Below are 556,293 nucleotides of genomic sequence, written 5' to 3' on the forward strand. Positions count from 1 at the left end.
ACCGAATTTGGCGAAGTTTGTTGCATTTAAAAGAAGAACTGAACATCCAGTGACTGTTGGTTTCTAATTTTTGAGTTAGGTCGTCAATTCTTTATTAAAAATTGGCAAAATCGAAAATTTTCAAGAGAACGAAACTATCAAGTTTAGAACTCTGTAAGTCAACAACGAAAAATGATAATACAGTTCTATAAAATGCATCTAATAGTACATTTAAAGCGGACAAAATTGATATGTTACGCATGAATATCAAAAAAGTTAGTAATATGGAAATACAGGTTGTGCAGAACCCTTGTAACCAACGTAACAAATTCACGTAATATGTAAAATGATATATCTAATTTGTCCACCTTGAATGATCTAATCGATGCCGTTTACAGAACTGCGATATCTGTTCTTAATGTAAAGCTATGAATTTGTAAACTTCGTGCTTTTTTTTCAACCTGTCGAATATTTGAAAATCTTTTTAACAAAATTCAAGCCATAAATCGCAATTCCGCTTCCAACAGTCACTAAAATTTAGCTTTCTCTCTAAAATGCAACAAATTTCATTGAAATCGGCCCAGGGGTTATCTCAGAAAAGCGTTTTTGCGTTTTACATGTATTTGAATAGGCCGCGTCGGAGTTAAGCCCCAGCTAAAGCTTCCTCTTAAGAGGAAGCTTTAGCTCGGTTGCCCTATCTAAATACGTGCTAAAGGAGAAGTAGTTTTTCTCGGCAACCACTGTACCAAATTTGACGAGGTTTGTTGCATTTAAACGAAAAACTTACAATCAAGTACTGTTGGTTATGAATTTTCGATTTAGGGCGTCAATTTTTTATTACAAATTGGCGAAAATCGAAAATTTTAAGAAAACGAAACTATCAAGTTTACAACTCTATATCTTAGCAATGAAAAATTATATCACAATTCTGTTAATTGCATCTGATAGTGCATTTATAGCGGACAAAATCGATCTTACACAAGAATCTAAAAGAAATTCCGTAATATGGAAGTACAGCCTTTGCAGAACCCCTGTACACAACGTAACAAATTCACGTAAGATATAAATTCACATATGATTTGTCCGCTTTGAATGATCTAACGGATGCTATTTACAGAACCGCGATATCTGCTCTTGAAGCAGAGCTATTAATTTTTAAACTTCGTGCTTCTATTTTTTTCCAACTTCCGAATTTTTGAAAATTCTTTTCACAATATTCAGACCGTAAATCGAAATCCCGCTTCCAACTGCACGGGGTCATCGGGTATGTGCAACTAGGGTCACTGTTTATATTATGCCACTTTTCAATGAACCTCTTTGACACCAACTTGGGTGTGTGCCACTTGGTGTGTGCTACTGGGTAAGTGCCACCGGGTATGTGCAGTACCTCCTAAAAGCTTCAGGCCTGCGCGCTATGCGAGTGACGTCACATCCGGTAGGAGTGTGGCCGCGTCACTCGCTTTTACCGCCGCGCTTGGTGTCGCTTCTTTAGGATGGTTTAGTCCCTCTCTATCGACCGCTGTATTCAGCGCGAGTGTCACCGCTACACAAGCGTGAAAAAAGATATGCATGCGCTCATTTATAAAGAAAGGCAGAACCTGCTATGAAAGAGCTAGGGGCCTGGTCAGCTGCAGTGCACTTTTTAAAGAAGTAAGGTCGACGAAGTACTCTGCGTGAGTGAATAACTACGATACAAAACGCGGGGCGACTTCTGCAGTGCAGTTGTTTGGCCGGCTTCTGCTCCATTGGCGCGCGTCACGTGAATTCGCTATGATGGAGGCAACACCCGCAGCTCATCACCTTCATGCAAAATGTGTAATAGTACCCACTGCAGCTTTCTAAGAGTGTTGCTCCCACGAGGCTGTTTATTATGAGCTAAAAATTCCAGAATGAAGCAAAATTTAAAGTCGTCAACCAAAATACAAATTTCGGTTTATTGGTCAAGGGCATTCAAAGGCACCATAAATAAATAAAAACGCAATATTAAAATAGAGACTGAAACAAACTAATAAATCAGCAAGGTAACAAAATTGAACTGCCAGATAGCAACCACAGACTTGTAGAACAAACATACCCTTTAAATATCAAGGCATAAAGAAACTCTGCTCATGAACACACTTAAGATTTGGAACATATCACACATAGGGGAAGAACAGGTCACCGCAACAAACATCTTAAAGGTAATGAAGCAACGCATAGCTGTCGGCAATGCAAGCCATCCTCTGTGTGTACATGATTCGTGAAGCAGCAAAGCAATCGTGGTTCGCAGTAAAACAATACACAAAACTTCGAGCAATATACAGATTAAGCACAAAACATATTTGTTGAAAATAATTGCAAGTGACTAGAATTAGGAACTTGGTTCCTTTCGAAAATACGGCAAGGCGAAAGCAAATCAAAGCAATAAACACTCCACATACAAACGTGTACATGCCCAGTGATATACAAACAACACACTGACTGGCGATGTAGTAAACTACAATTACAAAACTATCCAAAAAATACAAGAACCACTGCAAATTACCCGGGCAAAAGTGCAGAAAAGAGCAGAAAGCCATGAAACTAACGTAACTTTTGCACAGGACAGTTAGCTTCCTTTTTTAAAAATTCCGCATGAGATGACGCGGACAGAAGGTCGTCTTTCCTCTTGCACATGTTATTTAGAAAGAATGTTTGCTGCTGAATGCAGCAATAGGTCCATGACTTGCTGAAGTCTATGGCCATTCAGGCATGTGCCAAAGTCTTCAAATTCTGGTAAGACCTCTGTTGTTAAAGGAGCACTGACACAAACATATCGATCTTGGTTTTTCCGCTGCAATAAGTAGCTAATGACCCAGTAATCATGGCACGAAACATCATTTGCTTCACAGCATGACAGATAATTATTTGGAGTCTTGTTTGTAGCGATCAGTCCAAGTTTCGGTTTCAGAGGGCAATAAGATGGCCAAAGAAGGAATGTAAACATAGATGGGCACGTGATCGCACAAAACTGTGACGTACGCACGCCAGCGCGCACGCCGGCGCGTGAGCTTCACGTTGCTAGTTCGTCTGCTACGCCTGCACCTGCTTTGCGATGTCCTCGCCATCATCATCGCGCTCGTTTTCGTCCTCCAGCGGCGACTATTTCCTGCAGGCGGGAGTTGCCGCCGTATCAGACGTGGCCAACCACTTTTGATTGGATTCACTATAAAGCAACGACTCGGAAAGTGCGGCTAACGACAGCTATCAATATGCGTACGCACTGCTACAAGTAGTACGAACCATTCATCGAGGGCGCTTTGGGAATGAAGCATATTCCGGAGCAGGACACAAGGCGGGGTAAAAGTAGGCACAGCATCAGGCTTGGGTGTACGTATAGTCTTGGTGGAAGATCATAGAACTGCTCTAAGCTCGGCGAGCTTTGTTTATACCAGGCACGCCCGAAATGGCAAATCTGGCTGCTCTTCAACGGGGTCCATTCTAGGCGTCCAGCGGCGCGTACGAACTCGGACCACTTCTGCCGCTCATCGACGCAACGAGCAAGCAGGCGAGCTGGCGATCGCTAGGAAACGGCATATATGCCTAGCTCGTTGGCCGTCGGATCCGAGGCCGACGGCACATATGCGATCAACACTATCAACGTCTGCACATTTATGTCGCTTATAAATGACAATACAATTAGTTTTCCCGACGCCGTTGGTAGCGATGAGAAAACACGCCAGGCGATCCCCTTGGCGTAGACGATCGCTGCAGCGGCTGCGCTGAACGCTTGCGGGTCAAAATCGCGCCAACAATTTACTATATCGCGCAACGTTTTGTAACATGCACGTTTTCGAGGTCACTTTGCTCTGAGTTATTTCGTGTCGGAAACAAATGTTTTCTGATTATCTACGCTGCCGTCAGCGGCGAAACAAAGAACATCGGGGCTTTCGGAGCGGCGAGAAACTTGCTCGCAGGGCCTGTCCCGGTGGCAGCTGTTTACATTCCTTGTTTGCATTCCTGCCTTAATGTCGCTGTCGCGAGGTACTACGTTTTGCGGTTGGCTGCGCGCACTTTAAGATTGATTGTAAACATGTTCTAAGCTATATTCGCCGTTTATATTTTGGAGACGATGAGTCTGTGCCCACATAAATCGATCTCGCACGTCAACTAGACTTCGAATTTTTGTGTTAGTACTCATTTAAGCATATCAGAGCAGTTCGCTGGTCTTCTAACTTCAAGAACCTAAGAGAGAGAGAGAAACTTTATTGCTAGACCAGGCTTCTTGAGCCCAAAGGTGGGTGGCCTCCTCAGTCCAGGTAGCCATGGCTCGCTGCCGCCGCCCGAGCCCTGTGCACCAACCGTAGCTGGTTGTCAGGGTCTTACGTCACCAGCAGAGGGCTCCTTCGATTTTCCACTTCTGGCTACCCGCGGGCTGCCAGAGCCAGCCAGAGCGTCTTCGTTTTTCTCGGGTTGCTCCGTCCACCGCGCTACGCACTTCCGCCGGGCGTTCGTTTTGCTCGCGCTGGACGGTTCTGGCTACCCGTGGGCTGCCAGAACCTGCCAGGACGATTTTGGTCTGGCTGCTCTCTGGAAGTTTCCTGGCTAGCAGACGACTAAAAGAGGCGATGGGCGCTCGCCGCCATCTTTACGGGTACTTCACGGATTGCAACGCGGGCGCTTGAGGACTTAAATTTACCTCGCTCAGCCAACTGTCTACGGTCATCTTCGGATTTCCTTACTTCTAGCGTTATCTTTTTAGGTGCTAACGCTCCGTTCCGCATCGCGAAGCGGTGTGATACGAGCTGTGGTGAACCATTTGAAGCTTTTGTGTGTGTGTGTGTGTCCCCTGATTGCTTCTTCGCGGCGGTGAACAGCGCGCCGCGCTCTCATGCGTGCATGTTATCTGCATCGTGTTCCACGCAAGCTGTAGACGCTCATTCACACATTGCGGTACATTTTGGTTCGTCTTTCTCTGGTGGCGTTCCTTTTCACATGTTTCGCGTATGTATATCTCTCCTTTCTCTGCAGTTAGCGAATGCTTTGCAGTTAGCCCGTGTTCGCTCCGTCTCTCCGTCGCATGCTTAGGTGGCAGCTCGAAACCGATATGTGTTCGAACTGCAGGCCGTTGATCTAAGAATACACTGATTGCACTCGGTACATTTAGACACACGTACATTGGCTTATTGCTCTTATGATTGCGACCAATGTTGTTTTTCGTGTGAAACGTTTCGCTGGTCACAGGCGACGTGTATTTTCACGCGCCAGCCGCGTCCCCAGCTCCTTAAATGAGAAGCACCATCAGCCACAACAAACTTTCTGAAATCGAAGCCCAAGCAGGTCGGCGCGAAATTTTATGCGTATGAGACGTACCCGATAACCTGCTTTTTCATGTCTTGTGATGACACAACGCCAACTCATCAATGTCGCCGGTTGGCGACGTGATCGCTGCGAGCAGGGATCCTCCAGCTATCGCTTTCGAGTATGCAATCACGATTTCGCGTCTTGTCATCCGCCTCGTCGGAGGCCATCTGTTGCGCTGCGCAAGGCGAGGTTGGCCGAGTACGCGTCCTGCGCCGAGTGGCGCGAAATCGCGCGAAAGTGATCGTATTCCTGAATGCAACTATATATTTTCAAGCTGGCAACGCATAAATGGGCCTACTACGCCGAGCGCGCGTCGGCCTCGACGGACGCTGCCATGCTGGTAGCATGTTTACATTTGGCCAGCTGTACCGGCGTTCGATTTTGCAAACTTCGGGCAGGTTCGGGATGTCTTGGGATCCCAGCCCTCGTGACTTCCTGTCAGAACCGGAACTAGCTGGCTGCCGTCTGGCTCCCAGCGGGCTGCCAGAACTCCGAAAATCGAAGAGGCCCAGAGCCTCCCACTGGTTTTCCGGTTCTTCCTCTGAATCCGTTTCTTCCTGCATGTTATCTGGTGGTGATGATGACGATGGTGCTTCTCGGTTATTCCCGCACTCCAGCACCATATGGCGCAAGGTGTTGGGCGTGTCCGGCGGGCAGAACTTGGTCTCGCCCGTAGGTGCCCGGATACATGGCGTGCAGCAGTGTTCCATTCGGGTAGGTTCTAACCTGGAGTCTTTTCCAGATTGCCGCTTGTTCCCTACTCATCGTCTTATGCGCGGGCGGGTAGCGAGGCCTCTGCTTCCTGTAGTGCACCAAGATATCCGATTACTTCTTGGATATCCGTTCATCATCCTCGTCACAGTCGTTGGTCCGTCTTCTCTGCGTGTCGGAGATTGCTCGGCGTGCATGATCTTGAGCCGCGGTGTGCGCCGCCTGGTTCTCCGCGGGAGACTCGTGTCCCGGCGTCCAGAGAATTTGTGCTGCTTCTATCTCGGTGTTGTTCAAGACCTGAAGTGCTGCCTTTCCGATCCTTCCGTTCACATACCTTCTGCATGCTCCTTGCGAGTCAGTCACCACGGTAACCAGCGTGTTCTTGCACGTTGCAATGGCCAAGGCTATGCCCAGCTCTTTCGCTGTGCTCGCGTCCTTGACACGTATCGATGCGGCTGTAAGTGGTTCGCACTTCTCGTCGACGACACTCATTACAAATCGGTCGCTTGTTCTGTACGCAGCTGGGTCCTTGTATCTCACATTTTCTTCTTTGATATTGGTGCATTCGAGTATGTGCTTGAGCGCTTGTATTCTCGCCTATCTCCTTCCCTCGTCGTACCCGGGATGCATGTTTCTGGGAATGGTACTTATGTGTAGCTTTTCTCTGCCCTCGTGTGGGAAACGCTGAGGTAGGTGCCTCTCATCCTCGACTTGGTAGCCCAGATCTTGGAGCAGGGCTCTTTCCGTCTTTGTCAGCTTTAGTCTCTCCATTTGGTTGACGTTGTGCGCTTCCGCGAGCTCTTCCCACGTGTTGTGGACTCCCATTTTGAGTAGTTTCGCTGTGGACGTGGAGGGGGAAAGCCCTAACGCATTTCTGTAGGATTTTCTGATGAGCTAAGGCGTTTACTTTGTCTCGTTGACTGTTCTTCATGTCAACGTATGGGGTACCGTACGTGACGATGCTCGTGAGCAGCGCTTTTATCATTCTCCTGCAGTATTCTCCCTTGGGTCCGTTACTTTTGCTCGTCACTCTTTTGATAAGGTGGGTTATTTGTTGCACTGTTCTCTGAATTTTTTCCAACTCAGCTCCCCCGGTCCCATCCTTTTGAATCAGGAGTCCGAGGATGCGGAGCGTCGTAACCTGTGGAATCATGATGCCTCCCACCTTTACTTCGGGGTCTGGTATTTGCTGCGGTTGTCGGCCTCTTGTGCGCTTTCTTAGCACCAAGAGCTCCGACTTTTCTGGTGCGCACGTCAGTCCACATGCTTCCAGGTACTTTTCCGTTGTGTCCACCGCTTCTTGCAGAACGTCTTGCTGTTTAGCTGTCGACCCTCCCGTAGTCCAGATGCTGTGGCCGTCAGTATATATTGCGTGACCAATCCCTTCTATTTGCTTCAGTTGTTTGGGTAGCGAGCTCATCGCCAGATTGAATAGCATCGGCGAAATGACGGAGCCTTTCGCGCTATGTCAAATTTCTCAGAGCGTAAGTTGCCTATCCCCACTGTGGCTGTCCGTTCTTTCAGAAAAGCTTTGATGTAATTATATATATTTTCCCCGCAGTTATATACGTTGAGGTGTTGCAGTATGGCTTCATGTGACATGTTCTCGAAAGCCCCTTTCAGGTCAAGTGCGAGGATGGCTCTTTTGCTGTGCGTGTCCAGTTTGTCGATGACTTTTTCCTTGATCTGCAGTAACACGTCTCGCGTGGACAGGTGAGCTCTAAATCAGAACATGTTGCTTGGGACGTGTCCCTTGTCTTCGAGATGTTCGATCATGCGGTTGTGCACCATGTGCTCGTAGAGTTTTCCAGCACACGAGGTGAGGGATATAGGTCGAAGGTTCTGCACGCTGATGGGCTTGTTGGGTTTAGGTATCATGGTTACCTCGGCATGTTACCATTCCGGTGGTACTTTACCGTGTTCCCAGCACTCGTTGATGTATTTTAAGAGTAGGTCTACAGAGGCTCCGTCAAGGTTCCGGAGTATCTTGTTGTTTATTCTGTCGTACCCCGGCGCCGTGTTGTGCGCGAGCTTGCTCAAGGCCCTCTCGATTTCTTCTTCTGTGAATGGGCCGATCCAGTTCTATATTTGGGTTGCTTTGATACTCGTCAAAGTGCGAATTTACAGTTATGTTCTACGCCATACCGATGAGTACGGGATGCGCAATCGACACCGCCTGCGCTCGACGCAGGATCGTCTGTTGTTGCTTGGTGAGTGAATGGAGAACCAGATTCAGGCACTAAATTTGACCAAAATGACACAATCGGTAGGAAGTTTCAGTCAACGCATCCACATGCTAGAAGAAAGAGATAATACTGGCAAGAAGCCTAAGTACCCTGCGAGAGAAGTCAAGATCATGTAGACTCTAATGGTACGTTCACACTGAGGAATCCGGCGTCTACAGCGAATGGAATTCTCCTGCCGCCGAAAATCGCGTAGTTCACACTGCTTGCGGACCGCGCCGCCGGAATAGGGTGCCTCGATGCCTGCCCGCCGCGCCGCCGTTCCAGGGTGGTGACAGCCTTTGTACCGCTCCGCGCCGCCGTTCGGCAGACGCGCCGCCATATTGGTTCGACGTTGCTGCCCGCTGCTCGTGTCTCCCATGCGGTCGACGAGTTGGTGAGGCGGCATTTTCGTGCTCTCGTGAGCAACCGACATTGAAAACATTTTCGCACACGCTCTTGCAGTGTAACAGTATTCTTATCGTTCACCCGTGGGTGGGTGAACAAGATAAGATGACGGGTTGCTGCGTTCCGCTGTGCACCGGCTCATGGAAAAAAGGACTGCGGACTTTTCGGTTTCCCCGAGACCCTGAGAGAAGAAAGAAGTGGGAGGCTCAAGTGAAGCGGGAGAAGTGGAAAGCGAGTGACACATCTAAGATATGCGAGGTATGTGATCGAAGCTTGCTTGTGCCTCGGAGTTTGATAGGGAAGTTGTCTAAGTTGGTCGGCCGTCGTTTAACGCGTAGCATTTCCTCTTCATACGTGACGTGTACAGAAGGTGTCCGCGGTGGCTGTGCAGCCTATGTTTAGTATACAGCCGCAAGTGTTATATCGTTGGATAGCTTATGTCCAGTATAACTACGCTGCGATCATTAGAGGTTTCAATTAATTACTGTTAGTTAATTGTAATTAAATTGCTGATTACGCTGCATTATTTAGTCATATATTTTTGGAAAGCCTATGTAGGGAGACTTAGGTGCCTTCGGTAGTTTTCCCTCTACTGTTCTGTCTTGTTTGTTTGCAGCTGCAGGTGCGCATGCTTATGTCGCTCTACTTTGTGCGCGCAACGTGTCGCGACTCAGTGCACCTTCACTGCTATCCTGATAGCGGTACGTGAATAAGCCGAAAGTTCGATGATGCGAATTTGTTTCAGCATCCCAGTAAATAACCAAAATGTTAGCAGTGATCAGCTCGGTGGTGTCAATATGACACTTTCGTGAATATAAGTGCCTCTGCATGAAGAGCCTGTCCCGCTTACTCTGTGTGCTTGCATGTGTGGTCTGCTTGTCTCTAAGATTGCTTCCGTGTTAACATTTTCTAGCGTCACTTTGAGCCTGACCAGTACGAAAATGCCAGACAAGACGGGCGGCGGCTGCTGAAGTCTACTGCAGTTCCGACTCTCTTTGATTTTAGACGTAAGTAATGATTTCTTGTGAGTCACTGTGTTACTTCCAATTACAAGCGTTATGCGTATTGTATATGAATGCCTTTATTTCTCCATGCAGCGCAACCGAAATGCAGGAAACCTCCTGTGAGGCGACGAAGTTTAGCTGATTCTGCAACTTCAGCTACCGAATCATTTCAGTCGACAGATATTGCCTCACCCGGACCTTCATCTCCCAACGATCAGGAGCTAGACACAGGTAAACTCTGCATCAGTGATAGCACAGAAGAAGAGGAACAGGAGGAGCACTGTGACATCCTGGACGTTGACTCACTGTCAACAAGCGAAATGCGGAAAGCTCTCCGGGACATGCAGAAGAAAAACTCTCAGCTTAAGGAAAGTCTGTCTGTCGCTAAAAAGAAGATGAGGACTGCTACGAGGCAAGCAGCCAAGCTGGAAACAAAGGTCACAATGTTGACTGCCAACTTGAACTATCTGAACGAAGACCAGAAGACAGCTCTAGAAAGGCAGGATAGAACATGTCGCACGTGGAGTGCCGACACAGTAAAAAAGGCACTGCAACTCAAGTTCGCCTGTGGAAGTACAGGTTATGACCTCCTCATAGAGCAAGGCTACCCCCTGCCATCACGGCGCACACTATGTAGAAGATTGCAGCATCTGTCTTTCAAGCCTGGCGTGCTGCATGAAATATTGTCTGCAATGCAAACAAAAATATCTTCAATGAAAGATATTGAAAAAGATTGCATACTATTTCTTGATGAGATGGAAATCCGGAGTGGGATAGAACTTGACCGTGGCAACGATACTCTGCTTGGAATGATAACATTGCCTTCATCTGACCAGCCAGCAAAGCATGCGCTTGTCTTTATGGTGGGTGGCACAAATACCCGTTGGAAACAAGTAATTGCTTTTCATTACACAGGTGCTTACGTCAGTGGAGATGTGCTCAAGGACTTCGTATTCCACCTTATCAAGCTCTGCACAGACATTGGCCTTCGTGTGCGGTGTGTCACTTCTGACATGGGAAGCTCCAACCGCGCGATGTGGAGGTCACTGAACTTAAGCAGCTCTCGCAACGGTGTTACAGTGTCCAGTGTGCCGCATCCCTTCATAAGCAACGAGACACTACATTTTATGCCAGACCCTGCCCATGTGCTGAAGAACGTGAGGGGACATTTTGTTCGGAAAGATCCGATGCACCTGAGTAGCGAGATAGTTTCACGGTTCAACTTACCGACAACTGAAATAACAGTCGAACACGTTGAGGCTCTTTTGAACTTAGATAGCGATCAGCTACAAGTTGCACCTAATTTAACCCATGTGCATGTGTCCACTGGGCACTTTACAAAAATGAAAGTAGGAATAGCTGTACAATTATTTAGAGAATCGCCTGCAGCTATTCGGTATTATATCGAGCAGCGGCTACTACCACCTGAAGCTGAGACAACTGCGTGGTTCCTTGAACTGATCTCAAAGTGGTACTCCCTGATGACAGCTCGCCACCCAGTTGTGGCTCTTAGCTTCATGAATGAAGAGAAATACAGGGAAGCAATTTCAGTGCTAAACCTCACTGTTGAGGTCATTAATAGCCTAAGCATTGGTGTGAAGAAGGTATGGAAGCCATGCCAGGCAGGTGTTGTTATGTCGACGAATGTTATTTTGCAGCTGCACATTTTTCTCCTGAAGGAATGTGGATACAAGTTTGTATTAGCAGGACGGTTTGCACAGGACTGCCTGGAGAACTTATTCTCTGTTATAAGAATGCTGAAACCAGTCCCGAGTCCATATGACGTGAAAAATGCCATAAAGATTCTTTCCGTGAGCCAGTTCTTGAAAGTGCCAAAATCCACCAGTTATGACATTGATGACAGTGAGTACCTCGTAGACATTTTTTCTGCGGAAATTAGGCACGTACAGCAAGAAGTCCCAGTTGACGTAAATGATTTTGATTTTGAAGATCTTGAGCCTCTTTCTCATATTGAAAGCAACATTGTGGCCCATCTAGCAGGGTTTCTGGTGAGGCCACTGCTGTCATCTGTAACTTCTTGTGCTGTGTGCACAAATGCGCTTACTGCAGAAGAAGTAGGAGAGGACCATGCTCTTGTACAAATGAAGGAATATGTGAGTGGTGGAAGGAACCTTACGTTAGTCGAGGAGTACTGAGCCTCGTTGAAAGCTGGGAGAGTGCCTTCAAAAAGTTTTCTGAGGAAAGTGACATATGCCGATTGAAAAGCCCCATGAAAACTTTGAGGCGCATCCTGGAAGAATGTGTACCTCCTTTTTCGGTGCACTGCAGTGACCGCCCCACTCTGAACAAAAGACTACTTGAGCGCTTTGTAACGCTGAGGCTACGCATCTATTTGCGTTGGCTGATGCAGCCTGATGATTCATGTGACGGATATGGCAGCAAGACAGTCGCTGGTGCTAACCTTGAATAAAATTTATGTTGCAAAGTCTATATACATTTTCGCAAGCTACCTGTTTTCTGTAAACCTCACTGAGTGCATGAAACGACCGCTGTCATTAAAAACACATTTAAACCTCCGCATTTGCTTTAGAGATATGCTTATGCAGAGTGCTATTATGCCACCAATACCCTAATTGGAAGCTCAAAATTGTAGCTCATGTGTAATCTAGACTCATCGTGTACAGGATCACTGTGAAATAAAAATACGGCTGGAACTCTGTGATATAAGGCCGTGAACTGCTGTTAAACGCAGCAAACGAAACATGTGCTTCAAAGTTTCGAGGGAGCCTACCAACACGTGAACAGATAAGCGTTGTGTAATTTCTCAAACGGTTTTGTCAAAAAATTTTCCACCGTCCAAACGAAATAATATTGCGACAGTGAAAACTCAATTAACATTCCGACTCGCCAATCGCCTCTCCTTGTAACACCGCAGCGCTCTGCCAACATGACTACTGTGCTTTTTTACAACAGAATATGAGCTCTGTATTTCAGCACGAAAGCATAATTCCACACATGCCAGAAATTTTCAGCTTCCGATGCGATTGGTGAGAATCCTGCCCTCTGCAACGATAGCTCGGCGGGCGCGCGAGGCGCTTCTTCAAACCAATATGGCGGCGCCGCGGGGCTGTCACCACCCTGAACGGCGGCGCGGCGGGCAGGCATCGAGGCACCCTACGCCGGAAAGACATACAGCGCCATCTGCCCCATAAAATGCTAACCTCCAATCAAGCGCGGGATGTCCCGGATGTTCGCGCGGCTCGAAATTGCGCAGCAGTTGTCTCCGCTCGCGTCCAGTTCGTGTGTTTATGTTGCGCGTCTCCACCATTGCTTGGAAAGACAACGATGAACCCCGAGCAAGAAGAGGGAGTACTGCTCGGCCTGTTGGCAAGCACCTTTCTGGCGATGCATGACGCGCGAAGCATTCGCCGATGAGACGGCGGCAGCGGCGTTGGTGGGTTCGCCCACCAATCTCGCGACCGATGTTGTGCCACAAGTCGTCCTTCTGCACGTTGTCTTTGTGCTGCAAGTGGCGCTTATCGTAGAGGACTGGGTGGTTGCGCACCAGTTCGATCAGCATTTCGGATGTGGATGTCGCGGCGGACTTTGATGACTGCGACGACTGCGACATGACGTGAGACTCGGCCGCCATCTTTGGAAGTTCTGTTTCGCGCTCCCCGATTGGTCAGCGCCGCGCGGCGGCGAGGCAATCCGGCGGCAGCTGCCGCAAAAATCGGTACGGGAGCGATCGGCGCGGAAGGGGCTTTTCCGGCGGATCTCGCCGCCGCCGAACTGGGTTCCGCCGAACTGGGCGCCGCTCCAGACGCCGAATGTCTCAGTGTGAACGGGGCATAAGCGAACAAGATGGCGAGGCTAACTAAAGAGAAAGATGACTACAAGCAACACCCACGTCTCAAAATTTGCAATGGAACTGTCATTCTATCCGAAGTAAGAGAAGCAACCTTGTACGATTCTGAACGCAGTTTGACCCAGATATTATAGCCTTTCAAGAAACCGAAGCTGAAGACTTCAAGGTCACTGGTTACCTCACTCAGGTCACCGACGGTAAGACGAGGACACCAATCCTGACCAAGAAGGCCATCAGCGCTCAACGACACGACATCCAACACCGCATAGAACGCACCCTCGTTGAAATCGTACCCGAGAAAAAACAGCAGCAAAGCCTGTTTGTATTGAACGTGTACAGCCCGCCAAAGGACCACCTAAAGGATCTAGACAAGTTAATGCGAGAAGTGAAGAAGCTGAGCAAGGGTAACGGGCTGATAGTTGCAGGTGATTTTAATGCTCCTCATGTGGCCTGGAGATATGCGGCTTCAAAGAAAAAAGAAGCATATGTGCACAACGTAGCCCAACAACACCTCCTCACGCTAATCAACGACCCGCAGACACCCACGCGCATCGGCAACAGTGTATCTAGAAACACCAGCTCCGACCTCACATTCGTACACGGACTCAAACAGTAAGAGTGGAGCTGCATGGACGAGAATGTTGGTAGCGACCATTATTTATTTATTTATTTATTTATTTATTTATTTATTTATATAGTGCAAACGATCACCCCGCACCACAAAGTGACGATGAAGGTCGGAAAAGCCAAGATCAGGGACTGGCAGGCCTTTCGCAAATACGAGAGCGCCATTAATGCGACGATAGACGACATAGAAATATGGATCAGAGGAGTCGTGGAAAGAGCCGAGAGGCATACGAGGATAATCCAACTGTCGCAAGACATCCCCGTGGTCGACCCCCACTTACTCCACCTGTGGGAGGCGGGGAGGGGACTCGCGAAACGCTGGCAGCGTAACAAGTTCAACCGGAAACTGAAAATTCGTATCTCCAAGCTGATCAAGGAAACGCAAGAGTACGCTGAACAACTTGAAAGATAGAACAGGCGCGAAACATGTAACAAGCTTCAAGGGACCTTAAGCACCAAGCGCACTTGAGCGATACTCAAGTCTCTCCTATCAAAGAAGGAGAACAAGAACGCCGCGAAACAAAGTGCAGGAACTTATAAACAACCACCCGGGGAAAAAGGAAGACATTATCAAAGAAGTGAAGGAGAAGTTCATGATGAACCGCGTGTACCCTGCGGAACACGATATGCTCTGTCCTTTTTGCAAAAGAGAAAAGGGCATCCTGCCGCATATCTTGGCAGAGTGCATAGAACTCAAGACCCCTCCTCCCCTTTCCACCAACACCCCCAATCCCCTTGAGCGATGGGAGACCTTGTTATCCAGCCCCACCCTACCGATTCAGCTCGCATTGACGGACAGGGGCCAGGAGCTGCTGGGAACATATGGGTCCTGTAACTAGGGAACCACCCCGTCTGGTGCCTGCGTGCACCACCGATTTATTTCGGGCCCAATAAATGTTGATTCATCATCACCATCGCTCTTGAGAGATTGGAACCCAGTCTGTATCATGTTTTATCGTGGTTTGCACAACCTGCGTTACCGTGGACATTGTGGTTTCCATCATGATGGTCACGTTGGCGTTGATGTGGTCTTCAAGTGTCTTGAGGTCGTTCTGGGTTATCACCGCTTGGTTCGACAGTGTTGCTGGCTCTGGTCGTATTGGGGATGATGATGGTGGTGGGGATGAAGGCCGCGGTAGTGGTGTTTGCGATTGCTGGGTCTGTTCTCTCCGTAGTTGTTCTAGTTCTCGCATGAGGTATTCGAGCTGTTTTTCTGTGCTAGCTTCCTTCTCCTTCTCGTTTCAATTCATCGTTCTGTCTTCGGAGAATCATTATCCTGTCTTCGTACCTCGAGTGCCTTGTGTTTTGCACGCCATTATGTTCCCTCAACGTATGATTGTACCCTGTGATGACGTTGGCCCAGCTTACCTTGCGCTGGGTGTTGTCGTGTTCCACGCCCGTTGCCGTTATCCGGGGGACGCTCTGTTCTCTTTCCCTCGATCTCGATCCCGACTTGGATCTGGATCTTTTTGTCAGTTCGGTCTCATTCGGTGACTGTGGCGTTGGTGACATGGTCATCATGTGCTCGTTGTCGTTGGTAGTTACTACGCTGGCCTGGTACCAGAAGCTTCTCTGTCTCGATCTTGACCACTCCCTGACTCTTAACGATGGCGGGGTCGGTTTCAGCTTCCTTCGATGGGATCTACTCACCGTTTCATGGGGCATTCCGCAGAGCTTACATTTCGGCTCGCATTGGTGGTTGTTTTGATCAGCGTTGTGTTCTCCGCAGTTGTCACATAGTTCATCGTTTGGATTAGGGCATACGTCTTGTCTGTGTCATATCTCCCCGCAAGATCTGCAGTACTGGACTGACTTTCTGTAGGATATGCAGCGGGTGAGCACACATCCAACTTTAACGTAGAACGGCACGTGCGGGCACTCGAACGTGATCACTGCCGACGTCGATCTTCCCAGAATTTTAGCGTACAGGATTTTGCACTTGGTTGTTGCTAGTAGATCTACTAACTGCTCGTAGGTGGTGGTTTCGTCTATTCTGTGAACAACGCCACGTAGAGTGCCCGGAATCGGCTTGAGGTACGGTCTGATTTCGTATGTTGCGTGTCCTATTTCGATGCTTGTTATTTCCGCTAGTTTAAGTGCACAGTCCTCTTATTCGGTGCTTGCCAGAATTAAGTTTTTTTTGCCACTGTGTCTGTATGATCACTTTGCCGTAGAGCTCCTGGGGTGTGACTCCGATGCTTAGGCTAATCCTCTTGCTATCACTCCGTCTTTCCAGTTTGATACTTTCACACCGGCTTGAGGTCTGTAAACAATCTTGTAATGGTTTTCTGGTAGCGGTGGAGTCGTTGGCCAGCGAGGACGTGGCTTGCTTGCGTCGTTGTGGTCCCACGGCTTTTGAGGAGCTTGTTGCCGTTTTCCATCATTCGTGTTCTGCCCCTTGTTCGTATGAGAACTCCTTCTGCGTCTTCGACGTCGCGATGGATTCTTTCTTCTGATGTCGCGCTAGTAGCATCGCCTAAGGCAGTGTTCCTTAGATAGAAGTTGTTCTATTACTGCATGCGCATACATCACAGCATTTACAACAACTGGTGCTGGAAAACAAAGACCACTCCTATTAAGAGCGTCGATGAGGCTATTTTCTTCACGGGATTCCTGCACTTTGCTAGCCACTACAACGTTTCTTTTACATTCTTCACAATTCAGTGCCTTAGAAGCAGCATGAGCACAATAACCAGCTACATATGGGATCACTGGTATTTTTGAATACAAAGCATCCATGTCAGTATCTGTGGCTTCAATGCTGAAGGCTTTATCAAAGTTCTGCTTTTGTCGCGTGCTCGGTTGAGGAAGCCTGAGTTGTTCAGTTGGTAGAACTGGCAGCGAATTTTGCAAACGAACTTTTCCCTCACACTCGTACACTTGCCGAATAGAAACATGGTACTGGCCGCCCGTAAGTTGTCTGTATTTACCGAACTTCGCCTCGAGTGGATCGGTCTGAACTTTTCCCAGACGCACGTAGCGCATCTTAAGGTCCTGAAGGCAGTAGCGAGGGAACTCCATAAGCCCACAGGACGTAAGACGCAAGGCACTAGCCGTTTCACGAGTGAAGACGCCATTGTCAAAACGTAGTGCAATCCATATGTCTAGCCAGTCGGCAAACTTCTCAAGAAATTAGATTCTGTCGTCATTTTCCATTGCTTTCACTGGCTCTTGAAAAGGGTCACATTTTTGGAAGCCCTTCGAAAGTGTTTTCACATTTACCCCTGACCACCAGCGAACGATAATGTTGATAAAGTTCGCAGTTTCTGCTGCTCTGTCAATGACATTGGCATGCGCCAGAAGCCCTTCTGTAGTAACTTGATTGAATACTTGTAGTGCAATCTTCACATTTTGCCGCTCTAACTTTGACGGATTCAAAGCGTTTGAGTTTAACTGGTGGCCATACTTTGTGGGGATGCGCGACTCTCGCGCGTCCTGTGATATGTTGTTTTTACCGCATAGCGCCCGTCTCCTGCAATGCGGCTTCGCCGCGTGGCCTGGGGCCCGCGGCGGTCGGTGTGGTTGAAGAGCAGTACGAGATGGCGCAAGTGTTACGCTGCTAACGCCGCCTACCGGCGGGGTTACTTGGGCGCGAATATGAGAAGGCTCTTCCTCTTGGGTTGCGCGTCGGCGAGCGCCGAGGACATGCCGCGCGTGCGCCGATACATGCTTCTGCGAGACCGTCTCACGTGGCCTCCTTCGAACGCGCCACCGTTCGCGTGACAGTACGCGCGAACGACGAGGCGTTGGGATCCAGCATAGGGCGAACATATTCGGTCGCTATCCGGTCGTGGTGAGTCGGACTTCCTAGATTTGTCGCGCGCCCATCGGCATGTTTTGGGTATAGCAACTCGGCTAGCAGGCATTGATCTATGAAAGGTGCAATAAATGCCCTTGTGATTGCACTACTGTGTTGTCATTCTTTTGTCCCAAGAGCACGGATGAGAATCTCGCATCTGGCGCCCAACGTGGGGCCTCGTGGGGCATCGGACGATAGCTTTAGCAATTTTGCTTCGTTCGAGACGTTTGAACCGAAGCGTAGGGCTTGCGTGGATTTTGATCGCTAGCGTTGGCGGCGCGCTTTCTTGAGCGAGGCGACGGTGGCTGTAGTGATTGAACTTGTCAACATGCGAAGTCTTTTCGTAAATGATTTTTTTTTTACATTCGTCGGTACGACAGCCACGTGGTCTGCATCCTGGGTGAGCGAGGCTTAGCGCCCGCGGAGCATTGGCAAGCCTGAAGCGAGTGAGCATGGAAGCCTCGTGGGTGGTCCGAATTTCTTATGTAAATAATTTCTTCTATCTCTTTGACTATGACGAAGTCGCGGCTCTGGGAGCCGGGTGGCCGCGACAGGCTGACTGATATTGCGGCCTAGCACCGCGCGCTCCGACGCCGTGTGGGACGGTAGGCGCCGTCAACTCGAATGCTATGTGCACCGACCGGGGTAGGACCACCTAACAGAGTTGACGTCTCCTCGCGGCTGCCTGTTTTGCGCCCATTTTTGGGTGTTTTCTTTTTGGATGTCGGTTGTTATCAGGCTAGCGACGCTTAAGGCCTAAGGCTTTACGAAGCTGCCTGTGTCGCACGTGGAGGGACACAACCTGGTGGACCGTGGCGTTGAGGTGTTGCAATTTGCTTCCCTCATTGTAGTTAGCCTCGCACGAATTGAAATTACTCGTTCGACTCAAGGAAGCGAGCTTCGTTCACGTGAACTTAGCATCTGAGTAGCTACCCGATCTTTTGCTAGCCGAGTTTAACATCGTACAACGTGGGCGATGCGCATGCAGAATTCCTCTCCCTTGCACTACTTTAGTGTTTTTCGAATGTGTTGAGTGTACGCAGCGAGAGCGGAGTCAGCCCTGGTTTGCCGTCACCTGCACATCGTCTGCGCTGCTGCCCCAGACTACGATCGAGCCACCCCGGGCAATGGTGATGCTGTGGCCGGTTCGGCGCAGAGACTTCGGCGGCCGCCTGTATCCAGCTCGCAACCCTCGGCGGCGGAGAAAAGAGCCGGTGGTCACCGACAGCTACTGCGGGTCTCGCCAGCAGGGCGCGTCGGTGTGAGCGACGCTTGCTCGTGCCCACTACTGCGTCGCCGTTTCCGGAGTCCTGGGCTGGAATCGTGCCGTCGAGTCTGCAAGCTGCTGCTGTGACCAGTGGACGCCAGCGGTGTACCCCAAGGACAATGTTGGCTCGCATGTTATGGACAGCATGGGGGACATTCCCTCGGCGCGGCCACTGTTGCATGTACTACCTTGTTCGCTAAGCACGCGTTGATGCTAGACCTTGTGACATGTTTCGCCGGAATATGTAGTGATTTAAGGTTGGGGGGATGTGGGGATGCGCGACTCTCACGCGTCCCCTGATATGTTGTTTTTCCCGCATAGCTACCGACTCCTGCAATGCGGTTTCGCCGCGTGGCCTGGGGCCCGTGGCGGTCGGTGTGGTTGAAGCGCGGTACGAGAGATGGCGCGAGTGTTGCGCTGCTAACGCCGCCTACCGACGGGGTTACTTGGGCGCGAATAGGAGAAGGCGCTTCCTCTTGGGTTGCGGTTTGGCGAGCGCCACGAACGTCCTGCGCGTGCACCGATACATGCTTCTGCGAGACCGTCTTGCGTGGCCTCCTTCGAACGCGCCACCGTTCGCGTGACAGTACGCGCGAACGACAAGGCGTTGGGATCCAGCATAGAGCGAACATATTCGGTCGCTATCCGGTCGCGGTGAGTCGGACTTCCTAGATTTGTCGCGCGCCCATGGGCATGTTTTGGGGATAGCAACTCGGCTAGCAGACATTGATTTATGAAAGGTGCAATAAATGCCCTTATGATGATTTGCACTACTGTGTTGTCGTTCCTTTGTCCCAAGAGCACGGATGAGAATCCCACAACTTTAGCAAACACCCTTCTTCCAGTTTGTGTAGACTGCGCAGTGCTTCAAACGAAGCTCACATGATATGATCACTGTCACTTGTATAACTAGTGATCTCAAACTTCCGGTAATAGAAATTGGTGCCATGATTTTTTAGTTTATCCAATTATTCCGCACATTTCAAGAGGTGGACTGTGTCAACAATGTAAAACAGGGGTCTCGTCGGGTCACTGGGATGGGGATACACAAACTGCAGGTTTGGAGGACTGCAAGAACTTGACATTGTCTTTCGTTTAATAGCATTGTTGTCAGTAACAATACACACTACTTTGTACCCATGCAACTCCAAACCAGTCACGACTTTTAGGTAGACGTTATGCAACATAGCAGCGTCAGTGGTTTTAACAGGAAGAATGGGAGCGACCTCCTCGAAAGATGAAACCAAACTTTGTACCATAAAAACATGGGCCGTCGTGGCATCGTCAGACGAGTTAAAGGCAGCTCCACAAGTATGCCACCCTTATAATCGAAGAATGGTTTCAAGTGAATTTCATCAAGCATCAAAGCCAGTATGCGCTCGTAAGGCTGGGGACACTTCACACGCTTCTTCATGTAAGACAAAAAATTTTCAGCCGTCTCTTCTTGCGGTGACAGCTCACGTGATCAAAAAGCTTTCTGATGGTTGCAGGGTGAGGAAGTGTAATAACACCGGCGTGTCGCAGGAATTTGTAAGCGTGGAGCGATATTGTAAAGAGAAAACTAGCGATAACCATCAAATGTGGTGAATATCTGGGCATTTTCATTGTGACTATTTCCAGCTCTTCTTTCAGCGCTTTAAGGACACTTCGAGTTTCCACTGGTAGCTGCTGTTTCAAAACATGGAGCAGGGTGTCGACAGCTTTTACTACATCCTCAGGAATAATAGATTGTGTTTCAAAATTAGACAAATTCTCTAGAGCTTCTAGAATGCATCTGATATTCTGAACTTTGCTGGGGAAAGGATAGTAATTTACTTTGGTAAATTTGACCTTTTGATGGCATACAGTTGTCCATACTGTCACTGATCACAACAGAAGCTTCAATGCTTGGCAGGCATAGAATGCGCAAATCCTACTACTGGCCGAGACTTGCCGAGTGTGTTAAGCGGTACGTCCAAGCCTGCCGTGAATGCCAGCGCCGAAAGTCGCCAGCTGTGAAGCCTGCGGGATTGCTGAATCCGATTGACCCACCTGGCAAACCTTTCGACCAGGTCGGCATGGATTTTCTGGGCCCGTTTCCATTGTCATCTTCTGGCAACAGGTGGATAATCGTCGCCACGGACTATTTAACGCGATATGCTGAGACAAAGGCGCTGCCTCGAGGCACAGCTTCCGAGGTTGCCCAGTTTTTCATACAGAGCATCGTCCTACGGCATGGCGCCCCATCGCACGTCATCACAGACCGAGGCAAAGCCTTTACAGCACAGCTCATTGAAGACGTTTTTAAACTCAGCTGCACGACCCATCGAAGGACAACTGCCTATCATCCACAGACAAACGGCTTGACCGAACAACTGAACAAAACGATGACTGACGTGCTGTCTATGTACGTAGACGTACAGCACAAGACGTGGGACGAGATACTCCCTTACGTAACATTTGCCTATAATACTGCTACGCAATAAACAACACGCTTCACGCCGTTTTACCTCGTTTACGGCCGTGAAATGCAGGCTATGTTAGAAGCAATGCTGCCGTGCGACAACATCGATCATCTCGACCTCGCCCAAGATGCCGAACTTTTCGTACAACGAGGGGAAGAAGCCCGTCAGCTTGCCCGAGTACACATAAAGCAACAACAGAGCATCGATGCGCACCGTTACAATCTCCGCCATCGACATGTCGAGTTCCAACCTGGTGATCAAGTTTGGGTCTGGACTCCCGTGCGCCGAAAATGACTATCTGAGAAGCTTTTCAGTCGTTACTTCGGACCTTACAGAGTGTTGCAGCGAATTAGTGACGCGAACTACGAAGTCCTTCCTGACGGAAGTCAGCCTCCCCGACATCGACAACCGCAATCTGAGATTGTGCACGTTGTGCGGTTGAAACTGTACTATAGCCCCTAATATTCGACGTTTTCAGCTGCTTCGATTAGTTTTGTGGTTGCTCGTCCATCAGTGCCTTGTGACTATATCGCACAATATGCCATTCTTCAGTGAACTTCTTTGACACCAACTTGGGTATGTGCCACTTGGTGTGTGCCACAGGGGCCACTGGTTATGTGCCACTGGCCATGTGCCACTCTTCAACAACCCTCTGACGCCAACTGTATGTGTGCCAAGGGGTATGTGCCAGTGGGTATTTGCCGCTCTTCAATAAACCTCTTTGACGCTAACTTGGGTATGTCCCACTGGGTATATACCATTCTTCAATGAACTTCTTTGACACCAACTTGGGTATGTGCCACTTGGTGTGTGTCACTGGGGCCACTGGTTATGTGCTACCGGTGAGGTGCCACTCTTCATCGAGCCTCTGACGCCAACTGTATATGTGCCACGGGGTATGTGCCAGTGGGTATTTGCCGCTCTTCAATAAACCTCTTTGACGCCAACTTGGGTATGTCCCACTGGGTATATACCATTCTTCAATGAACTTCTTTGACACCAACTTGGGTATGTGCCACTTGGTGTGTGCCACAGGGGCCACTGGTTATGTGCCACCGGTGAGGTGCCACTCTTCATCGAGCCTCTGACGCCAACTGTATATGTGCCACGGGGTATGTGCCAGTGGGTATTTGCCGCTCTTCAATAAACCTCTTTGACGCCAACTTGGGTATGTCCCACTGGGTATATACCATTCTTCAATGAACTTCTTTGACACCAACTTGGGTATGTGCCACTTGGTGTGTGTCACTGGGGCCACTGGTTATGTGCCACCGGTGAGGTGCCACTCTTCATCGAGCCTCTGACGCCAACTGTATATGTGCCACGGGGTATGTGCCAGTGGGTATTTGCCGCTCTTCAATAAACCTCTTTGACGCCAACTTGGGTATGTCCCGCTGGGTATATACCATTCTTCAATGAACTTCTTTGACACCAACTTGGGTATGTGCCACTTGGTGTGTGCCACAGGGGCCACTGGTTATGTGCCACTGGCCATGTGCCACTCTTCATCGAGCCTCTGACGCCAACTGTATATGTGCCACGGGGTATGTGCCAGTGGGTATTTGCCGCTCTTCAATAAACCTCTTTGACGCCAACTTGGGTATGTCCCACTGGGTATATACCATTCTTCAATGAACTTCTTTGACACCAACTTGGGTATGTGCCACTTGGTGTGTGTCACTGGGGCCACTGGTTATGTGCCACCGGTGAGGTGCCACTCTTCATCGAGCCTCTGACGCCAACTGTATATGTGCCACGGGGTATGTGCCAGTGGGTATTTGCCGCTCTTCAATAAACCTCTTTGACGCCAACTTGGGTATGTCCCACTGGGTATATACCATTCTTCAATGAACTTCTTTGACACCAACTTGGGTATGTGCCACTTGGTGTGTGCCACAGGGGCCACTGGTTATGTGCCACTGGCCATGTGCCACTCTTCATCGAGCCTCTGACGCCAACTGTATATGTGCCACGGGGTATGTGCCAGTGGGTATTTGCCGCTCTTCAATAAACCTCTTTGACGGCAACTTGGGTATGTCCCACTGGGTATATACCATTCTTCAATGAACTTCTTTGACACCAACTTGGGTATGTGCCACTTGGTGTGTGTCACTGGGGCCACTGGTTATGTGCCACCGGTGAGGTGCCACTCTTCATCGAGCCTCTGACGCCAACTGTATATGTGCCACGGGGTATGTGCCAGTGGGTATTTGGCGCTCTTCAATAAACCTCTTTGACGCCAACTTGGGTATGTCCCACTGGGTATATACCATTCTTCAATGAACTTCTTTGACACCAACTTGGGTATGTGCCACTTGGTGTGTGTCACTGGGGCCACTGGTTATGTGCCACCGGTGAGGTGCCACTCTTCATCGAGCCTCTGACGCCAACTGTATATGTGCCACGGGGTATGTGCCAGTGGGTATTTGCTGCTCTTCAATAAACCTCTTTGACGCCAACTTGGGCACGCGCCACTGGGCCCGCTGCCTGGGTATGTGCCACCGGTGAGGTGCCGCTCTTCAACGAGCCTCTAACGCCAACTGTATATGTGCCATGGGGTATGTGCCAGTGGGTATGTGCCACTCTTCAATAAACCTCCTTGATGCCAAGTTGGGCCTTTGGATATGCTCCACCTTTCATAATAATCATTATATAAAACATATCAACAAATATGCACTAACCATCAGATCGATTGCTAATAGCATTAAAGTCACCAGTCATGTTAAATCGTCTTTTTGTAATGTGAAGTATTACGTAAGTGTCAAGTAGAGTTGAGTCTGCGCTTGGTTTGATTGCGATTAACATTCCTAGGGCACTTCACGCACTTTCCGGTGGCTAGCTGTGTATCTATATCTCTAGCCCTTTTTCTGCAAACCTAGGTCTCTGAGTAGTCCATGGTCGAATGGGTACTGCGTCGGGCTGCTGTTCTGATGCTGCAGGGTTCGCTGCGGGGTTCGAAACCCACCGTCGGACCAACTTAGATCAATGGGTATGTGGCCATGCGTACCTATGTGCCGCTCTTCAGCGAACCTCTCTGACGACGACATGGGTCACTGGACCAGCCAAGGTGGCTTAGCGGCCACACAGGACGCCACACAGGACGCTTTACCTGCCCTAACGTTCCGTTTTATTTTGTCTTGTGACTGGCGCAGCATGGCCTTAGTTGCCTTTGTGCCACTAAACCCAAACTAACTAACAGGTCGCCGTACTTCAACTATAAGTCAACATAACCAAGAACCCTAGTACAGAGGAGCGTTCGGTGAGTTGGTACTGATTCATTTTCTTGAAGAATTCAGCGCGCACAATCGTATATAGCACAAAAGGAAGGAACACGCGCTGATCTCGATGGTGATTCATATTCAGTTATTCTAAGGTGGCCATTCAAAGGCTTCAGGTCCAAGCAAAAGGTTTTGTTATATATCTTGCTTACCAACACCTTGAAATGATACCCACGAAGCGTATTATCACCACAGAACCCATCACCGCAAAATTGCAAGTTATTGCGCGAGCGCACGTACACGCACCCCACCAGACAAACCTGTTATTTTCACTGACTCAATGGTAACCTTCCATAAACTCCTGCGTGACTGTGTCTGCACACACTTAGCAATACACTTGCATGATTACTTACACAATACAGTGGGAATTATCTGAGTTCGTGGTCACTAGCGAACATGAAATAAAAGGGCCAAACATCTCGCTTTCGAAACTCCATTGAAGGCTGCTCGTTTTCCCCGAGCGTACCCGAACGATTCCCCGACAAGCCTTACCACAATTTAACACCTACCGGTATTCATAAAAGTTGTATCCCAACCTGCGCCATGAGCTCACAAGAACACAAGAAGTTCTCATTAGGCGAGCCCAACCCAACGTACTCGTCAAACCTGCCCGTATTAACATCTTGACTAGCTTCTGCACAGACTCCCTCCCTGCATTCACAGTGACGGATATACCAACACTTCCCACGTCCTGTGGCAACGCCACCGACTCCTTTCCCACGCCTCCACTGCTTCCACTAACCCCCCACACCCTCTCCCAAGCTACTACTGAAGCCACAACCTATTTCGATCAATTATACTAGGCAGAAATAATTTAACGCCTATCAAGCATACTGCCAGCGAAGCCTTGGACTTAGGATCCCCAACATGCACTACGCCCAGCCTTTGCAACAATAAAGTGTTTTCTTTTTAATCAAGCGTGCCGGTTTCTTCGCAATGTGCTATCTCGCAAACCCATGAGAAGAGCGCGCAACACCTGGTGGCCGACTGGGGCAGTTTTCCTGCACTGTTTGAATATGGCGCGCACGAGGTCGCTTCAATGCAAATACACAAGGTCGTTGTTCTGGTACTTCAAAAACTTATCGTCCGCCGGGTCGCTGTTTCGGGATGTAGCTGCTTTCGAGAGGTCGCTGATGCCACGGTCTGGACTATTAGATCTGGCCGTCGAGTGCGGGAGTTGGCCGACGTTGAGGAGGATTTTGAGAACTGAAGGTTTATTTACATTATTTACGATAATAACAAAATGTAATGAACAGTCATAAAGTCATCGACGGCCGGCAGCAAATCGGACGCAGCGGCCCGTGGCAAGAAGAATGAAAAAAACTCTTCTCCCTGTCTCTCGCTTTTGACCCCTTCGGTCTCTCGGGGTCATGTCATTATCGGCCAATCGTCGATCCAGCTGAGGTGTCGTCATTTTCCTCCAATGGTATGCGCCCGTGAAAGTGCCGTCACATTCGGCCAATGGGGACGCTCCTACCATTGTCCGAGGGTTGACTTGCCTCCGGCGTCGCCTCCTCGCCTGGAAGCGCTGAGCTGGAGGACACGGGTTGTCCTCAAACGACCTTCCAGAGCCGCAAAACAGCTTTGCTCGGGACGAAGATCAACTACCTGGAACCGTGCCAGCCTCCCGTTGCCCTTTCGGGAAGAGTCAAGCAGGGGGGAGACAATAGCTGGACGTGCGGCGCATGAGGTGGGGGTCGCCAACCTGTATGACGGGCTCGGTAACGTGGTAGACGCGCCCCGGCGCACCACAATTGGAATGCGATGGTGATTGGATGTTGTCGGGGAACTTGAATGATGCCAGGAAATGGGTCCGTATCCAACAGCTTCTCCTCGCCCCGGAAGTTCGGAACGGCCAGTGAACTCAATTCGCTGACCAGGACGGACGCTGTTAGAACATGTGGTGTACTGGTGACGAGCTTCGTGTGACGAATTGCTGGATCCCGGGCCCTAGAGAACGTACGCAAAACAAACAAAACAACATAGCGCTGCACCGCGTGCAAGCGCAGACTCTTCACCTTTGACTCGCCAGGCTATTACTATGTCAAAATAAATCCTGTTTTTCTTTTATTTTTCCCAGTTTTGATAAAGCAGTTCCAACCACCTTTCTAAACAGCTTTCCATATCTGCCCGAATGCCGACAAGGCGAGAGTGATATTGTCGTTGCAAAATAAACAGGAGAAAGTTAAACAATTAATGAAAACAACTTTTATAATTATACACAAGCAAAGTTTTGAAACTTCAAGTATGACTTCCAGCGCATAATAACACTTCCTACCTCGTTAGTCAAAGGAAGGAAGGTAATACTTCGGTTTACCGAAACAACCGGCTCAAACCATGCGCGTTCCCATTTAACTTGCCCCTTTTGTAACGGATGGTGAAATTTTATATTACTGGAGAATTAGACTCCATCTGAGCAAGCGTCCGTTCTTAGGGGACATGTGTCTGAGCCAGGTCAGAGGACAGTGGTCGGTCTCGAAAGTGAATTTCGCTCCGTACAGATAACAATATAATTTCTGGTGCGCCCAAACTAAGCAGGCGCATATTTTTTTCGGAAGCGCTGTACGCCTTCTCTCTGCACGTTAGTTGTCGGCTAGCATACCGTACCGGATGCTCTTCCGCGTCTTCGCCCACCTAGCTGAGGACGACTCCCAACCCTCTGTCACTAGCGTCGCACTGCACGATAAATTCCTTAGAATAATCGCGGGTCCGTAGCACTGGTCCTGAGCTCAGAACCTCTTTCAAGTGCTGAAATGCGCTTATTTAGCCTCATTCCATCGAACTTTTTCGGGCTCTCCCTTTCGGAGGGTGTCTGTCAGGCGGCTTGCTACCTGTGGGAAATTTGGAATGTACTGCTGGTAATATCCCACGAGCTCCAGAAAGGCTCTGACATCTGTCTTAGTTCGCGGTTCAGGAAAGTTATTGATATGCCCTATATTTAGTTAGGAGGGCCGCCGCGTTCCTTGTCCTACGACATGCCCTATAGGTAGGTAACTTGCGAACACCCGAAGCTGCACTTTTCGGCCTTTGCCGCGATACCCGCGTCTCGTAGACGTGCCAGCACCCTCCTCAAGTGCTCCATGTGATCGTTCCAGCTGTTAGAAAAGATGGCCGTATCATCTAAGTAAGGGGTCACGTAATCTTGTAGGCCTTTCAAACAATATCCATCAGCTTGGAAAAGCTAGACGGTGCGTTCTTAAGCCCGAAACTTAACATTAGTGGTCGAAGTGTGCCAAGCGGGGAAGTGAATGCTGCGTAGCGACTTGAGCTTTCTGACATGGGCACCTGCCAGTACCCCCTAAGTCGATTGTTGAAATGTACTGGGCTCCGCCCACCCGTTCAACCCGTTCTTCTATGTTAGGTATAGGGTAAAGTTGGTCCCTTGTAATCGCATTCAATTTCCTATAGTCCACACATGGACGCGGCTCTTTCCAGCTCGCCTCTACGAGAATCATCGGGGAAGTGTAATCACTGTCTGCTGGCTCAATGATCCCCAACTCAAGCATTTGTTTGATCTCTACTTCCATTACTTCTCGCTGACGAGGTGAGACCCGGTACGGTTTGGATTGTAAATTATGGGGCTTTACGTGCCAAAACCACTTTCTGATTATGAGGCACGCCGTAGTGGAGGACTCCGGAGATTTCGACCACCTGGGGTTCTTTAACGTGCACCTAAATCTAAGCACACGGGTGTTTTCGCATTTCGCCCCATCGAAATGCGGCCGCAGTCCCCGGGATTTGATCCCGCGACTTCGTGCTTCGCAGCCCAGCACCATAGCCACAAAGCAAACGCGGCGGGTGCAAGATCATCTTGTCCCAAGGTTAGCAACTTCTTTCGATTTAGGCCGCTGACCACATAGTGCACTTGCTATATAGTTGGCGATGATCGCCACCGTATTTTGCACACTGGTTTTCGTTTGTGCACGTTTTGAAGTCATGTGGTACCCCTTATCGATTTACACCGCTGCTCCTAACTGCAGTATATGACCAAGTGCTATAGCGGTGACATTTAAAAAACCGAGGAAAGTCTTACGTAGTCGACGATTTCTTGCCTTGTGAAGCCCAAGTTCACCTTTCAAGGTGATCAGTGTTTGGAGAAAAAGTCCTTGCGCCGGGACTTCCACTCGGAAGTTTCGACGCGGCGAGTGACTCTCGTTACGTGATACACGCCTTCCGGTGTGAGATACCTGACAGTTCCTTGCCTGAGCACCACTTCGGCACCCCTCCACCAATGCAAGTGTTCTGCAGTTGTGGATTGGGCGCTCTTGCATAGACGGCGATCCCTGAGACCGACCTAAACTGAAGAAAGTTGTCACTTGACCTTTTGTATAGACATTTAATGGAAGCATAGCAAAGTGCTTCCTGAGCCATAAACGGGCTCCCAATTGGCGACGCGCTAAGGGTTTTTTTTTTTTTTGGTCTACGCGCGGACAACAGCTCAGATACCGGTTTAATGATGCCGACAGTTCTCTCTTTTCGACTGCGCTCGAGTTAGAAGACCTCATCATCCACATCTGCCATGTCAGCTACATCGTCATCATCGATGAGCATAGACTCGCCTGTTTCTGCAGCAGCAGAATGAGACAGGGTTGTTTCCAGCCTCATCCAGTTACCGCTGGCTCGGTGTCAAGTCTGGGGAAGGCACGACGGTGCCCTATAGCTACTGCCATCTCTGGATCTCCTGGTTCCTTTCGAATCGGCGAATGACGAAGACGCCATCGGCCGCCGATTGAAAAGGTATCTTCGCGAGTTGTCAGACGTCAAGCTTCGACAATTACGGCTATCAAAGCGTTGAAAAGATGCAAAAGTGCCGGAAGAGAGAGCAGCGGGTATCTATCGTGCATGTATATTTTTGTGTGTGCGTGAAGGAGGACCAACTTCCTCTTTCTGTGCCGAAATCTTGTGGTAGTGTTTAAGCGCTACTGCATCCGCTTGTGTCCAAGCTTCACCAATTGCGGCCTGTCACCACGAGTTGTGCTAAAAGAGCATAAAGTTGCGTTCACATGCCGTCATTTATATGAAGTCTTCTTGTGCCTTGTATTTTGAGCAGTTTGGGTGGAAGATTTGTTTCAAAAATACAAGCTTGGTTTTTACATTTCGGATTTTTTTTTTTTCGGTTTCATGATCATATATTTTTAGAACTTAAGTCACTGCTTCTGTTCACAAGTGCGCACATGACACATAAATGCGCAGGTGGCGTACAAATTTACGTGTCATGCTTGCGTGTCCGCTAGGGCACTAGAAGGACGAAAATATCGTGCAGAAGAACGTACAGTCGCGGACAGAATATTATGGACCATGAAATCTAAGAAAAACCTGAATATCTCCGCGACATCACAACGCAATCTGGTTTTTGCATTTTGGACCTCGACTAGAATATGCTAACAACGTTGTCGTGGGCAGTTTTACTGGTTACTGCTACAGGCTGCTCGGAAATTGAACGTTTTCGGAGATCCCGTGGTCCATTTTATTCTGTCCGCGACTGTACATAACAAAGAGATATGTAGCACTGATCTGTGTATTTTATTCCTTGTGTTCCTCACTTTGCCTGGTGTTTTTCACCATCGAGACCCCACCAAGCAGCCCAAATTTCCGTTTTAGTTTACACTATCTATGACATCTAGTGTGAGCAGTTTCAAGCATTCGTTTGAATTGTGCGATGTTACAGAAGCACAGCAAGTTGGGATAGCTGAATTCTTGCAATGCTCATGGATCTTGCTACCGATGGTCCCACTGGAAGTCCTTTGATATACCACGTAGGTAAACGGAAGTCGGTGGGACATCCTAATGTCAGAAGGAAAATGTTCTTTGGGCGTCCGATGGACTAAAATGCCTCCTGTGGCGTAGAGAGCAATTTTCATTGACATGTGTAAGAGGAACTTATAAGCTTGATAATGGTGCCGGTTACTCTTTTTCCTATACATAAAAACAGAGCAGCGCTGCTGCACTGAGTAAACAGACCTCACAACACCGAACAGCGCTTGTGTTTGCAACACTTCTTTCAGTTAAGGCACTACACATCGCCTATCGTTCTTTCATTTCTTGCCTACGGCGTTCCCGGGATGGCGCTGCCTCCCCGCGGCCCTTGTACTCCACGCGGCTACTCCCCTCTTCGACTTCTTCCTTTTCCCCTTTCTCTCAGTCCCTCTCCAAATCAACCCGACAACGACCGAGTACACTCTGCCCTCGCAGCGCGCGTAACTTCTCTCCGATGCCTCTTTCTCTCGACGAGCAGATGTTCCCTCGCTGCCTCCTCCCCGACGGCTGCACCACCTTTCCCACCAGGTGAGTTCACGGCGGGGGGAACGGCGTTCGGCTGCTGCCGTCCCGGACCCACACACGCGCAAAAGCTACGCAAAGTAGCAGCGGCGCCCAAGTAATAAAAGCACAAAGTTCCTCGCAAATGAAAGACGGACAGGCTCTTCCTCTCGCAGTCCTCTCCCGGTTCTCCTCTCCGCAGAGAGCCGCCCTCGTAGATAGCAGCCGCACTGGTGGACCGGCCTGGCATTGTCAGTGGCAGCGCTGCAGCGGGTCGGTCTGAGCTCCTCTTTTTCGGCGTGGCATCGTCGCCCTCCTCCGTCTCGTCGCCGTCGTCTGCTCTTTCCTCCGGTTGTTCGCCGCCCCGTGTGATGCGTGCCCGTGGATAGCGCGTCGCCCCTTCTGGATGCCCCAACAGGGGCCAACTCGTCTTGTGATGTCGGCCACGCCGGCTTGGCCCATGCGGCACTTCACATTCTCGGTGAGTTCGTTGTGTTTTGGGTCGGTCGGCTTGTGGCACCAGGCAGTGTGTGCGCGTGCGCGTCCTGCGCGGTGGAAAAAGAAAGAGTCAACGTCCCGTGACATCACCCGGGGGTCCGCGCCGGATATGCGCTCCGGGGCGCTTTCCCTCTCCCACACCGGACGACGTTCACTCGTTCACAAACTCGGGGTTTACTTTTGTTCTCCCTGGCGAGTTGGACAACTCGAGATACCGGGAATGAGGATCGACCCGTCAGCAGCAGGCAGGAGGCTTTTGAGCGAGGGGGTAGCATACGCAGGATATGCAGGAGGTTCTGTGTTCGAGGAGTGAAGCGCTGCTAAACGACGCCGAACACTGCAAAAACTGTCTAATCTCAACAAAGACGAGTTTTGTTTTTAAGTGAGGTCGTTGCTTAGTGCCGCAATGAGTTTATCTGACCCTTTGAAATAGGCGATTTCATCGCGTTGGTTTGCGTAAGCACATGGCACGTATTTCCCCCCTTCAAATTGAAGGCGCAAAAGGGATGAAGCTACTTAAGCCCATAAGTCTATGATGGCAAGCATTAAGACATGGTAACAATTAACAGCGAATGTAAAAAAGGTTTCGTGTTTCGATTAAGGTATCCGGCACTGCCTCTGCAGGTTGCAAACCGCTAGATTGCCCCGAACGCGCACATTTTCTGACAAGTAACTGAGGTAATTTCATGCAAGTTCCGCATCGGCTTATCGGTCTATTTCAGTGAAGCATAAGTTTACCAATGCACACACTATATGGGATTACAAAATACTTGAAAACCCCTAACGAACGCCATTTAATTTATTGCATAATATATGCCACAAGGGGTTATTCTGAACACTTTCCGTCATAACCTAAGTTGTCCTTATTTATCGCGAGGTAGCATATGCAGATGTTGCCTTTTAATACGGAACCCTTAGCAGCTTCTTGTGGTTCCTTACTGCTCAAGTGTTATCAAAGCTTGAGGGAGCAGGCACCTGTCTGGCATATCGCCTGGCACGTTAACAGGCGAGAATGCATACCCTCTGCGCTGAGAAACCTGTCATCAGTGTATGGGCGAATAAGCCGTGACGGACGAAAGCCCGGATGTGTTGTAAAGCTTCCAGGCTGGGAGCTTACATGTAAGCTATACACCGATAGAAGGACAATGTTTCTAGTGTCAAAGTACACAGTAATGCTTCAGTGTGACATCAGTCTAGACCAAGGCTTTTGCGGGCACACGCAGAAGCCTCGGTTTAGATTGGGCGGAAAGGGGGGGGGGGGGTGATAAGGGCAGGTGCAGGGAGCCACACGAAGGTATTTAATAGCTTCGCGAAGTTCCAACAAACCGTCCATTAGGCCAGTACATCTTTCAAAACACACTGTGCTCGACGTCCTTTGTTGAATCAGTATGGCATAAAACAAAGCAAAATAAAACGAACTGCAAATTTAATCACAACACATGCCTCGAGCAGTAATGAAGTGCAGCCGATGGATGCCCTAGGATTGCAGGTTCATAATCTGTCATCGATAATGTTTGTCTTTCACCTGCCGCCGCAGAGTCACCGCCATACGTAATCCGAAAAAAACACACCTGGAATGTTTCCTTTGTGTCCCCTATGGACAGAGCTAGATCATTACAGTGATGGTGTCTTGCAGATTCTACAGATTAGGTCATCTTTGCAAAGCCAGCAATGTTTTACTTTTTGCTGCCACGTACCATTGAGTAAGGGTGCTCAAATCGCGCTGTGTGTATTTGCATGAAGCCGGACGGCTGCTGTGCTTTCTCTCAGTCGTTTCTGCATGCAGACAAAGCTGGTTTTCCTGTGTTTGCTATAATTCATGTTCTTAGTTGCGAGAAAATCAAAAGGGAGGTTACGAGAAATCGGAACGACACTTGATGATTCGAGCAAAGCAGACGGAAATGGGCGCGGAAGACCACCGTCTCTTCACACGCGGATTCCCGCATAAGTAGCATGAGTGCGCGTAATGATTTGTTTATAGTTTGAGTAGTCTCCGTGGCTTACGGGCTAGATAATTTATCTCTCAAAGTCGGCAAGAGTAATGTGGCACTGTAGTGTTCGGCATTCACAGCAGCAACGTCATGCACTCATTCTTGGTGATTGAAAGTTTTCTCATTTTTAAGCACTGGTCGATGCACTTCGTGCTGTTTGCCTGTTATTCTGTTTTTTTTTCTACTGTTGATAACGTAGCATGTCTATTCTGGAGGCAGTACGTGAGTATGCAAATTCATAAAGTAGGCTTATAATTTCATCATTGGAAAGGATCCATCGGAATAAGTGATTTAAGGCGACGAACCACAACGCTTGGGAAGCCTGTGAAATACCTAAAATTAAGGGCATTGAGAAATCCTTGAAGAAACGTCCAGGAGCTGTAATGACATTTTTCCGTCCTTGATGCCGGCATGATATTTATCATTAACGCGACAGATGATTAGCGTTTCAATGTCTGTTCATTATTACGCAGTGGCAACTCCTCCTGAAGAAAAGTTGGTATGCACTCTGAAGACTAGCTCACTCTTGTTCTTTTCACATTCTCAATGGGGAAACATATCGCACAATTTTTTTTATTCGCTGTCGTTCATGCATGTTTTCAAATATACATCTGGCGATGCTGGTAGCTCCTGATTACGCTTCAGTTTCGTTTTTGAAAAATTACAACCTTGAGGAAACAGTGCACAAATGCACCCGTTTCTGCACTCGCCGATGCCATGCTGCAAATACGGATCAGTTTGATTAAATGTATGAGGCTCTGACAACGTTCATTCATTAATTTGCGCATCACGCGCCGAGTGCAAGCACTGCGAACCAAAAGAGCATCCTACTGAAGAACTGTATGCATAGCACACGATCGAGACGCGTTATTATTCGAGTGTCTGGAACCATTCGACGCGTACCACAATGCCACGATAACATCGATTTCTTCTTTTATTTTGCTCAATGATCTTATTAATACACGTAGATAGAGCCTCCGCGGTAAGCACTGAACTTAATTACTCTAATTGATTGGCTAAATGCATCAACGACATGACCGTATGCGTGATGCACAGCCTGTATCATGCTCGACGCGAGCCCCTTCCAGAGCATTCTTGTTTCTCCGGCAGATTAGAGCTCGACTCCTCTTGAATCTTTTAGGGGACACAGCCCGCGAATGTGGGAGCAACCTGTAGTTGGCTTCCAGCTATCGGCACTACTGTCTTTGCTGGATTCTTGGAGTGTGCACCCGTGATCTAGTCTTAATGACTGTAACAAGAAAAGTGCTGCTGCGCCATCGGTTAGAGGAGCGGCCAATAAGTAACGCTGTGTCGACAGCGTGAAGAGAAAGATTCCTTGCGACAGCTTCATTGAAAAGTAACCTTACCTTTGGCCTCAAAGCAGCGGACGAAGCAAATTTCATGCACTAACGCGGTCATCTTGTGTTAAAAAGAAAAGCTCACAACATTGTCTTTCACACGTGAGCGCCCATCGCTTTGTCTATCTTGTCTCCGTGCCTCTTCTTTACTTCTTCTTCCCTTCGATATTCGGCGCCTCAGTTCGCCAGTGACGTAATCGAAGCGCAAATCTCGCGCGTTCCTCGGTGGCGCGAGCCTACAGGCCCGAACGGGCATGCGCGCACAAATGTTCTCGCGGTTCGGCACCCGCGCACCGCTGATGGAGAGGCGCGCGCACCGCGTGCGCGTTGGTGCACGAGGGGTGTTGGCCGCCACCGAAGGGGGATTTGCTTAAGATCAGATTACCGCAATATATTTTCGATGAGACGCCACCCGGAGCGGAGGACGTTTCTTTTTCCAGGGAGGAGCGTGGGAATAATGAGCGAGCAGAGACGATGCGGAGCTAAAAAGAAAGAGGCGTCACATACTGGCGCGAGCGAGAAACCAGTCCGCGCGAGATGTGTTTTGTTGGCGCACCCGCGTCGACCGAGTGCTCGAGGTTGGTAGGGGGAGGGTGATTTATCGGCCCCTTCGCGGCACGCTGTCCAGACGGGACGCGACCAATTATGCGCGACCAGTGAGCGTGGGCCGCGCAGGGGTGCGCGCCGGATTGCATCGGGCGCCTTCTTCTTCGAGCTGGGCGGCCTTGCTCGCGGCCTGACCATCCGCGTGTGAAATTCCCAGCTCGCTGTGGTGCTCAGCCGCGCTCTCACGTGCAGTGCGCAGCTCTGCAATCAACAGGGTGAAGACGTGTCCTAATACTTCTCCGAATCAGCCTATCCCGCATTTCTCCGTGTCGTCGATACATCGGCTTCTCGTCAAACAAGGAGCCCGCCCCGAAGCGAGGTCCGAAAGAAGGCGAAATAGGGGCTGTTGGACCACTTAGCCGCGGCAGGGGCTGCAAAAGGCTCCCCGGAGAGTATTAGCGACCGGGAAAATATATAACAATTCTATCCTAATCCAGACCTATTTTTCTCGCCTTTCAGCTTTGCTCGTTTTGGAGCAAGTGCCAATGCGCAAAACAGATAAAAAGAGGTAACCTTGCAGCAATGGCAGTGTCATTAGCACACTCAAAGCAGCAATCCTGATTCAAGCTATCATTCCTTTATTTACATACATACTGAAAAAAAAAAGAGTTATAGAAAAAGAGCCATCTATGGATGATAAGGACTAATCGTCCCTCAAAAAATGGCACGCGCGACACGGGACAGATTTAGTTTATGGCCACGCCACATGCAGTTTTGGCCGCCTAAAACTCACATTCGACATTCGACATTCTACATAATTGCGCAACCTCAGATGAGTTCGCTCTATACAAAACCATTTGATGAGTACCTTTTTTTAATCCGCCGCCTGCTTAAAGCGAAACAGACGCCGAACGGCCGTTCGCAGCTTCTTTGGATTCGTGCAGTTTGCGCTACAAGAAAGAGTTACGCTCGATCAGCTGAGAAAGCTCCGGTACGTGGCGTTGCACGAACTCTGTCACGCATGCACCGCGACATTGATCGACGTTATGGGAAAGCGCCGCACAACGGCGTGGGCCAGCCGCGCCAGCGTGGCAGCAGCTGCCGCCGTTCAAGCGGCACGCGCGTGCGACCGCTCCCCACCACAGCAGACTGCGCACGTATACGAGGCATACACGCACCCGACGCGTCCTCATGTCACTGCAGCACACGCTCGTATAGGTTACTGTCCATCGCTGAAGTCGACCTGACAGTTCTAGGTCTCGCGCGGGCCTTCCCGCTGTATGTCTAGTATATGAACGCTGTTTGAGCACGTGAGAAAATTTCGGAACTTCGTTTCGTATGAGCGACAACACCGTGCAAGGAACTAATGATCTGCGGGGAACCCTCGCGAGTTCATGCAGCTTTCAGCCGTTTTAGGAACTAGCAGTAAGATATTCTGCGCCAGTTCTACGTGTCGATATCAATGATCAATGTAGAACTGGAATAAACTGCGAAAGGCCAGCCTGTCCATCTGTCTTTTCATCGAGATGGAAATAAACAGACAAGTATTTGTCGCAGCATGCTGGCGTCAGTTACTTCTTTTCACTTAGTTATTAAAAAATACGCAGGTAACTATTGCTTCTCTCGGCATGCGTTCAGTGAGATTTATACCGTATACGATATCCTTGCTGGTTACCACGCATGAAATTTAGGAACCACAGAAAGAAAAATACACGGTGCGAGCAGAGTCGAGTGGGCGGATACATTACACAGTGCGAAAGCTTCTTGCTGCCCGTTGTGGCAGACAAGTTATCATCATGTCTTCGTAAAGTGTGTTGTTGGGTAAGTTGGTAAATATTGGGCGTTACAAGTGATTGAGCACAAACATAACTGGAATATGGAAGGACACAGGACAGGTGCTTTGTCTTCTCCTTTGTCACCTCCTGACATTCAACGTCTCTGTTATTTTGAGCCCGCTGGTAAGGTCCAATATAGTGGTTACCAGTGTTTGGCAAGTCACATGAAAGGCAATCGAATAGAGACTTGTTTAGTACCGTCACCACGGAATGAAGCTATCGGACCATATATGGAGGCATGGGTTTCGGGGCAGGAAGTAAATGAGTGGCCTCTGACCCCATTCATTCTTCCACCCCAATGGCTTCCACCTTGTCGCTGACGAAAAGCGCTACGACCCTTTCTTCACCTAACGCCGTATTTTTAAATGTTCAACTTGACGCTGCCCGCTGATTCATGAGTTTTAACTTCGAATTCGCTATCAGTACCTTCGTTCGAAGTATACGAATATACAAGTGGAGGCATTACCAGAGCCACTACACATCGCTGAAATTGCCGAGAAGGGTGGCTGAAACGCAGTGGCTATTACATGCATGTGCTGAGGAGTGACATAACAGCACTCCAGTTTCTGTTAGGGTAATTCTAAGATTACTGCATATGCTACCTTTGGTAGCATATACTGTCACACTAAGGGCAATTTCATATTCAAGCCCCTTATATTTTCTACGGGCAAATTTGGCTGTAGAGTAGAGGAACGTTTAATGATAGCGATGTCACATTGAAAACGCCGAGTGACGCCCGGTATCGTTCAAGAAAGGGCACTGCGAGACCTACGCAATCGGAGCACTTGCTAGAACTGTGCTTATGGTAACGGTTGCTGAATGTGAACGCAGCGCATTGCAGTTACTGTCCCGTGCTGCAGACTACACGAGACAGACCGCCATTTGTACAATTTTCCCGAATGACAGAGCGCCTTAGCCAGGACAAAGCTTAGAGGTGAAGAGTGCGCGGTGTGTGCTACTACTGGCTGGCCGACTGAAGGCCGGAGAGTGATCGCATTGCATGTGGACGGGCGCGCCGCGCGTATACTGGTGGGACGACCCGGAAGAGAGGCAAGGAGATCCAGCCGCGCGGCGGCCAAATCAAGTCAGGCAGCCCCAAACCTGGCCTGCCGGTCGGCCGCCCGGCGTGGACAACCCGCCCCGAGACCATTTCGTTCCACCGGGCGTCAAGTTCTGGAGCACGCGAACTCCTGCCGGCATATGCCTTCCCTCGTTCAGGCTGCCCTCGCCCGCACGAGTGCAGTGGGTAGCGCATTGTGGAGGCCTCCGCGAAGTATACATGGGCCGGACACCGACGCTGAGCCACGCAGATGAGCTCTTGCAAACTCTGTGCGCGTCAAGTCAGAGCTGTCTATAGTCTTTCTCTCCGTCGGCGTACAAAGGAATTCACTTAGCACTGCGCATAAAAAAACGGGGTCTGTGCCTCAGGCACAAGTGTTATTGCTCTTGTGCTCTAGTGTGTTCGAGTAAGACATCCCAGGGTCCCACTTGCGCGCCACCTTTTGTAGTTATTCAAGGGTTCGTGGTGGGCGCACGTTACAGGCTACAGTACAGTGTTCTAGAAGGCCACAGCCTGTTGCGGGGACCCACTGTGGTTGCTTAGTGGCTATGATGTTGGGCTTCTAAGCAAGAGGTCACGGAGTCGAATACCGGGCATAGCGGCCGCATTTCGATGGAGGCGAAATGCGAAAACACCCGTGTACTTAGATATAGGTGCACGTTAAAGAACTACAGATGGTCCAAATATCCGGAGTCCCCACCCCTACGGCGTGCCTCATAATCAGATCGTGGTTTTGGTACGTGAAAAGCCCATATCTTTTTTTAAGCCTGTTGCGGAGAAACTCGTCGACTTGAAGTGTTAAGATGCATGATCACATAACTCACATGGCGGCACCCTCCGCGGCTCAGCTCATGGCGCTTTTCTCCGGTATGCGTCTTTTTTTTTTTTCGGCGAAGTACGTTAAGCGAGAGCCCGCGCAAGCATTTACATGAAAATGTTGCAATCACAACTCTCCAATAACTGTAATGTGGTGCGTGGCGATGCAATATGACGCAAATATTGTTGGGCAAACGAACGGGTATTCATCATCACATTGTAGCGGGTGCGTAAGTACGCTTTGGCTAGTCATGTAAGCGTACCTGCGAAATCCTAAAGCTTTGGCTTTTTCGCATAGCGTCCGGTGAACATAACCATGTACCTGGTGGCCTACAATACATCCGCTCGCCATGCGCATGGCCGTATTCTGTTTCCTGAATTGCAGGCATGGCTCCCCCTCTGTCTCTCTCGTGACATCATGCACAGTACAGCGTGCGCAGTACAAACCGCCATAATTTCTGCCTCCCCCCCCCCCCCTTTTTTTTTTCTGTGACAGAAGAGCTCGAAACTAGGTTTGCTCTGTCCGTCCTTTCGTTTCATTACGCCGTCGTCGTGACAGCGTTATCGTGCCGTCGTATATTTATGGCACATGACCACCATAACCACGTGTCCATCTCTCACTATATGGCGAAGAACAAAACTTACCGTGGATCGAGCTCGAGACCTTTGGGAATTGTGCAACCTAACCGTTGAGCTATCGCTCAACTTCCGCACTTTGGAGGGGATTGTGGCATGCATGCGCGACGTGGACTCGGAGAAGGGTCGCGTCCACTATATGGTGACGCGTGTGCCTTTGTGATGAGCAAAGTGCCAGTGTGATGAGCACCTTTGCACGCCGAGCTATGAAACGAAAGAGGCGCAACGTTAAGAGATAGAAGTGCGGTCATGCAGCATGAATTACAGAGCAAAAACGTGTGGATCATATCGCAGCGGTAATTACGAATTAGAGGTGGAGATGGATGCGTCACGTAACGCGTAGCACAGGTAACCGGTGGTCTATTACACTAACCGAGCGGGGGTGTCAAGGGGAAGAAAACACCGTAGAGGGTGGAAGGGTCAGAGGTACGTATATAGTGATAATATTGAATTTGCGGGCGTACAATTTGTTCTGCTGACGCAGAGGATAACTAGTTGGATATCGCTGGGAGGGGATGGGACGACGACGACGATTATGGTGTGCAACACGCATTCTTTTGCTGTTATTGTCAAGAATGCTGTCATCGTAATATTTCAACGTTTCCTGTGTCAACAATGCCTGTGGACTCTGTGAGGTTAGGATCACGAGACGGGATCTTGTATTCGGCCCTTCACACATGAGAAATTACGGCGTTTTTTGTTCGCTGAGCCAAAACGACCTCGGCGCCACTCGCAGTCAAAGGGGGAACAAAATGGGCAAAAAGTGTGGGAAACTGCAGGCAATGGCATTATGCTTCGCTACCTAAGGTACAGCCACTTGCAGTAATATCTTGCATGGTATGCCTGAGGAACGGGGAAAGAAAGAAAGAAAACGCAGATGCCTGCGATGCCTTTCAGCGACAGGGCTCGTTCCTCCAGTTTTATCCAGCTTTGCAAAGAGTAAGGCACCTAAGCGAATATCGGGATACCTCTCGACGTTTGAAGGCCGTATACACACAGCCCGATTGTAATGGTAAAAAAAAGGCAAAAAAGGGCGGAATGATACGACCTCCGCTGCTCTCTTCGTGCCGGGTCAAATGAAACTTCGGTCCTCTCTGCGCTTGGACCCAGCAGTCGGGGGCTGGGAGAAAGCACCGTCGTCGTGAGGACGCCGCCGCCGATGCTGCGGAGCGCACGGCGGAATAATTACCGTGCTTTGGCGTGGCCTCTCCTCGGAGCGCGCATGCACGCACGGGCGGGGAGGGCGATGCTTCGTTCAGCTGCTGCTGCGCTCCCCCCCCCCCCCCCCCCTCGAGGCAGTGGGCAGCTGCCGTCGGCCGCACTGCAGGGACCCTTCAGATGGAAGGGCGCGCACCTTCGGTCAGGTGCTGCTGCCCCTCCCACCAGTGGGCGCCGCGCCTTCAAGGAGGCATGGGGCGCACCGCGGCTTTCCCCGAGGGACCCATTTCATTGCGAGCTCATGTTACCTTTTTTTTTTTTCCTCCCTCTGTTTCTCTTCTTATTGCATGAGTTTCTGGGCTCAGCGGTTACCTCCCCGATGCATGGGGTTTGTGAGAAATTCGCCTGCTGCTTAGCTCTACCCTTACTGCTGGGCGGCAAGCAACAAAAAGACGAACGCTCATGCTCGCAAACACACAGAGAGAATTAAAGAAAAAAATTATCGTGATGGATTTTTGTTCCTTCTTTTTTTTCTTTTGTCGGCTGTGCCGCCAGTTTTGTTCCAGTCTGCGGGTCGTGAGGTAACAAAGCTTAGGTTCGTGACCCTAGGTGCCTGTGGGAGTTTTCAAGAAAAGGGAAGGTTGGGGGCACACGGAGAACAGCAAGAAAGAATACGAGAAAGGCGCCTCCTGAACCGGCAGAGTCTCGGCGCTCTCAGCGCAGCTACCGGTGCAGTTTGACGAAGCCAGCCTCCCTCGCGAGGCACCGGCCACATTTGCAGGAACAACGCGACGGGCGAGCGCACGCATTGCGCAAGTCGCTGTGCGGAATAACCCAGTCTGCATAAAGTACGCTTTTAAATGAGATGCACGCACCTCCTGTACGTTAAAGCAGTAAGCACTAACGGCGCCGAGCATGTGTGTTCGCAAACAGAGGGCACCGAGAAAGAATTGAGTGAGTATATTTCATATGCAACACTAAGCAGTCGCTTTCCAAACTGAGCGCGCGTTGGTTGCTAGCACGCATACGAATTGATTTCTCATTCAGAATAATCCATAACTTGTGATTATGAACGCACATCGTAGCGGCAAGAAACGGAATCATCGAGCGTTTTACGGATGTGGGCACGCACATCCTGAAGCCTCCCATGGTCCTCCCGGCTCCGAGAATTCAGCAAAAGGATACGGCGCAAAGAGTAATGAATATCGGACTCTCTTGTATGGTTCAGCGGCCACGTGATGCTGAACGAAGACCGTCTCCCAAACAGGGTTACACTCTGGAAATCAACATTGACGCCTTTGTTCTCATTGTTCCTTGACGATACAAAACTGTACGACTAGTGGTAATCCGCTGAGATTAAGCGGCGGATCATATCTGAAGGGACCATTTTCTGGCTCGCGTATACCGCTGGGCCACGCGTTCATGCAACTCGCGCGTCTCGCATGCACACCCGCCGCACAGTGTGTCATGACAGCTCGCTCAATGGGACCCTAATCATTTCCAGTAATGGAGCCGACAGTCGAGCTCGCAACGAACAAGATAGCGTGACCTCGAGAAGTGGGAAGAGAACGGCTTCAGTGTATGCCGCTCGAGGCCTTCCATGCAGAAGACGGAAAACGGTGGTCGATAAGCGAGGGACCGAATCCCAAACTGAGAGGCACATGCACGCCAAAATGACAGCTGACCGGCGCGCCGCTCGGTCGGCACCGCGCGCTGATCGCGTTGCTTCGGTTGTATACGCTGCGCTCCTCGGAGGCTGAAATTGCGAAATGGCGACAACAGTGGCTTGTCAAACGATCTCCTTCGGCGGCTCTCGCGGCCGCTGCCTCCTAATGTTTTTTCTCGCGGTGCGCTACATACGTGGTTGGAGCCTGTGTCGGCGCGAACCGTCGTTGCGTCAGGGAGCAAGCTCGGCGTGTACGCTTCGAAGACGCACACAGGCGCGCTGGATGCACTGGCCTTGACCACGAGCCGACGCGACGAACGCGCGGTTACTTGCAGCGCCGCTTGGCTTTTCAACGCGGCGGCATGCAGTGGCAGCGGGCAACCACTGCTTTGCAATGCACGTCGCTCTCACAAGGCGTTTCGGCGCACAGCGGCGTACAAACAACTAGTTCGGGTATGTGGTAATTGTAACAGAGCCGTCTGGCAAGCAGCGAGCGCGCAACAACGCGCCGTATGCCGCGGCCAGATTGACGCAGCGCTGGAAGCCCCACGGAGTCGCGAGACACAAAAGAAAGAGAGAAAGAAAGAAAGAAAGCGTTAGAAACAAGTCTGTGAAACAGACTTAAAACGTTAGAAACAAACCTGTGAATCGGCAGCTATTACAGTGGTGTCAACAGGAGGTGCCACGGTTTTGTGCAAAGACCTGTCTTCGTCGTATAGGCACATTGCCCGTTGCGACAGACCATACTGCCTTCCAATGAAAAAAAATAAGGAAAACGTTCGTAGCCGTTTGCACCTTGCAGGTCGCTTGCGCAGCAACTACGAAAGATGCGTGCACGCGTATACCACAGTGCATAGCTGGACCTTTTCTGTCATTTCCAGCCGCGTTAGCACTTTCGCTTCCGACAATATTACTGTTCGTTTCTTTCCCGCAGTTTAAGGGCGCTAATTACAAACGGAATCGGAACCAGAACGAGGAAGAAACAACGGCGCCTTTACGTAACACACCACGGCAGTTCGAAACGCTATACTCTCGTGGTTGCGAAGTGGCGTACAGGGAAAGAGCATTATGTCGTATACTTTTGCGCACATGCGCATCTCTGAGCGCACAAGTGGTTAGAAATGTCTGGGGCCATGGACGAGAACTTGAACGAAAATAAATGTAGCAACATAAACAACGTCTACTGACCGCTACTCGATAGTTAGTGAGACAAAATGACCAATAATGCAAATGGTAGATACTAATTATTCATCTCTGTTTTTCACTTCGACTTGCATCCCTGTGACTTGCATGGGGGCTCCTTAGGGCAACCGCAACGTCATCGTCTTCTTTCAGGACTATAGCGTCTCTGTGCGTATATGGAGCGCGCAGCCTTAACTGCCACCTTGCTGCGCGGTTTTCCTATAGGCGTGTTTGAAGCAGTTAGCGTCGCTCTCCGGTGACGGGCTAGTTTCGCACGTATGCAGCGGACCCGAGGTATTATCCCGACGTTGGTTGGGATATTTCTCTTTTCAGCTTGCGACTGATATCGGTTACCGTTCACAACGCCACATATCAATATGAGCCAGAGGCGTAACCGCTGTCGCAGCTAATGAACATTAGTTGGCCATTAAAGAGGCGTGACGTATATATTCTACTTCGCGTTCTTGCTTATTAGTCATTCTGGCTTAATATTATATACGTTGCTTTACCCGTAATGCGAGGTACACACGCTATATGAGCTGAGCTCAACCCTAAACGCGCACACGTTCTAACCAACACCCAAACTCGCTCGCTCACTCAGAAACAAGGTCGACAGATATATGCAAACCGCGCACACCCCAGATGTCCCGCGACGCTGTTGGCGGAAACCTGCGCGCAGCAGGAGGGAGAAAACGAAGCATGCAAGAACAAAATGAAAGGAAGAAAAAATACACACGCACTATCCCGATCAGGCCGCGAGCAAGACGAAGCGCGGCGTCGGCGAAGCGAAGAAGAGTGCTCGGCCGCCGAGGACGCCGTTTCACGCTTGCAAACGCGGAAACAAAGCAGCGTGACCACATTTGGCTCGGCGCGCGCAGCGGTCTGCCCGCGCAACTTGGCGCGGTGGGTCCACGCGCGCGGTGGTTGGGTTCGCGTATACATACTCACGCACAGCGGTCTCCCGCCGCATGTCGGGTTCCGCGAAATCCGCATTCTACGCTACTACATAGCCTCCACGGACACCTCCCCCCAGCACTTCTGCCCTGGAGCCCATCGAGCGTTCTTCGCTGCATTTGACACGACGCCGCTGTGAAACGTGCGCGTATATTAGTGCGCGTCCGTATTACGCCGCTGCGCCTCTCGCGCCGGCAACCGCTCGTCATTGCGCGAGTTTGCGACCGACAAAACTCGCGCGGAGGCAAATAAGACGAGGAAAAGAAGCAAAGGCGAGGGAATGGCTCCATTTAATCGGTTCCCCCAGTTCCCACGATGCCGCGCCGTGGCATCTGTTGTGGCGCGTCCTGTTTGTATAGGAACGACCGCCAGCTCGCGCGCCTCGGAGGCATTTTGTTCTTCCCCGAGGTGGCGTCTTTTTCTCGCGCTGTGACGGCGGCCGGCTTTGATACGAGGCGAACACGATGAAAGAGAAAATCTGCCGGCCCTCGTCGATCTTCGCGTTATTGAGGATGTGATGCGCGTGAGCCGTTTCGCAAACTCGGCCAACGCCGCGCGTCTGCCTCACGTCAAGTCGGGGGACTCGCTGTCCATTAGTTCGGCACGCGGGCTTCTGTATACCTCGAAATGCGAGTGACGACAAGCGATTGAGAATAAACCTGCGCTTCCCGATTCTAGCGTGTGACCGACCACGGGAAAGATAGAGGTGAACGACTTTAACAATTCTCAAAACGCGGTCATCACTGCGCTGATAAGTCACCCGGAAGCGAAATGCACTCTCCTCTTCTTTGTGGCTCGAGAACGCCATTCTCTGGAAAGTCTAGCCACTGTTTTACCGAGCCCTTCGGACGGGGCTTCCTTGACGTTTCTCGCTTTCCAATTTAGCGAGCATAATTGAATGACTGCTCGTTTATATATATATATATATATATATATATATATATATATATATATATATATATATATATATATATATATATATATATATATATATATATATATATGGTCTTGGTGGGCGGCGCGCGGCCAGCGAGCACCACGAAAGAACTCATTGGTACGGAAAGACTTGCCTGCGCAGCCAAGCTGAATTGGCCACCCCTCGAGCCAGGGTTGGGTGGATGGGCGGTGAATGCGTTCGCCAGGCGGGTGGTGCTGTTCCGGGCCCGTATATCAAGAAGGAAAAAAAATGTTCATGTGCTAGAACTGTTCGCAAGTGCAGATGCCGGTCTATCGTGATGTCGGACAGGCTATACTATAGCGAAGCCGGCAGGCCATTGGAAAACAGCTAGCACATGCGGACAAAAAGTTTTGTGCATACGGCCCCTGGCGCATCGCCGTCTCTTAATTCTGGCGTCATGAGTTTCTGTGTTGCTACACATGCCGATGCGAGTTAGCGCCATACTTCCGGTGGCGAGCTTGTCTTCGCTCTCCAAATGCGGCAACATTTTCGTATCCTGTGGCCTTACCGCAGAGCCTGTTTGTCGTGACCCGCGCCAAGGAGGCATTGATCGAGGCATTCTTCCCATCTATACACATTAATCAAAACGTTTTCCAAGTACACTTTGCTCATTTTTACGAATGCAGACGACCGGGTTGCCGAATGACGCCTCCTGGCGCAAAACTTGTCAGTGTAATTGAGAGAGGCTGAATTCACAAGGATTATTGTTCGTGAGTGCGGTATCCGATTGCCCATGGCCACCTTCTCCAACAAAATGTACAAATGCACAGTTGACCGTCATCTCCTTTTACGAACAGTTCTAGCGCAATAACGCTTTTAGCGCGCGCGCGCGCGCGTGTGTGTGTGTGTGTGTGTGTGTGTGTGTGTGTGTGTGTGTGTGTGTGTGTGTGTGTGTGTGTGTGTGTGTGTGTGTGTGTGTGTGTGTGTGTGTGTGTGTTACAAGTTTGTAGAGGAGCGTCTCGAAACTGTCGGTAAGATAAAAGACCATCTCTTTGAAAGGATGTGCGGCTGTGTGCACGGCTTTTTGCACACCGTACCTTCGAAGCCAAGGACCGCAGATTAAGATCGTCGTGCGTGCGATGGCGCTCCGGAGTGAACCACTTAAAAGAGCGCATGCTGCCGCAGTTGTCGCCCCTGTTAGGAGACAGTCGGAGCAAATGGAGTCGTGTGTATAGTGTCGTGCGCGCCACTTTTTCGCGCTTTCGAAGGAGCGGGTGGGGGGGGGGGGGGCGAAGAAAAAGCGTGACAGCGATGTGCTCTGGAATGGGGTCTTGTGAACCTTCTTCCACCCCCCCACCCCCCGTTTTAGCACTCACTCAAGACACTGCTGCTCAGTGCGGGCTTTACTCACGCTAAATACTTTGCACTGATGCCCCCAGTACCCGATTTCCACACACACACACATAATATATATTCTTTGTTGTTGAGAGCTCGTAGACGAAAAAAGCCGGCACAGCTGGTGGCAGCAGTTGCATGCGGTTACAGAAGTTATCCGGCAAGCAAGCGTAGTGTTTGCAATTGATGTATTTATAGTACTTCAGTTTGTTCGTTTTATTTTTTATTCGGAAGCACGATTTTTTCTTACGCTTCGTACACCGTGACGTTGGAATGATGCACAGAAACAACAAGATGACCCCTGTTATGTATAATGTTGACCGATGTTACCCAATGGCTTGAAACTCTTGCGTGAAACTTTTGCGGACATTCAAGGTGCCCGTCGTGCTCCTGGTACCGTAGAGAACGACGCTGCGACACTGTCCTTGTTACACACTTTAGTCTACAAAGTCGCGCAAACAAACAAACAAACAAACGGCTATACATCCTTCAAGCAGAAGCGCGCTCTACGAAAGAATAATGTCCAATTCACAAATAAGATTGTTCACAAGATTGTTCATGATCACAGGCTTGCATGAAAGCCCTCCGGCGCGCGACTTTCTTTCACTCAAATCACAAGCTGACCATGTATACCACTGGCTGCCCCAACTCCAATTTTGTCGAGGTTCTCTCCCCTACAACGCTTTGAATCGCGTGGGGGGATTTCTTTTGCTCTTCATGGCCAATATAATCGTGCCCACATTGCGAGCGCGCGTTAGATTCCGCCTTCTCAATCTGCGCACAATTCCCGACATATAGATAGAACATGAGACGCGTGATCATGCTGCGTGCTTACCACCGCCGCACGTAGGGGCCAATGCATATCAAGTCCGCGGCGAACATGGCTGAAGAGCAGCTCGCTTGCCTGCCCAGGACGCACTTCTTCTTTTCGTTTATTACGATTGTTATCATTTTTTTGTTCACGATTCTCTGTTCCCGTTTGGCGAGAACTTAGGCGAGACGTCCTCTCGCGCCACGTATATATATCAGGGGAGTGTACCATTCGGGGCCCAGCGTGTACATGCAGCCGCAGGCGCCACCCTGTATTAGGCCGGCATGCTGTCAGCGTCCGTGCATATATTTTCCCTTGACACAGTTCACGATGCCTCGCCGCTTCGTTTCTTCTTTTTTTTCTTTCTTCCCGCTTCGCTCACGGCACGCAGCAGCAGCGCTTCGTGTATGTACTACGCACGCGCAGCGGCGTATACGATGGGCGGCGGCCTGAAGCACGTCAGATCGCAATTTCGAGGCTGAGTCCCGCGGTCGACTCCGCGCGCAACAGAAGTTGGAGGAGGCTTGGGCGGGGTGGAAGAAGGACGGAAGGAAGGAAGGAAGGAAGGAATAGTAGAAGAACGACAACAACGAAAGAGCGGGAACCAAGGGGGGTGCCGCGCAGCAGCAGTGCGCGCACTCCGCTAACGCTGCTTCCTCGTGTAATTCCGATCGGTCACCGTTCCAATCCAGTCACGCGGCGGTCGGCAGATGCGAGCCCGGTCGCCAGCGGTGCGACGATAACTAGCGCGCGCGCGTGATCGCCGATCTGTTCCCGAACAAAGGCGGAAGTGCGTTCATTCATCCGGAGCCACAATCGACTCCCCCCCCCACCACCCCTCACCCGTCCATCCTCCTCCGCACCGCGTGCATCTATGGCACAGGTCGCACCACGTATCATCAGAAGCGCGCACTCTCTCGACTTGTATTGGCCTCGTGAGGGCGTCCGCATCGGCGCATTGTGTGCTCGGCTCTCACTCGCTGCTTCGCTTTTGCTTCTCGTTGCTTGGCTTTTTATGCTGACGTTGTTCTTCACCCACATTCCATTTCCCCCTCCCTTTGCTTCAGCGAGCAATCCCGAGCTTTCCAGATGCTCTAAGGAGAGAGGGAGAGAGAGAGGATAAACTGCGCGCAGAATTATCACTGTGCTTCCGATGAACAGACTTCATCCGTTCCTTTTTTGTTTTGCTTTCCGGTGCTCATCAGGTTACGCGTTGTAGCGCGGATGGGTGAGCAGAATCGCTCGGGCTCCCACTTCATGAGTCCGTACGAACGTGCATCCATGAGGCGGATGTGCTTATGAGTCACTTAGTGAAACTTTTTACTACCTCCTGTTCGGCCTTTAGTGCTCTGTAAAGAAATGTTTCACTTTAAGGAGCTACCATCCACCATAAGCGGATCCAGAGCAGAATCAAATGTGGGAGGGGAAGGCGTCCTCATCATCAAAAGAAGTAGGCAAGGGGGGCGTGGAGAGACAGGCCCGACCCCTCTGGATCAGATAGTACCTACGCCTTGCAAGTAAACCTTCCCCAAGGTTTCCTAGATTTTCTTTTCGTTCGTTGCAAAAAAAAAAAAAAAAATTCTAAAGGGTTCCTAAAACGCACTCAGTGCTTGGTCGGCACTGTCTCGAACGAAAAAGAGTAGGTGCAGAAAAAAAAAAAAAATGCTGGCGCTAGAGGATGCAGGCGCAAGTGCGCCGTCGATTGTCCAATGTGCACAAGATCTTAACTTTCCTGAAGATTGCGTGTGGAAAGGCAGACGTTCCGAGTTTTTGGCAATGAATCATCTGAGTACCTAGCTTGATTAGATTGGCTCCTTCCTTGAGATTCATTTCTGTTGCAACTTATTGTCGCTACGGGCATGCAGGAATAGTTGCAGCACTTGCTACTAATTAAGGTTGTAATTATTGGTTAGGCAGAAAAGCAAATATGACCAAGATAAAACTACGAGAACCATATAAAGAGCGAAGAAAAAGGGAGAATACTATCAAAATTTAAAAGGTATATATATTAGTAATTTATATATTATATATATTTATATTATCTTTATATATGATATAATAGAAATTAGTAATGTGTTATCTGAGTCTCGAAGCAACCGTGAAAAATAAGATTACCAAACTCCCGCTGTATATATATATATATATATATATATATATATATATATATATATATATATATATATATATATATATATATATATATATATATATACACGAATCCGGACGGCCACAAGTGAAACAGCGGGAGTTTGGTAATCTTATTTTTCACGGTTGCTTCGAGACTCAGATAACAAATTACTAATTTCACGAAAGTAGTTCTCTCAAACCATATAACATGTTTGCAAAGTAGGCAGAACGAGCAAAGCTAGCACAACAAGTCTGGAATCTTATCCAATATTCATGCGAAAAAAATTATAAACGAATCGATAAAAAAAGGAGGGGGGTGAGGATAAGTAACCAATGAAATAAAGAAGGGCTCGCTCTTCAGGTGCTAGACTCAAGTCATTTTCCGTGATTCATAATGCCCCCGAACGTTATATGTGGCGCTAAACAGGGCTGAGCACGTCTCGAACACAAGTCCGATGCACACTATAATTGGCGCAAATGGGCTCAAGTGCTTATACGGCATGCGTCTTCGCTCTTGTGTTGCCGCCTTGATTAACGCTGTTCGGTTCAATACGCGGAATACCAACGAAGCGTGTTCCCACACTTTGCATAAATGCATTTTTGAAATGCACGGTAGAACGTCGTGTAAAAACAGTTTCATACCCTTAATATGCGCCACGTGCCATAATGGAGAACGCTTGCCACGCATCGTCGACCCATGGGTCGACGATGCACGTTGCTGTTGCTGCCTCGATCGGCGTGAACAACTGCAGTCGAAGAGAACGGCGATATATTTTACGGTGGACCCTGAAACGAGCGGGCGTTGAAGCCGCAACACGTGGCTTTCGGTTTCCGCGAGACGCGTCCGCTTTCAAGCTCGCGACGTGCGCCCCTCCCCCGCGATATCCCTGTCTCTCGCTGTAGCGTGCAGAAGCTGTATTCATATGCTTGCTGTTGTCTCGTCGACAATCCCGATCTGTCAGGAAGGTTGTAATCCACGACAACGGGGGGCTTCAAGCCGCACTTTTCCTTGCACCCTCCTTACCCGGCGTCTCTCCCGGTATACCGCTATTTTCTCTTTTTTTTTTCTTTGTCTTTTTCGTTCGACGATCGGAGGGGCTTATGAAGTCGCGCTATGACAGGACTGGGACACGGCGGCGGCGTTGATCAGCGATCGCGGACAATGGGGTTCTCGGCTACACAGCTCCGTCTCGGCGGCGGTCGCCAGTCCTGCCGCCTTGAATTGTGCTTGTCGCTATATAGGAGACGCAGGAGAAGGGAGGAAAGAGGGGGCGATCGAGTGCTGCTGCAGCTCTAGCGTGCATACTAGGCGAGGGGAGCGAACCAGTCGGTCCGCGGGCCGGTCGATTGGTGTTGTTTGCTCAGGCATTGTTCCCATGACGATTGGAGCGGCGGCGACGGCAATAATTGCACAGGCCGCGGACCTGCGCGCGCCGTTTGTTCAGCCTGCGCCAGCGAATCGCGTACAGGGCGTGCGCCGGCTCTGAAAGTACGCTCTGGAAGCACGCAGGCGGGCAGTCGTGTTCGTGGAAACGTGTTCTCCGCTCTAGAGACAAGATGCTTGGCGTTAAGAAAGAGTGAAAAATGCCCTGCTCACTCAATAAGATATCATCGCACCGGTTGGAGTTCAGCCCTTGCAGGTTCTGAAGCCCGCATTCACTGTTCAACGTTCACTCTTTGAAAGCATCGCACAGACACAATATCAGCGCCTATTTGCATATTGTAAACAGGTGTTAAGTGGCACTCATTCTTTGAGAGCCTTTGGCGACAAAAAGAGTCTGAGGATCACCGGTCAAAACGAAAGAAAAACAAGCATTTGCATACGCCTTTGAATGCATAGGTATGGTGACCACACGTTCACGCAATAGGCTATGAAACGCACTTCGAAGAAGGACGTCGTCAGTGGGGTGAAATATTTCCGGTGACAATAATAGGGAGGGGAAAGTAACCCAGATTGTCGGAACACACTGTAAAATAATTTACAACCTAAAACGTGAAAAAGGGTGTAAAAGTGTCTATAACTCACACCCTTAGGGTGTCCGTTATATAGATAACGCCCTAAGGGGGCGAGCTGTACACACATTTACGCCCTTTTTCACTTTTAAGGGTGTAAATTATTTTACAGTGCAGTCGGTCTGAATGTTTTTGCTTATTAGCTCTCACGCGACTTGCAGGTTTTGCAACGTCCTTTTCTGACAGGAAAGCGCGAAATACGGACATTAATGAAGCGATCGACTTCCTTTGACAAAATTTTTATAACTGCCGTTTTATTTTTTATGAAAAAATCAGCCCTGTTATAGCAAGGTATGCGCACGCTATGCGTGTCTATACCGTATATACAACGCTTCAGTCGTTGATGTCTCTCTGGCTCGCGTTCTGTGAAAGTCGCATTGATTTGCTCGTACAGACATTTGTCGGCGGGTGGCGGATTTTGTCTCGATGCTCCAAAGATACCGAGACTGCATGAAAAGGCCTACACCGGTGCATGCTTGTGCGTAACGAATGCGCGACGAGAAGCACAAGCGTAAGTTATAATTGCGAGTCTATTAAAAGGCGTGATGTCCGCGCTCTCGAGATCTTCATCACGTCTCATGTGGTTCACCTTGGTAAAACCTTGAAAGGTTAACAGTGGGAAGCAATCTTCCAAGGAAACAGGGAGAAAGGAAGAGGGGGGGGGGGCATTGAAAGGCTTAGTCATTATGTTCGAGCTCACAAACTGGCCGAGCTGTATTTTTCACGCTCCCGCGAGCGAGGCACGCGGGAGGGGCGCTGGTGGGGTCAAGATCTTCGAGCCGCGTCTTGTTTTATGCAACAGCCGCGCAACAAGGGCGCACCGGCGGCGCGCGCTCTCACAGCTCGGCTCCTCGTGTCTTTCCGCGCGCCGATACGCGGACGCGATAACAATCCCGGCTGCTCCGTCGCCGAGTTTGAAGCCTTTTGTCGTGCGGCGTGTAGATCATTCTGTTCGCGGCGGCACATCGGTTCTCGAGCAGGGCGCCATTGTGTTGCAATTTGGCCGCATACGCGCTGGTGGCAGCCGGACCGGAAATGATCGGCGCTGGCTCCAAGGCCGTCTTCCTCTCGCGGACCCGACGACCAGTCGAGCCCGACGCACGAGTCCGGCCCGCTGCTTGCCAGGTGCGCGCAGCGCGCTTCCGGTGCGAACGAAACATTGCGTGTCTCCCACCATGGGATCCTCTTTTTTCCATGCTTCAGGCTCCGTGACGGCAACCGGCGATGGCAGCCGGTGGATACTACCTGATATATATATATATATATATATATATATATATATATATATATATATATATATATATATATATATATATATATATATCATATTGGCGGGAGCGGTAACAGAGGAGGCATGCTTCTTAGGACTCATTTGGAGGTCTTGCGTGTTAGCGAGACCGTTAGGAATAGAATGAAATCCCATCGCACTTCGGCACCGTATAAGAGCCCTGGAACCGATTCTAAAAACGTGCACCAATAGACTGAAGAGACATAAACCAGCGCTTTTGTCCGTCTCTTTTGTTCGTTCTTTGTACACTAGTGGCAGCGCTGTTCTTACGACAGAACTATAGCCCGGTCACACACCTTGCCTGCAGAATCGAGTCTGGGACTCCGCGCATGACTGGCGGCTTGCTGCGCGCATACGCGTGGTTCGGCCAGTGAGCGACTGCGGTCACGTCGTATCGCGCCTCCTCTGCGCGGGAGGGAGGCTGAGATGTTGCTCTGAATTCGGTTCCCCGCTTGATTAAACGAAGCTCATTAGACACGTTGTAAAACATGACCATCGGAAGCTCGGCAGCAGTATCACGGCCTCTGCTGCTGCGTGATGCAGTATGGACGCGCCGATGCCACGCGGAAATCAAGTCGGAAAGCCACGGTTGCCGCATAAAAGTTCGTACATCGTGACATCCTCCAACGTACGCGCTAACTCCGTTCCCGGAGGATGTCACGACGCACTCATTCGAGGGTAGCGGATGCGCACCGCCAGGCGCCTACTGGCTCCGGCGTGCGCACCCCCGAATAAGTGCAGGGTGGGGACGGAAGCAACGGGTGCGCGCACGCTCATGACGGCAGCTGCTGGGCGCACGCGCGCGCCTTCTCGCCTGAGCGTGCAGCTGCATGCGGCCACCCGGATGTCGGACAGTTCGTATCCCCGATAGCCACTCGGTGAGCCGCCGTGGGCTATACGTCAGTCTAAACTGAAACGTAAGCAAGCAAGGGAGAAAAAAAAGGAACTGTTAAAAATGCCCGTTCAGAACGACTGCGAAGCGCATTCAATCCGCAGCAGACTTCAAAGCATGGTTTTGACTTTCGTAGTATGTTTTATAGTCTAAATTAAGTCATGGTTACAAACGCAGGTAAACCTATAGAAACGCAACAATACACTCTACTCGTAATCGACTTGTTCGCGTTTGAATTTATGCTGATAGTACGCTGCGTTTTAAAGAAAGAAGACACTGAAACGGTACAGCGCTGCGCGAGAGGGGAACGGGGTCACCCATTGATTGCCTCGTTCCGTTTATGATCCTACTCGTACAACCAAGCATTCTAGAAAAGCAAAAGTTACATGAGTGGATAGCTGAATCCTCATTTCTGGAGGGATCAGCTTGATGAGAAAAAAACAAAACAATGATGATGGACAACCGGACAAGGAAAGGACGGCAGGGCAGTGCGCTCGTGCTGTTGCTTCCTGTCTTTATCCTTTGTTTAATGGTGTCATGCCGACTACTTCAAAACTGACCGCCGGTACGAGAGCACGTTCATCAGCGTGCGCTTCGCCAGTTTGTCCCAGGGAGGCGCTGCGCACTTTATCACCTGGATCGACCAGCTGTGAATGGTGAACGATAAGAAAGAAATAGAATTGAGGGAAAGGAATCCTGACATTATACCGACCGTGGTTATGGTCAGTAACGTCCAGCAGGGATCCATCGTGAGCACCATAAATAAATTGATGGTAGTCTAGTGGATGGCTAGGATGTATGGCCCCGCTACTGTTGTGCCCTGTGCACATTCCGGAAGCCATATACAGGATGTTTCAGCGAACACTCAAAATTTTTGTAGTTTTCCTGTGGCAGATAGCTCAATTCCAGGTTATGAGCCGCTCTACTCGAATCGGCGGACACTACTTGCACAAAAAATTGAAATGCGAAGTCGACTAATTAACAAGAATTCACTAGTTAACTTGTTAGCTGATTATTTTATGACCCATGTTGCGATTTGCAAATTCTAGCAGTGGACTTTGCAAGGCGGATCCACTTGGAGTGAATTCTCAGGATGACACCAGTTTCGAGATTTAAATTCCCAAACTTTGCGGAGAAATGCATAGGCGTTCCAGTTACTTGTGTGCTTCAGTGCATGAAACTGCGTTTTGTTAACAAATTAACTGGAACGCCAATGCATTTCTCCGCAAAGTTCGGGAATTTATATCTCGAAACTGGTGTCATCCTGAAAATTTGTTCCAAGCTAGAATTTGTAAATTGCAATATGGGACATAATGTAATTAGTTGAAAACTGAATTAGTGGTTTTTTATTAATTAATCGATTATGGATCTCTATTTTTTGTGCAAGTATTGTCCGCCGCTTCGAGTATACCAGCTCAAGAACTGGAATTTTGCCATCTCCCACAGGTAACTTTTAAAGATTTTCGAAAGTGTTCGCTGAAACACCCTGTATAGTCTATGCGTACGTCTTGCAGTATGGTGTCAACGCAGTCCGCGGATCTTTGTTAGCACGCGAACTTTGCATGTCTCGTTTTCGTGGGCGGCACGTTGGAAATGTCATAGTGATCCTCAGTTCCTTAGAATTAATAGGTATACGCATGAATTCACTCCCGTGCCATATAATGTATACACATGTGCGCCCCTTGGTCCAGGGAGGCGGAAGCGTCGAATATATTGCTACGTGTTACTCGAAGACGATGATGTCGACCCTTGGATTTAGTGAGACGTATACCCACAAGCGGCCACTGCCGATCTGATGACGACAACGTTCCTTGCTTGATATGATGGCTGGCTTCCATGTTGGCCAGTGCTTGCTACCCTTGTAAATACGCTCTGTAACTAGCTTCCCTACTGTGCTTTCACGTGACAATATTCTGCGTAACTCGTGATGCAAGGTCCATGCGCTCGGTTATACCTCTCACCGCATCGCCGCATCTCCGAAATGCACGGGCAAAGGTTTGTTTGCGGAACGTGTTCAGCGCAGAGAAAAGCGCCGTGCCGTTTTGTCGCGAACTGCGTTCAAGAGCATCGTCCAATGTGCGTGCTTACGCACATGTGTACGCTCGCAGAAAAGTCTGCTGTCCTTTCGAAACGCAACGCCCGAGGAAGCTGTCATAGTTTATGCGTCGCTCTCTAACACATATGCTTATAAGGGGATATCCTTGCCATCTGTCTATCCGTCCCTTTCCTTCAGCTAAACTGTTGTAACTTTGCCAGCTGAGTTCTGAAAAGAAAGAAAGAAAGAAAGAAAGAAAGAAAGAGACAAAGAAAAGAAAACGTACAGAGCTGGAACAGGACACAGCGATAGCGTAAGCACGCTTTATTGAGCAGAATAAAACGACACAAAAAATGCACACGGCCATTTGATTTCGTAATCAGAGTAGGCGTAAGCCACGCGAATATTTTTACGTCTCGTGATAGAGTGCGCCAAGTCAGAGAAGCGATATATGATTCAATATTTTTTTTTTTGCACAATGGCTCAGTTCTGACAAATTTTGGCAAGAGCTTTCGGGGACTTGGAAGAAAAAAGAAAGAAAAACAGAATACTGTTTTTGCGCTAAGTGTATATGACGATGGCGCGCGCCTCGTCTTCCTACAATAAGCTGCGCACCTGTCAGCACAGAACGTGGAAGCTTGCAAAAGTCGTCTGTATATTAGAGCACCGTGTTCAGTGCGCGAAGAAGTGCACGCTATATACGGGAAGGTGACGTGATATTGCGGGGACGTGCATATTGACCTCCCACCTCCCCCGTCTTCCCCAGCGGGTGGCGCAAATAAACACGCACACCACACAAGGACAAAATTAAGTGCCGAGTGCACTAGATTATGTATTCTGTCGCGAAGCGCAGTATAGGTATAGTTTGTGGTCAGCCTGTTCACGTCGTCCTGTGTATGTCGATTGTGTGACTCCTTGTGCAGTCAATCATGTCAACGTAACGTGGTAAGTCACTTGTAATTCTCATTGGTTATGAGCTACGTACTGATGCAGCCATTTCGTAAGTTGCACTCACTCAAGCCTCTCGCTCTATCAGGAACAAAGTCATCGAAAGGCAGAAGACAATTGCTTTCTCTGAATTTAAGTGCGCCTCTCCGCACTGAGGAGCTTATCACTTCGGGATGGGTATCGATTAAGGCGGAATTTCCTACAGGTGTACAAATAAAAAAGCGAAAGCATGTGCGTTTCACTTCGTCGTAGCATGCATCAACGGTCGCGCGCTAAATTTATCGTGTTTCGCTCGCTGTAGACTGCATGCATGCGCTTCTCGAGAAAGGACCGAACAAAGAAAAGAACGCAGAGCGAAAGAGAGCAAACACGGACAAAGAGGTCGCCTCTTCAGCACACTCTACGGAAACCCCCTTCGTTTCCATCAGGCGTTGCTCCGTTTGCCGCCCACGATAGCACCGATTTTTCAGCGGGTCTCTCGCGTGCGCGGTCTTGACGTTTTCGGCACTCTTGCTGTGGGCTCGCGATGGCGGTGTATATTTAAATGTGACACACGCGCGCTGCGCATCGTGCGGTTGTGCGTGCGCGTGTGCGTATACATGAGCGACCTAACGCTGCGCAAAGGGCGGTGGGGCGGCGGCCACATGGCAAGGAGCCGACAGGTCGCGCTGACGCAACGCCTATTCGGCCGCAGTATTTCGTTGTTCTCTCGCGACCGTATTACCTGCGCACCTCTCTTCGCGTACAGCATCTGCCGAGCGGCAACTGTCTCACTGCGTGTGCTGGGCGCTTGAGGCGCCGGCCTGCAGCTCCGCGGGACGCCCCGCAAATTTACGGGGTGGCGTGGCGAGACACTGTGACGCGAATAAGCCTCTCTCCCTCCTCTTGGTCTGTCCTCTCGCTCTTTGCCCGCAGTCCGCCGCACATCGCGCGGGAATCCCTTCACGACGAAGCGCGGTGCGCCTCGCGGCGCATCAATATTCATGCCGACCTGGATTCTCACGCGGACCGAGGCAGCCTTCTCAGCGGCGACTCTGTGGCCGCCGATGGGCTCGATGCTCTCCAGCCGCCGCTTGGCGAGCGTTTATACGCTCGCGCGTCAGGGGCTGCGCGCGTGCACACGCTCTTATTAGGCTGCAGCAGCTGTATACACGCGCGAGTTAGGTGCAGCTAGATGGCCTGCCTGCACGCTGCGCGACTCTTCGCCGTACACGAACGATGAGCTAAGCCGCCTAAACTCCTCATCGACTTCACCTCAGCCTTGAGTCGCGTCCGCTAATGCGCGGCACGACTTACGGGAGTTCGCGAGACCTATATCTATGCGCGGGTCGTGCGAGCTTCAAGTTCTCGCCCTTCTTGAAACATCCCCAGCGCGTGGTCCAAGGCTCCGCATTCAAGGAGACGCGCTGGCCGCGCTGGTTTTGGCCGTGCACGCAATTTTCGGGTGCGTGCACGCAGCGAAAACTGGCGCCCTCACCTCGCTGGTCTGTGGCGCCGGGGCGGTGTCCGCGGCGTGCGCTATCCTTTTATTGCTGGCCGCCTGCCCACGTCGGCGAGAGAATGCACGAACGCGCACGATTGACCGCAGCAACGGGAGCAACCTGTCGATGCCGAAACTGGGCCCGTCGCGTATCCACAAGCATTTATCGCGCCGGCACCCGCTTCCTTGTACGCTTGTTTTTTGTTTTGTTTTTCCGAGTCGTACATCAGCTTTAGAAATTGGCTAAGTTGTGATGGAAGGCCCGGTGACAGTGGCAAAATAAAGAACGAGGATGAGGGCATAGCGAGGTGCAGCTGGCACGCACGCAATCTACCCAGGTTTGTCCATGTGCATGCGCACGACTTCGCGGTGTATATGCGGCACCGATGGTTATGCGAGTTATCGTACGTAAGCAGTTGTGTACTGCGTTTTCCGACTGTTCGGAGATTACTTTGTGATGTACAGTGGTGGTCCATCTATGCATCCTGTTTGCCTCCTGGGACGTCGAATTCGGTTCGGAGTTTTATCTGCGTTACTCAAGTAAGGCAACCTGTCCAATGACAGAAGAGGCGGAGCCCGCGCACTTCAACTCGGCAGTGCGTTTTTCAGAGTGCGTGTGTGTTTAGGTCAACAGCACGCGCCTGTTTTGTTAAGTCGGTCGCTGGGCGTATGGCTCGAGTCTGCGTCTACAAGAGTATCGTGCGACACGAGAGCCTGTGGTACCCGTGCATGGTGTTGTGCATGGTGGTCAATATAGAGCTATGGTTGCTGCTTGAATTATTTCCTGAACGCTCACAATTGAGTCTGTTCTCTCGAATTTTAAATGTGGTCGATGTGACGCCTTAGGCTTGCGAGGGGACGCCCAAGTTCATGAGGACAGGACACTGAATTCAACTCGCCCCAGTTGCATTCTATAAAATCCTTTGTGGGCAATCCGCCTGAACACGGTAGTATACGATGACATCTGTGAGCCTGGTCACATGCTGCACACGCGCACTGAACGCTGCGATTTAATGATTGACATATATACACGTTGTCATTCGAAGATGCCTTTTGCGTGAGAACTGCCTGAATCATGCTGTTTTGAGCGATAATTGCAGCGTCGATTCGATCTGTCCGAAGCTGTCGGTTGCGGGTGCCTGCAGAGAACGCTTTCCTGCTGAGTTGCTTACTGGCGTTGTCTATTTCAATTGAGCCTCTGGCGATTTGTGTCGTGTTGTTTCTAACTTCGACCGACATCATTTGTTCAAAAAACCTTTCGGGACCTAAGACTTTGTCAGGCCAATAATTTGATAAATTCTGGTAATTACTGTTTAAGTACGAGGGTATTTTCTGACGTGTAATAGAGAGGCGGGGAACTGTGGTTTAATTTATATACTACATGCACTGCTCTCTTGTCATTCCTATATATATATATATATATATAGGTTGCGAGTTGTAGTAAACGTATAGTTAATTAAATTGTAGAATTGCGGAGGGATCCGTATTAATTTCGCCCAGCTGAGGTTTTTATAACGTGCACCCAAAGCATGGTACACGAGTTTCTCTTTTTTTTTTCGTGCTGCCCCCATCGAAACGCGGCTACCGCGGCCGGGAATCGAACGCGCGACCACGTGCTCTTTAGCGCAGCGCCCTATATAGCCACTGATACCGCGGCGTGTAAGAAGGCAAGTTGAAAAAATGGTGCAACAACCAGTTACGTTGTCTCCTTACCGTTCTCGCCTGAGATATGACAATTTTGCACTTCACATTGCTTGTCGGTTGCAACAGATGTCTCTTGGCCATCACGCAACCTCTCTGTGTACGTCGCTGAAGGAAACGCTGAGTGATTTCGTATTTACTCCAATTTCATGGAGCCGCTCGCAGCCAGATTACAGAGCGCCGTTTCTCGTTTAGCGCACCACCCTGTTTCTATAACCACGTTCGGTGGTGACGCGCGTAACTGCATCCGCGCTTTCCACCACTGACGGCAGCCTGCATGGCGAGCCAAACACTGGACACAGAACTGCCCGCTTGGCGCGAAGGAAAGATCTGCGCAGCAATCTTTCCGCGGGATCTTCTCACCGGGTGCATAAATACCGAGTGCAGTTCATCGGCGCCAGATCAGGACGATTGAGACACGATAGCCATGCTGCTCATGCGCCCAACAGGTTCTGCGACCAGGGCGCCCATACGCGCACCCATCGCGAGCACCTCAAAAGCAAGCAGTTAAAGGCGCTTATGCATGTGCGCGTGTTTGTTGTATACGAGGCACCGCATGCGAGTCACGGGCGTGTATTACCTGCAGGCCTAGGCTAGTATCTCACTTACGAGGCGCCGCTGGGAAACACCTCTGTAAAAGTGTGCGCGTTCAGTGGATGCCGCTCTTATGATGGCCCGCTACTGAGGGGATTATCTCAAGGACCGCCGGCGTTACGAGTCCTCGGCAGCTACGCCAAGGATGCCTACACGTAACGGGCGTCTGTGAGGGGCACTTCCACGCGCGCCGGGGTAGGAAGGCCGTGCGTGGAAGTGCCTCCTGTAAAGACCACCGGCGCATGCTGCAGCCTCCCGGTGCGCAGCCTGTACGATATGTTAGACGGAGCAGTGTGACGGCCTAAAGGGCTTTAGGTCTAACAGCGCTTACACGCGCGACCATGATGGAAGCTTGCAGGGTGAGGCGCTGCATCCAGCCATGGGCTCACGCGCGTATACATACACCTGTCCTCGGGGCGCGTATCCCGATTCCGACCATCTTCCGACCACAGTGTTGCGCTCCGTTTACTTCGTATAGTATATTGATGTCCTTGCCACGTCTCTTTGAAGTGATATAAATAGGCCATACGGGGCTTATATATATATATATATATATATATATATATATATATATATATATATATATATATATATATATATATATATATATATATATATATATATATATATATATATATATATATATATACGCCACTTGCGCCACTTGCGCCACTACGCCACTACGCCACTTGCGGAGAAGTCAAGCAGTAATTTAGCAGGAATCGTGTGCTTAACGGCATTCTCGAGAAATTTGTCTGCAATATCTGTGGAGAAATGCATCAATGTTCCAGCTGAGAACTTTCAGCCCTGTAGAGCGCTGATATCAGCAATGGATGGCTGATAAATGTCGACTGGAAAACGAACAAGAAGAGCATGGACGTGGGGGTATAGTGCAGACATAATTTCACGCATTGCGTCATAAACTGTCACTGAGATAAAATTTGTTCCCGGCTCAACATGCAACCCTGCCCCCTGCCCACCCCCACCTTTCCCTTCTTCTTCAAGTGTCCCGTAACACGAGCATAGGTAAATCTCTTGACTCGCGAGCGTTTTGGCATTTTGACCCTATGGACATGCAGCCATTGTGACCACGGTCAGAATCGGATTTCTGACCTCCCGCTTGTGGAGAGGTGGACGGGGGCGCAAATCAGGCAACCTTTCAGTCGCGCGCTTACTTAAATGTGCACGTGTAGTGCGTGGCTCTCGGGTCACGCACTGCCGTGTCGCATCCAACCTCTCGCGGTCGCGCCCTCGCAGGGCCTCAGGAAAAAAAAAAAAAAGGACAATGCCGTCTTGTGCGCGCCGCGAAAGGGAGTGCGTACACGCGTACGAGCGATGCGGCCGTGTACACGCGCGTGGCGCGCGGTCACCGAGTTGGCGCTGGCCCCCGGGTCGTACAAAATTGGTCGGCGCCTTTTTGCGAGCCGACTGGCGCTGCGCGTCGCCTGAACGCCGGCTGCTTTTGTGCGCAGCGTTTTTCGCGACGAGCTCTTTGCGGCGCGTGAAGTGATTTGTATTCCGAGGAGCGCGCCGCACGTGCGGGCACTAATTGTTTTCGCGGCCGAAAATTTGTGTCGCTGTATACGCCGAGGCGCTAACGCGATTCACTCGGCGCCGTCGTTTCACCGCTTGAGCGGCGGGCGGATTTGCAACGACTGACGATAGGAGGAGTTACAGAACGAGGATGTGCTGAACTAACGAGAACGTCAGCTATCAGCGCACGCAACTCAAACTTTGACCTTCGGAGAAGCTCAGCGACTTAATGACAAGAAAGCAAAGGAATAAATGACCGGTGCACGTTCGTGATGCCGCCTCGAATCGTACAAAAATCATGGTAAAGTGTTCTATAGATCGTCTCCCGCTTGCAGCAGTAATCGAGAGCTGCAGGGCATTACACGTAGGAGAGCAAGTTAGCTATCGAAACTGTTGTTTTGAGGCCGTCGAAAGAAACAGTCGTCTCTCTGCTATTGTGCAAAATATTTAAAAAATAACGTTTGCTTCTTTCCTAGTATCGGAGCCTGTGTACTGCTAGAAATTAAAAAAAAAATGTGCCTTAAAGTAGGAAACAGTGTGATGTTTTAGCTCTGGCGACAACCCTAAATATCTTAGCGCATAATACAAAATTAAGAAACAAAAAAAACCTTTGTCTTTAGGCTCTCTAAGAACTCGATATAGCGAATTTATCTTGTCGGTAACAAAGCGAACTAATTTAAACAAACAAAGAATACAAAAGACAACGCCGATGTAGGCAGCACGATGCAGTACTCGTACGACGAATTTCAATATACGCGCATCTCGGTGTATACGCACGTAAACAGCTGAGAGAGAGAAATAAAATTCACAGCGTGCCACCATTTAATCTCGTCCTTTATTTATTTAAATCGTAAACCATGCCATGATTTACTCGCTTCCAGCCCCGTGTATATTTATCCGAGACAGACAACTCGGGGTCCTGATCCCGCGCGCACTGCAACTTCGCGGCTATTAACGCGAGGTGGCCGCATTGCGTATACGCGCCGCCGGTTCACACGGGTTCAAGAACGCTGCCGCGCCCCTCCTCCCCACTTCTTCTTTTTTCCGTGAGCGTGTGTTTATGTTAGTACACGCCTCGCCCCGCGCGTAAATACACTGCATCGACTGCGAGATGCACGGCTCTCTCTCTCACTCTCGAAGGAGGAGGTGCGAGGATGCGATCAAGCCGGGCGCCTCCAGCCGGAGTCCTCCTCCTGTGGGAATGTCCAAGCCCCACTTTCGAGTCTGCGCGCGCGCTTGTTTTTCCTGCCGCGGACAGCTACGTAAGCATACACACGAATATACACGCTCTTCCTCGATCTGAAAGGCTGTTGCCGTTCGGCGGCAGCGTCGACCGGCAAGCAAGGTCTGCACCAAGCAATGCAAGCAATGCACTGCACCACGCAGAACGGCCGCACGCGAGAACGCACCTTGGGCAGCAGCGGGCGCGTATTCGCGCTGGTGTGAACGAAACTCGACCCCTGACTCTCCTTGGCACGAGCGCGAAGCAATTTCGCCAGGGAAAGCGCCGCACGTGGGCGCGCGACAAGAAAAACGCACTGCGCGGCGCGTGATGGATGACTTAATCCGCGCCACGGCCCGGCGTGTCATCGTGCGCAGAATTGACCGCTATACGCGCTGTTCTTTTTCTTCGCCTTTCTCGCTCTTCTTGATGAGCATTCAAGATGTCTGCCGTGCCCGCTCACCATGGGAAAAGTGCCAGATTTATGAACGAAAAAAAATATTGTAGTAATCGGCTTATGGCAAGTAAAGTGGGAATCGGTATGTAAACAAAGCTTTTTTTTTTTACGTTTGCTGAAATTTCTTCCCGTCACTTCTATGTAGCTCAATGCTCCTCGCTCCATGCACGTTCCGGTGTTGCCTCTTGTTCTGCTTGTCTATCCGGACCCAGTGGCACGCGCCCATTCTGCGGGATTCGCCAAGAATGTTCGCATACCCCAGTGCCACACGCCCAGTTGTGCATATACCCAGTGGCTCCAGTGATTTAATTGGCAAGACAGCAGCACGCGCAAAGTGAAAGGTCCAAAGAAATTTAGCGTCGCTTTAAGTAGAGAGGTTAAACGTGTTTGTCTGTGTGCCGCGTGACAAAACAATGTGCATAACAAGAACATACATCCTATGACTGGATGGAGAACCGTCTTACGTCCAACTGGTCCGGCGCATGCCGTGGAAGTATGGAGAGAAAACGAAGTATGAGCAAGGTCGAGGCCAATATAGCATCAAGTTTGGGTGTGTATGGTGTCTATACTATATGTATATAAGGTGAGAGAGCGATGCGCGTCCGTGACAAGGGGCGGGGATCGATCGATCCTTCGAAAGAGCCTATATTTGCACCGTTTGTTTTGTAAAGAAGAACAAAGGCAATGCTAAACGCATACGCGGCATACTAATGAAGTATCTCGAGAACTTTTGCTCTGAACATTCCGTCTCTCGTTGCGCGCTTTACATAAAACGATTAGCTCGCGAAAACTAAAAATACCAGAACCTCACAAGGACCTTGTTAATCACCCGCTGATACGAAAATTTATTGTGTTGTTTTCTTTTACTATTATCGTTCAGAAAAAGCAATAACGATAAAAAATAAATGAGTCAAATTGACGGGTACCTGGCACGCACTGTTGGAAGATGTGGAGACGATCGTGATTCCGAGAGTCTGTCGTGATCCAGTGCAATAGTGGCATTTCACGGCTCTATACCTCTTTGATTTTTCTCCTGAACCTTAGCTATAGCACTGGCGATTTCAGCAACAAAACAGTGCACGCATTTCACTTCTCTCATTGTGACGAAGAGACGTGCTGCAACACGGCGGAGATCACGCCTTCTTCGCTTCCAGGGAACGATTGCCACGGACGATCTAGTATATACGCTAGCATCCCGCCAGCTTTCGCGGATGCATTCGGGCGCATTCCTCGTGTTCTTTTTTTTTTTTTTTGCCCCGCTAGAAGAAAACGTGACGCTAGGAATGCACGGCGATTTTTCCGAGGCATATAGTTTAGTTACTTGTTTCGCTGATGCGGATGCCTGGGAACTCCTTCTGGCCGCTGGTCTCATCGTTCTGAACGGTTACGCTCTAGATAGAGGCCTGCAATTCTTCGACTTTAATGCCATGAAATACATACGATACACAGTACGCGCTCTTGCAATCCTTCTTTTTTATTGTTTTCTTTCGTGTCAGCATGCTATGCCAATTAATCGCAGTTCTTGCTGATGCGCGCAAACTTGTGCGAGATCGGATTCCCCGCCACTGCGGCCGCATTCCGTCGGTAGAACACTGAAATACCAATGTTCGTTAATGAACCGCACGGTGCTCTAAATTATGCAGTCTTCCACTAGGACGTCTGCCAACTTTGGAAAGGTTAGTTAGTTAGCTAGTTAGTTAGTTAGTTAGTTAGTTAGTTAGTTAGTTAGATAGATAGATAGATAGATAGATAGATAGATAGATAGATAGATAGATAGATAGATAGATAGATAGATAGATAGATAGATAGATAGATAGATAGATAGATAGATAGATAGATAGATAGATAGATAGATAGATAGATAGATAGATAGATAGATAGATAGATATTAGTTACGGCATACGTGTCAGCAGAAGCTTTCAAGATACTTATCAGCAGTGACGAGATGTTGTGTCTGGCGTTAGGTTATTGAAAGGAAACCCTCTGAACACAGTGGGGCACGATACAGTTTGGCAGCTGCTTATTGGTAAACGTTGAGACCAGGTAGCAGGAAGCGTGCTGCGGAAGTGTGCCCCAAGCAACCGCTCCCAAAGTCGGATTTGAGGCCTTCTGATCGCACAACAGTTAGGCCGGTCCTGCACGGACGGACCTCGCTTCCGGAAAACAATGCGCGCATGGCCGCGGCAATCGCCATACGCCGTCCGTCTTTGACGCAACGGCGAGCGCGCTGCGATTATTTGTTACGCAAGGGCTGGCGACCGGGGCGGAGGTCAGCGATCAGCGAGCAGCAGCACGATCCGGGAGAGGGCAAGTGTGCGGGATAGACGCGACTCGAAGGACGCAGCTGCTGGCGGCGCACAGTGTTTTCTTCTTTTTGTTGTAGAGCACCTGCTCGCTCTCCAGCACTGGTCCGCAAGAGGCTGCCGCCGTCCATCACCTAACTTGCCCCGCCACGCGTGTCTGCACCAAGCAGTCGTCCAGATCGCGAACGCAGGGTCTAAGTAGTTCCGTGCATATATCAAAGCCGCAACAAAGGCATACCTACTCATTCGGGACCGACTGCAGTTCTCCTTCGAGGAGTAAATAGCTACATTAAGAAACTTTTTTTCCCGAGATGAACCTGCAGTGGTACGCCTGCCGGCGAGTCACCACGCAGTGAGGGATACGCGCGAGTGAAGTGCCGTCATGCTCGGTGTACGTGCTTCTATAGCATACTGACCGTGCCTTCTTTGCTGCTGCTACGCTTTCATTCAACGCCATCAAGTGCACGCTACTATATGCCACGATGGGCTGTGTGGCGGCAGCGCGTTCACGAAACGTCCCGTTGCGCTGTGTTCGGGTTTCTCGTTGTTTGTCGCGGCGTGCGTTTTGTGCGCGCGTTAACCCTTAAATGCGCGTGGATGGAAGATCCCTCGGCGTGCGGCTTTGGGATGTGCGCGCGCCTCGTTTATTTGGGCCAGGCCAATTAAAACGGGCGAATTCTCCACCTCTCCTCCCTTCTCTCCGAGAGAGAGGGCGGAGAGGAGTTGCGGAGGCCGCGGATCCAGGTCAGGCGCACCGATGACCAGGCCCTCGCTCGTCCAACCCTCGCGGCAGCCGGATGAGACGTCACGACGGGATGCGGAGCCCGATTATACATGCACGCCTGCGCGCCCGCCTCGTGCACCACGCCGCCCGCACCGCCCGGGCTTCGCGCGTGCGTCTTGCTCACTGCAGTAAAAGTGACGGGCCCGCGGCAGCGTTCACGAGACGCGGTATACAGCGAGGCCCACTTCTCCGAGTGAAGACGCTCTTCACGCTAACCACGGCCGCTCGCGGTTGACGTCTCGCTTGAGGACTACATGCGCTTGTTTTCTGCGTCCCTTGACTGTGTGCGGCGCGTGTAAAAGCCAAGTGGCCCAGAATGATCGCATTTCTGTGATAGTAACCTGTATTTTGAATTTTCTTGAACCTGGTGGACAGAAATTATGTATGCGATATTGTGCAATCTCCCAATTCCTGCCGCAGCCTATATAAAGGCTAGCGAAGAATGTTTAAATAAATAAAATTTCACCTTCGAGCGCGCGCATTATAGAACGGAGTCCAGGTTTCGCTCTTTCGTTGCCCAATGAGCACCACCAAAATGATAATGTAGCTCAGTGGCAACGCATGTACTATAAGCAACATGACACTGTGACACGAGGGAAGGAGCGGTTCCGCGCCTTGGCTTTCGGCGCGGCACACAAGCCACGTTTACATGAATGCGACAGTGTCGCATCGCATCGCATTTCTAGCGCATCACATTCATGTAAACAGCAGTAATGCGCTAGAAAGGCGCATCGCATTAATGCGCCAGGTGAGGGTAGATTTACGGGCGCGAGTCGACACTCGCGGAGCATGTAAACGCAGGATCGTCGCATTAGGAACGATGGGAAGGAATTGCCAAACAACATGGCGGCGGTCCCGGCTGCCCGCTTCGAATTGAATTTGGCGTTGCTTTTGTAAAATGCACTTCGTTCGCAGCAAATGAATGTGTAAACGGCTTTCGCTTAGTCTCAGGCCGCTTCGACGACAGGGTATTATGGATAACCTTGTGGTGTTTTCGAGATCGCTTCTCGTTTCGAACGAGACGAAGCCTAATGAAAGAAACATTCAAGATGTCAGCGCTACCTATCGCTATAGTCGGAAAGTAGCCGCAACGACGACTAATGGCCTCCGAGATCCGAAGATCTCGCTGGCCAGCTAAAGCTGCAAAAAACATGCGCTGCTTCGCGTCCGCTACACTATAGCGTATAGCGTACGCTATAAGTTGCGTACGCTAAACTAAAACTGTCTATTTCTCGGCACTCAACCACCAACGTGCACTCGGCCCACAACCGGAAACCAGTTGCACCGGAATTCGGTTGCACTTCACTTATACGACACCATGTGGCGCTACGTTTTTGCGAGAGTTAAGGCGCTACATGTAAACGGCGTCGCATCACCTTACCCAAATGCGCTTGGAAATGCGATGCGCCACTGTCGCATTCATGTAAACGGGGCTACAGATGCTGCCGAGGCGAAAAACGATTAGACAAAACGGAACAGTGAACGGGCCGAGTTCCCCAACGACTTCCGCCACGCGGTGTCAGCGCCGTCTTCCCTGTCGCGCGAATGGCGAGCAGCCGCGCTGGACGGGCATTGTCTCGCCGCCGACAGAGCCTGCGCATGCTCTGCGCTTGCGCGCGCACAAGGGGAACGAATCGGCCCGTGACGGACGGGGGGGTCCGCAAGCCCAGCCTCGTCGCATCGGTGACTCCCTTGACGATTGTTTTGTCCGAGCAGCCGAAGAAGAGCCTAACCAGCAGAGCCAAGGCCGCGTGGCTGCAACAGCCGCGCGCCCCATTATTGAGCTCTCTGCCGGCCTACATGCTCGGTTAAGTGCCGGGCGGCTTCAGCAGTAGCGGGTCCCCGCTATACTTGTTGCGGATGCGCCGCTCTAAATATACAGAGTGCGGTGGCGGCAAGATCATGTTTCCTGTGTCCTGCACGGTCGCCGGTGCACTGATGGCCATTCGCCATTGCTTGGGGGGCATCTGTGCGCGTCTGTTCCACTTCTTATCTTTTAATTATGATAGGCATCTACGCGATCGCAAACGCAGTTGTCGCTGAGGATGCCTGGTATTCCCCACATATGCCACTGAGCTTGAAAAGAAGAAAGGATTGTCTTTGAACGGTATTTGAAAGATTTCGGCTTGCGCGATCCAGGTGTTCTGACAACTGCACCACGGCGGATTGCAGCCTGCGTGGTGCATTGCATATTGTATGAAAAAGTATTGTGAACCGCTTGTGTAAGCACATTTTTCAGCATTAACATATGGCTGTCTCAATGGCTATTGTCATTGCATCTCGTTTGCTTTCAATAGCGGAGGGTCTCGCAAAAGTAATTTTTTTTTTACATTCCTTCTCTCGTCATTCGAAAGTGACTCTATTACCTTTCATTTATTTATTTATTTATTTATTACAAATACCTACAGCGCCCGAGTTGGGCATTATTGTAGGTGGGTTAATTACAAACATAAAGGTCAAAGATTAAACTTCGCGAATGACGACATCATATCAGCTATGGTATTAAAAATACAATCATCGTAATTAGTAGAGAAAGACAACACATCCAATACTAACAACATCGGATTATAAAATGTGTTACACATTGCATAAAACGGCGCACTGGAAATATTGTCTAAAACAGATTTATGTAAAGTTCTCTATTATACACGTATTCATCTGTCGAAGTCTCCTTACATTGGAGGAATCGTCACAGCTGAAGAGTTGCGGCGCGAGCGGTTTATTCCGTTCACAAAATGACGTATGCGCGCCCAAAAACTGGATCCCTTTCTCGCATAATTGTGACATGCTCCAGCGGATTAGTCTTTTGTCTGCTTATTTCTGCGTGTAGGTATTAGCGAGCGATAGGGAGGGGAGGAGGAGGAGAAGGGTGTGGAGTTACGGAATACTGGAGGACCCTTCTCCACGCAGACTACATGCTGCCGTAAATCCAAACAATGTGTTTACAAAATATTGTCAGGTATTTTTTTTTGTTGTTTCCCAGTGTCTGTTTCCCATCAGTTTTAGGCAGAAGACTTTGTTAACAGTCATATAATAATAATAATAATAATAATAATAATAATAATAATAATAATAATAATAATAATAATAATAATAATAATAATAAAGCTCATGATCAGACTGTTTTGCAGTGACCGGGTGACATGTGCCAGTGGAATCGGTGATCGTTTTTTCTTTTTAATCTAAAGAGAAAGAAACGGAGAACTAAGGAAAAGAAGTAGACGAAGAAGAGAGAGAGAGGAAGAAGGGAAAGGATAATAAACGTGGGATGCAACAATGCGAGAGAAACGAAAGGGAACGGCGCGTCTCTAAGTCGCCAGCGTGGGAAGAGCGTTCACCCACATATCGGAACGCCAGGCGCCGCAACCGACAGCGCGTATACATACCGGGCGCTTTCTACGTTTTATAAACACGCTACACGACACACGCAGCGAGTGCCAACGAGGTTGTCGCCTTCCTCTAATTCTTCGGGAGTGTTTGTTTCCTTTGTTTGTTTTCTCTCTCATTCGTCGTTCCCCCGTGTGTGTACACCACTTTCGGCTCGGCGTCGCGCTAGCCGCAGCGCGACGCCGGCGCGTCCACTCTCACCGCGTCGCGGGGGGGTCACGGCTGATCGCCAAGCGGGGTTGTGGGAATCTGTCGCCGCGGCCGCCACGTCGAATAACGAGGGCGGCAATAAACAGAAACAGGGACGGCGACCATCGAACGGAGCGAGCGGCCCTTCGCTCGCATCGCCCCTTCGAGCGGTCCCGGCGAAGCTCGGCAATTAGCCCCGCCGGAGTCGCGGCATCCATTGATCGGCGGCGCGGCTTTCTCGGTCAGCGCTTGTTTTTCTCGATCTGTCCGCGCGCGGGGCGCACCTCGGCGCGGGCTGCTCCTGCAATGCCAGCGTGAATCATTGCGTTTGCACGGCATACGTCGAGCCCGTTCTCGCGTGCGTGCACCGTACAGGCGGTCGGTGTACGGACTGGAGAGTCGTCCGCCGTGTATAGCAAACGCCACCCTTTTCACTGTTCTTGTTTTGTGATGCCGAACGATCTGTAATGTATGTGTAAAGAAAGGGGGAAGAAACAAAGATCACCAGTGGTATATGGCGCAATGCTGCCTCTATAAGTGGATTACTTGAAGAAGGTGCGATCGACTTTTCCCGCTAAATAAAGAAAGCGGGCCAAAACAATAGCGCAATTCTTTAATGCGAACTTGTGCACACATATACGTCGGAGCGAGAGATCGAGTTATGTTGTTCAGTGCACTGAAGGCACAGTGTACGGGAAACAGGCAGCAGTATGGTGCAGACGGCGTCAAAAAGTTTACGCGGACCGCGGGATCTGATGAAAATGCTGAATTTCCGAGGAGCTTGTGACCACAGCGCATAAAAACGCACGTCACTTTGTGGCTCTATAATATGCAGTAGTATACGGGCTGGTAATTCGAATACCGGGCTACGTGCCCAGTCTACGGACATATTCAGTTCATGTTTTTTCTCAGATTCCGTGGAGCCTAAATTTTCTACGCGGTCTGTATGTTGGACAGACTGGGAAAAGTGTCTGAATGGTCGTCTTTGAGGGCACGATTGTATAATGCGCGCAGAGGGCTCGCATGGCATTTGGCTGCGCATTTACGGGGCTGCAGGCTACTTCAGGTCACGAGTTTGAAATATGCGCTGTCGTATAGAAACGGACGATGAGTGATGACAGTCGAGGCAGCACAGATGGCACAAGACTGTGACAACTGGATTAATGCACCATGCGTATCGCTATCGAGTAAAGAGATTAACTATCTTGGCATCGTGCGCATGTGGCGACCGTTGAACAGAAATTTGCCCGACACGGGCTCTCGTTTCTTCCTCCCCTTTTCTTTATTTCCCTTGCTCCAATGTATAAGTATAGTATATGCGCAAGTTCGTATGCATAAACTTGTGTCGACGTTCGTTCTGCGCAAATCGTAATCGCGGGTCTCTGTACCAACCAGTCCGAACCAGCACGCTGTTAAAGACGTTACTCGCGCGATAAATCGCAATTTACGATGCGACAATTTACAAAGTTCCAATAATTATATTTTTAACCATTCGCATCAGGGGCGCATGTTGCGACTGCGGAATTCAGGCTGCGCACTGCTGAAGTCACACTTATTTAATTAACAGAGATTAATAGAGCTGTCAAGCTCCCAAATATGCTACAAAATGCAGCTTACATTCCTTATAGTTTTTGTTCCCTTGAGCGCGAAGTGTGCCTTTTGGGAAATATTAAACGGAACGCTAATGTATCTCGCAGCAATTTATTTATTTATTTATTTATTTATTTATTTATTTATTTATTTATTTATTTATTTACTTTATTGCTCGGATATCCATTAACTGCTTTTTGGCGAGCCGTACTTGCGGAATAATTACACGGTGGCTATGGCTGAGGTGGGATTCACGGCGCTTTTTGTTCGTAAGAAAGGTTAATTCGCTACTGGCTGGCGCCCCATTTTTATAAACCTTTGTTGCAAATGCGAACGGCGTTCTGGAATTGGAACCCAGTCCCCTCGTTTGCGTTCGCTAAGCTTGAGCTGCCTGACACGTGATGCGTTGGAACTTTGATCGTTCCAGCGAAATTTCTCGTTATCTATGCACGCTGACTTTTGAGCTCGGAGCAGAATGAAATCAAAAATAAAGGCGGAAAAGCTGAAAGAGATTTTTCTCCTTTAAAAAAAAAAAAGAATCTCGGTTACCAAGTGTTTTACTGCACAAGATGGTGCAATACGTTCATACTGCAGCTGCAGTCTGTATAGGTACTATGTACAGTTTGTACGAATTGAACGTCCGCGCCACCGCGTGGCTTGTTTTGTGAAGACTCAGAAGCGATAACAAAATAGAAGCGAAAAGAAGGCAAGCGTCGATCAGTCTTGAGCTGGTCAGCACCGGTGTAACCATACACTTCCGGGCCAAAGAAAACGGCTCTATCTCCAACTCGTCCATGATCACGTACAAGCCGCGCCTTTCGGTTCACGGCTCCGCATCTCAGGATAGAGTGGAAGATGTAAACAGGGCTGCCGTGTAGGGACAAATGAGAAGGAGTATTATCCAAGTGTTTCCCCGAAGGCGGTCCGAGAAGCCGTTTAACGGGCCTCGGAAAGGGATCTGGAAGCGTCAAACCTGGAACCGGTCGATCACTTTCACAAACTTCCAGGACGACAGGCATCGTGCGAGCGCACTCGAGAGCTACAGATGCGATGTGAACGTATCGCTCATCAGAACTCCCCTCTTTTGTTACTATTATTTTTTTCCCATACCATAGGCTTACCCAATTATATAACATGCACTGAAACCAATATCTTTCAAAGTGATCGGCCGAAAGTGCGGGTACTGCGAGGTTACGTGCGATACCCGGATGAGTCGCTCTTATATTTCGTCCTCCGCTTTGCGACTTCAGTGCATTATACGCTGTATTGTAAAAGAGAGAAGAAGTAGTGTTTTTTTCGCACGTGAGCTTAAACAATTGACACGATTCTATTATTTGAGCAAGTTGGAGGGGCTAGACAAATTGCGAGCGGCATGATTGCGTCTCCTAATACCTTCGGTGCCGGCTCGAGAATACAAGTGTCCCGCACGCCTCGCTCGCCTTGAGAAAGAACGCCGCGGTTTGGCTTCGCGAACAGCGGAGAACAGCAAAGCCGTCGCGTTTTCGCCGTGGAAATTGTCGAGGCGAAGGCAAGTGGAGCAAAAGGAGGCTCCTCGAGGCCTCTTTCCTCGAGGCTTTTGTTTGGCGCTGTCCGCACTCTCTCGCGCGGTTGCCGTTTTCAGCGTTGCGGGTGCTTCTCCCCATCGCTGCACGCAGACTCGAGGTGGGCGGGGAGCCGTCTGCGATGGACGAGGAAGTGTGCTCGCCGCGTCGAATAAGGAGCTCGCGCGCGCACATTCGCACCCACATCCCACGCCGGAAGGGAGCCGAGGAGAGCGTTATTCACGCGGAATATTTCAGATTTCTAGGGCAGCGCGTCCTCCCGTTTCCTTTCTTCTCCATTCCTTGGCCGCCGTCGTGCTGATAACGTTGCAGTTTCTTGCATCCTTTCTCGTCATATGCCATTCCCAGGTTGCGTTGAAACGAGAACCCTTCTCACAACTGTGAGAGGAAAGAGAGAGAGAGAAAATGAATAAATAAAGAAAGAAAGTGAGATATACGACTTTATTATTCTTTTCCACGCTTGGGTAAAGTGCGAAATATGTTTATATATATACACCTTAAGCATTCGCCGAGAAAGTCCGAGCGACGTCGACAGCGCCATCTTACGCGCTAATCTTTACCTTGCCCCGATGCGACACAAAAGAAGAGGCGGCGTTGGTTCTCCCGCCCCTTCGGACGAAAAGAAAAAAAAGAAAGTCTCTATTTTCTTTCGAGGCAATGCTTTCACACCTCGCTCGTCTTCGTCGCGCGCCGTCACGTTTTCTCCATTGAGTCGCAGCACGACAAAATAAATAGGGCCTGCCCGCCTCGCGCATACGCCCACCCACACTCGCCAAAACTTTCTCTTCCGCACGCGCCATCTTTCCCTGTATATTTTTCTATCTCTCTTTTTTGTTCCCCGCCATTATTCACAGCGGCTATTCAGCGACACTCCTCCTCCCCTCCGAGAGCAAAGCCCAGCAGAGCCTGTGCAGCGCGCTCCGAGCAACCCTCGCTACAATGCGGCGACGTCGTGCCATTCCTCGCCAAAGCGTTCGCGCGCGCACGAGAACCCCTCGGGTTTCGGATTAATCGCGCCCCTAAAAAGACCGGCGTCGGTCGTTACCGCAAGCACGCGGCGCATCCTGCGACGCCGTTGTCCATCCGCTTCAACTCGGGACGCAAAGACTGCAGGCATGGCGGCCCCTGCTCGGCGACGTCGCTCCGTTTAATATACGCCCGAGGTTCATTTTCTTTTTTTGTACGTTATATTATTCTCCGGCGTCCTCTCTTTTGTTCGAATCACGACGGAGATGACGCCTCGGATCCCGAGAATGACTTTAGTTTTCGATGTTGTTTTGCTGACGAAAATACGGAAAGAGAGACAAGGGGTTCACTTTCTGTTATGATCTCTCTCTCTCTGTCTCTTAATTTTTTTCTTTCGTTCTTTTTCCCACTTCCTGTATACCTTTAGCATTGCACACACACACACACACACACACACACACACACACACACACACACACACACACACACACACACACACACACACACACACACACACACACACACACACATATATATATATATATATATATATATATATATATATATACGCAGCGAGGTGCGAGCTGGAGAGTTGCCTCATGCGCGTGTTCTAAATTTAAGTCATCGTTGCCGAGATGCGCGGCTGGTGAAAAAAAAAAGAAAAGGAAACAACGTGGCGATCTGGAGAGGAGGGGAGGTGAAGGGAGGAAAGTGAGAGTGAACACAAACGGGCCAGCATTTCGGAAATAGTGAAACGCCGGTCGGTAACACTTCGGGGAAAGGAAGCGGAGAGGGTGTGCGCTGTGGGAGATGAAAGCTTCGCATAAAATAATAAAGCGAGAACCAAAGCAGGAACGAGAGTGAACCGACGCGACCAAAACTGAGCGCTCTGTGTGCGACGAGGATGGAAAGAGCCACGCATGGTCAGGTGCATTGACCTAATTGCCTTTATGACATTTTCATCGTGATCTCCTTTTTTATCATTTACTTTTTTTCCCCCTTTCACGTCGCGCCGTTTGTTCGGGAGTGCAGGTATCGGGCAGCCTTTCCCTCTCTTCTTTTTCTCTCTCTATCTTGATTGGATGCAGCTGTGGCGGGTACCTAGGCGCGCATGCAGTGTACACCACCGTCGCCGCCATGCAATTTTGTAGTCCATCTTTTATACTTTACACAGCTCCGGTGCTTTCTGGTGTTTTCAAGGGTCTGGCCGTGCACAGGACGACGCTTGTCATCTGGCGTCTCTAGCGCGCTTGCTCTTCTCGCCATTACATCTCGTCCGCGCATTCTGCGGCACCCTCATTCTGCGCCAAATGAACGGCTGCAGGCGACGATAGGTTGGGTCCAGGAGCATCGCGAACGTGTGATTTGACAGCGAGCCGCGATCGAGGCGAGCGGTCTAGAGACGCCGAATTAGGATCAGTCTTTCTTTCCTTCTTTCTTTCTTTCCTTCTTTCTTTCTTTCTTTCTTTCTTTATTGTTTCTTTGTCATCTATTCTCCAGTACCCTTGCAAGGGAGATACCCCGGCTCTCGGAGACTGGAGACGAATGGTGCCGGCAGAGAATAACGTAGTAGCCACTCTAGTTACGCGCAGGAGGTCTAAGGAAAGGAAAAACAGACAGCGAGAGAGGCTCGCGCCTTTGTTGAAAGAAAGGGCTTTATTCCTTCTCTGTCTGCTCGCAGCCAGCTCCCTCAGCCCCGTAATCATTGCGATCGCGCGCCGTTGGTCGGCGAACTGAAGCGGCGGCTCTTTATGTATGTTTGAGTGCGCGCGCGTTCTGCTGCAGCCCGATGTGTGAAGGGTCCTCGCTTTCAAGAGTGTCGTTCAAGGCCCGGCTACCGGAGGCAGCATATAAAAGAGGGAGCATGGCGTAAGAGGTGTGGGTGACACTAATCGAGCTCAGCGCCGGCGATCGTCAACTCTGGCCCAGTGTGTTTATATCACACAGTCACCTATGACAAAGCGGTCGCGATAACGGACCGCTGCTACACCATTTAGTGGGTCAAGGAAATAACAGAAGCTCTCAAGTGCATCGAGGGTATATGCAAACGCGAAATGGCAAAGAGCTAGCGCTATATGCGTTGTCACTGTTGATCGATTTTTGTACAAAATGGTACTTTCCGGAAATGCAGTACACGTGTCTCGCATCGTGTGCACGACTTTTTTGCAGAGATAACGCACCTCCAGATTAGTGAAGGAAATTGCGCAGCAAATTCACGAAGGAATGTCACACCAGTTAAGGCGTTCTTCCCAGTTGTATAGCCACAATCTTTTAAAACCATTTCTGGGCATGCGGCACAACCACATGATGACCGCCAGTGACCTGTAGAGTTACAAAGAGCGCACCCAAACGCCTTATAGAGCACCCAAAATCCCAAATTTTAGCTTGGGTTCTTTTGTATGTACGGCCCGGTATAGCGTGCCTAAACCTTGTGCATCCCATTTCGAAAGCTCACTAATGTGCGTGCTACCCGCGAACCGATCGCGGCCAGCTGCCATACGACAGCAAAGGTTAAGGTAGCTGACCGAAGCTGTCCGGTGGTTCGATGTAGAACTCTCGCGACGGCGCACAGCGTTTAGCGTTCGCAACGCCGCAGGCACGCGCGCGTTCAGCAGCGAGCCTGCCACTTCTCGGTGACGTGCACGCCGACAGTCCCGGTCGTGCGCTTGGCCTACACCTCGTGCCATAGCGCTCGCTCGGTAGGGTCCGTTCGCTTCGCTATGCCAATAGCTTCATTGTTGCTCCGATCATTCCCACGCGAGCTTCTCCGCCCGCAGAACAAGGGCAGCGAGGAACAAGGGCACACGGCCTGCCGTCTCGAAGCGGAGTGCTGGTGCACGAGGGCGAACGAGCGATTGTGAAGTCACTTTGTACGCGCGGCTAGCTGCCCAGGGGAGAGGCGCCGCGGCCGCTGTGAATCCCCTCCACGACGGCGGGATGAGCAGCGACGGCGAGCGCGTCGCACCGCTCCGTTTCCAGTGGGCGACGCGCGAGACAAAGCCCTCTCTGTCCCTGACTGTAGCGCGAGTCTGTAGCCTTCGAAGCAGAACCCTGGTACGCTCGAGGATGGGAAGGACCTACGTATAGCAAGGCGTTGGCATCTCTGGATGCGCGATGCGTGCTTTCTTTTCTCTTTTTTTCTTCTTCATTTGCGGAGGCGGCGCAGCACTGTCCGGAGTGAGCGGAGTGAGAAGGAATTCAATTTGTCTCCGCCGCGCACGCTCCAGATAGAGCGTGTGAGCAACTTCGCGCATGCAACGTGCTGTCGTGCCGCAGAAGTGACGGTAAAAATGGCCTTCCACAACGCTCGCTCCCCAAATGACTGCCCTGGCGCGACGCCGATGCCGTGGTTATGTTTCGGGCCTGCGATGGGGCGCATAACTCAGGCAAGGAAGCTCTTGCTTAAAGCAGGAGACACACGGTACGATTCGGCGTCTGATCCGACGTGCGGCGTCGCATGCTTCGGCATGCGGCATACGACGATTCGGAGCACACGGTGCGTGCATCCGAAAGATCGAGCGATGCGTAAGCTCCGCCCAGATACAGCCACCCAGCTTGACTTCATATCCACGTCGAGAAACGCAATGTAAACAACTCTGCACAACACTGTTTCGCTTTACGCGAACACTGTCAATAAAATTATGCCCCTGCGAGTGACACAACACTTCACGACGGCGCATTGTCCACTGACGGCTCCGCCAACAACCAGTGATAGGGCCGGTAGGCCTAGCTAGGCGGACGCTGCGGCCGACGGTGCTGGCGATTCAACGCGAGCTCGTCAAAGAGCGCTTACGTTTGCCAAAACAATTAACGCTGTACACTTAGGTCGCCCGTAATTAAATACAATTTGTTCACTCGACGCAGTCGTTGCGATAGGCAAACGTGCAAGCGAAGCGAGCAGCCTCGCTCACACGGTCGGTGTGGGCTGTCTGCCCGCGAAATGCACTCGCGTCGCGGCTCCCGATCTCGCCAGTAGCTTGGTGCTAGTGTACTTGGCACTGCTTTGCATAACAGGCACACGTTCGAGATAATTTTACTGAACTGGTAACTATTTCGTGTCGGAAACAAACTGCAGCAGGCAAGGAAGAAAAAAAAAAAAAGACTGCAAGAAACCGGCCAGCCAGCGCCGCCTCCGTGGAGGGAACGTCAGAGAACGTCACATGCCAGCCACGCTGCCATTGGCTGCGGCCAAACGACGGTACGGTTGTCGGACGCGTCGGACGATAAAAATCTGCCCGGTTTGTCGCACGCCGGACGTCCGATCCGGCGCTTCGGCACGGCAAAACACCTCGATTCCGGCTGCCGTTCGGGCGCGTCGCACGCCGGATCGGACACCGAATCGGACCGTGTAGTGGCATACACGGAGACCCGGACAGCATGCAACGGCGTAGGCCCCCCAGCTCCTGCGTGTGCCATTCATTTGAAAGCCGCAGAAAACTGCCTGTCAGTTCAGGCAGAATAAGGAGTGTAATACAGTGCGTACGTTCACATACGCGAACGCTGACAGAATGAAGGTGAAGAACATTGTATAGCGCGAGAAAGCGTGTACGATCGATATCCGTGCTGGTGAAGTGGGAGGCGCCGCACCGAACTAGGAAAATAGCGTACGCCCAAGCGGGTTCGTGTCCCCAGAAATAGCGTCCGCAGCACTGCGCATGAGTGAAACCCAGTCTCCGCCTGGTTTCTTTTGCTCTCTATGTTATTTTGTCTCCATTCGCTGTCTCCTCTTTCTAAATCTCCTAATTCTCTTATTGCGCTCAGTGATGAAACTAGCTCTTGCGACGCCAAACGCGTCTGTGCCATGTGCTCGCTGTTCATATACGTTGGCTTTGTAAATGCAGATCTGGCCCACGCCGTTGTCCGAACGTTGAAGTGAGGAGTAGAGGTCTGAAGGGAAACGAAGGGAAACGGATTTGTTTTACGTATTGCTGTGGGTTGAGCAGGACCCTGAAGATTGTCAAGATTTTTTAAAAAATTGATGCACTGACTTTCCCCAGGTCCTTGGGCTAGAAAGCCACGATACGTTACATAAGGACGCTCAACAGACCCGTAATTGTCGTAGAACCCTCTGAAATATATACGGGGTGTCCCAACTATCATGCACCAAGATTTAAAGAAATGCAAATGCCACGCATGCTAGATAGAAGCAAGGTAATGTTGTTTACCGTCGCTTCGAGATACTCAGATTATATTTTGCTGTCCGCCTAATTGCATGATTAGTCTTTACTAATTGATCAACTCCTGAAATTATCTAATTAGAGGAAATGCGTCAATGAGAGAATTGTAGAGCAACATGAATAACTCCTGATACAGGTTTCTGGTGCTCAATACGTGCTGCATAAAAGTGTTTTTCGGAGTGTGAAAGAAGCCTGCGAATTGTCTCGAGTGACCAGTTGCGCGGCAATTTTGCGTGTATTCGCGGCCGTCTTTCATGCTCGGAGAAACTCTCTTACGGAGCACGTGTTGAGCAACGAAAAGCTGTATCGGGAGTTCTGCGTGTTGCTCTACAATTTTCTCATTGACACGTTTCCTCTAATTATAATAATATTTGAGGATTTCATTAATTAATAAAGACTAATTATGAAATTAAGTGCAATGCAAAGGATAATCTGAGTATCTCCAAGCGACGGTAAACAACATGACCTTGCTGCTATCTAGCTGCGCGGCATCACATATCTTTAAATCTTTGTGCATGGTACTTGTGACCCCCTGGTTATATATATATATATATATATATATATATATATATATATATATATATATATATATATATATATATATATATATATATATATATATATATATATATATATATATATATATGTACGGACGCTTCGCAAACCGCTCTGCAACTTTCTAATTGGAATTATTTTCCTAGCTTTGTTGCTTCAGAAGTTGGTTAACTATTCTTGACTAATGATCTAATTGAGCGAAATACAAAAAAAAAATATAGCGTGACACCCTAGATACAAAAGTAACCAACATGCATTTGGTCGCGTCGTCTTAGAGTGCATCGGCACATTTTAAACTCTGGCTAAAGTTAGCTGAAACACCCTGTATATATGTCGTATAGTGGGACTAAGAAGTGCCTTTTTTTTTTTCGCGGACTTTAGTTCTACAGTGTTCCTCAATCCAGCCACATCTGTAGTCACTTCGTCAGACCTCTAGCGCCCAGAGAACGAATAGTGCGCCCGGCCGCTGTCTGCAGTTTTCGTTGGTGACTGTTGCTTCTGTCTAAATCTGCCTACTCGCCTGTTGTTACGAAACATTTAGGTTCGGAGCCACAGGTTCGTTGCTGCGCACGAACATTTTGTAATAACGGGGACAAGTTGATTGGGGATCTCGAGCTGCACCGAGCTACGTGGTTGCAAAGGCGCCGACATATGACTAGCAGTTGTCGGTAACAGAACATATTTGTGAATCAGAACTCTCGCTTCTGTATTGTAGATATAGAACATATCAAAATAAGCTGGCTGTGTGATATAGTGCCCAATGTCTCCGCACATATGGACACTGAGTGTGCCTCTATAGGTATAACTTGCGCCTTGAAAATAAATGTCACTTGGGTGCAGAAAGAAACACTCCGCACTTGAGAATAACGAATATATGGATGAACTGCTAAAAAAAAAAATCCAATTACCGCAAACGAGGGATAAACGCGAGAAGGAAGAGGTGGCCCGTCGATGTGTTATTATACATCGCGTGTGTTATATACGCGCGTGTCCACGTTCCATGGAAAACCACTGACAGCGAGCAGGACTCACCAGGCCGTATAGTTCATAGCACAAAGCCGCATACAGCGGTTTTGTCCGAACGGCGACAAAACAATGGGTGCTTTCCCGGGCCATCTGTTTGTCCTGGCAGTGAAAACAAAGAGAGGCCGCGCAAATAATTCGACCCCCACAGGAAGTTTGATCCACGTCACTGTGAGCGCGTAAGCCACCACGGAGACCTCCATGGTACGCGCTTCTAGGCACACACAAACGGGCGAGCGATCTGGTCTCTTATTGTGAACCGCGGCACGCGCCGTTGACAACAGTACGGACCGGTATTTTCTCGATTCCGCCGAGCTTGCCGAGGTCGACAAACAGAATTCGAGTTCACGCGTGTAGCGTCAGGCCTGAGGGTGTCTACTGTTCTTCAAGACACAGACGGGCTTTCATCTGGCGCATTACTGACGACGAAATTAACGGATAAAGAACACGCGAGTAGCTTAGCGACAGATTGGTATACGGAAAAAAAACTTATGTGTACGAAATTATACTAGATCGTGTATCTGCAGTCAGATTCGGTGATTTCTGTTTCGTTTTTGTCATTTAAGTGCATATCGATGCGTTTTAGTTTACTCGTTTCTTAACGCGGCAGCAGCACAGATAATAAAATAAGCCACTGTTTGCACGTTGACCCATACAGTACAATGCGTAATTTATCAACAGTGGCCACTTGAGACGACGACATGAGGCACCCAAGTCCCCTTGTTCCCATTTTACCCCTTTGTATTGTTTAAATTGCAAGTTGCGAGTAATATACGTAACGAGAGCGGTGAAATGAAGCTACACGCTACCTACGATTATGCGCACTGTGCACAATTGGTAAATATCGGATAGGTAGGTGTGCGCATGCACAAAAGCTGTCAGATCAAGCTTCAGGCCCGGTCATATAGAGAGAGAGAATACAGAGAAAGGCAGGGAGGTTAACCAGAGGTAGTTCCGATTGGCCACCCTGCACGGGGGGAAGGGTTAAGGGGATAAAAAGAGAAAGAGAGGGGAAGGGGGAGATGCGTTTTCTTGTTCCTTTGGGGAACAATTGCGTCACAATTACGGAATCTGCGCTTATGTCCAGAGATGGCAAATTCCGCCGCATTCCTCAGGGATCGAAGGGCTAACGTCCTTTATTAGAGAGCTTTATTATGGCCTCAACCTTAGGACAGCGAGTACTTTGTGGCGGCCAGGTTATCTGTCGACATGGCCTGAGTCGTTCGCATGCGATGTCTGCAGTGGGGGCTGGTTTTCGGAGGAGGGGAGTTGCCCTCGAAGTTCCTGTAAGCGGAGCACGCCCACAGCGCGCGCCGGAGCGAGGCCGACAGACAGCAGCAGACTTGCTCCGCGCACGGCCGCTAGCGGAAAGTGCATGCACGCATCCACCGGAACAGCGCACGGAGGAAAGGCCACTTCCGGCCGGCGGGAGCGGCGTCGCCCGGTTGCCCCCCACCCAGCAGCGGGCGACACGGCGCGTTTATTAGCCCGCTTTGTCTCCGCGATGCGGCCCGCGGCGCAGCGCCGCCGCCGCCGCCCAGCTGAGCGCACGGAGCGGCATGTGACGGCCGCCGCTGCCCCCACGGGCGCTGCCGAGCCAGACTGGTTAGGGTGCCTCGATGCACGCCCGCGCTCCCTACGCCTCTTCCCTTCACCGCCCCCTCTCCGAAAAACACACACACACGCACGTGCAAGCACACACACATACACACATTCATATCTTTGGCAGGGTTACTCGCACAGAATATGCAATGTGCCCCCCCATAACTTGTGCCAAAATTTAAAGATACAGAACCGAGCTACACTCTAAAAACAATTGCACCCTTTGGGGTCCATATTTGCCACACAACGATATCTGTCTTGCCCACATTTCCTTTCTTTAATGCTGCGAGCCCCCGCTACTTCCAAGTCACGAACTGCATGCGCGTTATCAGCATGTCAGATCATTCTCCCCAGGAAAGTACACTCTTAAGCAAAGTACCGGCGAGCCCGGTACTTTCCAGTAACGAACGGCATAGCATTCCCGACAGGAAAGTAGCGGGTGTGGCGTTTTCAAGAAAGCAAACGCGAGTAAAGCAGATGGCGATTATCGTTGTGTGGCAGAGATATACCCCAAAGGGTGTAATTTTGCCTAAGAGTGTATCGGGCGCAGCGTTTTCAAGAAAGAAAATGCGGGCAAGACAGATGACGATTATCGTTGTGTGGCAAATATACACTCCAAAGGGTGTAAGCTTTTCTTAGAGTGTAATGAATGTTGTTTACTGTTGCTTATATCAAGTCATTTCGCTTAAATACATAATTAGTTATTATTAATTAAGCAGCTGCTCCAATATTAAATTCAGAGCAAAAGTGTCAATGAGAAAATTGTAGACTATCCTGGAAAATTCCAGATCCAGTTTTTTGTTGCTCAATACGTGTTTCATAAAAGTTTTTTTCCAAGCGTGAAAGAAAGCCCGCGAAACACAAAAAAGTGCCGCACGACTACTCGCGTGGCACTTTTTTTTTAGGGTGGTCTACAAGTTTCTCGTTAACAATTTTGCTCTGAATATAATATGTGGTCAGTTGATTAATTAATGATTAATTATGTTTGCAGGTGAAACAGACAGATAGGCAGTAGACATGACCTGGCATCTCAAGGAGGCCAACGCGACACACCAGTCTTAATTGGCGACGTACTTATAGTTGTGGAGTGTCAGATATTGGTTGCTTTGTGAGTTCCAAGAATGAAAACGCGCCCAAGACGTTAAGCATACTCCCCACAAATGCGCGCTTGCTGTGCTTTTGAAGTGAGCGCTCGCGTGTTTACGCCCACTCGAGGTTCTCATCGCTGACATGCTTTGGTTGATCATATGCCGAACGTTACGTCGTTACGGCTGGTCTGGCCTTGCAGTTCACCGAACGTTTGTTTGAAGAAGGGACCGCGTGCGCGAGCGAACATAAGGCACACCCTTGAAAAGGAGCGCGACGCGTGCTCTAGCAGCAGGAGCAGTCGCTCGTTTGAGCCAGCCCGAATCCGCAGTGTCGACGCAGTGAAGCAATGAGAGGCGGGTGAAAAGACAAGCAGTCGCGCATGAGGTCTGGCAAGCAGGCGCCGAGTCAACCCGAGCGCAGTTTGCTTGGGGCACACACCTACGTACGCCAGCCAGAGAGTGGAGAGGGTGCTTTCACTGCGGCACTCCAGAGCACTGCAGCGCATCTTCAGTCAGACATACGTTCAGCCAGGCTGCCCGGCAGATGGAGGACCGCCGGCACGCTCACAATGGCGGGCCGTTGGGCATCTGCCGCCGCACGGCTCCAGACAGGGAGTACGCGTTGAACAAACGGAAGACGCTGCGAAGAAGAAAGCGAGGGGCGGGGTCGCAGGGCCGTTCAGCGAGAATGACAGCAATGTGATGACCAGCTTCGAAAGCGAGAGTGCGCGTCCGGCCGATGAGAGGATGCAAGCGGGAAGGAGGAATAGCGAATCTGGCGAGTCATGACCGCGTATTAGGAAGGAGGGGGCGACTCGATAACAGACTTGGACGAGCAGCGAGGGGACCGACGGATAGCAGTGTTCGCGCGTCTGCCTCCGGTGCCTGGCGGGAAGGGCGAGCGAGACGGCGACGCTGCTGCCTGCTCGATTGCCGCTGCGATTTCGCCCCAGCTAGCTGCAGGGCGGCGTCGTCGCTCTCTTCTGTCTGTGCCGTCGTTGTCGGTGTAATCCGCCGCACGCTGCATAATAGGGGCACGATCAGCCGTTAGACTGGCCATGCCACCCCAACCTGGGTCAAAGATGCAGCGGTGCTCTCCCTCCTCGTGCCAGCTCCCCCCCTCTCGACCAGCACCTCACCCGAGCTGGGCCGCCCCTTGCTGAGGAATAAAAACTGGTTTTTTTCAGCGCGGCCCTCATAGCATTCCCCGCGACTGGCAGGGTAGCGGCGGGTGGCGAGACACTCGGCCGATCAAGCGGAGAAGGATGGCGAGGAGGCGGCGGAAGAAGCTGGTGAGACAAAATAATAATACGAGGGTGAGCGTGAAGAGGTCCTCAGCTCGCCGCGCACCCATGCCTTGCTGCCTGCGCGCCACGGCCCGCCAGGCCTTTCGTGGAAGCGCGCGTTTCGGTGCAGACCCCTTCTTGATAGCCGCCCCACCAACCTCCACCGGCTTGCCGGGGGGGTAGGTGCTCACTCGCCACCTCTGAAGAGCCTAGGGTGCTTCGGAGGCACAGGGCGAATCCGTTTAACGGCCTGCCTCCCAAGACTTTCTTGGAAGATGGGCTGTGTGTTGCAAGCACGAGTGCCCTGGAAGCGTGGCAGCAGGACAACGTTAGGGCAGAAAGAAAACAGCAGGCATAGGAGACTCTTACGAATAGTGGAATGTATATCGCTACTTCCGCTGGTCAGGATTGTCTCCAGAATTGCCGCAGCTTTGCGTCGAAACTTTGTCGCACCCACACACGCCTTTAAGGAACGAAAAGAAGACGAAAAAAGAAAATGAAAGAGAAAGAATCCTAGCCATTCGTTTTCGGAGGGTCGGGATTTCTCTCCACTTTGAGAAACGAAGAATAAAGGGGTGACCATCAAGCGGCAAGCCACTCATTAGTTTCTTACCGTAGAGACGCCATACGGCGCGTTTACGAAAGTTTATGGCCCAGGACAAAAGATAGACTCGAGGTATATCCGACCATAGCAATAACTGACACACGCATGGTAGCAGCCGCGTTCGGATTGTCTGGCAACGCAGGTGAAATGAAGACTTGAGGGCTTAGCGGAAAAACATACACTCCAGTGCGATTGCACAGGGGTACGCACTGTAGCTTGTCGCACTATGTATTTATTATGACCTGCTGACAGACTCGACCTCAACACAAAAACCACCTATCTCTGCTCCCGGTGTAAGAAAATAAAGAAGTATTAAAGTTCGTTGTACTAGAGCAGAGAATACCGTTTCTAAACGAGATATGTATTAGCCCCCAGTATCAATTCAATCCACAGCACTAACAACGACAAAAAAATACTTAAACAACCGAAAATGCCTCGGCAAAGCGCGCATATACGTGTCTTTACACAGGCAGCTGGTATTGAATTACTTTATACCAGAAACGGTTTCCCTTTAACAACTTGTCAAACCAATAGCCATATCCGGACAAATCAATTGATCGAGCACACAACTTTGGCTCACGCGATATCAGGCACGCGCAATAGCGGCCAGTAGTACTTCAGGGTAAACATCCAGCGTTCGTGTTTGATGGAAAGAAAATGATGGCAGGTAGGCAGGCTAGGCTAGCGTTCGGTTTGCTTCCCTACATGGGGATGAGGGAACAAGGTAGAAATTAGAGATTGAGAGGGAAGGGCCGATAGGAGACGCACGCGCAAGGAACCACACGGATAAGCCAAGATCGGTCCTCAAGGAGCGTCACCTCGCGCATTAGTTGGTTATCTAATTGCCTTTGTCCACCCAACTCTGTGGGTCTGTGTATTAACGCTGGGAGCATCGGCGCACCAAATGCTCAATGCTTTCCTCTGGACCGCAGACATCGCATGTAGCACTGGCAGACATGCCAGTGAGCAAGAAATACAAAACGTTTGATACGTGCTATGCAAAACAAGAACACCGCAATCCGCTTATCTTTTAAGGCTGATGAAACTGTCGCTGCCACGAGCACATCCTGAAAGACATTCAATTACACTTTCTTGCACTAAGAGGGGCCGAGTAGCACTGTACTTTGTGGAGGAAGTTGCGGTACTGGAGCCGAATTAACAAATATCTTGTTCGTAAGTGTTGTTTCCCGTTGGCCGGCCAGCTCGCTAATAGCGTGTGCAGCGTGAGGGTTAGCTGCAATTTTCTCTAACGAAAAATTCTAGCTTGAGAGTTCTGTGGTGAATACGAGTCCTGAGTTCACCCACCAATTTTTGTTCAAGATTACAAAGGCCTTCATACACTCTCTCCAACTCTCTAATGAACGCACATTAGCATGCCTTGTTGCATCGTTCTTGGGCATGTGTACTACTACAGAAAAAAGGTGCCTATATATATATATATATATATATATATATATATATATATATATATATATATATATATATATATATATATATATATATATATATATATAGACGAGAAGAAAGGGGGTTAACCGAGGGAACCGATATTTATTAGTCATATAATGAGAAGCCAACAAACACTGACACCAAGTACAACATAGGGGAAATTGCATGTGCTTAATAAATGAAATAAAGTAATGATTAATTAATGGAAATTAAACTGGATGAAAAAACAACTTGCCGCAGGTGGGAACCGAACCCACAACCTTCGCATGTCGCGTGCGATGCTCTACCAATTGAGCTACCGCGGCGGCGTTTCCCCATCCACTTTCTTGGGTATTTATGTGTACTAGTAGAACCCTGGGAGTGTTAGCCAGCGCCCCACTCACAGACCTTGGCGGCGGACGTGGAACGTCTTTTTTGCCGCGGGCGTCACGAGAACGTGATCTTTTCGGGTGAAGGCAACTGGTCAATAAACCCACATATGCTACCTGAAGGCATCAATGTTGCCGGATTCGAGACCCTCGTTATGTAATAGACGAGAAGAAAGGGGGTTAACCGAGGGACCCGATATTTATTAGTCATATAATGAGAAGCCAACAAACACTGACACCAAGTACAACTACTTTATTTCATTTATTAAGCACATGCAATTTCCCCTATGTTGTACTTGGTGTCAGTGTTTGTTGACTTCTCATTATATGACTAATAAATATCGGGTCCCTCGGTTAACCCCCTTTCTTCTCGTCTATTACATAACGAGGGTCTCGAATCCGGCAACATTGATGCCTTCAGGTAGCATATGTGGGTTTATTGACCAGTTGCCTTCACCCGAAAAGATCACGTTCTCGTGACGCCTGCGGCAAAAAAGACGTTCCACGTCCGCCGCCAAGGTCTGTGAGTGGGGCGCTGGCTAACACTCCCAGGGTTCTACTAGTACACATAAATACCCAAGAAAGTGGATGGGGAAACGCCGCCGCGGTAGCTCAATTGGTAGAGCATCGCACGCGACATGCGAAGGTTGTGGGTTCGGTTCCCACCTGCGGCAAGTTGTTTTTTCATCCAGTTTAATTTCCATTAATTAATCATTACTTTATTTCATTTATTAAGCACATGCAATTTCCCCTATGTTGTACTTGGTCTCAGTGTTTGTTGGCTTCTCATTATATATATATATATATGAAGCAAGGGTGAGGTCGAAGAAAAAAAAGGCTGCTATTCTCGGCTTACTCTCTCACAGAAGCAGCGCGAAAACGAACCATTCGAAAGCGAGATTTTCCCGTTCGTTGCGGAAAAACAAAACGAACAGAAACAAAAGAAATGCAGTATGCGTAAGAAAGCGAGAGTCGAATCCCTGCGACGGCGACTAGTCATTTCACCCCCGCCGACAGAAGGAAATAGGAACGAGCGCCGCCGGTGCGTGACGCGATCGGCGGATAAAAGAGAACCCCCCTCCCCCCTTCCTTTAAGAGAGCGAGAGGAGGGGTTGAAGCGGGGGGGTCCCTGGAAACGTTTTCGGCAGTCGTGTGCTCGTTCCTTTGGGGATGCAGTCGTTATTTCGTCTTGAAATCCGTTTGCGCAATGCATTGCGCATCGCTGGCTCTCGAGAAGAGAATGCGCACCCACTCTTTTTTTTTTTTTTTTAGCAGCACCTCGAGCGTCCGCCTCGTAAAGTCTTTATCCCGGACGAATCACCGGTGCTGACCTGAACGCCGTGCTATAGCGCTGGCGCGATGCACTTGTGCGCCCGCTCATTCAGCTATAGTTATACGCAGTCACCCGCCCACCTGCACGCAATTCATGATCGATTCTCGTTCCTTGCGACAGTGCACAATAGCACGCACTCCAAGCAAAGCTTCTTGCACGCTGTGAACAAGAAATAAAAAGGTCTGATACATTGCCAGTCTTTCACTATGCTTTTGAAGCACTAAGAAGGATTACAAGTTGTCCAACGACGCGGGATATAGAACGTGCGGAAGCGTGCAAGTCGAGATGATGACGCCAATTCGGGCCATTGAAAATAAAGAAGAAAGACTAAACAAATATTCCCGCCTTTCGTAAGGTCGCAGAGATGCGTACTTTCGGTGGGTACATAGGCTGCAGTTAAAGCACGCAGTGAGCTTCTGTGCTACATCAGCGGGATCGCGGCAATGACGTATACGGTATGAGCGAACAGCGGATAAAGTTAAACGTTTATTCTAAACGGGAGAATCGCCATTTGCTCTGCGTGGATTCAGTTACTCCAAATCTTTTAACCCTACTGGAGGGCGGAGATAGGCAGCAAGAAAGCACGAATTGCATTCTGTGAACACTACTGTACACTTTTTGTATTCTACGTACATTACAAACACTACGCACGTTATGGGTGTATACTTCCTATCACTTAGCCCAAGGCCATTTGCCTATTGGTGGAAACGACCGATAGTGCCTTACTTTTTTTTTTAACTTAACCGGTAGTCTGTATCTTCAGTATACGTTCAGTGCATGCTCTGTGCGATCATGCTGCAGAAATTAAGTCTGTCGAATATTCAGTAGCGATGGAAAACAATTTCTTTGTAGAGATATATTGAATAGTAGCGAGCAGTATACTAACACCGTTTAGCAAGTTTTTCAGAACGAGCTAGCCTTCTTTGGTTGCGCCTATCACTCCAAGGTCCAAGTTGCAGGGGAGCGAGAGAGAGGAAAAGAGGCGCTCGCGTAAGTGTGAGTAGGCGGTTACACATATGGTTGCACGCTTCTTGGAACTGCACTGATGGGAGTCGGAATTCGAACAAAAGTTTACCAGATTTTAACGGCGCCAATAGGAAGGAGAACGAAAAAAAAAAGTCACGTTTACGTTGAGTACATCTTCTGCTTTTCTTCCCCATTCCAAATGGCGTAGTTCAAGGCCAGTGCCGATGCTAACCCGGCTGACCCGTGGGCCTTGGAAGGCTCTGGCTTATATATATATATATTCACCCACAGGTTAGGTTGTTACTCTGTACTGGGGAAGGGGAAAATGGGGTATGAAAGAGTGAAAGCAAGGAGAAAAGAAAACAGATCAAAGAAAGAACATTGTAGAACTGTATGTGCGGGCGCTGTCACATAGTGTGTGTGCCAATGCCATGGAGCAAGTGATTAAAACAAAGAAAATTCCGTTTGGATGGCCTGAAAGCAGGATGAACCTTACGTATACGGGTAAATGTGATAAGCACACGATAAGCTCGTGCAGGCCAGTTCCACTAACGTCGGGAGGAGCAGGAGGAAATAAATAGAGAAGGCAGGGATATTGATCGGAAATGAGTTTGGTTGGCTACCTACCCTACTCTGGGGGGCGGGAAGGATAGATAGATATAGATATATAATGACAATGCAAGTCCACAAAATTAGAGCTGCCGAAGGAAGTGGGTGAATGGAGGAAAACGATATACTGGGGAAACTACAGGATGGGTTCAGACCAGGCAGACATTTAGGGGATAATATTTTTGTACTAATGCAGTGCATAGAGATTTCAATAGCTCAGAATAGACTTTTGTGGATAGCATTTCTAGATATTAAAGTAGCTTACGACAACGTAGACAGGGAATTGCTATCGGATACTCTCACCTTGTAGATGTTGAGGGATACACGTAGAGACAACCAAGTACGAATTGTATGGGAAGGCCGAAAATGTAACGAAGTGGTGCACATTCGCCAAGTACTGAAGTAAGAGTGTCGTATGTCTCCATTGTTGTTCGCGCTTTATGTAAAGGGCATAGAAAGACGGCCGGAACGCAGTGAATTACCTCTTGATCTATATTACATCTGGACTGGGCAAAAGTAACAGAAAGTGCCTGGGATGATGTATGCGAACGATATAGTTCTATACTAGCAGGCAAGGCAAGGGATTTACATAGACTTGCAAATATAGGCGTTGATGCAACGACGAATCTACACCTTAAATTTAGCACAACAAAATCGGGAATTATGATCTTTAATGAATAGACGAGTAATGACGTGGTATCAATTCAACAGGAAGTCATACCCATCGTCAAGCAATATAAATACCTGGGTCCATACATAAACGAAGGAAAGACCTACCCAAGAATCCACCAAGATAGTCTAAAAATGAAAAGGAAGTGGAATGCAGCAATAATCAAATATACAAGAAATAAACGCTTCAATAAATACGAGGTGGTGTGAGGAATTTGGAAAAGTGCAATGGTGACAGCGCTAGCGTACATCGTCCGCCTTGGTTATTCAAGACTGGACGATGCGCTTCCCCGCTGTGTGCCTTCTGTGGTGATACCAGCGACATCGAACATTTCATTTGGCTATGCCCGCAGTTCAACACAGAATGAAAAGCGATGGTCGACAGCCTGCAAGAGAACGGCTTTCGCACAGGACCTTTGAAGACGTCGTTTTCCCCGGAGGGCTCGCGGCAATCAGGAAGAGGGCGCAAGGACTGCTGATTGCCTTCCTGCGAGACCCGGGGCTCTTCAACACCTGGTGACACACCCTTGATCTCAACTCATAGGAGGCTCAGGCGAAACAATTGCCGGCTATATATGCCAGGCTAACCCCGCCTGCTGCAACATCGCCGCCACCACCACCACCACCACGACCGCCACCACCAACGTTCGCATATGCGATTCTTTGCTATAAGATCAGTCTTGTCGGGGTTGGAGATTAACCAGAGTGAAGGTGGACCGACTGGCTTTGGGACACCGCGATAAAAACGCAAATGAGGCAGTGCAATATGACATGGGTTGGTATTCTCTTGAAGTAAGAGAAGATCAGAAAAATATGAGGTTTGAAGAAAGACTAAGGAACATGGATGAGAAGAAATGGCCGGCTATGGTGCACAAATATCTGTACCTCAGAAGTGTGGACGCAGAATCGAAAACCAGGTCAAGAATGTTGGCATCCAAGTACAAGATAATTTAAAGTGTGAATAGACAACCAGGAGTTATAAACAAAAATAAGAAGTGAGAGAAACAGAGATGGCAAATTGGATGCAAAGGATGGAAGCAAAAAAAAAAAAAAGACCATGGAGATTTACAAAAACGACCAGAATTAAATCGAGAGGAACAGTCTGTGTGATAACGCGAAAGGCAGTGCCTCGCTATTTCAGGCCCGAGCTGGCTGCTTGAGATTCCACCTTCCACAAGCGTTGGAATTCAAAGATGCTGGAAGGATTAACTGGTGAGCATTTGAGAAAAGTAAGAACGATATCAGAGTACTGGTGGAACAAAAACATCGAAGAGAATGATGGGATCGAAGTCAATCCATGTGTAGGTAGTGGTAGAGTATAATGATAGAGGTTTTAAATACGAAAGTTAAGATCGATACCAGACAGGCAAAAGGCCATGCAGATATCAATAAATGTAGTAAAACCTGATTAAATCGAGCAGGCTATGTGACTGCTTGTCCCCGCCCCGTTTCATAAGGGATGCCAATAAACATCAGCATCATCATGAAGGCGTCACAAAGTAACAAACAATCTCAATGTCACACTCAGAGGTAAAACCCCACACAGTGCACAGTCACAGTTTGTCGCACTATCTGGTGTCTCTTAAGAAACGCAGCAGCGCCTTTATAGCGGCTCGCGCTGACGTTCGTGTAGGCCAGTGTGCACTAATTTTGTCTTGCGGCCGCAGTACTCACAATTACTCGTGCGGCTCCAGCTAAGTAAGCTAGCCCCTCTTCCGCAGCCGCATATGCAGTTCAATTACGGCAACTGCTGCATCGTTGTCGTAATCGACAAGCTGGTACTTTCCAGCTTCTGTCGCTTTTGCACGATTGCGAGAACATGCTTACTTAACTCGCAAAGAAAGTCAAGTACAGCACGATGAGCACGTACACAGTTGCGACAAGTGCGTCGCAACTAGCGCCGTCGCCACCTTCGAGGGAGGGCGTCAGCCGCCGCTGCGTAACCACAAACCCGCCGTTGCAGATCGAGCGCCCACCCACTACTCATTCGTTAAGGCGATAGAACTGCCCGTAGCATACACAACGCTCTGCCCATCTCTCGCGTTCGGGCCACCCCCGTGCGTGGCTTCAGCAGTCACGCCGGGGCATGCTGCAATCGAGAAGACAACGGGGCCTTTCTCCCGTGGCGCATTGGATGCTGCCGGACGGACGGCCCGTAAAACAAGGGAGGCGCGCACAGATCAATTACAGAGACAACCGTTAGCGAAAAAACCCTGACGCCGCAGCCCGGCACGGGCGTCGTCGCTGGCTCAATCGAAGCGTACACGCGCTCGCTCTTCGGCGCAAGAACAAGGGAAGAGAGAGCGCGCGGACAAAGGGTTGATTGCCGCGGAGCAACGGAAAGGATACCTCTCCCACGGTGTCTTCACGCGGGGGAGTCCGAAACTGCGGCTCGCTCAGGGACTCACTCTCGCCGCGGCGCGAGGACCTTCGTGCGGGCCGCATAACGCGCACGCCGTGTGGCCGGTCTCGTCGGCGGCGAGAAGACGCCCTCGTTTCGCGGCGATGGCAATGGGACGAGGCGGAAAATATATAGAAAACGAACGGCGGCGCGCTGCAGCTTCGAACTTATTGTTTCCAGAGCTGACCCCGTTCGGCCCTGGCGGCGGCGCTCGTTCGACGTGAGCAGCGGCGGGCCGGGCTGCTTTTAAATTAATGGCTGGCCGGCCGAAGGACCTCGGCGCGGGGACGCATTGTGCATCCTGGCGGCGTCCGCTCGCGCTCCGTGCGAGAGATGCTACAGCTCCACTGGCGCTACGCGCGCGATGCTACAGCGGTGGCGCAGGCGCCACCTTAGAGCGAGAAGCGTCGGCCGCGCAACGCTGGGGCCTCCAAGGGGGTCGTATCGCATGTGTTGTGCACTACGCAAGAACATCGGCTCGGCCACTGCAAAATCTGGCGCGTAATGACGACTTGTCTTTTCGGCGCCGCCGCCAGAACCCAGGCACACATATGTTCGGGGACAGCCTCCTGCGCCCTTTAAACGTTCGATACGGGGTGGGACTTTAGGCGCCGTTCTTTGAAGGTGAATGGTGCGAGGAAGGGCCGACGCCGTGACCCTTGCGGCATGCCCTTCCTATATGAGAGGGCCGAGCCGGGCGCATCCGTGGACCTTAGCCTCGATGATGGCTGCCGGTGTACAACAGGAGCGAGGTCCTGTAGCCCTTGGGACCTATCGTACAACGCCCCGCTGACAGGCCAGCATCGCTTATTCCATGCACCGCCACTTGTCGCTTTCTTTTTTTCCTGCCGTTCAAGACACATCGAAGACAGCGAGCCGAATATGGAGCTTCCTTATACACCACTTTCCGAAATCACTTCTGTCAGATCGGTACACACGAAGCGGTTGTTTCGAGGAGTTTCAGGAAGCAACTGCACACCTCGAGGCACTCGAGGTTGTATTTCGGGTCATGCGGTTAATGGCGGTTTGAGAACGAGTTTAGTTGCAACATGATGGCTACATATAGGCTCGTCGAAACACGAGTGGAGCAGCGTGAAGGATCGTTGTCGGACGCTATTTGGGACGCGTTCGCGTACAGCCATTCTTTGAAACGAGTGTTTCCGAGACCTCGCTTAGGCCGAGGTGTACCATTTCGTGCCTTAACAGCTGCGTTTGATTAAAGCTTAACCATCACAGTTTAAGGGTGATGCGACAGATGGAAGAATATATGAAAGAAGGTATAGACTGGTTGACGAAGTGTAGTGCACTTTGCAATGGTTCCTTCCCTGTTCCATTATTCTTGTCTTTCGTAACTGGCTCGCACGTTGCCACAGCCGCAACTTCGCTATCTCCGGTATCGGAGATTCGGCGAGACGGACGATAAGAAATTAATAGAAACGGCCGGAAAAGTAGGAGCGTTACAATATACGCCTCCAGCGTAGCATCAGGTCTGCTACCCGAGATGAAGAAAGCGCTAGATGGACACGGACGGACAGACGGACGGACGGACGGACGGACAGACAGACAGACAGACAGACAGACAGACAGACAGACAGACAGACAGACAGACAGACAGACAGACAGACAGACATTGACTGAATTAAAAAAATATGTATCACTGTCATAGCTAACCATTATCTCTGGCGTCTGTTCTTCACCCTAGCGTATAAATGACTTTGGGAATATGGGTCCGGGGTGCGTATTCACAAAATGTCTGCTACAAATACCTTTTTCTTAGTGGCTGCCGCTCGGCTGCCGACCGCTCATGATGACGATAAGCGTGATAAGGAAACAATCGCCGCGCCGAAGCCCACACGCGAGCTGCACTTGCGTATATAAGCAACATTTTGTGAATACAGGCCCAGATGAAATCATTTACTTGCGCAGTTTTATAGCTCACTTCAAGCTAATATCATTTGTGTTTAAACTCGCATTTGTGTTCTTTCGTATCGCGAAAGCCTGCAGCCCAGTGTGATCTGCCAGAAAAGATTGCTGTCATGTTACCTGCCAGAAAACACGTTCTGCCAGATCATGTTTTCATCGCGACATACCTGCAAAACTCTTACTTGAGGTGCTCGATCCTCAGGGAATACAGGGCCCCTATGCGCAAAACTCATTGGCCGGCTACTCATGATAACAATCAGCATGATAACGAGACATTGGCTGAGGCGATGGGGAATCGCTTAGGACGCTAACGGAAGAGAAGTTCTGTGAATAAGGACCCTGATGGCCGGCAACACAGGCATCCTCTATGGCCTTTGCACTACACAAAACATATTCGGTCATATTTCTTACAAAAACTTTCCACTCGCTGACTTCAAGGGCCTTTGTCTTATTTCGCTAAGGGGCAGAACTATAGATATCCGTACGTCACTGCCACAAGCATCTATGTCACAAAATGGAAATGGTGGTAATGATGATGATGATGATGATGATGATGATGTTTATTGGCATCCCCTTTGAAAGGGGGCGGAGACAGTCACCTAGCCTGCTTGATTTATTCAGGCTTTACTACATCACCTGGTTAACTTCCTTGTCTTTCCTTTGCATTTCTATATCTCTCTACTACACCTATCGCTATCTAACCTTTTGCCTATCTAAGCGGGATCTTGACTTTCGTATTTAAAACCTACATTACTATACTGTTTCATTGTCTACACTTGCAATATGACTCCGGTTCTAACCATCTCTTCCCTGCTCATCCACCAATACTGCAGCCTCAATGAGGCTATTGCAGGAGTGGGATGAACAATAAACATACAAACATTTATAAAAAAGCTTGCGTGAATTGTTTCAGTGGTAGTGAACGGTTGTTACCCGGTAATGAATTCTATACTTCAATTGTTGATGGAAAAAAACTGTGTTGAAAGGAATCAGTGCGGGCAAAAAAGGTTGAGATATTTAGAGCATGGTGACTTCTCGTACACGAGGGTTTGGAAAAAGTCAAATAGCTATCTAGAGAGGAGAGGCGAGGATAATTGATTAACATGTGTAGGACTTTTAGGCATTCAAGTTTGCGATGCTCTGCAAGAAGAGTGAGACCAAGTAGGGGAAGAGAGTTAGACGGTGAAAATTCCTTCTCATATCTTCTACAAACAAAACGCACTGCCTTTTTTGCACTGATTCTAGTTTTTTGACGTCACAGTGTTTGTATGGATTCCATACAACGCAGCCATACTCGAGGATGGGGCGTATGAGGGTGTTATATGTAAGAAGTTCAGTTTCTTGAGGAGCAAGGCGCAGCGTACGATTTAAGTAACCTAGTCTTTTAAGGGCCTTGTTACAGATGACTTCATTGTGTTTCCACCATGACAAATCGTGTGTTAGTAGGATTCCTAAGTATTTGAATTCTAAGACCCTATTTAAAGTAATATTGTTAAAGGCATAGGCAAAGAAGGAAGGGGATGAGCGTCGTGTAAAGGACATGGAAACAGTTTTGCAAAATTGATATTCATTTGGCATGCTCTGGACCAGTTAAAGAAGTAGCAAAATAATTCTTAAGGACAACATGATCAGTAGGAGATTTAATGGTATGATATAAAACGCAATCATCTGCAAAAAAGGCGTATTTTAACTGAGGTGTGTACCGGGAGATTATTAATATCAAGCAGTAATAAAAGAGGACCCAGTATACTGAGCCTTGGGGAACCCCTGATGAAACAGGCATCAAGGGTGAGTTAGCAGAGTTGAAACATACGTATTGAGAACGCTGGGAAAGAAAGTCCGATATCCAGCCAACAAAAGATGCATTTTTTAGGATAGCGAACAGCTTTTGCATAAGTTTAGGGTTGTGAGATAGTGTCGAAGGCCTTTGCAAAGTCTTTAAAAATAGCATCAATCTGGTCACCTATGTCTAAAGAGCTGCTGATGTCATGAATGAATTCTGTCAGTTGAGTTATAGTGCTAAGGCCAGTTCTAAAACCATGCTGGAAAGGGCATAAAATTTTGTTGGCTTCAAGAAATTCCATAATATGTTTAAAGATAATGTGTTCGAGTAATTTACATGAGTGTGCTGTTAAGGACATTAGCCTATAGTTAGATGACAATTGAACGTTACCCGACTTAAATAATGGCAGAATTGAAGCAAGTTTCCATGATTAAGGTAGGGTGGCGGTTGAGAGAGATTTCCTAAAGATAATTGTTAGATATCTGCTGCACCAAAGCTAATATCGAACGAGAAAACAGTCGGGATACTGTCAGGACCACTAAATTTCTTGGTGTCTAAGTTTAGGATTAAGTTAAGTGCACCCTCAGGAGACAGTGATGTATCGTCGACGGTTCGGAATCAAAAACAGGGGTTACAGAGTTACCAGTCGTAAAGACAGAGTGGAAATAGGTGTTAAAAGGAGAAACTAATATCTGCGAATCAGAAACTGCAACATTGTTTATTATTAACTTGTCCTATGATGACCCAGATGGTAGGATAGCTTTCCAATCTCGATTATCTCCAATCTCAATAATCTGGAGCACTAACCAGTTAATCCTTCCATCTTCTTTGAATCGCAACGCTTCTGCTATGTAAAATGTCATTGAAGTAGAGCGCCACACGCGGTCACGGTTAGAAGTGCACTGCCAAAAACTGCATTGGTCCAAATTCAGGGAAAGCATGTGAACTCACAGCAACTTCCGCAACAACAGTGGTTCTTACGCTGCAGGTCGTTTATGCTCTATACGCGTATTCTGTGTACGACTAATCGACTTGCATGATGGTTATCAATATACAGGGTGTTTCAGCGAACATTTCAAATTTTTTAAAAGGTTGCCTACGTGGCAGACAGCACAATTCTAGTCCATGAGCTGGTCTACTCGAAGAGGCCGACATTACTTGCACAAAAACTTGAAATGCATAATCAACTAATCAACAATAATTCACTAATTAACTTTTAACTAATTACCTTAGGACCCATATTGTAACTTACATGTTCTAGCCATGGAGTTCGCAAGGCGTTCCAGTTACTTGTGTGCTTCAACGCATAAAACGACTTTTTGTTAACAAAGTAACTGGAACGCCAATGCATTTCCTGGCAAAGTTCCGGAATTAAAATCTCAAAACTGGTGTCATCCTGAGGATTCGTTCCAAGTGGATTCGCCTTGTGAACTCCACGGCTAGAATGTGTAAATTGCGATATTGGCCATAATGTAATTAGTTAAAATCATAATTAATAATTTCTTAATTAGCCGATTATGCATGTCAAACTTTTGTGCAAGTAATGTCCGCCTCTTCGAGTAGACCAGCTCGTGGACTGGAATTGTGACATCTGCCATAGGCAACGTTTAAAATCTTTTGAAAGTGTTCACTGAAACAGCCTGTATTTAACCGCTATATAGCTGCCATCGTGCGTTTTTTTACATACAGCGCGAAGTACTTTATTTTTTCCGTGTCTCTGTCATTTCTTTTCATATTCGTCTTTCATATTTTGTCTTATATTTTCTTTCCTATTTCTTTGATTCCTCTCTTCTCCTCTTTTCATTCAACAACAACAACAACAACAACAACAACAATAATAATTGGAGCACAGCTCTTTTCAACGTGTTGACGCATATAAGCAAAATTGTGAAGTTAAAGTAGGAAACGGCGTGCGACGCCGAGTTCTCACGTCGAGTTTTGTGTTCGGCACACGCGCGACGGCGCTTCACGAGAGCGGTTTCTCTTTCTGCTTTCACCTCGGTTCTCTCCCGTCATGGCCAAAGAGGTGCCTCGCTGACACAAAGCTCGACGTGTTTCCCTACTTTCTAGGACAGATAGAGAACGTGTGTGCACTTTTCCTGCCTTGCATGGGAGACAGATCTACAACAAACACGACGCCCTCCTATTCCTCTCTGTTCCTGTTCCTTTTTTGCTGCCCGACTTGCTCGGCCCAACGTGCAAAGTCTCTGCCTGCCCGGCATGTGCTCGCGCGCGTTCTGCTGTTCACGCACAAGGACGACCGTGGCGGGGCCGCGAATTCGAGCAGCGGTCGCACAAAAGGAGCGAAAGTCGTGAGTCGAGAGAGCGAGAGACAGAGAGCGAGAGAGAGAGAGAGAGAAGCGATCGCTGTTTGCGTATAATGCGCGCCGCCGGCTATTCTTGGTGTCGCCTTGGGGAAACGTGCCCATCGGCGGCGCCATTGGCCCCGTGGGCGCAGGCACCGCGCTCAGAGACGCCGAGCTTATGCGGTGATCAGTGTTCGTGCGGTGGTTCGAGGTGGGAACCGCGTGACACGAACTGGCACCAGGTGATGATGACGGCTCTGCTCGGCAGCGCACCAGCGCACTGCGGCACCGCGTTGCAGCTGTCTGCCTACTCCTCTGCCTTCGCGCCCTTCGGACGACCCACGAAAGTTCGAACGCGCCCTATCGCGACTGCCGCGCAACCGCGTGGCTCCTAAGCGAAAGTGCGTTCCCCATTTCCTGCAGCCTGCGTACGAACACGCCCGGCACAGCGCGCCGCTCCGCGTAGCGATGTCGCTCTCGTTCGGTTATCCCGGGCCCGCCCTCTATTCCGGAAGTTCTGCCATCTCCAGACGAAACGCTGCGCGCACATTTGTCATTCAACCAGTGGAGCGAGAAGCAGAACGCCTATCGTTCGTATAAGAACCGTTTCTCGCTGGTCGCGCGCTTTCAGTTCGTCATCGCGGCTGTACCGTGTCCATCCTTACGAATTGTTTTTCTCGCGTGCGAGCGACTCGGTGAATGTGGGCCGGCATCCACTGAGCGATTCGCACGCTGGAGCCCTTCGTACGTGAACAGGTGGTGCTAGAAGTTGTCAATTAGCCCGTTTCTTTTTCTTTCATACATTATTAAATGCTGTTAAAGTTCTCCGTAACGATTCGAACAGAGGGACAAAGGAACTTCATAAGCTGTATTTCGATATAACCAGAAGTGACTGTAAAGTGACTGACACAATGCGTGTGGTAGCACTGTGTTAAACCTTCTGGTAGCGCAGTATTAAAACGGTAAACAGATATTGCCGATGAACAACAACATAGGCGCATTTTGTCTGGACGCAAGAAAATGATGTGATTTGGACAATACTTGTAAGCGAATTCGAGTGGTGACCCTTTAGTTGGGCATCTGTCATAAACATGCATACGCGGCTTTAGTTTTTATTGCCCTTTGTCAAAACGAAAGGACGCTTGCAAAAGCGGCGGCTTGCAGCACGTGTTAGATAGCCTAATATAAATTTTCTCCATTTGTGTTTTATTGTATCCACTGCCGTTGTCATTGACGGGAAAGAAAGAAAGAAAGAGCGACAAAAGAATGACGCGGCGTACACTGATCGCCGATCCATTAGCGTCGGCGAGCAAATGACGGCGCTGTGTCGTCGTCACTTTGTGCGGAATGCGACAGGTCAACGACGGCATTGGATGCGTGCCCAGTAGGCCAGCCCCACTGGCGAACAATGCGTGGTCTCGGTCGTGAAGGGACAAAGAGAGGCTGTCTGCATGCGCTGGGCCGCTCATCGATCACTCTCAATCTACTGCCGTCTCTCTCCAAGGAAGAATGGTTGCGCTCTCGCCTGCAGTCTTCATTCGGTTAAGGAAAGCTTATTTTGGTTCAGATGAGCGACGCGTCGTTCGAGTGAACTTGTATACTATAGATGCCGATTCATTAGCGGCTGGTACTTTAAACGTGGTCGCTTGACGTTGTAAAAAGCGTTCCGCGTTGCTGCGGGGCTGTTACGTCGTCTTACTTCCACCACACTTTCACTCCCCCTGTGGCTTCTTGAATGCATTATTATTATTATTATTATTATTATTATTATTATTATTATTATTATTATTATTATTATTATTATTATTATTATTATTTACACCAGGTGAACTTGTTGAACGGGCACAGTGGAGGCGTCGCGGTGATATTGGGTTCGATTCAAATGTCCGATCGAAAACAGGTATGAATGCATCGAATGCAGAGAAGAACCACATGTATTACTACCATGTGAAAAAATAAGTGTCGATGACATTTAACCCTGACCGACAAAAGTCCTTACGCTCGCACGTGATGCTTCTTTTTTATGTTTTAATGTACTTCCGGGAAGAATCGATGGCGAGCTCTCCAATCCGATAACTCGGGAAGCCCCGAGCTCTGTCGTGTACTGACGAGGAGTCGGATGCATTCACTGCGCACGCACAGAGACTGCGAGAGTGCGCGTGCCTCGTGCTTCTTTCTTGAACCTGATCGAAGAGTGACACGTTTCGATGCGGCGTGCGGGCTGATTTGGCGGGCCCGCATCGCGACTTCCTCTGCTGCATTCTTCCCTGTTGTTGCCGTTAGAGAAAGGGAGGATGGAGGGGAGGAGGCGCAATGATGGTGGCCGAACGAGACGCTGCCGCTGCAGTTGTTCGTTGTTCATTTCTTACCGACTTCGCATATGGAGACTGCGTATAGCGCGTAAAAGCGGAACACCATCATCAGGTCGCACGATGCTCGGCCGCGGAAGCGCGCCGCGATAACACTTCCGTCTTGGCCTGGCTGGCGCGCGCACGGGGCAAGGTAGGCGCACGCAGCAATCAGTGTTATAGGTCTCCCCCCCCCCCCCCCCCCTCCCCCCGTTGGCGCCGCCGCGGTCGACCGCGAGCGACCTGGGATAGCGCGGCAGGAGCATGGCCGCGGGTGCACGCACGGCTGCCACAAGGAGAAGCAGAAAGAGAAACAGAAGAGCCGCTTGTTTTGCGTGCCGGGAAGCGCGCGCGAGCCCCGTTCTCCGCACGACTTCGCCAGCGCGCGCGTCCTTTCGCCGTTGGCGCATTGGAGACGCTCACTGGAACTGCGCCGTATGCACCGTGTCCGCGCGCCGGAACTGCTCGCTGCGCTCCAACTCGATTCCCCCCGCGCTGTCGCTAATTCGATTCCGACTCGCGCATTCGCATGCACGGCTTACGCGAAAGAGCGCGATGTGCGGTTCGACTCTGTGAGACAGGCGGATGAAGGGATGGCTGTTTTCCGAAGGGATGTGGGCAGATCTCGGCTTTGTTGGTCATTCAGCACGTGATAACGTTATTGTCGACACTTGTGAGATGTGGACGCTGCTTTGGGATGGCTGGTGAGTTGCTCCTTTGACGGGCCAGCGGCTCGGTATACACAAACTTCATGTTTGTGAACAAGAAATGTGTGATATCGCTCGTGCGCAGACGCATGGGTAGAGTAAAAATAAACATTTTTTTTTCGATTTCACGTCGAGCCACTTAATTCGTAGCCGCAATAATTTGCGGCTTAGCTTGTTTTCGTGTACGACGGTAAAAGGTACTCACGACCAAAAGAACCACGCGCGCCTGGCAGAGCCAGCAGGTTCGCGGTAGCCAGCGCTACCCAGATGTCTGCACGATGTCATGGCCTGGAATAGGTCTATATAGAAGAATTCAGTATTCGAAGTTCACAACGCACGGTTCTATTGTTATTAAAAGCAACGACGCCTGTAAAGGTCGAAATGCTAACAGAATGCGCACAAATTGAAAGGAAATCAAGCAAGAAGGGGTTGCTTTAGCATAGCACCGTTCCTCTATGTACATCATTCTATATAGATACAGCCCTACCAACCTCCATGGGCTGCCCTGAATCTCCATACATTTTAGTTTTAAAGTATACCACGCGATATGTCGCGATAACGTATTCCCGCCGATCTAGAGTTGCTTGGAAGCATACGGCAGACCTAGCATAAGTTGCAACATTCGCGTTACGTTATCTAACAAATCGGAAATATAAAAAAATAAATAAAAAGAAAACTTACATGCCATACAGAGAATGTAGATGAATTGCCTTTTACGGAGTACTGTTCACAAAAGCGCAGTCATTTTCTATGCCTAAGTGGACGTAAATAAATATATCGTAATACACAGTGGTAACACTGTTCCCTCTTAATTCGGGTATGTTGCGCGAAAAATTTGTACGTGGAATCAGGTGAAACTTGCGAAAATCTGCGAAGGCTGAGCTTTTTGAGCGACTGAGTTTAGTTGCTATTGCGAAGTCACCCAGCTATTCTGGTCTTGGAGGCCAGGCCAGCAACATTATAGGCATATTCTCTGTCCAGTCAACTGGCGGGAATCAAGTCTGCAATAAGGAGGTTTAAAATGAAATCTCCGTGGTCTGCGTACGCTTCAAAAGTTTCACCTTGAATTGCCGAGCCCGATCTACTGGTCTACTGACAGGGGATGTGACTCAAGGGAAGCCAGGTCAGCGACCTCGCTCAAAGTATCCCCGGAGCACGCGGAGGATCCAGGTGACGTTCGGCACGAAACGATAGCAGCCGCCGTATAGCAGTGGCGGGACAAACAGCCCGACGCGAGCACGTCGACCTCCTCAAGCTGCGCCGTCGCGCGGGTTCGTCAGCTCCCGAACCGCATATGGAGGTCTCGCATTCCAGAGCGCACGGACGTGGTTGAAGACGTCGCTCTGGATGGGAGTCACCGCAGGACACGCATATGCGCCCCGTCCTTCCACCTGCTCGTGCCACGGCAACTCCACGCTCTCTCTCCCCCTCTTCCTTTCCCGTCAACCCTGACATTGCGCAGCGACGACAACGAAGACAACGGCGGCGCTGTTTCGAGAACCGCGGCCTCCGCCTGTCCACGCGCTGTCAAGCGGCGCGTGACCGCGCGGTGACTTGAGCCGTGAACGCGACGGGCGCAGCCGGAGCGCGCCGCCAGCCGCAGCGGTCGGCCGCGTCGTGTGTCCCTCGGCCGTCGTCTTCACCCGGAAGCCTGGCCGCACGCGCGTAAGCGATGCGGCGCTCCCAGATCGCGGCCACTCTGCACGCGCGCGAGGGATGAGTCGCGTTTACACGCTCCACGTTGCACGGCGGCGACTGCGCGGTCAGCCTTCGTATTTAGTACGTACGTACTGTACCGGGCGATGTTGCCTCGGCACGGCGTCGGCGGCACGGGGCCAGCAAAGTGTCGCGACGTCTACTGGACCAGATTGTCCGCACGCGTTAACACCGATGACAAAAAAAAAAAGAAAAAAAATGCGGCCTCAGAGCGACTTCGAATGTAATGTGACCATCCTATTAGGCACGGAGCTGGCCGCTCTTGTCCTGAATCGCTTTACACGCAATACGGAACAGGGTAAGAACTTAACGACGGCATCAACCGCTTTCTGAATCGTGTTTTCCTTTGTTTGATTTCTACGTTCTGTGAGTGTGCACAGAATAAATCATTACTGCGCTGCTTTCAAATGTGAAACAAAAGGAAAATAAAAGAAAAGGGGGGGGGGGCAGGGCACTTTACGACTTCATGTACTTCCTCCCGATGTCCTCCTGTCGCTCAAGACTTTAGGGAACAGAATCGCGAAGGAGACGTATATTTCTATTATCTGACAAAAAATTTGAGACCTGTATGCGGATAAAAACAAGTAAGGCAATGTATATAGTACTTGACACCGGAAAGAGAGCGGCCGTCGGATGAGGTAGCACCAGCATTAAAATCCTGCATCAAAGCGCCTTTCTTTTATTTTCAATGTTTCTTCCTTACTGCTTGACTCCAGCATAACACATACATTAGTCACATCATTCTGCACTCATATGATATGCGTTATTGTATGAAATTTGAACTTTATCGTTTCCCATGGCATATGCTGGCATATGCCATGACAATGGCATATGGTATCGACGAGGCGGCTTCTACGTGTACCGTGTACCATGTGCATATAATAAACCGTCTCTCTGAAGACCGCAGAATTCTCACTAACGGGCTCAAAAAGCAACTTGTTTAATCTGTTCCAATCACAGAAGTGCGATACGGAAATAAATGAATGAATGAATGAATGAATGAATGAATGAATGAATGAATGAATGAATGAATGAATGAATGAATGAATGAATAAATAAATAAGCAAGCTAACACACCGTAATAGGGTGTCCCAATATTCACGCGGGAAGTAATTTTGATAGAAAGCACAGGGTGAAAACAAAAAAATTGTACATTATCTATTGATTAATAAAGTATACATTATAGGGCTATTATAGGGCTTATAGAATATCGGGTAAATGGCCTCCACGGCTTTACTGGCACATACGCACGCTTTTGTTGAAATTTTCCATGACCGTCTTGCACAAATATGGCTGAATCTCTTTGATACAGTGCTCGATTTCCTCCTTTAAGGCGTGGTGGGAAGGGGGGTCGTGGGCTTGTTGGCATAAACTTTAGACTGAAGAAAAAAAAAGAAACCAAAGAAAAAGTGCAACGGCGTTAAATCGCATGATCTGGGCGGCCAATGGTGATCACCAAAACGGAGAATCTGCCAAACCTTCATTATTTTATAAATATTGCTCAACGATAAACACGCGTTGTTCTTTCGTGTAGCGCTCCATTTTTAATAACCCTGAACTGTCAGCTGCCACGCTGTCTTTTTTTTTTCGTTCGCAACACTTTAACACACATTTTGCGCAAAATTCAAATCATGCGTGAATATGAGGACACTATAGAAGCGTGCCGCCGCCTCTCTTCATTGAAAGGTCAGCTGCCACACGTATAAAGGTGCTGCTTCATAATGTATGAACTCTTGGCCTCAATGGGCTGTCTTTCCGTACTGCTCACGCGTGTACTGTATCGCGTACGTGCTCTGGCCACGATTAGCCTCATGTGGAGTAACGCTGTAATAGCAAACGCATACAATGTGGTGTAGGAAACGTTGCTGAGAGCAGCGTCAAGTCGATTCCGCCGGATCACTCGCGAGATTTTTTGGCTTCCGGGTACGTGTGTGTGTGTGTGTGTGTGTGTGTGTGTGTGTGTGTGTGGGTGAGAGAGAGAGAGAGAGAGAGAGGGTGAACCGCTTGAGTAGCGTTCGCAGTTAGTGCACGTGACAGCGTGGGCTTACAGCGCACTTGAAACACGCACCAGGGCACACGTGCGCATTGTCAAGTTGTCAACAGTACAGAGAGAGGGGCGTTTGTGTACGAGGGTCCGGAGGAGGGGCGCATCCCAACGGTCAGGGCTACGGGACGACGATGGGGACACGGGTGGTCGAGCCGCTGGCGACGCGCTTGAGCAGGCTCCAAGAGGCGCGGACCCCGGTAGCTGACGTCGCTGCCCTGATCGGCGCTGGCGCTAACGAGCCGCGTCACTCCGACGCAGATCAGCGGCGACGAGGCGGAAGTGCTCCGCATCCGTCGGGAGCCTTCGCGCTTCGCCTGCCACTTCGGGGCGGCGCCGTGATCCGCTCAGCTATGCGAGGAAATCAGTGCGCTGCTGTACGACCCCGGCATAGGCGCCGTCAAGCAGGGTATACCACGCACCTTTTGCCGCGCACGCCTAGCGCGCCAGAGGTGGTTGCCACGGGGATGCATGGAACGAAACCAAGTTATGGCTATCTTGGTGACTTATTATTTGTTTGCTTGTTTTACTAGCAGGGCGCGCGTAGACGGCGCTAGTGGGAATCTTTTGCGCAGAAAGTGTTCGGAGGGCGCCTGTTGCATAGAGCTAAACAAAAAGGGAGGGGACGTATCCTAACAAAGACTGTACGGATCTCGTTCCATCAGGGCTTCGAAAGGCGTAAAACACCGTTTGCGACAAAATATGGCTTCTTGAGAGCGAGCTGCATTCTTAACGAGCGGGTTTAATAGTATTGGACGAACGGAGAAGGCTTTATGCAGCAGAAGCCTTATGTAGAGGTTTCGTACGAGATAACTATTCATCGGCCTCGATGAAGCCTTGAAACGTACGCTGCGTTTATTAAGTATACCCTTAAAAGATTAGGAGAGAACGAAGGCTCTTACCAGGCTCGCTGCACGCGGCCTTGTGAATAAATGCCGTGGCGTTCGGCGATGTGCACCACTAACGGCGCACGTTGTAGTGTGGCGGAACTCGCGATGCTGACCTGGGCTGTAGTTTAGATGTGACCCGTGGCTTTCACTGTGACGTGGTTGACGCCACCCTGACTCGCGGTTGACAGAGCTGAATCGCGCCGGCTAACAGGAACGAATAGATGCACAAAGGCAGCCTCATTTTTCACACCGCTGACGTCGCATTCATGCCCACTTGAGCACGGGCTGAGCGATTCAGTTCCTGCTTCGAGAGCGGAGGCGAAACATGGGTTGCTTAAGAACGAAAAAGAAAGCGAGTGCCGACGATAGCAAGCAAGCTACGGCAAACGATTGTAGCTTCTTTTGTGTGTGCATGCTCGTTTCTCTTGTGAAACATGCACCCGCGAGCGCGAACATCACGCTTTGCCGTACCGCTGGGTAAGAAGCGAGCGTCTACACGTCGAACTCTGAACTCTGTGCATGTCGGAAAACGAGAGCACCTGCGTTCTTAGCCCGCAGCGTGACTTTGCGTAGGCTGTTAGCGAGGCGTGTATCTAGCTCGTGAAAATCAAGCGAAAGCGATAATCGCGGTCTGTTTTTAGCCTCTAAACGCCACGCCACTCTAAAGATCGATCTAAATATAAGAATCGGCCCACGACTGAAGGACAATACGGAGGAAAAAAACAACTGGATTGACGGGGGGGATCAGATAGAACACACGCCTCTTTTGTCGTCTCTACGCGCCATGAAGATGTATGTGGCAGCGAAACAGCTCCTACACGGCGACCACATCTGGACAGTAACCACCGCTGCAGGTGGCCGTCGAGGCGTGTGAGGCGCGCTTGCAACCGCAAGTGTAAGTATGCTGCGTGCACGTGCATTTACCGCGGCGCAGGCCGCCACTACGGCTCGCGACTGCATAGAACAAATACTCCACGGCTCCTCCGTGCGCGGCAAAGTATGGCGCCACGCTCAAAACGGGATTGAAATGCGGCAGCCGTGCCGTACGTTCCGTTAAAGCTGAAGAGATTGGAATCGCTGTAGCGGGCTTCGTGCGATCGATGGACTCGGGGGCCAGCCACCGGTCAGCCACGCGCTGACCTTCTGAAACACGCGGCGCAGTCGCGTCACGTGCAGCTTGGCCGAATCACGACTCCGTTTGCCTTGTGTGCGATGGAGCTCGATCTTGAGAAGGGTCGCACACCATCGTGCGGGAACGCTTGCCACCCGGACCGAGTTTAAGCAGCCGCGCGCGCTGCCGTGCGCACCCGCCCCGTAGTTGTACCGCGTATCGACTTTACTACATGCGCGCCTCACGAGCATTGCACGGCGGCTGTGCACGCGCTCTTGAAATAGAGCCAGCTGAACTACTCTCCCATCGTGGGAGCGCGCTCTCAAACAAGTGAGGCCCCGAACTCTCGTGACCACGGAGGGTCAATGCCAGCCATCAGATGCGAACTTGGTATAGATACGCTGTCTATATAGGGATGCTGCTTGAGAAAACGTGCGGTGACACTCATGTTTGCGATTTTGGACTGTAGAAGATGCGTGATTGCTGCAGCGAGGCTATGTAGATCCCACTGCGCTTCATGCGTGTGCAGTCAAGTTAATTGTTAGGCGTACACACAAACACACACAAACACACAAGTGCTCCTGTGTTGCGCTATATGGCTATATCGGGGCAGGCTAAGAATGGCGACTCGCGTGCCAGCAGGAAAGTGTGCAAGCAGCGAGCTGGAGTTCCGCCATAGTCAGCCAAAAACCCACGGACGCAATTACAGCGGCTCTGAGCGGGTAATGCATGGGAATGGCAGCGTCAGAACACAGCGTTTTTCGTCGGTTTTCGCGGCTACCGTAGTGGTATTTTTTATTTTTTTCAGTGAATCGCGGAATGAATGACTGCGGAGGTCGCGTTAACGATCCTCCGCGCTCATGAAGCTAGATCGACGGAACGGAGGCGCCCCGAAGAGACGAAGGACAAGGCGCGGGCAGCTGTCGAAAACCCGAATCCCGCGTATACGCTTCCAGTCAGTCACACGCATTGCAGCGGATACTGTGGAAAAGGGGCTAAACGCCGTGGCCCAGTGCACTTGAAAAAGAACGAGGCTGACGGCGTGCGGGAGAGAAGCGACTTCGTTGACAGTTGGTCGGAAATGAAGTGACCCTTCATATAGAGAAAAGCACAGCGGAGCACTTCTCCCTCCAACATTTGCCACTTCGTCCTAGCTGCGCAGCTGTCCATGCCTGCGTGAGTGCCGGCGTTTGCAATACCCGCTCGTAACGAAGGAAGGACTCGTTGGCATTCTTTGGTCTGCAGCTCGGGACAGACAACGACACAACAATGTAATAAAAAATACACTCGCCGCGGGCGGCAGCTGAATGGATTTATTGTGCGCTAATCGATATACCCGTATAGTATATATGAGTGCAACTTGTCGAAGCAGGGGAATGAACAATCGAATAAAAAGATAAGATGCTCCATGTTGTGATGGTCGTGACTTCCAAGCAGCAAAATAACTATTGACTATAAGCATAAAACTAAGTTCGTTGCCCGATAAACGGTTAGTGAAGGGACGCTAACGCACGTGCTTTGTGTACAATATCATCATCTCTTCCGTTTATATAATTTCACGCGTTGTCTTGTCTCGACTTCTCACAATAGTTATTTTCCCTATTCTTATTTTTTTTTTTTTCAATTGGGTCACGCAGCCTCATCCTTTACAGCGAACAGCAAGATGGTCGGGTGTTATTCACACCATACTGGGAAAACGCCGTTGCCCGTTTTCCTTCTTTTTTCTGAACTTTTCGCGTACGCTCCGCTGTAAGCCCATTGTCACTGCCACGATGTCCATACGATTAGCTTCGGCGCGGCAGCCGTTCAGCGGATGCCGCTTAATAAAAGTGCACCCGCGGTCTGTCGGAGCTAGATTTACGGCTGCAGCTCTGAGATAGGTGGGCAGAGGCACTTGCTACATGCGCGCGTCATTGCTTCATAAGACAATACTGGAGCGGATAAAGCACGACGTCACTATATAGAGCTCTAGGGAGAAGGTTACCGCCGCACTCCTTGTACGAGTCTCATAGTGCACTTGATGCAGCCCCGTGACGTCTAATATTTTTTCGAAGACGACTCAGTGTGTACTGCGCCGTACGTAAAGTTAAGATGCTCAGACGGGCACCGATGGGCCATTAGGTCGCGAGTGCTGTATAGGCGCAACGTTTTCTTCCTTTTGTTCCTCAGCGCAGAAAGCGCTGAACTTGGCAATGGGACGGGGGCTATCTCCGCCTTATCTGCTACCAGTCACGGCGACGACTGCCCTCCTCAGTGGCCGCACTCAATGGCTCTTTTAAGGAGCGCGTGCTGTCCGCTGGAGACAAAACAGAACGCCGGGCAAGCCATGAGCGAGACCTTTGTGAATGGGTGCTTCTCGTTCGGAAAAGTGGAGCGACTGCGGGTCGCGGCGGAGGGACAAAAGCCGATCGCCGATGACGCCGACACGGGGCGCTTGCGGCCGTTGTCGTTCGTGAGTCCGTCCGCCTCGGAGAGGGCAGGCAAGTCGGGAGCCGCGTGCCGTCTCGGCAGCGACCGCCTGCAAATGAAGGATCGCGCGGGATCGGAGAAGCCGGCGTTGCGGAACGCTTCGGAGAGCGGGATACAGTCAGTCGACGTCCTCCGCCCTGCAGCAAACGGACTTCGTCTCTGACGCGGGTGACGCGCCGAACGGAGTGAACGACCTCCGCACGCTTGTCGAGCGTTCCCTAGAGTCGCCGTACACACGCTGTAACCCTAGCGTTCTCGGGCATGCAGCGCCCCGCAGCGGCGCGCGAGTCGGTGCGGAGTGTCCCGCGCTTTCGCCGATGCCTTGGCTACGTAACGGTGTTTACGTAGAAAGATAGTGCACTTGTGACTCCGGTTCAAATTAGAGTTGCATTGCAGATTAACTTGTTCAATGCAGCATAGTCCGTCCATCTGCATTTGTCAAACTCTAAGAAGCACCATGGAGCCCTCTTATACGACAACTGGCCACGAAATTCCATCGCACAACGGACACAGTATTCCGCTGTTTAGACACGTCTCTACTTCCGCTTCTCCGCCAAATTCAGCAAAAGACGGATGTGGGTGACTGTTTAATTTTAGGGTATGCTGCAGTCGACTAGGTTGGATTCTAAGACAGATTCTAACGTTTGGAAATGCGTGCTGACACCTCCTTTGGAGCACAAGAGTGGGCAAGTCTACTTGGCAGGCACCAAGCAGATAGGAACTCTTTCACGGAAATGCTACACTTCATCAGGTCACCCATACAGCCCTTGTCAGCATGGCGGTTGCTTGGTACACTTCATTAACTTTTCCCCTTGCCCCTCCCCCAGTACAGGGTAGCCAAACGGAGATAATCTCTGGTTAAACTCCCTGTCTTTCCTTTGCCTTTCTCCCCCCCTCTCTCTCTCTCTCATTAACTTTTGTTAGACTGAGAATTTCCCCGTATAATGCTCAAGCCACGACAGCCGGTCGTATTTTGATGGGTGCGAAATGCATAAACGCTCGTGTACTTTAGATACATGTTAAGGAACCCCATGTGTTCAAAATTAATCCGCAGTTCACTACTACACAGCGTGCCTCACAATTGCATCGTGTTTTCCGGTCTCTAAAGCCCCAGAATTTAATTAATTTAACGGTAACTTAGTGGTTGTCATGTACTTCCTGTAAGTACGAATGAACAATACCTTATTTCCTGTACCATTTGTTTCTAGCTAACTACGATTCTGAATCCTAATATTTAAAGGTACTAAGCATTGTGACGAAGTCCACAGAGGCAGTAACGAAGCTTTGCACGAGAGCCTCTCGTGGACGGAAATACAGAAGTATCCCGGCCGTTCTAGGGCAGGAAAAGCTGCGAAACTAAGGACTGCTAAGTCTAATTTTTTTACAAGTCATTGAGTCTCTTCCGAATAAACCGTCGAAAATCCTGCATAAAATTCTTCTTCAGCACCCATGAACCAAGAGCCGAGCGTTGCAAGCATGCGTCTGTATCACAAATTTGCGGAATACTATTGCTTACTTTTGACACTAGTTTGCGGCAAATGAGTCAAAACGCGATTGTCTTGCTGGACTTTCGCACGTGGTGATTTCTCCTGCGACAGAACGATGCCACCGCTGGACTGCGGTGGGCGCAACGCTCGGCACCCGTCGCGGTTTCTTTCTACTCGGCGAGACAGACAGCGAAGCTGCTTCACCTGTAGGAGTGGGGACCCGCGCATCTCGTTTAATATTCCTTCGGCAGGAAGTGTGACCCGAATGAACTTGGTCCACAAACGTATGCGAGTTTTTACCTCGTTTACGCGCGTGAGAGAGAGAAAAAAAGAATAAAAAGGGAGAGAGTACGATGGGGCAGAGAGGGAAGGGAGAGACAAAGGCTAGCGACCGGGTACAAAGCGGTTCCTGGCATGACGAGTGCGGCACGCCAATAGACAAAAGGACTCGCCGCCTGGCGTTGACCTTTCCGAGAGCGCACAGCGCTCGTGGCGCGAAATGCGCGGTTTCTCGCACGTTCAAGGGCGCCACTGGTTGCTTCCCAGCGCTAAGCTGCACGCCGTCGGAAGCGCGAATCTGCAGCGCGGGTGTGTGTGTGTGTGTGTGTGTGTGTGTGTGTGTGTGTGTGTGTGTGTGTGTGTGTGTGTGTGTGTGTGTGTGTGTGTGTGTGTGTGTGTGTGTGTGTGTGTGTGTGTGTGTGTGTGTGTGTGTGTGTGTGTGTGTGTCTGTGGAGGGCGGTGGGGACGGATGTTCTTGGGGTGCACTCCTTGGATATTTTGCCATTGTGTTTCTCCGAGAAAGGAAACGAACCCGTCGAGGGTGTGCTGCGGAGAACGTGTGGATGCGGCCGAAATGCGTGAAGGAGAAGAGGGCAATGGTGCCGCGGGTCCTTCTTCCGCTGCAAACCAGGGCTCACAAAAGCGCTGGGACTGTGAGCAGCTACACCCTTGAGCGAAGACCCAGCCCCCGTCGACCGCCTTGCGCACATTTATGCACGCGCCACGCTCCTTACATCCTCTTCTTTTGACGGTGGTCTTCCGGAAATTCGACTGAACTTCCGTTTTCCCAAGCCTCCCAGCGCGGGCGGCTCGTGGCTTTGCTACACTTATTCTTCTTTTTTAGCCCCTTCTACTTATTTCTGTAGGATGACGGCCACCTACCGCGACGGAACCTGATGAGTGGAAACGCCAAGTCAGGCTTCGGAACATTTGTCGTATAATTGCAAAGCGATGAAAACGGAGAGTTGGAAACAACAGTTCTCTCTTTGTGTGGTACAGAATTAAAATCTAAAGCAAGCATTTGAAAGCATCCTTAATAATCTTAAGATTATATATAGGCACACATTCTGCGGTTAGAAGAAAAGAATAACGGTCGACCTTCAATCTCCTTTTGTAGCTATTCGCGTAATTGGTTGGTACGTTATAGCTAAACGGATACCGATTATGGCTCTCCTATACACCTGAACAGGCACATGAGTGCAATCTACGCGTATTACGCTCGTAATCTGCCGGTCCAAACTAAATGAAAGCGTGAACTTCAGCAGTCGGTATTGAGCGCGCCGAGGTCGTTCCTCTGTTCCATACATCGCCACCACGCACAAGACAATGAGGTTGCGTTTGCCACTAGCGCACTCAAACGCAAAGAAGTTAAAAATACAGCAGTGACAAATGGAAAGCACATGCGTACACCTTGCGCTCCGCACACGCTCAGCTGGAACGATTTTCCTCGCGGGCTGATCAAGTTCTCGTTCGGCGTGGTGCGGTGTTACGCAACAGTCGCAGCGGCTAAACTTGCGTGCCCTCTGAGCGACTCGGCTCATGCATTTTGCATGGACGCCGTCTCGGCTAAATGAGGGTCGGCGTCGCTGCTGCGTCTTCCAGCGAACCGACCCGCGATGTCGGCGGTTACGTCTCGCCACATCGCTCCATGCGTCTCGAGAGCCGCCCGTCCGCCGAGTCTCGGCGCAGTCTCGTTCCCAGTCCTGCCAATCACTGTCTCGCGTGTTTTGTCCACATGTTTTGTCCACGCACGAGTCTGACTGACCATCAGTCGTGCTTGAGCTGCAGCCGGGCTGGAGAGGCGCAAGTGCTGCGATAACTTTTTTAATGAAGCTGAAGCTATACGCGGAACCCCTTAAGAAAAAAAAAAAAAGTGTAATTCCTGTTATTTCTCCGGACGCGGTGCCTATCTTGACATTCCCCCCCCCCCCCCCATTTTTTTTGCCCAATAATGGGGTGTTTTTGAACCAACTGATGGTCCAGGTATGAATACATTGACGCGACAAGAAACAAGGCAAAGAAAAAAAAAATCCTTCGCAGAAGTGTGCTGAGTGTGTAGCTGTTGCGACGATGCTAGACAGCTTTTCTGTTATTTATTTTGCCGCGGCAGTCGGTGCCCGACATCGACTGAGATGGGCCGGATACGTGCGCGATAACGATTCCTTAACGTTCGCTCCACTTGGGGAAATGGAAAGAGGTCGACAGTAGCCAGTATTGCGATCTCACGAAAGAAGAAACTGTCCCGGCATTCTGCTTCGTGCTTCGGCAGTGACACTTTCGGGTGGCGCAGCTTCGATTGTGCGCAGTAGCTTTACAGTGGTGAGCTGAACTACAACCTTCAAACGCAGATTGTCGCTGTGCGGTGTCGTGCTCTGCGCCAAAAGGCTGTTCGCTCCGACTGGGACGGTCTATCGGAGGGTTTAACGGTTTACTCGCAGTCAGCGAAACAGGGTCAAATTGCTACGCGGGATCAAATTGATTTTGTCGCTGCAAAAGGTCTACGGCCTATACTGCCACAACTAGAATCGCTGTAGACCAGTTTAAGTTACCCAGAAAAAAATACGCGCACGCAGATGATTGCAGCGCAGAAAAACTACAACGTTATATCTCTATTAGTGCGCTTATAAACACAGTGTCCAAGGTATCTACGCACGGTGCTATTATTCACTGTGTCAGTGAACATTTATTTCGATCAGTGCAAGATTTCCATGTTTAGTCTTGTATAGAGACGCTCAGAGGAAGATGAATAGTCGTAGGGAACGGCCGCGGTCACGTGCCCACGCACACCTATAATCCAGGTTCGACCTCAGATTACAGGTGTTCTCTGCCGCGGAGCGCTTGGCACTATGAAACGCTCGCAGGGCGGTAGGTCGCGAAGCACGCGGGCCTGATTCTACAATGCATTTGCGCTGTACACGATCCATGTCCCGTCTGCATAACATAGAAACGACGTGCTCTGAATTGATGCGGCAGCTTTGATCCTCGCACAGCATGCGTATGCACGCGCACTGGATCGAGAGACAAAGTGCGTAAAGGGGGGGACCGCGTGACGTCAGATTCTGTGTCCTGTTATTTCGCACGCGCGCGCTGGCGCGCGGCCGGGCCCACTCAACATTCATTGTATTCCAGGGTAATCGACGTTGCCCGTTTCCGCCTTTTTTTTTTTTTTGTTTCTTCAAGCCCGTCTGTACTTCGTGGCACTATAGCACCGAATCGAGCGAGCCTCCTTACGCGCCGCTCGAAAAAAAGAAAAATGAGAGAGAGAAGAAAAAAGTTTCTCCAGTTGGGGAGAAAGAACAAAGCCGTCGTTTACCCCATGCAGTAGCTTCGTACGTATGCGCGCTCTCACGTATACGCTTGCGCTGCCGGCCGGGAGGCGACTTTTCCGACGCACATTCCTGCCTCCAATTTCACCCGGCGAGTGGTCGGCGGTCACGCGCAAATGCGACTCTCGCGAGGCTGCTGGGCTGACTGCGCGCGGGCAAGCCTCGCCTTTTTCGAGTGATTAGCGCTGCGCGTATCGCTTTGTTTCCGCCATTCCCTCCCCCCGCTGCGCGACTGGCGCGCCTCGTCGTTTACTGCGCCGTAGAAATTGTCCGAATGGGGGCGGCGCCCGGGCGGCCGTTGCTCGTTCATGTAACGCGCAAGTTTCCCTAATGGCGCGCGCGCTCGTAGAAAACACGGCGGCCATAGCAAATATCCAGCGCCTTCTGTGCTCGCATAGCCGCGTCGTATTCCGTGTTCGATTCGACGGTCGATCGACGCGACCTCGTGTCGTTTGACTCGCCTTCAACGCGTCAGCTATCCTTGGCGTATCAGCGCGCACTGTATACGGCAGCCCGCCCGCCCGCGCTCGCACGCAGCTGCATAGCGTGTGTAGGCACCCTCGACTCTGCACGCACTTCCTATAAGGGACGACGACGATCGGGTTGAACGGGAGCCGGCGTCGCGCGCGTCGGACCAGGCGCGCCGCGTCACCGCCGTCGGCTACTGGTGGGAGACGCTGGCGAAGTGGCCGCCCACCGTGCTCGGGCGCAGCGTCACCCGAGGCGCTCGAGTCGCGGCGTGGGAGAGACCCTTTTGTTTTTTCCAGAACAATGCGTGCCTGAACGAAAAAGCGGCGCGGCGCCGATGCATTGTGCTCCGATTTGGCGTCGCGGTGTCCTTTGTTCGTTTATTTGTCTTTCTGACGTCGGGAGACGGGACCGATATACGTCCGTTTTCTTTCTTTTTTCTTTTTGAATTTCCTCGTACGCGCTTTCGAAAGCGACCTATATTCGGACGCTCGTTAAGCCATTCGGCTCCTTCGACTTCCATGACTGCTGGCCGTGTGTTGTACACGCTCATTTCGATGGACGCACGGCGCGTCGTTAACAGTCGGTCACGCTGACTTAAGCGCGCGATGGAGACTGTAAAAGGTGTCGGTCACGCTAAGAGAGCGGGTGCAAGACGGCGATGTCAGGAAACAAGGGAAAAAGACGCTAAAAATATTTTCTCGCCGAGTCCACGCGCGTAACAAAACGCTCAGGAAGTGTTAATGTTTGGCGCCAATATCCCAACGCTTAAAACACAACTTTTCTTGCGTAGTCCTGGCAGGGAAGGTAATTAGTGCACCTGTATGTCTTTTCACATCGCACTTAATTTCACTTGGAGCCTTACATATATAGTATATGGCATCGTCGTCGCCGACTTTGTCGTTTGCTGACCTCCTTCGAGATCTCAGCATCTGTAATTTACGTCTGGAAAAATGACGGTAACGCGCTTGTCTCCGCAAAGAGGAAGGACATGAGAACAGAGAAGCGGCATGACGACGTCCCATCAAATTCTTCTATTCACCGCTGGAAACGTTGCCGATGAAGTTTTGCGAAAAAGCTGACGACGAAGTCAGAGGCCGAACGTTAAGTTTCGGGCACGCTGCATGCACGCCTTTGCGCACAGACGGTATGCTGTGACCCACCGCGGGTCTAAGTAGCTAACGCTCTCGAATTACGAATACGAGACGTTGGATTAGAACTCTATTCAATAAGCGTGCATGGCAGAAAGCTCTCTGCAAGAACTGTCGGCGCTGCCCGGCCTCCTTGGCTAATATCTTCACTATCGCGATTGGCTGGTGCCTGCCATTATACGAACGACTTTATACAAGCGCAGACATAGCACCTTTGCCATCGAGAGATTCGTAAGGACAGGCATCGAGCAATTACGATAGCGGACGTCACATAAGCAACAGCAGCCTGCCAATGACACTGAGAGACGGGACGCGGAAATTCTCCATGCAGCCGGCGTTGCATTGCGCCGGCTGCATGAAAACCCGTGGTTTGCATAACGCAACCCTTCTGCATTGTTTACAGCCCGTACTGTCGCTTCGATCATGAGACTCCGCAAGTTCGATGCTGTTTGCGTTATAGAACGGAAGCAAAATCAAAGGATGCTTGACGTACGTGGACATTGGAACATTGTTAATTAGGGAGTCAGGCTCATTTCAAAGTGTTCTGCGTGGCTGCTTTCAATGAGCCTTCACTTTATTATACATCTTCAAGTGCACTGCAAATCGTCAGAGCGATGTTACTCAAGAACGTATAGGGTTGCGTTTGCAAGCCGTCTGTTGATTACAGCGATGGTGGAAACGAACTCTCGCGTGCTTCTGTTGAGCCGTATGGGTGCTGTGTTAGGAAGAGTTGCTCACATAAAAGAACGAACACAACGGAAAAAAATCTCAGTGCCCTTCCATTCTGTGGAGAAGGATGACCAGCGAAGCTGTATATGTGGCCCCTTAATGGCGAACTGCATGCACTTGCGCCGTGGGTCGGCCCGGCATTGCACTATCTTCGGGATCTTCCCACGTATGGGGAGTGCTTAACGCCTGCTTCACCTCCGCCGCGAGTCGGGCCGGTATTGCACTATCGGTATTGCACTAACTGGTTTTATTCGTTTCGAAGCTGCATAGATAGGCAGTGATCACACTTGACAAAAACGGAAGGGGGGGGAAAGGGGGGGGAGATGGTAAATGAAACCTGCCTCATGTCAGCAAAAGCTGAGCAGAAATTTGTTTTACGCATAATATAAGGTAACAGAAGTGTCACTTACGCAGTCATCGCCTTTTTCCTTGATGTGAAAAGCTTCTAAAAACTCACGGGCTATTTTGCTCTTGCTTCTGCCTATAGAATCTTAATGTTGTTGAACAACATTAAGCATACGGACAGCATATGCGTACAGCATACCTAATCTTGCAAGCAAGCTTCTACGCTTAGTACGCTGAAAAAAGCGCGTTGCAGAGGAAGCACCTTGCTATTGATGCGATGCATCTGCGTGCAACAAATATCTGGTGCAGTCACCATCGTACCCTTTCACGAGCACGACGCTATGCTATAGCACTTCTTCGCAGTTACTCTCCTCCTTTCTTCTTTTCACTCATCAGCCTCCCTTCGATTGATTTTTTACATGACTTGCTGAGCTGCTTTGTGTCTAAGGGGGGGGGGGGAGGGGTAGAGCGAGGTGAACGAAGAGCCGTGTTCGGGCTGCTTCATTTGTACTTTTCCTCCTCCCTGGAATCTTCTCTACAGCTGTTTCCACGTTGAGAAAGAAATAAGAACCTTAATTATATAGCGAGCGTGCGCAGTGAAGGCATCAATTTGGCTCCAGTCACGGCTTAGTGCCGCGGCGACGAAGATGGCGGGCATGTATACCGGCGCCATAGCAAAACCGTCCCTTTCACGACACATGCCGTCAAAAAACTATACAGCGCCCAGCGCGGCGTGCTCCGGAGTGAGCAGTCAAAGCGCGATGAAGAAAGCCGCCGGCCAGCGAGCCCCTGTGGCGCGGCAGCGAAGGGGACGCAGTGACGGGACCCCCTTGAGGCCGCGATCGCGCGCTCCGCTCACGTCTCGCGGGGCTCGAGCCGCCCACGCAAGCATGCACGCACGCCGCCCATCCAGACTGCTGGGCTGGCAGCGGCACGATCGGTCAGCTTTTCTTTTTCCGCTACCGCGTTTCATATAGATCGCCGCGCTCCACTCGACGCCGAGGCAGGGGGGGCGCAGAAACACCGAGACTGCACGAAAGTGGCACGAGCCCCCTTCCTTTGTTTTAGGCATCACCCGCTGTTCGCGGAAGGAGATTAGAGCAGAAGAGAAAAGGGAGGAAGCAAAAACACGCGAAAACAGTGGCTCGCAACGAGCTTCAATTTCTTTCCTGCGGAGCCGCATTAGAGCAATGACGAGAAGCGTATAATTTACGCTGCCCCGCGCGCGTTGTTATTCCGTCATGCGTTCAATGTGAGACGAGAGCGTGCTCCGTGTCTGACAAGCTTCAAAATCAGGGCTGCCCTTCGTAATACCCTTATAGTTTGGTGGCATACGACTTTCTTCCCCCTTCTTTTTTAGTGCCCGTGAGGTTATCCATTTCACGTTGCTGGCGGGCGATAGGAACTGAAGTGGACGCTGGGAACGCGCCGCGCTACGCTGATGCAATGGCTTCGTTTGTGTTTTAGCGAAGGAAGCTCAAATTTGTGTGCTAAATGCGGGCGTATATGCCATTTGCTGAGCAGTAATACCTCAGCTATAACGCAAAGCCCCAAGTTAGTGCGAGAAAAGAGGCTAAAGTTCTATTTAATTATCGACTGCATATATATATATATATATATATATATATATATATATATATATATATATATATATATATATATATATATATATATATATATATATATATATATGCCCGTCGATGCCAATGGGCAGCTTTATGAACCACGAGGCAACGATGCAGTCTCGGCGATATACCTTGTTTCATAAGACTCATAACGGATAGCATGATGAAAGGAACCTAGGCCCTTAGTCGGGCTTGTACTGAAAAAAATAAATAAATATGAAGGATCTTCGGACGAATCTTTGGAAAGTGTTTTGTAACGTTCGACATACTGAGGGTTATTCCGGGTTGCCCACCATGCTGCAGTCGCCTTGTACACGCAGGTCAACGATTCTCTCATCATTGCAACAGCACAGGCTAGCCATTTAGAAGTGACCGGGTAGTTTAAGGAGCCACGTCTTCGCAAACTACCGAGTCTGAGATGTCCTTGACACTACAATAAGTTTCAAACAGGCGCACTTATTGGTTGCGAAACAGCGTAGTGGTTGAACATATGTCTAGTTGTGTCTTCCTCAACGAAGAGCCATGGTTGCCGCATGAGCTTCACGTGAAGTGTTCAGTAATAGTCGGATAATGTAAATAAGCAGGAAAATGTAAATGAGCAGACATTGAATAAGACTTTGATAGGTTCGGCGACGATAACTTCAAGGAGGCATGAGCCTACCATATATGCCTAGACTTTGGCCCAGCCTTGATTTTGGTTCCGTTGGAGCTAATAAAGGTTGTTTCCGCTCCCTTCCTCCCTCTTTCTTTCTTTCTTTCTTTCTTTCTTTCTTTCTTTCTTTCTTTCTTTATTTGTTTATTTCTTTTTGACTGACGCGGATGAGCTTGGTCCGTCAGAGAGTGTCACTGCACAGCGCGTGGTATACTGCACGCAGTGGTAAAATGTTGCGGTTACATACGTGATCGCAACGTTCTGCTTGCCAACGTTACCGCCTTGCCTTTCGCATCTCATTTCTCTCTCTCTCTCTTGTCAAAGCCGCGGAGGATGGTTAAACTAACTCGCTTCGTTGTGGGCATGACTACTGCTGACAAGAGCTAGTACGCTCTAACAGGCAGGCGCACCGTGGCAACGGACGACAAGCGTGTACGGAGTGGAGGGCGTGCGCCACGCATTGGGCAGCCGGATCAGCTTTTCCTCGAGCGCGTCGTGTGCGGCGTCCGCCCTTATCCCGCGTGATCGCATTGGGCGGCCTGTGCTGTGGCGCGTGTGCGCAGAACACGTGGCGCGGCAAGGGCGATTGATACACCTTGCACGTGCCCGATAGTGTAGTATGCGAGATAGATACTATCTTTCGGCTTTACGAAAAACAACCCGCGAAAGCCGCCGGTTAAGAGGAGGCGCTCGAGGGCCTGAATCCGCGTAATGAAAGTGGGCTAGTCTGTGCAGGTACGGTGGATGCTGCAGGTCCACGCACGCGCCTCGTTATCAGCCAGTCTCGGTTCTGAAGATCCACGACGAGGAAGTGAAGAGCGCGAGTTGGGATGTGGCCTCACAGCGCGCGATTTCAGGGCCGCATTTTGGCGTATACCCATTTGGCGATGCCTTTTATAAGCACCCTCTCTTTTTATTCCCATTTTCACCGCTTGTTGCCACAGCGAACGAGGGCGCAAATTGCCTCTGCACACGGTGCGACGCGTCGATGTATTTATTCCAAGTGCGGCTGGGGGTCCACGTGAAACGCGTAAGCAGCTGTCACACGGCATAGCAATTTGCAGGAGCTCTGCCGAAAAGCTCACTCTTGCTAATCCGTTGCACGATGTGTTTGAGCAAACGGAATGCATCGTATATTAAATCGTAATCCCGAGCTATGAGAGTATTTCGAAATCAGTACGAGGCATGCTTGATGCGTCGCGCGTCGCTATATTGATTGCATCCCGTCTAACTACGTATGCCTGTGTAAAAACTGTATTTATATAGGTAGAATTATGCGATCATTGAAATAAGATTTTTTTTGTTCTCTCAAATCGTCGTTGAACTCTATCCGCATCAATAACGTTCAATGTGGGAACTCGCTGTAATTGCGCTATCTTCATCGAGCGAACACACACAAGAGTCTTCGAATTCTAGAAATCAGTATATATGTTTTTTTTATTTCCATGTGTTAGTCTCGTATGTTCAATGAGTAAGTGCCATTCAGAGAAAACTTTATCAGCATAGCAGATCCTTATATTCTGCCAAGTTCACTCTCCGTGCCAGCAAATAACAGCGATTAATGCGTGAAATGTGTGGTGATGGCCATTTTAATAGCCTAATGAATACGGGGAACTGGCTGAATTTGACGCGTGATTGTGGCAGACGAGTTTCAGCGCAAGTAAAAGTCTCTTTTACAAACCATATGAATGAAACGTGTCCGTTGAAAACTATGCACTTGACTGTGGAAAACTGCCGTCTTAGCGGAGACAGTACCGAAACTGCCGAGACACTCAACGCCAAGCTCTCGGTACCGCGTTCATATAGTATAACGAAATGCGCACAATATAAGGAACTTCCATGTGCATTATAGGGGTGGCACATTATAGGGTATGGTAAAGCGAACTTCTAATAACAAGAGAACGTACAATGCGAAAATTTGTACTCAGCCTTATAACCGTGCTCAAAGCGAACGTTTCCTTAGTGGCGGAGTCCTTATAAGATTTAGTTCTCCTCTGTTGCCATATGACGGCGCTGAGGCCCAGGTGGCGATAGGGTCGGACGCACGCTGCCTAAAAACGCACCCCGATTTAAAGGCGATGCCCTTAGACATCGTCACTTAGAAATCGCCAGAGTCTGTATTCGCAAAAAGTCATTTCGCTTGAATTTTCGTATAAGCAAATTTCAGCTGATCCTGACACTGGACATATTATTAGCGAAGGCAGCCAGTCAAGGATGAAGAGCACTTATGAACGGAAAGCTTTGCGAATTTGGACCCAGGAGAAAAAAAAATTATTTGTTGGATACGAAAGAAATGCGTGCTCCCGAGTTCCAGCTTCGGGCGCAGGTTCCTGAACTCCACGGCGTCTGTTGATATAAGATTATCCATAATAGCCGCTTGTCTGTTCCTGTACATCGTCCGCCGTCGTTGAAGAGATGAGCACAGCCATTACGACCGCGCATCCTCCGACTATCCGCGGCTTTTCGCTTGTCGCGCGTACGGCAATTTCCAGCGTTTCCACGAAAGAGAGCGCACTGCCATCGTAAAGGGATCTCATTGTCAAAACACGCACTCTGTCGAACATCCCTAGCGGCTTACGCAAACTTACTAGATAACAAGAGCCGAGCGCGGTTTCCAGACCGGTCGGAGCCAGAATGAGTACGGGGGCGCCTCAAAGAGCACTGCCCGGTTAGCCACAGCTGAAAGTCGTGCCTTCGTGTCGATCTAATTACTGCGGGCTCTATTAAGAGCGTCGGGAGGTGAAAAGCAAATAAGTAGGGAGAAAGAGGAGAGAAGGAAAGAAAAACACAGCAGCGTACGCACGTTGCCGCGTCTCACTATCATTCAGTTCTCGGCAGAAGCCGTAACCCAGCGCCAGTCGTGTGTACTCGCCCCGCCCTTGTTTCTTTCGTTCTTCCGTTTTCCTTCTCAGTCGTAAACCAACTCGTCCAAAAAAATGTTCTACTTGGCCATGCTTCGTTGGTAGTTTGTACCGCTTGCGCAGAACTGTACAGTTAAGCAGCTCCATAGATGCACAGTACACGTACACGTACGCACTCCGTGTAAAGATTTCAGAACGTGTGACATTTGTACACGCAAATATCTGCGGACGCACTCATAGACTTCTCCTGGCACGCTACGGCACGCTACGGTGGTACAAGCAGGGTGCGCGAAAACTTGCTTGTTAGCGGACCGAATGGGCGCAACGATAGTGAATATGAAAATGCAATAAATAGCCTCTCAATGCCTTTGATTGGTGACGCGATCAGGCATGCACCTTTTCCACCCGCAGCAGGCTTGACAGTGGCGGAAGCATAGCTCCTATATCGCCACGGTCCACCGCCAGGGTCTCTTGCGCGTGGCAAGTTGTCTCGGATGATTTGCCGTTGTAAGAAGCGATAGCGGTCTAAATGAAACTGCCTGAAACGTACGCAAATGAGGAGGAAGCGAAGGCAGCACGTATACACCTCCGTGTGAGACCTCGCGCCGCATTTCGCGCGCGCGGCCAATCGGGTCGCCGCGCACGACAAGAGCATCGTTACCGAAACAGTACTCGGAGGGTCTGACCGCGGTGTACCATTAGAAATGGAGAGACACTTTGCCTCGGCACGCATAAATCAATTTGTTGCTCCAGGACGGGTGATGCGTCCCTCGCGGCAGACAAGAGGCCTCGTGCGCTATTTGTAGCAGCACCAGCCACAGCTGCTGCAGCGGCGGGAGGAGACTCCAATAGGTGTCTCGCATATGTGCGGCGGCGGCCACACGGAAGACTCCCACGCAAGAATAAACCCAAACAAAAGACGGGTCTTGTGGCCCGAGTGCCAAGCGCGCATACATGCCGCGGCCCTCAACGCGCAGCCTGCTGCAAGACTCGCGTGCGGACAACGAGGTGCCTCAGGCGTCGGCGGCTATTCTCAGGGGGAGAGGCAGCGGCTCAGTGCAAATAGCCAGCTGCGGCGTGGCGCAGAGAGATGCCATACGCGCGGCCGGTGGCGTATACGCAACTCCGCTAAGAGAATAAATTCGAGATCGCGGCGAGCATGTATGGGTAGCCTCGGCTTCTTTGTTGGCGGTGTGTGCGCGAGTTTTGTTTTGAGGCAGCGCCCGGCTCGGCGCGGATGCGCTATATATGCGAGTCCCACATGCAGGCAGCCCGGCCCCCACTTTCGTCCACTGGGGTCACGCGGAGGTCGACGCAACTGGAAGGAGCGCACAACAAACTATGCGCTAGTGCTTTTTCGTGTACCTACCCCCTAACATTTTTGTATTTTGTTTTTACTAATGCGCGCGCAATGCGAGCTCATGAGACGCAGGAGGGGTCTCGCATCTTCCAAGCGGGTACACACAGTCGGGAGGCGTCTCTTCGTGTACAGCTAGAATTCGCCTGGACGCGCGCACCGCGCGCCGATGCGGCTGCTCGCGCATTGCCCGCCCTCGCGGTCGGCGTTGCGGGAACTTGCGGCGCGGTTAACAGCGGCCTCGTTACAGAAGAAGCTCGCGAAGCCGGCAATTTGAAGCGGTCGGCGACCACCTCAATTGGCTGACAGCCGAGAAAACTGCGCGCACGCGCATGCGATGGCATGCCAGATAGCCTCATTGACGAACCGGAGCAAACTGCAGGCAAATCGCGCCGGAGCTTCGGACAAACGAGCAAAAGGGAATTAGCAAGCTGGCCCTTAGTAGCCCATCTAGCAGCAGCCGAGACATCAGAGACTCCGTGGCACCGTGACCGTTGACTCCAGACGCATAGGTGTATAGCTCGAGGGAGTCAGCACTTTTGATGGATCAGCTGAGGGGGTGCGAGAGGGGGGGGGGGGAGAAGGATAGCTGATGTTGCTATCGTTGTTCTCGTGGTCTCAAAACATCGTCCATGTTTTCTTCCCCAACTTCTTCATTTTCGAAGCTTGTATTCTTTTATTTTTTTCATTTTGTCATCTTCTCTCTTTCTTCCATGTTAAATTTGCAGCCGGACTCGTTGCTGCATGCCGCCATATTAGCCAGATTTAGGAAGTGGATGTAGCAAATAGGTATTTGACAGATAAAAATTTGTGAATAAGACAGAGAGAAGACGCCGGCGGCGGGCGCAGGAAGCTTGGCACATTAAAATGAGCTATCACGATGTCGATGACGACGCGCATGACTGTGATGACCAAGACGAAGAAGAAAAAGAAGAAGAAAGAAAATGTTTGATTTAAACAGGTCTTGCAGTCTACTCCAGGTTCTATCGCCACGAACTCTACTATGCATTGTCGAAGTAAAAGTGCCAGAGGCGACTCCCTCTTCACTTAGTTTGTGTTCTTTATTTGTGCAGGAAATGGAAAGAAAAGATACTCCTAAAGCATTTGATGGCGCTCAGCGGCCCTCAGCTGACTTAAGTCAACAAACAAGCTGTCCCAAACTTAATAAGTTTAGCAGAATCGCACGATCACCGATTTAATTCACGGTCGGTCAGCGGCATAGCAGCTCATGCTGCATAGCATTACCGAACAAATCAAAATGAGAGCACCCACGAAAAACAGGAGCACAAGCGAAACGTTGGATATCGCCAACGCAGAAATTTGGCACTCTTTTCAGTTGATATACTGGAGCGTCAGTTTTGCTTATCACGCCACAAACTTCTCTTACACTTGTGTAACAAAAGGTCCGCGAATTTCAGTCCTGAGCACTTGACCTGAAGGAACTGAATAATTCATCGCATAGCGTACGTCCTTTGTGCGAGAGCACCACTGCACCAGCGTTCTGCTCGTTTCATTTTCGCGCGGACCCAAAAGTTATTCACACAGCCTCCACTTCCACGTGGCACATTGTTCGCTATACGAAATGAAACCAGTGTAAAAAAAAAATCCGAGGTTTTACATGCTAGAATCACGATATGATTATTAGGAACGCTGTAGTTGGAGACTCCGGATTAGTTTGAACCGCCTAGGATTACTTAACGTGCACCCAATGCATCGTGCACTAGCTGGTCGAGTGGTTCGTTGGTTACGGTACTGATTGCAGGCGGTGTTATAGCCTGCCAGTCTGGGTCGACAATTGCTCCGCCTTTTCGTCTCTTTCGCTGTTCAGGAATCGGTTACCGCATGTCCATGAGTTCAGTGTCGCGTAGATATGCGAGTAGAAGGCGTGAATTCAGTCCCTGCGAATTACACTCGGTCACTCGGGGAACATGATCCGCTCCGCACACGTGTTTGGAGAGCCTCGTGTTGGCAGGTTGTCAAATAGAGTTTCCCGTTCGAGACTGAAGCGCCGGCAGGACCGAATGAAGTGTTCTACTAGTGCTTGTCGTGCATTCCTTCACCATCGGAATGCAGCCGCCGCCGTGGCCGGGGTTCGATCCCGCGACCTCGTGCTCATCAGCACAACACCATAGCCATTGAGCTACCGCGGCAGCTAAATAAAGTCTGTTCTTAGCATCTTCGCGTCTTCAGTTCATCTTACGGATAGTTTAACACATAGAAATCTCTACAAGGCGCGCCTGTGAATATAAAAAAAAAATTCACCGAGACCCAAGCTCACTGTGCAGGGGGACTTAGTTATAAGGGGTGCCCTATTGTTTCCTGTACACTGCGCTTCCGGTAGTCTATACTGGTCACACGAGCACCAGCTTGTTCTGCGCGCCATGACTTTCGTATGCGTTGCTCATAGAAGCCCCATTTACCTTTAAATTGGGGGAGGGGCATACGCATTCAAGTCGCCATGCGTGCGCACGGCTCCCAAGAACGACGCCCTTTGTAATGAAGCTGGCAGCTCTCGTTATGCACATTTCCGCGTAAAATGGGGCAGCGCGACTCTGAGGCGTTCTCTTCAAATTGCTTCCGCGATGAAGAATGACACAGATCTCTATCCAGCCAAGACGTGTGGCGTATTCGCGTGCCAACGTAAGCGCAGGAGTGAAATGAATGGAAGCAGGAAAAGGCTCGTTGACGTCGATGCAGGCGTTCATTCCCACAGGCACGAGCCGTTTGTTGCACAATCGGCGTTTATCTTGAGCCAATATAATGTCGCGTCGAACTGCTGGGCTTAGGCGCCCATACACGCGCAAGCACACACTTACATGACTGGATATTTATTGACGCCATTGATGAACGAAAGCAGTTCGTAAAGCAGGGAACGTCTTTAGGCCGATCGTGGTAGCGAATATCTGAGATGTTTATCAGAAAGAAGCGGATCGTATGAGTGATTGTTCGTGGCTTTGTGTGGTCGCTCAGTGGTGCCTTTAACCACGTTTTTCGTCGACCGAATTGTCCTTGACCTGTCCTGCCTTGAATTGTCCTGCCGACCTTTGTCAAGGTATAGTTGAAAAGTAGGGTTTTTCGAAATATTTAGTCGTGCACATATACACGAAGTAACTATAAATACAGAATAATGTAAGAAAGCAGCATGTTGCTTTTGGAAAAAGCTGTATGCTATATGAAAGGACTCGGAGAGAATTATGCGGTTGAACTTAAATCTAAGGGATTACTCCCGACACGAGGAAAGAAATGAAAAAAACAAATTGAGTAATGCAGAAGAGACGTGCAGGGAGCAGCGAAACTTATTTTTGTTAAGCTAGCATCGATGCTCATTGTTGCAAAAGAATGTCTTCGCATGTACAGATGCAAAACGTTTTCTGAATAGTGAAAGCGAGATTGACCGGCCACTCTCAATATAAGCGCATTTAGGCTCGGCGTTTTCGCCGAGTCGCTTCGAAAAATTTAATTACTTGCGAGATTATTTTATTTTATACATTCTTAAGCAGTTTTTTAGGGGCAGGGCAAGAGAGGTTGAGGTTTGTGGACGTTTCCTATGTTCGGCTCTAAAAGTGGCAACTTGATCTGTATTTTCTTTAGTTTTTATATGGACTTTCCATATTCGTTAGACTAGCCTAACCAGTCAGATGTGAAATTATCGCCGGAACCAAAACGAGCAACCTGAACTTATGCTCATCCTTGTAGCGCAAATTACAGTGTAGTAGTGAGTAATAGCTAGTTATTGTGCGTACTTCCACATGTGTGTTCGGATACGGAGTAATCTTCGAATGCGAGTATGAAGATATAGTGAACACAATGTATTTTCAATTAAAACAAATGAAATTTGAACGTAAATGCTTTCAATTAAATCTTTCATTTGTTTTTTGGCTAACTTTAGACACGGCACGCCGATAATTACGGATAGTTTGGGAGCACTACTTGGTTGTTTTTTATTGTTTCATGTGCTCAATGTGTGGAACTTTCACCGGATTTATTGCTATGAAAATGTGAGGATTACAATCCGGGGAAACACTTTCAAAAACGACGTCGTTCAGTATTCAACACGGGTGTAATCAAAACGCAACTTTTGTGCGGGCATGCCTATCACGTGCGAATGTGTACTGACTTTATAATACCGAGTGAATTCTTTTGTAGACCACACAGAATTTTAAAAAATCGCTTGTGGCTGATTGCGTAGTTGTAGTCCTTGAGCTGAATTACTGAAAGCAGTGGACGTTATTAGCACGATAAATAAAAAAAATGCCTAATCGATTAGTTAACAAGAATTATCTAATTAATTTTTTAATTAATTGCTTCATGGCGCACATTGCAGTTCACGAACTGTAGCCAGTGGGTTTGCAAGGCATACCCTCTTGTGAAAATTGTCAGCATGACGCCAGTTTCGAGATATTCATTCCCAAAGTGTGCAACGAAACACACGGGCGTTCCAGCTACTTTTGTGCTTCAGTGCATAAAACGGTGGTTTGTTTAAAGAGTAAGTGAAACAATCACGCATTTTTTTTTTACCGCAAGCTTGGCGGCGCATATCTCGAAACCCGTGCGATCCTTAGAAGCCGTTACAAGTCAGTGTGTCGCGCAAACTCACCGACATTATATTCGTAAATTGCTAAATGTGCCGTAAGTCAATTAATTAAACACATAATTAATATATTTTTTTTAATCATGCGATTCATAATCTCGATTTCTCGTGCGAGTAATGTCCGCCGCTTCGAGTAGCCCAGCTCAAGGACTGCAATTACGCGACCTGCCACAGGGGATTTTTAAAAATTCTATATGGTCTAAAAAAAAAAAAGAATACGCTCAGTATGCGTAAGCTATTTTGGGGAGGATTACTGACAGTTGACTATGTATTTTTTTTATTTACTGCTTGGCGCAGAAGAGCGATATCCTCTTTCGTCTATAAGCGCACTATGCGCGCTCTGTCAGTCTCACGAAGGGATCCCAGAAAGGCCGACGTTTTGCGCCACTTGAACGCCACTGTGAGGAGACCCGTGCATCGCGTCGGCAGGAAATCATTACCAATGGAGTCATGGTTCGCTTGTGACGAAGAGTCTGGCATAGACGACGCGGGCGCGCCATTAAGGCAGCCATGGGGCTTGTAGCTCTGTGAAAAATCGGTCTGTCTCTGCCGTTGTGTTTGTACGTTGCAGGCCGTGGCGTAAGCCGGAGAGCCATGGCACGATGTCGACACGGGCCTGGTCCAGGTTAACACCGCTGGTCGCATTCCTGGCCGCATGCATCGTCAGCGCGCAAGGTGAGTTGAGCACACGAGTCCGGACGACCTGCATTTTGCTCGCGTATGGCCGAACACTTTCATTAGAGCTACGTCTGGGACCGAGGAAGCGAACGGAAAAAGTCTCATTCAAAGCAGTCACCTGCGCGTGAGATCATTATGGCAGAAGGCAGTTGTGTCATCGTTGCTGTCTGTGCAGGTGCATACTGGTCGTCGTTAGCAAACCTTTCGTAACAGCACCCAGTGAAACAGTTCACAGCCGTGCAAATTGCTTTAGGGCCTCTTGAAAGCCAGCGACATCTTTAGGGTCTGAAAAATATCGCATTTCTAAACCAACCGCAGCTCTGTAGCGTGTCTCGTTGCGGCCTCAGTGGCCGTGGCGTTCTACGGCTGACTACGTGATCGCTGATTTGATTCGCGCAATGACCGCATTCTGGCGAGGAAGAGACGAGAGATGCGCTTCTGTACTCAGATTTAGGTGCGCGCTAAGGGACCTAAAGATTAAGTCAGAACCATCAAATACGGTGTCTCTCATGCAGTGCTATGATGCGCAAAAAAATAAATAATAATAATCAGTCAATGACGAGAGGAAGAAGGACGGAGACAAGCGCTGACTTCCAACTGTTTTTTCATCTCGAAAACAAGAGAGATCAGCTAAAGTCAGCGCTTGTCTTTTTCCTTCTTCTTATCGTTGTCTGTTTTCCGCGTTGTGAAGCTGGCATCACGAATCGCCAACTAGCGAGGTCTTACACCTTGTTGCAGGCTCCCATATCCCAGATTTTGTCTTGTGACATTATACCTCATCAACGGCTCATCAAGCAATAATTTGTATAGCACGGCGTGTGACGTAATGTATGCGGCCAGTCATCCAGCCATGGTCTGAGCCTGCGGTGCAAAAACTAGACGCCGGAAGCATTTGTATAGCCCATGTGCTGGAAACAAGAACGCTTGCGTGTTAATGCATTTCCATAGTTCTACGTGCCATTTCTGTGTAACATTTCTGACATTTGTATATTTAGACACTGAAAACAACACACTGAAGGCACTTCTATAGCCTATCTATAAGGATACAGGTGCATTTGGGCATTAAATCCAATTGCATTCTTATACGAGACGCCGAACACATTTGTATACAGCGTAAACGTATAAGGATTCAGCTGCCTTTGGGAAGGAATACATTTATATTCTTATACTAGACGCTAGAAACTAGGCGCTCAAATCATTTGTGTATCAAAACTATAAGAATACCGGTTCGCTCTCGAATGAATGCATGGCCGCGATTTTGTAGCGATGCCTTCCGCTCGATTCTATGCCATTCGTATCATCCACCGTTCGCGGCCGGCTGATCGCATTGATAACGCGGGCGGAGCGTCGCTCTGGTCACTGATGAAGCGCGAGAAGCACGAAAAAGGAACGGATTCAGAAAAGGCATCGCTACAAAACTGCGGCCTATGTGTGCTATAATAGACGCTAAAAAAATTGTATAGCCTATCTCTATGGATACAGATATAGACGTGGGAGTGCACTCATTGTATCTTTATACTATAGACGCTAAAAGCATTGGTACAATTGGTACAGCATATCTGTAAGGATACAGGTGCACTTTGGAGTGACTATTTGTGAACTTTAAAGAGAGAAAAATATATGTATTGGAAGTTTTAGGTGCCAAAACCACGGTATGACTGCAGGGCCCTGGCACGCCGTCGTGGAGAACTGCGGCTTTACTTTGACCAAATGGGATTCTTTAACGTGCATTTAAATCTATAGGTGCACGAGTATCTTTGCAGCATTTTGCCTCCATCGAAATGCGCGGCCGCCGTTGCCGGGGTCAAATCCGCTACCTCAATCTTAACAGCGCCACGCCACAGCCGGGCTACCGCGGCAGATTGCCAATACTTTCGCATCTTCAAACGGGTATGCACAAATCGGGGTCTTCCTAAGATTTGAAACACGGTGCAATCTTTGTGCGGTTAGTGCCTGATAACTTCATAGAAGAGAGCTAAAACGGGACACCAGGAAAGGAGATATGATGGTATTCAGACAGCATAAGAGAGATAGCAAAGAGAGGAAACGCAGGGAGGTCAACCAGACGAGCGTCCGGTTTGCTACCCTACACTGGGAGAAGGGAAATGGGGAACAGAAAGAGGAAAGCGGGATAGAGGGAACACTGTTTGTGCACGCAGCAAAGTGCTTGGAAATCAGTCAAGTCAAAGCAAGGGCATAAGAGTTCCTTTCTTGTCTATTAGGGTAAATGTACTGTATTAGCGATCTCTTTCTCTCTCTCCCTCTCTTTTGTTAAGGCGTCAGAAATTCTTATTCTAATGAAGCGCGACCTCATGGTACTGGTTTTTGAATGTGAACGTCGATATTTCAACTTAAGTGTTTTGTTGGCGTACAAAGTATCGCAGAGTGGTCGTATACTGTAGAGAGAGAGAGAGCAAATGATAAAGGAAAGGTAGGGAGGTTAACCAGGACTGAGTCCGGTTGGCTACCTTACACTGGGGAAAGGAAATGGCCTCACTCAATATAGAGATGACTAATGTCGCGTTTACAGGGTGCTTTGCAAAATGCGCTTGTAATTGCTTAAATAAAAAAAAAACTATTATATGAGTTTCTCGGGATTTATTTTACCATGGATACATGCATCATACAGAGGGACTCGAGGTAGTAATTAGAGAACTAACTATGAAATTAGACTAATTAAGTCAAGCCTTGAAGCAGGAGTTCATCGGAGTTCATCCGAATTCCTAGCCAGTTTCAGGGACGTAAATAAACTGATGTTTCGGTTAATTTCTGCATCCGAGCGTTATCGCATTTAATATAAGAAGGAACGTGGTTGTGAATATTAGGGATCTTTAGAATGGGGGTAAACGTACTATAGCGTGGAGGTACTACCTGCGAACATCAGTGAAGCCGGTGAGACCTTGTGATGCTGTGGTCATCCATGATTTGTCAGAAGCTTTAGTGTGTTGCACGACTGTTGCCTTCAAAACATAAACGACTCGAAAATTCCTTCGCCTAGATTATGTTGCTGTGAAAACCACCGTTTACGCTAGCATATAAGTTCCCTTGAGTTAATCACAGTGTCACAGGATGCTACTGCCAGCACTACTGTTCCCGGACGCGTCTTCCAGTGTAATTCTACGCTATAGTAACGTCTGCGCTATTCTAAACCACTCTAATTGGTCTATTCTACAAGTGGCGTGTTAGCACTTTCTTTTTAAAGGGGGTGGGGGGCAAATCTACCGCTCTCTTCTTGGTGTGTGTGTGAGGTGGGGAGAGGGGTGGGTATAAGCTTAAATACGTAAGTTTTGCTACCATTTGCACATGTATACGTTGAACATTATCACGCATCGTTATAATATTCTCTATAGGGAGGGGCTAATTATAACGCACCGCCGATTGAACTTATAATTTTGTTCATACGGATGAATCAGTCGCTTCATGCATATGAATCGATCCCCTTCATACAAAACAGGGATGCTACACTACTGTAGAAAGGGTTACTTGCGGCAGTGAGAGAGCCTGCAAAGGTGCTGGCCTGTAAACGGCAGCGAGTATAGCGTGGAGAGAAACCGTAAACAAGCCGATGATCGATGGACGGCACGTAGCCACTGGCGATGGCGGTATTTGCAAAAACGATTCGAAAAAGTTATTGGTAGTATAGTCGCCGTTCGGCGTCCCTTCGTCACATCCGGTATACGACGAGTGCCTCGCCGTTTTGCGAACACGCTTAGTTATACACCAACGGTTCCTACATGAGGCTTCGTACATGAGGTATATCACTACGGCGGGTGACGTAACGAACCAACGAGCGGGCGGCTTCTCAGGAGCGCGTCCGAAACAGCGTTTTTCCCTAACCCGGCCTCGCCCATTCGCTTAAAGCGTGGTCAACGCCTAGCGGGGTGCGCAAGGCACTGCGGGCGACGGTTCCCGCCTTCCGGGGCACGTATATACATCCGCGCAGTGCAGTCTAATAAGGCGCGCTCACGTCCGCGAATAGCGCAACACGTTCCTCGTCTAATGCTTCTTTACGACGACGGCCCGCTTACACGCAGTGCCTTCGTGAGCGAAGGCGGACGTGGCCGCGTGCGGGCGTCATTCCCGAAGGACATCCGCCGAGATCTGTTCTTTACGACCAGGGCGTCCATAGCTCATAGAGGCGAGGGATGAAGAAAGAAAAAAAAGAAAGGAAGGCGCAGCTACAAGAAAAACGCCTAATAGCGCGCGCGAAACTTGCATTTCAGTCCTGCATGCACGCCGAGTGTGCTCAGGTGTAAAATAAGGGGTTATATACCGCGTTAGCTGCGGCGGCGGCGGCAGCGGTGCGGTGCGGCGGCATTCAAAAAAGCGCGATCGCCGGTCCCTCAACTCACGCGATCACGAACTTATGATTCGCCTTTTCTTCGAGCGCGGCGAGCGGACGGAAGCGTTCGTTGGGAGACGAGCGCCGGCCGGACGAGAACGGCACCGCGAGTAATCTCTGCGCGCCCGCCTGCTGCTCGCCTCATCACAAAGCGGCACGAGATGCGTCCGAAGGCTCGCAGAGTTCAAAGTTGAAAGCGGAGAGGAGAGGGGGCCGAAGCAACCTACCTCGGCCGAATGTTTGGCTGCGTCCATCGGGAGTCATTCGTTGGGAAAAGTAAACAAAAATGCGCAGTTTATGGATGTGCTCTGTGTGTTTGTGTAGTGGCCGAACAAGGCCGTTGACTCCAGACGGAATGCAGAATGGGCCTCTATCTCGCGATTCCCGGGACAAACTGTCGTCAGCGTCAGTCGCCCTCCTCGGCTATTAAGGATTGCGTGAGAGAACCGTCTTGCATAACTTTCGTTCACGGTTTTCTTTCGCCTGCGTGTACTACTTAAAGCCCTAATTTTATGTCCGGATACTGTTGGCCGTCTTAGCCGTAACAGGGTGGGTGCAGAAAAGTTGCACGTGACATTGAAAAATAAGGTAAGAGTAAACACAACATAAAAGATCAGACAATATTTTGGTTAACATACATATTTGTCGCACTATGATGATGATGTTTGTAACATGACAAAACATTGCAGGAAACAGTCTAGAACTCTAGAATGTCTGAATGATAGTTACAAAATGCGTATTTCATAAACGGTGTTTAACACGTGCTTAGAAAGTATCGATACTACTGAATATAGAACAGACAATGGTAAACAGTTGCATTCATTTATCGTTCGTGAAAAAAACTGAATACGTGTACACACCCAGAAATGGGTTTGGAATTGCAAACGTGCAATGATTGTACCCATTTTTTTTTTTTAGTGTAATGGAAACCTGTCAAGTCAGAGTGTTGAATCATGTATAGACGTAACGCGTAAAACGCCGTGGACCATTCTTGTATGAGAATGTTTTGATCTGCACTGAAGAAGTAGTCGTTCCCTGGAAGCATGCCATAAGCACCGATAGGTGTGCGTGATAGCGATTATATGCCGGCATTGGTGGGAGGCAGATGACAAGTGCGGTCGTAGCTGCGATAAATTATATTTTGGTTATCAAGCCGATGTTCCCGCGATTCGTGTTTTCCGAAATGTTAAATTATTTTTACAATAATGGCTGCGTGCTTTCGTGGTACCCTGTCCAAGAGCTTTCGTCATTGACAAGTCAAGCGTGCTTAAAAAGAAAAAAAGCCAAGCCAAGTTCTCTAAATTGAAACTACGGTTTTTGCACGTGATACGCAGTTCAGCGTGTTACCGTAGCCACACGTGAGCTTTTGATTTCCGAAGCATGTCGTCTCTCGAAGATCTGAGTGAGCTGGAACAATGGATATTTAGCCGCTCGCATGCGCGCTCGCACGTTCACGCGCGTACAACAGCAACCATGTGCGCCGTCATGCATTGAGGGACTCGAGTGTATGCTGCGTGGACATTTTTGACTTTGTAGTGTGGGCATAGAATAAAGCGAAAAAGCCTAATAATGTATGAAGTGCAGTTTTCAAACAATAAGTATGCGGTACCTAACAACGGGCCACTTACAGTATTCTCATGTACTACATCCGTAGCACCAAGGCTTCACCGCCAGTTCGCGCCACTTACTGGTTTTCGAGACGCTCTTTGCCAATTAAAAAATTATAATTCCTACTTGAATCGCAAACAGCGTGCTGGATTCTACGACTATAAATCATGGTCATTTCATTTAAATCGACGTCTCACAACACGTTCTGGCCAGTTGTCAGTCCCTCTTAAGTCTTCTTAAATGGTTAAACCTAGGTATTCCCCGCGTCAGCTTGACTTAGAACTGTTGAATTCATATCGTAATTATAATCACTAACATGCTTTGTTCTGTTTGTAATTCTCAGCATGAAAGATTTCGCTTCGTTAATTTTCGTTTTCCATTTTGTGGGCCATTCTTCTACAGCTTGCTGTAGAAAAAAAAAAAAACACTCAGAGTAAACAGAAACAGCCAAATGTGGAAAATGTGCGACATACCTAAGTTTGGAGCTGAAATAAACATTAAACTTCACTAGAGTCGTTTAAGAATTATCAAGCAAGCAGCAGCCTTACTGCGAGATGTAAGCCATTCTAAAAATGTCAACGCTGTCAATTATCTGCTTGCCACAGTTTGTGCGAACACCGGGAAGCGAGACGTTATTTTGACTGGCGATTCTAAAGGTATCAGCACGAATGATCTGCGCCACGTCTACAATAATCGAAACTTCGGAATTGTGAATTAAAGGATTAGTAATAAACCCTACAATAATCCACAATAAGGCCTATGCAACATGGTGAGTCAAAGGGAAAAAAACGCAATATCTATGAAAATAGGAGTGACCGCTTCGTATACGCACTGTCAGTGATGATTCTTGCAGCGTCACGTTGGATGTGTTGCAATTGCACAAGTTGTACCTCAATACGTGAGACCCCGATGTTGCATCACAGTTAATGACGCAAGTAGGTGTCAAAGCAAAAGGAGCGTAGCTGATATAGTTCTAAAAAAAAAAAGAAAAGAAAGAAATGGTGAGCTTTGGTAACAAATCGATTATCATATGCTGTATTTAGTGCATTAATATGAACACGGAATTTTTAAGTAACTGTCAAGGAATATGCCCGGAAATGAACGTTGCTCGAGGGGAAGAATGCGGCGCGTAAACGTATATACAGGAGATATATTGTTGCGCTTCTTAGATAGCGAGCTTAAGGTCATAGATTGCTTTACGTATAACGATAATTCGCTTATCTGATATTTGTTTTTTGTTTTTCGCGCCAGAAAAAAAAAGATTATTTATATTGCGGTTCAACTTATCACAAGTATTTCGAGTCCATCGTAGTATTGAGCACAGCGTACACGAAAGACGGGAAGAAAAAAAAAAAGGTATAAACGAGACAGAGCGCTCTTTCTATGTCCTACCCGTTCTTTTTTTTTTTGTTCATCTCGCACGTTCTGATGACTGCGCTGAAACCTACCATGCATTCACAATTCCAACTCGACTTATTCCGCACGTTATTAAGTAATTCGATTTTGTCACGTGACATTCATATGTGTGGAATCTGTTATGATCGATTCAGTTGCTCGGAACGGAAATGAATTGCGTTGAAATGTTTCGTGTAACGCAAGAAATCATGATTACATAATTATTTGGGAACATAGAGTCAGCAGTGAAGATACAAGTGCAAGAAGTATTTCCGCTTAGCCTGCCATCTGCAAATGAGCCGCTGTTGCCGTATTTGGGATGGATACAAAAAAAAGACGTGAAGGAATTATACACACACACACACACACACACACACACACACACACACACACACACACACACACACACACACACACACACACACACACACACACACACACACACACACACACACACACACACACACACACACACACACACACACACACGCACGCACACGCACACGCGCACGCACACACACACACACACATATATATATATATATGTACGCGTACTGTTCAGCTGAGCGAACGGTAACCCATGAGTTGTGTCTCTGTCCTCATCCGCGCCTTCGGTGCATTTATCCAGTTATCGCAGCTGATAGGAAAATTTAAGTTATTGTTTCATTCAGAGTAACAACTGGTCGGCCTTTGGAGTAATGGGATACATACAAGGTAAAGACATTTCATTGCCTTTTTTCTTTTTTGTAGATTTTGGCTCGCTTCCCTGGTAAATCGCTTTCTTAACCACAGTTTGTTTAGATGACTACAAATATCGACGATAAATCGAAGAGTAGTGCGCTGTCGAGAATACGACGGGAAGAGAGAGAGAGAGAGAGAGAGCGTTAACGCGCGACATACGCATATGCAACGTACAGGGAGTCGTGAGAACATTCTAGTAAAACAAAATTACACTGTTCACCTTCGTCTGCACCGTTCAAGCGTCATTGAACGCTGTGCCTAGCGCCGACTCACGAAGGCGTTTTCGAAATATTCTCTGTTAATTAGGGGATTCCGCTGGCGTTTATGATTGAAGCACTCGGCCACAGCGAAGCACCTAGCGCAATTCACATTTAAGTTCTCATGCTCTTACAGCAGAACAACGTATACCTATCGTGGCTGCGAAACAAAGCGTGAGCACCAGGAAATACCGATCCCACATGATCACAGTGTACTGATGCGTTGAGCATTTGCATACTGGATGTATGGATAGAATATACTGGGCGACTTGGCGTCGCATCCACGAGTTTTAGTGCAAAAAGAAAAAAAAAGTAGCAAGCGCACAATGGAGATAGCACGACATTTGCATCTCAGTCAAACGATTTTGCTGTTCACAGGTGTGTTTGTGATGTGCCGATTTTTAACGATGCGAGTGCCCACGAAACAGCCGCTTAACGAAGAGAGAGACAAACAGGGATAGCCTTCGCATTACGTCCCAAAATCCTAACGAAACACCCGAGGCGGTTATTCCTATACATTCACATGAGTCCCTTATAGTATATAATACTATCATGTTATAAACTCAACAGCTGGATTCTTTGATGTGAGTAGTTTGCATCGCTTGATATTACACTGCTGCAGGCGCTGGGAAAGCATCTCGCCAAACTATATAGGAAGAGAAAATAAAGAAGCTCCTGTATTTGGAAGGACAGAATAAAAACTTCGCATTGTTCTGTCAATTGTTGCGACATTTTCGCTTGACCCATTTGGAGTAAAGTGTTATACGACTTATTTTACTGTGCGCTGACCAAAATCGGCGATGCGAGATCTTAGACTTCTCGCGTTCCACTGAAGGATCGACGCTTCTCTGACCTCCTTACGAAATCACTGGCGATCTGTTTTTTTTCACGCCTTTCTCTTCTTACCGTCTTTACTTCCCCTTTCCCTTCCCCTAGTGCAGGGTAGCAAACCGGAGGCTTTAACTCTGGTTAACCTCCCTGCCTTTCTCTCATATATATACTATGCGCTATTTAATCTCCTGCGCTGGTACTAAGCTGAGAACTGGCTCTGTAAGATATCACTTGTCGTGAGTGGCAGAGAACTTAGGAATATAACTAGACAGAAGTACAACCATCGAAAAAAAAAGAAAGAAAAAAAAGTGAATTCAAGCTGGCCGTTGCCAGCAACGGTCCGATTACGATAGGCTGTGCTTCTCGGCAAATTAGTTCGTTGACATTCATTTCGATCACCACGATCACCAGGCATACGCGTTGGTTTCTAGAGCGAGACAGTTCGAACAAATGCTAGTTATTTCACTGAGTGAGGAGGTTGTCTAGCCGGCCTATGAACTCTGCGCCGATGCTCAGGCACATGAGGTCACGCTTGACGCATGAAGATGTTTGTGTCAAAGATGGGATACCTGATCACAAGTTACTCGTTTTAGCATGTCCTGTTTTTGGCTCGCGATCACCCGTCAAACGTTCTGACACTTTTATCAGGGACTACACGCATGCGGATGATGATGCAGTGCTCTGCTATATGGAATCCTTGTTACCATATTTTAATGAGATAAAATACGTTAATGAGTTATGGTCACGTTTTAAAGACATGATATTTCACTGTGAACGCATTTATGTGCTTCTAAAAAAGAAACGTGTCAGCAGGGACTACCCATGGATGGATCGTGATCTGATCCATCCAAAACGAAAGACTAAACGCTATCGTAAATGTGGTGACAAGAAACAGCTTCCACGTCTAGTACAAACTTTTCAGGAAAAAATGCACGCAGCAAGAAACCAATGTATTTCCTGCACTCTGTCCTTTTTATGTTAGAACAACCCAAAAAATATTGGCGTTATTTGCCTAACGGTAAAGGCGGTATCACAGAAATAAAAGCAACGGGCGTAAGCATTGATGATCCCTCCATAATTTCTAAAAAAAAAAAAAAAATTGACGCATTTTTCCAGTCCGTTGTTTTTTTTTTTTGCGCTGACGGCGTCGCTCGTACACCTGCCATCTTATGTGCCTCTTGAACCGATGCCTCAAGTAAACTTAAGCAAACATGGGATTCTTAACCTTTTGCGTAAACTTGGTATAAAGAAATCACCCGGTCCTGACGAAATATCAAACGTTTTTCTTAACAGATATGCGACCTGGGTGTTCAGAGTATTTGTATAAAATATATAGAATCTCGTTAGAGTATTGTGTGATAGCCGACGACTGGCGCTCCGCGAGGATAGTCCCAATTCACAAGTCTGGACCTCCTTTAGAATGAAACAACTGCAGACCAGTTTCTCTAACATCCACAATTTGTAAGCTGTTAGAACATATTGTATTTAAGGCAATTATGATACATCTAGAAAATAACCAACTGCTTCATGACAATCAACATGGCTTTAGGTCTGGTCTGACCACTGCAACTCAGCTAACCGATAACCGATTAAAACTTCTTTCTGGGCGAGTTGGTGCATACTTGACATAAATGTTGTAACAGCGCAAACACATGCAACCACAAAGTACCAAGGACTAGACACAAGCGCTTTTTATGTCGATAACCGATAATTTCGTAAATTCACTAAGTATGAAGAGTCAAATTGACGCAGTGTTTTTAGACTTTTCTAAAGCGCTTGATGTTGTTGCGCATGATGATTTAGTAACTAAACTGCATGCTATTGGTATTGAACACATTGTTCGCTGGCTAGCATGCTACTTAGCTTCAAGGAAACAATATGTGGCTGTTAATGACTGCACCTCTGATATACTAGATGTAGACACTCTGGAGTGCCACAAGGGTGGGTGCTCGGTCCAGTGTTGTTTTTGGTTTATATCAATGATATCTATTTATCAGTGAAACTACTCGTAAAGATCCGACTTCTTGCGGACGATTGTGTTGCTTATACCAGCCTAAATCAAAACTCTGATCAAGTCAGACTAAATGGTGCATTGCATTCAATCAGTGTGCGGTGTGACAAATTGGGTTTAAATCTGAATACTTCGAAAACGGCGAGAATAACATTTAGTAACAAAAAAGAGTGTTTAGAATTTGCTTACACCATTAAAAATGCTTATGTTAGAAAAACACGGCAAGTGAAGTATTGGGTGTTGCACTCACGAGTAACTAAAGTTGGGAACCCCATATAGATAGTTTTTGCAGTAACGCACTGAAAAAACTGGTATTTTTAAAACGGAAACTATGTCATGACTCACCCGCTGTAAGGTAACAGCATACAAAGCTCTCATCAGGCCAAAACTGGAATACGCGGACCTAATCTGGTGTCCGTATCAACAATATTTAATTAAAAAAAACTAGAAAGGGTGAATAACTTGGCCTTGAGGCTTATCTATTTTACCTGTTCGCGTTTCTCGAGAGTGTGAATCCTTCGCGATAGGGCAAAGATGAAAAAACTCGGTCATCGCAGAATGGCGTCCAGATTAAAATTTATCTATCAGCTTTACCGCCGCTAACACACCTTCGCTCGTTGCCGCATCCACCCGCCTTACGCCCTCTCCCCTTTAGAAGAACCCCACCTATATATACCGTGGCGAAGAAAGCATATGTCGCCTTGAAGAAGACAAGTCCACTTGTCCAAACGGGCTCCTTCGTTCACCTTGTTCTCGTTTCGCTCATCATCTTGAATTTCCATCTCCCGCCTTCCCCGTGTTTTCCCTGGCTTTGGTCGCATTAAAATACCGCGTGAACGTCACATAACCGAGCCGTCAATGCGCTTTGACCGTACACAACACAACAAAACAGTTAGGCAACCATTCAGTTACCTTAACATACATCACTATTCCCTGTTTCCTCATGCTATTTTATTATGGAATAAATTACCGAAAAAGTAGTTAACGCTAACACACCACAATTGTTTGTTGACCTTGTGAATAATTTTTCTTATGATTAATAGCGTCCTGCACACAAGGAAGGAAACTAATAAATTCTCGTGTACGTGTTGTATTAAAATTAGGTAAAGTGCTGAATTGAGTGATCTGTTTATGTTCATTGTTTATCACTACTTTGTCGTCGAGTTGCGAACTAGAACTATTGTTCCTACTTCGTACTTAATGTTGATTATTATAAATTGCAAATGTTGATGTCCCTGTATTTTTTATTGTTCTGTATTTATAATTTTTTTTCTATTTCTAGTCTTATTTATTACCATTGATATAACCACCCCTGCTTGGACCCGAATAGGGCCTGCAGTATTTGTAAAAAAGAAAAAAAAAAGGAACGCTCATATTGGTTCATCGAAGCGCCTATTGACCCGATCAAGCTAGCGCCAACTGAGCGCTTGACCTAGAAAATTATATAAAATAAGAGCAAGACTCTACGGTCAAACCATTGTGACGTCACTGGCGGGGTCAGAAGCAACAGCAGTGTGTTCCCTATTGCTAAAGCCAGCAGTAGACAGCTGAGCTACAATTTGGTCTCCCTGCAGAGGCTTCTCGACTGCGGCGTTAGGAGGCGGCACGCGAATACGTGCGTTTAATTATTCGCAGTTCGCTGCGCGCGAACGATACAGAGCAACGCTGGATGCTTGCCGTGTGCCTTCTCAGACACACGTGAAGCGGTGAGCGTGCGCGCCAACAAATTAATTGATCTCCTAATCTCACGCTCGAGCTCAAAATAACTGTGATCGCTTGCTTCTTGCTCGGCACCCAGCCTACCGTCACGCGGCGGTTACGCGTGCTGAGGTGCGGCTCGGTGCACGACAGACTCAGGCTATAGACAGTGCGAGCTGGGGCAGAGGCCCCTTCAACTTGGAAATGAAGATATCTGGCCGCGGACTCTGCCTGGGAGCGGCATCTGGCCGGCCTGAATCTAACTCCGCCTTTCACGCCGCAACCTGCGCTCGATGTGTGCATAGTGTGTCAAATTCTTACGAGGCGCTGCGCGAGCTGTAACGTCCACGAGAGTAAATCACTTCAAATAGCCCCCTCCCCCCCCCCCCCCCAAAAAAAAAAAAATTAAAGCGGGGAAGCTTCGCATTCACTGTGTGAGTGCTGACACAATGTACGCTCGTCAAAGACCCATGTATCTTCTATCTCGGGGACTGGACGGCATGGCTGCGCCACCGCAGTGCGTTGGAGTCGGCCGCACTGCTCGGACGGCGACGCCCGCAGCTCAAACCGCCAAGACGGTGGGCGCGCGTCGTCACATTGTGCAGGGCGGTCGCTCGCTCGGTGCCCCATCGCGGCAAGTCCGTGTCCGCCCTGCACAGCGCACGAGCCACCGCAGGGTGGATCTGCGTCAAAGGCGCCTTCTGCGGCCGGCTCTTTATTCACCGGTGGCGTCTTTCTTTTTTACGGCCGCCCCTGGTGCTTCCTCTTCGTAGCGACCACGTGCTGAGCTCGGGGGGGGGGGGGGGTGCCCTCCCTCCGAAAACGGGTTCTCTTCTTCTTCACCGCTGGCTGTCTCGGCGCGGAAGCAGCCGGAGCAGGCCGCCGATGGTCGTACTAGTACACAGGTACGGGCACTGAATGCCCCCGATTCCTCTTTCCTGGTCCGAGCGAGTTGTTGATTCCGCCTCGCCCGCCCGACTAGTGCATGCGGGATGTGCGGCTCCTCTTCGCTCGCCTGCGTGGCGGCTTCAGCAGCCCGCGGCTTTCGTTTGCAGCGCGCCAACCACCACATCCCCTCTGCTGCTTTTATTTCCTCGGCGTGCACGGCTCATGATGCCGCCGGGACTAGTGTACGAGTACATACGTCAAGCAGGGCGACGGAAGGGCAGTGCTTTTGGGCTTAGCGCTATATGTCGCGCTTCAACGTCGAGTTCATATATACGTTAGGTCCGAGCGCGCTTGGTAGTTTTGTTCGACTTCCCTTACACCCAAGCAAGAGCTCGGTTCAGTTTCGCAACCTATAAGCCTCGTCTGCCTTGTTTTGCGTCTGGAAATTGTAAACAGCGAAACTCTGCAGCGGGCTCAAGTTGCGTAGGAAGAGCCCATGAAAACGCGCCTACCTATTTGTCTTTGAGCGCTGTCCCGTTATGCTGCGTTATCTTCGAAACTTTTCGTCTCTTGAAGTGCGGTTGTTTGCATATTCACGAAGAGTGGGCGGACAGGGCGGAGGTTGCATGTGTGGATGAATAAAAGGACGTCGGTCTGTGGTGCGCTGCGTCTTCTCGGTCTACTAGTTCTGAAATGTGTTCGGAAACTTCCAAGCGAACACTTCCGTCTAATCTGAAACGCGCTTAACCAAGCGTTACGTATACTATTATTTGCCCTCATTATGGCGATAGTCTCTCTCTCTCTCTCTCTGCGTGCGCTTTTCTTCTTTAGCTTTCTGTATCCCCTTCCCCAATGCAAGGTAGCAAACTGCATGTCGGTCTTCCGGCTAACATCCCTGCATTCTGGCATCTCATTTCTCTCTCTCCCTCTCTCTTTTATGTCCAGAGAGAGAGAGAGAGAGAGAGAGCAATGTGAGTAATTTAGCGTGCCGAAGCTTCCGCGGGTTTTTGAATTCCCCAGTGCGACCGCACTCTGTGAGACGCGTCGGATCAAACAGTATTTTGGTGCTCTTTAACGTGCCTTCAGCTATATGTAGCCTACATTTGCGGCATATAGAGCGTGATGTAGTTATGAGAAGAAGAACCAGTAAATAAGTCGGGGCCAACGAAGCCGGTCGAGATTCTGTTATTGCTGTCAGTCACCCAACACAACCCCTTACCTAACAGATCTCTTACTTCGCACAACAGAGCTCTGTTGGGTTTTTATCGGATGTCTGTAGGAACGGTAGCCCCTGGGAAAGCGATACCGTTCGACAGGCGCTTTCAACGATTGATCTTATTTTGCTGGGTCATTTCTCCTGTCTACTATCCGAATTATTTTTAAAAATACATTTCTGCACTAATGCATGGAAAACGGGACTTGTTCAACCCGCACGAGCGCATATAGGCTAACGCGACTGCCGTGTAAGTCGGATGCGTCAGCCGCACACGGCCACCCGGCGCAGTGGCCCTCGCCAGGCCAGGTCAGAGACAGCGGGGGATATGGTGCCGCAGCGGGTGCCGTGCCCTCATCTGCCGAGCCGACTGGGAGCTTCTCTCGGTCTGACGTAGCTAGCCTCTGCGAGTGGCTTCCTGCCACTGCGCGCAGCATTATGGTACACTGCCTGTCGTTCTGCCTTGCAATGTTCTTCGAAGAGACGGCCGGGACTCCCAACAAGTTCAGTTGCATGGTGCCTTAGAAATAACACTCCTGAGCTCATCGCCTATATTTCCGACACTTCCATTTATTGCTTGCTTTAGGTATTCTTGCGGCATCGACTGTTGCGAGAAGGTTGTTTTTGCAGAATCATCTATCGGTTCACATTCGCTTTTGTAGGGCTTGTAATACTTTGCAATAATGGTTTTAAAGGCGGGCTTGTGAAGTCACGAAAAAACGGCCTTGGTCGAATGAAATTGAGAAAGGAACATGCCAGGTCACTGCGTCCAGTGCGCCAAGCGCATCCAGTTGGTGGTGATGAATCCGGTTATCAGCGCCATGTGATGAAAGCATTTTACTCTGATGTCGTGCAGCAGCGCTAGACGCTGGTGACTCTACTAGACGCCGACGTGGTAGTTTTAACGCTTCGTTGCACAAACGCTCCCCACATAGTCGCAAAGTTGTTCGCTAACGTTATCTCCGGCAAAGTTTCTCAGGAAACACGCCAGCAAGGGCCTTGGCCTTAACCTCTACAATGGTAAGTTCCCAGGCGTCCGTCGGGACCGACAGCCAAAAGGTTGCGTCAGGCATTTCGAGTGCAGCAACTTCTTGCGTTCCGAGTGTCACGCTCTCTCTCCGTCTATTCGAGGCTCTTGCCATTGTTTCGGTCCTGCGACGCCTGGCGTTTAGGGACCCCTTCTTGAGCGGTTCTATTGTTCTTCCTGGAATTTGCGACGCGAGTAAAGCACGAGCTTTTCTTGCGGACGCCTGTTCTTTGTTATCTCCGTGTTAGTACCTTGTACCAATCATGCTTCCGTCCCATAGCCCAGTGCTGCAGGGCAGGCCGGGGCCTCCATTGTAAATTAATATTATGCGTACATATAACAGTTTAATGTTGCGTTATACGCCACAGCAGTCCTTGTACGCCGTGTTCTTCGGAACACTTTTTGCTGCGACAGCAGTGACTAGTTGAGAAATATGGGTATGCAAGTGAAACATATGTAAGGCAGCCAGGCTACGGCACTACCACTTTAGCGGATATACAAAGAATACGAAGGTTCGGCACGTGCATATACCGTTGCGCCGAGGCTCGGGAGATCACCCCTGCTGTGAGGTGCTGCGTTTAGGCGAAACAAATGCCGCACTGCTTTTAGTTGAAGGCGTTCACCGAGCCATCCGCCGTGGCTAAGGACGGTCGCGGGACGCGCTTGCGAGATGCGCGACGCGAGATGCTAGGGAAGACTATGCGCTGTCCTGTAACATTTTGTGCTCTCTTGTTACATACTTGGTAGGGGCGCGCTGTTGAATGATGCTGGGTTACAAACAAACAAACAAACAAACAAACAAACAAACAAACAAACAAACAAACAAACAAACAAACAAACAAACAAACAAACAAACGAACGCACAGGCATACATACACACACATGCAAACATAAGGCGTCATGTGAAAGAAATGTCATTTATACATAATCAGTGTCGCAAGATGGTAGACCTATGTGGTGTCGCATACAGTGTTTTAGGCGCAAGACACGAGTATGGTACACGAGTACTGCTAACCGTGATTGGATCACCCGCAGTGACTATCTTTTGCAAAAGAAGCTGACTTGGCTTCCAGCATGTAGCCTGATCTTTAACGCGATTAGCATTCTTTGTCTACTTTAGGCACTGTTTGTCTGTCTCAGGACATATTTCTGTCTGTCTGTCTGTCACGGCTGCATACACCCCTCATACATGATGCGTTTCGACGTTGGCAACATAGTGTGCCGCTACGCGCTCTAGTCACTACATTGCGTCAATGAAAATTGCATTAACGTCGACAGGCATCATGAGATGGGTTCTGCCATATTTCTTTTTTGTTCTTTTGCATTATGTGAATGACGAAACCTACAACCTTTTTTTCAGTTCTTTTTTTAGTTTTTGAGTAACTTTTGAAAGTCTGTGCCACCTACGGTGATTTGTTCCGTTCCTACTGTCGTGGTCTATCGTTTGTCGCTGTTTTACTTCAGTTCATCCTGACCTTCATTGTGTCCTCTTTTCTACATCCTATCTTCAATGTCTGTTTCTATTCCTTCCATACTGAAGAGTAGGCAGTCGTTGTACCTCTTCCGGTGGCAGGTAATTGCCAGCCTGCTACTTACCTTCTTTTTCGCTTTGTCTACATGTTTTAATAATAATAATAATAATAATAATAATAATAATAATAATAATAATAATAATAATAATAATAATAATAATAATAATAATAATAATAATAATAATAAAATAATAATAATAATATTTCGCAACGATACTATCGCCTTGTTATTTGTGACAGCGAATGGTTACTGTATTATTTATGAGTCCATGTAGCAAGCGCTCTTTCATACAATATTTTTTGAAACTTCGAACAATTTAGGTGATCGGCCTAATGATTAGGCGAGTGAAAAAGTTAACTTGCGGTGTTAAGCAAACAAACGGGCCTCGACTAAACCTCGACCAGCTGCGGTTCTTTAACGTGGTGCCCGTGAATTTAGGTAAACGAGAATTCTTGCGTTCCGCCCCCAACGGAATGCTGCCGGCAATCCAACTCCTATGATTCCGTGCTCAGCAACAGAATGCCATGGAGCGTGAGTTACAACTGCGGCCGTTTAAGCGGCAAACGATGACAGTAATAGCGTGATTAGCTCATCACAGTTGGAGAAACAATGCAAATAGAAGGATATAACGAGCTGCTCTAACTGTAAAAAAAAGAAAAGAAATAAAAACACACCCGCGCTAAGTTGGTTTCTAAACGTCATAGCGTGACGCAACTTTCTTTATCTTTTCTCGTTTCAGGAGGGAGCAACACATTTCCAAGGTTTTCCTTGGGCGGCATCAGCGAGATCGTAGTTAGGATCAAAGAAGGACCGGGCAGCCTAGGTAAGCCACGTGAGTCGTCCACTGCCAGAGCAGATAGGTTTGCCGGAGCAGTATCGAGAAGATGTGCTTGCAATTGTCGCAAGCAAATTTGCACGACACTCCTTCGCAATCTGCTGCGGTCTACCGAAATGCCGGGAGAAAACAACTAAAAGACAGCTCCTGTCCGTGATTCTTTCTGAGCTTTGACTCACAACGCAATGATGGTTTTGCTCGGGGTTACATAAAGGAAAGTTGACGTAATTCATATCACCGGACACTGTAGTACCAATTTCCTAAGTGGAGCGGCACAAAACAGTTTTTGTCCTTCAGGTCTGACCTTCTTGCACCTGACGTATATTATAGCACAAAAGGGGCGAGCAGTGTCTTCTTCAACTCGCTTGGTTTTTGAGGAAAAAAAAAAAGAAGAATGGGGCCACGGCGTTTGAGCCGTGTTTCCTTGTGTTGTGTGGTCCCTCGCGGCCACCGAAACGGGGAAAAAATGTGTTCCTTTTTTTATGCCTCTGACGTGCCGCGCGTACTGTACCGCCTTATCCGTGGACAATCTTACCTCACCTCTGTTTGCGCCGGTGGCGTAACTCTTCGACTTGCGCGGGGGTCGCGCAGGCCAGCCGCTGTACCGGCTTCGGGGCGAAGATGCGGACGGCGACACGCTCACGTTCGGGGCGCAGGGTCCCGAGGGTCCCGACATCCTGCGCTTCGAACGGGTGAGCGCCACCGAAGCCGACGTCTTCCTGCGAAACGAGCTGGACAGAGAGGTGAGCACGCCGATTCCGCGCACTATATATATATATATATATATATATATATATATATATATATATATATATATATATATATATATATATATATATATATATATATATATATATATATATATATATATATATATATATATATATGCGATCTGCTAGCCTCCTGGTGAGTTCTTATGATAGAGCGGCCGCCCCGGAAAGGCATTGGTCCAGCGTTCGATCGCCGCACCAGGATGAATTATTCTTCAACTGCGAAGATTTCTTTCTGGGCAACCTATTTGCAGCTTCGTCATACTCTCGGGTGGGTGTCGTTTTGGTTCCCTTTCAAAAAAGGGAGAAGAAAGTAGCATCTTTGTATAGGATGCGACTTCTGACGCTTTACTACTGACGTCGTCATTACAAGTTAGTGGTAGATAGTGAAGTGGTAGGGAATCTGCAACACGTGCGCTGCCATGTACAACCACGCTAGTAATAAAAGGATGCTGTGTGCTTCTTTGCTTTTTATTCGTTTCTTTCCCCTTGAGCTGGTTCTCTCGCACAAAGACGCGAGGCCGGGGATGTACCTTTTCTAACGCAACAGAACAAGACAATGAAGCAGCCACAGCAAAGACAGATTGGGGACGACTCAAACGGGGAAGGTTTATAGTCCAAATGGTCTCGCGACCCTTTTAAACGCGGGGCTCCGTGCTACAAGCAGGAACATTCAACACTCTCCTGAACACGAAACATGCATGCACACTCTCAGGTAACGTGCATGAACGCTCGATATTGGCCATTATATATGTAAACGTCGATAACAGAGCGATATGCACCAGTGATACACGCGTCTTGGATTTCTGGGAACTGTGGCCGCGGAGCTATTGGCTCGTCCTGAGCTCAAATTGGAGCCGAAGGTTGAAGGTAGATGTCCGAGTGCGAGTCAGGCTGTAAGTTGCAATTCGTTACAAGAGAACTGAGACTCGACAATTTTTCTTTATTTGTAATAGATGCACGTCTTAGTTGTCGAGCACGTGGGAGGACGGTTACGCTGAGAAGAAAATGATTTGCGGAACTGTACGCGGCGTTCCTTTGCCTGTCGGCTCAGTGGCGCAGCGGAATTCGCGCCCGCTGCGCGTATAACCAGACTGATGCGCTCACCTACGGAGACACGACCCCGCGGAGCTGAGATCTGGTCCATGTCGCCGCAGGGAGCATCGCCCGGCTGGCGCGACCAGCGTGCGTGCGACACATTCCGTCCTCTCCGTGCGGGAAGTGGTACCGCGCCATTTCGGGCAGGGTGGCTCAATGGCCGCAGATCTGGAGCGGTGATCTCAACACGTTCGGCGCTCGGAGTTATCGGCCTGACATTTCGCCATCGCGCAGCAAGATATTTCCGCATGATTACCGAGTGATTCGCACGGCACACAATGCGTATACATTCCTTGCGCTTCGTCTTATTTCTGTTGGTTTCGATAAAAAAAAAATCCGTAGTAACCATTTGAAGGCAGATGCCAAAGTTGGATGGAATTTGCTGCGCTTAGTTCACATCTTTTTTCTTTCTGGCCGGCTGCAACGCACGCGACATCTGGAAAACAACGTTCAGTCTGTATGTTAAACATGAAGAGATACAAAATACACAGTGGAAGGGACGGGAAGGTTAGAAACTAGCAGCTGCTGAGGGAGCAGGGGATACCTGCATTGCGGAAACGGGGCACAAATAGCGAAATAGAAAGAGATATGCAATCCAAACGAAGAAGAGAAACAGAATTTGCCAAGAACGACAAAGAGCCCATTACGAACGCTGGGAACAGTCGACAGAGGGGTCGAAATTAGCGAAATTCAGAAGGCGCAAGGTATAGTTCGGTACTGATATAGTATAGGACCAATTATTTGCCCACTCTGAGGAGATTTGTCCATGAGATGAGACATAAAAGAGCTGCGCATACTCAGTGCACAACTGCAGGGCTTATTCGGCGCTGTAACAGTTTTTTATTGCACTGTTTTCGCTAGTGTTCATTATGTGGAATAAACGAAGAAGTAGGAGCATCCTTGGATTATAATGGCGGGCGGACATTGAACTCAGCTATTCGGCGGAAGTGAAAGAAAGTGGGACTCGCAATTCAGAAACACAATATTGCTTTCTAGAACATTCGAACTATAAGATAAGCCTTAAGCAAAGAGCACTTATCACGTATGCAGAGACAACTTGCACAGCGTGGGCGCATACTGGTGCTTGTCACGAGTCGGCTTCAGCATTCAAAACGCGTGACCGGATCCCATAGGTGGAAGGTACTTTGTCTAAGCTGCGCCTACTAAATGGGTCACGCTGTGGAGGGGAGCTCAAACAGATGGCCGGATCGATTGTGACCTCGCGTGAACAAGACTGTGCGGACAACTTTATTGGAGCCTACTGGGCGCCAGACTTTCTCATTGTTCAGAACCTACGCACATATATTTACGCGAGAGTGAGTTGATGCTCGTTAATTGACCGGAAGTCCCGCGAAGTGGGCGATGAACCGAACGAGCCCACGTAATGATATCCCCGCATCCGAGAGTGCCTGTACGCAGCTCCTGATAAAATTCTGCATGAGCATGCACAGTCTGTGCCGAAGTACCAGCCATCATTTCACGCGCCCGTACTGGCGCCGGTTCTCCTTCTTTTTCTTTCAGGTGAAGGACTCGCACACCATAGTCCTCACTCTCACGGACGGGCGCTTGCCCGAAGGCCAATACGTAAGTCCCAATACCACCGCGTTTCATTTTGTGTGTGCGTGTCATCCCTGTTTCGTGCACAGTTATAACCCATCTTTCCTGCGCATGCGCGGCACTAACGCAGCCAGTAAGCCGTCGTAGGGCGAGCATGCAAATTCGGCCTCGTTACGCCGTCAGACGCACGCGTGTACGCCAGACCCTCCGTGCAGGGGTCTTCGAGTGCAACCCCGAACGCGTTCGTTTAGGGGATGCATTAAAGCCGGTGGACTGGCCCGCGTTCAGCGGGGAACCAGTTTCACCGGCGGTCGCCGCTGTTTGGGCGCGCGCACTGTCACGAAACTGGCTCGCCTCGGAGGAGCCGAAGCGATGCGTCTGCGGTGTTTGTTCCGAAGGCTGTTCGTTTCGGGTTTGCTTCCTTTCTCTCTCTCTCTCTCTCTCTCCAACTTTTTTTTTGCTTTTTGTTGCCCTGCACTATAACGATAAGTAAGTAACGGCCCGCTGGACTTTTCGGTAGCTGGGCGCGGTATCGGAGGCAGCCGTTCCGCTTTTACCGAGATGTTTGTTGGCAGAGGATGACGCTGTGCTCATTGAGGGAGTAAGTATAACGTGTCGCAGCGAAGACAAGAGCACAGGCAAGAAAGAAAGAAAGACGAGGAAAACAAATAACGACGCTATACTGAAATGACTGGCGTGACCTGTTTCCTCGGAAAACCAATCCCGTAATGGCCACTACGTTATACAGCGTTTCTTCTTCTCGCCATAATTTGTTGCCATTGCGTTACGCGCGCGTTCGAGTTGCAACAATATCACAGAAAAACAATTATTCATTTATTTTGTCTTCTACAGATCACACAGACGATGTTAATAATCGTCGATGACGTGAATGACAATGAGCCAGTATTCAAGCAGTACAGAAGCACGATCACAGTTCCAGAGGTGAGTTCCATTTCTCTCCAAATAAATTTTTCTATAGTTTGCCATTTATTATCCCGATAATTAAGTAAATTCTGGGGTGTTCCGTGTCACAACAACGATATGATTATGAAGCACACCGTAATGGGCGACCCCGGATAAATTTTGACCGCGCGGGTTTCCTTAACGTGCACCCAATGTATGGTACTCCCACGGGCGTCTTTGCATTTCGCCCCTATAGAAATTGGGTTGCCGTGGCCGGGATTCGATCCCGCAACCTCGGGCTTAGCGGCGCAATGCCAAAGCCGCTACGCCATCACGGCAGGTCGCTTGATTATCACCCTATACAGTATATTCACTAAACTCCACGACAACTTGCCACGTTTTTTGGAAAGCACTGCGAATTCTCACAAGTGGACATGGCTCTAAATGAATGTGTAGACATGTGTCAGTAGCAAAAAATAATTGACAAAAAAATGCCTTGTAGCTAACGGTATTACAAACAGTACTCCAGAATTGCGTGACATGCGCACGAAGAAGGAGGCGTGTACGATGCGTTAGCAGATATATAATTAACATTGGTAAGCATCGTTATTTAATTTCTAATCCACATTTGCTATTACCTCTCACTGTGTCAGATTGGAACTTATAGCATGAGGCATTTCGAAATACGCTAATGCAAATTCAATGTGTGGTCGTTCACGCAAGCTGAACGCATTCATGTTCAATTCGCAGGACGCCTTACCACATGTCATTGATACAGTTGAAGCCATCGACCGCGACCAAGGTCCTTTCGGCCAAGTTATTTATCAGCTACAAGTGAGTACTCCTCTTGTTTTTTCCGAATACATTTTTTTTTTGTGAAGAGAAGTCACCAGGACGATTCCTGAATATTGGGGAAATAGGGTGGCTCTGCAGAAACCTATTAAACGTATTGGAATTTTTGAACAACGAAAAATGTAAGCGTAGTAACGAAGTAAACCGTATATAAAAAAAGGAAAGCCAGGTAGAGCAACATCATATGCCACACTAAGGAAGAAGCATGTATAACGCAAAAGTGTACGCTGTTTTGGAAATGAGGTTTCAGAAAGCTTTGCATTCAGCACAGAAGAAATATTGTGATGGCGAATATTGCTTGGCCCCAGTTGGGCATTGTTCTGACTTCCGCTCTTCTCTTTAGAACACGGACCCGGAAACGACGTCCACATTCTCAGTGCACCAGGATAAAGGAAAAGGCATCATCTCGCTTACCGGACCACTCGACTACGAGCGCAAGTTCATCTACGAACTTCGTGTCCTTGCCATTGTAAGGATAATCACGATTACAGTTCTTATTTCCCACTGCCGCACGTGGTGACCATGTTCGCTGCGTGCATATATTTTGATTATCTAATGCCACTCTCATCCGCGCTTACATCCTGACAGAGGGACACATCGGCAAATAATGTTGTATTTCAACGCAGTAATTTCACTCATGCCGTAACGCCCATGTGCCAGTGAACTATGCATTTTCAGTGGGGCACCGTGCTACACCCACACCGACCAACCTGTGGCTGAAGCGTTACAAGAAAGGGCTTAATTTTTCTTGCGTCATTTATTCGCAGAAAGATTTGATGACAATGTACTGGTAGCCAGGGCATGCGACAACTGTTATGCTCGTGTCGCGTCTCACTAGCCATATAACTTGACGGTGGCTGCAATTACTCCAAGTTCGTTTTTACTGTAAGACGTCGCTAATGACTACTAGATCGTACTGAAAGTTCCGTAGTTTGACTATAATTGCAAATGTTGTTCCTGAAGCCACGTCGTTGCGCGTGCTGGTCTCCGCAACGTATGCGTCTAGCTGGATTTGCCTGACGCAGATTTTCCCACGCAAGAAGAAGAAGTAGAGAAGATGCATAAAAAGACGAAGCACGAACTGAAATATAAATGAAAACTACAACCCTAGCTGTCATTCTATTGCATCAAAATAATCGAAAACAGTTTTTTTCTTAAATTTAAATATTTAGCATTTCCTCGACAACTCTAACGCTGTGAAATGTGCTTTTTTTGAGTACGGCGAGAAACGAGGAAGAAGAGGTGTGACGGCTGTTATTGTTGTAGAGCGTTGCAACTTTGATATTCGGAAATTTGTGCTTTATATTAATTTGGAATAATTCACCCATTTCTTGGCCAATCGCTCATCGTGGGTAGGAGCCACACACGTGTAAACAACAACAACAACAACAACAACAACAACAACAACAACAACAACAACAACAACAACAACAACAACAACAACAACAACGTTGATCCGATTGACAGCATCACGAGCATTTCCCCCCAAGGGAAGAGCGGCCGGGGGGGGGGGGCGCTTCTGGATATGGGATGTGTTGGTCCACGCCGCTTTGTCCACAGGAGCATTCAGTGTCTTGCCATCTCTGTCCACACATGACACAATGCGCGTGCCGCACACAAACGCCGTATGCGTGGGCTCCCGATTCCATCTGCGCATTTGTTTCAGGATCGTGCCAACGCGGGTCCCCGGCACACGGCCACAGCCGTGGTGCTCGTCAAGGTGGATGACGTGGAGGACCAGCCTCCCATCTTCACCCAGGTGCCTCCGGTGACCAGGATATCTGAGGATCTGCCACTGGTGAATATGATTATTACGCAGATAAGCACTTATAGATGTAGAAATGGCCCGAAAGAAAAGTGGGGACTCTCGCGCAATGAAAAACCTTGCAGAGACGGGATTTCGTGCTATGTTATGTCAGATACAGCCACACCCGGTTGTCACATGGAAAGTCACAGAGATAGCTTAAGTTACATTCCGGCTGTCCAGTCGAAATGTGTGCGTGTGTGCGTGCCGTGTTTGTGTGTGCGCGTGCGTGCGGGCACAGCTGTGCGACAGCTAACTTACCTGCTTGGAGGTTTGAATTCTGGTTTCTGTTTTTTTCTTTCCAAGAACTCTGTCGTGCTCACGGTGAAGGCGATGGACGGTGACCGTGGGGTGAACAACGCTATTCACTACAGCATCGTTTCAGGTTGGTGAGAACAGCTTAAGAAAAAAAGAGAAAATTTATAAAGGCCGCTTGGCACACGTTTACTACTGCCACTACTGGTCACTGTTTAGTGTAATTCTTAATCGGGGGAAGGCAAGCGAATATGATGAAGAGCAAGGGAATAGCATTTTCATTTTCTGAGTATACCTGTGTTCTTATATTGTAACGCTCTGAATAATAAAAAAAGCTCTAAAGTAAAGCGAATAACATGCTTTGAAGAAAAATGTTCGAAGGGTGAGCGTGCTGATGGTTGTTTTTCTTTATTTGTACTAGGTGGCAACGAATTGTTTGCTATCGACCGTGAAACGGGCGTCGTGTCAGTCAAAGGACGCCTCGACAGGGAGGCGACCGAAAACAGGAATGGAGCATTCATTCTACTTGTTCAGGTGCGCCTTTCCTTGATCAATTTTTCCTTCCAATCGCGCTGCTTCGATAGGTCTTTGGTAAGGTCGACCTAGCGTCCTCCACCGAACGAAGCTACACTACACCTAAAATTTCACTCTTCCCTCTGCTACCCAGGTGCCTTTGGATACGAGGACAGCCGAAATCATTCTTAGCAGTCGTGGCACCCGTCATCGTATATGGTTTCTTGCTACCATAACTATAAGCAGCAATGACTGATAGTTTCCCAAAGTTGAGTAGCGTAGAGTGTGCGTAGCTACTGCCTGCGATGTTTGCACAATCAATCAATCAATCAATCAATCAATCAATCAATCAATCAATCAATCAATCAATCAATCAATCAATCAATCAATCAATCAATCAATCAATCAATCAATCAATCAATGATTTACTGTGCCCAGGAGCAACCCTGAGGTCTTAGTGCTCGTCATTGAAAACATAAACAAATACAAAATAAAAACTGCGGAGGAATATAAGTAAAAGAAAACACCCATTGAATAAAAAGAAGAGTTATGAAAAGAAGAATGTACGTACAATAAAGCGCAAGATAAATAAAAAACCGAGGAGAAAACAGGCAGTTGAACAATGTGTGAAACAACGACTCAACAATGCAAAGCTCGGAAATGAACATTGACAGCGAGTTCATAAAAATAAGCGTTATAAAGACTCAGTATTCTCGGAACGGTTTAGTATTGGTGATGACAGACAGGAACATGGAAACGTCTATGTTCTCTGATAATCTTGCCCTGAATAGGAAACATGATACAATCGAGATGTTCGTGGCAGGTGAGGATACCTGGAAAAGAGTTTGAAAAGAAACAGGAAGGGCAATGTCAGCAATCCGACAGTGCTGGAACAAGGTCCTCTGTCCGTGATCGCAAAGGGGTCATCACATATGCTTGGAAATTTTTTCTGGACTCAATCTTTAGTGATGATGATGATGATGATAATGATGATAATCATTAACTCTGTGACTCTCTGATTAACTCTCTGATCTTAACGCATGTGATATAAACCACTTGACACAAATGATGGTTTAACTGTATTTCTTTTTGTTTACTGCGCGTATCGCGCTCTGCCACAACAGGCGCAAGAGGTGTCCGGGAAGGTGAGGCCGGCGCCGAGCACGCGCACCGAGGTAACAGTGCTGCTGACAGACGTGAACGACGAGGAGCCGGCGTTCCGCAGCCGGCGCTACATCGCCGAAATCAACGAGAATGCGCAGATCAACGTGCCCGTCAACTTTGTCGGAGACAGCGTGCCGGAGGTCTTCGACCACGATCAGGTGTGTTGAGGGCTCGTGCACTGGCTGTCTCGAGCACTTGGAAAAAAGATTAGACCGCTACTCGTAGCGCCACCTGTGACGGGCAGCGGCTGAAATCGATCGTTCCAACAACATGCTGTCACACATCAGTCATATGGCAAGGCGCTTCGTGGTGGTTGTGAAGATGGGCGAGAAAGCCAAATTGCGCGCCGTTGTTTTGAAGTGCGCCACGACAGTTGCATAAATACGGCCAGGTACATTGCGAAAGTAGCATCGCATGCTTTTCTTTTTAAAAGTCTCGCAAAAAAAACAAAAAAAAACTACATTGAGTGAGAGTTGTTCGAGACGAGTACTCACCTACATGAAGCGCATTGTTTTTCTTGTACGCAAGAAAATACGCACTAAAAGTTGAAAAACAAATAAAAGTTAACCTTTAAGGCTGTCTCTTTCTGTCTAACTCGGCATGCATAATCAACTCGCCGAGACTTTCCGGGGCGGAAGTGGCAGCATCTTGAATCGAACCCTAAAGCCGGTTCGAAACGAATAGAAACAAAATGTTCTTTACAATGAACGACCCCTGGCGACATTCGTGCCTCGATATCCTAGCAGGCATATCGAGAATTGGATGGGGCCATGTGGGTGCCGCCATGGTGTTGCGGCGATTATGATGCAAAAGTGTTTGTATTCCAGTGAAAAGCTATGCTAGCTTTTGTACTATCCTAGCTAACGCCCCTCTGCGCTTCGTGCCTTTGCAGGGTAGCAACGGCACCTTCCAACTGTTCCTTCAAGAAGACAATGGCGTCTTCGACGTCACGCCCGCCATCGGTGTCAACGAGGCTTCCTTCATGATCCGTGTTAAAAACCCTGATTACTTGGACTACGAGCGAGTCAAGGTCATGAACTTCAAGGTACGCACGCAGTAGGAAGTCCACACGGTTACTGCTGTTCGCAGTTATGTGCCGCCCCACGTGAAAGGAACGTTTGTTTAAATTATAGTCCGCTCTCTCTGCGAGGCACTGCTAACTTGACCTAAAGGTGCTATGTAAAACGCGTATACAGGTGCGAAGCTAGCAGCCTGCGATACAATTACTTGGTGTGTCGAAGCTCTCCTAAATTGTTAATTCTTCAGTTTCTGTTGCTATGAAGTAAACAACAGATGCTCGGTCTCTTACGTACATTCGTCGTGTACATCGAGTACTGTATGTGTAATAATGTTCATACACTTTACCTTCGCGGCGTTTCCCGACACAAGTATTTGTAATTATGGGCACAATATCGGAGACACAGATACAAAGCCAATGGCACAGTCTTCGTCTAAATACAAGACCAATGAAGTAATAGTACAGATGCTTTTCTCGACAGGAAATAATTCGGCAGGCAGATATATACGCATAGTTAAGCGGCGATTAGAAAACGGCTAAAATCTGGCCGCATGAATCCTTTGTAAATACTAATATAGGTCAGTGTGGAAGTCTGTTTTTTTTTTCGACATTTCTCCTGGAGTGGTACCGTTTGTGGTATACGACTTCTGGAAATGCTGAAGAGCTCTGGGACATTATGACGGCGAATAGTACCGCCACTACAAGAACTAATAATTTCATGATCGTTAAACATAAAACCTTCTTAGCTAGCTTGTACAGGAAACTACGAGAATGCTATGGACACCTTTGAAACTACGAGGGACACCTTTGAAACAAAACACAGTGCTAATCATTGGACTTGCTGGTTCTGGTACCTCGAAAACATTGCAATGTTTTCTAGCTCGAGGTGTATTTAGCGGCTCTTGTTTTCCTTTTTTGCTTTGCGTGCGTATCCTTGTCTTCTGCGCTGCAATATTTTTGAATAAATACAAAAATAAATACATCAATACCTGAGATTCTAGCGCGCGCGCAATCCGTGCCTTATGGTGACGCATGCAACGTGCACTGCGCGTGCACTTTGCATTGCAAATTTTTTTTACTAGTGTTTTTACGAGTTGCATGTTTCACGAAAAAGTGTACGAGTGTCGCGGAACTGGTTACTGACTCTATACTTAAGTAGAGTACAAAAACGCGAAAGCGAGTGCTCGTGCGTGACTGCGGCGGCATTCATCGCCGTTCGGCATGCAGATCGTGGCGCGGGAGATGGTGTCCAACCAGCCCAAGACGTCGACGGCCGACGTGACGGTGCACATAAAGGACGCCAACGACAACTTTCCAGTGTTCCGCGAGGACTTGTACCGGGCAAACATCCCCGAAAACGCGGCCGCGGGAACTGTGGTCGCCGTGGTCAGGGTGAGCACACTGAGTCGCGCGAAAGCTCCCCGTGCACACTAGGGAACCGTGCGGGGCCCGCATTCACAAAACGCTCTCACGTTAATATTGCTCGTAAGAGCGGATTCGATCCAATCATCGTGCTGGACATATTATTAGCGAACGCTGCCAGCCAACGGCAGAGAGCTCTTGCGAGCGAAGAGCGTAGTGTATTCGGCCCCTGATCAATGAATGTCTTCACATTTCGCGGGAGTGGAATGACTGCGTTTTGACGTAAGTGGGACGTATAGGAGAATAATCACGCAAATCGTATTCCACTGCGGAATCGGCCGAACGGGCTGAGCTTGAGGGCTTTCCTTTTAAGTGATTTACAAAGACTGGCGTATGAATGTCAACGATATTCAAGGTGAACGTGCAGTTTTTTTTTTCAAATTACTTTATATATGCCCTCAATTTTCTCACCTTGCTGAATAATGCTGACGTCGCATGCGTATTTTTTTGAGTTCTCATTTTTTTGTGAAGCATGTCCCAGAGTGTCGCAGAAGGCAAAACGAGGATTTCGCGTCATCAAAATTGCTCAAGCAAGCACGCACGTTCTTGAGTTACACGGGCACGAAGGAATTGTGATGCAGATAAAGCACCTCCTAATATCTTTTCTTTTTTTTATTTTGTACTGCTTGCTTATCAAATATATATAACCTATTTTGCGGTGACATTTTCGCAAGCCTCACTTTTCAACATGCTCCAGATGCCGCCATTTCTGCGAGCGAAGGCACTGGGGTATATGCGCATGCGTAGATGCCTTACTCATGGTTCCGTCGTATCTCTCTTGCAGGCTGAAGATGCCGACTCGGAAATTTACGGCACCGCTGGAATCCGTTACACCAGCATCCGGGGTCAAATAGCCGACAAGTAAGCAAGCGCGCATTGTGGCGGCTTTTGTGTGCGACGTCGTAAACAAAGCCACAACGAGCGCAGCGTGTGCTTGAGATGCACCGTGGCTAAACAAAACGAGCTGTGGGGTCACTATGATCGCAGCGATACTGTTCACTTGAGGAGAAACGGGCGCGACGCAGTGGCTTACAGCAGTTACAGTGGACAACGAATCTCAAGAACGAGGACCGCGTTGGCCTTTTAAAGTGTCCAGCCCTTTTCGTACGTCGTCTCAGTGTAGTGCGATTTTTCGATCGCGTGCAACCTCCGGGCGACCTCTGGGCACAGTGATCTCGGCTGGTAGTTGTGTGTAATGTATACGAACCACTGCCTGTCAGTGGAAGTTTGAGATCTAAGCCATGAACAATGCGTCCGTGGGGAGTTACACCGAATCTATTCGAGTAAGACCGTACTCCCATTCGGTTTGGCTCAGTCGACTCCAGCGCGCGGTCGAATCTCGGTTGGTTGCAAAGGTTGTATCGTGAACGCAAATTCTTACATGGTTCATTGAAATTTGCTTATAGCAAAAGTTCAAGTTGCCCGCATAAAACTTTTGCGCGTACACGAGCGCTTGGGCTCAGGCATGGGCATACAGCCTACCGCTACAGGTGACGGCAAAAATTACTCGCGGTAAACATTGAGGTGACGTTTTCTATGTGCAGTAATAGCCCCAAAGTAAAACTTCACCGTAGCTGGTGCACTGGCTGTTTAATTTACACTCTCGTAAGCTCTTACAAATGCCCCATACTTTTTTTTTGCTGAGCAGAGCCTTTTGCTCACCACGGTTGTCTTGCGCACTGTCCACGAAGGAAATGCGCGAAATGGTGCTCCAAACATGAGCCTACGGTTAGCCGTGACCGACATTTCACATGTCGTGTGCCGACTGGGACACTCTGAAACGTGTTTTTTTAGTTGCTTCGCATAGGCGGAAAGCTGGAGGCGTGCACTTAGCTTAACGCCGGTTGCTCTGAATAATTTTTACTGAGCAATGGCACCTGAACGAACACCGGCCCGCCGTGTCTCGAGGTGGCTCGATGGCTCGGAGAGCAAAAGTGCGGACACCACCTGAACTTCTCGCGGCGTGGCTTGCGCAGGCTGCGGCTGGACCCGGAGACGGGCAAGGTGGTGGTGGCCACGTCGGCGCACGGCCTGGACCGCGAGACTGCGCCCGAGCACTTCCTTACGGTGGAGGCGCGCGACGAGAACGGCCGCGGCAACCGCAACACCGTCCAGCTGCACCTGGTGCTCGAGGACATCAACGACAACGCGCCGGCCTTCGTGCTGCCTTCCTACGAGGCCCGCATACGCGAGAACGCGCTGGACTTCCGCACTCCGCTCGTCGTCATGGTGAGCATGCGACGACGCGCTCCGCTCGGGCGTGATGGAAAGTTGGTCGAAAAAAAAAATCGTCCATGCCAACTGCAGGAAAGTATAGCGTGGGCTGATGCATCGGGAGGGGGCGCTGCGGAAAGGCACGCGAACTTTCTGAAAGCCTTTGGGTGTAGCTTGTACATTCTATCGCATGGAAGTGTGCTTTCTTTTCTATATTTGGCACAGTTAAGCGGAGTTGGAACAAAATTTCGTGAGTAATGTTAGCTTCAGGTATAATCCACGTAGTAAATAAAAGCTATAACTTTTGTTTTTAGCACACGAAAAGGGACGAGAGACAGATGTACGACGCGGACGTCTCTCGTCCCTTTTCGTGGGCTAAAAACGTAGGAGTTATGGAATACCAACATGCCCAAACCTACGCTCTTTAAAGAAAAGCTATGTTAAGCAGTTTGACGCGCCAAATTGAACCACATTCTGGTTATGAGGCACGCCGTAGTGAGGTACTCGGAATTTATTTTGACCATTAGGGACTCCTTAAGATGCCCCTAAATAATCTCCGTATAATGTGAGCCACGAGTTCAAAAAGCAAAAGATTAACGGTTCCCCGATCTAACGGATACTCGTAGCATTGCAAGCGCGTATTCGTAAGGATCTTATTGCATGATTCATGCACGTCCCTCAGTAAAGATAACGGAACAGACATTCCGCGAGAAAGCTGACATTTTTCTCCAACCATGAATGAATGTAACTTGAAACTGAGGACTGCAGCCGAAACTTAACTTAAAAAGGTGATGGTTTGGGCTAGTGGGTTTCCCATGAGGCCACAGCCTCACGAAACTTAACATAGCGAACTTTCCAGTGCACTTATCAATTTCAGCTTGTTCGTCTGAATTACGAAAAAATTCAGTGTTTTTTTCGGCAAGTCTGTGATCCGAGTACTTTTGCTCAAGGGTGTACGTAGTTCGACACGAGAAGAGCTAAAATTCGCTATAGTCTAACTACGTGTACATTCAACAGAGACACACAAAATGGTGCGATTCATTGAGGTATTATTATTATTATTATTATTATTATTATTATTATTATTATTATTATTATTATTGATGAGTTCTGTTTCGTCAAAGTGGGGCGTTCATGCCTGAGCAGGCTACAATTGACGCGTCAAGTAAGTATTGACAGAATGTGCCTTTGCATTTCCAACTGCGTCCGGATATATTCCATGTCTGGTTAATAAAAACTGCGAATAGACCGGTACTTTCTGGTGTTAAAGAGCCGCCTTCAGACTTGACTTTCCTGCTTGCTTGAGCAAAATGAGACAGGAGGGACGAAGAAATGAGGCTGTTAGCTTCTCATAGAAACACGAATTGTCCCCAAAACTTTTCTTCTGTGAAGTGTCAAATTGAAAGTAGTGAGGCGGCGGTGAGTTCACAGGAGAGTGACCGAGGGAGAACAATAAATGTGCAAAAACAACGCCAATCTGTGGGCTTTGCGACTTCTAGGTTGCACAAAGCACTGCGCAACAATTGTTGTCATGGTACGGCAAAGCCATTTTTTCTAGAACCGAGTGTAAAAATATTTGTCCAGGCGCGAATCTAGTACCGTGTCGCGAACATTAGCGATCGCTGGATGCAGTCGTCTGTAACTCTTATGCAACCTTAAGATAATCGCGCTTCGCATTTTCTCTTTAGTTTAATTATAATTACCATTACTTCATTTGCGTACACAGTACACACACACACTTCAAAAAACGAAGAACACTCAACGCTTGTACGCTGCCTCCGCTCGGGCCGTATGCCATCGCCTGTCACCAGAGCCTTCAATAAAGTAAACAGCAGCTAATAATTAACTTTACCCTAGGGTGTTATGTCAGCTGTCAGTGTCAGTACCTATGACAAAACCTGTCATAGGTGCTCATGTGACATTGTCTTTGCCAACAGAATATCTGCCCATAGCAATGGCATGTTTGTTTGCGCGGGGCTCCATTGCAGGCTTTGCATTTTGTTTATTGATTCCTGTTACTACGAATGCTGTCAGCTAGTTATCAGTCAAGGTTACTACAGCGAAGCTGTATATGGCTAGCCGATTCGTCCGTCCGTCCGTTTGTCGCCTGTACGCTGAAAACTCCTCCGGCGCAACCCCATGCGCGTGCGCGAAAAAAAAGAGAGGCGCGCGATTGGTTGCGCCAGTAGTGACGTCGTTGCTCTCCGTCGCAGCCGAGCGCGCTTGTAGCAGTTTCTTTCCGACTCCGAAATGGGTAGGCCACGCGTTATACGTATTCCCGAGGAACAGGCAGCTTTCGATCAGCAACTGCATGGGTAGAACCGGGGACAAGCTTGTCTAAGCCGTGCCGATGCTGCAGCCCGGGCACAAGAACAGGCTCGTGTAGCCGAGCGCGAGCAGCAATTGTGCACCGAGGATCCGGCAGTCCAACAAGCCGTCGTTTAACGAACCGTCCGAATTAATCCAGTGATAAACACCGAGGCCACACGTTTCAGCTTAGCTGGTTAACCATGTGTACGGAGTGCTTGGGCGGTGATTTCTTTTTGTGGGCGCAGCGGGTTAAAGACTTCTGCCATAGTTTCTTTTGGACCAAAAAAAAAATTTGAATGATTTTGCAGGTACTGATAGTGTTATACAGCCTATTCCATTTTTTTCTTGGAGCTGGTGGTAGCTGCACACAAAAAAAAACTTGTTATCCTTGGCTTTGTTAAATTTATTATCTACCTAAACAATCATGTGCTCAAGTTTTTTTTTCAGACATGAAGATAATTTATACCAGAATTGTGTTACCTTTTGTACTGTATTTTTTAGTTCAGGACACCGTATATATTCAGGGAAAAGCCATCAACCATCGCAGGTCTGAAAAATTGTCTTTCGTGTGGTTCTAGTACAATGATGAAGTATGATCTGCATTCCTTAAGTGGCTGGCGCCGCTGTCACTCATTGTTCGTTCATATAGAAAGAATAGTGAAAATGTCGTGGCTCTACTGTCGAGATAGTGTAGCCTTAGCGGTAAAAGGTTAGCACATTGTGATAAATAATCGGTCGCAACATCACCCATTTCCTCGAGCATATCAGTACGTGTACTCAACTGCAGCGTCCAAGCCCCTGACGTGTTACTGAACATTGTGCAGGCTCTAGACGCCGACCAAGCTGGCGGCCCCAACAGTCAGGTCCGCTACCAAATAGTACACGGGGACCCTGACAACAACTTCACCATCGACGAGGTCAAGGGGCGCATCAAGCCTAGGTTGCCGCTGGACTTCGAGCGGATCGCGCAACCCAGGGGTGATGTGCGAACGTTTAACCTTCTCGTTCGCGCCTACGACATGGGTAGACCGTCGCTCTCGAGCAACGTTACTGTGGTCGTCTACGTGCAAGACGTCAACGACCACGCTCCCGAGTTTCCCACAGACTTCGTGTCCAAGGCCATTCCAGAGGACATCCAGGAAGGCACAGCCGTGGTCCGGGTGCTCGCTGAGGACCGTGATCACTCGCCCAGCAACAGCAAGGTTGTCTACCGAATTCAGAATGGCGCACAGGATAAGTTCGTCATCGATGCCCTGACAGGTGTCATCTCCGTGGCGCCCGGTGCCAATATGGACCCGGATAGGACGTTTCCCAAGTCAGTACTCTACAGCCTGCAGATCCTGGCTCTCGATGGTGGCCTCGGGGAACAGCAGAAATCTTCGATGGTTACCGTCAACATCTCCATCATCGACGTCAACAACAAGGCACCCAGGTTCGAGGAACCTGGCACCGTGAACCTAGTGGAGAACAGCGTTCCGGGTCATACTGTGGCCATGGTTCGCGCCACCGACCAGGACGATCGGCCCATGCTCAGGTACTCGTTGTGTCATGGAACTGCCAGCGAGGCACGGAACGAAGACGGCGTCCTCGTAAGCGAATTCGATGCTGAGCACAGCTTTGAGATAAACAACATCGAAGGGAAAGTCATGGTCAAGTCTAACATTGACCGGGAGGTGACGGAGTCCATAAAGCTGTGCGTCAAGGTCGAGGACATGGCCGCGGCCACACCGGGGCAAACGGCGACAGGTGAGTGCTGTAAGGCTGCTTAGCAACTGGTGCGCATTCGCCTCATTTCAGAAAATCAGTGCCAGTGTGATAACAGTGAGTGATAACGCACCCTTTCCTTCGTTGTATGAAACGTAATAATTAGCAGGGGTTTTTACCACTGACGCTGATCGCTGATGAAATTTTTTTTTCGTAATTTACAAGCAAAGGTCAACAGCATCAGACGTATATTTAAATATATCTAACTGGTTTCCAGTTTAATTGGTTAGGTTCTCGAATAAATAGCTCCGAATTTCATCGTGAAGACCATCAGTCAATATGAGAAACTGAGCTGTGGACTGCAACTCAGTCTGCAGTTGACAGAATAATGTTTAGATTTGTGGCCGAAAATTCACGTAAATGTGCTTATACAGCATGGCTAGCGCAGTCAAAATTCTGTGAAGCCGTGCTTCATTTATTCAGTCCATGGTATACGTTTGTTAGGGCGCTGCTATCACGTCATTTGCTTATGTCGCTTCCTTTCCTTACACAATTGCTTACAACGGATGAACTCATATTTACTGCACGTATCGTTTTTATTGCAGCAACACTTACTGTCAACGTAGTCGACGTCAACGACAACAGACCAAGCTTCAAGAAGTCTTTCTACCGCCAAACAGTCACTGAAAACTCAATGGTTGGCGCACCAATCGTCACCGCCAGAGCGATAGACGCGGACAAGAACAGGACGGTATATTATTCTTTGGAAGGGAAGATGGAATACCTCGCACTAATAGGAATTGACCGCAAAACAGGTACGTGTTGTCTTCAGCTTTTTTTTCTCTCACCTGATTCAATATTATAACTAACGCTCAAACGAGGTGCACAGCCAATAAGGACGGATCAGCCATACTGCTAGGAATTCGTAATGAACTGGATGAGATAACTGCAATTTTTACTTGTTGAATAGGAATTATGTATGGTAGGGTCAGAAAAAGTTTAAACTGTAAGAAAATGTGCTGCTGTGCCGTCTTAGAACACATTTATTTAAAGAGTCCGCATAACGTATATTTTATACAAGCTAGAGGTGTGGGGTTGTGGGGGTCGTTCCCCACCTGCGGCGAGTTGTTTCTTCATCCACTTTCATTTCCATTAATTTATCGATGCTTTATTTCGTTTATCAAGCACAAGTAATTTCCCCTATGTTGTCCTTGGTGTCAGGGTTTGTTGGCTTCTTATGATATGAGTAATAGAAATCGGGCCCCTCGGTTAATCCACTTTCTCCTCGTTCGCTACAGAATGCGGCACTTATTTGCGGGAACCGTATGGCAGGCGCTATACCTAGAGGCTTCTATTGAAATCCTGTTTTGAGGAATACATATTGCCACAAGCCCCATGCAAAGAAAAAAAAGGAAAAAAAAACACAAAGAGTCTGACACACTGCTCGGAGTCATGACCGCATCCCTTCCACCTTCATAGGTGAGGTGACCGTGGCAGACAAGATCGACCGTGAGGCATATAGCTGGATAAACGTGACGCTGAAGGCGACCGACTCGGGCGTGCCTCCATTGTCTGGAGCCACTGAGCTGCAGATACAGGTACTGGACGAGAACGACAACAACCCCATCTTCCGGCCTGGCCCCTCCGAGTTCGCTGTCTCGGAGGACGCCCCTGTGGGTGCCTCAGTGGCAGCCGTGCAGGCGGTGGACGCCGACGTCGGCGAGTACGGCCGCATCACGTACGCCTTGGACGCTGCCGGCACCGACGGAAAGTTCAAGATTGACAGAGACACGGTGAGTGCACGGCCGCCTGCGCCGTTTATCCTCTCGCCACTTCATGCGTTCTGTATCCACGCTCGCGTTCTTAATTACGCTCGAATTCTTAATGAGGCGTCACGACGCCTCATTCCCGACGCCTGCAGCACTTCTCCAATCAACCTGATGATTTAGTATTTCATCCTGGCTACATGCCGCGGGCACACTGTCGGTAAGCTTCACCGCGAGGTTTTTCTGAAGCTACAATTCAGAGATTTGTTTGACAAGCGCGCTCCGTTTGAATATTTTGTTTTCATTCCTAGACAAGCGAAAACCTGCTCCGTTTGTGTCCAGTTTGGCAGTTGTACTGGCTTTCTGTTTCTCTTTTGACAACGTGTATAATGAAATAGTGTTGACTGTAGAAAACAACGAAAGCAAACAAACGAACAAAAATACTGCATAGTAGGTCGACTGCAAATGACTATTCTTGTTTATAATGAAGGACTGTTTTCTCCATACAGGGTGTGATAACGGTTACTATGCCTTTGGACAGAGAAGAAACTTCCTCATACTCACTGATCGTTCAAGCATGGGACAACTACGAAGCCGGATTTGGGACGGACGAGAGCAGGAGAACATTTAAGCAGGTAAAGAAAGAACGATGTTCATGAGGTTGAAATAGTCTGCCTTTTGTTTTTTTCTTCTACAATTCGTAAATTGGTTGCTAACGTTGTCAATCCAAATTATTCGCCTGGTCCTATGTCATATTAATTTGCACGATGTCGATATATAGATAACAGTGGGAACGCCTACAATGACGTTTCACTTTGTGAACGCGGATTTCGCGCAAGCGTGTGGACACCGCGAACGTACACAGCGAACGCCACGGCGTCGATGCACAAACGGAGAGGGCACGAACTCGGTCGCAGACGCTGCATTGTTCTGGACGGTGCCGCGCCTGGTGTGCCACAGGGAAAGCGCATACTGCTACACACGCAAAGAAGAGACGCCGCGAACATGCACAGCGAGCATCGCGGCGTCGAAGCACAAACGGGAAGGACGCGAACGCGGTGATTCTCTTCTCCGCCTCCAGGCGCCTTTCTCCTCCGGCGCCCGCTTGCCTCACGGCGACAAACGTAATTTAGCCGATTTCACAGACGGGGCATCTACGCTTGCGCGTTAAAGATAAAAAAAATAACCTGGCGTAAGGCATGCTAGGTCTACTTCTTAGTGGAGGCGTGAAGTCCGAGTGTACACAATATCAACGAGTAGTCAACGCTGAAGATTTTCGTGATATGCCTAAAATAAGGCGTCCCACGGTGCTTACACTATTAGTACATTAGAGGTGGTAGATGATGATCTCTTAAAGGAGGCAACAAGTAGCAAACCATTAAGTGGCCTTCAAATTAAATCCCTAAATACTGTAGGGACACTTTTAGCTACACCTCTGTAGTTCTTAACACCATTGTGTAACTACAAGAACTGAGTAAGTCGTATTGCGAGTTATTCATACAAGTATTCATATGATGCAAATAACAGCACCTTTGTGTGTGTGTGTATGTGTTGTCGTTGCATGTTGTGTCTATCTAACCATCAGCACTGCCATGAAAAAATGAGAAATATTTCATCCTCATCAGAATTTAATCGGCTAAGTGTCGATTAAACGGTGCGTATTTTCATTGTTTCATATTTTTTGGCTGCAGATTAGTATACGTGTACTGGACGTGAACGACGAAGCACCAGTGTTCGTGCGCCAGACGCATTGTGCGGAGGTCACGGAGTTCATTCGCATCCACGAAACAGTGTTCTTGGCTTCAGCCATGGACGCTGACGACCCGACAACGCCGAACGCCAGGATAGTGTTTACCATTCAGGCCGGATACGAAGCCGGTAAGTGAACGAGACCGAAGTTTGTAAGCGGCGCTCGCAGCTCCAAGAGATTTATGTTGATCATGAGATCGTATACATAACACTGCCTTAAGTTCAACAATTAAATGAGCTCTAGTTCGTATATCACGACAATGTGGTTCATTTAGGCAGCAGAGTAACAAACACTGTAACACATGGACAAAGAAAAGACACAGGACAAAGCGCTGCCTTGACTCTGTCTTTTTGTGTGTGTGTCTGTTTGCCCATACATTCGTTCAATAATCTCAAAAAAGCGCTTGTCGATGTTGGCTTCCCCACATAAAGTATCTTTGTGGGGAGAAGCACGCTTTAATGGATCAGATTGTTTCTCAGGAGACTGCCCACGAATTGGAAACATTTGGGCGCGTGGGTATCAGAGCTCGTGCCACGACATCGTGTTCCGTTTTTCACAAAACGTATGTGTAGCGGATAGAGTTTAAGCTGCGCTCTCAATGCGGTGTCTACCTGCATGTTCACGAGCTGCAGCGGTTTAGGGCGTAAAGTAAACATGAGGCTCAAAATTTTAGACTGGAGATTCAAAATGATCTGGAAGCGCGTCATCCACTTCACCGAGCAGTGCCTAGGTTGTAGTTGTACATTGTGATGCTGCATACAGCAAATGGTGAGGTACAATGGGGAAAAGGCAGTTTCACCGTCACATGCGATTCTTGAGGCGCATTTCGAAGGCTACCCTTGCCTCTGAGGTGAACTGAAATAAACCTGTGAAACGTGTTCGTTACTGGTGGCTTTCCCACCGTAATGGTCAACATGAGGAGAAGCCCACTTCAGTGCTCTTTTCTGTGAAAGGCAATCGCTGAACTTTGGAAGTACTAATGCATAACCTTCGCGATGACTTGATGGCTATCACATCCTGCTGCATCGCGAGTTCGATGCTCGGCCCTGTTCCTGTGGGGAGAGTGGAAAACAGTTTGGACATCGAGGTTTATTTGCATGTTAAGGAGTGCTAGTGATATAAATTATTCGAGATTCCTCCCCTGCGACGTCCCCCAACAGTGTCCTTCGTAGTTTTGGAAGAATCTGCCAATTACTGAATTATTATCGCCTATGTTGGTAAGCTTCGATTGTTATCATGTAAGCGCTATAGGTGCTTGTTAATAAATAACATACACAATCAAAGGAATATCAGTCGCTATTGAACTTGTGCCCACGCAATTACCCGTTCATCGCTCAACCTACTGCGCCAACAGCCATCGGGTGCCTGCCTACATGCGCTAAAGTGATGAAAGGAAGCACACAAGAAACCACGCGTAAATATGAGATCTAATTTCAATGAACTCCTGAATTTTATGCTTAACGTAAGGAACCACCGGGGTGATCTCAACTGCGGCCTTGGGATTAAGCTTTTCTTCGACTTACATTTTTCTGTTCGTGAGCTACAGTTTTAGAATACACGATTCTGTGGTAGGCACGTTTTCGCAGTTTACATCAGTGATTAAGTAGAAGCTTCAGTATTAGTTACATACATGCCGGCACATCAGTCAAAGCTGTGCTTTTCGCCTGCTGCGCTCAATTTTTGTGGTCATCCGCGGTGCACAGATCTGTTCGAGGTGGAGTCTTTGCCAGACAACACAGCCCGTGTGTCAACACGCTTCTCGCTCCGGGGTCGTGTGGGCAACGCGACGGTGGTGCTGCGGGCGCAGGACCAGGGCCTGCCGCCACGCTCTTCGGTGCAGATGTTCAGCGTCTGCGTATCCGACGTCAACGACCACAGCCCGGTGTTCGTCAGGCCGCCGCAGAACCACACCATTCGGATTCCCGAGGTGATCATAACCTCCTGACATGCCTGTGCCATCGTGTAAAACTCCAGCATGGACTCATGTGATACCACGAAATATGTGTGTTTCACTTCTTAATTTTGCGCTCCATTACGAGCCAGTAGTGTATGGCACAGAGGCACTGTGCCTTCACCCACAGTTGCACCACCTATTGCACTTAACGTGCAGTACATTTAATCACTCAGGTTTCACAATCACGTTAACGTACATCTCTTACTTTGGAAAAGTGAAACGTGGTGTTAGCAAGAACAGAGAGAAAGGTGGGATGATATTTAGACGCCGTGCCCGTCATTAACATAGCAAGTTTAACAAGGGAGCTATCTTAGTTGGGCGTTATTGGCTGATGCTACAATATGAAGGATGGTATCGCAAAATTTCATCTTTATTAGGATATTGAAACGTTAACTCGTGCATTGCAGTGAGGGGTGATGCAACGACGAAAGGGCACTGGACCTGTTGATTGTCGTCATCTAAAAGTGTTAAGGCGTAAGCGCTCTTTGGTTCGTGCCGTGGCAGCGAACAAAAATAATGGTATACTACTAAACTAACGCGGAAAGAATGCGCGAGTAAGTAGGTCAACATGAAGCAAATTTCCCAAATAATGTTGTAACCAAAATTAGTCTAATACTGAAGTCCATTTTACGAGGGAAGCATTAATTGTTTTGCACTAACGACCAAGGGCGCGCGTGAAGTTGACAGCATCTCGATACTGTGTTTTTCGCCAGAATGCGACCCTGGGCACTGTGGTGGTGGAAGTGGGTGCGGAGGACAGCGATTTTGGAGCGAACGCTGAGGTGCGCTACCGGCTGAAGGACCTGCCCAACGGCCACTGGAAGACCTTCCGGCTTGACGAGCGCACCGGTGTCATTACACTGAGACAGACACTGGACCGCGAGACGCAGAAGGTGTACGAGGTGCGTTTATGCTTGCTATTTTGTGTAATGACCACAGTGCGTCTATTTTTTGTGCGTTTTATATTGGCTGAGTTTAACGTCCCAAACCGACACCGGAGCTATAAGAGGCGCCGTAGTGGCTATTAATTCTAGATTAATTATCGACCACCAGGTTTAACGCGCACGCAAGGCACGGTACGTGAGCCTTTTGCACGCGTTTTCTATTGGAATGCGGCTGCCGCAATCGGGAGTCGAATCCACGACATCGTGTTCAGCAGCAGAATGCCATAGACTGTGAGCCATGCACCGCCGTTGTCTTTGTTTCGCTTGTCTTTTTAAATTATAACGTGCCAATAAATTATAATAGTAAGTAAGTGAATAATGAATAAGGCAAGGGGGTTAAGTCAATAACGAATCATAGTTACCATGAACCACAAAAAACATTCCAGAACTAGCACACATCGCTCTCATTTCTAATAATTCTTCGGGTACCGCAATTCCTGGTCAATTTAATAAATTTATTGTCTCATACGCAGCTCCGTGTTGAAGCCTACGATTTGGGACAGCCGACGTCTTTATCGAGTGACCTGGACCTTACTGTGTTCGTGACGGATGTCAACGACTACGCACCAGAATTCACTGAAGATGTCGTAAGAAACTCTATTTTCTTCTTTCTGGGGGTAGGGAAAAGAAGAGGCTTAGTGGTTTATAGTAATAATAGGCGACTTTCTTAGCGCAATGTTTGCATAGGTTCATAAATGTCAAACTTTGTAGAAATCTTACAAGATTTTCTGAAGTTAGACATATTGTTGTGCCATTACCACAAGCCCGGATTCCGAATCTGCAAGATGCAGAATCTATCCTGCGAGCGCCATAATTCTCCCTTCACAAGTCAAGATGCTGCGCCTTCGTGCGGGAGAAGCCTCGGCGAAGCAGCGTGTTTAAACGTGTCCGCGTGTGCCCGACAGCCCGGCGCCGCACCTCCCTTGCCTGGAGGTCACCGCGCGCGCGAACTTTGAACCGGGTGGCCAGCGCGGTCGCTGGTTGGACCCCTCGGACGACCGTCGTGTGCTGACTTTGTATTGGGCCGTTTGAGTGACAATGGGCCTCGGGGATTATAAAAGCAGCAACACGCCGCTCGAAAACAGGATCCGCCGACCCCACCTGGAGAGAGTGTCGCCCCGACTGGGGTGAGATGTGTCACGCGTTTTCGCCGGACGCCGTCGTGCGAGAACAGTCGCGTTTGTGTGAGCTCTCGGCCCCAGTGCCGATCCGTTCATGTCCTGTATGATAACCTGTATATAATGTATAAAGTCCCTTTTGTTATTCTCATCGACGCCAGGCTCGGAGTCTTCGCTACCAACGCTCTGTCACGAAACGGGTGACGAGCGCTACGGGACCACAAAGCCGTTATCGTGGTGCAGCGGTTGAAGTTCGTAACACTGGTGACTTCGGTGGGGAGTCCGGAACACTGGCGGCACCGGTTGGAGGTGTCGTAACACTGGATGGCAGCTACGGGATTGACCGGCATCAGCTACCTCGGCGCGGTGAGTGCCTGAAGTTTACCTCAAACACCAGACTTTCTCTAACACAGGTTATAGTAGCTTAGGGAAGGATTTGGTGTTGCATTGTGATAACCTTGTGTGTTTCAAGCCTAGTAAGAGTGTTTTGAAAACCAGGGGATGCTGAGGGGGTAAACAGGGCAGTGTGTGATATACTTGCATATGTCTTACTAGTAGTGTTATAGTAGCGTACGGCAGGTATATTCAAAAAGGGTAAACAGCAGGAGGACAGTGTGAACGATGGAGAAGTACAAGGTGAAGGAACTTCTCGAAATTTGTGAGGAGTTGGGCATTGAGTTGGGCTCAACTAAAAGAAAGAATGCGATCCTTGAGGTCATGAGGACTGGGGACGTAACGGCTGAGGAAGCCGCAGAGGCCTTGGCGGGTATCAATGAACGTCGGGAAAGGGAGGAAAGGGAGAAGGAACGTTGCGAGCAGGAAAGGAGAGAACAGGAACGTCGCGAAGAGGAAAAGGAGGAAAGGAGAGAACAGCAACGTCGCGAGGAGGAAAAGGAGGAAAGGAGAGAGATTCGTGAGCACGAGCTTAAAATGAAAGAGTTGGAGATCCGAAATAACTCGCCGGCGCCTAGTCTCACTTCTAACGTTCCAAGAATACGCGATCAACTTCCACCCTTTGTCGTCGGAGAGGATATGGCCAAATACCTCGTGAAATTTGAGCACGTGTGTGAACGGAATAGCATTGAGCGATCCCTTTGGGCACAGAATCTGTTAGCGTTGCTCCCTGGGGAGGCATCAGACGTAATAACTTGCTTATCGAAAGAGGCGTTTGAGAGCTACAGTGATGTGAAGGAAGCGCTACTGCGGAAGTACAAATTGTCGCCCGAAGCTTTCCGGCAGAGGTTCCGGTATGCAAAAAAGGGTAAGGAGTCGAATGTTGACTTCGCGTTTCGTCTAAAAGCCGACTTGGTGGAATGGCTGAAGGGCGAAGAGGTTTACGACGACCGCGACAAAATTGTCGAATGCATCGCGTTGGAGCAGTTCTACCGTTGCATTGATGAGGATGTCCGGCTCTGGCTGCAAGATAGGCTAAAGGAGGTTAAGCTAAACAAGGCAGCAGAGTTAGCGGAAGAGTATTACACCCGCCGCAGCTTGCACAGCAAGGCAGTGCGTGTAGAAAAAGCAGATAGAAGAGATGTGTTTTACGGGAAGCCCGACGAACGGAAGGAAATCACGCGTCGCGAGTTTCAGGACGACGAGTCCCTTCCCAAAGAAACTGTAAGGGATGGACAGAATGCATCTCAGAATGATGACGATGGTCCGAAACAGCGAAACGAAATGACGCGTTCTTTTGAAAAACGGAGACCGTTAACCTGCTACAATTGCAAAAAGCAAGGGCACATCGCTGCAAGCTGCCCAGAGAGAATTGCTTTTGCAACGATACGGGAAACTCACAAGAACATACGTCTATTGGAGCCCTATGTGCAGGAAATTAAGGTAAACGGCAAGAAGTGCCGAGCACTGCGGGACTCTGCAGCAACTATGGACGTTGTTCACCCGTCTTTCGTCGCCTCGAGTGATTTTACGGGAGAGTGCGTTAGGATACGGCAAGTGGCCGAGAAGGAGAGTGTCTGTTTACCGATCGCAACGGTTATCATTGAAGGAGAGTTTGGAAAACTTAACACCGAAGCCGCTGTGTCAGCCGCCCTCCCGGAGCAATTTTCCTACCTCTTCTCAAATAGCTCGGAGCAGTTGCTGAGGGATCACGGCAAATCATTCTTTGCCGACGTGGCGTATATGGCCCCCACGCGATCCAAAGCGCGCCCGCTGTCGAGGGAACTTGACTTAGCGTCGGTGAGCGAACAGCGGTGCGGCACACGGACCGATCACGGTAACTTGAGTGGCGAGCAGTCACGGGAGAGGCAGAGCTCGGAGGCTGGCCTAGACGAACGGGTCCTGGAAGTGAGTGGGAGTGACGCGTGCAGTGCTAGCCGCGATATAGACTCGACGCCGCAATTAGGCGATGCGGGCTCCGCACTCGCTCCGGTTTCCGCCAGCCGGCAGGAGCAGGCTGCAGTTGAAAGAAAAAGTCTGCTTCGCGAGCAACAGGAAGATTGTTCATTAGCCGATCTGAGGAAGAGCGTCAAACGGGGAGTGGAAAAAAAGGGGGTTTCATTTGGCAAGGAACCTGGCTTATTGTACCGCCGCTACACGGATAAGCAGGGTCGCAAATATAAGCAGCTTCAGATTCCGCGAAAATATCGCCGGGAAAAATGAATGACCTCATTTGCTTCCTCAGAAGTATGTTTTCGGTCCAAAGCGATTTCAAGGGGACCATTCTATTTGTCATTATTATAGCTGATTAATAATTGTTTCTATTTCGTTGTGTTGATGATTTGAAAACTGATTGTTTGAGCCTTGTGTGCTAGATCGTACACCTGCCTCTTGTTGCAGCGGGAGAAAAAAGGGGAAAACAATTTAGTTAGGTTGATTTGAATTATGGCCTTGTCTGGTGTTTGACGGGAGACAGAGGGCACTTGTTCGTGTTGGGTGTTGCCTTTTGCCGGTCGGTTTTGCAAGCTGCAGAACGACCAAGCGGGACCAGTGGCGAGAAGCAAGGTCTTAGGAACGACCCGAGCGGAGCTGGTCAAGGTGCCTTGGCGACGACGTGGTGAGCAGAGCTCCTGTCCTGGCGAGTCGGACCTGGGCACGTGAGGTTACCTGGCCTCCCGACACTGGACGTGAACTTGGACGAGCCTGACGAACGTGCGCGCCTGGCATCCGAGCCACGTGGAGGCAGCTCGTCTTCCCGGCGCCTTATCTGAGGGCGGGGATGCTGTTGTGCCATTACCACAAGCCCGGATTCCGAATCTGCAAGATGCAGAATCTATCCTGCGAGCGCCATAATTCTCCCTTCACAAGTCAAGATGCTGCGCCTTCGTGCGGGAGAAGCCTCGGCGAAGCAGCGTGTTTAAACGTGTCCGCGTGTGCCCGACAGCCCGGCGCCGCACCTCCCTTGCCTGGAGGTCACCGCGCGCGCGAACTTTGAACCGGGTGGCCAGCGCGGTCGCTGGTTGGACCCCTCGGACGACCGTCGTGTGCTGACTTTGTATTGGGCCGTTTGAGTGACAATGGGCCTCGGGGATTATAAAAGCAGCAACACGCCGCTCGAAAACAGGATCCGCCGACCCCACCTGGAGAGAGTGTCGCCCCGACTGGGGTGAGATGTGTCACGCGTTTTCGCCGGACGCCGTCGTGCGAGAACAGTCGCGTTTGTGTGAGCTCTCGGCCCCAGTGCCGATCCGTTCATGTCCTGTATGATAACCTGTATATAATGTATAAAGTCCCTTTTGTTATTCTCATCGACGCCAGGCTCGGAGTCTTCGCTACCAACGCTCTGTCACGAAACGGGTGACGAGCGCTACGGGACCACAAAGCCGTTATCGTGGTGCAGCGGTTGAAGTTCGTAACACTGGTGACTTCGGTGGGGAGTCCGTAACAATATGCACTCGAATTACTTTCGTGCCATTTTTGTTAATGCTTACGCTTGAAAAATAGAAAGTCATTGGGCATAGTGTTGTGTGTTGCTGCCGAGTGGAATGCACGCGCAGATTACACCAGAAATTTCAGTCTTTTTACTGGAATACTTGCAAATTGTATAAGAAGGAAAGAATGCTAATAACTTCTGCAGAATGCCTGGTTTTTAATGGCCTCAAAGAGACAGGAATGCTTAGGAGGTGTATGGAAAATAATTCTCCGTGTTTTGTTTCTGCAACAGCATCAGCTCACATTCACGGAGAATTTGAAGCCAGGAGTGGAAACTTACAAACTAATCAGCACAATCGACAGAGACGATGACCTTAGCATCCTGAAGCCCATACCGTGCTACTACATAGTCGGTAAGTTGTGAATTCCAACAGTACACTGGTCTTCGAAGTGATAAAGATCTACTAGAAGGTCGCGTGACTTGCGAAGCTATATAAGAAAGTGTTCGCAGGAGCGGGAAGATCTGTTATGCACCTTTGTTGCAAAAAAAATTAATAAATTTACTTCATTTGGAGCGTATTCATAAACACAGTACGGATAGTTATTGTATGTCGCATGTCCTGGATGGAAATACCGGCGATTAATATTTTATTGTGGTAGCAATTTTTGGGACACTCCAGGCGAGTTTTCGCCGTCGCCGTGATGTTCAATAAGTATGAGCGGCCCGCTCACCGTGTGCTGTGTGTGCGATGGCAAGCATGCGAAAGTGAGCCAAGAAGGATGGTGGCTTGATGTCTGCCACGTTCCCGAGCGTTCTATGTCGCACGCTAGGGAAGGAGAGCGACGTCTCCTATTCTAGCCCGGCCGCGGCTGCGCATGGGTATCCGCGCGGCTGAGCGCATGCGCGGCTCGCGCGCCATACATTGGAGGTCATCTGGAGTGTGCGCCAAGGGAAAACCGAGATGGCTGGCGGCTTCATTCGCGCTGTCTTTCCGCGCGCCTAGTGTTGAAAGTCGCGTAATCTAAGCTTGGCAGACGCGCTGAAGCCGGCGGTAGCAGGAAGCGTTCGCTACTCGGTGGCGCTCCTTATCACGCCAGCGTTGGGACAGCGAGTGCTCGAGGTCATCGAGGTACATGTGTGCATGCTTGTGTATGCGCGAATGTCACCGTGCCTGCTTTTTATTTAGTGAGTGAATGTTTACTGCCATTTATACGGCCGATAAAACTACGCACCTTACTTCGTGCAATTATCAATAATTCGCTATCTCTATCGGTGCTTCGCATTTCGGGCAAAACTACGACTTCGTTTTTTCTCTCTAACTGATTAACGAAAGAAAAGCTAACTATTAGGACGTGAGAGAAAGGTTTTTAAGTTCAGTTTGGCCGCACTTGCGAAAGCAGTGACACCGGTAGCCAGCGCAGCGTGTCTCGCGGTATGATTTGCGGTTGACATTTGCAGTGGCGCCCGAACAGACTGCTCATCATTGTCGAGTTGAGGTCGGGCATTTTGTTCAGCCAGCTTGTCTGGTGCAAAGGTCAAGGCTCAGGCGGAGCCCTAGGCACAGAAAAGTCAGGTGTCCTGACCAAGCCTGCTTGGCCGGGACATTTGACTCATAATATATGGATATTACATGATAGACCGCTCCCGTCATACAGAACCATCAATGTCTCTCTAAGTTTGCCACTTAATTGTTATGAAAATACTTCTCCTGAAAGTGTGAGAGATGCGGGGAATTTTGGCAGTGGCAAAGCATTTGCTCATCGGCATATCCGTTTAGCTTACATCCTATAAAAAAAGTGTAAAGTGCGAGATAGACTTTTTGTATTCTATATATAATATACTTAGAATGACGCCAGAGTTTCTGGGAAAACGGTAGCGTCGCCGACGCTGCGGATCTCGATTCTTAAATAGTTATAACAGTGACTACTGTAATACATAATTAAGTATTACAGAGAATAAAAGTCGTGTGCTCACCATTTTCCCAGTAAATGGCGGTATGGTCGTTCATGAGCTTGTTGATGGTAGTTTTGTACCGTAACCATTGTACTGGACATATAATGCGAATTTGATTTATCTTCTTCTCGCTAGATAATGACGCCATCCACGAAAGATGACTTCACGAGATAATTGCACCGTGAGCCATTCACAGCCAAACAGCTCGCGGGCTCAGAAAAATAAGGACAAATTTTTGTCACCCGCTTCCCAAGTCCCATGTATTCTCGAATGTTTCTCTTCCGCCATCAAAACACGTCTTTCTTTTTCTTCAACATCGGAAGTACAGCCAGTACAGCACTCGTCTTTCTTAATTAAGGTAACAAACTTGACATAGCGCACTAATGAGCTGAATCACGCCTTTAACGTGTTCTGTGTTACATAAGAATTAACGCTCACAAATTCTCAACGAATCTTGTGAACCATTTCCTGTGCCAGCGTTTGTTTTCGAATACAGTGAAGAGTGCGTATGGCTCTATACTGAGCCAAGGGTCGTTGCTGCACCTGCGCAGGGGGAAACGAGAAGGGCCGCTTTGTGCTGGACATCTTCACGCACCAGCTGTCGGCCACAGAGCCGCTGGACAGAGAGGAACAGGCCAACTACACGCTGGTGGTGCGCGCTTCGGACGACTGCTTCCACGAGCCGCGGCCAGTGAGTCGTTTCGACCCCAAAGACAACACGCTACTTCAGGTCGAAATCGCCGTGCTAGACGTCAATGACAACCCGCCGAGGTTTGTGAGCCGGATGTTCACCGGTGGAGTCACCATGGAGGCAGACTTTGGTGTCGTCTTCATGACCGTCAAGGTGCGTGGTACCATTGTGTATGGTGTGCATGGCCATCATCAGTAGCTCTGGCACACACGTGTTCGCATCAGCTGAGTTCTTTGCGCAAACGTGTGCTTCAACGCGAGTGAGGTATGTAGGTGTACAACTTATCCACGTCCAGCGCTACTCGCTGTCTGTAGGTAACTTGTAACAAGGCATTTTCAGGGTGCTTCCAACGGTACTGCTGCAACTCCCGTAACTCAAAGACTTGTTCTGAAGTCCTTGCTGCTTCACATTGTTAAACGGGGGTATTTGGCGTGAAACTAGTATATTGCCTTTAAGATATATTTCAATGTCTGGAATACGGTACAAGTAAGCATTTGTTTTGTCATTGTCCTACAGCAACTGAAACCGAGTTCCGGAGTCGCGCGTTAGGAAAGATGGAAGCCCGATGCTACTCTGCAATACATCCAGGATTATTGAAGAATAGCCCTATGTCGGTATGGTAGAAAAGGTATAACGGAGCGCACTTATAGAATGCAAGAGAAACACCAGTGTTCTTTGACGGATTAGCAATCTGGCCCTACCTTTTCCTTCTATGGCGCGCAAATTAAGCTGACGATTTCGATGTGTCACTCCTTCTCCAAGCTTTGAAGAAATTAACTAAGAACGTCTGTACCAACAGCAAACAATCACATATGAACAAGTCAGAAATTAATGGTGGAAGAGCTTTCGGCTAGTTCTCAGACATTGGGGGCAATAATGACACCACAATGTTTATGTCCTTTTATCAATGGCATCTGGCACAGATGGGTTACGGAATTCAAATCTGCGCAGCTCTACTGCAAACAAAACTGTGCGCTGTACGACATGAATTTCATCAACAGCTCTCGCGCGTACTGCAGGCCATTGATCGTGACGAAGGGATCAATAGTGTGGTGAGCTACTACATCGGTGGGGAAATCCGGCGGACACTTTCCGAAGGGCTCGAATCCTTGGCGGGGCCGCCGTTCCTCATCAACCACCGCACCGGAGACTTGAGCCTGAACTTTTACCCGCAAAAGGGCATGAAGGGGTACTTCGACTTTGAAGTCATTGCCAACGACACTGAGGGCTTCTACGACACCGCCAGCGTGTTCGTGAGTGGCTTTAACTTTTTTTAGCCTTGTGTGTGATGCACTCAGTATACTTATCTTGCTATGTTCACACTACGGTCGTAACGCGCGTAACAGCTCTTTTGGCGTATCGAACGTAACGGCTGTAAAACACGTTACGGCAGTTAAGCCGGCACCTCTGTTCACATTTACTGCTGCTTAAATTACGGCTTTTACAACAGGCCAATCAAATTTGGAGCTGCATAATCGACGTCACCAGCGGTCCAATATGGCTCCTGCCAACATGCGAGCGCTGGCCGAGATCGAAGAAATTCACGCTCAAAACAAACTTATAGTCATGTATTCAATCGCCCAAAGACAACGAAGGCGGCGCAGAAGGGTTTGGGTGCGGCAAGTATTTCTCGACAGGGCCGTGGACGGCGATTTTCACAACCTTATCGCCAAGCTCCGAGTTGGTGACGCTGCGATGTTTTATAACATCATGCGCATGTCGCCCCAGCAGCTCCGCTTCCTTGAAAACCTAGTGAGACCACTCATCGAAGTTCGGAGCACGCATCTGCGGCCATCGATTTCCTCGGCGGATAAACCAGATGAACTGAAAACAGTCTCGCAAGGCGCACTGCAAAAATTTTCACGAACACAGCCAATCGTGCGCACGGAATGGCGGAATGGCACTTCCCGCGCCCGGAGCTGTCTGCAGACGGAATGACGGAAGTGTCGTCACCGGTTGTTGAAAGACGAAAGCTTATCGATCATTGGCTGTGTCGCAACGGTCGTAACATAACAGTCGTAAATGTTGCCGACCCTTTAACACTCTCACCCACGATTTTTGCGAGAATTGCGCACGTTGGTACCTTTACGTTCGCAGTCTGAACTAGACGCATACGCTTGTTGCGCTTCCGCTTACGTATGTTACGAAAAATCGGCGCCTTACGAACGTAGTCTGAACATAGCATCACTCATGATTGGGTTCATTGTACGTCCTAGTAACACATTTTATTCGCTGTTAGCCATAGTGGCGGTTATGGAGGTTCTCTTAAGCTGACTGACAAGCTAAATAAGCAAATAAAAACATTTCAGGCAGAGGCAATATTCTACGCTTAATGCGCTCCTGTAACCGTATATTTCTGCGCCTGGTCAAAAGTTAACTTTCAGATAATTTTTTTTTCTCTGTTGTCGCTTGAATTATGCTCAGTGTACAGGTTACGCGCGGAAAAACAAAATTCTATCGGGCTGCTTATTTCCATTCAAGGACCGGTGTTACATTAAACATCTTAAAACAGGTGTTCATATACCTCGAACATTTGTTAACGAGAGTCTTTTTGACAATGGGAAATCGATATTTTATTCTGCGGTAACTGAAACTTATTACGGTTGCCTTTTTCACAGATCTATCTCTTACGGGAAGACCAGCGCGTGCGCTTCGTTCTTCGACTGACGCCAGAAGAGTTCCGTGAAAAAATGGAAGAGTTTCGAGAGTAAGGTTCTTTCTAATCTTTCCTCTCAACTTAAGCGAACTCTCGTCTAAATGATGTTTTTATCCGTTTCTCCGAATTAGGGTACTTGCCAACATTACTGGGGCCATTGTAAATATTGACGACTACAAAGTTCACGAAAATGAAGACGGCTCTGTAGACCGAAAAAAGTATGTGCCCTAGTTCACACCTCCGTATTAGAGAGGTGCCGTCGTACTATATGTTAATTTGCTCCCACATATTGCAGGAGTGACCTCTACTTGCATTTCGTAAATCGGGACGACAATTCGATTATGGAGGTGTCCAACGTTCTCACGTGAGTCATGGTCCCCAAGATTTTCCGCATACCAGCCACACTGAGTGGTTTTAAACTTCCTCGCGCCTCACCTTTGCCTTACTGCTTTCGTTTGCAGGTTAATAGACAAGAATATCGAGTTCCTGGATAAGCTGTTCAAAGAGTTCAACGTGCTGTATAGCGAAGTAAGTACTTATCCTAGTTGTAGATTATGTTTCGCATATCTCTTGGCAATCAAAGTGCGTGATTGAACAAGGAACGAGCAAGTGAAAGACGACCTAAGATGAAACGCTATTAATGATAGTGATGGAGCTTTGGGCGGTGTTGAAATATTTTTTACGATTGTTGCACTGGGAAAGAAAAGACGAAACATAAGGACGAGCATTGATGTAGACAAACGCTTAACTTGCAGCTAAAACTGAAGCTAAAAATTATGCTATGTTGTTTCGTTGTATTCTAATTCCAAAGCTCAATGTATGTGCAGCATTGTTCTGCAGCTTGGCCATCCGTATTGTTTTTTATTCGCCGACGCAATACCTCGCTCATGTTACAACTTGACTAGACTTCTGCTGTGATGCTTCTGTGAGAGAAAGTGACAGTTGCAAGAGGCCGGCGGGGTCTTGCAGCAGATGATGATGACGGTGATTTATTGGCATCTAGTTTAAAGCGGGGTGGGGACAAATAGTCACTTAGTCTGCTTGAGTTACTCAGGTATACGCCATACATGCTTTGCATTCTAGCATTGTTTGTGTACATCTCTTTAATCTTTTTTCCTCTTCCTCAAAAATGCTCTATCTACGTTGTACCGCTACCTATACTTGTAACGGATCCGGTCGTATCAGTCTCTTCCCTGCTTTTTTTTTTCACCAATACCCTAAACGGCTCTTGTTCATTTCGACTGCTGACCTACGGGTCTCACTGGGTCAAGCTCTTCGCATTCCATTAGGATGTACTGAGTGGTCTGCGGATTTTCGCTGCAGCATACACATGCCTCATCTAGTTGCGGATATTTGCTCCGTTATGTCTTTTGTCCTTAGGCAACCAGCTCGAGCCTCAAATAGCAAGGCACTTGCTTCCCTTCGTGTTGTCGCGTTCCTGGCAGCATTGCTCACACGCGCGCCCTCTGTCGCTTGCAGCCGGCGGACGCCCTGAGCGACGCCGAACGGGAGGAGGACCAGATGCGCACGTGGCTCATCGGCCTCTCGGTGTTCCTGTCGGTTATGCTGGCGCTCGTCATATCTCTCTGCCTCGCCCAGAGGAGCCGGTGAGTGCGCGACCAGATTCTCAGGGTGGAGGGCGCTCACAAGTGAGAAGAAGTACTCATTGGAGCGCACGCGAAACCTACGTAACTTGCTCTGAGTCAGCTTGACATGGCCGAACAGTCACTTCTTGCTGATAAGAACGTGAATCGATGACAAATATATGTTATGAAGACGCGTAGCCATAGCATGCACTATTTCCTCACAGCAAAACCCGTAAGATGCGCCAGTTTTATTTATTTATTTATTTATTTATTTATTTACTTATTTATTATGGTATTGGAAATGTTGGCAATAAATAAACATCTGGCGTCAGAGCTCTCCGAGCTCACACCTTGCATGACAGCTCAGATGCATTCTTTGAGAATGACACGACTGAGCTTTTACTAAGTGTGTACAGGCACGAGATGCGCGAATTGCGATATTTATGAAACTAAGTGTTGCGATTACTGTGCTGGCGTGCAACGTGCGACTCGAGCGGCGAAACACGACGATTTTATTTTGGCATTTCGCGTCGTTCGCATCCTGGCAACAGTGATGTATTTCTGGTCTGACAGTGCTGAAGAACACCTAACGGTGCTAAGTGCAAAATAGTTACGCTTTTTCCGCTCTTATATGTGTTGCGTTTGCTCGTAGCTTAACGCCGTTTTTTTGGAATGCACTCTTGAAACAACAGCAAGTAACGCGATAATGAAGACAGTTCGAGTATATGAGTGCACTTTTTCATCTTGCTTCGTAAACAGTGCGACCTCAAGAAAACGAAAGATTGCAGAAGACGAAATGCAGCGATTGAGCGCGCGTATTGCATTGCTTCGTGTATTCACCTTTTATTCATCCCATGCGTGCGCACACACATGGGTGCCATTTCGCAGATAGACAGCCGATTCCATTTTTTTCGGTTTAGGTAATCCTTTTATGTAAAGCATATATGTTCGTCGAAACTACCACCCTGGGCTACTCACCAACCTTCTTTGCCAAATATGAAACTAATTACCAGTTGACGTTGAGGCAGAGCAACATCATTTCACATTTATTTAAACCAGAGTTTCCTGAACGGGGAAGTATATAGAAAGGTGGCCATTTGAATGTTTTTTAAGCACAGTTGAAATGTTTATGCGTTTCTTCACCTAACCTTACTTCCCCCTTGATGAATCACAGTTACGTGTAGTACCTTTATAAATGGTTGTCAGAAGTGCTTGTCAAATGCGAAGGAGCAGGTATATCCCCCTCCTCAGCGTCTATACAAACACGCACATGCTGGTGTCCGAATATTCCTTAGGAAATTCGCGTGTAGATCAATAAATGAATGAATTGATTAAAGGGTCCTTGAAACATAGAATATACAGATTCTTTGTTTCTGAGATGTTGTTTCCTGCACAACGAAGTTAGCCGATCATGCCGTTCATCCACAATGACGAAGCTCAATGTAGGCTGGTGTTACAAAAGCAACAAAGCATTAAGAAAGACTGAGGCGAAGATAATTGGCAGAAAGCAACGTTTATGGGCCTCTTCATATCGTGTCCGAATAGGGCAGCGTGGCTTTTTTTATTGTGTATGCTTCCTAAAGTATATGCTTGCCATTTTGCAACATGCTCTTCTGTCTAACCTTTTCCGTTGCCTTTTTTGTTTTAAGGTATGAACGCCAGCTAAAAGCAGCGACTGCGACTGCTTTCGGTAAGCCAGTCTCCTTCTGACAAATGATTCTGTGATTCATTTGGAGGCCATTGGTTTAATTTCGCCGGTTACAGAGCTACCTAAGCCAACTAAGAGAGTTCGTTCCCCTGAATAAAAAGGGGAAAGAAGGACGAAAACACGTTCATGGCGACTGACACTTTTGCAGCCGTCTTATGGCGTGCACTTCATGAGTTGCTTGAACAGCTTAGATCTCGCTTAGTGGCTTTTTGAGCTCGTAAGTAACCTGCGCAAAAAGGTGTAGAATTACCTAACCACGTCGTTACATACCTGAGTCAACAAATGGTGGTTTAACGAAGCACTCATAATTTTGGATACCTTGTATACAAAGATTATGCTGCTTGTGCAGTCCTCAGTGCATCGTTCACTCTGTTCCAATGCCGCGAATCGCACATGTGATGAAGTTAACCTATGAAAGACGGTTGCTACGACTTTTATACTTGACCGTCCATTCATGATCCGGGCAGTTCAGGTTATTCTGTTTAGCCTCAAATTAGGGTTAGCTATAACGATAGTTTATTGGTTTCAACATATAACCGCATGGTAAGTGCAATGTTTGAGAGACACAGTAGACAGAAAGGTGTTAGTAACAAGCAGAGCAGACGTTGCGCAGTAGCCTCTTTTTGCCTAGTACACACTCAGTGTGAATCCTACGGACACTTGCCACAAAGTAAGAACTAATTTGACAAAGTTCAGTGTGAAAAACAGAATCCCTGTTGTTGTCCACAATACCTTTCGACTGATTTTCTGGCACCAGTCGAGTATGAAAGATTGCTTTCCATACACGGTGTTGCCCCAGACGTAATGGGGAGCCTATGCGGTGAAAAAAAAAAGCTCCAAATTTAATTCTAATCCTGACGGGCTGGCTCTTACATGTGCGGCAATCGATGTGGGGCTCATTTATGGCCGCACTACAGCATGAAGCTTCCTCTAGCACAGTCCCGGCACAATTTTCATGCTTCTGCGTCGAAAAATTGATCGAATAAGGCTCGGAAAATTCTGGCCACACCAGACGGAAGAAATAGCTGTCGTTTGCTTTCGTCCCTCTGGGATATGGATGGGTAAAAATAAGCCTGAGTGCGAGCGGACGATCGAAGGATGTCGTCCGTGTCACTTGAAGCTCGCCATGGTCCTCTGTGCCGTCCAGTTAGGCGGTCACAAATTTCATTAACGTGAGCGTAAGCTGCCCTCATTGCATCAACTGAAGAATAAGTCAGACGAATTCACGAAAAGGCTGCAATTGCAAAATGCGCAGTGGGCTGGAAGGAAACGAGATATAAAAGCAGCCACTGATAACAGTGGTGCATTTCTAAATTACTTTACGGTTCCATTGTTAAATTTACTTAAATTCTGGGGTTTTACGGGCCAAAGCCGCGATCTGATTAAAAGGCACGCCGTAATGGGGGCTCCTGATTTATTTGGACCACCTGATGTTCTTTAGCGTGCACAGAATACATGGTACATGGGCGTTTTTGCATTTCGCCCCCATCGAAAAGTGGCCGGTCGCGACCGGCATTTGATATCGCGACCTCATGGTTAGCAGCGGTGGCTCCATTGTAAACAAGCTGCTGAAAGCTCCAGGCATTATTAACCGAGTCATTGGTGCATTATTGATCAATTTCCTTGCAGACTCATTTTAAATTTGGTACTTCCTTGCTGGTAAAAAAAAGGAGGTACATGTCCTCTCATGAAGATTTGCTCGTTGGAAACACGGTTCAGTAACGGTTTCGAAAGCGCACGCATAGGTTGAACCTACAAACAATGTAAAGGACATAAACGAGGCGTCCTTTTAAGACTGGTACGACTGGTGCAACCACTTGAGATGGATAAGCGACAGTTTTTCTTTATAGAGTTATAAATGAGTAGTACAAAAATTGCTATAGACTAATTGGGAAGAACACAGGGACATTGTACTATTGTGTGTGGTTAGTTGAAATACAAAAGGAGCACCAAATTTAAAAGAAGACAATGGCCATCGACCTATCGAAGAATGTCTCGATTGTATGTTCTGAAGCTTTAGACAAGGCAACTGTTACCTTCGAAAAGGCAGCATTGCTATTCACAGAAAATTTAGCTTCACCAACATGACTTTGAACAGGCAGTCTAACACGGCTTTCATTACAAATAATTTCTGAATGTTTGAGATTGGGATTAGATGTTTTATCTGTAGAAAATGAAAGGAATTCTGCCTTTATAGGTAACATACGATCAAAGTGAAGTAGAAGCTTCTAAATAGGGCAACATAAAACACATTTATGTTTTCCGGTTGTGTAGGTTGTGAGCATAAACACATAAACCTTTTTCTGTGGTTTTCCACCAACGGCTTTCAAGGGTTAAATTTCACTCCAGATACGACGCATGCACCGCCGTAATTCAGCGTTACGATATTCCGTCTTCACGCGCAGCGGAAAATTGCGCTTTAATACTTATCACCGGTATTTCTTGGTCGGAATGGTGGCGCATGTGATAGAATCGTATTACCCGTAGAATCTGTGCGTTATACTCCCAGCTGTTGAATGTAGCAGCACTTGAGGCGAAAAAACCAGCCTTATCGCCGCATAATCCTCGTTTTCTATACTGCAGCGAAGCGTGCCGTTTATTGTTTACGTACACACATTATAAAATCGCTGCACGTGTCTCACCAAGTTTCTTTCTAATGATGAAATGAACAAAGAAACGTAGGCGCTCTACAGTGGGCGCTGCTTGTTGCAGAGCACTCTGTGCAGGCGGATATTCTTCACGCGGCGTATTTGTTCTCACGCTTTTTGTTTTCCCTGCCTCTAGGTTCTCGGGACTCGGCGTTAAACCGCATGGATGTGCCAAACACAAACCAGCACTCAGTCGAAGGGTAAGCGACGGCTGCGTGCCTCAAGGCTGCTTGCCTTATTGCAAAGTGAATTGGCGGACGTGGTCACCGTGTTCGTTCATCATTTGGCTTCAGATTTGCCCTGTGGACATCAATTTCTTGCTAGGAAATCTGCACAGCGCTGTAGCGAGGGCACACGCAACTGTGAACTGTCTTTTCCTTTGTTCGTTCGATAGTTTTGCACGGCGGCATAGCGTTTTTCTTCTATTAAGTCAAGCAGCGTTCCTTGGCGAGAGGCATAACTCCACCGATAGCAGTGCGGTGGGCGCCTTGTTTGTAAACCTGAATTGGGTCGGGTAGTGGCAGCTTGATGAGCGCAGTCCGGGTCAACACCACAAGAGGCACGGAATGTCTACTAGAGAAGCACAGAGCACCATAGATATTTAACTATCATGTAAACAAGACTATCTAGGCTGCCTAAACAAAATTTAGAGTAGTTTCGTCTCAAATCACACTTTATTGTATATATTTTTAATGCTCAGCACGTCGAAAGCATAGTATTCTGGTCACGGATACTGTCCGGGATCATTTTAGTACCTGATCTTAAACCATTGCACACTCAAACTACACTTTAATGCGCCAATTTTGTACAGCCTTTAAAGTTTATTGATGTAAATTCCAATTTAACAGAAGTTTTGGTAGCGGGAACGCAGCTTTCGTTACAAACTACGAAAATTACTATAAAACATTTAAATATGTAAAGCTGTTCAGCGCAGCCAGTTAATACTGCCTGCACTGTCTGTTGTCAGCGCGCAGCTTGTCTCCACCACATCCGCAAAGTCGCCACGAACAACAACAACAACAACAACAACAACAACAACAACAACAACAACAACAACAATAAAAAGAACCATCTTGGCTGCGTCATTCACTAGAGATGCCAATAAGTTTCAATTATTCAGAATATGCCTTCCAATCTGCCGTTGGTTTCAAAGACAGAAAATATTTATGGACAAAAGACCAGAACTTCGAAAGTTTGGTCAGAACTCTTATTTTAGACTCAATACATGCTCAATTGATTTTGTTTCCTCCTCAAAATTCAACACACGCTGTGGTTCGTCAGCGTGACGCAGTAAAACAGCCATTACACCTATGATCCTGCAGCAGACGTGTTTCGTCCACCATTTCGAGAATAAAAAAAAAAGAGAGAGAGGTGCCCAGAGTGGCAAACGTACTCGCAAGCATCCCTCTGTGAACTGCCTTTTTCCACTTTTATTTTCGGTACTTGATGTGGCGCTTCTGAAAAGTAAAGATAGAATTGCGTTGGGAATGACATGAAGACGAGCGTCAGGTTCACACTGAGCACCACAGGCGTGACCCCCGGTCTTATAGACGACCGCTGTTCTTTTCTCTACAAGAGTTCCAGCAACGATTTGTTGGCTTCATTTGAGTTTGGCGAGACCAACAAGATATAAAAAAAAGATAACCGGCTTGTAGTTTAACGAAGAGAGACATGTAAGCAGAAGTGACCGCCTGCTAAAGAGGCAAAACGACAGCACATAGTGCTGCGGTCGATGAAGACGACAATAACCGAGGCTACCAGGCCATTCACACGTTTCAATGGCAGGGAAGATTGTTTGGTAGCGTGGGCTGCTTGTCTCCTCTCTTTTACGAGTGACCTGCTTCTAAGGGTGTGAGGTCAAGCTTGAGAGAATAATTTAACTGTTGCCTGGTGTAGGCAGCGCTGCGATGATTACATCCAATAGCTCTCGAACCAGTGATAGCAAACAATTACCCTATGCTGCACACGTGGCTTTGAGGTCGTAAAGCGGATTATTTTTTATTCATTACGACCCAGGTACATTCAATCGGTGGAGCGGGTGCATTTCCTTGTTCTCCGCCTTGCTTTAAATATAGGAGCAATCACAAACGCTCGCTAACTTTGTATTCCACAGTAGCAAAGCCGCGCCTCGTCATTTCGCCAGTCGGGTTGCAAACCGCTGGTGCGCATTTTGTTTCATTGTTGACGGCATGCGTGTTTGCTTCTGCTACTGCTTGTAAGGACAATAATGAGGAATCAAAATTTAACTGCCGGTTTTTTTCACATTGCTCTTCGGTATACTTGCTTATTCACTTATCAGTGCTCATTGCTTATTATTCACCTATCACTTATTGTGTTGCACAGGCTGACTAGGGCCCACATTCACGGAGCTTTACTTTTACAAAATTGCATTTCGTTTGCGCTGCTTATTGCGATTTTTCTTTGTGTCAGAACAGCTTTGTGAATCTGGGCCTTGGTTTCGGCTAACTGCTGCTGTTGTGTTGTCAATGAGAATCTACTTTAACGAACTACTCGAATTATTGCTCTAAAAAGTGTTGGCGAAAGGATTGTTTGTTACTTTCAAATTTGTACCTTGAAATGGCTTTTTGGTTGGCTGAAGTTTAGGAGGCTGCAGGCCTTCATAGGAACAACCGCTCAGAGAAGGCCGGTGCATTCTACGATCAACGCATTTCTTCGATTGATTAAAATATAACAAAGAAGTTATCAAGCCCATATTTATAACTTTCTTTTACTTGGTAGCAAATAATGTCTGCCACGTTAATTAAAACAGAACAGCCGCCTCGAGTGGGCACGCTTATATCGATGCATTCAAATTCTGTGCGCAGCGTTATCTAAACGTCAGTCACTATAAATTTTTTTCATGGCAACTGAATTCGTTGTTTCTCAAAATGAGAGGTGGAATTGGCTTTCGTGTGGAACTACACATCAAGTAGAAATAAATCGTTCCGACACTTAAGGATCAATGGAACGACGTTTCATATACACGCATGAACGATTGTCAGTCGATCACGTTGACCATTAGGCTGCCTACTGCTGAATAAAGAAAATGTCCATGCGCACCAAGCATTATTGCACTAAATAATTGCAGAGACAACACCCCTTTAACGTACTTCTTGCTCATTAATTTCTGGTGTACTCAAGGCATAAAGATCATGGTTCATCGAATCATTCTTTAAACGCGAGGGTCACGTCGAGGCCTATAAACTGTAATGAGTTTCCTAACTGGACACATTAAAGAATAAGGCACGATCGAAGACGGAAGGGCTAATGCTTAGACGAATCACCAACGTATAACAAATGATCGTTTCCAGCCCCGCAGGAGCGTTGTTCTTCGGAGTCGCAGCTGAGAAGCGTAATTGTTTGAACGCATTTGGCCAATGTTACTGGTCCCATGATAACATAAAACGAGAAAGGGAACAAAAAAAAAATCTACGCCCCTTTTTTCATAGGTCGAACCCGATTTGGATGCACTCGTACGACAACGAATGGTATAAAGAAGACGAAGAGACAAGGTTAGTATATCGTAGGACAGCAGGCACCAGCATGATGCACCTCTTTACACATGCCTTGTACTCTTTCACCCATTCGACTTCTCTTAGCCCTTTCGTTTGATCTACGCCTGTCCTTAACCGCTTTCCTTTTCTTTTACGTGCACCAAATTTAATCATTCTACTGCTGGAGGGACGCGAAATTTGTCTTATGGTGTTAGTAAGCTACAGCCTAACTTAATTGTTTATGCCTAATTTTTGGTAACGTCTAAGATGCATGAATAGGTAAGATCGCACAATGTCAAGTCTTTTAAGGGTCATTATAGCAGACGTGTGCTCATCCGTGGCACGAATGTTGCCTGCTGGTTTGCACACTAACTAGAGCTGTCTCCGCCCATTTGTACTGTTTGACAGCCTCATGAAAAATGTACCGAAGTTCGAGCGCTCGCACTGGCCTTATTGTAAATCGGTAGAGAGGAAAAGAAGGCCCCTTATAAATAGTAATAGTGCCATGAGCAGATCTGGCTCAAGTATGTCATGCTGCAAGCAATCGTATAACCGAAGACGCCTGGAAGTGGCAGGCTTAGTTAGGGAAATTATTACTTTGTGGAAGGCTTAGAAAGAACCATGCGCACGGCGGCCAAAGTAGATGAAAGAACTACAAGTGACCAAAGCGAAAATAAAGATATTTCAAAGGAAATACAGAAGTCTGAACGACAATCTTAACTAGAAAAAGAGAAGCATCGTAGTAGGCAGAGCGCTATACCGACACCTAAAGGCGTGGCAGCGGCGTTCGTCCTTCCCATCCTGTTTCACTAGCAAGATCACGAGTGCGCTGATCAGAATGAAGAAATTTTGTGGTCATGGCACGCAGTTGGCAACTGCCCTAATTTGTCGCACAAGCATGTGCATGTCTGCTTTTTCCAGATGTCGTGTGGCTAAACGGCCTCTTGCACGTACCTTCATGCCAGCTGTTGATGGCATAACCTAGCATAACCCACCTTTATAAATCATCTCCATAGAACTTCAGCCATCCTTCTTTCCCCTCCTATTGCCTCGACCGCTCGTGAATCGCAATAATTGTACGAACCAGTCGCGTGCCGTGCTTATTTGCCACTTGCAGAGCGGCGGACCGCAACTCATTGGACGAAAACGCGGTGGCCGAGCCGTCGGGAAGCACGTCCTCTTCGACGGACACGCACCGGCAAACTCAGGACCGCGAGTTCGACTCTGCGCAGCTGTGCTCCGAGGTGTACGTTTTGTCGAACGGCACGGTGCAGAACATCAGCATACCCGTGGGTGGCTCGACCGACTTGCTGTGCCCTGAAGTGGCTGAGCGCAACAACCTCAACAGGAACAACAAGAATGGCGGCTGCCCTTACGCCAGCGTCTTCCTCACCAAAATGGGGACGCCCAACAGGGCCGGAAAGCTCGAGGTCTCTGAGCTGTGAGCGGGTATGCTTCTCTGGACACACCAAGAACGGAGCTCTGGTGGCGGTTTCGGGAAAGGGAAGCACGACTTCCGGAAACGACAGCTCAGACAGCAGACAGAAGACACCCAAGCAACCCGTCACGGAACAGGCTCCAACGTATTTTGGAATGGCAGCTCCACGAGCAGTGATCTTCCATTCGAAGTTTGCGATTTTTTTGTTGAGAGGCGAGAAAGAAAACTCTGATGTTGGGTTCCTCAGTGGGTGCGTCACCGTCAAATTGAAAGCTGCCATGCTTCTCTACTTTCCTGCTTTTGGGAGCCAAGGCATAAAACAATCTACTTGCGATAGCGAAAAAAAAAAGACTGAAGTTTAGAAAGCACTCCAAATTTTCTAATTACGGCCACCGCTCTGTAACAGAAGCGTGTCACACAGCACCTATGAAGTCTTCGTTTGCCTCCACCACACAGGCTGTCGTCACAAGGCGTGCGCAACCTTGACCATAGCCCATATATTGACTGACAACAAGTATGGTATGAGACCAGCCTTTCACCTCGGACGCCTCTCTATACAGGTCATTTCAAGGTTTCGGGGTTCAGTGGACTGTACCGAAAGGAAAGTGCGCCGGTGAGGCCCCTTAGGCCAAGGACCACTGATGTCAGTGATGGATGGTGCAAGTGCAAACTGCCGTGCCAGCGCGACGATTTGTGAATCAATGTGTTAAACCTAGCACACCCCACTCATCCTAATTTCAGCTGTACCTAAATTTAATAACTAGACTGGATGCAAGCGGTGCCCGCAACCTGAGGACTACTTCAACGTGACCGTATTAGAATTCTTTGACCCGTCAGCAATGCACAAAATGTACTAATCTGGCAATTGCTTTCGTTTAGAGGCTGGTGTACGAGGGTTCTTGTGTCCGCTTTTTTTGGTGTTCTTTACAAGATTTCACAGCTGGTAAAACGCTAAAAACAAGTTCGGCTTCCCTGAAATATGGAAGAAGTTCGTTAACCTTTTTCAGTCTCCCAACAGCAGGCTAGCCTATATTTTGGCCGACTAAATATTTGTCTGCTAGTAGTCTGTTTTCTATCGCTGCCACAGCATGGAACTCAATGCAATTCTCGTGTTTAAAAAAAACTGTTCGTTTGTTCCGGCACTATGCAGTAATTACTCTTTGTCGGGCGCGAAGAATATATGTCTGGCACCTCTTAATTTTATAGTAGTTGGGACTATGGGTGCACTGGCCTCTAAATGACTTCGCTAAGCAAGTAAGTATGCCTTCCGCACCAGCGTCACGCTAGGAGAGCACAAAACCAAAGGTCTGTACAATCGTAGCAGCCCCTGAACGCGCCTCTTTGAAATGTATATTTTTGTAACATGTCTAGGGACAAATGAGGACGCTCAATTCAGTGATGACGACCATATGCTGGACAGATCCAGGCATTTATGTGTATTTTGTTTTTTATATATGTTTTTCACCAAATGTGCCACATGTGATCCGCTTCGAAGAACCTTCAGCAAACTCCGCACGAAGGGTTGGGTCCTTGAAAACCCCAGCACCAAATAGTCCCTGCTGTTCAAGGCATCTTCAAGGACAAGCGAGAGAGGTCAACGTTTGATGTATCCATAACAATTTCATCCCACATTGAACAAGATGTCATCACGCGCAACTTGTTCTGTACTTCTCATCCTCATGTGTGTTTAAGCAAATATATAGATATATATATTATATGTCTTGTGACGTGTCTTGTTGGCATTGCTGTGTTCAGTTTTAATATTTGTGTTATAGAGGTTCTAAACATGCCCTCCTACAACGAAGCAAACATGAGAACATTTATATAAGAATTATTGGTTTGGTGGACAACGACAAAAGGATTGAAAATTTCGGATCAGAGATGGTTAGTACAAATATTCCAACATTACGTAATGCTAAGTGGAAACCGGCATGTTTCAATTTCTTTTTTCAGTTCATCAACGACTACATTCAATGTTCCCAATCTTTTCACATGTATTGAAGATGATTCCTCGCACCAAAAGCATTGAGTGGCGACTCAAGTTCACTGCTTCTCATGTCTGTTCGTGGGCCACCTTCGATCTTCCCTTTTGACCGCAAGATCGCCGAATTCTTCTGTCAGAAAGCACGGGCCAGAACATGTTACTCTCGCATATACAGTTAAAGCGAGGACACTTAGTCTCGACCCCCGGGGCTGTGTGGGTTTGATGACGAGGCAGCTGAAGACAAAGATAAAAGACTCAAACGATTGATTACTCGCAGCAAACATACGATAAGACCAGGATGAGCGTTATAGCAGTCGATCTTTCAACCAATTTCAGCAGTCACCGGCAAAGATGGCTGCCACTTACAGTGGTTGCAGATTCTGCTCTATTAGCGGTGAGAACTTGAATTGGCGCCTTCTCGCGAGTGACGTCAAGGCCTGGACGCCGCTCGCTCGCTCCGGCTCGCTCGGCTGCAGCGCGCGCTCGTTCCCTTCGTGTATGCTTGGGGTATGGGTGGTTGGAGCCGTACTTATTGTAGGATATGCCAGCGTCTTTCTGCTACCATGCCTGAACCACAGTTACTTCTTCAAAAGCACTTGAGGCGAGAAAATTTGCGGCTTGGATATCGCAAGCTATGTAGCGTTGAAGGGGTCTACTGGTTTTGCAATGCATATATGCGCCGTGTCTGTCCATAAATTTTGCGTAAAAAGAATGTCTGCAAAGTCAGCACGCCAAGTTGTGTAGAATGTTTTGCTAAACACTTAACATTCCCTTAGTACGTAGCTATGAGAGACATTGCGTTTTACATGGAAGAAAAATCTTGGTATTTGGTGTCAAGATGTTATCCGTGTTAGACACTGCCCAGCGAAGCTGTCATCATGATTCTTATACTCTGGGGGAGTTGTTCTAGTCAAATATGGTCACCTTATTAATGCATAAAGGAACGAGTTAGGCGCGCATTTCGTATAAAAATGTTTGCTGCTACTTTCACCGCTCTCTGAAACAAGCCCCATAAAATGAATTGCTCATGGCTGCTAACACGACGGCGCGCAGTGTAGAGTATTTACATAGTTCATTCACAAATACCATGGCAGCAATCGCCTGAAAGAAAAGTTTCGTGGTTAAGGTCAAGAGCCAATGAATTACAAGCGATGAAATGTTTCATGGTGCCCTTCAGTAGCCTCTACCGGCAATATGGCCCACCCCTCACGCAATGGAAGCAACCGACTGTCGTTATGGCGAGGCGCGCATTGTTCACGAAACCCATCAGTTCGCTGCAACTTTAAGTTGAAACCATGGACCCTATAACGTAAAACTATTCTAATATGTTTTTATTCCAATCTCCCGACGTTAAATTTACGTAAGCACCGACTCAAGCATTAGGCGGTGACACGCGGCATTGCCTGAACAGCCCAATCAGACGCTCCCCTCGTTTATATGAGGTCACTTTTGTTTGCTTTCAAATAGAATAACATCGCCTACATTGAGCGGTTTTTCTTATCTAATTGACTGACAGGAGGCGAGGACCACGCTCAAGTGGAGAGGGTTTCAATGGGGCCGATCCAGCGCACTGAAAATAGATAACCGTATGAAGAGGGAGGTGCCGACTTCTGCGATTGGTCCGCTTTCTCTTACTTAGCTTGCGGTGGCTTGCCTAAAATCGCGGCGGCGTGCAACGGATAGTGAAAAATGCCGCTAAAACGGTTCCTCAGCAAGGAAGAGTTGGCAGAGTGATGTTGTATACATGCCGAAAGTGCTCGAAAAACGTTGTACTGCCGCGCTTAAATGCTTGTTACACGAAAATAAACCCATACTCTTCGGCAGGTGTGAGTAGCCAGTACCTGAGCGATCGGCGGCAGCCATATTTTATTCCTTTCAGAATGGGGCAGCCTCCGGCTATTCAGAAAAAGATCTAGTTTTGTCCGGAATATTAATGCATCTTTAACGCGTACACGTCACTGACATAATGAGTTTACGTGGTTTGGGACGTCTAGTGACAGACAGGGGATGTGGGTGCAGCCTGAAACCTTTTGACCGATAACAGAGGGTTAATGGCGAAATGGCGTCGAATGAGAAATAATTACTTTTGATCAAAAATAACGTACAGCGCGAAGAACAAGGACAGCGATAGACGACATACACAGCGCTGTATGCGAGGTATGGCGACATACGCAACGCTGTGTATGCCGTCTATCGCTGTCCTTGTTCTTCGCGCTGTACGTTATTTTTGATAATGAATTACCAACTAGCCCAAGCAACCACCCTAATTATTTTTCTTTTGTTTGGTCGAATTATGCATAGTCAGTGTGTTCACGTCGTGTAAGATTGGGAGCGAGCGCGGTATTCGTGACGTCACATGCCAGACAGGCGAAGGGGGAGTGGTTCAAAAAGTTTTTGACCAATCGCAGAGGGCTGATTGCAGAATTGGAATAGAAAAGTTTGGAATAGCTTTACGTTGTAGGCGCCCCATGAAGCAGTTTTTTACAGCCCCAATTGCAATGCATAAAGTATACTCGACCTACTACAGGCAGCTTAGGGTGCCTTGAAAAGGAAAACTCAAGCAACTTCTGCCTCATCATGTCTCGATCCAGCGTTGTTTAATTGTACAAACGGTGAACTATTCGCTTCGTTAGTACATAAAAGAGAGCCTCGCAAACATTTATAAGACACCACAAGCCTGGCATATTTCACTTGATTTTTGACCCTCCACCGGGGAATTATGATATCTTTAGTATGTGCCATACTACTAATGAATGACGCTTTGGCTTCTCTCTGGCTGCAGCCATATGGTCCAAAAGGCATAGTTCACTAAAACATAAGGGTCGAACAGCCTGTGTCAGTTCGCCAAACAGATTCGTAATGCATATTCCTGAATAAACAAACACTAGTAAATTGCTAAAGTGAATTGAATGTGTAGCACGGAAAAGGGAATGTATATTTGTACACCCCTTTTCGTATTCTGCAAACAGCTGTGAGCCTTGTAGGAGTTGGGGTTGGGCATGAAACATGTGGTAGCTGGCCCATGCCGTCGTCCAACTCACTCACGCTTTGGACGTGGTTGTAGGGAGGAACTTGCTCTCATCGACAACTAGGAGTACGGGTTTTATGTACAATATTTATATGAAGACAGGAGATCCATTTCATCAGTCTAGCAAGACTGAAAAGTGAAGCATGAAAGACGAAGCACGAAGCCCCCAGCACGAAGCACACGCGCACCACGAGCAGCCGAAAACGGCTGCTTAAAAACCCTCTGTCCACCCTAGATCCCCAGGTGAGGGAAAACATCCGTTCAACCTTAGTCCAATGGGAGCGTCCTAAGTCGTCGTAATCGTAGTTGATCCGCCTTTGAAGGGGAGGGTTCACACACTCACTTGCGCACTTTGGTTTCACTAAACACGCCGAGTTGAGAGGGTCCTCGTAGACATGGCTTGTCACGCTTCACCCCAGCTGGCGCCTCTTGATTCCAGTTAGCCGCCGCGCCTGTCAATCGACTGATGATTTCTGCGGCCCGCCAGAAAGCACCGCTAAACACCCTCTTCGGGGAGTTATCTTGCTCCAAGTAGACCGTGAAGGCGACAGCGAATGAATTAACAATACTCGGTCCGCCGAACGTGGCTAGACTTGGTGGCGCTGTTGGCTGTCCGCAGGAGGCGTATTGTTGTCTCTCCAAAACGACTCGTCCCAGCGGGCCGGGAAGGGTTTGAAGGTCGCTACCCCCGCAGGTAGATCGAAACAGCTGCAGCGGGCTGCGAAAGGTTTGCAGTTCAGTACCCCTGCAGGCCGATCGTAACAGCTCCTCCATGGCCCGGAAAATCTCGACTGGCCAGTGCTGATAACTGCTGGGCAGGAAGAGAATGGCTGGCTAGCAAGAATACGGCTTTACTCTCTGCAACCACTGCGAACTTGGAATGCCTTAAACCATCTGACAACAACCGGCACAGAAGAGTCGATCCCGGCAACACAATACTACTCAGCGTGCAAAAGCCGGAATCAGCTGTTAACCCAGCAGGCTTCCTGTCAAAGTTTCAATGTAAGTCGCGCAACTGGGAACCCAAAATTTCGACCCCAGAGTATTGTGCCGCCAAAGCGAGCGTTCACGTTCCCCCCGAGTTTAACCAGACCTGACCGTCGTGCTGCACAAGAGCAAAGATTTACGCTGAACAAAACCGAAGGCTCTCGAGCATCAATACCCGAACATAACTTAAGCAGCCTCAATTCACGAACAGCCTGCTCTTACCCTATCGCAGTGGCGTACTTATCACACGTACTGGTGCAACTGAACAGTCTGGTCAATTCCACAGTTCACAGTATTAGAGTTTGGCAGTCGTAGCTGTAGGAAGGAGCTTGGCTCTGCGTCGGGACTTAGGAGAGCAGGATTTATTGGCAGTATTTACATCTTGAACATGAGGTACATCGACAGTCTAACGCGACTCCCATATGGAGCCCGCAAGACTAACATACAGCAAACAGCTTACGAGCACACAGCTCACTAGTACATTTCTAGCATGACAACGAGCACTCAGCTCCCGACGACGAGCACACACTAGCAGCCGGCAACCGCTGCTTATAAGCTCTTTTGATTCCAAGCGAACGGAAACGTTCGTCCACTCATCGTTCGACGTTACCGTTCGACGTCACCGAAGATGACCCGCCCTTTTGGAGGAGGCGGGCTCACATACTCGTGTCGCACACACACACAGGTGCAAAGGTCCGGAGCCGACGTCAGAGGGCTTCGTAGAACTCTGCTTTGTCCCGGATGGCGCGGCCGAGTACCACATTCCTGAGCTGACCGCGCGCCATGTGGCTGCCGGTCATCCGCAGTTCTCTGAAGTGTGCCCCGTCTGGTTGGATGGAACACGTGCAGCGGGCTGAAATAGCTGGCACGTTGGCACCCCGTACGGCCATTCCTAACAACAGGTACTCTAGCTTGTGGTCCCTATTCCACAATCGCTCTAGCTTTGTGGTCCTTATTCAGAACGCGTAGTTGCGTCGGGCGCAAACGTTTCATCACGCTTACTCATCTTCCTTCCTCTAGTCCATGCAGGACACGTACCTTAAACGAACTAAACTTGCGTAACTTACGCACTCCGCAGAACCCTTAAAAAGATGCGTCTTCTAATAACTAGTTCCACGCACATACACGAGCGACCCAGTCACAAACATTCTGCGTCCTTCCGTCCTCGCAGGACACGCGCTAATGGAACTAAGAACGCTTCTCAGCGCGAATTATGCGCTTACTGAAAACCTCCGTGCTTAACCTTAGAAACTTCGAAAACCCTTATAATAAAGAAAGGTTAACTAGTACACACGCGTGTTATCACAGGCCTCTCGCCGACAACGTTGACGCTTCAGGTTACTGACAAAACAAAAAACATTCTACTCATTAATTAACACCTCGCGAAACTAACGGTTTACATAAAACGCATCTTTCAAATCTCGGAGCTTATCAAACGGAAACATAAACAAAGCTCATACCTTACATATTGAAAGAAACTTTATTCTTAAATCGCGAAAATTTTCATATGCTGAAAAATAAAACAAAACAACACGTTTCACTTCTACGGAAGCTATCTAGGTCTCCCGTTCCAAACGTTTACGACTGACTCATACTTTTGAGCCGTACTCGAGGTGGTCGCGGTCGGAAAGTTATTCTGGCTACCCAGGAACAACAAAAGGACTGACACACTATCAGCTCCTTCAAAACGTTACAGTCTCTGGCCAACTTGCGTCCTGGTGCTAGGCTTTCATCATGAACTCGACTGACCGCGTCACGACTCCTTACCACCTCGTCTCGTCTTGCCACCTTGCGCTCCTACGCACTTCATGCTGCACCCCGAAAAGAACGACGGAACGACGAGGAACAAAACTGCCCCGTTTCCTTTGTCCGCGCAGAACATGCTTCTCGGTCTCTTTTTGACCACTGGATCGAACGTGCTTGATGCGCCAATGTCGTCAACGACGACCGCACCTTTTTTTTCCTTGCGCCCTGGCTTTTTTGCTCTGTCGTCGTCTTTGGCTGCGCAACATTATTCACCGCATTCCTATCTTTACCGTGCTTCTTTCCACGGCGCTTTTTCCTGGAACGCCCTTTCATGCCGCCTTCTCGTGCCTCAAGCTGGTCGGTACACATCTCGCCGGCCCGGATTGCTCTCCTACCCGCACAGTCTGAGTGAATTTCAATTAAATCAACTCTAATCGAGAAGCACCACCATCATCATCGCCACCGGGCGATAACATGCAGAAAGAGGCGGATTCAGAAGAAGAATTGGAAGACCAGTGGGAGGCTCTGCTGGTGACGCAAGACCCTGACAGCCAGCTGCGGTTGGTGAACAGGGCTCGGGCGGCGGCAGCGAGCCATGGCTACCTGGACTGAGGAGGCCACCCACTTTTGGGCTCAAGAAGCCTGGTCTCACAATAAAGTTTATTTCTTTCTCTCTCTCTTTGTCTCGACTGGCGGACAGCTCATCTGACTCTGGAACAATGCAGCAGCCTTTACTCGAGCTATGCAACTCGCACTCCTGCGAACTGCTCTCTGCTGCATTGCCCAGCTCACGCTGTGCATCGGCACACAGCTCGTCGGTCTCGATGGCTGTCTCACCCGCACAGTCCGAATGATTCATAACTAAATCATTCCTTTCTTGGCTACTTAGACTTGCGGACAGCTTCACCAATCCCTGAACAATACAGTTGTCTTCCCTTGAGCTACGCAGCTCGCAATCCTGCGAACTGCCCTCAATTGAATCGTCCAGCTGGCACTTCACTTCGGCACGCAGATCTGGCTCGACATGGGTGCTCGTGTCTGTTGGGTCAGGAGTACTGTGTACTTCGTTTACGACCTCGTTAACATTCCATGCGACGCACACGCGCGGTGACTATGCCAATTCATTCACAGCTGGCCTAGCTGTCTCTACAGTGCTCTGTTGGCACATCACCTCGTCGCTCTTACTACGGCCTTTAACGGCCTCTGTTGCCACTAAGGCATAGTTAGCAGCGATCCCTTTCCGTTAACCTGAGAATGTGCTGCTAACCTCACAGGTACTACTCCTCTTGTCAGCTTTTGGCGAAAATACGCTATATATTTCCTCGTTCTTTAGCTCTGTACTACCTACAGAAATTTCAGGCAGCCGTTGTCTGTGTGCGTTTAACTGCTGCAATGCTTGTATCTGTTTGTTCAATGCTGCCATTTCTTTTTCAAGCTCTTGTCATTCTTGCTCACGTTTTCGCTCATGCTCCTCGCGTTCTTGCTCGCGCTCTTGGCGTTTTGGTCTTTTGCTTGGTCTTTTGCTTAGAATTCTGTTACCTAGACGTTCGATCAGCTTCAAATCATTGTCACTTTGGAGAATGGTTTTACGAATTTCTGCTTCCATCAAGTCCTCCTCTACGTCTACGTCGAGCTCTTCACACAACCGCAACAGGTCAGCTCTCGTCATACACATTAGGACCATGGTCGCTACTTTAAGCTTTGGCTCTGCTGTCACACAATACTTGCTGTGATACCCCCGCAAATCAGAATACAAGTAAAAGATCCGCAGCGATTCAAATCTACAAACCCAGAGGAATTGAAACCTGGTAAGTCTTACAGCCAAAACCAAACGCTTACCCACTCAAGCAGCACCATATCGCCAATCCTTCTCTCAGCGATTCAAATCTACAAACCCAAAGAAATTGAAGCCTGGTAAGTCTTACAGCCAAAACCAAACGCTTACCCACTCAAGCAGCACCATATCACCAATCCTTCTCCGCTGTATCCAGTCAATTGCAAGACGTGGTCAATACCAAGTCGCCTCCAACTTGATTGGGATATCGGTCGGTCACCATGTCCCAAAGTCCGTGCGATCTCATTGCTGTCTTCGCGTTGTAGGACAATCTCACCACTGCCATCCAGTTGTAAGAGCTGGAGGACAATCCCACCGCTGGCAACCATTTGTACGGGTTGTAGTCGGGCTTGAAATAAGTGGTAGCTGGACCATGCCGTCGTCCAAGTCACTTACACTTGGGACGTGGTTGTAGGGAGGAACTTGCTCTCATCGAGAACTAGGAGTACGGGTTTTATGTACAATATTTACATGAAAACAGGAGATACATTTCATCAGTCTAGCAAGACCGAAACGTCAAGCACGAAAGACGAAGCACCAAGCACCCAGCACGAAGCACACGAGCACCCAGCACACGAGCACCACGAGCAGCCGAAAACGGCTGCTTAAAAACCCTCTGTCCTCCCTAGATTGCTAGGTGAGGAAAAACTGCCGTTCAACTTTCGTCCAATGGGAGCGTCCAAAGTAGTCGTAATCGTAGTTGACCCGCCTTTGAGGGGGAGGGTTCACACGCTCACTTGCGCACTTTGGTTTCACTGAACACACCGAGTTGAGAGGGTCCTCGTAGACATGGGTTGTCCCGCTTGACCCCAGCTGGCGCCTCTTGATTCCAGTTAGCCGCCGCGCCTGTCAATCGACTGACGATTTCTGCGGCCCGCGAGAAAGCACCGCAAAACACCCTATTCCAGGAGTTATCTTGCTCCAAGTAGACCGTGAAGGCGACAGCGAATGAACTAACAATTCTCGGTCCGCCGAACATGGCTAGACTTGCTGGCGCCACTGGCTGTGCGCAGGGGGCGCATTGTTGGCTCTCCAAAAGGACTCGTCGCAGTGGGCGGGGAAATCGTCGGTTCTCCGAAGGAAGGCGCATTGTTGGCATTCCAAAGCGACTTGTCGCAGCGGGCCTGGAAGGGTTTGAAAGTCGCTACCCCCGCAGGTCTATCGAAACAGCTGCGGTGGGTTGGGAAAGGCTTGCATGTCAGTACCCCGGCAGGCCGCTCTTAACCGCCTCAATTAGCTTTACTTCAAATTACCGCCACTTAAAATAAACACGTGACGAACCGCCTAATTTTGAGAAGCAGTTAAAGAAGCAAGTGATGCTGGTCTAAACTGCAGTGTGAGTTAAGTCGTCGTGCGACTGCCGAGCGTTTCTGCGAAGAAATGCAAAAAATAGATATTATACCACGAACTACTCGTCGTGAGCAAACCTGTTTTAGCGGATTAAAATCAAGGTAACTATTGTAGAAGCCATATATAGCCAGCGTTTGTGACACACCGTGGCAGGTATGGCATCATAACTGGATTCTTATATGCTGTGTTTTTGCGGTTGTCGATTCGCGGATGAAAAAATTATCCGATGATTACGATACTCCCTAATGCGAAATTTGAGCGCAGCTCTATACGTGTTTCCATTTCGTGATATTTTGAAGCAAAGAATTTGAGAGAGACATGTAGCAGAGTCGGTAATGGTCGAAAATCTGATCTGCGGATCAAGCGAGCCGGCGTTTATACATGACTCGTCAAAGGTTACAGTGTGATCGCTGGTGCCGCAAGGCTTCCAGAAAGTACTATACAATTCGCATAGCGCATACAATCAGATTAAGAAACAATCTCACACAATAACAACCAAAACAAGCGCGAACGAGACCGACCCAACAGAACCAAACAGGCGCGGGCGAGAGCTTTGGCGCGAGCAGACGATAGTACGAAACGAGCGGATCGGCTGAGACCAGACACGAGTGCGCATCGAGCCGTAAGGAGGGTCCGCATGACACCAGCATCGCGCGCGCACGTCACTGAAGGGGCCGCTCTCATTGGTCTCCGCCATTCGCGGCTCTCGTCCTTCGTCTCCCACTCCAGCGAAGGGGGGCGGAGCTGGTTACGAGGCCGACGACAACGCCGACGACAACGCCGACGACAACGCCGACGCGAAACCCAGGAACGGACGCCAAAGAGCTGCGCTCTAAAACACGCAGTGTGTTAGTCTGTGTTCTTTCGGCTGGCACTGTAGCGTTACCTTTGAGAATTGTATTGTCGTCTAAGAAATAAGCTCTTTGAATAAATTTTCGCGAACGAAGACGTCGCAAAAATATATTTGACACGACCGCCATAACTATACAAGTAGAGGGAACGAGAGCGAACAAACGAAAACACTGAAAAAGGAACCCGGACACCACCTGAACAGTAGCAGACGACAGGCAAGAGTCCGTGCCGTGACGTCACGCGAGCGGCGCTCGCAGCGCCACTAAACTACAGTGGCGCTACAGTTCTCGGGGCTAATCCCACCTACTACGTGATGTTTGCTTCCGCCCCACGTAGCCATGCAACCTGGGCGGGCAGCTGCCGGGAAGACCGCATTACTCCTCCCACATGCGGCCAGTGTTTACGCTCACTTGCGCTTCTTGCGAAAAATAACAGAAAAAAGTGGCAATGTACTGCGCAACTCGTAATGTGCCGGTAACTACACAAACACTACTCAAGTTGAAGTCTTCGGCTAGTTGCTTCAGGGTCCACATTTTCAGTTTCATTGTTCTTGGAGACAATGCACTTTAGCTCCAGCACATGGAACTGACATGGAACTTTCACTGGCACCATTTGGTTCTTCCGAGCGCCTAGCTTCACACTTCACGCAGTTCCGTGCTAGTAGTTCTCAGGATAGCAACTCCTTGTCGCAAGTCTTTGTTGGTACATGCCCGTAGAGCTGTATCCCTGTTATAACTCTCTACATTTGGGCATTTAAGACACCGCCGTGGCTCCACTTCATGCAGCAGACGGCAAGCAGCTCACCCGCCGCATCGTGTTGAGAGTGACGCGTGTTGTGATGGTGGTGGTGATAAACTTTATTTCTGCAATTTACAAGAGAGGTGTGAGGTGAGCCCTAAGGGCCCAGCCCATACAAAGTCTGGGGGGGGGGGGGGTGTCTCTAGTCCGGGACCCCCGTGGCTTCTGCAGCGGCTTTGGCTCGGGCCACCATGTGGTCTAAGATACCTCAACTCAGGATATGAGCAATAGTCAATAGCTCTCCTTATCTCGTAATGTGATGAAAGACTGGTTGGATGGTTTGTCATGGAACGCAATTGGAGGCACCAAAGAACGCAAAAGACAGGGGAAACAGCAAGACGACCACAAGGCGCATTACTATCATCTTACTGTCTCCTCTGCCCTTCGTTTTCTCTGCGCACTTTCCAAGCTCTTTTGCTCCCTCTTGGAAGATACCATGTCTACTTTTTATGAGTCGTAGCGCAACAGACAAGATAACCGTTTGTGAAATTACCGCGCAGTGCCTCGTCTTGACACTGCGCGTCGTGTGTTTCAGTTCTGGAAGTGGAAATCCCTTCCAACCCATGTCACCTTCTGAAACTTTGGCATGAGGACTTTTTGAGCAGATGTTGATGACAAAAAGAAAAAAAAAACTGAATGACAACAGTGTATCTTTTTATATGGTATATTGGCGATGAATACTTCAGACAAGTTACACAGCTGTAGATGACAGCTCAGACCCTTAGAAGCACCTTCCTATAGAAGCACAGCACTTTTCAAGCCATGCACACTCTTCTGAATCCTCAACCAACATTTTTATGTTCATTTTCTACCGCTCAGTCAATTCAAAGGCTCTTCAGGTGTATGCGAGTTGTCTTATTAGAAAGGCTCTAAATGGCTCCTTAGCCATTTACTGGTCATACTGCCGTGCAAAGCTGCATGGTAAGACATCTATAATGGATAGCTTCAGTAATTCAACAGGGACATATCGAAAAACAGGTGGACGCCCAAGAACACGGAAACACAAACCACAATCATTGGAGCCTCCCAAACCACCAGAAATTCCCACACGTAAGTATAATGCTCGCATCAACAATTTTCGTGCGGGAACAAGTGCTTGGTAGCCCGTGTAAGCGGAAGCTGTTCAGTCAGTGCTCCCGCTCGACGGCTGGTAATCAAAATAGAAGCAACATGCAAAGGTAACTCGCTGCACGAGACTGCAAATAAATGTGTTACGCGTAAACGTGTTACGCGTAAACGTGTGAACGCTACTCAAGTTGTGGGGTTTGATGTCTTGGAGTTGAGCAGCGGGCTATCGGAAAAGCGCTAATAGAAGGCTTCGCATCAATGTAGACCACCTGATGTTGTTTAACGTGCACCCAAAGTGCGGTACTCGAGATTTTTTGCATTTCACTCATATCCAAATGCTAACGCTGCTGTCAGGAATAGGGCTGTTGACCACGTGCTCCGCAGCAGAATGTCATAGCCACTGAGCCACTGGGAAAGGTAGAATGTAACTCGGAAGGACGCACTCTCGTTGTACAGTGTGCCCCAAATAGCTGAAATTGAAGCAGTGGAATAATGGCACATCATCTATCCCTACCGTTCTTTAAAGGTACAACATAATCGGTTAACATCAATCCCGGCAAAACTTGCTATAAATGTTTTCAGTGTGGCATAACTTAGAAAAATTAAGAACCGCGTCCAAGGAGCATTTTGTATATACCAGATTATTTTTTACTGTTAGTAATTGTCGAGTACCCTAGGACGAAAAAGCGAGAAAGAAGGACGGGGCAACCAGTTGACTCAATGAACTACAATGGTAAGCCCCAGGTTTGTTCAAACATATCTTTATAATACGCAGATTCTATCGGTTAAGATAGTGCGCTCATTGCTGAAGCATTGTCAGACAAGGGTAGTGCGCATATTTTACATTGCGCGCTAGATGAAACTTTCATTTTAGCACAAGATAGCTGCTCAAGAAAGGACAAACAAAAATTGAGTACGTACAAATTAAGAGGGCAAAGAAACCGCATGAGTAAGAAAGAGTAACACCAGGAATGAGCACACCAGCGGGGTAGCAGCGCTACTCGACCACAACGACCTACACAAAGACCCGGTGACTCACTTGCCACTAGTGCTGCTGCTGTAGAATTAAGCGGATCTGGTCTTCTTTCGGTTAATGTTCTGCTAGACTGGTATTAGATTACCCCAAATCCCTCGGTAAACTAGTAAGAGCAGTCATTGGCTTCTTGGTACTATGCGAAACTAACGTTCTTTAGTTCCTTAAGCCCAATGCTTCTGTCTCTCTCGGCACCAGATATAAGCGCGGCTGACCAGCCAGGCTTGCGAACACGCGTGTCAGAACTTCCGACAATAGCACCGTTTCAGCCCTTCACCCACACCAAGCCTACTGGCCGCAGGGGTAACAGCGGCCCGATATTATGATGGCTGTCGTGTAGTTACCCAGTTGAAAAACACAACAGGAAATTTTAACAGTCTGTCGTATTTTGGGACGTTGTTTCTGTAGTTCTGTTGTCTGTAGTTCTGTTGCCTGTAGTTCTGTTGCCTGTAGTTCTGTTGCCTGTAGTTCTGTTGTCTGTAGTTCTGTTGTCTGTAGTAGAAAGTTCTGTAGTTCTTGATCAATATTTAATTAAAAATTGACAGAGACGTCCGTAAAGTTATGTAAATTTGTTAGTACAAAAAAGAAAAACATAAAAGTAAAAAAAAAATTAAAAAAGAAACGTCTTTACCTGGGATTCGAACATGCGACCTCACGATTCCGAGCCCGGCATCTTACCACTGCACCACTCCTTTTTTTTTTCTTTATTGCCAACTTGGCACAATACAGTGAAAAACACCATCATAACATCACATTAAAAATGCTAGCTTGTGTCTGGCTAGCATAAGTGGGTAAAAAAACGCTTTACGGTCAGGAGTTCGTCCAGATAAACACACCAATCTGGCTTTTCTTCCTTCTGTTTGTACACATCTCGTAAATATCCGATGCTTTCGTTGAAGTTGTCCCGGGCTGACCTCGCGTTGACGTCCGCATTACGCACTGACATTCTGGTTTTCCAAACACTGTGCATTACTAGAATCATTAGCATATCGTACGGCACACATTCGCTTTCGACGGGAAGAAATCGAATGCCGTAGGGTGTAAGCGGCAGTTCCTTTTTCAGGGTTCTTTGCAAGATGTCCCATAAGAATACGGCATCCCAACAATCGAGAAAAATGTGCTCGATTGTTTCAGGCCTTTTGCATATTACACAGTCAACCGACCATGGTACCAACAACCCTTTTTCCTTTAGCCACGGTATTGTAGAAAGTGTGCCACTATGGAGCATGAAAAAGAAAGTTTTGACTGACGATCGGATAGTCATACTTTTAACCCTTTTTAACACATTGCTGCCTGGCCCAGGATTGTACATCCTTCGATACAAGGGAACAGGCATCATCACATCAATTAGATCTTTGTAGAGGCGTTTTCTCTTGACCTCGCTGAGATATTCCATTGAAAATCTTACTTTTAGAAACTGCACAGCCGCAACAATTTCATGCATGTATCCGCGGACATTGCGTTGCATATGGGCGCATGATGACACAATGACATCTGGCAATGCGTTCGCCAATCTCACTTGCATAACACTTCTTAAAAAAGGATTTCTTTCATTGCGATAATATACGAACCTAGAGACAATTTGTCTCACGAACAAATGAATCAAACCCAGTCCTCCCGATCGCACTGGAAGGAACAAATTTGTGCGGCTCACCCTTTCCCACGATGAGTTCCATACAAAAACAGCCAACACTCTGTGCAGTCGTTGAATACTCATGCGCGACATGTGCAACGCTTGCAAAACATACCATACTCGAGCAATAATAAAAATGTTACACACTGTGGCACGGGAAAAAATTGATAGGTCTCGTCCTCCCCATTTTTGTGTTTTCTCTCGAGCCTTGTCTGTCTGTTCTTTCCAGTATTCTTGTGTATCCTTGTAGTGTTGTAGTGGTACGCCTAGGTATTTACTTGGAGTAGTCGTCCACTGAATGTTGGCGTACGTGACTGGCACACTTTCCCATTCACCATGCCAGAAACCCTGACATTTATTCCAGTTTATTCTGCTCCCTGTGTATTGACAGAAAGCTGTGGCATCTTTTATCGCATTTGTTACACTTTCTCTATCGGTACAGAAAACAGCTATGTCGTCGGCGTAAGATAATATTTTGACTTCACAAGCCATAATACGAAAGCCTCTTATTTCCTCATTTTGAATAATCTTTAAACAAAATGGCTCTAAATAAATGCTAAAAAGTAGTGACGACAGAGGACACCCTTGTTTCACCGAAGAGACGACATGGATGCTTTTGCTGACTTGTTTGTTAATTATAATTGAGGCAGAGCATCCAGTGTACGACATTTTTACACCTTCCAGTATTATTTTCCCTACATTTACATATTCCATAATGGCAAACAATATTTCGTGCGTAACAAGGTCAAAAGCTTTTTCCAGATCTATTTGGAGCATTGCCACATGGTTGGAAAAAACATCACAACACTCCAAAATATTTCTTGCTATATGAATGTTCGTAGTTATGCTCCTACCTTTAATTCCGCACGTCTGGTGTGGTCCGACTATATCTTTAATAAAACCTTGTAATCTTCTTGCCAAGACCTTCATGAATATCTTGTAATCTACGTTAGAGAGGGTAATTGGCCGGTAAGAACCTACCGATAATTGCTTAAGTCGGTCGTCCGTTTTAGGAATGAGAATGATATGTGATTGACGGAAGGAAAGGGGAAGCTCTTCTATGTCATATGCCTCTTGTATTACCGCATGCAATGCCTTAGCTATAGGAGTTTTAAATTTCTTATAAAACGCTGAACCCAGTCCATCGGGGCCGGGCGACTTTCCGGGGTTCAAATCATCGATTGATTTTTCAATTTCCTTTAATGTAATTGAGGCTTCTAGGACTGATTTTGCATTTTCATCTAGTTGCGGCATAAGTGGAAGAAAAGCGTTTACAAATCCCTTGTTTACTTCTTTCCTTTCACCAAACAATTTCCGAAAGTGCTCTACGAAAGCGTCTTCTATATCACTTTTCTTATCTGTGACTACACCTCGGTACCTTATTTCTTTGATTTCTTTTTTGGTCGCGTATCTTTTTTCGTCACTAAGGGCGCGTTTGGTGGGCGTTTCGCCCATCCACAAATGCTCTGCACGAGCCCGTATCACTGCTCCTCTATAATTTTCGACATCGATAAGCTCAAGTTGTCGCTTGACGTCTCGAATTTCTTTACTGCGCAGGCCGGGGGTAACACTTTCTTGGCTGATCAAGAAGTCTAACTGGTCTTGCAGTTCTTTTTCGTGTTTTATTTTACTGTGCTTAAGTGCAGAAGCCCGTTCTATCGCCTTAATCTTTATTTTTTCTTTGAAAAGCTCCCATCTGCCAATTATCTTCTGGTGATCTTCAAGTAAGTCATTAAGGTTTTCCATTGCGTAATCTACGAAAGGTTTGTCATCCAATAGATTATCATTAAGTTTCCAGAGGTGCCAATTAAATGTACTTTTTCTTTTTTCTGCTCCAAGCGAGAAAGACACTAAGCTGTGGTCGCTGAAAGAAACATGATTGACTGTGTAATTACTGCACAAAGGTACAAGAGCTGTCGATATATAAGCTCTATCTAGTCTAGCGTGGCTATTTCCTTGAAAATGAGTGAACTGGGGGAAGTTACATGAAAACAAAGACCCCACGTCATCTGACATGCTTTTCGAGTGTACGTTTTGGCCATATGAATAGTACGACGTGCTGATGCGCTGATGTTTACATTTGCATTTTGAGAGCCAAGATCCGCTATCACTCCGCGGCGTCAAGTGCCGCATTTCTAGAAGAGCAAGAGTGTTCGTACCATCGACAGGTACATCGTGCAGTGCTAGAACATCGATTTTGATATACGATATCCATATTAAATAAGGAATTCAGAAATAGACAACGTTGACTTTTAGGGTTATTACTGCTAGTTTCGACAGTTGTCTCTCGTTCTTTACACTTTTGAGCGCGCATATAATTCGTGTGTTCAATGCAAAATAACTACATAAACATTCGTGGATGAGAGTTCTTTCTGACAGCATACTGGCTTCTCACGGCAGCACTGTAGCAGATTAATGAGACCCGAGCGAGACAGCTTTTCACGCAACTTTGTGGAACAACCCAAATCTTCTTTTCTGCTTCGCATAAGCTTGTGAAATATTCCTGGGAAATTAACTAATGTGTCAGTGTAACAGCACATGTAAGTCCACAGGCCTGTGTGCCACATCTTACCAAAAAAAAAAAAAACGGATACGCAGCCATTCCCGCAGATGGTATGATTTTGATCACCGGCCGATTTTGAGGAGGCCGGTAGGGCTTTGCTGGTGCCGCGTCGTCACGGCACAATTATAACTATTCGCCACGTCGACTTTAATACCGGTGTCGGTGCCATCAGCACTGCCGGCTTCAAAGAAGCGCGATTGAATACCGCGCAAGAGAAAAGTACAGTGTACACCACCGATGCGAAAACATACAATTTTAAAGGACCGCGACAGAAAGCGCTTCTGTTGCGACTTCGGAACTCTTGGCCGTCGCGACCGAATGTTTCTGCTGCGACGTCAGAATTGGTGTCGTAACGTCGGAGTCGCTGTCAGGATATAAAGCTGTTGTTCCGACTTCAGAACTCTTGTTGTCGCGACAGAATGCTTCTGTTGCGAAATCAGAATTTCTGTCGTAACGTCAGAAATGTCTCCCAATTAAGAAATGTCAACAACTTCTGTCGTACAACAGAATTTCTGTTGCTGCGACAGGAATTTCTTTTCACGCGATAGCGTTAAGGAGCTCGTGTCGCAGAAAAGCCGGTGTCGTCGGCGTCGGTGTCGGCGTCGGCGTTTGCGGCGTTGACCGTGAGCGATAAATCACGGCAGGCGCTTCATAAATAAAAAGCAACTTCCAAGATTGGCCCGGTGGGAATCGAACCAGGGTCTCCGGAGTGTGAGACGGAGACGCTACCACTCAGCCACGAGTTCGATGCTTCCAAGCGGTGCAAACGCGCCTCTAGTGAATGCGGTGTTGCCTTCGAAACGAGCCGTAGAAAGTTATACTGCGGTGTATATCGGTAATTATGAACATGTATCGTACAGAAGTCACAATTACACGAGTTGCGAAGTGCGTTTCCGCTGCATTTCTTCTGCTCTTTCCGCACACGCAGAGCCATCTTGCGGCAAACACAGAAGACCCCCTCCTCTCAATGTACGGCGCTGCCCCGACAGGAGGCGCGCCGCGCGCGCATTGGGACCGCTGCCAGGCGCGTCGCGGGACTCCCTCTCCCCTGACGACGCTTCGCCGTGCTCCCGGTTTAGATTACTATCTATCTCTCTGCCCGTGCCGATCACGACGTTTGGCTGGCGTAGATCGTTTCCCCTCCGAGACACCGAGTTCTTTGGTTCGTTTCGTTCGCTCAGGCGCACGTTTCGTTGCCGCGCCGAACGCTGCGTTGCTCGACGCTCACCGCGTGATAGGTGGGCGCTAAGTCCGATGCGGGGCGCATCGTAAGTGATTGCTGTGCCGTAGCGCATTGTCTTATACCCCTTGGCGGGTCGACGGGAACGCTGTCGCGTCCCACTCTTGAAGGCGAAGCTTAAGCGTCCTCCAATTTTTGTCTTTTTCAACCGGGCACTACAGAAGCTTGTCGCATCACACAATTTCAGTGCACTTCTGTTGTCATCATTGGGTACATGCTGCGGCGATAGGTTTCCGTTGTGGAACAGTTCTATGTAGTACAACAGAAGTTTGTCCATTACTTCAGGAACACTTCTGTTATGACAACTGGGGGCCTGTTACAATGATAGGTTTCTGTCGAACAACAACATTTTTCTGTAGTACACCAGAAGTTGGTCGCATTACTTCAGGAACACTTCTGTTGTGACAATAGTGGGCCTGTTGCCACAATAGGTTTCTGTAGTATTTCAACAGATCTCTGTAGCACTACAGAAGTTTTTCGGGTTACTTCAGGAACATTTCTGTTGGGACAACAGGGTGCCTGTAGTGATGACAAATTTTTCTGTAGTACTACAAAAATCTGTTGTAGAGCTTCAGCTTTCTGTTGTAACAACAGACATACAACAGACTGTACTTCTGTAGTAGCAACAACAAATGTCTGTTGTACATCAGAAAAGTCTGTCGCTCCATCAGGAATCTGTAGTTAATACAGAAAAATCCTGTTGTACAACAGAAATTTCTGTAGTACTGAACACAACCTCTGTTGTCATTTTCAACTGGGATACGTTGTTGAAGTGAGACAATTTCATTGTTCTATTTCAAGACCTTAAAGGAACCTGGCCTGGAAGGCCTCAGTTGAGCTGGGTGCAATAATAGAGTAGATCGCAGCGCCTGTCAGTGAATATTTCAGAAGGGCTTTTTCCAAAAAAAACCTGGGGTGTTTATGTAATGTTAAGAACGGCCAGCTGCAGCTGGTGCAAGTTTGACAGCCATTTACGCCAGCGGTGGCAACCTCGTCTTGGAATTCCGCTGCCAACCTCTAGCCACGGCGTGACTAAGTCGACTTTGTGTCGGAAACAATACGCGCATCCTCCACTCTCCGTCGCTTCAGCTAGGATGCGTTCGACGAAGCAGGCTTTGTGCTGAATCCGCCACCATTACGCTCTAGCCTCGTCGCCGTTGTGACTGAAGGAGTTCGATGAAGCAGGCTTTGTGCGCAACACGACAACGCCGCCCTGTTCTGCTATGAGTGGGGGAGTTGCCGCGGGAACGCCGACGAAGGCTCCTTCCCACGCACCGACCAAAACGCAAGACAATGTGCTACCCGGACGTGCTACCCGGCCCGGCTCCGAGTTCTACGAAATTCGTGTGGTGTCAGTTTCGGACCGTGAACACGCGTGTGTATGCATGTGTGTGTGTGTAAACCGTCCCGTGGAGAGGCGGCTAGTTTACGAGGACTAAACGAACGTTCGCGTCAGCTTGTATAGCGGGAGGACCGAGTGTTTAAAAACTGCTGTTGTGCGGATGCTTGACACACTTTCTTAAACAGTCATGTTATACTGAGACACTCTCTCAAGCAGTCGTGTTAGACTGACGTACTTTCTCTCGCAGTCATGCAAGACTGGTGAACTGCATGTAAATACTGTAAATAAACCCATATTCCTCGTTCTCGATGAGAAGCAGTCCTTCCCTTCATCAACGTCCTCAGCGTGGATAGTTGGACGACAGCATGGGCCAGCTACCTTCGAATTTATGCCGGATTCCAATCTTGACAGCGGATCACGAGCGATGGGATTGAGCCCCCAATCCTGACAGTAAGCAATATGGATCTGCCTACTTCAAACCTTAATTGTTGCCTAGTGGTGGCACGCTTGCTGAGAGCACCGTGGGCATCTTTGGGTCAAACATTTCTCTTTAGAGATGCAAAATACTGCTGTAACGCAGGGCCGCAGTACCATTCAATATCTTTCAAGAGCAGCTGGCATTATGGGAACAAGTTATTCGACAAGGTTAGACACAAACCGTGTGAAGTAACTGATTATGCCAAAAACGTGCGAAAGTCATCTATTTATGAAGGCGCAGTGATCTTTTTGATCACCTTCATATTTCTTTGGCCCAACGGGATTCTATAGTTAATTGTTAAACACGTCTCACTGCAACAAGCGAGTTATGAGGGACGCCAAAGTCCTGCGTTCCGGTTTAATTTAGACCCCCCCCCCCCATCCTAGATTTCTGTGGCATGCTCCTAAATCTAAGATTTTTCTTTAAATATTAACGCGGACTCACGTAAATATAGCTCTCAGATACCACAGAAGTATATATTGAAACCACCACCACCACCACCACCACCACCACCACCACCACACCACCACAGCCACCATCATCATCACCATCATCATCATAATTATCGTCATTATCCTCATCACAACCATCACTATCATCAACAACAACAACAACAAATAAAACTAAAACCACGTAAGAACACCTGCCAGTTCTTCAGGGAGGAGGAGCCAAAATAATGTGAATAAATAACAAAGGATAAAACACGAGAGACTATAAAGACAAGCAAAATTGCAGCGAAAAGAAAAGAACAGCTCGAGAACAAAAGCAGCGAAGATCAAAGCAAGAAATTCGCACCCTTGTTGTTGTTGTTGTTGTTGTTGTTGTTGTTGTTGTTGACGCTGTTATGCTGCGACACCCAGAATTGGGCATATTGCTATTGCAGGAATCATCGAACAATTTACTGTATGTGGAGGAGCCGGTGGCACAATATGTTGCCAAAATTTTAAATATCGTCAAAATAAGTTAATCCCACAAGCCTCGCTGTACTTCTTTTACTTCCGCTTTCAGAATCGAAATTCTTGCGCTTAATATTTCCATTTGGCTTTCGAATATTTCTATAGCTCTATTTTTCCTCAGTCGTAATAAAATTTTCACAATGTGCTGCATGCGATATGCAGAGAATAGAAGAGTTCAATGGTGTAAGAGCTGGATTATTAACCGCGCATCAAGGGACTCACCGCGAGCCACCAGCACGACGAGCAGAAGACGAAGAAGAAGAAGAACACTAGCCGCTCCACGGGGAGCGGCTTCTATGTAATGCGACAATCTATTGCAACGTATGTATTGCCCTGCAAAGTTTCATTGAAAGCAGTCCGGCAATGGCGTATTCGCCGTCTGACAGTTCGGGGCGTCGGAACAGCTCCATCAGTCCAGTCATCAGCAACTACGTGCTGACGCCCGAGGAGGTAAGGGACGCCCAAGGTGATCGCAGCATTTTCCGGGTCTCGGGCGCACGCACGCAGCGTGGCTGCGTGCGCCCGGGGCTGCCATTGTCCTGCCGTGGCAACGTTTCACTGCGCGGACGGCCAGTACGAATGATCGACTTCATTTGCACGCTCAATCGTAAGAGCATGGCTAGAACTTAAATCGGCCAGGCCTGAAGCGATATGACGTTGCAACCAAATGTGCGGTGTCTGACGTTGGACTCGGAGCCGCTGATATACTGGCAGCGTAATCGCAGTTCATGAGGTTTCGTATTGGAACACTGCTGAAACACACCAAAATCCTACTCTCGTCCAAAATTGTCGGAAGACAGCGGCGAAGGAAATAACTGCGTAGTAATAACGCGCATTTTTTGTTTGTTTTGGTAACAAAGGTTGCGTGAGCTCTATAGTGGCGTGATGTGTTTAACTGTGTAACCTGTACTCTGCTCTAATTTGTGGCGCTTCCATCGGTGCGCATCTTGGAAAAAAAATGTTAAGGAATGTCAATAGCGTCGTGGAACGAGAAATCAGTTGTGTCAGGGGAATCGTATCACTACCCTGGTTCGTAACATGCTGCCGAGAGTAACGACCATTTTTAAACGAAGCCTCGTGAAGCAAAGTCAGCGCTATTACATGAGCTGCAGCTCTCTGCAAAAATTTTTTGCCCAATGGGATTTGAGGTGCGTTTTGGCCAACATCCGATATTCTCTTTCGTGCTTGTTTTGCACCAAGTATCCCACCGCAATAATTTACAATTTTGTACACCTATTTACCGTAGCGACCGCATTCCGACCGGGAAAAGGTACTGTAAAACATTGAGCTCTTGGCGCATATTTAAAAACACCAGGTAATCGAAATCAATACAGAGCACTCCACTGTCGCGTCCTTCATAATCAATGTGTTGCTAAACCTCACTATTAATTCGTCAATGTGTTTGTAGGTCTGTAAATCCCACGGACCTGGGCACCGAAATCCGCCCGCATAGAAATGTGAACGCCTTGGCAGGAAACGAACCAGCGATGTAATTATGTGCAGGAGAATGCGTTAGGCCGATGGGCCACAGGAGTAGGTTTTTCTGAAAGTGGCTATGAAAAAAATGTTCCCGAGTGGCAATTACTCGTGGGTCTCTTCTACTCCTGTGACGTCATTCTGTATACATCTGCTGGATGACACAGCTGCAAGGTTGCTTCTGTGCGTGCAACACAGGAAAAGGGGGATTTTGGGAAACAACAGCAGAATGTGAGGCTCTGCTGGAATGCCATCGCGTGCTCAGTTCGTGTTATCGTCCTTGTGATAGTGCGGGTTACAGTGCTGCAGGAAGAACATGAGACAGGGACAGATCTAGGATAGCGTCCAGGTGAGTGGGGCTTATCAAAGCAAACTGTGAAGGAAGAGGGGGTGGGGCTGCATGCTTAACGCTGCAAGCGCTGAAGGGTCGGCATGCCTTCAGAGGATATAAACTGTCAAGGAGACTCTGTTAGAACGTGCAGGATATGACAAACGTACTGGTGTCAACAGAAGCTTAGAGCAGCGGAATGAGAACTTGGGAAAAATATTGGAAGTAAATATTGGGTAAGTAAAGCAACATTAAAATCATGGGTTTTTACGTGCCAAAACCACTTTCTGATTATGAGGCACGCCGTAGTAGAGGACTCCGGAAATTTTGACCACCTGGGGTTCTTTAACATGCACCTAAATCTAAGTACACGGGTGGTTTCGCATTTCACCTCCATCGAAATGCGGCCGCCGTGGCCGGAATTCGATCCCGCGACCTCGTGCTCAGAAGCCCAACACCATAGCCACAGAGCAACCACGGCGGGTAAAGCAACATAGTTCATATGACTGTAGAGGAGTGAAGAAGGAGTAATTTCTTTCGTAGATTAGACAAGTAAGTAATTAGGTGACAATAATACTTTAGTAATATCATCATCATCATTGTTGGGATAGACCAGTTCGGGCTTCTGTCCATTACGCCAGCCGGTCATCGATCATCATCCCCATCATCATCAACCTGGTTACGCCCACGTACTGCAGGGCAAAGGCCTCTCCCATACTCCTCCAACTACTACGGTCATGTACTGATTGTGGCCATCTCGTCCCTGCAAACTTCTTAATCTCATCTGCCCACCTAACTTTCTGCCACCCCTGCTACGCTTGCCTTCCTTTGGAATCCAGTCCGTAACCCTTAACGACCATCGGTTATCTTCCCTTCTCATATCATGTCCTGCCCGTGCCCATTTCTTTTTCTTGAGTTCAACTAAGATGTCATTAACTCGCGTTTGTTCCCTCACCCAGTCTGCTCTTTTCTTATCCCTTAACGTTACGCCCATCATTCTTCGTTGCATAGCTCGTTGCGTCGTCCTCAATCATAATATGTGAAGAAAACAGTAGTGCAGACGCATACAATTGAACGATATCAAAGCTAACATGGAAGTAACACTGGTTGCGAAGAACAACGAATCAGAGTTGCAGATTCATAAGAAAACACAAGTAATGTGAGTAACGTCGAAGGAACATAGGTGAAAAGCAAGTTAAACGAAAAGCGATGCACGACAGAGCTGGAATGCTGGACTGACCGAATATTGCAAGTGTTGCTAGTACTGAATCGAAGTCCGACTCAACGCACTAGCGTGCTCTGTCGAGAGAGAGATACGAAATGGTTGCGTTGACAAGAGGCGCAGCAGGAGCGCGTTTTGTTTTATAAGGCTAGGGCCCCGGTGTTGGCTAACAATGCTGCTATATAAACAGAAATATATCACCCGCCTTTTCTTTAGTTGGATCTGTTTTTGATATAGCTCTATTTCGCCGCTTCAGGTGCGTTTCTGCAAGGGACGGAAATTATCTGCATAAAAACGTCGCAGTTGCCCGAAAGGCGAAGCCTCGATTGCGATAGCAAATGTGTAGACAGCTATACGAAGTAAGGTTAACAGTTTTATCGGCCGTATCATCTTGGAAACATTCGCTTAGTACCTGAATTAACAAGCATGCTGTCAGCGTGCACAAGCAGACATAAACACATCACACTCGATGAGCGCGGACACTCGCTGTCAAACCGCCGGTGTGAGTCAAAACGCCGGTGTCAAACCGCCGCGCTCGATGCTGCCGCCGCGCGAAGTGACCTTCATGCTCTCTATCGCTTCAACGTAAGGGCGGCGAGAATACAGCGCGCACAAAGGTATGGGCCGTCTGCAGATCCATTTCAAGATAAAGCGCGCGCTTGCGCGCGAGCCCCTGCTAAGTACGCGCTTGTTGGAGGAGTCGAAGCTACCCCCGCTCCCTCCTCCCGCGCTGCCTTCCCACTTTTTAACGCGATAGCGTTAAGGAGCTCGTGTCGCAGAAAAGCCGGTGTCGTCGGCGTCGGTGTCGGTATCGGGTGTCGGCGTCGGTGTCGGCGTCGGCGTTTTGCGGCGTTGACCGTGAGCGATAAATCACGGCAGGCACTCCATAAATAAAAAGCAACTTCCAAGATGGGCTGGCTGGGAATCGAACCAGGGTCTCCGGAGTGTGAGCCGGAGACGCTACCACTCAGCCACGATTTCGATGTTTCCAAAAGGTACAAATGCGCCTCTAGTGAATGCGGTGTTGCCTTCGAAACGAGCCGTGGAAAGTTATACTGTGGTGTATATCGGTAATTATGAACATGTAACTTACAGAAGTCGCAATTATACGAGTAGCGAAGTGCGTTTCGCTGCATTTCTTCTGCGCTTTCCGCACACGGAGAGCCATCTTGCGGCAAACACAGAAGACCCCCTCCTCTCCATGTACGGCGCTGCCCCGACAGATGGCGCGCCACGCGCGCATTGGAGCTGTCGCGGCTCGGACTCTGTCCCCTGACAACGCTTCGCCTTGCTCCCTCTATAGAATCAAGCGTCCTTCCTTTCTTTAGATCACTATCTCTCTATCTCTCTGCCCGTGCCGATCACGGCGTTTGGCTGGCGTGCATCATTTCCCCCTCCGGGATACCGAGTTCTTTGGTTCGCTCCGCTTGCTCAGGCGCACGTTTCGTTGCTGCGCCGAACGCCGCGTTGCCCGACCATATGGCTCGACGCTCACCGCGTCTGATGCGGGGCGCCTCGTAAGTGATGGCTGCCCTGTAGCCCATTGTCTTACACCCATTGGCGGGTCGACGGGAACGCTATCGCGTTCCACTCTTGAAGGCGAAGCTTAAGCGTCCTCCAATTTTTTTCCTTTTCGCGCGAGAGATTGAGCCGCGATCGCCAGTTCCCTTTGCGGCCATTGATGAAATACGCAGTTGCTGCCGGAGTAAGGTAGGGAGTAGAGTAGAGTAGAGGGAGTAGAGTAGTAGGGAGTAGAGCCGCCCTAGCCGGAGCGCAACGCCGCCCTCCCATCCCCCCACTGCCTTTCGCGAGACTGAAGACAGCGCGTTTGCTCTCCGCTTTCCTCTTGCGCGCGCACGCCACACTGAGCCGCAATCGTCGGCTGCCCTCGCGTGCTTTCACTCTCACATGCAGCATACGACGCGCGGCGACGGTGTTATTGCCCTTGGACTTTATACGGGACCTCACGGCGACACCAATGCCGACGGCAGCAATGCGCCTGAAGTGTTCATATCATTGCTATTGCAATAAAAACCTCCAAGTACAAGTGGCTGATAAAAACAATTCACGAATTATTAGTTTTATTTAATAACATTAGGACATATCTTCCAATTGCGAAGCTGACGTCTGGAGATGTAACAGTAGTGAGATACCGGACCGCTGTCGCAATGCAATTCAGAGTTGATGCCCTCTTGGTTTAACTGTCACTGAACCTGCACACTGTCGAACACAACTTTAGGCTGTGTTCATAGGTGTTCAGGGGCCATATAATCTAAAACTATTCCAATATGTTTTTATTCCAATCTTCTCGCATCCAATTTGCGTTACCGCCGACGCAAGCATCGGGCGGCCACCCGCAGAGTTGTCTGAACAGACAAATCGAACGCTCTCCTCGTTCATAGGAGGTCACTTTTGCTTGCATGAAAACGAATAACATTGCCTACACTGAGCGGCTTGTCTCATCTAATTGGCTGTCAACAGGCGAGGAGCACTCTCAAATGGAGAGGGATTCGATGTGGCCGAGCCACTGCACTGAAAATTGATAACCGGATAAAGAGGGCGGTGCCGGCGTCTGCGATTGGTGCCCTTTCCCTTACTTAGCTTGCGGTGGCTGGTCTAAAATCACGGTGGCATGAAACGGAAGCTTAAAATAACGCTAAAACGCATCCTCAGCCAGGAAGACTTGGCAGAACGAGGTCGTAAACGTGCCGAAATGCTCGAAAACGTTACACTGCCACGCAAAAAGTTCTATTATACGCAAATAAACCCATGCTCTCAGGCACGTGCGAGTAGCCAATGCCTGAGCGATCGGCGGCAGCCATCTTTTATTCCCTTCGGAACAGGGCAGCCGGCGGCTATTCATAAGAAAATTCAGTTTTGTTAGGCATATAATGCATCTTTAGCGCATACACGTCACTTTTATGCGTGAGTTTTTGCGGTTTTGTGACGTCACCTGACAGGCAGATGACGTGGGTGCAGCCCGAAAATTTTTGACCAATAGCCGAGGGCTAATGTTGAAAAGGCGTCGAATCAAAAATAACTATCTTTACTTTGTTCGGTCAAATCATGGATAATCACTGTGCACACGTCATATCAGATGAGCTATCGCGGTTTTAGTGACGTCACGTGACAGACAGTTGAAGTGGGGGTGGTCCAAAAAAGTTTTTGACCAATCACCGAGGGCTGATTGCAGAATTGGAATAGAAAAGTTTGGAATAGCTTTACATTATAGCAACGAGCTATGGAAAGAAGAACGATAGGTATAACGTTAAGGGATAAGAAAAGAGCAGATTGGGTGAGGCAACAAACGCGGGTAAATGACATCTTAGTTGAAATCAAGAAAAAGAAATGGGCATGGGCCGGACATGTAATGAGGAGGGAAGATAACCGATGGTCATTAAGGGTGACGGACTGGATTCCAAGGGAAGGGAAGCGTAGCAGGGGGCGGCAGAAAGTTAGGTGGGCGGATGACATTAAGACGTTTGCAGGGACAACATGGCCACAATTAGTACATGACCGGGGTAGTTAGAGAAGTATGGGAGAGGCCTTCTGCAGTGTGCGTATCTAGGCTGATGATGACGATGATGATGATAGCGTACCAGGTTGGCGTCACATTTGCTAATCGCCCACATCTAGGCTACCTTATTACTGCCTTTTTAATGAAGTACTAGTGGTTTGGAATGTTCTACGGAGCTAATCTCCTCATCTCGATGTAAAGAAAACGAATGAGGTTTATATAAACCGAGAGACGAAATTTACGGAATCGCAGTGAAGTCAAGAACAAGTGAAGTTGCAAAAGCCTTATGTATAAAATAAGTCAATTTGCAAACATTATCGAGAAGAGTTGTTAAATATTCTGAACTCTCTTGATTTACTAGCCTACTTTATTCACTACTGCGCGTCTTTCAACATTATGAAGAGACTGCGAATGGGATGGTTGGGTTCCTTGATCGGGCAACCAGCAACACTGAATCTAACTGGGGGGGTTTCGTCACCAAAACACTCACAGTTCGAGACGCGAATAACGTTAATTCAACATTATTGTTTCAAAAAGAATACATTCTAAAATCTCTTGATGACAGGAATTTAGCTTTAGGAATATATGTAGATTTTTCGAAGGCTTTTGTTCACCTGAACCCCAAGTTACCTTTAAAAAAGCTTCAAGTATATGGCTTTCGAGGAACCTCATTGATGCTTTTGAGCAGCTATCTCGGAAGTCGACAACAGTATGTTGAAATAAACAGTCACCGATCAAAGATTAAATCTCCCTCTTCCGGCTTGCCGCAAGGCAGCATTTTGGGCCCGTATTTTAAATTATATACGTGAACGACATAACACAGATAGACAGAGAAATAAAAATGTTCATATATGCTGATGAGACCAGCTTATTGTTTTCAGCCTCATCTGCCTCGAACATGGTCATGAAAGCAAATACAGCACTTAGGCAGCATGAGAAGTGGACAAAATATGACGCCATAAAAAGGCCATTAATTACCGTCCAAAAAAACAAGGATGTTAATATTAACGATGATAATTTTAATATAGAGATAGTAAATTCCTTTAAAGTAGTAGGTGAATTTTTCAATGAGAAAATCACATGGGATGACCCCACAAATTACGTAGCATCTAAACTGTCACGTCTCATTGGATCGATTTGCGCTCATAAGCACCTCCTTCCTATAAAAGTGAAATTGCTACTTCACAATTCATTGTTCTGTTCCTACCTAAATTATTGTCATTTGGTCTGGGGAAAACATCCCTCATGAATCTACGAAAATTACACGCTCAGCAGAAGAGAATGCTCGGAATAATATACAATGTAGCATATGACCACCCATCTAAGCCGCTCTTTATGAAAGACAACATAATGCCGATTCATGATCTGTGCGCATATCGCCTAATCTCTAAATACATTACCGAGCTCAAAAACAACGTCTCGTTCATTGCACAACTGGCATCACTGCAGAAAAGTATCACGTACGCAACCAGAAACACCGATATTTGGTACATACATTCATTCAGAACAGGTTACGGACAACATATGCTCAGAAACAGTCTTCCATATCTCTTAAACCTGCGCCAACATTACAATTTAAATCTCTAACGCATCCGGCCAAAAGATTTGCGTCATTTTGTTCCAGTTACACGCGAAATGGCGGCACTTTCGGTTTGAAATGTACATGATACTATGCACATCGCTTTGTTTTTTGGAATTCTACATTTGTGTAAAAATTGTCATTTGTTTGTGCATTGTGATATTCATTTTTGTCTGTGCTCATATGCTTGTACTGTGCGCCTTTTTTTTCTAAACATCATGTATTTGTATCGGGGAGGCGAGAGCCCGTCAAGCTGGATATCTAGCTTTTTCTCTCCCCCTCCCAGATCCTTGGGATGGAAAATAAAGGCATTAATATTATTTTATAGTAATTTAACTTAATTTTACTAGAGACACCCACAAAAACCCAGCGTCCACCGGGGATGCTACTCCGTTCTCAACATCAACTCTTCTAAAAGAACCTGTTTGCTCAGCAATAAATTCCATTATATACTGCACTAAGTGTAAGCAGAACATGGATTGAGCATAGATACCATGAACATGGGTACCATTTAATGCCCGTCCACAACCCGGTGAACCATAAACACACTGAGATTTGTTTTGTTCATTGTTAGCCAGAAGTTGCAAACTAGCAGCACTCTACATTGACATCTGAGATAACATACTATACGCTGGAATCTTGCAGACACGACGCCCCTCTCGGCTGCCTAACAGCGCTTCGTCGCCGAAAAAGCTGAGGAAACGGTCGAGTCCACTAATCCACCATTACCGCCTCGCTACCACCGACAGCCCAATCCGTCTCCGTCGCTGTGCGTCCGTTAAGAAGCACGGGAGCCGCTTTCCACGATCAGTGTCATTCCACGCACCCGTGCGGCTCAGAACTGTGAGCGAGAGCGACGTCAAGATATCCTCAGTAACACCCCCGCCACCGGTTGACCGCTCCGCCGAGTACCGCGTATTCTTGGTGTCTATGACAGCCGTGACACTCGCTTTCACCGTTTTGCAGCCGCTCGTGCTCTTCCACTTCTTGGTGCAGTGCCAGGAACCGCGCTGTTACAAGCCAGCTATAGCTATCCGCGAATCAATAGAGCCGTCAATTGCGCCCTGCCACGACTTCTACAAGTACGCCTGCAGCGGAGCTGATTCGAATCACTACGCCAAGGCTCGCGACTCAGTAAGCATCTCTGTGCTTCATTCGATATCAGCGTTACCCACCACGTCCGGTCAAAGCAGCGTCGAGAAGGCTGCCATACTACTTAGGAACTGCATGAAACTGGTACATGAGAGGCCCGAGGATATCGACAAGATCAAGACTGTGCTTAGCGCGGGCGGCTTCACGTTTCCGCAGATGCCTACGACGTCGGTTTACTTCATCGTTCGCGGCATCGTGGACATCAACCTCAACATCGGCATCGGGCCCTTGTTCAGGCTCACCGCTGGTCACAATCTTCGCCTTGGCCGAGGCTATATGCTGTACTTTGCGCCAAGTTACCACATAGTCCCTTTCGTCAAGTTTCTCCAGCAGCTTCAGTTGGCCAACACTCTCGACGTGTACGTCAGACGCTGCGCCGAAGTAATAGGTGAACGTGGCATGTCCTACTCGCGCGTCATCCGGGCTATACAGACTGTAAACAGACAGTTTTCTCACCTGCCAGAAAACGATGCGTTAAACGCGCAAGTTAAAATGAGCAGCCAGTATCCACTTACAGAGTTTTGGTTTTCGCTTTCCAAAATCCTTGGCAAAAAGTTTCAGTCGCTGCAAAACGTGCGTACGACGTGCTTAGTCGTTGACGGCGAGTACGCAGAGTTCCTGTCGCAAAATGTGTTCGCGTCGCTAGATCCTATCAAGATTTCAGCCTATGTGGGCCTTTACATCGTGTGGTTCCTGAGCCGCTTGGCGTCCTACAGTCTCGCGTACAGCACCACCGTCGCCAACTACACGGACAGCTTGAAGGACCTGTGGCCACGTTGCTTCAGTGACGTCCGCCAGTAAGTTCTTTCACATTACCCATGTTGCTTTGTTTCTCATATTGCTGTGAATTTCATCTCGCACGTTGTTGTCTTAATTCATTGGCTCACAATCTCTCCAGTATTAAACGGTAAACAGTCTTTCTTGTTTGCTCTCTCCATTTGCTGTTTCGCAATTTACCAAAAAAATTACCGCTGTTTGATGTATTTGGATCCAGGTTGTAGTAGGAATGCTGATCAATGAATTCTGTCAGTGATCAGGCTAATGGCTAATAATTTCGCAAGTGAAATATTTCATTAGCTATATCGAGCTTTCCATAAAATGCACATTTTTAAAACGGGGATACAGTGAGTGAACTGTGACACTAAAACGCCGAATGCAAGTTGGTCTTTTTCCCTAATGCAGAGGCTTATGTACGGCAGTGACGTAAGCGTAAAAAGTTCGGCAGAGACACTTAAAACTGCTTACGTGTGGAATCGCTGAAGCATTGTAGTCGCTTTGTGGAAATGTTTTCACTTAGGTATTCATCCGTATGTCGTCGTGCGAGTTATAAACTTCCACGGCAGTCCTTTTTGCTTTCATTTGCTTCGTCTACAGCGGCGTGCTTCCGTCTTTGATCACGTTTCAGAGATGTCGCTGAGGAAGACGTTTCGGAGTGCATCCCAGTAGACACAGCACCAATAAAATCCAAAGAGAAAGTGACACGCGGGAGGCAGCGACGTGACATGTGCAATGACGCACGCACTAGGCATACCTCATTTTATACGCTCATGATTTGGCGTCGAGAGTGCATCGCAGTAGACAGAGCACCGATGAAATACGAAGAGAAAGTGACACGTGGGAGGCAGTGACGGAAGCAGTGACGTAACGTGTGCAATGACGCACGCACTAGGCACCACTTAGTCAACCGTAACCGTCGAGCCACCATGGCCTTGGGGAAGCGTGATCATCTTGCACCCCGGAGGCCCGGGTACGATACCCGTGCAGACCACAATGTCCGAAATTTTATTTTCAGTTCCATTAACTGACTTTGTTTACAGTAGACTGCCTGACAACTATGACGTGAATTCGGGCATTTTTCGCGTGTTTTTGCTCGTCGCGCCGTCGGAAATTTTTGGTACCATATTTCGGTCACGCCGCCGACGATAACGCCGGATTTTCGCGTAATGAGGCATATAATGCTTTCGCATAAAAAAAAAAGAACGTATAATGAGCGTCTCCGTTTAGCCTTGTGTCCTGAAATTATGCGTCTAGAGAAAACTTGTGCCATCATTTTTTAGGGTCTTAAAGGCTGCCAACCATGACGCAGGTTGATGCCGTTTGCTGCCGAAAGGTTGTACCTGAAGGATCACTTGGAGCGCAGCGACATTGAGCATGTCCAAGACATGGTGCAGCGTATTTCCCATTCGGCTAGAAACTTCGTCACTTCACTGCATAATGCTAGCCAGGGCAGCGAGACTAGGATGGTGACCAAGATAGAGGCCTTGCGAGTGATACCGTATACCTTTACTACGACGAATGACATCGTCGAACTGGACCGGTAAGTAGAATTTCCAATTTCGCCTGCGGTTTCAGTGTCTATTCCGTTCCATTCCCCTCCACCCTTCTGTTTTGATTTACAGAGAGGCAGTGTCGTTAGGCAGAAACGTTGTACATACTTGGGCCTTTATTGACGAAAAGTTATTACGCTAGCACTGTTCGTAAGAGCAAATTCTAGCCAATCCTGACGCCGGTCATATCATTAACAAAGGTGAACAGCCAATGATACACCATTGATATACGAACGAACATGTTTGTGAATTCTGTTCTTGGGCCTGTATTCACAAAAATCTGTTATGCTAAAGTTCTTCGTAAGAGAAAGGTCTAGCCAATTCTGATGCTGAAAATATCAGCGAGGTCGGCCGGCCAATTGCAAAAATAAGTTGGGGACGAAAAGTTTCTTGAATTTTGCTCCTAGGCCCGTATTCTCAAAAAGCTCTTACGTTAAAAGTTGTTCTTTAGAGCAAATGCCAGCCAATCCTGATGCTGGACATCAAACTATCAAAGGAGGTCAACCAATGGGAGAGTACTTACAAACGAAAAAGCTTTGTGAATTCGGCGTCTGGTGTAATATAGCGTGTCCTATACTCGCAGACATCTTTCTGTGGCTATAAAGGGAAAGCTACGGGGGGGGGGGGGAGCAAGATATTTTTTTTAATATGGGTGCGAGATACGAAGCTCGGACCTAACAGAAGTGGGGTAGCAAAAACTCGGCTTTTTCTGCTATCTTAATTATAGCCTTTAGTCAGCTCACAATCACTGGGCGCTGAATAAAGTCGACGGTTTCTCGTCTCGCGTACCGTCTAGGTGCGACGCGTGTGGCGCCAATCAAGCAAGCGTAGTGAGGCAAAAGGATAGAAAGTTGGGCGAGTTGGTACGGTAACATGATCTTGGATTGTAGCGCGAAATGACATGGACACAGACTGTCTATGTGAAGTGACATGCGCTCGTCCTGTCTGCTTCTAGTCTGTATCCATGTCACTTCACGCTACAATCCAAGATCATGCTACCGTAGTGAGGCGTCTGGTGGCTGCCAGGGCACTGTTCCTTCCACGCAGCAGGAGCTGTTTTGCATGCGTTGTCGCGCCGGCAAGTTGCACCCACGTGTAGTTAAAGCACCGTCTAAGGAGTTCAAGCAATATTCAAGACTTCAGCTGGTAAACTAGCGAAACGTGAATATTTTGAATACATGAAGGGAACAGTATGGTTTGATTTGTTTGTAATCAGTTTTTAACCTAATTTTTGATAACTGACTAAGAATAACAACAAATAAATAACCCCCTTTTCGGAAGACGACTGCCGAAGGAACATAATGGTCCGGTAATCGTATCTCGCAGCCTAGCACACAATAGATAGATTGCGAACGTAATATTGACTTATGGCCTGCACTTTTTGTTGAATGAAAGTATAGCTTGCTTCGCTGTAATGCAATTCAAACAAGTTTACAGCCGCTGCTTTTCATGTTTTTCTGAAAACTCTGCATTTAGTCGGAAATTCGCCGACATCAGCACAGTGAAGCAGCCATAAGCCGTTCCCGCATGCAACAAATTACCATCTTATGTACCAACAGCCTCGAGGACACCCTGGGGCTGTAAATGAAAACATCGCGCAGCATCAGCGTACTCTCGGGCTTACCCTATGAAGGCACTGTGAGATGTTCAGCGGGGCAGTATTTATGGCTGGACTCGATAGCCGAGATAACAGCGATAAGAGTATTTATGTCCTTGTACCGGTCAAGAGGTAATGAGCGTCAATCACCGCTATAACACGAAGGAGCAATAAAACCGCGTGGATATATAGTGCATGTTGAAAGGAGTTGGGTGCAGTGCGGTAATAGCATCCCTACCAAAAGGGACAGACAGCACGGCGCTATAAAGCAACCGAAGGCCATCTTCTGTAGAGCCTCGGGGATAGATTTGCTCTGTTCTTTGTTTGTGTATGTATATTCTGTGCGAGAAGCTCCTTCGTAGACGTGAGCGTTTCTGCCCAGGTTGTACGCGCACGTGCCGGATCAGAAGGATGCCAACTATCTGGATAACTATCTGCACTTGACCCGAATAATCGCCCAGCACATGGTGAGCTTGCTGGTGGACACCGAGGCCAACACGACGAGGTTCTTCGTGCCGCCGTTCAGGGTGGAATTGCCAAATATGATCAGCGTGTATAACACAGTTCAGCTGGGCCCGGACACCGTCGTGCCCCCAATCGACAAGTCTTTCTCGCTCAACTACGCCGTCATCGGACACAGCGTCGTAGAGCAGGTAAGTATTCTCAGTGGGCGTCATGCGGGAATCGGTTTGGGCGATTCCACGAACCACGTAGTCAGTAATGGGATGAACAAGAATAACCCATGGATTGCATGAGTCAGCCGTCTCGCAAGCCTGTTAGTGTCGAGGTCCTCGATTAGAGTGGTGTGATTGAACGCAGTCGTGAAATTGCGCTAAAGAAACCGTGCATGGGAAGCAAACTGAAGATGCATTCGCCGCTGGTCAGGTTTGTCTTTTATGAAGAGGGTTTGTCTTTTATGAAGAGGGAGGTTCCGCGAGCGACCAAGACGAATGCAACCCCTATCTTCACTTCGGCGGATTTGTACATTACTGTTTGGATTTAACATCAGCACCGCACGCCATATCTACACGCCATGTCTGCGCAGAACGGCGCTTAAAACATTTTTTATGTCGATACATACATTGAAAAGGCGGGATTTGAATTACAGCCTGTGATATAAACTGGCGCTGAATCGCTATACGTTGAATATTGTTTTTAACTTCAATATAATATTTAAACATTGTCTCCGCTGGGCGGCGCGATTCTGCTTTTGTAGCGAGATTATATTCACAAGGAGTATAATTTTGCAAAAAGTTACCACAATTCAGGTAATTAACAAAAATAACTAATCAACCTTAAAATTCCATCCTTTAGAACGTCGTATATGCTGAATAATTGAGAATTGCATTATCCGAAATACATTCCATCTTTCTAAAATCCTTCTAGCATGATAGTGCATGAAGATATCGGCTACCGAAAAATATACCCGTTGACTTCATTTCGGAACCTCGCGCTTTCCGCGTGTAGTCCGCGGCATGACGTAGATTGGATTCTGGGTAATGTTAGTGCATTGCAGCGAATCGCAGGGTGCCAGAACTGCGAGCGGCTTATCAACCAGCCGGTCATTGACAGGGAAAATAGTGGCCCGCTGGGCTGTCAATCAAATCGAAACGGGGGTATCGAGTGGATACTTTGAACACATTTGCACAAACCAACAAGAAATGTTTTACACAAGGGAATGGCCCTTGAGAAGGATAGGCTTTAATTATCCTCCACAGCTGCATTCTCTAGAAGCGGTAATTAAAAATTATGTTAGTGATCTCTTGTTAATCAGTTCACAAATAATTGGGGTTTGTCGTGGAAGAAACAACCGTTGGGTAGTATAGTCGGAAGGAGAAATCATGCTATTTTACCACATGCAATTCATGAAAAATTTCATAAGGTTAAAGAAAAAAAGTGCCCTCTGCTTCAGCACTGCTTCAGCAGGGGACAACTGCGTGAAACCTGCGCTAGCCACCAAAGTCTTAGTTTCATCCATGTTTTCAGAGCAGCTGACTGCACCGGTTGTGTTCATTGTAGCAGCCGCAGAGGCGCGTCGAAATACGATCATCGCAGCTGTACACTACGGACATACTGATTAACGCAGGTGAGCCAACTGTTCCTGCGCGGTCCAGAGATCTTCAACGAGACAGGGTACTATGACAGGGTCTGGTCTTCAGGTTACATCAATGCGCTGAGGAGGAGGTACCAGTGTCTTCGGCGACTGCACGTAGAGCAAAGGTGGTACAGCGGCAGTATACCGAGGCGCGTCTTGGAGGCCGCTGTCACGGCTGAGATTCTGTTCGATGCTTACAAGGTAAGCAAGGCTTCTCCGGGCTGGTGATGTTAATCACCGCAGGTGCACATAATTGAATATTCAGAGAGGTCAGGAACTTCATATTTTGCATTTTCCGTCTTGATCTTATTATGCTTTGGCTCATCGCATGTCGCCAAGCAAGAGCGGCGGCGTAAGCGTATTTCTGAGAAAACTGGTGGATAGGGCTGGGCAACAATACTTTGCAACGATACATAAGGCAGGTCAGTGACTTACTTTGCTGCGTGTTCTTCTGCATAGTTTCGTAATTGTCCCACATTAGGATTCTGCGCGTAATTTGCATATCAAAATTAGAGTGTTTTACGTGCCAAAACCAAAATTTGATTATGAGGCACGCCGTAGTGACACACACACAAACACACACACACACACACACACACACACACACACACACACACACACACACACACGCACACGCACACGCACGCACGCACACACACACACACACCCACACACCCACACAAACACACACACACACACACACGCGCGCGCGCATGTATGCCGCAGTCTGGTGATATATCACACCAACCTGTTTCACTTTGTACTCTATCTCACTTTGCGCTATCTGAAATAGGAGACTATGATTAGCTGTGCTCAGCTTTTCGATGGAAACTTCCAGAAAATATGCTCGCAGATGGTGCGGGAGATCTCGGTATCTTTCGCATTTGGCAATAAATTCGTCTTTGCTAGTCTCCACAGAAGGCGTTGTTAGACCGCGGAAACACTTTAGTAACTTTGAAAAAAAAAAGAGTGTCTCGAGGTGGAGAAAATGGGAAAATGTGCTGTAAATATATTGCGAGCGCAACACATGCCTGACTTTTATCTTCGTCTCTATACATCAGCATCCATTGTACATCTTCCTCATTTGTATATATTGCTACGAGGCGCTGCAGTAGCGAACGATGATGAGAGGAGTAAAGAAGACGATCGCCCATAGTCGCGCGCACGGGCTCCATCTTGTATGCCTGTCTTCTACCTGTTGTATATATCTTGTGAATATATTGTCAAGCTTCCTTTCTCCCCGTAACATTTTGTGGAGAGTGCGGGTTTTTCAAGTTTCAAGACGGATTTATGCAGCGGACGCTCCTTGGCGGCCTCTAGAATGCCAGCGCAAGTCGGGGACGGGAATGCTTCGAGCAGGTCACCAACAGTGCCTCAACCATACGCCGATAATCACCCCAATTGTCTTCACACAACCGCGCTACCCAGGTACCTTTTCCGGCTCAGACAACACCGACGTCGAAGATTGGCTTCAATTGTACGAACGGGTGAGCACTAGCAACAACTTGGACCCGACTTTACTGCTAGCGAATATTATATTTTACTTGGCGGGCACGGCACAAGTGTGGTTTCTGAGCCACGAACAGGAACTTACGAGCATGGAGGTATGCAAGCAAAAGCTCATCGATCTGTTCGGCTAGCCCATCGGACACTGTCTTGCTGCGCAGAAAGAACTTGCATGCCGAGCACTGACTTGCACCGAGTCCTATGTGACGTACACCCAGCACGTGCTCGCGCTTTGTCGCAAAGTCAATGACACGATGTCGGAAACAGAAAAGGTTGCGCATATGCTCAGAGGTATCGCGGAAGACGCATTTGCACTTCTGGTTTCTAGGAACTCATCCACAGTGCAAGACGTCATCAATGAATGCCGACGCTTTGAAGTAGCAAAAAGTCGCCGTGTTACTCCGAATTTCACACATCTTCCGAACACGGCTGCGACTTCTACCTACGAGGACCTCTTTCTCCCACCCGTTCCACCGTTCCTGCTGCATCCGACGATACTGTGCGCATAATCAGCCGCGACATTGAAGCTGCATGCGCCTCCCCAGTTCACCTTCAGGTGCGCAACCCCGACGAGTCCCATGCAACCTTTTACCTTATCCAAACCGTTGTGCGTCAAGAACTAGCAAACGCAGGATTACAGACGCTTCTCTGTGTTCTTTTTTCTCTCCTTTTTCACGAAATATATTTCGCGCCACAATCAATATACCTAGGAAATCTAAGCACCAACTTGCCCAAGAAGAAGTCCTTTTGGATTACAGATGATTTGCTAAGTCAACGGACCGGATTACCGTCCGACCGCCGCACTTGAGTTATACAGAAGCCCATCCGTTCGTTCTCATTATCAGAATTTCGCAGAATAGCGCACTTCCGATGACAGGCCCATCTGCTGCTGTTGTGGATGCGTTGGACACATTTCCCGCCATTGTCACAGTGCTTGAAACTCGCAGCCTTTGCAGAGCTATCGAAACATCCGACGTCCAGCTGGTAGTTCCCGTGTGCCGGCACACTGACGAAGACAGCGCTCCGCCATCATGGCCGGCGCGATCAAGCCGCTCCCCTTCGCCATCCCGACACCTGCCCCGCTCAACTCTGCGTCGTCGTGCTCCTCCCTCATACTGCCGCCGCTCATCGGAAAAGTGACGGGCGCAGCTCCGAGAGGTGAGCTTGCCATGACGAGCCGACCCAAAATTCCTCTGCTCACACTACCTGGACATCACAACCTCATCAACGTAGACGTGGACGGTATACCTGTCATCGCACTCAGTGATCCCGGCACCCACATATCGGTCATGAACTCAAACCTCCGTATTCGACTGAAGAAAGTTCTTACCCCTGCTCCGATCGCTGTAGTCTGCGTAGCCGATGGTGCGACTCCGGCTGTTGCTGGATTGTGTACCGCCCGTGGCACTTTTGCCGGGCGCCACACTTCAGTTTTGTTTTACGTCTTGGATCAGTTCCCACATGCAATCATCTTATGACTTGACTTTCTCTCGGCACATTCGGCTCTTGTTGAGTGCCCTGCAGAGAATATCCAGTTTGCGTTACCTCATGCCGTTGAGCCTTTTGATCCTGCGCCGAGTCGGTTGTGTTCCGCCGATTACATTTGTCTACGACATCTAGCCTTGATGTACATCGACGTCTCTCCTGATCCCCCTGTGGACGACGTCGATTACATAGTGTCGCCCAACTCTGCCATCCTCTGTTCGCAGAATGTCATATTTCCCCACTCGGTCATCACTATAAAGGGAAATGCCGCACGTCTCCTTATTGTGAATTTTGGACTATGCCCTCAAGTGATACCCCAGGGTATCTCCCTCGCGACCCTAGCTCCAGACTCCGACTATCACGTCTCCGTTTTAACTGAGCCTGCTGCACCACTTCCTGCTGCTGTTGATTCGAACCACACGATGTTAGATAACATAATGAATATGGTCGCCACTGACCTTTCGGACGAACACATACACACGCTTCGGGGCCTGCTCATGTCGTACCAGGACATTTTCTATCGCGGTGACCGACCACTGGACATAACAACAGTTGTCAAGTATCGGATTCACATCAGCAATGCCAAACCCATACACCGACGTCTCTATCATGTCTCCTCCGCTGAGCGCCAAGTTATACAAAAGGAAGTTGACACAATACTTGCCCGTGATACCACCTAACTTTCTTCAAGCCCATGGGCACTTCCTGTCGTGCTCGTTAGAAAGAAGGACAACAGCTGGCGCTTCTGTATCGACTATCGAAATCTTAACCAAGGGCGCTATAACGTAAACCTATTCCAAACTTTTTTATTCCAATTGTGCAATCAGCCCTCCGTGATTGGTCGAAAACTTTTTTGGACCACCCCCACTTCGCCTGTTTGTCACGCGACGTCACGAAAACCATGATAGTTCCCCAGCTGATATGGCGTGTACACACTGATTATGCATGATTTGACCGAACGAAAGAAAAATTGTTATTTCTGGCTCGACGCCTTTTCAACATTAGCCCTCGGCTATTGGTGAAGAGTTTTCGGTTGACCGAACAAAAGGAAAATTGTTATTTCTGATTCGACGCCTGTTCAACATTAGCCCTCGGCTATTGGTCAAGAGTTTTCGGGCTGCACTTCCTTCATCTGCTTGTCACGCGACGTCACAAAACCGCGGAAACTCACCGCGTCAAAGTGACGTGTACGCGTTAAAGATGCATTAATATGCCGAACAAAACTGAATATTCTTCTGAATAGCTGCAGGCTGCCCCAGTCCGAAAGGAATAAAAGATGGCTGCCTCTGATCGCTCAGGCACTGGCGACTCGCACCTGCTGAAGAGCATGTGTTTATTTGCGTATAATAAAGCTTTCTGCGTGGTCGTGTAATGTTTTCGGGCACTTTCGGCACGTTTACGACCTCGTTCTACCAACGCTTCTTTGTTGAGGATCCGTTGTAGTGTCATTCTCCCATCTCCGTTGCATGCAGCCGCGATTTTCGATCGGCCAACGCAAGCTAAGTAAGGGAAAGCGGACCAATCGCAGACGCCAGCACCGCCCTCTTTATCCGCTTATCGGTTTTAGTGCAGTGGCTCCGCCCCATCGAATCCCTCTCCACTTGAGTCTGCTGCTCGCCTCTTGTCAGCCAATAAAATACGACAAGCCGCTCAATGTAGGCAATTTTATTCGTTTTTCAAGCAAACAAAAGTGACCTCCTATGATCTAGGAGAGCGTTTGATTGGTGTGTTCAGACAACCCTGTGGGTCACTGCCCGATGCTTGCGTCTGCGGTTACGCAAGTTTGACGTCAGAAGATTGGAATAAAAACATATTAGAATAGTTTTATGTTATAGGGCCCCAAGTAGCAAAAAAAAGACTTGTACCCCTTACCTCGGATAGATGACGCCCTTGACTGTCTCAGTGGTTCCTAGTAATGTTCTTCAATAGACCTTCGTTCCGCGTATTGGAAGATCGCAGTTGACGACATGGATCGTGAAAGGACGGCGTTTATTATACCTGATGGTGATCAGTTTAAGGTGATGCAATTCGGGCTATGCAGTGCTTCCGCCACATTCGAACGAATGGTGGACGCCCTCCGGCTTAAAAGTGGTCAATCTGCTTGCTCTACCTCTATAATATAATTGTCTTTTCGCTGACATTTGACACCCGCCTCGAGCGTCTCTCGACAGTTCTTTCAGTGTTCCGAAAGGCGAGACTTCAGCTCAATTCGACGACATGTCACTTCGGCTGCCGTCAACTTACTGTGCTCGGACACCTCGTCGACTCTTCCAGTGTTCGTTCCGATCGGGAGAAAGTACGCGCGGTCAAGGATTTCCCTGTGCCCACGTACACAACCGACATTGGAAGCTTTTTAGGCCTCTGCTCCTACTTCCACAGATTCGTGCGAAATTTTGCTGACATCTCACGCCCTCTAACGGAACTTTTTAAGGAAGACGCGGCTTTTGTCTGTGGTCCCGACCAAGCGAGTGCATTCGCTGAGCTGAGGACGCTACTCACGCCGCCACCAATTCTCGGCCACTTGACGTGTCCGGCCCAACGGAGGCTCGCACCGACGCCAGCGGCCACGGTATCGACGCTGTTTTGGCACAGCGACAGCACGGTAACGACCTTGTCATTGCGTACGCTAGCCGTCTTCTGTCACCAGCCAAACGCAATTACTCGATCACCGAACGTGAATGCCTCGCCCTCGTTTGGGCAGTGGGTAAATTTCGCCCCTACTTCTATGGACGGACTTTCACGGTTATCACCGATCATCACGCCCTATGCTGGCTTTCATCTTTAACAGATCCAGCTGGACGTCTCGATCGGTGGGCTCTACGGCTCCAAGAGTACTCTTACACAGTGGTGTATAAGACAGGCCGACCATCGAGTAGACCCACCAGACCACCCCGAGACCAGAGTCAACTTGCGTCCTCGCGCTTACCGCGTTTGGTGACATCGCCGATGAGCAACGACGCGACCCTTACCTGAGAGACATCATTCTCAGCCTGACGGAACTGCAAACTTCCTCCTCTTAGCGTATGTTTGTGCTGCAAGATGGCATATTGTACCGATACAACATGCACCCTGATTGCCCTGAACTGCTACTGGTCGTTCCTAAGCATATGCGTGCTAGTGCGCTCGCACAGTTTCATGATGTCCCAACCAATGGTTATCTGGGAGTCTCAAAGACACACAGCTGTATGACCGTGTTCGGCTTCGTTTCTTTTGGCCCGGTATTTACTCTTCCGTTTGCCGTTACGCCGCCTCCTGTAAATCTTGTCAGCACCAAAAAAAAAAAAAAACAGCAGCCCTACCAGCTGGCCGTCTTCAGCCCATTGAAATACAATCTGCGTCATTCTTTCGAGCTGGTCTTGACATTTTCCTCTATCGCTTAGTGGGAACAAGTGGATAGCAGTTGCTACGGGCTACATCACCCGGTACGCGATCACGCGGGCTCTCCCGGTTGTGCAACCGACGTCGCTGACTTCCTCCTCAACGCAGTGATACTTCACCACGGCGCTGCCCAACAACTCCTTACCGACCGGGGTCCCTACTTTCTCTAACAGGTTGTCCAGGACACATTGCGCACCTGCACTACAAAGCACAAGTTTACAACAGTGTATCACACCCAGACCAACGGCCTCACAGAGCGGCTTAATAGAACTATCACAGAAATGGGCGCTATGTACGCCTCCACCGACCACCGTGACTGCGATGCCGCTCTGCTGTTCGTCACATTCGCCTACAATACGTCCCGCCATGATTCTGCTGGTTTCTCTCCATTTTTTATTTGTATGGACGAGACCCTATATTACCGTTTGATACGATCCTCCCAGCCGTTCTCGATACAACGTTAGAATATGCACGAGATGTCATATCTAGAGCTATTGAGGCATGCGAGATTGCAAGCCTGCATCTGACCACTTCCCAAGAAAAGCACCGACGCATATATGACGCTCGTCACCACGATGCCCACTTTAACCCTGGTTACATCGTGCTTCTTTGGAAACCAGCATGGCGAGTTGGTCTTAGTGAAAATCTAATTTCACCCTACTCAGGCCCATACCATGTCTTGCGTCAAGTGACGGACGTGATCTACGAGTTACACCCTCTAGATACCTCCACACCACGATCGTCCTCTGATATCGTTCACGTAGCTCGACTGAAGCGACATCACTCAAACCTACCAAGTGCCGGAACAGTGCCTTCGCCACCGCGGGTCATGCTACGAGGCGCTGCAGTAGCGAACGATGATGAGAGGACTGACCAAGACGACGATCACTGACAGTGGCGCGCACGGGCTCCATCTTGTATGCCTGTCTTCTACTCATTGTATATATCTTGTAAATATATTGTCAAGCATCTTTTCTCCCCGTAACAATATAATCATCAGCTGCAAAGCTTCATCTTCGTGTGGAAGCACGAGCGGTTCCTTATAAGTGATGGAGGTGCTTTTCGTTCCCCAATACTTCTCGCACGTCCTCAGTGGAGCTCCGCTCGGGTCGCCACATTAAACACCACCGGTAATGCTCGCTCCAGCGAATCCAGGCCCGTCCGATGCCACCACTCCACTGCAGCCTTCGCCATCCATTGTGACCATCAACAGCCGTCAGCGCGACTCACAAGTCTTCGCTGGTCTATGAGGGAATGACGGCAAGAACTGGCCCCAAAACTACAATCTCGTAAGCGTATTCAACAAGTGGGACAGTTTACAGAAGTTGCGGGACGTCACGTTCAACCTGTCCGATGCCGTGAAAACTTGATTTTGGAACCATGAGCCATTTTTTTCCTCACTGAGCGGAGTTAACGCAACAGCTTCGGCAGATTTTCGGTTCTCCCACGCTGTTCGCGCTGAGGTCGCGAAGAAGCTCACTGAGCGCATCCAGTTCTTTTGGGAATCGTATACCTCATACATTGAGGATGTGCTTGCACTGTGCAAGCGTGTGAACGCCCCCATGTCTCAGGGTGACCGAGTACGCCACCTTATTAAAGGCATAAACACCGTCGCCTAACAACGCCCTTGCTACGAAAAATCCTGCTACCATCCAGGCTGTGGTCACTACTTGCGAGCGACCTGAGGAACTCCAGTCCCTCCAGCTATGCACCGATGCCTCGGACATTCGCCTCCCTTCGGACATGTACTTGAGCACGCTGATCCGCGACATCGTTCAAGAAGAGCTTCACGGGCGGGTGCTTCCTGCGCTCCGGAAAATACCGTCCCTTGTTCACCGACCGACTTGCGCGACATAATTAAGCAACAGATCAGGTCCGCTTCGCATCTAATGTGCTCTGACGGATCCTGCATTCGTCAGGCACCAATGTATGCCGACGTTGGGGCGCCTTCTTCAGCCTCTACCACCCCTTCTGCCTAGACCAGAAGACCATGCTCTAGTGGCATCTTTGTAACCGCCAGGGCGTGTACAGCGTTGCTACTCCGCTCTGTGTCCTGCCAGACCCATTTGCTATTACTGTGGCTATTGAGGGCCCATATTCCAGTTTTGTCGAAAGCGTCAAAAGGATGAGCAACGTGGCTATGCTCCTGAGGAACGTACAGGTGTGCGCCCAGCAATGGGCTACCAGCGCACCGCTTTATCACCGGTCACCTTCTCCTTCCTTACGCTCACTGATATGCCTATGAATTATCGTGAATCTTGCCACAGGTCACCTTCTCCACATTGTCGTTCAGTGTCGCCTCTCTGGCCCGCATCTCACGCCACGAACACCCACTCGTAAAACTCCCTGTTGCAGTCTTAGAAGGGAAAACTGCATCAAATGTATCAGCCTACGATTCCTCCAGAGTGACTGCCGAACTTGTGACTACTACTTGTCATGGCTTATCATGGCTTTTGTTCCTGCTTTCGAAACGTGATAGTGCCTTACTCCGGCCCTTCAATCCGTGGAGCGACCAACGCTATTATTCGTCCAATCGCGCAGTGTACTGCTTGTACGGAATTCGACACACCACTGTTTTTGGGGTCTTTCGTGAGTGTACCCACGAACTAATTTTCAGGTGCGACTTCTGCATCCGCTTCTACCTCTTATCGTCAGCGCATGAAACATCTGGATGCCACCGGCTATCCTTTACCAAACCATGAAGAACGCATTTGCCTCGTCACCTCTTCCGATTACGTTCTTTGGCCATCTAGAGAAGAGATTATAAGTGTCAGCTCCAACAACAACGTGGATGACGACGTACTCATTCTATCCTACGGCCATACCCTATCTCGAGAGATTCTGATTACCCTTGGCCTTTTTCGCTTCTCTGAGGGGTCTGCGTTGCTTACCGCTTTAAATCAAACTCCCGAATCCAAAATTTTGCCCCGTGGGTCAACTTTTACTTGCGCTGTTGGCACTCATCCCGTTGCAATTGTTGCCCTTTCGACAGATCTACCATAGTAAAGATCGCCGCTAAGCAATGCCTCTTCCCCACCATTGTCGGCAACCATAAGCCCCGACCTGACACCTGCCTAGCGTCAAGGTCTTCTGACCCTATTGAACAAACACGCTTCCTTGTTCGATGTCACTTTCGTCCGTCCTCAGTATGACTACCGCCGCTACCCACCGCATACAGACTGACGACTCCCGTATTGTTCACCGGCGCCCATATCGCATGCCTCTTACAGAACGTAAAATCATCGAGGAAAACGTATCAGACAAGCTTCGACGAAATATCATACGTCCTTCCACTAGTCCCTCGTCCTCTCCAGTTGCTGTAGTGCAGAAGACGATTCAGTGTGTTTCTGCGCCGATTAACGTGCGCTGAACAAAATCCCGCGCAATGATGTTTACCCCTTGCCACGGATCGACGATGCACTAGATACGCTACACAGCACCGAATATAATTTTTTTCTAGCCTTGACCTTAGATGAGGCTACTGGCATGTATCGATGTCCGAATGCGACAAGGAAAAAACATCGTTTGCCACCCCAGATAAGCTCTACAAGTTTAATGTGATGCGTTTTGGACTCTACAATGCGCCCGCCACCTTCGCCTACATCTCCACAGTCGCCATTTTACAGTCGTCCCCGATTACAACGCACTGTGCTGGCTTTCATCGGTAAAGAACTTGTCGACTCGGCTGGTCGGCTGGGTGCTTTGCTTACAGGAGTACGATTTCGATGTCCCCTACAGGTCTGGAAAGACGCATCAGGACGCTGATGCTCTAACTCGCTACCCTCTGCCGAACCACGACGACTTGACAACTTAATCAATTCAAGCTGCACAGTGCGGCTTTACATCGCTACATTTATCACGCCGATGGCAACAAATGGCTCCCGGTCATGCCACGTGCTCTGCAACGTGAGGTGCTGGAAGCCTTTCACGATCACCTGCCGGCCGGCACTCTATCGTGTCACTCCTCGCGTGGAGGATGTAGGAGGAGCGTTGGACTGCTTAAACTTTTTAACAGCGCTATCTTCGGGATCAGCTCACATTTTTAAGCTTTACATACCCACGGCGAGGGCCCACGTCTTTAGACTGCACTATCGTCGGAATCAGCCCACGAAAGAGACTAGAAAAACATACCCGATACACGGAAAAGCTAATTTGCTAAGAAATAATTGCCTTAAAGAAAAGAAAATGTAATTTGTTAAGAAATAATTGCCTTAAAGAAAAGAAAAAAAAACAAGCCATTTCGCTAGGGTTGAGCGTATGCCGAGTTGGTATTGCTTTCTAAAACTATTACAGTGCCACACAGAAAGGAAGAAGTAAGCCAGACGGGCCACATAAAGGAACAGCGCTCTGTTCCTTTATCTGGCCGGCTTGGCTTCTTTCTTCCTTTCTATGTTGCGCTGTACCAGTTTTAGAAGCCATTTCGGCTACAACAAGGAGAAACAGTGCATTGTGGCACAGCCACGCAAACATTCAGTAGAAAGGCGCCGTGCAGTCAAGCAGTAGTGGTGGCGCTTACATTGTAAATATTTAGCTGCGAGTACAGTCATTCGATTTTGATTTTCGTCAACTGAAACGAGCTACGGTATTGCTTGCGGAGTCGGATCTAACCACCAGTTAGAGTAGCGCTGTGCGCACAAGTGATGTCGTATTCCGTGTGCCCTAGCTCACGTTAGCCAAAAGCAAAAAAAAAAGCACAGTGCGAGATACAATTATAAAACATATGGTGATCATTCGTCACAGGTCAAATGACCGAACACCGTAGGTCTTATAACTGTATCTTGCACCGTGCTCTTTATTTCCTTTTTTTTTTACAATGGAGCTGTCTTAGGTTAGTTTTCAGCGTTTCGTGACGTACAGGCTCGTCCACTCTTAGGGTGAACACGGCTCACCGTGGCCGCGCTCCGCGGGGCGCCAGTGCGTCCGGCGCGGCGGCGCATCGAAGCGAAGAGTGGACGAGCTTGTACGTATACGCAAAAACGATGGCGGCGTCTATAGAGTTAAAATAGCTTAAACATAAAGCGAAATCGTATTAGCGCGTGTGTCCCAGCTGCGTTTGATGCCAGATGGGTCAAAACCGGTGATGGATGACGGATTGCGGTTTGATGCGTTGCGATCTACGCAAGCAACGACAGCGCAGCCGTTGCGCCCTATGCCTTACCGACGACGGGTGAGACCTTGCCGTGGAATTGCCGACGCGTGCGCCGTAGACTGGGGACGGAATTGTTGTCGCCACCGTATACGTTGATCCCGGAACGTCAAAAGACGTTCCGGGATCAATAAAGCCTTCCGGATGAAGACTTTATCATCGACGCATTGGGTGGATCCTCCCGGTTGACCCAAATACCATCGTCATTGTGGGTGACTTTATCGTCGGTGCATCTCGCCCCGACGGTGAGTGCTTCTTGGCGTTTCTCTTGGAAAGGTTCGGCCTTCAATGGTACACCAAGACCAATGTCTCCACGACGCGCCATCGGTCGTGCATAGACGTAATGTTCGCTAAGAACATCTTCAGCGTTGTCACAGAGCCCATGGCCGTCTGTCATAGCGACCATAAAGCCATAACTACTGCGGTCACGAGATAAACGTCAATACAGATAATCATAATAGCGTTCATATTTGTGTTATATTTTTTTGCTGTTTTATGTTATTTTCTTTATATGTATATATAGCTCCGCTGGTCGTCCACCTTCCCAGAGTGAATGACTCTGAATTTTTTTCCCCTTACAACAGGTTGGATAACGTTCGCTGAGGCACCCTATACCATGTGTCCCAGCTAACCTTAGCCAAGGCATTCAAAGAAAATAATTATTAAAAGAAAGGGTGGTGCAAGACAAGATTTTGAGACGTGCGTGGCGTTCGGTTGCAATAGGTCTGGCGACCGAATACCGTAGGTCTTAAAATTGTAACTCGCACCACGGTTTCTAAATAATAATTTGCTTTGGATGGCTTGGCTAAGGTTAGCTGGGGCACCCTGTATATATAGCTTCTATTTTCGCCGCTGTGTTTAGTGCGAACAAGGCTTCGCGCCGTCTTCACGCAGGGTTTCCGCCAGATGCCGCAAAATGCGGCACACTTCCGCCACGAGGCGGATCAGTTCGGCCTGACACCCGAGCAGCTCTTCTTCGTGGGCCTCTGCATAAATTGGTATCAGCGGAGCGTCGAGCAGCGCGGCCTGGCCGACCGCGTGTGCCGCTTCGCGCTGCCCACTCTGCGCGCCTTCGGCGACGCCTTCGGCTGCGCGAAGGCGCCGTCATCCTCCAGCTGGGACGAATGCGGCCACTAGATTCGACGGGTGATGCATTGTTCCGCGTCGCGGGCGTTGCCTGTGGCGTGAACAGAACAGGTCCCTGCACCATACAGGGTCGCGGGATTCCGACCAGGCCAATCACTTACGATGGTTTGGCTTCTGTGGAAAATGACCTTCCGCGGAAGCAGACATACAGAAAGAAAAGAAGAAAGGAAGAACTACAATTGCAAGAAAGCATTCATAATATGTTCACTAGCGCAAATTGTTTCTTTGTTCATGAATTGTCCTTGTTTCGCAAAAAAGGAAATTTTGTTGAGAAAATGTTGAAATGTCATTGGTCGATGTTGCATAATGTATTGACAACACATTGTGCATTTTTTGAAATGCCATTCAGGTAAGTATTGAAACCTCTTGAATCTTGGCCACTCAAATTCTATTGAAAATCCATTGTGCGATAGTTCCGTTGAATATTTCTTGAGCCGCCATTGACGTGGTATTAAAAGCACGTACTTTTTTAAAGATGATATTCAAAATCAGCCAATGAAATATAGTTAGAATGTTTGTACGATATTTAGTTTTTCTTCATTTATTGCTGAAAACGCATTCATAATCGACACTTCTATGCTCTGATGCTGATGAAAAGTACGTGCAATGAGAATAAAAGCATGTACACTGCGCTTAAGAACTGTTCTAGATAACCATATTTTGGGCAATACCAACCGTGATGCTTGTTTCTGTGAAACATCTACAAGTCGGGTGTGTACAAGTCACAAATAAAACAAACACAGGCGCAAACTTCCCTGTATATTGATTGAAGGTTTGATTGAGGGTTGAGTGGAGATTTGGTTAAGGTGCAATGAACGTTCTCTTGGTTCGTTTTTCTTTCGTTCTTTCATGTGTCCAAGCAAAACAAGAATGACTCCGATTTGTTGATCGTCTATCTTTCTTGTACGAAACTTTGCAAGGAACAGCACGGCCGGCAGAGAAGAGCACGAATTAGTGGTGGAGGGCTAGTTACTGAATGCCTTGGGTGAGTCATACCTACGAAAAAGTCAAAATAAACTAACTAATCTTTAACTAGAAAAGTATATGGCTGTTAAAAAGTGAAAGCTCGATATGGCTGTTTAACTACAGAGGCCGCAAGTATACGACGCGATTAACCAGGCGCAAGCGCCGCGTCACAGAATACACTTGTGCGCCCCCATGGTACGTGTGCAACCTAAACAGAGAAATAAAGAAAGAGAGAGAGAAAAACTAATCTAAAATTAGTTTGTCTACTTTAATTTCTTGTAACTTCGAACTTTACTTTGCTACATACTTTTTTCTCTCAAGGTTTATCTCCCCCCTATACATTTAAGCGTTGGCTTCTTGGCCAATCCCCCGTGATGGGTACGCACCATGATATAGGGAGGGAGGGAGCAAGCAAGCAAGCAAGCCACTGTCTAGTGCTCGGCGACACCTGGACATCGGTCATCAGTGTGGGTGAGGAGGATAAGGAACAGAACGGCACATCGCACACCTGGAAAAGCAAGAAACTGGAGGTTAATTTATCAAATTTTTCGAATATGAATTCAGCACGAATAGTAAGTATCAAATATGCAATTGAAGATTGAATCGAATATCGCCTAGTCGAAGGCAGACGCAGATATTTATAACAGGTACATTTCTTTCGGCATAATTGGGTACCACGCTTGTGCATTCTAGTGAAAAAGAGGCAGCCGAATATCAGGGACAATTAGGATCAGTTTGGAACACACTAATTGTGAATAAAATGTCTACACAAATAGCCTCTGAACATCTTTAGAGCCCAATTTCAAACATCTTTTCTAAGAATTAATAAGAAATAATGGCGTGTATGGCTAGCTTTCCGAAAAGATCAGAAGCTGTGGAAAAAGAAAAAATCATGAGTCATTCCACTCTATGAATGTGGTTGACAAGCGAAGCTGTTTAGCACACGACACGGAGGTGACACATAATTTTGAACAAAGGTAAGAACTCATTTATTGTCTTGATGGGTGGTCATTGTGACGAAAGGTACGCACACTCACTCATTGTCCTGATTGGTGGTCATAATTTCACTCGCAACTGCAATCCCATTCTTTGATTATGTCAAGTCGATGCACGTACACCGCTGGGTGTTCGGTTGGGGCGGATCGGTGTAGGATCGCAAGGGATATGTGTACAACGCGGAACACGTAAACCACCCCATTTTCGGTACCGACACATCCACATTGAAATCATCGACAACGACAACAAGGGTAGTATCATCGCACCTAACTCCCGCAAAGTGAGTAGCCATAAATCTTGCGGGACTATGATTCATTCCATTTTTCTTGCTTACGGGGGTATGGGCCATTGCTCATGGGGGTATGAGCCATTGATGCTGACAGTTTTCTACATGCTGTTCTGTACATTGTATGCATGGTTAGAAATAATTTAAGCACTGTTTGCTTCACTTTGCTGAGTGCTTGTAACCTCTGCCTCACGGGGCTATAAGCCATTGCATTTTTTGCTTGCTTACGGGAGTATGAATGCTTACGGTGGTATGAGCCATTGATGATAATAGTTTTGTTCATGCAGAATAAAAATGCGCAAAATCCTAGCCATATACATCGCTGTAAAAAAAGCATCAGTAGGACTTCTGTGGAGTAAACACGTGAAAATGAATTGTTCCAAGGAAAACATAATTGGTTGTATCATAAACGATTAGCCTGCTATATGACTAGACTCCAAGAACCAGTAAATTGTAGACTACAAGTAAATTCAGATTGTCAGGTGACTTCCACATGGAAACTAAAAACAAAACTTGCATTATCCGCTTTGTTTCTGCATTGCTTCAAAAACTTTCGTCCTTTCAAATTTGATCTTTTGCGATACTTGGGTTAGCAGACGGAGCATGGTAACCCGAGTTTGACAGTCTGCTGTTGCTAAATATTGGGTTAGTTTCGATATTGGAAAATACCGAATAGTTCCTTTTGGAATAGGAATAGGAATAGTTGGCGTGTAATATTCAAGTCGTATTCGAAATTTCGAATATTCACCCACCTCTAAAAAAAGCGCTATAGTGCTCTCCGCGAAACGCAAATTTACTCTCAACCTCGACTCTTCGAGATTTCCAAAGTAATGGAATAGAGTTCGATGAGCGGCACCGCCCGTGTATAGGCTCACTGATCATGGGCGAGTCCACAGTTCAAGCGGCAAGGGGCGGCCGCCGCTCGGTCGGCAAGGCTTTGATTAGAGTCAGTACAATGCAGTTGGCCACAAAGCAGTCCTCTGTTGCTATAATTTTCTAATTAATTCCTTTGCTCGAATGACCCCGCAAGCAACCCACACAATATACGCAACACGCAATTTAATAATAAAAATGTAGCCACCCTTCCACCATTGGGAAGGGCGACCACTGCACATCCCAATCTGCACCACCGTTCATCCTCAACAGAAACGCACTCACGCGAGAAGCAGCCTGCATTATATTCAGCACGAAACAAAACAGCAAGAAACAGATTGCGGAAATGCCAAATTACACCATATTGTGAAGTGGACAAGTACACAAAACACTTACCACAGCAGGAAGGTGCACTTGAAAGTACAAAATGTAGCAAACAATCAGTAACAACATATGCAGTAGAACAGGCAACAAAAGGTAATTTTTAATTCAGCAGGCCGCCATTGGAATCTGAACCTGGCAACGTTTAACGTTAGAACGTTATCTAGTGAGGCGAGTCTAGCAGTGTTATTGGAGGAATTAGAGGGTAGTAATGGGATATGATAGGGCTCAGTGAGGTTAGGAGGAAAAAAGAAGCATATACAGTGCTAAAAAGCGGGCACGTACTGTGCTACCGGGGCTTAGCGGAGAGACGAGGACTAGGAGTCGGATTCCTGATTAATAAGGAAATAGCTGGTAACATACAGGAATTCTATAGCATTAACGAGAGGGTGGCAGGTCTTGTTGTGAAACTTAATAAGAGGTACAAATTGAAGGTGGTACAAGACTATGCCCCTACATGCAGTCATGATGACCAGGAAGTCGAAAGCTTTTATGAAGACGTGGAATCGGCGATGGGTAAAGTCAAAACAAAATACACGATACTGATGGGCGACTTCAATGCCAGGGTAGGCAAGAAGCAGGCTGGAGACAAGTCAGTGGGGGAATATGGCATAGGCTCTAGGAATAGCAGAGGAGAGTTATTAGTAGAGTTTGCAGAACAGAATAATATGCCGATAATGAATACCTTTTTCCGCAAGCGGGTTAGTCGAAAGTGGACGTGGAGGAGCCCGAATGGTGAGACTAGAAATGAAATCGACTTCATACTCTACGCGAACCCTGGCATCATACAAGATGTAGACGTGCTCGGCAAGGTACGCTGCAGTGACCATAGGATGGTAAGAACTCGAATTAGCCTAAACGTGAGGCGGGAACGGAAGAAACTGGTACACAAGAAGCCAATCAATGAGCTAGCGGTAAGAGGGAAACTAGAGGAATTCCGGATCAAGCTACAGAACAGGTATTCGGCTTTAATTCAGGAAGAGGACCTTAGTGTTGAAGCAATGAACGACAATCTCATGGGCATCATTAAGGAGTGCGCAATAGAAGTCGGTGGTAACGCCGTTAGACAGGAAACCAATAAGCTATCGCAGGAGACAAAAGATCTGATCAAGAAACGCCAATGTATGAAAACCTCTAACCCTACAGCTAGAATAGAACTGGCAGAACTTTCGGAGTTAATCAACAAGCGTAAAACAGCGGACATCAGGAACTATAATATGGATAGAATTGAACAGGCTCTCAGGAACGGAGGAAGCCTAAAAACAGTGAAGAAGAAACTAGGAATAGGCAAGAATCAGATGTGTGCGTTGAGAGACAAAGCCGGCAATATCGTTACTAATATGGATGAGATAGTTCAAGTGGTTGAGGAGTTCTACAGAGATATATATAGTACCAGTAGCACCCACGACGATCGTAGAAGAGAGAATAGCCTAGAGGAATTCGAAATCCCGCAGGTAACGCCAGAAGAAATAAAGAAAGCCTTAGGAGCTATGCAAAGGGGGAAGGCAGCTGGGGAGGATCAGGTAACAGCAGATTTGTTGAAGGATGGTGGTCAGATTGTTCTAGAGAAACTGGCCACCCTGTATACGCAATGCCTCATAACCTCGAGCGTACCGGAATCTTGGAAGAACGCTAACATAATCCTAATCCATAAGAAAGGGGACGCCAAAGACTTGAAAAATTATAGACCGATCAGCTTACTGTCCGTTGCCTACAAAGTATTTACTAAGGTAATCGCAAATAGAATCAGGAACACCTTAGACTTCTGTCAACCAAAGGACCAGGCAGGATTCCGTAAAGGCTACTCAACAATAGACCATATTCACACTATCAATCAGGTGATAGAAAAATGTGCAGAATATAACCAACCCTTATATATAGATTTCATTGATTACGAGAAAGCGTTTGATTCAGTCGAAACCTCAGCAGTCATGGAGGCATTACGGAATCAGGGTGTAGATGAGCCATATGCAAAAATACTGGAAGATATCTATAGCGGCTCGACAGCCACCGTAGTCCTCCACAAAGAAAGCAACAAAATCCCAATAAAGAAAGGCGTCAGACAGGGAGATACGATCTCTCCAATGCTATTCACCGCATGTTTACAGGAGGTATTCAGAGACCTGGAGCGGGAAGAATGGGGGATAAAAGTTGATGGAGAATACCTTAGCAACTTGCGATTCGCTGATGATATTGCCTTGCTTAGTAACTCAGGAGACCAATTGCAATGCATGCTCACTGACCTGGAGAGGGAAAACAGAAGGGTGAGTCTGAAAATTAATCTGCAGAAAACTAAAGTAATGTTTAACAGTCTCGGAAGAGAACAGCAGCTTACGATAGGTAGCGAGGCACTGGAAGTGGTAAGGGAATACATCTACTTAGGGCAGGTAGTGACCACGGATCCGGATCCTGAGACTGAAATAACCAGAAGAATAAGAATGGGCTGGGGTGCGTTTGGCAGGCATTCTCAAATCATGAACAGCAGGTTGCCACTATCCCTCAAAAGGAAAGTGTATAACAGTTGTGTGTTACCAGTACTCACATATGGGGCAGAAACCTGGAGGCTTACGAAAAGGGTTCTGCTGAAATTGAGGACGACGCAACGAGCTATGGAAAGAAGAATGATCGGTGTAACGTTAAGGGATAAGAAAAGAGCAGATTGGGTGAGGCAACAAACGCGGGTAAATGACATCTTAGTTGACATCAAGAAAAAGAAATGGGCATGGGCAGGACATGTAATGAGGAGGGAAGATAACCGACGGTCATTAAGGGTTACGGACTGGATTACAAGGGAAGGGAAGCGTAGCAGGGGGCGGCAAAAAGTTGGGTGGGCGGATGACATTAAGACGTTTGCAGGGACAACATGGCCACAATTAGTACATGACCGGGGTAGTTGGAGAAGTATGGGAGAGGCCTTCGCCCTGCAGTGGGCGTAACTAGGCTGATGATGATGTTGATGAACTCATCCAGGGCATGGAACCTTATAGTAAAATATAATAATCCTTTTTTCTTTAAAAGGAGGTCAGAGCCGTCCTATTTAATAATCTCGTACATATATCTGTTACTGTGCACCAGGTTGGATATATTGCATGATATATTGTTCGATTTCCGTGTATGGTCCTGTATAACGGTGTTCTAACTCGGTCGTGTCGAAGATCATAGGGAACATTAGTAGGGTAGCAGTGTGCTATATACATGTTCACCTCATTTGCGACATTGCAGATATGCAAAGCGAGAATAAAGTTGTAGAGATGCGTAACATTCAGCAAATATAAGTTAAAAACATAGTGCAGTGTGATCAGTTGGTTGTAAAATTTCAATCCAGCGGACAGCTGTCTTCTGTAGAATACCTAATATTTCAAGGTTCGTTCTTGAAGTCTTACCCCAGATTAGAAGACAGTGCTGGAGATGAGAATGGGGCGAGTGCGTAGTATAACCGAAGTTTCAGCAAATTTGGTGCCAGAGATCTGATATGGAAGAAAACAGAGGTTGATCTAGACATACTGTCATGTAGCTATTGATTTGGGGCGTCCAGCTTTTCATTTCCCTGAATATGTACACCTAAAATTTAAACACTGTAATGCGCTCAGTGTCACTATTTGGAAATCGAACACAAATATTCTTGTCATCGGGCTTATTCCTACTCTTAAACATATTTGTTTTTCCTAATGTTTAATTGTAGCTGGTTTGAGTCCAAACAATATGAGAGACCAACCAGTAGCCTACCGCCTTTTCTACATCCTTTGATGACAGCCGGAAAAAAACAGGCAATTATCATCCGCATACAAGAGCATAACTGGAGTTTGCGGCACCCGCAGAGTGTCACTTATGTAGATAATAATAATCGTGGACCGAATATATAACCATGTGGCACTCCGTGTTTCAATGGCTACCGCTGTGATTAATACCTGCTAGGACAGGTGTACTGTTGCCTGTCTGATAAATAATTACGTATCAACTGTAGTGCTCCACCTCGAATTTCATAGAGCGGAAGTTTTCGAAACTATACATCATGCTCAATCGAATCGAATGCTTTTCTAAAGTCCAAAAAATAAAGCACCAGAGTGTGCTCCTTGCTTCGATATTATTAGCTATTTTTTACTGATATTTTAGCACTACTGTTTTCATAGATATTCTTTTACAGAAGCCGAACTGTTCCTTGACAAGCGCTTCACGTTCATCAAGCAACTTGGTTAACTTTGTTTTTAGTACGTACCCTAACACCTTCAAGAATAAGGGTCACACCGATACTGGCCGGTAATTCTTGAGGTCATTGGTATGAGCACCTTTACGCAGGACCACTACTCTCGCATATTTTCATACTAACCGGGAAAATGCACCTAGGTAATGCTTTATTGCAAGTATGCTGCAATGTTGCCGACAAAAAATGAGGAACAAATATAATTGGTTTTGATTTATTATCATCATTAATGGCAGCGGCATTCGTGTTGAGCTTACCTCACCCCCCCCCCCTTCAGTTAAGGAATGAAAGGGCTTCAAGTTCGCTGCAAGGAGACACTAAAATTCGCCAATTAAGGTTTTAACTAATTACCTTATGGCACGTATTGCAATTTACAAATTCTAGCGGGTGATACTGCATGGCATATCCAGTTGAAAAGGATTGTGTGAATAGCACCATTTACGATATAACGGGACGTCAAACTTGAGGTAAAGATACCCTGTCGTTCACTTACTTTCTGTAGGAAACGTCGTTTAATGCATTGAAGCACAAAAGTAACAGGAACGCCAATGCATTTCGCCGCAACGTTCGGGAATAAGTATTTCGAAACTGGTGTCATCCTGAAAATTCGTTCCAAGTGGATTCGCCTTGCGAACTTCTTCGCCAGAATTTGTAAATTGCAATATGTGCCATAAGGTAATTAGTTAAAACATAATTAGTGAATGTTTAATAACTGGTCGATTATACATTTCAATGCTTTTGTGCAAGCAATGTCTACCTGTTCGTGTAGACCCGCTCATAGAGTAGAATTGTGCTGTCCGCCACAAGCAATTAAAAAAAAATGTTTGAAATTGTTCACTGAAACACCCGGTCTATTTCTCTGCATTTAGTTAAAGGCTACAGGACGAAGGATATGCGCCTGAACTTAAATAATTAGGATTATATTCATCCGACAAAGACGCTTCGCCGTATTCAACACCGTCAATAGTACGGGTACCAGAGATGTTATTCTGTTATTCTCCTATCAGTGATCGTATTAAATTACAATTTTTTAGGATAATCAGAAATAGCAATGAGCTTATTTTTGTAATATTCAGTTCGAGCTTTCTTTATATCAGAGATTAACTTGTTTCTATATTTTGTTGTCTTCAATTAGGTGAGTTAGTTCGATTAGGTTAATAAAGTTCTGATACAGGCTATCGCGTGCTTTGATTCTTTGAAACAACTCTTTTGTTGCCAATGGCTTTCTACAATTTTTAGGCTTTCTTGCATATCAGAAAGGGAAAGTGTCTTCATAGCGGCAGTTTACTTTTTTCGAAACACATATCATATGAGACGCTTCGGTTTTCTTCCTTATAAACGCCAGTCCAGTCAACGCGGGCATCGAGTAAAAGGCAGACAGAGCACGCGGATTAAAGCTACGATATGAAACTGGCCGTATTGCAGGTGGGCTGTTTTTTTGTTTTTGCAATAGGAAAGAAACAAAATAGTGATAAGTGATTACTCAAACTAGCTTTAAAAAAATGGCTGTGGCTTAGCTAAGGTTAAGCCCAGGATGCGAAGCATACTAGCCTTTATTTTAGTTGTTGAACCACTGTTTAGCCTGGTGAACTGCTGTTGCTTGGCTATATTTGGTTCGGCTAGACGGAGCAACAACTCATGCGTTACTCTGCTTCGCCTTCAAGAGTGGAACGCGACAGCGTTCCCGTCGACCCGCCAAGGGGTGTAAGACAATGGGCTCGCAGCGACTACGCGCCCCGCATTGGACGCGGTGAGCGTCGAGCAACGCAGCGTTCGGCGCGGCAACGAAATGTGCGCCTGAGCAAGAGACGCACGCCTGAGAAACAGCTCGTTTCTAAGGCAACACCGCATTCACTAGAGGCGCTTTTGTACCGCTTTGAAGCATCGTACTCGTGGCTCAGTGGTAGCGTATCCGTCTCACACTCCGGAGACCCTGGTTCGATTCCCACCCAGCCCATCTTGCAAGAGTTTAGCCAAAGCCACCTAGAAAATCAGTCTCTGTAGCATGCCGCAACCTTCGCTTCTCATTCCAACGAAGCAGCTCGGTCTCCAGGAGGCATCTCACCTCGTGAGTGTCTAGCAGAGGCAAGCGCAGCTGCTTATATACCGCCGCGACGCCGCGAGCGACGGCGCGAGTTGGAGCCCCGTTTCTCCTTTGTCGTGACGTCACGGTGTCACGCGGTATTGAAGGCGACACCGCCGCGCCTGAGGAGCTGGGTTGAGCTCTCGTAATATGCTTCGCATAAAATGCCATTACTAACATAACTTTCCTTGCGACTAGTTATGCACAAGTCAATTAGAGTTTCAATTTGTCCTGTTATTCTTGTTGGCGAGCGTACAAGAGGCCTGGATAACGTCCAAAAATGTGTAGTGTTTCTAGTGAGTCAATGTTGAAATCTCCAACTAATACAACAGACATTCCCATTGCAGAGGATATGTACTAAAAGTGCAAGTAACGAAGTCGAGGAATGGATTAATTTCACCAGAAGGTGAGCGGTAAATTGAAGCGATAACTGATCTAACACTCTTTGCAACGATGAATTCAAATCAGACATTAACTTCACAAAGACATACATACATATATATATATATATATATTGTGAAAGGGGGTTTATTGCGGCTCGTTCGAGGGATCGCAAGTAGCTCTTGATAACGAGTCCTAGCCTTTCGCGTTAGCAGCCCGAGCTCGGGTCTCTAGTCGCAGTGGTGGCAGTCCACACAGCACCACATGCATATTACCCTCTACAATATATATATATATATATATATATATATATATATATATATATATATATATATATATATATATATATAAACGAGAAGAAAGGGGGTTAAACCAAGGGGCCCGATTTTTATTAGTCATATCGTAAGAAGCCAACAAACACTGATACCAAGGACAACATAGGGGAAATTACTTGTGCTTAATAAATGAAATAAAGAAACGATACTATAATGGAAATTAAAGTGGATGAAAAAACAACTTGCCGCAGGTGGGAACCGAACCCACAACCTTCGCATTTCGCGTGCGATGCTCTACCAATTGAGCTACCACGGCGCTGTTTCCTCATCCACTTTCTTGGGCATTTATGTGTCCTAGTAGAACCCTGGGAGTGTTAGCCAGCGCCACCACTCACAGACCTTCGCGGCGGACGAGGAACGTCCTCTTTGCCGCAGGCGTCACGAGAACGTGATCTTTTGGGGTGAAGGCAACTGGTCAATAAACCCACATATGCTACCTGAAGGCTTCAATGTAGCCGGATTCGAGACCCTCGTGTATGTAATAAACGAGAAACGAGACTCTCGTTTATTACATACGATGTCGGTTCCGACCTCAAATGGCTTTAATAGCCTGTCCATGCGGTATGATTCTGCCTCACTTGATCGTCTCAGAGCCCCTTCACTTCCTTGAGACAACTCCAAACGTTTGCTTTCAAGTTCAAGTTGCATTTTTCTTAACTCGCGATCTTTATCGCATTCCTCTCTCTCTCTCTCTCTCTCTGTCGTTTTTCACTGTCCCGTTCTTCTCTTTCTCTTTCCCGTTTCTCTCTATTCTTTAGAAGTTCCAATCCCATTTCAATTTCTTTCTCACTGGCCTGTTCAGAAATTAGCTCCAATAATTCCGATTTTAGTATCTCCTTGCGTACATCTAGGCCCAGTTCCTCACCAACAATTCGGCTCTCAGCAGTGTCCTTAACTCCATGATTGCTGCTTTACTGCTTTGGTCCTACTCGCTTAATCTACCTAGGAAAACACAATCCTAGCTAACAATCAACAATCTAGCATCCCTACAGTTCTAAACAGAACAGCGACAAAATGAAGCCTAGAGAGTCAAAGCAAGAACCAAGCACTAACCGCAGACACAGCACCACGTCGCAAAGTCCATCTCACCGCTGTCAGCCAGTTGTTAGGATTGGGGGCTCAATCCCATCACTCGTAATCAGTTGTCAAGATTGGAGTCGGGCATGAATCAGAAGGTAGCTGGCCCATGCCTTCGTCCAACTTATCCCCGCTGAGGACGTTGTTGAAGGGAAGGGCTGCTTCTCATCGAGAACGAGGAATAAGGGTTTTTTAGTGTATCTACATAAGGATGTTGCAGTTCATCGGTCTAGCATGACTGCGAGAGAGAGTCCACGGAGCAGCCGCACAACAGCGGTTTATAAACACTCTGTCCTCCTTCTATCCCAAGGTGAGGGGAAACGGCCTACCAGTCATCGTAAACGAGTCGCCTCTCTGCAGGACGGCTTACACACACACTCACACACACACTTCTTTGCGCGAGTTTCACGGTCGTCAACCGACGTCAGACGGACTTCGTAGAACTCGGGGCTTACTTCAGGAAAGGCACCTTTTATTCCCCGAGATGACCCCCGCAGCGCGCCGCCAGGTGCCCATTGTCTTGCCTCTTGAACGGCGCGTGGGAAGGAGCCTGGAAGTACGTTCCCTCGGGGACTCCCTCGTTCACAGCATACCAGGTGTGCGGTGGCGGGTTCAGGCACAAAGCCTGCTTCGTCGCACTCATCTTGGCTCCAGCGACGGAGAGTCGAGGACGCGCGTATTGTTCTTCACACACAGTCGACTTAGTGACGCCGTGGCTAGAGGTTTGCGGTGGCGTCCAAGGAAAGTTGACGCCGCTGTCGCAACTGGCTGGCAAAACTTGCACCTCAGCTGGGCCAGTCTTAACACATGCGCGTTAATTTAGTTAGTATGCCTATGTTTACAACTTTATACGGCCGATGAAACTACTGTCGTTACTTAGTATAGCTGTCCACTAATTGCTATCGCAATCGATGGTTTGCCTTTCAGGCGTAACTGCGACTTTTTTTAGACTTATCCGTGCCAAGTATAGGAGGGATCATTATCACGCTGAACTTTCATCACTTTTAACACTGCGAACATTGCCGTCAGTATGCCCCAAATGAGCCTCCGCTAATCTCGATGCTGTAAAGTAACAACGGCTTTTATGGCTGTCGCAATGCAGTGATGCGATGTGAGGCGATCTGATGCGGCACGACGACAATGTTTTTAGGAGAGCAGCCACGGGCAAGCCATGTGGCTAAGCTACCCAAACACTGTAATCTTGTTGTGGCCTGTAACTTGTTATTCTCGCATGACGACATGATGATAATGGTGCCACCCACGAATGGGAACTATGCAACACCATTTTGAGTGGGGAGCAACTCACTGACCTACCACGTTAGGAGCTGGTTGGTTGGGTGATATTGATACGACCATTTATTGCACCCATGCTCGATTTCTTAATGGCTACGCTACTGTTGCGACCACTGCCAGGGATGTCCACACAGAGCATCAACTGTGGGCTCGCTTCCACATTTAGCTTATGCACTACAGGAAATGTCTTCTACCAGCGCAATCCAACACGATGATGTGTTTTATATGTCATCATGATCGTGAAGAGTGGCACATGCTCAGTCATGGCGAGCTGTCATTGCCAGACGGACGAAGACGAAGCTGCGCCTGGCTTGGAACCACGGTTCACGCAACTTGGTTTAAATTTCTCCATTTTAAATATCCGTTCTCTAGGAGCCTCCTCTCTTGGCAACTACCACAGGGATGTCTGCTGAGCCGTGGAGGAATTCATAATTGTTTCACGACGTGTTTCTTAAGTTTTTCAAACATTTTTTTTATCTGTTTCCATATGACACTTTTACCAGTTTTTGTACTACCAACATCTTTCTAATACCATCCAAATCTTGGCCGACCCTCGCAGTGGGTACGCGCTATTGAAGAAGGAAATCCAATCCAATCCACGGAGGAGAACATCCGTGCCTTCTGGACATCAGCGCGAGGAACCTGGCTCGAGTGCGGAGAAGTCGCTGAGGCGCACCTTCGTCGTCGTCGGCCTGGCGATGACGGCTCGCCATACACATTTCCCGTGACCAAAGTGTGCGTAAAACGGGAGGAGGAGGAGGAAATAAAGAGAGAAGGCAGGGATGTTAGCCAGAAATGCGCCTGGTTGGCTACCCTACTCTGGGGGACGGGAAAGAGGGAATATAAAGATAAAAGAGGGAGAGGGAGGGGAGGGGGGGAAGCCGCGGAGAGCCTGAGCGAGTCAAAGACGTTCACATAGGCCAGTCACCCTCAAGAAAGACAAAAGTGCCTTCATAGCGTAAAAGAGGTTCGTCGAAGTGCGTGCGGCGCATGCCGAGCGGCACGTACCCAGTGACCCATATGTTTGCATTTTCAAGGAAGAGCTGCACATACGCAGTGGCACATACCCGGTGCCAGTAAGAGTGCTAGGCAGCGAGCTCTACGCCCAAGGGAAACGAGGACTGAAAATAACTTGTTCTTGGGCTTGTTGGTTTGATACTGGTGAAACCACTGGTGCCCAGTATTGTGTTTATTGCGCTGGTTTTATTTGTCCCACAGTGGTTGCACCACCGAGAACTCACAGGCGCCCTGGTTTCAGGTGACCCAAGTTGGCGTCAAAGAGGTTCATGGAAGAGCGGCACATTCCTAGTGGCACACACGCAATGACCCAAGTTGGCGTGAAAGGAAAACGGTTGAATGCATAGACACCGGAGAGTCAGTGAAATATCCTAAGAGTGCCAATCGCAATAATAAATGCCTTATCGCTTTCTATTTTGCTCTTTCTAAATGACTTGACTCTTTTGGTTTCTTTGCCGATCCCCTGCAGTGAAACGCGCGCCTTCGCGCATTGGAGTTAGCTGGAGGAGGAAGAAGAAAACATCAGTGGCTTCGTTGGCGTCATCGCTGCTTCACGAGCCAGGGAACATCGGGCGTCTTCGGCCAACCGGCAGTAGGAAGCCCCCCAGGAGCTGAAACACCCTCTCGTTAAAAAGGGCTTCTCGTGAAGACTGCCAACGGCAGGCTTGGTCATGAGCATCCGTCAAGAAGACCGTCGTGACAGCTTCGTGAGTCCGGTCATCAATAGCTTCGTGTAGGCACCAAGGTGGGTTGAGCGCCCATAGGCACGGCATTACATGATTTCATCTAGGCTCACGGGCTCGCAAAAATGAAAAAAAAAGAAATGAAGAGGGACACAGCTGTTAACGAGTGAGTAGATCGCTAATTGGCGCGTAGGCATTGCTATTACATGAGCGTGGTAGTGGCGTGCCTCTCCTGACCGGAACCGAGGCGCTTACGTGAACCCGACAGAAGGGGGCTTGTTGGGAAGAGATTTGCTTGTCGCGCTCATATAACAGCTAGTTGCCTGGCTAGATGAGCGCCGAGTCCGACTGAGTCAGCCAGATTACACAGGGTAGGCTAGCTCAGCCTGACCCGCTTGCAAGGTGCATGTAAACTATGACGGGTCGGGTTGGCGTTTCGCTATCATACAGCAAAGAGCCGGATGCGCTGTTCGCGCGCTCTGTTATCTTGCCTCGACGTAGGAAGCCGCGACAATCTCCACTCAATAGAAACGAGTTCGTGTAAACGCTTTGGATCGGGGTTGCCTCGACTCAACTCCTGTCTCAGCTCGCTCACGTCCTGTTCGTGCAAACGAAGGCAATGATAGCATGGGCTCGAGTTCACGATGCCGTTTATGCGTTATCCACAGGAACGAGCCTCTACTGATCATGTTGAAGAAAACAGCAAACATACCCAATGAAAAAAAAAGGGGATGATTGGCCACGGCCTGTTGGGGGGTTCCGGACTAATTTTGAACACTAAGATTATTTGACGTGCACCTAGCTAAATCTAAGAACAAAGCCTTCCTGCATTTCGCCCACATCGAAGTTGTTTATGATATTCAAATACTCAAGCGCTGGTTCCTAATGCGACAAATGACGCCATTAATTATTCTAAATGAAACAGCGCCCCTACTCATGTCCCCAATGTCTATGATGAAACATTTAATCATTTTCTTCGTAGCCATGTAGTCATATGAGGTCACACATAGCATGTTGTACAGCCATGGGGTCTTGGGGGAGGATCCACGTCGTGGCGTTATACTCGTTAAACAACATGGCGGATGAGTCTGCGACAAGTGCGAGTGCATGGCATCATAATGCGATGAAGTTTCTTACTAATGGAAGCCTAAGACCGGGCGCATTCTCGGAAGTCAAAATGAAAAGGCCCATTTTAATGCTGGGAACCATTCTTGGGATTTTAAGATTAACTATACCTGTCTCAACTTGATCCTCACGGAGGCGTCATCAAATGAGTAAAGATCCATGAAATAGACCGGAAGAGAAGAACGGCACCGACAGTTGTATTAATGTGTCGTATGGTGGCCTTATACTTATCATATTGTCGTAAACCAACATGCCCAATTGACTAAAATATATGGTTACGGTTCCAAATGCGTTAGAGCGGAGTTTTCTCACTTAACCTGAAACATGGCGAACAGAGCAAACATCGGGAGAAGGGATACGAACAGGACAGACGCAGTGTCGGTCAACTGTCCTGCTCTGTACATGTAACTTGTCCCGTCATGCGCGTCGTCATTCGCACCAAAGGGCCTGCATGCAGCTCTCGTCAGCTTTAACTTCGAAACAGTACGAGTTTATTTCCTGAGCCAGCCCCGCGCTTGGAGCAGCTTTCCGCCGTCACAGCGAGTGCGTCGCATTTCCTTTGGCTTCAGGTATCAGGCTCCTGTCGGGCGCACGACGGAAGCAGCCAGGAGAGGAGTTCTATCAAGCTGTCTGGCGACCCGCTGATCCACAGCTACCGTCTCGCGTCATCCGACAGTCCAGCGGGGCCGTGCCGTTCTACGTCAATGAGGGCGAACGCAAACGGAAGACGGAGAGCGGTTTCCTTCGACGTCGCCGCAGCGCCGGTGGCTATCGCTCCAACAAATGCCGCTCCGATTCCCAACAACATTACATCGAGTGCGACGTCTGTCAGCGTCCGCGGACAACGTATGGCCGAGTATTGCGTGTTCCTGGTGTCGGTGTCAGCCGTGACGCTATCTATCACACTTTTCCAGCCTCTCGTGCTCTTCCACTGCCTAGTGCAGTGCAAGGAGCCACGCTGTTTCAACGTAGCCATAGCGGTGCACCAATCCATCGCACCGTCCATGGCACCTTGCCAGGACTTCTTCAATTACTCTTGCGGGGACGGCCGCGCCACCCGTTTTTTCGCTCGTCTCGAGCAGTCGCTCCGTACAGCGGCGCTTCGCTGGGTTTCTGCGGTCCCAGTGCCGAGATCGGGCCAAAGCGCCGTTCAAAAGGCCGCGATGCTGCTTCGTGGCTGCCTTAAGCTGACAATGCAGAAGAACGAGGACGTGGACGCCATCAGAAACGTGCTGAGCGCGGGTGGACTCGCGTTTCCCAAGATGCCCACCACGTCCAAGTACTCCACAGTTCGGAGCATCGTGGAGTTCAACTTGAACGCCGGCATCGCACCAGTCTTCAGGCTGACCGCCGGCCGCAGCCTTTACTCAGGGAGCGGCTACATGCTGCACGTCACACCCAACTACGACATCGTCTCGTTTGCAGAATACCTTCAGCAACTTGGTCCGAGTGAAAATTTCGACGTGTACGTCAGACGGTGCGCCGAAGTCATCGGCGAACGTGGCATGTCTTACGCCGCACTTATCAGGGCTGTGAAGAGTGTGAACCAGGCGTTTGCCGAGCTGTCCGTCACTAAACCGCTCCACGTCGAACTGAAATTGAGCCCACAGTACCCGCAAGCGGGCTTCTGGCAGTCACTGTGCACCATCCTGCACAAGAAGTTGCAATTCCTGGACGTTGCGAAGAGGAAATTCTTGATTCTGGATGAGGGCTACTTCAACTTTCTCGCTTACAGAGTTTTCGATCCACTAGAAGCGAAAGAGATCGCGGCCTACATTGGTCTATACGTGGTGTGGTACCTGAGCCGCGTGGCTTCCTACACTCTCGCCTACAGCTCGCCCGTGCCAAACTACACCCACGGACTGAAAGACATGTGGTTGCGCTGCTACGCGGACGTCCACACGTAAGTATCACGTCTTAGTTCTCGATAAAACAAAATCTCGAAAGTTCACAATGCACCGTATATATTCTAACGGTCCTCCTTGCTTCTTACTTGGTTTGCCCACAAGTAGTCCCTCCGCCGCGGCGCCGCCATTTTCGTAGGTACCGGCTATACTATACGCCAAAGATAAGCAAGAAAAAGTAAAACCCAAGGAAAAGAATCTTTTCTAGCTGATAAGTTACTGTTGTACAAAGCAAAAGGTAAACAGACAAACCATAAGGTAGAAATTCGACGCGCTTGCAAGGAAACTACATTATAGGTCTACGCATTTGATGAAAAAAAAAAACATTTACGTCTACTAAAAAAATGAAATTTAATTACAATTGCTTATAGAGAAGTGATTTTATATACTTTTTTCGGTTTCACCAAGATGTAATATCGTTGGGTGGCTTCACTTTATTAAAACAAAATTTAAAACTATAGAGCGCGTCGTTTTTTCATAATAAATAAACAGACGTGGAACGAATCTATCTATTTATGTAAGTGAGTGCCTGTTCTATCTTTTGTGTGTGGGCGAATAGGGCATATAAATATGCACGTGCTATCAAAAACGAATCGCTTCTTGGGGCATACAGGATGTCAGCCTGCGACATGCTTGTCTGGGTGTCAGCTCTATAATTCTCTGTTGCGTATGCTATCAAAGGGGCAATCCTGTGCAGAGTACGGTGTAATGTCCGCGTATTTCACTTTCGAATAGCTGCTTTGTCAAGGCCGCGTCATGGCAGTTTTGAGGCTATGCTCCGCAACTTCCTTTTCTTTTCTATCATATTGTTACACACGAGGTGTTTTAATGCAGAACCAGATGAATCTGGTTGATAGGCGCGGTTGTTGAAGAGCGGTCTCGCGGCAGCTTGGCTCACGTCGTTCTCTTCTTTCTTTCATCTGGTTGTTTGCGCGGCAGGCGTGGTTCATGACAGCTTGTGACATTTCCCCGCTGGCAGACGAAGCCCGCCGGGCGAGTCAGTCATCTCGCGGATTGTAACGCCTCAGACGCGCGACGTGTGTCACTTCAGCCTTGGCCGAGCGTCGTCCACTGCTCGTGAGACGCGCAATGCGGTAGTTTACATCGCTGAGGCGCTCCAGAATAACGTAAGGGCCGACGTAGTGGGCGAGAAACTTCTGGCACAAGCCACGCTTCCGCAACGGCGTCCAGAGCCACACAAGGTCACCAGGATCGAAGGAAACGTGGCGGTGACGCCCGTCATAGCGTATCTTGGACCGGTCCTGCGATGCTATGGTGCGTAGCCTAGCGAGGCGTCGCGCTTCTTCTGCTCGACATAGGAGCTCATCAATTGATTCGTTGTCATGAGCGAAGTAGGGAAATATTGTGTCGAGGGTGTAGCGCGGCGGACGAGCATACAGAAGGAAAAATGGTGAGTAACCAGTGGTCTCGTGTCTCGCGGTATTGAAGGCATAGGTAATGAAAGGCAAGATACTGTCCCAATTCTTGTGTGCTGAATCGACGTACATGGACAGCATGTTGGCAAGCGTTCTGTTTGTGCGCTCGACCAGACCATTAGTTTGTGGATGGTAGGGCGTAGAATGGCGGAAGCTACATGAACACAGACGAAGGGTTTCTTCAACCACGTCCGCGGTAAACTGTCGCCCACGATCGCTGATTACTATGCGAGGAGGTCCATGTCGGAGTATAATGTTAGCCAGCAAGAAGATAGAAACTTCTGTAGCTGTGGCCGATGGCAATGCGGTGGTCTCACAATAGCGGGTAAGGTGATCTACGCAAACGATAACCCAACGATTACCCTTGGAGGATCGCGGGAAAGGGCCCAGAAGATCTATACCAACTTGCTCAAAGGGGACGCTAGAAGGGGGAACTGGTTGAAGCAGGCCATGTGGCGCTTGTGGCGGACGCTTGTAGCGCTGGCATGTAGAGCAGCTGGCGACGTACCGTTCGATATCTTTCCGCATCTTAGGCCAGTAAAAACGTTCTTGAGCCCGGTAGAGTGTCCGTGTGGAACCAAGATGACCGGAAGTTGGGTCATCGTGCATGGCGTGTAATACTTGGTGGCGAAGGTTCGTGGGGACAACTAAAAGGTAGCGTGCACCGGTGGTCGAGTAGCTCTTCTTATACAGCGCGCCACCATCCCGTAGGCGAAAGCGACTGCCCGCAGGTGACTCCTGTGCTGCCGCGAAGAGCGGTTGTAAGCTCTCGTCCTTGTGCTGCTCGGATATGACGGTACCCATATCCGGAAATTCCGGGGACACAAAAGCGATGTACTCATCAAAATTGTCCGCATCACATTCAGTTGTTTCAAGTGGCATCCGAGAGAGACAATCAGCGTCAGCATGCCGCCGACCACTTTTGTAGCAAATAACGAAATCGTATTCCTGTAGACGGAGGGCCCAGCGCGCTAGTCGTCCTGAGGGATCCCGCAGATTCACAAGCCAGCATAGCGAATGATGATCTGTAACGACAGTGAAGGGGTGCCCATAGAGATACGAACGAAACCGTTGTACGGCGAAGATGACCGCCAGACACTCTTGTTCGGTGACTGTGTAGTTGCGCTCGGAGCGGCTCAAGGACCGGCTAGCGTAAGAGATCACGTGCTCTCGGTCGCCAACACGCTGAACTAGCACAGCACCGATGCCTACGCCACTGGCATCGGTGTGAATCTCAGTTGGTGATGAAGGATCAAAGTGGCGAAGAATTGGTTGGGATGTCAACAGGAACTTGAGCTGGCGAAATGATGAGTCGCAATCTGCAGTCCATTCAAAGGGAACGCCTTTTTGGAGAAGGCGTGTAAGGGGATGAGCCATGTCAGCAAACCGGGGAATGAAGCGGCGAAAATAGGAGCACAAGCCCAAGAAACTTCTTAACTGCTTGACAGAGTTGGGTACTCTAAATGCTTCTACGGCCGCAGTCTTTTGCGGATCTGGTCGGATGCCTTCTTTAGCGACCAGATGGCCTAGCACAAGAGTTTGCCGTTCCCCAAAACGGCATTTTTTTGAATTGAGCACAAGACCCGCTTTCTCCAAGCAGTTCAAGACCAAATCCAAACGTTTGTTGTGCTCACTAAACGTTCGCCCGAAGATCACAACATCGTCTAAGTAGCACATGCAAACTTCCCATTTTAAGCCGCGTAATATCGTGTCCATGAACCTTTCGAACGTTGCGGGCGCGTTACACAACCCGAAAGGCATCACGTTAAACTCGAATAGTCCGTCGGGTGTTACAAATGCTGTCTTTTCTCTGTCGTCCTTGTGTATAGGAATTTGCCAGTAACCTGACCGTAAATCGATTGAGGAAAAGTAAGATGCCGCAAAGAGACAGTCGATGGCGTCGTCAATTCGGGGGAGCGGATATACATCTTTCTTAGTAACGGCGTTTAGGCGACGATAATCAACACAGAACCGCCACGTACCGTCTTTCTTCTTCACCAATATTACGGGGGCTGCCCAAGGACTAGATGATTCTCGAATGACGCCTTTGCATAGCATTTCTTGGACCTGATCACTGATTATCTTGCGTTCTGATGGGGATACACGATAGGGTTTTTGTCGGATTGGCTGGGCGGCTCCTGTGTTGATGCGGTGACGAGTTCTGGACGCAGGAATTGATGGCGGTCCATTGTGCTGCGCAAAGTCGAATACCGAGGTATGTTTCGTAAGCAGGGCCATCAAAACTTGACGCTCATTATCGCTGAGTGACTTATCAATCATGGAAAGTATCTTCGAGCTCCCGGAGCTCGAGACACTGGTTGCTCCTTCATCGGGGAGTTCCGCAAGTACTGCCACCGATACGGGAGAGTCTGTCGGAAACGTGGCAATCTTTAGGCCTTGAGGTAGCACTGCCGCTTCAGAGGAACAGTTTAGCGCCCACAGCCCCGCGCATCCATTGGTCACTGAGACCACGCAGTGCGGAACTAATACGTTTTTCTTGAGGCAGTTCCGATGTACAGGTTCCACTGCAGCATCGAACGAGACAGGAGTCGGAGATGAACAGGCGACGGCAACACGCATCGCGGATAAGGCGGGCACAACTGTATCCTCAGACACGCACATCACACTCTCCGGGCAAGCTTCACCTTCAAAGAGCACAGGTGAAACACTGGTGTCGACACTGAGTTCTCCCGTCCGGCAATCAACATTCGCACCACACAACTGCAAAAAGTCGATCCCCAGAATCACGTCATGCGAGGAGCGAGGAAGAACAGTAAACTCTGCATTAAAAACTTTCCCACCCAAAGACACATCCACGTTACACACACCAACCGGGTATAATGCTTCACCACTGACTCCACGGAAACTTGTGCACTGGTCCCAACGAAACATAACCTTGCGTCCCAGAAGGCCTTTAAACCCCACACTCATGACCGAGACAGTTGCTCCCGTGTCGACTAAAGCCATTGTGGAGACCCCATCAATCAGTACATGAACCTTATTCTTTAGCATGAAAATAGTTGGAGGCAGTTGAGTCGGCAGCACACATTTTCCAGCGACCTCACCTCCATCGGCCGCGCTGGCTAGTTTCCCGGCGGGGGCGACACGAAACGGCGCCGAGGCGATGGTGACGTGAATCGCGGCCGAGGGGATGGTGATCGGGAGGCTCGGAAGGCTGGTGGTGGCGTCAGAGTACGGTCGGAGGCAGGGGAGCGGTAGCGGTTCCGGGTTCTTTCTGCTCCAAAGTAGGTCTCCTGGGCGGTGCATCGGTCCTCTCGAAAGTGGCTTCCTGAAGAGGAGTCTCCTGGCCACTGAGTGCGCAGTGTACGACCGCTAGACCGCGTAGTCGGCGCTGACGATCCGTAGTTTGATGCTCGGCGTCGGCTACAGTACCTAGCTATATGGCCAGGCATGCCGCAGCAGTAACACACTGGCGAAGGGCGAACTTCAGAATGCGGATTGAAGTAATCTGCCGAAGACATCGGTTGAGGGTAACTAGGCTCTTCCCCTTGAAAGTCGTAGGTAGCGGCGAGTCTTCGTGGACGAAAGTTGCGTGGGCGTGGATCAAAGCGTTGAGGGGGCGAATCATTGCGTGGTGGTTCGGTCGTAATGTAATGCGGTTCGTCTCTGGAGCCGATAAGATCCGCGACGTTCACCGAGTGGTTCCAAGTAGCCGAAGGGGGTTCCCGAAAAGTGTCTCGGAAAACGGAGGAGCTGCAACGAGGCGCCGCATAACGTGCCTGTTCGTCATGTCGCTGGAGCTCCTCGCGGACTATCTGGCGGATGGCGGACGAAAGGTCTGGGAGCAGAGGACTCGTGTCAACACTTGCTACAGTCGTTACATTGGCCAGCCGTCCAAACTTTGGTGTAATTCGGCGAGTCTTCAGCGCCTCGAACGTACGGCAGTGCCGTATCAGTTCTGATACAGTGTGCAAGTTCTCTTTACCAATGAGGAAGTTGTACACGTCTTCCGCTATTCCTTTTACCACGTGCCCCACTTTATCTTCCTCTGTCATTTGAGGGTTGACGGTGCGGCACAGCTTCAAAATTTTTTCGATGTAGGTAGTGCAAGTCTCGCCGGGTACCTGAGCTCTCTGGGCTAATGTGAGTTCCGCACGTTTCCTCTTTGCGTCCGAGTCACCGAAACACTTTTTGATTTCCTCAACGAAGCGTGTCCAAGTAGTTAGCATGTCCGCGTGGTTGTCGTACCATACCAACGCCGTGCCGGCCAAGAAGAAAACAACGTTCCTAAGCTGACTGGCAGCGTTCCAGTTATTGTATTGGCTTACCCTTTCGTAATGGGTTAGCCACTCATCCACATCTTCCTCTGCCTTCGCCGAGAACGTGCGTGGCTCTCGGTAGTGCTGGATAGGGACTGGGCTCGCCGAGGCACTGCTGGTGAGGGTATTTTGCTCTGTGGCCATGACTGAGCGCGACGGCGAAAGTCCGGCGAGGCGACGGCTTCGGCGTAGCTCTTGTGCTGGTGGCTCCGTTGTAGGTCGTGGGAGTTACCCCGCACAGCTCCACCAAATGTTACACACGAGGTGTTTTAATGCAGAACCAGATGAATCTGGTTGATAGGCGCGGTTGTTGAAGAGCGGTCTCGCGGCAGCTTGGCTCACGTCGTTCTCTTCTTTCTTTCATCTGGTTGTTTGCGCGGCAGGCGTGGTTCATGACAGCTTGTGACAATATCTACACATGCAGTGAAAAATCCCGAAATAAATATGCGTTTTTTCAGTTCTTTTATATCTGCTTCAATGTTTAACGGGACCGGCACCCAATAAACGTGTTGTCAGGTCTGGGGTTTTATGAGCAAAAATCACGATCCCATTATCAGGTGCGCGGTAGTGGGGTACTCCTGCATCAACCTTGGTCACCTGTGGTTCTTAAACGTGGAGCTGATTCTGAGCACACTAGCGTTTGTGCATTTCGCCCCCATCGCAATGGGACCCCTTCGGCCAGGACGGAATTCACGAGGTCGAGCTAGCAGCGGAACGCCACGGCCACCGAGCCACCACTGGGGGTGCGTTGTCAGGCCGTAAGGTGGAAATATAGAAGTGTGTTCTTTACACTGATCGAATTGAAACGCAATAGTTCTGACTCAGTAAGGAACCCCAACATTAAATGTGCATGCAGAAACTCGCATAAAACTTTAGGTGAACCGTATGTGGTGAAAGTTTGGTACCAACCTTCTTCTCCACGTGATTACAAGCCGGCATGCTTTGTTTTTATCGGAATGGCTCTCACACTCACTGAACACTGCATCAAGCATGCATCGTATATTGCATACGAAAGGATGTCCCACGTAACTTTAGCCAAACATTAAAAAATATGCAAATGCCACGGAGCTGGACCGAACCAAGGTAATGTTGTTTGCCGTCGCTTGGAGGCGCTCAGATTATTTTTTTGCATTCGGCCGTATTAGATAAATAGTCCCTAATTATTAATCAACCCCTCAATTATTATAATTAAATGGAAAGTGTCAATGAGGAAATTGTAGAGCAATAGGAAAAACTCCCGATACAGCTTTTTGTTGCTCGATACGTGCTAGATAAAAGTTTTTCCGACCGTGAAAGAAGCCGGCGAATACACTCAAAATGGCGCGCGACTGGCCGTAAGCTAGTGTTAAAAGAATTCCTTTGTCGGATTTTAGTCAATATGTGGCCAAACTACAGCGTTCAGGTTATTTCTTTTTAATGCGCGGCGCTGTAATGACTGAGATCCCGATGGTACGATGGAAGCGGCAACTGAAACCTTCGTGAAGTGAGAGCCTGATTGTTCAAAGCGTGATGCACTGCATTTTGTTTGTGAGAATGTTTAACAGTTGTTCAGTGTGCCGCACTGATTTCAGATCTATTTGTATACGTGGTAGTATTTTGCGAAAACACAGTTAGCGACAAAGAGCACGAAAATATATAAAAAGATGTTCAAAAGGACTCATGGTCCTTAGAAAACATACCTTTAGTGAGCGCAAAAGCCCGTAAGAGGTCGCCTTATGCAGAAGGGTCAACCGAGAATACAGCCCCCCCCCCCCCCAAGAGAAAAGAAAAAAAAGAAGAAAAAAGGTTGCGACAAGAACCATCAAGCGCCCCTCACCAGCTGCATCACTGGAGTCGTTTATGAAATACTCTTAAAGTGCGGGCGCTCCTATCTAGGACAAACGGGACGCCGCCTCAATGATCGCCTCCGGGAGCACGCCAACAACATAAAACAAAAATACAGCAGTAATCCTGCTCTGCATTGCACGTCGTGTAAGTACATCCCCTATTTTAGAAAGGTCACCGTCATCCAAAAGCACGCCGACCAGCGCACGCGTGAAGTTGTCGAGGCATTCGCCACCATCCAATGTAGTCCTTCACGCATTAGTTCACTATCCATCCAGTTATTAGGCAAGGAAATCGCATGTCTGCATATTCAACACATCTCTGCCCATGTGAAACCTAATGTCATTCTTCTCATTTTTTCACGGTATTTCTTGTCACTCTTACTTCTCTGCCTATATATTCCGCACTCGCGCAATAAACATAATTGTAGGAAGACGGCGCCCATGTGGCGTGCCCCTTTTCTATGTCCCGTTATTTGCGCTGTTTGCTAAGGTATGCGTTGAAGGTATACGGACTGAAGCCTTGCTTGACACGGGTGCATCGCTTTCCGTTATTAGTACTGACTTGTGTTCTCGCTTGCGAAAGATGAAGACACCATACAATGGTCCTCCCCTTTGTTGTCCTAATGCAGTTCTTATTCAGCCCTCTGGGGTTTGCACTGCTTGTGTTTTCACTGATGGCATCCTTCACCACATTCTGTTTGTCGTATGGTTGTCGTATAACCACGCAATGACTTCCTGTCCTCAGCGTCAACTTTAATATCTTGCCGTCAGCGAATTATTCATATGACGGACACGGAATCTTCATCCGATGTCGATCCTCACAACCTGCGTTTCATCACGTCTACCAACTATTCAATGACCCCGGGCAATGAGCATATTCTAACACTGACTTCCGTCGCCATTGTTAGCGGTGATGTGTTTTTTCACCGAGCGGTCGTTGCATATTTGGTGGGCGTAGCATTGCTCCTAGCTTGGTGCGGTTTCCCGACGGTAGAGCGTTGATCCCTGTACTGAACATTACTTCTTCACCAGTTGTGCTCTCCCAGAGCACCGCTGTGACTTGCTTTACTGACACCGAACCTCTTATGCTAGTAACCGAATCACCAACTTTGTCTACCACAACTGACGATCATGCTGCGACCACTGTAACGGCCGCGATAAATCGCGACATAACTGCAGCGCAGAAAGAAGACCTTTTGGCCCTACTGCAGAAACACAGCGATTTATTTGTCGTTCAATCCAAACTTCTGGGGCGCATTTCCGTAGCAGTGCATTGCACCGAAACCGAACGCGGTTTGATTGTAGGCCACCGCCCATACCGCGTGTCTTCGGCTGAACGGAAAATGATTGCGGACAACGTTGATGAGATGCTCAAAAGAGGCATCATTTGGCGTCGTTCAGTTCTTGTTCGATTCATGTTGTGTTGGTCTGGAAGAAAGACGGCTCTGTACGATCTTGCGTCGATTATCGAGCACTTAATAGGATCACGCGCAACGACGTATATCCGATGCCTACAATCGACGATGCCACTAACTCCCTCCAGGACGCTGAATATGTCTTAAGTATAGTCCTCCGATCCGGGTATTGGCAAATACCTATGCACGAGGCGGACAAGGACAAGACAGCATTTGAACCCCAGACGGACTTTGCGACTTCAAGGCAATGCCCTACAGTTTATGTAATGCTCCTGCAACATTTGAACGCATGGTAGACACAGTGTTATGCGGCCTTAAGTGGAAGACCTGTTTGTACTATTCAGATGACATCATTATTTTTTCTAAAACTTGTTTCAGCACCTTGCGTGGTTGGACGAAGTTTTGACATGCATCTCGAACGCTGAACTGCAACTCAACACACATAAAAAAATGTTATTTTACCAGAAAGAACATCACGTGTTGGGCCACCTTATCAGTAAAAATGGTGTTCGACCAGATGCTGACAATGTTGCTGCCGTGATTCGGTTCTCTAACCCTGAAGATAAGAAATAATTAAGAAGTTTCTTGGGCCTGGCATCCTACCTCCGCCGCTTCATCAGTTATTTTGCTGCCATGGCGTCGCTACTGCACAAGTTGCTGACATCGGGCACTGCTTTCACGTGGACAGACGACTGCGAACATTCTTTCGAAGCCCTCAAGCAAGCCTTAGCATCTGATCCCGTCCTCTGTCACTTCGGTGATAACGCACCAACTTGTTTGCACACCGACGCTAGTGGCCATGGGATCGATGTTGCCCTTCTACCGCGTGATACCACCAGACGAGAGAAAGTTGTTGCTTATGCCAGTCGTGCATTAACGGCTGCCGAACAGAACTACTCGATAACAGAACAGGAATGCCTCGCAGTAGTTTGGGCCATAAAATTTCGGCCATACCATTATGGACGCCACTTCAATGTCGTAACTGACCATCACGCCCTATGATGGTTGTCGTCACTGAAACATTTGTCTGGACGCCTTGGCCGCTGGGTGCTCCGATTGCAAGAGTACGAATTTGACGTTGCGTACAAGTTTGAGAGAAAAAAAAACATCATGATGTCGACGCTCTGCCTCGCTGCCACTACTATCTTCGAGCACGTCTCTCCATTGCTCGTCCCTTGATGATGAGACTGTCCCCGCTTGCGTTAACACCGCTAGCAGTTACTCACACGCTTCCAGTCGCGGCACTGAATTCGCCTCGTGTCAACATTCTGATCCATACTACAAACGCATTATGCACCGCCTGTGCTTAACTTTTGCACCGAATGCCAGATTACATCGACAATTGCGACTATTTAAGTTCGGAAAAGACGTGCTGCACCTCTACATTTACAACACCGACAGACACTGCTGGGTACCTGTTCTTCCACGTTCACTGGGCACACAAGTCCTCGAAGCCTTTCACGACGACCCATTTGCTGGCCACATGGGTTCCGCAAAGCATACAACCGCATTAGGAGCCGTTCCTTTTGGCCAGGCATGTCTACTTTTGTGGCGAAGTACGTCACTGCTTGTGTTTAGCGAAAACGGCGGAAACGACCGACTTCACCTCCTGCTTGCCTCTTGCAGCCTATATCAGTGAGACCTTTTGTCATTGTTGGGATAGACCAGGTCGGGCTTCTGTCCATTACGCAGCCGGTCATCGATCATCATCATCATCGTCATCATCATCATCATCATCATCATAATCATCATCATCGTCGTCATCATCATCATCATCAGCCGGGTTGCGTCCACTGCAGGGCAAAAGCCTCTCCCATACTTCTCCAACTACCCCGGTCATGTACTAATTATGGCCATGTCGTCCCTGCAAACTTCTTAATCTCATCCGCCCACCTAACTTTCTGCCGCCCCCTGCTACGCTTCCCTTCCCTTGGAATCCAGTCCGTAACCCTTAATGACCATCTGTTATCTTCCCTCCTCATTACATGTCGTGCCCATGCCCATTTCTTTTTCTTGATTTCAACTAAGATGTCATTCACTCGCGTTTGTTTCCTCACCCAATCTGCTCTTTTCTTATCCCTTAACGTTACAACTATCATTCGTCTTTCCATAGCTCGTTGCGTCGTCCTCAACTTAAGTAGAACCCTTTTCGTAAGCCTCCAGGTTTCTGCCCCGTACGTGAGTACTGGTAAGACACAGCTGTTATACACTTTTCTCTTGAGGGATAATGGCAACCTGCTGTTCATGATCTGAGAATGCCTGCCAAACGCACTCCAGCCCATTCTTATTCTTCTGATTATTTCAGTCTCATGATCCGGATCCGCGGTCACTACCTGCCCTAAGTAGATATATTCCCTTACCTCTTCCAGTGCCTCGCTACCTATCGTAAACTGCTGTTCTCTTCCGAGACTGTTAAACATTACTTTAGTTTTCTGCAGATTAATTTTTAGACCCACTCTTCGGCTATGCCTCTCCAGGTCAGTGAGCATGCATTGCAATCGGTCCCCTGAGTTACTAAGCAAGGCAATATCATCAGCGAATCGCAAGTTGCTAAAGTATTCTCCATTAACTCTTATATCCAATTCTTCCCAATCCAGGTCTCTGAATACCTCCTGTAAACACACTGTGAATAGCATTGGAGAGATCGTATCTCCCTGCCTGACGTCTTTTTTTATTGGGATTTTGTTGCTTTCTTTATGGAGGACTGTGGTGGCTGTGGAGCCGGTGTAGATATCCTTCAGTATTTTTACATACATCATCGATGGATCACGTCATCGATGGATCATGACAACTATCGTATCGTGACAAGGTACGCAGACCGCCCTTCCACGCTCGAGTTAGGCCTCAGATGTTGCCGCATTCTTTCTCAATGCCATTCTGCGTCATGGTGCATCTCATGTACTTTTTAGTGATAATGGCAAGACTTTCAGCTTGTGGGGCAGTTCATAAGACGACATCCGCATACCACCCTCAAACAAATGGCTTAACAGAGCAATTTCATCGCACACTAACAGATATGATATCAATGTATATCGGGCGAAACCACGACAGCTGGGACAAACTTTTTCCTTTTGTGACGTTTGCTCACAACACCGCTATCCAACGAACCACGGGTACGAACCACGGGAACCTAACCTAACCTAACCTAACCTTTCTACCTCGTTTACGGCCGTTCGCCGACATTCCCCGTCGACGCCGCATTCTTGAATGCCCCAACTGACACCTCGGTCAGTATACCCGAACAATTCGTCAAGAAACTTGAAGAATGTCGCCAATGTGCTCGCCTCAACACAGAAGTCAGTCAGCTAGATCGCAAGAAACGTTACGACATCTCTCGTCGAGGCGTCTCCTTTCGTCCTGCAGGGAGAGCAAGTGCTTCTTCGGACGCCCATTCGTACACCCGGATTGTGTGAGAAGTTTCAATCACACTTTCTTGGACCCCAGCTCATTCCTGAAGAACATCCCCAGTGAACTATCCTCTTACTCCCGTTGAGGTTTCTTCGGACTGTCGTTACCGTGGTTCGGAAATCGTTGATGTTTCTCGCCTCAAACGATTCGTTGAGCGTTTCCTTCTTGGCTAAGTCGCGGCCAGGCTGGCCGCTTGCGCGGGCGGAGAAATTAGTGTAAACGTTATTAATACGCTCAACTTTTCCTATTTTCATCCTCATCATCCCCGTCTTGGGCCAATAAAGACGAGTCTGACAGCCTTAACGTTGCCTCCCAATATATATATATATATATATATATATATATATATATATAAGATAATGACAATGCGTTTAAATGAAAATACGTGAATACATGATGGTCATGGTGCTGAGGCGAAAGGTGATGACTCAGGTCTCCTGACTTGGCCTCGAACATCATCTTCCATTTGTACACATTGGTTACTATATAGGTGTGATCAACTTTACGTTTGCCGGAATTGTAAAAGATGGCATGTTGCAGGTGATATAATTTTAGTCCTTGAGCTGCATTATTCAGAGGGTTGGACATCACTGGAACGACATATCAAATCAAATCATACTTTCTTGATCTCAAGAAGAGAAAGGGGGGTGGCGGGAAAAAGCTGCTTAGGTGTAGATTAACTGTGCCTGGCCCCCTGTGTTACAATTGGGTAGTGAGCAGCACTGTCATATGTAGTTTGACATAAATCTAGGCACTGTACGAGAGACAGAAAAAATTTCGAAGAGATAAAAATTGTCATACAGTAACAAAAATGTACAGGTAGGCAATAGGTTCAGTTAAAGAGTACAATGCTCGATTTAGAAGAAAAAAATGCAACAGTAATAAGCTGAGATGTCGACAACTACAATCCCACAAATAAACTATAGAAAATAATCGGAAAAGGGGGGGGCGAGAAAAAGAAATAAGCACCATATATATGTATATATATATATATATATATATATATATATATATATATATATATATATATATATATATATATATATATATATATATATATATATATATGACAAGAGCAAGCAAGAGTCATCCAGGGGTCTTTTGTGATAAATTGATGAATGAGTGGTAGTGGAGCGAGTGGACGTAGTATCCAGGTTTAGTACATTAGTAGCCAAAGAGTTTAACAGAGCAGCAATGCTATATGAAAGCGATTGTCGTGCATAATTTGTACGACAAAAATGTTCCAATCAAAGGTCTGTATGTCTTGTAGTACTTGGAACTGCGCGATGGTTCAGGTTAAACAAGTTCACGTAAACAACATTTCCCTTTTGCAATGCGGATTTCTACCTACACGCCAGACGAAATAAGTAAATAAATTCAACCAACATTACTTTGTATTAAAAAAAAAAGATTTAGGATTGTGTTCTTTGGAGCAAATATTTTTGTTACTGCACGAATTGTGGGTTTTTACATAATTTTAGTATGGCGATGTCTTGCTTTGATGTCGTTGCCCAGACTAGGTGACAATAATTTAATGTATATAGAAACAGTGAATTATATACAATCGCTTCACAATATTGGGAAGACATGTCGGTGTCTGTATAATAGTCATGTTATTCAGTTTAGCTTACTGCAAAGAAACTAGATATGTTTGTTCCATAGCAAATGTTTTGAAAATATCATTGCTAGAGCTTTTATCTCACTTAAAATTGTAATTTCCTCATTGTCTAGATACAACATGTTTTCAAGATTTAGGGCCTTATGCTTTGCGGGAAACATGGTCGCTTGTCTTTTCTTAGCATTAATTCTTAGGCAGTTTCTACCGCACCAGTTTAAAGTATCCTGGAGCATGACGTTTGCAAAATTAACAAGAATGGCCGGACTCGTGCCCCTGAAAAAACAATGGCTGTGTCGTCTGCATATGCAAAATACTTTATATTGTAACGCCGCCCCGGAGGAGCGTGGAAGAGAAAGAAGCAGCAGCGCGAGGTTTTCGGAGTGATCGGATGTTTCGGATCGTCCCATGTTTTCACTGTTTTCGTTTGGATCGTCCCATGATCGTCACCGTTTTCACTGCAAATAAACTCTTTCTTCGTTCGTAACAAGTGGTGAAAGTGCTGAGTACTGGTCGCCCTGGCCAATCCAGTCCTGCAAGATCTTCATAGAAGCAGACGCCTGGCTGGACTGCCACCAGAGCCAACAAGCATGGCCCACGACCAAGCAGGCCGGTCAGTGAACACCATCGAAGAAGGCATTGTTCAAGCCAGTCAGAGACCAAAGCCTCCTAGCTACTGGACGCCGGAACCACGTATATTCTCAAGTAAAACAGATGAAGACGAGGATGACTGGCTGAGACACTACGAAAGAGTAAGCCGGCGTAACGGGGGGAGTACATCAGCGCAGCTTGTGAACGTTGCATTTTTTCTCGCCGGTACCGCTCTACTTTGGTTTAACAATCACGAACGCGTGCTGACCACTCGGGAAACTTTTGTCCAGGAATTGAAATCCTGCTTTGGCGACTCCAATTCCGAAACGAAGAAAGCGGAACACACGCTTTCATGCAGAGCCCAATTGCCTGGTGAAACATGTACAACGTATATTGAAGAAATATTCAAGCTATGCGGAATTGCAAACGCGAATATGTCGGATGAAGACAAAGTAGGACACCTATTAAAAGGCATCGCTGAAGACGTCTACAATTTTTTAATAACGAAAAAAAAAAACCTGAGCTCTCCTTCCGAATTCAGGCAGCAATGTCGCGCGTTCGAAGCTCTGAAGACCCGAAGGATTTTACCGAAGTTCGGGCGCTTGGACAACGTCAACAAAGTTGCAAGTATGGACGTCGCTGCCTGCGATGACATCGCCTCGATCGTGCGTCGAGTGGTTCAAGATGAGCTAGCACGACTTCAGGGAGTGCCAGCCTACCAAGTGCTCGCCTGCTACACGTCAGCATTTGATTTTACTCAACGCGAGCGTTCTCGGATGTTGCCGGAATCCTGCATTCCCCACCGCATCAGCACAGGGCAAGCGACTTCGATAGGTCGAAAACCCTATTGCGTATCTCCCACGGAAAGAAAAGTGATTGCCGAACAGGTCGACGCCATGCTGCAGAAAGGCGTTATTCAGGAGTCTTGCAGTTCTTGGGCAGCTCCTGTTATACTAGTGAAAAAGAAAGACAACTCGTGGAGATTTTGTGTAGACTACCACAGCATGAATGCCGTCACAAAGAAAGAAGTGTATCCCTTACCAAGGATTGACGATGCTGTTGACTGCATTCACTCCGCATCGTACTTTTCGTCGATTGACCTCCGGTCCGGGTACTGGCAAATACCGATGCACCCGTCTGACAGAGAAAAGACCGCTTTTGTTACGCCTGACGGACTCTATGAGTTTAATGTCATGCCGTTTGGCTTATGTAATGCCACAGCAACCTTAGAGCGATTTATGGTCTCCATCCTCCGTGGCCTCAAATGGGAGATTTGCATGTGTTATATAGATAACGTGATTATTTTCTGCCGAAACTTCCACGAGCACAACCAGTCGCTTGGCGTTGGTTTGGACTGCATCTGACAGGCTGGCCTAATTTTAACCTCTAAGAAGTGTCGTTTCGGTGAGCGTCAAGCCCTTGTGCTGAGATTTCTCGTCGACAAGGACGGTGTGCAGCCAGATCCCCAAAAGATTTCTGCTGTTCGCAACTTTAAGCAGCCGAAGACAGTGAAATACCTCTGAAGTTTCCTGAACCTTTGTTCTTATTTTCACAGGTTTATTAGTGACTTCGGTGAGCTTGCTTGTCCACTGAATGACCTACTCCGCAAGGACACTTCCTACACATGGTCCGCTCAGTGTGAGACTGCTTTCCAGCAGCTGAAGTTTTTGCTCACCTCTGAGCCACTTCTCCGCCATTTGGATCCGGAGGCGTTCACCGAACTGAATAATGATGCAAGGGGTGTGGGCATTGGTGCTGTGCTCGTCCAGTTTCATGCCAGACGCCAACACGTCGTTGAGCATGCAAGTCGTACTTTGACGAAAGCAGAGAGCGATTATACAGTCACAGAATTGGAATGTCTTGCTGTTGTTTTCGACATCCACAAGTTCAGATATTATTTGTATGGCCGCCATTTCAAGATTGTCACCGACCATCATTCTCTCTGCTAGCTCGTTGGACTGCGTGACCCAGCCGGGGGGTTGGCTCGGTGGGCCTTGCGTCTTCAAGAATACGACTTTTCGGTTGCTTATAAGAGCGGTTGGTGCCACACAGATGCCGACTGCTTATCTCGTCTTCCCTCCCAGAGCGAGGGTGCTGATGATGACGATTTCGACGACTACTTAACTACAATCTCATCGGACTTTCCTGTCTTTGCCATCTTCAAGAACGAACAACAGCGCGACCCTTCACTAAAGCCGATTATTGATGCGACCCGCAGATTCGAACGGGCTACGCCATTTCTGATTCGTGACGGTCTGCTTTACCACATGAATTATTCAAACAGCGGTGCTCCACTACTGCTCGACGTTCCAAAATGCTTGAATCTTGCTTTACTTCGAGCCATGCATGACAACCTTACATCCGGTCACCTTGGATTCGCTCGTATGCTCCACCGCCTCCGACAACGTTTCTATTGGCCTCTATCGTGGAAGACAACCAAGCAGCATGACGCCAGCTGCGATGTCTGCCAACGCCACAAACAACCGACTACAGCTCCTGCAGGAACTCTGCAACCGGTTACACCACTGACTTCACCTTTAATAAATTGGGTATAGATTTACTCGGTCTCTTCCCCAAGTCTTTCACTGGCTGCCGCTGGATAATCGTGTGCGTGGATTATTTAACACGTTATACTGAAACAATCACACTTGTCTCAGCTACAGCATCCGATGTTTCGGGGTTTCTTCTGCATTCAATTATCCTCCGCCACGGAGCTCCTCGTGTGGTGATAAGTTATTGCGGGCGGATTGCGTCGTGGAAGGGTTGCTACGCCTTTGTGGAACTCAATATCGTCATTCCACGCCTTACCATCCGCAAACCAATGGTCTAACCGAGCGCACCAATCGTACCCACTCAACATGCTTTCAATGCAAGTCTCAACGGATCATAACTCGGATGCTGTATTACCGCTCATCACGTATGCCTTCAACACAGCCAAGCATGAAGTCACAGGACACGCACCTTTCTTTCTCCTCTACGCTCGCCATCCTCAAAGTTTTCTCGACACCACACTTCCCTTTTCACTTCACGACGATGCTTCTGTCACGCAGATATTGTGTCGTGCCGAAGAAGCACGTCGACTTCCTCGGCTCAGAACCCTATCGTGGCATGTTCATGCTAAGGCTCGCTACGACGCACAACATCTGCCCGTCAGATTCGCCACCGGTGACTTCGTGTGGCTGTGGACACCGGTTCAGAAAAGGGGACTTTGCCAAAAGCTTCTCTCCAAGTATTCGGGCCCGTTCGTCATTCTCAAATGCTTGAGTGACGTGACCTATGTCATCGCTAAAGTGACGGCTGCTAACCACCGTTCACGCAAGACGCAAGTTGTGCACGTCGCACGATTGAAACCGTGCTATCAACGCGCACTCTGACTCGCTCGGTGAGCTTCATCTGCCCCGGCGGAAAATGCAACGCCGCATCGGAAGAGCGTGGAAGAGAAAGAAGAGGCGGCGCCAGGTTTTCGGAGTGATCGGCTGTTTCGGACGGTCCCATGTATTGTCTGCCATTTCCACTGTAAGTAAACCCATTCTTCATTCGTAGCAATATTTTGAGTTGTGAAAAAATATCAATTCATATAAACTAGAAAAAGAAGTGGCCCGAGAAGGCTCCTTTCTGGCATACTGTGTGGGATAGGTTTTATTTTCGAGTTCGAACAGTTAGGGCTAACGTACTGAAACGATTCTGGAGCTAGGAGGACAAAAACTTGTTTGCATGAACACGAGTTCCGTGTTACTCAAGCCTAGCTAGAAGTCCAATATGGTGAACGCAATCGAATGATTTTGTTAGATCTAGACATATACCTAAGGCTACCTCTTTTACATCAAGCGGCGTAGTTATAAACTCCTTTTGTATTAATAAGGCCAATTCCATTGACTTGCATTCCAGGAAACCGTATTGTGCTGTCGAGATAAGCGAGTGTTTGTCTAAAAAAAACATACAACTGCTTGTGCATTATTTTTTCTAAGCCGTTCGAAATTACCAGTAAAATGGAAAGTGGGCTAAAATTATTTGTCATTTTTGTTTTCCCCCTTGTAGATTGCTACCACCTTTGTAATCTGCATTTCCTTCGGAAAGCAACTTTGTTCTAGAGATAAGTTATAAATTTCAGCTAAAATCGGCGCAATTATGTCCATAATACATTTGATTGGCCTAATTTGCATGCCATTTGCATCACGCGACTTGGAATGTTTCAGGCTATGAAACAAATTTTTAACTTCATTCTAACTCGTGGGAAAAAACACCGTGCGGCCATAAAAGTTTGCTCTTTTGTGAATCGAAGGAGTATTTTCCGTGGTAAAACTTCCAGGCGCTCCAACGGCTACAAAATGAGCATTTAAAACATTCGAAAGGTCTGCTGCGCGGATAGAACTGTTGTTCACGAGAATGTTATCAACGTTAGTTATATCAGCGTGTTTTATAAGGCTGTTCAGTTGCTTTCAGAACAGAGCGGAATTATTCACCACATCGTTAAAATATATACTTGATAATACTCTTCTTTCGCTGCTTTTAGTTTGTCTTGGAAACTTGAAAGCTTTAAATTTGCCGATATCTTTGGTTTTCACAAATTCCCAGTACATGCTGTTTTTAAGCTTACCTGCCTGCGAATATAACTGTTTGTACATGGTTTGCAAGATTTTTTACATCTCCTGTGTGCGATATCGAGAAAATTTTTGTTTATAGATAGCTTTAAAGTCCACCATAAACGCTTCGTGCATGCTATATGCAACAGTATACAACATAACGTGGCTGCAATCATGATTTTGAACTTCTGTTCGAAAGCTTTCCAGGGAACGATCAGCAACATTCTGCGAGCGTATAGGAGTGCTTCGTTCACGCTTTGCTTCGTTTCCATCAAAAATAAAAGCAAACATAGGAAGATGGCCACTAATATCAGAAAGAAGTGTTGCACTTGACACAATTTGACTGTATGCATTGGTAATAAGAGATAAAGAAGGCTGTCTGTTTTATCAGTGATGCGGGTCGGCTCATTTATAGCTTTATTAAAGCCGCTAGATGTGAGGATTGACAAAAAAATCACTACTAATACCGGAAACAGATAACATATCTATGTTCTTGCCACCAATCCGAAACAGTACATACTTATTTTGTGACACAAGTTCTAACATTCTCTCAAAAAATTATGAAAGACATGACAACGAGCCTTTGGAGGCCAGTAAACCACATATATCATTATCTGAGACAGGTAATTGCTCTAAAATTTGCACTTCGTGTGCGCGACTAACGAACAGCAACACGCCGCCGCCCGGCCGTTGCGAACGGTTCAGTACAAAAGTTTGATAACCAGTACACTTAAATGGAACAGTGTGTCGCGTGTAACAAGTTTCTGAGACCATTATGGCGTCAAAATGAACGCCGGTAGAATCAATGAGCCAATCTATATTATCATGCTTATTTTCCATTGATCGCACATTAAGGCGAAGGCAGGATAAGGAGTTTTTGTTTCGAAGTGTCTTTAGGTTTGCTATTGCAACAGCCATCATGGCGCATTTACAATAAAGGACATAAACATGGGACTACAAAAGAGTGCGCAGGACTACAAAACAGTCATGAGCTGTACGTCACCGGACGGATAAGCCGGAGTACAGGGGAGCTATCTTCCCGATGTGCGAAAACTCCATCCCTGGTCCACAGCTACTTCCACCCCCCTGACTTCTTCTTTGCTATCGCAGCGCCAAGTATCTGCTTCTTCTGTGGGGTTAGATGCTCGTTTACGCACAGAGCACTAGCTTTTTTGTGCCCCAGCACAACTGTCGTAATCCGCGTTTTCTTTGCTTTCGCAAGGAGTGAATTTCGCTTTTCTACCCTCGCAAACCTTACGACAAGGTTTTTTTTTCACTTTGTTTTGCAGCTGGCACTTTATGACAAATGTCGATGTCGCCTTTTGTCACAGGCTCACCAACAAACTCAACCAACCTCATGACGAAATCAGCAGGTTCACTGTCTGCTGGGAAGCTATTAACTTCAACGTTGTTCGTTCTAGAATAGCGTTCGAGTTCTTCGATTCGCTGTGCTAGTTTGCGGTTTTCCTCCTGCAGGGCTTCGTTACTAGTTCTATGTGACTCAATGTCCTTCATATGTTCTTTTTACTTCTTTGTGACATTAGATCAGTGTATCACATGTATCGCTACAGTATTGGACGCTTTTCTTGAGCCTTCTAAATTCAGCAAGGACCTCCTTTCTGTAGTTTACTAGCTCTTGTCGCGAACTGTCGATTTGTTTCCTCGCGCTTCCCCCTTGAGGGCGACATTTATCAAAAAGAAACTGAAAATAGGGTTGAAAGAGACAACTGGTAACACCAAGAGAATAACAAAAGGCAGCAACAGTTTCGGCTAGTGGTACAAGAGCTGTCTACGGCAGCAGTGCGAAACGAAACAGGCGTGAAAAACAAGTAAAATGGTTCAGCTTACCGGCAAAGAGCAGGAAAATCAACCCGTAAGACTGTGTCGCACGGCTGCCGAATGAAACGTTCCCGGTAGCAGCAGAGTCCTTTTAAAGCTGTTCCAAGTGGGGCTGATGTAGCCGCATGTTCAGTATGAAGGCAGTAGATTCAGGCTGATAGCAGGTGGTGGCGTCAATTTCTTATTTAGTAAATTGTGATACGGTCCCTTGGCGAAATCTTGATAAGCGGAAAAGCAAACATGAGATAAAGTCTCCAGCCGCTGCAGTTAAGCTCCAAAGATAAGAAAATCAACTGGTGTGGCTGTGTCGCACCGCTGCCAAACGAAAACGAAACACATTTTCCGATTAATTCAAGAAAATTCCTAATGAATTTCTTAATTTACGGTACATATTGCAATCTACGATGTGTAGCCGGTGTGTTTTCAAGGCGTATCTGCTTGGAATGAATTTTCTGAATGACACCCGTTTGGAGATTAGTTACTGTCCCACTCGCTAACACCGTGCGAAAAAAGTAGTATTTGAAGCAATTAACGCATGTGCGCAAGGAAGTTATCTTAAGTTTTGCCTTTGTCTGGTGGCATATATCATAATGACAAATAGATTACTTTTGATGTATTAGTGTTGTAGTGCCCATTAATTACATTGTAAAAAAAAGTCGCAGTTTCGCCCGAAAGGCGAACCATCGATTACAATAGCAGGTTAGTGGACAGCTATAATAAGTAAGGGCAGTAGTTTTATCGGCCGTATGAAGTTGAAAGCTTAGGCATACTAACTAAGTTAACAAGCATGATGTCACACGCGTAGAAACAAACATGAACACATCTAGTCGAAGACAGCAGATCGGTCCACCGATCGAATGCATTTAGTGATGACGAAGAACCCGCAATGTTTCAGCCCATACAAATCGTTTTTTTTAAGAATAAAAAAATATCAGTGCCCTTCCACTCTGTGAAGAAGGACGACCAGTGAAGCTGTGTATCTGGGCCCCTTAATGGTCAACTGCACCTCCGCCGCGGGTGCGCTCGGTATTGCACTAACTTCGGGGTCGGCCCACGTATCGGGAGTGCTTAACGCCCAGCAGCTTCACCTTCGCCGCGGGTCGGACCAGCATTGCACTATTTTCGGGATCAGCCCACGTATGAGAATGCTTAACGCCTGCTTCACCCCCACCGAGGGTCGGGTCGGTATTGCACTAACTTCGGGACCGGCCCACGTATCGGGAGTGCTTAACGCCCAGCAGCTTCACCTTCGTCGCGGGTCGGACCAGCATTGCACTATTTTTGGGATCGGCCCACGTATGAGAATGCTTAACGCCTGCTTCACCCCCACCGAGGTTCTGGTCGGTATTGCACTAACTTCGGGATCGGCCCACGTATCGGGAGTGCTTAACGCCCAGCAGCTTCACCTTCGCCGCGGATCGGACCAGCATTGCACTATTTTCGGGATCGGCCCACGTATGAGAATGCTTAACGCCTGCTTCACCCCCACCGAGGGTCGGGTCGGTATTGCACTAACTTCGGGATCGGCCCACGTATCGGGAGTGCTTAACGCCCAGCAGCTTCACCTTCGCCGCGGGTCGGACCAGCATTGCACTATTTTAGGGAGCGGCCCACGTATGAGAATGCTTAACGCCTGCTTCACCTCCGCCACGGGTTGGGCCGGTATTGCACTATCTTCGGTATCGGCCCACGTATCATCATCATCAACAGCCTGGTTACGCCCACTGCAGGGCAAAGGCCTCTCTCATACTTCTCCAACTACCCCGGTCATGTACTAATTGTGGCCATGTCGTCCCTGCAAGCTTCTTAAACTCATCCGCCCACCTAATTTTCTGCCGCCCCCTGCTATGCTTCCCTTGGAATCCAGTCCGAAACCCTTAATGACCTTCGATTATTTTTCCCTTCTCATTACATGTCCTGCCCATGCCAATTTCTTTTTCTTGAATTCAACTAAGATGTCATTAATTCGCGTTTGTTCGCTCACCCAATCTGCTCTTTTCTTATCCCTTAACGTTACACCCATCATTCTTCATTCCATAGCTCGTTGCGTCGTCCTCAATTTAAGTAGAACCCTTTTCGTAAGCCTCCAGGTTTCTGCCCCGTACATGAGTACTGGTAAAACACCCCTGTTATACACTTTTCTCTTGAGGGATAATGGCAACCTGCTGTTCTTGATCTGAGAGTGCCTGCCAAACGCACCCCAGCCCATTCTTATCCTTCTGATTATTTCAGTCTCATGATCCAGATCCGCGGTCTCTACCTGCTTTAAGTAGATGTATACCCTTACCACTTCCAGTGACTCGCTACCTATCGTAAACTGCTGTTCTCTTCCGAGACTGTTAGACATTACTTTAGATTTCTGCAGATTAGTTTTCAGACCCACCCTTCTGCTTTGCCTCTCGAGGTCAGGGAGCATGCATTGCAATTGGTACCCTGAGTTACTAGGCAAGGCAATATCATCACCGAATAACAAGTTACTACGGCGTTCTCCAATTCCCAATTCTTCCCAATCTAGGTCTCTGAATACCTCCTGTAAACACGCTATGAATAGCATTGGAGAGATCGTATCTCCCTGCCTGAGGCCTTTCTTTATTGGGATTTTGTTGCTTTCTTTATGGAGGACTACAGTGGCTGTGGAGCCGCTATAGATATCTTTCAGTATTTTTACATACGGCTCGCCTGCACCCTGATTCCGTAATGCCTCCATGACGGCTGATGTTTCGACTGAATCAAACGCTTTCTCGTAATCAATGAAAGCTATAAATAATGGTTGGTTATATTCCACACATTTCTCTATCACCTGATTGATAGTGTGAATATGGTCTATTGTTGAGTAGCCCTTACGGAATCCTGCCTGGTCCTTTGGTTGACAGAAGTCTAAGGTGTTCCTGACTCTATTTGCGACTACCTTAGTAAATACTTTGCAGGCAACGGATAGTAAGCCGATCGATCTATAATTTTTCAAGTCTTTGGCATCCCCTTTTTTATGGATTAGGATTATGTTAGCGTTCTTCCAAGATTCCGGTACGCTCGAGGTCATGAGGCATTGCGTATACAGGGTGGCTACTTTTTCTAGAAGAATCTGACCACCATCCTTCAACAAATCTGCTGTTACCTGATCCTCCCCAGCTGCCTTCCTCCTTTGCGTAGCTCCCAAGGCTTTCTTTACTTCTTCCGGCATTAATTGTGGGATTTCGAATTCCTCTAGACTATTCTCTCTTACATTATCGTTGTGGGTGCCACTGGTACTGTATAAATCTCTCTAGAACTCCTCAGCCACTTGAACTATCTCATCCGTATTTGTAATGATATTGCCGGCTTTGTCTCTTAATCTCATCCGTATTTGTAATGATATTGCCGGCTTTGTCTCTTAACGCATACATCTGATTCTTGCCAATTCCTAGTTTCTTCTTCACTGCTTTTAAGCTTCCTTCGTTCCTGAGAGCATGTTCAATTTTATCCATATTATACTTCCTTATGTCAGCTGTCTTACGCTTGTTGATTAACTTCGAATGTTCTGCCAGTTCTATTCTAGATGTAGGGTTAGAGGCTTTCATACATTGGCGTTTCTTGATCAGATCTTTCGTCTCCTACGATAGATTACTGGTATCCTGTCTAACGGAGTTACCACCGACTTCTATTGCACACTCCTTAATGATGCCCATGAGATTGTCGTTCATTGCTTCAACACTAAGGTCCTCTTCCTGAGTTAAAGCCGAATACCTCTTCTGTAGCTTGATCCGTAATTCTTCTATTTTTCCATGTATGGGGAGGGCTCAACGCCTGCTTCACCTCCGCCGCGGACGGGCCGGCCATTGCACTATCTTTGGAATCGGCACACGTATGGGGGAGTTTTTTGCTTACCACAATGACAGGAAAATTTCCTTTGACGGTAGAGGTATACAGCTTCGCTGTAATACACAAATTTTGTGAAAACAATGTGTAGTTTGTGGCTGACCATCGTGCTGTGAAACACAATCACAATGTGAAGACTATCAATGTGAAGTCAACCATTGCTTCATCATCGCCATGGAGCATATGTCTCGTACAGCGCGTTTCAGGCGCTAACATGTAGCTTTTGAATAATGAAGTACGTTTAGAAGGCCCGTTTTAAAGCTAGCTTCCCAACTTCGATGTAGCCAAAATGTGAGCAGTTGTCCACTCTAGTCGCCAAAAAAAGTCGCTGGACTCTAAATAGAAAACTTTGTCGCTATGACAAGTCGCCAAATCTAGGGGAAAAAATCTGCAATGGCAACAATGATTCAAGATCATTAAACAATAAAAGACAAAGCTGATTTTGTGTTTTCAGATGTGGTTAGGTTAGATGGTCCCAAAAAACATTGGATGATGCAAGCGGTGAAAGGTGAAACTTGCTTTGGTCTGCCCCGCGAGAGCACCCTCTGCAACGTAGGCGTGCAAGGCGCATCCCGCAGGCCGCTCGCAAGGCGCACCGTACGCTTAGTGCGGCCGGCTGCCCGTCATCTGCTACAGTGTGCGTTGCGCTGAGGCCCGAAAGAGAATCGTCGCTGCTTAAGCAGGGAATACGCAGGAAAAAGAAAAGCACGCTTACGTGGGTGCTATTCAGAAAGAAATATTTGCCTCAGCGGTTGTTTTTGTTAGAATTTACAGTCTGCAGTCGACAGTGCCCAGTTTAGAAGGTGACGGGGCAGATGGCCTACTTTGCTACACCACTTCTGACAGCGAAGAAAGCAAGTGCACTCCTCCCCCCGGGAGATACGCCTATGGTTACCGTCTTGCACTGCAGCTGCAATCTGGTGTGTAATCGTTATTGGAATATCGATTAGCCGTTTCTTCTCAAATTAGCCCTCTCCGTAAATGTCTTCGGAACGAATGTGCAAACGTATAAGGATTTGATAACGCAGTTAAGCATAGCGTGGTATCGCAGTGCGTCAGCTTTTAACTATAGCGGCTGTCAGCGGTGTTCAGTCCGCGCTCTGTGCCGCAGGCTGATGCCCTTCGCCGTGGAGCACCTGTACCTGCACGCAGCGATCATCAAAAAGGATGTGGAAGAGATGGAAAGCATAGTCCAGGCAGTCACCCAGGCAACCAAGGACTTCGTGTCAGCGCTCCCCAGGGAAGGCAGGCCGAGCGAGGCGAGGTTGATCGACAAGATCGGGAAGCTGCGCGTGTTCCCGTACTCGTTCGCCTCGTTGCACGAACCCCACCAGCTGAACCGGTGCGTTTATCATGGCAGAGCCTTTTCTTCTATTCACCTTCTCTAACTTGTGCTGCTGGGACTTGAGTTGCCTGTCGACCGGTAACTAATACGTCAGGTCAGGAGTTCGCGATCGGCAGTGAGCCTTTTGAAGCTGTGCTAGGGTGCATTTATATAGACCAACTCTTCACATGGAATCCGGATAATAAGAATAAACTGATTAACGGGAGCTTACTGACACGTCCAAACGAAAAGTATTCCGGCAGTCTATTTTACAAGCACTAAGCTATTAGGCTCAAACTTGGACGGCAACAACGACCGCCATCACCTCAACAACAACAACAACAACAATTAGGATGGGCTATAATAGCTGTAATACAAAGACAAGGACATGGCGATATGGACTAGAGAGCAAATGGGTGTAGCTGATCATATTCTCGTTGAGATTAAGATGAAGAAGTGGAATTTGGCACGTCATATGTAATGCGTAGAACATAACCGGTGGTCTATCGCAGTGACAACGAGCGCCAAGAGAAGGGAAGCTCAGAATAGTGTGGCAGATAATTAGCGCTTGTGATGAGATAAGAAAATGTGATGTCACAGGATGGAGTTAGCTACTAAAGACAGGGGTAACTGGAGATCACTGGGAAAGGCCTTCATTCTGCAGAGGACCTACCATAGGTTGAGGTATACTATTAAGAAAGAGGAGAAGGAGGGGGAGGAGGGGGAGGAGGAGCTCATGGAGACAATGGCAAAGATGCGCTCTGATTGTTGGCTTTGTAGAGTGACTTTCTTAATGAATTCGCCTCATGCAGTTTTCTGTCTGAAGACGTCATGTGCGACGGCATCGAGGAGGAAAACAGTGTTTGCTGTTATAAAAAAGTGTTTCACTAAATCAAGGTAATGCGGATGTTAATGCGGAAGCGCCAGAGTGAATTGTTTGCGGCCTGTTTCCTTTTTCGCAGCTCTTTGTGATCCTCACCAAGTGTGTCTTTGTGCCAGGATCTTTTTTATTTTTATTTTTTTCGCTGTTTTACGCTACGTAGAAAAAAAAGTAGCTACGCAAGAAAGTTGCTTGTTGCTTGTCGCAATGAATTTAATCTCATGAACTTTTTAAAAGGTGCTCCAAAAAAGAAAAGAAAAATGTCACACGAGATAGGAGCGACGCATGAACCGATACACACTCCCCGGCGTTGCAGATAAGGCTCCTCGTTGAAAAGAATAAAAGTCACACTTAAATAAAACTCGAGTAATGTTAAAAAGCTGTCCACTGATAGGCCCGCTGAGTTCCGGAAGTCGACCACATTAATGTACTCATTACATCCCTTAAGGAAGCCAGAAGCTTATCCTGAGGAATTGAGTAGAATAGAGCTTCTTCGTCAACAGAAAAAAAAACATACTTAATGACGTCGTTACGCTTAACAAATTGCATTCTTAACATTATTTTTAAACAGCTTTTTGGCTTTTGTTGATAGGTTTTTGGAGCTTGGTTTTACTGGGGGGCGGGATTTAAAGGTTCTTAGATATGTTGATTTTTTGGTGCTTTTAAACAATAAGGGTGACTTTATATCCCCTGCTCTCATTTTAGAAGATTTTAACAACCAACGCCTAGGCTAGCTTTTACGCATGAACTTGGTGACGCCACCGGCCTGCAGTTCTTAAATTTAAAGCTGTCTTTTGAAGCTGGTCACGTCTGCTGGGCCTATCAACCGCGAACTATGAAGCAATTACTGCCGTATGATTCCGCAGGTTCTAAGGTGGTGAAGCGAGAAGTAGGTAGTCTTTGCTTGGAATCAGCTCTGCGAAAATCGTGCGTGCACCAAATGCGGTCTAGTTTCTCAAATTAAGTTGGGCGCCTTTTGGCAGCTGGTTTCCGTTTGATGGTCGTCAACTCTATACCAGAGTCTGCACTGCAAGAAGTAAAGCTTGGAGCGCGAAGGACAAGAGCAGAGGTCCAACGGCCGAAGGTGAGACTGGAGGTTATACCTTATGTGCACAAGGTGTCACACAACCTTAAAAAGGCTGCTAACCGTCATGGTATTCCTCTGGCTATTTCTGCGCCTAACAAGCTTTCGGAGCTGTGCTCTCGAGTTTGCTGTGAGAGCAGGTGGGGCTCCCGCACTAGGCATGAGAAGCCCTTTGTTAAGTACTCCAGAGGGGTTGCATATGTCATTCCCTTGAACCCTCGTGGGCAGCTATACATTGGACAAACCGAGCGTTGCGTGAATGACCGTTCAAGGGAACAATTAAGCGCAAAAAAAAAAATAAAGGAAAAGGAGGATAATGGCGCACATATGGTGGCTCATGTTACTGCGTGTGAGTGTAATGCTCGATTTTCAGAGACTACACCATTCTGGGCAGGCCCGACTAAAGCGGGAGACAGACGGTTCGATTCGGCGTCCGATACGGCGTCCGACGTGCCGGAACCGAGGCGTGTTGCCGTGCCGAAGGCCGGGTCGGACGCCCGGCTCTTCGAACTTTTTATCGCATATCTCGCGACTCCACTTGCTTCATTGCTTCAGCCGACAAGATATTTCGACTAAAGTGGAAACCAAGACCATTGTACTCGATGCATATCCGTCCCTCAAGACCTGTTCATGCGTTTGGTCTGCGTTCAGCATCGATCATTCGTTGGTAGCATGTTTGAGGGCACCAATGTCGCTGCGCGCTAGCACCTAGTTACATGGTACCTTTTTCAGATATTACGCTTTCTTTGCAGCCCAGAAAAATTTAGAACCACAGCAGCTATAATCATAGAAAGAAGTTATTTGGATATTTCTCAATGGGCTCGTTAGCTTCTATATCATAGATTTTGCGATTAATGCAATACTTTAAAGGTTGGTAAATAATTATTGTTAATTAGTTGCCTAAGCTCACTGTAAGAAATAATTTGAGTTGCTCAAGAGGACATTGAACAATGCTAAGTTGGTTGTATTCTCCTAACGCACGCGCGGATTCTTTAAGGCTTGACACGACTCATAGCTGAAAAACCCTGTACACTCTAAAACAATGTCCACGCCTAATATCACTCTAAACGCTAATTTTAGGCGTGTTGCACATGGAAATGAAGCGTCGATGACGTTTTTAGTACCACTTGATAAAAAATGCGCGTGACACTCTTTGGTCCAAACGTGAGCGCGACCCTTCCATGCTTGCGCACTGCTCCGGAGGCGTGACGCTATTGTCCTGAGGAACGCAAAGCACGCATTTCAGTCATCACTAACGCGCGCCCCGGTTGTTTTACATCCCGCATCGCGAACAGAATGCGCTCTTCACCGCCGCTTGCAGGTTTTCTTTCCGTTTTGGCGGCTGTCATACTACGTGCTGTCTCGTGTACCCCACCCGCCGTGGTTGCGCAGTGGCTATGGTGTCGGGCTGCTGAGCACGAGGTCGCGGGGTCGAATCCCGGCCACGGCGGCCGCATTTCGATGGAGGCGAAAACATCCGTGTGCTTAGATTTAGGTGCACGTTAAAGAACCCCAGGTGGTCAAAATTTCCGGAGTCCTCCACTACGGCGTGCCTCGTAATCAGAATGTGGTTTTGGCACGTAAAACCCCAAATATTATTATCTCGTGTCCCCCTTCTTCGTGTGTTGTTTTATTCGGCACCGTCTTTGTAATCATACTTTCTCAGTGCAACAGCAAGCACCCGCGTGATTTTTGGCGGCAGATCGCTGCACAAGTTTGCTAGCTGCTTTGTTAGAGCTTCCTTTACCACGGATCATGGCGTTCGTCTGTGCTTGGTGATGCTCTCTATTGAAGCGAAATGCAAGGTCACCCTTTATTTATTTACTTTTTTCGTTTCTGGTACGCGTGGTGTGTGGTGCGGAAGTTGCGAACATAGCTGTTGGCAGTGGGAAGAGTTTTTGCGCGATACAGTGACACGTAATGATAGCTCCGGGCGGGAGTTTCCGCTTGCGGTCGGTGCATTTTCTGCGGCCATTGCCTAGCAATACATGGACGTCTGGAGTACCTATAGGTAAGCAATTCGTTGCTTTCTGCAGAATTTTTTTTATTGGTCCTAAGTTGCTCTTTGTCGCATTTTCGGAGTTTAGAAGCGGAGAATTGCGTCATTTCAGTAGCATTGTCTCATTCTGGCATATTGTTTACCTTATCTCAATTATTTATGAAACTTTCTATTTGAAACTTCGCAGTTCTGTTGAATTTCGGCTGTGACAATGTTATTTTTGTATAGTCATTAGTGAATGGCATGGGGCACTCTTCGCCCTTCATTCAACTCAACCACACTATCCCGTCGTAGATGTTTCTACAGTACCGTCGGCAGCATGGGGACCGCACCCCCCCCCTCCTTTTTTTGTTTGTTTTTGTATTCATTTTTCTTTGCGTGCAGCGCGCCTCTCCACGCTTTAGGGCGCTGTGCCAGCTGCACGTGTTATACGTTTTCTCGTGGCTCATTGCCTATGACCACTTATACATGTGCGCAACCTAGAATAATTGGCGCGTTACGTCAAAACACCAAAACTGAGGAAATTGAGGGAAAATCGAAAAATCACTTTTAATGCTTCATTTCAAAATGGCGCCTGAATTGCCGTACGAGTCAAAGGATAAAAATAAAGACAAGTGGAGTAATAAATGTCTTCCTTTCCTTAACATCAACATATCTCAACGTTTCTTCTTTTTTAAATTCAGCTATACATTATATATGTCTGTTACATAAATTTAAGTATGTGATCAATTTGGAGATACTTGCACCTTGTTGGCTATATAACAAATGCTCACAGACTGTGTTTTTTGAAGTGTTGCATATATAATCAGGATTTGTTATTGCCCCCCTCTTAAATTTTGCAGCAAGATTTATGGGTGCCATTTAAGCAGAATCGCATTCTCTAATGCCAGAGCAATAGGCATCTAAGCGACTTCTCAGAATAATTTTACTAAAACGCAGAGACGATCATATGGACTAACTTTTGTAAATACCGCGATATATATTTCTCCGTACTATATTATCCCAACTGTGATTTTGGGCCCTACCTTTCAGCCTTTAATGCTTCGGAGCCGAGGAAGTCATGCGACCGTCAGCAGTGCACGGTAACACTGTTGACTAAGCTGTATACGTCACAGCAGGACTGCGATATGCTTATGCATCTGCGATGGACTGGGAAGGTAGGAGGGGGACTTTTCAGAAAACAGAACAAAAAGAACACAGAGGAAAACTTTTGTGTTAAGGAGTTAATATATCTTAATAGACCCGGCGTTGTTGGTGAGTCAGATTCATTCGACGAACTCCAAAACATTTGACAGAGTGTTGGCCAAAAACAGAAGCCTAATTGTACAGTGGCGACTCCTTCGCAAGTGCCATCGGCCGCGACCGCAGAGGCCGGAAGGCCTTCCCTGCTCCCAACAATCGGTGGCGCTCGAGCGGAGTCGACAGTGCAGACGGTGCGCTGCGCCATATGGAAAGGTTTGCCGCACTGATATGGTTCATGTGCAACAAAGCATAGTTCACCAAAGATGAAAGACGTTCTTTTTTTTTTTTACAATGCTAACGCTCCTTCGTTGCACACGAACCAACAACGCACCACGCTGTCGGCTCCACTGACAGCCACCGATCGCTGGTGATCGGTATAGGGGCCTAAACAGCTAGCCGTCGCATCCGGGGCCGACGGCGCTATAGCGAAGAGGCCGCCGCTAGCAGTGAAGTTAGAATACTTTTCTCAACCCTTTAACGTCATGCACAATTATGTCGAGCTTAACATAATTGGCTTACTCGACAACTTCGGTAGCGAAGCGCAAACGTGCAAGGAAGGTGGGTCGTCTCGCACACTATAGGATAATGTGATAATGCCAATCGGATTATCCTGTAGCATCAAATATGAAAATTACCGCATCTTGTTGTTGTTGTTGTTGTAGGAATAATAAGGCCCGTACAATCGATTTGAATAGATTACATTCATTTAACTTTCTTTTTTACAGGTACTGCCGAACGGCAGGATGGGGTTTTGTATTGTGCGGGGCGAAGGAAAGGAAATCATCCGCGGTCCGCGACCATGCCAGGTGTGAGGATTGGGAGGTCAATCTCACCGCTCGTAACCCGTTGTCAAGATTGGAATCGGGCATGAATCAGATGGTAGCTGGCCCATGCCGTCGTCCAACTTATCCACGCTGAGGACGTTGTTGAAGGGAAGGACTGCTTCTCATCGAGAACGAGGAATATGGGTTTATTTACAGTATCTACGTAAGGACGTTGCAGTTCATCAGTCTAGCATGACTGCGAGAGAAAGTACACTGAGCAGTCGCACAACAGCGGTTTATAAACACTCGGTCCTCCCTCGATCCCTAGGTGAGGGAAACGTTCGATCAGTAGACGAGCCACCTTTGAGCGGGAGGGCTTCTGCACCGGTTTCACGGTCCGGAACACGCTTCTGCACCGGTTTCGCGGACCCCACCGAGGGCAGACGGACTTTGCAGAACTCGGGGCTTACGTCAGAAACGGTGCGTGGGAAGGGGCCTCCAAAGACGTTCCCTCGGGAACTCCCTTGCTCACGGCAAACCGGGTCGGCGGTGGCGTGTTCAGTCACAAAGCCTGGTTCGTCGAACCCATCTCGGCAATGCCGCGACGAAGGGTCGAGGACGCGGCGTATTGTTCTCTACACACAGTAGACTTAGTGACGCCGTGTGGCTAGAGAGTGGCGGTGGCATTGCAGGAAAAGTCGACGCCGCTCTCGCACCTGGCTGGCAAAACTTGCACCTCAGCAGGCCGTTCTTAACTCAGGTCATTCAATTGCGTGCCTTACAAAACTTCGGTAATGTGTGTTTCTGTAACGTTAATGCGTTTGCTTGTGCACTGCATTTTCAACCTGGCGTATCCGCCAGCCCACGGACAGCTTCTTGTCTTCATCCGAGCAACGGTGAAGCCAATGTGAAGAACTGGAAGGGCCTGGGCACAGAAAAAGATGCGCGAACCCTTTTGAGCGCTGCACGTCTGCAACAGGGAGAAAGTGTCTTTGCTTCGCATAACTGAACTGCATTCGTTACGTTTATTAAAGATTAGTAGGACGCTATCTTAAGCTTCCCATAATTTTACTTCAATATTCTGCGTTTCAGCATGACTCCTGCATTCCGTTTTGAAGTGCATACCTGTTTTTAAATTGAGAAACTTCTCAGAGCAGGAAATAAAAATAAATATTAAATAAAGATGTTCGCAATACCAAAAAAAATGTCGCCTGACTTTCTTTCAGATTGCCATTATAATATGAAGATTTTTAACAATGAAGCTTAAGTGCTGCTAGACAGACCATGGGCGCTATAACGTAAATCTATTCCAATTTGTTATTTTCAATTTCCATCGTTAGTGCGATTGCTCAAACATTTTTGGGACCACGTTCACTTCGCCTGTCTCTCACGAGACGTCACGTAAACGGCGAAAACGTCCCATATGAAGAGTACGTGTACACGCTCATTATGCACGATTAGGCCGAACGAAAGAAAAGCATTTATTATCGATTCTACACATTTTCACCATTACCCTTCTGCGATTGGTGAAAACGTATTCGCGCCACATCTAACTCACCTCTCTGTCATGCGACGTCGAAAAATGGCGAAAGCTCCCCACGCAAACGTGACGTGTGCGCACTAAAGATGCATTATTGTGCTGTACAAAACTAACCTTCCTTTTTTTTAAATAGCCAGAAACTGCCCCGTTCCGTAAGGAATAGAAGATGTATGTCCACTGATCGCGCTGCGTACGCAGAGCTAGCTGCCGGTGAAAATTGATTTCTTGGCGCATAATAAAAATTATCGTGCCACTAAAACGTTACGGAGCCCTTTCGTCACGTATATATACGACATCGCTCTGCCAAATCTTCCGAGGCGGTCGCTCCTGCCTGCAAGCGAAGCCAAGGAATTGCAAGCATTCATGAACAATAACATTTTCATTCGGCTGGTCATTATCGAAATTGGTGCCTTATAAGAAGCTAACGAAGCACCCGAAAGTAGGCATCAGTAATGCCTCTGCGCCGCAATAATGCAGGCTACTCGTCATACTCGCGACAACTCGCCTCCTGTTCGCGTGTAACTTTGTCCGCATACCTCAGTTTGTACGCACACGTGCCGGACCAAAGGGACGTCGACTTCGTGTACAACTTCCTGCGGCTCTCCCGGATGACGGCCGAATACATGGTGCGCCTGCTGCTCAACTCGTCCGCGGATGTCACCGAGCCGTTCGTGCCTCCATTCGAGGCGGGCGTGCCGTACATGGCCAGCGTCTTCAACATGGTGCACTTGAGCCCGGCGGTCGTGCTGCCGCCGGCGTTCACCTCCGGCCAGTCCCTGTCGCTCAACTACGCCGGTCTTGGATACAACGTTGCCGAGCAGGTGAGTGGTGAGGCAAATGCCACACGCCGCGTGCGCACTGTCAGTTTACAGCGTGTACGTCACTGTGCAAAGCCGGCCGTTTAACATGTCACAGCGTGTAAGTTCCGCAAATACGAGCCCAAATAGGCGAACTGCATGTCGCATCAAGTGCAACGCGCGTTAACTATTGAGTCGGTTGCGCTTACATTTGAACCGGTTGCGCACTTGGCGCGATTCCTCGTCGTGTAACTACATAGCTCTCTCGTACAAGCGCAGTTCTATCAACGTTGTTGCGCTTTATTCCAAGTGTGGCAGCTGCCATTAATTCGTTCTCTAAAGATATAGAGTGACAATAACAAACAGTGCCAGAAGTATTGCGTCCCCCATCGACCAGACATAGGTTCGCATATTGCCCCGCAGCGGGCGGGAGTCAAGAAAGTTGGACTGTTCCATCGTGCGCTCACTCGTGGCATCTTTGCCGATAACGTCTGATATAAGGACGCTGCGTCTACAGCTAACTTACGGAATTGTTTCTCTTTGCGCGTTTCATTTCAAAAAGCACGGATGAGGCAAAGGGGCACTTATAATGCAGGATCTTCGGTGAATGTGCTTCCAATAGCGCGTTGTGGCGTTTTAGGCATCCAGCATTGGTGAACTCTGTGCATGCTTGGCGAGCAGTTAGAAAAGACATGTAAAAACATAAGATTACGTATTTATTACCCATGTTAGTATGGGCAGATATCTCCGTATCTTTCTGAAAGAGTGCATCCTAACCCTCTTTATACGAGTTATACACGCATATAATAAGATTTATTTAAAAAATGGGGTGAACTTACACTCGTATATAACTCGTACAAAGAGAGTTAGGATGCACTCTTTCGGATGCACTATTCACCTGACCCTTTCAGCCACGAACTGTGGCGAATCGTTGACAAATCTTTCAAAGTTATATGTTTCCCGAAAAAGACGGCGCAGACTGCACAAAATGTTTTCCAGCTCATAGGATAAATAGATGTGCGGTTTCTCGTGGTCCGTCCTCACAATTGTAAACACGCCCGCCGTGGTTGCTCAGTGGCTGTGCTGTTGGTCTGCTGAGCACGAGGCTGCGGGATCGAATCCCGGCCATGGCGGCCGCATTTCGATGGGGGTGAAATGCGAACCCACCCGTGTACTTAGATTTAGGTGCACGTTAAAGAACCCCACGTGGTCGAAATTTCCGGAGTTCTCCACTACGGCATGCCTCATAATCAGACAGTGGTTTTGGCACGTAAAACCCCATAATTTATTATAATTTTAAACACACACACACACACACACACACACACACACACACATACACACACACGCACTTTCCTTGGTGAGTGGTCTTTGCCATTGACCGGTCGCCTTCACTAATAATTTGTCCAGCATCAGGGTTGGCTGACAACTCGGGGTGAGTGACATTGGCATATCACTCTGCACCTAGTGAAACGTTGGTTAGTGATGTTTAACGTCACAAAAGAACGCAGTGTCTGCGGAGAGCTGCGGATTCATTTTTAATCTCGTGTAACTAGTTAACGTGCCCCTACAGTCTGGTACACTCATATCTCTGCATTCCGCCGCATTTGGAATGCGGCGTCTGCGGCTATGGATCACACCCGTGATTTCCCGATAAGGAGCCGAACGTCTCAGCCACTCATAGTACTCTTTGAAATTTAAAGCTCTCACACGACCAAGCGAGTGTTTGTGTAATTCTTTTGGTTCGTCGCCTCCGAAGTGCAGCTTGCAGGCGAACGAAAGTTTATAGGGCGTAAAGTCACGTGATTCTTCCGTACCAGAGCCCGCCGAAAATACGGACCCAATAAGGCAACATCGCGTCTCGATCGCCCGTCGGATACGACACAGTTTTCACTTATTTGTGTTCACGGCAGAGTTTTCTCGCTGCGTCACACTGGTGTGCCGATTCTACTTGCTTGCCAGAAAGTGCGTAAGGTAAGCGTTGTAATTTTACTTCCAAAAAGCTCCTGTTTTCGCCTTGATGCAGTGTGTTACTACATTTGCAATTCGACTATGCAGACCACCATGTTGCCGATGAAGAATGATGCATGGAGAATATCGAGCGAGTTTTGTCGCGAAAACTACTGAGCCTGAATAATGCAACCTTGTGGAAGCCGCTCCCTTCACATTTTGCTCGCGCAAGAAGCATGATATATTCTCGAACCGGATGGGCTGAGCGCATACTCCGGAACCCAGCGACCGGCCGCCATCTTCCCTGAGCTGCCAAGACGCGTTCGCGTGCATGTAGCGCGTGTGTGTTACGGGGTGTTCAATGTGTAAATATGTCTGTGCCCGCAACATCCAAGTACAAAACATCATGGGGGCGTCACTGCGTCATATATGGATGTGCAAATAACCAGCGAAAACGAAGCAGGTTGCAGAGCACCGTTTGCGACGAACACGGTGTACGTCGAGAGCTGTGCCGCTGTGGCATATTCAGCCATGCATGTCCTTTTGTCTCTGTATGTGTGTATATGTGCGTGTCTCTCTATGTGTATGTGTCTGTCTACGGGCCTCGATTACACAAAGGCCTGAGGTGGGCTTCGTACAGCGGCTCAGCGTACAGGACTTCGTACACCGCGCGGCGCACTTCGATGCGCGTTCGTTTTTCTCCGGCCGAGTGGAGTTTCGCCGGGCAGAGCTTTGGACGTATTCTGGCTAGCATACGAGAAAAATAAACAATGCATGGTCGCTCATCGCCATCACTGTAGGGACTCAACGGATTGCAACGTGTTCACTTGAGCGCAACCTCTTCGGAAAATTTTGTCTCGCCGGTGTAGGATACCGAGCAATATGCGTATGGTTCTCTGTGGACCATGCGTCTCACGTTTTCTTCGATATTCCTTCGGTTGCCACACTAGGCGCCCAAAGTACGCATTCGATTGAAGCCAACATGCTTTATTTTGCCTTATTTCATTTCGGAGCCCCCCCGCGCCACAAAAGAAAAAAAGAAAAGACTGCCGCAGCGTAGAGAATTGTCGCATGGTGAAATTTTGATTTTATTACTTCTTTTGCGGAAAGTAATGGGCCACGAGACGCTTCAGTTGCTGGATACTCTTATTATATTATTGCGATAGCAGTTATATGGACACTCCAGGCGCATTCCTGCCGTCACCGTCGCCGTCATTTTCCGTATAAAGTCCAGGGGCGGTAACATCGTGACCGCGCGCCGCATGCTGTATGTGCGAGTAAAAGCGTAAGGGGGTGGTGGTGGCATAGGTGAACATACGATGGTGGCTCAGTCTTGTGGGCGCAAGGGAAAAAAGCGGGGAGGAAGCGGGCCGAATTCTGTCGCGCGCCATACATCGGGGGAGCGGAGGGAAGGGGGGGGGGGCTGTGATCTCTGAATCTGTGGTTGCGCAACATGTTTTAGTCGCCGTATGGCTGCCGTGTACGTTGGACATTGCATTTCATTGGCCACTGTGCAGCGTTGGAGCAAACGGTTCAAAGAAGGACGTGAAAGTCGCAAAGACGATCCAAGACCGGGTCAAAGCCACCGTGCAATCACCCCCAACACAATTGCAAAGGCTGGTTAGACAAGAACGGAGGATAAGCATCGATGAATTGGCAGGGCGTGTGAACATCAATCATGGCTCGGGTCACACTATAATTCATGAACATCTCGGTTTTCAGCTCTATTGTGCGCAATGGATGCCCAAGTTTTTGAACCGCCGCCAGAAGACGGAGAGGTTCGGTGCTGCCTTGACTCATCTAATCCGGTATCGCGATGAGGGTGAGGAATTTTGTCTGCACTTGGGGCTGGGGACGAATCATGGTGCCACTACTACGAGCCTGAAAAACGACGGCAAAGCTTACGGTGGACACATTTGAATTCACCACCCCCAAGTAAAGCAAAGGCCGTCATTTAATTCTGCTGGAAAGATGTTTTTTTCGATCGTCAGGGGCCATTATTGATTGAATTTGCTAAACCTGGAAATATTATCAATCGTTTTCGATATTGTAAAACGTCGGATCGGCTGCGTGTCGCAATCAAGTGCAAACGACGTGGAAAATTGACGAAGGGGGTCATCTTGCTCCACGACAATGGCCATCCCCACGTCGCTGATATGGTTAATACAAAACTGGCAAAGTTCAAGTGGGAAACGCTGCAACATCCGCCATAGAGCCCAGACCTGTCGCCTTGCGACTTCCACATTTTGAAGCTTTTGAAAAAAAAAGAAAAACAGCTCAAGGGAACCAGATTCGTGTCGGACGATGACGTGATAGAGTCGGCTACAGACTTTTTGAAACAGCAACCCAAGGAGCTCTATGAGACGGGAATCACGCGACTCAGTAGTCAGTGGGACAAATGTCTAAATGCTCATGGAGACTACTTTTAAATAAAGTGCCCCGTTTGTTATATATTCGCATTGGCTCACTTTCATTTGACTTGCCCTCGTATATTTTGCAGAACTCCTGTTTTTTTATATGTTGCTGTCTGTTGCGACTTTTTTGAATTTGTTCATTTTTGTTCATTTGTTCTTTTGCAACTTGTTCATTTCATGGCCTTTACATTTTTCATAGCAGCGAGATGCACTGCTTTGTCTGTTTGAAAGTGATACAGTTCTAAAGTTCGTATGATATTTGCTTTACTTGTTAAGTATACAGAAAATATAGAAGTATTGATATCAGTTATTTTGGCCACAGTTTTTGAGACATACGAGTATACTTTTTTATGAAAAAGTACATATTTTACTTGTCTTGACAGTGCGTAGCGTTCAAGAATTCGTTTGCAGCCTCTATGGCAATGGCGACGCAGTTATTATTAATATTTAATGTATTTGATCCCTCGACAATTTCTATGAGGAGGAGGCCGAGCTGGAGTGAGCCCCCCCTCCGTACAATATTTCTGGCTACGCAACCGGTAAGAGGTGCTCTGCGTTTTTAATTGCCGTAAGTTCCCGTTTTATTCCAAGCTGTACTTAGATCGGAGCTTCTTATCACGTGTGTCATAGTATCAAGGAAATGAGAGACGCCTATGGCTGTATGTTGGCGGTCACAGTTTTCTTTTAAGAGAGCCATCTTGTAGCCTTCAGTTACAGACAGCCTTATCATAACACACAATAATGTGGTTGCTGCAAAAAGAAACTAACTACTCAAGGTGACACTTTGTCTGCCTGTTTACTTGTTTAATAAGTCGCGTGTCGTTCATTGTTGCGTGCTCATGTTCATTGTTCATTGTGCTAATATACTCAGAAGGTAATTATGGGACACGTTACAATGTTCATCACTTTTTGGCATGACTTTGCTAGTGCACTTCCATGCGGTCGCAGAACTGTTGATTTTCCAACGACGTTAGGTCCCAATATCGCTTGGTGCTGCTTTCGTGGTATAACTGTTTCGATTTATTTCATTTCTCGTTAGTGCAAAATAGAAAACTGTAATGTACTAAAATCATGTCGATAGGGTGCTTTTCTTACGCACGTGGAGAGCTTTACGTACGATGTTTACTGTTGTAGACAGAGTACGACAGTGACTCAAGCTGCCACGCACCATTATTGAAACATTGCCAAAGCAAACCAATAAGTTATCAGAAAGGTGCGGAAAAGTTATTCCGGCAATGCCGATTGGGAGGATAAGCCAGTTACAGTGGGTGTTGCTTTTCATCGGCAAAGTACGGCTGTTTTCCACGCAAGCTTCGCATTTCGCTCAAATGAATATTTCCCCTAACAGAAAAAAATGAGTCTAGTGAAATCCACGGTCTGCAAAATGTATAGTGTGTAATGTGGCAAGAGAGAGAGAGAGAGAGAGAGAACAGAACAGTCGCATTATGTGCAACAAATAAAGATGGCGTGCCAATGTTAGTTATTGCAAACATACAGTTTTCAGACAAGCATGTGCGGACGCTCAGCTAAACAGCGATGTGTAGTTTACCCACGCATAGAGTGAAATTTTATTTTGTATTTCAATATTGCACTCAAAAGTACGAGACACAGACAAGGCCCTTCGCCGCTAACCTTTGCCCAACTCGAGTGGCATACTACCATGAAGTGGGGTTGGAGACTTCTTGCAGCCGGGGCCAACGAACACTCCAATGAAAGCACCGGTCACGTCTTTACAGGCGTTGTACAAACGACGTTTGTAACCTGCCATCCCCTCCCGTCGACCGCAAAGCTGCTACCTCAGTATTTCGGTGCCCCGATTACATGCATGTTTCAAAGCTGCAAGGATAATTCACGACTTGAAGCGTCATTCAATCCTGGTCAATTCAGCAACGCTCGCTTTCGTAATAACAAACTGAACAATCAAGTATGCAATAGCCTCATATGATTTAACAATTCGCCGTCTTCTACCCAGATACCTCGTCCACTTCTGTTTGGAAATTAAAGGCGCTGGCTCTTAAAAGACATATCTCTGCTTACTAAACAAGTACAAGGGCATAGTCGGAGAGCGTATTTTTACAATGGCTCCACGAGCTACGCTCTTAATCTGGTAGCCCCTGTTGCCACCTTTAGAGCCAAATAACTTACATTTATCATTGCGATAGCAATTATATGGACACTCCAGGCGCATTCCTGCCATTGCCGTCGCCGTCGCCGTGAGGTTCCGTATGAGTGAAAGCGTGTGAGGGTGAGCCGGCGAACGCGGTTCAATCTGGCGTGCGCGAGCGACGAACACTGCCCAGATGCGTGCCCTGTCCTGTGGCGCGCGAGGCAGGGGTTCAGGCGAGGGAGGAGGGGCGTTCTCCTCAGGCAGCTGCTTGGGTGCCTCGATGTCCTCCTCGCCCGCCGCTCCGTACGGAGTGGAGACAACTGCGGCGGCAGGGTCGGCACATATTGCCCATAAAAAAGGCAAGACGCCAGTTCACGATAGTATAATGAAACAAGCATGTAAAAATTCATGCAAGGAAAGTTAGATTCATCATGACACAGGCACGGCTGTGACACAGCATTCTCGCATCATTATGCCAATCAGTTCTTCGGCTTACATCGCAGATCGATGTTTCACGTTATCACAGCTTGGCTATTTGCGGCTTAGTATAATGCATGCTAATTCGCTCTACCTGCGCATGCGAAATGAACACGCCTTTCAAATTAAGCGGCGTGTTACAATTTGTGTTGTTGTGTACATGTCAGCTTGACGCAGAGATATATCTTATTTTTTATGAGACCACAGTTCGTTGTTTAGAGATTGCGGGAAATGACGTTCTATACTGCACACATCTATGTGATACATTTAATTATTGAGGCATACCAAAATTATTGTACGCATTTGCTAGACGATACATTACTAGAAGCTTCTCAGTAACCCCTGCTGCAGCAATTATGTCGTAACCTTTACAAGTTATTCTGCACTTTTACTAGAAGTTGCAATATGTGAAGGTGACGACGTGACCTTTATTTTAGAAGTGCGCGAAAAGTTGTACATGTACATCTTTAATAAAGGTTGTGAGAATAAGAGTGTATGGTTTCTTTTTTTTATTTGACATCATTAAATTTGACACACTACTAAATTTAAACAAAAGCGTAACACCTATCCACTGTGTCTGCCTTGGTGCGAAAACATAACACATTTCATTAAGCACGAGGTGCGGGTCTGAAAATGTGCAGCATGCTTGCACGATAAACTAGGCGTCTTAGCTAATGATGCTATTTGGAAGTGATTAGGTAGGGAAAGTTATTGAGTCTGTAGCCGAAAAGTTACTACTACAAAAGTGTGTCCGTGCTGCTCTGGACCCATGTTTAGAAGTAAGTCTCATTCTTGGTTAGCATCAAAGTGGAGTAGACACTCCTGTGTGAGTTCTCTATTTGTGCGTTATTATGCTGTGGAATTCATATGACAATTACGTTGCATATTTTGTCGTGTGCAGACACACGGCATATATGTCGTGTTCGCCATCCTGCGTGAAAATGGATGCATCATACCCCTTTGACGAACGTTGTCATCGTAAAGGCTACATCTCTATATTTTTATATATAAAATGTTAACATACAATTTTCTTCTTCAACGTTATCTATATAAAGGAGTACAGACATGGCTTTATTTACACACGCACGCACGCACGCACGCAGGTCCAATCACTATACCCTCGGGGCCAAATTCACAAAGTTTTTTTTTATTCTTGTGTGCTTTATGGCGATTGCCAGCCGAGTTCGATAAGGATACGTCGATCCAGCTCCACGATTTGCAGGAATTTGTTCTTGCGGAAAATTTTGTTGTAAAGGCTTTTTTAGAATACAGGCCTCGGGATTGCGAGAGTGCCGCAAATAATTTACTGAATTTCCTGTTTCTAAGCACCTGAAGGCGAATTTACGCACAAAACAATTCTTACGTTAAATGTGTTCGTAATAGCACGGTCCTAGACAGTCACAGTGCCGGGTATATTAGTGAACGCGGCCTTTATTAACGCAGTCCCAGTTTCAGTGCCGAGGAAGTCAATGCCTCATGGCGTCGTGATAATCCCAGGTCCGTCATTCCGAGATGATTCTAACATTAAATTAAAATATCTGCGAAGTATTTCCCAACTTTCATAGTTGCTTAGTGCCATCCTTTTACATGAGAGAAGCGTATGGTAGGGCATCAACAACATGCAAAATGTCACTACTCCAGTAACTAAGAGTGTATGTATAGGCCGCGATTACATGAATATGGCAGTGGCACATCGCATCCATGCAAACGGCGGCAATGCGCTAGGAAGGCAAGTTGCGTTAATGCGCCAGGAGAAGGTAAATTAAAAAGGGTAAGTCGGCTCGCGCAGTGCATGTAAGCGCTGGAGCATCGTATCGAGGGAGAGGAGAGAAACTGAGGCCTACTGCCGGCGTAAGGCTCTCCACCATTCCCCGACGAAACGCACTCGTCGGAAGCAGGCTCTGGCTTGTTTATGGTGAAGGTAGATGCGCCACATGTAACTGCTGTTGCATAGTCTTACCACGATGCGCTAAGAAATGCGATGCGCTTCTGACGGATTCATGTGAACGTGGCTATATGTGCACGAGCTGACTCAGAGCGAAGTGAACAAGGTAAAGCAAAACGCCGGGAAAACAAGGTGGTGACGTTGACAGGATGGCCGACAAGGATGGTCAATTACAAGACCTAACTTTACAATCGCATACAACTATACAATTATCAACGTTGGCTGTTGCCTGATGCGCTCATCTGTAAACGTCCTTCTTCGTCTTGGGCGAAGTAATCTAGACTTACAGCGCCGCTTTTGGCGGGTCATATATGCGAGTTCCCCATTTGCTTCCACCTTAGACAGTGTGTGGAAACCGTATCGACGTGGACATCCCTATTCAATACCAGGTTGGCCAGCTGTTCCTGCGCAGTCCCAGCATCCTCAATGAGACCGGCGGCTACGAGCGAGTTTGGTCCGATCGCTTCTTCAATTCGCTGCGAAGGAAGTACCAGTGCCTGAGAAACATGTTTCGCGAAGGTGAATGGAACGCCACTGAAATACCCAGAGACGTCCTGCGGGCATCTGTAACAGCTGAGATTGCCTTTAAGGCTTTCATGGTGAGCCCGGGGTTTCTCTGTTTACCCTGTAAACAAAAGTGACAAACATCTGACGTCGCGCTGCATGGACCTGAAACCTTGTCACTGCATCTGTTCTACTCGATGTATAGCGTCGCTTGTGTACCTAGTTAAATCACACTTGCAGGGAGGGATTGACGTCACGCGCCACTTCGTGAACTTCTCCGTCTCTTACATAGTACCGTTTTCCCGCGTCAAGCATTCATTACTCTCTGAGAATAAACTAACGTGTACTTGATAGGCGACAAACTTATAACTATAGAGTTATAGAACACGCAGAACTATACGCTGCTTCCGCCAAGTTAAGCTGTTGTATAGCCAGAGTCGGTATAACATATACAGATCCCTTTCGCTCGATTCTATTCCTTTAACATCCGCTGCTCTCGAGTGGCCGATCACGGCAGTAACTTTGGTAGAATTTCACTCGGACCACCAACGAAGCCCGAAACGAATAGCATTGCAATCGAATCGTTACCTTATACAGGCTCTGAAATCAGAGAAGCGTTGGTCCGTGTCATGTTTGACACGACCCAAACGATACCTTACCGGTGCATGGTGTGTAAAAAAAAAAACTATTCAAGGCAGCAAATACTTTTTCGGAGAGTACATATAGCCCTCTTATCTGCCTTCTACTTGCATGCCTTTCCCTTCCGGACCGTACGAGATTATTCTTATCCAAACAATGCGTTAACTGATGTTATGCTTGCCATGTCTTGCTTACCATTTTTACCATTCTTACCATTTTGCATGTCATGGTTGCCGTGTTTTGCTTAGGCTGCTATTTTTTGCCGTGTAATAAGCTATTTATCTAATACTTACCGGACAATATTTTTTTTCTCTAAATCCTTAATTTCCACTTGTTTGCCTTCGACCTTTTCGAAAGAATGTTTTTGGCCTATTTGTATATTGTTGTTGTATTTAGAGTCAAGTTTATGTTACTGCCTCTGTATTTACCTCTTACCTTTGCCCCTCCACTCTGCGATGTACAACTGTACTTTCAGGGTATATTAAATAAATAAATAAATAAATAAATAAATAAATAAATAAATAAATAAATAAATAAATAAATAAATAAATAAACTGGCACAGGAGGAAACTAGAGAAGCAGATAGAGCGCTCAACTACTTTTCTCGGCTCCTCTTGTTTCAGTTAACGCGATGTTTCAATCAGAATGCTTTATCAACAAGCCTAATTTCAACTCCATGCGAGATGTTATCAAAACGTTTCAAAACTGACTTCGTATTGAAGGAAGTAATTCACTGATGGGCATTCAAACACTCTCACTTTCAAAATAGCCCCTCGCAGAGCAGTCTAGCATTCCCATTGTTGCTGTCAGTTTGCGAATATGTCCTGACCGTCTTCTTTCCGGATGGAGTCGAGCAACTTTCTGCGATTCCAGCTTGATTAAGGAAATTGTGCCAACGTGGCTACTTTTGAGCAGTCTATTTTTTTTTAATTTTGGGGCGACAGCGATATAAGCGGAATCCAAATCTTACAAGAATGGTGGAAACCATGTTGTTTCCGGTGAGAAACTCGCATGTTCAGCAGCATCCAGCTCCTCGTGGCCCCAGATCGGGTCGTTTTGTCCAAGCCGTCTCTCTCAGATGCCCTAAAACTTGGCAGTGAAATTTACTATACATTGACTGACAATTGGGAACAAATTCCTGATGCGCAATACTGCGAGTGCCAAAAACTACGATGAGCATGCACTTTGTGAAGCCTAAGACATGCCTAGTGGTTTTTCGGTCGTGGAGGCGTTGAGCATTTCCACTGCAACGCGAGTTTCTTTTATCTCAGGGTTGTACCCCTGCCCCTAAGTTTTGTCACTAGTCATGATCCTCAATGTGAAAGCCAGGTCATTCGTCAGGTTTGGCTGGCCCTCATTTCGCTCTCATCATAAAAATTTTTAAAAATCCAGCCAATTCAATGCGATTGCATAAATCAAGCCAAAAGTTACAGAAGAGTGCTCGACTCGGCGCGGAAAGAACACGTCCAGGACATACTCGCAAAGTGTCAGGAAGGGCTGAACTCTCGTCGAAAAGGACTATAGTTCAAAGTTGTGTGTGTTTGAACGCTCATAAATAAATTACTTTCTTCAAAACAGAACCAGCCTCGAAACTCTTTGATACCACCTCGTATGCTCCACTGAAACTCGCACTTGATTAACTTCTGTCACCATCGCGAAGAGAAGATGGCGTGTAGAAGCGATGGGGACTGTTCGCGGGGTTTCCGATCTTCTCGTATAATGGCGTCCTGTGTAAGTTGCACGCTATTTCCTGTAGCTTTCAGCTGACTGATCCAATGACTGCATGAAGCGCTACGCAAAGGAACCATCGATGTCGTAAGAGGGCCGGCATTCAGAAGTGAGCAATAAATTTTCGACAAGACAAAAAGATGCTGGTGATAAACGTGGAGATTAAATCAACTTTCGGCGACCAAATTTTCTCACGATTTTTTTTCTCTCCTTCATATCCAGCTTTTCTGGACACGCACCAACTAGCGCCCCAAGCGGGCCTGGCACGAAGCTAGCGCGTTTTCAATGGAACAAGCGTGTTTTTAATTCATGACCGACTCTAATTCATACTCGACTCCAATCCTGACAACGGATCACGAGCGATGGGATTGAGCCCCCATCCCAACAACGCGCGGCGCTCCCTGCACTTGCGGTTCCGCGATGAAAACTGAAATTAAGCCCTTTAAGCAGTATTTTAGAAGTATCTAAGAAGTATATAATCAATAAATATCAGTCCGCCATTGTGCGTCGCTATTTTAGAAAAAAAATGTGTCATGGTGGCAGGTGCATTGTGTTTAATAAGTTGCGAGAACTGAAAAAAAGCCATGTTTTCTGTCTTCATCATTCAGTAACCTGCCGCGTGCATCGGCAGTGTGATGCTCTTTCGTCGATACGTGGTGCCGGCCCGTATTGGCAGCCACAAGACCTCGAAATATAGCATCCTTATGCCATTTCTTTAAAAAATCACTTTCTTTAAATGAGCGTTCAAGTCGCTGATGATGAAGCTGTTGCTGCTTTAAAATCAGGAATGAGCGTTTTTTATTTAAACATAGAAAACAAGAAAAAGAATATCTATGGGCACTTTGCTGAGCTAAACTGCGATAGGCGAAAGCCAATCTATGACTGTCTCTGTTGCTGTTGTCTGAACTGTTCTGCACACGGACGCCGCCGTGGCCGCGATAGTGAGATGCAATCACAGCCATATGGCTGCAAAATTTGTTGCCGATGTGCGCGCACCCCCGCGCGCATGTCCGCTCTCTCCCACGCCCACTCGCACAGCGCTACTGGCATGGCGCCTCCTCTCCTTGCTCCCCTTGCCGATGATCACCGCTTTCCTGCGTCCACCATGGACTGCGCCCGGACACTTATGAGCCACTTAAGGCTTAGGCCTTAATAGAACAGTATGTCTCCTTTTTGTACAGCGTTTCAGTTTTAACCGGAAAGACTCAGTAAAAAAAAATTTACAATAAAGTTAAGGCGATGATCTGCACGCAGCCGCAAGTCCACATGCGCCCTGATGAGAATAGCCTGCCAAAGTTAGTGATGTGTTACCTAGCGGCTCAAGCAATCTTCAATTTTTTTTTCGTTTCTGCGTCCGTGCTGCCTGCGCCTGCGAAGAAAACGAGAAGCTCCCAAATGCAGAATGATGCGAATACATGGGCTCGAATCCCGATGGTTTGTGAAGGCTTTTCTGTGCTCTCTAGTGACTGACGGCGAAGCTCAGGATGAGGCAGCAGCCTGACGACAGCGGTCTCCGTCAACGTAAAAGAATAAGCAGGTGTGCAAGGTCACACTTAAAACTGAAAGTACATTCAAAGAAAATACATTCTGCTCCTGTCGACAAAAAAAAAAGTGTAAAGTAACAAGCGGTGTTGGTTGAGTGAGGCTGTAGACCGATAATGTTTCCAAAGACAGGACCAACGCTCCAATCCCGGTGCTCAGCGGAAATGTAAACCGGGAGCATGTCAAACAGCGTGTAATTGATACTTCATTCGGTCATTGCGTGTTTGTGTTGTGTCTAGCAGGAGCGAGTAGTGTAAGAGATGATACCGGATGGGATGTGGTGAGCGAAGTCCGCGAAAAGTGTTTGAAGATAGCCATATTGAAAGTCGACGCCGTTTTGAAGAAAGCCTACGACTTAGTTCCTCAGGTCGACAGAAGGGCTTGAGTGGTAGCATACCGCTGGGCATATTTCGTAACCACAGCGATAGACACACTTTGCGGAACAGAGGAAAGGGACCTAGTGAGTTGGCCGGCCTTTTCGGGCTCTAGGATAGTTTGAAAAATGAATGTGGCAAAGTATGATGCACAAAATAGTATATGCCAACCCAAATTAATCAGCGCGGTCATACTTGCGCGACATGCCATGGTGGCCTGCCACCAGCACAACGAGCACATCAGAGACGTCCGAGGGACGTTTCTACGGTACAAGGGCACATCGCCCCCCCCCCCCCCCCCCCCACCAAAGTAAAAACGAAAATAAGCTTGCGAATAGGGGCATCATAATATGCAGCACTACGGCGCTTAATGATCTTGTTCAGGATGACGTCAGCGTTTCATTCAGCGCTTATTTCTGATAAAATTAGTTGGGGCTACGTTTATTTGCATCACAATGGCGGGCGTAATCAGGCAAACATTGACAGCATTTATTTAGAGGGTGCCTGACTACTCTGTCAAAACCAATAAGTCAAAACCAATAAGTCAAAAGCCGTCCACGACGGCGTCTCTCGTAGACGCTGTGCGATGTTCGGACGTTAACAATGTGTGCCGACTGAAAAAAGGCTGCCACGGAGGGCTTCTGACGGTTAGCGTAGCTTGTTTACTCCGTAGCATTAAAAAGAAAAAAAGAAAAGAAAAAGAAAGAAGCATGTCAAAAGCCCAAAATCAAACATCGCTGGTCGCGACTGAACGCTCTCAGGATAAGTCATTTCCAGGCGACGAGCGGCTACGCATTATCAAGAACGCTGAAAACGCCGGCGGGACAATCACTGTGGTGAAGTTCAATGCGCAGGGATAGCTTTTAATTATTCTATTTTTGTTTTGCTGACGTCATCACGCGTCACCGCGGGTAGTTTGAAAAGATTAAGGTAAGTACGCCACGTGGTCGCACTCACGCGAACTAAACCCTCGTGTCCAGAAAAGCTGGATACGTACCGCCCTTCGGGCACTGGCACGCCCGCCACCCCGACGCACTTATCGCGAGAATGCGTCCCTCGGTGCGACGAGTGATGGCCACAGTGCAGCAGTGCAGGAATAGAATTGCTGTCATTGTGTGAGTCAACTTGGTCAGTTTCCCCGCGCAACCCGAAAGTACGTAGCCCACGCATTGAGCCACTACGTCCGCCCCCCGCAGGAGGTGCGGCGCTCTCCGGCACACGCGGCTCGCTTCCGGCAGGAGAGGGACCACTTCGGCATGGCGCCCGAGCAGCTCTTCTTCGTGGGCATCTGCATGAACTGGCGTCAACGAAGGCACGAGCCGCGCGGCCTCGCCGAGCTCGTGTGTCGCTTCTCCATGCGCTCGCTGCAGGGCTTCAACGAAGTCTTCAGCTGCCCCAAGACGACGGCGCTCGCTGCCCTCGAGAAGTGCCCGATCTGAGTTTATCCGACGGCGTTTTGCTGCCAGGAAGAAAGAAATAATTCAAACGGCGGCATTTGAAAGAAAAGAATGGCAAGGTCGTCCCCCCAGTGAAGTGGGCTCTTGTTGCGGTCTAAAGCTGCGTGTGCGCTTTCTGTCGCGATAATGTTGTGCAGCGCAGTCTTGAAGCAAAAGTCAGTCTTTAGCTACGATCGAATCCGCTAAATTGAGCGCATCTCATAAACGATAATGCGACTGGCCGACGCCAGCTAAGCGACCGAGGTCCTCGGTGCTCGCTTCCGTGGCGTCATACTAGGGCACCGAGAACAACCCTCACGTGTGAGGGCGTTGTTGTTGAGGGCCGGATGCTTGCAACTCCAGACCGCTCCTGTTCACGTAGCGACGCAAGGGCAACGACAAGTGTCGACCAGGGCATAGCTCTGCTCAGAGCACGCACCTAGGTTTTTGTCCTCCTAACCAGCGTCAATTACACAAATGACGACCGGCTGCGCTGTGACTCGGCGATTGGGCCACCAGTGCAGGTAAAATTTTCGCATAACTCGTTGCGCCATCTGTGGTAGCGTGGCTAAACTTGCGTTATGGCGCGAAGGTCCAAGTGGCGACGAACGGCGCGACCGACCTGAGCGTCACACATGTATTTTTTTCGTTTCGAAAATCGGAATTTCTCTGCCCACGTTGGATAGCATAGGTAGATGACCTGCAAAAACATTTCGCCAGCTGAATTGCAACATCTTCAAGCAGTAGTGGAAAATGCACGTGTACCAGCTAAACTAGGAATATTTCGTGTTAGTCTAATTTAAAATTACGTAATCATTACAAAAAAGCTTATCGAAAGCTTCCATTTCCCTTAGGATATGGTTTGTGTACGTCCGAATCGTAACATTTTGTCCGTCGAATTTAGAAAGGCACACAAACGTCCAGAGCAGTCTACATGCAGTGCTCCTCGTCTATAGCTCTATGAACATTTCATTCGCCTGAATGTTCTGTACCGTCCCTACTGTCTGGTTCCGCTTGCGGCGGGTTTTACTAATAGCAGATAAAGGTTTTGGTCCAAACATTCTTGAAAGAGTTGCCACCTTGTCAATGCGATAAAGCTATCCTGAAACCTTACGCCAACTTGTAGCCGAAATAGTGGATGCTCCCGCGTGTTCTGGTATGTGCGATGCGAAGCCGAATTCCATTTCGAAGACGTGCCGATGCGCACGTTCGGTACGGCGGACGCCGCATGATAGATGCAGAGGATAGTCTGCAAAACCTCACCATCAGCGTGTTAGGGCGACTGCACGCAGTTTTGCCCCCTCCGCCCCCTTCTTTTTTTCTTTTTTTCGCCGTGCTGTACTGCAAGCACGCCGCATTTCAATATATCTCTCCAAAGTTATGGACTGGCGTTACGTTAGGGACAGGTGTTAGTTGGTGTTATAGAAGAAATGAATAACAATGAACGTTACAGCAGAAACAGGGCTTTATCCATGAAGAGCAGACGACGGCAGTCGGTGTTACCAGCATCTACTATCGTACTTCTGTGCTTCGTGCACGTCTCGTTTTTCGTTATAACGACCGGGGTTATGAACACCCTGTCACTCAATTCACTCAAATTTTATAGTCTTCATAGATAAATGTACCTATATATTTTATTTTCTTCAATTAAACGTGTGGTGAACGAAATCCAAGCCCTATTTATGAACAGTTATTCATAAAACTTCTACGAAGAAGAAGTGCGCAGCAAGAGCCTTATAAATGCACATGTCTTAGAGGTGGCGCGTCTGGGCTGCTCTTTGTCTATAGGTGTTTTGTTTTCTGAACTGTCCGGAAATTCAGCGGCCTGTTACATGGCTCAGTAACTCCACAGATTTTTTTAATTGTTTTCTTCTCGAAGTGTGCAAAAACAGTCCGAAGATGACCGATGTGACAAATATGCCAATTTGTGCTCCTATAAATATTGTTATAAGTATAAATTAAAGAACAGGATCAAGTGTTGTGTTGTACGTTTTCGAGTCCTGTTGTGCAACGATTCGATACCGCATTTTGAGTACCGCACTAACTAAAGACCAAAATGGAAAATGCACACGCCTCTGTGTCTCTTTGTCACTTGCTTTGTAGGCTGTATTCACCGGTTATACTAAATTAACCAACCCAAATTTCGACGTCCGGCAAAAATCAAGAGTGTCTTAGTTCGCTTTTTACAGCGTACACACGCACGTAGAGCAGCATCGCCGAAAACAAAATAAGGGCAAAAGAGTGTAAAGACACTGTGTGACCATGCACTGTAGGGACGAAAAAAGAGGCGCGGCTATGACAACGAACGTTTCATTGTACTGATGAGTCTTGAATATATCAGTCGTAAAAGTACCGAAAGAAATAGCGAGCTCAAGTAGCATGAATGTGTAATGCTCGTACGTGTGGGTTTGTCGAACTACCCACGTTTCTCAATTTATTTTTGTCTGAAACAATGTCGGGGAGTACCGTAATAAAAATCTGCCCTCAGTTCCTCTCGACATACCATCAAGAAGTGCGGGACCGGAGCCAGACTTGCAAAGATTTCCGTTGGTAAGATCTCTCTTTGACAAAGCCAATAGGCATTTTGTAAAAGTGCTCACACCGGGTCTCAGTTTTCCTCTCACTGTTCTGACATATTTATTGGCTCAGCTAGGGGAAGCATTTTTTTACGATAGAACAATCTTTCTTTTGTTCAGACGCAAGTTATTTGCAGTTTTGTTATGCCACCCACCAACTGGCAGCATTTGAATAGCAGTGAATAGCGCGCAGAGTACGGGACAGTAACATTCAGACACGCACGAATAGTACGAGCGCTTGTACTGTTCGTGTGCGTCTGAATTTTGCGGCCCCGTCCTCTGCGTGCTATTCATTGTTATTCATCGCATGCACCAACAAGCCCAAAAAGCTACGCTGCTGAATAGCAGCATTTGCATGAAATTTCATTCAGCATCATCTGATAGGCGAGCTTATACGAACGCTTGGTTACATTCGTGCCAATCTTCGCAGTTTCATTCTGCATCCTTTTTAACCGTTAATGGCCTGACTCTGCGGTGTTTTGAATAGGCGGTAGGGCGTGGGATTAAGTTTTATGTTGATGTCGGATAAGTTATAGTGGTGTAATGTTTGGTGACTAGGGCCCCAATTTAGAAGCATGACTACATCAATTGAAATACCATATGATCGCCAGTAATTCTTACTTTTGTAACCATGGCGTAGACTTTTCTTCAATGTGGAATGCCTAAAACAACTACCTCGTCTTACTTGCTCGTTATGAAAATCGTAAGAAATAAACCATTTCTCGATGTATATGAAGTGAAATAAAATTTCTAAAGCTTGGCGTCTTCGTGGACATGTTCTGGACCAATCCCCAAAGTCTTGAACTGCTCTGGGCGTTATAGACTGCTAGAATCGTGAAGTATGAAGTCAATAAAGGATGTCTAAAACTTCACGATGTCTTCCGTGTTTTTCATACCCAGTTCTCAAAATATCCAAATTCTGTCGGCGTTGAAGACCACCATAATCGCTTGCGACCCAAGTCAAAGAGGCATCTGCTGAATAGGCGGTAAAGATCGGCAGGGAAGAAGTCACTCATGAGCTCTGATTGTCCGACTGCTCGTGGACAATCATTTAGTGCATTTAAGCAAGCCTTGTATTGTAAGAATGAACTTTAATGGGCACAAACTGTAGGAAATACATGGTAAAAACATAACAAAGCTTCTTGGTCACAAACTAACAAATACATGGTAAAAACATAACAAAGCCTCTTGGTTACATAGAGTCCACACTAACAAATGCCATTGAAGTTGCCCTCATTCACCTAACCGTTGCGGTTGCCGAGCTCTGCACGTCAGAAGCACTAACATACTTGGGCTTGTGCACTCTGGTTAACGGAATGGACATGTCTCTTCATGGCGACCAAACATAACAAAAAAGAAAAAAAAAATGTGATGGCTGAGGTCTGGACAGCCTCGGGTGCTTGGGTGAAGCCACCTCCGCCCCGGCATCACTCCTCGTTCTCTCCTTCTTCCTTGGCGTTGATCTCGTACTCCTTGAGCAGCTCGGTGAACAAGCTGCGCTGCTGCTCTCGGGTGGCCTCGAATATTTTCTCGTACTTGGCCTTGGACAGGGCCAACACGCTATGGAGATCTTCGGGAGACAGGGCCTTCTCGAGTTTCTCGTGGAGTAGCTCCAGCAGGCGCGATACCTGCACCTTGCGCATACGGTTGTAGTCCAGGTCGGCCAGCATGAGCTTGTAGCTGCACTTGTCCAGGATGCGAACGATGTGGCGAGTGTTCTTGATATCGCGGCACTCGACGCGGTAGTCTGGTGGTACGACCCGCGTGGCGCGGCAGCGTGCCAGGAACGCCGCCTTGTTGGCGTAGGCCGCCAGGTCAAAGATGGCTCGGAAGTACCGGCTCACGAGCTCCATGGGCCGGCGGCCGTAGGCCTTCCGCAGGTGCCGCTTCAAAGACGATGGGCTCAGCTGCTGCTGAGAGTCGACGGAGATATCACTGCCCTCCATCTTCGAAGTCTCGACCGGCTCCAGAGTATCTCCGCAACCTCCCTTGGCCAGGACATCCGCCATGGTGACTGCTGACGACCTGCTCGCTGCTAAAAATCTGAGGGATCTGATCGAACGTCCAGCACGCAGCTCGAGCCAGCTCCTGCTGTGCCACCGGCATCGATGCTAATGCTGCTGCCGCGATTGACTATGACGACGGCGAAGACGTTTGTCGCGCGCCAAACTGCATCCAGAAAAAAAAAAAGCACCAGACACGACTCCAGGCGAGCCCCCCAACCTTGTCCCTGTGTTGGTTGCTTGTGACAGTATCTGAGCGTGCGCTACAATAAAATGTGCTGTAATAGAACTGCCTGAGACACAAAATGACGTTTCAGCTGCGCGTGATTCTTTTGTTCAAAAATTACGAAGCTCGCTACATAGAGGGATTAATAAGCTTTCATATTTTCTAATGTCGTAGTGTTGCAACTTGCAACGCTACGCAGTTGAAGAACAGTTGAAAAAGCAAGTTGAAGAAACCATGCGGACCCAACGCAATGTTAAAACCCCACTGACGTGAAGCTCGTTAGCTTCGCGTCAGTAGCGGATGACTCGTCACCTGTAGCTCTTAGCTCTGTGCCGCGAAGGCGACGTATGATACTTGTCGACAGAAGGATGTTGATGAAAGGTGCGTGCGCAGAGAAGTACGACACACATCTAAATATATGTAAGGCTTCCGTGCCCATCGGGAGATAGTGGTACAAACCCATTCTGCGAGATTGCCCAAGAATGGGCACATACCTAGTGGGCTATGATTCTGGGATATCAAATGTGAGAAAATCAAAGAAGCCGTTCAATATCATGTACTGTTCCATTGAGCGGTGCGGTGCGTGCGATACCCATTAGCCGACATTATACGTGCAGGTTTTATGTCGTTATGTATTTTCTGGCAAAGATATGTTGCAGCGCGTAAGAAAAATGAAAAGAGGTGCAGAGACAAAAGGACGACATAAAAGGTAGAACATTGGCCAACCCTCTGCCTTGAATTTATTCTCTGATTACTTATAACAGAAGTGCGCTCATTGGCACTTGTTTATGGGTCAAAATTTCGCGCTATATAAGCGAGTGCATCCGGTGGCACATACCCAACTGACCAGAATACGGGCAGCCTAAATATAAAAATAAAATAAAGAGGAGCAATTCAATAGCATGCGTGGTTTCACAAAGAAGTCTGTGGGCGTTAGAGCTACATATAGCTGGCATTGTACACGTATACGTGTACATGCTTTTTGTCGGGATTTATTAAGGCGAAAGGATTTCTAGGCTCATGGTGAAGTTTGTGTCAGCAGACCTGACCGCCGGAGTGTCCGCCGAAGCGTCATCACGCCATTAGAAGACATATAAAAGACAGATTAAAGAATGAAAAAGGATTGATAGTGACAGTTAGTGAATGATAACCTTATAATAGAGATTGGTAGAGATTAATAATGACTAGTAATGACTAATAATGACTACTAATGACTACGAAATGACGAATATGTCTAACAACGGCTTGAAATGACCACAAGTGATTACAAATGACTAAAATGCTTAGTAGTGAGCAGTAATGACTAATAATGACTGAAATGACTTGTACTGACTAGTAATCACTATGAAATGACCGATATGTCTAACGACAACTTTTAACGGCAATTAATTAGAAATGACAAAATGCTTACTAATAACCAGTAATGACTAATAATGACTGAAATTAGATGCAATAACAACTAATGACTATGCTATGACGAACATGCCTAACGATTTCTTGTAATGACCATAATTGTCTACAAATGAGTAAGAATGCTTAGTAGTGAGCAGTAATGGCTAAAAGAAAGAAGGGAAATTGAAGAGGCAAAGAGAAAGAGGCGAATGATAATAGGAGGAAGAGTAGGCTTTCGCCGTTCACCTCTTAAGAGAGATCTTAAGAGACCCTGTAATATTTGTCCGACTGCGCAGAGCAAAGGGACTCTTACTGGCACTAACTTGCCGGCAAATATTCAGGGTTATACGGTGGCGTGAAAGAAGAAGACGTCATCGGCTGAAGGTAGACGTAAATCCCTCTCATGGATATGAGCCAGCCATGTCTTGAGACCACAACGACAACAACCTAGCCTTGCAAATTAATGCTCCGCCCGGGCGTATCCTTTTAACACTTGTAATGCTGGTGCCGTGAGACGACTACGTTCATTGCACTCCACTAAAGAACGTCCAAGTATATAAGGGAGTGAGCCATACTAGCAGGAGTGAGGCATTAGACATAAAGCAGAGGTTGCATGCCTATACGCTGCGTAAAGGCCGTACCGCAGCCGTTGAACCGCCCATGACTACCGCAAGTTGCACCTTCGAGTAATTTTTAGCGTGTCATTCGCTCAGAAGCTCGGGATCGCTGAGGACCTTAGCAGGAGATGGCTATGGTAAAAGTTCGAGACCGGAGTCAAGTGCTTCGACACGCGCTAAACACGCAGAAGCATGTGGCAAGGACTGCTCTACGAATTCTCGACTACAGCAGTGCTATAGCTGATCCCCGTTAACTAGCCGAGCGGGAAGACAATGTGAGGAAGCCAGACGTGGCTACTTGTCATTCTCCGAAAACAAATGGAGAGGTGAGGACGCAACTGCTCTCTTCTGACATGATACTCTCACTCGCTTTGTTCATTGCATGCACAGAGGTACTAACATTCCGAAGGGACAGAGCCCAGAAAAGAATTGGAAATAAAATTAAAAAAAAAGAGGGCATGCTTCGGGGCTGTACGCTCACTTGTTACTTCCGTAGACAGCTTACGCGCGCACACCTCCCAGCGTTCGGGGTCGCTTCCTCTCGCTCTCTTGCCGCAACACAGGCTCCACCGGCAGGATGCTTTCCGGATTGCACACGCGTTGCTTTCGCTCGACAGAGACCGGCTGGGAAAGTACGGAGGCTGTTTGCCATTCAAGGCAACGTACGTTTCGCTCCTCCCTCGCGCGTTTTTGTTTTTGATTCGGACCCTTTCTCTCGCGCTTGAGCATTCTGGCCGCCGGCGTCGTCGGCAGTGGCTGAGAGCCAGATCGTTCCAGTCACCCGCCGGCAAACGTGCCGGCAATCTGCCGGGATCAAGGCGAAGTGCTCAGACCAAGGCGGTCGAGTTGACCAACGCCAACGTTCTCGCAAATGGACGCGCGGACTAACGCAAAGTTTCGTCGGACACAGAGCTCGGAAAGGACACCGTGCCCTGAGCCGGCAACTGTCGTCCACACCTTTCTCGAAGCGTGTATGAATATGGATTCATAACATCGTGGACATCACAGCCATCATCACCTCCGTCGCACAGGCAATAGCGGTAAGGAAAATGTGGAGCGCACGCGGAGCAGGGTTCATTCGCCCTACTCTGGAGCAGCCACGTGAGGGTGCGTGCATACGCGTGCGTATGCTAATGTTGCGCATGTGTGGCACGTGAGAGTTACTGCTCCTTGATCGTCAAGTCACATGATGACGCTATTGACTTCATCGAGCATTTGCTTTCTAACGTGTCTGCGCCGAAGTATCCGTATCGGCGCTGTCTCCGACAATGACAAGTAACGTTGAGGAGCATACTATGTTGGGCGAGTTGGTGCATAGCTGTTGGAAGCGCTGTGGCGGAAAGTAAAAACACACCAGGAAAAATGAAGGAGACAGGAAAAGCGCCACTCAAATTTTTTTTCTTGTGCGTTTCTACCTTGCGCCACAGTACCTCGAAGGACAAACGTGCGGTGGCATCTTTCTTTCGTCAGAATGCACCCAGCGCAACAAAGCATGAAATCCGTAGGAGCCAGTGGGCCACTACACTTCGTGTGGTTCTGTTGGGGATGTCCTTGCAATAAAATGCTTAGGTTGGATTTTTCGCGGAATGTAGGAGCCTGGTGTACCTTGTATGTATGATCAAATTGAAAGGTCAAGGAGCTTGCTACACCAGCTGTCGAGACCTTGAGGCACATCGCCAGCAACGAGCATTAGATGCAAATGTGGCGATTGCTTGCTTGTCGGCGCAGGTTGCCGTTATAAGCTTTGACGTTGCGCAATTGATGTACACTCATCAGTTTTCTATGCATATCTATCGCGTTTTATCGTTTGTAAACCGTGGAGGGGAAATGCTTATCAGGACCTCTATTTACATCCCTTGGGGGCTTTCCAAGAAACTGTTTCACTTCGTGGCTTGATATGCAGTTACATCTGTGATACGAGCTCCCCCCCCCCATTGTAATGTAAACCGAATGGTTCACCTCAATAGACAAAACGAAAACAGGTGGGGGGTATCTGTTATGGCTCTTCGCTGCCTGTGAATAGAAAAGCCATTTTATCAGTGTTACTGTATGTGCATGTGTAGTATAGTCTGTTTTGCATCTCACCGCCTCGCGTACTTCCACACATTGATCATGTAGTTCATGGCTGTCCGTCTAACCATTGCCCGAGCGACTGAAAAACATGCATTGACGTATTTTTTTTATTATTTTGCTAGACACACTATGGTTGAATCATACTTTCCCACCTCCTGATTTTCTTTTGATTTCGGAACAATAAGAAGCACGTTTTGCCGTGTACAGTCACGCAGGCAATATTGAGAAAGCGTCGCATAAGTTATTCGGTGGGTTCATTTTGAGTGTGCCGTTGGTGTCGAAGTGAGCTTCACTGAAATAATCATCCGACAAACAATCACATTGCACTGTTTTTGTGACATATTTGGGTCGTTTCCCTTTCGTTCTTAGAAGTTGTATTCTACACGTGTCTGCATATGTCTAATTGGTGCGATCCACCTAGTAAGGAAACCTGCAGTATACCCGTAGTTCCGGAGCTCGTGTGGCGCGCGTCGTCTCGCAGTAAATATACGTCTGCCTGCCCGAGGCTCCGACTAACGCACTTTAAGAGCGCAATTTCGTCAATCTTTGCAAAGTGTCTCGCCGCACTATTTTCTCAGGCTACTTTTCTAGAAGCTAAGGAAACGGAAGTCGCAACATTCGGAGGAGTGGAGGGCGTGAATCGCATTCCGGAATTCATATGAACGCATGAGCTGGAGGCAGACACACCGGCTGCCGCACCCCTGTTGTCGGCATCCGACCTTTCGCCTCCTCGGCGACCAACTCATTTTGTCTTCCTCTGTACATTTAAAATCACTGGCACTGCCTGAGGTACGAGTAATATGCCTCGGCACGAGATATAGTCAGGTATTATACGGTTGAATACGACGTTCGTCCTTTATTGTAGCGTTCGTTTTTTATTATACCTTTCAGGAATCGACAGGGTAAATGTTTAGCATTATTTTGGAAAATGTCATCGAATTCAGTTTTAGCGATAAGAGCAGAGTTGCTAAATATATATGTCTCACAGAGGTGAAACTGTACTGGGTCTAACAGAGCTTTCAGAACGACAACTTGAGAGAATCGTAAACAAAACCACTAGTATTTAAAAAATAAGTTCCAGTCATTAGTGAAAACGTACTGAGATCTCCTGTGTGGGTATGTATATATCTTTAGAAAGGTTTGTAATGATCAGATATGGGATCGAACACGCGTCATCAGTTTGTCGTTTCACTTTGTCTTTTCCATAAATACATGGAGAAAACCCACTACAACAGCTCTCGATTTGGTGGGCACCAGTGCATTCGTGCCTTGTGTCTTCTTTTGCCATTTGTATGCCGATGAGGCGTTTAACATGACTGCTTTTAGCTTCCTAATTTTGGGCAGGGCCGGGTTTGTTTTTATTTTGTGCTAGTTCCGGTGGAATTTCGCTTCTCTCTGACGCTATGGGGTAAGTACATATCCGATCTTCTATTTGTGAGCTCGAGGCCTCAGCTTCCCCCGGGAGCCTGCTTGGAGGGGGTGGGTCGAGATCTCCTGATCTCGTGTTTTCACGTCATTTTCGCGCTACGTACCATGTCGTCAAGAATGATTATTGGTCTGACGAAAGCATAATAGCTATCACGAGACTGTATGTTCTAGAACCGCGGGAACATGCGATATTTTCGTAGTTGCTATAGTATGATGTCTCGTGGTCAACTCTGTCACTTGGGTTAGTTTGTGCGCTTATTTCTTGTATATTATTCTTTTGTTTCGCCTCTGTCAAACAGTCATAGTTCCAACTCGCGCATCTAACACTTTCGACCTTGTTCTGGTTTCAAATCTTGATATAATTCAATCAGTGCAGTACATAAAAGGGCCTAGTGACCACAACCTGATTCTGTTCGACGTTTCCGTCATGGTTCGCAACCGCTAACTTTTGACAAAATTTATACGCGACTACAACAAAGACAATTTGACAGAAATAAACGCTGAACTTGAAATTTTCTATCACTTCTCCCGATCGGCATATTCTAGGTCCGCCATACCTGGCCCTCATGCCATAAAATATCAAACATTCAATGTTCTAGGTCTGTAGATCAAAACTGGTTACTATACAAGCAGAAAATTCTTGATCTTATAGACGCTCATGTACTACTAATTTGCATAAACGGCAACGTCAGCAGGCCCAGGTTCTGTAATAACGTCAGAAGATTATCGAAAAGAAAGAAGCGTCTATTCCGAGACGCTAAACGAGTAAATTCTAAGGATAAATGGGAGAAATACTTGGAGTGCTTGCAACAATATAGGATTCGAATAAAGAGTTCAAAAAGAAAATTCTATCATGAGCATCCGTTGAACGTACCCCTTCACAGTGACGCTAAAAATTCTGAAACATACTTTCACCGAAAAACAGCGCACAAACCAACATACCTCTAATAATCCTGATGGATCCCCTGTTCCTCCTGAATACCAATCCGATGTTATGAACTCCTACGTTAGTCCTCTTTTTACTCGGGAATCCCCCTTCCCCCTACCTCTCTATCAGATTACAGTTTTGTCCAAATGGATCCTGTACTATTTACCGCTGATCGAATTATGAAACTTATAGATGAGCTCAAAGTAGCCAGTGCACCAGGTCCCGACTACATTCCATCAAAGGTACTGAAGAATACTAAACTGGTTTCCAGCAAAAGTCTACAATTTGTTTTTATGCAATGAATTCGTCACAGTTCTATTCTTAAGGACTGGAAAATCAGTAATGTTGTTCCTGATTTCAAGTATGGTAATGGTTCTGACGCGTCAGACTACCACCCTATATCGCCTGCATCGTTTGCAAACTCTTAGAGCACATTATATATTCAAATGTTGCATCCCACCTCAATAAAAACTCATTTTTATTTTCTAAACAACATAGTTTCCGGCAACGTCCGCCCTGTGATACGCAACTGTTTGAACTTAGAATTGATCTTCATCTCAATATGGATTTTTATTTTCAGACAGACGTGAGCTACCTCAATATCGATAAAGCTTTCGACCGCGTAGCCCATATTCGTTTAATCTCAAAGCATTCTTGACTTCACCTTGACCCTCTAATACGATCATGGATTGAGTGCTTTTTGACTAATCATTTACAGCTCCCTGTTATTGATAATCAGGACTCTAAAACTTGCGACGTAATGCCAGGTGTTTCTCAAGGTTCGTTTCTTGGTCCTCTCTTGTTATTGATATTTATTAATGATCTCCAAAATGATATGTTCTCTGCTACCCGACTTTTTGCAAATGACTGCGTCCTTTATCGAAGAATTGCTTCCCGCAGTGTTCAATCTAAACTTCAGGAAAATTTGCATGAAATTGTGAATTGGTGTACTTCATGGCAAATGTCTTTAAATGTCTCTAAATGAAAATTTATGCAGGTTTCTCGTAAAAGACTTAACGTTACCTATAATTTTCCCCTTAACTCCGTTACTAACGAGCAGGTTGATTGACATCGCCATCTTGAAGTAACAATCACGAGCAACTTATCTTGGTCAGACCATATACTCAAGCTCACTGCCGGTACTCCCAAGTCCCTCGGCTTCATCTGAACATTCCTCGATCTTTCTCCCCATTCCATTAGTCAGCTAGCCTACGAAACCTATATCAGCACAAGACTCCAGTATGCGTCCGCCACCTGAAGCCTCCATCAAACTTATTTAACCAATGCGTTTGAAGCAATTCAAAATCGAGTTTCATGGTTTATCACTTCCCTATGTCATAAAAATATTAGTATTACCAACATCAAATCATCCCTCAGTCTTCCATATTTGTCCATGCGCTGCAGGTTCAGTCGCATTTTTCTTTTCCTCAATATACGCTATAATTTTCCGGATATTCATGGTGCTCTCCTGCTTTCTCTTAATCGAAATACCTGCCGTGTTTTCAATTCCCGTAGTTCACAGCGACTTCGAAATCCTTTAACCAATGCTTTCTACCAAATACTTTTGAAGATTGGAACAAACTTCCTGAGTCTATTGTCACTGAGTCAAAATTCAAAGATGGTCTAAAAGCCTTTCTCATTGTCTAACTGTCTTGTGCGTCTTGTTTTTTATTTATTGATACTTTTTTCTGGGCATGTGTTATGATACATTATCTCTTATTTCAAGGTTTCTTAGGTATGATTTTCTTTCTGCCATCAGTCCTTGACTATGTTCTATCTTTTCAGTGCATTTTATTATCCTTACACTTACGTTATTTTTGTTATATCACGCACTGTATAATGTTTCATGCTGCCTCCATCCCCTTGTAATGCCCCATTGGGTTATTTAAGGAAAGATAAATTAGTATTATGATGAAGATGATGTGTGACCACTGTATTGTGATCTACAATAGTTGCATCTTCGTATCTTTTCTTGATGGTATGCACATACCAGTGATGTTGGCGTGCCCCGGAACAAAGACAGTCCCCGAAAGTGTACCTAGAGAAGTGAAGTTGAACAGTAACCAGCCTGAAAACTATTAGCGATTGTTGATAGAGAATAGTACATTTTATAATTCGCTTTTACAGTATCTGCATGAAGCGAATCCCCGTGCTTATATATGTGTGATTTGATCCCGATATTATTCCGGGGGGCAACTCAGGGAAATAAAAAGAAAGGCCGCTCATTAATGGCCTTGATTACCTCCATGCTGCCATATAGATATTCACTATGGCTTGTGTTATTATGCGGATTTTAGAGGCCTTCTACGGCTTTCTGGACAGCTTTAGGTTGAATTAGCGTTGTCGTTTTATGCCAGTGCAGTGAGTGTCGCATGATCCTGCGTGTTGACATGATAATATGCTGTTGCGGTGCGGCATATCCGATGCTGCAGCTCTCTTTGCGCAGGATGTCTACTAAGTTCGCGTTCCTCTGTGTCCACCAGCTTTTTGCGTGTTTTTTCTGTTCTGTCCGTTAAGCGTTAATTTCCTTGTCCGCGAGAGCGTGATAGCTGAGACTTGTTCATGATGGCTCTGACCTATATCCGTCCTTGTGCCCGCGGCCTGTCCTTGGCTTCCGTGCATGCAGGAGCGCCTGTACATTGCGCCTATTGGAGTCTGGGGAACTGGTTTCCCGAGTGCTAAAAACAAAAATAAACTGCGGTGTCTAACTTCACGAAACTGCACAGCGGGTTGCGAGTAACGCTGTAGGGGAGGGCCTCGGATTAATTTTGACCACATGGGGTCCTTTACACGTGCACCTAAACCTAAGAAGGCCTACACGAGCGTTGTTGCATTTTGCCCCATCGAAATGCAGCCGCCGTGGCCGCGAGTCGAACTAGCGACCTCGCGCTCAGCAGCAGAATGTCAGCCACCGCGGCGGATGTTTCTTGCCGAATTCTCGGAGGGCGCTTTCCATTGGTGAGAGTTGAGCGTAGCTTTGTAGCTCTTCATTTCTTGTGTGTTGCGGAGGCCTGTAATTTCTCGGACGGCGACGTTATACACGCTTTTCAGCTGTAATATTCTGCTATGCTCTTTGGCGAGGATGTAATCAGAAATCCCCTACGATATTTTAGATGGTAGCGTCATCTCAATAAGTCTTGCTGAAGTTTAGATTCGTGCACCTTTGTTTCTGTGTGCTTAGTAAGTCATAGATTAGGTTTCCGTTGCTGCCGTAGTTGTAGTCATGTCGGCGGGTTTTCTTTTCTTTGATAACAATGGCCAGGGCCGTGATGTGCCTAGCATTCTCTGACCACGCAACTGTAGCGAAAGCTGTGCGCTTTTGGAACGGACCCGTATAGGGGAAAATCGTGCCTTCTCCGCGGACATACACAATCCAGTGTGCTTGAGGGCGGTCTCAGTTACATGCAGGGCTGTCAGCACAATTCTTTTTACCTCGCTTCTTAACGTATGGTTTATGTGTTGTCCATAACGTAATGGTTGTCGGCACTAGTGGTGAACCAGACTTCGTGCATTCTGCTCTTTTTCCAAGAAGACGCGAGTTCTATGTCGAACAGGATTAGGGATTCGAAATGTCAGGATTCGAAATGTCTTTGATACCCCGATTAACCCCGATTCTGTTCTTGCGCCACCCGCTTTCTTGGTTGCTGGGCCGAACTTCAGTTAGTATGTGTGGTCCTCGAAGAAAGCGTTAACGATGGTTGGTGATCTCGTTGCCCATCCATAACGTCTAATTATCTTAATGATGGTATCGTGCGTGTCAGGCACGACGCTCATTAGATATCTTTAAGTTCACAACCAATAAAATATCTGGCCTTGTACATTTCGTGATTCTGTTCTTCGTGGTAAGAAGTAAGAAGCAGCTGCATTGTGTGCTAAGTTGTTTCTTGAACACTGTTCTGAAAGGATGAAAAAAAATATTGTTGACATTCCAGATAATGTGAGATACGTTTTGTCGTCATCTCTTCCACCAGTTTGCATACAATTCAGACCAGTGAAAGCTGCTGTAGGTTGATTAGTTGGTTCGATCTTATGTGTTCAGTATCGATATTACTCTCGAGTGTTTCCATTCTCCGGTATCTCTTTTCTGCACAATGTTCCAGGTCCAGGTGTCTGAGAGGCCCGGTACTCGGCCACTCATATGCAAAGACACTGCCTTCTTATCTTCCTTTCTGCCGATACGCTTACGTAACGGCTCTATTATCGCGATCAGGGAAAACCAGCCAATGATGGCTTTAGCTTCAGTTACACCCAGTGTATACTGAGACGCAATGGTCAGCGAATGATTACGAGAAAGTGGAATTCAAGAAAATGCGAACATGTGTGTTGCGAGGCCTCTTGAAGGGGACCAGGCTGCACCACAGGCCGCATCAATTACGTCACTATCTGCAAAATCGCGGTCCAGACAAACTATTGTGTAAATGGTTTCCCTCGTTACGCTCCCCTACTCCAATCCCACCAGTGCTGACGGCCATTCAAGCGCCATCAAACTGCTCTTGATAGTTATGGTGCGATCAGCAGTGATTTCCTTCCTTTTCTTTATATTATTATTTATTTTAATAAGCAACAACCGATTACTGCTCTTTGCTGTGCCTAATAAAAAAAGGGAGATTTCATCCACCAGGGCACATTATGCACTGCCCCGGCTACTTCCTCACAGCAAACGGGCACCAGACGATGCACCATTTGAATGAGAAATTGCCGAAACCACGCTTATGTAGCTACCGGGATGGCAACGACGAGATACCACACGTGGAGAGGCCCCTCCATTTGTGAACAGAGAGGCCGTTTCGAACGGGCCAGCAACGACCGCTAGAGACACACGGACTCAGCGTTCCTCGAGACCGGATAGGGCAGTGATTATTCTTTCTTCTATCCTGTTCCTCTGTCATTCGTCACACTGAATAGCCATTTCTGGCGATACGGTGGCGTGCAAACGAATGTTGAAGAGTTTAAAAAATGTAGTTGAAAAGAAAATGAATCAGTGTTACCCCCGTCCATTTTATTTGAAATGCGGCATATATTGCTCTTACCACGTCCGTCCTGGGTCAAGGTGGCGATAACTTGCTATCGTATGGGCGCCAACACGCGTGGTTTTACGACCGCTTTTCTTGAGGGCTGTTCACACGTCAACATACTATATGGCAGATGCGCAATTTTTTGTAGAAAATTCTACAAAAAATGCTACAAATTGCTATTCGGGACATATCATCATCATCATCATCATCATCATCATCATCATCATGTTTACGCCCACTGCAGGGCAAAGGCCTCTCCCATACTTCTCCAACTACCCCGGTCATGTACTAGTTGTGGCCATGCCGTCCCTACAAATTTCTTAATCTCATCCGCCCACCTAACTTTCTGCCGTCCCCTGCTACGCTTCCCTTCCCTTGGGATCCAGTCCGTAACCCTTAATGACCATCGGTTATCCTCCCTCCTCATTATATGCCCTGCCCATGCCCATTTCTTTTTCTTGATTTCAACTAAGATGTAATTAACTCGAGTTTGTTCCCTCACGCAATCTGCTATTTTCTTATCCCTTAACGTTACACCTATCATTCTTCTTTCCATAGCTCGTTACGTCGTCCTCAACTTAAGGAGAAGCCTTTTCGTAAGCCTCCAGGTTTCTGCCCCGTACGTGATTACTCGTAACACACAGCTGTTATACACTTTTCTCTTGAGGGATAATGATGACCTGCTGTTCATGATCTGAGAATGCCTGCCAAAGGCACCCCAGCCTATTCTTATTCTTCTGATTATTTCCGCCTCATGATCCGGATCCGCCGTCACTACCTGCCCTAAGTAGATGTATTCCCTTACCACTTCCAGTGCCTCGCTACCTATCGTAAACTGCTCTTCTCTTCCGAGACTGTTAAGCATTACTTTAGTTTCCTGCAGATTCATTTTAGAATTAATTTTAGAATTTTTAGATTTTTGTGGACTTATATCGTAGCACGAAAGACTGCTATTACATTTTTTTCAGTTTTTACCTTGTGTGTGTCACGTCCATTGCTCTGCGTTCTTGGCTATTCCCGATGGGCCTGAACATTCTCTATATATAAAAGGATTCGACCTTCTGAATTCCCGCTGGACTGACCCGGCTGCGCCAACTTTATCCTTTTGGAGATCAGTTTTTGATGTGCTCAGACGTCAGCATTGTTGACAGTCAAATATATGTACAGTATTGACATTTATTTTCGTAATAACAGTTGACCTTCATAATTTTTGTGGTTTGTTTACTTTTACCTCCTTAAATAATCTAATGCGGTTTAACAAAACTTTATTTACCCAGGATGTTTATTCCTGATTAGAAAATTTCTGTTTCCCCATGAGTACGTCACACAGAATAAGAGAATGGATCTCTACATCTACTGCCGCCAACAGTGGACCGAACTTCGGTATAACACCGCACGAAACTGCCAGTTTTCTTTTTTTTTTTTGCTGTAGATGCATTATTTCTTTAAGTAATATCTTCGCATTCGCTTTTGTATTCCGTTGCTCACATTGGGAATTCGCTGCACTTGGTTATCATAAGCACTATTTCGCATACCCATCCGCCCGCGCCTGCATCATTAATTCGCCTATATAGAGGAGCGTCTCATGCTGAGGAAACCAAACATGCGTAAGAAGACAAATTGATCACAACACAAAAAAGAAAATAAAGATACATGTAGTGTATGTTGCTGCGCAGTGAACTCTCCGAGCATAACGGAGTTTCTCCACGATCGGATCGGATGATGCGGTCGCGAAGGATGCAGTTGTGCCCTTTCAGCTCACTCAACGCTTTGCGCAATTCGCGCGTCGTGTGGGCTAATCTTACTGCAATGCTCACATTACAATGATTCTAGAGATGAAAATTAGACTAGCGGCGAGCGTGCTCGAGCCAGCAAGTAATCACTTCCCGCAAGAGTGCCAGCGACTTCGTAACGTGCCAGCTTGTTGCTCCTCAAGTGGCAGCAGCAAACCAAAGAAGAAGCGGTAGAGAGGACAGCAGAAAAAGTATCGATCGATCAGCCGCTGCGGCAGGCCGACAGGCACTGCTACCGCAGGGGGCGTTGACTGATGTCATTCTGCTTTAGAGTAGACGTAGAATAGTCGTACATTCAGTTGCACACAACGTGTTTCGCAGTTTATGCTTGAACTTCATTAATTTATATACTCATAATTTATCTCACGTCTGGCGAGGTTAGGGTTCTATGTGTTTCAAAGCACGCTCGTTTCCCCGTAGAATCCTTCACTTGTCTTGAAGCTACCAATAATGAAGTAGACACAAGTAATGAAAACAAAACGTAGAAACTGAAACAATCAACTGCTATGTAAATTAGTTTTTTAATAAATCTAAACATACAACTAATAACTAGTGGTGTTCGAATAGCGATATCTCCGAATCGAATACCTGCATTTGAGAAAAATTACCTTCGTATATCAAATCAAATATTATGTACGCTTCATTCTAAGCAAAGTGAGATACAAATTTTTTGTAGAGTCTGTATGATAAAAATTGAGGCTTACTTGCGTTATTTCACACGTGTACATAATGCCTTTTTCAAGTAGGCGTCCGTTCAAGAAAGCAGCTTTCGAATGAAAAAACAACTGCTTTCACTTACCTGGCACACCGTGACTATGACTAATGAAATAAGAAAACAGAACGTCACCTGCTTCACGCAGCACGCTGAAATGAGTGGATATTCAATGAAAGAGAGAAGCGTTGCATTACAGCACCACGTATTGTAGTAAAGGTGTATAAATAAGGAGAAATGGTTAAATAATTGCTTCACCTAAACGGAAACATAACTAAGTATATAGACGGCCTAAAAAAGAAGTCATTCTTATTGAATGACTGCAAATTAGTAAACAAGAGTTATCTGCCCCGCGCACATGCTCAGTCGCCCCTGCGCAACAACCGCGACTTTCATGCAGAAGGGATCATTCGGAACATTCCTCAATTGCATCTACCTCTCCCTGGTGAGGCTGCAATAAGTGTTATTATCTCTTATATTCCAACAGAGGCGAATATTCGAAAAATCCCAATAGTGAATTCTCGGATCAAATGCGGTTCAAGTACGAATTAAATAAGTCCTGTTCGATTCGTATTCAAAAAAGAAATGTTAATGTGGCACACCCCTACCACTAACCGAAAATTTCAACGTCGCAAGCAGCCTGAACTATGCAGCGCCACGTATTAATTGCTCAAACAGATTGTTACACGCGTTGGCGGCAGTGCTTTCTGAAACACTGCCGCCAACGTGTGTAACTTTGTTTTGTCGCCAACGACGAGGTAATATGCACGAAGCGCGACATTTCAAACACTGAAGATGTCATAGGCGACTCCCTGGAACATGATAACAGGACACATTTGTGCATCATTCATTGACTGGCGAAGTCCCGGACGCTAGTGGGCGTCGAGGAAACCGTGCGAGAATTCGTTTTGCAGTTTACTTAAAACAACGTAGAACGAAGAGATTGTAAAGATCGGAAGAAAGGTTGGCACGCTTGAGCAGGGGACAAAAGATATACCGAGCACAGAGATTGACACGATACACCTTCCTCCTCAATTTATAAGTTCGGTTGAACTTTTTTTTTCGGCCATTGGCTCACCTTTGAAAGTTTCTCGTGTAGCTTAAGCGACGTGGGGGCCTAACTTGCCACTGTGAGCTTCTTAATCTGGAGAGAGTCACTTACACCCTCACATTCGTTGAAGATTGGCGCGCTGATGGGGCTGCGCCAACCTGGGATTCAAGTAACGTCCTAGTCGTGACTTGAATAATCGTCTGAGGCTCGCCGGTGGAATCCCTTATTTCTCTTCTGCAAGAGTTGGCGAGTTAGCCGTTGTGTCCTATTGTCTTTCGTTCGAACGTAATAGGATATGGGCCCTGCTGGTGCTATCACCTTGACTTTGAGTAACCATGCGCCACTCTTCCCGAGTACTAAGGCGTCCCCGTGGGGGCGTAGAGAAGATGTACGGTAGATGCGTGGGCGGTTTGTGCTTCTTCACTTGGACAATTGGCTGGTCTGGAAGGTAGGTTGGGTAGCGGGGTGAGCAGTGCACGTCCTTGAAGTAGCCGATTCTCCAGGATACAGGCCATACTCCAGCGACCTCACCCCGTAAGGTAGTACACCAAGCCAAAAGCCATATTTAGACTCTGACGTTTTTTTTTTCTTTTTATAACCTGCACGCCTTCATTCCGCCAGAACATTTGACTTCGGAAATTGCGGGCTAGATGTGACGTGCGGGATGTCATACAATTTTGCGAAATGGGCAAATTTACGACTAAACTGTCGTTCATTGTCTGTGCATACCTTGACGGAAATGCCGTATCTTGAAAACATTGCTCCGAGCCTTTCAGTGGTTGAAGATACTGTGGTCTTGTGCGGCAGTCCGACTTCTGGGTAGCACAGGCTACTGCATACTAAAGGATATGGACATTGATGCGCTACCACGTTTAAGTAGGGGTTGGACACATCATTAGTGGTTTTGACGGTTGCGTGTGTGCGCGCTTCCCACAAAGTGCAGATTTTTGAATAACAGCTTCAACATCGCAGTCAATGTCTGGCCAGTACACGAGCTGTTGCATCCTTGATTCATATTTGCTTGTACGAAAATGATCCCCCTGAATGCATTTTAGCATATCAAGCCGAAGGAACTGCACGAAGCACGAAGCACGAAGCACGAAGGAACCACATTTGCTCCATATTCTGTTCGACACCGGCCTTCCTTCAGTAGTCAACGACTTTGATTTGTGGATCGGACGTGGTCTTTCGTGCAAGTCAAATCGCTGTTTTTTTTTTTCTCTTACGGATGCCGCCACGACGGTAAGGGCATGAACTTCGACATGACCAGGGCCGGTATTTTGTAGCGATGCCTTTTCCGATTCTATGCTTTTTCAGGCTTTTCGTGCTTGGCCCGTGGTCAGAGCGACGGTCTGCCCACATTATCAATGGGATCAGGCGGCCGTGTGTGGTGGATGATAAGAATAGCATAGAATAAGGCATAAGGCATAAGTACAAAATAGCGGCCCAGTCTCCACCTCAGTGACATCACCAGCGTCCAGTGCTCTTGAAACCATGTCCATCCACTGCATTTGTTTCCGAGGAATAAAGTAGCGTGTAAACGTACCTGAAATAAAAAAAAACGCTGCAACTCGGTCGGCCTATTGACAATGTGCTAGTTTTCTTGGAGATATCTATCAAATGTCTGTGGTCAATTTCAAGTAGCCGCGGGCGACCATATACGAAAGGGGTAAACTTCTCAGAACGAAAAATAAGGACAAGAAGATTTTTTTTCTCTTCTGGAGTAACATTGCTTTGCTTCTGTAAAGCTGCTCGACGCGCACTCTACCGGCTTAACCTATTCTCATGGCTCTGCAGTAGAATGAGACCAATACCGTTTTGGGAAGCGTGTGATGCTATTTTTGTTTGCTTGCGACAGTTTTAGTTCGCTTGTGGCCGCGCACTTCAGTCATGCAGAAGCTGTCCCTATGTAAGAAGCGTGCTAAGCCATATGTTGCCGGCGTGGTTGGCATGGTCTATGATATTCCACTCACTACCGGTAGGATTTATATTGGTCGAAAAGGCCGCTGCGTTTGTAACACAACTGAAGTACGAGGTTTCAGTCAAGAACAAGATTTCTGCACATTTGCCTGCGCACTCTGGTTTCTGCACATGCGAGCCAAGTTCATGATACATGCGAAGCCTTTCTAATGTCCGCATGCTCGGCAAAAGCAAATATGTTTTAGCACGTGATTGAATGAAGGCATATAACGTCAGAAAGAAACAGGATATTTGTATCCGCGATACCTCGGTGGTCATGCGCAGCCATGAATATTAATTATTCGCGTGTTTCTCAGAATAAGAATGCGTTTTGTCAATTCAATGTTTATTGCTATGTGGTCTTTTATTTCTGCACAAATATGTTGGCGCACGCTATCACCTTCCGTATAAAATGTACAGGGTCGTTCAAAATATGTGCGAACACGGCGAAGCGTGGCCGCGCTTCGCGGAGCGTCAGCGCATCCGGCGCGGTCGCGCATCGAAACAATGTGGCGCAGGCGCACAGGAGACTGGAGGCGGTGCTTCGTGTCGTCTGCTACAGCGCGGAAGCGCACCGTGCTTGCTTTGCTGGGAAGCGCACCTAAATGTGTGCTGGCAGCGCCCAGACGCGCCGAGATGGCATTGTCGCATTTTACTGACTGCAGCGCGTTCGTTGGTTCCGCATACGGCAACTCAGCAGCATGTGTTCGCAGTGGAGCATTCTCGGTTAAATGCAGGTGTTGTTTCAAATTTCTCAGCTCTAGTCTGGATTGGTTTATGCTGTTAAATGCCCAAACGTGACTCACGCTATCGTAGATGTCGACGTAGTAGACGGATCTAGATCATTCCGACCGCCACGATTCTTACCATGCACGGATATAGCGCAATTAAATTACCGTCTTTCCTTCCGCCTCACAGACACCTTCACAGACTTCCTTCCACCCACCACTCACAGACTCACGAACCTTTGAGTCTGTGAGTGGTGGCGCTGGCTAACACTCCCACGGTTCTACTAGGACACATAAATACCCAAGAAAGTGGATGGGAAAACGGCGCCGCGGTAGCTCAATTGGTAGAGCATCGCACGCGAAATGCGAAGGTTGTGGGTTTGGTTCCCACCTGCGGCAAGTTGTTTTTTCATCCACTTTAATTTCCATTAATTTATCGTTTCTTTATTTCATTTATTAAGCACAGGTAATTTCCCCTATGTTGTCCTTGGTGTCAGTGTTTGTTGGCCTTCTTATGATAAACTCCTCGACTGTCACACCGCTTTTATTACTGAGGCAGCATAAGAAATAAGCAAGAAATGAAAAAGTGGCATCACTACTTTTAAAACTGACAGCTTGACGTTTGTCAGCCGATGAACATAAAGAATGGGCTGTGGATCGTGCTTCATCCAAGATCATCAAGAATCATCCAAGAAATAATCCAAGAATCATGCACTAGTACAGAGCACTCGCTTAGCTTGGCACTTATTTGCAGCAGCTTATCAGCCGCGCCAGCGGATGAGAGATTGCCGTGCCCAAGCTAACTCCCTCTGCCAGTTGATACCCTTCCATAGGACTGAACAACGCGCTGCAGTCAGTAAAATGCGACAATGCCATCTCGGCACGTCTGGGCGCTGCCAGCACACAGTGAGGTGCGCTTCCCAGCAGAGCAAGCACGGTGCGCTTCCGCGCTGTAGCAGACGACAGGAAGCCCCGCCTCCAGTCTCCTGTGCGCCTGCGCCACATTGTTTCAATGCGCGACCGCGCCGGATGCGCTGACGCTCCGCGGAGCGCGGCCACGCTTCGCCGTGTTCGCACATATTATGAACGACCCTTACCTGTACTCTGAATACAGTTAGATGAGAGTAGCGTTCTTTGCTGTCCTTTCGTTTTATTACTTGTTTCCGCGTCTTTTACACCATAAGAAGTATGAACCAATTAACTAGCCCAGCAACAAGCATAGTGATAACCAATGCTTACGGTTGAGTGATTCGTAGCAGCAGGATGCTATATCAAACAGCGCACGTGAAGGTGAGCGGTGCATTTGCACATGGTAACGGATTTTACTGCATTGAACAGATGCCAAATGAACCAGTCAGCATATGTTTTTATATATACGCGCCTTAGCCTCAGTCATGCGGTAGACGCCGAGTTATACTCACGATCTTCGACTAGCTGCGAAGCCCGACTGCGTCCTTTCCCAATCTCAGGAAACATCCCATAGGATTACCTAACGCGATTACCTGTATTTGGAAACTCCACGCACTTAGTTTGGTGGCCATTTCTATACTTTTTCACGCCAACTTGAGATACTGGATATGTGACACTGATATGTGCCTGAAGAGACAATACGCTAATAGACAACTTGGGTGATTGGATAAGTGCAACTGCGCATGCGCCACTGGGTATATGCAAGGACTAGACAGCTTCGGCCATTGGGTAAGTGCAACTGGTCATTGGACACTGGCTACGTGGACATTCTTGGCCAATACTCCAGAATGGGTGTGCGCCACTGGACAGACAAAAAGAACAGGAGGCAAGAAGTGAAGAAGTCGGCAACACAAAATTTAAGAAGTCATCTGCACAGAAGCGAAAAGGTCGGCACTTGCAGTGCAGTGAACGGGACGTGCAGACTTAGACCAAGCGCTGTGTCAGTCTCAGTGCTTCGTCTGTCTCAGTCTCCACGTCCCGTTCTTTGCGCTGTTACTCGTTTTTTTTTATTTATTTTTTCAGACATGTACCATCCGACCCAAGTTAGCACTTTAGTGCAATATATTTGTGAATATCTTAATTTTGTTATTGTAATGGGTCAATTCAATTGATATCATTCGTCCTAGCCCCTTACCATTTCCCGTGTATTTTTGGGAAGAAGTGATGCATGAGCTATGAGTTGCTGCAAAGAAAAAGTATTGACAGCTGAAGGGTCGTATACTAACGGTGTAATGCGTCATTTCTTGCCCGCTGAATCTAGGGGGCTTTTTCTCAAAGCGTAATTGGAAGTCTTCGCGGAACTTCACTTGAGGTCTTCAAAAAGGTTTTCAGTGGGCTTATTAACGAGTGTGCGTCAGGGCGCATGAGCATGAGTGCCTGATCAAAAATATGACTGACCCTGCATGCGTAATAAGAGCGAGATGTATTTCTTCTTATTTGTTATGCACGACCAAAGCAAAAATTGGTCCTACTATAATGCTATAATAATGCAAATTCTTGCTATAATGTTATTTCGGTTGTTGAAACTTGTTCCTATATGAAGTGTTTTATTATTAGCTATTTGTTCAGAGTCATACCTTGTACTTTGACCATTTGCGTATTATAATATTTAATAGGATTTTATAGTCACAAGTGCCATGTGTGGTCACTGGCAAGTATCATTTAAATCGTTCTCGTCATGTTGCACACGAGGTCCCAGTTCAGTTTAGAACTACGGGACCTCAATCTTTGTGCGTGTGCATATCTTGTAATTCCTATACTTCACTACTGAGGTGCATAAACTGATTTTTATTCTCATAAACAGTTTAGCATACAAGGTAGTGCACTTGCATGACACACCAACTATCAACTGATACTTTGTACGCGATTAAACTTGAGATGGTTGCCGAACGAGGGCGTATTGGGTGGCAGGATTGAAGTGGTAAATTTCGTGAAACAGACAGAATCCAGTAATTTGTCGGCGCAGTGAAAGGTCGGGCATGTTTTGGGCAGTTTTCATTGCGGTAACGCTAGAAGCACGGGAATAGTCCAAGAAAATGAAGCTAGTGGAACGATTTTGAATTGCCTCAATATTATGAGTGAGAGAATAAGTATACTCACCCCATATTGAGGACGCGCATTCAAGCTTGTATCTTACAAAATGTTCGTAAAGAAAGCGCTTCAGGTTAGTAGGAGCCGAGAAAAAGTGCCGCCGTAAATAACTAAGGGTGCGATTGGCATTGCTTACAATTCTTTTAATATGAGTTTTCCAAGGAAGCTTATAATAAATGTACAAAACCAAGCATTTGTGAGAGAAACGTTATTAAGTACGTAACCAAAATAAGCAGCACTGTAAGACTGCTGGCAAGTCCTACTGCCTTTGCATTCTGACGTATAAAGTTTCATTGACCACTTATTGCACCAAGAAGAAATGCTGTCGAGATAAGATTCCAAAATAATGAGGTCAGTAGGATTTGAAGTTTCGCATACTGCACGCGGTTAGACAAAAAGCATTCAATCAATTTAGCAATATTGGAAACAAGGTTAATACATGTTCAATATATATATGGCTAATATATGTTCAATATATATATATATGGCTTCATATGTTTAACTAATGTAGACAACTGAATACCAGTCAAATACAACAGCATTCATGCGAAAGTAATCACAAAAATCAATATCGGGAGTTGCAAATTGTGAATTGCTCGAAAACGCAGACTAAAATACAGAATTCAGCACAACACAGCAACTCTGTTTCGTTGCAGCTAAATCGTCTTCGGCTACTATATCAATTGACTTCCCATCTTCCCCTTTGCTTACGTGCCAGATTTTCCGCGGGTTTGTTAACAACAAAGATGGAAAAGTTGTCTCAAAACAAGTTTCATTTGGGTGAGGCAGCCCGCCAGAGTATTCGCAATCTGCGTAAAAAAATTTCACGTCTTCGGGATTCTATCCCGGCTACGCTTTCGCATATGCTATGGGAGTGCCCAGCACAGTACGCACAGACTAACACCACGACTCTCTCGTCGAGGTTGCATGAGGCTCTGCGGAGCTCCACCCTCGACGACCAAACCTGGGCGACCCAGCACGCCCGCGAGGCGGCGGCGAGGCAAGCCCTCGACGTCCCTTCGTGGGAGGCGTAGGCCCGGCCATCATAAAGTGCTGGTTCTACAATAAAAGTTTATTCCTCCTCCTCCTCCTCGGGATTCTATGAAAGCATCCCTTTTCTATAAATGCATTTTTGTGATTATTATTAAGGAATCACTTCAATGTCGGGGTAATCCAGGCCGACCGGGTGTCTTTTTTAACTTTCCGAAGCAATACAAACCGGTTGGTCTCACAATTTTCTATTCCTTTAAATATAAGCCAGTTTTTATGAACCGACCTTTCTGGGAAATTCAGCTGACATTCTTTAGGAACATTTCAAGTTCAGCATGAATGGCGATGTAAGTGGTTCTGGCGTAGTCTTTGGTTGCCTGCTCAATTTGCTCTTGTACGGTAACATGTTAGAGAGATTAAAGTGAATGGCGAGATGCTCGCTCAAACCAGGCAGCAGAGAAAGAGTGTCGATTAAATCCCAGTGCGCGATAAGCACTAATTCTAATAAGTTAGCGCTACGATTAGCAATGTGGGCAGGATTTAAAACAAGTTGATTCAAATGGAAAGTAACGTATGCGATCAGCAAGAAAGCACACTCAGAAGATGCGGCATTTGCCATCAGAAATTGACTGTGCCAACTTATGCTCGGGACGTTAAAATCGCCCATACAAATGCCGGAGAAGACATAAATCTAGCCTGCAAAGTACTCAAGATATCCTGTTAATGTGAAGAAAAACCGGGGTGCTCTGGGTGAGCGATAGTAAGCACTGATAATGACGCCTTTGTGATTCAGATGTGCGCATGTGCACACTATATGGTTCAAGCATAGTGGCAATGAGTACATGAAATGAAGCCAGTTCACCAGAACCCGCAATCAAAACTTTTCCATCAGAACGAACATCTTGATCAGATCTGTAAAAATTACAGCTCTTTATTCCATAACTCAATATTTCACGACTGCCGATTTGGGTCGAAAGCCATATTCGAGTAATGACCACAACGTCAGCTTGGTATGGGTCGATTAAAGCCAACAATACATCTCATCTGTTAAGAACGTTTCTTGAGTTGCAAAGTAAAAACGAAAAAATTTTAGAGCGCAGCTTTTAGGCGCCCGTTCAAGCGGTGAGCGTCGGCGTCGGCGTAACTGAGCGAACGAGCACAGCAAAAGATGAAAGCGAACGCGGAACGCAGCGGGGGTTGAAAGCCGCGAGGAGGAAAGCGGAGAGGAGGGTGCAGTGGAACCATGAGCTGGAAAGCTGAGGAGGGTGTGGCGAAAGCGTGAGAAGAAAAGAAAGCGTAGGGCGGCGACCATGGCTACGAGATGGCGCCAGATATAGCGAGCGTCGTCCGGGGGCGTCTGTCGGCGGCGGCTGCTGCGAATCGCGTCACCCACACCCTGCCTCTCGCGATCTCCGATTAGCGAGGCAGTCGCGCTGCACTGTTTTTGTGAGTGACAGCACTTTAAGTTTATCTAGCTATGAGAAAGAATGGCCAGTAGTTACCGCTTAAATATTTCAAAGGCTCTTCTGATATATTTACTTCATTATGTGTTTAAAAAGTGTGCGACAAGAAGCGATGTTTGTTACGAAATCATATTAACTTTGTATTCTTTATGCTAGTGCTTATCTGTCGGTCAAAATACCGTCGGTTTACTTCCTGCAAGTCTTTCTCACTACTCACTACAATCATTATGGTCTGTTAGGGATACAGTAAATGACAGTCGTCAGCAAGCAGACACACTTTAGAAACATACCAGTGCAATTATCATTTATTCATATTACAAACAAAATTCACACAAGTACTGAAGCGCGTGCATGGGAAAAAGGAAAGAAAGAAAGAATATGGCCTCAGCACCTTGGGCGTGCAGCACAGCATCCTACAACTACGCGCTGTCCTCCTAGAGCACATTAGTACATAGCGCTAGAATTACATTTACAAAGAGCAGTGGCTAGCTATCCAGCTTGCCAAACGCGCAGTCAGTCAGATGGCAATGAATATATTAGCGCAGTGGTCCATTGTACTCTCTCACAGGTGCACGGGTACACGAGATCTACAGTCACACATACTTTCAGTCAGATATGCGAGAGGATTTTTATTTTTTGTTTCCTTCTTTAGCGACATGAAGAAAATAAGCAAGCAAGGTACCATCTGCAAGCCAGCCAGAAACATTACACACGTCAGCCAACATGTCTTCCGCTGCTAAATGCAAATTTGCAACATTGAAGCTGAACATTAGGAGAATGCTATGTTGGGCTAGCTGGTGCATAGCGCAAAATTAGTATAACAGTAATAAATTATGGGATCTTACATGCCAAACCACCATATCATAATGTGTCACGCCGTATTAGGGCACTCCGGATTAATTTTGACCAACTGAGTTTATTTACCGCGCACCCAAAGCACAGTACACGGGCATTTTTGCATGTTGCCCCCATTGAAATTCGGCCGCCGTGGCCGGGATTTGGGGACCTATAACGTAAAACTATTCGAATATGTTTTTATTCCAATCTCCTTACGTCAAATTTGCGTAACCGCCGATGCAACCATCGGGCGGTGACCAGCAGCGTTGCCTGAACAGCTCAATCAAACGCTCTCTTAGTTTATACCAGGTCACTTTGCTTTCAAGACGAATAACACTGCCTACATTCAGCAGTTTTTCGTTTGTAATTGGCTGCCAGGAGGCGAGGAGCACGCTTAAGTGGAAAGGGTTTCGATGGGGCCGAGCCAGTGCACTGAACATAGATACCTGGATGAAGAGGGTGGTACCGGCGCCTGCGGTTGGTCTGCTTCCCCTTATTTCGCTTGCGGTGGCTGGAAGAAAATCGCGCCGGCGTGCAACGGAAGGTTAAGAATGCCGCCAAAACGAATCCTCAACAAGGAAGAGTTGGCAGAGCGATTTCGTAAACGTGCCGAAAGTGCTCGAAAGCGCTGCACGGCAACGCAAAAAGCTTCATTATACGCAAATAAACCCATGCTCTCCGGCAGGTGCGAGTAGCCAGTGCCTGAGCGATCAGCGGCAGCCGTCTTTTATTCCTTTCGGAAGGGGCAGCCTGCGGCTATTCAGAAGAAAAAGAAGTTTTGTTCGGCATATTAATGCATCGTTAACGCGTACACGTCACTTTGACGCGGTAAGTTTTCGCGGTTTTGTGACGTCGCGTGACAGGCACGGGAAGTGAGTGCAGCCCGAAAACGTTTGACCAATAGCCTAGGGCTAATGGTGAAAAGGTGTCGAATGAGAAATAACTATTTTTCTTTTGTTCGGTCCAATCATGCATAATCATTGTGTACGCGTCATATGAGATGGGGAGCTATCGCGGTTTTCGTGACGTCGCGTGACCGACAGGAAAAGTGGGGGTAGTCCAAAAAAGTTTTTGTCTTATCGCGGAGGGCTGATTGAAGAATTGGAATAGAAAAGTTTTTAAAAGCTTTACGTTATAGCGCCCTTGGTTTCGCGACCTTAGGCTTAGCAGCGCAACGCTGAAGCTACTACGTCACCCCGGCGGGTGAGCGTAACAGTAATGTGCGGCGCAAGGTTAAAATCGACGGAAAAAACATTTCTGTGTGTCTCCTCTTATTTCTTCTGTGTATTTTAACCTCGTACCAGACATGCTTCTTAAGCTGAACGTGATTAGGTGTCAGTGGCTCATACAATATTGTGGCTTCATCATTTAGTCATAGTCGAGCCAGTAACGCCTAAAAGGTCGTAATATTTCTCACAATACGTCTTTTTTATTGCGTGCTTCATTCGCTCCCCTGTGTAAGCACATCAAGATATCCAATACCGCTGCCGATGTCGAGAGGAAAACATGCATACATGCAAGCAGGAAAACATTCAACATGCGTAAATTCAACCAACACTGGGGGCTTACGCATGGACACTGCAAAGCGTCACATTGCTAAGAAAACAAAAAGACGAAACGCTGAGCCAATACGATAACTGTTTCCTCGGACAAATATTACAAGGCACGGCGCATGGTCCTCTGTGTCAGAAGAAAAAAAAAAAGGCATCAGCAACTTTCAGCGACGATGTACGCTCAAAGTTTCTTTCTTCTGCTCGTTGCATAGAGAGGCCTACGAGCATAAACATGGTTTGGAGTGAGGTCGATCAACCTGGCAGCAGTTACTGCGGCAAAACTGTAGCTAAGGGATCCTTTCACGCTGTAAGTAAGCACAGCCGACGTCGAACTTGTTATGATAGCAGAAGCCTATTCCTGAGTTCCGTAAATAAAGCAACGGGTTTGTTTATTTACTTAGAGAAGGCAACTCAAGAAGCATGCGAAAGACATTGGGCACTTTTTTTGTTTAAATTTGTATTTATTTTTCTTAGACCAGGCAAGAAATACCGGATTTAGCGAGATGGTATTTGATCGGATTGCTTCATTTCTGCCTTTGCTCCAATATTCGCTTGTTCGTTTGTTTTGAGGGAAGCGGTATTGCTTAGTGAAAGTAACAGGTGTCATGTAGAAAAGGTTCGGTTGTGTTCGGAGAAAAGGCGTATGCGTTCACAGACACCGCAAAAGCTCGGGAATAGCGTTCTCCAACCTCTATATACACACTGCATTAACTTTTTGTTTGTCGCCGTTGTCGACGTCGTCCGGCGAAAGTCTGGCACTACGTGTGCGTGGAGCAGCGTTACGAAATGTCGAGATGTATCTGAGCACACAAAAACTAATAAAGGTGCGGTCGCCAAAAAGTTATTGCTCTCCACCCTGACGTGCTCATAATGACTATCGACGGCACAAAGCGAAACGTTTAGGTGCTTCAGGCGGCAAAGAGTGAAGGTTGTAGCACAACCCCTCGTTGCTGACTCAAGCTATTTGTCACGGACGAGCAAAATAGACTTGACGAAAGGGATTACGTTATACAAACCGGATTTGAGCTTTGCGCTCATGTGGCGAGCCTCCCTCCTCCGCCGAACGGCAAGGGAGAGAAGGTCGCAGAGAAAGAGAAGCGAAATGTGAAAAACCTGCTAGGCATGTACTCCCTTACAATCATATAGGCGCGATGAGAGGCGGAGAAAGACGGTAGAGAAGTAAACTTTGCCTTGAGCCGAGAAGGACGCGTCTTACCTGGTGGTATGGGTCATGGTAAAACTGAACCCGATTAAAACGAATTATGGCTTATATACTTCAAACGTCTGCAGCTCCGCGGATGTGGTAGATGCGACATACAGACACCATATTTTGTTGATTCGAAACAGATTTTTGAACAAATCGCCTGTAGCAGTAGTAATTGTGCCACTTCAGCTGGATTACTTTTAGAGGAGCTATATTTGCAGAAGAGATCGCAAATGACAATTAGCTTACTATCAAAGTTTCACATGCGAATATTTAAACAATTACATTAGGGCGCATGTTGCAGTTGTGCAATCGAACCCTTTCAGTGCTCGAGACATGCACATTTAAAGGAAATCTCGAACAAAAGATTTCATTTTGCCGTTCTCAAAATAGATTATCAAACCGCGTTTCACATCAATAGAGTAGATAAAACCTGAAGGATTGAGTGAAGAGATTGGAAAATTCTATTCATTCAAAGTGGATTCAATTCACTCAGGTCAGGAGGAACAGATCTCAGAGGAAGATCTCTGACCTGCAAATGAGCGTAAAATAGATGGATAGTTATGATGATGAAGAAGAACAAACTGACAATTGTACTTGCCACATCGATAAGAAGTTTATTACGTAAGTGGAGGAAGGAAGAGTTTTCCCGTAACAGGAAAATTCCCAGGAAGAGGAGGGAACGGGCTATGCCGTAGATGTTGCAATTTTGGCGCAGAAACAGGCTGGATCGGTTTGAAATCCAACTAGGCGACCTGGTTAGTACGCCAGGTTTAACTTCTCCGGAGGCGTGCACCTTCAAATGCTTAACACATGAACCTAATGGACAGTTTTTGTCAAGCGATTTTGACTGAACAGTGACGCCGCGTGCTTTTCTTTTTTTCTTTTTGAAATACGCAAAGTTTGATATGAACGCGTCCGCTACGCGCGTGACAGCTTGTTGCTTCGCTCACAAGAAACTAGCCTACAACATTTACTCGCATAATGCTGCTTCCGAAAGGTCAGTTGAAGTATACGTTTTCTTTTTTGCTTTTTTATTCTTCGCAATACTAAATATTTGCCGAAATGCATGAAATCGCCTCATATGCTCGCAAAATATAAAGTTTCATCGACATGTGCTCGGAGTTTCAGAATGTCTTGTCCAATCTTTCATTTTGTTTTCATAATCGATTATGCTTCATGGCGTGAGAATGAATTTGTGAACGAGAGAAGGGAAAACGGAAGAACAGGGTAACGAATTCCCATTTCGGTAAGCTCAGACGGTCACGAGTTATGCGGGGATACCTCCTCGCTTTTCGGCTTACGTGCGTTCCGTTCCTCTTTCTCCGCTTTTAGAGAAGACGTGGTTTTCTCATTGTTCCTTTTCTTTTTAACACAGGGGCGCGCTGAGGCTGCAGAGCGGCGCTTCGCTACAAGGAGACGATCGGGACGCTGAGTCCCACGTGAAGGTCGCGGGGCAGCCAGCGAAAAACTTAACGGGCACAAAGGGTCGATTACGAAACTGGAGTCCCGTCTTCCACGTTCGCAGCGGCGTCCCCCTATTCCCGCAGCGCGTGGGCGGCCGGAATCGGCGTAGGCATAAAACGGGGGCGACTTTGAAGCGGAGAAGCAAAACCGACCCACTTCTCTTCGCGGGGAAGAAAATCGTGCGCTCGACGGAGAAACGAGCGAAGAGCCAGCTCGTCCCTTGAAACCTCGCTCGCTTCTTTTCCCTCCAAGAAGCGCGGTACAAAGAAAAGTCATTCGGAGGCCAACGACGTCAGCGGTGACGTCCGGCGGCCGCCATTGGCCCATAGCCCGTTTTCGTCGGCACGATCGATGCGTCCGGGCCAATGGCGGCGGCCGACTGCATGGATCGAATCCCGGCGCCCGCGAAGGGAGGCCGCGGGGATCGGGGGCGCACGACGACGGCACCTTGCCACCGCGAGCTGCTGTCCGGGGAAGCCAGCGACCCGAGGGGAGCCCGCCATCCTACAATACCTAAGACGTCTCGGAACCACTCCGCTGGGTGTGTTAGATGATTGCGCCACGTTGCAGGCTCCGAAACTTCCCATCGAAACGTACTAGCCTGCGCTGGGGAGACAGCTGCCGGCGCCATTCCCACCCGACCGCCGGCCCCTGGTAGCCGAGACAGTCACGCCGCCGTGTCCGACGACAACGCCGGTGGGACACCGCCGCTAGCGGACGGACACCGTTCACCAAGCTCCCCTCGGGGGCGCACCTCGCCGCCTGACGCCGAGTAAGGAACCCCTGCTTCGAGCCGCGACGGCGCCGAGACCCGCACGCTGGTCGGCGGCTCTCGGGGTCGTCGGGGCCTGCGAGCGCTGCATGCTCCGCGCCTCGGCCTCTGCCGGCAGCCCCGTGGCGCGCGCCACATCAGATAACACGGGCAGCTCCGCCCTACATATCTCGTCGGCCGGGTCAAGGCTGTGGGGAGCCGTGCGACGCGGCTGCTCTTTCCGTCGACCGAATGAATACTACATGTGTGTGGTCGGAGCACCTTTCTCAGTGGCCGACGTCGGCAATCTTACACTGGCAGAGTTAGCGAACACACGAATCGTATAGGTCGTATGGCAGATGCCTTACAGGAGCTCGCTGGCTTCATAACTTGCGGTTGATGTATGATAGTTTTCTTTCTTTATTTCTTCCTAGTGGCGAAGGTTGTTAATACTAACATCCCCGGTGTGGTTATTTTAGATTCTACGAAGTACTGAAGATTCACGTACTTGTGAACGTACTTGTGAACTTGCCTTCGACAAATGGTTAAGAATAAGAAAGAAAATTTTGCTGAAGAGAACGGTCTGGCAGTTTCTATTCCCCACAGCCGTGGCCGCATTCGAACGTGTGCAAAACGATGAAAAAAAAGAAAGAAAAGGAAAAAAACCCACCTAGGTGCTCGAAATTAACCGGAGCCCACCACTCATGTAGCCAAGGTTTTTATTAAGGACGTTAAACGATAGAAAACCGAAGAACAGAAAAAAAAGAGAGAGAGACTATTTTGCACATGATCAACGAACGCGAAACGTTCGTTGATCACGCACGCACCGGAGGCAGATCAAGGCACCAGTTACGTCATTTCTCCAAGGGCGCCTCACGCCGTACGAACCGATAGTGTTTCAGTAATGAATCGCCTTGCGGAGCACGCTTACAGTCTGTCACTCGTTTTTCGCAGTGCCTATCGACAGATACTTGAGCGAGCACCGTCGCAGAAACGGAGGTGACGCGTCGCTCTTCTACGTACATCGTTCCCAACCTTCCATTAGTTCCTTCTTTTTCACCACGCATGCGCCCCCTTTTAATGGCGAGCCTTCTTGAAATTCCTGTTTGTTTAATTTTTATTCGCTTCTGTTCTCGCTTTTTGCTCGCCCATTTCGATCCACGAGTAGCACTATCGTTTAAATGAGTAGGTGAAAGAATGTTCCAAAAGCCAGGGGAACTCATACTTCAACGTGTTGTTATCACGGGCTTTACTCAACAATAAAATATAACAAAAACATAGACGTTTCGTTACCTATGCGCGTGGCATCGTCAGTACGGAAATGACTGACGATGCCACCCGCATAGGTAGCGAAACGTCAATGTTTTTGTTATATCTTATTGTTGAGTAAAGCCCGTGATAACAACACGTTGAAGTATTAAATGAGTACCTACACATACTTTGGAAGTTGTAGAAAAAAAAAACATGCTTATCGCGCGCAAAAGGCTCGCACTTCGAGAGTATGAAGGTTTGGAAACACAGGTGCTTTAATCTAGTGCTAAATTCCTCTCGAGATGCCGGACCTGGCGTCGTTGACGTTATCGTGACCTCATGACGCGGAAAAAACATTTGCTGTCGTACGTCACCTATCGATATGGCTGGTACGATGGTGTGCAGTAATGATTACAAACATAAATGATAAAAAAGAGTGCTACGCAGCAATCACAGGAATGGAGCGAGCCAGCGTATCATGACAGCATGACGAATCCCCATGCTGGATATATATCTAGATCGAAAATGGGTCATAGAAACAAAAATTATGGCCAACTATGTCGAGCATTACGGCGCTCGCAAGTATTGTTTCTAAGGTTCTAGAGGGTTTGTACCTTCATTCTAACGCACAAAAAATGACGATTTGAAAATGTTATGTTAGTGCTCCTTTAATAATCGCAGTAGGAATTAGGAAAGTGTCCACCGCCATCTATCTTCACTGCTCACGTCTATAGCATCGCTCATGGCATGGCTTTCTTCCGTGGAGATGCCTTTTCTTTTAAGTTTTTCTCAAAGCGTACAGCGTTTTTGGCAGAAGTTTCGAAGTCATTCTGTGAGTGACGGCACCTGTAGATTGGCTCTGTTGCAGCGCTTCTGTAGCGTGCCTTGCACAAAGTCCAGGAAACGAAAACGCTTCAGTACCCCCATTTCGCGGACCGATGACACGGCTGTATACCGGTACATCGGCTTCGAAACGTTTGACACAGAACGCTTGCGTGAAATTGCAATGACGAGCGTCAAACGCCTGTAAAACTTGAAACCAAAATACTCATACTCAAGTACCCCAAGCCCATGTAGCAAGAATACGAGCTTAGTTTCACGATTATTTCATTTAATTTATTTTTATATGCGCATATATTTACCTTAGTCGTCAATTTAGGACATTCCTTTTTCTTTTTAAAAATTTGTGCTACAATTGAATACTTCTTCAGCTCAATTCGTTGTTGTTTTTTCAAACTTACATTTTGTATTAATTTTTCCTGTCCTGCCCTACCTGCCTCTCTCTGCCTAAAGGTGAAAACGTTCTTCAGGCGATATACTCGAGCAAGTTGAGCACGAGCGTTCAAGAACGAAAACCGCCACCGAACTTCCGCACGAGTGACAGCTATCACTGTTGGAGCACTCGTCGCCAGATTTGAAAAGTGGAACGTAAATATAATCTTATACCACCTAACATAGACAGAAGCCCAATTTTCTCGTACTTTAAGTGCTCAGCCTGAATTTGAGATGTGCGATAGTGGTTCATGGTTGCACTGGTAATGTTCCTCGCGGTTTCAGCCTTGCAGAGCTGCTGGCGAAGGTCGTTCTGCCGATAAGTCACACAAGCAATCTGGCAGCCCCCTCTCCATCTCCCCCCTATCGAACGAACTTTCATACTCTGAACAAACGAACTCTCCCTGCTCGTCCATGTTTATTTGTGCGCTCGAACGATGTTTGACAATGCTATCACTAACGAACTATAGCCTAGCTGTCCATGTTTTCATAGCTAGCATACTTGAAAAACTAACGCTTGTGTCGCCGCTGGACAGCAAACATACAATTTTTGACAAAACCGAGAAGGAGATGTGTCTTTGAGCTAGCCGAAGCGCGTGCTCTCCGTGATGCTGTGGCAGAGGTTTCTTCAACAAGGGTGCAGGATGTGGGCAATCATTGGTACATCTTGACTAAAGGCGTTTGAGCGCAGGGAAATACGAGGACATAAGAAGTGCCTTTAATGTGTCTTCTTTTGTCCTCGTGTTTCCCTGCGTTCAACCGCATTTAGTCAAGATGTTTCTCGCTGTGTTCAGGACTCTTCACATTTTCGAATAGACCATGTCTCCTCGCTGCTTGGAAATTCAGCAATAATTTTGCACTACCAATAAACGAAATACCGAAAGCGAACCGGGTAGCTGCTTCGTGTAACGTCACGATGAATCGATGATGTCAGATCCTACTGTACTATAATGTAAACATGCAGAACGCTTGCTAAACACGCAGTACGCGTGGCGGTAATGCCAAAGAAGCGAAGCTGGTGATATCTTCTGGCGACACAGGGAGCTTTTACAGATTTTCCGAACTAGGTTCATTGCGGCGATGTCATGTGAGTAGGTCATTCAGTATGAGGCCCCTTTCAGAACATAGTGACCCGCCGTGGGGTCTCAGTGGCTGTGGCATTGTGCTGCAGAGCACGAGGTCTAGGGTTCAATTACAGACAATTCTGACGGAGCCGGAATGCAAAAACACTCGTGTACCTAAATTTACGTGCGCGTTAAGCTACCGCAGGTGGATAATATAAATCCGTTCCAGAGCTAAACTGGTTAACCTCCCTGCCTTTCCTTCTCCACTTTTTCTTTCCTTCCTTCTGAACTAGGCAGCAGCGATTTCAGCGATGATTTCATCGACAGTGGTGGTGTAGTTTCTGACGTCACAAACAAGGGTGGCCAGTAGAAAGTCATGAGTCGGGAACGCAACTAATAATTAAAATTCAGAAAAACTAAATGACTTGCAGCCATATTGTTTGGCACATATAATCAGAGTGTAAAAGCGAACGCATATTCAAATTTTTATGAAGATATGAAAATGAAGCTCCGCCGCGTGACACTGTATTCTTAAATTGTGGGCTTTAACGTCCTGAAAAAGAGAGAGGGAAGGAAGGAAAGGCTGCGAGGTTAACTAGACTCTGTTCAATTTGCTACCCTATACGTGGGGAGGGGGTGGAGGAGCGAAAGAGAGAATGAGATAGATAGATAGATAGATAGATAGATAGATAGATAGATAGATAGATAGATAGATAGATAGATAGATAGATAGATAGATAGATAGATAGATAGATAGATAGATAGATAGATAGATAGATAGATAGATAGATAGATAGATAGATAGATAGATAGATAGATAGATAGAGAGAGAGAGAGAGAGAGAGAGAGAGAAGACGTAAGTCTAGCATATTCACATGCAGTAAGCAAGGTACAGCGTATCTACAATCGCGCACTCAAGTCTGTCGCCTTCATGTGCTGTCGAAGAGCTCGTGTGGCTTCCTGTACTGGCGAGCCGTTGAGCCCATGCTATCGAGACCTTTGCTCCTCTAAACGACCAATCGTCCAGTCTACTCAAGGCACACTGAATAGTCTGGCGTTGTTTGTCGAAGCGTGAACATTGGCATAGGAGATGATCAATGGTCTTTTCACATCTCCACTTTGCGCACCTGCGTGAGCCAGTCATTCCAATGCCATAGTTCAATGAGTAGAGACGGCTATTGCCAATCACAGCCGACGCAGCGCAGTGGGCTAAAGGAGCGCGTTAGTGGAGGACGCCGGATTTATTTTATCCACCTGGGGTTGCTTAACGCGCACGTAAATTTAGACACACGAGTGTTTTTGCATTCCGGCTCCGTCAGAATGCGGCCGCCACGGTCTGTAACTGAACCCGAGGCCTCGTGCTCTGCAGCACAACGCCACAGCCACTGAGACCACGCGGCGGGTCACTATATTCTGAAAGGTGCCTCATACTCACATGACATCGCCGCAATGAACCTGCGAACGGTGTGCCGCACGCGCAAACCTTTTTTTTTTCACAGTGATAACTGTAATATTTGCTCTTGGCACATTTGGAACTGTCAGGGGAAATCGTCGTCATTGGTATCTGTTGTAAAAGGTTTAGTGCAAATACCTTCGCCCCGGTACTTATCTAAAGAACAACCACTTTTATTTAGCAGTGTCCAGTGTGCCTTAAGCGTCAAAATATATTAGCCCAGATTGATTAGAGTTGTGTGCTACACGTACCCTTTAGTGAAAAGCGCGTGATTTACAACGCATACGGATAGCGACCGCAGAATTTCAATAAAAGTAGGAGGCCCGCCCGCGTGGACAGCCAGTCAGCGTGGTGGCTCTAGGGTAATTACATTGTATGCATAAAGGTTGTGCGCTACAAGGTACAACATTCTGAGCCCGCTATGCTGAACATTCCCAAGCTACGAAGCGCAACGAAAGAAGTCTGAAAGCGGTTGGTCTCTGCAGGTGCGAAAACTATCACGATTTTGCAGTGCAGATGAAACTGTGGAATTTTCCCCCGTTTTTCCCACTTCTTTTGTTTTATATTTATCTTATTCAGTTTATCTTTTTTTAAGGAATAGTGGCAGTCTCGTAATTGCTATCGCAGATTTGCGATAGCAATGATATGGACACTCCATCAGCCTAACTGCCGTCGTCATCGTCGCTACCGTGATGTTCCGTACAAAGTACAAGCACGATAACATCGTCGCCGCGCGTCATAGACTCTATGTACGAGTGAAACTTGCGAATGTCACCCGACGATCGCGGCTCTATCTGGCACGCGCAAGGGAGGAAGGCGGGGAGGAAGCACGCCGTCATCCGTCGCGCGCAAGGCACCGAGGGGAAAAGCAGAATGGGTGGGTGGGTGGGTGAGAGAGGGCATTTTACTCTTGTGGCTGCTGCGTACGGTGCGGTCGCGCTCTTCAAAGCGGTCTGCGATGTCGATAAAGTGCGCCGAGGGCTAGTAGCTTCGCATGCGCTGTGAATTCGACGGTTAGTTCGCATTGGGGCGAGAGGCAGCACGAAGGTCAATTCGCTCGCTGCTGCTGCCACGCTTCTTCACTCCATCGTTTTGACAGCGAGTTTCTGCGGTCATCGAGTGAGATGTGTTCATATTCACCTGTGCGCGCGTGACACCGTGCTTTCTAATTTAATTAGTGAATGAATGTTTACAAGTTTATACTGCTGATAAAACTACTATCCTTACTTTCTACAGATGTGTACTAATTTGCTATCGCATTCAGTGCTTCGCCTTTGGAGGAAACTGCGACTTTTTTGTGTATATTCCATGTCAGGGTACAATGTATTTTCCCCCTACAAAGAAGTGGGTAGCCCACGCCCCCCCCCCCCCCCCCCCGAACTTATCCAACCAAATAATATTTACTGGAAACTACAGGTATGTCCAAGGGCGCAGACAAAAAGTGTATGCAAAGGGTTGACTAGAGGTGTTTGCGCCCCCTACAGATACTTGGGCTTTAAACAGCAAATTTCTCATCGAAAATACTAATATTTACTTTGCTTCAATAGGACTCTTCTAACTATGCTGTTCTGATCTAGATTTTCTCGCTTGGATTTTATTTGTCCACGGTAGTAAAAGTGTCAAAGGATCGCAGAAGAAATGCCCTTCGTGTCAAACTCACGCTGTGCGGAATCATCGCCAGAATGATACACAGTCGGGATCTAAGGAAGAAAAGTGAAACTTCCATTTAATGGGCATGTGAGAATTAAACTGGAGAATATTTAAACGCAATAACAGTTTCCGTTTCGCATTCCTCCTGCATCTTATTTCGAAATGCAAACCATATGACCTCAGCAGAGAATGGAACCAAGGAAAACATAGGGAAACTAACTGTGCCATAATTTAGTGCAGAATTAATAATGAAAAGGGAAATGAAAGTTGTAGTAAAGACAATTTGCAGCCTGTGGGAGGCGAACCCACAACCTCCGCGTGATGCCGTGCGATTCTGTACCAGTCTATGGGTACAGTGGAGGCTGTCCCACCGGCCACTTTCTTCAGCATTTGCGCATGTTTTCTAAATAAAGCACTGTAAGTGCGGGAGCGCACCCGTCATAGCCATTACGGTGGCTGTGGAACATTCTTTCAACAGCAGACGTGACGTGGTACGTAATGCTAGGAGCGAGCAACTTGCCGACAGACCATCGTGTGCTATACGTCATAACGCAAGCCTACCAGAGTCGATACCTTCACTAAGCAACAAGAGAGGAGAACCAGGGGAACTGAGCGGCTCGATCTCCGATTAGCTTCGATTGGCGTGACGACGGTGGTGAAAAGGGTGGTCCGCATCCGCCACAAGGGCTGTGAGGGCTGCCACTGCTAAATCCCAAGGCTACATTTAGTAGACAAGCACAAGTACCCAAAAAGAAAATAGCTGGGGGCGGGGGGGGGGGGCGGCAGGCACTCCTGTAAGTCAATTTCTATAGAGTCGCGCAGAAGTGCACGCGTCGTGCAGAAGCTGCGGGTTCGGCCACCACCGGCAGTGACTAGTCTTCTACTTTCATTCCCCTCTTCCTGAGAAATAAAGCCACGGTTCATTTCCCATATATTTCCGTGGATTCATTGTCTGTTGGCTTCACATCAGGGTAAACGAGTGCTTCGGTTCTCCTGATTCTTCTCGCTTATTTCTGAGTAACGACTTTTCGACACCAAGTTTAAGTGACACATTTCTGGATAAACAGTTAAGGGCATGCCATTTCATGCATTTTACAGTGATAGCTGTATGTGGCTAACATTCCGTAGTTTTTTCGGCGTCGGGTAACAGAAACGGACTTAGCGATCCATCACGCACGGGTGCAGTGCGGCGGCGCAGATGTCAAAATGCGGAACAGATTAGAACGCTGCCCGTGAACAATAGCGTGACGTCAAGGTTATCGCAGTATATAAGCAGGTGATGTAGCGGCGTTAAAAACAGCTGCGTTATCGATGGGGCGGGCACGTATTGTTCGTGCATCCGAAGACCAACATGCGTACGAGGTGCGCCAGAGATAACAGCAACGAGAATGTAAACGGCGCCGGCGTGAAACGACCACCAACGAAGAACGTTTCCGCGATGCTGAACGGAAACGACAATGGCGATGAGAACAAATGACAAACATTCCACTTTATGAAGATAGAATGTGGACAGTAGAATGTGGAGCGAAAGCTGACAACAGTCAAAACTCTCAAACGAAAAGCAAAGTGCTTCTGCTGCCATCTTCACAGAGCGGCATGGTAGTCACATTTTTATCACAATTTGTCATTTTGTCTTGATACGTGGATAACGATGATAGAGAGATCAGAGCTTCTGGGATGGTACAAGGGGACAGCTATAGTTTTCTTATTTTTGTGAAGGCTAGTGATGTCAAGATAACCTTACGGTTATTTATATTGTGTTAGCAGGTGCCAGCTATAGCTATTGTGCTTCCCAACATAAGTTTATTTCAACATTTGCAAATAAAGCGTCCGTTTTTCATAATCCCGCTACATCAGGAACAGAATAAATAGATTTTGCGTCGTACATATATTGAGGTTTGGACTGCGAAACTTGTGGAGTACTCTTCCGTACAATCAATATGCTAGATGCTTAATAGCCGCCTAATATAAATGTGCCCGGATTCACACCGCAAAAAAGTTCTTACACGCAAGAACTAAAAATCTTGATATACTGTTGCGTTAAGACTTGCAGACATGCAACTCCACATTTAAGCCGAAATTGAAGCGACTTCAAGCCTGTGGGCCAAGCGCTCGCAGCTGAAGACGACGGGTGTATATATTACGACATATTCGATAAAGACAGTGCTCCGAGGTGCGCCTTGTGGAGTCACCGGCAAGACTGCTGTAGGTGAAGCTTCGTGTCAAGATGTACTTGTTAGCCTTTGTTCGTTTTTGTTCTTCATCAGTTACTACCGCCTTTACCACTTCTAACATCGCAGTTTCTAGTTACAACACCATCCATTTATGCTCATGCCGCTGCTGTTGCGAAACGTTGACGAAAGAGTTTGGTGTGAGCAAGATTTGTCAGAGTGCGATCACGCTTTCTTTCGGGCTCCGGTGTTCTGAACAAATATATTGGCATGGTTACGACATGCTCTTTGCGAACATAGCAGGACATCCGCGAATTAACTAAACATTGCTAGGATAATGCTCATGCGCACATGCTAGTGACAAAGTGAGGGTATACGCAAAAGGATAGAAAGTTGGGCGAGTTGGTACGGTGACATGATCTTGTAATGCAGCGCGAAGTGACACGGACACAGAAAGGAGCAGACAGGAGTCCTGTCTGTCTGCTCCTTTCTGTGTCCGTGTCACTTCGCGCTACATTCCAAGATCATGAGGGTAAACGCTGGGATGAGTTTGCGCTTGCAAACATGGAGGGAAGTTTAACCTTTTAAAACATCAGCAGCTCGAATGAGTCTGAGATAAATGACAGGTAATGCTTAATGCTAGCGTCTGTGCTCCTTGGGAGTCGTACGGCCTCACCCTGCCAAAGAGAGGCATGAGTGAACGGAAGCTGGCGTCGTCGTGGGCTGTCGGGAGGTCACTTATCAGGCAGGCCTTGGATGACTGCGTTACTGTCATTCCTGAATAAGGTTGTTTTGCGTCGCAGCGAGTCTCCTATCGCGACGGCTAAACTATTTTCTCTCTAACACTCTTTCTCTCATTTTGACCAACTGAGAATAGTGATGGCCCTTCCTTTTCTATGCTGTTGGCTCGCTCCTTATTCTCGGCTCATCCTCATCCTGCCTCATCCTCGCCTGCAGCCTCCTTTCGCTGCGCAGGCAGCAGTTTAACTGAGCTGGCTGAATAATGAATTGATGTGCAGCCTGGCTACTTTCTGAACTCCCTCAATTATCCGGTAAGACTCATTGGTTGCTTATTCCTGAGATGGCAGCCTCTCCGCGTGCCTAATGTTCGGTCCGTTCCGAAGGCATCTCTACCTCCGCGAATGTCCTCTGTAGGCAGTGCAGTCTGTGGCCTCTTGACAGTCATTCGGAACACCTGTGTGCCAATTACGGTCTCTCACCTGCTTTGAGTACAGGTTAGATTGCGTGCTTCTGGGCCTTTGTGTTAGACCGCACTCTCTTCGACCTCTCTACATGCAATGTGGCGTGATGGGTAGCGGAAGGGAGTGATTGTCCGGCTGAAACTGTTCGGTTCGCTTTAGGGCGAAGCGTCTGTGTCTTCAGTTGTGATATTTCTTAGCTCCGACCATGGCTGCTCCCGTATGGTTTAGCTTACAGGCGGCGTTGCGTATCCCACTGGTGTGGCTGAAGATAGTGAACTTTGTTCCGGGCTCCGGTTCAGGGAAAAAAAAACACAAGGAAGAGCTTGAGATTTTCGCTGCAGCGATTCGAAACTCGCACATAAAACGGCAGCTTCTTGCTTTGTCCAGGTACCTCCTTGCTTTGGTGAAACATTTATTTTGCAAGTTAGAATACTTAATTGGCGATGTTGGCATTGTTTACTTTGCTTCTTGGCTCTATCCCTTTTTTAATGGTTGACCTGTGTGATTAGAGGACACGTAATAGTCGTCCGAACGTGAAACAATGAGGTGCGCTCGACTCAAACTTGGACTTTTCATTTTTTTTCAGGATATGAAACGTGTTTAAACATGTGGAAGTGGTCTAATTTAGCAAAGTAAGGGAAATTGATCAACTTATCCCAGCTTTTTCGCGTACATGGCTGCCTGCAGCAGCATAGAAGGATTCCTGTTTGCGTGGCTGCTTTAAACGGAAAGCCTGCTTGATATCACGGTCACTGCTGAAGCATTGGCCTCTCATTAACTCTTTCAGTAGTTCAAGCAAATGATAGTCATTTCGAGCGAGGTCGGGACTGTATGGCGGATCTGGCAGTACTTCGAATTGAGGTACCGCAAAGTGCACACTGGGCGGTACACTGTATTCTGGCGCGCATTGTCCTGGATAAAAAGAACGCCCGTGGTAATCAAGACAGTCCGCTTCTGCCGCTTCTTCCTGAGTGCAATTTGTGCACGTTGGAGAACCTCACAGTAGCATTCGCTCTTGCCTCAGCAGTGTAGAAAAAATCAGCATAAAAGATGGTACACTCATGCCAAAAAATTGTCGTCGGAATTTCACTGCCGACGAGCCAGCATGTTTTTAACTAATGGTCTTATGGCACATATTGCAATTTACACATTCTAGCGGGTGAGACTGCAAGGCATATTCATTTGAAAAGAATTGTGTGGATGACACCATTTATGAGATATGCGCCGTCAAACTTTCGGTAAATCTGTACTGTCGTTCCACTTACTTCCTTAACAAAACGTCGTTTTATGCATTGAAGCACAAAAGTAATTGGAACGCCAATGCATTTCTCCGCAAAATTCCGGAACTTATATCTCGAAACTGGTATGGTATGAAAAACTTTATCTAGGTCCTGAGGGATCAGTCTGGGACTCATGCGGGCCGCTCCCACGTCGGGACAGAGAGGCCGCGCCCCTCTGCCGTCACACGGGCCCTCTGGACATCCCTTAGTTGGTTCGAAACTGTTGTCATCCTGAGAATTCATTCCAAGTGGACCCGCCTTGCGAACTCCGAAGGTCGAATTGGTAAATGGCAATATGTGCCATAAGGTAATTAGTGAAATATTAATTATTCAGTTCTGTTAATTGGTCGACTATGCATTTCAATTTTTTGTGCAAGTTATATCCACCTCTTCGAGTAGACTAGCTCATGGACTAGAATTGTGCTATCTGCCACAGGAAATTTAAAAAAAAAATTATTGAAAGCGTTCGCTGAAACATCCGGTTGGGATGTTTCAGCGATTGGGGAGGGATTGGGAAGGTCGGTATGGAATGGTCACTTTCATACTGGGTCTTATGTATGCGTTTAAAATAGGAGTGCACAATGTTTCAGCGGTTAAGACAAAAAGTTTAAAGCATCGCACCTTACTTGCTGCTGGTACCTATGTCTTCTGCTCATGAATAAGCCTTATACATCCGTCACGAAGCGGTAGTATGCCCCTAAACCTCATTTACGCTGCACTCAACATTTCAAGCGCATTCTGGCAAATATTGAAATGAAACGATCCCAATGGGGTCTCTGCACGTAAAAGACAAGCAAGAATAAATATTAAGCAAAAATCATTCTCAGCTTCACAGACTATGAGAACTAGTACGTATCTGTGTAAAAGTATGTATCATGTCTGCTAGTCTTCTCTCTTGGTTGACACGTTTAGAACATAGACGAAACTTAAGGCATAGCACAATATTTTTGAATATGTATGTATGAAGTGTATGAAGATACTTTTCGCCTCTGGAAAGCTGCCTAGTTATATAAAGGCTGGACTTGTGCGCTATTCTGTTCGACCTTTCGTACCACGGCCTTTGCAATGTCATAAGTGTTTTAAGATTGGTCATGTCCAGGGCTTTTGCACCAGAGATCTGGTCTGTGCCAAATGCGGTGAGAATCATCATGTAGATTCCTGTGAAAGTCAGGCATATCGGTACCCTAACTGTAATGGTGAACATTTGGCAACGGATAAAGGATGTCCCTTATTGAAGAATGAACTAAAGGCACTAAAAGAGAAAGCCAAAAGAAGGTAGCAGGAAATGCAAGCTCCCGTCGTCGTAGTGATGCCCCAGTGACTGGAAAAGCAGCGCGTTCAAGGAATGACAAAGACACGACGCATCGGAAAATAGCAGGGTGGACCTTCTACCTCTCAGACACATCGTGTCCAGCGCTGCCATCGAAATCGTCGGAAAAAGTATCTACAAAGACTTCGACCACAGTAGAAAGCACTGCAAACACAGTATCTAAACCGGTATCAGCCAACGACGATGTGCAACTTGTCAATCTTCTGAAGATGCTTCTCAACGTCATCAGATCTCTGATCGCCGGTCGTCAGACACCAGTAGCGTCAGCAGCAGAGCAACTTTTGGAGGCCCTCGTTCCAGTCCTCGACGGCCTTCACTAGACCTTTTACCGGAAACAATTTTACCAATTGTCACAGCCTCGACCCTTTGTGCTGCCATGGAATGTCAGGTCGATGCGACCACGGCACGCTGATCTTGTCCTTCGACTCATCGCTATGAAGACTCCACCAGAAGTTATAGCGCTTAAGGAAACTAACGTAAGGAAAGACGAATATCGATTTCCAGGCTTCGTGGGGGTCCACAGTAACACTCAATGCGCAGAACCAGCTTGTGGCTCTTTCCAGTGTGTGAACGCGGTGCATACGCACAATGCTTCAAAAGCATTAGTGTACGTGCGTGCTGACTTGGACTTCGCGCTTCTTGACACCGACGGCATCTGTGACGATGAGTTTGAGTGTGCAGCTGTTACTGTGGGCCTCAGAGGTGTGCCTATACGACGGTGGCAAGCATATACAACAGGCCTACGCGTTCTTGCGATACCTCACTACTTGAGTGCTTAGTGTCTCGGTGTGGTGCGTCGTATGTGTCATGCGGAGATTTTAATGCCCACCATCCACCATGGTGTAGCCGTCCCCAAGACAATCGTGGGGCAGCGATTAACGAGATCATTATCAAGAACAATCTGCAAATACTGCATGACGGTTCACCTACATTTATAGGTAGAGGAAAGGAGCATTCCACTATAGACCTTGCTATAGCAATGAGAGATGTGTGCCTAGCCTGGTCATGTGAACCTGACCTGTGGGGCTCAGATCACCTACCTATTTGGTTAACACCAACACATACTGCGGGCCGCCAGGATGTCGTTTTTACAGTGACTAACTGGGACAAGTTCTGTCAGCTGATCTCAGAGGCACTATCTCAAGACAGCCCGTTTAAACTTATGAGTGAGTGCTTACGAGAAGCTACAGTACAACGACGACGGTGTAGCGGCAAACCAAACCCCGATCTAAAGCTTTTGCGGCTCCGCGCATGTCAACGGCGCGCTTACAGACGGGCACATCGCTATAAACGACGCACCGACTGGACTATATATTATCGCATTGATGCAGCCGTACGGCGGCATACAAAACAACTTCGTCGCAAGAGCTGGGAACATTTGTGTAGTTCGTTGCATACTGGAAGTGGTTTTGAAAGTGTATGGCGCATACTGAAGGCTCTCCGCACTCCTGAAATCTGCAAGAATGCTACGGCTCCATTGAGCATTGCGACTGGCCAGTCACCAAAAGTAATAGCGGAGGCATTTGCAGACATTTTCGTTTCTCCTGCATCCAGTGACACCACAAATAGCGACCTTTCTTCTTTGACAAGTCACAACACCATAACCGCTTCCTATGATCCAGCCTGTCAGATGGACGAGCCTCTCCAAACGCCGCACTGCTCCAGGCGAAGATGGTGTGACGTATCAAGCATTGCGGAACGTTGACAAGAGTTTTCATGACCGTATATTGGACGAGTATAATGAAGTATGGAGAACCGGTTTAATCCCTGCTGAATGGAAATCGTCCGTGGTAATACCAATCTTAAAGCCCGGGCGTCCTGCAAGGCACCTCAAGTTCTACCGACCAATACCCCTAACTTCAGATGTCATCAAGTTAATGGAGCGAATGGTCTTGTTTCGCTTAGATGTCAAGCTAGAGGAGCTGAATTTTTTCCCTGATGTCATGAGTGGCTTTCGTCGCCGCCGTTCAGATCTGGACAGCATATCAGACCTTGTCTGAGCGCTCGAATTTGCTAAAAGCAACAAACATTCCGCGTACATGCTCTTCCTAGACATACAGCAAGCTTTCGATTCAGTTCCGCATGAGGCGATTATTTCTACTCTTGCTACCGCGGGAATTTCGGGTCGTCTGCTCCACTTTCTGCATAATTTTCTATCGGAGCGCCGGATGAAAGCGCGTGTTGGAGGAATAACTATAGTGAATACCGATATGTGAAGTGCGGTGTCTCACAGGGCAGCGTATTATCGCCGCTTTTGTTTAACACCGTACTCGCCGCGCTTCCAAGTCGTTTGCCTCGGGACAGTGACTTCCCTGTGAGCATAGCTGTCTACGCAGATTACATTGCTCTGTGGATAAGCGGCCCTTCGCACCTTGGTCCACGGCTTCGTGCAAGCTTGCAAAGAGTTCTGAACGCTGCTTCGGAGTACTTGGAAGAAGTTGGCCTGCTCATATCCCCTGCTAAGTCGGCTGCAGTAGCATATCACCCTAAACAACGCGCTCGTCGAACAATGAGCCTACTGTATCTTGACGAAACGCCTATAAAGTGGGTGCGACAACACCGTTATTTGGGGTTAATTGTGGATGATCGCATCTCTTGTCGTCCTGCCGTTAAATCTGTACGACGCAAATCGCACTCCTTTCTTATGTATATGGCCGCCTTGACTGCTAGAAGTGCTGGCTGCGACCAAACAACCGCTCTCCAGGTGTACCAGTCATCTGTGCTCTCAGGCATGATGTGCGCATTACCAGTCCTGAACATACCACCTAGTTTGATGGCCCAACTGGAGCGAGGTCATCGTATTGCGCTTCGATTAATGCTTGGATTACCTCGTGAGGCGCAATCTATTGCATTGCTCACTGAAGCGCATCAGCTACCCCTGAGGCTGCAAGCAGACCAGCGAGCTCTATATCATATTGAGCGTCTGCACCGCGCATCGAATGGTCAATCGCCCCTTGATCGTCTCATTCACTGCCCTTTAACTGGCATGGGAAAAATGGCGGCATTATTTATGATTATTACTGACATTTCTGAACATGCTCCTTCAGATACGCCTCCGCCTCCAAAAGATATCACGAAACACGTATTCCCCATTTACCCCACAATCCCATGACATGCACAAAAAGTCTGATATGCCTGTTTCGGCAGTATTCCAATTGACTCAGTCTCACATGTTCGAAAAGTTTCCAGATTATCTTCAAGTATTCACAGATGCATTTGTACCCAGCGACGGTCAACGCGCCTCTGCAGCTTTTTCTGCCCTTCAACTCAAGTACAGCGTATTTTGCAAATACCTCATCCAACTTCGTCAACAACTGCGGAGCTAGCAGCCATTATTGTTGCACTGAAATACGTGCAAGAGGAGTTAACCACATCGAAGATTGCCATCTTTACGGATTCCCGTGCTGCCCTTAGCAGGTTACAACGCAGCGAGATTGATTTTCCACTTGTGCGCAGCATTACTGACTCTGCGAGCAAAATTTCATCACGTGAGTATCTCTTGTTGCTCAATGGGTACCTCCACACGTAGGAATCGCCGGAAATCAAGAGGCTGATCGGCTCGCTTCAAGTTGCGCTCATAAAAACTGTGTCTGCCCAGAAATTTTTTGCAAGCTTGCTGACGCTCCTCTGCTGATTCGTCGCCACCTACTCAAGCAGCATCCAGACCAGCGCGTTGCAAATGAACGTTCCCGGGAGCCCCGTGTTCGCGGTCGAGTCTTGCCTCGTCGCGCTAGAGCACAACTACTCAAGCTGAGGGTTGGCTGCGTAAACGTGCACGAACGTTTATACAGACAAAGACGTGTGGAAAGTGCATTGTGTACGTCTTGTGGCTGCTGCGAGACACTTCAGCACCTTATATTTCAGTGTCCCGCTTTCAGTGCGCAGCGCATGTCGCTAGTGAGAAACTACCATCTCCTTGGCCTGCGGTGTACGACACTCGACGAATGTTTATATCCCAGTGGTTGTGCGTCTAAACGTGATCAGGCTCATCGCGCCTTACTTACTTTTCTAGAATTAACTAACTTAGGTTTATGTTTGTAGCGTCGAAACTATTCTATTCAACTTTCTGTAGTAGCGTGACCTTCAGTGACCAGCCCTACTGTGTGTGATCTGTACTGTGTTCTACTTTAGTCTTTAGATTTCTCCTGTTGCTCTTCCTTTCCTCTTTCCTCCCCTGCTTCGTATCTACCATTCCTGTGTTGCTGTCACCTCCCTTCTGGCCTTCTGAAGAGTAGGCAGTCGTTGTGCCCCTTCCGGTGGCAGTTGCCAGCCTGCTCCTCGCTTTCCCTTTCCTATGTGTTCAAAATAAATAAATAAATAAATAAATAAATAAATAAATAAATAATAATAATAATAATAATAATAATAATAATAATAATAGTAATCAGTAGTAGGTAGTCCTTGAGAAGACAACTGCGATCCGCTTTATTATAGAGTATGGTACTGTTTGTCAACTTAACACCTCTGTTTTGCTATCGGTTGCCTGCGGGTTAAAAAAAAAATAAAAGAAATTGATCTCGGCAAGAAATAAAAGCAATATACGTATGGTTGTTACTCACTGACCGATTACATTATTTTCCCTCAAAGCCAGATATAATGCATCTTTTTTATAGCTTCTTACGTAACAGAAAATATTACGTAAGGAAAAAAAAAAACAGCTGTCTGTTAGTCACGTTCTATTGTGTTCACCCCCCTCCCCCCCCGCCACAGAAGCAGCTGAGCCTTTAGATGTAATCGAGGCAGGACAGAAAGTACACTTTTCGTCACCGTGATCTACATCTATGTGGCATTTACCAGTCATGCTTCAAAATTCGTTGGAGTGATTGATTTACGCGGTTCAACATACTAATGCAATACCAGGGCTAAGAGAGATGGCTTATTGAAGGGTTCCGGATTAATTTCGATAAAATGCAGTCGCCGCGGCATAGAATTGAACCGGCGACTTCGTGTTCAGCAGCAGAACGTCATAGCCACCGAATAACTGCGGTAGGTGTCGAAAATTCCTAAAGTGACCATGACAGATTTCTCAGATGTAGGTTTAGTTGCTCGTCATTCGACTCTAGGTTACGACCTTACACCTGCTACGATAATTAAACTCGTTTGGCACTTTTCCTAGTGAATTTTTCGAATATTGTGAAGTGCTCCCTCTGTATACCTGTATTCGCAGGTCTCAAAAACTAGTAACAATTGAGCTTAATTATACTTTAAAAATGAGTCTCAGACAGGTCCTTGTTAATATTTGTCCGATATCACCTATACTCAGCCTCGTTAAGATGATTGAAAGAAATGACTTTATTTAACTGAATTTATTTAACCTCAGAATAAACCTTTGCTAGTGGCAGGTAGGGTATCGGCCTTAATCTGTCACATGGTCGGCGCATCTTGATCTGGAAAGCCGCATTCAACTAACAGGACTGTCAGGGGAGATTTCAGCATTAATTCGAAAGCTTGCTCCAGTGCAAAACACGGTTTTCTGGTTTGTAGATAAGTAAGCTGTGCCGTTCCGAACTATATTAGAGCGCCGCGCTTAGGCGCACGTTCCTGCGGCGAGCGTCGGCGTCGGCCTCGTCGACGGCGTAATCGAGCGAACGAGCACAGCGAACGATAAAAGCGAACGCGGAGCGCAGCGGGCGGATGAAAGACGCGAGGAGGAAAGCGAAGAGGAGTGTGCAGCGCAATGAGGACGTGAAAAGTAGAGAAGGGCATGGCGAAAAGGGTGAGGAGGAAAGCGGAGTGCCGGCAAGACCAGGCATGCGGCCAGCGCGGAAACAAAGCGCTGGCTAGGGCTTCTGACCCACTGCGCATGTGCTACTTCGCCTGCGGCACCACCGCCGCTACAAAATGAGCTCTGCGTAAGCCATGCGTTCCCATGTGCACGCTTTCTTTCTGAACAATGAGCTATGCAACCGGTGAAAATGCTTCGTCTGCCACTGCTGCTAAACGAGCTGCCCGAGCAGAGGCTCAGCGCCGCCGCTGAGAGCGCCTTGTCTTTCAGAATGAAATTATTTGCATAATATATGGCGAATTCGAAACACCTAAACAGCTGCGCTCGAAATTCGCATTGGGAAGTATCGTAATGGGTGAAATAATGAAACCGGGGAGAGTACTCACGGACTCTTTTTGGGGTGGGGTATTTATCTTCTGCCTCCGCATCTATCTGTTGTCGTCAGCGCCTCAAAGAACTGGATGCCGCCGGCTATTCTTTCTAACCGTGAAGAACGGATCCTTCTCGTCACCTCCTCCGCTTACGTTCTTTGGCCATCTAGAGAAGAGAATATAAGTGTCAACTCCAACAACATCGTGAATGGCGACGTAATCATTATACCCTACGGCCAAACCCTATCTCAAAGATAAAATAAAGTCACCCCTGGCCTTATAGCTTCCCTTAGGGGCCTGCATTGCTTACCGCCTTCCCGAACCCCAACTGTTGCATCGTGGATCAACTATCACTTGTGCTGTTAACATTCATTCCGTTGCAATTGTCGCCCTTTCGACAGTGCCACCACGGTGAGGAACAGACACTGCTTGGCGGCGATCTTGACTCTGCAGAGTCAAGATCGCCGCCTGTTCCTCACCATTGTCGGCAACCACAAGTGCTGACCTGACGCCTGCCCAGTGTCAAGATTTCCTCGCCCTATTGAACGAGCATCATTCCTTGTTCGACGTCGATGCGCCCGGCCTCAGTGTGACTACCGCCGCTACTCACCGCATACAATCGACTTCCGCATTGTTCACCGGCACCCATATCGCGTATCTATTACAGAGCGCAAAATCATCGAGGAAAATGAATAAGACATGCTTCGACGAAACATCATACCTCTTTCCTCGAGTCCCTGGTCCTCCTTTGTTGTTCTAGTGCAGAAGAAAGACGGTTCAGTGTGTTATTGCGTCGGTTACCGTGCGCTGAACAAAATCACCCGCATAAGTGTTTTCCTCCTGACACGGGTCGACGGTGCACTAGATTGCATATGCGGCGCCGAATAATTGTCTAGTCTTGACCTTATATCAGGCTACTGGCAAATACCGATGTCGGAATCCGACAAAAAAAAAAGGAAAAAGAAACGGCGTTTGGCACACCAGATGGGCTCTACGAGTTTAATGTGATGCCTTAAATTATGGGGTTTTACGTGCCAAAACCACTTTCTGATTATGAGGCACGCCGTAGTGGAGGACTCCGGAAATTTCGACCACCTGGGGTTCTTTAACGTGCACCTAAATCTAAGTACACGGGTGTTTTCGCATTTCGCCCCCATCGAAATGCGGCCGCCGTGGCCGGGATTCGATCCCGCGACGTCGTGCTCAGCAGCCTAACACCATAGCCACTGAGCAACCACGGCGGGTGTATGTGATGCCTTTTGGACTGTGCAACGCGCCTGCTACCTTCGAACATAGATCGATAATGTATTGCGTGGTTTGAAATGGAAAACCTGTCTGTGCTATCTCGACGAGATTGTAGTGTTGTCAACCACGTTCTCACAACATTTGCAACGTCTTCATTAAGGGAAGCTGAAGAGTCTGTCGAATTCAATAAGACGCTCATATACGGACGCAGGAACCTTATAAACCATGTAGGTAAAATTTGGGGTTTTTTTTTTTTCAATTAGGAGCGACGTAATCGTTGGTTGAAATTGCGCTGTAGCTCCGCCCCCCGTTGATTGAGCGAGCGGAGCGGAGACCGGAAACCGCGGTGTTGTGACGTCAACTCTGTTTTGTTCCTTCGCAGCGTCCGCGACCGTGCCTGACCGCGCTTGTTTCTGCGTGCGCGCCATCGTAATCTGCTTCGATCGACCCTGCATTCCTTTGTTGGTGCGTCTGCGTGTATGTAGAGTGGTAGTCAACGTGCGTGGTAGTCAACGTGAGTGGTAGTCAACAGATGAAGGTACGTACTGCATGAACCGGGAAGCTTTTCACGCGTTTAAACCGTCTTTGTAGATTGCCGACAGCTTTGGACAGCGCACAAATGCCGACGATCGCATCCCCGCTTACGTTCCACGAGGAGGCATGCAGGAACACAACACTACAGTTTGACCGGAAACGAGCTCACTAGATCGGCGAAAGATCGGCGAGATCACTAGATCGCTTTGCAAAAAACATACTCACCAAAGAGCATTTCCAACACGAGGAGATCCCAAGACTTTGCTTTCGTTCGCGTCGAAAGCACTGCTCGCACCAGCATCGTTTGCTTCTTCGAGAGGCCGGCTCTTCGCAATTGGCTCGTACATGTAGGGAGTAACGCCGAACTCCTCAGAAAAACGCAGTCTCTCTAAATGTTCCATTACCGTCTCAAAAAAAACAGCACCAAACTACCTGGCACCGCGCTTCATGTGTAGCGGCACCGGTCGGTTACTAGAGTTGACGTCACGAGGTGCACCGACCAATCACAGGCGGAAACGAGACGCGCGAGCTGGGCGTGTTCGCTGCTGCACTTTTCGTCGAAATAAAATATATTTGCGCTTTCTTTCGCTCAATTTCGATACGATATTCGAATTCGGAGGGTTGAAAACCATTATGTGCAGATGTTGACTCAATTTTTCTGGAAAACCTTTCAGCTTCCCTTTAAGTCCTTGCCTTATTTCACACACACACACACACACACACACACACACACACACACACACACACACACACACACACACACACACACACACACACACACACACACACACACGCACACGCACACACGCACACACGCACGCACGCACACGCACATACACACACACACACGCACGCACACATACGCACGCACATACATACACACGCACACACACACACACACACACGCACACGCACACACACGCACGCACGCACACGCACATACACACACACACACGCACGCACGCACGCACACATACGCACGCACATACATACACACGCACACACACACACACACACACACCAATGCAGTTTCGCCACCAAGACCATTAAGGTTATGGGGCACTTAGTTAGAGATGAAGGTATTCGACCGGACCTGCGAAGCTGGCCAGCGTACTCGAATTTCGCAGTCCGCTGCGTCAAAAAGGCCTGCGCAGTTTTGTCGGACTTGCTTCTTACTTCCGGCTCTTCATGCGCAACTTCCCTGTGCTTACGTTCCCGCTCCATCAACTCCTCGCAAGCGACGCACCTTTCGTTTGCTCCGATGAATGTGAACTTGCTTTCCTGGCTTTGAAATACGCCCTGAGGTCGGACTCGGTTTTGTGCCACTTCGATCCAGCGCGTGCCCACCATCCTTAACACTGACGCTCGCCGTCATGGTCTCGGTGCCGTCCTGCTGCAACGTAACAACACCTTCCGCGAACGAATAATTGCTTACGCTAGTCGTGCGCTAACCGCTGCAGAGAAGAATTATGCCATAACCGAGCAGGGGGGGGGGGGGGGGGGGTATGTCTTGCTGTTGCTTGGGCAGCGCAAAAACTGTCGGCCATATCTTCACGACCGCCATTCTACAGTTGTTACCAACGATAACGCACTGTGCTGGCTTTCATCGGCAAGCAATTTATCGGGTCGCCTTGGTAGCTGGGTGCTTCGCTTACAGGACAGAAGTACGATTTCGATTTCGCCTACAGGACTGGAAAGAAGCATCAAGACGCCGATGCTCTATCTCGCCACCCTCTGCTGAACCATGACGACTCACCGTCGCCTCTTCGTACTAGCATACATCCCGAGTTCTCATCATCGGCTGTACCTATCGTAACGCTCGATTGATAAGACCCGACAGCCCATCTGTCCTTGTGTCCCACCAAAGTTTCGACCATACTGCCGAACTATTCTCGAACGCATCTTCACCTCCCAACGCCCAACTTCGTCGACAACTTAACCAAGTCAAGCTGCACAGTGCGGCTTTACATCGCTACATTTATCACGTCGATGCCAACAAATGGCTCCCGGTCATACCACTTTCTCTGCCACCTGAGGTACTCGAAGCCTTTCAGGATCATCCGATGGCCGGTCATCTAGGCTACCAGAAGACTTACGGCAGAATACGAAGTCGCTGCTCCTGGCTTGGCCTCTTGTCGGCTGTTGCCAAGTACGTTGCATCCTGCGTTCATTGTCAAAGCCACAAACGACCGACCACAGCTCCTTCTCGCTTTCTGCAACCTGTTCCTTGTCCCGCTTCGCCTTTCGAAGTCGTTGAAATAGACTTGTGAGGCCCTCTTCCCACGACCTCAAATTGCAATCGTTCGATTGTGACGGCCGTTGTCCATCTAACACGCTACTCGGAGACAGCCTCTAGCTCTACAATCGAGGACTACCGCTGAAGTCGCCGATTTCCTTCTACGCAACATATTTTTTTATACCGTGGAGCTTCGCGCGTTCTCCTCAGCGACCGCGGAAACGTCTTCCTCTCTTTTAACCTTACCAAAGTTCTGCGTGCTTCAAACACCATACACAAGAGCATGCACTTCCAGTTACCATTCGCAGACCAACGGCTTGACGGAGCGTTTTCATCGTACCCTCTCAGACATGACTGCAATGTATATCCACCCCGACAAGACGAACTGGGATACAATCCTGCCGTTGGGGACTTTCGGTTATAACATGGCTGGACAACGTACCAGCGGCTTTTTTCCCTTTTCCACGTCTATGGCCGCTCGCCAAGTTTCGTTCTGGATGGATCGTTCCTTTCGACTCTGGTAGCCGCAGCAGCTCCTTTCTCAGAACAATTTTTGTGTCGCCTCGCGGACTGCCGTCACCTCGCCCGCATTAACACCGGCATCGCCCAAGACGCTCGGAAGTCTCGCTAGGACTCGCCTCACCATGCCGTCAGTTTTTCTCCTGGCGACGAAGTTCTTTGGACTCCTGTGCGCGTTGCCGGCTTATGCGGGAAATTCTTCACTCGATTTACTGGGCCTTACACCGTGATTGGGCAGACATCCCCTGTTAATTACCGCGTCTCGCCCCTACGAACGCCGTCCGATCGCCGTTGCCGTGAGACAGAGATAGAGCATGACTCTCGTTTAAAACCATATACTCGACGCATTTCATAATACTCCCGGTGCGGCCAAGCGGCCGCTTCTACAGCTAGAGGGAATTAGTGTGACCGCAACACATGCCTGACTTTCATCTTCATCATCTCGACATGTCATCATCCATTGTACATCTTCCTCACCTCTATATATCATAAGCAACTGCACAGCTTGATCCTTGTGTGGCAGCATGAGCTCGGCTGGAATAAGGTATATATATATATATATATATATATATATATATATATATATATATATATATATATATATATATATATATATATATATATATATATATATATATATATATATAAACCGACTAGAAGCGTGCCACGCTATCAGTTCTTTCTCTGTTAATATATTATTATCAACCGTCTTATGATTCTTAGTATCCGTCTTCGTCAGGCTCCTCAGCTGTATTCATACGCAGACGAGATTACCTCGTTTTTCTCGTCGTAAGATCTCAATACCTTGTACCAGATTTACAATCTTATATGCATGCCTGAGCGCGAGTCCTGGCATGAAGGACTCTGTTTTTCTGTTATTGTAAGTAAGCGCTCGCTGTTTGTCTTCTTATTGCCAAATTGAGCTTCTAAATGTATCACTTCGGAGTCTATTTTTATGCGTATGAGCATGTCTTCTTATTTAACTGTGCTCTTGGATTTTCCCGTGCTTTCCGCATTTGCCACAAGCATTCATATTACTCGCCTGCCCTTTATTTTGCAACTTTAAGCATTTGATGTGAAGTGTGAAAATTCTTCTGGGCTGAGTAGTGGGCGAACACTATAACCAGATTATTGAAGGTCTCTGCTATAACGAAGGTATGCAGATACAAGGAAGCTAATCTTGCGAGATCACTATGACTTGGGATGCTGTAGCATGGAATCAGTTTGGGAAAAGTGCAATGACTGCTTGGAGCTCAAAAGATGCGGTAATTTCGTAAAGACATAAGACATTTAACGCCGATAGTCCCAACGACGGCGCCATGAGAGTATTTTGACGAGTGTCTGTTGTGAGGTTGAAAGCGGACCCGTCGAGACAGCTTGGGAATCACGTCTTGGCGAAAACTGCGTTCCGGAAATCACGGTACTTAATAAAGTCATTCCAAATATTTCCTGATGCAGCAAACCCCTACACAAATTCAGGATGAAATTCAGTAGCTTTTCTAAAGAACGTCTATTAGCGGACTTTTGAAACTCAACAGGAAATTTGTAGTATATCTTTAGTATGTCAAGGATCATTTTTCTAAGGGAATAAAGGCTGGTGCTGCAATGACCTGCTCACTGGCGCTGTGCTTTATGAGCAGTCTGTCTCATAATAACACGCAGCTGTCGCGCTCCACAAACTTTAAAGGAGATACGCTCGTCGGTTAACAAACTTTTTCTCTCCAAGGAAAAAGAAAGGCGCCAGCGACGAGGTTTCCCTCATTAGCAAAGGAAAACATTCGAGGTATGGGTGGATTGTACAGGGATCATTAGTGATAAGCGCTCCATAACAAAGACTTCTCAAAATTTTATTTTACGCTTTCTGATACAGCGATCTGGGTACAGGTTAATGTTCAATGTACAAAGCAGTTACATGGCCGTTAAGTGTTCGTTTATGCATGTAAGTGCGCAGCTAAACTATGTTGCACAAGAAACACAAACTAATATAACACTAATACGAGTGATAATGAGGACGTATTCCTTTCTTTCGGGGGGAGGGGGGGGGCGATTCGTCTCTTGTCTGACTTGTTTGTTAATAAATTGTATTTTCTTTCCATGCGGCGAGAACAAATCTGAGCAGCTTTTTGAGGTCTGTTTTGAGAAACCTGACTGAAACGTTGCCGGTTGTGCTGTGACGACGACTGGAATGCTGAGTCCGCATGTGGGTCCAGCACTATCTTATCTCTGCGAGCACTTTCGTCATGAAGTGGCCCATATACCGGGGCGTCTTGTCGTATGCGAAAGCTTGAAACTTGATATATAGGTGTCTTCGGTTTGGCTATACTTTCTGAACCGATTTTCGAGAGTGCCGTGTTCGCTGCTGCACAAGTTAACGCTGTGCAAATGCAGCGTGACACCTGCGCGCCTCGTGAACCTTGCCAATAGAGGACAAAAGTATTGCGCTCTCTAAACGATAGTGCAGCAAGGGCATTCAAATCGACGATTTCCTTACGCGTATGTGCAAGCCAACCTTTTTCCAAACCTGCTTTTCCATTGTGTAAGTCATCAGATCAGAGAGGCTTTTGCTTTGGGACAAAATGACAAATAGACACGCCTGTGCAGCTGCTTCCCTTTCTCCTATACGTCTACTCTAGAAAGGGTCAGAAGAGCGTGCTCAAAGTACCTATCGCTCACATTGCCGCGTTCGCCATATGAAGCACTAGTGAGAATTCTCTTGCACTTAATATTGAGTGTTCATGTGTGACCCACCTTCGAGGGGTACTTCTTTACCATTTCTAAGCAGTTCCAAGCAGTTTGAAACGTCGTCCCAAAAAAGTGGGACGATGCGAGGAAGACGTCTCAATTTTTTGTCTTACCAGGACTGCCGGCGAGATACGTTAACCACTAAAAAGTTTTACATTTTATTTCTAGCGACCCGTGCTTTAAGTTTCTGTAAACACAATTTGTTGTGATACGGTTGTGGAAGCAGCGACTTGGAGTCCAAAGTATTTTTATGTTTCGAACCTTCGGGAAGCAACACCCGTGGCTGCACATTTAGCATGCGTTAAATATTGGTGGCAACGTTTCGGCCAGCGTTCTCGAACACCCTCAGACAGCGCGCCGCACATGTCCGCACAGTCTTTGCTTGACACTCGCCTCTCTCCTATTCTTCGTTTCAATTTGCTTAAGCCTTAATCAACAGCCTACCCCTATAATCCAACGCAACAGTGCTGAACTCACCGGGTCTATGCGATGCATATGGCCTGGTGCATATAGTTTCAGCCTGATGCCTTTGATGTGTGGGGAAACGTTCGTGGCCGATCACTCTTGAAATGCTAAGCAAGAGAAGAAGACATGCGAGATAAATAAGTATTTCTAGCTTAAAACTACATTGCAGACAACACTTCAATGTCTCGTCAGTAACGAGGAGATTCTGTCACTGGCGTAAGGCTAAGAAAGAGAACCACCGTTCATAAATTACAGGAGACGTAGTACGCAACACTGAAGTCTGATAACTTTTACCAGACATGGTGTAGTCGCCGTGTGAATGCTGTGTAAGTGCTTCCTCGTTCTACGATTAGTCGTATCCAATTGTCAAAAACTTGCAATCTATTTAGACGGTTGAGCCGTACAATAATGCCTTATGACTCCCGGCGCCCTGCAGATTGGTTCCATAAGCAGAACAGGGTACAACCTTGCGTGACGACTGCGTACTCTGTACTCTCTGTGCCATCGAAGCAATGTTACCCGTTTGGGCGTACAACTTGAGCCGGATATAAAATAACGATTCCTTTCGCTCGATTATATGTTTTTTCTATACCTTACTGATCATCTACCCGTTCAAGGCTGGTCGATTCCAGAAATAACGGAGACGGAGCGCCGCTCGAACCACTGACGAAGCGCTGAAAAGAAGAGCATGGCAATACAGTTTTTACACTATCCTGGCTATGCTTTACCTTTGCCTTATTTTGCATCGTTTGTACACACAGGCAAACCTGTATACAGATTTGCCTGCGCGTAACTGACATTTGAAGAAGCGACACTTAAGATTCGCGTTATATTTTATTTGTACACTGAAAATAAAAGAAAATCCGGCAGACTTGTGCGACCATCGCCTAACCACAACCCTAATTCCGGCGAAGGAGAGTCCAGACATAAAGGTCGCTGCGCTCAGCATGCTACTTGTCATATCGTTTTCCCAGCATAAAGGCGTTTCCGGTTCCTATGCAACTTTTACTCAGCGCTCGTGCAACGTCCTAACCGCCCGCGTGTCTGTTGTCACCAAGCGCCACAACAGCCGACGACGTTGAATGGGCGACAGCTGAGAGTAAGCACTTTCTAACGTAAAACCTGTTAACTTAAAAATACACCTAAAATACTGATCCTAAGGCTAAAGCGTGTCCAGTATGCGTGTGTAAAGTTTTAAGAGGAGATGTAGAGCCGTTTCTGTATAGCAACAATATTAAAATATTGATTTTCCTCTGACAGCTCGAAGAAGCCTATTGAAGGCTCCGATGGCATTTTGAAAATTTTCTACGGTGGTTCCTAAGTACCGCAGACTTTTAAATTGCTCCAGCTTACTTATTTCGACGCACGTTCTCTTAATACGTGTATTTTTATACGGCTAGTAGCTCGCAAACAAGAAATGTTTTATTCTCAAGGAAGCATCGCGTCAAGCTTCAATTAGCAAACGTTTTATAGTTGTCTACAGCCGCTCCTCCAGCACCCACAACTCTTAAATTTCTCCAGTATATTTATAGTGAGGGACTCTTTATTCATGGCACCTTTCTTCTTGATACGTACAATAACTCTGAAATGACGAACCGCTGAATAACCCCATAAAGCTTTAAAGCGCAATAACACAAATTGGGTATTTTTTCAGGATGCGCCTACTGATCCTAAATGCTTCTAACCTTGCTCGTACACCACCATTAACAAGCTTAGCTTTTTCTGCAAATTTAGTTGCTCTGTCTTCAATGGTATTCTTAGTACATTTTTGTCGACATTTTTAACGGTCATTCTCAACCGCACCCAGTCTCTGTAACAGCCTCGTTGTAAATGTTTCATCGAACTATCTTAAACCCTAATTACAGCGCACTGGGGACGTATTCTGCAACGATCACTTCGCTGATACTATTGCCTTCACGTGACGTCGTGCCCAACCAGCCAATCAGCTCATCCGATTTTGCTCAACCAGCCAATCAGCGCGCGCACGTCGTCGTTACTATCGCCGAGGCGACACTGTCGCTGTAAGTGATCGTCGCAGAATACGTCCCTTGGTTTGAGACAAAAATTCGGATAAACCGTAGCTGAGACTCGCACCCCATATTACTTAGCCCGCTAACAAGTCATTGCACGAAGTGTTTATAAAAGTGCTGTATTAAGGTACCTCGTGCACTTATCTAGTTTACCGTCATGTGTGACATACTCTAGATAAACACACCGAACTGCACGGGAATGTATCGCAAGTTATCTTTCTTCTTCCTTTTGTAATAAAGTTTATTGATAAATGTGAAGTAACAGGTTGCATGTAAACATACAAAAAGAGGCCCGTAGCTCAAGGCTAATTGGCACTTCTTATAACCAGTTACATAAATGAGATAATGCAGAAGTGATTGCTGATTATGGCACTAATACAAGGGTACTTCATCACCACAAATATAGTATCCTTCTTTTTCACAGTAAAATACAGTTGTTCACTAAATGCATATGCAATGGAAATACAAAATAAAAAGAAACTCAGTTCCCAAGCTTCCACTTTGTGAAAAAGGATGACCAGGGAAGCTCTGTATGTGGGCCCCTTAATTAATGACGAACTGCACCCCCGCCGCGGGTCCGCCTGGTATTGCACCATCTTCGGGATTTTGTGTCTACACACGGATGCGATCTTGGGGTAACTAGCCCTTACCAGCTTCGCTGCAAAGTAACAGTAAACTGTGAAAGAAGCGCAATGAAAAGGCAGCAATAATAGTACAAAGCAAAATATTATTGAAGGAAAACCATAAATAAATCATTAAATTTCAGAGCTAGGAAACCGATGCCAAGCCGAGAATATAATAATTATATGAGGACAACAGCTAGTATGCGATTGTTGAAATACTGAAAAATCGACATTTAGCAAATAAAGTGCGTAAATGCTTTGTAGGTTGGGGCATAGGTTGTGCGGTGCGAACTTCTTTCACGCGTCAGTGACCACCCAACGACAGCCGCCACCTGCTTGCGAACGTTTAACAAAAACCCATCACGTAATAAGCGCGCGCTCACTCCATCGGTTTTCTTTGCAGCACGAGCTCCGCCCATACCTGAAACAGCGACGATCGACGTGCGGAGGTCCGCCGACCAAGCGAGGCGCCATGGCCATCAACATTGCGGGCGTGGTGTCCGTGGTGATCTTCTACATCATCATCCTAGCGGTGGGCATCTGGGCCGGCCGCAAGAGCAAGAAGACCGGCAACGATCCCGGCGACGCTGATGAAGTGATGCTAGCCGGAAGAAACATAGGAGTCTTCGTCGGGATCTTCACCATGACAGGTGCGGGAGTGTGCGCGCAGAATGCGAATCAGCTAGATAAACTGCATCGAACTTGTGCGCAGAATGACAATGTAGCCCTGCCTGTGTTTCCAGCTATCATAAACTGTCGGTAGGAATTGTTTCTGAATGTCAGTCTGAGAAATGGAAGCGACCGGCACTTCTTGCAGGCAGTGTTCTCATGGCTGGCTGCCTGTCATCAAAAAAACTTCTGGTTTCACGCGCTAACTCACGGACGCTCGCACGTTGGCGCAGGACACAGGGCTAACCCTCCCCCACCCCTCCCTCTTAATCTCCTATAGTTGCATTAATACAGGTACGCATATTCAACTACACTTTCTTCTACGTTGAGCTTGGCGTTGGGGCGCCGATGTTGGTGGGATAAGGCACGCTGTGATAGTTGTCTATTATGTATATTATATCACTGCAGATACGAAATATGCGCTAATTTGATATTACGCGAATGCGGCATAAGCATACGTTTTCAGCTCGCCGCGGAATTATTTCTATATTTTGTTAATTTGAAGAACTATGATCTTGTGGGCGTCTATAGCTTTACTATATGGGCGCTTGCATAGCGCGCTTGGATTGCGGTGTCGCGATGGAATTTTCTGCATGCGCAGCTGGATTGGAGGAAGCGGGAAAGAAATTGCCGCCACAGAGCAGGTCACTGCTGTCGTGCGACTTCGTGCGGACGGGATATCGTTTTGTGGGTCGCTTCGCCGACTACGAGCCAAGGTCTGCCAGTCACGACACTCACAAATGCAAGGCTACTTCGGCCGCATAACTAATCACACCAGTTGCAGTTGTGCACCACTCGCAACGTACACGACAGAAAAAAAAACGAGAATGAGTCTTAGAATGAATAAATGTACCTTCTAAGATTCATGAGCAGCACGTAATATCTTCAAGCTGCGTAATATTCTTTCATAAATTTCCGTAGTAATGATTGAGAATTCATCGCACTGATTAAATCGTCACACTTTCTCGCGCCCAGTGGAGTCTAAAGAGCAAGTAAAAAAAAAGTGCGAGCTAAATCTTTCAACTGAAATATTTGTACCGATTTTTTTAACACTTGACCGGTCTGCGTATAAACTGCCCGCCCAAATCGGACACTTGTTTCAAGAAACGGGTTGCGGTAACTACGTGCAAATTGTATGATACTATGCGCAGATTTTAAAATCCCCTAAAAGCAAAAGAGCGCTGGGCGTTTTGTATAAAAATGCGAGAAATGGTAGTTGCATCTTCCGTACGCTGATCTTTAAAAAACTTTTAAAAATTGTGAGTTTTCTGCCAGAGATAAAGCAATTGTGAAATCGCATGAGCTGTCGCCATTTCACGTCGGCGCATCTGGTACATACGAAGCCCGGACAACGAATCGCACTGGTTAATTCCTGCTATGTTCAAACACGTAATGTTGATGATGATATTGATTTTATTTAAGGTTGGCTCGAAGTCCTGTTAGATGGAATTGCGTAATAAAAGGCTCCACTGTGAATAGCGTCTTCGATGTCTTTCTTTTTAATTATTAAGGTCTATGATCTTATATAATTACGAAGATTCTGTGTTAAAGTTGGCCAGTACCTACAACCGTTCCAAGGGAAGCATGCGTTCCTTGTTGCCTCTCAAGATTCGGAATAATTCTCGGGCTGGTTGTAAATTCCAGGGTTTTACGTGCCATGAACCGGTTGTAAATGAACTCGCGTAACGAGAAACAGAGCAATACGCGTATTTTTTTTTAGTTTTCCTTTCTTTTTCGGAGAAACATTTCACTCTTTAAATTCATACAAATCTTTCCTCCGCAAGACTTCTAATAGGTATTTGATTTTTACAAACGACCTAATTAAAGGTATAGCCTCTATCTTATCCTGTCAGAGCATTCATTAGCCGCGCCTGCGAAGTATTCGCAATATTATTTAATTTGTATTACGGTTATACTGCAGTGACACGCGTATCTTATATTCCTTATACGACAAGAACTGTCTGACGGGTGATGCAAAAGCATTGTATAATGGCGGCAACATTAGCGACTGGGGCCGTATTTTTTAACAATCCATTTCATTTTCTATTCTTTTCGCCCTTCGCCATTGGCTATAATGTGACTTGGACGAGGCCGCGCCGCCGTTGTTGCTGGGATTGGTCACCCTGCGTGGAAAGTGCTAAGAAAATAAGGGAAGATGAAGTGAAACATGACAAAGCGCGGGCCCATTTTATTTTTTTTATGCGAAAGTATCAAATGGCCCGTTGAGCAAAAGAAGGCGGCGTCTGTAGCATCGAAACGGCCCCTAAATTCCCATTGGCTGCGACGCCACGTCAGCAGCGCGCCTCGGCGAAGCAGACACGGCGACGCGACGCCGCGGAGCCACACGAGTTGTCGTCGGCGAGGCAGTCGCGTGACGTGCGAGTGCCGCCGTCTGGCTCTCGGAAGCCGGCGCGCGGTCCCCGTATCTCCCCCTCTCTCACCCCCACTGGGCTTCCACTGGGCTTTGGCCTCGGTGGCCGCTGCTGGTTCCTCGGTCTCTCGTCGCGCGGGACGTCGGTGGCATGCGGCGTCCTCAATTTCTCACCAATATCGTTCAAATGATTCCGATCGACAGCCAACATGCTAACGTAGAAACTGTTAAAAATAACCCGTGCCAATTTAATCGCAAAACTCGATAACATACCCCGCAGCCAAACTCCAAGAGATTACTCGCAGCGCAAAACTCGAAGGACCGCTCAACGGCGTTCAATTGAATAATTATGCTTTCGGATTCCCGACTAATAAGAAGTGCTTAGATGTCTTCAGACGTTTTTCGGGTTTTTTTTGTGTGTTTTTTTGCCTGCACGAAATTTCTCTCCACGTAATAAAAAATATTTAATGTAGAGTAAAGTGTGATCTACACCAGCTATACTTCATTCAGTGTCATTGATTGTTGCATTTTATTTTTGTTTCAGCCACTTGGGTGGGAGGAGGGTACATAAATGGCACCGCCGAAGCTGTCTACAGCAACGGCATCATCTGGTGTCAAGCTCCGGTTGGCTACGCGATGAGTTTAGTCGTGGGTGAGTACCCTCTCCTGAAAGACTCTCCATACAACGTATTCCGTTAAAGATAGACTCGCACGACGGACCGAATTACGCGGACGAGCAAGACCTGACTTAGTGCCGCCGAATCCCGCCACCACACACAAGCACGCCGCAGACGATTACCATCCATATAGCGGCGTTAGACATTGTAGCTGTTACGCTGGTCTGCGGACGACTGCAGGGTCTGTTCCAGTTCTGGCCGGCATTGACGAGAGTCTACTTTTACTGCTAAGAAGGCAGCTTCGAGTCCAAGTAATGAAACCAACTTGAAATTGTCTCCGCGACCTGACGCCACCTCGCGCTGTCAAAGAAAGACAGAAAGGAAGGACGCTAAAAAGAAGCACACATTATAACACTTTCCTTGCGCGAACCTATGACAAAACACAACGTGTAACTTATACTAAGTGCATGAGAAAGCGTAAAATTGTCTTAGAATGGCGGTGCACGAGCAGTGACTGTGCGGCTCTGGCAGAGCGACTGCCGACTGTTTTTCCGAGTGATAGGCCGAACCTATAGCACTTCCCCTCTCTTCCCCCAACACCGCACACGACACCAAACCACCCGAAGCCGGGCTCTTGAAATGCCCTCGCAATTTAAGGCATAAAATATTGACAACTCAGTCGTTGATCGTCGTGTCATTCCGAGTCCACCAAACACGTGGCACAGCATGCGCACCGGCTGGAAGCATGTATGCTGACATAGCAATGAAGTTCATGTCGATTCGAGCAAATCTATTCGCACTTTCCAGCGCCTATAGGTGGCGCGGAGAACGTTCCAATATGGCGGGGATAGAGGTGATGGAGGCGATACGAAAGCGTGCGCATCTGCAGAAGCAGGCGGCTTACGGGCCTCTGGTATCTCTAAGCGCGATCCTTAACGTTGCTAAGGAAACGCAGAGATGCGTTGTAGAGGGAGAGGCTACCTTTAACGCTGGCCATGTAATATGGTGTGGAATACGAAAGACGACAAGCGCGGCTGTTCAGGTCGAGTAACTCTGCCTGCAGACAAGCGCCGTGAGAGGCCCGCCGCATACTATAAAAGTTCAAGTCTGCAGTGTAACCGGCGCCGTAAAGGTCACTATGTATCCTTACGTTTCGTAATCTATACGCGATGTACAAGAATTGACACCAAGCAGTTAATCGGTAGCGCTCAGATGTAAACAAAGCGCAGTATGCGCCTTATGCCGCTGCATAAGGTAAACGTTGGGTGCATTCACGATGAGATAAATGGCTCGACGCACCGGCTTATATACGGAATGCTTGTTAATGATGCCAGATAATACGTAAAGATTTCAGTAGTGCCGATTTACAATATATGAGTGACACTATAACGTGTGCCAGCGCGCCCCGTTTTACAGCACGATTAATGTTTTCGCGTGCTGTAGGGAAGCTCGCATGCGCATTCTTCATCAATGACCGCTTCAGGTACGTAGTCCTGACCCTTGTTTCTTGCAACATTGTTGTAGAAGAGATACTTTAAGACCAAACAAAACTACAAAATCAGAAACACGTGCGCTTGACCCCCGATCAGTACACACCTTTGAATACAGCAAAAGAAAAAAAAATCAGCGAACGCCTTGTGCATAGACCGCCTGTTTCGTTCTCACACAAAACGACTACGAACAGTTGCGGAATAGGTTCTCTAGTTTGCAATGCTCGCGACGCAGCGTCAGGCACCGTCGCAGAGTATTTGCCGAAACAGCGCGAGTGCAGGCAGAAAACTTAATAAACGGTGACACTTGTGTACTTAAATTTACTTTGGGAATCTGTAGAGGGCCTTCTTCGGCCAACGCTAGGTCTCAGTTACACCATGATCTCAGTCTTGCTTCGTGGGACCACAGCGGGATCTTTTGCAAAGGCACAGCGTTTCTCTTCAGCCGCTTTCGTAAGAGCTCGCCACAAAAATAAAACGAAAACATTGAGCAACAGTCAAGTACACTCACCAAGGTGGCCCCAAAAGAAGTTTTTGTTGAAATTCTCGCTACATATGACTATTTCTTCGCTCACTTGCTTCCCGATACGGAGCGTGATCACCCACAACTTCCTGTCTTTTTTTTTTCTCTTGGAAAGTGGTGCTTTTCCCAATAATTTTCCCAATATTGCATGATTTGTGCATTGTGGCACACTGCACATGCGGTTGCTTTTCGCTCGTCGACTGTTTTTTTTTTTCCATATCAAAGAGTAGCAAAACGCCAACACAGCTGCAGAAACCGCGTGGGCGGGAAATCCATCACCCCCTCCCGGGTTCCGAAAAAATCCGCGCGGCGGCGCTAGCGTATCTGGAAAGCGCGAATAGTTTGCCAGCTTACATTCTCGAATGCTGGTTGTGCAGCCATTCAAAGAAGGTGTCGGTTTCCCCTGAACATTCCAGCCAATTGGCATACCCCAGCTCTGTAGAAAATAACATGTGGTTCAATATTGTCACGAAGATAACAGACGGGCTCGTCGAAACAGAGCAGCGTTCTTTTAATGATGGCCGACACCCAAAAAACCCGGCGCACAACTGCGCCCTTCGTCATCTTCTCTCTGGCGATCGGTGCCTGTAGTGGGCAGCTGACTTCTGGCGATTGAAACTCGTAGTGGGCAGCTTACTTCGCGTCAATATCCTGGATGGCCACACAACCAGCATGCGAGAATGGACGCTCGGACGCTATATAGATTTCCAGGAATCGACATGAACTCCATCGCTATGTCAACGACATGCTCCAAACCGGCGCGCATGCTGTGTCTTTAGTGGACTGAAAGTAGCACGACGATCAACGACTGAGTTGTCAATATTTTATGCCTTGAATTGCGAGGGCATTTCAAGGCTCCTCCGGCTTCGGGCGGCGCGATGGCGCGTGCGGTGTGGGGGAAGAGAGGGGAAGCGCTATAGGTTCGGCATATCACTCGGAAAAACAGTCGACAGTCGCTCTACCACAACCGCACGGTCACTGCTCGTGCGCCACCATTTCAGCACGATTTCAAAATTTTCGCGCCAGTCCTGTCAAACTCTCGAAAACGATTAATCAAACAGGTCTAATCGATTAAGCCGATGAAATGAAAGGTGGACATCGATGAAGATTAACCACATTGCGTGATACATTCAATCGATTATCGATATTAGCAACCCTACACAAAAATTGTGAAAGGTGAGGGCCATTTTACATCTGCTTCAGCCAAATACGCTACTGAACTCCGCATTCCTAAACGTTCCTCCACCGACAGGCTCCGAGATCGGGCGGTGTGCGCTTGTGCGCGTCGCCGGACCTCAGCCAGAATGCGGCGGGCTTGCACGTCCGCCTCTGCGCTCAGTTTGGTTGTTACGCGTCGACATTGCTCCTCGGTGATTGCAGAGTTAAACTGATTAATGCTTCCCTTGGTGCTAGTGGGAATATCTTGATAGGAGCACAGCGCTGCTGGGACATGAAACCGAACATATGAACGAGAAAGCGCTCTCGTTCGTGTTTGTGTCTCTGTTGTGTGTCTCGTAAATCTTTGCAGCGCTGCTTCCCAACCATTCTGAATTAAAATTTTGCTACCAGACACCCTCGGCGTCTGCTGCTCGACGACCCTATAATGGAGACCTGTTTCGCAAGCTAGTCCCCATCGCAGCTATCGCCGAAGACAGTTATCAAGGAGCAGTGCCTATGTCAGTCCACGGGCGGCGACGTTAATTCAACACACGGTGGAGTAGAGAAAGAGTTTGGAGCCCAGACCCATTTGTGAATACGGAGATCACACTGCTTACACAGCGCAAATGCATTCTTCGAACGTCAGCCAACATTGAGTTTCTTCAAATGTCACCTATAGAGGGAAATCTGGCTCCACCGTCTATGCGAGTTTCTTAAGGACACTGTGCATTCTGAGGGAATGCCGGGATACGGGTGTGCAAGGCTCGTCCCGAACGTAGGTTCAGTTCCGCACATAATAAGTTCCGTAATCAGTCCGCACATAGTCAGTTCCGCACATAATATGCTTTATTTAGAAAGAAATAATCTCGACAAGTCGTCGTTTAGCCGTAATACATACTTGGCTATTGTTTACCCAAATTGAGTATAACAATTAAGAAAGCTAAGAAAATGGAAACACACGATTGATACCGAGGAGCAGTGAGCGCTGACATTGTAGTATTTCCTCCGACATTATCAGCCGCCGGTACTTCTCGCGTTTGATATAATTGCACAACACAACGCTATTTTTTCATGGTATAATTAAGAAAATGTTTTTACATAATAATTTGAAGAACTCAGCATTTTACACGCTGTTTCAGTAAGGAATGGACTAACGTGACAGACGGAACGCTGTTGGCCATATGCGTCCACATAGTGCTGTGGATCTCTGAGAAGGATGCCAATCCGAAACCACCACATCCCGGCATTAGCATACACACAACAGCTCGACAGTGCCAGTTTTCCCTCTATAGCTAAATATAAGAGACTCTATGCCGGCCAGGCTAGAATTTGTGAACCTGCCTAGGCGGCCATACAGACCTGACAGCTCCTTCTGTTATTGCTTAAATGAAAATAAATACGAGTCTTTCTCGACTTGCTCCCTGCCCGCAATTTCGCCGCCTCACTGAGTTTCCATCTGGGGCTGTTAAAGCAGCCTATCTGTAACCGTGATGTTCAGCAAGTGGCGTTAAATGGAGGCTTTAGTAGTGGTCAGAAACGATCACATTTACGCAACCGCTGAACCAATTTTACTGAAACAAATTTTACTCCTCCTGTAATAGCAAAAACTGTCACATGCGGCAACCCAAAACTGAAATCATCTTGCTTCTGGAAATGATAAACTGATACACCGCCGTAAAAAAGCTTTCTCTGGAAAAAGCTCTCTCGAGAAAGAGTAGGAAAGACTCAGCATAGCTAGCTATTTGTGCACACTGAACAAAAACAAAAAAGAAAGAAATGACAGACCTGCGATGCTTATTGCGCCAAACGAATGTCTCCTTCTCTGGAGCTGCGGGCCTTCGCTATATTTTTCTCTCACTTTTTCATGCTTCAGGCGGCTACTTCTTCGCCAACAAAATGCGAGCCGAAGGTTACGTGACCATGTTAGACCCGTTTCAAGAGCTGTTCGGAGGCCGGATGGGTGGCTTGCTGTTCATCCCAGCGCTGTGCGGAGAAGTGTTCTGGTCCGCAGCAATTCTGGCAGCGCTTGGTGAGTTATATACGCGTCAGCTTTCACCCGTATTTAATTCCACTTGCCCAAGGTGAAGGTGTGTCTTATTTACAAGTCCCAGAGTTGTCGTCCAGGTTTACCTCGACTACAAACGGTACATGTTGGTACAAACAAGGTGCAAAAAGTCCGGCTGTTCCCCTGCATACGTGGCAATCAGTATTAAGCGAAACTTTCTTCGATGTGTATGCAAATAATAAAACAAATGTTACACGCAAATGAACACTGAGGACGCAAAGATTTCTGCAAATAACACAAATTAAAAGCAATGTCTATCACAGCCACAATTGTTTATTAGCAAAAATACATTCAAAATAGTTAAATCAACGATTATCCATTTCAGTCGGGCACTGTAGGCCACCGATATTCCTCTTTAACTGCTCCCTGTAGTAGTGGGTGATGGGTTTGCGTCTACTCGGAACAACATCAGCCAGCACCCGCTGAGTATAGGACGAAGAGGCAAAGATAGTTTCCCCTTAAAATGCACGGTGTGCAGCTGCGTGTCGTGCTTGCAGAGCCATTTAGTGCACTGGGGCACTGGAACTATGGGATATACGCATGATTACAGTGGTGCTAGATACCACACCGCATAGATAAGTTAACAACTTTAAGACCTCTGCGTTTTACGAGTGGTTGCTCGTATCGACAAACCTACTCCTCCTGATCAAACGTGGATGGCGGCAAGCCGACACTCCCTATAGATAACTCTACGCCTATGCGCTTTGAGCCGTGACGTCATGCGTGCGAGGAATGAGCAAACTGAAAGCCATGCTTTGGAAAAAAAGGTCGTGCTAGGCGTCGCCCGCGTCCCCCACGTGCTGTCTCTGTCGAAGGTTACCTTCTTTCAAGCCTTCGGTCTTTCGTATGGGACACCTGCTACTTTTGTTAAGTATTTCGCAGGCGCGACAACTGCACGAAATCTCAAGCAATTTCTGGCCTGTTTATACGCATTATTCATGCGCGCATCGTTCGCTAATTCACATTCATTCACTCCCTGGATCCAAGCAAATTTAGGCCTCGCCACATGGTTTCTCTAGCAACCTCTGGCTCGCACATGAGTGACAGCATACGTAATATACGACATGTTACGTAACCAAGCATGAAGTACGCAACCGTAATAAAGAAGTTAACAATGCGCAAAATGCATGTTTCCAAGCGTGAATATCGTCCAACTTGACTTCACAAGATCCCCGAAGAGGTGTGAACTGAATAATGCAAACCTTTAATTACTTACAAAAAATAAAAAATAGAGAAACAAGAAACAAAGACAAGTACCTACAGTGCTATAGAAGCGATCGCTATATTGAGAAATCGCCGTTCGCGCTTATTTTCCTCTTCCCTCTATCTTCGGGATTTATCCTTCCACCTTTGAGGGACGCACCGCGCACGCTCTTGTGCAGTGTTTGTGCTTGTAATGGTCTCCTATCGTCTGATCACCGCAGGTGCCACCGTGGGCGTGATCATTGACATGGATACTAATACGTCGATCATAGCGTCGGCGTGCATAGCGCTCTTCTACACGTTCTTCGGAGGACTTTACTCGGTGGCCTACACGGATGTCATCCAGCTATTCTGCATATTCATCGGACTGGTGAGTCGGTGCTTGTGATCCCCTTTACATGTGGTTGTTCCGCTTGCGATTACTCTCTCTCTCTCTCTCTCTTGCGAGATTTTAATTGTAACAGGGATATTAGTAGTAGAGGAAAAGACGGGCGTTGGCGTGTTTGATACGATGCGTCAAGCAAACGCAAGGACAAGAGGAGCAGTCGCGAATGCTGCGCGGGCGCCTCTGCCATCGCGTCGCACCAGCTCGTGCAGGGGGCAATAAAAAAGAAAAAGTGAAGAGCACGACTTGACATGGTTCCGAGCGAGCCAAAAGCTACGTTTGCATGAACCTGGGAAAGTCGGGCCGAGTGGGCTTCTCGGGCCGAGAGCCGGTCGTCGGGTACATGTAAACGCTATAGAAGGTCAACCCGCTTGCAAAGGCGGGTCGACCCGCTCGGTGAGATGCATGTAAACGCAGCGGCGTCGCGTCGAGTTCATATAGACGAAGCGAATGGCATCGCGACCAGTCGGGCAAAGACGCCAGCGGCATTCCGGTCACGCCTCTATCGCAATGAAGGCAGACTATATACCCGCGGCATCGTGCAGCGTTACCGGCGCGACCAGTCGAAAAACGTCTGCCGGGCCTAGTTCGCTACCGAGTACACACCCCAATGCTTCTTTCACGCTCTGAAAAACACTTTTATGTAGCATGTATTGAGCAACAGGAAGCTGTATCGGGTGTTTTTCGTGTCGCTCTACAATTTTCTCATTGACACTTTTCATCTAATTGTAATATTTCAGAAGTTGATCAATTAATTAAGACTAATTATCTAATTACGCGGAGTGAAAATAAATAATCTGAGTATCTCCAAGCGGCGGCAAACTACATTACTTTGGTTCAGTCCAGCTACGTGGCATTGACATATATTTAAAGTTTGGCTAAATTTGCGTGAGACACCCTGTATATGTATATAAATGCCGCAATTCGCGGCGATGGTCATCAACGGCATACTTGCTTTCCTTTCGCAGTGGCTGTGCATCCCATTCTGCATGATGAACGAGTCAGTGGGTACGCTAACGTACCCGACGAACGACTGGGTTGGGTCATTGGAACCCAAGTACGTGGGACAATACATCGATTTTGGGTTGCTCCTCATCCTCGGTGGCATCCCGTGGCAGGTGACGTTGTCATTCGTTCTTCCTTCCGGTTCCGGCTGTACTCACCACATGCATGTATATATATGTATATATATACACGTGTGTGTACGTCCTTTTACTCCGAACACTTTAACAAGAAAAACAAAGCAATCCAATCACTAATTAAACTAATTAAATTTGCTAACTCTTACTTGCAAACTTCACGGTCCATATTTATAATTGAAAGTTGAAGGGGACAGTCATAAAAGTCTATGCTACGAGTTGCTGCATTTCGAAAAGGCCATGCAAACAGAACTAACTGGCGCTGCAGATTATTCGTTCAGTTTACCTGACTACGCACGCGGCACCGCGAAGCGCGGCTCGCGTTGCAACCCCCCAGTGACGGGGTAGGGCGGAGTGAAATGAAGCTTCGCTATACCGCGCAATATAAAGTTGCCTGTATCGTTCCAGATGACGTGGTGACTGTGTGTCCAGTCGGGAGTTGCGCAAAAGAGCCAATCAGAATAAGCTCGTGGGAAGAGGGAAGTGCGACGGCAGCTGTAGTTTGCGCCACACTACGAAAACACACACACACACACACGCGCGCACACACACACACACACACACACACACACACACACACACACACACACACACACACACACACACACGAACACACACATTATGTATATATATATATATATATATATATATATATATATATATATATATATATATATATATATATATAATCTCTTTTATAGAGAGCGCCAAGGAAACATTACGTAGACGGAACAGCACTATTCACCATAAGTTTCTTTGCTCGCAGGTCTACTTTCAGCGGGTCCTTTCCTGCAAAACTGCCTTCAAGGCGCAGCTTCTTTCCTATGTAGCTGCTTTCGGGTGTATCATCATGGCTATTCCTGCCATGATTATGGGTGCTGTCGCCAAAGCTACAAGTGAGTACCAAGTTTGCATTTGTTACATTATATGAAAGTTCTACTTTATAAACATTTGTTGAAGTAACCAGAAAAAGTTTCTGCCCCAGGAAATGAATTCGTGAGGGCGGGTGGCGGGATAAAGAAGGAGGTCAGTCCAGATATTATCGACCATTTTTTATTCTTGTAGAAATCGAGAGGTAATGATTGGAATATGAGGCGCCGTCTCTCGGAGGTACCAGTGGGAAGGCGCCAAGCGTCTAAATCCTGAGGCCTCAGAGTATAGGGGGGAGGGTTGAAGTAGTAGTTTGAACAGAACAGTACGGCATGGAGTGAGTGAGTGAGTGAGTGAGTGAGTGAGTGAGTGAGTGAGTGAGTGAGTGAGTGAGTGAGTGAGTGAGTGAGTGAGTGAGTGAGTGAGTGAGTGAGTGAGTGAGTGAGTGAGCGAGTGGAGTGAGTGAGTGAGTGAGTGAGTGAGTGAGTGAGTGAGTGAGTGAGTGAGTGAGTGAGTGAGTGAGTGAGTGAGTGAGTGAGTGAGTGAGTGAGTGAGTGAGTGAGTGAGTGAGTGAGTGAGTGTTAAGTTAGTTTATGCGAGTTTCGTTAGGTGAGTTCTGAAAGGTGCCGGCGAAGCAGCACAACAAGTGTGCGGGAAGCATGGAGCCTTCATGGATACGAAAAATAACAGCTTTTGTGTCTGATCGACGCAGCTTCGCGGCGCTTAGGTAGTATGCATGCGTGAACAATGCCTCCGTTCTGCCCGTTGGACAGTAACGCACCAATAAGCTAGCTTGTGCTCGGCATTAGCTCTATATTCACGATACATGCGCATGCTTGCTCTATGGTACACAGCTTGCGCTCGATTGTCGGCACAACGTCGCAACACGGATGGATCTATGTAACGTCACCGGCAGAATATCACAGGTGTTCACAAGCCGAGTGAGCCCTCTCTGCTGCTTTTGTTAGAGTCGTTGAAGAAAAACTGTCTACTTTCTACTAAAATACAAATTTCTGTTAGAGAAGAAAACTTTTAAGAAAAAAAACACGCTCCTCGAGGTATATGTCCTCAGACTTTTTAAAAACTTGCAGAAAGGTCTATTTCCTAAGTGAAAGAGGCCATAGGATAAGCGAGCGCAACAGAACATAATCTACTGTGCCCTTTACAGCTTCATTTTTCTAACGTAGCGTGGTTGGATTATTCATGTACACACATCACACCCGCTTAAGCGTGATAAATATGCATTAGATCAGAAACCGCAAGAACGTGGCAGAGTGATCGTCCACGCTTGAGCGGATCGATTAAAGAACACTCGATTTTGTTGAAAAGTGAAGAAATGTACAACGTGAGCATTGTTGGCTGGGAATGAGGCGAACCGCCCGAGTGAGTGAGCGCTCGCATTAGTGAGGAGAACGCGGAATATTAAAACGACAAAACACGTTAAGTACGTGCGTCACCGGGAGTTTGACGCCAAGTCAAATTTTGGGGCTTAAGGTCACAAATCAACTCTGAGGCTATGAGGGACGCCTTATGGACTCCGGATTAATTTCGAGTACACGTGGTGTTCTTTAACATGCACCTGAATGCAAGTGCACGAGCGTGTTTTTTTTTCCTTTTACCTCCCGTCTCAATCAGAATACGGCCGCCGTGGTCGGGAATTGAACCCGCGACCTCGAGCTCAGCAGCAGAGTGCCATACAGAGCCACCGCGGTGGGTGCGCGCATTGAGCGTGAATAAATTAGCGAACACGAGTGGCAGGAACGACATGCAAGAGAACACTAGAGCCTTGACTATAGACCGTGCACGAGAGTGACTTGGCGATTCTTGAGTTCTGTACCGGAGAGTGCGGCGACTACCGGAGTGCGCGAATAGGCTGGCGAGCGAGTGACTGACTGTGTGCGCAGGGTGGAACGAGACGGCATTCACGGGTCCGCTGCCCCTCGACAAGGATCACACGTCGCTGGTGCTGCCCATGGTGCTGCAGTTTCTGACTCCCGGCTTCGTCTCGTTCGTCGGGCTGGGCGCCGTGTCGGCTGCGGTCATGTCCTCATCGGACTCTTCCATCCTCAGCGCGGCCTCCATGTTCGCCAGAAACGTCTACAAGCTCATCTTCAGGCAAAATGCGAGTCTATTGACTTTTTGTTTTACATATAGTGTACAGCGGCGCTGTCGCTGCGTGTTAAATGTGAAGGTGCGTTCTTTATTTGTGCATGAAAAAGAGAATATTGCAGCCGTAGGCACTATTCAGCGACGTCAAGGCGCCAGTGAAATACGGAAAAATGAGATGTAGAATTTGGCATCTCGATGAAGCTCCGATGATTAATCTATTCACATTGAGAAAGGGAGACCAAAGGAAGCGCGGACCGGAAAAAGAAAGTTCGGCAATATAAAGCAGTGTGTCTGTGTGGCTCGCATCTTCCCACGTTACTGAGGTCTGCGGACTCGTGGCGGCCTAATTTTCCTTTCGGCGCTACCTTCAGGTTGAGCAGGGTGTTGTTCGTTCTCTTTAACTCCCCCTCCCTTCTTATTTTCCACCCCCATCCCGCCACCTTATAAAGAAACAAATAACCTTGCTGTGAAGTTATTATTATTATTTTTTTTTTGCACGTAGGACTGCAGTCTATTTCTAAATGAGCGTGCATTTATCAAAGTTGACATATAGCACACAGCTAGATACACATACATATATGAATATATGAAAAACCTGAATATTCGAAATAATCGAATATTTTTCTTATTCGAAGCGTATGCGATTCGAGAAATCCATATTCGGAAATTACCGAACATTCGAAGACGGCCAAATAACGGTAGAAACGGCGAATATTCTGACAGACGGAATAATTAAGCAAGTAACTAATTATATGCATGCTTCGCATTCTCCTAAGAACACGATTATTGACCGGGAACTTCGCATGACCAGCTCATTATTTGCATGCTCTGTTTCAGTCTATCTGCATGACGCCCGTGAGACACGATCAGTTTCAGTTTATTTTTACCAAGCTCTATTCTATGGCTCTTTCATAACCATATATGATGTCCTTTAGGGCTCTGTAACTAAAATCTGTATCCCAAATGTTTTACCTGGACAATTTTCAGATGTTTGGAAATTAAAAAGAAAAAAAATATACGTCCGAGGAGAGGGTTGCATCGTCATCGACGACTACCGCATGCGTTCCCGCTTTTCTCATGTAATCGCTGGCTCTTTGCTACCTGCTGCGCTGCTGCTCCGAGAAACAAACGCAAAACACGCTAACTTCGCCACTGAGCCCTTTGCAACTGTATCAGTGCTGATAAAGCCCTCGATCAAGCGTGCTCTCCAAGAACGGCATCAACTGCGGATGACGAGCCACCGAGCAAGCAAGAAAGGAAAGCCGGAAGAAGTCTCCTTTGGCGGCACTACACAAAACTCTCGCCGTCGACAGCTCGGTGCAAGTCGTGCGAACATGTTCTTCAAATGCCAACGGGAACAACCACTACTCTTCAATATCGCATGAAACAGCACCCTTTGTGCTGTTTCAAAAAAATGCCACCTCAAACGCTCCGTTGGAGAATCAACCGACACTAGATGGTATACTTCAGCAGAGACAGCCGTCATTGTCTCAGAAGAAAGAAAACGCACTTCACCAGGATGTGGCAGCCATAAATTTCTTCACTATTTCTGCCACATCAGTTCAAAGCGCCGGTCGAAGCAGCTGTACAGTCGTGCTACAGTCGGCCATCTCGAACAAAATTGTCGCGTGTGCCCTTCCCACGCCTGTACAACGACACAAGAGCAAAGGTACGACACGAGCTGCGAAAAACACTTGAACAAGGAACAAGCACTCTCGCTTTTACGAGCGATATCTGGACGTCGCGGGCCATCGAGGGTTTTGTAAGCCTGACGCGTCATTTTCCTGCGGTGAAGTTCGACATGAAAAAGTTCACTTTGAACACGCGACATATGCCGGAGAGTCACGTGGCTGTGAACAAAGCTGCATCATTGGAGCAGCTATGCACCGACTGGGAGATACCAGTCGACTGCGTGAAGTACATCGTGACGTACAGCGGCCGCAATATCCGAGCGGCTGCCAGGAGACTGCCTTGGCTCCAGCGAGCCTGCTTTGCGCACACACTGCACCTGGTGATCAGCAATGAAATGTCGTGTACTCCGGCAATCAACAGACTCTGCAAGAAGGCGAAAGCGATTGTAGGGCACTACAAGCATAGCCCTAGTGCACAGAAAGTACTGAACGATGTGCAGACGTAGCTGAACAAAGACGTGCTCCATGTTGGGCAGGATGTTGACACAAGATGGAACAGTCAGCACCTCATGCTCCCAAGGCTCCTTAAACTCTAAGAGTTCATCAGACTTGAGCTCACCACTGCGGACACGAGCGTAGACACCTTTAACTCTGCAGAGTGAAGAGATGCAGTGGAGTTTTTCGAGGCATTGAAGGCCTTATTTGACGCAACTGTGATCTTAAGTGCTGGAAAGTACCCCTCATTGTCATGTGAAATTCCAATTATTTTTGGAATGCTGGATTGCCTCCATGATTGCAAAGGCAACTCAGCGTTTGCTCAAAATCTCGGAAAATGTATCAAGACTCGTTTTGCTTAGTGCGAATTTGACGAAGTGGCCAGCCTGGCCATGTTTCTTGATCCGCGCTTTTAAGGACACAATTCATCAGGCGTCTGGTCAGATGATCAAGCTGAAAGACATTGTCACAAGGGAGCTCCACGCAGCTGGCGCAGAACCCAGTGAGGACACTGCTGTGCCAGCGTCAAATTCGTGTCCACTGGTGCTACACACTGTATAAAAACTTTTGGCAGTCTAGTGATGAACAAGGAGAATGCACATTTGGCATCTGCCTTAGAGAGAAAAGTTACAGACTATACAGGAAAGCTTCTTCTCGAAAGGGGCAAGGATCCGTGCAAGTAGTGGCGGTCCATTGGCCACTTCACGTATCCGCTTTTAAGTACACTCGCCTAGAAGTACTTCGCCATCCCTGCACCTCAGTTCCAAGTGAAAGTATTTTCTACCATTGGAAATATTGTCACAGTGCATACAGAGCGTTTACTTTCCGAACATGTTGAGCAGTTAATTTTCCTTCATGATACTCATTAACAAGTGCATAACTTGACTGAGGGCATTACCTGTCATTACCTGAGCGCATTATTGGTAATGAGTGTCTGTTTAACCTGCAGCAGCCTTTTAAAATGTAATATTATTTTTTAAAAGGGTATTAAAGCTATTGTTAGCACGTTTTGCATCTTTTTAATACTACATACATATCCGATATTCGATTCGATATTCGAAGACAGTTTTTTGTCTTATTCGTATTCGATTCGTATTCGAAAATTTCAATATTTGCAAACCCCTGATATTCAGGTTTTGCCAACGAAAGTGACTACCTAAGCGCACCCTCTCCTGCCCACCTTACAAGTACATATCTTGACGTGAAAACGAAACGAAATTTTGTCCCCTCCCCGCATTCTTTTTTTCTTTCTTAGAAAAAGCGCATTTTCCATGTTAGGTCAAGTTGTTTAGCTGACATATGCAGTGTGTTTCTCTATGGGAGCTAATTCCGCAAAGTTGTAGCTGTAACTGGCGAAAATTAGGTGCAACAATCATTAGTCTGCTGCCGAGCTGCGTGTCTGTCCAGTGCTCAGTAGAACTGAAAATTACACAAGTTGGTATATTGTATGTTGTACACGGTAAAAAAAAAAGAAGAAAAAAACACCACGAACAGCAAATACTCAGCAAGAGGCAGCGCTCATCCTGTCCGTTCCTGTTCTTCCGTCGTCTGCTGTTCGCGCTGTTTTCTTTCTTTTTTTTGTCACCTGTGTCTCCAATGTGACAAAGAACTGTTCAGTAGTGCTCTGTCGCAGTCGCGGCCCTTCTCGTGCACCCTGAGCACGCAGGGAAACAACGTCGGGATGTCGCCTATTTGCAGGCCTCCGAGCGGGAGGTGATCTGGGTGATGCGCGTGGCCATCCTATTTGTGGGCGCTATGGCTACCGCCATGGCACTGACCGTCAAGTCTATCTACGGTCTCTGGTACCTGTCCTCGGACCTCGTCTTCGTCATCCTCTTTCCGCAGCTCGTCTGCGTTGTCTACATAAAGCACCACTGCAACACGTACGGCTCCCTCGGCGCTTACATCATTGGCCTACTCCTTCGTGGATTAGGAGGCGAAGACATCATCGGTCTCCCAGCGGTCATCAGGTATGCGCAAACGAGAACATGGAACTACTTGCAGCGTTATGAGTGCGACGGGGTGCAGCAACCACGGAGAAGTTGACGTCAGGCATTTGATTCGTGAAGCTACTTCAGCAGCTTCACGAATCTGTAAGGGCACCTGTATTAGTTGGCCAAGAGGGGAGAGCTTGCAGGTTTTTATTTACTAATATATAGTATAATAAATTAGCGCAAATATGTCAGTTTCCATCAATAAGGGACGTTTCGTGTTATAGTGGTATTCAATACTTATAGGCGTACCGTGTATGATTCTTTTAGCAACGGCTGCTTCATGATATGCAAGTTGACCCGTTAGCTTCTTCACAAGGGAGAGAGTGCGAAGCGCCTGAAAAGTGCTCCTCGTACTGAGTAACGCACAGGTTAGCGGCTGTTTTATTTTAGTCAGAATGGCGGTAAGCAATCAATAACTAATTGGGCAGCGTCCCGACATGGCACCAGTCTCCCCCTCTTCATCCTGCTTATGTGAAGTTCAAGCTAAGTGGCGCGTCCTTTTGTGAAGTGAAACATATCGACCACAAATTTTGATGCCTGATAATTCTGCGGCACGAGATGGCATTTCCTTGTGATGCGCTAGTCTTCAACTGTCATAGGAACAAAAAACTCGAACTGTATAATCGAAAACCAAAGAAACCATTATTAACGACTCGTCTTTGTGAACGTAACACCTGGGGCAGAATTCACAAATATTTTTGTTCGCAAGTGCTGTTTTTCATTGGCTGATCGCCTTCGCTAATAATATGTCTACACCACTATTGGCTGGCACGAACGCGTTCAGCGTAAGAACGTTTTGTGAATACGGGCCCTGATAATTATTTTGTTCGCTGGTCAAATAATGCAGCTGCATTAATACTGTTTTTGTATCTACTATAGCTTCTTGTAAATGTTTTAAAGTCTGAAAGCATCCTGCATATATGCCTGCGAGCAAACTTTCTGCGTATGTAGACTACCCGTACAACACGATGTGCCCGTATTCCTGCCCAGGTACCCATTCTACGACGAAAATGACGGCCAGCTTTTCCCGTTCCGTACGCTTGCCATGCTGACCAGCCTGGCGAGCATCCTCTCCATCTCGGCGCTAACACGCTGGCTCTTCGAGAGCGGCACCCTGCCGGCGCGGTTCGACGTATTCCACTGTGTCGTCAACATTCCGGAGGACATCATGAAGGTACAGGAGCCCCACGAGGGCGAGATGACGGTGCTCAACGCGGGCGGCCTCGTCAAGAGCTACCAGACCGAAATGAACGGCCGTGTCAACCCGGCGCTAAACCTGCACCCCGAGGAAGACGTCGAGGGGTTCCAGGTCAAGCCATCCGCTGCTGTTGGAGCCGACCCGCTGTCTCCTTTTGGCGGCGGGCCACTCTCCACCACTGCAGCGCAGCCGCCGCCGCTCGGCGACAGGGGTAACGCGCTCTCATCTGAAGACACTACCAAGCTCTAGGCTTGGCAGGGGTTCGGACGAGCCCCGGAGACGCACGGGTCCCATAGTTCGCCCCGCTTCGGGCGGCCCCCCTGTCGCCCGGTCCTTCTCCTATGTCCACTGGCGCGCGTGAGCCGGCCCCCTACTCTCCGACCACGTCCCCCGTGTCTCGCCCGTGTTTCTCGTGTGTGTGCGTGTTTGTCCTGTCCGCGCCACTCGCCGTTTGGCGTACGCGGTGGTATGGAGCTGCGCTCAGTCGCTTCGACGCCGGTAGCAAACGAGTGGGAGAAGGGCATAACGCCCAATATTACCGCGCAAGCCGTTCTCTCGCTGAAAATGGCGAATCGTATTACCGTCATTTTTTGTGCATCTACAGACAGCAAGAGAATGCGTGGCAGAGTTGCCTATGGGAATGGAAGTGGCGTAAAACAATCACTTTGGAAGGGAATGGAGCGGTGCACTACTGCAGGTACTTGCGTTTAAAAGGAATGGAAACGCGATTTATATTTAATGTTCCTGGGCGTTCCGCTGCCGTAAGTCACCAAGCTGTCCTTCTCAGGTCAGCGCAGTATCCGAAAAGACTGGAAACACTGATCGGCCCTGCGCTCGTGAACGATCCAAGCGAAGTCGACCCGACAGTCCTCTGTCAGGGACTTCGATGCCAAGCTACGGTGGCTGTATGTGGCATGGCGGGCATTGGAATAGTTCGGTTCATTTACCGAATGAATGTTGGCATAACGAATGCAGATACATTCTGGCAAACTACTTACTGAACTAGCGGTATTTTTACAAGTCCGCAATCAGCAATAGTTTAGTGTTCGCCTAATGTTCTTAAGAAATACGTTTCATTATAGACTGCTGAGAAGGATCATCATGCGAAAACAGTACTGAAATACCTGTGACAGGGCCAGTGAAAACACGTTCTCTCGAGCCAAACATTCGCCGCGCTATCTGCTTTAGAACATACACAGTGTTATGACCGAAACCATTGCGGGGCCGCGAAATTTATCAAATAGATACGCATAAGACAAGCCTACATTCTGTGCTTGCTTATGTGTCCCACTGTACGCTGGTGTTTGAGCGACCAGCGATTATAACTGGCTATTACAAATAGGAACGATTGTACCGTTCTTGCTAAAACTTTAAGAATACAACAATAATATTAGGTCACGTGCAGCCTTGCAGTCGCTGTTTCCAGCTGACAAGATTTGATGTACTGAATACTTCGTATCGTATAGAATTTCTCCCCCTCTACTGGTTGAATGCCACCTGGTTGCCGCCTGAATGGTATACTTTACGCCTCGCAGACTTCAGTGGCGTCCGAACGCGGAGTTAAGCGCCCCATCTTGCGTCCAGCATTGAAGTCTGCGTGTTTATTTTGATAGCCAGAACTCGTGCAGCTCAGCGAAGGGGCCCATTCGTGTTAAGTATAAATTCTCGTCGGGGTAAAATGTGGAATTCCAAGCTAATCGCTTTATGCGAAACAAGTGTAAAGCGTTGTCTTGTGAGGACCCATGGACGAATTTTATCATTCCGTAGTTACAAGAATTCGAGCATGATACTACCTTTGCTGCGCCTCAGCTGCCCACTAGAAGCGAAATGAACCCAGCAGCGAGAGCTCATGTATTCTGTCTGAGTCAAAGGGACCACTTCCACGCTAAGTGTGACCATTATTGGTTTCCAAATAATCAAATTCGGCTCAAATGACCGACACACAGCGTGCTGCTCTTGTTGGTGCATACTACATCGCAGTGAAAGGGTGAAGCACATTCCATAGGAGCAGCGTTTGTCCTCATGTGTTTTATTGTGAAGTGTCTTCCTTTCGCGCTCCTCTCTTCCACTCTGCTCGTATCACGCACTAACTCGGCACGCTGTGATCATTGGTGCGACATGAAGGCGCACACACGATGTTAGCAGAGCAAAAGGTGGGCCCCTTTCCTGTGCTTATCGGGAGACAGCCACAAAAGTGCAGCTCGTGTCCCAACCTCGGGAGGTGCCCGTTGACCGAACGCGCTAATTTTCACGTTTGAATCGTTGAGAGGCAAAATTACAGCCATTGCCGGCAACGCTAGAAGACGAGAGGTTACATTTGTTCCGCGTTTTCGGCTGTACAAGCCTAAAGCGCTGAAAGGCGATAGCTATCGCCGACAGTGTTCCACCTGTCTACACTAACCGGAGAGAAGCATGCTGCACCAAATGTTATAACGGGAAACGTATTTCCTTTTATCATCTCTCATTCTCCTGTGCAAGCGATGTGCACTCCCGGCTCCTACACATCCGGCGCGCAACAGGGTGGCTTCTATAGAGTATTGACATCTGTGAGACGCACCGCGAGTTCGTTGTGTCAAACAGACATGTTGTGACAATCACGTTATGCAGCGCGCGAGCATAGAGCCGTCGGTATTTTTTGGGAAAGTTTATTGCGGGGAGCTATCCCCCTTACTCGTTGTGGTCGATAACTCAATGTTGTAAGCGCGATGACAATCAAGTTTATAGTGCACTGTGATCGTGGTACCTTTCGTTGGAGTGATATATACGCACTTTTTCTTCAGTGACAATCAATAGCCATGGACGTGGTGACAATGTGAGCCACGTGCAAAGGCCTGACCGCACAGGGTCTCGACAATCCTGCTATACTGTATACAGCAGCAAAGCATTTACGATGAACTCGAGGAACGCCATCGCGGCACGCAGCTGCGTGGTGAGATCGAAAGCTGCCTGTCTTGGTGATCACGGTGAAACTTGGGATGCTATACACGATATACGCAACGTAGGTGAATGTGCTATTTTCTGACCTCATGCTTGAATTAACAGCGCAGTTGGAAATGGGAGCGCTTGGCGCAGATAAAATGAAGCGTGTATATATTACAAGCCACCCTATTCTGACCGCAAATTCGGAAGCTCGGGCGACGTTAACTTCAGGTACATGCAGCATGCATGCTACGCTTACGAATGCGTTCCAGCTAGCATGAACTTATTAAAACAAACAGACAAACAAACAAACAAACAAACAAAAAGAGAGCTGCAGTGGTCATGTAAACGCTAACAAATGCTGAATTATGTTGCAAGCGACGAGGTTCACGTGTCAAGTTCTGTCCGAGGGATAGTAAACATTACAGGACAAAAATAAATAAATAATGGGGGGGAGGAGGGTCAAGTACGCGGCTGATTTCGACCGTGGTACCTGAGGTCGCGATGAGCTCATTTGCCTACCTTGTGTTGTTCAAGAATCAAAGAGTGCCACTCTTTACAACGCGGCAAACATTCGATCGCGCTGTTTGTTTCGTCGTGACAAGGCATTTCTGCGAAATTCTCCATTTGTTGCATGCCCACGCATTTTCGTTATGCGACTTGTTGAGCAGTGCATGATTATTCCATTTCTTGAACATATCGTTTCACACTTCGCACACATCTTCGGACGCGAAAAAAAAAGTTATATTTATCGCATTGCCCTCTAGCGTGCTCTGTTCAGCTGTTTGGATGTGTTAGTTGCACGCGCAAACCAATGTGTTGCAGGTGCTGCGAATAACTTATATATATGTACATATGTATTATTTATCGTCACTGCTTTGTGAACCTGTTAGAGACTTGATTGCTGAGCAATATTTTCGCATATTGACAGAGCCCTCGTACTTATACACTTTGTTCAAGGATGCACTCACTTCTAGCGGAATCCTTGCTTGGACTGTGAGAAGGCAAGAATGACTGTTCCCACGGTGTTTCAAGACAAAACATATCTAGGCAGTAGCAGGCTAGGCGTTGGTGGATGTTAATGCTTGACGTATCTATAGGCGTTATTTTACAATTTTTCCGTCATCACTGTAAGCCCTGCTCCAACGGTATTGTTATTTCGTTGTGTCATTGTAAGCCGCGTCAGGTGTTGCCTGTTGTAGACCTCTAGCTGTTGACAATCAAGCCACATCGTGTATTATGACATCGCACCAAAGAAATTGCGACGATGTGTGCAGCCATGTTTTGAGATATTTAAGTGCAATTATGTGCCCGTACGTAACGTTAAGATCAAGTTGAAGGGGCACAGGATGGTTGAAGTTACGTCTGGCTCTCGGCGCGAGTGCTTGCAGATAGTACGGACCGTTGTTAGCCTGTCTATCGGCGAAGCTTAGCGCTAATTTCGGAAGCCGGAGCTACGCAGGTTATAGTTCAGAATAAGCGTGGCGCTGGGAATCCGACAAATAAACGGGTCAGTTTGAAGGTGGTCCCATCCGGTGCGGCATACTATACACGGTGGGAGCAAATTATTGAATGCGCTTTCGCCAAATGCAGCCGCACAGTGAGAAGAAACGAAATTTCGTGCTACGGCTAACGTGAACGGTGTGTTGCCGGAGTAGCGTAAAAGTATTGCTGCATTTAAGTTACAGTGGGAAGCCTACCGCTGAAGTTCACCAATGTTTTTGTTGTTTCTATTGCTTTTAAATGTAAATCGAAACGACAAAGTTAAATTTATCGCACGCGTTACCAAAGCTGTCCGAGATTTGCCCATTCTCGAGTATTCACCGGCCGCTAATTTGTGTATTTTCTCTGCATTACGCAATAAGAACGGGCATTGGCTGTTTTTTTTTTTTTTTCTATTCCACCCAAATGAAGCAATCGACGCCACATTCGACCAACTCGACGCGAACACGTCATGGCCTGTCGTAGTGACAGTGCAACTCGTTAGAATTAAGATGTTACTTGGCTAGTTACTCCGCATTTAAAAGTTTACGCGAAGTTTTACTGTTTTGATGTACTCCAGCTTCGCGTTTACGTCCAAGCCCAGCTGCCGTAGGAGTCATATACCAGACCTCGTGGGTGCCATTTTCGAAACGTTTGAGCAATAGGCACCCTGCAGCCCACTGCCCTTCGTGATGCTTAAGGGTTTCCGTTTTATAGTATACAAATTCAATTCATTTGAAATTGTAACGGAGTTTAATCCCATTATCAAATGCTCCCATCGCAGCTGAGCTAGCACGGCGCTTGTTTACCGTATGCCAGGACGACGCGCAGTTTACCTGCAAGTTCTCGCATGCTCATGAATATATCAAAAATTGTGAGGTTATTTACACGTGCATGCACCTACATCAGACCATAAAAAAATAAAGTTATCTTGTTTTACTGATGGTAGGTATTATGTTGAGAGTAGCCCCAGGCTTTCTTTTTTACTTTGTTTCTTTCGGTTGTTTCGCCTATTATTCGTATTATTCCCGCTTTGTATTATTCTGTCGTCGTGAGTAAAGTGTCTGACAAACAGCGAGTACGCCAGATTTCCTAGTTACCAAAGAAACCATTTTTTTTTTCATTTCATTCCCCCCTGATCGCTGCAACCATAACGCCACGTTCGCTCGTGGCAGGAGACATAATGGAACAAAAAAGATGAAATCACCTTTATCCTTTTCTGGACTTTCTAATGTCCAAATTGGTTGCCCGCTCGTGGGCTGCATTTTATTTTGCGCAGATTACGGCATTAGTGCAATTTGTATTCCACCGTGCTGTCTTCCCAGGAGTCTATAAATACGTGCAAGCTGCTGATTTAACAATTTGTGGCAAACAGATTCGTGCGTAAGATGTAAAAGATTACAGCTTGACTATGACGTTGCGGGAACACTTAACTGGATGGAGACGGACACGCTTGACTCAAATCAAGGATCACATCATTTTCTTCGAAATTATTACAGTCGCATATCAGCTTCTTATTTTTCAATTTTATTTTTCATTTTTGTTTTTGTTATTTAGTTCGTGCACACCGTTGGCATCTTTTAACAAAGAGCTCGGGGCTTGTGAAAACCTTTGTGCCAGCAGTCGGGTTGCTTACATCGCGTAATGACGAGCCCAAGTGTCCATGTTTACCGTGCTCCCGCACAGGAGGATATGTTCCCTCTCTCTCTTCTGCTGACGTGACAAGCATAATAGTGTGCTTAACCTGGAGCTGCTGGCAATGCTAGAGATTGCCCGGGAGGAGGGGCGAGGAGGCGGGAGGGGGAATCGTATTTTGTTGTCTTTAGCCTTGCTCGGACAAGGAGAGCACAATGCGCGCCTGCTAACGAAATGCGCAGACAGCAATATCAATCAACCTTGACAATCATGTCTTAGATCTGTGTGCGTGTGTATGCGTGTACGTGTTATTCAGATAATGTGACAGTCATGTTTCATCGTGCAAAGGGTTTACTTGCGAAGTTGTTGAAAAATGCCGTGAGCATCCGACCGAAGATGCAACGAGGTAAACAATAAAGAGAGATGTATTAGTGTGTGATACGATCAGCGGTGTCTGTGTCCCTCCTTTTGTCATCAACACGCCGCGCGCACCAAGCGCCTTGTACGCGAGGCTGCGCCAAAGGCACTGCGAATGCAGGGCCTGTCGAATGCAATGCAGAAATTTGAGCCACAAGTATACAGTCTTTCATTAATAAGAGTCTGAAGGAGAAGCTGGCGCCTTGAAAGGTGCAGGCTACGCATCGTCGCAGGGCAACTGAAAAAAAAAAGTAAAAAGCGCAATGAAGAACACTGAATACAGCCTTAGAGCACAAACTTTCCTGAACTATGTTGCACTTGTTCGCTGTTACTGAATGCGCATGCCGCGCCTTTCAGGTGCGGCACGTGTCTGAAGTGAGCTTTGGGTGCTCGCGAAAAAAAAAAAATCAGACGTGTGAGTGAGTGAGTGTAACAACTTTATTTGGTCCACTATAGACGTAAGCAAACTCCTCGTCACCTGGCTAGGCCCACTCGGGGACCATCAGGTGAAACCTGACGGCCCTCTCCTGAGCCCTCTGGACTGCCAGGATTTGAGAGGTCTGATCCTGGGCCCTAATTAGCTTGGTAAAATTTCATTCGGAGTTCTGCGCCCACTCTAACTTAACTCACAGCGCGTGTGCTGCATTTAGGTTGTCGAACTCAATATTAAGCAGCCGTTCAATTAATGAGCTCACAGATGCACGCAAACAAGTTTGAGCGGAAGTGAATCGAGCGAGATGAGCAGTGACCTCGTCGGCAAGTGGAATATCCTTCAAGACGTTTGTCCTGCTGGAGCACTTATAGGATAGTGCTCGAACGTTTGTGGTTCCGATTAGCTCTCGAAAATTCACTATTCCACAATTCTCCTGAACCTGGGGTCAGACATGGATCGCAGTCTAGCCTCCTCTCACAAACCTTCATTCGTGCTTACGGTAGTATACATACATACATACATACATACATACATACATACATACATACATACATACATACATACATACATACATACATACATACATACATACATACATACATACATACATACATACATACATACATACATACATACATACATACATACATACATACATACATACATACATACATACATACATACATACATACATACATACATACATACATACATACATACATACATACATACATACATACATACATACATACATACATACATACATACATACATACATACATACATACATACATACATACATACATACATACCAGATGATGTGTAGGACGTTCTGTGCCTTCCGAGCCACCTGAAAATGCCAACAGCCCTGAATAGAATTGAGTGGGCGTAGCATGCCTTTAGTGTGCGGCACCACGAACAACACGTCGATGACGTGGGTACCGCCGAGGTTCTCGAGCGGACCGCGCGCTAGGTACGATGTGTCTATAGCCGGTTCCCGCACGATTTGCATGCGGGATCGTGCTGATACCCTATGTACAGATTTTTGTAGGCGCATGTGGCACCCGTCATATCTGCGTTGTGTTCAGTTGAGCTGATCTGTTGGGGTCATTGCAACACTCTCGCTACCAGGGGTTTCAGCAAACCGTTACGACAGGCATTTTAAAGACGACTTAAGAGCGCAACACAATTGCGGCCTTTTCAATGTCGTAGACGGGCTTGAAGTGAGATTTTATTGTTCAAATAAAGTTTGCTCGAAAGGTGAAGACGAGAGAGAGAGACCACTTTAGACGTTCTTACCCGAAAAAGAAAGAAAAAAGAAAAGGCTTACAAGAAAAGGCAGAGAAACTACATGAGGTCGACACTTGCGAAACTTAAGAGCTTAAGACTTCGCCTGAGGCCACATGTCCCACACGAGAGGTGCTTGAAAGAACGCAGGAGCACTCACCTTTTATCATCAGTATACGAACACGTTTTCCAGCGATTATTTAAGAAGGTGTAATGGTCTATGTAAAACCAACATACCAAAACGAAGAAAACTGATCTGCTCAGCAATTCGTGGGCCTTACGTAAGTGTCGCCCCATATTTCTCGGCAGCGTCTCGGGGAAAACAATTGACCTCATCCTGTGAGACCAACTGACAAAAGACCTTTAAAAAAATGTAACAAGGAGAAAAGCTGCTACCGCGCCATATGCTATACGCCCTGCCGTATACGTTTCAAATTGTGTCCTTGAGGCGCAATTCCAAACACTTGACTGGCGGTCTCCAGCGGTCAACTTTTCGATAAGTGGAGAATTCATTGCTCGTACTTCGTGGCGTGATGCGAGTAAAAGTCGCTTCTGTTCTCGCAATTTTTCTCTCTACACGTTTTTTTTTCTTATTCTCGAACTGTTCGAACCACTAAACATAAATTCTGCCTCACGTCACCTTAATGTGGTATAAAAGGTGAAAATTGTCTTTTGCAAGAGGCCTGCATCAATGAGAAATAACTGTACAAAGCTACGTTACCCGAAATAGGTACGAATGACATCTGATGATATCATTCATACCAATGGTGACTGCTGTTAACAGCAACTCAATCAATCATTGGATCAATGAGCTGATGAAAGGAAGCATACATAATGTAATTCTGCACAAACAGGCGTCCCTCCCCGCATAAAAATCAAATAAATAACCCCCCCCCCCCACCCACACACACACTTTAGCTGCACCACATTTTTAAATAATGCCTGTAGAAGATAGCGCATTTCTAACCGTTGATCTAAATTCCTCGAAGAAGCGGCTATTTCTTCAACGAGAAATCAAAACGCTTAATTGAAGAATTCATATAATTACGCGAACTAACCTGTTCTATTTAATTACTTTACCGGACGTATTTCAATCTACGAATTCTACGAATCTACGAATGCGCCTGTCAGTTGGCAAGGTACTAGGAACGAATTCTCAGGACTGCATCACTTTCAAGATATTATTCTTCGAAGTGTAAGGCGAAATGCATTGGCGCTCCGCTCCAGTCACATTTTTGTAAAGAAAACGCTGTTCTATGCATTGATCACAACAGTAACTGGAACACCAATTCATCTGGTCGGACACTTTGAAAATTCATATGTCGAAGCTGGTGCAGTCATGAGATTTCTTTCCAAGTGGATACGCCTTACAAGGTAACTAGCTACAATTCGTAGGTTAAAATGTTTGCGGTAAAGTAATTAAATACAAAGTTAATTAGCGGAATTATGTTCAATATTCAATTAAGCGTTTCGATTTCTCGTAGAAGGAATGGCCACCTCATCGAGTAATTTACATCAAGGATTAGAATTGTGCTATCTGCAACAATCAATTTTAAATCTTGGTGCACCTAAAAAACACCACCACATGTATACATATATATATATATATATATATATATATATATATATATATATATATATATATATATATATATATATATATATATTGTAATGGAGAAACAGAGACAACACCCGTACACCGAGCTGGCTGTTCTATTCTACCTCGTCTTCTCCTTCCTCACGCTCCCTGAGCGAGCAGCCCTGCCCGAGCTCTGCTCGGTCTTCTTCATACTCGGCCACGCTGCGACTGGTGCGCCGCTGAAAAACAAAAACACATCGCAGCACCTTAAGTTTGCCGACGGACGCAGTTCTTCATTCGCGACACATGCACGGGAAGTTTGTTTCACTTTCTCTTGTCCGCGTACGAGTCGTATGCCGAGGACCGCGCACGCCAGACGTTCTCGCCCACGCGTGCGGTTATAATGGAGGGTCCTTCGAACTTTTCGCCTAATCTCTTTGAATACGACGGTGCACATCGTTGCACCCACAACTCGTCGCCGATATTGTATTCCGGTGGCAGACGGCGGCGGCGGTCGTAGTAACGTTTTTGCGCCTGTTGGGCATGCACAATCCTCTTGCGCGCCTCTGTTCGGATGTTCCGGCAAAGCGCCTGACGTGAAATGGAACGTCACACTTTTACAGGCGCGTCCAAGGTGAGTGCAGCGCCCAGCGATGGAAGTTGGCCGTACACAATCTCGTAAGGGGAGGTGCCGGTGGAGCTCTGTAATGTCGTGTTAATTGCGTATGCAGCAGTTTGAAAGTGCTCTGCCCAATCGGCTTCGTTTGGCTTGTTGTTTCTACATTATTGTGCGAGTAGATCTTGGATAGTCTGGTTCGGCTTCTCTTTCAGACCGTTATCTTGGGGGTGGTACGCTGACGTGAAGTGGTGCTCAACTCCAGCTAGTTCTAAATAAGTGCGGAGTTTGCGGCTGCGCAACGTGCTCGACCTGTCGGAGATGAGCTTCTTAGGGAGGCCGTGTCTCCGTTCGAAGCGGTCTCATAGGAACTTTTTGACACAGCTGGCGGCAAGCAAAGGCATGGCAGTGACTTCTATGAACTTTGACAATTGGTTCACAGCGAGTACAATATATCGGTTGCCCGTTCTTAGAAAAGGCCCGATGTGCTCTATTCCCACAGAGTAGAAAACTTCCTCAGTGGGTCCGATAGGGGTCAGGAATCCACCTTGACACCCGGAACGCCGTTTGTGCTGTTTGCGCACCTCACAGCCTGCGACACACGAACGCACATTTCTGTTCATTCTCGGCCACCAAAAGAGCTCCTATGCCTTGTGAAAGGTGGCTCGATATCCGATGTGGCCTCCTTCGGGTGTATCACGAATGACAAGCAATATGCTTGAGCGTCTGCCACCGGAATACAATATAGGCGAAGAGCTGTGGGTGCAACGAGGTGCACCGACATAAGGAAAGAGTTTAGGCGCAAAGTTCGAAGGGCCCTTCATTATAACCGCACGCGTGGGCGAGAACGCTTGGCGTGTGCGGTCCTCGGCATCTGACTCGCACGCGGACAAGAGAAAGCGAAACAAATTGCCCGTGCATGTGTCGTGAATGAATAACGGTGCCTGTCGGCAAACCTAAAGTGCTGCGATGTGTTTTTCTTTCGGTGGCACACCAGTCGATCGTAGCGTGGCCGCCTCGAATGGAGACACCACCTCCCTAAGAAGCTCATCTCCGACAGGTCGACCACGTTCCGCAGGCGCGAACTCTGCACCTAATTACAACTAGCTGGAGTTGAGCACCACTTCGCATCAGCGTATCATCCACAAGCTAATGGTCTGACCAGAAGGTGGCGTTCGTCTTTTTTATTGACCCAATGACGACGATACAAGGTACGTACCTTCGCTCAAAATAAACTTGGAATTGCGCCCCGTGTCTGTTCGGGAATTCATAATCGGCACTAAGTCTCTGTCGATACGCTGGGCCTTCGAAATGTCTTGCTGGGAGAACATGAGCCCGCCTTCTTGGTTTTGTGGGGAACCTTCCTCAATGGGGTTTCGCGACAGAGCGCCCGCAACCTGGTTTTGTGCTCCTGGACGGTGTCGCATGTCGTAAGTGTAATCTTGCAGCCGAACGATCCACCTTGAAAACTTCTGCTTGAGGGATTGTTTAGCAAACATGCATAGCAAGATTATCCGCTACAACGGTGAACTGTCGGCCAAACCTAGCGAAACCCTAGGCAGCGATCACTACATATTAAACATAACGCTACAGACTGGACGCCTACGCAGGCAGATCGGCACAGCTAAACTCACTTACTGGCGAAAAATCAGGGTAGCCCAAGAATAGGACGCCGACACAATCACGAACCTGGAAGACTGGTGCGACAACCTCCGTCGACATAAACAACGCCACACAAAGGAAATCTCCCGAACGGAATAGACCCCAGAGGTGGATCCCCACTTACTACACCTGTGGGATGCCAAATGGGGCCTTACCCGCAGCTGGAGAAAACAGAAATATAATAGGAAACTGAAGACGCGCATAGCACAAGTAACAGCGGAAGCAGAAGAATATGCCATGCAACTCGCCTCCGCGAACTGGTATAGATCGTGTGCCTCCTTCGGCGGCATGCTGGAAACGGCCAAGACGTGGCACATCCTCAAAGCCATCCTGGACCCCACCAATACCAAAGGAGAAGGACACAGGGCTCTGGAACGGTTACTACACACCTACCCAGGCAGCCAACAAGACCTCATCGATGCCATCAAGACCAAGTGCTATGGAGATCCCACTCCCACACAACCATGTAGTACACCATACACAGGACAACACCACCCACTAATGGACGAACCTATCACCGAAAACGAAATGAGAGCGGTCATCGAAGCCATCACCCGTAATACAGCGGCGGGCGCGGACCAGATCACGAATTCGATGATCAGAAACCTGAGCGACAAATCTACCTCCACGCTCACGGCCTTTCTCAACCAACACTGGGAACAAGGTACGGTGCCGGCGATGTGGAAACACGCACGAATAATCATGATCCCCAAACCGGGCAAGAAATTGGCAATTGAAAACTTCAGACCCATATCGCTCACGTCCTGCCTCGGCAAGGTGTACGAAAAAATTATAGACACGAGACTACAGGGACACTTGGAAGATAACAAACACCTGCCGGACACCATGTTCGGTTTCCGCCCAGGCCTGTCCACACAAGATGTGCTACTCCAAATCAAGGAAGAAGTCCTCAGTAACGTTTCCCGCAGCGGTGAACACGTCCTCCTAGCAATCGACATCAAAGGGGCTTTCGACAACGTCAGCCACCAAGGAATCCTGGAATGGCTGGCCAACACCAAATGCGGTGAGCGAACGTACAACTATGTTCAGAGCTTCCTGAGCCACCGCGCGGCGGAGCTGAAGATGGGAGAGATCCAGACTCCAGTGTACCACCCTCCCAACGAGGGCACACCACAAGGTGCTGTCATATCTCCCACGCTGTTCAACGTCGCAATGATCGGGCACGCAAGCAAACTGCAGGACGTAGTACGTCTTCGGCACGCAATCTACGCAGACGATATAACACTCTGGACCACAACAGGGTCCCTCACTGAAAAAGAAGAATGGCTGCAAACTGCAGCAAATCTCATCCAAGAATACGTAAGCCAACGGGGACTACAATGCTCGCCCGAGAAATTTGAGCTCCTACGAGTCTGGCGAGGCCGGTGTAACCACACAGTCCCCAGAGACCCAACAAGAAGACTCGAGGTACGCCTCAACGGAGGCCTCATACCAGAGAAGCCATTGCTGAGGGTGCTGGGCATGTGGGTGCAGTCCAACCAGCGGGCCACACACACCCTTACACTCCTCAAAACCAGTATCAAGGCGATATCACGCATGATCTCCCGCGTAACATCCAAGAACATAGGCATGAAGGAAAAGGACACCCTCCGACTGGTCAGTAACCTGGTGGTGAGCAGAATCACATACAGCCTGCCTTACTACCACCTCACACAGTCCGAGACGAAGCAGGTCGACAAACTTTTGAGGATGGCCTTGAAGACCGCTCTCCGCCTTCCGACTGAAAAATTATTGCCGCTAGGGTTGCACAACACCCTCAGCGAACTGGCAGAAGCCCATTACGTCTCGCAACAACCGAGACTTGGGCGGACTCGAACGGGCCGGCAGGTCCTACAAACATTGGGGTTCCCAGCAATAACAACACGAACCCAAGAAACCTGCTTGATACCTCGTCACGTGCAGGACAGGTTTCACGTTGCCCCGATACCACGCAACATGGACCCTAGCCTATATACACTCCGGCAGGAGGAGAGCAAGGGCCCAGTACATGGAGAAAGCGTTCAGGTTCAATACCATGGCCATGGGACGAATAACAAGGGTGCAGTTGCAGTGACATGCGACCACCGAGGCCACGTTACCTCCGCTGCATCGACCCGCCCCTGCAGGATTACGGAAGCCGAAGAGCTGGCCATCGCGTTAGCCATCCGCGAGGGCCTACACGCAAACCAACCACTGACGATCCTCACGGATTCCCCAGCAGGCCTGCCGCAACTTCCTACAGGGAAGAATTGGAAGACCTGCTGCACAAGTCCTAGCCGGAATACTCAAGGAGGACCCTGAGGACTTCACCACCCAAACCATCATCTGGATACCGGGCCACACTGGCATCACGGGCAACCTACATGCCGACAGAGTAGCTCGAGGATTCGTACATAACCGAGCGCTCATCGCACCGGCTGCAGAAGACCTAGACCCTGTCGACCTCGAGTATTCAGCCATCGTGAACTACCACAGAGGGCGTCGCTTGCGATATCCACCACCCCATCGAAATCTAAAGACAGAAGATGCCGCTGCCTGGCGTAGGCTCCAGACAGGCACTTACACGAACCTACACATATTACATCGGATACACCCCACAGCCTACAGGGACGAATGCCCATGGTGTGGGGCCACACCAACCCTATACCACATTACGTGGGAGTGCACACTACACAACTTAGAACACCTAGACATGAACACCACGAGGGAGCAATGGGAGGCACTGCTGTCCAGCTCGGCCCTCGACGACCAGCTCAAGCTGATAAAGAGAGCTGAGAAGATGGCAAGAGCCAGCAGAGTCCTGGACTAGAAGCCCCGACCATTAGCGGTTTTTTTTATTATTCTTTTAATAAAGTTTATCTATCTATCTATCGATCAGCCAAACAAGTAGTGACGAAACTTCTCGTTTACACACCAAACGACGGCCAGGCACTCCAGTTCCTTCGAGTGGTACTGGCGCTCCGTTTCCTACAGCTTCCGGCTGGCGTAGGCGACGACGTGCTCACGTCCATCAGGGTCGCGCTGGATTAGAACTGCCCCGACACCAAACTGACTTGGATCCCTGTGCACTTCTGTCTTCCAATATTCATGGAAATGAACGAGAAGGGGTTAACCGAGGGTCCCTATTTTTATTAATCATGCCGTTAGAAGCCTACAAAGACACCAAGGACAACATAAGGGAAATTACTTGTGCTTAATAACTGTATTAAAGAAATGAAAAATTAATAACGAAAGTGGATGAAATAACAACTTGCCGCAGGTGGGGAACGATCCCACATTTTCGCATTACGCTTTCGATGCTCTTACCGATTGAGTTACCGCGGCGCCATTTTCCCATCCACTTTCTTGAGTGTTCATGTTTTACTACTAGGACTAACCATGGGAGCCTTAACCAGCGCCACCACTCAAAAACTTTGGCGTCGGATGTGGAACATCCTTACTGCCGCAGGCGTCAAGAGGGATCTTTTTGGGTCATGGGTCAATAAACCCGCACATGCTACCTGAAGACATCAATGTAACCGGATTCGAGACCCTCGTTATGAAATGAATGAGAAGAAAGAGGGTTAACCGAGGGGCCCGATTTTTTATTATTATTGTTATATATTGTTACATACACACACGCGCGTAAACACACACAATTTTGCGTGCATTTGCAGGCTTCTTTCACGCTCGGAAAAAACACTTATGTAGCACGTATTTCGCAACAGAAAGCTGTAGCGGGAGTTATTCATGTTGCTGTACAATATTCTCATTGGCAATTTTCATCTAATTATAATATTCGAAAAGTTAATTAATAATCATGACTAATTATGTAATTAGGTAGAATGAAAAAATAATTTGATTATCTCCAAGCGACGGCAAACAACGTTGCCTTTGTTCTGTCCAGCTACGTGGCAATTTGCACATTTTTAAACTCTGGCTAAAGTTAGCTGGGACACCCTGTATATCGGTCAAGCCGTTTATCTGCAGGTGATAGGCAGCTGTCTTTTGATGAGTCGCTTATAGCTGAGTTGAAATATTGGCGGATCCCACGCACTGCGGGAATCGATGTAAACGAAGCTTTCTATGCTATTTGCTTTGATTGACGGCGCAGAAGTGTTAAACCTTAATTGAATTATGTGGCTGTAAGTAATTCAATTATTGTTATAGTTATACATATACGTTGTATACATACATTCGTGGTCTGCATCACGTTTGGCTGCGTAGCGAAGAGGCTCCTGTTCCGCGCGACGCTTCTTTCGGGACTGGGTGTCCTCGACACTGAATGCACGCTATGGAGCCATTTTGCTGGCGCATACCTACGTGCTCCACTGCATACGCGGCCAGCATGATGTTGAGACGCCAGCTCCAAGCGCTCTTCAGGCTATGGACGATTGTAATGTTTACACTATCACAGCTCGGCACGCGAGCTCCACAGCACAGCACCTGCTTTTTTGTCGCATATGAAAGCAAGCACAGCACGTGCCATACGCACAAACAGTGGAACGCTACGACGCTACCGCGACGGCGCCGGCTGGGATGCGCGGAGGCGAGCGGCATCGGATGGTGTTACAGAAACTCAGCGGCGCACGCGCGCATAGATGGATGGATGGATGTATGCTATGAGCGTCCCCTTTGGAACAGGGTTCCAAAGGGGTGCTCTTGTCACCTTGAACTTGTTACCTTGACGCTCTGTTACCTTGAGCTCTTGAACCAAGCTCTTGTTATTATATTGCCTAATGTCCTACCTATGTTTAAAAAAAAACAGGAAAAAAAAGGAAAAAACCCACGAAGAATTCTCATCGCCAAGCTTTCTGAATCCCTATTGGGAACTTTCTTTTTGTACACCTCCGTTGGTTTTCGTTTGCCTACGTTTCTTCCACCAATCCTCCGATCGCTACTTACTAATACCTATTGCGGATATGTTTACTTTCCCCCTGCTCTCGCTGAACCCAGGGCGTCAAGGAGGCCAGATGTGCCTTAATGGACCACTGGGCATATATCTTCACATTCTAATAAAACATGTTCCATCGTTTCCCTAGCTCTACTGCAGCAAGCACATGCTTCTTCTTCCTTCTTATATCTCGATTTAAAGGTGCGTGTACTAAGGCATCCCGATCTCGCTTGGAAAAGTAATGAGCTTCCCTTTGAGTTATCAAATTGTTTCTTTCCTGATTTTGTTTTTTTTTTCCTCCTAAGTAGTTACTCATGGCAGATTTCTTTTCCTTTGCCGCTACGCATGAGAGAGAGAGAAAACTTTATTGTCAAGTGAGTGGATTTTTCTTTCCCAGCGGTGTGGGCTAGCGTGGCGTCTGCTTTGCCGCGACGCTACCAGCCCATTCCGCCAACCATATCTGGTCTTGCGGGTTGGAAGTTTTCGACTATTTCTCCCACTCGTCATGTGAGGGAGTTCGCCTAAAGAGTTCTCTCGGGGGAGGGTTCTTTTGGCATCCCCACAAGATGTGATCTTGGTCCGCCAGGGGAGAGCTACAATGTTTGCACTTTGGTGGATATTCACCACCGGTCATTGCAGCTAGCCTTTTTGGACTAAGTACAGATCTAGTCTGTACTCTCCTGAGGTTAGTGGCCTGTATTCTTGTCAGTGTCTCGTGCGGGGATGGATATATTCGCCTGGATTCGCAGTAATAAACGATCATTTCGTTATAGGTGTGGATACCCTCACGTCGGTCAACCCCGTCGGGCTAGCCCACCTCCCAGTTACTAGCTGCTCGGGCGGCTAGGTGGGCGGCCTCATTGCCAGGGTTGCCCGCACGAGCGGGTACCCAAACCAACTTCAATTGATTAAGGTCATTGTTGATGATTCTGAATGCTCGAGGGGAAATGAAACCTGAGGTGTAGTTACAAATCACTGTTTTCGAGTCGGATATAATAATCTTGGTGCCCGGGACGGAGGTGCCCATGGCGATGGCGGCCTCTTCCGCCTCCACAATGGAAGATGTGTTTACCGTCGCAGAGCTGATGGTGTGTCCGTCGCCATTAGTGACGGCTATGGTGAGTCGACCATCACTGGTGCGAGCAGCATCCACGTATATGGCGGGTTGGTTTTTGTAGCATTGCCAGAGTGCCACCGCCCTAGCTTTGCGTCTACCGCTGTTTTCAGTGCTCATGTTTTTCGGAAGCGGGAGGATAATGATCTTGGTCCGGATAGTGTTAGGTATCCGGTCTCGTTGCGGGATGTCTAAGGCTTAATGACCATCGGTTATCTTCCCTCCTCATTACATGTCCTGCCCATGCCCATTTCTTTTTCTTGATTTAAACTAAGATGTCATTAACTCGTGTTTGTTCCCTCACCCAATCTGCTCTTTTCTTATCCCTTAACGTTACACCTATCATTCTTCTTTCCATAGCCCGTTGCGTCGTCCTCAATTTGAGCAGAACCCTTTTCGTAAGCCTCCAGGTTTCTGCCCCGTAGGTGAGTACTGGTAAGACACAGCTATTATAGACTTTTCTCTTGAGGGGTAATGGCAACCTGCTGTTCATGATCTGAGAATGCCTGCCAAACGCACCCCAGCCCATTCTTATTCTTCTGATTATTTCCGTCTCATGATCCGGATCCGCCGTCACTACCTGCCCTAAGTAGATGTATTCCCTTACCACTTCCAGTGCCTCGCTAGCAATTGTAAATTGCTGTTCTCTTCCGAGACTGTTAAACATTACTTTTGTTTTCTGCAGATTAATTTTTAGACCCACTCTTCTGCTTTGCCTCTCCAGGTCATTGAGCATGCATTGCAATTGGTCCCCTGAGTTACTAAGCAAGGCAATATCATCAGCGAATCGCAAGTTACTAAGGTATTCTCCATTAACTTTTATCCCCAATTCTTCCCAATCCAGGTCTCTGAATACCTCCTGTAAACACGCTGTGAATAGCATTGGAGATATCGTATCTCCCTGCCTGACGCCTTTCTTTATTGGGATTTTGTTGCTTTCTTTATGGAGGACTATGGTGGCTGTGGAGCCGCTATAGATATCTTTCAGTATTTTTACATACGCCTCATCTACACCCTGGTTCCATATTGCCTCCATGACTGCTGAGGTTTCGACAGAATCAAACGCTTTCTCGTAATCAATGAAAGCTATATATAAGGGTTGGTTATATTCCGCACATTTCTCTATCACCTGATTGATAGTGTGAATATGATCTATTGTTGAGTAGCCTTTACGGAATCCTGCCTGGTCCTTTGCTTGACAGAAGTCTAAGTTGTTCCTGATTCTATTTGCGATTACCTTAGTAAATAGTTTGTAGGCAACGGACAGTAAGCTGATCGGTCTATAATTTTTCAAGTCTTTGGCGTCCCCTTTCTTATGGATTAGGATTATGTTAGCGTTTTTCCAAGATTCCGGTACGCTCGACGTCATGAGGCATTGCGTATACAGGGTGGCCAGTTTCTCTAGAACAATCTGCCCACCATCCTTCAACAAATCTGCTGTTACCTGATCCTCCCCAGCTGCCTTCCCCCTTTGCATATCTCCCAGGGCTTTCTTTACTTCTTCCGGCGTTACCTGGGGGATTTCGAATTCCTCTAGACAATTTTCTCTTCCATTTTCGTCGTGGGTGCCACTGGTACTGTATAAATCTCTATAGAACTCCTCAGCCACTTGAACTATCTCATCCATATTACTAATGATATTGCCGGCTTTGTCTCTTAACGCATACATCTGATTCTTGCCAATTCCTAGTTTCTTCTTCACTCTTTTTAGGCTTCCTCCGTTCCTGAGAGCGTGTTCAATTCTATCCATATTATACTTCCTTATGTCAACTGTCTTACGCTTGTTGATTAACTTCGAAAGTTCTGCCAGTTCTATTCTAGCTGTAGGGTTAGAAGCTTTCATACATTGGCGTTTCTTGATCAGAGCTTTCGTCTCCTGCGATAGTTTACTGGCATCCTGCCTAACGGAGTTCCCACCGACTTCCCTTGCACACTCCTTAATGATGCCCACAAGATTGTCGTTCATTGCTTCAACACTAAGGTCCTCTTCCCGAGTTAAAGCCGAATACCTGTTCTGTAGCTTGATCTGGAATTCCTCTATTTTCCCTCTTACCGCTAACTCATTGATCGGCTTCTTATGTACGAGTTTCTTCCGTTCCCTCCTCAGGTCTAGGCTAATTCGAGTTCTTACCATCCTGTGGTCACTGCAGCGCACCTTGCCGAGCACGTCCACATTTTGTATGATACCAGGGTTAGCGCAGAGTATGAAGTCTATTTCATTTCTAGTCTCGCCGTTCGGGCTCCTCCACGTCCACTTTCGGCTATCCCGCTTGCGGAAGAAGGTATTCATTATCCTCATATTATTCTGTTCCTCAAACTCTACTAGTAACTCTCCCCTGATATTCCTAGTGCCTATGCCATATTCCCCTACTGCCTTGTCTCCAGCCTGCTTCTTGCCTACCTTGGCATTAAAGTCGCCCATTAGTATGGTGTATTTAGTTTTCACTCTACCCATCGCCGATTGCACGTCTTCATAGAAGCTTTCGACTTCCTGATCATCATGACTGGATGTAGGGGCGTAGACCTGTACACCTGTACAAGACTAGTCCAGTTCATATCACCCTGCAGAGCTTCATTTGTAGTCTTCCCGTGAACGCCCAATGCGAGGCGACCCACTGGCATTTGGCTGCCATCGAGTCCTGATTGTACTCCTAACTTTAAACAAACAACCGCATTTCCAAATGTAAGGACTGGAACTATTACACCTTTCCACATACCCCGGAGCGATTCGTACCTATTGTATCCCATAGCGTACCGTGTTTAATTATGGCCTCATTCCTCTTCCCGTTTGCTGTTATTTTTTCCCTGTGTTTCCATATATCTATTGCCATCGTTTATCCATATACGAAAGTACTAATATTTTTACCCGGGGTATTTCCTGGCCGTGTATTGACGCTGTCTGTTCACTGTTTTCACGGAATAGCATGACACTTGATTTTTTAACACTAAATTTCAGACCTAAATTCTCGCCTTTTTGACCACATATATTAGCCAGACGTTGCATATCTCTCTGCTAACTAGCAACACGCTGTCGTGTGCACGAAACAAGAGGCGAGCAAGACCATGAGGCTAGCGCCATCTGGTGGCGTTCGCCTCATGAACCCGGCGGAGCGCGCGAGCAAGACCACAGCAGCAGCACCCGGAAAGTCAGACGAGACAAAGAAAGCTTCTCTTTAGAAAGGTCTTCAGTAAGCTATTTCGTAAACGCCGTCGAGCGGTCTGACGAAGTACGATGGGGCGCCGTGACGTAGTACAATGCCCTGCATAAAAAAACTGAGCTACTCCGGAAGATGCCTCGAGACGGCGCCTTTGCCTCAGCATACCGCGTTAAATCTGTGGCGACGATTGTCCACTTGTTTCCAGAAGACAGTGAAAATGGGCCCAGAAGGTCCATGCATCCCGACTTGGCCGAACGTTTTGCCAGGTGGGTGAATCAGATTCAGCAACCTTGCAGCCTTCACGGCTGGTGGATTCCGGTGCTGGCAGTCGCGGCAGGCTTGGACGTACAGCTTAAAAGGACTGACAACCAACATTTAAGGACCCAGTTTTTTTTTTTTTTTTTGTGGGGAAACGAAAAGCTCACCCTCAGTGGTGTTTACACGTGCCCCGGTTACAAAAGCGCGTCGATATTTCGTAAGCAGAATTTTTCGATCTGAGCAGCCCATAAAGAAGAAAGACCCACCTCCAGCAACGCTGGGAAGTGACAGCGATGCCGATGGCCCGCCTCGCAAACTATGAAAGCCGCCCATCGTTCTGATTTCACAGGATGGAGTGCAACTGTGGCTAACCACCAACATTCTGACCTTTTCAACCACTTTCGACAAAAAAAAAAGCTGGCACAATATATTTGCGTTGTTGTCCAGACCTTTCTTAGATTTGTACCGCGTTTTGCCACAAGTACACGCTTACGTCAGGGCTGGCTGGCCCCGTGGCATCGTTATTGTCGGCAGACGAGTCAAGCGAACTCATCGCAAACGCCAAGCGTAGGCAGCGCCACTTTTCTACTCACTACAACCGAAGGCTTATCTGCACATTAAAGTGTAGTGCATTGCAATACTAATAAATATACCAGGAACCGCGTACTCTATGCACGACATGCCATGGAGAGATTCGCGACCGCCGCGCCAACTGTATGCAGCAGTAGGGGACGGGAGACGCCGTCCCGCTTTGTGCAAGTTGATATGGGCTGATGCCGTATTCTTAACTTCAGGTGTCTTTATTGCGCGCTGCCTATTAGTGTGTGTGTGTTGAGCCTGCAACTATCGGGAATGTGCCGAGTGTCTCTCGCGTCCCAATGGCGAGTGCGGGCAGCCCACAGTAATATTCGTGATACGTGCGGAAACTAGCGGGTCATGACACGGCACCCTTTGCTTGGCGCACTCGACGCTCCTTGTTGCCTTCTCGTGTCATATATCGCGCGATGTTCGTTTATTCATTCGCGTGTAGGATTAAATCGCACTGTTATAAACAATTATTTCACACGCTCCCTTCCACGAAATCTACTAATTAGTATTGCCGTGCTTACGACAAGATGGCGGAGGGTGCTTTACTGCAAGTAGATGGATGCCGCTCGACATTTTTTAATATCCCCCATTTTTTTTTCACAAAAAACGGAAGACGAGGCAAAGAGTGAAGTGACCCACACAACAAAGGTATTTCAGTAACATGTTTATAAATATGTGGGTAACAAGGAAATGGGTGTATAGGAGATGGTGAAGGGGCCGGGTGCGTTTTTCTTGCGCCTTTTTCATTGCTGGTCAGGTGCGAAGTCCAACTTGTGCACCCTGAAAGCAATGCCAAGCTCAGAAACGTATCGTACAGTGACAAAGGAAACACGTGATCATGAATCGGTCACGGATAACGGACCCGAGAGACCGCGTCGTGTACTGTACCTGACAAAGAGTAGCTGAAGCGTGCCACCACACTTCCTTATATAGTCCACGGTGTCTTTGGCGCAGCATCCGATGAAGTCGCAACCGTTCACCTGCGAAGTATCAATAAAAAAGAAAAGCACCCGGCAGAGTTGCGCAAACCTTGCAGAATCGCAACTCAAAAACAAAGTGGCAGACAAAGAGACCTCGCGGCTGTCTGCAACTTTGTTGCAGCCGTTCGCTTATACAGCAACAATTCTAACATTGAATTCACTGCCCCAGGGAGCATTTTAAGTGCCCTGACGGCACTTCGGGGGAATTGGAAGAAGAACCATGTTTCGAGACGGTCCTCTCGAATGCGTGGACGGCGAAGCACAATGCCCAAAAAATTGAAACGCGAACAGCAACGAACGCCTGTTACGCGCAATCACATTGAAGAGCGACGCGCAATCGCCCTGTAACTGATTCCTATCCACGAAGTAGCCCCACGTTTATACGTTCTGAAGTTGGAATTAAGTCGAAGTTACAAATGCAAGCGAAACTGGAAACAAAACAACCCACTGGATTCGATTATAAAATTTTCGCGTTTCAATTCTTAGCACTGTACATCGGTGTTAAACGCAGCATACTTCCGAAAAGCTTTTATTCGTGCATTCCTGGAATACGTGGAACAGAAACCTATATTTCCACACACTTCTTGGCCTGATATCTCGAAACAGGCGTAAGACTAAAGATTGCTGGGAATGTCTAGGTTTAATTGTTGGTGCCGGATGGAAAGGTTGAAAACGACACGCTTGCGCTTAATCTTAAGCTCACTATTTAGTAGCGGTGTGCGAATAAAGTTTTAGTATACTATGGTGTCCTAGCTAACGTTAGCCAAACTGGTCAACGAAAAAAATATTTATAAACACGGTGCAATGTACAATTATAAGTTTTACGGTGTCCGGTCCTCTGACGTCTGACAACGAAACACCATATATATTACAATCGTGACTTGCGGCATGTTTTTTTTATTTTTTCGTTGAACTTGGCTAACGTTAGGTGCGACACCTAAGGTGTTTCACGTAACTTGATCCAAGGAATTTTTAAAAAAGGCGCAGTTTCGCCAGAAAGGCGAAGCTGTATCATATAGATTGCGATAGCAAATTTGCAGACAGCCATACGAAGTAAATATAGCACTTTTATCGGTCGTATCAATTTGTAAACATTCGTTTGCTGAATAAATTAACAAAAATGATGTCAGCACACAGTAAATATGAACACATCACACTCGATGACCGCGGATCGACACTCGTTGTCGAAACGCTGGCGTGAGCAAGCACGGCATCAGCAGCGAGTGAACCGACATTCGCACTGTAAATTGCTTCGATGCAAGTTGAGCGCCGAGAACACACAGCACGCACAAAGGTACGAACCGTCGACGCACCTATACTAGCGAACAACTTTCTGTGGCTACGAAGGGAAAGCTAGGCACGTGGCTTTTGCACATGTGTTACGGCGCCGAGTAGTCCGGCAGCACTTGACAGTACTTTTGGTTGCTCGGAACAGACACTGAATCGACGCAGCTTGCACGTGCGACAGTTTCGCGTTTCCTCAGACGCGGAAAGGAAAAGGAGCTATATAAGTAAACTTTTACACTCAGTGGTGTGTTCTGTCTTTGTAAGGTCGCTCTGATTGTTCGTGTTCTTAAGTGTCACGAATCGGCCTCGTGCTTTGTGTATAGAGAGGGGGTTCACTTCCCCCCATGTCAGCGGGGCGACAGTTGCTGTGTTATGTGATGTCACAGGCAACGCGCGGGGTTGGGTGACGCGTCGCGGCGGGCGCCAGGCGGGCGAGTGCCGATTCCGGGAAGTCGGTATTGTGCGCACGGTGTTGGCAGTCCGCCGACGGTCACACAGACCAGCCTTGAAATGGACCGCTGTACAAGGTATTGTGGGTCTGGCGCCCGAGTGCCTGACTAATTGGAGGCGCCGCCGAGGTTAAGAAGGACTTAGCAACTCTGACCCCGTGCCGCATGCAGTGAGCATGGACCTAATCCTCTACGCGTCCGGAACGCAATCGCCAGCTTTGTTGTTGGGTGCGACTGCCTGTGTGGTGTCGAAGGCCAGCTTACCGTGCACGCTGTAGGAATGCGGTGCACACGTAAAGAGTGCATTCGGACGACGGCGTCTTGGAAACACGCACTCGGAGAACTTTGTCTTGTAGACAATAAGTTTGAAGGACAAGGAGGGCCATCCGTCTCCCACACGGCCAAACTTTGAGTACAACGGCACTTCGTGGTGTCGATGCCCCTGCTTCCGAGATATTTGCGGCCTAGGCGCCGTTGGGATTTGAAACGGTCTAGCGATAACTTGTTCGGGCCTGGCGTGTTTTGCTGAGCCCGTCACTAACTACGGAGAAATGAGAGGGCAACGGAGTTTTGGCGAAGAAGGAAAAGAGCTTTGTTTTCCGACATGTTTATTTTTAAGAGTAAGCCCATCCCTGTGGGTTGTGGCTTAACAAACGGTTGACTCTGATTGGCAACTGAACCTGTGGGACGGGCCAACGCCCTACCGCCTTTTTTTCTTTGTATATTTGGGCAATAAAAATCGGGACGACATGCTGTCCTTGAGACTTGGCTGAAATCAGGATTGCTGATAGATCAGTGAGCCTCCGTACTATGTACGTTAAAACGAGTCTGGGCTCTAACAGTCAATGAGACAGTCGAAGAGTGAGACTTTGTTTCTCAATTGTTCAATTTTGTAATGTATTTGTTTTACCTGCCATGTATATAGAAAAGTTTACATATAAATATTTCTTGTACATCTGATCTCATCGTTTCCTGCCTGCGTTTGATCAACAACTGCCGATCATCGTCCGAGAAGCTTCAAGTTCCAACGGTGAAGCGAGGACGGAGAACGAACGAAACTTTACTGTCTTGTTGCTAAAAGGGTGGTTGTTTTCTCTTCCCCAGCTTAAACTAACATGGATTAAAATGCGGGACCGTTTTCGGAAGTGCTCTCAATCATGCGCGCTTTGCCTCGGTAGCTTTTCCTTCACAGCATCAGAAAGTTTTCCGTCAGTATAGACTCTGCCCCCAACGCTCTGAAGATACGGCTGCGCGACCATGCGCCGCTGCCACATACGCAGTTGCAGCCCCCCCTCCCCCCACCCGCTAGTGCTTCGCAACATTGGTGCTTCGCAATATTTTGGCGTGCTTCCTCCCCGCTCTCCTCCCTTTCGCACGGGCGAGATTGAGCCGCGATCGTCGGCTCCCTTCGCACGCTTTCACTCGCGCATATAGCGTCGGCGACAACGGTGTTATCGCCCTTGGATTATATACGGAACATCACAGCGATGGCAGAAATGCGCCTAGAGTGTCCATATAATTGATATTGCAGTAAAACAGTGGTTAACCGCAACTGGGTGAAACCAATGACATATGGCGGCGAATGCGCCACATGTCGGCAAACCATATGTCGTTGGTTTCATTCAGTTGTGGTTAACCACTTCTTTAAAACCTTGGTTCAAGTTACGTGAACCACCCTGTATATGGCGTATAGTGCTTACATAAGCGTTAGCTTGTGACGGAACGCTAATGCTATCGCACGCTGCAGAGCGCGGTGCAAACTAGAATAGTGGTATACCGAGTGGAACACTCCCGCAAAAGCAAATCGTTGCGGCGCCACCTAGGCGTAAAAAGTTCAGGCAGGAATTACAAACAAACCAAATTCACACCGCATGTCAACCCAATTTGGTGCATCGTACTATCCGCTCAGCACCGACCACACTTTGCTTTTCCCGTAAATATCGGTATGTTATGGTATGAAAAACTTTATTCAGGTCCTTCGGGTCGCGCTTGATTCCTATAGCCTCAAGCGGGTCGCTCCCACGTCGGGACCGAACGGCCTAGCCTATCGGCCGCATCGCGGGCCCGATGGACTGCCCATGTCTGTTCGACTAGTTCGGGGCTACGGAGAGCCACGTGTCAACGCTCTTTGGTGTTGTCCTTGTCGCTCCGTAACGCAGAGCACCGCCAGAGCATATGTTCTACGTCTGCTACGCTACCGCATCGCAGGTAAACGTTGAAGCCAAGCCTTCGGGAAATATATTGCTTATTAATAGGGGATTGGGATAGGTCCCCGTCTGCAAGAGCCTCAGGGTGAGAGCTTTGGCTCTGTTTATCTTTATGTGCGGAGGCGGATATCATCTGCGAGCCAAGTAAAAGGGTTTCGCGAGTTCGTTGTATGAGAGAAGGTGGTCCCTGCAGTATGTAACCTCCAAGCCTGGCTGCCCTAGCGCCACGTGGTCTGTAAGCCCTCGCGCAGCGTCGTGAGCCGACTCGCTGAGATTAGTCGGAGCTCCGTCAATTTATCCCATGTTTGCGGGAAACCAAATGATCGTGTGCGGATTAACGTCCTTGCCGCGGAGGATCGCCATGGCCTGTCTGGAAATGGTGCCCTTTGCAAAGGCTCTCACTGCCGCCCTCGAGTCACTGTGTATTCTGGTTTTCTCGCCATCCAGGAGTGCCAGGGCGATGACTACCTGTTCGGCCGTTTCTGGATCAGTTGTATACAGAGACGCGGAATCCGTGATATTTCTTCTATCATCCAGGCAGACCGCGGTGAACGCTCGCCCGCTGAGTTCGCACACCGTATCGACGAAAGTGCTTTCTTCTTGTTCCTTGGCTTTCTCGAACAGGGCTTTGGCTCTAGCTCGCATTCTGCCCACGCTTTGTACTGGTTGTACGTTCCTCGGAATGGGCACGACCGTGCTGCAATCCCTCAGCTTCCTCTGCATCTCACAGTGCTTATCTTCAACCGTGGCGGGCGAGATGCCTACCCTTTTCAAGATTTGTCTTGCGGACTGCGTGGTGGAGAGTGATGCATTGAGCTCTCTCCTGCGCCCTAAGCAATCTCTTCTAGAGTGTTGTGCACGCCCAACTGCATGAGCCTCTCGGTCTTCGTATATATATATATATATATATATATATATATATATATATATATATATATATATATATATATATATATATATATATATATATATATATATATATATATATATGGGTAATCCCAGGGCGCTCTTAATGACCTTTCTCAGGAGCGCGTTGAGTTTGTCCCTCTCCACCCTCTGCCACTCCTGAATTGCAGCGACGTAAGCAAAGTGACAGAATCAAGGCGTGCACCAAACGGACGACGTTGTCTTGGCACAGGCCTTGCCGTCAGTTGGCGACTCTCTTGATGAGTCTAATGGCATTGTCCGCCTTAGTGGGACGCACGATCATTTGGTTGCTGGAGCCGTTAGACTCGATCGTCATCCCGAGGACCCGGATAGAATCCACCCTCGGCACAGTTTTGCCGTCGCTCTTACGTAGCGTGATGCCGGTTTTCTCCAGGGGTTTCCAGCGCTTGGATTTGGTTTCCCTTCTCTTTGGTCTGTACAGTAAGAGTTCCGATTTCTTTGGTGAGCCCCTGAGCCCCATGGATACAAGACACTCCTCCGTGACGCTGATTGCCTCCTGCAGTCCCTGCTCTATTTCACCATAGCTGCAGCCTGTGCACAAGAACGTGACATCGTCCGTGTAAATCGTGTGCTCGACGCCGTCAATCTCGGCGAGCCTCTTGGACAGCCCGATCATCGAGAGGTTGAAGAGGGTCGGCGAGATGACCGCTGCCTGCGATGTGTCCATGATGCTGAGCTTCGTCGTTTTGGCCGTCAAACTAACGGCCTTAAGTGTGGCCGTTCTGCCGGTCAGGAAAGATTTGACTTAGTAGTAGAAGTGCTTTCCCAGATTGAGGCCCGATATCATTTTCAGCACGAAAGAGTGGAGGATGTTGTCGAAGGCCTTTCCCATGTCCAGGCCCACGACAGCCCTCGTGCCTCTCGTCTTGCAGTCAATTATGCGGTGCTTTAGGAGCATTATGGAGTCTTGTGTAGATAAGCCCGGCCTAAATCCGATCGTCGGATGCAGGTAGATTTCGTGCTCTTCCAGATGGCGGGAGAGGCGATTCAATATGGCATGCTCAGTATGGTCACAAATGTCGGTAATCATCATAAAATGTAGACTCTTGCGTCATATGTACGAAATATAAAGTACAGGCGCACATTTGTGGCCTACGACCTATGAGATCTGTCATCGCGCCTAGTTTACAGCACGCACAGCCAAATCTCGGAGGTGTACAGCTAGATATAGTATACAGCCTCTCTCGTTAAGCCTAAAGCTAAAAAAAAAAAATTGAGAACGAATGTCGCAAACACCACCGAATTGTTGCGAGTGCTTTGCTCTCGAACTATCATGAAACAAATCTAAAGCAAACACAAGCATCACTTGGGAACAAATGAGCCAAACAGCGTAGGACGACGACTATTGATAGATCAGAAACAGACGGCACTCACTTCGACGGGTGCGGCCATATTCGCATCGCTTAAGCTTTATTTCAGAGACCAAGCTATTCAAGCCCGGAGGTGGGCGGCCATGCTATTCCAGGTAGTCGTGGCCCTGTGCTTATAGCCTACAGTCCTGTTCACCAGCCATAGCTGGTCCTCGGGGCTTGCGCTTGTGCGCTGGGCTTCCCACTGGTCTTCTGTTGGTGATTGGATGGGCGTTGTCCGTCGACTCTTGTTGCATTCCGAGATCGTGTGGCAGAGGGTGTTTGGCGTATCGCAGAAGCGCCAGTCTCTTGTATTGGTTAAGAGATACATCGCGTCTCGTAGAGTGCCATGGAGACAATTTAAATACCGAGAATAACGCACGTGCACGCAAGAGTCGCAGCGTCCCTTACGCAATGCGCAATGTGCATCCCGCTAACGAAAACACAAAATTCTTGCGTTTGCTGTGTATTGTATATACACTAAAGCTCTCTAATATCCGAAATATCTAATACATATCGACTAGTCTTTGCTATTTGATTCGCATTCAATTCGATAATTTACAATTCGAAGTTGTCGAATATTGGTTTATGGCCGAATTTAAGGGGTAACGACACTTATTGGAGTCTACAGGGCGAAATTTAGGCAACAAAGTTGTCGACTGTTCCGAACAGTCCCTCTGCAGAGAGCCATGGTTGCTGCGCAGAGGCACCGGTTCCTGCGCGAACGCATGGAGCAGATAGCTTCTGCTCAATAATTCCCTGCCATTCGTTTAGGATAAGCTGCCTTGAGGCAGCTTACTAATTTTTTTGCCCGATTTAGGCAAGACCGTTACTTATTTGCACAATAGCAGCGTGTTTCATTGCTTACTGTCACTGTCGCGATCACCTTTCAGTTGTTTCTCATTCACGAGCTCCCCAGAGTCCTCAGTTGACCGTAACTCTAGTTGTGAACTGCATCACGTGTACTTAATTATGTAAATTAGCCTCCTTCCTTTATGACGCGAACGCGTCAAATGGCCCATTTAGCGAAAAAAACTGGCATCTGTCGTCTCTAGAAGTGATACGGTAGCTAAATTCGCATTGCCATTGGCTGCGACGTGACGTCACGAGCGCGCCTCAACGGATCAGAGCGGGCGAAAGGGGACACATGCTGCTGCAGTAACATGGTAATAAAATTCAAACAGCGCTAGACGACAGGACCAGAAAGAGGAGGAGACAAACACAGCGCTGAACTTACAACTGATTTATTTGAAGTACGAAGTCAACATTTATACGTACAAAACTGGGCACGCATGCGCCCAGTCATACATCGGTGATCAGATACAAACTCCGGACAGCCAACATACGCACGCGTTGTACCTGCCTTGCAATCTACCCTTTATGCAGCAATGCCATTTCTTTCGCTGACAAGATTAAAGATGTTTTGCTAACGCGTCTATTAGATTTTCTGATGATATGGAATGTTTCAGTGACTTCTCTGGTAGTCTTGTCACTATGAAAAAATAGTGTCAGCGAAAGATTCCTCCGTGAATCCCGAGAATGACCGGGCTGGATAATTTGCTATTTATGAATAAATTCGCTATTTAATTAGTAACCTCAGTGGGCGCGTTATTACTGCTAAACCGAAGCCAGCCAGCGCACATTTTCATTAACCAAGAATCCCGAGGCAATCACCAGCTCCGAGGTATCTCCAACATTGCCACTGCTTTTGCGGCAAATGAGCTCGAAGGTGCTGTAGCGTTACTTGAGGGCAAGTACGCAATGCATGCGTCAACGCAATCTATCGCGTGTTCGCATTCGCTTTAGACTCGTCTAAAGTTCATCTTAACAACGAGAGAATGCTTAAAGGACAAACATTTATCGCACTCACCCAACTGAAATGCACGGAACGGTGACAAATTTTCTCGCCACGCACACTGCTTTGTATAAAGCGACCTTCACTGTCGACTTTTTCGTACAATGAGACGCTTTCTTTGTTTTTATTATTTTTTTTCGCGCCCCCTCTTATCTTAGAACAGAGCGTCATGAAGACGCCGTCGACAAACAACTTCGCATTTTCTGACTCGCGACACGTGTATGCACACGCATACCTGGATGAGGAAGTCGCCGGGCCGGATGCGCCCGTCTCTCGAGGCCAGGCTCCCCGCGTAGACGGCCTTGACGACAGGTGCATTGGGCGTGTCGCGGGCGTCAGGATCGCAGTCGCGGAGGCTGAAGCCCAGCTTGGTGTGCCAGCCGCGGTGGAGCTTCACGGCGACGCACTCGATCTGCGCATTCGCGATACGGACACCTCGATCCTGCACGTGCGCCCTGGTAATCTGTTGGAGGTGAAAGACGCGCCCGCCGCTGCGACACTCGGTTTACTGCGCGCATAGACTCGTTAAAAGTCCGGGAACGAGCGGCCACCGCGATCTTTCGCCGCGCCTCCCTCGGGTCAAGCCTTCCGTTGCAAACAGGAAAGCTGAAAATCACGTCTCTCTAGTGAGAACAGCTGATATACCACGTGTCGTCACCGGCGTCACGAGACAACAGCAAGTTCTTAATATAGGCGGAAAAATAGAGGAGTCATGTTTTCTTTTTTTTCGCACCCCCTTTTTTCTGGGGAAAGGAAGGGAAGGAGATCCGAGTTGCCCGTGTGACACGGGTATTAGAGCGCTTGTCGGAGCGCACTCCAGTTGCGCACCAGTGTACCGTATTATCAATGCGGCGGAGATACGAGACGTTGGTGCCGGTCTTTTGCATGCAGCGATGATTGCGAAAGCGTTTGCAGTTACCCTCGCATTGCCACATGTTTCAGTAGCACTCGAATAGGATTATCTGGCATAGTGCGCTTGGCTAGAAGAGAGCGTTCACTATAGCAGCTACGATAAGACTTTCGGTTTGAACTTTATGCAGCATTCTAGACTATTCAGATTAACAATATAGAAAACGCACGCTTTCCGCGTGGAAATCCCTAAAGATAAAGGTTCACACCTTGATACTGCGCAGCTTCGAGAATCTTCGAGAATGATGGAAGAGGTCGCCATAGCGCTTGCAGCGACCGAAGGCTACCGAAATAACAGATCATTGACCATATTAACAGACTCCAAAGCTGCATGCAGGCATTACATGCAGGGGAGAGTCTGTAAAGAGGCCCTGCGAATCCTCCTCGGAGCAGGAACCCTCGGAAATAAAGTGACACACAAACTTTTCTGGATACCGGCCCATACCGGGATAGAAGGGAACGTGAGAGCAGACAGTCTAGTTCGCGAGATCACATACCGAGCTGGACAGATAGAGCCTCTCGAGAACCCTACAACGGTGGAGCCGACGTGTGCGGAAATATTAAACTACTATAGAGGGCAGAGAATGAAATATCCTCCGCCACACACACTACTTACACAACAGGAAGCAGCCGACTGGAGAAGGCTACAAACCGGAACTTTCTATAATCTACACATATTAAGTAAAATGTACCCGACACAATACAGAAACTCCTGCCCATGGTGCGGAGAAATACCAACTCTTTACCACATAACATGGGAATGTAAGCATAACTACACATTCCATAAACATAAAAACCCGAGTGCGGAGCAATGGGAGGGCCTGCTCACCAGCAGCGAGCTCACCGCCCAAAGGGCGATCGTGCAGCACGCGTGCGAAGTGGCCAGGCTCAGTGGAGCCCTGGAATAGGGGCACACCCATGCTGAGAAGCCAGGCAGCAAGCGCAAGACGGCTCACCGCTAACCTCCTTGATAGAACCAATAAAGTTTTTCTCTCTCTCTCTCGAGAATGATTTAAGCCGAGGGCAAACGCATACTTATGGGGAAATTAAAGCAGCACTTCCGGAGTCTGGGCACAGCAAAGGTTCTTTCGCTCATCCAGAAAAAAAAAAGTTAACTATGTAGGAAGACAAAATGAGCTACTTGCAGATAAAGCCCTCCATGTGGTTGCGCATTAGCATCCAGGTCGTTCATGAAATTTGACCCCGCGTGCACTTATCCCTTGAAGAAAGCTCCGACACAAGAGCACATTCACAACAGGAATCACACCGTTAGTTGCGAATTGCAACCCGCAGAAAGCGACAGAAAAACCGTGCCTTCTGTTCGTCGAAGAATGCTACAGTCCCTCGGTTCCCTGATCAAAATGGCGTTGGTTCGGCTTGACTGTTCAGAGACATTAGCCAATCCCCAAAATTCGTTTCTTTTTTTACGGCCTCCTCGCTAAAATAAGCGCTCCGAAGGCGATGTCGCTCCGAGTTACTATACTGAGGACCACTTTGCTGAAAGCCAAGGGAAAACATTCGACAGAGCTGTGCCTTGTTGCAAACGATGAGAACGTCATCCGCACTTCGGCAACTCTTCCCGGCGTAACGGTCACGGCCCGGTCACTATGAGCGATCATGAAATTATCAAGTACCTCTGCGTCTCGACATCTTGCTCCTGGGAAAGAAAGAAAGAAAGAAAGAAAGAAAGGGGAAAAAATAACAAGAAACAGCTTGTCTGCCTCTTAAACGCCGGATTGTCGTTAATTTTTTATTAGTGAAGGTTGTTTTTTTTACTTTTTTTATTCAGCTTGCTAAAAACTACGCTGACTCGCTGTGTTGGCGATGCTCAGCATAAGGTCGCGGGTTCAATTTCCCGCCAAAGGCGGCCGCCTTCCGATGGAGGTGGAATGCAAAAAACACTCGTGTATAACAGATGATCCTCTTTAAGTTGTGCAGAATTTTAAAAAATCACTTCTGGTAGATATAATTTCATTCCTTGAGCTGGAATATTTAAAGAGGCGTACATTACTTGCACGATAAATGGAAACACATTCATCTGATTAACAACCTTCACTAATTATTTCATTAATTATTTATTTTGTGGCACACATTGCAATTTTCAAATGGTAGCCAGTGAGTTTGCAAAGCGTATCCACTTAGAATGAATTTTCAGGATGACAACAGTTTCGAGGCACTCATTGCCAAAGTGTGCAACGAAATACATGGGCGTTCATGTTACTTTCGCGCTGCAATGAACGAAAGAGAGAGTTTCGTTAAAAAGTAAGCGGAACAACAGTGCATCTTGAAACCCATGCCACCCTTAAAATTTGTTCCTAGTGAATATGACTCGCAAACTCACCGGCTACGAAATTAAGTAAGAAATTAATTTGCGAATTTTCGCCAATTAGTTGATTTTATGTTTTGATTTTTTCGTGCAAGTAATGTCCGCGTTTCTTAATATTCCAGCTCAAGGGATGAAGTTATGCTATCTGCCATAAGTGATTTTTAAAAATTCTGTAAAGCTTAAAAGTGAGCACGCGAATAGCGTGCTTTGGGCGCACATTAAAGAACACCCAGCCGGTAAAAATTAATTTGGAACTTTTCAATACGGCGTGCCTCATAAGCCACTATGTAAGTTGCGGACGACAATTTGATTAATTAATCGACGCTGGTCATCGACTGGGCTATCCTGGTTTCACAGACGCCGTCGTCTGAATGACGTTCGTGACCCCGGCACGATCACCGAGAAGCAGCATAATTATGCGGGAGGCGTCGGAAACACGAAGGACACGTACGCAGGCCGGAGGCATTCCGCTAGAATACGGTGTCCTTGCAAAGAATGTTCTGCAAGCTGAGAAGCGGAGCCGCACGAGAACCGACTACAGCCATTGTCTAAGAACGGGCGACACAAGATACAGGAACGCCGCGATGACTTTGGACGCTGAAGAGGAAAGAAGAGCTGTTCAGGAAAAAAGCGGGCAACCTCGACAAGCGAAGACAGCAGAGCACATGTTTTCTTTCTTTCTTTCTTTCTTTCTTTCTTTCTTTCTTTCTTTCTTTCTTTCTTTCTTTCTTTCTTTCTTTCTTTCTTTCTTTCTCCCTATATTTTGCCTTCCAGAGGTTATGTCGATCGCGAGTGTAGCGGTGGACAACTCGAATCTAGTGCTAGCCTCTTTATTCAACTTTCAACTTTCTTTCAATTTTCAACTTTATTTCACATTTTCCTTCTTTTCTACAGCAGAAGAAAATTGCGAGGGCAGGAACAAAAAGCTGCACAACCGCAGCTTGACGAGGTTCCTGTCCCCTTGCAGCACATTCACAAATGGAATGTGTTACATACGTACAAAACGAATTGACATTGTACATACATCCATATTCACATCAGAACATACATAACATCTATATACATTCACAACTGTGCAAATACTTATCCACACTTCCCTGACATATATACATACTTACATCTATGCATGTAGACATGCATCCATATCCAAAAAAAGAAAAAAAGAGATCATGCACAAATGATAAACAACATCTGTAAAAATATACGCTAAAATAATACCAACAATCTTACTCAGAATGTAACGGCAATGTCCTGCAGAGCATAAAAAGATATGCGGAACGAGGGAAAAGCGAGATTAGGAACATGGCAAAAATTGTCAAAGCTCCTAATTTAGAAAAAATGACTTTTATTAATTAAATTTGATTTCAGTGCCTTTCTCGTAATAGCGTTTAGTTCGGTATCGGAAGCATATTTTCGAAATGTCTGTTCTTGGCATTTCTCAAAAATTTATTTAAACAGTTTCTGTATATTTTAAATAAACTCCGCAGGATCCCGAGTCTTCAGAAACTTTGCATACAAAGAATTTTTTCCGCGGATCATTCCGAGGCATTCATTAGTAAGCCAGGGTTTCCTTTTTTTTCTATTTTCTCTTTTTTTTGTACGGGAAACAACCTTCGTAAACGTTTAAAAGGGTATGCATAAATACATTATACGCTTCATCTGCGTCTGTGCAGTCAAGTACAGAGCTGAAATCTATTCTTTTTATTTCCGTGCTAAAATTTGCTAGAGTTTTCTGGTTAATTGCTTGAGTCTGAAATGGCTCAGAACGATGAGCCTTCCAAAATTCGCGATTCACCTTATAAATCATGTACACGGGCGAGTGATCTCCGATGTTTCCTTCAATTACACCGGACTGCACATAGTCGTCCGAGCTATTTGTGATAAACAACTCAAGCATGCTTTTGGAGCTGGTACGGATTCGTGTGGGTGCCGAAATTACGTTTCTGCAGCAGAAAGAATCAAGAATAATATGATAACTTCGCCAATTCGTTGTATTTACTAAAAAGTTAATAAGCCGCCAATGACATGTTGCAAATGATTGGTGCTGATAAGGCGCAACAATCTTTCAAGAAACGCAAAAAACTCTCAATGTCGCCGCTAAGGGGACGATACAGAACAGTGAAAACACAGTTGTGTGATCCTAGACTTAACACTTCGCAATCTGCTGTCAATGCAGAGTAAGCTGGAAGCATGCTACATTAAAGTTGCTCGGATACAAGCTGCAATACAGCCGCGCCACACCTATCAGAACGGTTAAAATAGAAGATTTGGAAACCAGGAATTCGAAACACTTCCTCGTCTGACCGATACCATGTTTCCGTAATCATTACATTGTGAAATTGAAACGGTAAGTCACCGAGAAGCGCGATAAACTTGTTATGTTCGTGGCTAGCCGACTATGCGTTACAGTGAAGAAATGAAACGTAATCGTACGAATTCGGCTTTATGACGTCTCTTGGTGAAACCATTCCCATGGCGCCACATAAGAAAACAGATCAAGGAAATCTTTATGTACACGTGTCTTCTCGCACATCTTTTGCACATCTGCCTCGCAAACAATTCGAATTACATTGGATGTTTTCGTTTTCCGTGCAAAGATTTTACCGCCCTTCACTCAAACAAAGCGCCAGTTCAGTTCTTGCCGCCTGTCAAATCCTGGGTCACCGGAACGAATTATAGCCTTCCGTGCTTTCTCAAGCACTTTTTCACGCTTGCACGGTGGTTGAAAACAACCACAACGCTTTGCTCCATGTCCGCCCTTCGTGAAGCGACTCGATGGTAAATCTCAATGTCTTCCTTCTTAATCGGTTCATCCAGTACGTCGCCTACTTTGCCTAACACATTAACTAGGTTTTCAGCTTCCTCATGCGGAATTCCCTTAATTTCGATGTTTTTCTTCCGAGAGTATTGGTCTTGAACAGTGACCTTGAGCGATATTTCATGCAATCGCTTTTTTTTCAGTAATTTCACTTCCTGTGTAAGTGCCTGTTCTGGTGGTTTGAGAGCTACATTTTCTACTTTCACTGCAGCGCAGTCCTGCTTGAGTGTTTGGAACTCTTTGTTGATAAACTTCCTACTACATGCCTGTCTTTACAAGTTCCCGGCTTCAATTCCGCAATTGCGGCATGCGCCATGAAATTACAATTTAAATGTAAGTAGTGGAACATCACTAGTTAGCTAACTGAACATCGCAATATTTTTTTCATGGAGCCTTGCGTTTTCACAAAAAAAGAATCGAGAGAAAGGAAGAGTCTTAAAGAAACCTCGAGCGGTTCACCGGACTGCTCACATACATAGCATGCTAGTCCATATAAATATCATGATGTATTAAATCAAACACGCAAAACAGGCTACACTCAACAACATACACAGCCAGGTACATATTCAAAGGTAATCACAGAATCTGATCTCAGTGAGACCTGTGCAGCAACCCAGTTTTTTTTTCTGATTAAAATAGGAATAAAAAATGGTACATGGGGTATAGTGGTGTATATTTGTTATCGACGCAGTCTCTAAAGAATACAAAAGTAAGACAAAGAAATGGTACACGCATACTTTGAACCGCGGCACCACACAAAGCTGCGATAAGAAACCTAAAACACTGTAGCCTATATACAGCAACGGCTCCTATACGCCTCCACAGTGCATTCGGGTACGGCAGAATGACGAATTGCAGAATCACGAATGACGATGCACGACCACATTAATCTCTGCAAGCAGCTCCTATTGCCTTCTGCCAATATGAAAGCTGTGGATGACGGTAGCTCCAGAGCTGAACTATCTCGTATCTTCTCGCGACCTGCCAGGTTTTTGAAACAATTGATTAGTATGTACAACCCAGAGCTCTTGTGAGATGCCGCAGACTCCGATGGCTGCGGTTCAATTTCGATGACACGGGTCTCCTTAACGTTCCAAAAAATCTAAGTATGTGGGCAGTTTTTCATTCCACCTTCGTCTGAGTGCAGCTGCCTTGTTCGGGAATTGAAACCACGACCTTGCTGTGCACAGTAGGAGAACCCTATAGCCGCCGAGACAACGCGGCGAGCACTGCCGGTTGCTATAGTGAAAAGATGAGACAAGACAGGATCCCCCAGCGTGGATACGGCGTCTTTCTAGTCCAGAGACGTTGGAACTGCACATACGGCGCTGAGGGAAGGAGGAGGAGCATGTCAGGGGTTACATGGGTTTCCAGCCACGATAAACTCTAATAAATTCAATTGAATAAATACAAAGGGATACTGTTTATTTCATCATTTCAAACTATAATAGGACTGAGAGTATAACTTCAATAAAAGCTAACCTAGTCCTTATCCCACTTCGTTTCCGTCGCAAAGTTGTTCGTCCTGTACAATTTCATAAAAACTTCTATCATATATCCCACTTCACGACGACCACATCCGCCAGACGCAGTACATTCGAAATCACACCGATCACCGTCAGAACGTATACGAACTTATTCATGCAAGCCTTCTTTTCGTCTTCTTCCATTATTGCTACACCGTACTTCTCAGGATTGGAGCCGCCTTTCCAATAACAAATAACATCACCGATAACAAAGTTTCGCGTGAACGCCAGCTAGCCTCGTATAATCATGCGAAATTGTTGTATGAAGAAACGGGGTGGGAAAGACAGTGAGGTTAACCGGAAGATAATCTGGTTTGCTACTCTGCACTGGGGGAAGGGTAAGGCGAAATGAAAGACGGAAAGAATAGCGAATAGATAAAGCAAATTGCACGGAAGAAAATATATAGATGAGACGAGGGAACATCCGTGAGAACTGTATAGTTTATATAATAGGCCACTCGAACGCAAAAACTTCAAGGGTGCCTTGAGGGACTTGTGGTGTGATGACTGTATAGGCTGGCGTTCCAGGACTCTCTGCTCCGAAAGCGGCCGGTCGTCAAGACGGGCCAGCGCAGTCGCGAGTGACTGCCTGTGTATGGGCTGCTATTAGCAAAACTCATTGAGTTTGTATACTGCTGCTTTGTAACCACTCCCTTCTTCTATGCCATATGGCCGTGAGGATCATATAAGTAAAATAGATAAAAAATAGCGCCTGCCTGCTAGGCCATGGTACATTGTGGTCTGGGTTCGATCGCCACTGCCGCCAGATGACAAAGCTTGCTCTGTTCAGCGACCGTACGCCTTGCGTTTGCTTCTAAGTGATTCGATAGATGAGTGCGTGACCATGAATTCTGCCTCCGGAACTGCTTATTGTGAAGCGAAGAAAAGAGAGAAGGGAAGGCAAGGAGGTGAGCCAGACGCGCGTCCTGTTTATGCAGGAGGAGGTGGGGGGAGTTAAGGGGATAAAAAGAGAGCGCTAGCTGAGCGGACAGCATCTCATGCTTGGAGTGACCCTCAAGGCAACAATGAATCGTCACAATTGTTGCTTGCAACACTCCCGAATGTGATCACCTTGATCCATAGCATCGATCGGAAGGCTGCACAACACGCGAAACATCCCGACGTTTTCTAATGACTGGACGATAGCGCACTCGTAAATGGTGGCAGGAGAATAGTTCCAAACGCTGGAGGCATCATCCTGCCTCTCCGGGAAGGTTATATCAAGGCATGAGTGTAATGCTCTTGGTTATGGGCGTGACCGAAGAGTCAGAAGTGTCACAACGGGCCAGAGAGACCTGCAGGGGACCGATCCACTCTCACGGCGACAAGAACTCCTATAAGAAAAGTCATTTTAAGAGCAAGACATGGCGCTATGAGCGACACGTTCTTAAAAATTGTGCAACTTTCAGCGTGTAACAGTTTTAAGAGAAACACTTTTCAAAGAGTTTACGCGTTTCTTTGGTCTTTTACTCCACATTCTTTGCACCGCGTGCTAGCCCTATGCTGAGGCAACTCGCTCACCCTGTAAAATACATCGGCCCTAAGCATTGCGTACCTCTGGGGCCATGGATACTTGTGCTGCACGCGTCACGGCATGCCTGCCAGATGAGGACTAGAAGTACGTATTTAAGAAGCAGCGGTGAATAGCGGCAGGCTTTGACCACCCGTCACCGACGGTAAATGTGTTCTGTTTACAGCGGTCCAAGTTTGAAAATCATAACCAAATTTTCATAGCTCACACTGTTTCTATCGGCAGCGTTCCGCATCGCGTGGTGCTCTAAGGCGTCCACAAGGGCCGAGCTTAATTCAAAGGAGCACTCCCAACTTGCGTCATGTTTAACCTTGTTTTAACCTGGGTGGCCATTCGGCGGCAAGCGCATACAAAATTGAGACAATTAGGTGGAAGAATCCCTGGCATGCTCTTGCAAGGCTTAAATTATGAGGTTTTACATGCCAAAACCATGATCTAATTATAAGGCACGCCGTAGCCTGGGAATCCTCATTAATTTTGATCCGGCATTAATTTTGATCAGCTGCGGTTCTCTAATGTGCCCCTAAATCTAAGTAAACGGGTGTGTTTGCATTCCTCCCCCATAAAAATTCGGTCGCCGTGGCCGGGATTTGATCCCGCACCTCGTGCTTAGCAGCGAAACCCCAAATCCACTAAAAGCAACCACGGCGTGTCCTTGCAAGACTATCATGTCTCAAGCTAACGACATCCTCCTCCCCGCCTTTTTTAGGTCTACGACTTGCTATGCTCGTCAAAACAGCTAAGAGGGTGCCAACTTCACGCTTTGACTTCGAAGCACCAATCGCTGATGTAGATAAAAAAAATTAATGGCGACTTAGCGGTAAATATGATAGGAGCGCGTTTACATTTCGTCGCACCTCTTTACGGTCTCGGACCCATGAATTAAACCGCGTTATAACATTGCAAAATGCTGTCTATGCATATAAACATACAGGGTGTTCAATATTAAGCTTTATGGTTCTTTTAAAATTAGCCACTGGGAGGCACGCGAAGGCCACCTGTGCAAATAAGTTATGTGGGCAGGGGGACACAAAGTCAGATGATAATTATTGCTGTCAGCAGCCGAATTAACTAACATTGAATAATTAACTTATTGTTGACTGCAGTAAGTGGGTATGTTTGTATTGAAAGGTTAGAGGTAATCGTGTTTCTACGCAGTATCAGTTGGAAGAATTCTTCTAGTGTGTCTGTGCTCCGAAATATCCGGCTCAATTTTAATTGTCGTTCGCATGATTACGCATGTAAGCGAGTCAGAATCGGCGCAAAGCTCCTCCCTGATTGGACGCGGCTGTTGCGTGCGGCGTTTAGTCTGACAACGGGACGGAGGCATTGGCAAAGATGATAACTAACCCCCTTCTCCTCTCGGCTGGCGAAATAAAAAAAAATTACAATGTCTCTATGTAAAGCAGTTCACCTCTCGTAAGAGGTGAACTGCGAAAGCGTACTCTTAATTCCTCCTCTTATCATTCGCCTCTTTCTCCTTGCCTCTTCTATATGTCTTCTTTCTTTTCCTCTTGCTCTTCTTTGTTCCCTTTTTCTTTCCTTCTTCTCTTCACCTATATTTTCTTTTCTTCTCTTCACCTCAAATAATTTCGGTAATCACAAGCCATATACGATTCATTACGGGTCATTAGAAGTCATGCGTCATTACTACTCATTATTAAGTATTCTTAGTCATTTGTACGCATTTGCAGTCGTTACAAGTCGTCGTTAGACATATCGGTCATTTCGTAGTGATTAGTAGTCATTATGACAAGTCATTTCAGTCATTATTAATAATTACTGCTCATTACTAAGGATATTTAGTAATTTCTAATGAATTGTAGTCGTGACACGTTGTCGTTATACATATTGGTCACTCCGTAGTCATTACTAGTCATTACAAGTCATTTCAGTTATTATTACTCATTACTGGTCATTACTAAGCATTTTTAGTCATTTCTAATAGATTGTAGTCGTTACGATTCGTTATACTAGTCATTACAAGATATTTGTGTCATTATTACCCATTACTGGTCATTACTAAGCATTTTAATCATTTGTAATTCATTGTAGTCTTTAAAATTCGACGTGAGACATATTGGTCACTGAGTAGTCATTAGAAGTCATTACAAGTCATTTCAGTCATTAGTCAATACTGGTCATTACTAAGCATTTTTAGTCATTTCTAATCAATTGTAGTCGTTACAAATTGTGGTTAGACATTGGTCATTTGATAGATATTACTAGTCATTACAAGTCATTTCAGTCATTATTAGCCATTACTGCATAGTAAGCATTTTTAGTCATTTGTAATGAACTGTGGTTGTTACAAGCCATCGTTAGACATACTGGTCATTTCGGAGTCATTAGTCGTCATTACACGCCATTAGTAGTCACCACTAGTCATTATTAACATCTACCAATCTATTTTGTAACGTTATCATTCACTAACTGTCGCTATCAATCATTTTTCATTCTTTCATCTCTCCTTAATCGGCCTTCATGTGGCGTGATGAAGCTTCGGCGGACACTCCGGCGGTCAGGGCCGCTATCTTGTACACGTTCGAAGAGCCGACGTTCAATTTCACCTCACGCGATTGCACTAGATTGGCCTTGGCCGCGATATCGGCGCAGCCTGGGCAATCGCGCGAAGCGAAATCGAACGTCGGCTTTTCGAACGTGTACAAGATAGCGGCCCAGGTCTGCTCATGGACTTCTAGGCTCATGGACTTCTCCATGAGCCTAGAAAGGCTTTCTCCTTTAAAAATGGCTGTGGCTTAGCTAAGGTTAAGCCCAGGATGCGAAGCATACTAGCCTTTATTTTAGTTGTTGAACCACTGTTTAGCCTGGTGAACTGCTGTTGCTTGGCTATATTTGGTTCGGCTAGACGAAGAAACAACTCATGCAGGCGAGCGCACGAGCTGAGACCCGGCTATGTAGCTACGCGGCCGCAAGCGAGCGCACGAGTTGAGCCTCCGCTTTTGCAGCTGTTATGACGTCATATGGTAGCTACGCGGCCGCGCGCGGCGCAGCAAGGAAGAGCGTGGTTGTGCGGCTAGTATGCTTCGCATAAAAATGGCCAGGCTTAGCTTGGTTAAGCCAAGAATGCGTTGCATATTGCGCGAGTTGGGGCCCAGCTTTTCCTCCCGCTGTCGTGACGTCACGTCACGTGGTTGCGCTAAAGGTCAATGGTGGCTGCCCGGCCGCGCCCAAGGGCTGAACTGAGTGATTGCATTATGCAACGCATAAAAATAGAAGCAACTTAATAACAAACATAGCAAACTTAAAAGAGAATAGACCCACATATGAGACGCGCAGCAATGAACAATGGCTCATACCCTCAATGGTAGCTACGCGGCCGCGCGCGGCGCAGCAAGGAAGAGCGTGGTTGTGCGGCTAGTATGCTTCGCATAAAATCGAACCCGGAACCGCTTTCGTAACACGCGACCGCGCTGCCTTAACGATGGCAGCAGCAATGGCGCGAGCGGAGAAGCCGGAGGGCAGTGCGCGTGCGTAAGGGTGACTGGACGAGCGGGCATGGTCCTTGCCTGGGATACGCAAATATTGTGACTGTTGATTTCCAAGTATTGCAAGTTTTACAGAAATCAGGAGCAACGACTCGACGGCACACCGCGCTGTCATATCTCTGATTTTGCCAGCCGAGAGGGTAAGGGGACAGTTATCTTTACCAATGCCTCCGCCCCGTTGTCACGCTAAACGCCGTATGCAGCAGCCGCGTCACATCATGGAGGAGCTTTGCGCCGATTCTGACTCTCTTGCATGCGTAATCATGCGAACTACGATTAAAATTTGAAGTCGGATATCTGGGAGCACAGACACGCTAGAAGAATTCTTCCCACTAATACTGTGTGGACGACTGCCTCTAACTTTTCAATACAAACGTACCACTTACTGTAGTCAATAAAAAGTTAATTATCTCATGTTAGTTAATTGGGCTGCTGACAGCGATAATTATCATCTCACTTTGTGCCTCCCTGGCCACATAACTTATTGCACAGGTGGTCTTCACATGCCTCCCAGAGCCTAATTTTAAGAAAATAGTGCTTAATTTTGAACAGCCGAAATATATCATGACCATATAAAGCAAACAGGCAGTGAAGGCAGGGAAAGCAAGGGGTAAATTAGCTGTGCTGAAATTGAAACGTAGAAAATAATAAAGGGGGGGGGGGGAGGGAAATGGATGTGGACGAAAAGATAACTTGCCGCCAGTGGGTGCCGCACCCACGACCTTCGCTTACGCGTGCGTTGCACTGCGAATTGCGCTACGATATATATATATATATATATATATATATATATATATATATATATATATATATATATATATATATATATATATATATATATAATATGTATATATGATCATTTTTTACTTCTATGGAATTTTGAAAAATCGCTTGTTGCGGATAACATATTTCTTGAGCTGGATTATTCACAGAGGCACACCTTACTTGAACGAGAAACCAGAACAGATATTTACCAAATTAAAAATATTAAATCACCTTTTTAATTAACTACTCCACAACACAATCCAATTTAGGAATTTTGGCCAGTGAGTTTGCATGGCCTATACACTTGGAATTTCTAGAACCACCCCGTATATGTACAAAGGGCGAGGCGAGCGGCGTCGTCTCACTTCCGCCCGCCTCGCCCTTTTATTTGTGACACTTTTGAACTAAAACACTTTGATCTCATTAGCAAGGTGTTACCATGCTTGGTGCACCAAAGTAATTATTGGGCGAAATTTTCAAACCAACGAATGTTTAGCAAACTGTCACCTGCACTAATTGCTCCTTTCGGTACTACACACGGGCACAAAACTGCAACAACATTCATGCCATGTATGTCATGTCATGCATATCTTGATACATATCCAGTTATGGAAACGGCTACGACGGAATCGCGGTGGCGTGACATAGATGTCATGTATATCCGGATATATCAGTTAAAAAGACGACCCCGATGGCACCACGATGACGTAAATGGCAGATAAATAGACTCAACGTGTCCAAAGTAGAGACAACGAATGCTAATCACATGATCAACAACAATAACTACAACTACTACTACTTTCTTTCATTTATTTTATCCTAAAGACCAATTTGGGCATTACATGGGGTAGTGATTAGACCATAATTTATACTACGAAAGTACGAACAAACATATGTGTAAGGCAAAATGGTATTATTACTACTACTGCTACTACTACAACCAACAACAACAACTACTACTACTACTAGAACAACAACCACTACAACAACGACAAAAAATCCGCTCAGCAGAACCGGCCTAATACGGACCGCGCGACGGCCTTCTCATATAGCCAAGACATATACGTACCTCTAACGACGACGCGTCGATAAGCTTGGCCTCGCCCGCCTCGGTGGTCAGCGCTCGGCTGCAGTGGGGCACCCCGGAGTCGTCCGACTCCTCCGTGAGCACCGAGTCTCTCCAGCGTGTGAGGCCGATGTCGTCGTCGTCGTCTCCAAAGCCGCCCGCGAGCATGACGCTGTTGAAGCACGAGCGCACCGCGGCTGTCGAGCCGTGCCTCGCGAGTCCGTTCAGCAGGTCATCGTCCAGCGCCGAGCTGCGGTTGTCCGAAGACCTGGCGGCCACCGCGAGCGCGCCCACGGACTTGTGGCGCCGACAGTGAGCAGCACCCACCGCAGGCTCGTCGGCATCGTCGCGCGACGGCTTTTCCTCGCGATAGGTGCCGTTGTACAAGTCACCAAACACACTTCCGTCGGTCACCACGTCGAAGTCACAGTGTCCCGCCAGGTCGCGCGTCGCAGTGACGTCTTGGCGCTCAGTCTGGCCCTTGTTACGCAGTCTAGGCCTGGGCAGCGGACAGAGGGGCTGCTGCTTCGCGTCGAGAGGCGGCGATTTCGGCGGCAGCGGGGTCGAGTCGCTCAGTTCGCTCGAGTCGTGCGAGGACGAGGAAGGCCGCGGAATCCTAGTCGTGCACGGAGGATCGTAGCCTCCGTCTTTCGGCGCGATCTCGGAGTCGACCGCCCGGCGGCAGTGGTTTAACTGGTCCCGGCTTGCCTGAAACGAACGCCCACGGTGTCAACGCGGCAAAGACGAGCGGAAATTCAAGTGAGGCAATCATGAAACCGCGCAACGAAAGAGCGAAAGCCAAGACAGCGGAACGGGCGCACTCCTACGCGCCACACGACGACGTCGAACCCGCGGCTACACGAGTCGTCAGACGTTGGCTAAGGAAATACTGCACTAGTACCTATAGGCGCGAGCATCGCTCGTCAATATATGCAAGGGCGATTGGTAAAAATTTAGCTGTCAGGTTTGCTGCGGCTTCCCCGTTCAGCGGTGAAGCCGCAGAGAAATGCCCTAAGCAGTGCAAAATGCACTGACATTGTCCTGAAGATGTCCTGACAATTAATGAAGGATCGGTGAAACGATTGGGGAGGTGTAGAGCAGGCTAGGGGTAGCTGGAGACAGCGTTTTCTGCAAGTGTTTACGTTACTGGAGTTGCCATTGAGCGATAAGGAGGCGCCGCTCACAATGCCCGAGTCAAACTGTAGCCCTGCGGGAGCTTATGAAAGACGTCGTGGTGTGTGTTGGCGTTACCTTAACGGGGGCTACAAAGGTTACGTCTCAAGCCACAACGACCCGATGCAAAGGCAAGCTAAAAAAAAAGAAAAATAAAACGAAGAAATCGCTCATTATTGTGCGGCGTTTTCTGACCTACTTTGCTAGTCGCGAAATGCACACACACGCCGAACAACGCCAAATCTTAACGTAGAGGAACAAGACTTCGAAGCGACAATCACCAACGAGTCTGAATATTCCGGCCAAACCGGGGAAAAATAAGCAGAAAGAAAATAATTAGCTTAACTGTACATTACCAAGTCACTGTTGTGTATGTGAAATACATCCTACTGTATGAAGAGCTAATCAAAATTAAATTAAGTTACAGCCGGTATCCTAAACTCGCAGAAATCTCAGCGCACACGGTCTATGTTATACCCCTGTCACACTGGGAGTTTTAATGTCATTCGAATCGAATGGCATTCGATGCAACGAATGTCATTCGCCCCCCGGAGCTGCTACACTCGAAAAATTAATGTCATTCGGTGGCGATATCAATGGCGATGATTCCGAAAAAAACGTCGCAACTAAAATAGAACAAAGTAGGTATAAAGTGCTTGCATAAGCATTCCATAACTTTAAATATATTTTTGGAACGTCACTTCACTGAAAAAAAATATTTTAGTAATGCGTATAAAAAAAGTTGTTCTATTTCAGACTATGTGGCCACTATAAGCCAAAACAAGGCTTAGCCACCTGAGTAGCCGATAAATTGAAAACAAACAAAATGGCTGACATGTCGACGCTGGACGACGGCGCTAAGTTGCAGGAGGTGAAGCGATCAGTTGCTGCGTACTTTGCATTACGAGCAAGGCGTAATAATCAGAGGAAGCGATTAGACGTGCAGAGTGGCGGTGGAGATCTATTTGACCGACGAGCAGAGTGGCGGCGGCATGGACGGCGGCCAGACGCTACTGAGCAGGAGAGTAACAACTTTTTGCGACAGCCTGCCGCACAGATTTTGTCTCTTTAGAGTAACAAGTCCATTGAAACACGCAAACGTTATTGTTTCTATACGAGTACGGTTTTCAATTTGCAAATACTGTGTCCTGTTTTGCTTTGTTTCTGGGGTTGAGAGTACACATTCGCTCCGAGTGCGAAGCCGAATGAGTTTCTCGAACTCATTCGATTGCTGAAGTCATTCGGTGCTAATGACATTAAATATCGCTGTGTAGCAACCGAATAATGTCATTCGATGCTAATGCCATTCGGTTCGAATGACATTAAAACTCCCAGTGTGACAGGGGTATTATTCTCCGACATCTAGCCTCCACTGAAATACGTGCTAGCTATTGTGCGGCACGAAATGGTTTAAACGCGACGTTTCCGCTCAGCCGTGATGAAATCTCCAGGGCCTCTTGCGATGGAATTTCCTGTACACGTACCGTAGCCGCAGGCTTCTAGCGCCTGCTAAACGTCGTTTAAGGTCCACCGTAAGTAGTTTGTTTTTCTCGACAGGGAAGCTTCTCTATAGTTCATGAAGCTGTGCAACAAAAGCAAAGACAGCGGAAACGGGTCTGCACCCTACGCTAACGGCGACGTTGCACACAAGTTTCCTATTTATTTATTTATTTATTTATTTATTTATTTATTTATTTATTTATTTATTTATTTATTTATTTATTTGCAGCAGCAGCTGCTACCAACTTGATTAAAAACAAACCTCCTTCGTATTCGCTAGTAGAATACTTCGACACCCACCTGTTAAACTAAATAATAGAAATGAAATAAGCATGGGTGCTCTGACATAATTTGCTTTAAATGCTGCAGGAGTTTCGTAGTCTTCGACGGCCAACACATCAAGGCCCTATATAAAATATGCTTTGCAACGTGACCGTTTTTCACGGCCTCGTTTCCTCTGCTCTGTTACTCTGATATCAAAGATCGCAGGAAGAAATCTACAAACGACTTCTCCAAATTACTGCAGTAAATGCTGTCTGTCGCCTGCTTGTGTTACAGCAGGCGAGAGCATATTTTACATATATCGTAATTTTGGCACGAATCTTATTGGCCATACTGACAACACTAAGAAATCAAGTTTTTATTTTGCCACGTTTAAAAATGGTGATATTGTTTTATAATAACAATTTCGTATGTTATAGTGTGGTGCAGTGCAGTGTAGTATAGTACGCTGTGGACTTACACATTAGTATAAAGCGTAGCACAGCGGCGCTACTATACTGTATACTATACTGTATATATAATTATACTATAGTAGAGTGTTTTAGCAGAACGTTTTTGACGGTCCGGTCCGCTCTCGCGTACCCGCTCACAGTTAGCGGAGCGGCGACGAAGAATCAGTTTTAGCGGAGCGCCCGGCTGCGTCCGAAAGGCATGTGCTTGCCTGACGCGCCACCTTGCCGCAGAAGGTAAAACCGCTATGAACATAATATTCAAGTTGTAAGAATCGCCGCAATAAAATAATATATTTGGAATTGCTCAAGTGTATGAAGGCATTTCACGCAATACATTGCATTTTCATTTTTATATATATAATCCTTACATTAACAAAGCCGTTGTGCTGTGTTGTAGCCAAGACAAGGTTTTTTGCTCTTTCATTACACCTAAAACGTGGTCCGCATAAACAAACGTGCACACATGGCATGGTTCTGAAACGGGTTCATGGCCACAACCTCCCGAATAGAAGAAGATCTTCGTGTCTCCTAAAGTGTACTCTAGGTTTGCGCTTTACAAATCCCGATTCAAACGACCTCGTGGACGGGCCAGCAGCACTGGGGGCAGCCATTTTGCTTCGCTAGACCCGCTTGACGCGCTCGCCGCGCTCCGCTGAGAAAGCTTTCTAGCGGAGAGGGGGCTCCCGTCCGCTCGCCCGCTCACTGCTGAACGGGTCGCGCATGCGCACTTGCGCTTCCGCTAGCCCGCTGAGCGGAGCGGACCGTCAAAAACGCTCTGCTAAAACAGCCTATTATAGCATAATTCCGCATACTACAAGATGGGTGCGGCTGCAGTTGCATTCATTGGAGCATTATAGCTGGCATTCAAATCAGAATCAGGTTGCAGCGGCCGATCAGGCACGCAGGAGACCTACGAGGTTGTCACAGCGAGCACTTTTTCATTTCCACACAACACAGTCAGTCGTTATTCCTCAGCCCATGTGCTGCAGCCTAAGCGCCTTTTTCTGCGTAGCTTCAAGGAATAACTGTCTCCAAGATGGACTGCTGCGTCATGTGGTCTATTTCATAGAAGCCATATGAGGCGTCGGTACCGTTAGGGAGCGAGAATGTGGCTGCACTGACTTCGCTATTGTTTAGAACGGGTATAGTAGACGTACAGTGAAGCTGACACTACCAGTTGAATGCGTGGAGCACCCTTAAGCAACAATAGTGTCCCCATTGGAAAGCAGAACATTCATTTTGGTGAGTGGCACTTGGGAAACAACTATCGCAAAACACGAAGGAAACACAGTAAACGACAAGCACGCTCATCGTGTATTGTGTTTGCTTCATGTATCGTGACACTATTTCGCACACACTTTTCCCCTTCACAACTAACCGAAGTTAAATGCAATCAACTAGAATTTTTTTTCTTCTTGCGTTGTTCAAAAGCAGTTTTCGTGTGACCGACACTTATTTCCTCAATAACTTCCTAGAGATTATTTTGCGAGAAAGCTCGCACACACATCCGTTTGCTTATTGCTGCTCTCATTTGCTTTAGCCAAATATACTACTCACCGACAAGTCACTATTTTGCTCGGACTGCTCTCTGTAGACGGTAAGAGTCACCAAGCCGGAAGCAGCCCTCAGTATCTCTAAAGCTTGCTGCAAAAAAAAAAATTTTAGTTAAATAAGAATCTCCCACACTCACAACAAATGACATCCTTTGTAATCGCGCTTGATGTAACACGGCGCACGATCAAAGTCAACCTAATCGCAAGCCTTAAAACTGGTTGTCGAAAAACCCGTTACGCGCACACGCACTCACACACTCACGCAAACACGCACGCACTCGCACATAGACGCACACGCACACACGCGATTGGAAGGGCCAAGGAAAAGAGACAGTCACCCGAACCTTGGGTAATGAGCGACGTGCTTATGCCACAGGGACGACCGGATCGCAAGTAATCCACTGACATCGAGCTAAACTCTGGCGCATGATACGTAATAATGTCTATATACCAACCGCAGTGCTCTTGCCGAGCAGGCGGACACCATTGACTTTGAGGATGACGTCGCCCGTTCGGAGGCGACCGCAGAGCTGCGCCGGCTGTCCTGGGTAAAGTTCGTGGACCCGCACAGAGCCAGTCTCGGCGGAACCGCCACAATCCTTCAGTATGCCGAGGCCCAGGCCGCCGCCCGGAGCCTTGCGCAGCGCCACCGTGAACACCTTGGCTGCGCAGGCCGTAGACATCATGCCCGCCCGTTAACATCGCAGCGCGCACACTTTCATGTGACGCTATGCACTGGCTGTCGCGACGGTGTCCAAGAGTACGCTAGAGTACCAAGCCAGAACGTATCTGTATAGCTGGTCTCTTATGGCTTGCAAAGGGTGCCAGAGAACACGAAGGACAAAAGGAGACACCAGTTTGATGATCACAAGGCGCCTTGCGATGGAGACGAGGTATAACTGAGGCACAATTATCCCTGCTCGCAATAACTAACATTACTAGGCGTGTTTCTAGAATCCCCATCGAATATAGGGCGTTCTTTTTTCGTTTAACTGAAGATGATTTCTTAGAACTAATGTGCACTAGGTAGCGTGATTCTGCTTTCGCAGCGAGTTCTTATGGTCAGGCGGACGTAACTTGCATGACAGATTATAACCAATTAGATAACTACAAGGAAACCACTAATCAAAATTTAATCACTGCGTTTATAGCTCACATTTCTGTAGTAGAATTCAAGCCTGTACATGCTATTTTGCTATCAACAACCAGTTATTTATCAAAGATCTCCGTTATTCTTTAAAAAAAATGAGAGCACTGTCTTATTTTTATCGCAAACGCCTTTCACCGGAATCACACGTTCCGTGCACATATGTCCTCCGCGTATAGATGCGGTTGTTCTCCCGCACTCACTCACATTTACCAGCTCTCATTATGAGTGGTGGCGCGAAATTCATTGCATGCCTCCGTGCACTTTACGCAGAGGTAAAAATTGCATTCGCGTATACATATGCAAAGTATGTGTGGATACCTTGCGAAACATGCATGGTAAGCTAACCATCGGCTGACACATGTGGCACAGCTCCACGTCGGGCACAGACACCCTTGCACATCTAGAGAGAGCTGTCTCCGTACTGATAATGTCAATGCGCAGCGCTTCTGCATGCGTGCAGGTCAGTAGCATATGGTGCCGTCACAAAGCGGTGGAATACAGTACCCACGGTTCACACGCCACTAAACGCTGGGGCGGGTAGCTATAGCGTGCTACCAGCTGCGGCACTGCAACTGGGTTTGATGTTTAAGCACTCCAGCGCAAAACGCCTTCCACAGTCTTTTGCAATAAGCAGCTATATAGTGCTTACGGCTGACACTCGTATACAGCTGGAGTGCGCGTACCGTGATGGCCCACCCCGCGTGGTGATACGATGGCACCCATTCCCTCAGCGAGCGCGTGCTCTGAAAAAATCGTCGTCGAGGCTTCCGGTTCTGCTCTGGTTTCGTGCCCCGCAAAGTTGTCCTTTTCTGCCGCTTTTCTTTCATTTTCGCTCCGACTAAAAAAAAACGTGAAATTGTTCTTTTCCTTCTTTTTACACTATCTTGGAATTTATATGCTGCAGTCGTTTTTTCGCGCAAAGGACCTTTTCGGAAAGTCATGCGCGCCCCCAGCGGCAGACCGATGAGGATCCAGGGGCCGAATCTTATAACGGTTCGGTTGGGGAACCGTTCCTTTGGCCTCACCTGATTGGCCAAAATTTTTATTACGTCACAGGTCGCCAGAGGCAGCGGGGCGGTATCGCAATTTTCGAATACGTCACGCATCTGTCAATCATCTTCAAAGCGAACCGGTCGTAGGAACCGGCGAAGGGGTAGTCCGCTTTGGGTTCCGTTGCTGTGGCTTGGCTTTGGCTTGTGACCCTGGCCGCGCGCGCCGGTCGCGCGACCCCGGAGACGCGAGGGCGTCGCGCGCGCGTGCGTTGGTTGCTTCGGAGGCTATTACTTGCCTTCGTCGTCTGCTTGGCGTTCCTCTTTCGGTGTCTACCACGGCTGGAAGCGCGATACGCGTTCGAAGAAGTGACGGATAATGAGTTGCACCGCCCTTGCTGGCTTTCTAAGTAAACCTTTTGCAGGCTACGCTATCAAAAGTAGGGGACTCAGGTGCAAGCGTACGAGTGGCCATTCCACGCAGAGGAAGGAATATTGCGTGCTGCGGTTCATCGCCACTGGCCTGCAGCTCCCAGAGGTCGGTCGGACATGAAGCATTCATCGGAATGACCTAGATCTCTGCTGCCGACACCGTCCACAAAGTTGCTCTCGCAATTACTGTGTTGGCCGGTTGAAGGGCTGGGTCAGCTTTCCCGTGACCTCAGCTTCAAAGCCAATGCCAAGGAGATATTTGCATGGTGAGATCGAATTCTCAGTGCTATCGCCAGCGTGAATAGCTTGCAGATCGCCGTTCAGCAGTCAGAAGGGTTCAACCTAGGCTGGTTCCGCACTTCCATCGTTCGGCTGATAAAACTATACAGTCAGGACGGGAAGATATTGTGGAGATCTCTTATTTGGCTGCCTTTTTTTTCTCTGGTTCGGGAGTGCCGCACTTTGTTACTCAATTTTACGGCACAGCGCGCACCGTCAGTACCACAATATTCGATTTGACTTCGCGCAGGCAATGCAGGGCCCGTGTATTGTAATGTTCGATTTCAAGTTCCATTGCTTTTATCACGCGACGCGCCGTGGGGCTTATCGCAGGGACAGCGGCAGCGCGGCGGCGAGCGAGTCATGTCCGAGCCGATGACGAAGGGTGAAAAAAGATGGAAAATTGATATAGTCGGCTAGTAAAGGTGTCCCTAAGAACCAGTTCACAGTTTTGTCGCGCTCGCTACTTGAGAAGTAGCAGTGCATTCCTGTTGCGTGCATCCTGCGAGCTCCTGGTAGCAGACGATATAGCGCTGCGCTCTGCCAACTCATTTACGCTTGCGATACCGCCTGTCGGCTGAGAATAAAAAAGAATGACATTAATAAATTACTTCTACATTGCGTAAACGCCCGGCACCACACGTTTATACTTCAGTACTTCAGTATAATGACGTACACTTCAGAGGTGGCACCCTCTCATCTATTGGTCGCGTCCTCCCCTTCTTCCACCGCCGGCTTGGGAGTGGCACATCTAGTGACGTAAGCGACGAAGCGAGCGGTTCGTATTCCGAACCGTTATAAGATTCGGCCCCAGGATGAAAGCGCGCCGGCTCCGCTATCGTCTGTTTCCGCCATGCATTTCCTTGGCCGTTGTGACAGGCGCAAGCAACATCAAGCGTTTTCTTTCTGTTTTAGGTCAGCGAGTGCTGTGAAAACTTCCAGAATTTTTCTCATATGTACAAATGTTCGCTCATCGCGCTTCAAAGCTCGAAAAATCATGTAGGCCAGCACTTTTTACCTTGCCTGTTACTGAGAGCAACCGTCGACAAGAGTCTTATACAAGGACGCGCGCTTCCGCCTTAAAATTGTAGAAAAGACATTTCGCCCTTACCGCAGCTCCGTCCTTTTCTCAAATTTTGCAGAAGTATCGCATTTTTAGTTTTCACCTGGATCATTCAAAGCAACACTTGGCGTTGTTGCTTGCCTAGTTTGTTAAGAACCGCAAATTTGTGTTCATCTGCACCTATCAGATGCAGCCCCGAGCAATTGTTGAAATCAAATGTCGAAGGCTTTTTTCTGTCGTACAGCAGACGGCGAAAGTGACATTACAGGTATGTTTCAAATAAGCAACTGCCAGGAGCGCAGACGAACACATATAAGCAGTTCCTTTTCTTGACAAGCTTTACGAGTAATTGCAGAAAGATTTGTATGCCTAAATAATGTCTAATTAAAAATAATAGTGCAATAATTGCTCGGCGGTGCATCTGTGAGGCGCAGACGAATATTCAGCTGATACTTTTTTTTTTTACAAACTAGCCAAGTAACAACACCACGTGTTACAATGAACGATCCATGCTATAAAAATGGGGCATTTCTGCAAAATAGTCACAAATTCGGAGCTGCGGCAAGCGCAAAATTCTTCCTTTACGAGTGTATGTGTTAAATAATGGCTGATCTAAGCCTCGCCGCAATACAGATATGTATTGTTAGTGAAATCACTTAGCACGCGAAGACAAAAATAATACCGCCCGACGGAAGCCTCAGGACCTCAGATTACGATAAAGCGGATGGCGCAGGATCTCAGGTGTGGTCCTTGGATTGCGGCTGCCAGAGCGTGCCAGGGGATGTTCGCGTACAAGATCGGCTGTCCGCGATTCTTCTCCAAACAATACACCGTGTACACTTGACTACATTGCAAAATGTAGATGCGGCGAAACTACATAAGCTCTTTACGGCGATGTCTTCTTTCTTGAGGTCTTGTTGTCGTTGCCTATCGAACATTTCGGGATACATAGCACCTTCGCCTGCCACTTTTTCTTTCTTTTTCTGCGGCATGCTTAGGGCAGTGAAATAATTGTAAAATGCTTGCCGAAGGCTGTGCAGTATGCACTCTAGCAGCTTGCAAGAGACAACCACGAAATATAAGTCAAAACTCAAAAAAAAAAAATTCACACGACGTCTTCACATTAGCGTTGACGGCAGATGCCCGGTGCACACTCGCGGCAAAAGACGACACCAGGGGAAAGCACGGCGCTGCATGTTTCTGAAAAGCTCCATTCGTCGTATATAGCGGGGAATTAGGGCCGGACGAATACAGAGGAGACAACACACAGTGTTGGGGGATTACGCGTTTTCGCGGACTATAGGCTTATAGGTCTGTAGTTTATAGGACTATAGGTCCTCCAGCTGTGGCGCTTTGTGATATATATGGCTTAGTTATTGGCTCATTTTCATGTCTCGTCTCTACCGCGTGATGGAATTTGGTGCGCATGCGTGTGAAAATACGCTCTTTGTTAATTGTAAACATTACTCTATAGAAAATATAGTTGATCTGAGTGACACTTTTTCGGTTATGAAACCATGAGCTTTTTTTTTTCTTAGTAAACTCGCATATGAAGGGCTCCAACTAAAATAAGGAAACATTCTCGAGCAATTCGTGAAATAGTGCTCGATGTATATACATCAGTAGTCAAACGTGAGCGGCGAAAATTGTGCTCTTTTTGCACTTGTACATTTATCCGGAACAGGTTTGCAGTTATGTTGAAACAATGCTTTCACATTAGAGCGTTCTAACATGCAGCGTTATCGCTCCATCGACGTCATACGACTCAGCCCTGCGCAAGTTGCGGGCGGTATAGTTCTTCTGGCACTGGACATGCGCAAGTTGCGGCAGGTTGGCTCAGCAACCGTGATGCTGGAACGGTGACGCTGTGTTGAACTGTTCTTGGGGCTTGTGTTATATATACTATACGGCTATAGATGAGCTCTTAGCGATTTCCGCCTTCACTATTCTCCTCGAACGATGAGCAGAGGTGCTCTTCAGGACACGCATTACGGTTGCCATTATCTGCCGTGTTGTCAATCTGATTGACTCCTAGGAGGTCACGTTTTTTTTTAGTATGGTTATTTCTATTATTGGTGCTACTAAACGCAAACATTTAGGAAAGCATTTTGGGTGTTCATGATCGAGAAACGTTATATTAAATGGCGCTGCTATTTCTTTTTTTTTCCTGTTTTTGATTGCTGCATTCCATATTTTTCGCGGAAGGTGGAAAGCGACAGGCGCCATGCCCGAGCCCATACGGTGGATTTGCAATGTTACGAAAATAGCGAGACTGTGGATAGTTGCCATTTCGGCGTGCCGATTGCCTGAAGAAATATTGCCATGTGGATTACGGTCAAGTCCTCTCGTTCGTCAACGTCATTTTGACGTTACGAGGCGTTGCGATGAGCCGCCATATACTATGCAGATTCAGCATCATAATTTGGGGAGCGATAAGCATGCCGAAATATGCTATTGAGCAGCCGTATGGAATGGCGCCTGAAATGTAAGTGTATTGACGCAATTTCGACGTAGTTATAAGCCGTGTATTTTTGTTTATCGAGCCATGCTTTAAGCATTAGTAATGTTACATGTACAGTGCTGACATTTTTGTACTAAGCAGTGTTACATTTAAAAAAAGCGTTTACCTGATATAATTTTCAATATTATAAAGCGGTTGTGATTTTTCATTTGGTCCGTAAGCGTTTCATATTTCATTCGTTCGTTTAGTATAAGCAAAATTAGGCGAAACTTCAATGTTGTGCTGCGCTGCCAAATTGAATAGCGAGCTTGCGGTTATACAGTGGCACCATGATGTTCGCGTTATACCTACGTAGTTCTCCAAGAAAAATGACAACCTCCAGGAAATGACACAGAAGCTTCGACAAGTTCTCGTTTGATGACAACGGTTGCTTTCTCTCCATCTCTGCCTTTATTTGCATATGGTTAGGCACTGACAAATTCACTAAATGCGTAAGTGATCAGTGACGCTTTTGGTGAAACTGACTGTGTGCAAAAACGCTAACGCGTGATCAGTGACACACGACCTCTAGGCGCCAAAGAGCAGCTTTTGGTGCCAGATAGTAGCGACGTAAAGTGGTCATGTGACCAGCGGCGAGCGGTAACTGCTTATTCTTCGCTGTTGGTAGCACAAGCCGTTTCTTCTTTTTTTTTTCTCCGCTTTGTCCTCATTTTTCGAACAGATTATGAAAACAAAAGTTGCCTATGACAAACCGCGCATTCCGGCCTTTTCCGGTGGCATCCCGGAAAAAAGCCGACGTTACTCGGCACAACAAAACTAAAAGTTCAGTTAGGTAACCATAACAAAGTTACACGAATGAACTGTTAGCTCATTAACTTTAAGGCATATATTGCGAACGTGGAATCGAAGCCGGGTAACAAAGAAAAGTATTCACTTGCCATAAAAAACCAAGACTTCCGCCGCACTGCCGAGTTCGAGGTCGTGGGTTCGACCTGGCCGCAGAGGCGACATTCGATGGCAGCGACATGCTAAAACGCTTTTGCACTCGGACTTAGGTGCCCGTTAAAGACCCAAGGTGGTCAAATTCAATACTCAGTCTCTACTACCCGACGCACCTCGTAATCAGATTGTGGTCGGTCTGGTGACGTGAAACCCCAGAGTTCAATCACAATTTCTGAGATTATCGCCATTAGTTACGAGATACATATAAACATCGCCAAATTTGCCACGAAGGTCATTATACGTTACAGCAAAAAGTTTTCTACAAAGCCCCCTTACGCAGTGAGACAATTAACTGGAACGCCTGTCACTTTGTCGGGCAGGTATTGGAACGGATATAGTGTATACGATACTCATACGAGGCTCACGCAAATGGGTTCCGTGATTTATCGTTAAAACCTCTTCTCGCACAATATTCGCTAGCTATTGGTTCGCTGCTATCAGAGCTCGGAAGCCTTCTGCAACAGAACAGGCTCTCTCAAAAAAAGAAAGAAAAAAAAGAGCACGTCCGCATAAAACAGGAGCTGCTTACATATTCGCGTGCTGTCGTCCTTCAAAAAGTGGCCTGCAGGGGCGCGAAGACCGAGTCGACTGATGGGACTTCGTACCGGCTGTTATAACTGCACAGCTGCGCGACACGCCTGACGTGGCCACCGCCCGCACGCCGCTGCATTCAGTGCGCGACAGACCGCGTGCACGTCATGCTGGATACGGAGGACGGTCAGAGGAGCGTGCGCGCACGCACACACACACACGCACGCACACACCACCGCACGTCAAATGGGCAATGTGCATGCGCCAGAAATGCGCACCGCGGATGTTCAGGTGGTTTCGCTCCCGCACGTGGTTTATGCTCAACAGTTGCTTCGTACGAACGTCGTTTTGACACAAAGCCATGCGGTTTTATTCCGGAACAAATGCCGGAAGCAGTGCGCGGCACGAAGGCATCGTGAACGTTTCTAATGTATGTACAGCCGCCACTCCAATAGTTTGCCGGGCATTTTGGAAACGAGTTCGCGGCTCAATATTACACGCTGTGTGGCGAGTCCCTGCTACGATGGCTCGATAACGAGGGAATGTGTGGCTTTGTTGAAGCGCGCCAGCAGGAACACGTGGGGTTAGCCCCAACGCGTGACAAAACCGAGACAGAGTCGTCAGCGCTGATAAGGGTCGGACACAGAGAACAATGTGACAGATAAGAACACGTTAGATGCTGCAGAACGAACAGAACAGAGGGTATTTCCGAGGGAAGAAAATGTAAGCAAATATGAGCACATTGTTTCACATAGAGTGTATTTCTCCAGGTGAACTGCAGGTGCATGTATCAGGCAGAAATAATGGGAGGATTGCGATACGGACAAACCCGTTGCTTTACTTGTGAAAGTGGTACAATTTGGGGCTTTTTGTTTGTTGCAATTTGTGACGAAACTTATTTGCGACTGAGGTGCAGATCCTGCCCTATGCAGACGTCAGCGATATACCACCAATATACAATGTCATCTATCTGGTGTCCTTCTGTTCAGCAGAATAAATCCCTGAAGGGATTTTCATGCTGTAAAATGTACTTATAGTTTCGCGTAATAGTTCTGCGGGAACCCGCAAGGTGGAGAGAAGTAATAAAGGGAAAATGAGACATCTACCCAAACGTAACTAAGTGCTACAAAGAAAATATATACGGGTTGCTCCAAAGAAAAGCTTCGCAGTTGAAGAAAAATTCGTCCTGGTCCGGGACTCGAACCCGGGACCACCGCCTTTCCGAGGCAGCCGCTCTAACATCTAAGCTTACCAGGCGGCTAGCAGGTGGCAGGGCGAAGTCGAATACATCAACAACTCGACGCAAAGGCAAGAGTTTGGCGTAATAGTTCTGCGCAAAGCCGCAAGGTGAAGAGAGGTAATTAATAAAGTGAAAATGAGACATCCACCCACTCGTAGCATTAGCTACAAAGGGAACTCCTACGGGTTTCCTTGAACTGCGAGGCTTTTCTTTCGAGGAACCCGAATGGGTTTCCTTTGTAGCAATTGCTAAGAGTGGGTGAATGTCTCATTTTCCCTTTATTAATGTGCTTATAGTAGTGCCGCCCATGAAAGCCTTCTTGATGCGCTACTTGGTGGTAGCGCTTTTCGGTGGGTTCCTCGGTACCTTTCAAAATCTTTAGCCGTTCTCTATATGGCCCCACCACGAAGCATTGTGCTTGCAGCGGCATCTCATACTATGCGCCTTTGAGCCCTACTCTTTTCAAGGCAGACGGTTAACATATCAATTTACACCGCCTCTCCATCTGGGAGTCAGGCACGGCACTCCTCCAAGAGCATGCAATCCTTCAGAAGGAGGCATCGCTGACGTGTGCGTATACATACGGCAGGCTCAAAAGTGGGCAAACTGGATCTGAGAAAGAAAAAAAAGCTTTGCCAAGTATGCGCCCGCATAAAGTCTGAATTTAAAATTTACTACGCGTGCACTATAGTGTACACGGACATCACGTGCGGCATTGATTTAATGGCAGCAAGCTAAAACCGGGCTGATACTACACTTCCTCGCGGAACCCACATCCCGTAGACCTTTTATCCCTGCCTGTGCCTTGGGTGCCAAGGGTTAAAAGTCTCAGCCGAAAAATGTGCTTTAGTTGCATTCACGCGAAAATCCATGGCATCATGTACAGAGTGTTTCAGCTAACTTGGGCCAAGTATTAAAAAACGAAACATAGGGGCTACTCGTGTCGAATTGCCGCAGTATATTTATTGAGCGATATGGAGCACGCCATTTTTTTTTCAATCCGTCAAGCTGGGTAATTAAGAAAGATTGCTTAATTAACTTTTAAAATACAGTGAAAGCTCGTTAATTCGAACTTCAATAATTCGAATTTATGGATAATTCGAACTGTATAATTTGGTCCGGCCAAGCTCCATAGAAGTCTATGTATAAAAAAGTCCGTTAATTCGAACGCTAGAAGGTTCCCTCACGGATAATTCGAACTACGCTCGCCTGGCACACGGCCAGAGAAACACGCCTACTGCCTACACACAAGGCTGTATTGCCTCCGAAACGGAGAGAACGGCGAGAGAAGGCAAAATCGGAAAAAAATCTAACCTGCGCGGGGTCAGCCAGAAGCCAGCAGCGGCTGCTGCCTCTCCGTTCTACGTAACCTCCAAGACTTCTTGCCCGTTGCGAATCCCGGAGGCTTTACAAATATTGTACAGCTGCTAATGTTGTGCGGAGATGGCACGGCAAGCACCAAAACACGGAGAATCAAGTACGTCGCAGCTGCGCTTGCAATCAAGAACCAACGAATCAGGGCCTTCGCCGCCTTCACGTGTTCAGCGTCTTTGTCTCGGCAGTCTTCATCGGTTGTGCACCTCTGTTTTCAGATTAGGACGTATCGGCCATCGCGATTCATTGTGATGGTGTTAAGCTTCGGCTAACGTTCGTTTCGGTGGACATCGGTGGTGGGGCACAGTCGGACCCAGAGCTTCGACTTGAAGATGGCGTGTGCCCGCTGCAAACGCCATCACTTTCTGACATGCCCTACTGCTTCCAAATCGCAGTGTACTGTTGTTCTCCTTCACTTTCGTTAGTTCGAACTTTCGTTAACACGAACTCAAGCGGCTTCCCCTTGCGGTTCGAATTAACGAGCTTTTACTGTATTAACTCTGGCGAAAGATATTCAATACAAAAGTTGTATTGTGCAAAGAGTCATATTGTGCAAGAGTTGTATTGTGCATATTGTGCGCAAGTTGCATTGTGTATCGGACACAAATTCCACGACGAAGTCTTCTTGCAGACACTGTATGAACCTGGCGTTGTGGGGATCCTTCGTGTTTACGTTTAAATCACCCGTAACAGTTAGGGCCACCTCATGTTCGGGAACGAAAGTATGTGCCAAGAAGGCGACAATCTTCCCATGTGCCGCACCTGGCGACACATACACCGAGACCACCCCAATACCCTCGGAGGTGCGCACTGCCCACACGTCGGCAAAGTGCGCGCGGTGCTCCGACGGGTTTGAATGGCACACGCTCATTTCCTTGTTCGTATATTGCCACACCCGAGGCCCGGTGCGCACTCCTATTTGCTGACACGACACACCTGTAGCCGGCGATGTCATGTGGACGACCCCAAGTCTCGGAGAAACAGAGTAGGGGCACTCGCATTAAGATGTCGTGAATGACGTCAAGCCTGTGTGCAGCCAGACAACGCACGTTGAGAGAGCAAACGGCCAATCGATGGTGCTGATCGAGCAGTGCAAAGCAACGTTGCATGATTGTGTCAAGGCGATGTTGTTCGTGTCTAACAAATTTGTCGCGCAGTGCTCGATCTGGGATCTGGTAAAGCGTCGTGAAGTCGTCTTCAACGTTGTGCAAAGGCCATTAAGAGAAGTGACTCGACTCAGTGCCACATACACAAGTTTCTGAGGGACAAGTTTGTTGTAAACCTAAACAACGCCCGAGACTTATGAATCGTTATTTCACTAGCCTGCAATACGGGAAACTGTGGCGGCGACATATAATATCAACCTTACGGTCCAACGTTGGGGTCACCGAGCGTTGTTCAATGGGTACCCACTCGATGCGTACCTCGCGCCCCCGAGTACAATGCGCAACGATGCCGCCTTTGGGCGCGCCTGTCTATTTTCGCTTCTTCAGCAGCGGTTCGTACCTTGCGAGGAGGCGACATAACGCGTTGCAGAGGTGACACAGGCAGCGACACTACGCGGCGCACATGTCACATCCCTTGATGCGTGGCACGAGACGATGCAAGTGGTACATGTCGTGACACCTGGTGCAATGATATTACGGCGCCGGAAACTCGAGGGTCCAAAGCACTAAGTCAGCAGGAACAGTAACAAGAACGGACTGTTTGATACCACGTACTAGCCACTTCTTGTTCGCCTATGTTTCTTCTAAATGGAGATATGTCTTCTTTTCGTCATTGTCCTTGACGCACTACAGATGCGGCATTTTCATCCCTTTCTAAGGATGCATCGTCCCAATGGGAAAGTTAAGCGTGTGCATGCACGAAATATTAAAACGCGGATCGCTTGGATATGCGCGGCTTTATGCGCACCAGAATATGTAATGCAATGCAAAGTGTACGTGTATCGACCCTACGCGGCACGCATGTGACATCACGTGACTTCACGCACGCTGGGTGATCGCTGCGACGGACACCGGCGGTGGCGGCAAACAGCATCGCCAACCAAAACTGCTATTGCATTGAGCCCATAACAGCTTACGCTGTAAAAATTAAATTCTGGGGTTTTACGTGCCGAAACCACAATATGATTGTGAAGCATGCCGTAGTGGGTGACTCCGAATTAATTTTCAACGCCTGGGGCTCTTTAACGTGCACCTAAAGTAAGCACACAAGAACTTTTGCATTTTGTTCCTATTGAAATGTGGCAGCCGCAGCTGGGATCAAATCCGCGAACTCGAGCACACCAGCGCTAGCCGCGCCATAGCTACTGAGCTTCCGCGGAGGATGCTGCGCAACTTTCGCGATTGCGACAAAGCCATCTAACGTATCTGCCATCTGTCATCAACCCTCCATGGTTATATTGCGCTCAGTTTTACACAGACGATGTTAAGGAAGGACAGGACGTGGACGGACGTAGCGCAATGTCATCTAAATGTCATCAACCCACACATTGGCCATTTGGTAGCAGCGGCAGTGGAGTACAAACGGCCAGCTAATGTCGCTCTGCAAACTTTTGCACAGTTTCCTCTGCTGCGTGTTTACCGGCATGAGGCCGTCGTCTCGCGCTGAAGCTAGGACTGCCTGACCACCTGAATGGAAAGCGCATGCGAGCGATAGCCTGCTACTCCCTGTACCTAACAAGGTGCACGAATCTATCCGACGCCTGGCTTATCCTTCACCGTGGACCACGTGCATCCTGCAGACACGTCACACGGGTCCCTTCTGATGCTAGTAATACGGGTTTCGCTGTGGTTTCCTGGTCATTTTCCTGGTTCATGGCCGTCGGCAGCGGAGTGCAGACGGCCATCTAACGTCGCGCTGCAACCCTTTACATGATCGTGCTTCTTACAGATCGTCTCTTTCCTTTAAATGTGCACACTTTGGTTGTATTCTTGCAGCTGCCATTGAACAACTGTGTCCTTGAACCTAATGCAATACTTACTGGCGTTTCTGTATTTGCGGATTGCTATCGGTCGTCATGGGTCCATCACGTGAGTCAGTGTGTGGCAGATGATGTACCTTTAAGGACGATGACCCGTTTATGGAGTGCTCTGATTGTTCAGCCTATTATCATATTGGAACTGCATGCTCCGGAGTTTCTGAGAGCACTGACCGATCTAAAAGAGAAGACTACAAGAAGTATTGACAGTGCTCAGCATGTCCTGAGGGCAAAGCAAGGCAGAGCTCGACTGTGCCCAAGGAAACTGATGGTGCAATAGCCATGATGCTGGTAGAAATAAACAGGAACCTTGACGAATTACGACCCCTGAAGCAAACAGTAAATAATATTGAGGAATCAGTAAATCTGTTATTAGCCATGTATGACAGAATTCTTGAGACCGTTGCGAAGCATGAGAAGGAACTAAAGGTGCTCGAAAACAGAGTTGGCAAAGTAGAGGAGGCTAACATGAGCGCAGAATTGCTTGCAGTGCGCTCCTCAGTAAATTAACTTAAATACCGCAGTAGGAAACTAAACATTGAGGTTCGTGCTATTAAACAAGGCAACAACGAGTGTCTCGTGGGCAAAATGAACGCCATTGCGTCCAAACTGCAATTTGTCCCTTTGACTGAACAAACTGTGACCTCAATTCACCGACTTCAGAAGAGAAGCCGGTGAATCGGCCACCCGGTATTATCATAGGTTTTTCGAACCAGTCAACAAGGGACTAATGACTTATGAAATGACTCATTTGTCAGTCACTCAGCAGGGACTGTTCATTACTGAAAACTTGACAGCACATAATCGAATGTTCCTAGGGGGCTGCGAAAGAGTGGACCCGCGTAAGCAGCTTCACATGGCAATGCACCGCACTGGAAAAGTGTTTGTAAGAAAGGGTGAGGGCGATCGCACACACTTGATAAAGTCTGCTGCTGATCTGGCTAAGGTCGCTTCTTGACTAGGTGAGCGAAAGTAACTTTGTAGTTAAAATGACAACATTGCTATACTCGAATTCAACGTTTTCGTCTGATGCACGCAATAATGTACGCTGACAGAACAGTGGTTCGATTAGTTGCGTGCACATCAACTGCTAGTCTGTGAAAAATCAAAAGGATGAACCTGAAATTTTTTCAGCAGTGATACAATCTCGATCGGGTGAGGGGGGGCATTCACCAGAAGAACAAGGAAACGACGATGGAGGCGGGCATCAAGATGATGAAAAAACCAATAGAAAAGGTTATAACTTTTTCATTGGTACATGGTTGTGACTCTATCCGAGTCTCGAGCCGTTCTGCTCAAAACGGCGGAGGGGGGGGGGGTAGGATGGCATTATACAACCCTTCGTGGTCTTGTGGTCGTCGAGGTCTTCTTAGTAAATTTGGGCAACTTGTGAAAGTATCAGTGCCTTTGTCAGGTTGAGAAGTCGACAAGCTCTTTCCCTTCGTGCCTTCTCCTCTTCGTCCTTCTCTTTGTGTCTGCTCAGGGTGTAAAGGGGTGACGCTTTTTCTGGGAAGAAGGCAATTATCTCGTCATGCGAACGCACGCCTGAACGTCTCTCACACTTGACAGGTCGATCATAACAGCCCGTCCGCCGCCACAGGAGGTCTCGAAGGGGTTGCAGTATCCAGGCACCTCGAAGAGATCGGTAGATCCCGTGCCTCTGCTTCGTTTCGCCGATCGTTCCAAGGCATGCCAGGCGACACCTTCTGGAAATAAACCACGCCAAGCCCAAGGCACAACAAACAGAGAGCACCCAACTAATCACGAGAACTGTCAGGTCCACACGTCCTTCACATAAAACCTTATAAGAATCGCATCTGCAGCCCTCGTTCGAGATCCCTGAAAACTAACAAGGGAGAAAACCAAACTTCAGTGCATGGTTCAACCAATCTAATGCCTACCGTCTTTCTTGTTTCTTTTTCACGCGAAAGCCACGGTTATCGAGAGAATGAGAACGCATTGAAAATGATCAAGTGGATAAAAGCCGCGTAGTGAATTACTCGTTCGGTCAATGCTACCTTCCAGTACCAGCGGCTCTAATGCAAAACGTGCTGGGGCTGTGCTGACAGCTTCAACCCTGAAGTAAACTGATTCATTAAGTGACATTTAAAACGTAAAGAAAAGCACTATCTACATGCAAGAACAACACAAAATGTTTGCTTCGCCAAACGCGCTTCAACAAATCAAATTTCTGCAATGGTGACCGATAAACACACCTACTCTGTTCTGTAAGTATAGAATTACCCAAAATGGTTTCATTCTACAAACCTCCAATGTCAATGCTTACCTGCAAAAATCAGGGAGACCACGAGCTACCATAGTCGCAACACCGGCTGCGCATTTTTTGACTGGCTCGTACAACAAACAATACAGAGAAATTCTGAGAGTAACGCGAAACCTTTAAAATTAAAACTAATAAGCTCTTAATAACTAACAAACGAAAAATTTGCATCACGCTCTATTTCCAAATAAGAAATTTATGGATGCGTCCAATTCGACAATTATTACATCTTAATGAGCACTCGATTGGATCGCTGTCAGACGGCCTTCAGGCCTCGCCGAGTGCAACAAAGGGTGTCAAGCATACACGCCCTCTGTTGTCGCCTGCCACTGTGTGCCCGCGGCTTGCTGTCTTGTCCCTGAAGGGGAGGCCGTAAACGCGGCAAGAATCTCGAGCCTCCCTTTTCCCTCCCTCTCGCGGCGCATTCCACTGCAGTGACTGTAAGACTTGCCCTGTTCGTACACGCATATCTCATCCCGGTTGAACCTTTGAGCCGCACCGCTGCTCGCAGAGACGCGTCCTGTTTTGTTGTTAGGCAACGCCTCCGTTTTCTCAACCGCCACAACGAACCTTTTGAAGTTCTACGCGATGGCCAGTTCCCTTGTCTTACGGGCTGCGGTGTGGCGTCTTTCTCAATTTCTCGCTGCGCCGAACACTTCGCTCGTTTTAACTTGGCCCGTCTGAAAAATTTTTGCCCTGCCAGGCGGTGACCGAATGTGCCTTTGAAATCCTTGAGCGTCGGGTTCCTGCCCTGTTTGGCCGCCATGGTATTCTCTCCTTCCGTCGCTTCCGGAACGTCGCTCAAGTGCGGAGGTATAAGGGAGTTTTTCATTGCCTCCTTGACCTTTTTGGGGCTGCTTAACCAAGCCTAATCTCGCCAAGGAACTTCCTCCGGGATAGTCCTTGTTTCTACTTTCGCGACGTAATTGCTATCTTCTTCTGTCGTGATTCCTTCTTTAACAACCTTCGGTAGGTCTAAAGAGCTTTCCGAATGGTGTCAGTGGCAAATTAGTCTCTAATTCATCTGCTAGCCCTTGCTGTGATATTCTCACTGACCAGGATGCCTCCTTGCTAGCGCCTTTTCCACTGATTTGACTAGCTATGTGCTGTGCTTCCTGAGTGTCATGTAACGAGGCATAATTTTGGCTTTGTTGCCGGGGTTTATCTTCGCCGTGATCTCTCGAGCCTTGGAACGCTGAGAGCTTTAACCGTATGGTCGCCAAAACTCGGCCCTTCTTCAACAGCATCTCCGAGTGATTTGAAAATAAAAAGGGATAATGTTGCGATAAATTTGGCGATACTGCTGCTTGAGTTAGCAATAATCCAAACGGCTCTTCAATCTTCACGCTAGCTATGGGCAAGCAAACACTATTCTCCTCGACTACCTGCTGGATTCACGCATATTCCCCGGTGAAAGCCTCAGGTTTCACAAACGCAGGGTGGGCAATGTCCATTGTCGCAGCTGAGTCGCTAAGTACCTTACACGACATTCCAGTCACTACTAGTTCGCGAAGGTACAGGTTCTAAGAGGGCCAAGTTCATTCACGAAAGAAAAAAATTACCGACGATTACGTTACTTCCTAATGCGAAATTTGAGCGCAGCAAATGCGAGCCTTTGTTTGCGTTTGGCCTCGGCCTCGGCCGCGCGAACGGTAGAGTCTTCTCTGCGACGGCGATGAGCTTCTGCTTCAGCCTCGCTTACTGCTGGTTGCTCTCGACGGCGGCGATGAGCCTCCGCTTCGGCGGCGCGAACTGCAGGGTCTTCTCGGCGGCGGCGATGAGCTTCTGCTTCAGCCTCGCTTACTGCTGGTTGCTCTCGACGGCGGCGATGAGCCTCCGCTTCGGCGGCGCGAACGGCAGGGTCTTCTCGGCGGCGGCGCTCCTCTGCTTCGGCGACGCGTACTCCTGGATCATCTCGACGGCGGCGACGGTAAGCTTCTGCTTCGGCGGCACGCACCTCTGGATTCTGACGGCGACGGCGCTGGGCCACTGCTCTGGCAGCTCGTTTAGCAGCAGCAGCAGCAGCAGTAGCAGACGGAGGACTTCCATCGGTCGTCTCGCTCATGGCTCAGAAAGAACTGGCAGATAATTTCGCAGTGGCGAACGGCAGCGGCAATTTCGGCTCGGGCGGTGCACATATACAGATCCGCCGCCACCGATCTGGCTCTCTGATTACCACCGCACAGGGCGAACGGCAGCGGCAATTTTGGCTCGGGCGGTGCACATATACAGATCTGCCGCCACCGATCTGGCTCTCTGATTGCCACCGCACAGGGGTTGCATTGGAGGAAGAGCGAAGAAAGGAATTAAGTTCGAGCCGGCGCTTTGACAACCGGAGACTCGCAGGAAGAGGGGGGAGGGGGGCGGCGTGTACACCCAGCGGCAAACGATGGGGGCAGAAGCGCGCGCAGCAAGCGGACAACACGAAAAAGGGAGGAGGGAAGAGATAGCAGCGACTGACTGATGCCGCTGACGCCGATAGTGAGTCAACCCCAGCTGCGGAGTTGGTTTCAGGGACAACGCCGCCGATGCCGACACAAACAATATGATACCCTCGCTTCCGCAGCGCTAAGAACCAGGTCTAGCCGTGGGAAGGTGGTCACGTATTCGTCGACGTGCCGGGGCCTACGTGAAATAACCGGCGCGTCGGCAACTGAAGAGCACCCTATCCGCCACACAAGAACAGGGGGGGGGGACCCTTTCCTCCTCTTTCTGCATGGCGGCGACGGTGTTCTATGCAGTCACGTTATCTTGACTCTCTAGCGGCGTCAGCGGCATCCAGCGGTATCAGTCGGTCGCTGCTAGCGCTGGGGGGATGAAAGGGGGGCGGAGCTGGTTACGAGGCCGACGACAACGCCAACGACGACGCGAAACCCAGGAACGGACGCCAAAGAGCTGCGCTCTAAAAAGCAATTCTAGGCTTCCGACAGCCAATGGCAAGGTGCCCAGGCCACGGAAACAGACGACCGGTTTTCAAGCCTCAAACTTTTTTTGTTTGTTCTTCTTTCGCCTTTTACTGCGGTGTTATCCTCTCCTGAATTATCGGGCTGCACGTCTTTTGTCCCACCTTCGGCTTTTTCGTGGTGAATGTGGCGCCTGCTTTCCTCTTTGCTGAATTTAGTGAATGGCCTGACACGCGTTTTCTCGGATTCGCGACGTGCAGTGAATTCATCTGCTAGCACTGCAGCACGTTCCAAGCCCTTATCGCCCGACCTATCTCGAATCCACAGGCGCATCTCTTCGCTCAAGGACCCATAGAACTGCTCCATGTAGATTAACTAAACAACCTTGTCGTGACAACCGAACGCATCTTCCCCTTTAATCCATTCAATTAAATTGGCTTTCAGCTTATAAGTGAAATTTTGAAAAGACTCGCCCGGCGTTCTAGCTGTCTCCCGAAAACGACAACGGAAAGCGTCCGCAGAGAGCCGATATTTCCTCGGCAGCGCAGCTTTTACTTTCTGATAGTCACCTGCGTCGTCTCTCGTTAGAAGAAGAAGTTTGGTTCGACACAATCGCACTGCTGTCTCGCTCCCGAGTGTTTTTGAATTTTTTCGACGTTTTATCAAATAGATTTGTCGAAGACGTCGGACGACTCGCCAAGGTACCTTCCCTACCGGAGGCCGGGGGGACCTTCTCCTCCCGTCGCTTCGATAGGAGCCTGCAGAAGAGCCCGATCTGGTAGCGGCGAGAGCTCCGTCATGACTACGCCTGACCTGACACCGGGCCAGAAGCCACCGACTGACCCTGAGAGCAACCGTGGCTGTAAGCGATACAAGGCTACAGAAACAGACGACGAGTCCACGCTTATTGACGATTGTGACATAGCTGACATCACAGATCTGGACGATGAAGGCTTCAGGCTTGTGCGTCACCGCAAGAAGAGGACCGTCGGAATCCCAGTGATTATTACCCCTGCCACAGAAGGAGCCGACTTGAAAAAGGTAAATCCCATTGTTCTGTCTACGGAAATTGAAAAGATTCTTGGCACATCGCCAGTTAGGAGCCGATTTACTGCTCAAGGAGCCCTGCTTCTTGATGTACAGACAGAAGAGCATGTGAATTCCCTTCTCAGCTGCAAGTCAATCTCAGGGACTGCAATATCAGCAAGAGTGCCCAATTCGTACCTGCAAAACACGTGCATTATTAGAGGAGTACCGAAGTGGTACACTGACGAGGAACTGCTGCTATACCTAAAACCACAAGGTGTTTACCATGCAAGGAGAGTCACGCGACGCGTCCAAATTTCCGAAACCGATTGGGAGTCCAGGCGAACCAGCTCCGTGGTTCTTACGTTCGCTCCAAATACAGACCGTCCAGAGAAGATCAACTTGGGCTTCACAAGACACGAGACCATTGACTACGTTGAGACACCACCTCGGTGCTTCAAGTGTCAGCGCTATGGACATGTGGCCAAGTACTGCCGTGGTGAGCAGCGGTGTAAGAGATGTGGAGGACCGCACGATTTCAAAACATGCACGTGCAGCGAGAACTTTCTATGTGCAAACTGTAGTGGTTGCCATCCAGCTAGTTACAGCAAGTGTCCTACGCGTGCAGCAGCAATAAAGCGTAAGAAAACGTTTATCTTGGGGCCAACAGGAAATGATGAGAAAAATACGACGAAGAAAAAGACAGAAAGTCACAGAGAGTCGGACGAAATCCAATGGAGCTCAAAGAGTGAAACTGATTTTCCAAGCCTGAAGCCTTCTCCAGGAATCCAGGACACAGTGGTGCCATCGCGCAGCGGACCGGCTAAAGCAGTCCAATCAGTGAACAGAGGCCCCGTGGAAAAGAAGACTGCTGAACAACCGGAGCAGCGAAGTTATGCGTCTGCACTGCAGCGACCCCAATCGCGCTGCGACGAAAACAATCAACAGGAGGACTGTCAGCAGGTGCTACGTGCTCTCTTCAAGGCCTTGCGATCACACATAGAGAAGATGCCGGCGAGCTCGATGAAGGAAATGCTCGAAGTAGTCCTGGCTCTCGAGTCAGTGATTGTAAGCTCTGCCTCTTCTTAAAGCACCAAGCAATATGGATGCGGTCAGGACACAATGTTCACCATCTCGTCCACAGGTGCCACTTATTATGCAATGGAACTGTGCGGGTCTTGCGTGCCACTTACCTGAACTGTCGCTTTTCTTACGCAACATGCCTGTGCCAATATTGGCCCTGTCCGAGGCTGGTCTTCCAAGTTTCAGATCAATTGCTGGTTATGTCGCACATGGAAATCAAAGTATTCCGACATTTCCGAACGGAAGCGCCATGCTATATGTGAGACGGGAAATACCACATTGCGTTCTACCAGTTCAAGACCTTTGCAGCAGTGCTTTGGAAGTCACTGCTGTACAAGTGCGGCTGGGAAACCGAAGTCTCAGCGTGGCCTCCGTATATGTGAGCTCTCGTCAGAAGGTCCCGATGGGAGAAATTATAAGAGACCTCTGCAGCCGCTGCCCAGCTCCGAGGATTATATGTGGTGACTTCAACGCGCACCATACTCTCTGGGGCGACAAGACGACTGATGTACGCGGAAAGCAAATTGTTAGAGCTTTAAACACCGAGGGACTCTGCGTGGCAAATGATAAACAGCCAACGTTTTTTCGACCACCGGCCTCTTACAGTGTCATTGACTTGACGTTACATTCAACGGACATCCTCGCATCGTCAACGACTAGCAAGGATAGAATGGGCAGTGATCATTTTCCTGTCTTCGTAAACATTGCTGGATATAGAACCAACGGCCGAAGATCCTGTCCTGTGACGCATTGGGATACGTACAGGGATGGCCTAAGCGAATCATCTAGAGACCTGTTCGCGGACATGCTACGTAGCAAGAGATTGGCTACCGCTGAGCTGAAGCTACCCGACCACTTCCCCGCTCCGGATCTAAAGCTCAAAAATCTATGCGCTGCCCGTAGAAGAGCGGAACGGAGGCTGATGAGGACGAAGGGTGACCCACCAATGAAGACTATATACAACAGCATTAACGCAGTGATTCGGCGGTATACAAGGAAAATAAGAAGAGATCAATGGGCATCATTTTGTGCAAGCCTATCGGTCTTCACACCAGTTCCAAGGATATGGTGGGTCGTTAATAACCTTGCTGGAAACTTTCGACCACACAAGCCATTTGAAGCCCTGGCATTGAAGTTAGGCAAGACATTCGCTTGTCTTGCGAATGCGTTCTCTGAAATATACTCTTCCGGCAGGTCAGCCGGCACAACCGACCCGCCACCGCCGCTGTCGTCGTCTTTAATGGATGCTCCGTTCACACTCAGAGAGCTGGAGCTAGCCATGAGCAGCCTCCGACGTCGCTGTGCGGTGGGACCTGACCTTATCAGTAATCAGATGCTGACAAACCTACCGGTTGAGAGGCGGCGTGATTTGCTGGCATTTTTCAACCAAGTCTGGGCCAGTGGGGCTATCCCACATTTATGGAAGGTAGCATGGGTGGTACCGGTTCTGAAACCTGGAAATAATCCTGCAGCTCTGGACTCATACAGACTGGACTCATACAGACCGGTATCACTGACCTCGTGTGCAGCGAAGCTAATGGAGAAGATGGCGTGCACAAGACTCACTTGGTATGTCGAGCAGGGTCGAAAACTACCATCGTGCATGACTGGGTTTCGGCAGCGTCTAAGCGCTCAAGACAATGTGCTGGACCTGCTAAGCCACATAGAACATTACAGTGCGGACGGCCTGTCGACACTTGCTGTTTTTATGGAAGTCTCTAAAGCTTACGACTACGTGTCTCAAAGAGCCATCATCAGCCAGTTACAAGTTATAGGCGTCACGGGTCATCTCTTGCACTTCGTACATACGTTCCTCAATGATCGTCGCATCAGAGTTCGTCTTGGCGACACTTTGAGCGATGAAATACGTATATTTCGTGGTGTGCCACAGGGGAGTGTTTTATCTCCCTTATTATTTAACATTGCCATGAGTAGCCTCCCAACAGTACTAAACCATCGAACACCAGTGAAGATATCTATATATGCCGATGATATCTGCATATGGGTCTCCGGCTACCAGCATCGCCGCCTCGCACGAATAGCCCAGGGAGCAGTAAAAGCAATTCAGGGTCACTTGGCAACGATTGGATTAACACTATCAGCAGAGAAATCTTCATTCGTACTATTTCCTGGAGTGAAAAGAAAATCTACACGCTTGACGCTGACTTTGGACGGATACCAGATTCGACAAGTCACCAACGTCCGATTCCTGGGCGTTACCTTAGGCCACAGGCTACTCTGGCGCCGCGGTGTTGACCACGTTGTGGCGTCATCGTCACCCAGGCTACATGTGCTCAAGCGAGTCGCTGGCATACGCTGGGGCAACCACCCGACGTCAATGCTACGGCTACATGCAGCGTTGGTTACCAGTCGAGTCCTGTATCAGCTACCTCTGATGTCACCCTCCGACAGCCAATACGAGCGCTTAGAAGCCATCCACAGAAAAGGTATCCGACTTTGCCTTGGAGTACCTCAGCCAGCGTCAAACAAGAAAGTGCTCTACGAAGCTGAGTCACGCCCTATACGACTTCAGGCTTCCGAGGCTCTGATGATCCAGCTACTACGATTGAGTGAGTCTACGCCCGGGAGAGCCCTCTTACGACGTATAGGTAACAGGCCGCGCTCACATTTTTATGCAGCATTGAACACGCTTCGCGTATTAGGATTGCGCTGCTCAAGATCGAGGGAAAGGATGGAACCACCCTGGACATTCGAGGACATCACATGCAACTTAAGTGTACCACGATTGCAATCAAAGAGCTGCATTCCATCTGCAGAAGCCAAGTCATTAGTCCTGGAACACCTGAACACGACTTACCCGAATCACCTACAAGTGTACACAGATGGCTCTGTCAAGGCAGACGAAGACCGCTGTGCAGCTGCATACTACATTCCCTCTCTAAGATATACGTGGTCTGGGCGTCTGGACTGTATAGCCTCGTCGACAGTTGTGGAAGGCGCAGCGATAGCTTCTGCTCTGCGCAAATTAAAGACTTTGCCTCCGCTGAATGTGGTTGTCCTTACGGACTCAAAGGCCGCATTACAACAAGTATACCATGGTTTGCCATCCCTCAAGTTCCCACGCAAATCCCTAGCCATCGTGAAAGAACTCAACAGCAAAGGCTTCACAGTAAAATTTCAGTGGATTCCCTCCCACATTGGTATCTCAGGAAACGAAAAAGCTGATGCGCTTGCATACGCAGCACTCTATCATCCTCCAAAAATCAAGGCTGCAAAGAGTAACAACGTGCAAAAATCTGAAATTCGAAATCACTTTGCATCGCTTTGGGTTCCACCGCATATGCCCTGCGTAACCAAGAGATTGCACAGCGAGGAAGCCTCACTTCTATATCGTATAAGGACAGGATCTGCTAACACACCGGCCTGGTTATTTAAAACGGGTCGAGTCAATTCTGCGAACTGTACGGCATGCAACGAGACAGGAGACATTGAGCACTTTTTGTGGTCCTGCCAGCAATTCCAAGATGAAAGAGACACTCTCCTGAAGAATTTGCAAAACAAGGACCTTCCGCATGCGCGCCTGCAACACCTTATATTTCCCGAGGGATCAGTGCTGGCCCGCAAAGAAACTTCACGTCTCCTGATCGAATTCTTAAGAGAGACTGGGTTGATGGACATATGGTGAAACCCATCAGCGGTATTGTGCGAGACGCTCGGGCGGAGCAATTGCCGGCCTTGTTCGCCAGGCTAAACCCGCCTGTTGCTACAATTCACCACCACCACCACCACCACCACCACTCGTTAGCCTTGCAATTATTTCGGTTGCTTCACCAGGAAGAACGGTCAGAATCTGCTGTTGCCAACTCTCTAGTGCCAACCCATTTTTCTCGCAGGTTCGTTCAAAAGTAACGAGAAGCAATCCTATGTCATCGTTTCCTTGTGCGACGGCATGAGACCCATTATTTTTACTCCTGCTTCACCTGAACGTCTTTCATTTATTGAGATGTTATTTGCCGATTGCCTGGCCACATCCTGCTCGTTGCGCATAGGCTGCGACAACACGCGGAACACGCAGCTCGCGATCAGCGAAAGCTCAACACAAATTCCGACAGCTTGCCACTTCCAAGTCATAGATAGTTTCCTGTGCAAATCACCACAAGAAGCTTGGGCGCTAGTGTCTATAAGAGCTGCAAGCACAGCACTTCAGCCTTGAGATCTGCATGGACCGCAGTTTGGCGGCACGAGCGTCCAAAGCTAGGAAAAGGCGGGTCAGCTCATGCAGAAGATGGACCGAGAACAGGCCGCCCGGGCCCGCCTTGATCAACGGCAGATCAACATGGTAACAGAGATCAAAACGTAATAGAGCGCACCTCTTTGGCGCCCGTGCCTGCGTTTCGCGTCGGCGTCGTCCGTCGGCGTAACCGAGAGAACGTGCACAGCGAAAGATGAAAACGAACGCGAAGTGAGAGAAGAAAAAAGAGAGCGTGAGGAGGAAAGCGGAGGAGGAGGCTACATTGAAGGCATGAGGCGGAAAGCGGAGGAGCAGAGTGTAGCGACAGAGTGAGGAGGAAAGCAGATTGCCACAAGAGACTACGATATGACACCATAGTATTTGTAATCTCATTGTATGCGCAACGCGAATTGTTTAGCACTTCCTGGAAGCCACGCGGGCCCCAGCGATTACACAGGAACCTTGGACGAGTCATTATAAAAGCCGATGCACTTGATCCGCAAATCACATTTTCGACGATCGCTGACTCTGCTCGCCGCTATATCGCTGTGCTTTAGTGTTACTTGTTTTGCAATGCTTCGTTCCGTTTGCAACGTGCCGCAAGGGATAGAGTGTCCGTGCCAGCCAATATATCGCTGAATGAAAACACGTATAGAGCTGCGCTCAAATTCCGCATTAGAGAGTATCGTAATCGTCGGTGAAATATTTATTTAGTTTTCACCATCGTAATCGTCGACACCGTAGACTTAGGACAGAGGTACAGTAGCTATGACAACTATTGGATGTGAAGTATCGTTCTACAAAACAGGCACGTAATCGGGCCGCTGAGGGTAAGCGATGTGGTATAGCAGACTACGCCGTATGTGGGGCAGGCGTGCTGCGTAGCTTACATTTGCTGTTCACCTCGTACCTGATGTTGCAAGCAGCGTCCACAAGTCACATACGGCGTCGGTTTACATGTCATGCCACTTGCTGGCGCCTTCGCGATGCCATCGGCATTGCTGCTTCGCCAGCTGTCTCTTCATTTCTGTACTGAAACTCGACCAACCCGCATTGCGCGGCACTGAACAGGTGCCGGACCAGGCTTAGCCCTCGTATACCCTCAAATTTTTCCGGCAGGTGCCCTGCTCCTTTGTATGCCTGATACGTCGCCTCAAAGGCGCACATCCTTCGAACGCCTGCCCCAGACAACTACACGATGGTACACGCCTTCAGGCAGACCAACAGCCTGCTTAAGGTAATAGATGTATTATGCAGCAAGCATTGGAAACTTAACAGAAAATAATGAAAGCTTAGCCCCCCCCCCCTTCGAAGAAAGATCCAGGCTACGCGCCTGCGGCCCTGCCCGACCGATGAGATATGCCTATCGACCTGAGACCCGCCCGGGCCCTGTACTAAGTTCACCGAGCTGCCGAGGCCGTACACGGGTCTTCGGGCCGGCCCGTACCCGTGCACACCTTTGGTTTTCAGCAAGCTATAGAAATTATGGGCAGTACCTGGATTTGCCGAAACTTCTGGCTTCAAACGCCTTCTGTGATTTTGCGAATTGACTGATTTCAACAAAGTATTCAGTTATAAATGCAACAATTGGAAATAATCACGTATGTGCGCATAGACTAATTACCTTGCTTTGTTTAGAAAACTATAAGCGCTTGGAAATTTTGAAATATAAAGCGTAATAAATGATGTGACAAGAAAGTTTGAATCCACAAACTGGAAGATTGGACTAATCCAAGCACTAACCATCTTTCTAATAGTAGCTGGAGAACCACAGCGCCAGGGTTCCCCCTAGTAATCTTGTGTCGAGAACTCTTTATTAGGTTACGTAATTATGTTTTTAGTGGTTTCCGATTCAGACAATGGGCGGATCGAGTTATTTCAAATAACTTAGGAACCGCTTCGTCACGGCACGTGGGCTAGTTAGCAATCAACTACGCGGAATTCTTCGTATTTCGAGAACTCTACGAGTAAGATGCCGAAAAAAAATAATTACGCTGGACACAACGCGCTAAAAATGACTGAATGATGTGCTTTAGCACGCAATAACAACCTTTCATACGTCAGGTCATTAATTCGAATATTAAAAATATCACACCCAAGCACACCGTACAGATAGTTAACCAGCGAAGCTGAAACGTGCGGCCCCCGTGTTTATCACTGGGTTAATTCCGACGGTTCATTAAACGACGGCTTGGTAGGCTGCACGATCCTCGGTACGCAGTTGCTGCTTGCGCTCGGCTGCACGAGCCTGTTCTTATGCCCTGGCTGCAGCATCGGCACGGCGTGGACGAGCTCGTTCCCAATTCTGGTCGTGGCGTTGCTGATCGTAAGCTGCCTGCTCCTAAGAAGTACCTATGACGTGTGGCCTACCCATTTCGGAGCCGGAGAGAAATTGTTGCACGCGCGCTATGCTGCGACGGTGAGTAACGACCTCAGTACTGGCGCAGCTAATCCAACACCACCTAGATAGCACAAGGCCTTTTCACTCCGATCCATGACGTCATGTTACCTGGCCCGACTGCCATAGAATCTAAGGGGGATACTCCTGAGTAGGCAGCAGCGATTTTTACGTCAACGCTTTCATCACGTTAGTCTTGTCAATAGAAATTTTGGGCCAGGTGGCATGACGTCATGGATCGGAGTAAAGAGGCCTCGTGCTATCTAGGTGGTGTAGACTAATCGTCCGCCTCTTTTTCTCTCTTTTTTCCGCGCATGCGCATACGGTGCACCGTAGGAGCTTTCGGCGTACAGGCGACCGACAGACGGTAGGACGGACGAATCGGCTAGGCATATACAGCTTCGCTGTAAAACGTCAGGTCATTAATTCCAATATTAACAACTTGTTGATGCCACAGCATCAAATGGCCCATGGAGCGAAACGGCGCCTAAATTCCCATTGGCTGCAACGCCGCGTCATGTGCGCGCCTCGACGGAGCAAAACGGGCGAAAGGGAACACATGCTGCCGCGATGGCGTGCCAAGTGTTGCATGAGGGGAGAGGGCATCGCCGCGTCGCCAGCCTAGGAGGCGTTGCGCCAAGTCACCCTCGCTCGCGGAAGCCTTTGATATCTGCACGTTCCTTGGCCGCCCAAGCTCTCGCCTGGGTTCTAATTTCGCTTCGGTAATCGCTATAACGAAATTAATCGATGAAAAAACAGAATAACTTCGAAATGAAAAACACTGGCGGTAGTGAGTTTCGAACCCATGAGCCCACGCTCAGAAGCCGAGTGTCTCACCCACTGGGCTGAACCAGCGCCTCCTAGGTAGCAGGCCTGTGCACTCAATGTCAGCATGGTGCTTGACCGAAATTACCTTTGCCGAGCTCGGCGTGGCGAAAGCGGCGCCGTCAAAATCACCGCGGCTTACTCGGGAACGTCCCCATTAGCTTCTATGGCGGTCGGGCCAGGTAACATGACGTCACGGATCGAAGCGCACCGGCCTTGCGCTATCTAGGAGCCGTTGACCAACCGTCTCAACGCGCTCGCTTGACCGCGAGTTGTTCATGACTCGAAGGGTCGCTCAGCGGCGTTCAATTGGACATCAATGCTTTCGCATTCACAGCTCATAAGAAGTGATTGGGTGTACTCGAGCTTTTTTTTAAACATTCTAATTAATTTAATTTAATTGTTCGAATCCGCTAGCGCAACTTCTATAGTGCAATCCAAGCGTAATAATGAGGTTGTGGGTTCGGGTCCCACTCGTGGCGAGTTGTTTCTTCGCCCAATCTCCCTCTAGCTTAACATTTCTACGCTTCAATTAAGAACTACAGATAAATAATATGTTTTGTGTATTATCTAATGGCTACATATGATTGCGATCAACGAAAATCGAGCCCCTAGGTTCCCCTCTTCTTGTTCCAAGACTTGTTTAGTTATTCTCCGATTAATCAGGTCTTTTGTATGCAAAATTGGCCAACGTTAGCTGGAGACACACTCCGACATTTCCGCATCTTCTCGCGCGTGCCTGCGTCTGTGTGTGTGTGCGTGTGTGTGTGAGAGAGACGAATGCCGGGCGTCGCGCTAAACGTTAGTTGAGTTAAATCTACTTTCTTTTTCTTTATTTTGCACCAAATCGTTGGAACCACATTTTGAATGCATAAATATAAGCGTATATATTTTGGGTGATGCTGCATAACACCTTAGGACAGCCGTGTCCAACAGTAAGAGCCCACGACAGCCTTAGTTGTAGATAGTGTGCAAAGAAAGAAAACAGCAAGGAAGGAGCAAGTTGCCTTGCCCATCGTAACATTCGCGAGAATAAGGCGCGCAGACCGAAATGAGGAAGACGAGTTTCGCAGTGCCGCAAGGAAACTGAGGCAGAGCAGCATAAAACTGGAAACACATACAGCAAGCTCAAGCCCGACAATCGAACGTCCGCAGTATCACCAGTTTGCCTGGGTCGTGCATGCGCAGGTGATGGCGGCCGTCGTCTGCTCGTGGTTCGCACGGCGTGCTGAGCACGCGCAGATGGACAACAGTACGCTACTCAGTACGGTCTTCGAAGACGTACAGCGCGTGTACAAAGCAACTTCCCTAAGGCAGGTGCATATTGTTGCGCAAGAAATGTGGGACAGCAGAAAACTGCAATCTGCCTACTGCGTCAAACATGTCGGGCTTGTGCGTGAAAAACAAGTAACGACCAGCGTCGTACGAGCATTATATAATGCGCGTGACATATGCGCCCCCCCCCCTCCTCCACTCCCGAATACCATCGTTTCTTTTTAAAAAAAATTGTGCCGTGCAATGTGTCAAAAGGGAGAAAAAATAACAGTGAGTCAAGCCACACGAGGGGGAAACTTACACTTGTCGTTGGCGACTTGATCGGGCAGAGTGACCGGCTGCGGATGACGCACGTCGGCCATTGTCGCTGTCGGGCACCGAAGACGGCTCGTCGGATTTCCTTCCGGACCACCGATATTACGCTCGCCCCGGGCTCGCGCTGCTGCCCGACTGCCTCCTCCGCCACCTCTCGCGCCGCGAGTGAAATCGCATCGAAGCTGACATGCAAGAAAGAAAGGAAGGCGATGCCGGCAGAGGGAACATTACCTCGAGCGCGGAACTTTCGCCTCTCCTCGGCCAAGACACCTCGGGCTAAGTGATATACGCGTATTTACACCGTGATCCCGGTGAGGCTAACGCGCAATATGTGTACCCGCTGGCAGCGGTGTTTTGGGGTGTAACGCCCTGGACATGTCCTTTACTACATCGTCACAGGCCAGCCTGAGAACATACAGTCACCAAAGGGACCTTGCAGGGTCTCTCAAAGCCGCGAGTGAAAAGCACCTGGGCTCCTGGTGAGGGTTTCCTGGAGTTACTTTGGAAAATGCGGACGCCAAGACACTCCATCAAAAGGTGGCCTCTATACAGAGAACCTTAAATTCAGCATTTGTTTCGGGGGAAGTCACACGGGCTGCTTTTGGCGTGAATGTGTTCTACGGCATTTGCGATTTGGCGAGAGAGATTTGAACATACAGGCGGATACTTGAGCAATGGTCGCTGATGAATCACCACGATAAATAAGCAGTGATCATTTCAAGCTCCTCATAGATCACCTCATGCAGATCGCTGCGAACACGATTCGACGATTTTATGCAATTAAACACCCGAGATAAGCTCAGATTAACTTACGGACTTATCTCTACGACCATACATGAACTGCACAAATTTTAGACAATATTTTTAGAAAAACGGCAGTTTATTGACAAAAACAAGACACTCCGATCTCGTAGTGAAGTTAAAACATGGAAAGCCAATCACATGAACCAGATAAACGGTAAAAAAAAGAAAGAAAAAATCAACTTATACATTTTTTTCGCCACTAGCTGCCTGCTACAACAGTCGCCAATAGCACAGAACATGATCACAAAGAGTAGGCTGTTCAAAACAAACACACAACATGAAAGGAAGTAGGGCAGGATGGCCCTTACGATCGCATTACAGTCTGCGCGCTAGAAACAAGTGATAGTGTTTTGCGATAGCCTGCCAGACATCAGACTATAATATTGTCCCCGCTCACTGATAGCGCCCTGAATACAACAACTTGCAAACAATCGGTAGCGCCTGTGATCATGTCATTTAAGACGCGGGAGTGCTCATCAAATCACGATCGTACGAATGCGTAAAATGCACGCGCACACTTCCGGCAGAAATTTTATCGTTTCCCGCTACTTCTGCACATAAATTGTTCAATAAAGCGACGACAAATATGTGTTGGTGTGAAAGCTCTATTACATTTTAATACCAAGTGAACGCGAAGGCTTTGCCATTTGAAAGAATGTTATGGGTGGAGAAACAACGAAGCAATAGCAACCGATATAGGAAATGCACGAGCAGCTGGTATACGGAGGCGTTTTCCGTTTCTTTTCCCTCGTAACCTTTACACACATGTGCGCATAGTTTACACGGTAAGCCCAGAAGCTTCCTTTCTTTTTTCTCATTTGCTGAGGAAGCACGTGCTCGCGAAGTGATAGCAAACAAATGGTAAATTTGTTCAGTCCCTCGCGCAGGCTTCGCTCTTGTCTGTACGTCTGCCCGCGGCTCTAGGCACGCGCGCGCAACACGAGGTCTACGGCGCGAAGCACGAACCGCAGGGAATCCTGAACCAGCTGCTGAATGGCCTCAAATTGTGACAGTTACGCAAGGCCTGACTGCTGAGGTCAGCAAGCCTGCATGACACACACGCTCGCCAGTTAAGCTTGGGCTGAGGAATTATGCTATCGAACGGCAGAGCGCTGCACTGCGCGCTGCCGACATTTAGATATTCGTGTTCGCAAAAAAAAATCTTTTTCTTTTTTGGTCGGCATGAAGATACGGATCTCGTAGCTTCATCTTGATGTCGCGACATGTCAAAGTGCGAATAAAATTCGCGACGGACAGGGGCCAAGAGGTGAGCGGAATGAGTGTGCCCCGCTCCCAGCGGTACTGCTAAGCGTGCGAAGAAGCTCGGACGAGGCAGGCACGAGGAGACCCCGCGCAAATGCCGGCCGCGGGTGAACAATGCTGCCTGCAAGCGACGGCAGAGGAGACAATGACATACCCGAGCATCGGCGCGCGTCCGCCGCCGCTGGCTGCGCCGCTGTGATAGCCGTGCACCGCCGACCTGCCAAGTCCCGGCGCAGCGATCGCGCGCACGGCCCGGGCAGTCGTCGTCGCTGCAACGCTGCGGCGCTGTGTAGAGAACTACCTTGCCGGCAGGGGGAATTCTTCGCGGCGGACGATAAGATAGCGTGTTTTCGGTGAACCTCGCGCAACGGTGGCGATAATGCGCGAGGGAGCAGCCGGCGGGCGTTCCCCGGCGGCGAGCAATTTACGAGCTTTGCCCACTCCGTGTTCTTTAATACAGGTCCGCGGAGTGAGCAAAGCTCTGGAGCGACTCCCTATAGCGAGCAAGTCGTTCAAAGAAACGGTCCAGTATAGAGAGCCGATCACAGGCGAGGAGTGGCGCGGATTTTTCGCGCCTGGCTATAGGCGCGGGGTGGCCAGAGCGCAAGCATGCTGCCACCCACTAGCCAAACTCGAGCGTACATTGTACGTCGGTGGGGCACGCACACAGCACAATGCGTATGCAGGGGCGCCAGAATGCGGTGCACAGCCTTGGCCCCATGTTCACATTAGCGTCTTCGCCTGAGTTAGCTGATACAGTGACAGCGTGCATATACGTCGGTTGTTTAAAAGAATGTGCCGTGCAAGGACAGAATCAACGTGCACTACAACACGGACCTTTAGTAAGATTGCAATTCTTTTAATGAGGTTATTGATAACAAAAGACAGAACGAGAGAGAGAGAGACGGTATGATATGAAGTCATTTCCTGGTGATGAAAGTTTTGGTTCGAGAGCAAAATGATAGCAACTACAACAACAGGGAGAGGACTACGTACTTACGAATATCAATAGAATCTCTTGTAGCGCTCGTAAAAAGAAGGGCTCAGGAATTGCAGAATCCAAAGAAAATAGAGCGTCGACATCATCACCAACATGATCCACTTGAGTGTGTGGAACAGGTCCATGCTGCACACATTTTCAGCGTAAAGAACGTGACTGCGCGTGTTTCCTTCGGTTCTTTAAGTGAGTAGCAACCTAGGCGCTCAAGGTTACTGCTAAACGTTATTATTTCAGGTTTATTAAAATGAAGATCTAAACGTCGGCAGCTCAGGTTTATCTTTATTGTTTCAGTGTTTATCCAGGAAGTATTAAATACAGTGGCAAGATCGAAGGAGAAACTGTATGAAAAAAACGTGCAACTTAAGCTGCTGGGCTAGACATTGTATTCTAGAGCAAATTTCACGGGTTGAATAGCATTACCGTGAGATTGTACAGTTTCCAATAATTCCCAGCGACTGTACAATAATTATCCTTCGTGAACGGTGCACAATTGAGTAGAGTTTGGCTGTTGGATTTGCTATGGCTAACTTATTCTCACTATAGCTCTACGCTCACTTCTTTATAGAGTGGTAGAAACAGCTACAGTCTGGATCGTTCAACCAAACGGAAGTGAAGATATTCAGTGCGATATGTCAATTTTACGTGACAATCGGCAGCGTGATAGGAATAATTAAGAACAATATTATGAATCGGAATATACAACCATGTAAGAGTACAACTGACCTGGAAAAGGATAATTGGTCGCGAAGTTTGCGCACGTAATCGGGTTACCGAATAGTATGAGCGGAAACTGCACCGACCATTCTGCGCGGCGCCCGACCGCACGTCTGGGTCAACGTAGGAAAGACCACCGCCGGCGACATCGACAGGTGCGTGCCTTCTGCGGCGACTCTATATGCGAGCCCTTATAGCGTCTCGGAGGAAGCCGGACAAGAGGGTCGTTCGAAGGCATCGGGAAGGTTTCGGGCTGCTAAGACTACAGTGGCTGCCGCTAAGCCGTCTTCGATCGCGCAGCGCGACCGTGCGCATACACAGGCGCAACGCGTGTATTATTACGTCGAGCACGCTTCCTCCAGTGCACGTGGCGACGACCTCAGCCAGAAACAGAAAAGAAAAGAGATTGCAAACTGGCGACGACGAATAGAATCTGCGTGCGGCATTTGTCAAAAGAAACGCCGCAGATGACTTTTGGACTTCTTGTTGGCCTTCTTTTGAGCGTCTGCATGGGTCTAAAGGTGCCTACTTGAGAAGGAACTAAACTCGTGCTTGCCTTGCTCTTCAGAGTTTTATGGCGTCAAGAGTTCCATGGGCCCAACACAACGCAGGCACGACTTGGCAACGCTTATAGCAGCTTCTTGTCTTTTGAGAAAGCGTGCACCGTGATATGGTATATACGGGCTGTATACGAGGTGCCCTAATAGCGGAAGGCTGATTTCTGGTTATACTAACTAATCTGGCCTCATTTACATGCGCCAAAACTACAGCTCTAGAATATCGTCATGCATGCGATTGCCAGAGCTCCACCTCGCCGCGGGGCGTATACCGCTGCACATGACTGACTACGTGTCTTCCGTAAGACGGACACCTTCCACAAAGTCTGAAGACTGCCGTGACTTTACCAGATCGTGCGTTCTCTCCAGGAAGTTTCGGTGTCACATTAGACACGCCTTCTAATTGCACACTGGGCGCGAGCCCGTGAGTTTCAACCACGAACTTCGAAAATACCGAGACACGTAACAAAGAGAGAAACACATTCGTGTGAGTGGTGTAGAGATAAAACAAAAATAATACAAAACAAGCAAAGGCAGGCACGCCTGATCATAATAACACCCACTTTGATATACTTTACACACAAAGAAGGGCAGAATAGAAAAATGTGAGAGAAAACGAGACGAAAGCGCGAGCACGTGTGTGAAGAAGAAACCGCAAAGTCGAAGTCACTCGCACAAACCTGTCGAGCTCATAAAACATAGTAGTGCTTCATACACCTGGTGAGCTGATGAGCGGCAAAGTCGATGTTTGGGTATGGCCTCCACAGTCAGCAATCGGATGTGTAAGCGCCCCAATGCAACGAGGAACAGGGACACTGGAGTAAGAGATGGTCACTGGCATCTTCGCAACCGCAGACGTTAGTCAGCTGGCTCCGGGTATTTTCTTTTAGCGCTGACTAAGCTCCCTGCGTTGTCTGAACGATCCGAGTAGCAGTAACTACCTTGCGTAGGCCGTGCATGAAGGAAGGAAAAGCATCACCTGAGCATCATTCGATGCTGAGGTGAAGTTACGTATATTAACGCATGATGCCCTACGTAGGACAGTAACTAATGTGTTTAATTTTATGGTTTTGTCAAAGTTTATGACAACGTTGTGCTTAATATGATGGTTTTGTTAAAGTGTACAACCATGTGAACAAAACGTGTGTGCCTCTGCTGTTGTCTTTGCCAGTATGGGGGCGAAGGACTCCCTCAAGCCATCCTTGAATGGCTTTTCCCTTCGCCTCCCATCACATGTATATGTGATAAACCAATAAAGAATCAATCAATTAATCAAACGAAGTGCGTGAGGTACGTGGTGACAACGAGAATGAGCGGAAGCGAAGATGAGAGGAACGACTTTATTTGGTTGCGACCTCTTAGAAGCAGCCTTAGTGCAAGACAACGTTGACGGTGCAGGTAAATGTAACCTTTACTGTCAAGATGTGTTTCAATTGTTAATGCGATTTTATGGAAGCCGCAAAAGAAAGCCCGTCAGTATACACGATATGCACGCCCGCCCTTTCTTCATTACATGAATATATAGCAAACTTCATTCGGCAAAGCAACGAAAACAAAGCTAACGTATCGAAGCTTCAGCAAATCATGTCTCTGGAGCTTGTCTACAGAAGTGTAATAGCTCTCCCGCTGTCAAGCATGCACGAAACACGAAGCAGAACAATGTAAACTTTTGAATGCAACGCGCGGTTTGTTTCGTCCCAAACCAACACACATGGACACTATATAAGAGAAACCGTGGTGGACGACAAGGGTGGTGATGTGGTCTTGTTGGTACACTTTGACTAAAGGTTCTTGAGACCAGGGAAACACGAGGACAAAAGAAGACCCATTGGACGCACAGGCGCTACCAACAGCAATGATCTTTAGTAACTTCGCCGTGTTGAACAAAACTATCTTCAGTGGACGACGTCACAGATCATGTGAATGAGTTTGCCATCAAACCTCCCCCCCCCCCCCCCCAAAAAAAAAGGAACCGTCGCCACCCTTGTCGACTGTACAGTTCTCGTTCAGTGGGCCCTGTCTTATGTTTTCCAAGTCCTTAGCCGAGCAATCACCTTCATTGACACCGCAGTTTGCAGGGCACGGTCTTTAAGACATAAAAAAAAAGATAAAGAAGGAAAGAAAAAGAATGGCTAATAGAGTATAGCAATAAGACTAATAAAACGCCACCTGATGGTTTTCTTGCGCTACATTGCCAGGATTGTGGGTGTGAACCCCTTTTCGATGAAACAGTTATCGTAGGCAGAAACAAATGTGAAGTCACTCACCTAATAATTGAAGACGAGCAAATTCACTATTTCGGTGACGCATGTATCATAAAACTTCCCTAGCCTTGGCTGACACAGGATTGAATTTCCTGCGCAGACCATGACAGTTTGTCTTTTCTGAGCTCTTTGGGTGCTCTGCTGTTTTTCCCCTTTTTTTGGCTTTTGATTGTAAAATGAATCACGCGATTTGTGACGTCGTCCACTGAAGGTAGTTTTGTTGGGTTCGGCGAAGGAGGGGAATTAAAGAGCACTGTCGTTAATAGTGCCTCTAGTTAATCGTGCGCCATCTAGTGGAACTGCCGAGAAGTCCGCGCGTGGCCTTCCATACGAGAAGCGTGGCGCAGCGGTGCCTGCGAAGACTGAGTATTGTTCCCTAGTTTGCCGCACGCTAAGTGGCACATACTCAGTGATCCAAGCAGTGGCGTAGCTAGGTCGTCTGGCACCCGGGGCCCATAGGTCGTCTGTCACCCCCCTCTCCGGGTGTAGCCGGCGGAAAGTGGGGTGCCTTCAGACGTATATGAACCCCCCCCCCCCCTCACTGGCCCCTTGCACCCGGGGCCCACGGCCCCCCGGCCGCCCCTGTTGCTACGCCACTGGATCCAAGTTGGTCAGAGGTGCAATGAAGAGCGGCACATATACGCAGTGCATTCATGGCACAACATCGCTAAAGCGTTGGCATGAAAGGCGTCCATTGAAAGGCAGCGCATACCCAGTACAGCTGCGCCGCAACTGCACTGGGAATGAAGCTGCTTCAAACGGCCGTGTTCAGAATGTGCTCTGCTGGAAACAGCGCATCGGCCCTAGGCCAAGGATCTGTTGCAACGCCTACCGTTACCGGTAATTACAAGATTGTCCTTCCTCGTATGCAATCGGGAAACACCGTTCTCAACTCCGTGTGCCTATACGTGGACTTCGTTGGTCGGCCATACCGCGCCCCGGATTTTTGTAATGTCCTGCGCTCGGTGCTGGACACCAAGGACATTCTCGGAGCAGACCAGTATTAGATGACCCATTTATGGCTCGTCACCTGCGCCAGCAGCCTTTCCAAGCTCGTCGATAAAGGTGAGCTCCTAGTCAAATCAAATCAGTTTATTTCCCAGAAAGAAAATATTCTGGAGAGGTTCATTGGCTAAAAGCTGCTATGGATAGCTTGACTAGGCCAATGAACCCTTTACAAGGCAGTTGGGACTACAACAAGAATAACTAAAAAGTATAATACCTAATATTGTCACGAGGTAGTGACGTTAAAGGGACACTAAAGGTTACCAGAAACTCAAGTTAAAGTGGTAGAGCAATGTTCTAGAACGTCTAAGGCGTCAATATAATCGCGAACAGAGCTTTAGTAACCGAGAAATTGAGGTAAATGCACGACACGATTTGAGACCCTCCAGCGACATTCCGGTACTAGCCCGATGACGAAAGCACTCCTCATAATTTGTGTTACTAATACTCAACTACTCGTATTAAAAATATCATTTCATTCGATTATAAGACGGAAAAAAATGCTACTTGTCTACGTCTATTCGATTCTAAGAAAAAATAACATTTTGACGTTACCCTTCAGTAATATGGGTGTTCGAAAGGTTTCGTTTTCGCTCGACTCTGCGCGCTCGACTCTGCGCCGCGCACGCTTTGGAGTTTCAGTAGTTTGGTTATCGCGTCGTGCTGTGAGGGTTCTGCTGGCTCGCGAAACTTTCATTTGGAACAAGCAGCGAGAATGCCACGTCCATGTGATGTCGTGGGAAGCCCTCGTTGCTTTCCCGCTCCGGAGAGCCGGTGTCGAGGCCGCCGTCGTAGTACGCAACGACGCCGGCAGCGCGAGCCCTCAGCAGCAGGTCGCGCTCGTCAGTGCTCAAATCGCTGAGCCCACCATCGCGAGCCAATCTGTCGGTGTCAGGTTCCATTGCTACGAGCGTCGAACTTTGCGTCATAGAATGATGTACCAGCTTATGGGCGTCTTGCGCTGGAGTTTGAGGTATAGTATCGGCGCCTCGTGGCGGTGCGGGAAACGACATCTGGATCGTACCAGCTTGGGTCGTATTGAGCCCTGGCTGTGGCGAAGCGCGTTTCTAGCCCGAGTTTTGCGTCGATTCGCACTTTTTTATGCCCTGTTGCGAGTGCGAAAAGGCTCGTCACTTCTCACAGACCACGCCGACCACGCTGCGAGCTCGCCGCAGTCTATAGTTTAACGAAAACGGACTCTCCGTGTGCCGTGGGACGTAATGCTGGGAGCAGAAGGAATCGGTGATGCCGATCCGGAGAGACCTAGCCCAGCCTCGAAAAGGCGTCACCGTCATTACTTCTGCGTCGTGGGCTGCCATGAACAAGAAGGCCTGAATCCCAACATCAGATTCTGCCGTTTTCCTTCAAGGCCTCACGAAGTGGAGCGCCGAGCGCGCTGCATAGCTGCAGTTCGTCGCGCTGAGTAAGCGAAACTTCGTGCCATGCTGATTGCTTCGCCTGTCTTGAAGCTTGCTTGATTATCTGCGTTCGAAATTTAGGTCTTTTGCACCTACAGTCCCGACAGCAGACCGACATAGCAGCAGGCATGGCTGGTAATTCACGATTCGAGACCCGGCCATAGCAACAATTAACAATTCGACCGATGCGAAGTGGCGAAGTGTGTGCAAATGAGCACAAATGGTCTGGCTCATTCGATGACAATTCACCACTCCACTACGAGCAGCACAGGTTAAGAGAGTTAAATGCGCTCATCCTTGATCTCAAGCCAGCACGTTGAGGCAGCGCAGCAAGGCAGTATTGATTGCAGCACATCGATGTTCGAGCGCTGTCATTAAAAGCTACATCAAGCGAGCAGCGCACAAGCTCGCGCTACAGCGCGATTCGCACTTACGTGCGAGCTCATATCCATTGCATCAGTTTAGCGGCATGCAGTCAACAAAGGTTGCAGGAGGCCCGCCGTTTGGCGGCATGTCCGAAGACCGCTGCCGTCGCGGCGCGTACGATCGTGCGCTCGAGCAGTTCGTACATCGCGGCGCGTACTGTCGTGTGCTCGAGCAATTCCGTACACATGATGTCTGCTTATCGCTGCTGTGGATTCATTTATAGCACGCATTTCCTCGCGTTTGTGCGCCTGAATCTAGTAGCTAGCGTGCAAACCTTACCTGCAGTTCCACTTCGTACGCGACTCGCTTCACTTTCGATTGACACCATGCTAAAACTTCGCCGCCTAATTCTTGAACGGCGTACACGTATTCGGCACTGCATAATTTCTTGCCTTTACGCAGCGTGCCACCCCTGAAAAAATCTTCGGCGCCCGATATACGCAGCAGGCCGTGCTACAACACAACCGAAAGTGGCGGGTCCATATTGTAAACGTGCTTTCCGAAGCAGACGACCGAGCTTGGCATCGCTACTATAGATTAGGTACGACCCATTTTAGTACAGATGGTGCTTTTTATCACCTTTCTCGCAGCGCTCCTGGGCAATGCAAGAGCCTCATGGCCGCGCGTTTCTCCTTTCGCTAGCCACCATACTCCCGCTTTTGCTCTGCTGTCGGCTCTGTCTTGGCTCTGTTTCTGGCCGCGCGTTTGCGTTTTGCGCAGAAAAGCCGTAGCGCCGTCTGCGGACGCCGTTCTACTCACCGATGGCGCAACGTCACTATGAGACCATGATGTCAGTACTCCTCGATCGGAGGGCGGGTGATTTGAACTGCGCTAGAGGTACGCGGACGCTTCAGAACGCATTTTTTCTTAAAATAAGTCTCTCCTTGGCACGAAACAAGCGTTTCGAGGTTTCTGGGATGGTATTTCAACAGTCCACGTTGACTTAATAGTAACCTTTAGTGTCCTTTTAAAGAACACATTAGCAATAATGTGAAAGACAAAACCAACTTTTATTGGGCGAACCTGTGCCCACAAAAACAGGCTACACTTAAAGCACACGACAGCGGCAAACACAGTCGGCGATCGTCGAAAACCTCATCAGCGGGTGGGACACCCCAGGGCTCAGTTCTTTCCCCTACTCTATTCAATATCGCGCTCGAAGGACTCCCCCGGCTACTCGACCAGATCCCTGATGTCGCCCACGCTATTTATGCGGACAACATTACTATCTGGTCGACACGGGGTTCCGATAGAGCCATCCAGGACCGACTGCAGCAAGCAGTCGATACAGTTTCCGAGTATGCGAGAAAAGGCGGCTTAAGATGTGCTCCGGAAAAGTCGGAGCTCATAATCATTCGCCCCCGGAGCCGTTCCTCTACTCCCCCTATCACTGTGCACGTGGATGGCACACCGATACCGCAGGTTAATCGTGCTCGTATCCTCGGCCTACACGTCCAAGCGGATGGCAGGTCAAACTACACTGTTTCCCTTCTATCCAGACAGATTGAGCAAATTCCCATTATCCGGAGGGTCTCCAACAGGCGCTCGGGCCTTCGAGAAGAGGACCTGCTGCGCTTGGTGGAGGCATGCGTGATCAGCCGCCTTACATACCATCTCCCATTTCAGCGGTTGACCCAAGCGGAACAACTTTGCATAGACGCAATGATTCGCAAAGCGACGAAGCTGGCCCATGGCCTCCCGAACTACACTTCCACACACCGTCTCCTTAACTTGGGGACACATAACACACTAGGCGAGCTGCTAGTGGCACATTGGGTCAGCCATCGCCAGCGCCTCCTACTCACTCCTACTGGCCGCCATCTTCTCACACGGCTAGGATACTCTGTCCCACCCCTTGAGTCTGAAACCCGTCCAACGACCTTGTCGTCAGCGATACGCCAAGCACTAAATATTCATCCATTGCCACGTAATATGCACCCCGAGCATGACAAAGGGCGGCGCAAAGCCCGTGTACGGTACATTGGCCGCATGCTTGCAAACATCCCGGAAACACATACTTTATACACGGACACATCACGCACTCAAGAGGGCTATACCTCGGTAGTTTTGGATGGCACCGAATGCCCGAGAGACTCTGCTGCAATGCGCGGAACAAATGCCGCTTACGGAGAAATTCTCGGTGTTGCTCTTGCAATTCGATACGCCATCCATGTTCCTGAGGAAGTGTATATATTGACGGACTCGCAACAGGCATGCCGGGCGTTCCTATCAGGACATGGCATCCCGAGAGCGGCGCACCAAATTCTCAAACAAATCCCGCAAAATACACCAACCACACCTCCCCGCATCCACTTATACCTGTGTCACACGGGCACATTTGGAAGGCCTTCCAGTCGACGGCCTTCGAAACGCCACAACTCTATCGACTCAAAGGAGTTGTCGCGCTGCTACACGGCACTTTTGAAAGGCCGTTGAGTGGTTCAGGCGTTTCTCACAAAATTGTGTGGCGCTGAGGATCTTTATTTTCGTTTTCAAGACACGAAAAGTTAAACAACATTAAAACCTCTTAATAGCCCTATAATTTCTTTTGTTTGTTTCTACACAAACATTTGTTTATACATCGCCATACATATATGTTTAGTTTTCAAGTTGTTGAGTAGCGAAACTGCGGCAACGCTTGCGCCGCTCGATGCGGCCGCCGTTTTGGTGTGTGTTCGCACATGTCAAGTGGCAAAAATACTTTATCGAATAATTAATAACACTCATATATAGTATTTTTAGAGCATTTTGGTTTGATGTTTTTTTTCTAACCGTGAGTACGAGCACACTGTGAACGAGAGGGCATGTACGCGCTGTTTCCGCTTCCGTTGCTCAAAGGCCGTCGAGATTTCGATAGAGTTGTAACGTGCTCCGTTGACTCGATAGACTATTGACTCGACGGCCTTCGAAACGGCCCGTGTGGCAGCTCGAATTTGACCTTTGAGTCAACTGACTATCGGTTGGAAGGCCTTCCAAACGCCCGTGTGACACGGGTATTACTCTGGACCCTTCGTCATACCTCGCTGGCGGGTAACGAACGCGCACATGCGGTTGCCCGAGAAATTTCCCTCCGGGCGACTCGGCGTGGTGAGGCGACTAGTTCAGAGTGGGGGGATCCCTTGCTCCGTTACAAAGACATACTCCGTCATTATACACGCATTCGTCGCACCCACGCCGCATCACCGTCGTCCTTCTCGCGGGAGGAAGCAGTGGCATTACGCCAGTTACAAACCGCAACTTTTCCAAATCTTCTGCAGCAGAACTGATAGTTGGGCGAGTTGGTACGAATTCATAGTAAAATATTTTTGCGCGCACAATTGACAAGGACACAGTTAAGGGGGACACACGAGCGCTCGCGTGTCCTCCTTCACTGTGTCCTTGTCAATGGTGCGCGCAAAAATATTTTACTATGAATTTTCCAAATTTTGTCTCTCTCAATAAATTCTACCCACACTCTTATGCAGATCGTTGCCCTGGCTGTGGCAGCTCGCCCAGAATCTTCCACGTCACGATTGAGTGCACTGCAAACCTCTTTCCTCCCTTGCCAACTCTCCTTTACCCACTAAGCAACAAAGAGCTGTGGGACGATGCCCGCCGTGACGGACCTCCCGAGGTCCTCCGAGCTGTGATACAACGGGCTCGAAACATCGTCGGAATCATCTTAGGGACCCTGGACTGAGGGTTCCTCCCACACTGCGTTCGCCATTCAAATATTATTAATAAAGATGTTTTGCTCTCTCTCATCAGCGGGTCAAGCGCGTCGGCTTTTATACATCAGTCGTCGAATGTTCCAGAGTAATCGCTGGGACCCGCGCGTCTTCCACAATGTTCTAAACTATTCGCGTAGCACGTACATGCAATCAGATTACACAAGGTTCAGTGACATACTGCGAATGGAACCATCGATAACATTCCGGAAACTTCCGACACAGGCGGGCGCGTCCTGCGCCCTGCGATAACATTTGTTGGGCGGTGAAACGTGGTTGCCCGACAAAGATAAAGTACACGTGTCAATAGCCCCTCTTAAAAAGCACCGACCCGATGCTGCGAACAAACGAAAGTAATAAACAAAAACACCCGTAGCAATTAAAGAAACAACAAAATAAGGAAGTTCGTCAGCGTGCGTAAAAGGGCTTAAGACGCACCATGTAGACCACTTCACTGAAGATCGTGCGCGGCGCGGCTGTGAATGCGAAATGCCGTCTGGCACGACCTCATAGTCCAGCTCGCCAATACGTCGGATGATCTTGTAGGGTCCGAAATAGCGTCGCAATAGTTTCTCACTCAGTACTCGTCGGCGTATCGGGGTCCAAACCCAAACACGTTCGCCGGGCTGGTACTCGACGTAGCGTCGTCGGAGGTTGTAGTATCGGCTGTCGGTACGCTGCTGGTTCTTGATCCATAGGCAAGTGAGCTGTCGGGCTTCTTCAGGGCTCTGGAGATAGGTGGCGACATCGAGATTGTCTTCATCGGTGCCGTGCGGCAGCATGGCTTCGAGAGTCGTCGTTGGGTTCCCGCCGTAAACCAGCTTGAACGGCGTGATCTGTGTTGTTTCTTGCACCGCCGTGTTGTAAGCAAAGGTTACGTACGGCAGGACCGCGTCCCATGTCTTGTGCTCAACACGACGTACAGTCGCGGACAGAATATTTAGGACCATGAAATCTAAGAAAAAGCTGAATATCTCCGCAACCTCACAACGCAATCTGGTATTTGCATTTTGGACCTCGACTAGAATATGCTAACAACGTTGTCGTGGGCAGTTTTACTGGTTACTGCTACAGGCTGCTCGGGAATTTAACGTTTTCGGAGATCCCGTGGTCCATTTTATTCTGTCCGCGACTGTACATTGCTAGCATGTCGGTGACGGTCTTGTTCAGGCGCTCCGTGAGACTATTCGTCTACGGGTGGTAGGCAGTTGTCATCCTGTGGCTTGTCTGGCTATATTGCAGAATGGCTTCTGTGAGCTCTGCTGTAAAGGCCGTTCCTATGTCGGTGATGACTTCCGGGGCACCATGCTGCAGCAGGATGTCCTCGACGAAAAAATTCGCCACTTCAGCTGCGCTGCCTTTGAGTGGAGCTTTAGTTCCAGCGAAGCGGGTGAGATAGTCCGTCGTCACGACGATCCACTTATTTTTGTATGTTGACATCGGAAACGGTCCCAATAAATATATCCCGATCTGCTGAAATGCTCGGCGAGGAGGTTCGAGTGGCTGTAGTAACCCTGCTGGCCTTTTCGGTGGTGTCTTCATTCGCTGACAGTCTCAGCAAGCCTTGACGTAATGGGCGACGTCGGCTCTCAGACGCGGCCAGTAATACCTTTCCTGTATCCTCGCTAGCATCCGGGAGAATGCGAGGTGCCCAACGGTCGGATTGTCATGTAGGGCGTGTAGTACTTCTGAACGCAGCGCTGACGGAACAATAAGAGGGTAGTTGGCGCGGACTGGTGAGAAGTTATTCACGAGCAGGCTGTTTTGTAGCGTGAACGAAGACAATCCACGCTTAAATGCCCTAGGGACAACGTCGGTGTTCCGTGCCATATACTCGACGTGGCCCTTTAGCTCCGGGTCTGCTGGTTGTTGTTTAGTGAAGTCTTCCGCGCTTATTATTCCGAGGAAGGCGTCGTCGTCCTCGTCGTCTTGCGGCGGGGGATCGATGGGGGCGCATGAGAGGCAGTCGGCGTCAAAGTGTTTTCGTCCGGACTTGTAGATTACTGTGACGTCATATTCTTCCAGTCTGATGCTCCACCGCGCCAGCCGTCCTGAAGGGTCCTTTAAATTAGCTAGCTAACACAACGCGTGATGGTCGCTGACGACTTTGAATGACCTGCCATATAGGTAAGGGCGGAATTTTGCTGTAGCCCAAATGATGGCGAGGCATTCGTTTTCAGTCGTAGAATAATTGCCTTCCGCTTTTGACAGCGACCGGCTAGCATAAGATATCACCTGTTCAAGTCCGTCTTTCACCTGGACTAGGACGGCACCGAGGCCTAGGCTACTGGCGTCAGTGTGGATTTCGGTATCGGCGTCCTCGTCGAAGTGCGCAAGTACCGGCGGCGCCTGCATGCGTCGTTTGAGTTCTTGAAATGCGTCGGCCTGCGGCGTTTCCCACTCAACATCAGATTTGGTTAGGTGTGTCAGCGGCTCAGCTATGCGTGAAAAGTCCCTAACAAAGCGCCTGTAGGAGGCACACATGCCAAGGAATCTACGCACTGCCTTCTTGTCGATGGGCTGCGGGAACTTTGTGATGGCAGCTGTCTTCTGCGGGTCGGGGCGTACTCCAGATTTGCTGATGACGTGGCCTAGGAACAGAAGCTCATCGTAAACGAAGCGGCACTTTTCTGGCTTCAGAGTGAGCCCTGATGACTTGATGCCTTCTAATACTGTCGCAAGCCGCCTAAGGTGATCGTCGAAATTTTCGGCGAAGACGACGACGTCATCCAAATAAACAAGACAGGTCTACCACTTCAACCCTGCTAACACCGTGTCCATGACGCGCTGGAACGTTGCAGGCGCCGAGCACAGTCCGTATGGCCTGACCTTGAACTCGTAGAGGCCGTCTGGCGTGATGAAGGCGGTCTTTTCGCGACCTCTCTCGTCGATTTCTATTTGCCAGTAGCCAGACTTGAGATCCATCGACGAGAAATATTTAGCGTTGCAGAGCCGGTCCAATGCGTCGTCTATCCGTGGGAAAGGGTGTACGTCCTTCTTTGTGATCTTGTGAAGTGGACGGTAATCGACGCAGAAACGTAGGGTTCCGTCCTTTTTCTTCACCAGGACTACAGGAGATGCCCACGGGCTTTTCGACGGCTGGATGATGCCGTCGCGCAGCACTTCGTCTGCTTGTTGCCTAATAGCTTCACGTTCTTGCGTTGAAACTCGGTAAGGGCTCTGTCAAAGTGGTCGAGGGCACTCTTCGGTTATTATGCGATGATTTGCGACTGGTGTTTGTCGAATCCTCGATGACGTCGAAAAGCAGCCTTTGTATCGTCGGAGAAGACTTCTGAGCTGTTGCTGCTTACTCATGGGGAGACTTGGATTTATGTCGAAGTCTGGGTTGGGAACTATGGTCGTCGGGGTAGATGCGGCAGAATCCGAGAGGACAAACGCATTGCTGATTTCCAAAATTTCCTCGATGTATGGATCGTCGTGCCCTTGTTGATGTGCTTGAACTCTTGGCTAAAGTTTGTCAGCAACACTTTCGTTTTTCCTCCATGCAGTCGAGCGATCCCTCTTGCGATGCAAATTTCACGGTCGAGTAGTAGACGTTGGTTATCCTCGATGACGCCTTCTACGTCAGCGGGTGTTACGGTGCTGACAGAAATAATAATGCTGGAGCGCGGCGGGATGCTCACTTGATCTTTGAGCAGACTCAAGGCGTGACGACTACGAGAGTTCTCCGACGGTATCGCTTGATCTTCCGACAGCGTTATCGACTTCGACATCAGGTGTCGATGATTGCGCCGTGTTGGTTCAGGAAGTCCATACCTACAATGACATCTCGTGAACACTGTTGGAGGATAACGAAGGTGGCTGGGTAAATCCGGTCATGAACGGTAACTCTTGCCGTGCAGATTCCAGTCGGCGTTATTAGGTGTCCAGTCCAGTCGGCGTATTATGTGTCCAGCTGTCCGAATGTGGGGGCCTTCCCATGCAGTCTTAACTTTCTTCAACTGAGCGGCAATCGGTCCACTTATGACGGAGTAATCGGCTCCTGTGTCTACTATGGCGGTTACTGTGTGGCCGTCAAGAAGCACGTCGAGGTCGGTGGTTATTTGTCTTGCGTTACAGTTAGGTCTTGGCGTCGGATCACGGCTGCGTCGCGTTGACCTGTGGCTGGTACGTGGCGTGGTCAGGTCGTCTTTCAGCGGCGTATTCCTTGCTTCCAGACTTCGTCGAGACGGCGGTGTGTCGTTGTTATGTCGTCGAGGTAGTCTCTTCGGCGTCTTCGTCCGCGGCGGAGGATCTTCGTCAGTTCGACGAAGAGCAACCGCACCTCCATCGATTGCTGATTTTAGTTTTCTGGATATGGGCTCGCAGACCGGCGCCAGGCTTGGCCAGTGTATGGTCGTCGTTGCGGCGACAGGTAGCGGCCTGGTGAACGCGAACGAGACGGTCGTCGAGGGTTCCACTGAGTAGCAGCGAGGTAGTCGGCGATATCGCGAGGTCGTTCGCCAAGTTGTGGTCGCGGTGCGTTAACGGCGAATCCTCAGAGGCCCATCTCCCGGTATGGGCATCGACGGTAGATGTGCCCGGCTTCTCCGCAGTAATAGCAAAGCGGATGGTGGTCGGGGGCTCGCCAAACGTCAGTTTTCCTTGGAATCGTGCGTGAGACGATGGGTTGGCGTGCTGGTGGCAGAGGTGGTGGTGAACAACGGAACTGCGTCGTTACTGGGTCCTGTCGTGGGCGCCAAGAGGGAACGTTTCGGCGGGCTACAGCGACGTACGGCATCGCTTGCGGCTGAGGCTGCTGTGAATCAGGGGCTACTCGGAGTTGTCGTTGGAGCTTCTCACGTACGATGTCGGCAATCGAAGCCACTTGAGGCTGTGATGAAAGGAACAGCTTCTGTAGCTCCTCCTGCACGACCGCTCGGATAGTCTCGCGCAGGTCGTCGGTGGCCAGTGACTGAATTCCGGCGTAGTTTGTTGAGTTCATGCGGTGGTTGAATTGCCGGTTCCGCATTTCCAGTGTCTTCTCGATGCTAGTGGCCTCGCGAAGAAATTCGTCGACGGTCTTCGGTGGGCTTCGTACCATTCCAGCGAAAAGTTCCTCCTTCACACCATGCATGAGTAGGCGGACTTTCTTCTCCTCGGACGTTTCCGGGTCGGCGTGGCGGAATAGACGGCTCATTTCCTCCGTGAAGATTGCGGTGGTCTCATTAGGCAGCTGCACACGGGTTTCTAGTAGTGCTTGGGCTCGTTCTCGGCGTACGACGCTTGTGAATGCCTGCAGGAAGCCGCTTTGGAACAGGTCCCACGTCGTTAAGGCGGCTTCCCAGTTCTCGAACCGCGTCCTGGCGGCGTCTTCCAATGCGAAAAAGACATGTCGAAGTTTGTCGTCGCTGTTCCAGATGTTAAATGCAGCTACCCTCTCACACGTCTCAAGCCAGGTTTCCGGGTCCTCGAATGTTGAACCGCGGAACGTCAGAGGCTCCCTGGCCTGCTGCAGCACGATGGGGTACGCTGGGGCTGCCATTGGGGTTGACTGGGCGATGATCTTCCTGGTCGTCTCAGGCAAACGTATGTGCTCTGGGGGCAGTCCTTGCAGCCTGCGGCTACCTCGCTGGTTCTTGGCGACGTTGGTGTTGTCTTCCGCGTTCGGGCTTGGGTCACGGCTTTGTGGGACCGTCCGGTACATGAACCCAGAGCACCTCCACCAGATGTCACGTGGTAGTGACGTTAAAGAACACAATATCAATACTGTGAAAAACAAAACTAACTTTTACAGGGCGAACCTGTGCCCAGAAAAACAGGCTACACTTAAAGTACAGCGATATAGCGGCGAACACAGCCGGCGATCGTCGAAAATCTCATCAGTGGGTCAAGCGCGTCGGCTTTTATACATCAGTCGTCGAATGTTCGAGAGCAATCGCTGGGACCCGCGCGTCTTCCACAATGTTCTACACTATTCGCGTTGCGCATACATTCAATCAGATTACACAAGGTTCGGCTACATACTCCGAATGGAACCATCGATAACATTCCAGAAACTTCCGATACATGCGGGCGAGTCCTGCGCCCTGCGATAACATTTGTTGGGCGGTGAAACGTGGTCACCTGACAAAGATAGACAAGTACACGTGTCTAGATCATAAAATAAAGTAATTAAATTTTTTTACCATTTCCTAATACGAATACACGAAATAAAAGAAAAAAAAATTACTTATGTCAGTAAATCATATGCAATTACATATCGTTGGGAAAAAAAGGCATTGGCACCAGAAAATACACAGTAAAAGGTGAGATACAACCATAAAGGGAACCACGCTTGAAAAGAACGAAATATCAAAGAAATAATATATAATTTCGATTTTGTTGCGATGTGTTTCTGTTACTTTATTTATTTTTTATTTATTTACAGCATACTGCAGACCCTAAATGGGTCCTAGCAGGAGGGGCAAAACAAGAAGAGAATGACAGTAACAACTGCAAAAAGCACAGCAAAAAATCATTGCTGTAAAGAATATATAAACAATGACACATAGCAGGAACAGAAAACAATAACTCTGCAACTTTCAATAGGTAATTTTGTCAACGGCATCAATACTGGTTAGTAGATCAGCCGGGAGTAACTTCCATTGAGTCATTGTGCGCGGAAAGAAAGAGTATTTAAAAACATTGACTCTAGCGATGTACGGTGTTAAGGATTCCACGTGATGATTTCTTGTTGGGCGTGTTGTGGTGGACTTAATTATAAAGTCCGACAGGTACAAGCAGAAAGAAGATAAAGATAATTTTTTTAATGTCTCATGAGAGCAGAATTATTTCATATTTACAAAAAAGAACCGCGGTTCTTTTAGCGAGCAGTTGCTTACATGGCTGTATTTATTGAGAATCACTGGCAAATTGTATTGCAGCATTTAGAATTTGTAATTATTGCGAAATCATTGAACAAGCCAGATATCAGTGCTTCTTGTTCGTAAGGTAACGTCTCTGGTAGTTAGACGTGCAGTATTTTTAATAAATTGTTTAAAAGAATCGGAATACAAGTAACAGGATCGCAGAATGCGCAAAACATACATGTTTTCTACTTTAATAATATTATAATCCCGACACGCAAGTTGCGTTGACGAGAGGTAATCTAGATTAGTTACATGCCTTATGAATTTCTTCTGTCACGTTTGAAGTTCTAATATGTTAGCTTTTGTCGTGGTAGCCCACACCAAACTGCAGCAATTTATGTGAGACAAAAAAAGGGCGTGGTATATTTGTAGTTTCACCTTCGTGGGTAAGATAAATCGACAACAAGCTATTACACTAACTATATACTAGAGGCTCTTTTACAAATATTAACGATGTATTGGTTCCAGCTGAGGTTTGAAGAAAATGTGTCACCTAAAATTTTATGCACATCGACGAAAGGAATATCTTCACCGGCATAAACTAAAGAGCGTGTTGATTTGATTTTTTTTTATTTTTTGCTCGGTAATACAACCGCTTTTGTCTTCAATGGATTAATTTTTATCATGTTTTCGGTAGACCAGATGAAGAGCTTGTCTAATAATGTACTGCACCAAAACATTTATTCATTTACATCAGTCCCTGAGAAAAGCACGCTTGTATCATCTGCATATATAACAAAGCTAACACTGGGGTCAATATTGACAATGTCGTTGCAATAAACAACAGTGGACCCAGTACACTTCCCAGGGGAACACCACTTAGCACAGGTAGGTAGGTACGATGACTTTTGATTGCCGAATCGAACGCATTGCTGTTCTGTAAGTATGATCTTACCAGGGCAAGCGCCGTACCGCGAATCTCGTACAAATGTAATTTAAGTAGTGAAATGTTATGATTAATGCAATCAGAAAAACAACAAAAACCACCTAACGTGAAAAAGTTTTCTTCAATATTCTGCAGAATAATTTCTTTAAGTGTTAACAACGGTGTCTCCGTTGACCTTCCTTTCAGAAAACCAAACTGACAATCGGTTATTATGCTGCTGGAGTAAAAAAAGATTAGATATGCGGGAATAAATAATTTTTTTCAATCCTTTTGAAATTACAGGAATAATAGGTATAGGTGTATAATTAGGCACCTGGTTACTGTCTCCACCCTTGAGCAACGCGGTTAGCCTATTTTTTTTTTCATATCTTCTGGAAACATTCCCGACTCAAGTATCAAATTAAATATGTGACTCAAGGCTGGAGTGATAAATTCTAAGACATATTTTATTAGTCATATTTTAATCTTGTTAATCTCTAGCGCCTAACTGTTCCTTTAGGTTAATAAATGTCGTGTAACTTTACTGTGCATCTGTTGGTGCGAGAAAAATGCTATCAGGGTATTTATTTTCTGTTGTATTTATGACTGAGTCTGCCAATGAATATGTGCTTCCTGATATGCCACTATTCACAAAATCATTGTTCAGGTGATCTGTAAGCTCTTTGCCAGAAAGTTCAAGAGTGTCAACGGAGATTTTTGCCGGTGTGACGTCCCGCTTTCCACGACCAAGAACATCATTAATTAATCGCCATACCACGTCAGGTGACTGACTTGCACTTTCAGCAAACATTTTCGCGTAATAAGCTGTCTTAGCTTGCTTGAGTTTCCGATTAAACTTGTTCCGAATTTTTTAAAACTCTGTCAGATCAGTCGGTACTCTTGAACTCGTTCAGGAATATGTTATGAAGTTTATTCTTGAACCGTATCATAATAGCGAGAGATGGTGTGACCCATAGTTTCCGTATTCTTTTTGATAATTTCACTTGCTTGAACGGAAAATATCTGGTGTACAATTATAGCAATAAATGCTTATACACTTCATTCGCATTAGTTATGTTAAAAAGACTAGTCATATTTGCTAATGTCCTTAAAAGATACTATACCTTCGTTTGATATAGATTGAATCATGTACGGTTCTCGAGAAGTATCCTTAGCTTTTATCTTGTGGGAATAACACATAAATACTGGACAATGATCACTTACATTTGATGCTATTGTTCCACATTGAAATACACTGGCTTCGATGTTTGTTATCAGTAGATCAAGGCACAAGACAAAAGATGTGACACTTGTAGCTGTGGAAATAATTCATAAATCCAGCACAGTTCAGCATGTTTCTAAAATCGGTGGTGATGACATTGTTATTCATGATATTGATATTAAAATCTCCACCAGACGCAAGTGTAAAATTATTAGACGATACATTATACAAGAATTGGTCAAAAAAGTTTAGAAATCTCAAGATATTGTCATCTGGGGGCCGATACACAACAAATATTATGTCTGAATTATGTCTGAGCGTCAAAACTTCATAATCATTACATGTGATACAAAAATCTGATACTAAGTTACACTTGCATTGCTTAACGCCACCACCACGCCTATTTGAATGGCGAAAAACGTATCATATCCAGCAAAATTTAGCCGGCAACTTGCACCGTCATGCCAAGTCTCAGCCATCATGATGACTTGAAACTTGAATTGAAAATCGTTTAGCAAGTAGTCTATAACGTCACGCTTATCTTCTGCAGAACGAGCATTTAGGTGCAACACCGTTGCAAACGATTTCTTTCGAAGTCTGACAAACTTAGGTAATACGAACTCGTGGTATTGCAGTCTAATAATTTGTTGGACTGCCAGTGAGCCTTCACGCACTTTAATTTATCTTTGAAAGAGAAATTTCATGGTAAATTTGAATGACAGTGGAAAGTTCACTCTGCCTTGCGAAAATTTTACCATTCGCTGTCCAGACAGACTTCCATTTGTGCTCATGTTTCTTTTTTATTGCCATGCCAAGCAATCTTTTCAGTGTCGGGCAAATGTGCTCATTGATGTAAATTGGTACCGAAAGATCCATTCCTACGTCTTTGTTAGTCGAGTCTTCTTTGCTTTCCTCACTTGCGTCGCGCTTCGCTCTTTATTTTAATTGTACAATGAGGTTTGATCGGTCAGGGTTTCGCGAAGGCACCCGATGACATCATTCTATGCCTGTTTCTTTAATTGACTCATCAATGGCACTTCCAATCATTGATAGGATATATGGTACACTTTCATTTTCTTGTCTAGCAATACCCTGAATTTCTAGGTTGACATTTCGCGAGTACTGCTCAGCAAGTACAAGTCTCCTTTCCAAATCAGCACTTCTAGTCTACAAGGCTGTACACTTCGTTCGAAGTAACTCATTTTGTTTTTCTTGTTCGGCATTTGCCAAGACTGCAGCGCTTAACTTTTGCTTCAGTTCCTCAAATGTTTGATGAGCAAATTCAATGCTGCTAGCCACATTCCGCTGCTCAGTTCGCAGCTATCGTATTTCAGTACGAAGGTCGCGTTCTAGCATGTCTTTATACTTTACAAGCTCTTGCTTGTATTCCGCGCGTAGTTCTTCCTTAAGCTTTAAAACTTCTTTTGTCATGGTTCAAACAACGACACATTTTGTACTTCTGTTACGAAAAATTATAACTTCACAACTTGGAAGCGATGACGACAAAGCAAGAAAAAATAATAAAAAGAAAACATACAATTTTGTTCAAACACTAACCTGCAGCAAAAGGGCAACAAGGATTAGGTGATTAGGTGATATCGTAGTGTCGTCGTCGCCACTGCCAAGTGAAACAAGCCGTAGTTGACGTCCCCTCTTATGGATGCCTCCAATATCCCGTGATGCTGCAGTGCTGCCGGAACAGCCGACAGTAGCACCTCCTGGTCGCAGTCTTGCTCGGCTAGTCGAATACGTAAGCACGTGCGATGATCTGCGTTGATTTGGGTGCAAAGTACAGCCGCGCAGAAGCAGCGATCTGCAGCAAAAGGGCAACAAGGATTAGGTGATATCGAAGTGGCGTCGTCGCCACTGCCAAGTGAAACAAGCCGTAGTTGACGTCCACTCTTATGGATGCCTCCAACACCCGTGATGCTGCAGTGCTGCCGGAACAGCCGACAGTAGCACCTCCTGGTCGCAGTTTGGCTCGGCTAGCCGAACACGTAGGCACGTGCTATGATCTGCGCTGATTTCGGTCTGAAGTGTCTTGTCGTCGATCCAGAAAGCCGGGACATAAAAATGAAGCTTCTTAGGCTTCCTCCTCACCTGGATTAGAAACGTATTGTTGAGGCATTGGAACCGTATGGCACGGTGCAGTCCATAAGCAGAGAAATGTGGCGTTGTGAAGGCATGAAGAGTTGGCAGATGACGAATCACGATGTAGAGATTACGCTCAAAGAAGGCGTCTCTACCAGTTCCCTTCCTCACCTTATGACAAACTTCGGACGTCAATGCCTAACTTTGATTCCTGGACGACCTCCGTTGTGTCTTCGATGCAACAGGGTAGGGCACATAAGACGACAGTGTAAAACACCACGATGCGCGAAGTGCCACCGTTACGGTCATCACACAGAGGCATGCGTTGGCACGTATGCTGACAAGCTTCGTGGTAGTCGACGAGTGGACGATGACACCATCGTTAACCACCTCCTAGATGTAAGTGATGCAGTAGATGCTTCTGGCGAAGCGCCTGCTGCAGACTACCTGGCTGAGGAAGTGCAAGTATCGCCAGCTGCGGACAAAGCTACAGCAGACGCTATTGAAGAACATACTGTGACCAACTGTGAAAAGGACCTTTGTGCCACGTGGGCCGAATCACCACCTTTTCGGGACCAGCTTCATCCTGCCGAGGATACCGAAATGGCTGAGACGTCCAAGAAGCGTCCAGCACCGGTGGACGATTTGGAGAACTCTCGGAAAAAGCCCAGGGTCGTCGTGGCGAAGGTGAAGAAACCCCTTCATGGAGCACGTGCTGGTGGGCGAGTTGGTTATGCATGATTACAACGAAGGCGCCAAATAAAACAACGGACGAAGGAAGGAGACACGGGAAAACCACGTAGGCGCAAGAACTGAGCGTTTTATTTCTTGACACAGGAATAAATACCTGCTGTCAAGAATAAAAACAACAAGAAGCAGGGCCGTCATCTGCATCGCACAAGGAAACCACAATACAGAACGACTTCTAAGTGCGGCTCCCAAGATACGACAGTTCCTTTGCCGAAAGGGAAACTGAGCCTTCACTGATGTAATCATATCACCACGCTTTTTTTATTTACATGGTTGTCTGGTGTCTCCTTCCTTCGTCCCTTGTTTTATTTGGCGCATTCGTTGTAACCCTTCATGGAGCCCCCTGTGAGTGCAGGTGCCGCTGCAGTTCAAGTAGTTCCTGCAGCTGCGACTCCTCAAAGGGGTGGGAAAAGCAAAACAAAGGTAGCAGCGCTACGTGTAGGCGCTGTGCCTCAGTAGTGAAAAAATTGCGGGCGCCCTTCCCTTAACGTTTGGAACACTGAACGTCGTGGCTTACATAGTAAGCGGCGGCAGGGCCAGTTGTTGCATTTGTTGCGCAGCTGAGCGTTAGATATTATTGCAATTCAGGAAACAAAAATTGAGTCCGATGACGACACAGCGGCTGCCGTAGCTCAATTTCTTTCCGAGTATGAATTATGTGTCAGTCACGCGATTGGTGTCTCTGAAGGAGTTATGTTATTTGTGAAGAAAAACGCGGCAGTGCAACGTGTTGGGACTGTGCACTGATAAGGGAGGGTGCCTTGTATCGTGTGATGTCAATATTGAAAGTCACGTTTGGAGGTTTCTTTGCGTGTGCGCGCCAAGTAGAGCACGTGAAAGGGAGGACTACTTTCTCTCATTGACCCAGCACTTACGCCCTGACTGTGTATTGGTTGCCTTAGGTGACTTTAATTGTGTGTGTAGTGCGCAGGATCGGTCGTCTACAAGGCAGCGCCATCAGTGTTGAGGTTTTGAATGCCATGATATGTGACTACCAACTTTTTGATGTGGGGGAACACGAAAAACTTCCATTTCGCTACACACACTTTCAAGGTACAACTCATGCAAGGCTCGATCGCGTTCATGTATCATTAGCTATCCAGCCTAGTCTGTACGGCTACAATGTGCACCCTGTGTTCTTCAGTGACCATTGTTTGGTGTCGATTTGTTTCGGCAACGAGCAATTTAAAATTTCGCGGATGAGCTGTGATTTATGCAAAACTAATAATACGTTACTCTCCCATAAGCGTTTTCTAAAGCGCGTCCCGGAAATTCTTATTGAAGTATCAAGTCGCACTTCTTTATCTCTTTTTGCGCAGTGGAAGATATTCAAGCAAGAAGTTAAACTGATAGCCATTGAAAAATCTTCCATATTGTCTTTAGGAAAAAAAGGAAAATATAAAGAGTTGTGCAAGTTGCTAGACCAGCTACAAGAACTTGAATACCTGCATCCTGACAAGTACATTGAAGACATTTACTACATTAAGGCACAAGTGCAGACAATGGACAACGAGAGATACAGAGGTGCACTAGGCCGAGCGTGTGCTCGTCAGTATTTGGAGCAACAGCCCTTTAGTCGTTCGCTTGGTGATGAACGTCTGCATGCCGTGCCGAAGCAAGTGTTCGGGATAGAGTATGCCGGAGCGATTGTTAATGACCAGGCTATAATAATGATAGCGTTCACGGATCATTATGAAAATATTTTTTAGTGTCATAAAGTTATAAATAGTGAAGCTGTAAAGAAAAAATTTTTATCGTTGTTGCCACAGCTCACTCAAGAAAAATGTGATGACGTTGATACACACATAAGCATCACAGAAGTTGAAGCAACCATTGCTTCGCTAGCTAAAGGCAAAACTCATGGGCCTGATGGCTTGAGTGCGGAATTTTATCAGTGCTATTGCTCAATATTAGCTCCCTTTTTGCTTAAAGTGTACGAAGGAACTTAGCGGATTGGATACCTAGGCGCCACGCTCTATCAAGGGCACACAGTACTTATCCCAAAAAGCAGTGATGAAACTACATTGCAGAAAGTCGAAGGATATCGCCCCATGTCACATTGCAACGTGGATTATAAAATATTTGCGGATATATTAGCCAGTCGCCTTCAAGACGTAATTCAATCAGCGGTGGGGGACCATCAAACGTATGGCATTAGAGGAAGATCAATCCAGACAAATATCCACTTTGCACGTTCTGTGTTAGCGTGCGTAGGAGAAAGTGCAGGTCATGTGGCAATAGTACAGGTTGATTTGGCAAAAGTATTTCATGAAGTTAATCACTACTTCTTGTTTCGTGTGTTAGAGTACATAAACATCGGGTCACTTCTTTCTAAAGGCATCAGTATCGCTTATGCTAATGGCACAACAAGGCTAATAGTTCATGATTGTTTATCCAAATATATCTACCTGAGGGCATCTGTAAGGCAAGGTTGTCCCTTGTCCCCTATATTATTCGCTGTGTACTTAGAATCGCTTTGCGCACGAATTCTGAAGGATCATGCTTTTCACAGGTTCAAATTGTTATCCAATGAGATCCGCGTACTTGCCTATGCAGATAACATAGCCTTCTTTAGTGCTGGCAAGCCCAGAGAATGCCCTTGTCATAATGCAACAGTTTTGCTCGGCTTCTGGTGCAGCAGTAAACAGTGAGAAGAGTTCTGGGTTTTTGTTTGGCATATGGAGTACGATACCAAACCACTTAGCAGGTATTGTTAAGAACGGCCCGCTGAGGTGCAAGTTTTGCCAGCCAGGTGCGAGAGAGGCATCGACTTTTCCTGGAAAGCCACCGCAACCCTCTAGCCACACGGCGTCACTAAGTCTACTATGTCCAGAGAACAATACACCGCGTCCTCGACTCTCCGTCGTAGGAGCCCAGATGAGTTCGACGAACCAGGCTTTGTGACGGAACACGCCACTGCCGACCCTGTCTGCTGTGAGCAAGGGAGTTCCCGAGGGAACGTAGTTGGAGGCCCCGTCCCACGCGCCGTTCCTGATGTAAGCCCCGAGTTCTGCAAAAACCATCTGACCTTGGTTGGGGACCGCGAACCTGTGCGGAAGTGTGTGTGTGTGTAAGCCCTCCCGCAAAGAGGCGGCCCGTCTACGATGACTGGTCGAACCTTTCCCTCTCCTAGGGATCGAGGGAGGACAGAGTGCTTATAAACCACTGTTGTGCGGCTGCTCAGCGTACTTTCTCTCGTAGTCATGCTAGACTGATGAACTGAAACTTCTTTATGTAGATACTGTAAATAAACCCATATTCCTCGTTCTCGAAGAGAAGCAGTCCTTCCCTTCAACAACGTCCTCAGCGTGGATAAGTTGGACGACGGCATGGGCCAGCTATCATCTAATTCATGCCCGACTCCAATCTTGACAACGGGTTACGAGCGGTGGGTTTGACCTCCCAATCCTTACAACTGGCTCACAGCGGTGAGACGGACTTTGCGACGTGGTGCTGTGTCTGCGGTGAGTGCTTGGTTTTTGCTTTGACTCTGTAAGCTTCATTTTGTGGTTGTACTGTTTAGAACAGTAGGGAAGCTAGATTGTTGATTGTTAGCTAGGTTCTGTTTTCCTAGGTAGGTTTAGCGAGCAGGACCAAGGCAGTAAAGCAGCAATCATGGAGTTAAGGACACTGCTGAGAGACGAATTGTTTTTTGTTGGTGAGGAACTGGGCCTAGATGTACTCAAAGAAATGCTAAAAGCGAAATTATTGGAGGTAATTTCAGAAAAGGCCAGTGAGGAAGAAATTGAAATGGTGTTGGAACTTCTGAAAAAAAGAGAGAAACGGGACAGAGAGAGAGAGAAGAACGGGAGAAAGAAGAATGGGAGAGAGAGAGAGAGGAACGCGATAAAGATCGCGAGTTAAGAAAAATGCAACTGGAACTTGAAAGCAAATGTTTGGAGTTGTCTCAAGGAAGTGAAAGAGCTCTGGGACGATCAAGTAAGGCAGAATGATACTGCATGGACAGGCTATTAAAGCCATTTGAGGTCGGGACCGACATAGGCTTTTTCCTAAGCAATTTTGAAAGGACTTGCGAGAAGATGAACTTCGATCCGAGTACATGGCCACAGCGGTTGCTGTCTGTGTTGCCATGTGTGGCGGCGGAAGTAATCGCCAGACTCAGTGCACAGGATGCATATGATTATGCGTAAGTTAAGGCTAGTCTCCTGAAGAAATACCGCATTTCAGCCGAAGCTTTTCGGCAAAGGTTTAGGAGCACAGGCAAGAAAGATAGCGAGGGGTATCCGGAGTTTGCATATAGCTTAAAGGCAAACCTAGTCGAGTGGCTGAAAAGCGCGGAAGCGTACGAGAGCAGAGACAGGATCATTGAATGCATGTGTCTAGAGCAATTTTACAAAAGCATCCCACCATCTGTGAAGCTGTAGGTGCAAGACAGAGGAAGTGTAAACACTGTGGAAAGGACGGTGGAATTAGCCGAAGAGTACGCAACGCGTAGAAAACTATCCCAAGAAATATTGGGATAGTGAAAAATCAAACCGTGAAAAAAATGAAAAAGTATCACTTACTTTTGACAAGCTTTACATTAGCAAACGCGCATATATTTGGGACGAAGAGAAGAAGGACAAAGTACCGATGCAAAAAGCGACACAGAAACAAACCGCCGAATAACCCGCCGAGCCGCACAAGCGGCACAAGCCGTACAATCAAAAGATTAAAATTGATAAATGTAAACGTCCGCAGTGTCCTAAATAAAACAGAAGCCTTGGAAAGCCTTCTAGTCGACTACGAGCCCGATATTGTAGCCATCACGGAAACATGGCTATCACCCGCTATATTCGACCACGAGATTGCTCCGCCAAACTACACAATCACCCGAAAAGACCGACTTTCACGGGGTCGAGGAGTGGCCTTTCTGATGAAGAACTGTCTCCGCTTTGTCCTTCTTCCCGAAGTGGACTACGCTTAAGCCGTTTTCTGCAAACTTTTGTGCGACGGGACGTCAATTGTAACCGGTTGCGTTTATCGGAGCCCTTCCTCTGACAGTGCATGCCTTTCAGCAATTCAAGAATATATCCAGCGTCATGTCCATCAATCCAGGATTATTCTCGCGGGCGACTTTATAACCTTGCTGACATAGACTGGCCCACAATGCATCACACATCAGAAGCCTCAGAAGTGCTAATAGACTTAATGCTCAATTTTAACCTACATCAACTTTTCACTCGTTCTACTCGCATTCAAGGCTCAACGAAAAATATCCTCGAACCTCATATTTCTTAGCAACTATTTTTCTACAAGTCAAGCAAAAATGGGCATTATTGAAGGTATATCTGATCACAGCATACCTATGTGCACATTCCAGCTTGATCATTGTATTACTACCCTATCTACAGTAAACATTTCTTTTAACTTTCATAAAGCAGATGACGCCAGCATACTAACTTATCTGTCGCATCAATTCGATCCCTTTTTGGAAAAAGCATCTCAGGAATCTATTGATGTAGATGCATTGTGGCTACTTCTTAAAAGCATTGTCCTGCACTGTATAACTAATTATATTCCAATGCAAAAGAAAAAACAGCCCTTTAAGAATCCCTGGATCACACGCGAAGCTATCCATGCTAAACGGCGCGCAAATCGGCTTCGTAAGGCAAACAAGAATAACGCAAAATCATCTACAACCTTGAAATTAAAATCTGCAGCTATGCATTTCAAGCAGTAACTGAAAGATTCGAAACAATACTACTACAGTGTCATTCTTGCTAGCTTCCTAAAAAAATAGTCCACAATGATTCTGGAAACATATGCGCAGTACCGAGCAGACAACAACCAAACTAATTGAAGAGGAAAAAAGTGCAACGCAAATAAATATAACGATTTCTTCAAGTCAGTGTTCACGGAAGACAATGTTACACTTCCCCCTTTTCCACCATTCTTTACCTTAGTGATTGATCCCTTAATAATAACGGACGCCGGAATCCACAATCTTCGCCTCAACATTGACCCTAAGAAAGCAAACGGCCCTGACGAAATTCCAAACGAATTCCTAAAAAAATATGCTGAGTGGTGTAATAGATATCTGGGACAGATTTTTCGTAAGTCACTAGCAACTACTAATCTACCACACGACTAGAAAAAGGCTGAAATAATACCGATCCGCAAGAAAGGAGACAAAAATAATGTTGCTAATTTCGGACCCATATCTCTCACAAGCACTTCTTGCAAAATACTAGAACACATCATTCTAAAACACATGACAGTGTTTCTAGAACGCGAAAATATCCTATCGCCTCACCAGCACGGTTTTCGATCTGGCTTATCAACCATCACTCAACTAACAGAGGTAGTTCATGACCTTGCTCTTAGTATTAATAATCGTTCTCAAATTGACGTGATTTTACTTGACTTATCTAAAGTTTTTGATTGCGTGAGTCACACTAAGCTAATTGCAAAACTGGAGCAAGCCATCGGGAAGGGAGAAGTTTCTGCTTGGATAACAGCTTTTCTAAGACACCGATCACAATTTGTTATGTTTGACCATATGCCATCTGATGTCGTTGTTGTCACATCTGGAGTACCACAAGGCTCGGTACTCGGGCCGCTGTTATTTCTGATCTTTATTAAAGAAATAACCAATAATGTAGCGTGCAAAATCAAACTCTTCGTGGATGATTGCGTGATATATAAAGAAATTAACAGCCATAACGACCACGTCGATCTTTCTGATTCCCTTAACACGCTAGCCGAGTGGTGCTCCCAGTGGCAAATGTCTATTAACGTCAATAAATCAGTGGCAATGACAATAACAAGAAAAAAGCAACCCTCTCATTTCACCTATATCGTTAATGGCACGCCTCTTTCGAAGGTTGAGCAACAGAAATACTTAGGGATAACGCTCACATCAAACCTCAATTTGGAAACACACATAACAAATATTACAACTGCTGCACTGCGAAAGCTACTTTACCTAAAAAGACGCCTAAAGATCGCTCCAACGATTATTAAGCTTCTGGCCTACAAAACATTTGTGAGACCTATTTTAGAATACGCTAACACAATTTGGTTTCCTTACACAGCAACTAACATAGCTAAACTTGAAGCCGTACAAAGAAAAGCCGCAAGGTTCATTCATAGCAAATATCATTCTACTGACTCACCTTCACGTCTCTTAGCTTTCTCAGGCCTCAACACATTGACAAGAGCAAAACAAGGTCGACTAAAATTCCTGTTTCAAATTCTGCATGGTCAGTATAAAATCGATATCACCTAGTACATTTCATATTCGCAATCTAGAATAACACGGCATCAACACGAGCATACGCTAACCGAGTATTCCTTTTCTAATGATGCATTCAGGTACTCATTCTTTCCTTGGGTAATCAGAGAATGGAATGAACTTAACTCGTCATTAACAGCAGCAAACTCTTTATCCCTGATCGTTTCACAGCTGGAGCTCATCACAAGAGATTATTAACGACTTCTAATGTTTGTTCCCTATTCTCTTTATGTTAAACTGACAGTAGAAAAAAAATTATATACACTTGTTTGTTCCCAAATATTTCACAATTTTGCTTTGTCTATGATGTGCCCCGGTTGTTGTTCATCTAATTCTGCGTTGTTTAGTGTTTTATTTGTATACCTTATCGTTTGTATTGTGTTGAATATCGTTGCTTTTTCATTCTTTGTGTAGCTCGCACGTGTATTTATGTACGGAAAAGAAAGTGTTCATGCCCGTCTGCTAGGCTCTCGGCTGAGAGCGGCAGTATTGTAAAATAAAAAATAAATAAATAAAATACCACTGACTATACGCCGTTGGCAGCACGGTCTCAGTGATCTCAGTCACGACGTATAAACACACTGCTGCAACGCGGCATACCTTGAAGTCTATTTTTTATCTCTATAGGGGAGCGTTTCGCTGTTAGCGATTGCAGGGGCACGTGCTTCGGATTGCTCGCCGACTGACTGTTGTATGGAGCCATATATCAGCAGGTCTCCTCGGCGCGCAAGCTGACCCAAATGTAGTGCGCAGTTTGCTTCTTTACTGACCGTTGGCCAAGGTTGGCGCTGTATGACAACACCAACGGCCGAAACGGTCTCTGAGACTCCATTCTATGGAAATATATTTTAATCTTAAAGTGCAGCAGCAACGAAATTCCACTTCGGCCAAATTGGTTATAAATGAGTAGCATACCTGGCGGTATCAAAAAGTCGCAGTTTCGCCCGAAAGGCGAAGCATCGATTGCGATAGCAAATTAGTAGACAGCTATACGAAGTGAGCATAGCAGCTTTATCGGCCGTATAAACTCATAAAGATTCGCTTAGAAATTACATTAACAAGCATGGTGCCACGCGCACACAGCCAGACATAAATACATCTCACTCGATGAGCGCGGACACGCACTGTCAAACGCTGGCGTGAGGAAGAGCGGCAGCAGCAGCGATCCAATTGACCTTCGTGCTGCCTCTCGCTTCAACGCGAACTAAGAGGCGAGAACATAGTGCAAACGAAGCTAAGGGCCGATTTACGCTCGAGCCGCCCATCGCCGCAAGCCGCACCGCACGCGTGCGGCCGCGCGAAAGATTGCACGTATCAAACACTTGTGCACAAATTTCGGTTTACAATGTGTAAGGTATACACTGTGCACACAGTGTAAATGGTAATTTGTGCACAAGTGCTGGATACGTACAATTTTTCGCGCGACCGCAAGCGAGCGTTGCGGCTTGCGGCGATGGGCGGCTCGAGCGTAAATCGGCCCTAAGAGCCCCCGGCGCAGCTAGACTGTACTCATCGTAGATCGCTTTCAAGATAGGGCCTGGGTGGCCGCGCCGAAAGCCGCAGCCGCCGGAGTAAAACGCCACCCCCCCCCCCTTCTCCCTCCCTTACACCCACTGCCTTGGTCGCGACGGAAGACGGCGTGCTTCCTCCCCGTTTTCCTCCCTGGCGCGCAAGAGAAGCCGTCATCGTCGGCTCACCCTCGCGCACTTTCACTCGCACATACAGCATACGGCGCGCGGCGATATTATGGCCCTTGGCCTTTATACGGACCATCATGGCAATGCCAACGGCGACGGCAGAAATACGCCTGTAGCGTCCATATAATTGCTATTCCAATAAAGGTTGCAAAATTGGCTCTGTTTGAAGAAAGAAAGTAATTTATTTAAATGCAGTTGAACACTGTCACCCTTGACATAGTCCCCTCGCGCAGAAATACAGCCCTCCGATGCAGCGTTACTTTGTGAATACATCCTCGACGTCTTCTTTCCAGAAGGAGTTAAGGAACCTTTTGTGATTCAGCTTGATTAAAACAGTCGGGCCAAACTGGTGACTTCGCGGTTTTTAATTCTGGGAAGACAGTGAAATAAGCGGGCGCCAAATCTTACGAGTAAAGTAGAAACCATGCATTGTTTTCGAAGAGAAACATGCGTGTGCTGAGTGATCTTTGACAGCATACACTGTCGTCTTGCAGCATGCAGCTCCTCGTGTGCCCCAGATAGGGCCGTTTTCTTTAAAGGGAAGCTGAAACACTTTTCGAAAAAAATGAGTTCTCTGCGGCATTCTACAGTTTTGAGTCCCCTGAACACGAATATCTGGTTCAAAAAGGGCGGAAACAAACGCAAGCGGCTGTTTTTTCAAGAAAACGCGCACCAGCGCCTCAGGGCATCGCGCGAACGCCGCTGTTGCCCGTGATTGGTCGGGGCCGCTGTGACGTCGTTGGCAGTAGTCGCCGGTCGTCGCCGCCGCATGTCTCCGTTTCAGAGCGTAGCACCATTCCTTTCTCTCTGGTAGCACGCGGTTCTGCTGTTCTGGCTTCATAGCTGAGTTGTAAAATGGAACGTTCTCGCTGTCTCCGACAGCTTGTATTTTCCCCGTATATGTTTGAACCCACAGCCGATACGAAAAACGATGGCGGCAACGGCGGCAACGACTATGTTGAGTGTGCCAACAGCGAGAGCGATGTGTGCACCTTCTCGCGCGCTGGAAATCTTAGCTTCAAACTCTTCATTATATGCCTGTGTCACACTGGCTGCTTCAAAATCTTCGATTTGTGATGGTGTGTGATCAGGGGCTCGGTTCTCAAGGAGCTCTGCTAGTATCTGAAAGAGTGCAAGGCATGGATGTCATGAATTTCAGCATATCAGTATACATGACAGCAGTTGGATTACTTACAATAATTGAGATACTTTTTCAGTAATTTACGTGATGGATTAGTTTTCTAGTGATAGTAATGTGAAATATTTTGTCTGTGATTTCATGGCTAAAGTAATTTAGTAATTGCGCTAAATATGCACCAGTAAGCTGTGTACGGTGTCAGAACATTGGTAATGTGGTCAGGTGTCGTTGAGAAACATGGGGGGAGGGCATGAAAGTGTATGTTACCTTAAAGAAAGGTTGGCGTCCCTTTATACTTTGCTTTTTGCTTCTTGTATGCATGAAAACTTTTTGGAAGCAATCGTAAAGTAGTACCATTACTTTTTTAAGGCGGTAATTGGTAATGTAATTCAAATCAATGAGCGTAATAAGACAGTAATGAGTAATGTAATATAATTACTTTCCCATGCGTGATGCATAGCTAGTTCCCTAGGAACAAGGCCAAGAAAATTTTTTTTTTGCCAAGCAGTGATGCCTGTATTGGGCTAGACCACGTCGAACGCTGATAACTTCAATACCTCACAACGTTACTTCATTATTTGAGCCCGTTCGCCTTGCCACGGGCGCGGCTGTGCCGACGCTCGCTTTTGCGGCATTTCGCTGCTGGTAGCAAGCTGTGAGTGCGAAATATACGGAACGAAGTTTTTACATGCCGAGTTCAACTACTCTAACGCGAGCATGAAAATATTACCGTAACGCCTCATGTCGTGCGATTTGAAAACGAATGCTGAACAGCTAAATCTGCGGGCACCGCGAGGTAGGACGAATAACAAATATCGCTGAATGCGCAAGCGTACCCCCGGCCAGTTATTTCACCATATCAGAACGGCGCCGAACAAACAGCTGTAGTACAGTGTTCCGTGACAAAGCGGAGAGGCAAAACAGGATGAAAACGGCAAGCACTTTGCACGTAGGTGTATATTCCCGGCTGTGCCTCCACCTCGCTTCGTCGTATAGACCATTTGTTCGACACTAAGGTGATCATCTGGTAAAAAATTACCCGTTTGCACATTAAAACCCTTACCTCACGCTTTCTCCTCTTGGCGAAGGCCGCTTTGGAAGTGGCGAGGTGTTTCTCTTGTTGGAGAACATAGACGGAACAACGCCGGGCTTCAGTCGCGCCGATTTAACTGGAATACCGATTGCCCGCATCGTTGTCAAGCTCCGATGATAGTCACTGTCGCGGAAATGATCCGAGTACAGCACAGTTGATTTCGTCGGCACGAACTTATCTCTCCTCACCGCACGTACCCACTGCGCTGCAAGCTTCTTTTCCTTCGGGAATTTGTGAAACACCACATCGTATCGCCCGCCTGTGTTCGCGCAGCCGAATGCTGCACAGAACGAGGGCATGTTGGGCGCCCTTGGCTGTATAGGCACTCACGCAGCACAGAAGGAAAGAACAGTTTACGAAAATCGCAAAACAAACGTGAGTGGCGGCGGCGGCAGATTTCTCGTAGCGTCGTTCAGTAAAGCGCAGGACGGAAAGAGGCATGCCAGCACATGTCAGCACGCCAGTCCGCAGCTCGGTTGGCTCGGTCTCCGCCCATGACGTCGCTCTCGCCGGTTCTCTCCTCTGGCAACAACCTCACCCTGCGCTCCGGGAAGCGATCGGGGCGTGTCCGCGCGGGTGATTTAGAAAGCGATTTCCGCCCCTTATATTAACAAAACGAAAAAAAAATTTTCGGAACCGTAAATTATTAGGTCTGTTCTTCCCAATCCCAGCAATTCATGGAAATTGAAAACCGTTTCAGCTTCCCTTTAAGCTGCCTTCCTTTAGACACCCTAAAACTTCGCAGTAAAGCTCGCTGTTCATAGTCTGGCCATTCGGGGCGAATTCCTCATGCACAATGCCGTGAATGCTCAAAAACACAATGAATATGCACTCTGTGGAGTTGCGGACATGCCAAGCCTTTTAAAGCGAAGCTTTCTTTGCCTCTTCCTTCGAGTTTCCCATTGCTGCTGTGGGCTGCTGTCGCGCCCACCGCGTCGGGGGGGGGGGGGGGGGGGGGAAGGTTCAGAGCGTATATATATAGATGACAGCGCGCGAGCAAGAGAGAATATGCGACGGGAGAAACTCCTTTCCACCCCACCACGTCGAATGTGCACAATGCCCTCTGGAGCTCCATGGCCGTCGCCACATTAGCCATGGTCCTGATTGACTAAATTTGTGCCTAGTGCGTGCATCAATGCGCACGTCACGTCGTAGCCATCTTACATGTGGTCTCGTGCGTGCGGTCGTTGGGCACGTGGCGGCGCAGCGAATGGGTCGGAGGTGGCACCACGTCATGAGTGTATAAAATAAAAAGCATTAATGTCCAATTGAACACCGCTGAACGGTCTTTCGAATTATGAACTCCTCGCGGGCAAGCGATCGCGTTGAGACGCTTGACGCCTTACCGAGGCGCAGTTAAAACGCAGGCGAGGGCTTTCGCAGACAAGGAACGCGCAGAAAAAAATAAGAACATTTCAGTAAAAGGACTACAATGCTTTCGCATTTCCACACGTAAGCAGTCTTAAGTGTCTCTGCCAAATTTTTTCGCTCTCTGCCCAAAATTATAAACGCAGCTTAAAGGCTGCCATTTTGACGCGATTGCTTAAATGAAGCTCGAGTCCTTCCGGAAAGGAGACTTCCAGGAGATAATCGCAATGTGGTAGGAACGCTGGGAGCAGTGTGTTGATATGCAAGGGAACTTTATCGAAGGTGAGAGTGTTTTGACGCACATAAATAAATTCCTTTCTTCGGAACAGAGCCAGTCCTGAAACTTTTTGATACCACCTCGTATACACAATTGAAGTAATTTTGGCAGCCATGCAGGACTGGCAATTGTCTAATGTTCCTATCGACAGCCTTTAAATAACACCTTAGTACGACGGGTGCACCTGGTGGTTCTAGGATTTGACGCAAATCGTAGCACATCGTCTGAGAGATTTTGCCGGCGCCGCCTAGCTTTTCGTAACACACCCACTCGTGTTGAGGGACATAGGACGCAGTGTGTGCAGCAGTTTCAATTTATAAAAAGCACCTCGTCCAGTGGTTTCAACAACTGACAGCTGACAGGGGAAAAAGCCTGTTGTCAGCAGCGACAGGTGAGCTCGTATCATGATTAACTTAGAGCCCCTCTATTCTTTACATTAACTAATCCAGCATAGAGACTGGCAGCATTGTGCCAACGTTGTCAGAGAGCATGTGCAGCACCGCGATGTAAATTTATATATGTCATAGTTACTATGTAAGAGTACACTTTGGCATCAAAATAACGAGAGCTAGTCCCTTGCAATGCGGTTTCATGGCAACGACAGCAGTAACCTCGAGCAGCAGCAGACTATAAAGCAGCAAAATCGTCATCGTTAGCAACCATCGAGTGAAACGACTCTTTGCCGTTTCACATGTCAGTCATCGAAGAACCGTCTGAGATCTCCCTAAATTTTTTTGCGAACGCTTTTCTGAGCCCTATGGAAGATATCGGCTGGTCTACAGCGAAGAAGACGCGTCCGCACGTTGTAGAATCGACGGGCTCCCATGGCCGCTACGTGTGCGGCGCATGACAACTGGTATCACAAGTCGTATGGCACGCAAATTCCTTTTTACGGCCTCGCTGTCTGCCCTTTAATGTCGACATTTTCCAATATACACACGTCATGGTAGTAATGGAGTGGGTAACCTAGATTATCTCGCGCAAAATTCCTAGCGAGCAGGCTAGAAGGCCGGAAAGAGACTGGCGCAAGCAGCAAATGCCCGAAGCAAGCTCTAAACGATCGCGGCACGACCGCTCGACGATGCTGTAGCTTTTTTTCAGCAGCTGTGACAATCACTACAGAGGGAATCGCCTCTTAATGAGGGCTGTCATTCTTTAATAATTCATTGAGGTCGAGAAAGATACCAACAAACTGGAGTGGCGGATGTGCATCACTGAAGATTCCTGTTACGAATACTAAAGACAGTTCGCTTGTTGACACATGAACACAAAAGCATCCTCATCAAGTTTTATGAAAAGATTCGAAAGACGATTATACTAAATAAAGAAAGCTAATGAAGTTCTTTATACTCAGTATTTCTGACGTTTTTGAGTGAGTATAGGCTGTCGTTGAATGTATAGAGAAAAAAAATCCCCGATACAGCCCCGTCTGTCATATGAAAATAATTTCTTTTTAGTAACCACAGTAAATTAGTCGAGCGTTTGTCGGCACACTAGATTAAAACAAACTAAGATGACAAAATAATCTCGGCCCGTATTCACAACTTCTCTTTTATAAGTACGGTTGCAATTGGTCGTCGCCGAAGCGGTCATCTCGTTATCACACTGATTACAATCATCAGTGGCGGATGCCCCAAAGCCGGCCAATGAGGAAACGCTCTTATACGTTAGACGAGCTTTGCAAGTACGGGTTCTAGTCACTAGCATAGAAGCTCGGGCATAACTCATTTACGATTACTATCCAAGTATGCGAATAGCCGAAACGCGTCATGTATGAGGCGTGAACTGCAACCGGGCTCCTATCTCGCGCTTCCCGCTAGACACGCTGCGCCTTCTGGCGGTGCCGTCGTGAAGTCCAATATACATCCAGTGGCACATACTAACACCACCTAGATAGCACAAGGCCCTTTCACTCCGATCTTTGACGTCACGTAGCGGCCCGACTGCAACAGAATCTAAAGGGGATGCTCCCGAGTAGGCAACAGTGATGTTGACGTCACCGCTTTCGTCCCGCCAGCCTTGGCAATGAAAATTCTGGGTCAGTAGTCTGACGTAATGAACAGGCATTGTGCTATGTAGGTGACGCTGCACATACACAGTGACACAAGCTGGCGTCAAAAAGGTTCATTCCCAAGCGACACATACTCAGTGGCACGTACACACCTACACGGTCCACATTTTAGATTGCACTACCTTCGAGTCCTTGTTTACGAAGGATGAATGATGTCAGGAGGCTGCCTTGTGAAACCGAGCGCAGAGCTGAAGTCGTGTCACAACCGACGTCCAAATACGGATGTCGTCGGCGTAGATAGGTAATCGAACGGAACTTGGTAGGTTCCCGACTAGTACAATGAGGGCCAGATTAAAGAACGTAGAGCTCAGTACTCCGCACTGAGGGTCACCGCGGATACTGTAATCCAGGGTTGTCGTGTAGTATGATCTCATCTGTAGGCAGCTAAAAACCCACAGACATATCTTGACACGAAGTCTTATTACTTCTAACGCGTTAAATATGGCTTCGTGTGTATATTATGCTAAGCTCCTTTAACGTCTAAATTCTACATGTCCGAAAGTCTATAGATGGGATTTTTATTTGATCATGACAGAATTTTTAGGAAATCACCCATGACATGTAGCACAATGCTGCTTCTTGAGATAGATTACCCTCAGTGGCAGACATTATTTGTCCAACTAATAAAAATGAAGCTCTGCCTAATTAACATATTTCCTAACTAACTTTTAAACTAATTACTTTACGCCATATAATGCAATTTATTAATTGTAGCCGATGACTTTTAAGGTCAAAAACATTTGCAACTAAAGCTGAGGATAACACCACTTTCTAGATATGTGTTCCCGGAGCTCGCGAAGAAGTGCATTGGTGTTTCAGTAACTTTTAGCTTCAATGCGCAAAAAGGCGTTGTGTTAAACAGTAAGTGAAACAACAGTGCATTTTTTACGGTAAGGTTAAGTGCGCTTATTGCAAAACTGGTGCTAGTTTCAAAATTCGTTCCGAGTGGATGTGCCTCATGAAATCCATTGCTTCAGTTCGTGTTTGCAGCATGTGCGCTAAAGTTATTAGTTGAAAAGTTAGCGAGTGAAATTTTGTTATTCAATTATGCGTATTTATTTTCAGTGTAAGTAATGTATACCTCTTCAAGCATTTCAGCTCAATAAGCATATTTGTGCTAAATGCCACAGGCGATATTTAATAATTTGTTTAACCTTAATTAAAATAAAACACCTGGCATATAAAAGGGAATTTTTTTTCAGGTTAGCGTACCTGGGCACATTGCGATTTGCCGGGCAGGTAATGTCTGCCTGTTCAGGTAATCCACCTAAACAGGCCAAGTGTGCTATATGCTTCCTGCAATTTTTTTTTAGCTGTTCGAGCTAAAAAGAACATAACAAAGCAGGGCATAGCTAGAATGACGATTAAGAACACTTCTTGAATCATTTCTGGTGGTAGCCGTCATGTATTGAGATGCGGTGTCCGTCGGAATAACATAACATTAACCCGTCTATTTTTCGGCTTTGGTCAGTCGCAAGGCTCATTTACTAATGTACTGAGCAATAGATCTGACCATCTTATTATGAAGGCGGCCACGCCTCAAAATTTTTTTAGATAAAATGTATAAAAATGAAAGCCATCTTGCAAACAATTTATGTTGCCAGTGCAGCCTCGAGACGACGCAAATGGTTTGATTTCAGCGATGTGCAGAATAGATTTCGCTGTAAGAAGAAAATATTTTATTCTTGAAAGTGATGGGCATATGGCCTGTTGAGAGACCTCAGTCAAAGGCCCTACTGGCAGCATTCTTGAAAGCCCGCTCAGTAAGTTCTACCAGGTATAGTTCATCGAAACAGGTGCTACGTCAGGCACTCTGGAGAGTGTGTGTGTTTAGCTGGGAGTTGTGGGCGTATCGGAATTGGTTTGCGCATGTGCGTTAGCAGCTGGTACCTCAATACGTGTCAACGTAGGAATGCCTGAAGCAGTTAATTTCACTATCTAAATTAACTGCATGGGTAGCGTGAGAAACGTTTTCCATTTGCCCCGCTGCCCTTCTGGATTCTAGCAGCTGAGGGGAGCTCCATCAGCTGATGGCGCACTTGCGCGAAACAATTCCTGTACAGCGGAGGTATGGTGGAAATGGTGGGTGGCATTGCCAGGGGACTTAGGGGTAATGTTGGAATATCTATCGAAGTGAATGGGGGTAGTTAGTTTCCGTGAGTGGGAGCCGGTCAGGAAGCGGATACAGACAGGTGTACATATAAGGAGCGCGTTGGGTTTGCGCTTTTCTGATGAGGAGTCTTTTTGTTCGTGTGAGACCACGGTGCAGTTTGGGGAAGACCCTTCATGTATCCCTGTAGGTGCGAAGTCGGAGTGAGATTAATCGGAAATCATCTGGATGCGGTCAGTGAAAAACCAGAAGCTCGAAATGTGGTTTCGCAGATGAGCTGGCTGGCCCTCTCATTAACTGCCACTTGCTGGTGCTCATGACCGGGAATCCAGACGATTTCCACATGTCGCTGCAAGTTCTGGGCTCCCAGAGCTTCTAATCACTACTATCACAACTCACGAAGCAAGAAGTGTCTCTGGTATACTGGAGCCGTTCGTCAACATACCGGGAAAAACTGAACCTGCTAGTACTTACGGATCAGTTGGTTGGTGTGGAACTTCTTACCTACAAAGCGGCTTTCGCGACTAAATTTGGCTGAAGAATTCGTCGGGCCCACTGTTTCAACATCCTGGCCTCTGCAGCCATTTCTGAATACGCTGCTACCTTCGCATCTCTTCAAATGCTGAATTTTTGTAAATCCCAACGTGGCTTAGTGTTTTGTTAATCCAGAAGCGTCCTTTCATTTAGTAAGCATAACTTGCACTAGAACAAGTCTTATCAGAAGTCCATGGACAACAGAAAGCGTCTACACGAGCATGGCTTCAATGTCAGCTTCCAGTGGATCCCATGCCATATGAGTGTTTCGGGAATCTTCGTTTCGGCAAATGAAGCTGCTTATCGCCTGGCACAGGCGGCGTGGATACCCTCCGCGGTGGCTTAGCGGCTATGGTGTTGCGTTGCTATAAGCACGAGGTCGCGAGATCAAATCCCTGCCACGGCGGCCACATTTCGAGAAGGGCGAAATGCAAAAACGACCGTGTCCTGCGCATTAGGGGCATGTTAAAGAGCCCATGATGGTCAAATTTAATCTGGAGTCCCCAACTTCGGTGTGCCTCAAAATCAAACCATGAGTTTGGCACGTAAAACCCCAGAATTCAATTCAATGCATAGCTAAGACGAGTTGGTTATGTAGGGCTTTACGGTACAAAAGCAACCGAGGCTATGATGCTTCAACCACAAGGAGAGAATTCGCTGTCAGAAATGTGTAGAGCAGCAAAATGATTATGTCACAGTTTGTAAAAAAAAACATTGTCCCTAAATATTTAAAAACATCATTAAGGGATACAAGTATTTTTTTTTCTGGCGAAATCCGAGACGGATGAATTCAGTGTTGTTAGAGTTTTGTGATTTTCGTGAAAGTACTATTGTCTTTTCTCTTCCAAAGCTAGAAATGTTATTAGAATGTGATTCAAAGTAAGGGTTTGCTCGCATCCATTTCCACAGGTTTTTCTTCATTTCTCAATGAACAGCTGTAAGGTGTGTGTGCCCAATGCGAATGCGACATAAAATTACGTGCATAAAACGTTCCTGGTGGGGACATGTCTTCTATTCTTTCAGTATGGGTTTGATGATTTCAATTTAGTTATTTACTTGGGAGTCCCATTTATTTTGCCACAACGAGATGAACACTTCGCGAACTGCCCGGATACAGTCCTTGAACATGGAACCTTGTTTTCCAATAATCTTTCATGGGCTGCCACTAAGACACATTGATCTGCTTCATCATTTCCCAGGATACCAGCAGAAACGAATTATTTTGCCATGATCCTCGGATTTGAGCAGCATACCTGAAATTTCACCCAGGAGAGGTTCGCAGCCTGATTTTTCATGAAAGGAATTTAGTTTGCGCTTAATAAGCGAATCGGTGTACCATTTTATAGCTACCCATCACTATGCTTTTTTCTAAAGCTGTATACAGAGCGTACATCTCAGCTGTAAAGACTGAAACAAACTGTGGCATTTTAACCCGGTTTTCCCAGTGTTCGGACACAAGTACACTTCCCACTTTTTTTTTTTTGGCTTTGAAGCGTTGGTGTAAAACTTGGTGTGGTTATTGTACTTTTTCTTTAACTCTAAAAAAAATGTTATGTTCTCTCGCGGTGTTTCTTTTTCTCGTGAGATGTCGGAGTAAAGTTACAAAAATGTACAGATCCATACCACGGGGCCTGTCCGCTCGTTATTTGGGCAATACGGGCGCCTTTTTCGGGACATTATATTCTTGGCAAATTTCTTCGAACCGAAGTGCAATCGGTCTTATAGTGTGCGGTTTATTTGTGCAGTGTATTCGATTGGTGTCATGTACAGGAATTTCGGACATTGCCCCTTCGGCTACCTGTCAAACTTCACTGCAGTGCACCAGCGTAATTCAATGGGCGGTATTTTTTAGAAGTACTATTTCAGAAGGTGACCCGAGTTTCAACAACTTTCATTTAGCACCTTCGAGAGGGTATGCCCCTTTTATTAATATGAGTATTTACGGCACTTAGTCGTAACGTCCTTGCGGCGTGATAGCAGAATTTTGGTAAGGATTAAAACACTGGTATAGCTCAGCGGGAAAGTTACGAATAAGTCCCGTAAATGCGCATATTGTTAAAGAGCACACCCTCTCGACGGTGCCAACTGAAAGTTATTGAAATTCAGGCAGCCTTTTAAAATTTCATTTTAAAAATGTTGCCCGTTGAGTTAGCTGGAGCACTGCGGTGAAGTTCAAGAGATGGCCACAGTGACAATGTCCAAAATGCCTGAGTAGGTGCAGAGTCCTTTGATAAAATGATCAAATGGCTCTGGTATGTGTGAGAAACAATGATGTGGCATATATGATGCGGTAGAGCTCTAGTTCTTGAAACGTATGATATTTTGAGCAGTGATGTTCGGTGTTCCAAGCAGGGTTCATTGCTTTCGGCATATAAGCTTTCGACAGGCGAAGTTCTTTACGCACCGGTGGCTAGGCGCAATCCGTGGTTATGTGTGGGGTCAAGGGATTGGAAGTAGGACTTCCTTGCGGATCCATAAACTACGCAACCGTAATCAAGTATGCTGAGCACTACAGAGCAGTAAAAGCGCAAAAGGCACGTTCGGTCGGCGCCTCAATGCTTTTGTGATATAACCTTCAGGACATATTGCTACACGCGTGTGGTATTTTATTGTTTGAACGAGGCGCGTGGGCGCCATCACTCGAGAAAAGAGGAGGAAGAACGCTCTCTGGCTCTCGAGCTGTCGACTGAACTGGCCAGCGCTGCATTATCCCTTGTAAATATATTTTGTAAATAGTCTCCAGTTTTAATACTTTGTTCGCGTGACATTTTGGTGGAGGGTGCCGTTCCCCGTCCTCGCCACGGAGCTCCGCAGCGGCCGCACCGTCCTGCTTTCCGCCATGGCTCCCGGTGACGACACCTCGTCTCCTTCTACTCCTGCAACCCCGACAACAATGCAACAATGTACATTACGGTTACCAATCCCCGCGATCCTCACATATTCTCCGGCCAAGATAATGTCGACGTCGAAGACTGGCTCAGCCTGTATGAACGCGTTAGCCGAAACAACCGCTGCGACCCTACCATTAGGCTAACGAATGTCCTATTGGTCCACTTGGGCGGAACTCCTCGTGTCTGGTTCCGGACACACGAGGACGCGATCTCTAGAGGGGATGCTTTCAAGGAGAAGCTCAGCGACCTCTTTGGAAATCCCACGGATCGGCAGCTCGTTGCTAGAAAAGAGCTTGCTACCCGAGTTTAGTCTTCTACTGAATCGTATGTCTCGTACACACAAGACGTGCTCGCTCTTTGCCGGAAAGTTGACGAGAAAATGGCCGAGGTTGAAAAAGTCGGCCACGCACTCAAAGGTATCGCGGACGACGCGTTAAACTCTCTGGTCTTCAACAATGTGTCCACCATCGACGTCATTGTCAAGGAATGCCGCCGCTTTGAGCTCGCGAAAAGCCGCCGCGTACTTCCAGAGTTCGCGTAACAATATTGAGTGCTTTGTTTGCCTTGGTTTTTACGCTTTTAATGTGGGCGAGAAGGTTTAGCTTAGTATTGAATTGAATTGAATATACCTTTATTTCCAACAAATTTGGGGAGACCGGGAAGAAATCCCTGTCTAATATCAAAGATAGTAGTTGTTCTTGTTTAACTGGTAGCGGGAAACGGTTCCGGGTACAAGCCGCGCTTCTTGGAAAACAGACAGCGACGAATTTTTGCGAGGAAAAACGAAAGCCATTTTCATCTGGGAATTTTATGAATTTGTTTATCGTTAACTGGATTTGCCTTTTACATGTAGACAAGCCAGAATTACAGCATACAGTCTGAAAGACGTCGACGTATACTGAGTACATGATGAAAGACGGCATTACTGTATTAACAGAATTCATCTTTCCCTCCGAAAAGCGCAGCACTTAATACGCAACCTTGTGGGACGCAATATTACTGGACGAAAATGCGCGAGTGTTGAACCCAAGCGCACCTGAAATCTTTAGTCGGATAAAAAAGTGCAACAAGCAGTTGATCATCCTGCCGCGGATACCCAGATTTGCCACGTCTCGCAAAACGTCACACCTCCATGCGGCATCGTATGCCTTCTCTAGGTCAAAAAAGTTGTCTGTGTAGAAACGCTTCACGTACGGTGTGTTCAAGACGGGCAAGATGATCGGTTGTTCAGCAACTTTTATTGTAACCACGCTGATGAATATCCAGTAAGTTACCTGTTTCGATCACGTACGTTAACTTAATGTTTATTCTGATGTGGTATGATTTTGCCAGGCAATTTGCAAGCGCTATAGTTCTATAGCTGTTTGGTGAAGATAGTGATTTTCTCGCTTTCAGGAAAGGAACAACGACAGCTTCTTCCCACTGGGCAGGCATGTTTCCTGTTTCCCAAATCATGTTTAAGAAGTGCACCAGAGCTTGTACTGCGGCCTGGGACAAGTGGGTGCGGATTGCGTAATGAATTCGGTCGGCACCAACTGCGTTTCCTCTCTTTTTCTTTTTTTTGTCCTGCAGGAAGCAGTGTTTGCTTCATAGGATGTTAACGCAGCATTGTATCGTTTATCTATACCTCCCGTTATCGGTTTGTTTTTCTGCCATTTATTTGTATTTAAAAAGGATTGTGCGTATTCAGCAGAGCTGGATGCTGCTTAAAAATGTTGTTTTGATATGTCGTCTTATTCTTGCAGGGTTGTCTGTGTGCCTGAACTTAAGTGTACGGCCATTGTGTAAGGGGATGTAATCACCACTGAACTTCCGGACTTGATATCACATTCTCTTAGATGTGATTGAGATATTGATAGATATGTACTTTTGCAACGATTATCTTTTTCTTTCCTTTTTTGCTTCTGAGCGAACATAGCCCGTTCTGCCACTGCAAGTATGCAATAAGTAAACCTGTGATTTATTTCGTCGATGCTTAACTGGTCAGATAGCTCTTTTTCGAGGGCAGCTTTCTCTTTGAATGAAGACCAGTTTGCTAGATGTAGCTTGCAAAGCGGAGTTCTAGAGGGTATGATTGGTAGTGGAGATGCTAGTTTCCCCGACAGTTTCATGAACACTGCCAAAGGGATTGTTTATCACTCCCCATTTAAAACCTGTAAACAAACAGCTAGAACACAGCAGCAACTCCAGAATGCTCATATTTTCTGTACTCGGGGAGCAGAACGTCACCGGCGGTATTTAAAAGACAGACCTCGTCATTAGCTAAAATAAAATATCTCAGTACTTGGCTTCTGTGGTGAGTTTTTTTACTCCCCCATATTGTGTTGGGAGCATTATAATCTCCTGTTATTAAAAAGGTTCAGGTTGCTGTTCCACGATCAGCTGTAGACCTTTTACAGTGAACTGCGTGTGTGACTGGATGTAGATAAAGCTGATGGTGATAGTTCTGTGCGACAAAATGGCGACAGCGCGGCGGCTTCTAAAAATGTACCAATGCCCAATTACCTGGCTGCGACGCCACTTTGAGCTACGATGGCAACACGGCCCGACAGTCGGTTAGCCTGGCCAAGGTCGCGACGTATCACCGTCTAACCTTTTAAGGATTGAGTTTTTTGGATTGGTTTCATGCAGGCATAAAACCAACGAAGAGAATGCACTTAAATGTCCTCATCATCATCAGCCTATTTTACGTCCACTGAAGGACGAAGGCCTCTCCTTGCGACCTCCAATTACCCATGTCCTGCGCCAACTGGTTCCAATTAGCGCCCGCGAATTTCCTAAATTCATCGCCCCACCTAGTATTTTGCCGTCCTCGACTGCGTTTGCCTTCTCTTGGCACCCATTCTGTAACCCTAATGGTCCACCGGTTATCTAACCCACGCATTACATGACCTGACCAGCTCCATTTTTGTTCTTACTGTCAACTAGAATATCAGCGATACCCGTTTGCTCTTTGATCCAAACCATGCTCTTTCTGTCTCTTAGCGTTAGGCCTAGAATTCTTCGTTCCATCGCTCTTTTCGCGGTCCTTAACTTGTTCTCAAGCTTCTTTGTCAGTCTCCAAGTTGCTGCCTCATATGTCAGCACCGGTAAAATGCACTGATTGTACACCTTTCTTTTCAATGATAATGGTGAGCTTCCAGTCAGGAGCTGATAACGTCTGCCGTATGCGTTCCAGCCCATTTTTAGTCTTCTGTAAATTCTTTCTCGTGATCAGGGTTCCCTCTGAGTAATTGACCTAATGTACTCCTTCAAAAAGTCTAGAGGCTCACTGGCGATCCTGAACTTCTAAGCCCGGCTATTCATCATTATCTTTGTCTTCTGCATATTAATCTTCAACCACGTTCTTACATTCTCTCTGTTAAGGTCCTCAATCATTTGTTGTAACTCGTCTAGAGTGTTTCTGAACAGGACAATGTTATCTGCAAACCGAAGGTTGCTGAGATATTCGCCGTTGATCCTTGCTCCTAAGCCTTCCCAGTTTAATAGCTTGAACACTTCTTCCAAGCACGCAGTGAATAGCACTGGAGAGGTTGTGTCTCCTTGTCTAACCCCTTTCTTTAGAGGGATATCTTCCTACTTTTCTTGTGGAGAGTTAAAGCGCCCCTGAAACAGTTGGGACAAATTTTGTAGACGCGTAGGGTGCAGCTTAAGTAGAACATTCGCACCACAATTTAAGTGAAGCGTTACGTATTAATGGAGCTACAAGCGATTAGAAGTTACCCTCCTCCCCAGCCATGCTTTTCCTCCTCAACTCGTTCGCCGAGCGAGCGGGGCTAAGCTCCGCCTTCACTGGTCCTGCGTCACGATGCGACGTCGCATCGTCCACTTCCGGTTGTTTTGAAGCCCGCCCCCGTCCGCGCGAAACCTCTCCGCTAGCCGCTTGGCTATCGACCCCAAGCGAGAGCTATCGAAGCAGCGTGCGTTGCGAGCATTCTGTCGTAGCGCCGAACGTGTCTGGTATTCCGTTAGCCACAGGCAAGCTGGTCATATCGGCAAATGACTGGAGGCATAAACTCAAGCTGATGAAGGAACTTTGGCGCAGACGTACAGCCGCCCTGATTTTTAATAATATAGCGCGAGCGTCGACTGAACTGCTGGTGAGCGCCTTATAACGGCGATAAGCGTGCAACAAGAGCGTGCAACAAGGCAACAAGGCTCGTGCGCGAACTCTCGCCTTGTTGCACGCTTATCGCCGTTATAAGGCGCTCACCAGCAGTTCAGTCGACGCTCGCGCTATATTATTAAAAATCAGGGCGGCTGTACGTGAGCGGCCTGATCGGTCTGCACGCTCCAGACACTTGTTAGCGCAGCGCTTAACCAGCCAAACAAAGCTCTAATATTGCTCTAACCAAGTGTAAAACATTTTAAACACTTATAAAAACAACGTGTTGATGATTACACTCCTGCGAAAAATACGCACCGGCAGCAAAAAAGAATACGCTTCGTTGCTGCTACTGTGTATGGTTGAGCTCTATGCCACCAGGTGGCTGCATCGTGCAGACCATTCACCTTTGTCCTTCTGCTCATCTCGGCTCATCCCGTTACGGCACAGTCAAGCGGCCAGACCCTGTCCCCTTGCGCTTACGTTTGCCCTAATACGGGACTCGCGAAACGCTAGTGCGTTAGTAATCTTCCGGTGTAAAGTGACGGCCACAAACGTGCAAAATCCTAGCGCCGATCGGATAGCGGCAGTCTGATGCGCAGCAGCCAGTTCGCTCGTACGCTGCCCTGCAGAGGGACACGATGTCGCAGCTTGACATATTGCCAGTCGCTACGTTTGCAGTCCACAAGGCAACAAAGTCGAATCATAGTGCTCGCGAAAAGACTGAGACCAACTCTGACCGCGGAGCTCTCGTCAAAATGGAGTACGTTGTAACACAAGCAGACGACACTTGCTGTGTGCCGGAAGTGCTTAAGTGTACTGAAAAATTGTTCTTGTGCATTCTCTTTCTGCTACTTTCTCTTTATAAAAGCAAATTACCTACATTCCAACTATTACGAAGATCATTTGTTTACCATAAAGTTGGAAAAATTATCGATCACGCGCCCTGGTCAGCCAATCGGATAGCTCACCCCACTGACGTCATATGGGTTATTTCGGTCATATGGGTAGGGGCGGCTTAAAATGCCGCCGAGGAGTGCGCTGCGAGCGGCAGCGATGTGCATTTTTAAAACCTTATAATAAATTACACGCTTTACGCAGAGCACTTAGATGTGTCAATTAATGATCAGAAGGACCTACTCTAACGACTCAGTACGTTTGTAGAAAATCGTCAAAAGCGTTTCAGGGTCCCTTTAAGGTAGCTGTGGAATCTCAGATATTTTCCAAGATATTTACGTATGCGGCCTGTACTCTTTAATTACGTAATGCCTCTGTGACTGCTGGTATCTCTACTGAATCAAATGCCTTTTCTTAATCTATGAAACCCATGTTGTCACAAAGTGCGTGCCCGCGTCTATCTCGAGATGGCCGCCATTGCCGCAGCGTCACTTTCACGGCGATACGGAGGAAAGCTCCCCATTGTTCCTGACCTCGCCAGACCGGTTGACCACGTAGGTCGCCAGAGCGTAACGAGGGACAAGGTAGCCGCGGCGAGCGGGCAGAGTGGTTTGGGAGAAGGAGCAGCGTGATCGTGCACCGAGATATAGCTGAAGATGACGGTAGGCTGAAACCCCCAGGACGAAGTCTTCACCGGTAGATCGACAGACGGTGCAGTCCGTCCAGCTCTTCGGCAGTGAGGTACCAGCCGCCCGACGCGTCTTCGGATCGGGATCTCGGCGAGCACGCCACAGATAAGCCTCGTGTTCCAACCTGCTCTCAGAACTTTCCGCCGGACTCTTTTGTTAATTGCGTTTCATCTTTCATTTACTTATTCCTCGCGTGTTCATTTCTCTGTGTTCTGTTAGTGTAGTGTTTGCCGCGTATATTGTCGCGTATATTTTCCATTTGTGTCGGGTATTTTTTTTATTTCGCGAGTGTTAGAAATTCCCATCTGGTGGCCTTTGTGTCGCGCGTCGCGTCAGAATGTGTGTTGTGTGTGACCCACACGCCTTTCCTCGAAGCTTTGCACCATATGCTTGCAGTTTTCTTATTCTGTTTTCATCATGTCACTGGCATAATTTTATTTCATTAAATTGAGCGTGTGTTTTTACGCCGCCTCTCGTCTCATGCCTATGATCCACGGTCGATCAGGCGTTGTTAGATACGGGGCCGTTTCCTGAGCCTACTTCGAGTTCCCCAGACCACGTCGAAACGCACCACAGCTAATTAAGGAGCGCAGAAGCACGGATACCACATTCCTGAGGCAAGACACGTGCAAACAAGTTGGCGGACCCCACTTCGTGTGCAGCCGGTGGAGCTATTCACTGCTTGGCTCTTCCCGAAAGTAAAGCGAGAACCTGGCTACTGTGACGGAGCATTGCAAGTCAGCAAAGCAAGACCGCAGGGGGACCAAGCAGCGACTCTCTTCACCGGGTGTGACTCCATCGCACGGGCGCCTACCATTGGCCGAAAATGACGACACCCGAGCGGGCTCGCCGATTGGCCGAAAATGGCGTCACCTGAGCGGGCTCTCCCGTTGGCCGAACGCGACGTGTCTTATCGACACCGAAGGGCTTAAAAGACGCAGACCGGGAGCAGCAGGAGAGCATTCCTAGAGCATTCCTGGATTCATCTCTCTCGAACTTCTTGCCGCGGGCCGCAGCGTCCGAGTTGCTGCCGGCCCGTAATGACTTTAAGACTGTTACTTGACTCTCACTGTAAATAATATAAATTAAACCTCCCAAGTGTTTCATCCCGAAGTCCTCCTCCACTCCTACAGCTGGTTGCCAGCGGTGGGATCGCCTCCAAATGCATCAACTGGTGGCAGCACTACGGATCAACCTTCTTCGAGAGAAATCCTGAGGAACCCGGAACAGCGAAAAAGAGCCGTCGTCCAAAGGAGTCGCGAGGAACCGGGAAGAGCGAAGAAGAGAGAGCCTTCGTCGAAAGAGGTCCGAAGAAACTGGGAGTAGCGAAGAAGAGCGAGCCTTCGAACCACGGAGTCCTGAGGAAGCGGGAACAGCGGACCAATGAACCAGATGGCAGGGTGCTGCAACCAAAAGTGAGCGCGTGGTTTTTTTTTCCTTTTGATTCGCCAGACTCAAATGTGTGTTCATTTTGATAGTTCTGAGAATCGGAAATTTCTTGCATTGTGTGTTTGCACAAATTAATTAAGGAAAACAGTTCTAACCACCAGTCGGGGCAGCTGCCATGGATCTTAGAAGGTTGGCGAGGTTAGACTTGTTGTTGGTGTGCGACGATTTGGGAGTTGACGCGGACGAACAGATGAAAACGTCAGCTATCATAAAGGCGATTAAAGATAGTAAAATGATGATGAAAGCATTGAGCTTGCCTGGGAGGTGATACAAGAGCCACGGGAACGTGAACGTGGGCGTGAGCGTCGTGAACGTAAGAGTGAGCGTAAGCGTGAAGAACGCGAGAATGAACGGAAGCATGAGCTTCAAGAACTTACTCTTAGGTGTGAGCGTCAAGAACGTCAGCGTGAACGTCAAGAACGTGAGAACCAACGTGAACGTGCGTATCAAGAACGTAAGCGTGAGCGTGAGCAAAAGTATGAGAGAGAGAAGGCAGCATTGATCAAACAGATACAATATTGTGATCAGTTAAAGGTACAGAGACAACGGCTATCTGAAAATTCTGTAGGTAGTGCAGAGCACAAGAATCAGAAAGTGTCTAGCGGATTTTCGCCAAAAGCCGACGAGAAGAGTAGTGCCTGTGAGATTGGCTACACAATCATAAGTGAAGGGAAAAGGCTAGCTGCTAACGATGCCTTAGTGGCAACAGAGGCCGTTAAAGGCGGCAGGGAGAGCGACGAGGTGCTGTGCCAACAGATGACTGTAGAGACAGCTAGGCCACCTGCAAACAAATTGGCACAGTTACCGCGCGTGTGCGTCGCTTGTAATGTTAGCGAGGTTGCTAGCGAAGAAAAGGGTACTGCCGACCCGACAGACGCGAGCACCCATGTCAGGTCAGATCTGCGTGCCGAAGTGATGTGCGAGCTGGACGATGCAGTTGAGAGTAGTTCTCAGGATGGCGAGCTCCGTAGCTCAAGAGAGGACAACTGCATTGTTCAGGGGTCGGTGCGGCTCTCCGCCAGTCTAGGTAGCCTAGATAGGGATGATTCAGTTAGTAATCATTCGGACTGTGCGCGTGAGACAGCGATCGATACCGACGCGCTGTGCGCTGATGCACAGCGTGAGCTGGGCAACGCAGTAGAGGGCAGTTCGCAAGAGTGCGAGTTGCATAACTCGAGTAAAGCCTGCTGCATTGTTGAAGAGTCGGTTGAGCTGTCCGCCAGTCGAGGCAAAGTGAGAGTAGATTTAAATGTAAATTACTCAGACTGTGCGGGTAAGAGACCGATCCGGGCCGACGAAATGTGTAACGGCCAGCACGAGGCGCGAGAGAGCGACGTGAAAGAGAATTCACAGAAAAAGCGCCGCAGAAAGAAGCACCCTAAAGATAGGAATGCGGTGGCTAATGTAGCGAGCCAAAGACGGCGACAGGCGCGAAAAGGCAGGGCGCGGAGAAAAGAAAGGTGCGGTCGTCAAGGACGATGTTGACGCATCAAGCACGTTCGAGCCACCGGTCAAAGGGGGACCGCGAAGCATGTTCTGCACGGACGCGGACAAAGGGTACGGGGCAGTTAAATTCCTCGTCGTTCCGTCGTTCTCTTCGAAGCTCAGCGTGTAGTACAAAGAAGCGCAAGGTGGCAAGACGAGACCAGGTGGGGAGTAGCGACGCGGTCAATCGAGGTCATGATGAAAGCGGGGCGCCAGGACGCAAATTGGCAGGGGACTGTAACGTCTTGGTGGAGCTGATAGTGAGTCAGCCCTTTTGTTGTTCCTCGGTAGCCAGAGTAGCTTTCGGACCGCGACCACTTCGGGTACGGCTCAAAAGTATGAGTCAGTCGAAAATGTTTGGAATGGGAGGCCAGGAGCACTTCCGTAGAAATGAAGTGTTTTGTTTTTTATTTTGAGCATCGGAAAGTTTTCGCGATTTGAGACTAGGATTTCTTTCAATGTGTAAGGTTTGAGCTTTGTTTGTGTTTTCGTTTGAGAAGCTCCGAGATTTAAAAGATGAGGTTTATGTAAACATGTAGCCTCGCGAGTGTTAGTTAATGAGTAAATAGGCTTTCTTTCTTGTGTGCGAGTAACCTGAGTGTCAAGGTTATCGGTGAGAGGCCTATCGTAACGCGCGTGTGTTTTAGTTAACCTTTTTTTTATAAGCGTTTTTTTTATTTTCTAAGGTTAACCGCGTAGGTTTTCAATAAGTGCATCATTTGCACTGAGAAGCGTTCTTAGTTCCCTTAGCACGTGTCCTGTGTGGACGGAAGGAAGCAGATTTATGACTGGGTTGCTCGTGTGTGCTGAGGGCAGCCGTATTCTGACTTCTTTAGTGAGCGTGCATAGAACTAGTTATTAGCAGACGCATATTTTTAAGGGTTCTACGGAGTGCGTAAGTTACGCAAGTGTAGTTGTTAGTTTAAGGTACGTGTCCTTTATGGACTAGAGAAAGACACGTGAGTAGGCGTAATAAAAAGTTTGCCTACAACGCAAGTACGCGTTCTGTTTAGTGACCACAAGGCTGGCGCGCTTGTGATTACGCACTTGTGAAGTGGACCAGACTGTTCAGTGGCACCAATACGTGCGATAAGTACGCCACTGCGATAGGTTGAAAACATGTTGTTCGTGTAGTTAGGCCACTTAAGTTATGTTCGGCTGTTTTCACTGTTTGTTTGCTACGGCAACGACCCATTGTTTTGCTACAACAATAGCACTCTGGTCTTGTCGGCATTCGGGGAGAAATGGATAGCGGTTTGGAAGGGTGGTTGGAACTGCATTGTCAAAATTGGGGAAATAAAAGATCAGGGTTCATTTTGACTCAGTAATAGCCAGGCGAGTCAGGGGTGAAGAGCCTGCGCTTACACGTGGTGCAGCGCTGTGTTGTTTTGTTTGTTTGACGTACGTTCTCCAGAGCCCAGGATCCCGAAGTTCGTCAATCGATGCTCGACACCAGTACCCTGCAGGTTCTTTCAGCGTTCCTCATGGCCAGCGAATTGAGTTCACCGGCCATTCCGAACTTCCGGGGCGAGGACGAGCTGTTAGATACGGGGCCGTTTCCTGAGCCTACTTCGAGTTCCCCAGACCAGATCGAAACGCACCACAGCTAATTAAGGAGCGCAGAAGGACGGATACCACATTCCTGAGGCAAGACACGTGCAAACAAGTTGGCGGACCCCACTTCATGTGCAGCCGGTGGAGCTATTCACTGCTTGGCTCTTCCCGAAAGTAAAGCGAGAACCTGGCTATTGTGACGGAGCATTGCGAGTCAGCAAGGCAATACCGCAGGGGGACCAAGCAGCGACTCTCTTCACCGGGTGTGACTCCATCGCACGGGCGCCTACCATTGGCCGAAAATGACGACACCCGAGCGGGCTCGCCGATTGGCCGAAAATGGCGTCACCTGAGCGGGCTCTCCCGTTGGCCGAACGCGACGTGTCTTATCGACACCGAAGGGCTTAAAAGACGCAGACCGGGAGCAGCAGGAGAGCATTCCTAGAACATTCCCGGATTCATCTCTCTCGAACTTCTTGCCGCGGGCCGCAGCGTCCGAGTTGCTGCCGGCCCGTAATGACTTTAAGACTGTTACTTGACTCTCACTGTAAATAATGTAAAATAAACCTCCCAAGTGTTTCATCCCGAAGTCCTCCTCAACTCCTACAGCGTGTACGTTATCGCCGGTCAGCAGTCGAACCATCCATAAATGTACGCGGGGTGGATTTGTTGTCGTCCCATCCCCTCCGGTTCGGAGAGTGCACGTAATCATACCCCAATCTCTGACACATATAGAGAGGCTGATTGTACTCTGCGGATTTCTCGATTACCTGATTAATGACATGGATGTGATCCATTGTAGAGTATCTCTTCCTGAAGCCAGCCTGTTCCCTTGGTTGACTAAAGTCCAGTATTACCCTTATTCTATTGGAAATTATCTTGGTGAATATTTTATATAGTACTGGGAGTTGGGAGTACAAAATTTTCCCAGCCAGCTGCTGCTGTGGGGGTGGCGACCTTCCCAGAAGCGACCTTGGAACCCTTCCTCACCTGTTGCGGGGACTCGCTTTGTAGGGGCGACGATGTGCCGCTCGGCGCAGCTATGACTAAACGCGGTCGGCGGACCAAGTAGTGTTAGTGGATGCGCCGTCGCCGTCACGGCTTGTTTGAAGCGGTGGAATTCATGGGAGAAAATGTCTTGCGGCCGTATCACGGGGCTTAGAAGCCATGGAGAGACGCAGCGGCCATTGTCTGCGGAGTCAACACTGGGATGAAGAGGCGCCTGCTCGGGTCAAGCACCGTGCCTGCGAGAACCGTCTCACCTTGGTGTGGTCAGTGCAACCTGTGCAAAAGTGAGTTTCTAAACCCTCCCTCTCAAAGGCGGATCGGCTACGTGACTTTGGACGCTCCGAATTGGTCAGCGGTGAACTGCCGTTTTCCCTCACCTAGGGATCTAGGGAGGACAGAGTGTATTTAAGGAGCCGTTGGCGGCTCCTCAGTGTGCATTCCTCTTTCAGTCATGTTACACTGATGAACTATAACGTTCTCATGTAGATACTGTAAATAAATCCCATGTTCCTCGTTCTCAATGAGAACAAGTATCTCCCTTCAACAACGTCCTCAACGTGGATAAGTTGGACGACGGCATGGGCCAGCTATCATCTATTTCATGCCCGACCCCAACCATAACAGAGTAAGCTAATGGGCCTATAATTTTTTCAATTATTTAACATCTCCCTTTCTGTGGATTAGTATAATGTTTGTATTCTTCTAGTTCTATGGGACCCTTGAAGTCGATAGACAATTCGTATAGAGAGCCGCCAGTTCTTCAAGCATTATGTCTCCTCCATCTTTGATTAAATCGACTGTTATTCCATCTTGTACTGCCGCTTTTCCCCGTTTCATGCCTTTCAAGGCCTTTCCAACCTCATCGCTACTTATAGAAGTAGTCTCTGCAACCCGTTCATTACTGCTTCGAATGGAGATATCGTGGCTCCTCTGCGTACTGTACAGGTCAGTATAGAATTATTCCTTTGCTTTTACTATACCTCCGAAATTGCTGATGGTAAATTACCCTGCTCATTTTCCAATGCATACATCTTGGTTTGTCCTATGCCAAGTTTCCTTCTCACTGGTTTCATGATGCACCCATTTTTTACGGCTTCCTCAATCTTTCCCACATTATAATTTCGAATATCCCTTATTTTCTCCTTGTTGATCAGTTTTGACAGTTCTGCGAATTCGATCTTATCTCTTGAGTTGGGCACTTTCATTCTTTGTCGTTTCTTTATTAGGTACTTTGTTATTTGGGAGAGCTTGTCTACTGGTTGCCTTGGTGCCTTGCCTCCAACTTCGATTGCTGCATGCCTCTGAAGGCAGCCTAGTTACGGTTTCATTCATTACCTCTATGTCATCTTCATCTCTCTGTTTATCAAAAGCTGCATATTTGTTTGCAAGTAGCAGTCTGAACTGGCCTACTTTTATCCTTACTGCCTACGTCTAGGTTGGCCTGTTTCTCCAGGACGAATTTTATTCTCTCTTCAAGTTGAGGTGAATCCTAGACCTCACCAACCTATGATCACTGCACTTAATACTTCAACATGCTTCACTCTGCTGGGATCGGCAGAAAGTATATCTATTTGATTTCTTCTTTCACCATTAGGGCTTTCCAGGTCCACTTTCTGTTGCCACGCTTCCTGAAGAAAGTGTCCATTATTCGCAGCTTATTCCTTTCCCCGAATTCTACCAGCATCTCTCCTCTAGCGTTCCTAGAATCCACGCCGTAGTTGCCAATTGTTTGTTCCCCAGCCTGCTTTCCCCCCCTTTTTCATTGAAGTCGCCCATTACTACAGTATACTGAGTTTGCACTTTTCTCATCGCTAATTCAACATCTTCATAAAACTGACCTACTTCATCATCATCATGACTGCATGCGGGAGCGTATATAGGCTTGTACTACCTTTCAACTACACCTCTTATTAAATTTGATTACGACTACTGCTACCCTCGCATTTATGCTGTAGAATCCGTCAATGTTGCCCGCTATGTCCTTATGAATTAGGAATACCCCGTATTGCTTCTTATCTGGGAGAGCTCTATAGCAGAGGATATGGCCGTTAGTCAGCACTGCATAAGCCTCACCATATGTCGCCTAAGCTGCGTACCAGACCTCTGCAGTTCCAGTGTGTGATATACGCCATGATATCAATATGTTGTGCAAAATAAATGATTATTTTAGGGTGACTTGTTCATTAACTAGAAGGCGACGACTATTGTGCATTTGATGTACCCTTCTCGGGAGTCGAAACTGGGTTTTGACCCCCTTCTCCTCATCTGCAGGGAACAAGTGGTTGCCTGGGCGGGCTCATAAATCAAGCAGGCTCTCCCACGCATTTCAGGGCCCATCGGATATACTACCATGTATTCAGCACCACAAGGTGCTCTTCATTGTCGGTGCTGTGCGAGGCTGCTGGCTTCTTAGCCAGAGTTTGGCTACTCTACACGGTCATTGAAGCCTGCTTTGCCTCTGTATCACGCTGGCGCTGGTGCAGCACTGGTCGAGACTTGCGGGCCTCCGTGCGAAGAGGCACTCTGCCTCTCCCGTGTCTTTCTTTGAAGGGTGGACTGCGGCTATCAGGCCCTGGAACTGAACCTGTGTGCCCACAGAGACCATTGGTGGTGCCTGGCCTCTCTGCGGCGCCTGAACCTAGGTGCCCTTTTGGGCGAATGCTATCTGTTTTCGTGATAGGAAATGTTTTCGTTAGTATAAATATTTCATTTTTCTACTCAAGACAATTTCCGGAACACGCTGCGTGTGGACCTTTGCAATTAACACATCGCAAAGGGTTTGTGTATTCTTCATCATCGTGATCACCGAGGCCGCCTTTTTTACAAGTTGTATTTCCACGGCACGACTAAGACCTGTGCCCGTACCTCTGGCATCGGGAGCACCTACGAAGGTTGGGTATGTAACCTATACCTATTAATTGCCAATACCTTCACCTGACGCGAAGGTATATAGGTAAGCAGCTTGGACCGCCGTTAGAAGTATTGTGCTCTCAAAAGAAAGTACCACATTCTTTGTCCTGAGTTTTTTGTCTCTTCGGATAATTATTGTGTTCCTTGATCTCGTAAAGCCTCCTCTACTTCAGCGTCAGTGCTCTTAACCAGTTCTGAGACAGATATGACACCTCTATTTAGTTATTCAGTGAACGATCTGCACTTACTGAAACTTCCTTTTTTACCGGTCATTTCTAGTTTTCTGATTTTGTTGTTTTGCTCCTTGTTTTCTACCTCGATAAGTAGGGCTTCTGAATTCATATTTTTTTTTGCTTTGTAGCTGCTGCGGATGCAGTTTAGGACTGCATTACCTATTGGGAAAAGCGACATATGTTCTGGATTTTCGTCGATGTTACCGATGTGACGACAAAAAAAAAAAAGAAACTTTGTGAAGTCATTCTGTATGGCAAGTAACTCTTTCGTTGCTCCGGTGCGGCCACATTTCCATGGTCTATGGTTTCTGAGAGGTGGGACTTTTGAGTCCACGAAAAGAAAAATATGTTCGACAGCCATGTTGACTACCCACCACGGAGTCCAACTAGGGAACGTACTACAGACGTTAGCCATACATCACCGCTATAACCCACTGGTCCTGACCAAGTGAGGCCATTCCCACAGTGTTAACGCTCACCACCAGGAAATTGGGAAGAAAAGGAAAAGCAAACCAAGACAGTAAAGGTCGAAAGTAAGAGAGAAAGACGAAGACCGGAGAAAGGGACAAAAACGCGACTGTCGATTTTATCCGGTTGAGTCAGTCCGGGAGCGCCGTCTACATTAAGTGGAAGCCAAAGAGGTGTGTTGCCTCCACCGAGGGACTATAAAGGTCCAAACACCCGGCTTCGGCTCAACCCCCAGGCTTCCCTTTTGCCTGAGCACAGCTAAGCCGCGCACAGCTAGACGCGGGAGGGTCAGGCCTCCATGTGCTCGCTTCCATGGTGTCACATCACACCAAACAGCTGCAGACGCAGACGATCCTGCGGGGATAGCAAAGATGAGTTTGAACAGCTGAACTGAAAAACACAAAAGTCTATAGGGAGACAGACGAGGGCGTCGTCAAGCTAGCGTCGTCAAGAAAGCGGCAGCAAGCAAAAACAAGAAATCCTGGAAACCATTGAAATATCTAAGGAGGGGAGCACGTGTCAGCACTTCATTAGTAGTTTTCGTGGAAGATACGAAGCGCGGACGCCATGTTTATTTTTTTCTTAGCGCGTGCACTACTATATAATTATACGTAGCCACATGCGCGAAAATTAATTCAGTTGTTAGTACAGGGGCGTCCTTGTCTGTCTCACTCAGTCCTTTGTTTTGTTTTGTTTTTATTGCCTGTTAAATCGTTCAAACTCATCTTAACTCTGGCACCACCGTGCGGTGCCGGCCACATGACTGCCTGCCTCCCCCTCCGATCAACTCTCCTCTTCCATCCGCCAAGCACTTCCGACGTCCCTGGTCTGCCTCAAAGGTAAAGGGACCCCACGTGAGGCGCAACGAGCGAGTAAGCTGCGCCAGGAGCGTCGCGTGGCGCAGCATAAGCCGTGCGTGTAAGCGCAACCATGTTCGTGGCGCAACCAACAGCGTTCATGTCTCTTCAGACGCACTCGCTTGGATACAAAATAAAAAAAGAATAATAATAACAGAAATGCCTATCACGCACGATCAGGTCAAGGCAATATAGTTTCATTCCAGAATCATAGACGGCGCGCGCCGCGCCTCTTTAGGCGATGCATAATGCAGCGCTGAATCACCGGCAAGAAGCAAGGAGGCCAACACTCAAGTTATTGCTTCATGAAACACGGAACGGCGTCGTGTGCGTCGGTATGAAAAAACCGCTTTGGGTTCCTGCTGGGCATAAACATGGACACTCGCATCCTGTTTAGTCTTTGGACAGTTAAAAGGTACTTATTACTGATTGAGGGGTAGCTTTAGCTCGAGGCCAAGTCCGACTTGTCTATACGAGTACATGTAAAACGCAGAAATTGATTTATGAGACAGCCGCTGGACCGATTCGAATGAAGTTTGTTGTATTTGAGAGAGAAAGATCAATTCTAGTGACTGGGGGGAGCAAATTATTTAAAGGACAAACCTTTTCACAAAAACTTCTGAAAACTGGCAAGTTTCTAAAATTTGAAGCACAAAGTTTACAAATATGTAACTCTGCACCAAAGACACATGTCGCAGTTGTGTCAACTGCACCTGTTAAGGCATCTAAAGCGGACACATTTTATAAGCAAACTTACACCTTACGTGAACGTTTTGCAATGTTTAAGAAGGTTTTGACACAATCCTACTCCAAAATTAGCGGGATATATTTCAGAGCGGTTTATAATTAATCAATTTTGCCCGCTTTTAGATGTATTATTAGGCGAAGTTTGCAGAATTATTATATCATTCTTTATTGCTGAGTTGCAGAGCTGTAAACTTAACATTTGAGGTGTTCTTGTTTTTTAGAGCGAAACCTGTATATGACTAACCTTCCGTAGTTTTTTCGGCGTCCGGCAACAGAAACCGACTTGGCGATTTCTAACAAGCCCATACACAATGGGTTTCATTGTTTGCTTTGTGTGTGATCACTTACCGGTGCAGTGCAGCGGCGCAGATGTCAAAATGCGGAACAGATTAGAACGCCTGCCGTGAAAAATAGCGTGACGTCAAGGAGGAGGAGTAGATTTTAATGTAGAGAAAGGAGGAGAGGTCGGCCGGGAAAGCGTGTCTCTAGCCTGCTACTCCTCACTGGGGAATGGGGAAGTGGGAAATACAGGGAAAGGTAGGTGGCGGATGATTATGATATGGTACAATGAGATACTATATAGATGTTGTCCAATATACGGATGCGCACTGGAGACGCAATACACTAAGATTAATCTTGTCCATACAAAAAGTAATCTTGCCACAAAAAGTTTTTGCGCAAACACATTTCGCACTGACCACACGTCTCACAGCTTCTAGAGGCTATCGTCTAAACCAGTCACAGTTAAAAAGTTCACAAGTGCTTTTATGGCACGTTGGGCACAGTCAACACTCCTCCACGCACCCAAAAGCTTTTCTTCTGAAAAGGGGCGGGAGTCCAAGCTGTCAACAGTAGATTTGAGTTTTCTTCGTTCGGCCGCATATTGAGGGCACACGCAAAGTACGTGGGCTATTGTCTCGAGAGTGTGACAGACGCTACATTCAGGGTCCCGTGCTTGTCCAATCTGGTGAAGGTATCGGTGGGTGTATGCCACACCCAGCCGTAATCGATGAATGACTGTTTCCTGGCTTCTCCGTAACCGAAGTGGAAGCCGGAATTGTAATCCAGCATCAAGTCTATATAGGCGCTCTTGTCGAGGTTACCGAAGTATATAAGGAGAAGAGGTATCGGCACTGAAAACAGCTGCGTTATCGATGGGGCGGACGCGTATAGTTCGTATACCCGAAGAACAACATGCGTACGAGGAGCGCAGGAGGGAACAGCAACGAGAATGTAAACGGCGCCAGTGCGAAACGACCGCCGACGAAGAACGTTACCGCTATGCTGAACGAAAACGACAATCGCGAGCCCGGGCAACCATTCAACTCTGTGAAGATGGAGTGGCTTTTCTTCTCGTTTGAGAGCTTTGACTGTCGTGCTGCCATTAGAGCTTCACAGAGTGGAATGGTTGTCATATTTTGTTTATTTTCAATTTTGTAATTTTCAACATTTTTGAAGAAACGTTGACGGCCTTAATCGAAGATCGGTGCTGCACTCATTAGATTTTTCTTTTTCTTTCAAATGTAACAAATCTCATCAAAATTGGTGCAGTGCTTGCCGAGAAAAACGTTTTCTTCATTGCCATGCATTTCGATAGGAGCCATCGAAATAAAGCGACTTCAATTTTAGGAATTCGGTTTATATCGATACGCGTCAAACATAAGACAAGACTGCAGTGTTGGAGAGCAGCAGGTACAGGGTCGTCCACTCTTAGTACGAACACGGCGCGGCCGCGCATTGAAGCTAAGCGGCGCAGGCGCACAGAGGCTTGGAGGCGGGGCTTCGTGTCGTCTGCTAGAGCGCGAGAGCGCGCTGTGCTTGCTTTGCTGTGAAGCACATTAACTCTGCATGCTTGTGTTGCCTGAGCACGCCGCGACCTCGTTATGGGAAAGCGCACTTCACTCACTGCGGCGCGTACAACTGAGCGGTTCGTCTGTTCAGTGTCACGATCCCACTTAAATGCATGTATTTCAGCAAACTTCTCAGGACTGTTTTGGTTTGGTTTATGGGGTTTAACGCCGCAAAGCCCCTCTGGCTATGAATACGCTGTCGAGGGGCTCCGGATAATTTCAATCACCCGGTGCTCTTTCATGTGCAATGGCATCGCGCAGCCCCACGGGCGTTCTTGCATTTTGCCTCCACTGAAACGCGGCCCCTGCTGCCGGCATCGAAATTGGGTATCCCGGCAAAGTACAGCCGAGCGCCTTAACCACTGAGCCACCGCGGCAAGGCACCCTCAGGACTTGACAGCACTCTGGAAGTAGCGAGGGTTTACGGGGCAAAGCCTTATTTTCTGCGTGTGCTCTCTAAAGCATATGTGATGTTTTACAGCAGCAGCTGCCAATACCATGTGCCCAGATATGACGTCTGGCACGCTTTATTTGGTCTGAGTGGTAACGTGCTCAATCTTTCTCGTAGGCGGTCGCAGATCGCTTGACGCGACTCCGATTGTGACCAACGAACTAATGGAAATCTACAACACATGCCGTAAATATAAACAAAAAAATCAGAATGCGTTCAATCCACAATGCAAGTGCCCGTTTATATATGAGCCATTGCCTGCATTATTAAGCAGGCTGAACGACGATGTATTTGGTCGGAAGCTCATTCCCTAAGTTACAGGAAATTTTTCTTGTTCCCTAAGGAACAAGAAAAATTGTATGGTTGCTGAGGCCACTGTGGTTTTATTTGTGCGAAGTATCTCAATTTCGCGTGTGGAGTGCGCTTCCGAAAGTTCCCTTAGTTGAATAGAAGCTGTGCTCGCCTCCTGCGACTATCACAGCCTGCATTCTGTTCTGCAGAGAGCTGTATAGAGACTGACAAATGTTGGTGTTTGATATAAGCCGCTCCCAATGCTCTTGGACAATACCACAGCGCGTCCGCTGAGAAGGCATGGAGCTGCCGGTATCCCAGAGCAAGCTTCACGTTGCCCCAGACATCTGCAATGATATTGAGGTCAGGCCACTGGGGAGGCCCGTTCGAGAACTGCCACGTCACGACTTTCTAGAGACGCAGCAACTATTTTGGACTTGTGTATGGGCGAGTTATCTTGCTGCACGACGAAATCATGTACCGAAGATGGCATGCTGCTCCCTTACCCAACAAGGTAAGGGAAGCAGCACATCGTCGAGGAGATACAGTACGAATCTCCATTAAAGCGGTTCTGGATTCTCACGAGGAAACAACGTCTGGTGGCTTGATCCTACACAAACAATACGATAATCCTTCCTTGAACAGACGATACAGTTAGCTTGGAAATCATTTGCAGCACCGAATCAGCGTCGCCAGCCAATAAGAGTGTCATGCCCGTGCTCGCATGAAACGCCATAGCGCGCTTTAGAACAATCTTGGGAAGCGACAGCGCGAAGGCGGGTGAGGTGACAGGCTTCTTCAGGAGGAGCCACCAGAAAATGAGAGTATAGTGTCCAAGGTATAGCTCGTGGGTTGAGCATACAGAAGAATGAATTTAAGGCGGTCGTATCGGGTACGGTTTTGGAAGGCGGAAGTGATGAACGGCGGGACGCTGGCGCAGTCATTGGGACTTGATTTCACTTTGAGAACATACTGAAGATATTGATTTTTCTGTTCGTGGCATTTGGCTAGGCCATGCGTTTGGGGATGGTGGAGAGAAGAATGCAGAAGTTGTGGACCGGAGAACAGACCAAGAACGGAGAAGCTGTTCCACAACGATGAGGCATGGAACTGGTGACCGCGCTCCCATTACTCGCGTAGGTTCATGGCGGGGAAGCACGGTTCGGAACAGAAAGAAGGATACGTAGCAGGTGGCAACAAAGGGTAGGACCGCTGTCTCCCAGTAAGTAGCCAGGTAGACAGCGCAAACGACGATATATGTATTATAATGCAGCAGACTAGAGCGAGACCAGTTCAGGCCTCTGCCAGTGAGTACGACTATCGTACTTGGCGCGAGACCTCTTTGCTCGGCGACTCCTTGAACCGCCTTTACGATGCGCGATATATATATATATATATATATATATATATATGGAGAAAGCCCAGAGATAGCGAGACCAAAGTCGCGGGATTCAAACCCAACCACTGTCGTCGACTTTCCATGGATTCGAAATTCAAGGACGCCCGTGTGCTGCGTAATCTCAGTGCACCCAAAGAACCCCGGTTCGTCGAAATTATCCGTAGCCCTCCTCTACAGCGTCTCTCAAAGCCAGAGTAGCTTCTCGGCGTCAAACCCCATAAACCAAACCAAACCAATCCTGAGAAGTTTGCAAGAATGCACACATTTAACTGGGATCGAGGCAGTGAAAAGAGGGACCGCGCAGTTTTCGTACGCGGAAACTAGAAAACACGCTGCAGTGAGTGAATGAAGTGCACTTTCCCGCAACGCGGTCGCGGGGCGCTCAGACGCTACAAGCATGCAGAGTTAAATGTGCTTCACAGCAAAGCACGTACAGCGCGCTTATGCGCTTTAGCAGGCGACAAGCCCCTCTGCGCCTGCGCCGCTTAGCTTCGATGCGCGGCCGTGCCATGTGCGCTGGCGCTCCGCGGAGCCCGGCCTTGAAGTAGTAAAGGCAAGGCGCAGAAGACCAGGACTCAGGAAGAAGAACCCAAACGACAGGACCGGCGCCGGTCCTGTCGTTTTTGTTCTTCCTGAGTCCTGGTCTTGTGCGCCTTGCCTTTACTACTTCAAGCATGAACCAACTAGCCCAAGCAAGAGTTTTACCTGAGCCCGGCCATTTGCCGATTTACATTTGGAAATGCGGTTGTTTGGTTGAAGTCAAGGGTAGAATCAGGAATCGATGGCAACCAAAGGTCAGTGGGACGCCTTTCATTGGGCGCTTATGGGAAGACTACAAATGAAGCTGTGCAGGGTGATATGGGCCGGACAAATTTTGAAGTGAGGGAAGCTCACAGTAAAATTAATTATGAAGACCGACTGAGGAATATGGAAGAAAGTAAATGGGCTGGGAGAGGATTCAGGTATTTATGCAGGAATAATATTGATTCACAGTGGAGGAAAAGAACTAGGAAGCTTACCAGCAGGTATGCAGCCTGTATCTTGAGCAACACAGCAAGATAGAACGTCAATCAGAAAGACAGAGAGGCTGAGATAATCTCATCGGTGGCGGCAAGGGAAAACAAACCTGCCATGAGTAACTACTTAAGAGGAAAAAACGAAATCAGGAAAGAAACAATTTATGATAACTCAAAGGGTAGCTCATTACTTTCCGAAGCAAGATCAGGATGCCTTAGGACACGCACCGGCCTATAAAGCGATATATAAGGAGGAAGAAGCAGCACGTGCTTGCTGCGGCAAAGCTAGGTAAACGACGGAGCATATTGTATTACAATGTGAAGATATCTTCCCAGCGGTCGATTTAGGCACCTCTGGTCTCCTTGAAGCCCTTCGGTTCAGCGAGAGCAGGGGTAAACATGTCCGCAATAGAGATTAGGAAGAGGCGATTCGAAGATTGGTGAAAGTAGGGAAACGACAAACAACGGAGTTGTACAAAAACAAAGTTCACAATAAGGGTTCAGAAACTTTGGTTATGGGAATTAATCACGGGGTCTTTTTGTAGGTAGGACATTAGGCAATAAAATAACAAGAGCTTGGTGGCGCAACCCACCGCCCCGTTCCAAAGGGGACGCTCATAACACACACACACACACACACACACACACACACACACACACACACACACACACACACACACACACACACACACACGCGCACGCACACACACACACACACACACACAACCGGTCACGCCGCGCCGTGTTCGTACTAAGAGTGGACGACCCTGTACATCAAGCCACACAGCCGTGCGTTTTTAGGCAGATACACGCGAAGTTTTGCTAGGACAACACTAAAGGTTTACCTGCAAAATTATTCCGGGGGCATATGTGACTGTCACATCAGAATGAAACGCGAATGACAAAAAGAAACTGGACCAAGGAGTTATTACGCATTCTGTCAGGATTGGGGACTCAATCCCATCGCTCGAGATCTGTTACCAAGATTGGAGTCCGGCATGAATTCGAAGGTAGCTGGCCCATGCCGTCGTCCAACTTATCCACGCTGAGGACGTTGATGAAGGGAAGAACTGCTTCTCATCGAGAACGAGGAATATGGGTTTATTTACAGAAATTAAATCAGTCTAACATGACTGCTTGAGAAAAAGAGTGTCAGTCCAACATGACTGCACGAGAGAAGTGTATCAGTCTAACATGACTGCCCAAATGAAGTGTGTCGAGCATCCGCACAACAGCAGTTTTTATACACTCGGTCCGCCGGCGATACAAGGCGGCGAATGTTCGTTTACTCATCGTCAACTTGCCGCCGCCCCGCAGAACAGTTTACGTACACAAAGGCACACACATTCCGATGCCCGACGCCGGCGTCGGAGGGGTGCCGTTCCGGGAAGTATCGGAGCCAATGGTGGGTAGCTCGTTGTCTTGCGTCTGGTCGGGGCATGGGAACCGACAAAAAACGGCCTTCCCGCGGCAGCTTGCTCATGCGTAGCAGATCAGGTCCGCGCTGGAGAGCTCCGGCACCATTGTTCGCCCACCGAACTTGTTCTGTCACAACGGCGATGGGGCTGGTGGATGGAGGCGGTTTTCAGCACAAAGCCCGCTTCTTCGAACGCATCCTAGCTGCAGCGACAGAGAGTGGGGGATGCGCGTCTTGTCCCCCAGTCGAAATTGGGTGGTAATTTTGCCTTGCAGCTCGCCATTCTTAACAATTCATAATCGCCAGTCTGTGATACAGTGGCGTGATTCATTGCACTTCAGGCGCTCCGCTTTGCATGTGCCTACATTTTTGATAACGATTTAGTTAGTGAAGAGACCGAATGTTTAGGTACTGAAAATTCTGATTTCAGACATCTAGAAAAGCCACTTAAAGCCTCATTTTAGGCCCGATAGGGGCCTAAAATGAGGCTTTAACCGATCGCAAGCCGGTCAAAGCCATCGATTCATAATGCTTTTCTGGGCGCACAAGAGGTCGTTTAGTAAGTCCGCCTACTGCAACTAACATGGTTAACACGTGTGTTCTGACACGAAGAGCAGGTTGTGTACACTTTATATCCAATATAGCTACAATATATACCGATATACCTTAATAGTCTATATTACCGCGTTTGTCCATACTCGTGTTTCTTTGGCTCAATTTTCCCCTTCTCTAGTGCATGCAAGGTAGGCAACCGGTCTCAGCACTAGTCAACTCCTTTACCGTTCTCTTATCTGTCTCTCCTTCTAGCTCCCAGACAAGTGCGACCCCCTATCCTCTGAAAAAAAAAAAATGCTGGCTGGGCCACTGGCAGCGCTATGCAAGGCCGTTCTTCGCACGCTTCGCGGGATATAAAAGGTCGATCCAAATAGGTCGCAAAGCTTCGGGCGAAGAGCAGTTCAGTACAAATTGTCACCGACATCAGCAAGGGTGGTTATGGGAGCAGCGATTGAAGCGCGACTATATTTGGAGGGAACAAACATTGGGAAAGAAAAAAGCGTTTTTCAATTCAAGCGATACACAGTTATATTCAATAAAGGAAGATAAAATTTCTGGTCAATTTTATATATTGGTGACGAGTTAAGAAAATACAAGCTTACGTAATTTTATTATTATTAATAAATACATTTCTTTTCAGCGCCCATCGTTACAGCGGGCATTGCATGACGCCGCTATCACTCGCAATGCAATGCAGCTCTTGAAATGTGCAGAAAGGCGCGCTCGTAATGTTCACCTGTTGAAATACGCCCCACTCACACGTTGTGCTTTTTTGCTTGTCGACGTTTGTCTGAATTTGGTGACGCGGGTAGCTTCATCGCTTCTTAACCTGTTCAGTCAAAAGTAGTGAGTTACGACCACCAGATAATTGTTTAGTTGTTTTCGTGTGACTGCTCTGGCCGACAGGCTTGGCGTCCGACGATAGGACCAGGACTCTACACCTAAAGCTTTTGTCGGCCTCCAAAGAAAGTATGTTCTGTGCGGGGGTGCGATTTCGATAACCGTACGGCTGGCCTTTTCCTGCATCGCTTTCCGCGCTGGAAGCTCGAAACACCGATCAAGTTGAATGGCGGGGCATTTGAATATTAGCTATAAAAGGAGGCCAACAAAACAAATTTCGCGTCTATTCTGTTTTTAACGGATGTGGCGTCACATTTTTTTTTCCGCCGGAATGTGTTCCCTCCACACACAGATGGCGCTAAGCCCCATGAACCGCGATGATATATTTTGAACGTGCGAGTTCCTATGGAAGCTTAGCTACCAGGTATATTTACCTTGGAATGTACGCGCGTTTCGACTAAAAGCTCCAGGCAAAACGAAAACAAGTGTTCTGCTATTAGATTATATTCTGGTCACCAGTGTATTTACAGGCGATAGCCTGTTCATTTGAATCTCAACATGGTTTCGTAGATGGACGCGTGAGGTCCGTGTCTAACACGACTTGGAAAAAAAAAATCACTGACGCTTAAAACTCCCTAATGAAAAATTTGAGCACAGCTCAATACGTGTTTTCATTTCGCGATATATTGGCTGGCGCGGACAATATGTCTCGTGCGGCTCATAACAAACGGAGCGACCTGAGGCAAGACTGCCTCGTTAATCGGGAGATCGCGAGAGGCAGCACATGGGTGACTCGTAGGCGCGATTCACAGCAGCTGCCGCAGAAACCTCCGATTATGAAGCGCTTTATTTCCATACATGGGGCCGATCGACGCACTCGCCGCATGCCATCGGTGCAAAGACGACTCCTCGCTACTCTGGCGCCATCTCGTAGCGGTCGTCGCTGCAGAGCCCGTCTTGCGCGGCAGCGGAACGTTTCATGTGGGGGGGCGCTCGTGCCATGCGTTCATGCTGGGAGCAGGCGTCGCTAAACATACAGTCAGGCGTTATAAGGCGTTGAGGCTCTTGGGTCCCTCTTCCGTTGCGAACGCGCAGCGAAGACGAACAAACACAGCAGCGAGAGGGCGTTCAACGAGCGCGCCCGGCGCTCGCGTTTACGGCGAAGCGTTCGTTGAGAGCGACATTGCATAAGTGCGGCCGTGATCGTCTTCAGACTCGGTGCCTGGAATTTATCGCCAAATGGAACTTCTTACTTACTTACTGTTACCTTTCGCTTGTTCCTCACGACCTGCGTGTCAGTTGCATCGTGCGAAAGGAACTTTTCCAAGCTAAATCTGATAAAGACGTCTCTGCGCTCCACCATGAGTGATGAAATGCTGTCAAACTTGGCAATGCTGACCATAGAAAAAGAACACGTAAAAAATATATGAACCTTACTACTGTAATTAATGAGTTTGCAGAAGCGAAGTTTCGGAAAAAGAATTTCTGAAGGAAATGTGTTCTACCGGTCATTACTTTAGTGCAAAAGGCTCGATGTCCCACCATGGTTTGTGCATCAGCAATATGAATACAATGTTCTATTCATCAATTTTGTATCGTTGTATTCGTTCTTTATCAGTTTCGCGGTGTTCAATAAAAGATATTTCTCCTAGTCTTAGCTAACCGTTTCTTTACTATTTTGTTGTTGTGACTTCACGTCACAAGTACAGTGTCTGTGTCAGCTACACGGAATTTTATTTTAAAAAAGATTAATTTTGTAATAATATTTCCCGATATTCTATGACGTTATGTGTCCTTGTGATAACTAGGAACTCGGTGGCATGAAAAATATGGTAGATAAGTTATAGCCATATACTGAATAATCCTTTAATTAGTACTCATAGAGGAAGCACTTCAATTCGAGAATCGAGGACTCAAAGTCATATTATTAACTCAAGAAAAACTTCTTAAACAAAATCGTTTTGGGTGCTACTACCTACAGTACTTTGTCACTGCGGGCGGCGCCCAGTATGGCAGCAGCAACAGAAATATTAAATGGTGGACCAGTGACGTTGATCTCTCAATCATCTCCATTGCGAGTGCAGACCACGACCTACTGTATGTGCAGACCAACAGTAGTGCGTGCTTTCGCTGGCACGGGCTTCATCACTGCCTTGTTTTTTTTTTTTTTTAAATCGTGACGCCAAGAATGGACGCGAAGCGTGCTCTATGCCCAATCTCGGGGTGGTACCGCAGCTCGGATAATGACGTTTGTCCGTATAGCAGCAATTAAAAACAAGGCTTTATTGATCAGAATAAAGAGAAGTCGCAATTGCATAGCATTGGCGCCCGCGCCGCAGGGAGGCATTTTCTAATAGGGTGGGGAGATCAGCGTCACTGACACACAATTTAATTTTCGTTCAGGGCTGCCCACAGCCAAAATACTATGCGCTATAGTACCTACGACGATTTTTGTGGAGTTGTAGGGCAAGATATGAATGTCGGGCTTTAATTTTGCAAATGCAATATTGCCGCTGAAATTGGTAATTAAAACTTTATAAAGACATTTTTTGTTACCTGTGACGTGAGCCATATTTTCCACGATGCCGCATTTGTATTGGCTGCCAAGCCTTACAGACTGACAGAAGATTTGCACATGCGCTTATCACAAGTTATCAGTGCAGCACCCTGTGTTATTTGGCGCAGAAAAAACAGCGTGTATACCTGCTGCATTCGCGATCTCTGGGAAAGAAATCGAAAGAGAGGGGGACCCGGGGGACGTGCGCGGTATCCAAGGTGGCTGTAGGGGTGCTGAAACTCGGAAATTGTCGACATCCTCGCCTTCCTCGACTACACCCGGGGGGGGGGGGGGGAGGTGACAGAAGACCTATGGGCCCCGGGTGCAAGACCACCTAGCTACGCCACTGGCTATAGATATATTTCAGTATTTTTACATATGCCTCATCCACACCCTGATTCCGTAATGCATCCATGACTGCTGAGGTTTCGACTGAATCAAACGCTTTTTCGTAATCAATGAAAGCTATATATAAGGGTTGGTTATATTCGGCACATTTCTCTATCACTTTATTGATAGTGTGAATATGGTCTATTGTTGAGTAGCCTTTACGGAATCCTGCCTGTTCCTTTGGTTGACAGAAGCCTAAGGCGTTCCTGATTCTATTTGCGATTACCTTATTAAATACTTTGTAGGCAACGGACAGTAAGCTGATCGGTCTATAATTTTTCAAGTCTTTGGCATCCCCTTTCTTATGGATTAGGATTGTGTTTGCGTTCTTCCAAGATTCCGGTACGCTCGAGGTCATAAGGCATTGCGTACACAGAGTGGCCAGTTTTTCTAGAATAATCTGCCCACCATCCTTCAACAAATCTATTGTTACCTGATCCTCCCCAGCTGCCTTCCCCCTTTGCATATCTCCCAAGGCTTTCTTTACTTCTTCCATCGTTACTATTGGGATTTCAAATTCCTCTAGACTATTCTCTCTTCCATTATCGTTGTGGGTGCCACTGATATTGTACAAATCTCTATAGAACTCCTCAGAATTTTATAAAGATATTAATATATGCAAATCCCACACATGTTACAATAAAAAAAATGTTATAGCAAAAATTTTGTTTCTTCTTGAACACCTCATATTTTTGTGTGTGTACCATGATACATGTGCTCTCTGCATGTTTAACATGCTTGTTGCTGAAATGTCTTATTTGAATATATGCAAGGAACTAAATGCAACTTGTTAACGTTCAGTTATTCCTGTGTATAAATGCTGTTTTTGTCTTTTTGGTATCTGCAACACATACTGGAAATGATGTGTGCTATCCATGCATAACCGTAACCCTTCACTGTGCAAGTGACATTAGTATCTCTCTGAATGTGCATTTGTGCCCATATAATAAAGGTATTTTTTTTTGTGAAGTTTGATCGTTGTTTGTGTCATTGCCAGCATTTTTTGGCAGCCTTCTGGCAGCCACTAGCTTGCCTGTGTCTGCATGATGCCGTTGCTTTTGGGATACTACTTAGACATGCACTTGTAGCTAGGAAGCACCACGTAGTGATGAACAAGAATATACACATTGCAGCCTGTATTGCTGCAACAAGCAGCTGCCACCTGCTGGACCATTTTGATTTTTTTTATTTGTCCTATAACAGCTACTATTGGCGGCGAGGAGTTACGGAGTCGCCATCTATCGGAAGCGCCTCGCTGGCGTAGTATGAGGGATCACGTGGCGCGCTCCTCATAGGTTTTGCTGTCAGCGCTCACTGAAAACACCACGCGTGAGCTCTCCCGGACATTTCTGTAAGTACTTTCGAAACGAGAGAAGTTTCTTGCTGTCTAAATAATAATATTGGGCAAACTGAAAGCACACAATTGTTTACAGACGCTATCTCTTTACCGAATACGTACAGTGAACGCCACTGCGCGCGGTCGCCGCGATGGTGTCTCCCGAACCGGCTTCTTGCGTGAAAGATAGGTAAACGGTCAGAGCAAACCATGTGACATATGTTCTTATAGTGTTTGTATAACTAGATGAAGTGTAATAGAACGAAACCTCAATGCAGCTATCGCGCAGATTCGCAGCGACCGACTGCGCATCTGCATGCTTGTCCGCGCACTGTTTCGCTTTCTCCGCGCGCGCGTTTTCGCACCGTGCCATGAGCTTAAGGCCGCAGAATAGGAGCCTTTGACAGTATGCAAGCAACCATTGTTGAGTGGGCGCTATCACAGCTGTTAAAAAATAATTTCATTGTAGAGACTTCGACGCCTACGGGGACTGTGATGTGCCGTCGCGACGATTCAATCTTTTTTTTTGTTCTAAATTCTTTGACATTTCAATGCTATTTCTTGAGTTGCGTCGCACTGTATGTTTATCGGTGTTCTCAGCGTGCAATTTCCCGCTGCTCCTTTTTTGTAATCCAGTGCATTAATTCATGATACAAACATGACCATATGCCATGCTTCATTTAAATGTGCTTCTTCCGCTGCCTTTCCACTCCACTGAAGTTGCCAGTATCTATAGCATCGACAAGTTCACAGACCAAACCGTCACGACATTAATCGGGCAGCGGACTCGGGCGAGCGTCTCAGTGCGCGTTTTCAGAACATCATAGACTGGGCGCCGTAGCAGAAATCTTCCTCGCGTCTGTGCTTGCTGCATACCCGAGTTGTGGCCGATGACTGTTTGCCGGTTTTATATTTCGCGAGCCAAGCTTCACGCAGCTTCTTGTCCTGCGGCTACGCGTGAATAAGGCTGACACCGGCCTCCGTTACGTGCGTCCGGCCCTGCGGCACCGAGCAGTAGCCTACCGTGTTGCGCGCCTTCAAAGGCGGCCACTACCTATTCTAGTGCTTTCAAGCATTGTAAAGGAGACACTCGAAGCGGGAAAATTTCGCCACTAAATGAGGACCGCAGCGTACGAGGGAATTTAAACTCGTTTTCAGCTCGCTTCGGCGCGCCCGAAGCAGCCGACGCGGCCGTTATGTCCACGTGATCCCTCCTAGCACGTCACGCCGACGGTGGCGCCAGCTTTTCCAGTGGTGGAGCTCGAGGCCAATATCCATCACCTACATGGCCCTTTTTCTAATAAATGTACAAGATCAGAATTATAGCTATCAGTTCTGTGTATCTGTTGCACTCCAATTTGCCTTCAGTAGACCAATAGATGAGAATTTTATTACTTTTGTTCTGCTAACAGAAAAGTAATTATTGGCCATCAGATGATGCAGTCTTATCAGAAATGGCTAGTGAACCAATCTCCCTCTTAGCCATGCATATAAACAAGGTGAATACAGCTGTCAGTTATCACATAGAGTTATCACATACCCACTCTGTTGATCTAATAAGGGACCAATAACTGTCTGCTATTGGACTGACACACCTTCTATCGGTTTAACAAGACATAGATAGGTGGGAGTTATCGGACTGATACACTCTCTGTTAGTCCGATAAGAGACGAATAGGTGGCAGCTAGTGGACTAATACAGTCTTTATTAATCCAATAAAAGACCAATAGGTGGCACCTATTGTACCATACAACTTCCATTGGTCCAATAAAAGACTAGAAGGTGGCACCTATTGGTCCAATAAAAGACTAATAGGTGGCATCTATTGGTCCAATACAACTTCCATTGGTCCAGTAAAAGACTAATAGGTGGCATCTATTGGTCCAATACAGCTTCTATTGGTCCAATAAAAGACTAATAGGTGGCACCTATTGGTCCAATACAACTTCTATTGGTCCAATAAAGGACTAATAGGTGGCAGCTATTGGTCTCTATTGGTTCCAATAGAATTCCTATACAGCCTATAGAGCTCCAATAGATTTCCCATAGAACCTATAGAGATTTTGTATTGGACCAATAGAAAATCCTATTGGTATTTTTGCTAGTGTTCCTCCTTTGCATAGCTCCCAAGGCGTTCTTTACTTCTTCCGGCTTTACTTGTGGGATTTCAAATTCCTCTAGGCTATTCTCTCTCACATTATCGTCGTGGGTGCTACTGGTACTGTATAAATCTCTATAGAATTCCTCAGCCACTTGAACTATCTCATCCATATTAGTAACGATATTGCCGGCTTTGTCTCTTAACGCATACATCTGATTCTTGCCTATTCCTAGTTTCTTCTTCACTGCTTTTAGGCTTCCTCCATTTCTGAGAGCATGTTCAATTCTATCCATATCATAGTTCCTTATGTCAGTTGTCTTAAGCTTGTTGATTATCTTAGAAAGTTCTGCCAGTTCTATTCTAGCTGTAGGGTTAGAGGCTTTCATACATTGGTGTTTCTTGATCAGATCTTTCGTCTCCTGCGATAGCTTACTGGTATGCTGTCTAACGAAGTTACCACCGACTTCTATTGCACACTGTTTAATGATGCCCATAAGATTGTCGTTCATTAAGGAGTGTGCAATAGAAGTCGGTGGTAACTCCGTTAGACAGGATGCCAGTAAGCTATCGCAGGAGACGAAAGATCTCATCAAGAAACGCCAATGTATGAAAGCCTCTAACCTTACAGTTACAATAGAACTGGCAGAACTTTCTAAGATAATCAACAAGCGTAAGACAGCTGACATAAGGAACTATAATATGGATAGGATTGAACATGCTCTCAGGAACGGAGGAAGCATAAAATGAGTGAAGAAGAAACTAGGACTAGGCAAGAATCAGATGTATGCGTTAAGTGACAAAGCCGGCAATATCGTTACTAATATGGATGAGATAGTTCAGGTGGCTGAGGAATTCTATAGAGATTTATACAGTACCAGTAGCACCCACGACGATAACGTGAGAGAGAATAGTCTAGAGGAATTTGAAATCCCGCAAGTAATGCCGGAAGAAGTAAAAAACGCCTTGGGAGCTATGCAAAGGGGAAAGGCAGCTGGGGAGGTCCATACAGATGGTTAACCAGCCCCGGTGTTTATCACTGTGTTAATCCTAACGGTTCTTTTTAAACGACAGCTTGCTAGGCTGCCGGGTCATCGGTAGGCAGATCCTCCTTGCGCTTGGCTGCACGAGATTTCTTGTGCCCGGAATGCAGCATCGGCACAGCGTAGGTGAGCTCGTCCCCGGTTCCGCTCGCGGCGTTGATCGAAAGCTGCCTGCTCCTCAGGAGTATGCATGACGCGTGGCCACCCATTTCATAGCCGGAGAAATACTGATGCGCGTGCTTGGCTGCGACGGAGAGCAACAGCGTTACTCGCGCAGCCAATCGCGCGCCTCTTTTTAGCGCATGGTGTTGCACCAGAGGAGTTTTCGGCGTACAGGCGACAGACGGACGGACGGATCGGCTAGCCGTATACAGCTTCACTGTAAAACGACACGTGTCGAACGCACGCAAGTGAAGCTAGTGCGAAGGTGAGTACGTACGGAGGCCAACAAGTAGGCCAACATTTTCCACAACCACCCGAGAAACACTCTGTTGGTGTCCCTTTCCCACTGAACGACCAACAAATGTTGGGAAACGTGTCATCAAGAAGCGCCGACAACTTGTTGACCAACATTTGGATAATACACTGCCATGGTACAAAAAAATCACCGACGTTTACGATGCTCCCAAATGCGAAATTTGAGCGCAACTCTGCAGGCGTTTTGAATTCCATCGGTTGTGTTGCTAATTGTTCAGAAAGCGCATTCTCTGGCGGCGGCGGTGCTGGCAAGTAGCGCATGCGACTTGTGTCCGAAGCACACGCCATAGCGCTTTGTTTCCATATGTGCTATTCGCCCAGCGCTCGCCGCACGCCTTAGTAATGACGTCATCGGCGCACTACGGCGCAGGCTACTGTGGCACCATCTGGCGGGCTCGTGCGGTGCTCTGCTTTCCCCTTATCCTTTCGTCATACCATCCTCCACTTTCTGCCTCATGCTTTCACTGTAGTATCCTCCACTTTCCTCGTGCTCTCCGCTGTCGCTGTCTATCCCCCACTGTGCTCCGCGTTCGCTCTTTCATCCTTCGCTGTGCTCGTTCACTCGGTTATGCCGACGCTCAACGCAGGAAGCTGCGCTCTAAAAACACATTGGACAACATGCTCGAGGGTTCTTCCACACTAAGTGGCACTCCTCTAGCATCACCATCATATATCTTTACATTCAACGTGAAAAAGGTAGGCATGTTTGGGGAAATTAACTGCAAATGAGGCTCTGGCGCGGCTCGCCACCCTGACATAAGCCCACACCCCCCTCTCCCTCCCTGCTTCCTCCCGAACACAACAAAAATGTTACCGAGACCCATACAGGGATCCATTACAGGGTTGCACATCCACGCGGGATCACATTTACATTTGCAGGTGCATGCGCGGGCGCACATCGCAGCAACAGATTGCCCATTGTGCGACGCTAAAAACCACGATGTGTTGCTACGTTATGCTAGAAGGGTATTGGCTCCAGTTGCTCCGAAATGCACAAGCACAGAAATAATCACACGTGCACGCACCACCGGTAACGGAACGGACAGGCAATTTGTGCCTATATTCCTTAAATAAGGACCCCATCACGATAGCCTATATGGTATATAGTGAATATGACGATGCTCTGCTGAGCTCGAGGTCGCGGGTTTGATCCCAGCCGCGGCGGCCACATTTAGATGGGGGCGAAATTCATAAACGCTCATGTACTTACTTGCCCAATAAATGACCCCAGTTGGTCAAAATTAGTCAGCAGTGCCCCGTGCCCGACGGCGTGTCCCATAATGAATCAGCTAGATCTCGGTTTCGTCACGTAAAACCTCGTAATTTAATTTTGCCTAAACGTTTCTTTATTGTGACAGCACTTTCCCGCAGCTTGTGTTGTCACAACTTTGCACGGCGCTCTCGTTTCCTGCCCGATTCGCGCCCGCGCCCTCCCGCACAAGCATGCCCGTCTGCATTTTGGTGCTTATAGAGGATGCTTTTCCCGCACTACTTCAAAGCGCGGTAATGTATGCCACTGAGCATCAAAAGGCGAAATTGAGGAATTTATTACATTCGAATCGTGCATCCGAATATGCGAGATGCTTTTTCAGGGTGGCAATTATGGGAGAACACGTTATATTCACAAGTGCAAATATAGTATCGTTGCCATACAAGTGTATGGGTGCATATATGTGCATGCTACAAGAAGATCCGTAGTGCGGAACCTAAATATAGTGCACTTCCTTCGTGTAGGTTCATGTAGTACATTGAAATGCCACATTCAAATATCCAATTCCTCATATTCATCAACGTACTCGCACTTGCAGCTGCCGGTAAACACAAATTTTATATCCATTTCTCTCGTCGGTACTTTTAAAATTTATATACTTTTCCTTCGAAAGTGGTTTTTGTAAAAGCTCTTTATTCTTTTCAAGTGATATATATATATATATATATATATATATATATATATATATATATATATATATATATATATATATATATATATATATATATATATATTTCATTTCTTCCATGTTGCGTTTTCTTGGCCCACCTCTCTTTGCTTGCTGGGCGACTCAAACCGGGCTCGAAACAATATTCTTTCTTCTGTTTGCCTTACTGTGAATGCTGGACAAAGGTAGGACATCATAAACGGATTTCTCCAGTTTTTCAAACAACCTTTGCTTCAACCATGCAACCCAGTCGGCCTCCTCGCTTGTGCCACTTTTGAAGCTGTGTTCCCACGCGAAGGTGCGATTCACTTTTTCAAAAAATATCAACTTGCGATACTAATGAATAAAGAAAGTGGTGGCTTCGTAGTGGCACGTGACAAATGCTCGCTTGAACAAGCTTTCTAATATACTAATAAGAAAAAAATTCTGGTGTTTTACTTGCCAGAACCACGATCCCATTATGAAGCACGCCTTCAGAAAATAAAGAAAAAAAGTTTGTAGGGTTTCACGTGCCTGAACCACGATCTGATTATGAAGTACGCCGTAGTGGGCGACTCGAAAATTTGGACCACCTGGGGTTCTTTGAAATGCACCTAAATCTAAGTACACAGTACACAGCCATTTTTGCATCTCGCCTACATCAAAATGCGGCCGGCGTGGCCGGGATTCGATTCAACGACCTTGTGCTTAGCAGCCCAACACCATAGCCACTAAGCAACCACGGCGGGTCATGTCGGTGTAGTTGATAATGCAACCTGCACAAGTTGCCACCAGTATTTCGGTGAAAAGGTCGATGTCTTTGAGAAATAATGTACCCTACATAGCTGCCCAAAGGTATACAGCCACACACCTGAGTTGTGTTCAGAACATATTTCGCTACTCGACGTGCTTATGGTACCACACTTCTCGTTTGATTGTTTTCATGGTCATCCCTTTCAGTGACTTTAGGTTCATTGTATTTATTAGCTGGCGGATACATACAAAGGAAAAGCATACATTTCCCATCAGCTATGTCTCCACGTCGCATAGTCCTACAGAACTCAAACAGGACACCCGTCACTCTAACGAGGCGTTGCAGACTTCACACAAAAGAGAAAACATCCCTGAAAGCCATCAACCGAGAATGCATTCC

The 556,293-nt window shown here is 47.7% G+C and overlaps 6 protein-coding genes and 2 long non-coding RNA genes across 16 annotated transcripts; 4 read left to right on the forward strand and 4 right to left on the reverse strand.

Annotated features, from left to right (window-relative positions):
- The first annotated feature begins 31,489 nt into the window (after positions 1–31,489).
- Cad88C (cadherin 88C) lies at positions 31,490–196,211 on the forward strand. Of its 3 annotated transcripts, none has more exons than XM_065454720.1 (36): positions 31,490–31,629; positions 130,893–130,996; positions 149,283–149,366; positions 149,970–150,121; positions 152,768–152,830; positions 153,656–153,745; positions 154,457–154,540; positions 154,902–155,027; positions 156,225–156,356; positions 156,669–156,747; positions 157,039–157,151; positions 158,255–158,452; positions 159,187–159,339; positions 160,540–160,704; positions 161,519–161,595; positions 162,711–162,963; positions 166,083–167,004; positions 167,568–167,777; positions 168,442–168,755; positions 169,238–169,363; positions 170,420–170,606; positions 172,182–172,405; positions 173,146–173,334; positions 173,850–173,963; positions 178,612–178,732; positions 180,825–181,117; positions 181,984–182,217; positions 183,583–183,671; positions 183,752–183,838; positions 183,916–183,984; positions 184,082–184,148; positions 185,100–185,227; positions 186,856–186,896; positions 189,699–189,762; positions 193,012–193,074; positions 194,174–196,211. In XM_065454720.1, exons 2-36 carry the CDS (start codon positions 130,924–130,926, stop codon positions 194,499–194,501), a joined length of 5,712 nt encoding a protein of 1,903 aa, XP_065310792.1. In that variant the 5' UTR covers positions 31,490–31,629; positions 130,893–130,923; the 3' UTR covers positions 194,502–196,211. The 3 variants fall into 3 exon arrangements, with proteins under 3 accessions (XP_065310792.1, XP_065310794.1, XP_065310793.1); XM_065454721.2 differs by lacking the exon at positions 31,490–31,629 and adding an exon at positions 108,748–108,765; XM_065454722.1 differs by lacking the exon at positions 193,012–193,074.
- LOC135920472 (uncharacterized) lies at positions 31,567–284,067 on the reverse strand. Its single transcript, XR_010570261.1, has 3 exons — positions 283,944–284,067; positions 246,693–246,814; positions 31,567–31,693 (listed from the first exon to the last, which is right to left on the reverse strand). It is a non-coding gene; the product is annotated as an uncharacterized lncRNA (long non-coding RNA).
- LOC135920465 (neprilysin-1-like) lies at positions 217,650–245,992 on the forward strand. Its single transcript, XM_065454714.2, has 6 exons — positions 217,650–217,836; positions 226,154–227,457; positions 228,747–228,977; positions 230,967–231,237; positions 232,671–232,880; positions 245,089–245,992. Exons 1-6 carry the CDS (start codon positions 217,750–217,752, stop codon positions 245,329–245,331), a joined length of 2,346 nt encoding a protein of 781 aa, XP_065310786.1. The 5' UTR covers positions 217,650–217,749; the 3' UTR covers positions 245,332–245,992.
- LOC135920469 (phosphate-regulating neutral endopeptidase PHEX-like) lies at positions 259,725–312,632 on the forward strand. Of its 2 annotated transcripts, none has more exons than XM_065454723.2 (6): positions 259,725–259,936; positions 261,607–262,940; positions 288,901–289,131; positions 297,164–297,443; positions 306,702–306,911; positions 312,296–312,632. In XM_065454723.2, the coding sequence occupies exons 1-6, from the start codon at positions 259,901–259,903 to the stop codon at positions 312,536–312,538; spliced, it is 2,334 nt and encodes a 777-aa protein (XP_065310795.1). In that variant the 5' UTR covers positions 259,725–259,900; the 3' UTR covers positions 312,539–312,632. The 2 variants fall into 2 exon arrangements, with proteins under 2 accessions (XP_065310795.1, XP_065310796.1); XM_065454724.2 differs by having other exon boundaries at positions 259,727–259,974.
- Positions 293,612–365,973, reverse strand: LOC135920473 (uncharacterized). The gene is made up of 3 exons (XR_010570262.2): positions 365,852–365,973; positions 365,146–365,296; positions 293,612–296,007 (listed from the first exon to the last, which is right to left on the reverse strand). It is a non-coding gene; the product is annotated as an uncharacterized lncRNA (long non-coding RNA).
- Positions 316,183–319,964, reverse strand: LOC135920471 (uncharacterized). Its single transcript, XM_065454728.1, has 2 exons — positions 319,831–319,964; positions 316,183–317,280 (listed from the first exon to the last, which is right to left on the reverse strand). Exon 2 carries the CDS (start codon positions 317,118–317,120, stop codon positions 316,539–316,541), a length of 582 nt encoding a protein of 193 aa, XP_065310800.1. The 5' UTR covers positions 317,121–317,280; positions 319,831–319,964; the 3' UTR covers positions 316,183–316,538.
- Positions 320,001–401,924, forward strand: LOC135920470 (high-affinity choline transporter 1-like). Of its 3 annotated transcripts, XM_065454725.2 has the most exons (11): positions 320,001–320,389; positions 366,758–366,913; positions 375,928–376,174; positions 379,109–379,216; positions 384,226–384,381; positions 385,842–385,990; positions 386,974–387,123; positions 387,911–388,040; positions 389,919–390,136; positions 393,948–394,219; positions 395,234–401,924. In XM_065454725.2, exons 2-11 carry the CDS (start codon positions 366,908–366,910, stop codon positions 395,688–395,690), a joined length of 1,893 nt encoding a protein of 630 aa, XP_065310797.1. In that variant the 5' UTR covers positions 320,001–320,389; positions 366,758–366,907; the 3' UTR covers positions 395,691–401,924. The 3 variants fall into 3 exon arrangements, with proteins under 3 accessions (XP_065310797.1, XP_065310798.1, XP_065310799.1); XM_065454726.2 differs by lacking the exon at positions 366,758–366,913 and having other exon boundaries at positions 320,002–320,389; XM_065454727.2 differs by lacking the exons at positions 320,001–320,389; positions 366,758–366,913 and adding an exon at positions 345,820–346,382.
- A 16,189-nt stretch (positions 401,925–418,113) lies between these two features.
- Positions 418,114–499,539, reverse strand: LOC135920467 (inaD-like protein). 4 transcript variants are annotated; one of them, XM_065454715.2, is made up of 8 exons: positions 499,403–499,539; positions 475,736–475,931; positions 446,403–446,611; positions 445,952–446,038; positions 440,991–441,695; positions 426,773–427,000; positions 418,351–418,442; positions 418,114–418,242 (listed from the first exon to the last, which is right to left on the reverse strand). In XM_065454715.2, the coding sequence occupies exons 2-8, from the start codon at positions 475,794–475,796 to the stop codon at positions 418,206–418,208; spliced, it is 1,419 nt and encodes a 472-aa protein (XP_065310787.1). In that variant the 5' UTR covers positions 475,797–475,931; positions 499,403–499,539; the 3' UTR covers positions 418,114–418,205. The 4 variants fall into 4 exon arrangements, with proteins under 4 accessions (XP_065310787.1, XP_065310788.1, XP_065310790.1 ...); XM_065454716.2 differs by having other exon boundaries at positions 426,773–426,949; positions 499,403–499,531; XM_065454718.2 differs by lacking the exon at positions 426,773–427,000.
- Positions 499,540–556,293: the final 56,754 nt, after the last annotated feature.

Source organism: Dermacentor albipictus, chromosome 1 (genome assembly GCF_038994185.2).
Source record: "Dermacentor albipictus isolate Rhodes 1998 colony chromosome 1, USDA_Dalb.pri_finalv2, whole genome shotgun sequence".
Lineage (NCBI taxonomy): Eukaryota > Metazoa > Arthropoda > Arachnida > Ixodida > Ixodidae > Dermacentor > Dermacentor albipictus.

What these genes read in the sequence shown, in the direction of transcription:
- Cad88C (XM_065454720.1), top strand. Translation starts at nt 130,924, where the DNA reads ATGTCGACACGGGCCTGGTCCAGGTTAACACCGCTGGTCGCATTCCTG. An exon ending in TCAAGATTGACAGAGACACG is followed by an intron (nt 168,756 to 169,237) that starts GTGAGTGCACGG and finishes TTCTCCATACAG; the next exon opens with GGTGTGATAACGGTTACTAT. An exon ending in AAAGAAGACGAAGAGACAAG is followed by an intron (nt 193,075 to 194,173) that starts GTTAGTATATCG and finishes TGCCACTTGCAG; the next exon opens with AGCGGCGGACCGCAACTCAT.
- LOC135920465 (XM_065454714.2), top strand. Translation starts at nt 217,750, where the DNA reads ATGGCGTATTCGCCGTCTGACAGTTCGGGGCGTCGGAACAGCTCCATC. An exon ending in ACGTGCTGACGCCCGAGGAG is followed by an intron (nt 217,837 to 226,153) that starts GTAAGGGACGCC and finishes GGAATCTTGCAG; the next exon opens with ACACGACGCCCCTCTCGGCT. An exon ending in TTCTGTTCGATGCTTACAAG is followed by an intron (nt 232,881 to 245,088) that starts GTAAGCAAGGCT and finishes GTCTTCACGCAG; the next exon opens with GGTTTCCGCCAGATGCCGCA.
- LOC135920469 (XM_065454723.2), top strand. Translation starts at nt 259,901, where the DNA reads ATGAGCATCCGTCAAGAAGACCGTCGTGACAGCTTC. An exon ending in GAACCCCACCAGCTGAACCG is followed by an intron (nt 289,132 to 297,163) that starts GTGCGTTTATCA and finishes CGCATACCTCAG; the next exon opens with TTTGTACGCACACGTGCCGG. An exon ending in GATACAACGTTGCCGAGCAG is followed by an intron (nt 297,444 to 306,701) that starts GTGAGTGGTGAG and finishes ATTCAATACCAG; the next exon opens with GTTGGCCAGCTGTTCCTGCG.
- LOC135920471 (XM_065454728.1), bottom strand. Translation starts at nt 317,120, where the DNA reads ATGGCGGATGTCCTGGCCAAGGGAGGTTGCGGAGATACTCTGGAGCCG.
- LOC135920470 (XM_065454725.2), top strand. An exon ending in CGGGATCTTCACCATGACAG is followed by an intron (nt 376,175 to 379,108) that starts GTGCGGGAGTGT and finishes TTTTTGTTTCAG; the next exon opens with CCACTTGGGTGGGAGGAGGG. An exon ending in TCGGTGGCATCCCGTGGCAG is followed by an intron (nt 387,124 to 387,910) that starts GTGACGTTGTCA and finishes CTTTGCTCGCAG; the next exon opens with GTCTACTTTCAGCGGGTCCT.
- LOC135920467 (XM_065454715.2), bottom strand. Translation starts at nt 475,796, where the DNA reads ATGGCCGACGTGCGTCATCCGCAGCCGGTCACTCTGCCCGATCAAGTC. An exon ending in TCGACGCGTCGTCGTTAGAG is followed by an intron (nt 427,001 to 440,990) that starts GTACGTATATGT and finishes CACCTCCAACAG; the next exon opens with ATTACCAGGGCGCACGTGCA. An exon ending in CTTCAGCTACTCTTTGTCAG is followed by an intron (nt 418,243 to 418,350) that starts GTACAGTACACG and finishes CATTGCTTTCAG; the next exon opens with GGTGCACAAGTTGGACTTCG.